The 576,716-nt window shown below is 36.8% G+C and overlaps 1 protein-coding gene across 2 annotated transcripts; it reads right to left on the minus strand.

Moving 5' to 3' along the window:
• Positions 1-193,803: 193,803 nt before the first annotated feature.
• Positions 193,804-456,541, minus strand: klf12b (Kruppel-like factor 12b). 2 transcript variants are annotated; one of them, XM_039745339.1, is made up of 6 exons: positions 456,433-456,541; positions 340,911-341,000; positions 287,420-287,957; positions 253,423-253,558; positions 215,029-215,186; positions 193,804-198,013 (listed from the first exon to the last, which is right to left on the minus strand). In XM_039745339.1, the coding sequence occupies exons 2-6, from the start codon at positions 340,974-340,976 to the stop codon at positions 197,832-197,834; spliced, it is 1,080 nt and encodes a 359-aa protein (XP_039601273.1). In that variant the 5' UTR covers positions 340,977-341,000; positions 456,433-456,541; the 3' UTR covers positions 193,804-197,831. The 2 variants fall into 2 exon arrangements, with proteins under 2 accessions (XP_039601273.1, XP_039601274.1); XM_039745340.1 differs by lacking the exon at positions 456,433-456,541 and having other exon boundaries at positions 340,864-340,996.
• Positions 456,542-576,716: the final 120,175 nt, after the last annotated feature.

Consider the following 576,716-nt stretch of genomic DNA (forward strand, 5'->3'; position numbering starts at 1 on the left):
GCTTGATCCCAACAGCCATCATTTACAAGGCATTAAGAAATTACAGAACCTGCTTATGCACACACAAAGCCAATTTAGAACTGTGAAATAATCTAACCTGCATGTATTTACGGATAAGGGAGAAAAATCCATACAGACAAGGGGAAACATGGAAAGTCTACACAGACAAAGACCAGATGAACCCCAAGGATGCTGGCTCTGTGTAGTAGCTGTGCCAGCCATCTCTGTTGTGATTAAGATTTTTTTCATTACATTTCTAACTATGAATGGATGGATCAAATTATTCACAAGAAAAGCTGTCCTGAGATTTAAATTATGAGGACCATGTCACAGGACAGAGTATGGTGTATTTGTAAGGTATTTGAGGTTATTAAAGGACACGTGTCTGTAAAATTCACAGATTTAAATGTTGTGGGTCAGGCACAGAAACCTGAAACAACCAGATTAACCATTTCAGGAATTCACTGGCATTTTCATGTTCACACATGTCTGGATGACCTACTGAAATTTCTCGTCAATAGCTGTAACAGGTACAACTGCAAGTACATGGTTCTGGATCTCAAAATGTGAGCAAAAGTCACAGATAACATATTTTTTTATCTTAAAGAAAACTGGTTAAACTGCAGTGATCAAGTTTTGCATTTATCCTATGTGTTTATTTAATTGTTTATCTGTTTTCTCTGTTTACTTACCATAATGTGCTAAAACAACAGGTGCATTGGAGAAAACTCAAAGAGAGAGCCATATACAAAGCAGAAAGGATGTGTGACGTATGCTATGGCTGCATTCTTACTGTTTACTGCTGCTTTGGTCATTGAAAACCTCATCTGTGACAACTCAGCACATTGGATGGAGCTGGCATTACTGGATTCAGCAATTTTTTCCTAGGTTTGGATGAATAAAAGATCAGTTATGTCTGAATCTATCCAATTTTGAAACATTTTTAAATAGCTAATCTTTCAAAACAAATAAACCCTTGAGAAGCAATAATCATTATTACCTTTTATATGCCACTGACTCAGTCTTTTATTATTAGGTGACTCACATCAACGTCACTGCATCTTACACGTAGCCATTGTGATGTTTTGCCCTGTTAATCTGGCAATTTCCTGGCTTTTATTGAAAGAGCCACAAAATCCAACATATTTCTGAGAAGGTATACAAGATCTTGACATTGGGTTGAATCTCCTAAGATACTAAGTTTTATTCGACATGAGAATTAATTGGTAAATTCCTCAGATAGGATACACGTGTGAGTGAGGATAAAATGACCCATAGACAAGAAGGTTGAACTTCTCATTTTAAAATGTACACATTTTATGTCAATGCCTTTCCAACCACCTATCAAGATTTAAAGGGTTGAAGAAATAATGCAAGGTAACTGATTACTCACCCCTACACTTTTGTTTTACGGCAATATATTCCTTGTGTCTTTCTAATTTAGAAATTGCATTATTATGGTGGCACAGTGATAGCGCTGCTGCCTCGCAGTTAGGAGACCTGGGTTCGCGTCCTGGGTTCTCCCTGCATGGAGTTTACATGTTCTCCCCGTGTCTGTGTGGGTTTCCTGTGGTGGGCTGGCGCCCTGCCCAGGGTTTGTTGGCTGGGATTGGCTCCAGCAGAACCCCGTGAACCTATAGTTAGGATATAGCGGGATGGATTATTATGTAGAGTCATCATAACCATGTTATAAAATAAAAAAAAATTATAATTTATGCAAAAATTAGTAACAAACACGTGTTTAAACAAATTCATTAAAATTCAATAATGTAAAGCTTCTTCGGTGCCAAATGAGAACAATTAGGTTTCTAATTATATTTAGCACTGAACAAGCCATCCAAACATGACATCGTGGGAGTGAAAAGGCCAATTACTGCACATTTTTATAGCCATTATCCAGATTTTCAGCTTCCTTTCCTCACAATCCTTTAATGGGAAGCTCATTCTGATGTCAGACTCTTCTTCCTCACTCATTCACTCATTTACTGCATCACATTTAACTGTGCTTTAGTGTGTGAGCTTTAACTGCTGAACATTTGCATGAAATGACTTTCCATTTAAAAAAAAAATAAAGGTTTAATCCAGGTCAGGTTGGGGAGCATGCACTAGCACAGTGGGTTCCCGTACCCACCACACCACGAAACAGCTTGGGATCCTGGTTGGCAACCCCCAAAGCAGACACATGGGCCAGTCCCACCCTCCGGAAATAACCCTCTATCTGTCACAGCCAGGTGTTATGGGGGTGTCCCCATGAATTGGTCCAGCTGCTAGATTCCACAACAGTGTGAACCCTGCGAGCTGGATCACCCTCGGGTAACCAGGAACCACATGGACATAATGCCGTAACTGACGCTCCCTCACAATGCAGGTAATGTGCCTCATTTGGACTCCCAGAGCAACTGCTCACTTGACACAAAGTGAAAACAACGGTACCCAAGTATTCTCCGAAGAGACACGGTACCGAAGGAGTCCAGTCTTTGTCTCAGGTCACTGGATTTACTTAATTTCACTAGTTTAATTAATTGAACTTAATTTATTATGCACTTTTCTAACCCACTCAAAGCACTTTACATAGACAGTGAGGAACCACTTCAGCCACCACCTATTTGTAGCATCCACCTGGGTGATTTGAAGGCAACCATTGTACTAGTATGCTCACCATGCATTAGCTATCAGGTGGTGAAGGTGTGAGAGAGATTATTAGCCAGTTACTGACTGGGGCTGATAAGGGGGGCAGAACGACCAGACCGTGGTGGGAAATTCATCCAGAACATCAGGAAACACCTTGCTGTTTTTGAAAGAAGCCCAAGGATCTGTACGACCAGAAAGAGTCAGGACTTCAGCTTTACATCTCATTTGAAGAATAACGCCACATTTTACAGCACAACGTCCCTGTCACTGCAAACAGATCCACATACAGATCACAGGGTAAGAGCCCCCTGATGGCCTAACCAACGTCTTTTCCATCAGCAAACTAAGCTTTTCCTAAACAGTCTCTCATTCAAGTACTGGCTGGGGCCAAACATGCTTAGCTTCAGGTGGATGACCTGCCCTCAAGTACAGGTGGTATGGCAGCTGCTGGCCCACCAATACAGAAATTCATGCTTAAACATTAATAAAAAAAGTGAAACTGGCAATTAAAAGGTTAAGGGAAAAGGCAACAGTTTTGTACCAATGTACAGTAATTAACCGACTATGAAAATGAAAGGCAGTTTCTAAGGCCTTGCTGGTCTCTTGCTCTTTTTTTGAATTACTTCATGATCCATGTATAAAACCTGCTCAATGCAGCATATTTTACTGTTTGTTCACGCTTTCAAAATATAATTACAGTTTTGATTGCCAAAGCCAATTGTGTTGCGTACCATGCTGTAATTAAATTATTGTTTCCCTGAAAAAAAAACCTGCCTTATTTTGAGATTTAATAGCACATATTCAATCTGTGAAAGTACACATTAAAAAGGAAGGGCTGTTCTTGTTTGAAAAGAATGGTGGATTAAAATCTTGGCAGAATTCACCTTTCCTCACGCCCTTCACTCAGGCTTAAAAAAAGGCTACAACTTACATTACGGCATTCTACCCTTTAGCACTTGCTGGCTGATACACATCTGGTGTTGTTGCATGCAAGCCTATACTACATTCTCTGTGATTGCCTCAAGATAAAAAAGATAATGACATAAAAAGAAACTTGCAAGACCTGAAATTCAAGATCCTTCGAAAAGGAGAATCATTGCATTCAGATTTCTGAAAAATACACAAACGGTAAGAAATCCAGATATTTCACACCCCCTTACCTTACCTTACCTTAACTGAAGTACGGTTTGGGGAAGTAATTGCATCATAAAGCATTTTACTGTCCCATGTGCAACACCTCCTCAAGAGTTAGCCGCAAATCACGGTTTACATTGAGCTACAAAAAAGAAGGTGTTAAGGGTCTCAATCAGACTTTTCTTTAGCATGTGCTACATTTGCTAAAATTGTATTCTTACGAAAGATGATGCATGGTTGCTTCTTGCTTCAGACCAGTTGAAATAAAAATGACTTTTTTCACTTTTCACATGGATGTCTTCCAGCTGGCGGTTAAAGTTTCTCATGGTTGGGCAGATTTTCAAACAACATAATTGCTTCGTTTCAGATTTACCCTTCAGGTGTTGAGATATTTCAAACTGTGCTGTTTTTTATTGCCTTTTTATCATCACCAAAAAAGCTGGAAACAGACCAGTTAATACTGTAATTCAACTTTGGCAAAAGCCACTTGGCAAACAGTGCTTTTTTTTTTTAAATCAACAAACATTACACTTTGATCTTATTTAATTTAAACATGAGACGCACATTCTAGTATGTTGTTCCTTCTTTCTGTTTAGGTTCACATTAAATTTATTACTTTTTGCGGCTTCTCAGTATGGTTCATGTCCAACTCCTGACACAGATGATCTGGTGCTCATGGGTATCCTGAGATGTTTCCTTGTAACAAGTACACTTATTATTTGTCATCAGTGTTCTTGTGCCAGCCATATCAAATCTACCTGAGTGGGGCTTATTCTGGGCAAGCCTTTGTAGGTTAAATTGTCTCTTTCACAAGCAGCCATACCACCTGCGTGTTAGAATAGGTAATCCACCTGAAGCTAAGCATGTTTGGACCTGACCAGTGCTTGGATGGAAGACCAACAAGGAAAACTTTGGTTGCTGTTGAAAGTGATATTGGTGTGGCTATCAGGGGGCTCTTACCATGTGATCCATGTGTGGATCCTAGTGCTCCACTGCAGTGATGGCAACACTGTGCTGAAAAATTTGCACCGTCCTTTGGATGAGATATAAAACCGAGGTCCTGACTTTCCTTGGTCATTAAAGATCCCTGGGCATCAAACAAAAGAGTAAGGTGTTTCCTGAAGTCCTGGCTAAATTGTCCACAGCACCATGGACATTCTGGACCCCTAATCATCCCCTGTACCTTATTGCCTATCTCTTTCTCTCACTTCTTGTCCACCTAATAGCTAATGTCTGGGGAGTGTACTGGTGCAAGAATGGCTGCCATCACACATTTCCAAGTTGATAATATACTTTGGTGGTGGTTGAAATTGTTCTCTAATTCACGAAAGATGATTTAAGTAGGTTAAGGAAAAATACTTTACAAATGTAATTAATTAAAGTTTCACGTGTCTTTAGCATATATTTCATTTTTACATGAGTGGCCATCAGCCTGTCACGATGGATTTCCATTTTATCCATCCTGTGTACACTTATAACATCAAAAATTGTAGACTAACTTTGTGGAACTGACAGAATATGCAGCTAATGTGGCTAATGTGTTTTGAAAGATCACTTATAATGCAAGAGGTATTTCCATCATCAAAAACTGGAAGAGTATTCTATTGGTATACTATAGAGCAGGGGTGTCGAACTCCGGGCCTGGAGGGCCGCAGTGGCTGCAGGTTTTCATTCTAACCCTTTTCCTAATCAGTGACCAGTTTTCAGTGCTAATTAACTCATTTTCTCTTCATTTTAATAGCCTTGTTTTTAAGGATTCAATCCTCAGAATGTATTCCTTTCTCCATTAAATGACAGCCAAACAGAAATGAGATGTGAAACGAGCCAACAGATGACCAGCTAAACTGGGATTTCAAACTCCAACCAATCTCTTAATGAGAAGCCGATTCTTGCTGTTAATTAAACCCGTTATTTAATTCCATGGCTTGTTGCTGCTCTCATTTTGCCACAGCAGACTATTTAAAACCGTTTATTTTTTTGTTTTTTTCTAAGAACACCATCAAAATCTTTTGGTGACCTGAAAGGTCAACCTTACCCAGACCTTCACCTCTCTTTATTTTTAGATACCGTGGCATGGGCACAGGTGAGCTGGTCATGTGGCAGCTTGTTTTGTGTCTTGTTATTGTTTGGCTGCTAATTAAGGAAAAAGAAACAACTAAGGGGCCTGAGTCAAGTTAATTAAAGCTAAGGCAAAAGAAGTTAATCAGCAGCAAAAACTGGTCACTAATGAAGAAGACGGCTAGAACGAAAACCTGCAGCCACTGCAGCCCTCCAGGCCCAGAGTTTGACACCCGTGCTATAGAGGTTTCCCCTGTAGATGGTAGAACAAACCCTCAGGTGATGTGGAGATAATGTTCTGTTTACCCAAAATTTCAACCTAATTTCATTCTCATGGTTGTAGGTCTATATTTCAGCAGCACTGGCCATAAATTGTTCTTCTCTCTTGTTAAATGAACTCTATCCTGAAGTAGTCTATTAACTTTTTACATTCAAGATTTCTCACTTAAAGATTTACCAATGTTGTTTTTTGTCTTAGTGAGTATATAAACACAGGGAACTCCAGTTTCTGTATTACATCTTGCCTGATGAAGGGGCCCGAGTTGCCTCGAAAGCTTGCATTTTGTAATCTTTTTAGTTTGCCAATAAAAGGTGTCATTTTGCTTGACTTTCCACTAGCAGCATTGGATGCAGCAAGAATCAGCTTTGGCCATGTAGATTGCCAGGCCTACCCATGAATACACCTATGTACTCATTAACACAAGGCCAATTTACTGTTAATAGTTAGCTAGTATGCATTTCTTCAGAATGTGGCACAAAACTGAAGTAAATGGAGAAGTCCAATGCCAGCAAAGAAAAACATACAAACTCCACCGATGTCACCAAAGTACATTCAGAAGGTATAAACCATAAATACACCATAAATTAATCAATTTAACAAATGTGGTAAGCCTGAATTAAATGTTGACATTTAAAATGATCAATATTATGCTAGAGACACAAAGCCAAATTTCCTTTGAAATAGTAGGAGCTTCACAATACAGAGACAACAAGGCCTCACATGTCATAATTGCCTATTAGGCATTAGAAGAGCACACTCAGCATACTCAGCCACATCTATTTGCTCCTTTTCCAGGCTATAATTGGCTGTAAACTACACAAACACTTTTTTGAATATTGCATAATAATACAATTTCATTTACTCAGCTTGCATTTAAGGTTTTGATTGCAGGCAAAAGACTGAATTCAACTGAAGTAAATGATCAGAGACTGTAGGGATGGTTTAAAGCAGGGACCTCAAACTCTGGTCCTGGAGGGCTGCAGTGGCTGCAGGTTTTCAATCTAACCCTTTTCTTAATTAGTGATCTGTTTTTGCTGCTAATTAACTTTTTTTGAATTAATTTTAATTGACTTGTTTTTTTAAGATTTGCTCCCCCAGAATTTCTTCATTGTTCCTCTGAATTGCTTCATTTCTTTCCTTAAAAAGAAATGAAATGTGAAGTGAGAAGACCAATTAGGCACCGAGTCTGGTTGTTAATTAAATCCGTTCTTTAATTCCATGGCTTGTTGCTGCTGTCATTGTGCAATGGCAGACATTTCTGAAATTGTTGATTTTTTCTTTACTTTTCTAAGATCACTGTTAAAACGTTTTGTGGACCTGAGCAAATCAACATTCCTGAGACCACCACCCTTTTTATTTTCAGATAGTGTATGATGGACACCAGTTGTTTTGGTTCATTTTGTATCTCATTATTGTTTGGCTGCTAATTAAGGAAAAAGAAGCAATTATTGGCTCTGAGTCTTCAGGAGCAAGTCAAGTAAAATGAATTCAAAAGAAGTTAATTAGCAGCAGAATCAGGTCACTAATTAAGAAAAGAGTTAGAATGAAAACCTGCAGGCACGGCGGCCCTACAGGACTGGAGTTTGAGCTCCCGGGTTTAAAGTATGGTTTAGCTGAGACACTGATTACTGTAATACAATTGGGTTTTAAAAGGTATCATATTTTAAAAGCAGATCATCCAAAATCACCTTGCTTTTTTCAGCAAACATTAGAAAAACAGAAACAATGTCAATTTTAATCCAGGTTCACACAAAATATTTAACCGACCCAGAAGACTGGCATGAAACCAAAATACAAGAAAAGCGATCAAAACATCTGACAGCATGTCTATTTTTATTGGCCACTCTACAAATTCAAAAGTAACCTATGCTTTGCACATTTTATTTGTTTTTGCAAAGTCAATCAACTATAGAGGATCAGAGTGCCTTTTGAGCAGATACAGTGTATCTCCAACTCACTCCCTCCCTTGTTTTTAATTCTGGGTAAAGCATTTTTAGTTTTATTACACACTGGGTGTGCAGGCACAATAAAACTCAGCATTGTTTTGCTGCTGCAGGTATATTTAACCTTTATTATCTGACTTACAAACGATTAACAAGTTTTTTTCCAACACATTTGCTGAATTTCTGGCTTAAATTCAAGTAAAAATGAACAATGGACTGCAGTGCTTAGAATTTCCTTACCTTTTGTTTTCCTCTGTAGCATCTAATGTCATTTTTTTTCTTAAATTCTTCTTTAGTGTTTTAGGTCAAACGAATATTACAAAAGTGTAGGCAAATCTTCTTCTGACTCAGATATTTAACCTCTTATCATTTTTTTAGAAGAAATGGGAAATCTTATCAGGTATGAAAGTTATATAAATATGTGAGCTTCTATGCTAGATGTGAAAGCATTGTGCATAATCAGATGGACTGGAAATAATAGACTAGTCAAATGATGGGGCACCTTTCATGCCGTCAGGTCTGTTAGGTTAGCCTATTTAAGTTCTCCCAATGTCTCATCCATCCATTGTAATTTTTTCCTCTTCAGGTACCTGATTTAATAGTTTGTTCTGAATTTGTTATTGTTATGAACCTTTGTGTGGAGAAGAGTTTCCTGGATCCATTCTTGAATACACTGCTCATTCATTTCCTCTGGTGTCCTCACATGTATGATTCACTTTTTAATTGAAGGAATTTTCCAAAACTAAAACCTTAGTGAATTCTGAAGACCAGGAATAAGTCCCCATCTAGCTTTACCTTGTTATGAATTGCTTTTTTAAGTTTTGTGTGGTTTGTTTTCCCTGTTTTTTTTTTTTTTTGTGAAGATTTGAAACATGACTATTTTGTAATTTTGGAAATGTTTTAAGGTACTTATGAATTTTACATGTCTTAGAAGATTATTGTTTTCTTTTTGTTAGAGGTGACACCATTTTGGGGAAAGGGCTGAGCGCTATAGCTTGTTCCATTGCTATCATGTGACAACTGGAAATCTTGGTCCAAGATGTCACCTTTGTGATCATATAAAGTTTGGCGTCTCACCCTTACTGGCTGTTTAGTTTACTAGATAACACAAAAAAACTTTTGCAACAATTATTCAATGTTTAATAATAATGTAAAAACTTTTCTTACATGCTTCATTAACTTAAAACTTCTTTTGTTTTTCTGGCAAGTTTTAATTTTGATAATGACCCCTGCTAACCCCTGTCTTTTATTTTTGCATTCTTCTGGTCTTCTTTTCTTTGCCATTGGCAGAACATGGTGCTTTCTCTGCTCTCTCAAGGGCTGGTTCTTGTCTTGTGCTTGTTGCTGCCTAACAGGACTCCACCTCCCTTCAACCTCAATGCATTTTAAATCTTACAAATGGTAAAAGCAAAAATGATAAATCAGTTTAACACCTAAAACATGTTTTTTAAGGAAAACCATACAGTGCAGTGAAAACATATTTGCCCCTAATTGATTTCCTCTGTTATAAGTAATTATTGACACAGAATGCTTTCAGATCTTCATGCAAAATCTAATATTAGATAAAGGATACCTGGGTGTACAAATACCCCATTTTTTCTTATGTCATTATTGATTGAATAAGGTTATTTAATAAATTATCTATCTATCTATGATATATTGCTTTTTATCTATCTATCTACCTATCTATCTATTTAACACCGACTGGTCTATGTTTTCATGGCACTGTATTTGTAAAGGTTGTACTGTATATACTGTAACTATGAAAATGTGATGCCATTCTGAGATTGGTTCCGCCATTTTGTCCTTTTTAAATACTTGTCTGAATTATTAAAGAGGTGGCAGAAATACAATGGGTAAGAAATACATTTAAAGTGGGGGAGGACATTTTCAAAAGTGATTAAAATTTGAGGAAACTGGTGCTTGATTACATTTTGGCACTGAGGCTTATTACTCCTACCATCTGTCCTTGCGGTGCTGTGAACCTTCCAGAAAAGTGGCAGCTCAGTGTGGATGCCCTTGTGATGTTCACCTTGTGGGCCACAATAAACCTTGGTGAAATCCATTAGTGTTAGTGATAAACTCTGTATGAGTTTAAAATGAAATAATAGCTAGTGATATGACATAGAGAGACAAAGAGGTGCTGCCTGGGGCCTCCATTCAAAAGAAAGATTCCAGGCAAGTAGACAATCTGAAGTTTATTCTAAAATGACTTGTTTAATTTCCACTTCTGAAAAATTCTAAGAAATTCACATTTTACAATGCACACTATGTACAGTTAACAACTGATTTCACAGTCATAACTGCCATGGCTTGAACAATGCCACCATTTTTCATAGGTCCCAAATGAAGAACAACTTTCATTGGGGGTACCGGTTACTTATAGTACATATGCAAACAATTGAAATACTCATTTATAAGGACAGAGTAGAATGTGCATTCCAAGGAATTGTATGCAGTAAATAATCACATTTCTGAGTGAGGTATGAGGTGTTTTGTGCAAGTTCAATCAAGAGACAAACGTTTGCTATTGGTTCTTTTGGATGCACACTGTGGACCACCATGGGGCGCACCTGCCATGTCAACCCAAGACAGACAGACGTTAGACACGAGTGTAAGCACACACCATTTTTATTTTCCCTTTTCTTCCCGTGGGAAACACTTTCACAGATTTGCCACTGATAGTGCACCGTCGCAAGCACTAAATACAGTTCAGCAGACAACCTTTTCTTCTTTCCTTTCTCTCCACTCCATTCCTCCTGACAAGCTTTGTCTTCTTCCACCCGACTCTGGCTCCTTTTATAAGGCACCCGGAAGTGCTACAGTTCCTCATTGACCTATTTCTGGCAGTGGCGGCACTGCTGTATTAAAGGGCTCAACAGTTCTCCAGGTGCACCCTAATGGTGGTCACGGATCCCAACAGGGTTGAGCTTCCATGCTCCAAACCCATGGTACCACTGCACTCCAGGGGGGCTGCCCCTGCCAGAAACACTTCTTGCTCCCGTCCTTCCATGGTTGCGGCATCCCACAACACCTAACGTCCTGAATTGCACCTTCCAATTACTCAAAGATGTCTTTGTTCTCTCATTCATTCATTCGACCATTCATTTTCACAACCCACTTTTCCAGTGTAGCTCTACTGGAAGCTGAATTACTCACACAGACATATAACTATACTCCCACAAAACAAAAAAAGAAGTATAAAATGCATAATATACACAATAAAATTGAACCAGCAGCCTAGTGGTGGGTGAGACTTTTCCACAGTCTATTTGCAAATGCAAAGCAGATTTATTGATCAAAAGTTTGTTACAGAGAGAGTAAGGAAAGTTAAGTTGACAACCAGAAGACAAATATACTAATAAACTGACTAACACCAGTTGAGGAGCAAGAGCCTAAAACAACAGGTTATTCATCATCAGTGTCTATCTATACCCTGTGATAAACTCTTTATGAGTTTAAAATTAAATAATAGCTAGTGATATGACATAGAGAGACAAAGAGGTGCTGCCTGGGGACCATAGGTCCATAACCAAAGTAACATTTCCCTGGTGACATCCCCAGCACGTGATACTTTGCTGAAACTGCTCCCAACATGGTGGCTTTCTTCAGTTAAAAGAAATAAACACAAAGCCTGCCTTACTAATTGGCTAATTAAAAGGCTGGTATTACATTCTACACAGTCAAATTGTCTGGAATGTTAATTAATACCGTAGTAAACAGTTTTTGTGGTCACAACTATCACACATTTCTTCAAATTATTACAGACAGTAGGTGAAATCCCTTAAGTTCTTTGATATTTATGCACCACAATTGAAACGAACATCACAAAATGGTGACTAATCCTCATATTGACTTGTCATTAACAGGTGATGTAGCTGTTCACTCACTGTAGGCCGATATCTCTCCCCCATATTCATCATTCCACAAATTTCTTTTCAAGACATAGGTTGTTCCTTACCAATCCTTCATTTACAGTTCTTTTTTAGGCCTGCTGCCAATTTTTGTGGTGACGACTGCAGGTCATGAGAAATTGGAAACAGCTGGGTGCATCTGCAATGCTCTGCAATGGCATTGGGTTAGTTTAATTTAAAATGTACTGTTATACAAGGGTACTACAATGAAGTCATTAATCACATTAGTGTTTGATACAGTCTGCCTCCCTCCAATTATTCTTTCCCCCTAGAGTTCTGGTCCTACAATTTTGACTTGTTCTCCTGTGTCTTGTGCTATAACTTGCTAGTCTTTCCTAAGAAGCTTTCCACAGATTAGTGTTGGTCCTCGTTTTCTTCTCCTGCTTTAAATACCTGATCTTCCTTTCATTTTTCTTCATTCATTCCATCGGTTTAAGTCCAGCTCTGCAACTTCCTCAATGCCATCTCATTATGTTATGGATGAATTAACTTCATTTTAAACTAAGTCCTCTCCTAGTCGAATATGTTGTACTTGTCTATAAGCATTGTTCTAGATGCACTCACTGTATACTGTGAAGTACCTTGGATGGTCTCCTCTCTTTCCATCAAGAAATGTATTCATTAACCCAGTATTATCATTTTTCATTTCAGTAATATTCTTAGATTCATCCTTTCCTCACTACTTATGCCACTGAACTCTTTCCCAGCTGGACTACTACAGTTTTCTCCTTGTGGTTATGACTCCCAACAGCTGTTATTCAGCCTCTCTAACTCATCGAGAATGCAGCTGATCGACTGATGTACTGTGTTTTTCTGTTCACCCACACCATTTGTTGCTTCATGGATCCAATTCAAAACTGCAGTCTTGACCTGCTTGGCTTTTCACGACTCTGCTGCTCAGTCCCTCATGGCTCTGGGATTTCTGAGCATCTTTACACAAAGTCTTCTTGTCTCTTCTCTCTCCAGATGTAATCAAACTAGACGATCCTCCTCAGTCCCAACCCATCCCACTCATCTTTGAAATGTGCTTTCCCTGACCACTGGATGCCTTTTGGAGACACACCTCTTTCCTGACATCTTGTTTGCAGCTTAGGCTTTCTACTCCTCTGCTCTCCTCATGGATATCTGTGGCTGCACTGATCCAATCAACTATCAAGCAAATTTAAATTTGTGTGAGTGCTGTCATTAATAAGATGACTACAGTGTCAAACTTCTTGTACTGTACTTTAAAGTTTGTTTATGTTGTTCATTAAAGTTAATCAGATTTTTTATATAGAATGATATGTTTTTGTAAGCCACTTAGAATAAAGGTGTTTTCTAAATATAGAATAATGATACCAGTTCTACCTTACCTACATAGAAAGATGAATAATTAAACTATCCATCTATTCATTATCTAACCTACTATATCCCAACTACAGGGTCACAGGGGTCTGCTGGAGCCAATCCCAGCCAACACAGGGCGCAAGGCAGGAAACAAACCCCGGGAAGGGCGCCAGTCTACCGCAGATAATTAAACGAAATATTTATAATGATTACAATCTTCCTAGTAACTATTATAATAACAGACTTCTGTGGAAGTCTAACAGAATGTTGAATGTGATGCAAGGAGGAGTAACAAGAGGTGGTTTTCAAATGTGTGATGGCTTTAAGGGCAAAATTGTAAAGGTGTGACTGTGCTGTCTTTTAAACTCCTGTACCACATAACAGAGGGCAGGAGACATAAAAGTTTTTGTTCATGGTGGTCCATGATTACATTGCCCACCTATCTGAGGCTGTGTACTGGAACCATATTCTGACTTGTTTTGTTTCAGCAATGGCTCATACTGTCTTTACCACACAAATGTTTGCCTTGCAAAGAATCAAGCCATTGCTGTACTAGGCTGTAATATACTCAGCAACCATTGGTAGAACTAGTAAGTCTCTCGTGAAGGCATATTTTCTGTGTGATTATGTAAAGCTGTTGGTATGACCTTATAATGCTAACCAAGATAAACAAATGTGAAAGTATCTACAGCTTGATGCTCCTGACCACCAAGGTACAGTAAATGGAAGAACATCCCCCTTATTTAGGTGTGTTTGCATGTAATGTGAAAAGCACCTGTTGTTGTCGCCACTTAATTTCTGTTGGACTAAAAACAACCTCACTGCTGAATTATTATAATAATTCAAAATTTATCTGACACTTGAATTTTTTAGAACAGCACCACAATGGCACGTATCAATCAAGGTTAGATAATAATAATAATAATCATAGTAATAATAATAATAATAATAATAATAATAATAAAATTAATAATAATACATTTTATTTATTTCCATGCTCAAGGCACTTATAGGATATAAGAAAGAACGGCAGGGTATACAGTATATAGCATTGTACAAACCAGATAAATAAATAAAGAAGATTATGACAGTGAATTCAGAGAAAAAAAGAAGAACAAAAAGCCTAACAGACAATATAATTGATGGTCTCGCACACACATACAGGTTACATTAGCATCTTGACAGAGAGGTAAACTGAGAGAAGGGGAATAAAGTCAAGTAGAGCTAAAAGCCTTCCTGAACAGATGAGTTTTGAGTTGTTTTTTAAAAGAATTCATGGAATCAGCTGATCTAATTCATTTCGGTAGGTCATTCCAGAGTCTGGGCACTATAGAGCTGAAGGCCCTGTCACCCATGGAGTGTAGATTAGTGTGGGGCACAACAAGATTGCCAGAATCAGAGGACCTTAGTGGGCGGGCAGGCACATAGTGATGGAGGAGGTCACTGATGTAGTTTGGCGCGAGGTTATTTAAGGCTTTGTAGGTTATTAGTAGGATTTTATATTCGATTCTGTAAGACACAGGGAGCCAGTGAAGACGGAGCAGGATGGGTGTGATGTGCTCGCTGCTGCTGGTGCGAGTAAAGACTCTTGCAGCCAAGTTTTGAATAAGATGGAGCTATGATATAGGATTAGAAGGGGCACCTGGCAGTAGGGAATATAAATAATCCATGTGGGATGTGATAAAAGTATGGACAAGTTTCTCAGTATTAGAAAAGGAGGTGAAAGTAAGAAAGTTTCTTAATGTGATTTATGTGGGCAGAATAAGAGACGGAGGAATCAAAAATGACACCAAGATTCTTTGCAGTAGAGGCAGGTCTGATGAGATCACCGCCAAGATGGACTGGGAAGGAGCTCATTTTATTAAGTTGCATTTTAGTCCCAATTTGCAGGAGTTCAGTTTTGTTGTAATTTAATTTTAAAGAGTTCTGCTCCATCCAGGTTTTAATTTCACTAAGGCAGGTTGTGAGCTGAGAAAGCTCTGATGAAGTTCCATTTTTAACATTGAAGTAGAGTTGAGTATCATCTGCATAAAAATGATAGCCCAGTCCATAGCTAAAGATAATATGGCCAAGGGGAAGCATATAAATATAGAAGAGAAGAGGGCCAAGGACAGAGCCCTGAGGAACTCCTTGTGTGACTGGCGCTGAGCTGGATCTGCTGTTGCCACGACTAACAAACTCTTGCCTATCAGTTAGATAGCACTTGAACCACTGGAGGGCAGTGCCAGAAATACCCAGCATGTTCTCCATTCTGAACAGTAGAATGTCATGTCTGACAGTGTCAAATGCTGCACTGAGGTCTAACAGAATTAATATGCTGGTTTGTCCAGAGTCTGCTGCCATAAGCAAATCATTGGTTACCTGTAGTAGAGCAGTTTCACAGCTGTGCTGCTCCCTGAAACCAGACTGAAAGGGTTCCATCAAGTTATTAGAGGTTAAGCAATTGGTGAGTTGGGAAGCTACAACACGATCTTTGAAAAATTTTCTATTTGAACTACAATTAGCAACAGATCCTCCACGATTACAACTAACAATAGAGAATCACTTGAGTTGGAATCTGCTGTCTATGAAGGCTATTTCAGCTCCCACGAGACAAGTTATGGGCTCCATTTTCAAATACACAAAATTGTAGGGTGCTGTTAAAAACATGAATGTTATGTACTCTGATAATACATGTCATTACATTCTGTTATCTCTCTTATTTTTAAACAATTAAACAAATATTAAAAAAAACAAAAATATTAACAAAATCCATAGAAAATATAACAATACTCCAACTTTCAAAATGGTTAATTAAGCCTCCAAACACATCTGAATGTTAGGCTGTGTATACATATTCATCATTTTTATTACCTGAAGTCCACAACCAGGTTCTTAGTATTGCTAATAGAAAGTGTTGGGGGGGCTTTTGTCATGTCAATGGACAGCCAGGTTCTTACACTGTTCCTGAGTAGCAGTATCAGCATGGTTAAGGGTGGAATTGGAGCTGTGTATAGATGTATATTTAGTAAGCACATGGAGTAAAGTAGGGCACTGAGCACATACATCCCAAATTTCTACCTTCTGGGTTTTACCCGTCAAATCAATTTGTAGATGTGTTATGGCAATATACAAAGTGGGATGGGGCAAATATATCTGACATACTTGTATGAATGTGGGCCATTTCTAATTTCTTACAGAACTTCTTTATGATTGAAGTAATGACTGACCTTATTAGCACTGAGATAAAAGAGGCTTTATTAAAGAAAGGAAGAACAGCAGACTTAAACAGTAAAAGCCTGAAAATGTCCATACAGCTGGAAACTCTGTCTGGACCAGCAGCTTTGTAAATGTTTACCTAATAAATAAGCTGCCCACACATTATTCACAGTGGCTCAAAACGCATAATCATCAGGAGCTGGTGAAGCACACATAGGCAGTTATTGCTCCTAGTTGGTTAATTTAAATGTCTTGCTCTAGGCTCTGAATATCGTGTGAACAGTTTGGTTTTTGTATGGGAAATTAGAAAATGATATTTTTTTTCCATGTATGTACACAATTGTCCACAAATATCTTGTGTTGGCGGTTTTGTGCTTACTCAAGCTGGTGGATTTTCGCTTTAAGACTAATAACAATATTACATGAAACTCTGTTTTCTCCATGTACTGTTTATTCTGATAGCTGCCTCTGTACTCTTCTGTATGTAAATAGAGAGAAGCAAGAACAAAGTTTGATTGACTAAAATGTGAATGTGGAACAGAGCAAAAAAGTGAAATGTAGCAATGGTCGAGAATCAAACAAATTAGATTAAACAATTCAGTTTTACTCAATAGGATGGTCTAATGTGGTAACTCATTCATAAAGGACAAGATAACTCTTTAGTACAATTCGCCAAGTCAAACTGAGCTGCTTTACAGCCCATCCAACAGTGTTTATCAGAAAAACTCAATAAGAAGTGAAATTCAGTATTAGTTTTAAGCAAAAAGTTTTAAATTCAGAAACAGGTATTGGAAATAGTAATATACATATGGAAGGAAATACTGATGAAAAATTCAGAAAGCAACATTACATTAAATGAAAGTCCCATGAAATACTCTCCATGCAAAAAAAAAAATAACCAAAGAAATTATGAATAACCAAAATTCTGCTTAGTAAAATGACCTCTGTACTTTATCCACCTTCTCATTGTCTCAGCCAATGTTGAGTCCCGATGAGTCAGATCCTTCTCCATTAAAAGTGAATGCATGGCAAAGTACATTTCAGTACACACCCAGACTTGATTATCCAGGGCCTATTCAAAGTTACCAGTCAGCCGAAACAAAAAAACGCATGTCTTTGGGATTAGAGAGGAAACCTCAGTACCGACAAGACTACAATGAAAATATCCAAACTCTCCAGTGACCAGGCTGGAATCAGAACACAGTACTCTGGGGTTACAAGGCAGACACACTAGCCACAGGGTCACCCTGCTCTCTTTATGTTTTAGCGAAACTCAGCAGAAAAGATGGCTATGTTTTGCTTATGCTTTGAAAGGAATGCAGTCTATACCGAGTGATACTCAGGCCTTCTGGTAACACAGCAGGTATAAACGGTTGCCTTATCTCTTTTAGTCAGATATAGCCTCAGATTAGCTGTGAGTCTTTAGTCAACTACAGCCTCTGGCCATATTTCTGTTAGGACATTAGAACATTAGAACACTCAAGAAGACAACAGGCCATTCAACCCAAGAAAGCTTGCCAGTCCAATCCACTTAATTTCTCTAAAAATGCTTCAATTCTAGTTTTCAAAGTCCCAAAAGTCTTAATGTCTACCACGCTACTTGGCAGCTTATTTCAAGAGTCTATGGTTCTCTGTGTAAAAAAAAACTTACCATTAACAAGTTTCCAATTTATTTTAAAGTAGCAGTCTCGATCCATTGTACTAATTCCCTTCCTAATTTTGAACACTTCAATCATATCACCTCTTAGTCTTCTTTTGCTTAAACTGTAAAGGCTCAGCTCTTTTAATCTTTCCTCATATATCATCCCCTGTAGCCCTGGAATCAGCCTAGTCTCTCTTCTCTGGACCTTTTCTAGTGCTGCTTTGTCCTTTTTGTAGCCTGGAGACCAAAACTGCACACAGTACTCCAGATGAGGCCTCACTAGTGTGTTATAAAGCTTGAGCAGAACCTCCTTGGACTTGTACTCCACACATCGTGTTATATAACCGAACATGTTAAAGTGTATCTGTTGCTCTTCTTGTAGTATTATTTGTCTATTTGTGAGTATGCTGACAGCTACACTGTTATTTTATAGGTGTCCAGTAATTTCAAACTGTTTAGTGGATATCGTCTGCTATACGCCTGTCTTGATTATTCGCATGATGACAAGAAACTCATCTTTCTTGTTTCAGAAATATGATGGATTGAATTGTTGAGGTAAATGTATTCCAGTTTTAAAATCTTTCATCTGTACACAATTGTTTTTTCTGTCTCAAAGGCATGCCGACTTTCTTCTCTGTGTGTGGCAGGGGTGGCATAGTCAGATATGATGAGAAATTTACACTGCCAGGGTTCCTAGAATGTAATATGGCTGGAATCAATATTTGTGAAGCTTAAACACCAGTAAAAGCAGATAAGTAGTGAGAAATCACAGCGAGGCCTGGTCAAGGTCAAATCTAGTTTGTTTTGTCCTTTTTAGGGGGTCACAGTAGCTGCAGGGAAGCAAGACAACCAACTCAACAAGTTAATATGAAACAACATTGGCTTCCAATTGAAAAGACATGTAATGTGTTCTTTTTCATTTCACTTCAGCACTAGATGGAGGCTCTCAGAACTGAGGCTTACTGTTTTCTGTAAGCAATCATAGAAAGGTGATGAATTCTCTAGTCCATGTGTCAATAAAGCAATAACAGAGGGCACAAAGGAATATTACTGAGATAAAAAGTGGCATTGACAGTAAAAACAAAACATTTTGGGGATAACTGTTGACATACATTTCGAGCCATCTCTGCAGAGATTTTACAGACGGATGCTCTCAGGATTTTGCCATATAGTATGCAAGCAAAACATAGTGAGAGTGCCTGCTATGCTGAAAAGCTGTAGTAACCAATTCTACCCGAATACACTGTGAACAGAGTGTGGGAAAAGAACCCAGGGGCTGTAACATCCTGTGGGGCGTGACTTTGGTTTGGGAATACTAAAAGCAGGCAAGAAATCTGATGACAGGTCTATTGGCAAGTATGTCTGACGTTGTATAGGAAAGGTGCTGTCGTCGACCCAGGGAACACTGATATCCACCAAAGAAATTTTGGTGAGTCAACTGGCTTGCTTCTTTTAATAACTAAAAACCGGTGCTGGATGCTGCAAATAACAGAAAAACAAGACAATATGGCGTAGTAGGTGCAAGCTTTCAGATTAAGGTTTAAGTCATACACGTAAAGTTAGAGATCCTGGAATAGATAGATAGATAGATAGATAGATAGATAGATAGATAGATAGATAGATAGATAGATAGATAGATACTTTATTAATCCCAAGGGGAAATTCACATAATTCAGCAGCAGTATACTGATACAAAGAAACAATATTAATTTAAATAGTAATAAAAATGAAAAAATGAAAAAGCAGGCAATAACTTTGAATTAGAAGACCCATGTCAGGAGTCTCTCGGTTTTTATAGTTACTGGACTGGAAGGGTGTCCGTTGCCCTCACTGGGCAGATTCCCTGGGCTGTGGGTAGAAAAAGAGGGAATACTGTCAGCGACAGCGCCCTCTCGTGTTCTTTGCACAAAAGTAGTGCTTACTTTTGATGAGCCCAAAAGGTGACCCTCTGATGCGCATGCATGGCAGCGCTTTATAAATGTATAAATTATGTCAGCAACCTTCTGCACAGGACAGGATTAATGCCTGTGTAGGGTGCCCTTTAAAAATAAAATGTTTTATTTATCAAGCAGTACTCAAACTAGACAACTCTTGCACATTTCATAGTGGGGCCTTTTACCAGCTTCTTCTTTAGGGAAATGGCATCCACCTATCCATCCATCCACTTTTGTTAGTAAACTCCTTCCATTATTTTTATTCATATTACTAATATTACAATGGTGGATCAGAGACTGGGTCAGCTGCCCAATTTGGCCCATTTTCCCTGTGTTCATGTAGATACTTGGCATCTGTGCATTTTGAGCCATAGCATACCCTGCCATGTCCGCATAATGGATAGCAGGCTGGTCATTACTATCCATGTGTGTTTATCACCAGGAGACATTTATTATGGTGTGGCATTATTGGCTGCATCTCAAGTTCCTATAAACGATTGCACTGAACTGTCTTTGCCAAAATTTCATATTGCTGTGATTCCTACACAGAGGCCCCTTTAATTTAACTTCACTCAGATAGATAATCACATTTCTGGATTTCTTTATAAGGGTACTCAATCCTGTCTGACTATGAGCGTTGATCCGTTTTCTTTAAGCACAGCAAATGTCTCATAAAGCACACAGTTTTTTTTTTCTCATGTCAACTATTTAGCTGAAAGCACTATCTGCATTTTGTGGTGCCACATCATAAGCCATCTTCCCTGGGTATTATGTTGCAGGCTTAAAAACACTCCTGGCTTTTCGATTTTTTATTTTTTTTTTGGCATTGTTAAACCTGTGGGGCAGGTATTACAGGACTACTGATTTAAAGAAAGAAAAGAAGACAAAAAACCCTCACGCTCATCCAGCTTGTTTGTTTAAACATGGCAACCTAAACCGCACCCAGTTGTTTTCCTCTTACTGACCCTTTTTGCAGTACAGGTTTATTTTTTATAACATATAGCATTTGTCTTTAAAATGGCACTATTTTAATGATTTTTTCAGCATTATTTTTAGCTCTTCTAGAAAGTGAACTTCTCCTGCTGTGAGACAGATGTGCCAACTTGCATGCTCTGTCTGTGCCCAAAACTCATGCAAGTTAAGTTTACCAGGTGTGAGGCTTGGTGTAGCCTGCTTTGGAGTGGTGTGCCATCTAGTTTTGGCCCTTGCCTTTTGCCAGGCATTGCCGATGGATCCATCATCTGGATCAATCTCCTTGAGCTGAAATATGAGGTTTAAGGAAATTAATACATGAACAACGCTTTTCAGCGTTATAAATGGCCACCTCACAACTCCCTACTATAAAATGTGGAGACTCAAGTGATCTGAAGGCACAGCAAAGCCATAACTATGTGAATGCATGAGAGCTCCATGGGGAACACTGGCAATCTGTCCAAGGCGTAATTCTGGCTACAATATGGAATCAGAGGATTAAAAAGTCTTACCTTTAAATTGTCATTTAGTTCATCATTATTTTACTTTAGCACCCTTTAGCACATACACAATGACAAGGTAGCTTTAAGAAACAAACAGGAAACTTAGCATGTGGCACATTTAATCTCACAGTCAGTTAGTCAGGCCTTTGTATGCTCCACTTTCATAGTGAGTGATATCAAAATACAATTAACCTAAACTAACAAAACAACACCCTGATTAATCCAATTCAGAGTCATGGTGGGCCAAATTAGCAGCACTGGGTATTATGCAGAAATCAACTCAGGAAGGCAGTGTGGTGTAGTGGCTAAGGCACTGGACTTCAAACCATGAAGTTGACAGTTCAATTCCCTCCTTTACCTAACTTTGTGACCCTAAGGAACTTACTTACCCTGCCTATGGTACAAATATTAACAAAAGAAACAAACAAAAAAACTTAAACTTCTAAATTGTCTCTGATAAACATGTCAGCCAAATATGAATTAATTAAATACAATCTCTGGATAGGGTACTATTTCATTGTAGGGCAATCTCAATTAAAAAGATGAAACAATTTCATACTGTATGAGGTTTATAAAACACAAACAAACCCGGAAAATAGCACATGAACATTATAAGACAGGCAAAAAAAACATCTGGTGACAGATTAGGAAGTATTGGATGATATGACAGAGAAGATGGGTCTTGAATTTTATGGCAGAAGGCGCTTCACGCCACTTTCCACAGAGTAGTTATCATAAAGCTAAACCATAGGTTGAGTAGATGCTAACTTCGCCATTTTTGTCAAGAATGGCATCAATAATACATTTTACACACAAATGAGCCAATATTTCTTTATTGGAAGAGCTTCACATACATTGAACAAGCAGAGGACTTGAAAGGCACATAAATCTTTAAGATCTTTTGATCTTAACACTATTTTATAATTGAAGAGTAATGAGCGACTGAATTGCTTACTCTTCACACGACTTTTTTCTTTTGCTCTTCTGTTACTGCTGTCTTCAAAACTAAAAATTCCATTATCCTTGCAGTCCACCAACTTTAACATTATAATGTATTGGAACACTGTTTCTAGTGATTTATGTGAAAACCGACACTGATAAGAATGAATTTCACATGTTAACCTTTACCCAGCTGAATTCTTAACTGTCATTTTTCAGATGTATCTGCTTGTATATTACCATGTTTAAAACATCATGCAGTGCACTTCAAGTAAAGTGATGTCCGACACTGCCACAATTTGTCACCATTTTTTGGTAAGCCATTCAAACCAAATGTATATCCAAATTATAAAAGAAAACTACATTCACTTTTATGAGAAATGCTTAAAAAAAGAATCTGCACAGCATATAACACTGGATAGATGGATTAAAAGACCAGGAGATGAAAGGGCTACATGTGAAGCCAAAAAATAAGCAGACAGTAATATCAAAAGATCAATCACACAAAAATGCTAAAGCCACCCATTATTCTAAACAAAGGTGTAAAACCATGCAAAGTTGTAACTCCCCAATATGATTTAACTCTAACTACCAGTGCAAAAGGTTTTCTTTATCCATCCATCCATCCATCCGTTTTCTAACCCGCTGAATCCGAACACGGGGTCACGGGGGTCTGCAGGTTTTGTTTAGAAAATCCAAAATCTTGGATGCCAGAACTACAAGCTGACTAAAATACTGTCACAGTGATGACTGAATTTGTCACAACTTCTGTAAGTCATGAGCTGGAAATGGGAGGTTGTTACCAACAGCAAAAGGCATAAGACGCACAAATTAACAACATGTCTAAAATGGACAATATTAATAATAATAATAAAATGAATCCTTCTAGTTAAAAACCCTTCACTCACAAATAACAAGTGATTCATGAACCTGGTCACCAATCTACCTTCTGATACTGTAACAATTGACCATTTGTACTTTTTTACTGTTCATTTGTTTAGGTTTTGCTCTCTTTGCCTCTTTTAATAATTCGGAACAATTTTTTACTGACGTGCTTGAGCTACTGGACACCTAAATTTCCCTGAGGGGATGAATAAAGTATCTATCAATGGTAAGGGTGCCTGTTTTGATCATGCTGTGCATTTATGAACCACTACTCACTGGATATGACTTGCATTCCTCTTTCTTTGTATGAGCTGTTGCCTTTTTTTTTTAACATTCTAGCCCTGTTATGGCAGCCAGATGACATGATGCCCAGACATTTGGATGTACAATGCATGGTTTACTACTTTATCCCGGTTATTTGTCTTGGTTAATTGGACATTACTGTCCTGTTGTGGACACTGGATGACACTATACCTGGACAGACGTCCTATCACTTTATATACATAGGCATGTGCGGATCTGATAAACGCATCCCTGAGTTAAAATATATTCAAAATGGTTCCATAAGTGAATGGTGGACAGTGGCGAAGATTGATAACATTAATTGGAGCGATAAGAACATAGAAAGACCTACCCAAGGAAATTTTGAGTATAACTTAACTACTGTGACTAGTGAAGCCGTTATCGTTTGTTTTCTCTTTCTTCCAAATCGTAAGTATACATATATTTGCTGCTCATTAACAGAAAAGAAAGTTAGGTAAAGCAATGACACTCTCCTCTTTAGGTCTCGTAAAGTAGTCTTGATTTTTTAAAGCCTCACAAACATATCCTATTCAGTGTGTGTGTTAAAGAAATCTCCTCACAGTCCACAATTGAGCTCTGGCTTAGCTCAGTTGCATTTATGAAGCAAGCATGGCAATGGAGGATAGCCCCTTCATTGCTCATTCATTTTCTGAAACTGTTCATTCAGATACAGGCACTGGGGCCAACATGACATTAATGGGTGTTAAACAGGGAATTGGCACACATAATAATACACCTACACTCATCCACACAGGTTAACTAATTAGTATCTGAGATTTCGAAACAAGTCAGGTTTTCGTGAAGAAGATTTCATGGAGAGAATGTGCAAAATCCAGACATAGATTAATGGAGCCTGGAGCTGGAACGCAGTATTGCTAACCTCTATGCCAAGCACCTTCCCTTTATTTTATTACTCATCTATTTTTGGAAAACGTTTTATTCATTATTGAGGGAACTCTAATTTGCACAATGAGCATCGAACTCAAGGTACTAACGAAGTTCACAGAGGGACAGACTCATGTTCACACATACTATATCACACTCATTCATCTTGAGTCACTAGCTAGTCTAACAAGAAAATAGGTAAATGTACTTTAAAGACACACAGATAACATACAAAATGCAGACAAGGTAAGGAATCAAAGCCAGGATCCTGGAACTGTTAGACAGCAAACCCAAATACTGCGCTACTTTGCCATCTCACTATGCTGTACCTGCTTTATCAGTTACAATCTCGCCTCTCATTCAGTCATTTAAGTAAACAGCGATGAAAGTTACTCCTTTAGCCACTTTTAAAAATAAAATCTACCTAAATCTCTTCTAAAGGACTAAGACTTTGTGGGCTTCAGCTGAAATTCAGTAAATTATCCAACTTCATCTACATATTTACTTAGCTTTTGTTATCAATAGAGAGGTTGGTTACCTGAAGAACTTAAAGACAGGCGAGTGTGACAGAACCGGGGCTTCTAAATTCAATCCTCTTTCACAGGCTGTTAAGTCTAAAGTAGCATACTTGTAAAGCAAGTAATCATTCTGAAAAATAACCAAAAAAAAAAAAAAAACAACAACATTGTGTCATCTCGTGACAACCACAGCTACTCATGGCTGCTCTAATTTAATTGTTTAAGAATATCTGTTTAAGCTTCCAGGGATTTAGCAATCCTATTACTGAGTAAATGACTTGCGAAAACATCATTGGGATTAGCGTTTAATCTTGATCACAGACCCATTAACTTTTTTAATTGACTAATTTAAAGATTTACACTGAGCCTAGTTTTTTTTTTTTTTTTCAATACAAGGAGATCTTTGTTTAGAGCTCCGGATTCTTTGTTGCTGTTACTACTTATTGTACACCTGCCTTTGCAAAGAGCTTGTCTTCACTTGCATTGTTAGTAATACTACCTTAAAATGTTTCCCAGCTAATGTACACCTGAAAGCAGTGTAATGCAGCATCTGTAAAAGTAAGCAGAACTGGAAAGTAATATCACGTTAAATAAATATAAATAAAGTGAGAAGCACAAAGGCATGATGCCGGAGGCACCAACGCTGAGTTCACAGTAGGGGTCTTCTGTCATTCACAGGCATTGAGGTTTATGTGTCTGCTTTGCCGGCTCAAATATATAACAGATGAGCTGGGAGTGACAGTGACTAGCAACCTGAGGACTGAGACTATATACATATATAAATATATATATATATATATACATATATATATACAGTGGGTACGGAAAGTATTCAGACCCCCTTCAATTTTTCACTCTTTGTTATATTGCAGCCATTTGCTAAAATCATTTAAATTAATTTTAATGTACACACAGCACCCCATATTGACAGACAAAAAAAAATAATTTTTGAAATTGTTGCAGATTTATTAAAAAAGAAAAACTGAAATATCACATGGTCCTAAGTATTCAGACCCTTTGCTGTGACACTCATATATTAGAAACTACAGTAATTATTCAATACTTTCAAAAAAGCATTGTTTTCCAAAAAAAAAAAAAATAGTAATTTCAAGATCTGAAAATAAATTTTGATAACCCACAGACAAATAAACACAGATCCTTGTACAGACATCTTGCTAAAATCAACTGTCACCGGAATCAGAATTTGATAGGAAAATGTTGACTCAATCACCAAACTTCCATCTGCATAAAGTAAAAAGCAAGTAAGGGAGCACAAAAAATAGAAGGTTTATAAAAATTTGAAAAAAGTATATGAAAAACTCTTTGAGCATGGTGGTTTTTAAAACAATTATTGGAATGAGAAAGCAATAACTGTGACATAAAAAAGTATCAGAAAGGAGTGAGGCAAAATCATAATTCAGTTTCCTGGCATCTCAATGAGGAAATGAATCCTGCTGTAATGCCATACAGTGTATGTGTGCCACTCAATAGTGCAGCACCTTGACATGTAAACGATTGGGCGCACACTAAGAAAAAAACATCAAGAAATGATGAAAGCCATGCAAAGATACAAGGAAAATGTGTTTGGTAGCTGTTGATCCTGACAGGTATCACTGCAGTCAGAAGCTTCCTGAGGTGTGAACTGCATTGGTGAGATGCAGACTGCGCATTAAAGAAGATTTTACATCTACACGCCATGTAAGATTCTGGTAATGAAGCGGTGATGCTGCTCTCTCATCAGACACTGCTGGCAAAAACACAATAAATCAACACGTTATCTTTTCAGTAATAATAATATCTAATCAACTGTTCTCTCAAAATGATTTATTTTTCTATCATTTATGTAATAACAAAACATATACTTTCAAACTGAAAAATCCTGCTTTTTTTATTTGTAGGATAAGATTGTTATATATAATTTCCTAGGCACTGCCATATCTGCCAATGCTGACATTGTGTCAGTGGGATACAGAAGCCATATTGTTTTAAAACTAAAAATCTTCTGAGTATGCGCTTTTGTTTTGGGTCCAAAGATCACAAGATTAAAAACTATTGAAGTTCAATTTTAAGTATTTTGAGAAAAAAATATCAAATGAACCCTGTAGGGCAGAAAAATATTGTTGTTTTGTAAAAGTACCCTTGTGGACACATCAAAAAAGATTTCAAGCTGCAGCACTGTACGATAAATAGGTGTTTTTTTAATAATTGTTTGAAATGTAGGAATGTCAGATTTCATTCCAATTTGCTCACATGACATAGCAAAGTCCATTTTAGATGAACCACCAAGGTTCATCTGCTACAATGGAAAATGTAAAAAATATGGTTTATTTCTTGCTTGTGGAGCAGTGGATAACATTTTATTTAGTAGCAAAGCAGAAACAACCTAGACATTCGGCAAAATCATAATTCCCACTCCAAGCTAGCTAAGTCTAAATACTAGAAAGGCTAGTAACCTCCGAACAAAGGGTAAACTAGAGTCTAATTCATAATCAAACCCTGCTTTATGCCAAAACCAAACTGCTAAACCTTGGAAAGCTGTAAGCAAAATGGATCCAAGAGAGTTTTACTAATCCAATTGATTGGGGCTCTCTTAACAACCTTTCTTCATAATTTGCTACAAAGAATGATTTTTTAAACCTGACTTAAAGAATCATATTTTGCTAAATGTGTGCTTCTTCTTGTATGTGTTTGTTTCATATGTTGCTTATTTCTATTTCTGGGGATCTCCCATTATTATTAAGTTCCAAGTAGGTAGCAATGTACTGATGTCAAATGGTTGTTACGGCAATAAATGTTGTGTGCCACAGTAGCCATTTAACTATTTCAATTGGAGCATGAATGAGCATATTAGAGCCATGATAACATTTTATGACTGTTAACATATTGGTTTAATGGTCCTATTAATTCTGTATGAACCACAAGGTAGAAAATTGCTATTGTCTATATTTTATCCTGAGAATGATAGCCCTAAGGACATTTGAACTGATGAAGGAGACATCAAATATATGCTATGTGGTGGACGGCCAAGATGACCTGACCACGGAAGGACCAGGGGAGAGAGTATTTTCAAAACTGTTTCTCCCCTGGCCCAACAGAGGACAGCCCATTGGCTTCCAGCGAGGCCACAGGTTATGAGCATGGAAGTTCAACCCTGCTGGGGCCCGTGGCCAGCGCCAGGGGGTGCCTGGATGTTTGCAGGGCCCTGTTTGGCAGCACTTCCGCTACACCTGGAAGTGCTGCTAGAAGAAGCTAGACTCCTTCCGGATGCCCTAGAAATGGAGCCAGTCACCACCACTCAATGGCTGAGTCAGGAGGAAGTAGACCGAGCTCGTAAGGAGGAGTGGAGGTGGAAGGGACTATGTTGCATATTTGTGATGGACTGTGTAAATAAACCATGTGCTGCGTGGACTAGAATTAGTGTCCTGCCTGTCTATGTCAGGGTTAGGGTGGCTGTACGCACCCTTTGGCATCATAATTAGTAGACAGGGGACACTGCTTATGAGTATGCCCAAACCTTTTACACTCAGATTCTGAGTGGAAACACCCTTTGCCACATCTTATTTATGTCAAATACGCATGGCACACCTAGAAAGACTAAGAACCTGTAAAACCAAAACTCATGTGACAGCACAAGAGGATGTTCATGGAGAACAATGGAAGCTTAACTTAAACTAAATGGATGGTCCATGGGGTCTACTTCCTTTGTTTTTTTAAAGTAATAAAATGCCCCAATATGTACAGATGTAATAGATCAGGACTAATATTTATGCTAATATGGAGTATACTGAAATACAGGGTGAGTCAAAATTATGTTAACATTTGAATGGTGGAAACAATTTATTCACAAAACATACTTCATATGTGCATGTTGATTTATAGGAATTTCTCAACCTTTTCGCCATCATGTTCAGCACACAAAAACCAACGAGCAGCAGTACCATTTAAGACCTGGACACACATTTTGTGGGGAATAGATGATACCAAAAGTCCGTATTCTGTCCTTCAGGTCATTGATATCATGAACTTTCCTGCTATACCAGTGCTCCTTCACCATAACCCATAACCAGAAATCACAGGGTGTCAAATCAGGGGAGTGTGGAGGCCATGACAATCGTTCACTATGACCTATTCATCGAGCCGGAAAGGTGTGGTCAAGATAAAAATAATCCATTAGTGTTAACATAATTTTGACTCACCCTGTATATATTGATATTTTTCAATGTTGTAAAATAGTTATTCTGTAACAAAAACTGCAAATAACAGTGAGATGAACTGAGTATGTGCCTGTGACTGCAACAGTTGCTGTTGATACTACATAGGTATTAAATATTGTCTGTCTACATTTGTGCTATCACGTTGCTTTGCTTTTTTGATTCAAAAGCAAAAATAGTCTGATGGCAGACCAGTCCACTGTAGTGACAAAGGAAGAAGAAAAGAATTAGTTAAAATACAGACAACAGAGTAATGGGATCTTGGTTGGTTAGTTAGTTAAATGTAAAAGATTAACAACATTGTGACTTGTTGCCAACAGGAAGAATTTCAAGGTTCGTGTGCACTTAAATACCAATAATCAGGAATCAATAATCAGCATGAGACAAGATAAGTTAAAATGATCAAATTTAGGAAATTTGCAGAGGCCCTATCCCTCTTTACCCAGGTTCATGAGTTAGCCAGTATGATACTAGAATGATTGTATGGTCTTGAAACTTTAAAATGCTGTCTTTTGGTAATACCTTCCACATTATTTCAGAAAGAGTGCAACTGTGTCTGTGCCTTTTATGTTTTGATTGTTATTGTGCATGTTTATGATATTTATTGCAACTCTATTAATCTAACCAACCATATGTTATTATTGTAACTAGTACCAGAATACTACTTTTTGGGATGAAGGAGTTTGAGATGATCAATAATACGTAGACCAGAATTTTTAAAATTACATTTAGTCTTTTGTTTTGGAGCTTTTTAAATAGTATCCAGGTATTCGGTAGGAGTTATAAAGTGTAGCTGTCATGAACCATGATGCGTTGTTCTTACACATTAAACAATGAGATGAATGTCTGTGAGGGCAAAATTAGAAGAACAGGCTATAGAGAAACAAGTGTATGTTAATAACGCCTGCATGTTTTCTATATTTTTACTGTATTTACTGTATTTTTATTTTGTGTAACAATTTTGTATAATATTTGTCAAATTTCTTATGTTCGTATGTTTGAAGTTAACTATACTGGGAAAGGAGTCTCTAGACCATGGAGAACATCTCAAACGTACTAAGAAATGATAAACGAGAAACAGATGAACAATATTGCATTAGTTGTTTTTGGCCAGAGAGTATGCTATATACCACTAAATAATCTGTATTTTTACAGTTTAATTTTCCTGATTTTAGACCACCTTTCAAAAACGTCTTGAGGTGCCTTCTTGAAAGTCTTAAATGAACTCCTTGCAACGCTCCATATCTCTTCTGCTGTTTTAAACCTACAAGCGCTCAATAATGCGTTTACTTTTGAATAGAGATGAACATCTGTGCGGACCGGATCAGAAGAACAGCCCAAGGAGAAACATGTAAGTGTTAATATAGCCTGCATTCTTGAGCTGTTTTTGTTGGTTGAGGTTAACCATACTGTTGGAAAAGCTGTGATGCCAAATTTTAGGTTGCCAGTCTCAAATTAGTTTTGCGGAATTTCTTTTTGCTTATAAAAAATGTGTTTCCATGATTAGGAACTTAAGTGGAGAATAATTTTTATGTCCATGAATTTTAATTACTATGTCTTGCCAGTGCTGTATTTTATAATGCTATGTAACCTCCCATTAAAGCATATTGTCACTGCCATTAGCTTTGATCAATTCTTTATTTTTATACAGTCCATTATAGCAAGTGCTGTCACCGGTACATAATGAAAAAAAGGCAATTTAGCACAAAATTCATTGTAGTGATAAGTTTAGTGGAGTTACCATGAAAGAAATTTTGTAAGGGGCTGTGCAAATTAAACTTCACAGTAAATTACTTTGGATAGAATTTTTTTTTTTAAATAATAATTCAAGGAAAAATCTCTTATTGCATGATGCAGATTTTCTAAAAGTACAATTTGATGGAGTCTCACTTCTTACTAATGTGAATGCATGAATAAATGAAAAAGATAACAGATCTGTGGGCTGGATATAAAGCAGAGGAAGGACAATGTTAAACATGGATTTGCTCTTCTAAAATATATTATGCCTTTTTTTGCAACTCAATTTGTTTTGGCATTTTAAGTCGCTAATGGTGTATTCCTGCCTTTTTCCCAATACTGTCGTAAGGGGCTTCTGCAACACATAACCATTAACTGGAATAATTGGGCTAGAAAATGGATTTCTTCAAGAAATACCTTCATTTGGTTTATAGCAATGTCCATTTAAATAAAAAATTGTGCTGATTTATATCATGATGAAGTGGGAATCCATTAGCGACGAGCATTTTGTGATCAAGAGGCCTCTTTGGATTCTCAGCCTCCTTATCCTGTATTTGTGCATACTTCAGGTTTTCAATTATTTTGTGTTTTATATTTATAATGAATTTAGACCACTTTGCGCAGATCTGTTTGCACTTTGACATTAAAGCATCTTTATCTGTTGACCAATGTCAGAAAAGCCAAATTAAATTCACTGTGATTCAGAGTTGGATAACAATAAAATAACACTTCCAAGGACAGCTTGTAGGTGTCTGGTTGCCTTATGCTAATAAAAACGGTCTTCTGTTTTGGTTATTGTACATGACAGTCCTTTAGCTTGCATCTTGCAGTATTTTGGTTTTCCTTAGTTTAAACATAACACTTTAGTTTAAGCATGAATGTGTTTGCAAAACAGAAAAATCATGCTGCGAGCTGAGTCAGTTGGATGGAGAAGTCTGGATTATTAAGCAATGTTAAAAAGGTCATCTTGAAATATGAAAGAAAATCAATGACTGCAAACAAAAAAATATACTGGAACATTTTATACGGCAAGAAAGTAGAATGCAACTTAGATTAGTGTTGGCCTTGTACACAGGTCTTGCTTATTTATGGTCAGACAGTGAGTAAAATGTGCAAACTGAACCAGTGACTTTAGGTGTAAGTGCTACACAATACCTTCTCGGCCACTAGTATAACATAATTACAAATTATTACTTATTATTGCACAGTGTATTACTATGCACTTACTGTATAGCTGAAGGACCAGGAAACTATAGGTATAGTTAGGCACACACAATGGCAATGGGATATGTGAACTTAACAATATTACAAATTATATCTATTACAATTAAGGGGTCATGATCAGGATGATATTAATTGAGGGGCAGAAATCAGAAAAGATTAAAAGAATTTTTCAAAAATGGTGTCAAAAACAAGAGAATAGGTAGGCACGTTAAGAAGTATAGCGACATTCAAAGAGCTAGGCAGAAGTAGAAGTCTAACCTGCTCAGTCTTGAACAGGGTCACGGGGTCTGCTGGAGCCAAACCCAGCTAGCATAGGGTGCAAGGCAGGAACAGACCCTGCACAGGGAGCCAGTCCATCACAAAAATAGAAGTCAAAAACAAAATCCTTACTGTATTGTTCGTATTGAAAGACAGTTCTTTCACAGGATTGGTTTTTTTTTTAAATTTTTTTTCATGTCCAACATGTGCAATATAGCAAAGTGACACATCCTTAACACCAAAACTGAGGTGCCTTTGAAACCAAACTTACCAGAAGACAAAAACACACAAACAATCAGAAAAATTAGTAACAACAGCAAATTAATAACAAGTTTGTAATGAAGCGAAGTTGGACAGTGGTTATTGCTAGCACAGAGGTTCCAGTCTGTGTAGTCTAGCCTCGGATTTAATCAGAGTCAACTCATGATCATATCCATCCATCCATTATCCAACCCACTATATCCTAACTACAGGGTAACAGGGGTCTTCTGGAGCCAATCCCAGGGTGCAAGGCAGGAAACAAACCACAAGCAGGGTAACAGCCCACCACAGGGCGCACACACACACACACACTAGGGGCAATTTAGGACCGCCAATGCACCTAACCTGCATGTCTTTGGACTGTGGGAGGAAACCCACGCAGACACGGGGAGAACATGCAAACTTCATGCAGGGAGGACTTAGGAAGCGAACCCAGGTCTCCTAACTGCAAGGCAGGAGCGCTACCCACTGCGCCACCGTGCCACCCGATGATCATATCTACTTTTTTGAAAAATGCTTTAGGAGTTGTGTATGGTGCCCATTAATAAATTCACTTTCAAATAGCAACTGGTAAGTTTCACTGCAGGTTTTAGGTGTTTGCCTATCCATCAAAAGGAGATGATGATGTTTCCAACTGGGGTTCTGAGAGTACAACTAAACTGCATTTTTCAGCTCTTGGAAGAAGTCCAACCACTGTCACAATCCAGCTGTGTGGCTTATTCTCATACAGCTGTCTGAATGGCGTTCCAGGCATCACAGACATAATTCTGTTGCCCATGAGGGTCAGCTAGCAAGCACACATGAGGCAGGTGATGATTAGGTGGGCGGACCAGCTGCACAGACAAACAGGAGCAAGTCTCCTTTCGGTTTTTTGTCCCAAACAAACAATCCATTCATTGTTGAATCCACTTAATACAGTGCAGATTCATGGAATACACAATCGATCCCACCAGAATCAAGGTTAGGGTTAGGGTTAGGGTGAGCCAGCACTGGTCTTGGTGTGTCTGAAAACAACAAAAATAACATTTTCTTCTTTAAACAAAGCAACATCAAGACTACTGAATTGCCACCTGGTTTTATAAAAAAGCCCTAGTGTCATCACGTGGCGTGAGCTTATATGCACGTGTATGGAAACCATGACAGAAGTATTGCAATTCCAACCTGTGGCGCACATTGATACTTTAACATGCTCATACATTAAGGATGAGGGTACCAAAATACTCACACAAAAAGGAGAAGATTGGAATAAAAAGTAAGAAAATGACACACAGTCTGGCAAAGAGTGCACCGTGAAAAATTTGACACCGGAGAATGAGTTTCTTTGAAGCTGTATGGCATGTTTTAATCAGATGTGTTCCTGTAACTGATCGTATGGACAATGCACAGACTGATACAAAAAAGAAATGAGAAGGGAGACAAAACCTTCTCCATACTGTTAACTTCACATCAATGTTCTTAGTCTGAATTTACACATAATAAAACTATCACCTGTAGAAAACAGAGGTAAATATGGAATACAGGTTCATTGAGTACTGTTTACTATAAAGGTATATTTGAGTGGACATATGAAGTGTTGTTGCTTAAAACAGTTGAAAATTGCCAACCACATTTATTTGAATGAGCTTTCTGGGAAACATAGAGCACAAAATCCTTCTCTGTGGTAAACAATGAACAAGGGTAAACCAGAAATTGTTGGAAAAATTCAGATATTCTTTAAGTGAATATTGATATGCAATATTTTATAAAGGAAGTTTTATCGGTGATTGTGGATAAAAAATGAACAAGTTGCCATGCAGTGGTGTACCCATCAGCAGTGTGCCCAGGGCAGTTGCACCGGAGTCCATAGGTAATGACTGTACAGGGCACCAGCAGTTTTAAGGACGATGGAATTAGGAGACGTGACGCGATAGTAATAGCAAGTCAAGGTCAAAGTCAGAATGACCTGATACAAATAAACAATGGTCAGGGCATGAGACAAAATCATAAGTCAATAGTTGTAGTGAGAGAGTCAAAAATCAGATATACAATACATAAAGTCAAAGAGCAGAAAACAATTCATGACCACAGAGATCTTTAAAACAGTGATGCCAGAGTATTGAATTAGTCACAAACTCAGACAGTAAAAGAATGTATGAAACTGACCTTTACACTGTCACAGTAATTGTGTAACACATTACACATCTGGCTTAGCAACAGTATGGCATCCCTGCATCACAAACAACAAGCAACAGTGGCGTAACAAAATTATGCTTCAGGACAACATATTTAAAAATCAAAAAACAGAACAGAGCATTTATTTCATTAACCTCTAAAACCCTAAAAACAATACCCCCATCATTTTTAGAGGCCAAAGAAAAGGCTGTAAATAATGTCAGAGCAGGTGATGAGAGTCCGCTACTCTCCTTACCAGAATTCGGCATTGGTTCTTCTTGGCTTGTGGGCGACCTCGGTAGCATTGCAGACTGAGTCTTCGATGTGTGGAAAGGTACACAGAGATGGTCATCTCAGTTTGTGGACTATTTGCTAATTATATTGTATTTATTTTATAATACAACAGTGGAGATTCAGCACTAAGCCACCTACCAAATTTTTCCTCAACCGATGAACTTTATTACAACTTCCTGACATGAACTCCTGCTTATAATAATATTAAACAGCTAAAAATAAAAATAAAGTTCAAATCTTGACACCATGGGGCTGAGGAGTCCACAGTGTCTGCAAGCCTTTATTTGTTATGAATGTGCTTATTTAATAATGTAATGAAAATGTTAATGGTGTTCTCATTTCCACAACTCCATAAATGTTTAATTAGAATTATTGACTTGTATATGTTACAAATTTCATGCATCTCATTGATGGTGGTCTTTTTTAAACTGGTTGTGTTAATTACACATGAGGAGAGCCTCATTTATTTTTTGCACTAGGGGCCCATCATATTTGAGGTACCCCACTGTTCCTATATCTGGAATTTATTCAAAATCAATAGATCACTTGCGATCCAAATTTTTATAAAAGTGTCACAATTGATCGTAATTGGTTAATCATTAGAAGGCATAAATGCAACAAAAAACAGGCACGTTCACACAGTCATCGTGTCCGAATGGTCAAAGGAAAGATGTTAAACACGCAAATACACTGGAAACTTGAAGTAGAAAGTAGGAACACTCGCTCTAAATAAATGTTGAACTTGAATTATTTGACATAACTAAAGAAATAACTAAAATGAAAATAAACATTATTAAGGGACCAGCATTCCCGGAACTCCCCTAAATGAGGACACTGTAGTTCTGGTTGCTTTTTAATGTGTTTGGAAAATTATGAATCTCTTGTGACTGGATAGGCAATAACGTAATCGTAATTCTATATGGTAAGACATTGACTAACATTCTACTAAATTCTACTATTCTTCTAAAATAAATAAGCACATACATCCTGTATAATTTTTGTCAAAGATATGTAAGAAGCTACTAGAAAATGAAAAACAAATTTTAATACCAGTCCTTCTTTTGTAACACAACTGTATTTGTATCACATAGAATTATAAACGTTTTCAAAGGAATGGTTTAAGGATAAATAAGCTACAGGAAATGTCTTGTGCTTCTTTACTTAACCACTCCTTAATCCTAACATAAAAGAAAAACCTCTTGACTTCTGAATGTATGGGTTGCCATGGCAGAGGAATTAAAAATCATCTCCGCCATATATGATGTAAAATATCTGTTAAATTTGCACCCGGCGCATGCAATTCTTTTGCTGCTGTGTGTGGAAGTCCAGACAAGAAGCCCTAAACACAAAGGCCAAGGGTTACATAATAAATTCAGTCAGCATTTCAAGGCAGGTAGACCTGCCTTCTGAAGACAATAAAGTAAATGTTTTTTGTTTTTAAAGAGAAACAACAATCCACCACAGACGATGGGCTTGGATATGAAGTCATTCCTTCCCTAATCTTCTTTAGAGCCTCAGAGACCTGGATGCCTGTCTGTGAGCCGAGCGGCAATGTGTTTTAGCTCAAGGCGACAGGTGTCTGCTTTGGGAGAAAGAAAAAAAAAAAGAGTGAGAAAAAGTCTTCCTGAGCACTCGTTTGGGTGGTCCATTTTTTTTTTTTTTTTTAAATAAAGGGCAGAGCACCAAAGACTGGTTTGTACTTTGACTGCCTCCACTGGAAGCTGGAAATGTCGCAGGTCAAGAATTCCACATTTTATGAGTTATTATTATGATGAGCACATCTCACGGAAAGGCCAAACACAGACGTGTATTCTGATGCTCATGGTGCTTTGTTTGTTTTCTTTTTAATGTATTTTGTGGTCGGTAAAGAGTAAGTGTGGGTGGGAGCTCTCCTACTGACATTCAACAAAGAAATATACAGATGTTAATAATTGCCTTCAATAGAAATCATATTTCTGTTAATACTTTGAGTATGGCTGTATAGGCATTTTTAAGAAGGATACTTTAATAACCTGGGATAAATTTTAATGTTTTGTGGGTTTTTAAAGCATGGTTGACTTCCTGTAAGTGGGAGAACAGACCAGATTTACGAAGCTCTGGAAATCAGCTATTGTCCTGTGGTAAAAATGCTGTATGATGAATGCATCTCAGATGATAAGAGCCATTAAAAATAATTTAAGACAAACTTGCATTTCATTCTGTACTCATATACTTACCATTAGCAAAAAAGACCTGACACAAATTTAATTCTAAGTAGCCATTACCGAGATTGTTCACACTGGGTGGTGTGTAGAGGTAAGGCAATGAGGTGTTTGCCTCAGGCGGCAGTTTGGTCAGGGTGGCATTTTCATACAGTAGTATTTTTTTAAGATTATGAAATAAGAATAATACAAAAAAATGAAAGCTAAGGATGAACTGAGATGCCCCATTGCTCCAGGCTATGTCATCTTTCCATTTTCCAGTCCATGATGGACCAGGGTGAGTGAGCCAACAAGTGGAGATTTTAAAATAAGACATGAGACAGGTTATTTAAAAATGCAAAAGAGCAAGAGCAGTACATATTTAAAAGTTACATAAATCCATCCATGAAATCCATATTATTAAAATCAGTTTCCTGGGGTGTAAAGAAACAAACAAATAATTCTAATAAATAGTTAAAATCACAGCGGTGGAGTGCTAAAATCCTTTACATTCATCAGGGCCTAGAAGACTTCACTGTCACTCCTGCTGTATCCATGATCCACCACACAATCTCAAACTCCACCACTCATGGCTGCTGCTGGTCTGAGGATGCTTTGCCCTTCGATGGATACTACTGCATCTTACTTGACCCACAATGCATCTCTCCACATTCCTGACTCCCCAAGCACTGTTCACTGTTGCTGCAACTCCAAGGGCAACTGGCCCTTCAATGGATGCACCCACTCTCTCCCCAATCCATTGGTCCCTCTCTGTCTCGCCTGTTATACTGCTTAGCAGATGAGAATATGGCCATGCCATGGAACTGCTTCTCAGTGCTTGGCCTGGCTCTTTGTTTAAATTGTCAGTCTGTCCAAAGCTGCCCTTCCCATCTTCTTGCTCCTTAGCCTTTCCTACCCAGCAAGCTCTCTCTTTCAGAAATAACAGCCCTTTTTCTAGAGCCTCCTTTTATTTTGCTTACCGCCCAGCTGGTGAATACCAATTACCGCACCACAGTTTGACCAGCAATCATCCAATTAAACCAGAGCCCGCTTTCACATGTGTGGCCCGCGCTGGCACGAGCTAAAAAGGGTTCTGCTAAAATCATACTGTATAAAAACTGTTAAATAGACTGAGCAATTAAAATGGCCTCCCATACTTATCTTACCACATAAAACATAAGAATTACATACTGAGGATTCAGAAAGTATTCAGAATGTTTCAGTTTTTGATTTTTAAAAATTTGCAAACATTTCTGAAAACATGCTTTCTCTTTGTCATTATGGGCCTTTGAGTGTAGATTGATTGGCAAAAATGGGAAATTTACCAATTTAACTTTGAATCCACAACACAATAAAGTGTGCAGAATGTGAAGGCGTCAGAATACTTTCTCCACTATAGATTGCATAATGCCTCTAAAAACTTTTGAAAGTTTCAGACATAACTACAATTCACACTATGAGCATCTAAATATCAAAATGGCTTATCTAAAAGTGGCATTCATTTCCCTGATTTTTCACATATAGTATTACATTGTGTATATTGTACATCAATTGTTATTTTGTAACATACGTATTTAGTTACAAAGTGAAGGTGCCTTTTAGCTTGCTGGACAGACGTTTGAATCTGCCAAGGTATCTAGAGAAGTGTGCATGATGAATGAACAGCTGAGTTTCATTCTGCATTCACTTTTGCCATCACATAACTCAAAAAATATTTAGAATTGTTTCAAACAGAATTGGTAAAGAATTTATACATTGTATTTTATAATCCTTATTGTGTAGTATTGTACTGACTTTAAGGTAATCCTTGTCATTTTTTTTCTAATTTATTATTATTTATTTTTCAATTTTATTTTATTTTTATCTATTATTTTGGACTCTTTTCCAGGGATGTACTGTTTAATAGGAGTATTTTATGATAAACTTTGTATCTTAATATGTATTGTTTGAAGATCATGTGTATCAACTCATTGCTAATAAAGACATATAAGGGCTGGGGAGGGTGAGTGGCAAAAATGTGCCTTGCCTCAGGTGGCATTATTTAACAGGGCGACCCTGTGTTTTCACATTCCATCTGCATGGCTATCAGGTATGTAGACAACCCATTTACAACACGGTATATAATTTTCCTATATTATGCTGTATTTGCATTACATACTCAACAAAAAACTGCAATTATTGCAGTCATCTTGATGTATAATTAAAATAATCCCAAGGTAAATTTACAGATACCTTTTTAAGACAGGCAGTTGTACATTTGTTCATGTTATGGCTTAAGGCAGCTCCACTAACCTAACCTGGTGATTCTAAACAGGTCCTCCATGAATGTGGATATGTGCGTCAATGAGCTCTGTGATGGACTGTTGCCATGTCCAGGGATGTCGCAGCGCTACTAGAATAAGCTCCAGCCTCTGATGATCTTTGATTAAGCAGACTGAGAACATTATGTTTTATTATGGTAAGTTTGAGTATTGGGATGTCATGATGTTGCAATATTTACTGTTGCTGCTTCACAGGCTCAGGGAACTGGGTTCAATCTCTGTGAAGAGTTTGCTGACTTTCTCTGTCATTTTTAACTGGCTTTTCTGTGGTTTTTTCCTCCACATCCATGCTAAATCATTAAAAAGTTATAAACTGGCATGATATGGGTATGTATGTTGTGAGGGTGACGGACTAGCAGCTCATGTAGGGCTGCTTCTGGATTGGCAATAATTTCTGCCAGTATGGACTTTGGCTTTGCAATGGAAAATGCAAGTTCAGGAAATGGATAAACAGATCAACTGGTTTATGGTTCAGGCACTATTACTTTATTACATTTTAAGTAAAACAAAATATTGCATTTGGTTTATAATTTTGTAAACAAAAATATGTTTACTGAGGAGGCTACATGGTGCTCTTTGACTATTTTTTTAGTAACATCTCTGTGGTTCACTGTAATCACTGTCAGGGGCATGCTTATACATATATGTCCACTGGGAGTAAGCTAAAGGAATCACAGGAAACATTTGTAGAGGACACCTGGGAACTTATGTATTTCAAGTTGCCGATCTGGAATAAGACCACCCTGAGCCCCAGCTATCTTCATCTACCACCCTTCCCACTGCTACTCCCACACTGCAATCCTTAAAAAGGACCTCTTTTTGTCTTCAGAACTGATACTAATGTCCGATAGTGGAAGAAATCCTCAACTACCCTTCAATCATTCTGCATTAAATGGGATTTTTCCCATTTTACTCATTAGAATCCCAATAAGTTTAGACCACTTTTACAGTTGTTTGCTTGTGCCCCTTTCACCTATGAGCCATTACTTGGTCAGCTGAACGCAGATGACAAATTGGAAATGAGGAAGGAGTTGAACAACTGGGATGTTAAGGAAGTGGTTTTAAATTAGTGACATGAATATGAAGAAGACACTGTGCTATAGACAAATCAGTAAGTCAATACACCATTCACAGAATAATCTAACCCAGTTAGTCAAGCTCAGGTTCATGGGCAATGGCATCCATCCCCACTACGCTAAACACATGGCAGGAACAATCCCCAGGTATGGTGCCAGTTGATGACATGGCAGACTCAGTCAGTCGCAATCATTTACAACTTAGAGTTGCCAATTAAAGTAACATATTTAGGTGTTTTGGATTTTGTGTGGGGAAACTGCTGATATTTGAAACTAGGATTCTGAAGCTGTGAGGTAGCTGGAATAATTACAGTTACACTGGTCAACATACCACTCAAGCCAGGGGAGAACATAAGAAGTAAGATACATAATCAGGTGCAAGAAAAACCCAAAAAATATATTAATAAAAAAGGGTGAAATGAAGGTTGCACAGGAAAGGACAAGTTCAAAGGTTCAAAAACACTGTAACAGCAATGTCTGAGAACATCAAAGCAGTGAAAGAGATATAATAAAAAATGTCAGGGACTGCTTAAGTACAAGAATAATTATAGTTAATTGGCTACATGACAGAGCAGGGCAATTGTCATCGGCATGTGACTGAAAGTGGAGGGTGTCATGAAATTGGGCACAGCCAGTGGCTCAGACGTCATGCACTGTGTGTGCAGTTGGTTCAAACTGTGGTGGGAAAATGGCTCAAAGGGACAAAATCCAACTGCAAATGTGTCATTAGGCAGTGTGATGTGAGAAGAATATAAGAAAGCAGGTGCAGTAAATGAGAGGATCCAGCACTACTCTGTATTTGTTATTTAATTAGCTGACTGATAAAATATTGGGATTAGTCTCCCTGATGTTTAGTAAATTAGTGCAGTATTATTGAGACCCTAAAATTACCAAATGGCTCATTTTAATTCCATCACTTGTTAGCTCCATCCTCTGCCTTTACCCAGATTCCTCCAACTGACATAGAAGTTGGAATAGCCAGACAGAACATTGATTTTTAGACACCTAAAAAGTGTTAATCTACTATGATAACAAGAAGAAGAAGAAATTTTATTTATTCTGCACATTTTGCATATTCATAGTGATAAAATTATTAAGATACGATTGTTTTGTTATATTGTGAACGATGGGGGCGCTATCTGCTCCAAACCCCAGCCACGACTGACACTCACACAGTCACAGGTTCAAATAACATATTTTATTTTTCCAAATACCTCAAAAACAATACAGAATGTAAATTGACTTGAAATCTTCTTTTTTTCTCTTCTTCTTCTCCCAAATCTTCTTCCTCCCACAAGTGTTGTCCTCTGCCTCCCAACTCCGACTCTTCTTAAGTGAGGCAGAGCAGTCCTGTTTACACTGGACCGCAGGAGTACTTTCAGTGTCTGCCCACAATCCAATGGAAGTACTTCCGGGTCAGGCAGAAGTCACTAGTAGGCAGAGATGGTTCCTCCCTGCAGTTTACCCTGGCAATACTCATGGTATACCACAGGACTGTAACATGGGACTACACATCCCAGCATGCCTGTGGGTAGAAAAGCAGGGTCAGTGACAAAAGAATGCTGCCTTCCAGTGTATCGGGGGAGTATAGGTTCTGGGAAGGCCAGCTCCTCCGATCCCTTCATCTTTCTAGCCTCCCTTCCTAGTAAGGGATTGTTTGTCCTGGTTGGGATGCCAGATGTTCCCTTGACAACATTTACAGTATATATTTTTATGCTTTCAGCACAATCTGATTAAGTGACTGACTCAGAGTCAAGTAGTAAGTCAGAGGAATTCAGAGAATTCAACCTGCAACATTTAGCTACTATAGGTCTCCCTTTCTTCTGTTAGACTGGTGGCTGCAAGTTAGTGAGATAAATGGGTAGCTCCATATTGATCTCTAAACCTTCTTCAGGCTGTTTATTGTGAGCTCTTCTGCATGTCGCCGTTCCTTAGTATTTCTACATTCCAATGATTGTTCAGTGGAGAAATAATTGGAGAACTAATTACAAGGCAGTGGCTTCACCAATGACAATCTTAAATTAGGGGTTTAAATGTTGTGTGTCTTGCTGGTAAGACAGATGTAAAAGCAATTTTAGAAATCTCATACATTTAGTGATGTAAGAAACTCTGTATTGGTAAAAGCATTGTAAAGATGTGTGAGTGCATTTAGCTACTCTGCCACTACTGCTAACTATACTACACAAATGGCTGGAGCAAACAGCATAATTTTAGGAAGGTAATATTAATATTATTTGCTTTTCAAAAGTCTGAGACACTGTTGATGACAGGAAAAAATTATACTTGTGTTCATTTTGTTACTAAAGTTTGGAATATTTTATGTAAAAGCATTTCTCAGAGTAGGTGGCAAAAATGTTAGTTCTGGTAGTTCACAGATCCAGAGTCCAGAATTAAGATAGCACTCCAGTCACTGTTTATGTGGGCTTTACATGTTTTCCCCGGTCATTCTAATGATGCGCAGGGTAGTTGATTTCAAGATTCTGTGAGAATGAGGGTGGGTATGTATGTGAAAGTGTCCTGCGAAATACTGGTGTTCCATACCAAGCTGGTTTGTACCTCACTCTGAATGCTGATTGTATAGACTGTGGACTCTGCAACTCTAAAAAGGAATGAATTTTGGAATTAACTTCGGCTACTGTAAATAACACAAATAAGATTGACAATACCTGTCTAAAAATACAGCTCTTTAATTTATACACACAGAATAACATAAGCATTGCATAGCTGGATACTCAACATACAGTCTTCAAACAAAAAAAAAAAGATATTAGTCACTCACTAGGCCCAATGACTGGAATCAGGTTTGATGTTCTTGAGAAGGCTCTTACACTTAACCGTTCTAGCCAAAGTGCTTTCTCACTTGTGACCTTCATTCAAGTTCCTTTGTTTCACCGTTCAAATGAACCACAAATTAGGCAGTTCACCTCACTCAGGAAATTGTTTCAGTGAAGCACTATTTCATCATTGCCCACTTATATGATTAATACTTAACAATTTACCATAACACTAATTCCAATGGTATGACTACTTCCAATCCAAATGTTCTTATCGTGATACACTGTACACACCCTAGTAAGCATAACCACACAATCCCGACTGATTAACTATCTTTTGGCCTGTTTTACGTGTGATTCACCCTGCTGACATTTGGCTGTCAGACTAAAAGGAAGCTTTAATACTGAGCTGCATTTTTTTGTAAAACAGGTTAGATAGATAGATAGATAGATAGATAGATAGATAGATAGATAGATAGATAGATAGATAGATAGATAGATAGATAGATAGAATGCCTTTCCCATTCTCAAAGTGCTTCACAGAAATTTAGAAAGTACACCATGGCATATACGACATTGGATACAAATAACAATAAAACAATAAAAAAAGATAAATACAGGATATACAGAGCATTGAAATAGAATAAGAAACAATAAACTAGAATAAAATCCAAAAATATGAATAATTTAAGAAAACTCTGAACAAATAATGGTACAAATGCTAATTTTCCTGGGCATTTGGGCAAAGACGGTAAACTGAAAGAAGGTTCACAGTAAGTTAAATGCCTTCCTGAGCAAAGTTTAAGTTGTTTTTTGAATTGAGATGTGTTATCTCATTTATTTGTGCCAGTCATTCCAAAGTCTGTGTGCTATAGAGCTGAAGACTATGTCACCCATAGGGTGCAGATTAGTTTGGTGAACAACAAGATTGTAAGAATCAGTTGACTTTAGCGGGTGCACGGAAGCATAGCAATGGAAGAGGTTCCCGATGTAGTCAGGTGCAAGGCTGTTGTAATAGAATAAGATGCTTCTCGCACTCTTGTACCCTCAGACTATACGTCAGACACCAGGTAAAATCCAATGATGATATTTATTATAATAATAAAGTGCACAAAGCACGCTCCTCTCCACAATTCTTCAATAACAACAATAATAACAATCCTCCACTCCCAGACGCTTAGCCACCCTGCCTCCCAACTCAGCTCATCGTCTGGGAGCTCCCACAGTACTTTTGTGTTCCTGCCCAACAGTCCACAAGTCCTTATTCCTTCCGGGTCAGGGTAAATAGTCCTTTTCTTCAACCCGGGAGCACATCGTTTCTTCCTGTCACGTTATAGGGTTATAGGGCACATGAGCCTACGAGCCCCCCTACAGGGACGCCTGGTGGCCCCCAAGGTATCCAGCAGGGCTGTGTACAAACACTACATAGTCCATGATGCCCTGCTGGAACTCGGGGCATGATCATGCTGTCGGGAGAGCTCCTCCTGGCGGCCTGGGGTTGAGGGCCGGAGTGAAATGCCGGCAATCCACCACACTGTGTAAAGATTTGTAGGTTAATAACAGAATTTTCCATTCTATAAGACACTGGGATCCAGTGAAGGCAGGGCAGGATGGGTGTTACGTGCTCACTGTTTCAGGTCTGTGTAAGGTCTCTTGCAGCAGAGTTGTGAACCAACTAGAACTGCAATAACAGATTAGAAGGGGCACCTGCCAGAACAGAGTTTTGTGATCGATGCAGAATATAATAACAGCATGGACAAGTTTCTTAGCACTGGAAAAAAAGAGGAAAGAGCAAGTATGGGATATGTTATGGAGGTGGAAGTAAGAAAGTTTCTTAATGTGGGTGGAATAAAAAAGGAGGAATCAAAAATGACACCACTGGTGATAGAAACAGGCAAGGAGTTAAGGATTTCTGATTTGCAACAGCAAGTAAATGGGGAGAGTTAAACTTACAGAGAGTACTAGGGATTTTGTTTGCTACATGCAGTTTTTCTTCTTTTTCATCTAATGTGCAGGTCTTTGGGAGGCTGAAGCAAAACTAATTAAGAACCAAGGAAACCTCTGAACAGAAAGGGACTGAGCTGGGGACTAAATAAATGATTAGATGTCAGGAATTGTAATTTGCTTGGATTTTGTTTTGAGCTCTTTATCTGTGGTGATCTATTTTGTAACCTAGTCCTGTAACATTTGTTTATTCAATTATGTAGACCTCTATTGTAAGTTGCTTTGGATAAAAGTGTCTGCTAAGCAAATAAATGTAAATGTAAAATATATTTTAACGAGCATTTTAAACCACAAAGTGTAGAGGGGTGCTTAAGGCGAAAACATGTTCCAGCCCATCTCACTAAAAGTATCAAAATATTCTGTTTTGTCAGAGTATTAATTTCTATAAAATGAACTGCAAAGTGTCAGTGAGGATATTGTGAATGTGCATGGCATATAATTATATCTAATGTACCAATGTATAGGGTGGTCCAGATCTAATTATGCAATTTTCATTACGCTATAACTTATTAACTTTATTACATAGAGAATTCACAAAAATTATTTTTGTTGCTGATGGCAGCACCTGCCCTGCTTTCCAAAATGGCGGGGAGACGGTTGTCAGTCTAACAGCGGGTGCGATGTGTTCGCCTTTTCATAATTGCATAATTAGATCTGGACCACCCTATATAGTCCTGGCAATGGTCAACTCTAGGTTTAGTTTCTTTCTTAAAACCATTTTTACCAGTATAGGGTTGAGCACCCTGTGAACCTCAACTGGATTAAGTGGATTTTGAATTGTCCAAGTGTCTTAAAAAGGACATACAGTAGCTGAAGTACATTTTGTTTCAAATGTTGCTGTACAGTGAATATCACATCCCTCTTGAAATTTCAGCTGATACCGGGGCAAATCATGTCAGTCCTTTTTTTTGGACCATTAATCGGATATTATAACCAAGAATATTTAACTGAAAAACAAATGGATTTCTTAGGGAAAGTATCTAAAAAGCTTATAGTGCCTAGGTTGTGTTTTTGTGCACACCCTTTATAATGGGTTCATATTTAACCAGTCACATTCCAAACACTGGCTAATGGCCATTTCCCTCCCATTCTGCCGCTAAAGTAGAATTTCCATACAACTAAAATAGTTCACAAGCAGCTTATTCAGATCTGTGAGATCCTATTGAAAGGCAAGTTTTAGGAGAGACTTTCAAAGCCTTCACAGATACTGTATCATGGAAGATCACTATTACAATGTTGAGGAGATCAGCATCACCACTGCTTTGCAAAGATAAGGATGCCCCTATAAAAGGGACGACTTTGCAAATAAAAAGTTCATCAAGGAGGCTAATAATAGGGCAATGACACCCTTAAAGAAACTGAAGAAATGTATGCTAAGTATTGGGGCAATTCCTGCGTATTAAAACCATTTCTGATATCCTCCACTAGTCTTGAGTTGTGGATGAAAGATATTTCTCTGGTAAAGGATCATCTAGGACTAGATACATTTTAAAGCAACATCTTCTTAAGCAAAGTTAAAAATATATTTTGCTCTGGTGAGACCAAAATAGAACTTTTCGGCCTTCATTGCAAATCATACGTTTGGTTCAAATATAAACACAAGATGTTATTAGGGTTAATAAAGAACAATATAATTTGTTTTGATTCCAGCTTTCATATTAATGCAAGCTTACATTTCAAAAGGGTTGTGTACATCTTTAATATTTACTGTATATTTTGGGGAAGATTATTGGTGCACTTGAATCACTACTAAAACCGGAAGAATACCAAAGAAGCCAAAAATATTAACATAAGGTGATTTATCAGAAACATAACAATGGAAATGTCTTAAAAAATGGAAAACCAAACTGAACTAATAGACAACAACAAACACAGATGCCACTCTAGGATTTTCCAATACAGAGTCAGTGTTCCTTACTATCTCTTGGGTGTCTCATCCACTTGCCCTCTTGCGCTTTTCCTTTTGACTCCAGCCTCTCCTTTTCTCACTCAGGTCTCTCCTCCTGCTATCTGACTGCTTGGCTTTGCACTCCTCCCAACTCCACGATAACTGATGGTCTGCCCAAGCATGCGACTTTGCAGACTTGCCATTTAAATTTTGAATACATAAAGTAAATTTGGAAATGGTGCTTGAAACATATGGATTGAACTTTGAATATTTCATAATGCAAGACCAAACAGAGCATATATAAAGTCAGTTTTCTAATATGTAAAGTCCAAAGGCACTTCTATTGAAAACATAGCAGATTCCTTATTTGTCAAACTGAATTTACTACGTGATTGTAAATACCTGATATTATATACTAATGTGTTCATCTTGGGTGACGACTTGTCATCAGCATCGATGAGTTAAAAATGTTAGCCTACAACATAAATAAATAATACAGTAATCCCTCCTTGATCGCGGGGGTTGCATTCCAGAACCCCTGCTATAGATGAAAATCCGCAAAGTAGAAACCATATGTTTGTATGGTTATTTTTATATATTTTAAGCCCTTATAAACTATCCCACACTGTTAACATTATTAGAGCCCCCTAGACATAAAATAACACCCTTTAGTCAAAAGTTTAAACTGTGCTCCATGACAAGACAGAGATGACATTTCTTTCTCACAATTAAAAGAATGCAAACATATCTTCCTCTTCAAAGAAGTCAGGGGCAGAGAATGTCAGAGAGAGAGCGAGAGAGAAAAGCAAACAATCAAAAAATCAATACGTGCTTTTGTGCTTTTAAGTATGCCGAAACACCGCGATAAAACGACATTTTGTAGAGGAGCGTCCGTATCCTCTAGGAAAACAGCCTCTGTTCAAACAGCCCCTCTGCTCACACCCCCTCAGTCAGGCAGAGAGAGTGAGAGAGACAGAGAAAAGCAAACAATCAAGCACCGCGCGGGAAGCACATCGTATATCATTGAGGAGTTTTATTTAATATGTAATACATGCTCTGATTGGGTAGCTTCTAAGCCATCCACCAATAGTGTCCCTTGTATGAAATCAACTGGGCAAACAAACTGAGGAAGCGTGTACTTTAAATTAAAAGACCCACTGTCTGCAGAAATCTGCGAACCAGCGAAAAATCTGTGATATATATTTAGATGTGCTTACATTTAAAATCTGCGATGGAGTGAAGCTGCAAAAGTCGAAGTGCGATATAGCGAGGGATCACTGTAACTCAATTTGGCTGCATTTAGTTGCATAACACTGACAACGCTTATTGCTTGTCTTTGCTCAAATAATGGTCATTGGCATTGAACGTTTTGGCAATTAAAGACCCTAGCAGTAACACTTTTATTTAAATGAAGTATTAAAAACTCAGATGTGTTTCAGAAGCCTAATCTTTGATACAAGACAGAGTGGAGGTTTTGTTGGCTTACTACAAAACTTTATAGGCTACTTTGGATGGTCTTTTTCCCTTTATAAGGGACAGTTGTGCTATTTGGAGTAACAACATTGATGTAAATACTTTGCTAGTGCTTTATGTTTCATAAAACAGTGATAACAACAACTATAATGAAAATGACAATAATAATAACAATAATTATATTAATCCTCCAAGTTAAGCATAGTAGACACAGATACAGTAAAATAAAATGAATTGATCAACAAGATAACTGGACTAGGACGTTGAGATTTACTAAAGACTGGCTTACCTGTGTCAACAAACTGACTTTGGTATTCACTACATATATACATACAGTATATATATCATGTTAGACTTTCTAAATTAAAAATGTAATCCCTAAACATCAGATTTCACGTTGCATATCTGAAAATCTCTCCATATTTATCAAGTGAGACATATGTACTGTATCCTTCACATTATAGTCCAGGTAGGTTACGTGAGAGTGAGTAGGTCAGGATTAAAACAACAAATGTAGGCTCCAAAGCCTTATCCACACAGACACACTGATTGACTTATTTAAGTTTTGAAAGCATATTACAAAAATTCTTTTAGCTTTATCATTGTCATGAATGAGAGTATACTTTAAGACACGCTTTATTTTCCTATAGATTATGCAAACAAACAGCTTACCCTTTCATCAACTGTTTATCCACCAGTTTAGCAGAAGGTGAGACAGAACTCTTGATGAATTGTAGCACATATTTTTAATTAGCATTAATTGTTTCTAATCCTTACCCCCCAGGTACACATTGCACCCAAAGTGTAAATATCCTAACAGGTGTAAATATGCTTTAAACATACTAGTTTATCTTTAATAGAATCTCATATAAAACATTTTCCTTGTTTGTACTTGTGACAGGCATCATCTGAAATTAAGCGCCCTGAGTTTTTATACTTACAGCAGAAGGTATTATTTGTTTCATTAAACTACTCCTCTAAAATGTACAAGTCACCGCCAGTTGACAAGATGGAATGAAACAGCTGGCAAATTTTTACTCTCTCCTTGTCTCACTTTATTAAATCTTTGTGTTCATTCTCCCATCTGACTTTGAGAGCCAGTGGGAAAACGTCAACATTTTGCAAGACAAGACGATCTAATCAGAAACAGGACAGCGTATCACTCGGTGTAGGGATTACATCACCACGGGTAGTATCTCGACACACCTGGAACACATTTTTATCAGGTTGTTATCATAAATTTTCAAAAAATAGAATAAATAAATAAAACACATTGACATGTGTATTGCATTTAATGAACAAATGATAAAGAAATAAAATGCCGTGAACACTTTGTGATTACCCTAGTTAGCAGCAAAATATAATGAGAAATATCTCACTGACTATGCAATAGTGAAGTAGCTAATGTGTAAAACTGAGAAACATTATGGCGAAGCACACCATTGTGTATCAAAAGTGTGCAGTAACAATTGCCAAGTGTACAATTAGTTATAGAACTCTCTGATTTGGGCCTACATCTTAAAGACACACATTTCATATGAAACAGATATATGTGACTTTCAGTATCAAGGGTTAGTTTCTGTCTCTCACTGATTCTGTCGGTTTGCACTTCAGCTCCCTGACGACATGCAAGAGAAAACAGCGGGGTCAGAAAAAATGGAAGGATGAATGGTTGATGGTATCATGTTTACACAGTAAGTGCACACAGATAAACATACATTACAGTATTGTGCTGTTCATATTGAGTCCCACACTATGTAATGAGATAAAAATACAAAAATGTATTACACCTGTTTTTGTAAGCATTTATTGAGTATATTTCTGAAGATATTAAAAACCCTTGTAGATGGTGGGGTGGCACACCATGTTTGGTGAGTGCTGTCATTGCACAGTTCCATAGTACACATTTCATTCCCAAATGTTGCCACTCTACAGTCTGTATGTTCTTCTCACGTCTGTGTAGAGTTTCACTTTAATTATGCATAATTTAAATTTATTTGTGAACATAAATTGAGTCTGGCATGAATGAGTGAGTGAGGGTATGTTGTTAGTGATAAACTATGGCTTCCTTCAAGCATGAAGCTGAATCAAGCACTTTCATGAAGTCGATGTTAGGCATTGTGTGAATAATGAAATACAGGTTAGATAAAAGACCTGTGATAAGTAATAAAATGCATGAAGGAAAACCAATTAACTCCTTATTGAAGCTTAATAAGCAGAATGAAGAGAATTCAATAGATATTAATCTGCTTTAAGCCCAAATACAATTTGTCTCTTTTACATTTCCTCTGCTCCCATCAAGACACATAAGGATATCTTCTTAATAATAAGGCCCTTTTTGGGTTAGCATAACAAGAATAGTGTAGACTTTTCGCATTTCATACTGTAAGTGTTATAATTTGTTATCTCAAAAGCACACTGGAAGCAGTGAGCTAAATGTTATCTTTCAATTCGCTTTCTGTACTTGCATTTTGCTTTATGGGGTTACATGAAGTCAGAACATATCTGAACAGCATTAGGCACAAAGAAGCAGAAACTCATACTAAATGATGTATTTTTCTATAGGTAGGAACTAACTTTGGCAAGCCGATTAGATGGCACACTCTCTTTCTGGGACAATTTGTCACCAGTTTATCTAACCTACATATCATGTTGTACCAAAAGTGACGATGCTATGAACTGAACCCGTGTCCCCGGAGCTCTTTAGAAGCAGCTCATGTTTCTATGCCACTCTGCTCCCTTTCATCAGTTTATTTGAATCTGCTTTTTATATATAAAAAAGACAAGAAGTTGTGATGAAGAACAGCACATTCATTTTTGAAATTCCATTTCTTAGAAAAGGTTCCCAAGCCTGGTCACTTGTCATTGTAAAGTTTCGCTAACTTTCCACGTATCTGTCTTTTTCTCTTCCGTACTTTGTTGGTCCTTTCACATTCTAAACAAATGAATATTTAGTTAATGGACATCTCAGAGTGTTTATGATTCTGCCTGATGTTGCTGTACACACCCAGAACTGGAGTAAGAGGGATCGATGGAAGGCTGAACACATTTTTTTTACCACCAGGGAGATGAAAAGGGATTAATTGTATTATTACTAATTCCCTTTTCCAGAAAGCATTTGTGTTAATACTCCATTTTTAGGAACTAGAATGCCTTGAAAAAACAAGCTGCTTAAGGATTTTCACATAAATGATTGTCACAGCCCTGGATTTTGATCAAATTGACTGGGAAGTTTTATACATCAAACACTCATTTTCATAGTGGTGCCCAAAATAATAAGGAAAATTACAGGCTGTCAAAAAACTAAATTCCCAAAAACTGAACTGTTAACTATTTAGAAGTTTTCATCTCCCCATTCAGTGATTGGCTGAACCACCTCTCCCGGCTATTAGAGCAGAGTGTCTTTTTGGATATTGTACATCTGTATTAAATCGGCATAACATGATGGAGCACAACTTGCCCATTCTATCTTGTAAAATTGCTCAAGATGTACCAAATTAGTTGGGGAGCGGTGGTGGACAGCAATTTTCAGATCTCACCACAGGTGCTTGATAGGATAAGGTCAGAACTGAAACGAAATCAAGCTTCTTTATTTTAAACCACTCCATTGTTATCCCTTGTTAAAGCTTTCTGAACCAGTAGCAGGTTTCCCTCCAGGATCTGTCTGTACCTTTGAAGCATTCATCAGTCCCAACTGGATTGCCAGTCGCTACTACATCCTCACAGCATGATGCTGCTGGCACAATTTACAGTGGTTTGGTGTTACCTGGCTGATGTGCATTGATAGATTTACACCACACATACCACTAGTTGATCAATTCAGAAGGTTCCACTTTAGTCTCTTCAGGCCATCAGTCTCTTTTCATCATCTTCCAAGTGTTGTTTTGCAAATTATTCAGGGGCAAGGACATTGTTTTTTTCTCCATGGCTTCTTCCTTGATATTCTTCCAAATTGTACAATGTTATGAAGACTATTGAGTCATGAACATCCTCTCCAATTTCAATCATTGATCTCTGCAGCTCAATCTGATTGGCAATTGACATCACAATTACCTCTCTAACAAGCTCCATTCTTGTTTGGTGACATGAGTTTAGGGGAGTGACCTGGCCTAGCCATTCTGCATGTAGTTTCATATTTGTTTCACTGGTAAATCAGCTACAAAAAAATTAAAGCTTACTTTAATATATTGTAAGTTGAGAATTTGAATCAAATACATGTGATAACAGTTTTAGGACTGAATAATTTTTCGATGCATTAAAAAGCTATAACTGGCATGGTGGCGGAACAGAAAGTGCTTCTTCTTCAAAGGTCTATTTATCCACTATGATTTTGCAGGTTCTCCTAGCATTTTGCATGTTTTTTTACATACTTCAATTGGATCAGACATAGCAAAGACATCTTGCAGCCCTGTAACTGGATGAACAATCTTGAATAATGAATGCATAGGTGGACAGCTAGTGAAGAACTCCATTCACCCTGAAAAGAAAATCTAAAGTGGCCAAGAAATGATATCAGGAATGGACACCTGGGTTACATCTCAACTCCAAATGGATCCTTGCCAAAAGACATTTTCTGACATCATTTGTGATATGATGGCAGCACATTTCATGTTTTGGGAATAAATGATCTTAAAAAGTTATTTTTTTAATTTTATATTGTGAGTTGTGGGGTGAACCCCCAGTGACTGCTCTTACCAAAGAGTGCAAAGCACACTCTAGAGAAAGGCATTTATAAATATCAAGAGTTTTTCCTACCAGGCAAAACAGCTGTGGGATTTGTTAATGTCAATAATATCTTTAGCCGCTAGGCTTTTTCATAAGAGCTGAGTTGATTCTGACCGCAGTACATTTCTGAATTTGTCATTTTGGTTTTAAATCCATATAGTTATTTTTGCTGCAACATATCTTTTTTTACATTAGATTGTTCCACAAAGCATAGCATGGCACAGCAAGAATGGTTTGTGTTGTTTGAAAGTGATCATCATTAAATAATATGTCTTATGATTATTAATCTTCCAGGTGATATCATTTGCGGTTTGCCCTTGTCAAGTTTTTACCTTCATACTTTCTGCAACATTTATTTCTAAAAACACACCCAGACTTTTGTTAACTACACACTAATTAGAAGGGGGACCCTTTAAAACTCTTTCAGAGAATCCGAATGGGATTAATGGGCTTTCCTATTGTAAGTGTGACTGCTGGATTTAGATTCTTAGTCTTTAACTGAAGTGAACAATGGACTAGTTTCCATTCATATAGTTAATATTTTCATTTAAGATCTCGGATATGGCATAATCTTAAGTAAACATTACAATGTTTTACAGCTTCTTCACATTGTTTCCTGTTGCCGTCAGAGCCCTATTCTTTTGCTTGAACTTCTCATGTAATAAAATACTTACAGTATCCTTCTTCATAACTGTCTTCCTATAGCCTACAAAAGCTTGAGCATAATAAAAATGATTTTGAAATGTGATACACACCGCTTTCCTTTCATGCTATAGCAGGCTTGTACTGGATTTTCTCAGGTCGGCTGTGTGGTTTAATTATCTGGAGTAGGTTTTGTCTCTGGTGCATTGCAGCTTTCAGGAACTGCTTTATTTATTCAAGTTCTTGGGAATCCATTATCCTGTGTGTTCTTTAAATTAAATCCTCCTGATTTGTTTTTGTCTAATTGTAGCAGCGCTAAAAGGCATTATGTTTCCTCTCCAGGTTGCTTAATGTGACGAGCAATAAAATGTGAGAGACTACGGAGGCTGCTTACATTTATTCCCGGAAATGTTCTGTCCAACTCTTGAGGGCTACCAAATAACTGTTTGATCTTTCATATTCTTAGATAAGTGACACAGAATATTATCAGTGCCTGTACATTAAACAAAATAAAACAAGGGTGTGTTACGGGATACTTACTGATTTCATTTATCCTTGTGGATGAAGTAATTGACATCTTATGTAATGCTTTGTCTTCTGTTAGCTAGAAGTTGGGATCCTTAGGGGTAATTCTGACATCTGGTCATCGTCACTGAGGTGGAACTTCACCTAGTCACTTGACATGAACTGTGAAGAGAAACACATTGAAATTACATACAAATCAATATTTATTAAACTGCAAAAAAAAAAGTTTCTCTATCTAAAGTGGTAAATTCCTAGAGCTGTAAAAAACTTGACATTTGTTGTTTATCAATACACATATAGCACATTCGTCTAAAAAAATAGTGCAGTATTTGATCTCTGAAATATTGAACTCATTTCAATTCTGATGGTGTGTGTTCTTCTTTGCAATCGCAGAGTATGCTACACATTTACAAATACAGTAAATTTTAAAATAGAACATTAGAACCAACATAGGATATGTGCATGGAAATGAACAGTGTCATGAAGAAGCTTTTGCCACCTTCCTGTTTTCCTTCATGGTGCAAATCTTTCACAATAAATGTTTTCTGGTCTTTAATGAAAATGTAATATTAGATAACGGGTGCTATGATAAAGAAATAATACATTTTTGCAATCATGTCATTAATTGAGAGGTGACATTCCACGTCCCAAGAGCCAGTTTCTATAGCCGAGGATCAGACTGCCAAGGTCCCCGCCTTCGGCCACCACCCAACTCACATTGCACCTGACCTCCTTGGCCCCTCCCATAGGTGGTGATCCCATGAGAAGGAGGACCCACGTTACCTCTTTCGGCTGTGCCTGGCCGAGCCCCATGGGTGCAGACCCGGCCACCAGGCGCTCGCCATCGAGCCCCACCTCCAGGCCTGGCTCCAAAGCGGGGCCCCGGTGACCCGCAAGGGAAAAAAAAAAAAGATCGCGAATACAAGCGGTTGAAATGAGTTTCCTCCACAGAGTGTCTGGGCTTTCCCTTAAGGATAGGGTGAGAAGCTCAGTCAACCGGGAGGGGCTCAGAGTAGAGCCGCTGCTCCTCCGCATCGAGAGGAGTCAGATGAGGTGGCTCGGGCATCTGATCAGGATACTTCCTGGATGCCTACATGGTGAGGTGAGGTGGAAGACCCAGGAAACACTGGAGGGACTATGTCTTCCGGCTGGGCTGGGAACGCCTTGGGATTCTTCCGGAAGAGCTGGAAGAAGTGGCCAGGGAGAGGGAAGTCTGGGCCTCTCTGCTTAAGCTGCTGCCCCCGCGACCCAACCCCGGTTAAGCGGAAGAGGATGGATGGATGGATGGATGGATGGATGTCATTAATTGAACAAAGTAATTCAAAACTATGAAAACGTAGTTGCCCCTGTGGCAGAATGTATACCTAATGAGAAGAATCCAGAAGTCACAGTGGACTCACCACAGTGTACATCAAGACAAGTACAGAAGTGTTCAAGAAATACAGCAGAATGTTAGATTATGCATAACAACGTGTGAAGTACACATCATGGGAGGTTATGCTTAAGTTACGTAATGCAGTAGAGAGGCCTCACCTGAAGCACTATGTGCAGATCTGGTCTCCACATCACAAAAAAACACATTGCAGCACTAAAGAAAACCCAAAGAAGAGTGACTAACCTGATTAAGAGTCTGAGAAGTATGAGCTATGAGGAGAGATTGAAGGGGCTGAACCTATTGAGTTCAAGCAACTGATATTAAGAGTGGACATGATTGAAAGGAATGAGTCCAGCAGATCCTAGTTTTTACTTTAAAATAAATTCTGCAATGGCGACACAGTTGGAAACTTGTTAAGGGTTGATTTCACACAAATATTAGAAAGTGTTTATTTAAACAACCATAAACACATGGAATAAATTACCAAATCGTATGCTAGAGAGGGACCTTCAAATCTGGACTTGGTGTAATTTTGGACAGTCTAAATGAGTAGGCCTGTTCTTACATTTTCTAATGTTCTAATGGGGGGCACTCAGTAGCACACCTTGTACCAGAATAACACCAAGGCAGTCCATATAGGTTTTTGGAAGGCAATTTATTAAGTAGCTTAAAGTATACAAAGGAAGGCAAACAGAAGTAAACACAATACAAAAAGTACAATGAAATACTGTAACAAAGGCTATGCCATTCTGGGCCACCTATAATTTTTCAGTCTGTCTATTACACTATGGCTGTCTTCTCCCACATAAACAAGTGATGTGAACTTAAACATCTCCTACTTTTCAGTCTTACTTTACCGGTTCTATTGGCTGCCTCTTCCTCTTCACCAGGTCAACTCTTGCCCAACTTCAACTTTGTCTGATTGGAGAGGTGGAGGTTTTTATAAGGCTACTTCCAGAAATACTTCTGGTATCATTCCAGCCTTCCAGGAAGCACTTCCAGGTTCCCACTGACACTATATATTCCAGGAGCCTCTGCAGAGCTCTGCCACCCACTAGCATCCTGGAACACTACTGCTGTCATTGAGCTCAACCCCAGTTGAAGCTGTTATTGTGACATCCCAGTTGTGATGTGTACTGCCTCGTCATTCCCTCCATCCTCCTGCTTTCCTTTACCCCCCTACTGTAATTGGCTCAACAACACTGTACATGAATACTGTATACTGTATGCACGGAAGGATTGGCACACTCTCAGGACTGGTTCATATCGCTGCTGGGACTAGTTGTGGTTCCTCATGACTTTTAGTTGGAATGAGAAAATGACAGAATTAAAAGAAGACTTCTAAGATACTGTAATTACATATTCATGAAAGTGGTAAATCATGAGGGGCGGCATGGTGGTGCAGTGATAAGTGCTTCTGCCTCCATCTGGTAAGTTTGTCTTAGGAACTAATGTATGTCTTCTGTTGTTAATATGGCTTTTCTAAGGACACTCCAGCTTCTTTCTCACATCCCAAAGACATGTATGTTAGACATATTGTTAAGTTGAATTTCACCTGGCATGACTAAGGATGTGTGTACATAATTGTGCTAAGCGGTTGTCTTGCATTTTGGTCTAAAGTGGTTCTAGCTGTAGGGATGCCCACAACTGCTTGGGTTGATTCAGCACTCTTTGGGACTTCATTGAACTACACTAACTGAGTTAAAAAAAAACAGAGGTATAGAAAATTATGAATATATTAAGATTAAGTCAGATGTAGAAAAGGCAATACTCCAGTCCAGTTCCTGAGCTCCTAGTATACCAAATCTCCCAATACACCATGACAAATCAGTATCACTTTAGATTTGGTGTCCCTAATTATGCTATACTTACCATGTAATTACCTGTATAATTACAGAATAACTGGGTCTAATTATGTTTTACTTACTGTGTAATACAATGTAATGCTATAATTAAGTACTCAATTGAAATTGTTATTCCACGATTTTTAAAAGTCCCAACTGTATGTATATAGATTGTGGAATAACAATTACAATTGAGTGCTTAACAACAGCATTACATTGTGTTACATTGTAAATACAATGTAATTACACCTAATTACTCTGTAATTATATGGATAATTACATGGTAAGTACAGTATAATTAGGGACACCTAATCTAAAGTGATATTGACAAATCTAAAATCAATGGCATTAAATATGACAAAGATTCAAAATTAAGTTTTGGTAATGGTGATGGCACATCTGTTATAAGGTATTATTCCAAAATGGCAGAGGCACAAACCACCACTGCACAATGCAATGATGAGAAAGAATAGATAGATAGATAGATAGATAGATAGATAGATAGATAGATAGATAGATAGATAGATACTTTATTAATATTAATACGGTGCAGACATCCTAACAGCAAATAATAAAAATTGCTGCAATTATCAGTATCATCAACAACTCAACCAAGTGTATACTGTGCTAAAATATTGAGTTTTCAGCATTAATTTAAAAGCAAAGACTGATGGGACCTCTCTAATATTAGTGCATACTGTAGATCAATGTAGATTTTTAGAATCTTCCAGCCAAAAGCACTATATTGTTTAGTATGTGCAAGCTAGATTCTGTATGGTAATGGAGAACTAAATCATTTATGTAAAAATGAGAATTTTAAAATCAACCATAAATGTAAATGTAAGTCAATGTAGTCATTTATAAACAGGAATTTTATCACTGCAGTTTCTGAATGAAGGCTTAAATTACCTGTAGAGTACCAAGTTAATAGTAATATAATAGTAATATAATATATAATAATTGACTATTAAATATAAACTAAAACAATAGTCAGTCTGGCTTGAGACAAATGAACGATCCTGCATTTATAAATAACTATTATTTTGCAATATTTCAAAGCTGAAAAATATAGTTATGATTGCTAAAGGATAAATTCATCTCAAAGAGAAGACTGAAATTATGTAGGAACTGAGCCAATCTAAGGATCAAGGCCTTCAATGTGAGAAATGTTAGACATTTTGCCTTTCTTTTAATTTAGTGAAGCATGGTGGCAAACATCCATCCATCCATTATCCAAACTGCTATATCCTAACTACAGTGTCACGGGGGTGTGCCAGAGCCAATCCAACAGAGGGTGCAAGGCAGGAAACAAACACCGGGCAGGGTGCCAGCCCACCACAGGGCTTGCACACACACACACACAAAGCACAATTTAGAATCACCAATGAACCTAAACCTGCAAACATGCAAACTCCACACAAGGAGGACCAGGGAAGCAAACCCGGGTCTCCTAACTGTGAGGCAGCAGCGCTACCCACTGCACCACCATGCTGCCTGTGGTAAACATTGTTTGCTTTAAATATTCAGTTTTGAGCTGGAATGTTTTGCCCCTTCTCTCTCACTATTGGTTTTCCACCTGCGTTAAGGGTTTGCTCCAGGCACTCAGGTTTCTTCCAGTTCGTTAGTCACTCTAGATTTGTCCCTCATGTTCTGAAGTGGCCTGCCTCTCCATCGAGGGTTGGATCCCACTTTACATGTGATACTAGATGGGTTTCGGTTCTCATATTCTTGCCTTGAAATAGGTGGTTAAAAATTTCCACTCATGAAAAGTTTAATCTCAATAAACAGTTTATTAATTACTTAATTCATTGTTTATTAATGAAGTGCAACCAGATACCCCCACATTAGTAAATTGCTTCAAGTACGGGAACTCTAATGGCACTTCATATCTTTGCTCTTATAATGATGATGTATCTCTTTCTTTGGACACAGACGTATACATTCTTGCCTGCTATGTTGTATTCTCTCCAGTGTTCATGGATTCACATTCTGGCCAGATTGCTCACTCCTTGACAATATACAGTAAATATACTCACTTTGCTCTGTATAAAACATTGCTATGTTTGAAAAATTCAGTAAAGCTTAAAGAGCATGTTTTATGAACTTACAAAAGATATTGAAACTGTCAGCATTCAATGGGTTAAAACAAACCCAGAAAAAATAGGTCTTTGTTAGGTTTTCAGAATAATATGTTCCAAATGTTACTACTGCAGAAATATCTCACTGGAAATAATAATTTGAAATACCAAAAAACCTACACACATTTTCCCAGTACTAACTTTTCATTTTAACAGAAACTGTTTGTATTTAAAAAGCTGCAGATGTAACATAATTATATATATTGTATACATTTTTAACTTGGGAATTGTTTTGAGTATTTGGCATTTAAAGAAAATAATAAAAAAAAAATCACTTTTAAGGAATTTTGGATTTAGGCAATTTTCTGAATAAATCATTTATATTGAAGGAATCAGTTCAGGGGGTCTGTTTGCCTGAGGGACAAGGAAATGATGGGTTGTCAGTGGCGCTAGAATCATGAGTGTCCTTGGTTACTAAATGGCCACCTTGAGGAACTTCTAGAATCCCAATAGCTGATTTGCCAATTGACCATATTGACATCTGTTAGCAAACTAACTAAACAGAATTAGAGAGAAGCAACTACAATAGAGAAAACAGGACAAGAAAGCAGCATATGTAACATTTTCAGTCTTTTTATTGCGATTTTAAAGTAAATAAAATATTGTATTACATGTTTGAATATTTCTATAATTTAGTAATCATTCTCCACTTCTACTTGAATGCATGCTGGATTAGTGAGAGCTTATCTAATATGTATCACATTTCTAATTTATCTTTTATTTCCTAACCACACTCTTCCTATGCATGGCATACCAGAGGCTGTCCTGACAGTTTTGTGTGGAAGACTGAAACCAATCCTGGATGTGCACCAGTCCATCACTGGGCACAGTTACTCATATTGAGTCAATTTTGTTTTGGCACTCAACCTACTATGCCAAAAATGAGCAAAATCTGCACATTGTGATTCAGTTTATTTAATTTACAGGAATAGTGTTGTAAAACCACCCATTCAATCCACGTTTGTTTTTCATTGGGTTCCACTTTTGTACAGTGATTTTTAAAAAAATGTAATATCCAAATAGTGAAAATTTTCTTTCAATATAAAGTATTTGCACATGGCAAAACTTAAACAGGCTTTCAAGCAGAAATTGACCCAACCTTGCATTGGAAACTCTAAAATCTCTAAGGTTTGACTCCTGATAACTCTTGCCCCACTCTGTCCTAAATGCTACAGATATTGTAGTGTAATAGGACACATATCATGCCCAAGGACTAATGTAAGCAAAGTGATCAGGACATGGTCAAAATGAGTAGCGAAAAGCCAAAACCAGGATGAAAATCAGAATTGAGTGATCATTAAGAAGAGACAAAATAAAAGAAATCAAAGAACCAAAATAACAATCCTACCATTATGAAAAAGAAATTAACCACTAAAGATTATACAGATGTAGTATTCACAGAGGGATAAAGTTGTATGTGACTGTTGCCAAATTATAATGTCTTGTGATGTGAGAAGCATTACAAATGTGATTTTGTGACCAAACCAAACATTGGGTAAATGAAATAAGGTAATAAAACTCAACTTTTACATTATTGAACCAATCATGAGACTGACTTTGAAAATCAAAAGAACACATTACACTAAAACCCCCAAAAAACAAAAATATTCTGTACCTACACTAAATGCTAATGATGACAGGTAGGCCTTGATTATATTCATACTAATACAGTATATTTCTAAACTCCTTGTTGCACATATAAATAAAAATATAGCAAAATGATTTCTTAAAATGAGCATAACTCTTCCAAACTTATTCCCTCTTTGTGCCTGCTGTGGATAAGCCCTCAGTTTGACACAGCAATTTACATCTATTCAGGCTTGGCAGAAACACATAAAGATGTTCTTTTGTTTACCCAGGCCGGCATTTGAACTTTAATTTACTTAACTTTAAAGACATGAAATTTAAGTTTCCAAATCACTCCAGTTAACTTTCATTGATCTTTGATGACAGCTCATAGAACTCAACAAACAAGACTACTCTATTCTCCCCAACTTTTTGTAGCTTCTTCTGGGGAATTCCCTGACTCCCCAATTCAGATGAGTGATATAATCCCTCTAGCAAGTTGGGTCTAGTCATTCACATTGAGGAATTTCTTCTTATCTCCGTCAGCTAGCTTGTTTTCACATTCAGTCTACAGCCAGTATGTGAGCCTGGAAAGCCAGAGTAAGAAACTGCCATAAAGCCTAATCTTATCTTGGGAATGTTCCCCTTCTGCTGAAGATCTTCCATGTTATGACAGAAAAAGTATAGCCAAAATGTAGTTGAATGAGATGGGTCAGGAAATGCAGAAGCATTAAGTGGGAAAGACAAAAAATAGTTGAAAAACAAGCAGAGGTCAGTAAATAAAGAAAAAGCATTAGAAAAACCAACAGCCAAAACAACAAATGTTACCCATAAATCAAAATCAAAATACTCTACCCCATGGCCATGTCATTTCCTTGATTCCTAGTACACAAAAACTTGAGAACAAAAAAGTTTTATCTGATCCAATGCACAGATGAAAGTTAATCAAGGCAGTGCACTTGTCCAATGCTGGTGACTGGCAAAGGGAACATCATTGCTACCAACAACATACATATATAGCAGAGCAAAAAGACAAAAGATGTCAGTGTCTTAAAAAAAACAAATAAAAAAAAACAGATTAATGGCAGGAAAGAAATTCACATCAGTAACATCACACAATGATGAGATCCTCATTAACAGAAACTCAAGAGTTATATATTCCAATGTCTGGTTTTTAAACCTGGTTAATATAGTTTAGAGAATTTAGAGTCATCTGGTGGAAAGCAGGAATCGAATATGGATGAGATGCCAGTACATCAGAGAGTACGCTCACTTACACAGAAACACCTGCCAGTCCAGTTTAGAGACTCCAGTTAACCAAACAGGAACATCTTTGGTAAATACAAGAGGGGGAGAACCAGAGTATTCTGAGGAAAACCAATGCTGGGACAGGGTGGGTATGCAAACTGTGTGAGATTATTACTGGATTTAAACCCAGCACTCTGGAGCTGTGAGTCAATACTTCTAACTATGTCATTGTCACTATGCCAGGGTCCTTTCCTGGTGAATTTCTAAACAAGTCTGACTATTCATACCATTTATGCCTTTAAATGTAATTTTTTTGCTTTTTGCTGCAGTAGCAGTGCAGTCCACAAGTATTTGGATATTGACATAATTGTTATTAGTGTTATAGTTACAGGCTGGGAAAATGTAAAAAGGTTTAGGGAACTTGTATCCCATATACTTGAAAATATTGTAGCGACCCGTGGTGGAGTCTTTAAAGATTTTAGAGACGAACTCTGCCGTGCACCTCTCCCAAGCTGTCGGCTAGCGGATTGCCAGCGTTATGCACGCAGCTGCACCCAGCTCTTTATATAACGAGCACTCGTGTCCCATACACCGCACGACTCCGAGTGTCTCGCCAATAATTGCTTAGATAGAATCTTAGCAATGATACAGCTCTGTCCTGTTGTATCTTTTTATTAACAGATAGCCAGTAAAACAAAGCTTAAAAACTCATTGTATAGCCATTGTCAAGGTCATTTACAGAGCCATCTTTCTCATTGATGGTGACTATTTACAATAACAACAACCCCGGACGGCGATAACCCAACCCACCCCACTGATTGAGCACAAACACATACAACACTTACAACAAGAAAGACAATTAGGTTACTAAGTTAATTTCGACACAACAATAAGCTTTACATAAATTACCCATAAATTCCCCACAAACTATTCACATAAATTACCCATACGGCGTCACTCCGCCAGCGCTTACTGCCGGGTCGTTACAATATGCAAAAAAAAAGATGTTATTACAGAAAACGATGGAACTGAAAGAGATAGGCAAGATGGTAGATATATTATGTTGGAGACAGGAAGAGGTGGGAGCTGGTGGGACCGGAACCAAAAAAGATGTCATGAGGAGTTGGGTTCTGTTGAGGGTCTGCAGAGAGAAAAGGGGAGAGAGTATTACTGGACAGCACCACCACTTGGCTAGGCTGAGAAACATTTATTTTCGTGCCTGTAAACTGTCTTCTCATCGCACGTGCATGACAGTGTGCATAAAATAGGGGGGCTGCACATATGAAACACAGCAAATCATAAACCATTCACCCATTTTTTATGTAGATAATCTCAATTTAATGCTGAAAATCTACAGTATACTAATATGTCATATTAATGGTTTTGTTTCAGTACCAGCATGTTTGGGTAGAGAGCCACACCAATAACAATTGTGTTCTTATTCAGATACTCATGAACTGCACTGAAGCATGTTGTTTCAGTGTACTGGGGGTCAAATAACGCTTGATACATTATGTGGTAATAGGACTTACAATACTGAATCCATGTGATGTATTAATATAGGAATACAAGATTATTTAGATAGTGATGCAATTTTTAAGTAAATAGAATAGCTTAATCCTTTGACACATACCGGACAAATATGTCCCTCATATTAAAATGCATGCCTGTACTTTATTTACACACGCAATGACGCAAAATGTTTCATAATGGATCCAACAGATGTCAGACCACTGCAAAAGGTAACTTATATTGTCCACCTGCTTCAAGCCATCATTTTGTGACAAATAAACAGTGCTTGTTTTTCAGGCGTGCCATGCTAGATATTTGAGGTGAGTTTTTTTAAATATTAAATTTACTTCTGATCTTTTTTTGATCAGATTTATTAATTCATTTGTGTAGATGCTAAAAATCGATGTAAAGTTGCAAAATATGCGTAAATACATATAACATTACATGATATTCTTGAAGGGACACATTTGTCCCAATGTGCTGCATGTGTCGATTAGATATACCGATGTGAGTCACTCATTCTACTTCAGATTGCGGTATGACACAACACTTCCACATTGATGATGACGAAATTATCCAATATTTGAATGCTGATGACAGTAGGGATGAGACTAAATTGGTACTTGATACAGAAGTTCAAGAATTTTTGGACGGTGATGCTGACAAGATTGGAACAGATGTAATTATTGAACCACCAGTGAATGACACAAATTCGGGAAGTGACAATGCTTCCGCAGTTACCTTTTCCTATAGACCTTTCAGAGGTTCAGAGACGACAAGAAACCACGGGCTTATGGACAAGTTAACATGGACAAAATCTCAGATTCAGAAACTTTGGATGCAATGCCAATGCTCCTGCAAATATTTGAAGCAGCTGTGCAATTTGACAAGCTTGTCGACGAAATACTGGTTCCAGAAAGTATTAAGGTATATGCAACAGAAAGGAAACACTTGATCTATTAAACCTGCCGAGATGAAGGCATTTATTGGTATGAATTTGGTCATGAGTTACCATGTTTTGCCAACATTATGGTCCTACTGGTTGACACAACCCGGTGGTGCCATATATCGCCCAAGTAATGCCTTTGCAACGATTTGAGGCTGTTCGAGCAGCTCTGCATTTTATTGATAACAATGGTTGGCATGATCCTGATGATCGAGCATGGAAAGTGCGCCCACTTATCGTTCATTTCAATGCAGCCTTTCAGGACATACTCAGCATAAGTGAGGAAAAGTACATAGATGAACATACAGTATAATCAATTTTAAAGGCCACAATATTATTCTCCAAAGTGTAAAAGGCAAACCAATAAAACAGGGCTTTAAAATGTGGTGCACATGTGATGCTCATACTGGATATTTATATCAGTTTTAACCATATCTTGGCAAGAAAGCACGGCACGTGGAGCATAATTTGGGAGAGTCGGTAATCTTGCACCTTACTGAATCATTACCCAGAACAGGATGCCAAGTATTTTTTGATAATTTCTTCACCTCTCTGAATTTGCAGTACATCCTTGCAGAAAAGGACATATGAACTTGTGGAACGGTTTGTGTGAATCGGAGAAATATGCTGACCTGCCTGCCAGTGTGTGATGTTCATTTATGTTATACATCTGACAGAAATTGTTTTGTTGATTTTCATAACAAGTAATAACTGGAAGCATGACCTTGGCGCATATAGGGCCAAATATGTCTCATAGTTTTTTAATGACATTATGCATATGCCACTTCTAAAAATGGAATAAATGGATTATATTACCTTGTTTGCATATATTTTTCTGCAAATTAATATCACCCGATGTGTAGTTCTCTAATGTGCGTCAAAGGGTTAAAGGAAAAAAGCTAAAGAACGTAACATGGCAGGGATGAGTAAGTGTATTCCAGGAAGAAAGCAGTTTGAGGGCTGATGGAATGTATGCAAATAGACTGATGGGATATATGCAAACACCAGAAAGTATCCTCAAGTACCCACATAAGAATGTTCAAGTGTTAAACTTAAAAGTGCATATATTATTGCAGAAGATCTAAGATAAGGAATTGAGACCATTTTAGTTAGTGTATCACTGTATCCGATATTTTGTAGTATTTCATATACAGTGAATATTTGTGACCATTATCAGTTGCTCAGGTTTTAGCATGGTGCAAATATTGCTTTGTTTCTGTAAACTTGTATGTGACTAGCCACCAAGGCACTGTATAAAAGAAAGAGTGTGAACTCATTTGAGTCATTGTTTAGACTAGTTGGCTCTCCTGACATGAAGCCTGCTGTATAGTTCTTCTGAGGATTCTTCACGTTCTGTCTTCTTCTGAAACTTGCAACCTGCAATGGCTTATCTTCTCTTCCATCTCCTGCCGAACTGCAACACTCACTAGATGCTGCAACTGCTCAAGACCTGAAACCTAATTTGAATCATTTAGGTTACATGTTTAACAAAAGTTTAATTGCTAATGTTTGATTTGTATGATTTCTCTGCAAGTAAACTTATACAGGTCTAAATGAAACAGAGTTTATTATCTCACTGAAACTATCCTGTGTTAACAGACACTAGGAATCGCCAAAGGGGTTTGGGGATATTCCTATCTGACTCATGTGCTGGAGGGAAACAGGAAGACACTTTGGTTAGACCTCTCAGTGGTAGAAAACTGGAAGCCAACTGTGAGCTGTAGTCAGAAAAGCATGCAGCCTGAGGTTTCCAGTAGTGAGTATTGCAAGATGTAAAACAAGGTTGATAGGTTAAGGTGCAGTTTAGGAGCATTTCTTCCTGTTTGCCAATAAAAAAGAGCCTAGGAGTCTAACAAAGTGCTTTTCGTGGCAATGCAACAGTTTTCACGATAAAATCTTCAGCAATATCTTGATATAAATATATTATGATGATAATTATTATCATAAAAACATATATTAACTTCTTGTGATGAATGAAACAATTTGCTTCCAGAAACGTTCACGCCATCACCACAAAAGGAAAAGTGTTTACTCTTGTCTAGAAGCATGCATTAATCCAACATGTGTCTACCTGTCATTTAGTATGTAAATAAAGATTCTTAGTGAAAAGAAAAATCACTGGACTCATTTTGTGATGAGCTGCCAGATGTTTTCTGGTAGTACAATCTCCACTTTGTCAACTATAATGAAAATCTTGGCAATCACAATCTGAAAGATGCATCAGAGACTGAAAAAAAAACTTGAAGCTCCACCTCAGCCTCTTGTGCAGGAATTAAGAAATTTGAAGGGGCTTTTGCTGAGTAATGGAAAGGGGGGAGTTACTTCTCATGTAGTGAGATTTTCCTGTGGAGAAATAAACAGTAGTGTGCATGATGGTTCATTTAGGTATATGTTCATATGGAAAATGTGCAGCATGTCACATTTTTGAAAAACATGCTGTGAGGAATAAATAGAATTGATTTTACTGTTGTGCAACAGATTACTCGATTTACTTTAGTGCAAATAAAATAAAAAAACAGGTGAACTTGTTGGTGTCAGTTTCTCATAACTTTATGCAAATCGAAACTTGCCTGTTTCACTCATCACTATTAATTTCATCCATCCATCCATCCATCTTCTTCCGCTTATCTGAGGTCGGGTCGCGGGGGCAGCAGCTTGAGCAGAGAGGCCCAGACTTCCCAATGCCCGGCCACTTCTTTTAGCTCTTCCGGGAGAATCCCAAGGCATTCCCAGGCCAGCCAGGAGACATAGTCCCTCCAGTGTGTCCTGGGTCTTCCCTGGGGCCTTCTCCCGGTTGGATGTGCCCAGAACACCTCACCAGGGAGGCGTCCAGAGGGCATCTCGAGCCACCTCATCTGACTCCTCTCGATGCGGAGGAGCAGTGGCTCTACTCTGAGCCCCTCCTGGATGACTGAGCTTCTCACACTGTCTTTAAGGAAAAGCCCAGTCACCCTACGGAGGAAACTCATTTTAGCCGCTTGTATTCACGATCTCGTTCTTTCGGTCACTACTCATAGCTCATGACCATAGGTGAGGGTAGGAATGTAGATCGACTGGTAAATTGAGAGCTTTGCCTTATGGCTCAGCTTCTTTATCACCACGACAGACCGATGCAGAGCCCGCATCACTGCAGATGCCACACTGATCCGCCTGTCGATCTCATGCTCCATTCTTCCCTCACTCGTGAACAAGACCCCAAAATACTTGAACTCCTCCACTTTGGGCAGGAACTCTCCCCCAACCCTGAGAGGGCACTCCACCCTTTTCCGGCTGAGGACCATGGTCTCGGATTTGGAGGTGCTGATTCTCATCCCAGCCGCTTCACACTCAGCTGCGAACCGATCCAGAGAGAGCTGAAGATCACGGCCTGATGAAGCAAACAGGACAACATCATCTGCAAAAAGCAGTGACCCAACCTTGAGTCCACCAAACCGGACCCCTTCAACACCCTGGCTGCGTCTAGAAATTCTGTGCATAAAAGTTATGAACAGAATCGATGATAAAGGGCAGCCCTGGCGGAGTCCAACTCTCACTGGAAATGGGCTCGACTTACTGCCGGCAATGCGGACCAGGCTCTGACACCGGCTGTACAGGGACTGAACAGCCCTCATCAGGGGGTCCGGTACCCCATACTCCCGGAGCACCCCCCACAGGATTCCCCGAGGGACATGGTCGAACGCCTTTTCCAAGTCCCCAAAACACATGTAGACTGGTTGGGCAAACTCCCATGCACCCTCTAGGATTCTGCTAAGGGTGTAGAGCTGGTCCACTGTTCCGCGACCAGGACAAAAACCACACTGTTCCTCCTGAATCCGAGGTTCGGCTATCCAAATGCTGTATGTAATAAGTTAAAATAAACTGCAATTCAAATCACCAAAACTTCATAATAGTGCAAGAATACAGATCAAAGCGGTACATTCAAATCTGATTGAAACTACCATTTTTACAGGATGTACTACAGGATGAAATTGTGTTTATAACCAAAATTCCCATCATCCCTACTAATTACATGTTTCAATTCTAAACAATATGTTTACTGTAAAATTGTGTTTGACAATGACCATCAACAAAAGCCAAGGTCAACCATCGTGAAAAGAAAGAATTGAACTATGGCACAAACATCTTATTCATGAGCAATTGTATGTAGCATATTCAAGAATAAGGAGCACCAGTGAGCTAATAATATTAACCCCTACTAAAAACAAATAAAAAATATTGTATACAAAAACGATCTCAGTTAGTTACATACTACTTCTGATATATCCAAGTAACTGATGGCACTATAATCAACATACATAATCTATTTACTATATATAATATATAATATATAATAGTATATGTGTAAGCCTGTGCTGTAAAAAGCCCGGGGTCCTAGAAACTATTAAAATCGTCAGAAAACAAATTTAAATGTAGAGATGTCAGATAATTGAAAAGAACTACTCTGGGCATCTCTCTCCTTGGAGGATTCGTTTTGCCAATGTGCTCCTCTCACTTGTGTATTAACGGCTAAGTGACTATGTTTCTTCAGAGGTTTCATTTTACCGACGTGCTTGCCTCGCTTGTGTAAGAGTTTCTTTCTTCTCTCTGTGATTTTACTTTGGCAACAGAGTTGCTTTCTTCTTCCGACTTGTTAATTTGGGGCCACCTTGCCAGTTCTCTGAGCTTCATGCTGTAGTAGCCTCACACTTCCGTGCCGAACAGACAGTCACACACACTTCCATGTATAGAAGTTTAGTTTTCTACTTCCTCGGAGGTGGAGCCCTTACCCCGACTCCACCTCTCACTTCTGGGCCGGACAGACACACACACTTCCACGTGTAGACGTTTATATATAAGATATATATATATATATATACTGTATATTAAATATTACAGTATAGTAAATATTTAACAGTATATACAATTTACAAAATGCATTGAGGGGAAAGTTACGTAGTGAAGATGGCAGAGTATGACAAGATCCTGCTTTCTGATGATGTTGAGTCCTTAATCCTTAAAGTGGATCCAAGAACCCATCTGGGAAAGCAGAAATTGCAAATGGTTGCATGTTAGAGGTGGCTACATGAAGTCTGTTTCTATCATATTGTAGAGCAAGACCAGATAAGACTATGTCTCAAGTGACAAGAAAAGATTTATTTACAACGATGAGTTCTTGGATCTACTCCATAATGCCTGTAGCAAAGCATGAATTAAATGACTCACATCTTTAATTTAACAAAACTGAAAATCAAACGTTTTTATAGAACGTGACTACCAACACTTACTCTATGAATTTATTTTTCCTTTCACAATGACAAATACTTGGTAATTACCATGACATCAATCTAAAGTACAAGGTGTACTGGATTCAGTGGAAGCACATAAAAGAGATGAAAGAGGCCTAACCGCTTAATTGGTATTTTTATAAATTTTAAAACTGTATTGTTGTGTTCTTCTGTTGTTACTTAGTTTTGCTCACATTGTCACACACCATTAAATTTCTCTCTTGAATGTCCACATGGCTGCTGATTTTTATTGTAGCCAGTGCCTTACTTAAAGGTGAGCTTACAGTTTAATTACTCTTCTTGAATTCTTATTTTCAGGCTGATGATTCCAAGTGAGCTCACTGATTCAGTGTTTATTTTCTGAGTCTTTAGAAAACCTGCATGCTGTTTCAGAATTATAATTTATAGAAGTATATTCTGCCTCTCTGAGGTGCTTGATTCACCTGCTGCCCAAGTAATGGGGAAGGGCAGTTCTCATAAACCAATATGGGAGATGATACAGATGTGAGCAACACTAGAGGACCACAAGGAACAGTCCTGTCTCCTTATATCATCACTCTGTACACCTTCAGCTATAAACATAACACAAAGGACACGCCACATTCAAAAATCCTCAGATGCATCTCCACTTATGGGATGTGTTGATAAGGGGGGTGAGAGTATAGGACTTAGGTGGAGAACTCTGTTTCTTGGTGCAGAATGAATTGTTTGCATCTTAACATCAGCAAAACCAAAGAACTGTTTATTGAGTTTCACTGCACCAAACAGTCTCTATGTCTGGTCACTATTCAGAGAGTAGATGTAGAGGTGGCCCATTCCTACAAGTACTTGAGGGTCCACATCATTGATAAGTTGAACTGGTCTCAGAACACAGAGGAACTGTATAAGGAAAGGCAGAGCAAGCTCTTTTTCTTTAGGAGGCTGCGCTCCTTTAATGTGGAAAGTGATGTCCTTCACAGGTTCTACAATTCTGTGATGATCAGTGCGATGTTCTACACTGTGTTGTGCTGGGTTGGTAGCCCACTGAATTAGCAAGCTAATTGAAAGGGCAGGCTCCATTATGGAAAGCACTCTTGATCTCCTGGAGGTATTACAGAAGGAGAGGATTAAAACAAAGCTGAGAGCCATTATGAACAATGCAGCACATCTTCAATCTGACACACACACAATGAACACTTTTAGCCAAAGACTCATTGAGCAGAAGTGTGTCAAGATATGTCTGCACAATGCCTCGCTGAGACTTCCAAGTCAGAAGTTCTCTTTCCTTTTAAATGTTCTTCCTTTTTAGTCATTGTGGTGTGTGTTCAGACCAAAGTGAGTATGTATATATACTTGTCTGTTTATGTATGTCTTTATTTAAAGAGCTTCTGTAAAAAGTCAAACATCCCTGGTGAAAAATAATAGATCTATCTATCTATCTATGGTATAGTGCCTTTCTATCTATCTATCTATCTATCTATCTATCTATCTATCTATCTATCTATCTATCTATCTATCTATCTATCTATGGTATAGTGCCTTTCTATCTATCTATCTATCTATCTATCTATCTATCTATCTATCTATCTATCTATCTATGGTATAGTGCCTTTCTATCTATCTATCTATCTATCTATCTATCTATCTATCTATCTATCTATCTATCTATCTATCTGTGAAACTGCTTAGTGCATATTGCCTACAGTTTTGAAATAAAAATAGCAAAAATAAGAAAGAAACCACTGCAAAGTCAGTACACCCATTTGGACCAGCTAGCTGCAATGTATAGGCAGTTGTCAAAGTTTCAAACCTCTGGTTAACAAAAAAATTTAAAATAGAAGGGAAATGAGAATGTCAGATTAACAAAAATCTAAAACCATGAGCTTCACTTATAAAATGGCTATAATGACAAGCAGAGGCTGCCTATGTGTCTAGTAGAGATTGTGACAGGAGAGTCACAGTGGCATTGTTAAACCCCTACCTAACAAAAGTTGGGTCCGATCTTTCACTAATCTTTATTTTCTTGTTGATTACTGGTGTTTGCACCTGCTAGACTGACTAAAAATGAAGCAGCAATGTGTTGTACAATTTGTTCAACATGAAGTGTGTTTAAGAAGTGTTGATGACTTCACTTTGAATTACATTTTCATGTATGAAACCTGTCATTTACAGTTTTTCTCAGTCACTTTGTTCACAAAACAGTATGCACATTTTTCAAAACAATTCGTACAAACAGCACTACACAATGCACAAAGCCCATAACATGCTTGAAATCCTTAGTTTATCTCTCAAGCGTAAATATTTATGTCAGTGACATCAGAATGACAAGTCTTGGTGACATTGTTTACAAATAAGATATTCAAAATGCTTAGCCATGTTGTCCATATAACAGTGCACTCTGTATTTTCTGATGTGAACTATGGCTAAGGTTTTGATGACAATGATTGAAAATGCACAAGGTTACACTTTTTGGTATCTAGGGCATATATCAATATCAACAGTACAAAGTTACATGTGACTGTATGTAGGAAATTGATTGCAAGAGATTTGGACACGATTCACATTTACGCTTTTACTCTTTGTTCTGTGATTTGTTGACAGGCCATATCATTGTGATTCAGAAAAGAAAAAGACACAAAAGAAAAAAAATACAAAATTAGTAATGTAAACACAGGTAATACCCATTAGGCAGAACTGGACATGCACTGCTGTATGGAGAATTACAGTGCAGTCTGACGTTCCTGTCTATCAGGCCACAGATTCTCATCCACATCACAGCGGATATCCTCCTTTGCAATGTGGCGTGGAAATACTGGAATGTCTAATCCAGTCTCTACCACCATCTGCTATGATGTCCTCACATGATGCATCCGTGGCATCCAGAAGGGACATCTGAGGATGTGGCTGACGATCGTAAACCTTCCACCTCCAGGCTGAGTAGAACTCCTCAGGTGGGTTAGGGATTTGGTGAATAGGGTGGGAGTAATTCCATCAATATTTTGCAAATGTTAACGATGATTTGAAAAATGTTCCAAAGTAACTGAGAAAAACTGTAAACTTCTCCTCTGGGTTACTTTTGATCCGAGTCTGGTGGCACATGTGGAGTGAGGGACATACTACATAACCGTAAGGTACATGGAGGAATTACTACATTGATCCCTCTTGAGCTAACAGGGTTAGGCGTTGCTCTTATCTGTCACCAAAAAGACCCCAATGATGGGCTAACTTGAATTCTGTCCAATTGCCCGAGATTGCTCTCACCTGACAACAAGTGACAGTGTCCTTCCAGTGTACCGCTATTATCCCCTAAATGCAAACAATGCCTTGTGGAGTCGTTTTATAACAGTTGGTCCAGGATTCCTTTGCCTTCCTCCCACATTTTTCCTTCCTCTGGCATTGTATCACTTTTTAAAGTAACAATTATTTGTGAAAGAAGCACTATGAATGGAGAAGAAATGTTTTCAGGAATTGACTAAGTATGTGAAACACATGAGGTTCATGGGTGCCATGAATCTGGAATAGGACAGTTTTTGTTTTCCTTCAATAAATTTTTCGAATTGATGGTTTAATTTTTATGTAATCTTTATGTTATGTAGTTTATTATTTCCATTTTGTCCCACTGATGTTTATTTATTAAGTATGTAATATTTAATTGTTTGTAATTTACTGTTCTGCCACAATCCCTTCTTAGTTTTGAGATGCACACCAGAATTTTGAGTTTTGGTCAACGGGATGCTAGGGGCAGATACAGGATGCCAAGTCAGTAGAACATCAGCGACTGATGGTACTTAAACCAGCATATCTTCAAAATGAAATGTCCACATTTTTCAAAAGCAAAAGAGTTTAGCGAGTGTTGAATTGAATTTACAAGACAATTGAACACGCTTCTTTAGGTTGCATTTTGTCTTTGGTACACAAATCTTTGGCTACACTAGCTTTCTTTTCAGTTTTTATCCATTTCTCAGCACCAGGTGGTAGCACGATGTGGAGCCCAGAAGGCATCACTTTAATTACACAGTAAAGAAAAACAAACTGGAATTTCAGGGTTCTTGTTTTGCCATTTATTATGTAAGCCTCATCTTTCAGAAAAATAACTCACTACTACACATTTTGGCAGCGTCTGCTTCTCAGTCTAGTGACCATTCAGGTTGAGATGTACTGAAACAGACTGGAGTTGTGCCAAAAAGCTGGGTGACATTTTTAGGCAATACATCAAAAGGTGAACGGAAGAATGAGGAACTGGACACAGATTGACAAAGTGACACAGAGTCTGGAAGTGAGAGCTTAGAATGGGAAGCCTTTGGAAAACAAGGAAGCCACCACCTACCCGCTTTCAACATACTATTATACAGTGGGAGAAGGCTTTATGACCTCAAAAATCTCTCATGTTAAGTTTATTTACTCATATAAGGTCATTGTAGAGTCACCTATTATAGTAACTTGAATACCTTTAGGATATGGGAACAAGCCGGAGTACCTGTTCGTAGGATTTAAATGTCACAAATTAAGTAAACATTTTGACTCAATTTACTATATACCCCATATAACTTGGAAAAAATTGCACATAGTATCCAGACTCAAGTCTTTATTGGTGCACATTTTGCCAAAAAAGCAATATTAGCCTCTTAAGCAAATGCATTTTGGACACCCTCTGGGGTCCCACAATGCAAAAAAACTCTTTCAATAAATTTTATAGCATTCATGTGTAAACTTGCATTTTATGCCTTTGTAAAAACTGAAGCTTCTGCATAATGATGGCTTTAATTTCATCCTGATAGAAAGTTTTATTGTACTTGTATAACAATGCACTAGGCTCCTAAAAGACATATTTCACATTTAGTAATACGTTGGAGGTTTATAATTGGTGTAACAAAATAGTCTGCTTCTAAATTTGCTGTTAGCACTATAATCAGCACATTTGTAGTGCAGCATCTTAAAAGGTGAGGTTCTGTCTCTACACTAAAATTGAATTAAAGGAAAGGCTACTGGCAGAATTCATGCCAGTTAATGACAGAAGATGCATTATGGAAAAAACCACAGGCATTGTTGTTTACTCATTGTTAGAAGAATCTTTAATGGAATGTTTAGTTACAGCTTAAAGGCGCTGCACTGAGCAGTAGTCTGAGTCTCAGCGGAAGTCTGCCGAACTGTGCCCCCTAGTGGTAAATTAAAGCACACGATTCCAAAGTGGCTGCAGGAAAAATCTCATTGATTTTTTTCAACACGTACAATGGGTTTCATTTTATTAAAACTCTATATTACTGCTGTACAGTATTATTATTTTAAGATTGCCCTGTGAAATGCTTGATTTAAAATGTTTAAAAGTAAATTCATTCATTCATCTATAAAAGGAGTCATTTTGCTTGACTTCTCACTACATTCATAATGGCTAACACGGTACAACACCCTAAGTTCTATAAAAGGGCATTTATTGCATCTTGTTTGTGTAGGTTACTTATTAATTAATTATATATATATATATATATATATATATAATTAATAAGTAATTATAGTGTAATTATAGTGTAATGTACTGTATATGCATACATTTTGCTATTCATCCATTTTCTAAATGCACTTTTTCTGGGTTGGAAGCCATTAACTAACTCAGGGCAGGGCACCATTTCATCAGTTGGTGCTTCTCCAATTTAAAATAACCTAATAAACTATCTTGTATGCATTTAGGATGTGGGAGGACACCCAAGCACATTCTGCCAACATGAGGAAAGAATGAAAACTCCACATGGATAATAAGAGTTCTAAAATTTAAGTTACAGTTAAACTACATTAACGATTGTTACTATAACAATGGAAAAGAAGCTGCCAACCATCACATTATTCAAACTACGAATCATGAGAAATTGTTAAAAGAATTGTAGGTAATTCCTGCTGATGGTGTCGATCTTCTCTTTAACACCTGTGTTTTAACTTCCTCTCTTATGTCTGCTTACAGAGCTACTTTGGTTCAGGGGATCTTCCCAAATAAAAAACTAGCCAATGTGCCCCTGGGACATGTTTAACATTTGAAAGAGTTATGTGTACAGGATCAAAGAGATGACAAGAGTGAAGCGACTGTGAACTGTGCCTTGAAATAATCAGCACCAAAATATATATATATACAGTATAAATATATATAAACTGCTCAAAAAATTAAAGGAACACTTTGAAAACACATCAGATCTCAATGGGAAAAAGAAATCCTCCTGGATATCTATACTGATATAGACTGGGTAATGTGTTAGGAACGAAAGGATGCCACATCGTTTGATGGAAAAGAAAATGATCAACCTACAGAGCCCTGAATTCAAAGACGCCCCAAAAATCAGAGTGAAAAAATTATGTGGCAGGCTAGTTCATTTTGCCAAAATTTAATTGCAGCAACTCAAAATTGTACGCAGCACTTTGTATGGCCCCTGTGTTCTTGTATACATGCCTGACAACATCGGTGCATGCTTCTAATGAGATGACAGATGGTGTTGTGGGGGATCTCCTCCCAGATCTGGACCAGGGCATCACTGAGCTCCTGGACAGTCTGAGGTGCAACCTGGTGGCATTGGATGGACCAAAACATAATGTCCCAGAGGTGTTCTATTGGATTTAGGTCAGGAAAGTGTGGTGGCCAGTCAATGGTATCAATTCCTTCATCCTCCAGGAACTGCCTGCATACTCTCACCACATGAGGCCAGGAATTGTCGTGCACCAGGAGCCACTGTACCAGCATAGGGTCTGACAATGGGTCCAAGGATTTCATCCTGATACCTAATGGCAGCCAAGGTGCCTTTGTCAAGCCTGTAGCGGTCTGTGTGACCCTCCATGGATATGCCTCCCCAGACAATCATTAACCCACCACCAAACTGCTCATGCTGAATGATGTTACAGGCAGCATAATGTTCTCCATGGCTTCTCCAGACCCTTTCACTTCTGTCACGTGCTCAGGGTGAACCTGCTCTCATCTGTCAAAAGCAAAGGGCACCAGTGGTGCATCTGCCAATTCTGGTATTCTATGGCGAATGCCAATCGAGCTGCATGCTGCTGGGCAGTGAGCTCAGGGCCCATTAGAGGACATGGGGCCCTTGGGTCACCCTCATGAAGTCTTTCTGGTTGTTTGGTCAGAGACATTCACACCAGTGGCCTGCTGGAGGTCATTTTGTAGGGCTCTGGCAGTGCTCATCCTGTTCCTCCTTGCCCAAAGGAGCAGATACTGGTCCTGCTGATGGGTTATGGACCTTCTATGGCCCTCTCCAGCTCTCCTAGAGTAACTGCTTGTCTCCTAGAATCTCCTCCATGCCCTTGAGACTGTGCAGATAGACACAGCAAACCTTCTGGCAATGACACGTATTGATGTGCCATCCTGGAGAAGTTGGACTACCTGTGCAACCTCTGTAGGGTCCAGGTATCGCCTCATGCTACCAGTAGTGACACTGACTGTAGCCAAATGCAAAACTAGTGAAGAAACAGTCAGAAAAGATGAGGAGGGAAAAATGTCAGTGGCCTCCACCTGTTAAACCATTCCTGTTTTGGGGGTCATCTCATTGTTGCCCCTCTAGTGCATCTGTTATTAATTTCATTAACACCACAGCAGCTGAAACTGATTAACAACCCCCTCTGCTACTTAACTGACCAGATTAATATCCTATAAATTTCATTGACTTTATGCTATACTCTGATTAAAAAGTGTTCCTTTAATTCTTTTGAGCAGTATATATACTGTATATATGTATATATATAGATATACAGTATATATATATATATATATACACATATATGTCTATTTATATTGTCGCACACGTGCGAGTAGGAGGCAACTAAAGGGCTCAAATAATTGTAATACCATATCAGACCTGGGGGCGGCAGGGTGCACTGATTGTCTTTCTCAGTTCCTTGCAGCCCCTTCCTGGGAAATCCCACCGAGACTCGGCACCTTGGACGGCGCTACTTCCGGTTCTGGCGCCTTGGATGATGTGACTTCCGGTCCGGGCACACTAGATGACGGCACTTCTGGTTCTGGCCCCCACGACGACATCACTTCCTCTACAAATCTTTAAAACCACCATCTTGTCTTTATTGAACCAGTTCTGTTTTGGTCTCAGTCTTGTGAACTTCTCTATATTACTATTCAACAATTTTGCAACTAGGACATATTATACGTGTGGCTTCCCCAAGCCTTTATGATGTCTGGTGTTTTCATGTGTGTCAATATATATAATCTTGTTAAAGAAAAAAGACAGAAGAGAAGAGTATTAGGTCAGCTCAAAATCAGTTAGTCCTATTTGTCATTCAAGAGTTCTCTCACATAATGGCAAACAATGTACAGCGAATTCAGAAAGTATTCAGGCCACTTCACTTTCTACACACTTTATTGGGCATAGGTTTCATTGTAAAGGGATACATTTGCTAATTTTGCCCATCAATGTCAATAACCATTAATGACAAAGTGAAAACAATTTTTCAGAAAGGTTTGCAAACTTATTACAAATCAAAAATTGAAATCTCTCATTCATATAAGTGGACAGGTGCATCCCGTCCTTCAGATGTGTCTGAAACTGTATTTGAGTTCCCCTGTGACAAAGTAAATTGATGGGACAGTTTAGAAAGGCACATACCTGTGTATATAATGTGCCACAATTCAATCTTCAAGCCATTAAGTCCAAGTAAGACCTCTGCAATAAAATTATGGTGGGGAAAAGATCAGGGCAAAAGTATAGAACCATTTCTAAAGCTTTGAGTGTTTCCAGGAGCACATTAGCCTCAATAATTGTGGAATGGAAGAAGTTTGGAATCACCAGAACTCTTCCAAGATTTGTTCGTTTGGCCAAAATGAGTAACCAAGCAAGAAGGGCTTTGGTCAGGGAGATAACCAAGAACCCAATGGTTTAATTACTAGAACTTCAGAAGTCCTCTGCTGAGATGGAGAAACCTTTTGGAAGGATAGCCATTTCAGGAGCCCTCAATCAGGCATATATGACAGGCATTTGCAATTTGCCAAATGGTATTTACAGAACTCTGAGAGCATGAGGAAGCCAATTTTCTGTCTACTGGCAGGACTCCTAGTACTATGCCAAGGCACCTCTACCTAGTACCATCCCTATGGTGCAGAATGGTGGTGGCAGCATCCTAAGTGGCAGTAACAGAGAGACTCATCAGGATTGAGGGAAGGATGAAAATGTCCAAATGCAGAGAGGACCTTGAATAAAACCTGTGGAGTACATGCAAGCTCAGACTGGGTCAACAGTTCACCTCTCAGCAAGACAATGACCAGAAGCATACAAACAAGGTAATGCTGGGGTGGCTTTGAGACAATCTTCTGACTGTCTTTGAGTGGCCCAGCCAAAAAGAGAGAGAGGAGGAGGTTAGGACCATGCACCGATACAGCACATTGCAATACCCACCACACAATGAATCAGCTTAGGATTCCAAATTAGGACCGGAGTGCAGCCGTGCAATGGGTGACACCTCAGCACCACACTAGTTCAAATGGAATGGAACAGTGGGAGGTTTTTTTTTCCTGCCATCAACACCAAAATTTTTCCTTGCAAATTGGAGGACCTGCTTGCAGGACTATATGTAGGCTAACATCATCCCCAGCACGGAGCAATTGCAGGTTAAGGGCCTTGCTCAAATAGAGTGGAATCAATTCTGGCATTTATGGCATTCATATTGGCAACCTTCTGATCGCCAGCACAAAATCACTAGCCTCAGAGCCACCACTCCACCACCCGAGCCTAGCTAAAGCCCAAACTTAAACCCCATAGAACATCTGTGGAGATGCCTGAAGATGTTTGTTTACAGTCACTTCCCATCCAATCTAAAGGAGTTCGAGAGGAACTGCAAGGAAGAACGGGATAAATTGTCCAAATTCAGGAGTGCAAAGCTTGTAGAGACTCAAGACTCAGACCTCAAGAAGATTTGAAGCTATAATTGCTTCCAAAGGAGCATCTACAAAGTACTGCATAAAGGGTCTGAATCTTCTTATATAATACGCTACTGTGGCTGTTCGTTTGTCTGTCCAGGATTTTAAATCACCTGTAGCTCGCAAACCGTTTCACCTATTGACTTGACATATACTAAGTGACGTCTACTATCCGCTTTCGGGGTGCTGATTTGTATTACTCTTTTTATTTTTATTTTATTTTATTGTTGAATCAACTCTTGGCACCGCACAGCAGGGTGGCCATGCGGCCCATGCTTATGGGTGCCATTCTCATTCCCCACGACCTTCGCTAATCATTCTTGAGGCAGATTGAAGACTTAAGTGTCAGCTTAAGTGAAAAATTAAAGAAAACGTACTAAGTAATTGCAGCACAAAAAATAACTTAATCAGTTTTAACACGAAAAGATGCTGACGAAAGAAGAGAGTAGCGGGCCGCTAGGGTGGAGAAAAGAAGAGCTGCTCAGGAAGCAGTAAGCACATCAACATCTGAGCAAACGAATGCTAAACAGAGACAGAGAAACAGGATGAAAACTAGGAATGCTCAAGTCGAGTGTATTCACTGCATGTACGCCGTTACTAGTAATTATATAACTGAAAGATTTTAGTTTTTGATTTTTTATAATACATTTGCAAACCTTTCTGAAAAAATGTTTTCACTTTGTCAGTATGGGTTATTGACTGTAGCAAAATTGACAACACATTAAAGTGAGCAGAAAATTAAGAGGTATGAATCCTTTTTGAATTCTCTGTATATTAGTAAATGCTTTTCATGTTGTGAAATTGCTGTAATATAGTTTAATATTTAAAAATAAAGATGGACAGAGGCTTAATACACACACCAAACAAGACTATGACACAATTTTATTCAGATTCTTTATATATTTTTGTGATCAACTAAACTGTTAATGCTAGCCATTAGTGCACACTTCTCAAATACTGCAGTAATAGGTTTAGTAGTGAGTGGCACACTGCTGCCTCAGACCTTAGTATTAGGGGTTTAAATCTGAGCCACAGAGGACCTGAGGGGGCACCAGCCCTAAAACAACTGCATACAAAACAGTGGACTCATGCTTAAGAATCTCGAATGCTACATCTGCTCATATGCATTAATCGGTGGGATCACAACAATAAAAATTTTATCAAAAAAAGCCTTTACAAAAAAATAATTAATAAAAAAAAACCTGTTGACTTCGACGTAGGTGCTGGCTTGCTAGGCACTACCTTTCTCTACAACCTGTGGTGGCACCAGTTATGAAAATAAAATGGACAGACATCACTTTAAGTGAAAAAGAAAATGAAAAAGAGTCTAGAAATGCAGAAACATTACAAAATTAGATTGAAAATGGTAGATTTTTTTCTTTGAAAAGATGAAGCCTCACAACCATGAAGAGTTAGCATTAGCTGGAAAGAAGCTAATATTAGCTTGGCTGTGTCAGCTAACATCAGGTCTGAGGGTGAGGCTAACCTACATTATGATCATTTGAGTGTGGGAGATCCTGACACTGAGAAGAAGGAGTCTAACATTTATGGAGCTCCAGCCCAGCCTGATGATCAGCAACTGAAAGCTGACTATATTTTTGTACACCTTACATTATGGAGACCAGTAATGGAGCAAGTAAGAGAAGGGCATACTCATACTATTTTACTATTTCTTGTTCTGCACTCTGTTTATGTTTATATAACATTCTGCTTTTGCATAGATCAGAAAACAAGATAAAGACTTCATCTACCTTTTGGCAATCCCTGTTTAATTGCATAGCAAGCCGGGCCAAAAATAAATCAAAATAAAGAAGCAAAACAAGAGTTGACTTTTGCAATCAGTGCTTCCGCACACAATCTCTGTCACTCACAGATACGGGTCCAAAACTGAAGCATTGTGGGAACTTATGGATTGTGGTGGAAGGGGCGTGGCTTACAGAAATAAGGCAGAAGAGACATTAGTCTTTAGGTGTGATGTCCTCATGTTGTGATACCCCATGCCCTTGACCAAAGCACAATCAAACTCCGGGCATTCTGGAGTTCATGAGCTGAGCCCCCAATGAGAGAATAAGCAACACTGGTACACCAACTACAGTTTTTGTAGTGCAAAACAAAAACAATAAACAATTACTGTACTTTATTAAATCCAGCGCCTTCTTTAATAATAATACACAGTCTACTCCAATGATGGCTCACAAAGAATAAAGGAAAAACAAAAATACTTTTAAAAATCCCACCAGATGTAAATCCTTTAAAGTTAAAAAGAAATGATAAAAATAATTCCTCTCACAACCTCTGAGCTAAAGGTTCAGGGACTGAAATAACTCTGTGGTTCTCCTGCAACTGGTTCCACATTTCCCTTATTTCTGTACTTCATTGGCCCGGTCGCACTGTCACACTGTCCATTATCTTTATCAATTTCCAAACGTTTATCGGTTCCCCGGATTGAATGCCAACTGTCTGTTCCACACATTGCTGTAATTCAGACACTGATTTGTGAAACTCCAGTCTTCTCTGTTCTGCTTTCAATATGTTCAAAAGTTCTTAGCATGCTCTGTGGGTCACAAGAACACAAACAAACTATGGCGCTGCCGCTCACCAACGTCCCCTTCTCCTGTGTCTTATTTGGCTTTACATATCCTTTGGAGGAACCAGAATCACTCTTTGCTGACCCTGGATTGTCTTCTCAAAATTGTGCTACCACACTCTAGCAATACAGCATACTCCCCACGATGTAGCTCTGCTAATCAGCCCCGCCGTCTCACCCACGCATGCATGTGCAGTGCCGAGAAGCCAATGTGCACCACTTGTGGCACAACACCCCAGCACCCCTCTCTCCAGGTATGTGCAAGTACATTTAACTATTCATAATTCTAGTCTAGTCTGTAAATAATTAAAATAACCCAAGCCAAACCAACCTCGAACAGTATTGTTATTTAGTATAAAGTGAGCAAAATATGGTAAAGATGTTACCTACAGCGCCACCTCACTTATCGGAGTAATATTTCATTCCGATTCAGGGCCCTGATGCTCCTATGCTCACGTGTCTGACAAGAGCTAAAAGCTGCTTTGCCTCATTCTGTTAGTTTGCTTTATTTTGGACTGTACAAATTGAAAACTGCAGTCATTATAGTTCATTTTCTATTTAATGTCTCTACTTTTTGTTGTGCAACTTGTTCAAGTTTTATTACCCTACTTTAGTACATTTAATTAATTGCAAAAGTTGAGCTTAGGTCTTTTATTGTTTGTTTATTTCTGTTTTTGACTAAAAAAGAACTGGATAATGCTACTTAGAGGAAATGTTTAAAAAGCCAAAGACAATAATGTGAAAGAAAATAAACCAGTGCTGTGGCTTTCCAATTTTCTCAATTCTGTGTGTGTGTTGGAAAATGCACAAATAATTAACAATTATGATTGATTACACAGATTCTAACAGCAATTATGGACTCCCTATGGACTTTCATTTGGAATTTAGAAACATTTTTACAGGTCCCAGGTGTCTGACTTTTAGAAGTTAGTATAAATTAATACCTGTTTTTTAACACAATAGAGTCTTAATCTGGTTGTGGCAAAGTAAATCACCTTTTTTGGGATTCATCTAGCTCTTAAATGTTATCAGAAATTAGGTGAGACTTTAAACACTGTAACATAAACGATAAGGTGATGCTACTCTTTGTGCCAATGGTAACTGGCATGGGAGAGAACTGGCCATTGTGTTCAAATATCACGTTTTCACCCCCACTGGACAGTACTGAGTTTAATGTACAATAGTGGCTTTAAGGACTTGCTCTAGTGTGTTTATTGAAAGATAAAACAAGCCATGATTAGGTCTTGTTACCTAGCAGTAAGTGAATAACCGCTGCTCTGTAGGTTGCCCCTATTCTAAAGTGTTGTTGGTGCTAAAGTCTTATCGTGAACAAACAATGGCATTTATTTAGGCCTTATAGCAAAGACATAACTGACTTATAGATGCAGCAACAGTAGACAGTCCTTATTCTAAAGGGCTGCTTTAATTTTCAGTGATTCATTTCTGTATTTGACCCTAAAACTTTCTTGCATGCACACATTGGAGCGTCTATAAGACATCTAGAAGTTTACGTACCTCACTGGACACATGCAGTCAGTTTTTGTGCCTGGTAATCTAAGACTCTACTGGCAATGACTTGTCATGTCCCTCTGCTCCAGTCCAACTTCTCTCAGTACCAGCTGGCCACATTATCTACATAGACTTTTGTGTAATGGTGACACTTTACATCATAATCAGGTTTGGGTGGATATTCATTACAGATGAGCTCACCATCTTCCATGATAAAGTGAGCACTTCAATGAATACAAACTCCATTTGATGGAACTTTGTCTTTTGCCATCACCAGCACAATTCACTCCTTCTTGTTAAATATTAGATCTGATTAGATGATGCATTGTTATTGTATTGCTCAACGTTTAGCCTCTATGAAGAGCTCCTAAACATGTTATTTTTGTATTTTCATTGGTATTTCTGTTTTCTTTCCACAATCTAAACACAGGCAAAGCTAAACTGGTTTAGTCACTGAGTGTGTGATTTTCTCTGTCTGTATGTGAGTTTGTTTGTCTTGTGTCAGACTAACTTAACATACCACCAGAACAATAACATTAGTCTCGGCAATTTTAAGAAACCAAACAAAATCTATAAACTGTATAGGATTGACTGGCAGTAAAGGTTGGCACAGGATTAGGGGCAGGGCTAAAGATTAGTTACAAAGGAGGAGGAAGCAGGCATTGGCAGTATGCCATATAAAAATAAGGGCACAAATGGGGCAGTAGCTGTCCTGTGTGACTATACAGTGACTGTTTTATGACACTGCAAAATGGGAAATGCAGAGGGTTACTCAGTTTTACCATTTTAAAATCCTGTGAATTCTAGGATTTTTTCTTTTGCAGGTTTGGGTGTGATCCAAAATTGCAAAAGTATAGAACAGGTTTTGGCACAAAAAATGACACCATGTAATATTAGAAATTTGTTATTATTTTCGAGAGTGCATTATTTATCATTCTTTAAAATAACACTGGAAGATATTTTGGTATTTTGAAAATTATGTTGGGTATTTGGCTTTGGGACAGAGAGTTATAGGCACGTTCCTTGCCCAATCACTCATTGCGGTCTCTGCTCTAACAAAAAGGCTGATATTATGAACGAAAAATTAGCTACTTGGCAATATCAGATAATTCAGGATCCTTCTTGAGTTTCACAATATCTTCCTGTTCCCTTTACTGTATGATTCATATCAGAGAGTGCAATGTGATCAACCTTATTAATAGCATGTCATATAATGGAAGAAAATCCAGGAATATATCAGTTAGAACCCCTCACCAAGAACAATTTCTAATTTTTGTAGTTCATGAAAAAAAAAGAAAACAGATACCAGATAGAAAGTTAAAGACATATTTGCAAACAAAGGCTGGTAGTTGGATGCTGGGAGGAGAGAAGAGAGTATGCAAAAAGGAAAAAATATACAAGGAAGAGTGTTTGTGGAGGAATATATATATGAGGTAGACACTTTCTTTCTTTCTTGCCAGTGATGATTTTTTTTTACTGCAAAACACCCTGACTTTTTGACCTCTTGCAAGGAGCAGTCTTATACAATGTATGAGAGGCCATCAATGTGAGGTCAGGGAAAGGCCCCTGATTACATGACTTGTACACCCTGCTCCAGGCACTCATCTGATTTCAGGCGGCTGACTTGCTCGCACTTCATCACAGCATGGGGAAAGAATGCCAGGTTCTTCATTATCTACTCTCTTGCTCCGGTGCTTCTACAGAATTCCCTTTGCAAGCAACTTCTGCTAATGCAGAGCTTATTGAAACATGGAAACCCTTGGATGAGCAAGACACTCTCTGCAGGGACTTTTAAGAACCATTCAGCAAGTTCACAGAGAACAAGCTGAATTAGAAAAGAATTTTCACAGTTGGCATACTTAGCCTCTGATTACCCCTCATCCGAGGAGCAGAATATGCAATCCTTCTCTTATCCCCATTAAATGTACATTTGCTTAACTTACAGTGGCTGATAGTTTTCCATTGACCTTGTGTAAAATGAAGGGAAATGTTCAGGAAAGATTTTTTTTTTTGGGAAGCTACAGGTAAGCTGAAGTCAAACTAACAAACAAATTAAAAAATGCATCATCTATTAAAGTAGTTAAGTTCAACAGGCAAGCTCCCTACTTGCTCACTGGGTTTTTCAAGGTTTTCTTGGGTAGGTTCCGTATGTACGCAGATGAAAAAGCAAAGCAAAGGATTCAACTCCAAGTTGAAAAATGAATAACATACTGTACGTAATTATCTGGAATTTGTGTGGAATGTTTATTACATTTTGTATCTGCTAATTTTATGGTAACTTTTAATTATTCATTTTGAAACACCATTTTGGTAATGTATAAACAGGATTAGTGATGTATATGTATTCTTGACTCATTATGGGTCCTATTTTTGCATATTTTCCATTATGTTTACTAGTACTGTATGTGCTGTGTTTTTAAATAGACATCAGTTCCTTGTTTTTTGTAGGCAGAAGCCCTAGTGGTGGGGCCATCTGACATCACAACTCCTTAGTCCTCCTTCTGTCTGTTTAATTAGGTTGAGAAGGCTCAGGAGTTGGAGATAATTTTTTTATCATAGGGATCTGTGAGTATTTGCGATTTTTGTTTGGACTGTAAATTTCTTGCCTATTTTTTTTTTTTTTATTCTGACTATGGATTGTGCTTTGGGACTTAATTGCTGTGGAATGGCTTTTAGGCAGGGTCTGTTTGCCATTTTTCTACTCTGTTGAGCATTTTTGTCTGAGTTTCTATTTTTTCCTAGAACATCTTTAATTTCCAAAGATCCTTTGTTGCCAGGAATTGCCAGTTATATTCCCTCGTGTAGAGCTTTTTGATAGAATTGTGGAACATTTCATGTTATTTTGCCAGTTCCCCATTTTTTAGGGCTTGCTCTGATTGAAGCCAGCGGGTAGTATGTGGAGCCTGGTTATGTTTAGATGATTCTTTTCTGAGCAGGTTAGTCAGGTTCCTGGTCTGCTTCTTAGCTTTTGTTTGGAGGCCTCACACTCCTTTTGCCTTTCTGAAGACCCCATTTCATGACAGGTTTTGCAATGGGCATTGCCATTTTGGGTTTTTTTCTGTTGCTGATGCCATGTTGTTTACAGTTGCTATAACTGGGTGCTGACCTTATATCATATTGCGTCTGATATCATGACATAGTCAGTATAAAATATAGTGATGCATCAGTATCACGGTTCACGTTTTTGAATTAAAATTAAAACAAGTAGTGATTTGTGTAAAACTAATAGTTGGAGAATGTAATGCTTAAGACCTATAATTATTTCAAATCAGATTTTTTTGCTGTATTCTGTTCTATTGAATCACTTGTAGTATTTAATCTATCGATCTCTTGGTTTATTTAACTTTTGTATTTTTTTGGACACTCCAAATTCCTTGTTGGCCATTATAAAGAATTGCAGTTTCCAGCAATATCAAAGCTGATCTTCGTTGTATTTTTTATTTAGCACCCCCCCACTTCCATTTTGCTATAAAGTTCTGAGGGAAACCACCCAGCACTAAAGATGACATGTCACCTTGTTAATGAATAACAAGTTGTTGGTTTGAACCTTCATGAATGTGCCCAACAAGCCTTTCTTAGGATAAAAATGGTGGTCCACAATTGAGAACCTCTGGGGTAAAACATTTTAAAACATGGGATTGTATGCTTGTGCTCTATGCCCATGGGTAAGGGATTTTATTCTTTACCTACCCGTAGGAGTTTATCATAGAAGAATCTCTACAGCAGTTATTACACCTCTTGTTCGTTTGAGTAACATAATGGTAGAATTATACGTTTATGATTTTCTAGTCATGTCTACAATGGGACAAAAAATGTGTAGGTTTTCTTACTGGAAGATGCAAAAAAAAAAAAAAACATATATACATGTAGTTATATACAGTATATAAATAACAGAAAGGTGACACCAAGTCACCCTGTCCATATTTAATCCATATGTGGATCCACCTGACCCAGAGCCTTGGAGATGATATGCTTTACATGTTTGCAGACACAATTGTACTTTACAAAGATTCTAGCTGTTTAACGTTACTCTGCGGACCATCAATCACTCCTAATGTTGTCAACAGTTCTGAATGCTTCTGTGGAAATTCAGAACACCTGTTTTTTCCTGTGTGCCAATTTTTATTCTTCTGGCTGTCTCATGAATCTGGCCTTCTCTTATAATGTTGCACTTATGAGACTTTGCAATCTGCTTAGCCTGTATTCATCAACAGCTTTATAAATGTCATAGGTCACGGTGACATTACCCTGAATGCAAGCGAGGACCACCAACAAATAGTATTCCTTGGATGAATAATGTGAACTTCATGGGAAACATTGTTGGAATAAAAAAGTATTTTCTCTTTTACCTTCAGCTCAGTATATTTGCATGTATGTCAGCATTTAATGGTTATTACAATGATATATTAAAAAAAATTGTGGCTTTCTTTTTAATTAAATGCACTGAATTACATGAACCTGCCCTTCAGATTAAAAATGGGTATGATAACTGTATTCAGATTCAGCGGGTTAGAAAATGGATGGATGGATGGATGATAACTGTAAGCACCGCTGCAGACTGCCATATAGTTATACTTGCCCACAAAATCAGTCATAAATTTGAGACACTTAATAAAAGAAATATAGTGCAATGTCATGGACATCAGTCTTGATTCAATTGCACCTGATTTGGACCCAAAATAGTGTAACTACTTCTAGTATTCAACAGAAAGAATAAAATCAAGGCAGGGCTTCTGGGCTAATGACAATGAATGAGAATGACATTCTCTTGAGTTTTTGATTTAAGAGGAACATTTTTCAAGTGTAAGTATTTAAGAAAATACCTGATACTGGTTTGCACATATGTTTAATCACCATTCCTTCAAGGGTTGTTTATTATTCACAGTACATTGAAGGATACTAGACTCAGTATTTACATCAAGAGCTTTTGCTGTGATGTGCACATTTTGAAGTGCTGTTCACTACTGCATAACTATGCGTGGATGTCCTTTTATAGATGATTGTGACTGTTTTTGATAGAATCTCATGCAACACTTATTTTTTCTAAGTTTACCTCATAATATATACAGTAAGAAGAAGAAAATAGTTCTTTCCTGTTTCTTATACTTGTGATTGTACTGATCATTTATTATATTAGCTACTCTCTTGTTGTCTGTCCTCATGTTAACATGAAATCTGTGTTAAGCTGTATTTACCATTGCTAATTTGTACTTTACATTGTGTTACCCGTATCTTTACTGATCATGAGTCAACCAGTCCCAAAGTCACATTATGTGACTTCTAGATGTAGGATATGTCACAGGTGTCCACTTCGGTTACTGATTATGTTGCCGGACCATGTTGGTTTAAGCAACTGAAAATCTGACTGCATGAACATTCTCTACCATAGTTTTGTGTGTTCCTCTCTTTTCCTGACAATCAGTAGTGTACTGCCTGATGGAGATGGTGCTGTATGAAGGGTAAACAGGTAGAGTGAGTTCAGTCACAACCTCAGCCCTTTATTTCTTCTTTCAATTCCATTGTATAATGTAAAACACGAGACATCAGACAGACAGGCTACTCTTGTGTTTGTAAGGTTGAAAACACCAGCGTTCCTTATTCCTCACCACTGCATTCTGTGCATTGTACTTTTGGATGAACATTCATTGGTTGACTCTCTTGTGCACACAGAGCCTGACTGCACAACTAACAACAAAATCCAACCTGTCTGGTTTTGTCAGAGTCAGTCATTGACTTGTTGGAGTGAGTCACTGGGCATACAAGAATACACAACTAATGTTGAACACGGTGACTTCCGACTCACTGTGATTTAAAACATGGGATCGTATAAATGAAGTCTACGACTAAAACTCAATGGAAAAGAAACACAATAAGATAAGATAAGATAAACTGTATTGATCCCATGGGGAAATTCAGAATGTGAAACTGTATTTAGGTGTATTAGTCAAAATCACAATGCTCTTGTTTAAATGCTCACTCACTCTCTCATAAAGCACAAGAACGCTGTCATTAGTCTTTCACTTGCTGATAATGCATATACTGTGTTATACATGTGTGACTGGGAGAAGGTTGATAGGCTCAAATAATGTTGTTTCTTAGCTGGAAAGAGGTTGGCGCTGTCACCTAACCATCTCTCCTTTTGTCCCTCTGCAGACCAGCAGAAGTACCAACCAAACAGTGACGTCCCCACAAACCCACCCTCTGATGACATCACTTCCAACCTTTCCTGATGACAACTTCTTTTTCAGAACACACCTACCAAAGTCATCACTTTCTTTTCCAGCCACCCTGGACCATTCCCTTCCTGTTTCTGTCATATAAATGCCTCTGTTTTATCTTCTGTATTCAGTTCTGTTTTGAACTCGGTTGTAACCACATGTTTTATTTTTTTGCTGCATTTTTTAGTATAAGGTTTGGCTATCCCCAAACCTTTGTGAGTCTCCTGCACTCCTTATTTACGACTGAAATGAAAATGCTTTTAATGGATGCCTACTAGCTCATTTGTATAGGATTCATAAGACCTAATATGCAAATAATTGTAGTCATTTTCCTTCTTATTTTCTCTGGTCCGTGACAGTGGCTAATTTACATAACTGGTTTTTGGACATGTGACCAAATTCTAGTCTCGCTATTATTTATTTTCAATTTACATATTGTCCCTATGTACTTCCCCAGGTGCTCTGGTGTCTTTCCCTATCCCAGAGACTTGAACACTTGTTGGGCAAACCAATGAGAACTGGTCTTGTGAATGTATGTGTCTGCCAAAGAACCTCCTAGCTAAGACAGTTTCCTCACTTGTGCCCATTACTTTAAAGTTAGACTGTGGCACCCGGCAATCCTTTAAGGGGATTCTCTTATAGAACCTTTCAAAAACTTTATAAGATTTTGCCCTCCTTAAAAGTAAACCCTGTCAAGCTAGTTTTAAATAACTTTGTTAAAAAGGTGAATTAATTAGAGCTAAAGGCAGACTTTATCATGTAAACAAGAATAAGTCATGATGGGCCAAGGTAAGAATCACATGGTGCTGGAAAATTCTGACCCAAATGTTGTATTTGGTTATCACTGTAGATCACTACATCAATGGTAAAATGGACATTTCAACATGCATTACTGTATGCCATTGCCGTTTTTCACAATTGTGTACTCTACTTCAGCCTACATTGACAGAACTTACTACATGACATGAAGAGACAACCAAAAGGTAGGTCCTGTCTAGTATCCGAATATAGAGTTAAATCTTCAAATTCTGATCCTTGATTTCACATAAGGATGTCTGTTCTTGTATCAATCGTATGAAATCCACCAAACATTTCTTCCATTTTAGAACATAGTTTACTATAAAAAAAATACTTGATTTATGAAATATAGTGAATCCAATTCAAAATGGAATACATGTCTGTCTGGAGCACAAACATGCAACAAAGCAGAAATACACAATGCTCAAGACAATAACACTCAAGCAAATTAAACAAATACAGTGACTTACAGAAGTATTACAACTTCACCAATTCGCTACATTTTTTTCTATCATAAATCAATTTTGTTTTTCAGTACTTTGAAATAATTATATCACAGAGAGCAAACTTTTTGTCTAGGATTTGTTGTGAAATTAGACTTTTTCAGTGAAATTGGAGCAGGGGATCCCAACCTGGGCTACCTGCACCAGCAAAGTGTGTGAGATGGCATTTCGGGGGGTGCAATAAAGAGGAAGGCTGTGTTGTGATTGGCTAAAATTGAGTGAGGTGCCTTTGTCTGACTTTATTGTGGTGCAATGGGTGTCTGGCAGTGTGCTGTTATTTGTAGGTTATTTATTAGTGATCTTGTTCTTTGATATGAAAAGAACCAAGCACTTTTGTGCACAATTGTCACCAGTGATTGAGCCACAGAAATGTGCGTTCTCATGGTTTCCTTGCTACGGACAGAACAGTTATACATTTTTTTTAAGAGAATGAAATTTGCACCTTGCATTGATCCACAGAGAAAGTACTGGTCTAGTATTGATTTCTGTAAAAGCCCTGATTGTGAAACGTCACTGATTCCGAAGTTTGATTGACATTTTTGCTAGGGGAGAGAAGGGGGACTGAATTGGATGCAACACTTGCAGGTTACACTAAACCTATCTGTTGTGCTGACAGTCTTGGCATAGCAATGTTAACTGTGTGGCGCATCTTCGTTTTGCTGATGTGCTCTCCTCGCTTGTGTATTAGCAGTGGGAGGAAAAATAAAAGGGATATTGTTTTGCCGATATTAGCAGCTAAGCAACTTTGTCTTTCTTCTGAGGTTTCATTGTGTTATTAGTGGCTAAGCAAGTTTTCTGTTTCCTCTGAGGTGGAGCCCTTACCCCGACTCCACCTCTCATTTCCGGACCGGACAGACACACACACTTCCACGTATAGACATTTATATATAAGATAAATTGCCTTATGTCCCTAAAAATACAAAAAAAATACAAACTAAATTAACCCATGGCCTGCTGGCAATACAGAAAAGACAACAAACCTGATATTATGTCATTAATACAAAAAGACCTATGGTGTTGTGCCTGTTTTGATTATGAGTCTGTCAGAATTACTGGAGTATTGAAAGAGATGCCAAAGAAAGATATAAAAACCAAATTGTTGTTCAAAGTTATTGCAAATTTAAGCCCACATTTCAAAACTTCTGTCCACCGTTTTTTCCTTTTCAAAATGTGTATTCAAAAATTATGATTGTAAATTCCTATTGAAAAGTAAAATTTCAAAATATAAGAAAATCAAATTTTGTTATCAATATGGTAACAGCATAGGGTGAAATGCTGACCCCCTCAAGTGTCCCTGGGGGAAGGACATTACAGACCATGTAGAGAAATACGGTGGAACCTCAGTTTGCGAGCATAATTCGTTCCGGAAATGTGGTCACAATCCAAAGTACTCGCACATCAAAACGAATTTCCCCATAAGAAATAATGGAAATTCAGATAATTCGTTCCACAACCCAAAAATATTCATATAAAAATGATTAATACAAAATATAAAGTAAAAATACATAAAACAAATTAACCTGCACTTTACCTTTGAAAAGAATCATGGCTGGTGTGAGTGAGTTTCTAAACTCTTTTGGGATTTCACCCAGTGGGACGACAGGTGGAAGAGCACCCCAAAGCAACCGCAGGCTCCAAGCGCTGTAGCAGTTCGCCGTAAAAGCAAATCTGAAAAGATCTCGGACATGCTATAAGCGCCTGCCATTGATGGGTAATACAGGAACATTATAAATGCGCAGGGCACAGTATTATTTGACCCTGACCCTGCCTGACTGCTGTGCCTGTGTATAGTTAGTGGCAGATCCCGCTACAATAAATAACCGTGCTGTTCCTGTTTCAAGCTGAGTAAAGATGGCGTTGTTAAAGTACTGAGACTCAGCTTCGTGTTTTGGGGTACAAGACAGGGACTCAGACGTTACAACACACACACGTGGTCACCATGCTATATTAAACAGTATACGCTATTACAGATGTTGACTATAAGAGTTAGGCACGCCGACTCAGATGGAGAATGGGAGACGATTACCCACAATCCTGCAATGAGAGAGAGAAGAACCATCAGCTCAGTTGTGATCACGTGACGCTTGGCAGACAAGGCATATACATACTACTCATATTGCAAGACATCACTCGTTTATCAAGTCAAAATTTATTAAAATTATTTTAGCTCGTCTTGCAAAACACTTGCAAAGCAAATTACTCGCAATCCAAGGTTTAACTGTATTTCCAACAAAACTGAAACACTGTCATATGGTGATGTGTAATTTTTACCTGGCAATGCCATGGCTTAGCTGGGAAAAGTCTTTACAAGACAAGACTTTAGTACTACAACAATATGAGCCTGTGGCTTCACATATTACTCATAGTGCATTCATTCTTAAGTGAGCAAGTCTGATGAATGGCAGTGGATAAGACGCTTTGTCAGTTCCTGGATTTGTCTTTACTGCAGGATAGTTTGTGTTTCTGCTTACTTTTACCAGGCTCACATTGAAGTGCCCTGCCCATGTTTTAATGTGGCTTTAACAAGTTTGTGGGTTTGTGGAAGAATAATAGTCTCATTTTAAGCAGATTACACTTAGTATAATCAGAACAAATAGATAAAGGCTTGACTTATTTTCTTACTTTTATTGACATGTATGCTATTTTTAAAAGTAAAGTTGTAAAACCTAATCAGGTAGAATTAAATGAAACATGGGGAAAACATTTTGGTCATGAAATGAGGTATTATTCAAAAGAGAGAACCAAACATTGAATTTTCTGATGTGCAGAGATGTATTATATATAAAAGCCACCAAAAAAATATTTTTAAATATAAATATTTTGGCAGGAGGTGTTTATTTGCTTATTGCACAATATACAATATTGGAATAAACACAAATAAACCTTAATATAGTATAAAGAAACAAGACTTTTTCCTGTTTTGCAAAAATATATTCTAGCTGGCAAGAACAAGACAAGTGTGCTGTCTAAACCTCTCCTAGAGCCCCTTCATCATTGAACATACTTGTTAAATTCCAAAAGCAGCTGACCTGATTCAAATTAATAAAATGGTCATGAATATGAATCTGAGATTATTCCATATATTTTCATGTTGCTTTCTTTTTTTTGGGGGGGGGGGAGTTTGGGATACATGGAATGTATTACTTTAATTGATTTTGTAATTTAAAATACTTTGCATCTTGGCACACTGCCATTTTGTTTTCCTAATTGGGCCATATTGTTTGTTGTTGCTATGTCTGTTGCTACCATGTGACAACTGGAGGTCATCCCATGTAATGTTACTGTTGCGACAAAGGTCAGCATCACACATCTCCCATTCTCAAAGTTTCTGGACAGCAACAAATATTTTTTTGCACTGTTTAATGATGATTGGGACTCTTGGCTTAATTACTGTCTCAGTTTTCAGATTATGTTTTGGGTTTTGTTAATTGAATATTTATCATTTGACTTTGACCATAGTTAGTCCATCTCCTGGTCCCTTTAATATCTTTTCTAGTCTGCTTTTTCCATACAAGCAGTACACCAGTGTGCAGTTTAAAAAAAAATGAATACCGCAGTGCCTAGAGGAGCAGTTTGGGAACGGCTAAACTCTGACAGATATAAAATCACAGTTTTGGTATCAACAACACTAGCAACTACTAGTAGTAGTCAAGTTGTTAAAAAGAAATTTGAAGGAAACTGGGAATATTGTAGACTTTAAATACAGAGGAAGACCCAGAAAGCTGCCCCCATGTGATGAAGAATAATTTAAAGTCACTTCCTTAAAGGTCTGCCAGAAACCCAGTGAAGCAGCACCAAAGTCTGTGTTTTACAATCAACTGGAGGCTCCTTTTTTGAATTTTGCCTTGTTTTATTTTTTCCATTTATTAATTTATTTTTTAACTTTACGTTTTTGTGTTTCATATTATTAATTGCTTTGGATTAGTGTTTGCTCATTATTCGTGTTCAGTCATTGTGCTTTGTTTCTTAATTTTAAGTAATTTGGGTGAATTCACATTAGGGATAGGGCCTCTAGTTTTCTAATTCAGATTTGGTGGTCGCTAGAGCTGCAGTGACCAGAAGGGTTATTTAAGACACATGCTGGGGCATTAGTTGCTCTTACAAAAGTGTTCTTCAGATTCGATTTACCCCTCACCTTTCAAATATAGTAAGTTTTTGAACTTTTGGCTTTTTTGTCTTTTCACTCATGATTTTTTGGGTCTTGTACTTGTTTTTTAGATTCTGAAATTTTGCATAGTGCTTATTAGCTTAGAAGGTTAAATTCCATTCTTAGATGTTGTCGTAAATATTATTGCTTACAAAGAACAGTTTTGGTACATTATTTTAGAGTTTCAACTAATTTTTCACTTAGTTATTTTTTTTTTAACCAGTTGATCTCGTCACATCATCATTTTAAAGTCTGCATCTTTTTGGTGTAGCAGCACTCATTGCCAGATGTTTGGTTCTTGGTCATGCTACATGCAATGCAGTCTCACTGGCATCACAGTTCTTCGATTTAAAAGACAATCTTTTGTATTAGCTATACAGGGAAAGCATATTAAAGCAGACAGAATTTTTGTGTACATATCTTTCAACATTTTGCCCAATTAAAGACTACTCCAAGGTTTGCCATTTTTGTTCCTTCAATTCTGCTCCATCATTATGACATTTGTCATTAAGGACCTCATTCTCTTACTTTCCCATGACTACAGATTTATTTAATTCTTTCTTGTTAGATTTTAAACTTTGATTCTTTAGATCATTAAATTTATTTTTAGTTAGTTTAGTCTATCAGTTTAGTTTTCTTATTCACGATACCTTAATTTTTAGTTTCAGTATTTGTTTGTTTCTTTCTTTAATTACTGTTTGTTGAATTAATTATCATCTGTTTTAAGTTTGACTTTGGTATAAAAATCTAGCTTTGAATCCTTTATTTAATTAAATTATTTAGTTTTCTGTGGAAAACGTGTCTTGGTTTTGGCTTTAAATCGTAACAACATGTTTTTGTCCATGAGGAGAAATCTGAAAGAAATTGATTTTGTAACGTATTCTGCAGCTAAGATATGATTCCTATGGAAAAGCAACAAGCAGAACAGATTGTACCAAGTTAAAGATCTTAAAATATGAAGCATCAACACGTGGCAGAAAGCCTTACAGACCTATCAGTCCAAATATGGTTCACAAAGACTCCACTATGTTAGAAAAGGACTGGTAAGAAGTACACTGACGCCTGACTGCAGCCTTCTGTGGTCTGGGTGTGGGGGATAACAGGTCAAAATCATTGGAAAGATAACTGCTGAGAAATATAAACAGATTTTGCTTCATCAAATTGTACATTTGGGAAAATTACTTATTGGCAAAACTTCATCTGTCAGCACAATAATGGTCCCAAAAACACAGCAAAAACAATTAAAAGCTACTTGGAACTGAAGTTTGCAGATAGAATGCTAACAGTATCTTGCATTGTTTCTGTTCCAAAGAAGGCAGGCACCCCTTTGCCTAATTACTACAGCCTATGAAGTCATTTGAGAGATGGTCCTGGACTATATGAGTGCTCTTATGGACGACCACCTGGACCCACTGCAGTTTACATATCTGACAACAACTGGAGCAGAGGATGCCATTATCTATCTGCTTTACAAGGCTTTTTCTCACCTGAACAAAGCTGGTAACATTGTGAGGATTATGTTTCTTTATTTCTCCAGTGCCTTCAATACTATGCATCCATCCCGGTTAAGGGGTAAGCTTAGAGATATGCAGGTAGATGAGCCTAGGGTGTTCTGGATAATGGAGTATCTGTCGGGCAGACTACAGTATGTGAGACTCAATTATTGTATGCCTGATGTTGATGTCAGATGGGAGCAACACTGGAGCGCCACGTGGAACAGTCCTGTCTCCATTTCTCTGCACTTTGTACACCATTGACTATAAATAAAACACCAGGGGCCTCATGTATAAACGGTTGTGTTTATGTTGTGCATACCCGTTTCCATGCTGAAATTGTGATGTATAAAACATAAATTTGGCTTAAAGCCACTCACATTTTCACACTAGCTCAAACCCTGGCAATATGCAAGTTCTCTGCTCAATTTTGCAAACTGGCAGTGCCCAGCATCAAAGCACTGTTTTTGTTCCAGTGTGGTTTCCCTTTCTTTTTTAGATCCACATCCCTGACGCGGATTTATTATATACACTGAAATTAACCTCATATTATTTATTAGTTGAAGGCATCTGATTGTAATTAACCTGTAACAATATAATGGTCCACGGAATGGCCAAATTATTCCAAATACCATAGCTGCTTTATTGTTGTTACTCTCACTGAACCTTCTTCTTCTTTCAGCTGCTCCTGTTAGGGTTTACTACAACGGATCATCTTTTTCCATATTACTCTCACTGCACCACTCCGGGTGTTTATACCACTGTATCTGAGTGTGGAATCACAGCTGTACAGCAGCTGATCGGAAAGAGAATTATCAGTATACAGCATCTAGCTGGTTTGTCATCAAACCAGCTGACAAAGGAAGTGTAGTTGCAATGGACAAAAGTGGCTATATAAAAGAGGTAAATAGACAGTTACAAAATAAAGAATATTATAGAAACATCAAAGAACCCATAGACCCCAAAACCCAGAAAGAAATCCATGAGATTGTACAGGAGATGACAACAAACAAATTCATCACCAACAGTACCTAACACAACCTCCTTTCCCTAGCCCTTGGAGATTTTACATTCTCCCCAAATTTCATAAATTAAAAAAGAAAGCTTAAAGCTGATTGAATGAATCGAGTTTAAACAGACCCTAACGTGGAAGTAGAGTCACAATGACTGGTGGAGCACTTAGGAGCGGTTCGGTAGTTACTATAATCAAAAGGAAGTTTCCAAACACTGATGTTACAGGAAGGTGTAGTTTAAAATCTCAGATTGGTACTCAAAAATTCAACAAATTTTTATTTGAAAGGGGAATCGTAGGGCACAGCTGTACAAAGGGTGGAGAGAGTGTACACTCATCAAGCATGAGTGGGAGAAAGGGAATGATAAAGTGCTTTTTTCCCCACAGACATACACCTTTAAATTGCCTGGGCCTCCTTTGAGCAATAACGCCTTGAAAGAAATCCCCAAGTTATTTATAACTTGACATTAAGAGAAACCCCATTTTCCAAACGCAGCAGACAATTTCTTTTCCCTTTCAGTGTTGTTATTTTGTTTTGTTTTTAGTTTGCAGTGAAGAAGCCGAGAATAGGCGACAACGTCCTATATGTTCAGGGTCACATTATAAGTCATAGGCCTAGGTTAAAAAGGCAGCCCTATGGTTTGCAGTCCAGTGCTTAAGTGTCTTTCATGTTCGATCTGCTATGTTTTTTGCTTAATTTCTGCATAAATCAGATCTACATGTACAGTGATATATGAACGCAAAACACTCATGTGTATAGATAATGATTAGTATCTTTAAATGGCATCACTTTCTCAAATCCATTTACTCCAATTCACAGTGATGGCGAAGCCTATACCAGCCCTGGACAGAGCTCTGATCCATCGAAGGCTGCATTCACACAGATCGACAGCTAGTGGTATAAGGGCTGTTATAGAACCAGAAATAAACAACCCACACTGTGATGCTAGTCAGTCATCTGTAATAAAAATTCACATAAAATATGAAAAGCTGTTGAGTTTTCAAGTTACTGATACTTAAAGGGCAATGAGTGAGAGCCACTGTAAGATGCTGGGGGTGCTTGTTCTGCACTGTTGATTGCATGCTATGTGTATGTACTGAAGTTGTGCATTCTTTAATGAAGTTGTATTCCTTCATGTATTTATTGAATCTGCTTTATCAAATTGTAGGGTCGCTATATCATAGTAAACATTCGGCATTCTCTGGTTTGAGATTTCTATTATTTGTCTATGAGGCAAATACTGCACAATCTAAACTAAATATTTCACAACTCAAGCATAGTTAAAAAACTGGCAAAATGAAAGACATTTGCCGCTCTTCTATGGTATCGATTGTTTAATTCTATTGTTTCACTCCTAAAACATTTGTTATGTTTCCAGCAATGGTGTCCTTTTGACCTTTACCCTTATTGACTGCAGAGCAGAGAGTCTCAGAGCACCGCTTAATCCTACTGTATATCTCCTGGGCTGCTCTTGAGAGTATATGGGGGAGGAAAGAAAGGGAAGTGGAAAATCAAATAAGTCTAAATTTCTATAAAACAACAAAAGCTGTTGTTCAATTGCCCACTGGGGCACTGTCCAAACACAATAGTTAATGTTTTGATCTTACTGCAAGACGTCTAATTGCACAGAAAGAAAAGTGCATTTTTTCCTTGTTGCCAAATCTGCCCCCTTTGGAATAAATTATTATTATTTTTTTTCCATTGGTCTTTTTTGGCAGAAACACTTGACAATTTATTTTTCCTCCCTTTTGAGTTTTTGGAAAACAGTTTCATAAAAGCAGGTGGGTGGCTACTCCATAATATGGAAAGGGCATAATTTATTTCCAGCATGTTTAACAAATAGGCAGCATGAGCAGACCCTTTGTTTTTTTAAACACTTCACATAAATATTTTATACTGTCATCTAACAATCTGTGTTTATTTTTACATTCATGGTGTTTTTTCCCTCTGTCTCTTGTTCTCTTATTTTCGGATGAAGATCAGTTTTAATCTCTGCTATGCAGTAATGATTTGTGTATATGGATCTTTCCATTAAGTGTCTCTCATCTTGCATTCTACTTTCTCAGTAATTACCAGCACTATTGTTACTGTGTACATGAGTATGTAACTTAAGTACCAGAGTACTTAAATAATACGTAAAGACGCATTCAGATATGGTATAGGAATGAGTAAAGTGCATACAATGGTACTCAAGTCACAAAGTGATCACGCGGTAATGATGCCTGTATCAATAGACGCTTAAGATTTTTAAAGTTTTGGAGGATCCTTTACAAAATTCACTCAAACTATGGAAAGATCATACAGTAAGTGACATTACATTATAAATGTTAACATATACATGGAGAAGAAGTCAATGCAGGGGAGGCACATCAAAGAAATTTTTGAGATTTTTTTTTGGTTTACTTTTGGATTACCATGAAATGTATACTTAAATGTGCTAAAGTCCCAAAGTTGTGTACTTTAATGTTAGTGTATTATAATTGTAACCACTCAGATTCTAAACACAATAAACAGTCTTGACAAGAAAATAATAAAGTAAACTGAATGCCACAATTACCTTAACTGCCAAACTACATAAAATTAACAAAATATGTACTGTATATGGAATTTTTATTACAGCCATGTCAATGGCTGCCATATTTCAGTGCTTGTTATTCAAGAGATATCGCTGCCTGAGGGTAGCCCAAGCAGCTATTAGTATGCAGGGAGCGCACATGTCCACTGATAGAAAGGTGTAAGGTTAAGAGTCGGAGGGCCTCCAGCAACTTCAAGGGTAATTCCTGAAGACGAGCACCAGAAATGATTTAGCCGCTAGGAAGACCGGTGAAACAAGTTTGTATGGACAGAAGGTGAGAGCTCTGAAGGAGGTGATCATTCAACTTTTTGTTAGTTAAATTTTCTTTTGCCCAATATCGAGAGAATTTTATGGTCCTACAGTATATAGGCACTGATGTACTGTATGTCAAAGCAGACAAGGACAAAGAAGAAAACAAATAAAGTGTCAGGGTTTTTAGACAACTACAACATAAAATAAAGCCAAGTTTGAATTTTTAGAATTGCAGACACAAGCAGACTTCGAAGGAGTGGGCAGTTCAGAGGTCAGAAGGAGCCGTGAGCAACAGCAGAGACATGAATCACTGGAGTAGTCACACAATCCCAGATGTTGCATAGATGAGATTAAGATATTTATAAAAATATTCACATTTGAGAAATTTCCATGCTTCTGTTGGATTAAGCTTTCTGAAGTACATCAGAGTGTAAGCCAGCAGATTAGTATGACCACCTTGCCATTTAAAAAAAAGATATATTAATAAAAATAATGTTACTCATTTTCAATGCCTTCTTGATATAAACTTCTTAAGTGCAGTGATGAACCTGTACAGTGAATGCCTTGTAAGTTTTGTTTGGCCTGATACTCGTTTTCTTATTTCCTTTTGGTAAATGAATTCTTTAAGATTATTTAATTAAGATGACATAGGAAAATTTCAAGTGGAGTTAAATCCAGTCATGGCCATCATGAAGTTTAATGTATAAGCTGTCTTAAATTATAAAAGCATTACCCATTTTCTTTCAAGCGGTACACGTTTTAATTCTGTTGTGCACTGCTTTAGAATGACAACGGTCAGTGTTGTGCAAGTTCACACCTCACAAGAACTAGTTCAAAGTTCAATTCACACAGATTAAAATCAATAAATTCACAATTATAGTTCACCATTTCAATTTTGGACTAGTTGATGTTCAGTTCATTTTGTATTTTTTAAGGAGTGAGAATACATGACCCATGAGTTTAATTTTTTCAATTTTACATGCCTTATATTAGGATATTACAGAGCTCTTGAGTAAAATACAATAATTATGAAGACTTTTTTTTATTTAAATACAGTTTATTGCATTATACCCGGCAACAAACACGTATAACTATATATGCTAATCTCCTCCCAGTGAAAAAAAAAATTAAATAGATGCAAGTATCCTTATATAAAAGCGGTCGGGATTGTCCTTCCATCCCGTGAGTGCTACGCATGCGCAGAGTTTTACACACGCCCCGTCCATTTTGCAGTGCATGATGGGATGTGTAGTTTCGTTTTTCCAGGTAAAAGATGATTTTCTACTCCAGACTGTGCGATATCTTCTTCTTCTTTCTTACTATATAAAAGCGGTCGGGATTGTCCTTCCGTCCCGTGAGTGGAAAGCGTAGCGGTATTCCACTTATCACAGACTTACTACTTGCAGCTTGCGGTAAGCAACATGATGTGAGCAGAGTTCTGGTGCTCCCATCATTTCCTTGCTTTTGTGCGCGATGCACTGGAAAAATAGACAAAATTATGTCTCTGGAAATAATTACTGTTGATAGAGTACAAATGCCTCACCGCGTAGTAAATATCAGGGGTTCAAAGGCGACCTCAATATAGAAAAAAGTTTAAATTTCATCACAAAAATAACAGAAACTACGAATATTAAAGTAATACCGCTCAAATGCAATATAACCAAATTAATGAGTTTGTATAAAATATCAAATTGATCTACATATTGAATTGCCTTAAGAAGTGGTCAACTTTAGAGTCGGTTGCCTTAAAAAGCGGGTCAGCCTAGTACATATAAATTACTGCTCTGTTGCCAACCGTGTGACGCACTACGCTGCCGGTCAAAATTTGCGCCACATATTGCATGTCCAATGGGGAAAAATATAAAGTGGCATCGCAAAGTACAACGCTCTCCTCATGTCAATGTGGGTGCAGCTTAAGCACAAGCAGGCAGACACAGACAGACAGATTTTTTCCGAACACAAATAAATGGCAAAAATTTGTACAAAATAAATATTCGTAAAAATTCACTATTTGTGGTTATCTGAATACCATATTCGGGTTCAGCTCCACCCCTACATTACAGGGTAAGGCAAAACATTTGATCTGGACCTAAACCAGATCCAGAATGTCACATTAAACTGAACTAGCTCACGTTCAAGTTCTTCACTTGCAGATACGTTACGTTAAGTTCACCGTTAAGTGCACACTTTTGAACTAGTAATGCACAACATTGACAACGGTAGACATAACGCATCACTGCTAATGCATGTCAACGTGTTTTGGCTGTTGCCACCCTAAAGTGCTCCTAACAGATAGAGGTTTAATCTTAAAAGTCTTGAAAAGCTACTGCTAGGTATCCATTGAAGTTATGTTTTATATTACATATGGCTAATCTATTTGACAATGGATCATTTGTGGCTGTTTTGACTTAAATAAGTAAGCTGTTTTGGGCCTGAATCATTTTTTTTGTTCAGTGGTGTGATATATTGCATGAGGCAACTATTATTTTGAATTTCTTTTTGTAAATTTGTTCCGTATACAGATATGTGTATGCTGTGTCAAATTTATTGATTTTTTTCCATGATTATCAATGCTAGTTTACATTTACAGAATCACAGTGAGTCATTAACAGTCACAGTCTCCTGCTACTCAGCCTTACTGCTGTGCAACTCACTGTGACAAAATTAAATTAGTTTGATTTTATCATAGTGAGTCACAACTTGTGTTGGCATCCAATGAGTACTAATTTGGTAGTGAAATGCATTTAATGCTTGCTATCAGTCAAGAACAAGAATGTTTGCAAGAAATGAAGGAAAGCTAGTATTTGGAGATGCTCTGTCAACTTATCAGTCAGTATAAATGTCTGATTGTTCGAGAAAGAAAGGAAAAAAAGGGGAGAATTTAACTGAACTCAGCATACTTAGCAGACCCTTATTCAGTCACTAGAGTGACTATGACAGTTCTTTGACAGTTGATTAGCTGCAAAAATGAAACTTGGAATTGTGATGAAAGGTCATGAAGAACATTGGTCTCCACATGCAACTTCAACTTGTACAGTTTGGAACACTCAGAGGTAATGAGAGTCAGGAATTGTGGTCATTACATTTAATTTTGTAACATGGTGGTGACTTTAGTAGTCACTACTATGTAGTAATCCAATGCATTTCCGTTTGATACCCAGGACATAACAATTGACATTTGTGCTTGTCTAAATCCCGAAACAACAGCAAAAACAATTGCTTCCGACTGATTTTTCAGAAGTCAGCGCTATAGTGTATCATTTTTAAGTGTCATAACAGCTTCATTTTTGAACTTTGTTTTCTATTGTCCCAGTGAATTAACAGAAAAACTATCATTGCCCTGTCTTCAAGTTCAGATATAATTGGTATGCCAATTTTTATGACAAAGGGATCCCACTGGCAAGCACTGTTAGCAGGCAACTATATGTACTGCTCATAGCATTCATAAAACTTCGATTTTGAGGAATATTCTGAGAGCCACATGTTGACACTGATGTCATTGATCTCTGCCCTTCTTAAGTAAAATTCTAGAGAAGGCAGTCATTTTGCAATTAAATGACCACCTCAATAAACATGCTATTCTTGATAAATTTCAGTCAGGTTTCAGAACAAATCACAGCACAGAAACTGCACTCGTTAAAGTAGTAAATGACTTGCGGGTAAATGCAGACAGAGGCCATTTATCTGTTCTCATCCTCTTAGATCTGAGTGCTGCATTTGACACCATTGATCACAACATTCTTAGAAATCGCCTTAGTCAATGGGTGGGCCTCTCTGGCAGTGTCTTAAATTGGTTTGAATCCTACCTGGCAGGGAGAAAATTCTTTGTGAGTTGTGGTAATCACATCTCAAAGACACATGATATCCGATATGGTGTTCCACAAGGCTCTATCCTGGGTCCGCTGCTGTTCTCAATTTACATGCTTCCGTTAGGTCAGATTATCTCAGGTTACAACGTGAGTTACCACAGCTATGCTGATGACACACAGCTGTACTTATCAATACCACCTGATGACTCTGACTCTCTCGATACACTAACACAATGTCTTACCGGTATTTCTGAATGGATGAATAGTAATTTTCTCAAACTAAATAAAGAAAACTGAAATTTTAGTAATTGGCAATAATGGATTCAATGAGGTTATCAGAAATAAACTTGATGCATTAGGATTAAAAGTTAAGACGGAAGTAAAAAACTTAGGGGTAACTGTTGACTAATTTGAATTTTAAATCGCATATTCATCAGATCACTAGGACAGCATTTTTTCACTTAAGAAACATAGCAAAAGTTAGACCTCTTATATCATTGAGAGATGCTGAGAAATTAATTCACGCTTTTGGTTTCAGTCGGCTAGATTACTGTAACGCACTCCTCTCAGGACTACCCAAAAAAGACATAAATCACTTGCAACGAGTGCAGAATGCAGCTGCTAGAATCCTAACTAGGAAAGAAAATCCGAACACATTTCGCCAGTTTTGATGTCGCTACACTGGTTGCCTGTGTCATTCAGGATTGACTTTAAAATACTGCTTATGGTTTATAAAGCCTTAAATAATCTCGCTCCATCTTATATATCGGAATGTCTGACACGTTATATTCCAAATCGTAACCTTAGATCTTCAAATGAGTGTCTCCTTATAATTCCAAAAGCTAAACTTAAAAGAAGTGGTGAGGCGGCCTTCTGCTGTTATGCACCTAAAATCTGGAATAGCCTGCCAATAGGAATTCGCCAGGCAAATACAGTAGAGCACTTTAAAAAACTGCTGAAAACACATTACTTTAACTTGCCCTTTTTATAACTTCACTTTAACTTAATACTGATACTCTGTATGTTCAATTCATCATAATAACTATTCATAGTGGCTCCAAAATCCATACTGACCCCAACTCTCTCTTCTGTTTCTTTTCCCGGTTTCTTTGTGGTGGCGGCCTGCGCCACCACCACCTACTCAAAGCATCATGATGCTCCAACATTGATGGACTGAAAGCCAGAAGTCTACGTGACCATCATCATCAAGTCCTTCCATGAGAACCCTAGATACAAAGAGGACTGTTTGATTAATGTTAGGTAGATTGCCCAGAGGGGACTGGGTGGTCTCTTGGTCTGGAACCCCTACAGATTTTATTTTTTTTCTCCAGCTTTTGGAGTTTTTTTTTGTTTTTCTGTCCACCCTGGCCATCGGACCTTACTCTTATTCTATGTTAATTAATGTTGACTTATGTTTATTTTTTATTGTGTCTTCTATTTTTCTATTCATTTTGTAAAGCACTTTGAGCTACATTTATTTGTATGAATATGTGCTATATAAATAAATGTTGATTGATTGATTGATTGACACAATGATTAGTGCTACTGCCCCAGCCATGGTTTGTGTGAACTTTGTACATTTCCTACATCTTTCCTTGTGCTCTTATATAGATCCTCAGGCTTTTCTTCAATATCTTAAAGAAGTAAATGTTAATTGGTGACACTAAACTGGCATTTGTGGCCTGAGATGGACTGGTGCTTGGTACGGGATTAGTCCCTGACATGAATTTATAAATATTTTGCCACTTTTAGTAATTAAGGAAACAAATATATTACTCTTTGTTATATATTGCTGTGTTGTCATTGATATTCTTCATTATTGTTTCTGAGCCTGTTTTGCTGTTCATTATATGTAATTATTGTTTTTTTTGAGTTGCAGTATTCATTTCTGACATTTGTTTCCTGTCTAAAATGTTGTTTTCAAGTAGTAAATACACATTTTATTTTAATGTCGTCTTAGTTTTAATGCATGACACTTCTAGAGGTGTGGCCTTAGTGGTTGTGACTCCTGACATCATTGACTTGACCGGTCAAAATGGCGCCTGTAATAAAAAGTTTTGTTGCTTTTGAGCTCTTAATTAGTGTTAATGGATGCCTTTTTTTTCTTTGACTTTGGTTTTTAGATTACGATTAAGCGAAGAAGACAGTTTCTCAGTTACAATCTTCTTACAGATTCTCAGAGTGGTGGTTTTGACGCTAGGGATCTGCACTGGCAATTGGAAAGGTTGCCGGTTCGAATCCTGTAAAATGCCAAAAGGGTCTCTGCTCTGTTGGGCCCTTGAGCAAGGCCCTTAACCTGCAATTGCTCCGTCCTGGGTATGACATTAATCTGCATCAAGCCCTCCAACCTGCAGGGAAAAACTTGGGGGTTGGTGGCAGAATTGGCACTCCAGCCACCATAAAAAAACCTCACACTTTTCCACTCCATCTGAACTAGTGTGGTGCTGAGGTATCACCCGTTGCATGTCTGCACTCGGGTCCTAATCTGGTTGGTTTGTTGTGTGGTGGGTGCAGCAATGCACTCTATCAGTGTGTGCTCCTCTCCTCTTCTTCTGGTCACCTCCATTATACAAAGTTTGCCTCCTTTTTACAGCAAACATAACATACTGTTCATATTCTTACATCTAACAATCCTCAGAGTTAATATTCATCAAAGCTTAAACTTCCTTAATATCTACTGCCACTTAATGCATGAATCATCGAAGTATTCCATGCAAAGATAATTGAGCATAATATGTACAGAAAGACTATTTTCACATTCAAGATTTCACATGCTAGCTCACAGCAATTACATTTCTTTATTTTTCTTGCATGTAAGTAGCCAAAAAATAGACAAGCATTATTTTGACAAATAGTAATGGCCATTTACAGACATTGTAGGCACAGTAAATATAATGCTAAAGTGCATACAGCTTTTCTTGGAGTGATACTTTGTTACTAACTAGAAGTTCCAAAGCTCGTAATTCCCAGATAGCTCCAAAACTGTCCACTAGACAAGGCTATTACCATCAAAATGCTGGCTAGTAATAGGGCAAACACAAAATCTTTACAAATAAAATGATTTATTATGCACAATACTGCTCTGTAACAGAAGAAGCTCCATGGAGCTCAAAAGGCAGGGCAATTAAAGGTGAGAAAGTCTAAATCACAATTCCAAAGTAAAGTCTGAAAACAGAGCACAGGTTTGAAAATCCAGGAAATCACAATAGCACAAGATAATTGCAAAAAGCACAATAATTCACCACTCCCTAGCGCATTCGAAATTAACAGCCAAGATCTGTGGGAAACCCTCACCTTTTGAGGGATAAGAGCAGTTGCTGGTGGTTTTGGGCAGGTGGTCCCACCTCAGTGGGGGACCACCCATAACATGCAAGGCACTGATATAAAAATAAAATCAAAATGAATACAATCAAAGGAATAAAAAATGAACAAAAAAGATTTAAACTTGAGCCAGGGGAGGGACCCTGGCTGAAACATCAGTTGCTTACAGAAGACTGTAATTTGAAAATGTTAGTGTGCAGTGAACAATCAGCAGTTACTGTATATACTCGTGTATAAGTTTGGTCTTGAAACCCAAAAAATCAATCATAAAATCACACCCCGACTTGTACACCCATTCAAAAATTCAACACTTCATTTTTTTTTTTTACATCTTCTTGCCTCCAATTGCACATCAGTTTTTCAGACGCATCGAATTTTGTTGCAGCAGCGCAGTTATCAGTTTCTTTCGCTACTTCAACAACATTTCATTTAAAATCAGCTTCATATTTTCTTCTGATCGAATGCTTCATCGCAGTTATGGAATGCTCTTACGATAAAGGTGTATGAGGGTGTGAAATACAAAAAACACAAATTAGTGCAAACGTTGCTTCGGAATAGTTTGGTTGTTACTGTGTGGTCACGTAGGCACAGTAGAGAGAGAGAGAGGTTTGGAGCAGGCGCTGATACAGCGCATTTCCGTACACACATAGAAGAAAAGACAGTGTGCTCCGTGGTTACTCTCTCAGGTGGGCGTTAGCATATAATAATCTCTTGGACCAATAGCATGAGTTTTCCACATTCAACTGATACAACTGACATTGTAAAATACCAGAAATTATAATGTAAAATCAAGTCTCAACTTATTCGCAGGAGAACTTATCCGCGAGAATATACGGTAGTTGCCAGTGGCTCACATGAAGCCCACCTCTGTGTGTTTACTCACTAAATGTCTGCTAATGTGCACAATGCACTTTACATTTTACTAACATACAAAATAAAAGGTAGCTCAATAAGTCATTGGAGAATACTTATAGTAAATGTTCAATATTTGTACTTGATCAGCACTATTATACAAGCTGTGCTTATTATTTTAAAAATTCCTCCAGGACTCATTAAATTGGAAAGAATTTCAGATATATTTTTTAAATGAATGACAGTACAGTATCTTGAATATAAAAGCGTATATGTCGTGCAAAGGTCTCAGACCAGCCAAGAAAATGACTTAAAGCTAGTCATAAGTGTTTATTAGCTTAAAAAAAACTATTTGACATTAGAATAAACAAAAGTTAACACTAATACAATAAAATGTAACAAGAATGTCTGTCATTTTTAAAACAAATCAGTAATGTTCTGGTTTTCCCCTTACAATGAAAAACTGAAACAACCTGTTTGCTGCACTGCGATTTCATTTTTTTTTTCAGGTAGTCCTCTAATAAATTTATGAAAGATTCTTGTAGAATTTGGCTTAACTACATTTTCTTCTTTTCTCTTCCTAAGTGATCCCACACAAATGGATTTCCTTCTGTCCCTTAAACGAATGACGTTTAAATTCCATCCATTAGATGCAGCGAGTTTTTGCTCCCAGTTTCTACAAAAAGCTTCAAGGCCACATGGTGAAAATCCCATTTAGTGCACCATTGCTTATTGATGGTAACCTTTGTCACAAACTCCACAAAGAGCTATAGCGAGGTTTGGGGCAGCCACCCATATATTTGGTTTTCTGGCTGCAAATTGCAGGTAAATGATAGCACTGATGTGCACAAAACTGAGTCCAAAACAGAACTGAGGGAAAAGGGAAAAGGTGGAGGCTTTTAAAGGGGAAGACAGGAAGTGAGGTCAAAGGGGTCAGGCTCGTGAGGGTCTTCAACCATAGGCTCGAGCCCAGACGTGACATCACAGGGGCCGGAGTCGGCAAGGTCCTCTTCCATAGGTTCAGACCCGGAAGTGACGTCAAGAGGGCCAGGTGGAATCTCCTGTGAATGTTCTGCAGGAAAGGGAAAAAAGAGTACTCTGCCACATCCTGGTCTGATTCGGAATTGCCCTTACTCAAGCTCTTTAGCTGCCTCCCATGTGCACGTGTGTGACACTTTGTTGATTTTTTTTGTGATCAATATGTTCTTGGAAAATAATTTAATATGGAGATAAATGTTGCAATAAGAATAACAAGCCAGAAGAAAAGAAAGCCTCCTCCAGCTCTGATATGAAAATAATTAGAAATTTTAAGAATGTTACAAAGCCCTGTTCAGTTTATTCTTGTCTGTCAAAATATGTTAACTTAGCCATTTCCAAACTCTTTGTGGCTCCTTAGTATTTGAGGTTTTGTCTGAAATAATTTCCAAATTGATATGTCATTGTTTTTCTTCTAATTATTGTAACTATTTTACTTAACTCTTACACAAAACTTTTGTATTATTTAAATGCTTTTTGCAGCGCATTCATAACAATTCTAAAGCATAGCTGGCATGTTTTAACTACCAATCCACTCAAGTGTCACAATGCTGGTTTAAAAATAAAACATGAAAAATTTATGTGTATATCCAAACCTGTACAGACCTTCAGCTGTAGGTATCTTCTCATGACTGCTGTTAAAAATGCATTTTACCTAGAAAAGGAAAACAGAATGTAGTACTTACTGACCCTCCACACATGAAGGTGTGATACAGCCCCCTGTCACAGCCAAGTCAGTCAGAGAGACAGCGGGAGACAGCTCCGGACTTCTAGCTCAGCATTAACCCTTGGAAAATAGAATGGATGAGGTGTAAAGTGAACATTTCTGGATTATGTGGAGCAGTAAAAAGAGTGAAGACTTATTTAATACATGATGACAGTGTCTTACTGTTAAACAAAGACGATTTAGTTCACATCTGTGTTACTGTTTGGTTAAGTTCTCTTTTTAAAAAACTTTCTTAGCTTTGAGGTAGTCCTAATTAAATCATTGCATATTCATCTACTTTGACTGGTGTGGGGATATAACGTATAAGATGAATTTTACTTAACTGTGCTGACTTGGTCTGGTATCTAGAAGTAACTGTGCGTCAGCAAATGCTTCTTTAGTATTATCTGTTTCTGATTGAGGGATAATTCCATTATTGTTTTAGTGTCGATGTTTTATTCTTCTCATTCTCGACTAGAATTTAATCTTGGTTGATTGCTAAATTGGTGAGTTCTCTTGACGTTATTTTTGTTGAAACCTATCTACAATTTGTATTCTTCTTCATGTAAATATTTTAAGAGATTAGTCCCATACCTGCAGTACAGTGTAGCAATTAACTTGATCTCTCCTTATTGCTTCTCCTGGTTACCAGTGAATTGCACTCCTGGTCCATCTTGAAAAAAACAGAAAGGGGCATTTGGTTTTGATCTCTGAGAAATGAAGAGGCTTGCTGCCACTCACACAGTGGGATACTGGTGAAAGCAACCTCATGCTGATAGTCCAACAGCTTAACCAGAAATTCATACTTTTATTTGAAAGTCAGCCTTCTGAATTTTGCATTTCTTGACATTTGGATTTTGTTTTTCAAATACTGATGTGAGAATGTTGTTTATTGAATTTAGCTCAGCATTCAATACCATCTGTCCCATGAAACTAGTCAAAGTGAAAGTGAACTTTATTGTCATCTCAACCATATACAAGTATACAAACTAGTAGCAAAGTTTGGGTCATGGACTGAGCACTATAAGTGGATCAAGGAACTCCTTACTGGTAGACCAATTGATGTTGTGGAGGCTGGCCCGGACACAGACAAGCAGACACGTTCATGTCACCCACAAACACGTTTATTTACAACTATATACAGTTCCAAGTACACCACAAAACCTCCAAAGTCCTGGCCACACAATGCCTTTTTCAGACCACCTCCTTCTCTCTTCTCTAGCTCAGTCCACTCCACTCCTGACTCTCGCCACTGAATGAAGGGAGGCGGCCCCTTTTATTATCACCCGGATGTGCTCCTGGTGGGTTCCGGCAATCTTCCACGGACACACCCCCGTGTGGCGGAAGTACCGGCTGCAACCCCGGAAGCACTCCGGGTGTCCCTGCTCCTCTTCCCCCCAGTACTTCCTGGTGTGGTGGAAGTGCTGAGGTCCAGGGCTCCAAAGGCATGGGGGCACCCCCTGGCGGCGACCACAGGACCCTACAGGGTGGAGCTTCAAAGCTCTGTACCCGTGGCCTCCAAAGGAACCAGGGCGGTCGCCCCCAAATGGTCTGGGGAAGGCGCAAGCCCTCCTCCGGGCCTCCTGGGCGTCCTGGCTGGGTCGCCACCCCAGCCACCTCTGACAATGTGAAAGGAATGCACATTAAACTACTTGCTTTGAAAACCAGACCATCTGGGGACTGTGTGCTCAGCCCATTGCTATATTCAATCTTTACCAATGCTTGTGTTACCAAGCATGCCACAAACTGTATTATGGATTTTACTGATGTCTGACCAGTAGAGTGTTTGATCGCCCACAGTAAAGAGATTAAACATCACACTGAATGGTGTGATAACAACAACGTTTCTCTCAGTCTCAGTAGACTTCAGGAGATTTAGAGGGACTTTTATGGAGTTGCAGTGAAAAGAGGGAGTAGCTATAAGTTCATTGTCCCTCAGCACCAAATTTCTTCCTGACTTTATAAAAAAGATGCAGAAAGTCAGCCTATGTTGCCAGATCCTCATTAGCTTTTACTGATGACCAGTGGAAAGCATACTGACTAGCTCCATCATGGTCTGTCATGGCAGAAGCACAGTGGTGGACTGCAAGGCTCTACAAGGGGTGGTTAATATAGCCTGATACATCATTTAGGTCACTGTACTCTCCGTGCAGGACATTTATGACACGAGACACCTGAGGATAGCCCTTTCCATCATGACACACACGTACTTCACATGCTCCACCGTCAAGGATTTGTCAAGGTGCCTTCTAGCAATCAGTATTGCTGCATCACCAGACTATCAAACAGTTTCTCCCTTTAGGCCATTAAACTACTGAATTGTTTTTTGACTGAGAACCCATCATGGAAACACTTGCGCTAGCAAACAATTTCCAAAGCTGGTTCAGATTTACTGCAGCTTTGCTACTTGTATATACCAATTTTTCCCTTTTTTTTTGTTCTACATGTTGGATACTTATGTCTGATATTTATGTATTTAGGTACTGTTTCATTTGTAAAGGGCAGATTTTTTTTAATTATGTAGTACTGTAGTACTGTATTGTTGCTGCATATTTCTTCACCAATATGTCTGCAACAAATGCTATTTTTAGAATATGACTTGATATTTAGAACACACCTTGTTTTTTTGCATTTAAAGGTTGTACACATTCTTTCAGTAAATCTATTCTGGCTGTTAAGAATAACTTTCGGTTTAAAGAAGCTACCTGGGATGCTTTTGTTAACATCACACCACTAGGTGGTGCTCACAACTTCTGTTCAGTCTTTTTATATAATAATGCAGGTGGTTAGTGCTGCTGGCAACAACCAAAGTTACCCTTCACACACTCTTGAGCATCACCCATCGCGTTTGTAATTATTGCTGAATTATTAAATACAATGCACTGAAATAAACTGCAGTTTGTATCCTACAGTCTGTTTCATGTGCTTAATTCCGTCATGGCTTTACAATTTGTTTTACTGAATAGATGAATAAGGGTTCAGAATGTCACCTTTTATTTCTAGGCATTTCGGCCCATATATATTCTTTTAATGTTTTAGAATAAGGCTACTTTTTGTCTTCCACTAATTCATGTATTTATCAAAACTGGGACAATTGGAGCATCTCACTGGTCTGGCGTTCCCTGTTGTATTGACTGAGCACACATGAAAGAATTATAAATGTGTAATGCTAGATTTAGCCTTTGTTCTTTTGCTGTTTGCCTTTAGAGTCAGTAGGCCAAAACCAACAAGAATGCTGAAGAGCTGCCCATTACAGAAAGGAATCAAGTTTCATTATTAACTTCTAACATATATGTTCAGACATACTTAGAGATAAAAGGTAGCAAGCCATACTTTGTCTCAGCTTTACCTTCTTATATCAGGTTTGAATGGTGTGCCTACAATAAAAAGAGTAAGCCCAACTTCACTGTTCTAATAATTATGTTGGAAATCATATAAAATGAATTTAACATTAAATCTCTTACTTCATGAGCTCTCTTAGAGTACATATAATTCATTTATTATAATCATTAGGACAGGTTGAGATGTCCTGTCTGACTGAATTTGGTTTGATGTCCGCAGAAGTGAGTAAATGTCTTTTTTTGGTGGAATTAGCAAAGAGTTGTTAAGAAACAAACAGGGAGCGTTTCGTGAAAAGTCATATAATGTTTCATCAAAACCAAAATTCATGGTTAGAAAAACAAGAATTACAGCCAAAACAAATCTCTAAATAGTTGTTTGATTTTTGTCCATGATGTGTAACAAAACAGTCTTAATATTCTGATCCTTTTGTCTGTGTTATAGCTTTCTCGGCATGTTTTTGTTACACTTTTGGAATTTTAAGATATATGTTTCTTGTCTAGTTATTTTAATGTTATGAGTGTAACGTCATTTCGGGTTTGGTTTTGCAGAAGTTGCCATCATTTTGTGTGTTGCTTTGTGGGCAGCGCCATGTTTTTTCTAGAAATGACTCTGTTGCTAGTTACATGGTTCCCAACATTGTGATGTCATTGGCACCACCCTGTTTAAAATGGTGGCAAACAGATCTGTTCTGTAAAATAAGCTTTGCAGTAGAGTTAGTTAGGGAAAACTCAAGATAGTATAAGGATTTCTAGTTTGGAATCATCTTTGTTTTTTGACTATGTTTTGTTGTGTGCTCTTGTTTTTGATTTTACAGTTTAGTTGTCTCTTCTGGCATTCAAACATCTTTCTTGACCTCAGACTATGAATGTAGCATTCTTTAAATAGAGTCTACCCACTCCTGGTTGATTACCATCATATTAAAACCTATCTCTGAACACCTCCTTCCTCCCAAGTGTTCCTAACAGCTTAACTATGTTCACCACCTTCTTTAAAAGTGCATTCAGGAGAGCTGCCCATGTGTCCGCCACGTTGCTCAGCAGTACGCCACATCTTTGGCTACAAAAAGGCACTGCACATTGTAAAACACAGACAAAATGAAAATGTTTGATAAAAGAAAATAAAATTAAATAAGTGCCTGAAACAGGACAGAAAAAACTACAAGATGTCAAAAGCATTTCGAGCATAGTTCAGTCCATCATATAAACTATACCACTGACAGATGTCATCTGTGTCTTCTCTGACTTTTGGTTTTGCATAATGAGTCAGTGTATATAAAATATGCAAAGCATTTATCTCATATTCTACTCAATTAAAAAAAAATCAAAGATTTCATATGTGTTTGTTTATGTCTGATGCAGTGCATATTGTGGTTGAGAGAAAAAGAATTGGTAAGCCAAAAAGCAGTTTGGTGTGCCAACACAGCCCTGCCCATTTAATACCAGTTCTTTTATAACAAAATAAACCCACAATGGCGTGAAAACAATAACAGAATTGCTGCTCCATAGTGAAGTGGCCTCGATCGTAAGGCTTCTCCCTGTGATGTAAACTCACAGTAGGGAGGTCCTCTCTTCAGATTGTCTCCCTGGTCAGAAGACATCTCCAATCAGGCTGTCGTCCCTTTTAAAGCCCCAGGACCAGAAGGGATGAGGTCAATTGCCCTCACCAGGTGTTTTCTCCAGACTATGAAGGAAGAACATGACAAGGCAGTTAGCGGCAGTGCCCCCTCTCAGCCCGAGGTGCTATTACATACCTGGGAAGAGCTTAAATGGTGATCCTCAGAAGCACATACATGATGATATCCTCTAACAAGGATACAGATTTTGTAATTCTCAAGTAATATTTATAACTCCTTTTTACTTTAGTAATATTAATAGTCCAGTTTTTGAATGGTCCTTGATTATGTGTCTTCTTCTTCTTCTTTTGGCTGCTCCCGTTAGGGGGCGCCACAGCAGATCATCTTCTTTCATATCTTTCTGTCCTCTGCATCTTGTTCTGTTACACCCATCACCTGCATGTCCTTAGGCCTTAATCTTTTACTCTTCCCTGGCAGCTCTATCCTTAGCATCCTTCTCCCAATATACCCAGCATCTCTCCTCTGCACATGTCCAAACCAACACAACCTCGCCTCTCTGACTTTGTCTCCCAACCGTCCAACTTGAGCTGACCCTCTAATTTACTCATTTCTAATCCTGTTCTTCCTCGTCACGCCCAATGCAAATCTTAGCATCTTTAACTCTGCCACTTCCAGCTCTGTCTCCTGCTTTCTGGTCAGTGCCACCATCTCCATCCCAAATAACATAGCTGGTCTCACTACCATCCTGTAGACCTTACATCTCACTCTTGCTAATACCCGTCTGGCACAAATTACTCCTGATACTCTTCTCCACCCTGTCTGCACTCTCTTTTTCACCTCTCTTCCACAATCCCCATTACTCTGTACTGTTGATCCCAAGTATTTAAACTCATCCACCTTCGCCAACTCTACTCCTTGTATCCTCACCATTCCACTGACCTCCCTCTCATTTACACACATGTATTCTGTCTTGTTCCTACTGACCTTCATTCCTCTCCCCTCTAGAGCATATCTCCACCTCTCCAGGGTCTCCTCAACCTGCTTCCCTACTATCGCTACAGATCACAATGTCATCAGCAAACATCATAGTCCACGGGATCTCCTGTCTAATCTCGTCTGTCAACCTTTCCATCAACATTGCAAATAAGAAAGGGCTCAGAGCCGATCCCTGATGTAATCCCACCTCCAACTTGAATGCACCCGTCACTCTTACCACAGACCTCACCACTGTCACACTTCCCTCATACATATCCTGTACAGCTGTTACGTACTTCTCTGCCACTCCCGACTTCCACATACAATACCACAGCTCCTCTCGAGGCACCCTGTCATATGCTTTCTCCAGGTCCACAAAGACGCAATGCAACTTCTTCTGGCCTTCTCTAAACTTCTCCATCAACATCCTTAGAGCAAGCATTGCATCTGTGGTCGTCTTTCTTGGCATGAAACCATACTGCTGCTCACTAATGATCACCTCACTTCTTAACCTAGCTTCCACTACTCTTTCCCATAACTTCATGCTGTGGCTCATCAATTTTTTTCCACTGTAGTTACTGCAGTCCCTTATTCTTAAATATCGGCACCAGTACACTTCTTCCTTCTTAGGCATCCTCTCACTTTCCAAGATTCCATTAAACAATCTGGTTAAAAACGCCACTGCCATCTCTCCTAAACACCCCCAAGCTTTCATAGGTATATCATCTGGACCAATGACCTTTCTATTTTTCACCCTCTTCATAACTGTCCTTACTTCTGTCTTGCTAATCCGTTGCACTTCCTGATTCACTATCTCCACATCATCAAACCTCTTCTCTCTCTCATTCTCTTCATTCATCACCCTCTCAAAGTACTCTTTCCATCTGCTCAACACACTCTCCTCGCTTGTGAGTACATTTCCATCTTTATCCTTTATCACCCTAACCTGCTGCACATCTTTCCCAGCTCGGCCCCTCTGTCTTGCCAATCGGTACAGGTCCTTTTCTCCCTCCTCAGTGTCCAACCTGTTATACAACTCATCATACTCCTTTTCTTTAGCCTTCACCACCTCTCTCTTTACCTTGCACTTAATCTCCATGTACTCTTGTCTACTTTCTGCATCTCTATGACTATCCTACTTCTTCTTTGCCATCCTCTTCCTCTGTATACTCTCCTGTATTTCCTCATTCCACCACCAGGTTTCCTTTTCCTCTTTCCTCTTTCCAGATGTCACGCCAAGCACCCTTTTTGCTGTCACCCTTACTATATCTGCTGTAGTTTCCCAGCTGTCTGGTAACTCTCACTGCCACCCAGTGTCTGTCTCACCTCATCCCTAAACTCAACCTTGCAGTCTTCCTTTTTCAACTTCCACCATTTGATCCTTGGCTCTGCCCTCACTCTCTTCCTCTTCTTGATCTCCAACGTCATCCTACAGACCACTAATCCTATGCTGCTTAACTACACCTTCCCTTGCCACCATTTTGCAGTCTTCAATCTCCTTCAGATAAAATTTTCTGCATAGGATGTAATCTACCTGTGAGCATCTTCCTGCACTCTTGTACGTAAACCTATGTTCCTCCCTCTTCTTAAAATATGTATTCACCACAGCTATGTCCATCCTTTTGTCAAAATCCACTATCTTCTGACCTTCTTCATTCGTCTCCTTGACACCATACCTACCTATCACCTCCTCGTCTCCACGGTTCCCTTCACCAACATGCCCATTGAAATCCGCTCCAATCACCACTTTCTGTCCCTTGGGTACCCTGTTCATCACTTTATCCAACTCACTCCAAAAATCTTTTCTCACCCATTGCACACCCAACCTGTGGTGCATATCCACTAACAACATTCATCATCACACTTTCAACTGGTGGCAGTTGTTGTTAACCTGGGGCTCGACCAATCCTGTGTGGAAATTTGTATTGTTGTCCGCATATTGATTTGGCAAAATTTTACACCAGATGCCCTTCCTGACATAACCCTCCCCATTTATCTGGGCTTGGGACCGGCACCAAGAAACACACTAGTTTGTGCATCCCCTGTGGCTGGGTTCCCTTGATTATGTGTGATTTCTCTTTAAACTTTTATAATAATGTTAACTCAAGATTTGCTCAATCTAAAGCAGACACTTTAGCGTGTAGCTGGGTTTTTAATTTCTGTGGGTGGCCACACTTTATTAACCCTCACCCATGACATGGGGGCTCCAAAGAACTGAGTCCTGCTATACTCCCTCTAAACAAATGACTGCATGGCTACACATGACTTCCAGATCATTGCCATGATTGCTGATGACACAGTTGTGGTGGGCCTAATCTAACAACAATGAACAGGCTTACCTAAATGAAGTGGACAGAGTGTCACACTGGTGTCAGGACAACAGTCTTCTCTATCAGCAAGACAAAGGAATTGATTAAATACTTTTGGAAGAAAACAGCAGAGGCACCGCCACTCCCTCTGAATTAGCAGCACTCAGGTGGATAGTGTGGACTGCTTCAGATACCTCGGTGTCCAAATCTCAAAGGACTTGACCTGTTCCAAGCACATCGACACTTTTGTTAAATAGGCACTACAAAATTTCTTTTCCTATTCACATGTCTCGGGGATTTCAGGCCACCCTCCCACTTGCTAAAGAACTTCTACATATCCACTATCAAAAATATTATGACAGAAAGTATTACCTGCATGGTTTGGAAACGGCTCACAACAGCCCTGCAAGGCTCTGCAGAGAGTGGTTGAACTGCCAGCTGAATGCATCACTGGGTGTGCACTCTTCAACTTCCAAGCGATGTCAGACCAGGGCAAAGAAAATTATCAGAGATACCAGCTATCGAAACAATGGACTTTTCTCTGTACTTTGATCAAAGAAGCATTACCACTGTCTGAAAACCAGTTCAGAGAGACTGTGGAGGACCATCTGTCCAAAGCCCATCCACATACTAAACGAGGATGGTGCAAACAACAAAAACATTTATTTTTGCAGCACATTTTCATACAGTTGTTGTAGCTTAAAGTGCTTTACAACATATCAAAGAAGTAGTTGCATGCAAAGAATAACAAATTTAGATAAGGATAATAATAAATAAATAGTATTCTAAATATTCTTCCTTCTTTCTATTGTAGACCTCAAATATGTCTGTAATTAATAATTTTCCAGTTTGATTTTGTTGAATTTGATTAAAGATATGATTTTAATATATTTAATTAATTAATAATGCTTTTCTAGTAACTTTCAGTATTTTTATCCTTAATTCGTTCTAGATCATACTGTGCACATTTTATTTTTCTAAAAGATCTTTTTGTATCACTGGAATTGTTTATAATAGTAGTTTTATTTGATTTTATTGATATATTTTATCACCTTCCCATCATAAACAGAGATCAATCCATAAAGAAGACGTATATAGTGTGGCCTGCAGGGGGCACTCAGCTCGCCAAACTCGACACAACAGATGCAGGACACATGTTCAGTCACACATGTTTTTTGTTTTTCTTCTGGGAAACGCTTTTCTACTGTTTCCCACCTGCCCAAAGCACAATTAAACACCAGGCACTCTCCCTTTGCTTTCTCTCTCTTTCTCCACCTTCACTCCTCCTCTGGAAGCGTCATCTTTGGCTCATAGAGCAGCGGCTACAGGTTCCTTTTATGCTGCACCAAGGAGCAGTTCCGGTGGCCCATTAGCATGATTCATAAATACTTCTGGGTGAGGCAGAAGCCTAATGTAGTAGGGCTCTGCAACTCCTGCAGCAACCCCTGGCAGCACCAACAGGGCTGTGTCAAACTCCAACTTCCATGGAGCCCTGTGACAATCCAAGGCTCTGCTGCAGCCCAGGGGTGCTACCATCTATCGCTACGGGGGAACTAATGCCTTGAGTTCCTACCATTATGGAGGTATCCTGGCTGGGTAAAGGTCCCAGCCATCTGCCACCCAAATAGTTTCCTCTGTTGTGGCAGATGGCTGGGACCTTTACTATTTCAATGCTGAATAATTTTATGGAATACTAGGGGGTTTCCCCCTGCTTGTTTCACTCCCCAAACCCCTTGGCCTGCACTACACGCCAGCCACATTGCGTCTCTGCCGCTCACGTTGTGAAGAGGGGGCTGAATGCACCCCAAGGAGATGTGGTCACTCCTCCAAAACCCCCTCTTAAACAGTGATACAATGGGAAACAAATACAGTTTTTTTTTTACCTCCTCTTTGCCCGATCAGCTGCTGGCTTGCTGCTGCTGCCGTGCCACGTGATCTGCATCTTGCATGGAGCTTTGAACATTTAAAAGCCTGTACAGCAGCTGTCCTACTGTTTGTCTTTTTTTCCAACCCCAGGGCGTGGTTAAATCTCTTATCTCAAAGTCTCGTCTCGCAGGACGGGAGTTCTTGATATTTTTTAGTTTATAATTTAAAAACGGAATAAGAATCTGAAAATCTAATAACATCACATTAAAGTTCAATAAATTCTGAAAAGAATGATACCAAACATATAGATGTAGGTTTTAAAATAAGCCCAATTTAAATTGTGACAAAAAGCGTGACATAAAATCGTTGCAGAAAATGGTTGCACCTTTAGGCTTAGGATTTTATATATATTTTATATACAGTATATATACATATTTATTGAGTAGATGAAGAGGCAAGGTTTGAACAAGTAATAAAATCAATTATCAATCTTTTAATCAGGAAGACAAAGGTAAACCTAATGTCAAAAAACAGTCAAAAGTTTATTCTGGGCATTTGTTCTTTTATTTTTGCTCAGGAAAACTCAATTCAATGTGTGCTAATCTCAAAACCAGTTCAGACAGTTGAAATGTGTTAACTGGCTAAGGTCAGATGGCTTTTGTTATGGCTTCTGTGCCATTACTGTAATGACAAAATAAGACATGTATTCCTGATGATGTCATCAGTATGTGATGTTTGAAATGCCATCCATCCATCCGTTATCCAACCCACTATATCCTAACTACAGGGTCATGGGGGTCTGCTGGAGCCAATATGTTTGAAATGTTCAAAGTAATTTATTTTTATAAAATATCTTGTAAAAAATGAACATGAAAAGATGGCTAATTATTGTAAGATTCTGATGCAACTTGTAAATGTGCTGTGGGGTACAGCCCGGACACAGACAGGCAGACATGTTGGTTCACCACACACGTGTTTATTTAAAAAGTCTCTATTTACAGAAAGTGCACAAACCCAGTGCTGCAGCACCAATTACCCCTTACAGTCCTGGCCGCTCTACAATGCCTTGCACAGTCCTCAGACCGCCTCCACTCCTCTCCTCCGAGCTCCGTCCACTTCCACCCAACTCTTGCCGTCGACTGGAGGGAGGCGGCCCCTTTTATGTACGCCCAGATGGGCTCCAGGTGCTTTGAGGAGCCTCCGTCGACACACCCCCGTGTGGCGGAAGCACCAACTGTGTAGCCGGGAGTCCTCCGGGTGTTCCAGGTCCTCTTCCCCCCAGCACTTCCTGGTGTGGCGGAAGTGCTGGGCTCCAGGTTTCTTCAGGCACTGGGGCACCGCCTGGCGGTGGCCGCAGGCCCTTACAGGGCTGGGCTTCCAAGCCCTCTACCCGTGGCCCCCAATACAACCAGGGCGGTTGCCCCCTCACGGTCTGGAGGAGGCACAAGCCCTCCTCCGATCCTCCTGGGCGTCCCGGCTGGGCTCCAACCCCAGCCGCCTGTGACAGTGCCTTAAGTAATAAAAATAACCAAGGAATTGCTTTGGGAGTTTGGGAGGCCAGGAATCACAATGGGTTCATTTATTGTTTATTTAGACACATTCTCCTAATATGTAAAAGTAAATACATGTAGTGGTGACACCTTTTTGTTTGTGATATGTGTGCACCATTTTGGGCATTGCTTGGTCTGGCATGCCAAGCAGTTGATGAACAAGGTTATCTGGACATTCCATGTATATTCCCTGATTTGTCCAAATTTGTAGATACAAAAAAGAAGAGATCAAGCCGATATCATATTCTGCAACTTAAGTTTGTGGATACAAAAATGAAAAGACTAAGCAACTTTTTATTAGGGGCTATGTTGGATTTGCTGATCGCAGTCGCTGCACCATGTCGTATTACTTGACTGAGCCCATGTCAGTGTTGATGTTCCTGTGCAGTTGTGATCGCCCTTTTTCTGACAGCCAATAGTGTGTTGCCTGACAGTTAGCACCGTACAAAGGATTAACAGCTGCAACGAGTTCAGCAGCATTCACTGTCCTTGTTTATTTTTCCATTCTGTTATGGTATATAAAATACTACACATCAGACAGATGAGCTTCTCTTCTCTTTCACAGGTTCGCAGCCCCTGTGCCACCTAACGGAGCTAATAGCTGTGGTGCTTTCAACTGCAGTCTCAGCCCTTTGTTTTCTTTTTTCCATCCTGTTTACCACATAAAACACAACATAAGAGAGACGAGCTTCTCTTCTATTTGTGAGGTTCAAAACATGCGTGTTCCTAATTCCTCGTCGTTACATTCTATGCATTATACTTCTGGATGAGCATTCTTTGGTTATCAGCTCTCCTGCCTATACAGCTCACTCCTTCGACTACCAAGACAATCAAACAGACCTGATTTTGATATATCCAGTCACAGACTAGTCAGTCTGAGTCATTTGGTATGTCATATTAGGTGATCAGCTTCACAAGAGCATGCTGATGACTGCCTCTGACTGGCTAGGATTACATAAATGAAGGCTATAAGTGAAAATCGCTGGAATTGTCATCTAATGTAACATGGGCTTAAGTGTTACTATTTGATTTTTGGCAACAACTCTTTTGATAATTGACTATGACTTTTGTCTTATATTTTGATTCTGGGTATGTGAAATTATTTTGGTATTTAACTCATCCAGTATAGTATTTGATTTGTGGATTATGTGGATTTCAGGTCCTGGGCTTTTTTATAAGAGTATTGCCTTCCCAGAATCGACCTTTGCCTGTTAATGAAACCACGATCTGGCTCCTGATACCATTTTTATATATTGTAAGTAGTACCATTGTCACCCAGCAGAGATAGAACAACGATTGGGTAGCTCTGTTAACCCTTATCCATGAATGCCATTTTTATAACGTTTCCATGAATGGGGGGACTTGCAGACCCCCCATCTTGTAAACCATTTTAAACTGGTTACATCTGCCTAAAAAACAATACAATAACTTCAGAAAATGTTATTACCTCTGAAATGAAGTAAATGTGATGTAAGTTTTCAAGGGTTTACATGTTACCTTTGTAATAGTAATGCATGTTTAGTGTTCACCAAATCCTATAAAATACAGTCATAGTAGCACTAAAGCAAGATGTCGGTTACACGTTTGATTCGCATATAGAACAGTCACTCAAAATCTGCCTCAACTTCAACTGGGGAACGCTCTGAATGTTCCTGTCAAACCGGAAGTATCTTTCTCTCCTTTGCCCTTGGGCACATGTGACAGCATCGCTGCTTAGCTACATTTGCTGCATCTCCACAGGGCTGTTTCATCATCAATTTTTGTTTCCTCATCACTTGACACAGTGTCACTTCCATCATCACTGTCCTCTTCATTTGAGTTGTCTGATGTATCGAAATCATTATTTCATCCAGGGCTTCACGTGCGTTGAGTTTCTTTGTTGGTCGTTGACTCATTGGTCATAAACACATCAGCTGGACTTGCTCCTCAACAAACTATACACCAGCAAAGTCTCAGGCAGGACTAAGAAAATCTAAAGCAATGAAAATACAAATTTAAATAGAAGATTCAAATATAAAATATAAAACAAAGCAAAAACGCTCGTACAAAAATGGTAATGTTTCCATGAATTGGGGCGTCTCGGAGACCCCCAACTACTTTGTGCACTTATTTGCATTAAGCTATTGAGAAGCGGATTTCGGCACATTGTTCAAGACAACACAAAATGGTAAGTCAGAAAATTTCATGGCCGTCGTATTACCTTGAAAAGGAAAGAATTTGAAAATCTGCGACTGGGGGTCTTGGAGACCCCCTCCTTCATGGATTAGGGTTAAGGGCTACTTCAATTTGTATTGCCCTTTTAAAGGAAAGAAAATGTTATTTTTTGTTTCCTTACTTCCTTGTTCATCTTCCATTGAGTTTTAATCTCGCCTGATTTTTCTTTCTTTTAATGCCTGGCTTCTAGATTGTTTTTTCCTCTGTTAGTCCAGTCAGAACGCTGCTAAAATATACATTGAACCGAAGCCACTGGCACACTAGATGCTCTTGACCAGATCACTTGCCAACCTGCCCTCCAACTGTAAAAAGATGGAACCAAATTTCATTTGAATAAAAGCAATGTATGCAAATGTTACTTCACAGGTTTGACTGTGAGAATTTTCCCCTTTTTCAGTGTCTTAGCCACTAGTGTTTACAACATTCTGAGAGCACCACATTTTTCAAATTTATGTTAGCAGCTTCTTCTTGTTTTATTTGGCTTTTATTGAGCCCAGTGTTCCTTTTTTCTGTGTACAGTATGTGCAAATGTGTGAGAATTCCACCTGGTTTTCAACAGAGGAGGAGGCCGCTCTCCTGACCCCTGCTATTCAGAATGAGTGTGCGGACCTCACAATGACTTCTGGTGGGGGTTGGCGGATTTTCAGCAAGGAAAAAAACATCATTCTTTACTCAAAGAACATGTAAGCCCAATATGATAAAATGGGAGGAATTATGGGGGCAGTTTTGTAATTTAGCATATGCTGTTTTTGCTACTTTTAAAAAGTAAAGGGAGTGAATTGTAATGTTTATGTTAGATAGAGCGTTAGAATTGACAAACTGCTATTTCTTGATAAGTTGGCTTGCTGAAATATCTTCAAGACTGTTTTCTATTCTCTAATTGGGATGCTTCATTCAGGAGCCATTCAACCACCAACTAAACCCGTCCATGTTCTAAACCTGCTGAGCCATGAATATTATTACAAAGGCAACAAGTCCATCACCAGGCACATTTGCTTGTATACCTGCAGTCATTTCATTTCATATTTATTTATATGACACATTTAAAATACAAGTGTCAACCAAAGTGCTGCACAATAAAATCAGTTAAAACAAACCAAACATTAAAAAAAAATAAAAGAGCAGTGTAAAACAGATGCGTTTTAAAAGAAATAAAATGGCTGACAGATAAAGAAAGCAGTAGAAAGAGAGAACCATGTTCAACTGATAACAATACAAAACACACCAGACAGTTGAACATCCAGCCATTATCCAACCTGCTATATCCTAACTACTGGGTCACAGGGGTCAGCTGGAGCCAATCCCAGCCAACACAGGGTGCAAGGCAGGAAATAAACCCGGGCAGGGTGCCAGCCTACCACAGGGCACAACTTTGGATCGCCAATGCACCTAAGCTGCATGTCTTTGGACTGTAGGCGGAAACCCACGCAGACACGGGGAGAACATGCAAACTCCAAGCAGGGAGGACCCGGGAAGCGAACCTGGGTCTCTTAACTGTGAGGCAGTAGCGCTACCACTGCGCCACCATGCCGCCCACAGTTGAACACTTTAAAATAACTGAAAAGCCTGAGAAAATAAATAGGTTTTAAATCTAAAAATATTTCATGAGGGAAATGACTTAATAAAAGATGGAAGACTATTCCAGAGTCTTGGGGCAGAGAACGCCTGGTTACCTTGAAACCTCAATCGAGAGCATGGAACAGTTAAAAACATCTGATCAGAGGGCTTGAGAGGCAGAATGGAGGCTGACAAGTTCAGAGTTATAGCTTGGAGCTATGCCATGGAGAGCTTTAAAAATGAATAATAAAACATTCAATTCGACTCTTTGTTTAACAGGCAGCCAATGCAAGGATGCAAGCACAGGAGTGATGCTCTCTTTTCTTGGTATCAGTTAGAAGCCTTGCAGTTGCATTCGGGATCAACTGCAGGCGTAACAAACCTGACTGACAGATACCCAGCTAGAGAGAGTTACAGTAGTCGAGATGTGAGGAAATAAATGCATGAATGACTACTTCCAGATCCTTAAAAGACAGAATATGTATGAGTTGAAAGTAGCTACCACAAACAACTAAGTTTACTTAATTGACGATTTTGAGAGAAGATTCAAAAATAATACCAAGGTTTTTTACATGGCTGTGTACATTAGCTGACAACGAGCCAAAGTCATTTGCTGTAACTCTCACAGAGTCTGGCTTCTCAAATATGATAAAACTTGTTAAGAAGGCAGGCTCTATTGTAGGAGTAAAGCTGGACAGTGTAACATCTGTGGCAGAGCGATGGGCACTAAGCAAACTCCTGTCAATCATGGAGAATCCACTGCATCCACTTAACAGTATCATCTCCAGACAGAGGAGCAGCTTCAGTGACAGACTGCTGTCACCGTCCTGCTCCACTGACAGACTGAGGAGATCGTTCCTCTCTCACACTATTCGACTCTTCAATTCCACCCATGGGGGAGTAAATGCTAACATTATTCAGTGTTACTGTCTGTTTTTACATGCATTTTTATTACTCTTTAATTTAATATTGTTTTTTGTATCTGTTCACTGCTGCTGGATTATGTGAATTTCCACTTGGGATTAATAAAGTATCTATCTATCTATCTATCTATCTATCTATCTATCTATCTATCTATCTATCTATCTATCTATCTATCTATCTATCTATCTATAAGCTGTTTTGTTTTGGTTTAATTTAAGAAAACTCCGTGACCTCCAACACTTAATGTCCCTTAGACAATTCAAAATGAGCTGCAGTGCATCATCTTGATGTGGCTTAAGTGGGAGATATAACTGTATGTCATCTGCATAGCAGTGATGTAATATGTTGTATTTCTGAAAAATGGACCTAAGGGTGAGCATGTACAAGGAGAACAAGATGGCCCTACCCTAAGATGGAGTCTTTAGGTATTCCACTTGCAATTTTTGCAGAGGATGAGTGACAATTACCCATCATAACCAAAAATGTTTTGTTTTCCAAATAAGAGGCAAACCACTTTAGTGCAGTAGCCTGGATGCCAACAATATTTTTCAGTCGATACAACAAAAACGTGTCAAACGCTGAACTCGTGTCTCAAAGAATTAAGACGGCACAGTTTCCAGAGTCAGCAGCTAGAAGCAGAACATTAGAAACTGATAAAAGGGCAGACTGGAATTGGTCCAGAATGTTGTGTGTGCTTAAGAACAAGGACAATTGGTAAACAACCACTTTCTCCAAGACCTTAGATAGAAACAGGAGCTTAGAGGTTTAAAATTATTAAGAACTGATTGATCCAAGCCAGTCATTCTTACTGGGCCAATTTAGATTTACCAGTTAACTTAATAATAATCACATCCTTGGGTTCAAACCCAGTCTTTTGAATCTGTGAGACAGCAGTAATACCCCTTGAACCTCCCTGGCTGAAGATGCCCCAGCTTAATCTTAAGACTTAAGAAATTATTAGGTATATTTACAGTATCAGATCCAGATCCATGTGTACTAGCTTTATCCACATAGTGGGTGAGAAGGAATATCATAGAAACAGTGGATACAAAGCATAACCTAGGTAGTTTGGGAGTCCAACATAAACCAGATGTTTGCACTCTGTCTGTCTGTCGTGTGGTAATAAATAGTTCTCAGCATGACTGCATGTTCCAGAATGGTAAAAAGATGACATTCCACACGAACATGAAAAGGACATTAAACCTGTCACAGATGTATGGTAATAAACATAGTTGTTCTGCCACTTACATGGCATTTAATGGTAAATTCCATTATTAGAAATGAAAGATGGAAAAAAAGAAGTTACAACTCAGTGGCAACGAAATCTAAAAGTGATAGTGTCTGTCTAATTTATGAAAATAAATACAGGTGTGATCGTAAGGTAAAAAACAAATGAGAGTCTTATTTGTTAAACTTCGCTTACTGTTCAGCCACTGAGACTCTCAAATCCTTCATTTCAGATTACTGGGGTCTTATGTTTGGAGAGAAAGGTGTGAACAACTGTTGAGGTAGCCCCAGAAAGGTGTCAGGGGTTTGTTTGCATCTTCTCCTATGTACTTTTTGTTATCTCTCCATTATACCTCACTTATGTATTTTAATTGAGAATAAATGCACTGTATTTAAAATGTTTGGTCTTCTTGGTACTTTGCTGGATGAGAAGGGTCAGTACAAGAGCAACCCTAAATTTGAAAAGAAACAGTGCTTATTATCTGATATTCCCTGTTACAGAGAACACAAAACAAAAAGTATGTTTAACCATAATAGTAGGGAGATCCAAAATAAATAAATATTCACGCAGGAGATGATACAAACAGGACAAAGAAGCTGTGTAAGCAAGCAACTAAGTATCAAAGTATGCAGGCCGATGTCCTTTTGTGAATAAAGGGAGCTCTCTGGCAGCAGAATGAAGGTCTGGTAGGGACGGAAAGGCTGCAGGGTGGCGCATTGAACCAAAAGGAGCTGAACCCTCAGTGACATGGACTCATTAGTAGAAATCTCATAAGCGGGAAATTTGTAACACTCCTTGCTGGCAGAAGTGACAAAGAGAAAAATGTGGCAAATAGTGCAACAGTATTGTGATTTGTGTTTTTGCAATTTCTAACACTCATTTTTTTTTACCTTTTGTGTATTTTTGGTTCGTATTTGCACATTTTGAATTTTTATATTGTTATTCAATTTGAGTGGTCGCTGACATTATTTAAGGTGACTATGCCTATTGTTGGTCACATGACATAATGTTGTTATCATGACCTACGTATAAAAGGACTGCTTCAGACATCAGTGTATTTAAACTGATTTGAAAACAATTTCTGTTAGCACTAGTTGGGGTAACAGCAGCAATAATTAGTGTAAGAACTTCTTGCAGCGTTGTCTTTGGCTTCATCTTTAGTGAACTGAAATTGGAGAAAAGTTTATCTCTTCTATTATTTTTGTTTTGTTTTGTTATTTGAGTCTTGCCTGATTTAAACACACTGCTAGCACCCTTCTGTTTCTTCTAGTCCTTCAAACAGACTGTGGTTGAGAGCGTCTCATTTAATATTACTTTTTCTGGTCACCTATCTAACTCTTGCACTGATTGTAGTCATTAAGTAAGTCATTTTCCCTCTTTTGCTTTATTTTTGGTTTATTATTTTTTCATTTTTTTTTCTGATGTCGTTCCATTCCAATTTCACATATTTATTTTTCATGGGTGCCCCCACTTGGCATTAGGTGCCGCCATTTTGTGTGTCTTGTTTCTGTGATATGTGTAGATGCTAAGAATGTGATGCACAGTCCACACAATCAGTTACATCATGGTTTCCATACTATATGAGATAGCAGCTTTCATTTCCATGCATTTAACCTTTGTTGTAAAATAAACGAAAGACTAAACAAACTTCATACCAAAACACTTCATTTTTAAACAATCTTCTTATTAAACTATTCCATTTTTCATTCTGCTTTTAAAGACTTGGAATTTACCTGTTTAGTTTTACTACAGTACACGATCTGTTAACTTTAACTGTTATCGACTTTAGCTCTGTGTGAAGTCCCTATCATAGCATCCCTGAGATCTCCACTATGCAATAAATAATTTTGGTTCAACTGGAGTTTTATTTTGGCTCCTGATATTCACAACAATGGAGTGGGAGTGGAAAATGATAGTGTGTGGTCTGAAACAAAGGGGCTGGAAGCAAAACAATCAGGGAAACATTTTCCGAAGGACTGGAGGTGATTAAAAAATGTGGTATACTAGAAAGTACCTTCCTGAATGCTGGATGACACCACATGAAGATCAGCATGTTGGGGAATGGCTTTGTTTGGGTATAGGAGAGAAGGAGATATTTAGCAGCAGTTTCTATTTGAAATGGAATTAATGACTGTTTTTCACTCCTGGAAATCTTTGTAGTCAGTACTTTCATGGAAGACATTACCTTGTTTATTTATAAGACCAAGTCTGAGTTATCTTTTCCAAGAAAACGTTTGAATTGTTTCATGCAAAATTAATGCTTCTTAGTCAACCTCATCACATTTCAGCCAGCTTGTTGTCACCACCTAGCAATCTGTAAATCTTCTGAGCCTTTAATAATAACTGACATTAAAGGTGGATTTGGAAAAGTGCTATTTCTTCAATAGCAATAGCTGGAGCCATGTTCAAGAAGATGGACAAACCCATTAAGGAAAAACAGAATCTGGACAGAGACAAAAAGTCCAAAAACACCAAGAATTTAAAAAGAAATAATGTCAAAACTCAATGGCCAGATGATTATAAATGCATAAAAAACAGAGACAGGACCAAAGTCATAAGTTCGATGGTAGGCTTCTTCAGGAGCAGGCTTCAAGTGAAGGAAGGTGCAAGACATGGAGCTAAAGGTTAATCTTAACATTATGCTCAGTGTAAGAGATGGCCAGCAGCTGAACCCGGCCAGGACTCCCCTAAGTCCCCTAACAGTGGCCAGCAAAACATCCAACAGAGCACATGCAAGAAGACGGTAATTAGAAATGAATGAATAAGAAATGTTGTTGAATGCTAGCAAGAATTTAAGGGTAGTGGTCAGGTTTTACTCTACCAAAAACGTTTGCGGTATAATTTTTTACCATCTGCATAATAAACTTTGTTCCTCAACTATGTGAATTTTATTTTGTATTCTAAATATTGTTATCATACCATTACAATCAATACAATTTATATAAAGGATTAGCAATTTTGGTTGCAGAAGATAATGTAAGATAGAGGTTGTTCCATCTGCAGAATAAAGTTCGTTCGTGAATTATATAAATTTATTTTCAACATTTTAAATCACGTTGCCATTCAAATATAATTAGAAAATCTCTTTGAACCTAACTATTTCCTAACTGATAAAGGATGTCGCCAAGTTGTATATCGCCAAGTTGTTTTCTCGCTGAATTGTTTTTCGCTAGTTGTCTTTTCACCTGGTTGTCTTTCGCCCAGTTGCCACCGAACCCTGTGAGTGCCACCAGGGGATGGGAGTCTAAGTGCTCACCTTACCCGGAAGTACTAGCAGATCACTTCCGGAGTACTTCCGGGCTGACGAGAAAACTCGAGTTCTCCATCTAACCCAGAAGTGCTGGCAAGTCATGAGGACAGAAGGAAGGAAGCACTTCCGGGTCAAGGACTATTTAAAGCAGTTTGGAGACACCCAGCAAGAGGGCCTGAGTTGGGAGGAGGTGGACAAAGCTTGCTGGGAGGTGTGGAGGAGAAGATTATTGTGATTTATTGCGATTGTGATTATTGTGTTTGTGTATTTATTGTGTTTATTGTGGTGCTTTGGAGGCACGGTTAAAGAAGAAGAAGAAGAAAATTAAAACACTTCTTGGTGCTTTTAGCTTGTATCCAGAGCGCCTGTCTGTTGGGTTTAAATGGGGCAATAGTACCCCCAAGCGTCCATTCACTTACAGCTGTCTCATGGCCCTTCAGTTTTTAAAAGATTTTATCAATGACTACTTTTTACGTTTTGAGAAATTAGTATACACTAAAGATGCACACGATGGCTTAGTGTTTAGTGCTTTGTCCTCACGGATGCAGAGTTTTCAGTTGAGTCCCTCATCCAGTCGTTGTTTGAGTTTGCAAGCTCTCCCTGCATTTGGAATTTTTTTTTTTTGGTGTTTCTTGTTTTTTTCTCTTGCATTCCAAAAAGACGTGCAGTGTAGGTGAACTGATGCTTCCAAAATGAGATTTGTGTGCATGGGGATGTGTGAGTTAGCCTGCAACAGACCATTCAAGGCTCTTTGTTGTTTTGCACCCAGTGGTGCTGGGATGGGCCGTGGGTCCACATGAACCTGAATTGGAATAAGCAAATTTTAGAATATAAGTTTTTGTGATATAGATGATAAAACCGATCTATTTAAAGTCTGAACTTGACCAAATTTTATACAAGTGGACTTAAGAATGTTTTTTATGTTTTTCTGCACATGGAGTACTCTTTTTTACAAGGTGGTGAACATTTGAAGTTAGTGGGAGGTGTGATTTGTAGATATTTATTGGCCCGTTATGAAGACTGTAATTTCCTTAGCAGCACCTATTCCAGTTTTGATAAATAATCCATCTAATCATATTTTCTAGTCCTCAGATGTTCAAGGTTCCCTCAACTGCTGACTGTATCAATGCCTTCAATGTCCAGATGTCCTCTGCTTTTCAAGTGGTCCTCTTTCCCTTTGGATTTCTGCTCCTCACTCTACTGTGTCCTCCATCGGCTTCAGATGACTGATGGTGTTCACTTGTCAGTTTTATCAGATTACTGCAGCTTACAATGTAATGTCTTGGTGTAAATCAGTATTCAAGTTCTAAAATGAACTGTGTCCAGTTACTTCGTCCTGGTTTAGTATTATTATAGCATGTTTTCCCTTAAGTGTTTCTGGTCTCTTTGAGTGATGTGCACATTCTCTCATTTTTTAAAACCAGAATACAAGGCCATACACAGCCAGAGACTTTATTGCCAGCACTAGACAGGAACAAGCACGGGAGGAGAAGTCCCAAGCACGGAGCATTTACTTACACCACTACACTACGTACTGCTTCCTCATTTTCTGTATGTCAATTCTGGGCCATTCAATCGAGATAATATTTCTACATGTGCTAATGCTTTATGTTTGAATTTGCAAAATGATTTTTGAGTGGATTTAATGTTGTGGTGGATCACAGTGACTGTGCTTTGTTTAAAAAATAAACATAAGTAAGAAGAACATTCAGAGTCCCTGGCCTTATTAAGCGACTGCTAAAAAGCTGTTTACTAGAAGACTAGTGGTTCTCAACCTGTGGGGGCGCGAAGATGTGAAAAAAAGAAAACAAGAATGAAAAATATGAAAAAAACATCTGTTGAAACCAAAACAAAGGAACTTAAACTACATTCTGATACTAGAACAATAAATATAAAGTTTGATAAATGTCGATAAAAGTTAAGTAGGTATAATAAAATATGCATCTACATTTCCAAAAAATGTTAGGGGGGGGCGCGATTAAAACTTATAAAAACTCGGGTTGCAAATACTTAAAGGTTGAGAAAAGCTGTAGTAGACCCACAAATTGTAACATAATACTGAATAGTATTACATTGTACTTCACATTAATTTAAATTTCTTTGTCATGTACATATAATTATAATAATAATATTACATAAACCAGTTCATTTATTATAATATATATAATAATATATAATAATTTTGCCAGTTTGCTTCTGAAGTTAAGCCTTTACTTGCTTTAATCTTTCATTGAGCCACAACCCAATCCATTACCCTGACATAAATAGCCAAGCCATATTCTCCTCTCAGGTTTAAGGCGAAAAGTCTAATCCTTTCATTATATTAATCAAAACTGTCTTCGTGACCTCCCATTCCATTGTCTCAAAATGAATGTTTAAAATTTTAAAAACACAGTAATTAATTATAATGCAGATACAGGTCTGGCTTGTTCTAGCTTTTAAATGAAAATGAAAATTATATTAAAAAAATGATGTTAAATCCTTGTCATGTCCACATCCACCCATTGAATTCCCTCAGGACACTGCATCTTTTTCACACTTTTGATCCCTAAGGTTTACTTTAGGGAAGGGAACACAATGTATGGCTTAAGGAAGAAGAACTCCTGAAAGAGAACAATTTTGATTTTGATTCCATAATGGTAACAACAGAATAAAATAATGATTGAAAAATAAAATTTAAAGTTTTATTTTGTCCTGACATGTACAATAGTCCAGAGAGCTACTTAAAAATAAAAGTTCAGAATTGTCTTGTTTTGCAAATAAGACAGTGGCATGCCTATAAATACTTGATGTACAGATAAAAAGTTCTGTTTTGAGGCCACCCGAGACATTTAGTTCCCAATGCATCGACTATCCTGTGCTGCCTTTGGTCATCTTATTGGCTGTTAATTAAGCCAAGATGCTGGAGTAACGAGAATCTGTAATACATTACAGGTTTAGCAACTGGGTGGTTAAAGAATTACCATTTAATGTTATTAATAATAATAATAATTCTTTACATTTGTATAGCACTTTTCTCACTACTCAAAGTGCTCTCCACACAGGGAGGACCCGGAAGCGAACCCACAATCTCCTTACTGCAAAGCAAAAATGAACGTCCTGATCTGTTTCTCTTCTCTGTGTCCTCTTGCTTGTCACAGCTACTGTAGAAACATTATCATCCTGATCTTATGGAGCAATCCACAATGGACGCCACCTCTGTACAGATGTAGCATCAAACCACTACAGTATGTGATTTCACTCCAGTTATGTGAACTGTTGGGCACCAAAGAATATCCAGGGAGGAGTGTGGCTTACAGTTCTTCTCAATCTACTGGACTTTTATTTAGATTATTTCAAACATTTAATTTCAAACATTTTAAGTTTTCGCTGAATTGTTGGTCAACTGTATCTTTTATTCCCTATGAACTATGAAATGTCATTTCTAATAGTTTGATTAACTAATTATTTAATAATGAATTATTATTTTATTAATGTTTTTTATCTGTCGCCCTTCTGTCAAACGTCATTTTGACCGACCTTATCAGTAAATGTCCACAAGGTATGCACGCACGAAGATAACACGTTTTCGAGAGTATCACTTTTTCCGCAAGTAGAAAGTACAGAAAATGACCATTAGAACCTGACCTTTCTTAAAATATAACTTTGCTGTTTAAAATTTTGACCTTTCTCTACATTCTACATGTCTTCAAAAGATGTCTGTCTGCTCTACTGACTGCAGAAAAATCCCCTCTTTGTATAAGGAAAGTACACTTGCAGTTTTAAATTTTATAAAATATTGTATACAATCCTTCTTAACATGTTAAAGCACAAGAAATATAACATAATAAAATCAACATCCTTTACATCAGGAGTACTCAACTCAAGTCCTGGAGGGTCCACAGATTTTTGCTTTAATCAAATTTTTAATTAGAACTCGTTTTTATTTAATACTAAAGAAATATGTTTATCAGGGCTTAGTTGTAGTTAACTCGCTTGTTACAATTCAGAACCCTTAATTTAAGCAGCTGCTTTAAGGTTTTAATTGTTGCCTGTTTTCTTTACCAGCCATCAGTTAATAATGAGGTGGAAATGACAAAGGAACCACCAGCATCCAACTCAAACTTACTTAAAGTGAAGTATCTGTTAATACAATGTTTTGAAATAAATGAAAAAGAAGGGAAGGAGTAAAGGAAAAATGAAAAACCTATAATGTGATAAAGATTTGTTTTGAAAAAAAAAATGACAGCACTAACAAGCCATATAATTTAATACCAAGCTTCATTATCTAATTATGAATCTAGTTTGAATGACAACCTGCACTCTCTTTGGACCTCCAGCACCACTGCTCTACGTCATATTCATTGACATGGCACCCATTGTGCTGTTCTCCTTCACTTGCTTATTAACTCTGAGACAAACATTTAAGCCAATTCCTGAGTCAGTAAGACACCAAAGTTGTTCCAGTTAAAGAGTCTTGGCACAGAATCCGTATTTAGGGACTGGATAAACCTTATGTGCCAGTCAAATCTGAAACAAAAGCTACAGAATCTCACAGCATATAATAAAATGTGGTCCTTTGTCTTTATCGATGGCTTGAATCTATTTTATGCTTTGCTTCATCAGTTGGAATGGTGTGAAAAATCAAGTGAGGCTTGATATCTTGGGGACATAACAAGGAATTGCATATTTGATTGTTGACTCTAAATTGGTTTCGAGTAATTGATTGTGGATGTACCCTGTTATAGGATGATAATTGTCTTGAACCCAGCGCTGCAGGGGTAGTTTCTGGCTCTCCAACCCTTTAAAAAAATATGTTGGGTTTTAAAAAACAGTGTATAGATGGTTGAAAAAATTTTTGTCAATGAGTGTAATTAATAAATAAATATCAATGGTGAATTCAGAAAAGTTATAACATATTCATAGCATTGACAGTTTTTATCTTTACTTTTTGGGTAAACTATGTATTTTTAAATTATTATTATTTTCTTTATTATTTAGAATGTTACAAAACACATCACAATGAATAAATGCTTTTCTGATATCTGTCCACATACTTTGTGAACCCATCTCTTATTGCAGAGAGATAATGCCAATGTGGGTGACGGAGGAACCAACCCAGAATAGGACTTAAGTCCTTTGGAGAAAAGACTCACCCAAACACACACACACCAACACTAACATTCACCCAAACCGGACCAATTTAGAGCTTCCAGTTCATCCATCCATCCATTTTCCAACCCGCTGAATCCGAACACAGGGTCACGGGGGTCTGGTGGAGCCAACACAGGGCACAAGGCAGGAACCAATCCCGGGCAGGGTGCCAACCCACCACAGGACACACATACAAACACACCAAGCACACACTTGGAACAATTTAGAATCGCCAATCCACCTAACCTGCATGTCTTTGGACTGTGGGAGGAAACCGGAGCGCCCAGAGAAAACCCACGCATACACGGGGAGAATATGCAAACTCCACGCAGGAAGGACCTGGGAAGGAAACCAGGGTCTTCTAACTGCGAGGCAGCAGCGCTACCACTGCGCCACCGTGCCGCCCCAACTTCCAGTTTAACCTTGGGAATTTTGGAGGAATGTGTTCATCGGATTGCTGACTCTCTATTGTGCTGGTATGACTGGATTGTGGATGTGTGTAATTCTGCCTGTGATGTACTGGCTTCCCAGGACTGAAGCAAGCACAAGCCTATCCTAGTGGTATTTGTGGAAAAATTATTCAAGGTAAAGAATTTGGATATCCTACCATAGTTGTGGTCACCACTATAACATTAGGGTCTGGAAGCAGTCTCTAGAAACAAGAGAGGTCTCTCTCCTACTCTGTAATCACCCAGGGATGTTCTGAGCATACTCACAAACTCCTGCTTGGTTGCTGAACATCTGGAGCTTTGATCACATCAGTGCAACTTTGACTCACTGAATGGAATACTTTGACTATGACTAGTGTACTTACTGAATGTTAAAGAACTTATCAACGATGATTTATTGGTCAGAAGGGTTCTGCCTACTCACTTTGTAGGCTTAGAAGTTCTACTAGCAAATAATGAACGGATCTGGAGGGGAGTATGGGGGATAACGTGAAAAGATCAAAGAAGAAAGTAGAGGGCAACCACTGTCAGACAGAAGCTAGGATCAGGGAGTTATCCACTTATTAATGTGTCAAAGTATGCAGAGAGTCAATTAGCCAGTGGCATCCTTCTGTACCAGGCTGAACCTGGGTTGCAGATGCCTGTCAGAAGTTAGTGTGGCAAAGGAGATGGATCTTACTTCCACAAGCCAATAAATGCAAAGATTGACCATGGGTTCATATAGCAACCATATAAAGGTGTTGCAGAGGAGTGGAATATGCAAGGATTGTATGCCATAAAGTCTTTTAGATGGAACCTAGCTTAGAAACAAAGGCTGATGGGTTTGCTGTCTCTACGATAGGGAGCAGAGTAACAGAGATTCTCTATCCATAGCCAAATTAGATCAAAATAATAAGAAGTGGACACAGCAGAAGGGTCTGGTGTGAGTGCAGATATTCTTTCTTCATTTGTGCAACTGTCAACGGACTGAAAAATTCCTTTCCCCATGTGCATTGTCAATTATTTTTAGGAAGTGGCGACTTGTAGATTCTAAACCAGACAGAGAATCAGCCAGTAGGCCTCTGTCAATTGAGAGTGATTTGGGAGAGCGGCTATAACTTTGAATTTGGCTAAAGTATGTGTGTGATGGGGGTTACTTGTGGGTCAGCATTTCTCACCAATTACAACTGATGTTGACAGTGGCTACCAACAGTCAGGAGGACTGTGGCCTGAAACCTTTAGTGTCTTCAGTTAATCTTATCCCGGTCTCAGCTAGAAAATGTTAAGAAGCCATGGGTCACCGCTAATTACCAGTGGAATGTCACCTTTCCGTCATACCCATCAGTTATGGTAATTGTGCTGATGAAGCATAATTTGAAGAAACAATTCTGATTCTTTTCACTTTGGTCAGCTAACAAATTTCAAACCAGAATAGTAGGCTGTGATAATAACTCATAAAGAAATAAGCTTACATTAAAATATTTTTGGAGGAGCCAAACTTGTGCACAGTTATGTAAGTAAAGTATTATCAGATTATTATTAATAGAAATATTAGCAGAAATTAGTAGACATATTTAGAATAAAATGTAGATTTTTGCTAATATATTGTTGTCATCTGCTTCTAAAGCACATTACTTACCGAGAACAATGCAGAATCTTCAGCCTAAAATTTATAACTGGCAAAAAATAATCTAAACAGCAAATCATCGCCATATTGATTGTAAATCCAGATTATGTGTTTACAAAATGTGAATCAATCTTAAGTTGGGATTTTTGTAAAGAGGACAGAAGCAACAAGGTCAGGTCAGCCCTGAGGTTTGCCTCACAGCACTCGTGCCTCTGTTTGATTCCAGGCTGAGATGACGTTAGCGCCTGTCTTCAAGAGTTCACTTCTTTGCATAAGTTTGTTCTGATGATTTAGAATTGTTCATGAAGTCCAAAGGTATACCTTCTCACTGCAGCACCCTAAATATACCTTGAAATGGATGAAGATATTTCTTTTTTTTCTTTTCTCACATCTACTGATTTAGTTGGGATGCCACTTGAGTTTAGTCATGGAGAGAAAATGGATGGATACATGTAATCTACATTACAAAACTTACCTCATTAATCCCTATTGACCTAATCTTTCTGGATATTAATAAACAGACTTGACTTTGCCAAATTTCTATGTTACTGAGATCTGATCTTGGATATTCATCTAATATACTGTATATACTCACGCATAAGTCGTTTCTTGAAACCTGAAAAATCAATCATAAAATCATACCCCGACTTATATGCCAGTTCAAAAATACGACACTTAATTTTTTTTTACATCTTCTTGCTTCCTCCAATCCAAACACATTGAATTTTGTTGCAGCAGCACAGTTACCAATTTCTTTCACCACTTCAACGACTTTTAATTTAAAACCAGCTTCATCATAAATAAAAGATGCTCTTACGATAAAGGTATATGAGGGTGTGAGATACAAAAAACACAAAACAGTGCAAACATCGCTTCAGAATAGTTTGGGTATTACCATGTGGTCATGTAGGCACAATACATAGAAACAAAGGGCAGTGTGCTCCGTGGTTACTCAGGTGGGCGTTAGCATATCAGAATCTCTTGGACCAATAGCGTAAGTTTTCCGCATTTGACTTATACGACCGACATTATAAAATACCGGAAATAATACGAGAAAATCAAGCCCTGACAGCTACATTCTAAATATATTCATCCATACATTAATCCTTTTATTTTTAATAATCTAATTATTTCTTAATACACCTAATACAATCAGTCATGGAGCATCAAAGCCTGTCAAGACAGCAAGGCAGGAGAGAAACTAAACAGGACACTTGTCTATCACCGAGCACACTTACATACACACTCTAACAGATTCATATGATAAGAATTCAACTTGATATTTAATGAGATTAACCTTCCAGTCTTTTGGAAGTGGATGAAAATCAGAGAAAACCCCACAAAGACAAAGAAGAAAGTAAAGACTTTAGTGGATGTGAGGCTATAAAGCAGCAGCTGTTCCAAGTAAATTTTGCCAAACTAAAATTCAGGCCAGTTTAGTTTCTTAATAATAAAATGCCTCTTTTTTAACTTTAAGGACTTATAATTACCATTTACCTGCATTTTAATTACTATAAATAGTAAATGTGTAATGAAATAAGACAAGCCATTTAGAATTTATTGTTGAGCCGTGCTACCCATCTAGCTAAACTAGCCATGCTACTCAGGTTAAAATCTAAGTAATCAAAGTAGACTTCAGCACTAATGTTTGCGGTACATCTATTGGAATGTATTTTGTAACGCATGTACTAATAAAATATGTTGAATTTGTCATTCCAACAGATGGTGCATCACAAACATGCTTTTACGAATTCCTTACAAAGTGGCATATAACATAGAAGCAGCAACTGGACAGACACACTGACTACACTGACGCTTGTCCTTTAAGTGGATAGATATGAAGTAAGAATTAATTTTATCTTCCAATGGGGCTCCTGCCAGCAGAATAAAAAAAAATTGTACTGAAATGTAACACATATGTTAAAAATTATTATTTAAAAAATAAAAATTAAAATTTATAAGAAATTAAGTGGTTTTAATATATTTTTCATGATCGTAGCACACAATGTCGTCACACATTGGCTATTTAAGATGGCAGTGCAGTATGTAGAGTGTCCTAGCTTTTGGATTTCAATAATATGTTTGATTCTTTGCTAATCTGTTTCGTAATTTTTGAATTTATATCACTTGGATTTGTGTGCAGTTCTCCTAGATAAATTATTACTGACCTCTTGCCTGAATTTTAACTTTGAGTCTGCATTCATCCCTTCGATCAGAAAACACCCATTTCTTTCCTGAGCCAAACCTTCTCACAACTATTTCTGTTCAGGTTGCCTTTCGTTTTGTTCGTTACACTACCTATGAACAATTTATGTCAAAATCACTATACCTATTTCTAGTTCAAATGTGATAATCTGAATTAACTAAGCTGCCAAAACTTTAATAAATATCCAACATGAAATGGCTGTGTGATTTGGAGGGGGCATCTCACATTCTAAACCTAAAACATAACTACGCCAACTATATCTTGACTTAAAAACACTTTTTATTTACACCATTAGGTTTCCAAAGCGCAGACCTTTCTTCTGTACCTTTTCTTGACACTAACTGACTTGATGAAGTGATGAAGAGGAGGAGAGGTTTCTTTAAAAGGTGACGTAGAAGTACTTCCATAATGTCACAAGCATATCTCACAAACACTTTTGGTTAAAATGGATGAAGGCAGGATAGCTCCCTAACACAGCTGCTTGCTCTAATTACATTTCCCATGCAGCCTTGCAGGAGTCCAACCTGATATAATGCTGGATTTATACTGTCGACCAGCACGCTTGGGGAGCATATTGCTTTGGCAGGCTGTTCTCCTCTTCCCATCCATTATATGGGCTTTCCAACCTGGGAAGACAGCACCAAATACCAGAGCAGAGTTATCAGGTCATCCACACCCTCATATACAACTGATGTGAGTCCGTATGGAAGTGTCATGATAGGCTGTCAATGGTAAGACCAAAATATCATAACCTATCTGCATCTGGTGGCTCTACTTTTTGGGTCTAAATGGAATCCTTTGTGTACTATAAACACAATATACAAAGAATCAGTGAAGAAAAATCGTACCGTGCTAAATAAATTGTTGCCTAACTTCCCACTCAAGTCAAATTTTAAAAGAAACACTTAGTCTAGGGACATTTTAGATGTTCACCTGGAAATTCCATTAAAGGAAAGCCAACATGTCGAAATAACTTCTAAACTCAATACTTCATTATGTCACTTGCTCAAAAACACAAAATACTTTAAACATAATCTGCTCAAGCAAACTCAACCATCCTGACCACACCAGTGGCTTATTCTGCTTATAATCACTACCTTAAAAATCTGCAATGGCTTACTACACGAGACATACAAAATGTAGACAGAGGACACCTTAAGCTTTGTATGTCTATTTCATTCGGCCTAGTAACAATAACTAATAATAATAAGTCCAACTAGCATTATAAAACTCCTCACAAATTACTCCCAAGTCAAAACCCTCCAGAATATGAATGACAAGGCTGACCTGGAGAGGCAGGTGAGGGTCATCATGAAAAGTAAAAAAATTAATAATAATAACATAAAATAAATGTGTCCACTGGTCTGTGTTATACATTTGTTTTCTGTATGATTCCAATAATTTTGATCATTTTTATAGTCAAAATCACTGAATTGGCGCATTTCCTGTTCAAACACAGGGGAGAAACACAAGATGCGGCACCGACGACCTTCACCTCACCTCGGAGTGTGCTCTCCCTCACACACTGGGTCGATGCATGCAATTGGCACATGCCTGTTGCTGTCTCTCTGTACATCGCCAATATAATGTTTGCAAACACGGTTATCACTGTAGTTATGAGGCCTTGAGATCAACACTTTGTGTGGTTATGATCTACACGACTAAACTTTATGTCAGTGGACACTCATATGATCAATTTAAAAACACTTCAAAAACCATTACAATCTTCAAAGAAAAAACCTTTGTAAGCAGTTAATAATCAGATAATCAGAATAAACCCTAAGATAATTTAGAAATCAACCATGCTGCCATCAGAGGATTCAGTTTCAAAAATTCAAAAATACCCTCATTGTTTGGAGCACTACTACATCAAACAGCTCTGTAAGTTGTCTGCTATTTTAACACCAGCCATCAATATCAGTATTAGTATCTGTGTTTGCTCCAAACTCACCTCCTTGTCAGGTTTTGATTATTTTTGATTCTTTCTACCCGGTGGTCCCAAGAAAATTTGAATCAATGGCAATACCTGCACAAATCGAAATGCAATTCATTGATGATACTAAGAGAAAACCCAAGCAAAATTACACCTTTTATTGGCAAACTAAAAAGATTACAATTTGCAAACTTTCGATGATTCTTTAATTTACATCTTGCCTGAAGAAGGGGCCTGAGTTGCCTCGAAAGCTTGCATATTGTAATATTTTTAGTTAGCCAATAAAAGGTGTAATTTTGCTTGGCTTTTCTCTACATTCATAATGGCTAACATGGTACAACACCCTAGTACTACTTCATGATACTAAAAAACACTAACCATTATCAAGTGATTTTTATTCTGGTCTATCTGCAGTTACGTAAGTGGTGGCCTGGAAGATGAAAGACTTTCACAGGGCCACAATAAAAACAAGCTGCAGGCTTTCATAACTGAACCTGGCGGAAAAAAATCAGAAAAACAAAGCACAGCTTCAAAAAAATCACAGTAACAATGACCACTGGAGGAACTCACAACCAACACAAATACATTCAGAATGAACCGCAAAGGACTGTGGATTATCCTTAGCCTTTATAGAGCAGAGGGCAGTCCTTTCACGGTCATGGGCAGATGGTTTCTTGGGGAACCACCCACAAGACACTTGGTAAATCGATAAAAGATGCCTAGACATGAAGAGACTAAATAATCAACAATGTTAACAAAAACAATAAAATCAAAAATGATCAAAAAAAGACATTAATGTGGTATTTGAACTCCAGGGTGAATTACAACAGGGGCATTGGCAAGACACAGCCTTGATCCACCGAGTTGTTCATTTCTGGACCCTGCTTACTTGGCCTACAGTATTACCCATGAATGGACTAATACCTCCTAGTAGCTCCTTTTCCCTGAGTATGGACTTTTGTTTTACTGGTGGGAATTATAGGACAATTTTCAGGCAGTCTAAAACCTTTTCTAACCTGATTCGTCACTTCAAGGACTGAACAGGGAGTTGAGAACATGCAGAGCACATATGACCAATAATGCTCTGTTAACACCATAAGATTAGCCCTACTATGATTGGTCCTACTACTATGTTTCTTATGCTGTGTAAAAATAAAACACTAAATAAATTTAACAGAGATGTTACAACCTGTTTACTTAAATGTTAGCACAGTACAATAGGTCATGAATCTGTTAAACCTGAGGCAAATTAATATCTGAAATAAATAACATTTCAATTTTTAAGTTATTGAAAAATGTATTCTGGGAGTGTTTATTAATTTAAAAAGTATGATGATTATGTTTTCACAAGTAGCAATAGCCTCCAGCAATTCAGTGTGCAACATCAGCTTTTGAATGAGTGTCACATACTATTCTTTTACCCGAGTGCACTAAACACCCAGCCTTTCAAGGAATGTTAAATGAGATCCCACTGTATAAAATCATTGTATTGTATGTGCGTATTATTTGATTACTGGCCTGAGCTTACATCATACAGTGAATTCATTACTGTAATTAATGAAGATGTTGATTTGTACCACACTTTCAACTGCATTTAACCTAATAATTCTTGTTCCAGATTTGCTCAGGTTACTGCTTCTCAGCCCCACTCTGAGCCCCTGGTACTGATTGATCAAATGATGTGACAGAAAGGTTTGTGCAGTAACATTTTGAAAAGAGAATATACATTACTGGGATGACTTTGCAAAGAAAACCTAACACCACATTCATAAAGAATTGTTTTGTTTGTTTTCAAAAGATTATCTTGACTTTGTATTGTGAAACATTCTTTAAGAGGAAGCATGGGGCTGCTACATATGTCAAGGAACAATAAGTGCATATGTTTACAAGCTGATAGTTGTCACTTAACTCTAACACCGTCTAAAATGAACAAGTACCTTTTAACTATTTCTAACAACTAAACCAGAACTTGAGTTGTTTCCAGGGCAGGGAGGAAGTCAAAGGTCATAACACTAAAATCTTCTTGGTAGCACCTTTTCAGAGACTCTAACATTAGAAGAAAAGTAACAGTGAATATTTTTTTGCTGAATGTTCCTCTATAAAATATGCTAATATGTGTAACTGGGTTGCCATCTTAAATAGGAATGGTGTAAGGATAGACATTACTCAGTGTCAAGATCAAATGCCTGGCAGTGGTACATACATCATTGTCATCCCTGATATGGTGTGGGCAAGAAATGGGACATAATGATAGCATTTCCATCACTATAAAAAACTAAGTGGTAATGTTTTAATGAGATGCATTTTAAGACTGGTAAACAAAAGTCACAACGTCTTACACCAATCCAAGTAAATTATTTATAAAGCTAGTTCTCTGGCCAGTAAGTGTGTATTTGCTCAAGAAAATGTTATAACAGATTAGACTATTTATAAATAAGCATTAATACAGCAAGAAGTGCAAGAATTTGTTCTCTTTTCCAAAAATGTATTGACATGCTATCTCATGAGACCATTACCACAATGCAAATTTTGTTTCTGATGTTCTCCTCAATGTACACGTTTGTGAAATTCCACCAATAGCACACCTGATTCAGATTAATGAGGTACTGATTAGCCCAATCAGGTGTTCTAGTGGTGGAATTTAAGAAATAAGTGGGAGTGTCGGATGATCCTGGGTGCCTCAAGAACAGACCTGGAAATGGTTAAGCTGACTTTGATGGATATTAAAATGATAGTTTAGTGTCAGCGAGCAATAGCACGCCAAACCGAATGTTCATGATGTGCAATTCAAATAGTAATCACCATGGAAGACACAAAAAGTTATATGTATCTGATTTCTTTTGGTCATTTCTTAAAGGGGCAGACGCATCCACTGAAAGGTCTTGCAAATAAGAAACCATTCATGTAGAAAAGCAACACAAAGAGTAAACTGTAGATGGCAAAAGAAAATGCAATATGGAGCAACTACAAGTGGTAGAAAATCTGACAAAAATTAGAAACTTTTTCTTCACAAGTAGTGTTGGCAAGAAATACATTTGATTCCTGTCTGTAACATTCTATAAAGGATCTGTGGCAGCTCTGTTTTAGTCTGGGATGTACTTCATCTAATGTTGTAGAAGATCTTGCAAAAGTTGGTGGAAAGATCACTACTGTGAAATATATAGAGATTTTAAATCATTGTGCCGCATCTTAATAAAAATTAGTTATTTTAGTTATTTGAGGAATTCTCTGACTTCATTTCAATTTTAATTACTAACTATGACACAATCCTAATAGTTGGCAACTTTAATTTTCATATAGATAATCAGTGTGATCTAAAAGTAAAAGAATTTATGAACCTCCTGGATTCTTTTGATTTGAGACAACTCATAAATCAGCCTACACATAAAGCAGGTCATACATTAGACTTAGTGATTACTAAAGGACTGAAAGTTGATATAAAACAGATCATTGATATTGGTCTATCAGACCATTTTCTTCTACTTTTTAATATAGAAATAATGATAAAAACACACATGAGAAGCATATTGTTAAAAACGCTTCTTTGACTCAGCAGCAGCTTTAAAACTTACAAACATTCTAAGCAATCAGTCCGTTTATAGTGCCAACTATAATAGTGAGGATAATGTAAATAGTAAGGTGGAAAGATTTAATACTAAAGTGAGAGCTGCTGTTGACATAGTTGCACCTGAAAAGACAGTTAAAAAATCTTCTAGCATTGTTATACCATGGAAGACCCAAAGAGTGTCTGATTTAAAGAGAACATGCCAGAGAGCTGAGCGTCAATGGAGGAAGACTAAACTTACTATCCACCATGAAATATTAAAAGTCAAAATAACAGAATACAATAACACTGTCCGTCTTGAGAGACGCTGTTATTTCTCCAAGATTATAAATAACAATGCTAGTAATCCCAGAGTCTTATTTTCTACAATTGATCGCCTACTAAACCCAGGTAACTCAAAGGAATGCCTCCTAAGTTCTTCCAGTAAAACCTGTGAGGCTATCGCTGTATTTTCAATCAAAAATTAATGATATTAGAAATAACATAGTATATCTCCCCAACACTAAGGATCCCCATAAACCCCAGCATCCTGTTATAAACAAATTAAACTCTTTCACTAGGATAGATTTACCTGATTTACAAAAAATAATCTCTCAATTAAAATCCTCCACCTGCGTCCTTGATCCAATACCAACAAGGTTTTTCAAAGAAGTATCAGGCATGCTAATTGATAATGTTCTTGACATAGTAAATTCGTCATTAGATATGGGGGTCTTCCCAGACTGCTGTAGTTAAACCCCTACTTAACAAACATAATCTCGACCCTCGGCTCTTGAAAATTTTAGACCCATCTCTAACCTGCCTTTCTTAAGTAAAGTTCTGGAGAAGGCAGTCATTATGCAGTTAAATGACCACCTCAATAAACATGCTATTCTTGATAAATTTCAGTCGGGTTTTAGAACAAATCACAGCACAGAAACTGCACTCGTTAAAGTAGTAAATGATTTGCGGGTGAATGCAGACAGAGGCCATTTATCTGTTCTCATCCTCTTAGATCTGAGTGCTGCATTTGACACCATTGATCACAACATTCTTAGAAATCGCCTTAGTCAATGGGTGGGCCTCTCTGGCAGGGTCTTAAATTGGTTTGAATCCTACCTGACAGGGAGAAAATTTTTGTTAGTTGTGGTAATTACAACTCAGACACATGATATCCAATATGGTGTTCCACAAGGCTCTATCCTGGGTCCGCTGCTCTTCTCAATCTACATGCTTCCGTTAGGTCAGATTATCTCAGGGCACAACGTGAGCTACCACAGCTATGCTGATGACACACAGCTGTACTTATCAATAGCACCTGATGACCCGATTCTTTGATTCACTAACACAATGTCTGACTTGTATCTCAGAATGGATGAATAGTAACTTTCTCAAGTTAAATAAAGAAAACTGAAATCTTAGTGATTGCAATAATGGATACAATGAGGCTATTAGAAATAAACTGGATACATTAGGATTAAAAGTCAAGACGGAGGTAAAAAGCTTAGGGGTAATTGTTGACTGTAATCTGAATTTTAAATCGCATATTAATCAGATCACTAGGACAGCATTTTTCACTTAAGAAACATAGTAAAGTTAGACCTCTTATATCACTGAAAGATGCTGAGAAATTAGTTCACGTGTTTGTTTTCAGTAGACTAGATTACTGTAACGCACTTCTCTCAGGACTACCCAAAAAAGACATAAATCACTTGCAACTAGTGCAGAATGCAGCTGCTAGAATCCTAACTAGGAAAAGAAAATCCGAACACATTTCTCCAGTTTTGATGTCACTACACTGGTTACCTGTGTCATTCAGGATTGACTTTAAAATTCTGCTTATGGTTTATAAAGCCTTAAATAATCTCGCCCCATCTTATATATCGGAATGTCTGACACCTTATATTCCAAATCGTAACCTCAGATCCTCAAATGAGTGTCTCCTTAGAATTCCAAGAACAAAACTTAAAAGAAGTGGTGAGGCGGCCTTCTGCTGCTATGCACCTAAAATCTGGAATAGCCTGCCAATAGGAATTCGCCAGGCTGATACAGTAGAGCACTTTAAAACACTGCTGAAAACATATTACTTTAACATGGCCTTTCTATAACTTCAATTTAATTTAATTTAACTTAATCCTGATACTCTGTATGTTCAATTCATCATAATAACTATTCATGGTGGCTCTAAAATCCATACTGACCCCTACTCTCTTTTCTGTTTCTTTTTCCGGTTTCTTTGTGGTGGTGGCCTGCGCCACCTCCACCTACTCAAAGCTTCATGATGCTCCAACAATGATGGATGGATTAAAAGGCAGAACTCTATGTGATCATCATCATCAAGCCCTTCCGTGAGAACCCTAAATCCAAAGAGGACTGTTTCATTTATGTTAGGTAGAATGCCCAGAGGGGACTGGGCGGTCTCATGGTCTGGAATCCCTACAGATTTTATTTTTTCTCCAGCCGTCTGGAGTTTTTTTTTTCTGTCCCCCCTGGCCATTGAACCTTACTCTTATTTGATGTTAATTAATGTTGATTTATTTTGTTTTCTTATTGTGTCTTTTATTTTTCTATTCTTTATTATGTAAAGCACTTTGAGCTACTGTTTGTATGAAAATGTGCTATATAAATAAATGTTGTTGTTATTGTTGTAAAAACTTGGTCTTTTAAAACAATTACAGCCCCTCACAAACTGCAAACAAAATAAAGATCTACTCAAAGACCTCAAAGCCTCAGTCTCCACAAATTTGAAGTTCTCGGGGATCATGTGGACAGTCAAACAAACAAAAGTTGGTAGTACTAATTTCTTGGGTTATTCATGTTAATATCAATATATAACAATAAAATAATAATTAGAGAATTGTAAAACAAGCATAATATACACACAGTAGTGTTTAATATGCAGTTCAAGTAATGTCTAGATAATTAAGTGTATGCAGAGCAGTTCCGCGATTAGGTAGACACCCAGCCTCAATTATTCAATTATTGTTGGTCCTAATCTGCTGTGGTTAAATATTGTGACAGATCATAAAGGGCAGATAAGCAGTCCTTCTAAAACCACTTGTAATGGCAAAGAACTGTCTTTGCAAAATAACAGAAAAAAACAGGAAGTAAAATACAGTATATGTACGTATCCAAAATCTGCATCAACCTAATATCGAAATAAGAATGAAAAATAAGATAAAGAACAAACTTGACAAAACAGAAACAAAGCACAAATAAAACTACAAACAGGAATCTGAAGAAAATAAAGAAACAACGGTAAAGAGAGCCTTTGTGAAGATAAGTCCAGTGCATCGAAGATTGCGCTTCTAGTGAACCGAGAAGAGAGAAATACTGGAACAGTGGGAATGGGAAATCAAACAACACGTCGTCAGAATTCACAAAAGGGGTTAAAATTGTAAGACAAAGAGATTGTTAAAATATGGTTCCAAAAGCAAAGGAACAACAATAAATCATTTAGGGAAACACCAAGAAAGACATTACAACAGTTTAATGATGAAGCTCAATCGTGGATACTGCCTTAGACATCACACTGGTAAAAATAACGTTGTGTATGTTAGCATCAAAAATTGTGTCCTGCGAGCCTCGTCTGCTGGCAACTAGAAACAGCATTCTAGCAACAACGTTCATGAAATAGCAGCGCCAACAGAATGAACAAAACAGAAGCATTAGACGGTAAAATATCTAAAAAGAACTTTTAAACAGAACTCACAATAAAGAATAAATGATGCTAGAAACAAAAGTTAACATTAGTGTGGGGGACTGTTTGAGAACGACTGTTATAGGACAAGGATACAAAACTGATCACCACAAGTGAAGATCTCAAAACAAAATACAAGAGAATTACAGTTCCTAGGTTATTAAACCTAACAGCCTATATCAGCTAGACAGAAATTCATTCAGCAAGAGGGTCTTAAACACATTTGGAGAGGTGGGCAGCCACCAACTAGGAACTACACATGATCAGACTGAGATTTGATGCCATGCAGAAGTGGCATCACCAGAAGGCATTCATCAGCAGACTTGAATGGTTGAGGAGCATAGGCCCTCACAAGCGTCTACTTATATTATTGAAATATTTTCACAATTAAGAATAACATATTATTCTAAGAACACAGATTATATATGTCTCTAGATTTAGTGAATAAATTATTAATTTGTCACTGTATATACAAACAGACATACCTAAAATGTCTCAAAACGTGATACAGTAGATCAGATAGTGGAGCAACACCGGCTGCAGCAGAGCGCAAGGCCATATGTCTGGGATCATAAAAAAGTGAAGGATCTGCCATAGGAAAGGAGGGGACTCATCGCATTAAAGAAGATTACATGTCATCCATAAAAGACTTATCAATGTGTGGGCCTTTGATGGGTATTACAATAAGAAAAAAAATATATACACATGAAGAAAATTACGACCCTGTGTTTCACTGAGGGAAGCTGTAAATGATTAATGTAGACAAACAGAACCACTGAGGATTAGTATTGTTTTTAGGTCGTGAATTTCCAAAGGGGTGCATACTGTTACAGGCGCCATGGAATTTAGAAAATTCTGACTTGTTAATCATTCTGGGTTATTCGTTTTGATTCCTTACTGTGGGGATGGGAGTTCATTGATAGTGCTACACTTGTTAACACACGGTATCCTTTTTCTAGGAAACAAATATCAGCTTTTTGTCTTCATGCATCATTCAGAAAAGCACTCATGGGAGAGAAATTATATTTGAAGGAGTAAATTTGGTAAACCCAGCAGCCTCGACATACAGAAACAAAATGAAAAACAACAGGTGATAAAGCTCAGTCATCATAGATACACAAATAATACTATAAAGGATGCCATTTTGATGGAATGTGGTAAATATAATTTAGTGTAGAAAGCTTGCTTTGTCAAACAGGTTTAACTGTTAGTCATCCAAACAGCTGGACAAGTTGGACCGGTTGCCTCAACAAATTGCACATTCAGCTCAGACACGTGGAGACTGTTGAAAACAAAAGGTGCTTTGATGTTGCTGGAGCCAGAAAGACACGTTTAATAATAGCGGTGTAGTTAGCAATACTCGAAATAATTTGTCTGATCTGACATCTGAGCCACATTTTGAGCAACAAGACTGAATGCCTACTGCAGGTGGACTGAGCTCTGGATCAGGCCTGGCAGCTACACAGATTAAATAACGAACTGCGGTGTGTAAGGCAACATTAGCCATGTTTGAATGTTAATTAGTTGCTGAATATTCATCACATATTGTTAAAATTTAACTGAGAGTATTTACAGTGTTATTAAAATGATTATGATTTCATTTCACACAGTTCCACTCTCATAGTAATTTAAAATAGAAAATAGAAGACCAGAAGAGGACAGTTGTCATTGCATTACACATGGCAAAGTACAAACGCTTACAAAGACATATGGACACACAGCTCTGATAAAAGTCATTATTACAATACTGTAATGTGTTTAAACCACATTTGAAACAGGCCGAACGTTCTGTACATGAGGCTGAGTGATATAACCTGATCAGTGCCCATCTGTCTGTTGAATTGATCTTCCAGTATTACAAGACATGAAATAAGGACTTAAAAAAGACAACATTATATTTCAAATGACTTAACGAACGGGGCACATATTTGAAAGGAATTATTGAACTTCAGGTAAGAAGTTCTAGGGTCTTCAGGTCACAGGAAAGCTTGGCTTTATTAATTATGGGTCCAGTGTTTTGATTAAGAATCACTCATCTTTACATAATTCTTTTTATTTGGGGTAGCCCTCCAGTATAAACTTCCCTATGACCAACAGAAGCAAGTCAGGAGCCACACAACTACAGAACACAGCTCATGAATGGTCGAAACCAGAAGTTGAAACCAGTGATAAAAAACTCAAAGTGAAAAGTGACCCAGAACACTAGTCTTAACACAGGCACATCGTAACATTTTCCAGTGGGAAATCCATTATATTATTGGGTTGTTTTGCTCCAAAGTCTATTCAAGCAGCACTGGGCACAAAACAAGTATCAATGCTAAACTGGGCGCCTGTCCATTAGAGGCCACTCACAACCACTCAGGTCAGTCTACCACTACCTGTCATCATTTTCTGCATAACCTTTGGATGAAATCATTGCGCTTGGAGAAAATCCACATGTCCATGAGGAGCTGGATTTGATTCTGGAACCGTTAAGCACTAGCCTTAACCAATGTGTCCCCAAAATATCTAAAACTGCTGGAAAATCAGAACATCAAAAATATTCCATATACGGTGCCCATTTTAGGACATCATTTTTTACTCCTGCTGTCATCAAGCTTCAGTATTAATTGGTGTTGTGCACCCTTTGTCACTACTCACGATTCACTTATCACTTGTTGTTCATCGGTTTTCACTCTACAAACATCTCTCAACATTCATCAGTTCTTTCTCTGTATTTTTAACAACCCAATCATATTCAAGAAGCACACGTGACAGTGGGATTGGGGGTGGGATTTAGGTACATGAGCTATATAGGCAACATCATTGGTTTATTCAGTTATCAAACAAATACTTATTTTGTAGTGAATAAGGCAGTTTCTCTGAGCATCATCTAATGTGTTTAATGCTGACACTTATTTCTGTTGTTTATGAAAAGAATAATATTACTTTACTAAAGAATTGTACTATTTCTAGGTATACAGAACCTGGATGCCATCTTTGACAGTTCTAGGCCTTGCGTTTTCTAGTCCTAGACTCCAAGTTCTCTCTCCCCTCCTCTTCTTTTATCTCCGACTACAATTGGCCCTAAAGTCATGCAGTGTCCCATTGTTCTCCCTGTCTCCCCTTCATCCACTGTATGAGCCATTTCATTCTCAATCTTTGGTGAAAAAGAAAAAACAATATCCACACTTTATACAGTGCTAGCTGGTGCTTCCTGTTGCTCCTTTCCAATTTCCTTTATTTGGTCTTGTGACCTCCTTTCTGCTCAACCTCCATCTGCAGTATACTTTAGAATATCTTCTTGGCTTCTAAGAATCCTAATCCTTACATCTTGGGAGATGCTTTACAATCCTTTGTGTCACCTGTGCTCTCTTAAAGTTCATGGCAGATTTGCTCATATGTTCTGGAACTGTCCCTCAATTTTCTCATACTGGGCTTTTTGTCTGTAATTCTTTTTCCCAGATCCTGTCCTTTCATATAACGCTCCTTCCACATGTGTTTCTCTACTCTCCCTCTCGCCTTTCTAACAAAGGCTTTTCTCAATGGATACCAAGCTTACAGTGATTTCCAGATGGAAGGACCTCAACATTGTATTTCCTAATCACTGGACATCTACTTTTTATAATCACTCTCTGCATCCTGGATTAATGGATCATCCCACACCGCCTTTGATAAATGAATAGCTGCTACTTACTTGGTGCACTCTTAAAAATAATAGTTATTTAATGGCTTTTTATGATTCTTTACTGGCTCTCTGGTTCCAATTTCTTGAGAAAGCATCATTCTGGGAAGGGTTCTTTGTGCTTTGAAAAATGTCCTAATATGTAGACAAAACCCTGAAATCTTTAATGTATGGTAGGGTACCTAGCAGAACCCTAACCCTAACCTGGACTTGGCCTGTTATTATTATAGTGTTATTGTATACAACAAGGGTCCTTTCAAAATCATGACGTATTGGTATTTCACAAATCCGTTACCATCTATTTATGGTTATTAACTGTATGATGCCTGGCATGGACCCAAAGAAGTAAAATTTCTTTCTGGAACCTTCATGAGGATGGGTCTTTTGAGAACCAACAATGGTTCCCTTATGGCATCTCTCTGAAGAACCACTTTGGCTACTTCATTTTTAAGAGTGTGTGAGGCATGGTAGGAGACCACAGTATTGGCACATGGTCAGCCACAACTGGGAGAAAATAACAAATTCTTATTATAATCTAGAATATTTAGACTTTAAACATAATGGAAGCATTTTAATATTTCAAATATGTAATGCAACCTTTCTTGTCTATTATTCACTTCTCCCTCATTTCTTTCATTCCTTATTAACATCCTAAATAAGGGCAGCTTACACTAAGTCAGACTTCTTACTTTTATTTGTCCTGACACCACCCGACCCATTTACAGGAGTGTGTCACTCACTTATTGAGAGTATAACTCCATAAAGGCTTCAGACAGACAGTTGTGAATATGAGGCCGTCTTCTGTCCAGCCATCACTTACTGATCCTTAACGTCCTGTAGAATAGCCTCTCTATGGCAAATTGTCACTCATCTTCTCAACCACCAAGTTGGGGTAGTTACTAAAGAAAGGAATCTCTTACAAATTAATTACTTCTTTCAAATTTTAACAAGATTACTTTACTCATTACTTCCTGGAAAAAGTAAATGCATTACTGTTTACTTTTATGGTACTCTCTAAAATCATGCAAATACACTATGCACCGATCAGAAAGTATTAGCATGCCACCCACAAGTCCTTTCAGTATTTTAATAACCAGTAAAAGTGTATTCAGCAGTGAAACAAGTAAATTGCATGACTTACACTAGCACATGAACCAGCAAGCAGAGACTTTTCATTTACATTCTTAATAAAGAAAATTATTTTTTATAATTAAAACTCAAAATGACACAAGCAACCCACACTCAACAATCAGTAAATGGTAAAATTACTTGGTAGTGTAGCAGGCAGGAGACATGAGCACTGATCGATCGGGAATGGCCAGCCCTCAGCAGTGTTTATTGTGTTCCACAGGAAACCATTAATGTCATTCAAACCCTCATTGAATGCAAAATCAAGTGTCATACTGTGTGGATGTCAGATGTTAATATTTCTAATACCTGACACATATTGTGTAGACGGAGCACCAGTGTCTTGCACACGAGCAGCTCTGTTGTATGCAAAATGCATAAACATATCTGAGAAGAAAGTTACAAAATGTTACAGCAGCCTGACTTGAATATCCTTTGACAGAGTTATGACATTACGATGTTGCTTAAGGCTCCTCCAGGAATGAAACATTAAACAGAAGAGGTGGCTGGAATTCACACAAAATGCTCGATTCCCATGATCACAAAGCTGCCTCAACATTCCTCTTGTTCACATGAACCCTTTAAACTTCACTTGAAAAAAATAATGAATAGCGCTCAAGAGAATACTTGTCGGACAAGTCACAATATAAACTTTACACACCCTTCGCTAGTCACGTTACCTCCATTGAGGATTCCCAGCTGTCATAATGATAGGTAGGCATGCATAACATCCTACCACAGTTAGGGTTTGAAGTTTGAATTTTCCCATTACCAGAACATACATACATATATATATATATATATTGTGATTATTCTTTAGACATTTTGTAATTGAATTTGTACATTAAAGATTGTTGCCTTGCTGCATGTTCCAGTTGTACTGTTCCACCTGAGAACAAAATGACTTGAAATTGTGTCACATGATTTGCGGTTACATAAATGATGGAAATTTACCCAGGTTGTGAGGTAGCAACGTATCTGCAAACCATAGCACTTCTAACACTGTTCTTTAAAGCAGCAGTAGAGAAAAAATATACAATTTTAACTACAGTGTTCGATGAACATTTTTTGAGTTTTGAGGCCATACAGGTTGTCTTAGGTAAACGTAATAGGAGTTTTGCTCTTCATAGTGAGTCACAGTTTCTCCGTTGCTATTATTACTGACATGCCGTTTATGCATTTGTTTTGAAAGATGAAAACCTTCTTTAGAAAAGGAAACAGAAACGTGAAGACCCTAACATGACTGTATAAGTGAGTTTTTGGGTGATTTTGAGGACAGTTGTCCTACATGATTTCCATTAAAGGGTTATGCTACTCTCTCCTCAGAAATGTCTCCTGCCATCTCATTTATGAACAGTTGCTCTTTGGTCCCAACCCATCTCTCTACTGTTCTTTATCTTAAGGGGCAGACATTTTTTAGGATTTATTGAAGAAGTCTCCATGCCTGTCTTCAGCTCTCTAGCATTGCCTTGATTCCGTTTCCTGGCTTTCTTAATGCTCCATGTCCACTGGTGTGCTGCCAAAAAACTATTTATATCACAACATTACATCTTGTTTTCCTTATTGTAAGAATTATTGACTTACCAAAAAAATATATTTACAATTATTTAGCTTACTTTAAGAAATCTTGTCAAGAAAATTTTGCTTACCACATTGGTTTTTTTTTTGCCATTTAAAGTTTCTTCTGTCTGGTTTTTGCATATGCATTTTTGCTGTGTGATTTGACACTTTGTGTTTAAACCTCTTGTTCTTCTTACTTCCTCGGACTTTAAATTACAAGTTCTTTTTTTTTAATCTTTCCCCAGCCACAACATGGTTGAGTGCCATCCAGCGCCAAGTCTCCAACTCGTCAATGTGAATCCACATATTAAACTCTTCAGGATTTGTCCAACACAAGCTTCAAATACAAAGAAAAAAAAACCAATGTGGACAGGGCATCTCGAGTACCTGAGCTCCTCACAGCTCCAGACGCCAATGACTGCTGCCTAAGCGTCTTTATGAGTATGTTTTAACTTTGCCACTAGGATCTTTGCAGTGAGAATTTTACTTTTATGAATAAAGTCAAAGTGCAAAGTTAATACGACACCAGTGCCTGCTACATGTATGCCCTTTGATGTGTTTTAATAGCTTTACATAAGCGGATTGATTAACCTATTTAGAGTTTACTGTTGGATCACTTAGCACACCAAGCAAATGTAAAGTAAAGAACCCGCAACTTTAATGTCTGCCCTCACATCTCTTTTTTATCTCTAGTGCTCACAAGAAGACCTGAACAGAATATGAAACTGTTTAGAAAATCCAAAAGGAGTCCATTGAAATGTTTGGTTTTCTATGGAGATGAAATGCATTTCTTATGTACAACATTAGTAAAGGCTCGCTCTCTGGTCCGTCATTCTTTCTTGACGTAGGTCTGGAGTGTTGTCTGCAAACTGAAGGAAAGCTAACATAATGACATTTTATAAAAAAAATGTGTTCCAAGGATAAGCAACCTGCTAATTGATATAACATATAGTGATATAGAAGAAACTGTAAGTTAATCAGAATTTTAAAGCAGCATGATAAAGAGTGTTTATTGTTGGCAAGAATTTAACTGCCAAATACCAGTGGTGTTTTTGGCACGAAGGTTGTGGTAGAACCGCACAGATCTGGTAGAAGGACGCCATTAAATGAGACAGAGCCATCCTGAGAAGTCATTCTGGGAGTGTGTGTGAGAAACTGAAATAGATAGATAGATAGATAGATAGATAGATAGATAGATAGATAGATAGATAGATAGATAGATAGATAGATAGATATTTTTTATTTTTAAAATGACCTTTATTATGAACATTAACAATAAACACAGTCATAAGACAAACAATCCCAATATTCAAGATAAACAAAAGGTATATATCAGACAACTACCACTACTCCCCTTTTACACTCCTCCTACTCCGCACATTAATAAGAAAATCAAAAAAATTGACAGTTCATTATAATACAAAAACCACCACTACTACCCCTTTACACTCCACCTACTCCACACATAAATAAAAAAGTTAACAGTTCATTGTAATACAAATACCACCATTACTCCCCCTTTACACTCCTCCCACTCTGCACATTAATAGATTATTTTAAAATTAAAAATTTAACTTTATTTTGCGCAATGACAAAAAACATGATCACAGCAGTAGTATGCAGTTAATAAATATGTTGCATTACTCCAATACTATTGCCCCGTGCATGCTTCCTACTTCACACATAAAGTACAGAATTTCCATAATAAATAATTCATAATTTGTTCATTAAACCACTATTCCCTTATACATGCCTCCAGATCCACAAATATAAATAATTGTCCATAATAACACACAATTCATAATCAGTTTACTCCACCATCACTCCCCCTGTACTCGTCTCCTACTACGTACATCGCTCTCCATTATACACACAGCATTGTATTCCCCAGGAGTCTCCTATTCTGAGCTTTCAATCATCCAGTATATAAATATTTTGAAGGACATTTAAAGAAGTCACCACCCAGTCACCAGCTTGCCTCTCTCAACAGAACACAAAGCCCCCCCAAGCCCCCATAAATCACAGAAGGTCTGTACGTCTCCAATGAGTTGATGGTAAGTGAACTCCAACTTCAACCGGCACTTTACCAGCACTTTAAACATCAGGAGCACATCGGTGGTCTTTGAATTTTTCTCTTTGTTTCTCCTGGTTTTGAGGATTGACAGTTTAGCTTGGCCCAGAAGATAATTTCCCAGCACACACTTGTTTCTCTGTCTTATACCAAAAATAAAGCCAACAGTTGACAATGACAGTCCTATTCTATCCAAAAGTGTCTTGAGATTAAATGAGACAGAGCCATCCTGAGAAGTCATTCTGGGAGTGTGTGTGAGAAACTGAAATAGATAGATAGATAGATAGATAGATAGATAGATAGATAGATAGATAGATAGATAGATAGATAGATAGATAGATAGATAGATAGATAGATAGATAGATAGATAGATAGATAGATAGATAGATAGATAGATAGCACTTTGGGATGCTCTTCGGCAGGCAGGGCTGCCATGCCAATATATATTGAATATAAAACAGAAAGAGAAAATAACGACACAGCTGACGCCAATGTTGCCGAAAAACATTGTGGTTCTTGTTAATTAGTACGCTGCATTTACTAATGTCGCTATAGTCAGAGCAGTAAGCTATATATATATATATATATATATATATATATATATATATATATATATATTATAACATTCTGCTGTAATGAGAATATCATGGGCCGCCACTTGGTTTTCAAGTTACGGACACGCGCATATAGAAGCGTGTCATGAGCACGAGGCAGCTATGCAGTGTCCGCAACAAGCGTGGCCATCCACCGTGCATAAGATACCATATTGAGATTGGAGTGCAAAGGGGCAACCGATTCTTTCTCTGTCCAGGGCCGCCATGAGACTAGAGCCGCACCTGCGCAGGCTACACTACTGGCTCGCCTGCAGGCCTGGCACACCAACTTCGTTGTATTTTGCCTTCAGAATAGAATCTTTACATAAGAGTTACCTGGCTCTTCACATGCACAGATGCTTATTTGACATCTGTTATGTTTCAGCCAAGGCTCCTCCCCGGCTGGGGTTGAAAGGAATTTTTTATGTGTTTCTTTGTTCATTTTTAATATTATGTCTGTTAAATATTTGCATCACTACTTTATTTTGTGTTTACTTTTATTATGATGTATCCATGTTTGTGTTACGTTCTATATTTTGTGGGTTTTTTTCCTAAGACCTATGGACTTCCCTCAGCCCTATATAACCTGAAGGAGTCCAGAGTCCCTTGCGGTTCATTACATGCACTCGTGATGTTGGTGAATTCATTACTTTGCTTGATTTATTGTTCTGGATTTTGAACTTTTTCTTTGCTTTTTTTTTACAATTCTCTTGGATCTGTGTATTGGGAAATAGTTTGATACACAATTGCATATTTTAGGCTTCTTGTTCTTTGCTCTTTGTGCCTCCTTTGTTTAACTGAGCTAGAAAAATGAAATCTTTTCACTTGTGACTAGCCAGAGTTTGCCCTATTGGACATATTGGAATGATTTTGGCAACTCTGTTTGATTTCTTTAAAAATTTCTTATGCCATTTTGGTGCTTCTGTAGTAAAACACCCTCTTGGTATAGCAGTGGCTTTGATGTGTCACTAGGCTGCACTGCTACCTATTCCAGATCCTCTCATTCATTTATACACAGCGTGATATTTCCAAACTTAATTAATGGACAGATATTGATGGGCTCCATTTATATTAGACAGATACAGTTTCAAATAGTTGGTTTTCCTGTTTGTTTAAACAAATCTGTGTCTTTACCTGTACTCATTGTGTAATTAGTAATTTGTAAATACATTTACCTTTAGATTTGTTACAGCACCCTGAGATACCCAATCAAAAATGCTATACAAAATAAACTGAATTAAAGTGAATTAATAGCAATTGTCATTTGGTGTGAGGTTCAGGCTGAATTTGCTTTAAGTAAAAAGTACTTTGTTTAAATTTATAATAATCTAACAACAGGCAAATACATTTAAACTAAGTACAGAGACAATCGAAAAATGTGTGTTGATAAAAAATAAAAGTATAAAGATATAAAAAATGGTTCTCACTGTTTTGTTTTGTTTTGTTTTGTTTTTAATTAGGAAAGATGACTGCAGTCTTGCTGAGGTGTGTATTGTAACTCTGAAAACATGTATTGTTTAACAGCTTGCTTTCTTCAAAGGCCAGCAGACAGCGTGAGTCGTCAACTCCAGGAATATAAACTTCTCTATTTTCAGCGATGACAGCCCTCTAGGAGGCAAAGTCACTGCCGTTAGCGGAAAATTAGAGAGGCACTTTTAAAAATGACTGAAATGTTGAAGAGAAAATTGAAATGTTATCTTTTGTCCATGAGCCTAATTCTACTTATGGAGAGTTGAGCTCCCTGCTGCTTTTCATCTTAACTGCATAAATAATAATGCTTCAGAGATTAAGTGACCTCGGTAAGAGACTCCTGGTGGGGATATCATTGCTTTCTTCTTCAGTGATGGAAGTCAAGTACCGGCAATGGCAGGGCTCAATATGACACCACGTCAGAGTATCACAGCTTGAGTCCCACAAGTGGCTCTCCTATAACAACCTGCTTCTCTTTCTTACATGCTCTGCCCTCCTGAAAACATAGCCTGGACTGCGAGCTTACTAATCGGCCAGAAGAAAAGAGGGTGATGTCACACTCAGGGTTGAAGTAGCTTTTGTTCACGTTATTTTGAGTCGCATTTTATTAAATGTGATGCCAGAGCATTACTTCTACTGTATATTCCATTTCTGTATATTTATCATGTATTTTAAAGGTACGCGTACAAGTATTTGCAATACCTTGGACCGCAATAGAATGACCTGTTCTTAAAATCGCTGTATCAAAAGAGTTTAGTTAATTCAGATTCTACATTAAGCTCATTTCTTTCTGTCACCATAATTGCAGCTATTACTATTACTAATTTAATGTATAGATATATGAGAGTGTGGGTGTGTGTGTATGGTGGGCTGATGCTTTCTCTGTCCTTGCTCATCTATTGCTTATTTTTCGACAGAAGTTGGCAGGATAAGCCCTGACCCCTGCATTGGATCAATAAGTTATGCTTTATCTCTGCTGCTACAGCTTTCCTGATACCTAACACTTTTGGTCTTTCGTCTGATTCCAAGCTGGGAAGCTATTAAGTTTGGAGTGTGCATGAAAGAATCCTTTAAAGGACTGTAGTGTCATCCTTCCACAAACTCATATTGGGCTGTTGGGCATTTACAGTTAATGAGACCACGCATTAGCTAGGGGTGTATGATTGTGTTTTAAAGGGCCACAGCCCACCAGGAATAAAGGATTTGTCTGGGTTTTTGAGGTGTACTGTAATTGTAGAAACTGTAGTGGAAGATGAGAACAATTACCTTGAAACTAAATAAGTTAAAAGAAGCAATCAAATTTGGGGAAGCCTAAGGAAGAGGTAAAGTTAAGAACACCATAGATACAGTGAATATAAAAAGCATTCATATCCTTTGATGTTTTCACATTTTATTATTATGCAACATTGAATCACAGTGGATTTAATGTGACTTTTTTGATATTGATCAACAGAAAAATATTCTTTGTCAACTAGGGGGCTTGACCCCTTGCTGGCTTTGCTCACCAACCGCAAAGTGCTACGCGCAAGCCATTTAACGTCTCTGGCACTCACGTTGTGAAGAGGTGGCTGAACACACCCAAGGAGATGCAGTCGATCCTCCGAAACCCCCTCTTAAACAGTGATACAATGGGAAACGAATACAGTTTTTTGTTTTTTTTTTACCTCCTCTTTGCTCGATCAGCTGCTGGCTTGCTGCTTCTACTGTGCCTCGTGATCTGCACCTTGCATGGCGCTTCAAACATTTAAAAGCCTGCACAGCAGCTGTCCTTTTGTCCGACTGCCTTTGTCCGACTGCCTTCCCCAGACATCCTCTGCTCCTGTGGGGGGTCCTGCTCCTGAGGCATGCCCCTATGAAGAGAAAGATTTTCTGTTCTTTTAAATGAGAGACGGAACTGTCCCCTCTGACTACACACAGAGCTCGATTCACTCCTGAAATGTTTGTTTAAAGTGTCTGAATAACGTTTCTGTCTCTAAAATCTCCTGTGTATCTGTGCAACTCTGTGACCCAAGCGTGACGGCGAATGTGAATTTCACTTTCACGAAACAACATATCTTTTAATTCTCACTGATACGCCTCTTCATTGGGAAGAAACACTACTTTTCCCTGATGGCAACACGAATTAGACGATCTACAAGTCTCCAACTTAAAGTTTAAATCCGACAAATATACTCGACCTCTTTTTGCTGTTCCATTATTTCACTGAGTAATAATTTCTGTTTGTTTGCACTAATGCAATCTTTACTATCATTTTTTTGAGACTTTCAAATTTTAGTACTTCTATTATCTCTAACCTGCTCTACATGTGTATCACGCCAACGTTTTTGAATTCTTTAAAACATTCTACTTTGTCATCTACTCTTTGTCTTTTAGTTCCGGCCAAGGGCATGGTTAAATCTCTTGGCACAAAGTCTCGTCTCGCAGGGTGTGAAAGTGTCTCTCTGAGAAAATCATGTCTTGTCCCAGGATTTTTTAATTATAATAAAGAGACATGAAAACAGATCTCTGCAAAGTGGTGTGAAAGAATTACAAATAAAGCACACAAAATAACTGATTGCTCAAGTATTCACCCTTTTGAAGCAGCCCCAAGTCTGCATAGATATAGTAGGTCAGCTCTGTACATCTGCACACTGCAGTTTCTCCCTGCTCTTCTTTGCTCAGGCTCTGTCAGGTTGCATGGAGATTGAGAAAGAATAGCATGTTTTCAAATCCAGCCTCAAATTCTCAATTGCATTGAAATCTGGACTCATTCGGGCTCTTCATTGCTGTTTTTATGCCTTTCCTATGTAGCTTTGACTTTATGCTTGGTGTCTTTTCGGAAAACAGATCTTCTCCCAAGGTACAGATTTCTTACAGGCTGCATCTGGTTTTCCTCCAGGATTTCTCCATATTTTGTTTCTTTCATTGTTCCCCTCTACCCTCACAAGGCTAATAAGGCCAGCTACATAGAAGCATTCCCACAGAAATGAGATATGGTGGCCCGTAAGACCCAGCACTGGGACCTTTACTGTTTTCACTTTACATGATTCCACTGGTATCTATCATTAGAAAACATAATGTTAATTTTCACTAGTATGTAGATGACACTCATTTATACTTTTCTTTAAGATCAAATGACATTTCTCCAATGTTGCCCTTCATTAGACGGGTTAGTGAATTAAAAAAGTAGATAGATAGGAATTACTTGTCTATGAAACACTGATAAAATAGAGATGTTAATTATTTGAGGGAGTGACGCTGATCGCAACAATATTTTGTCATCATTTAATTCAGTTGGAATCACCATTAATTTTACTGAATCATCCTGCTATCTAGGAGTTATCTTTGATTCTAGCATGCCATTTAAAGTCACATTACAAAATTGTCCAAAACATGTTTATTGCATCTTAAAAATGTTGGGAAAATAAAGCAGTTTCTAAATACGCCGGATACTGAGAAATTAATTCATGAATGTATTTCTAGTAGGATTGACTACTGCGATTCAGTGTCCACTGGATGTTCAAACTGTTCTCTATACAGCCTCCAGTAATCCAAAATGCTGCTGCAAGAATTATTACAAGAACAAGAAAATACAAACACATAACTCCTGTTCTTAAATCCTTACACTGGCTCCCGGTTACGTTTAGGGCAGATTTCAAAATCCTCCTTTTAACATATAAAACCTTAAATGGTCAAAGTCCAGCTAACTTGTCTGAACTTATCATTTCTTAAAAACCAAGATGCACATATAAGATCTCAAGATGCCAGTCTACTTATGACTCCAAAAATTAATAAAATAACAGTGGGAGGTCGAGCTTTTAGTTACAGGGCCCCTAAACTGTGGAATGGTCTGCCTGCTTCCATAAGAGATGCCCCTTCTTTCTCAGCTTTCAAATCCCGGCTGAAGACTCACTACTTTAGTTTAGCATATCCTGACTAGAGCTGCTGATTAACTGTACAGACTGCATTTCTGTTGTTAGTATTAGCACTAAAACATAACTAACATGATAGTTAGAATTTGTTACTAACCTATTTTGTTTCTCTTCTCGCCACTGCGCACCTACCAAGTTGTTTGCCTGCCAATGGAAAAGTCATCGCTGATGGAGGATCACAGGAATCATCAGGTAGAAGGGTCATTTCATCTGATTGGCTAGCCCACTACTGACACAGCTATGGAATGACCAGTAGGGTTGAATTAGCTTGTTGGTCGAGGTCTCCAGGACTCTGAACAAATCTGAATCCTCATATGTGATATCATCTACTCTTGCATTTTGCTTTGTATTTGTATTATTACTATTGTATTATATTTCTGAGGTGGCAGTGATAGACCGTGTTTTGTATTACAGTATATTTATCCCATTTTGTGACATTCATTACACGGCCAACATATCTGGAAAGGGGTCTCTCTCTGAATTGACCTAAGATTTCTTCTATTTTTCCCTACAAGGGTTTTTTGGGAGTTTTTTCTTGTCTTTTTAGGGAGTCAACTCTGTCAAAAAAACAGAGCCTGTTAAAGTCCATTGTTGCACTCCTTGTGTGATTTTGAGTTATAGAAAAAGTAAATTCTTGTTGTTCTTCTTCTTCCTGGTTGCTCAGCCGTTGTCGATGGCCTGCTCTAGGCAAATTTACAGTTGTGCGATACTCTTTCCATTTCTTAGTGATTGATTTAACTGGACTCTTGGGGATATTCAGTCAGGTGGATATTTCTTATCTTCATCCCCAGATTTGTGCTTTCCAATCCACACTTGAAACGGTTTGGGACAGTCACCTGTGTATTATTCCTGGATGCAATGTGTTGATTTTTTTTACAAGAGATGTTTCTCTTTTGGAGTCCAGAATTGAACTGCTTAAGGTTTGCAAAGATGACGGCAATAAGGGATCAAACCAGAAGTGATGTAGGGGGAACGGAAGTGACATTTTTCTGATGTCAGTATGTGCTTTAGAACCGGAAGTGATATTCTTCTGGGCGCTGGAACCAGAAGTGACGTCATCCTGGGGGCAGGAACTGGAAGCGACTTCATCCTGGGCCAAGAGCACCTGGCTGCAGCCACTGTGGAGCTCCACAGTAAGCGGAAACACGTGACCTCCACAGTCGGCGGAGACCGCCTTCAAGCATTCACGCATGCGTTAAACAGATTGGGCAGCACCGTAAAGTGTGTGATGGCGTAGCCTTTCAATGCATGCAGCGCCGCATGGTCGGGCCGGCAGCGAGAGGGGTCTGGCTGCAGAAACTGTGGAGTATGGAGGAATATTTGGACAAAATGAAATAAATAAATAAATGCGTAAATAAATAAAAGTACTGTGAAATGTGAGCATAAATAAATAAATGTGTCATAAAATGAGAGCATAAATAAATGTGTCACGAAATATGTTTTTCGTTGCTTATTTATTTATTTCATTTTTTTCCGTAACATTCCTGCAAACCGTCATGAAATACGGCGAAATAAAACTGTCACTTTCACTTTCGTCAAAGTTGAGAGGGTGGGCTCTAACACGCCCTCTAGTTACTGATTGGTGAATCGATAGCACAAGAATGAATTAGAAAAATGCTTACTACTGCCGATGGAAATGGATTCTGCGAAGATATTATGTATTTCAGAGAGAGATTGAAGATTTATGGAAGAAATTACAATGTTAGCGCCCCTTTTAGACTCCGATATAGATGAAACTATTTTGAAATTATCAAAGAACAGGTGGAACGGACTCTACTACACTCCAGTTCAGGTGGCGCGGTTCCCTGCTCTGGGCGTCCATCCTTTGACATTCCAGCTGAGTCAATAGAACACCTTCTGTTATGCGGTTTAAAAATCGACAGATTGCAGATCTATATGGTGTATCGGAGAAGGCGATCACAAACTGGCGAATGAGCCAGTTTATACATAGTAGCTGCAGGCTGTATTTAAACTGCATAACAGAAGGTGTTCTATTGACTCAGCTGGAATGTCAAAGGATGGACGTCCAGAGCAGGGGCGTCCAACTGCATCACCTGAACTGGAGTGTAGTAGAGTCCGTTCCACCTGTTCTTTGATAATTTCAAAAATAGTTTCATCTATATCGGAGTCTAAAAGGGCCGCCAACATTGTAATTTCTTCCGATAAATCTTTAATTCTCTCTCTGAAATACGTAATATCTTTGGCAGAATCCATTTCATCGGCAGTAGTAAGCATTTTTCTAATTCATTCTTGTGCTATCGATTCACCAATCAGAAACTAGATGGCGTGTTAGAGCCCACCCTCTCAACTTTGACGAGTGAAAGTGACAGTTTTATTTCAAGCCGTTTTTCATGACGGTTTGCAGGAATGTTACGGACAAAATGAAATAAATAAATAAGCAACGAAAAACATATTTCGTGACACATTTATTAATTTATGCTATCATTTCATGATACATTTATTTATTAAGGCTTCATTTCATGATACATTTATTTGTTTATGCTCACATTTCACAGTGCTTTTATTTATTTATTTAATTTTGTCCGAAATATTCCTCCATATCTCAGGGTGTTTTACAAAGATGCCTTGAAAAAACATTAAAAACATCACTAAGAACAAATGTATTATAAATATGAACTATAGCAGCAAGCAACTTACTGTAAAAAAAAAATTGATCAAATAGATTGGTTTAAGTGATAATAGCTCATTTCATTAATTTAAGTCTGTGGATATAAAGTTAAACTTCTTTGTAAGATTAATAGCCATTGGAATAAATGAGTATTTGAACCAGTGGCTTTATGCTCTTCATTTCTTCAGCATCTGACCTGATTGCACAACTGAGAACGAATTAAAGAATTTTAACAAGTGGACAGTAACAGCACTAAGAACAGGGACAGTCAGCGACACAGTGTTCTTTTCTTTTTTTGAAAAAGGATAATACATTTCTATAAAAACTGGTTGGATACGTTAGGTTTTATAAACCTGATGCCTTAAGACAAATGGCAGTTTTATTAATAATAACTGATGTCTAAAGATATTTTTAAACAAACACAATTTGCTGATAAGAGGGAAGTTGCAACAATAGATCAAAACGGAAAGGAAACTTTATATGATTTACGTGAGTGGGAAAATAAAAACACTACATACTTTTATAATTTATATATATATATATATATATATATATATATATATATATATATATATATATATATATATATATAGTACAGTACCTGCCAAATAATACAAAGAGTACACCGCATGTGTTTTGCCCTAATTGGGGCTTATCAGGTGTGCACACCTAAGCTTCCTCTTACGGCGGTTGGACATTGGACATCAACGTTACGCCACAAAGGCTGCTTCGTTTATTTTGCAGGATTAATATTTTCAGTTTTGGTCAACTAATGTGGAACTAAAATGAATAATATACTGTAATGTCAAATTGTACTGCATGCACAGTTCCGATCGGGCCGTGCCGTAAAGTGGATATTTTTGTTTTTAATGGTTTTTTCATTAAGCACATGCGGTGTGTGTCACTACGTGATTCCCGTTGCCGTCCCGATCTGCGTGCACGTGCGTATTGAAAGGCTACGTCATCACACACTTAACGGTGCTGCCCAATCTGTTTAACGCATGCGTGAATGCTTGAAGGCGGTTTCCGCCGACTGTGGAGGTCACGTGTTTCCGCTTACTGTGGAGCTCCACAGTGGCTGCAGCCAGACCCCTCTCTCCTGGGCACCAGAACCGGAAGTGATGTCATCAACGTTGAGTCAGACAGGTTTTCCTGCTGCTGGTCTGCAGATCTAACAGGAGAAGGTTTTGTGCACCACGGTACCCCCTGGCCTGGCATGAACTTACCTTCACTTGCTCCATACAACGTCCTCCCTCTTGCACCTGCGTGACATTTTGTAAATAATTTAGATGACTTTGCAGAGATCTCTTTTCACTTTGACACTGAAAAGTCTTTTTCTGCTGATCAGCGTCAAAAAAGCCAAATTAAATCCATAGTGATTCAGTGCTGTATCGCAGTAAAACTTGAAAACTTCAAAGGGGCCAATACTTTTTCTAGGCCCTTTAAAAACTCAAAAGGCTCCATCAATCAGCTCAGGAAAAATCTTAGAAACTCAGCACTGAGGCATCTCAATCTCTGAGGCGCAGATGGAGCTCTGTTGAAAATTTGAATACGCCATTCCATGCACTTGTTAATTGTAGTTGGCAGATAAGAGAGAATGACCAAGGACAAATTTCAAAGCTTGACCAAAGACACGGGAGTGACATGACAACAAAGACATAAAGATCGCAACATTTCCCAGGTGTCATTGTATGTGGCTGACTTCTACTGTACTCCTGCTCAGAGTCCTTGTAACCTCGACCAGTTCATGAAAACTAAAGAATAAATAAAAGAAAAAAAATAATTTGTTATTTCACTTTAAGAAATAATGGCCCACGTGCTAGCTTTCACTAAACACAGATATCACTGTTTTCATGCCAGTCATCTAAAACGTTACGATGATCGTTGCATGGAAATGTTAAACGTAAAATGCCATGAACATGAAAGGCACTTAAAGTTGATATAGCCAAGACCAACCCTCCAAGCACAATCTCTATGACAGACTGCCGTTGAGGTTACACGGGAATCTCTCATAGAAAGCCTGGCTGCTTCACAGCTGTCTGAACTTTGGACTGTTTGTCTAATCAACTCATGCGGAATGAGCTGTACAGAAAAAAAAAAAAAACCTGACAGTCCCCACTCCAGCATTATTCCATCATTTGAGGCAAGATCGCGGCTACTTCAGGGAGTGCTTGTCCTTTGGTTTTTGGCTTTAACCTTACTCTGCATATTTGTGTTTTTGCAAAACAACAGCTGGAATAAGTTCTTATACAGAACAGAACTATGACTTAAAATGATCAAGGGAAAACTATTATATTGGACGGATTTGTTTATTTAATAATAACATGAGTCTTATTTCAGTTGTGTCACTTAAAGACCGTAACGATACTTACAGAGTTCCTTTCCTTCAGAATCATCAGAATTTGACACATGGAGGCAGATATTTGGCCGTCTCTTATTCCACCCATCTGCTCACTTCCTTAGACCCATGCAGGAGTCCCAAAGCCACATGTAGGAAGGCCTTTGAGGCAGACGGGTTCCATATGCTCACTCTGGGTTTGAAAACTGTCTAATGGGAAGGAAGGCTCTGCTGTAGGTATGACAGATTCTGACTTACAAGTCTTCCTCCTGCTCTAAAAGTAGTTGGAGTTCAAGGAGCAGTGTGTCGCTATGTGCAAAACTGTTATTACACGTAGAATTGTTAGATTTGAATACGCAATGGGATGTCTGAAACTTGACCGTACCTCTTATGAGAAGGACCTAAAAATCACTTGTTACTATCAACACTATCAACATCCAGACAGCGTACAGAAGCCATTAAGAAGTTAGGCTATATAGTCCCTGTTGAGAGAGGCATATTTTTGATTTTTTTTCTTTTCCTATGCTAGTTTTATGAGGTGGCTGAATCCTTTTTTGCCAGTGGTTTTCCTGGATTCAGCTGCTGAATTATTTTTGCATCTTCCTGCCACTCCATTTTTGACTTTCATGGGCATCGACATTTCCTATGGGTTTGTGTACTGGTCTCTTTGCAGTTGTCACGAAGTGATGTCCAAGGCTGTGCGCCATGTGTAGTTATGAGTCAGTATGTATAAATGAGTCACGTGAGTTTGTCCATTAACTTTAAAAAGCTTCAGACCTTTTAACTCATGATTTAAATCTGTTGTCTCCTTTTGGTTGTGACCCTGGCTCTGTTTTCAGACTTTGTCCTTTGGTTCTGTTTGGGTTTGGCGACAGATTTTTTGATTCCCCAGTAATGACCTTAGGCTCTGTTTAATTTCCATTGTTCTCCTGATCTGTTTTTCCTTACCCTTGTCCCGTACGTTTTTTATTCTTCGGCATAACAGTCTGATGTATGAAGTACAAGTCAACAGAGGTTATGCTCAAGCTATACAGCACACAAGTGAGGCCTCATATGATGATGTGTGTATACTTTTTGTTTCACTTTACAAAAATGATACAGCCAGGCTAGAGAAAGTCCAGAGGAGAGAGCGACTAGACTGATATGAGGAGTTGAATGTTTTCAGTTTAAGCTAATGGAGAACAAGAGGCGACATGTTCAAAGTATTTACAATTATATAACGAAAAATTTCAGTGGATCCAAGGTTCAACAAGAACACTAACATAGACTTGTTAAGGATAATTTCTTTACTAATGTTAAAAAGTTTTTCCGCATGCGGACAATCACAGGCACATGAAATAAATGGCTGAGGAGTGTGAGGGAGAGTAGGATTCTAGGGACTTTCCAAATTTGGCTCATTGTCATTTTGGAGAACTTAAATGAACAGGATTGGTGGCCTTTGTTGAGCTGAACAGTCCATTATGACCAACATGAATATAAAGTTGTAATAATCTGATCAAGTGCCAAGTACCAAGACAAACATCATTGGCTTGGTGCAGCATTTCAGGTAAGTAGTTTGAAAGACATGAACTTCAAATGATGATTGGTTGTCCTGCGGTGGGCTGGCGCCCTGCCCGGAGTTTGTTTCCTGCCCTGCGCCCTGTGTTGGCTGGAATTGGCTCCAGCAGACCCCGTGACCCTGTAGTTAGGATATAGCAGGTTGGATAATGGATGGATGGATGATGATTGGTGAAAGACATTTGGCAGATGGGAGATCAGTGCAGTGCCTTCTGTATTCTACAGAATGTTAAATAATGCACCAAAATATACTAATGATAATTGTGTTTCTTTTTCATGCAGTATATGCAGAATGTACCCATTAAGTTTGGTGTTTTTCACAGTCATGGTGTACATTAGTTTGTCATGGAAAACTCAGTTCTAAAATAAAGAATTTTTTTTCTTCACAATTTTAAATGCACTACAAAATCCAAATGCCATACAAAAGCCTTAACATTAACCAAATAGATACACTCTGAGATATTAAATGTTTCGATTTCAGAGAACTTACCTTCTGTGTTTCTGAAGAAGCCTTTAATACCTCAGTTACATTTGTCATTTTTGATCAAATTTTCATTGATGTTTTAATAGCAATAATGATCCAAAAAATAACAATCTCATAAAAGTTGTAGGCGCCAAGGTGAATGGACTGGTATCCCGGTGGTTCCTTGCCCAAACGAGAGGCTTTAATGGGAGGATGAGGACGGACACGCATCCCGGCCCAGTTGTTGCTGGCACCTTTTCTGGCCAGGAGGCCATGGCTGATAATTCTTAAAAATTCTATCCTTGGTGTGCTAAATGGCAGCACCTCTTAGATGAAATTCCCAGGTGAACACCTGCAGGGTTACATGGGAATTTTACTGTAGTTCCAGTGGGCAGCCCTGCTGGGTGACCTGGGAGCTGCCAGGGTGTCCTGCAGAAAAGAGGAGTTGTTATTTTAAGGAGATTCTGCCTGACTCACAAGTGCTACCTGAATGCACTCTCTGGTCAGGCATGAAAGAACATGTGCAACCTCATCCAGGTGAGTCGGGAGGAAGAGGGCAACACAAACCTGGAAGTATGAAAGTAGGGTAAAGAGTGTGGAAGTGGATCAGTCCCACCCTCCTCTTAAAAACTTACAACCTCGCTCACTGTCCACACACTTCTCATTTGTGTGAATGCTATTGTCAGGTACAGTTCCTACGCTCTCAGCTCCAAGTGGGTTCGGAAATAAAAGACAAAGAGAAGACGACAAAGTAGAACGTCGTAAAGAGGTTCAAAAATGTTGGCGCGATACACATGCTGAGCAGGTTAGAGATTATAAAAGTAGTAAAATTCAAAAGTCTCAAAAAACTGATAGTAAAGATTGCATTAGCGCTAACAAATGGAAATTATTACTCAGTGAAATAATGGAACAGCGAAAAGAGATTGAATACATGGACACAGGTGATATGACAGAAGTATGTAGATATTGTTCATGTTTAAACTTTAAGTTGGAGACTTGTAGATTGTCTAATTTGTGTTGCCATCAGGGAAAAGTACTGTTTCTTCCCAATGAAGAGGCATATCTGTGAGAATTAAAAAACGTGTTGCTTGGTGAAAGTGAAATCCACATACGCAAGCAGCTAGACGTGAGGGAAGTGAGCAGGAGGCAGAGCCCCCCAGTGTTTAATAAACAAAATCCTTTATATAAACCTGGGATTATGTTGGGTGTATTGATGTCTGGAGGTTGGGGCTCAGTGGTCCTTCCTCATTACACCAGAAATATAAAAAAAAAAATCCCCAATCAAAACCCAGGAGTGGAATGCAACTCAGATTTCAGTCCCCATTAAGTCAAAATGTAGGTAGAAAGAAGAAGAAAGTGATGGCGATCATTGGCCCATCAGGCCCCACAGAAGCTGTAGCAGACTGAAACATCCTGTAATATACAAACAAGATGACTCATTGATCAATGAAGCTTGTGAAGATGTATAAGAGATGGAGACATCAGATTTCAGCAAGAGGCTACAGGTGCCATTGTAGCTATTGTGCCTAGATAAAACACCCAAGGCTGGACTGAAGTTAGGGAGAGTGTCAAGAGGTAGAGGAAAAGAAATACATGTCAAAGGAAATTAATTTTAGGGTGAAAGACTGCTAAGATAATAAGCAACAGACAATTAGAAAGCCAAGACTGGTGGGTACCTTTTATAGCATATGTAAAGAAATACCTGACATGCTCGCCTGGCAGAAGGAACAACAGAAATACAGTAAATAGGCTTACATTCATTATTTAACGCCACCCAACGGACAGGTGTACAGTTCTGCAGAGATTCACAAAAATAAAACAGCACTAATACTTAAAGGCATTAATATATTGTTATATTCAATATAACCATTGATCTATTTTCTGTATATACTGTACTTATACTCACTGGGCACTTTATTAGACACACCTTTTCAACTCCTTGTTAACGCAATTATCTAATCAGCCAATCACATGGCAGTAACTTAATGCATTCAGACATGTAAACATTGTCAGGGTGACTTGCTGAAGTTCAAACTGAGTATCAAAATGGGGAATGCTTGTTGGTGTCAGAGTATTTCAGAAATTGCTGATCTACAGGGATTTTCATGCACAACCATCTCTAGGGTTTACAGACAGTGGTCCAAAAAGGTGGCCATTGAAGTTGTATGGGCAAAAATGCAATGTTGTTGGTGTTGTTGTTAATGCCAGAGGTAAAAGGAGAATGGCCAGACTGGTTCGAGCTGATAGAAAGGCAGCATAACCACTCATTACAACAGAGGTATGCAGAAAAGTTTCTCTGAAAGCACAACACGTTAAACCTGGAAGCAGATAGGCTACAGCAGCAGGAGACCACACCAGGTGCCACTCCTGTCCGCTAAGAACAGACAAATGAGGCTACAATTCACATGGGCTCACCAAACTTGGAAAATATAAGATTGAAAAAATGTTGCCTGGTGTGATGAGTCTCGATTTGTGCTGCAACATTTGGATATTAGGGTTAGAATTGGGCATCAACAACTTGAAACCATGGATCCATCCTGCCCTGTATCAACGGTTCAGACTTGTGGTGGTGTAATGGTCTGAGGGATATTTTCTTGGCACACTTTAGGCCCCAACTGAGCATTGTTTAAATGCCACAGCCTGCCTGAGTATGGTTGCTGACCAGGTCCATTCCTTTATGACAGCAGTGTACTCATCTTCCAATGGCTACTTCCAGCAGGATAACACACCATGTCAGAAAGTTCAAATCATCTCAAAGTGGTTTCTTGAAGATGACATTGAGTTCACGGTACTCAAATGGCCTCCACAGTCACCATATCTCAATCCAATAGAGCACCTTTGGTATGTGGTGGAACTGGAGATTCACATCATGGATGTGCAGATTACAAAACTGTGTAATGATATCAAGTCAATATGGACCAAAATCCATAAGGAATGTTTCCCACACCTTGCTGAATCTATGCTATGAAGAACTACAGTAGTTCTGAAGGCAAAAGGGGGTCCAACCCAGTACTAGCAAGGTGTACCTAATAAAGTGGCTGCTGAGTGTACTTCATCTTAGAGTCACAGAACGGCCTACCTTACCATTCAAAAGGCACAAGGAGGGCATTCACCTTGGATGGTCTGTTCTCAATCTCTCAATCCTGGCAGACCAATTTAGAGTTGATCCTTAGCCTTCATGTTGTATGCACATCTTAAAGGTGTGAGAGCAGGCAAATAATTTTGAAAAAATCCACACAGAAAGTGAATACGTGTGTGAAATCCTCACATTGTCCAGGCCGGGATTTGAACTAAGGGCTCTTTCAGCTGTGTTCCATATTAAGAGGTAAATATTCTGCAATGTTTTTAATTGCAGTAAATAAGCAAAAGATAGACAATCCAAACTACAAAAAAAACAAAAAAACAACAAATGCTTTGTCGCATGCTTTGCAGGATTGCTGTTTGGAGTAAATGATAATAAAAGTATAACTTTGCTGCCGCATGGTAGCACAATGTCAGCCAAAGAAGCTAAAGCAAGAGAGTTGAAAACGGAAGAAAATATTTAGTTTCAGAATGGCTATTAAATAGTAAGAAAGGGAAAAGTTGATACCTAGAAACACAAGTGTAATGAAATTCATTTACACATGAAAACAACAAAGATTTATGTTCATTCTTCTGAGGAGGTCTAATGCTTGCTACACAAAATGTTACCTTTCCCTCCTTCTAATATCACTTTGTTTGAATAAGTCAAGCCCTTCTGTAGTAGTTGTTTGTGTTTGCAGAGAGTGCCCTCTGCTGGTCAATTCTCCTTATTGCAAACCAACAGAAATTGTTCTGTGCTGAACATTTCTTTGTGGTTCATATTGATTTATTCTTGATTTAACTCTTAAAAGAAGAGGCGAAGTGAATCTGAATTACAGTAAAAACTAAAAATAAATGTATTTAAAGAAATGTAAAAGGGAATTTGCAGACAAAAATTGAGGTTATCCAAGCAAAAATGTATAAGGAAATAAATGTTCATGAGCTGAATAGGTGTCAGTCATGTGGAGAGTTCATACAAATGCAGTCAATCATATACTTGCAATCAGAAAGCTGTCAATTTTTCTAAATTGGAAGAAGACAGAAAATTGGACAAAAACAAAATATCCCAGGAGTTGGATTTATGGTACTTCGGAAAAAGGATTGGCAACAAAAATAACTAAAATAAAAATAAAAAAAGAAAAGAAAATAGTATCCTAACAGATAAGTTTAAGGCCAGCAGTGAAAACTCCTAGGATTCATCTGGCTGTGGCTCATCACCTGCTGTGGAAAATGCTCAGTAGATAATGAAGAGTATTGAGCCATTAAATGAACTCCAAACATGGACATCCTTTATTTACACTAACAGGTGGAGCCCCCAAGTGCTTTGTTTCATGCAACATGGCAGAACAAAGACATTAATAGAGCACTGTCTTTTTATTTAGGTGCATTTACATAACACATTAAATAAAGTTTAATTTTCTCCAATCAGCATACAGATAAATGGTATACTCCAGAAACATCTTTAATTATCATTAAGCACTATGTAAAGTCTCAAACTAACTAAGAATATCAGAAATCCTATATAAATATTTGGGTATAAGAAATAAAACTTCTTATATGTAAACTTATTAGAGAACAAAATATAAAGTTAATTTTTTTTATGATCCATCCATCCATCCTCTTCTGCTTATCCGAGATCGGGTCGTGGGGGTAGCAGCTTAAGCAGAGAAGCCCAGACTTCCCTCTCCCCGGCCACTTCTTCAAGCTCTTTCGGGAGAATCCCAAGGCATTCCCAGGCCAGCCAGGAGACATAGTCCCTCCAGCCTATCCTGGGTCTTCCCTGGGGCCTCCTCTCGGTTGGGCGTACCTGGAACACCTCACCATGGAGGCGCCCATGAGGCATCCTGATCAGATGCCCGAGCCACCTCATCTGACTCCTCTGGATGCGGAGGAGCAGCGGCTCTACTCTGAGCCCCTCCCGGATGACTGTGCTTCTCACCCTTTCTTTAAGGGAAAGACCAGACACCCTGCGGAGGAAACTCATTTCAGCCGCTTGTATTCGCAATCTCGTTCTTTCGGTCACTACCCATAGCTCATGACCATAGGTGAGGGTAGGAGCGTAGATCGACTGGTAAATTGAGAGCTTTGCCTTATGGCTCAGCTCCTTTTTCATCACGACAGACCGATGCAGAGCCCGTTTTTTATGATCTCATTTTCTAAGTTAACTGTGCTGGTACCAATGAAGTCAGGATGTTTTAGTTTAATAGGCAGTTACAAGCACTTTGTTTCTTTCTCTTGCACACTCTAAATGGTAAAGATGCACAGGTAGGAAATGAATAAACAGTCCAAAAGTGTTGTATCACCAGCCAGGACAATTCTGGAGGACCCAATTAGGATACTTCTGTGGTAAAGGATTTTTAAGGATACCAAGGCATTACAGGCCATACAGTTCAGAGATGAAGGAAATTAAATGGCTTAAAAAGATTATGTTACATTTCATATTGGACAGAAGCAGTCAATTGATTAGGAATATCAAAAAACATTACTTGGAATTCAAAACATCCACGCATCAAAATTAGGGTACTTCTGTGGTAAAGGATTTTAAGGATACGACCCTACAGAGATGAAGGAAATTAAATGGCTTAAAAAGATTATGTTACATTTCATATTGGACAGAAGCAGTCAATTGATTAGGAATATCAAAAAACATTATTTGGAAGAAGGTGGCATGGCTCTACCTAACTTCCAGTTTTATTACTGGGCAGCAAATTTACAGGCGATAAGAACCTGGACACAAATAGAAGAACATACACAGGCTTGGACCGCAATAGAAGTAAAATCCTGCAGTACTTCTTTGTATTCCTTGTTCTGTGCTCCAATAAACACACGTTATCGGCAATATACAAATAACCCAATTGTGCTCCACTCACTTAGAATCTGGAACCAATGTAGAAAGCATTTTAAGACGGAGAAGCTTCTATCTGTGGCACCTCTGCAAGAGAACCATCTCTTTCAACCTTCACAAACATATGCAGTTTTTAATATCTGGAAAAATGTTGGAATTAACTTGCTTAGAGATCTTTATATAGACAACGTCTTTGCTTCCTATGAACAATTACATTCCAAATTTAACATTCCAGCTACACATTTCTTTCACTATCTTCAAATCAAAAACTTTGTTAAACAGAACCTTCCAGATTTTCCTCATCTTGCACCCTCATCCATGCTGGAAAAAATATTGCTCAATCTCAAGGACTTAGACTCCATCTCTGCAATATATAAAATCATTTTACAATCCCTCCCTTTCAAAGATCCAAGAGGACACTGGGAAAATGATCTCTCAATTAATATATCAGAAAAGGAGTGGAAAGTAGCAATGCAGAGAATTCACTCGAGCTCCATATGCGCAAAGCATACAATTATACAACTCAAAATTATATATCGAGCACATCTGTCTCGACTAAAACTCTCCAAAATGTTTCCAGGGCATGATCCAACCTGCGAACGCTGCAAACTAGTTCCAGCCTCACTGGGTCACATGTTCTGGGCCTGCACCAAATTAACATTATTCTGGACAAAAATTTTTAATTACCTTTCAGACAGCCTTGGACTCACAATCCCTCCTAACCCATTAACAGCTGTGTTTGGGGTTCTTCCAGAGGGGCTTAAAGTGGAGAAGGACAAACAAATTGTGATTGCATTCACTACACTTTTGGCACGCAGACTTATTCTGATAAACTGGAAGAACCCAAACTCTCCTCTTTTAAGTCAGTGGGAAACTGATGTGTTATATTATTTGAAATTGGAAAAAATCAAATACTCAGTTAGAGGATCTGTACAGACGTTTTTCAAAACATGGCAGGATCTAATCAGTAATATTTTAAAATAAGTTCATGAAGCATAGAGAATTTATTAATTTAGGTATGTTTAAAAGCTGTAAAATTTTTATACCGTTTGGCTTGCTCTCCCTCTCTCAAGGGTGGTGATCGATCTGTTCTTAACTCTATTTTTCTTTTTGTAAAAACTTGATTGCTTTGTATGGAGTGCAATAAAATTAATAAAAAAAAAAAAGGAATATCAAAAAACAGGATGGTCTCCAATAGCCCAGTGTGGCTGGGCCTTAAATAGAATATAGCTGAGATGTATTTATAGTCAAATTTAGGAGATGATGTGTCAAAAGTCCTTTGGTGAAAATGCCTTGGCAGCTTTTGGTAATGTAGTGAAGGAGAAGATAACGTTATATGTAAATTTCCCCTTGGGATTAATAAAGTATCTATCTATCTATCTCCTTGAATGTGCTTAGAGTTGACGGAGCATCTAGAAAAAAAATAGAAGAGGGGTGACATGAATAAAGCCTGTGGGACAAAAGTGGCTAGGAAAAATACAGACAAGTATTACTTATACTATACTGTATATGCCTCTCATTAACTGTGAGTTTTACCACTTAAAGTATGTTTGACAAAAATAATATAAATGAAATGAAGTGCATATGCAAAAACAAAACATATAACATGTAAATAAAAAAGTATTTGTGTACTATGCAATTTATATTATCACTTTATGTGCAATCTCTTGCAAAAAATCTAAAAGCGGTAACCAAGAATGTGTTGGTATTACTTGTTGTAGGCGTCAATTAAGATGGATGTATCTAGATTTGGACACCTCTAGCTCTAGGAAGATCTTATGTAGAAGCTTTTCAAAGGCAGCAGCTGTGTCACCATAGAGTAAATCAAAGGCTTATAAAAATGTATGTTTTGAATCTAGAACTTGGATGTCAGAAGCTCAGAGTTTCAATCTTAAATAGGAATGATGACCTAATGAAACACTTAATATGTCACACCAGCATAAGAAACATGGCCAAGACCATACAGAAGCAGTCACAAACTGGTTGCAAACAGAATAACAAAGAAAAAAATTCAAAACAAAGTATGTACTAAAATAGGCTTCTCAGGATCCATAACTGAAATTATAACACTTTTCAGGGTTCAGTTTTTGAAAAGCCTGGATCAGTACAGCATCAATGGCAGGAGAAAAGAAGATTCCAGAGACAGACACTAGCATACCTTAATCTGAGCTCTTACTTACAGCGTTTGAGATTTCAATATTGCGGATGAGAACCCTGAGTCCTTGAGATCCACTGTTAAATCTTACAGGCTGTTGACACTGCAAAGCAATGGCTAAGCTGTTGTGACGTGTGAGTCCCTGGCTTACACCCGAAAACACAAGGCTGAGTCTCAGTACTTTAGTAATAAAGGAGCCATATTAGATCCCATAAACTACCTGGAGGCTTTTATGCAGCAACCACAATGCTAAGAACTGAAACTTAAAGCAGTCTACATAAAAAGTGGTTTAATTGCTCAAGATTCTTTAATTCATCTGTTGTCTCCTGTATACTAGGATGGAACTAACTGTGCTGAATGTTGAAGCACACATATGCACACACTATCACACATTTACAAATACAGTGTAGATAAAAAATATTACCCCCTTGGAAATGTTCACATTTATTTGTTACTAGCAAAATACCCGCGCTCCGCAGCGGAGAAGTAGTGTGTTAAAGACGTAATGAAAAAGAAAAGGAAACATTTTGAAAATAACGTAACATGATTGTCAATGTAATTGTTTTGTCACTGTTATGAGTGTTGCTGTCATATATATATATATATATACAGTACATATACATACACACATATATATATATATATATATATATATATACACATATATATATATATACACACATACATACATACACACACATATATATATATATATACACACACACATACATACATATATATATATATATATATATATATACACACTAATAAAAGGCAAAGCCCTCACTGACTCACTCACTCACTGACTCATCATTAATTCTGCAACTTCCCGTGTAGGTAGAAGGCTGAAATTTCCCTTACAGCTTACTTACAAAAGTTGGGCAGGTTTCATTTTGAAATTCTACGCGTAACAGTCATAACTGGAACATACTTTTTCGTCCATATACTGTAATAGCCTGCAGTGCCTGCCCATATAAGGCCGTCCGTCAGCGGCAATCCAATAGAAACACTCTGCCGCTAAATATTCACGGGTCAAGGACTGTGCTTATGCAGACGAAGATGAGATGGTCAGGGTGGTGTTTGGCACAAACTCAGCGAAACTGCGAGTGCCGGGTCTTAGCTAACATTAAATACAGCCGTGGACATCGCACGAGATGGTACAAGCACAGCTGAGAACCTTCAATGCATGTACACCGAGCTGCTCACGTAAACTGACTGTGAACGCAATGCACAGACAAAAAGCAACAGCTCCAAAGAGCGCTGAACAAAAACTGCATTACACAATTGAGAAGGCAGCAAAAAAATATGAAGCGTCTGATACATACAAGCATATTCGTAAGTGCACCTACTGCGGAAACAAAGCACACGGTGGAAAAAGTCAATGTCCCGCTAAAGGAGGACAGTGTAAAAAAAAAAAACGTGCATGCAGTGTATCACGTCTCAGATAAAGAGGAAGACGAGCTGTTTATTGATGCAGTAAGAAACGAATCGATGAATGAAACCTGTTATCTTTACAACGGTTGACAAACACGGAATGTAACTTGAACGGCACACATCCTCCAAATACGAACCTGATTGAAAGAAATAATGATAACCAAATCCTTGATGACAGCAACAGTCATCCCAGCCACAAAACAATTATATTGACAATCATGTTACGTTATTTTTAAAATGTTCCCTTTTCTTTTTCATAACTTCTTTAACACACTACCTCACCGCTGCGATATATATATATATACCCCAATCTACATACCGTCAAATAAACTGACCACATGGTGTGGCGTGGCGACACGTGAAAGGCTTCGCTTCTAGTGCGGACGTCCAAGGTTCGATTCCCAAGAGGGGGTGCAGTGAGTGTGTACACCTGATGAGCCCAAAATGAGGGCGAAACACGCGTTGTGTACTCTTTGCATTATTTGACAGTAAAACTAGATATATATATAGATATAGATATATATATAGATATATATATATATATATATATATATATATATATATATATATATACACACATACACATATATATCAGCGCTTCCCGATTCATTTTACCCTCGCACCCCCTGTGACGGACGAGGCTGACTTCGCAACCACTTGGTTTGAGAAATATGAAAAAATATGAGGTTAACGGAGAAAGACAGATCACCAATTGAAGCTTTATGAATAATGGATACTTTATTTGCCATCAATAATCGTTTTGGTAAAGCCATACTCAGTGTAATCCTCCTTCCATTTTCTAATTTTTTCACGACTAGCCATGGTTAAATGAACGGTGAAAAAGTAAGAGTGAAGTGCCGGTGACTTATTGTGGCAGGCAGGCAAGAGCACAATAGCTCACAGGCTCGATGTGCTGTGCGTCAAGTCGATCTAAAATGCATGCTCAGATTCGAAAAAATATATCTTTTCAAGTCCTGTTTGTATATAAATAGGTTCTATTTAGTCGACAGAAATATCTTTGGTAGGAATGTAAGTCAAATTTAGTCTTTATGCAATGATGACTAAGTTTAACTTACATTCCTAACAAAGATATTTCTTTGAAATTACTTATATTTAAAATTTAAATAGAACTTCGACACATACGATAGTTCATAATACCCATGCAGCACTAAGTGCATGTAAGAGCGGGAGTCATCCGTTTTAACAAGCAGCGTATTGCATTGATGAAATTAAGATTTTGTACAAATAATGTTTTTCATTTTTCTTCCTCGATGGATTCTGGCACCTCCAGCAACAGTTGCTCGCATGAGGTAATGCAGAAAGATGCGTGATGATGTGACACGCAACTCCGCCTCCCACGGCCATCGACCTGCAGTCTATTACAGTATATGAACAAAAATAGGTTCCAGTTATGACCATTACGCATAGAATTTCGAAATGAAACCTGCCCAGCTGTGCTTGTACCATCTTGTGCAATGTCCACGGCTTTATTTAATGTTAGCTTAGACCCGGCACTTAAAAGTTTCTCTCGCAGTTTCACTGAGTTTGTGCCAAACACCACCCTGACCATCTCATCTTCGTCTGCATAAGCACAGCCCTTCACCCGTGAATAGCAAAATACCTGCACTTCGCAGCGGAGAGGTAGTGTGTTAAAGAAGTTATTATTATCAAGTTACATTCCGTGTTTGTCAACCGTTGTAAAGATGACAGGTTTCATTCATCGATTCGTTTCTCACTGCATCAATAAACATCTTGTCTTCCTCTTTATCTGAGACGTGACACACTGCATGCACAGGTTTTTTTACACTGTCCTCCTTTAGCTGGACATTGACTTTTTCCACCGTGTGCTTTGTTTCCGCAGTAGCTGGATTTATGAATATGCTTGTATGTATCAGACGCTTCATATTTTTTTGCTGCCTTCTCAATTGTGTAATGCAGTTTTTGTTCAGCGCTCTTTGGAGCTGTTGCTTTTTGTCTGTGTACTGCGTTCACAGTCAGTTTACATGAGCCGCTCGGTGTACATGCATGCGATGTCCACGGCTTTATTTAATGTTAGCTAAGACCCGGCACTTAAAAGTTTCTCTCTCAGTTTCGCTGAGTTTTTGGCATACACCACCCTGACCAACTCATCTTCGTCTGCATAAGCACAGCCCTTCACCCGTGAATATTTAGTGACAGAGTGTTTCTATTGGATTGCCGCTGACGGACAGCCTTATATGGTCAGGCACTCAATTATGTGGGAGGTGTGATGACGCAACTCCGCCTCACACGGCGAGCAAGCTGCAGGCTATTACAGTATATAGACGAAAACATAGGTTCCAGTTATGACCGTTACACGTAGAATTTCAAAATGAAACCTGCCCAACTTTTGTAAGTAAGCTGTAAGGAATGAGCCTGCCAAATTTCAGCCTTCTACCTACACGGGAAGTTGGAGAATTAGTGACACTGGAAAAGTGAGTGAGTGAATTTGGTTAGTGCAGGGAAGCCACCTACCAAATTTTGTGAAGATGGGGTCAGCCTTCTACCTACACGTGAAGTTGGAAAATTAGTGATGAGTCAGTGAGTCAGTGAGTGAGTGAGTGAGGGCTTTGCCTTTTATTAGTATAGATACAGCATTAAATCACAGTTTTTAATTTGACTTTTCTGACATTGATCAAAAGTGAAAACAGATCTCTCCAAAGTTGTCTAAATTAATTACAAATATAAAACAAAAAATAATCGATTATAAAAGGTATTCATCTCCTTTATATGACACACCTAAGTCATCATTGGATTCAGAAGTCACCTAGTTAGTTCAATGGAGACCAGAGGTTTGTATAGGCGCTGTTCATTTCTTGCAGTTCTTTCCAAATAACCACAAATTACTAAAATATTACTTTATCATCTGACAAAAACACATCTGAAAAAAGAAATCTATCACCTGGTTTATCAAACCTTCGAAAAATCAATCATTTTAACTGGTTATCTCTGTGGCATTTGAACTAAACTCTACAGCATCATTTAATTGATGTGGCAAAAAAAAAAAAAGTTTTGGTGTAAAAATAAAAATCAAATTTACATATTTTTCATTCGGGGTACAACTAACCACAAATCTGAAAGTATCTATAAGTAATTACCAGATTCATCAGGGTAAAGAAAAAGTCATGGTGACATGGTGGAGCTGTCAGAATGCTGATGAGGGACTGCAGCAGAACCTGAGCCTGCTGAAACTGTACTGGCAGAAGTACTGCCAGCTTTGACAGTCATTGTTGGGAAGATGATGGTCACAGTTTTCTGAAAAAAAAAAAAACCGTCAGGGAAAGGAAGCTTCTTTACAAAGCTTGGTGTACACTGAGAGAACCGATCTTCATAACCAATAATGAGTTAATGTCTACAATGTAATGTAGTAGTAGCTGTAATATCACAAGTATAGTGAAACTTGCATCTCCAAAGAACAGGCAACACATTAGCACTCTCCAATGCTTTTATAATCTTTACTAGGGGGTACCCCCCGCTCGCTGCACTTGACAACACCCTCATCCTGCTCTATGTGCCAGCCACTTCGCGTCTCTGCTGCTCGCGTTGTGAAGAGGGGGGGCTGACTGCACCCCAAGTAGACGTGGTCGCTCCTCTGAAACTCCCTCTCAAACGGTGATACAATGGGAAACAAATACAGTTTTTTTTTTACCTCCTCTTTGCTCGATCAGCTGGCTTGCTGCTGTTGCCATGCCACGTGATCTGCATCTTGTGCGGTGCTACGAACATTTAAAAGCCTGTACGGCAGTTGTCCTATTCTTAGTCTTTTATTTCTGGCCCCGGGCATGATTAAATCTCTTGGCACAATTTCTCGTTTTGTGGGACGCAAGTTCTTGATATTTTATAGTTTATAATTAAAAAACGTAATAAGATTCTGAAAATCTAACAGTATAACATTAAAGTTCAATAAATTCTGAAAAGAATGATATCAAACATATATATGTAGGTTTTAAAATAAGGCCGATTTAAAGCATGACAAAAAAGTCACAGTGCCCCTGTTTCCCTATCATTTGTCCAGTTATATGCTCCCAGTTCAAGAAAATCTCCAGTATAGCTATAATGGTACATACATACTGTAATATGAAAAAGTCTTAGGCAACCCAAGATGATTCATCATCCGAAAGCAAATCCCTTCAGTTTTGTATTCTAAGGGAGACCACATCAAATATTGACTTATTTAAGAAGACTAGAAATCCTTTTTTGCTTTTATTGCATTAATATTTATTTGTATATTTTTATGTTACATAGTGCTTTCATGAGCAAACTGTCAATAGGCTACAGTGGTCCAGTGCCGCTCAGATTCAAACTTTCAAAGGGATGGTTATTTTTTTGATGGAGATTCCAGGAATGCACCCAGCATTGGCCCGACCCTCACTCACTCACAGACAGAGGCACGAAATCCAATAAATCAAATAAATAAATGAATAATAATATATTCAATGGAAATTAAATATAAACTACAAATAATCAGATAACCCTCCACTTTTCTTATGGTGATAACAAATACAATACACGACATAAACACCTACACCAATGTCCATGAATCAGTCTTATATAACAAAAGAAGCTTGGTGGTGGGGGGCAGATCCTGTGACCTGTAGAGATGAATATAAAGCTTGTCCTACCATTTCTGAAGTGTTTCAGGATGAGATGCATGGGAACGCTCCCTCTGGAGAAGAAGATACAGATGGGCACAAGACAAACTTGAATCCAATACGATAGTAATGCAGGACAGCCATGTAATATCCACACAGGCAAAACTGTGACAGTGCTGACAAACAAACAACGGTGCTCCTTTCTCTGTTTAGCTGGTTCCATTTTAAAGTTCCCACTGGACATTCTTGTACCCAGCAGCCCCTGTGTCAGTTGCAGATATCCAATCAGGGCAATACCTTCGGGGCAACTGGGAAATGGAGTCCATTAAGTTGTTACACTGCTACAAGGCTATATGCACACGGTAGTGCTGACATACCTCCGGTGAAATCTCTGCCAGCTCAGTCACTTCTGTTGTCCGTATTGCAGTTGTGATTTTTGTTTAGTTGCGAGAATGTCTGAGAAAAAGAAGTTTAAGTTGCAGCATACAGTTCGCTATACAGTCGAACATTGTTGTGTACCTTTATGTTGAGCTTCTAGGAAGTCCAAACTTAGTTTTCATACATTTCCTTCCAATGTGGAAACCCAATCTAAATGGATCATTGCTCTCCAGAGAGAGAGCTTTATGGTTAGTCCCCATACCTGAGTTTGTAGCCAGCATTCTAGAAAAGAGGATTTTCACAAGCCAGGGTCTTAATCAGGGTGGTGACTGTTGAAGAAGGAAGCAATTCCTGCGTTGTTTGAGTGGAGCAATTTCTCTGTTCCACTTTCAAGACTGGGGGTTTGGGAGAGGAGAAAATGCCTAAAAGAGGATGACACACCGGGAAAGGACGACGATGATCAAATCCTCAAGGACCACAACTACATTTTGGTTGGTGATCCAGCAGTTGTAGACATAGCACGTGATGAAAACATATCTCTCATCGGTTTGGTAACATTGTCCTGGCTCAGACAGAGTTAAGATGTCCTGTAGACTCATGTTATTATGTATTAAGCTTACATATATATTCACCTGTCCCTGAATAAAATTTAATGATTAATTATGAAACTGTATTTTTTTAAAGAAGCCTAATATAATCACATATTTGTCCTATGTAAATTCATAGTAGACACAACATTTTTAATATGTCTGGATCTTACCTTTGTAACTGTGGATGTAGCTTGAATCATATAGTTTGAAGCCCTTCTCCTTTTTATCTTCTGATGTTTGGTACAAAGATTGAATAATGCGACTTATGTCATTTACTGTAAGTCTGAGCACATCTTGAAGCAACTGGGAGAGAAACCATAGCCAAAGATAGTCCATTTTGATATCGGCGCTGGAAGTGAAGCAGCCAGCTGACGTGAAATGCAGAAGAGAATGTGCATTTAGCCTATTAGTGACCAGATACAGTAACTACCTTTATAATAATAATAATCCGGGGAGGTTTAAGACTTTTGCTCAGTACTATGGAGTTAACATGAATAAATTAAAAGAAAGGAAAACCGCAAAAGCAAATCATTTTAAAAGGAAATGTCATACAGAAAAATAATGGTGCTGAATGGCATTTTTCATAATGAAACCCAATGCATCATACATACCGCTGCACCCTGGCATTTCTGTAGTTAGAAAGGACACTTTTGCACAGTATGATAGACTTACAGGTATAGAATTCTCAGTCTTTAGCCCGATGACAGGTGCATACTAGACAGGGTATCTTTCATCCTTTACTGAGCTAGCCATTTTAAAGGCATGTTAGAATTAATAAAAACGTTAATGAGGGTTAGGTGTGCCCTCCCAATCATCTTCTTAAGCACTGACAGCTTCCTCTCCACCATTTCTTGCTGTAAGGCCGTGAGGCAGATAAGCCAGTCCAAGCAAGGATTTCTTGAAGGTATGTTTTTTAAAAAAAAAAAAAGTTGCTGTGCTGATTCAGTTTATGTTAAGGCTGTAGCAAAATCTGATGAAACACAAGTAATAGTTTAAGTTTTTCAGAATATATAAACAATATTTAATCTTTGGGTAATGTGCCATAGCATGGAGTCCAACTATAAACATTAGTGTTCAGTGCAATGTCCAATCAAATATTGTGTATCTGCTCTTCCAACAGGCTGCAGAGCTTGTAAAGCAGCCTTGCTGGTATTCCTACATATCTGGAATACTGTGAGATGAAATGTGGCACTGCATCAACAATCTGGACTTCAATTCCAATATTTGTGATGTTTAGTAAACATTGCACTTGGTACATTTTAATCACTCCGGTTAATGAAATTTTGTGGGGTGCTCACTCTGTGATGCTGCCTGGTGCATGTGTCCTGGAGGCCAGCACTTAATAGACTTGCATTATTGAATATTGCCAGTTGAAGTGGCTGTAAATTACGGAAGCGTATTAGGGCCACGGTGAAACAAAAAATAAGAACACAGCGAAAAAAAAAAAAGACTAAATGTCGAGATTAAAGTCGACATGCTGACTTTATTCTCGACATTTACATCGAGATTATAGTCGACATGTTGACTTTATTCTCGACCCATTTATAAATGGCGAGAATAAAGTCGACATTTACACTTTATTCTATTGTTTATTTTGTCAGTAGAATGTCGCAAACTAAACTTCATCTTTAAATGAATGTTCAATTTACTAGATTTTCTCAAACCCCTTCATTAATTAATGTAGCACATTAAATGCTTTATATTAAGTGTTTCCCGACCCAGTTTTTAATCTCTATGCGCTTCTTCAACTGACTTCCTCTTGCACTGAGAGGCGCAGACAGCGATCGCTGCACATTGACTTCATGATGTTCCTGCTCTAAGAACATTCAGAATACTAAGAGAAATACTTGATATCTTCTTCACGATGAAATGCATTAAAGCATGTATTAAACATGGGTGGCGGGGGGCACGGAGGCGTGGCTATAGAGCTGCTCCCTTGCATTAAGGGGTCCCCAGTTGTATGTTCAGTGTAGTACAAAGTCCCAAAAACTGGATATATGAATGGGTATCGCACAGGTTTAACTTAAATATTGTGTAAATATTGGGCTTGGTGGGTCGGAGACACGAACACAGGATTAAATGGATGTTCTTCTGAGCGGGCTTTCTTTATTGCATGCGTGCTGTCTCTATCTGACGTACTAAACCTCCAGTTTCTATCCTTGCTTTTTCTTTCTGCACATAACCAATCACCACAAGATAAACGTCTTTGTGAAATTAAAACAAGTTATAAACTTAGACCTCGGAGTTTTCAGAACTTTAAATTATTAAAGCATGTGGGGGCACGGTGCTTGCTGGGATGGAGTTTTCAGAAATTAAAAAAATCTTCATTATACATGCTTAATTATGCCATCCATTCAGGGTTGCGCCCATCCCAGCAAGCATCCTGTGCGAGGCAGGAGTAAATCCTGAATGAGACGCCAACACATCGCAGGGTGAATACGTGCAACATATAAAGTAGCAGGGTCAATAATACATAACAAAACCCCACATCCTACATGTCTTTGAAAGGAAACTGAAACACGCCGAGTAGACCCACCAGAAAAACATGCAAACTCAAGGCAGGGAACACCCGGGACCCCCTTGCTGCTGCGAAGCAGCAGTGCAACCACCACGCCACCGTGCCCCCATATGCTTTAATACATTTTAAGTTCTGTACATTTTAAGTTTTGAAAACTCTGGGGTCTAGGTTTATAACTTGTTTTAATTTCACAAAGACGTTTATCGTGTGGTGATTGGTTATGTGCAGAAAGAAAAAACAAGGATTGGAACGGGAAGTTTAGTACGCTAGATAGAGACAGCGCGCATGTAATAAAGAAAGCCCGCTCAGAAGAACATCCATTGAATTCTGCGTTCGTGTCTCCGACCACCACATCACGAACCCAACATTTACACAATATTCCAGTTAAACCTGTGCGATACCCATTTATATATCCAGTTTTTGGAGCCTCGTCACACTTGCCATAAAGTTCACTACACAGAACATACAACTGGGAACCCCTTAATGCAAGGGAGCAGCTCTATAGCCACGCCACCGTGCCCCCCGCCACCCATGTTTAATACATGCTTTATTGCATTTCATCGTGAAGAAGATATCAAGTATTTCTCTTAGTATTCTGAATGTTCTTAGAGCAGGAACATCATGAAGTCAATGTGCGGCGATCGCTGTCTGCGCCTCTCAGTGCAAGAGGAAGTCAGTTGAAGAAGCGCATAGAGATTAAAAACTGGGTCGGGGAACACTTAATATAAAGCATTTAATGTGCTACATTAATTAATGAAGGGGTTTGAGAAAATCTAGTAAATTGAACATTCATTTAAAGATGAAGTTTAGTTTGCGACATTCTACTGACAAAATAAACAATAGAATAAAGTGTAAATGTCGACTTTAATCTCGACATAAATGGCGAGAATAAAGTGGAAATGTCGAGAATAAAGTCAGCATGTCGACTTTAATCTCGACATTTAGACTTTTTTTTTCTTCGCTGTGTCCGTATTTTATTTTTTTTTTCACCGTGGCCCTAATACGCTTCCGTAGTAAATTATACACACCACTGCTGGAAAAAAAAAAGGTAAAAGTGTTTCTAATATGTTTTGTTAGAGACATGCTAGAAAAATGTAAGCTAGAGAAAGATACTGACATGTAACAATATTTCTGGTAGATTGCATCCAAAAAGCTGCAAGAGGCAAACCTGTCATGAAAGGCTCAACAGTGACTTAAAGGATTTCTGTAAAATGTTCTTGCACAGTTAAACTTCCCATAATAAGTGGCAGGGCAATGGGCATGCCATATCCATGACACCCATGTCTCTGGGAGTGTGCTAAGGTCCATGTGAATCCAATGGCTTTAATCTGCAAGTAGAAGTGGAGCTCTTCAATTAAAGACCAGCAGATTCAGCAGCACACTGCAAACCCAAGCGCTGACCAGAGGTATATTCCTCACATTGGTTTTCATATTGTTTTTTTGTTGTTTTCTCACAGATTAGATTAGACCAGCATTTCCCAACCTGTGGGCCATGCAATCTCAGACAAAATGTGACCCCCATAACCCTCCCCCCAATTCACCACTCCCATAATCGTACTACATGTAGAGCTTCAACATCACAGGTGATTCATGGCTGATCTTAGACAAATTCCCCAAAGGTTGGCTATACTGAAGCTGGTACCTCTGGCACACCTACAAGTGTGAAAATGTATGCAGCAAAGCAATGCGTCTGGTGTTCTTATTCATGAAAGCCACAAAACACAGTCATCAGAATGTAGTACAGTAAGTCACTATGACCTGTCTCGAATGCAAGTGTCCTCTTTCACATAATGAGAATGTGTGCTATGCAGAGAGTATCTACTAGAAATAGCCATTTTGAAAACAGCATTGTGGCAAGTGAAGAAAGGTGGAGGAGGCCTGGTGATTGTCCAAGGATGAAAAGCATTGATGATTGCACTTGATTCATCTAATGCTGTGACGTACTGCTGATTGCACTAAAATGGAAAACACCAGTGCTGCTTTGACAATTGTGCTTAATTCACCCAGGAGGACCACCCCACTCCATTCAGATGAACTCACTAAATTCACAGAAGGGACTCACCCCTGTTGGTTACAGAACACACTGGCATGTGAAAAACAGGGCTGTGACGCCACAAAGATTGAGAAATACTGAATTAGACAACAAAGATCTCACAAAGAGGAAAAAAAGGTGAAAAAGTCACTAGTATGAAATATTTCTATTTTTTTTTAACACTGTAGAGATTTTGTACTGCAAACTGGCTGACCATCAAAACTCTGGAAGCGCCATGTTTGTTACATACAAAATGCAACTTTATTTACCTTCATGCCTCCATTCAGATAATTATACAAATGCATACATTGATAGGTTTAAACTCTATTTCAATTCACAGCTCAATTCATATGAAAGTTGAGTACAGAAAAAAAAGCAATGCACTGACAGAGAATGTTTAGACACCATTGGAAAAAAAAGGTAACACTTGTTCATTTTAATCTCTTAGAAGAGATCAGGAATTATCATCCTCTGACAGAATTTCATTACCAAGGACTCCCTTTACATCATTGTAGGGTAATATCACCATTTTACAGTAAGATGAAAAGCTCTGAGTATATTTACAATACATACACTATACATAAATACAAGAACACCACTTACATAATATCAGTAAACTTGTAACATAAGAATTATCTAAACTACATAGTGTACAATGCAAAGAAAATCTTCATTAGAATTGGTATGAAACAGAAGGATACATTTTTGTTTAATAAACACATTATTAAAACCATGAATCATCCATAGAAATCTAAGTAGGTTGAGGATTCTAGTCTTTGGACAACATTTAAGGCTGCCTGTTGTCTGTTGTTTTATTCCCTGTTGATATGTTTAGTTGCACAGTTTTAAAGTAATATAATTGTGCACATTTTGAGGCTTTTTTGAAATAAAGATTGAATGATATGGAAATGTGTTGAATGTTATCTTTTTTATTTTCTTTTGTAATCTCTTGCATACATTTAAATTTATGTTAAGATCGCAGTGGTTACCAGTACAGCTGCTTAAGAAAAAGGCATCGCGCGCTCATGCAGGTTTAATTTTTTTTGTTTTCATTTTCCAAAGGCTAAAGAAATCGCACCTGCTTTACCGTGTGCACTTTAAATACTGTTTTAGGAAAGACTCGGCTTTTAGCCTGTAGTGAACTGGTCTGAAAGCACTGTGCACCAGTTCATCTTAATTTTGCCAAAAAAAAAAAAATCTCTCTCCATTATTTTGCTTTCTTTATGATAATATCTTCACAGGTATCTACGGTTTGCAAGTGCCTGTGTCACAGTCAAACTAATGCTTTATACACAAAACAGGTTTGTTAAAAATGTTTTTAAAGCATGTCTGCTTTTAAATGAGCTGTTGAGGTGGCTTAAGTTTCAGTTAGGGTTAGGGATCTGGAGAAATGAAAGTGCATATCTATTTTAATTTAAACCTGCTGCCTTCTTTGAAGTGGGTACACTCAAAGTGCGTGAAGGAAAAACCGCTGGTAAAGAAAAAAAAAAAATATATATATATATATATATATATATATATATATATATATATATATATATATATATATCCCCTAATAAAAAAACAAAATAAAAATCACTCTAATAAAAAAGCAAATGCTTTAGGCTCTTTGGATCATTCATGATTTTTATTAATCAAATATTACTTTGATCATCACTCCTTTAAAAGTACACATATAATCTCATATAAAACTTTTTTTTATAACACTGTTTTACTGTGGGAGTTGTTAAGGCTGATAATTATTAAAGATTTCTATTAATGACTGAAAGGTTCTGTATTAAAATCATTAATCATTTAAATTGAATACAAGGTAGTTTATTTCCTGTGTTTAAAATTAGAAATGTTTCCAATTTACTTTCAAACTATTTACAGCCTATGTAAAACTATGAGTTTCAAAATACTTCTCACTATCACATATATTACATTATATTTAAAGAGCTGATGTACAGTAAAATATTCACTTATAAAGAAGAAGTGCCCCTTACTAAATTTTCATCAGAAAAAAAAGACAACACAAGAAATTAAACATTGATGACGCCCAGCATTTTAACCTTTATGGTTGGACAGGTTGTGAGGATTTCTGGAATTCACTATGCCGCAAAAGTCAAAACTCGTCAAGTCGGTGTATTTACACCTACCAGAATTTGACTTGCTTACACTGACATGAAATTGCCGTCGGCAAGATTGCTGTGCTTATGCAAATTTTCCTTTTTGTTACTAGAAAGAAAGCAACACAATTAAAATACTGACTTCCATGTGCTTCTGCAAATCTCTGCCTCTTAACTAATACTGAAGTAAAAAAATATATACCATAGAGAAGTGCCCTTGTTTGTTTCTAATGCAAGTACACTAGGTGCACAAGTTTAACTCTCAATTGAAACTATTTTTTTCAAAAGGCTGAGCAGCTATTAGATGTGCACAGCCTTTGTGCTTTCTTCATTTCTCACCTACGCTAAGCGATTCTGGTCAGGCAGATGCTGATAATTCACATTTTGCACTCAATTTCTTAAGTGAATAATAGAATAAAGCAAACATAAACATGACCTGGGACATAATCATCAGCACAGGGCATTTTTGTTAAGGTTTGTTGCACTTTTCCTATGGCGTAGTTTGCTCAATGGTGACCTTGCACAGAAAGTTACAAAGATAGACATGCACAGGTTTATCTAACAGCTGCAGCCTTAACTAAGAGGCATGCAACTCAAAACATTTGATATAAAGAAGCTATAAATTCAAATTGTTTGGCTTCCTTTGGGGACAACTGCAGCTAACTGATGCACTTTAAACCCAAAACAGTTACATGAAAGCAAGCATTTGTTGTATTGTGACAATAGGTATTTGCTTATTGTTCTGACAGGACAAGGGGAAGGATATTTCCCACTTTGGCTCCATTCTGCCCTCTCTTTTTCGCTATGACCATGTGTTCCTCACAAAAGAGTTAAATAAACTTCCTAAAGGTGGATTTTGAGTCGTTGTCCTTTATGAAGAAAACATTATTCTGGATCTATGCGGGCAGTGAGAAGAACAGAATGAGATGTCATAGCCTGTGCATCACTTAACAGGTGGTCAAATAGTGCATGTAGAGAACGTTTAATGCTAGTTCTGTGACTCAACATATTACTAATGCAGAAAAACACTGATTACTGAAAAAAAGCAAACTTTCCAGGGGTATGATTAAGCTGTCACTTACGTAGCAGAGTCTGTCTTCACTTTCTCCTGCATATTTATGTAGATTAAGGAAGATGACTTCCCTCAATCTGTATTGCTAAAAAACACAATTCATTCTAACAAAGTGCTCATCACCTCAAGTTTTCACCAACTTTTTTTTAAAGCAGAAACCACTCTTTGTAACTGCCACATTTGTCTACAGCATACAGCAATAGCTTAGCATTAATGACATGCACAGGTAGAGGGTGCGATCCCTTTCTGTTTCACAACAATGAAATCCAAAACCCAAACCAAATTTTGTCAAAGAGACTATAAAAAAACATAAGCCATCCTGGTATGGCCAGTGCAGAGCTGTATATTTTATGTAATTTTGTTTATAATTACTCAGGTACTGGGTTTCAGATTTTTGATAATTATGTCCCTTCAGGTGATTTACACAATAAGGAATTCATATTTCTTTCTGCCCAGCATAAACTGAACTATGGGATGTTTACAACAAACTTAGCTTTAAAATAATAATAATGTCCAGCTCCCCAGTATGTACTGGCTTCATTTGTAACACATATGAAAATTTAGGCACTGGAACAGCAACCGTAACGAGCTCACAGTGTGGCACTACTCGCATGGAAGTGTCCATGAGGCTGCGTCTATACCCTGTAGTCAAAGATGATGGAATGCTAATACGTGCTGAGGAGGGACATTAATCTAGATATCCTTCCCCTTCTACCTGCAAGTCATTCTAAAGGTTTTTTAGTTAATTATATTAAATATTGTTCTCTTAGATTAGGCTTAAAACATGGAGATAAAACTACGTAAAGATAAAAATCAGCTACCCCCAATGGGTGTGTAGGACTCTTTTTACTTTCATGCTGTATACAAATCAAAGTCATCAGAAATGGCTGGGAATCCTCATAAAGCTTCAAGCATTTTGTTGTATCTCGGTCTGCATACATTAGGAACTGCTCTGGATGGGATGCAGAACACAATCATGAACATACTCAGACCAGGCCAGCCTAGAGTCAGCTGTGCACCAAGTACACACATTTCTGTGACATGACAATTTAGGGAAAATGTGTTAAATCTCCAGGTATGGGGATCTCGCACAGAGAGACGTGACACAGCATAACCCTGTTAAATATCACTCTAAATCGTCACAATATTTGTGTCTGCTCTTATCTCTGCTTTATGTAAGTGTCCACTATTTCCTGTTGAAATTTGTTCCTTTAGAATACAAATGATCACATTTTGACTTTCTTTAATGATCTTAAATTTTATACAAATTAAAAAAATGTAACACATACAACTTTTTAATCAGTGTGCAAAATTAAAAGGAGATGAAAGTGAATTAAATGCATCAAATTAGGCTGCAGAAAAAAAAAGTAATTTACAGAAATAAATTCCACAAGGAGGTTTGTTCTGTCCATAGCTGGCATGTTATTCCTCTTACCAAATCCGCTAACCATTTTACAAAGTATTGCTTTCCTATTGTGATACTGAAATAGAAAATTACAATCCCCTTGATTACAAAGTTCAAACTAATAGTTTTCTTTAAACTTCCAAGAGTTTAAGAGAACTATCCCATAACTAGATTTAAATGTCGCATTCTTACAAATTGTGCTATAAAAATGACAAGTGTTATTTTTTAAATGAATATTTTTATTGCTATCTTTAAAATAGGGTGTTGGCGGCTTTCTGTTTAAAAATTCTTTATATGCAGAAATAAAAAAAACCCTAAAATGATAAAGCCCTATATGCAGTTAAAAGGTTCTTTGATCTTATTAAAATGAGATTGCATTTTACTGATTGCTTATCACAGCCAAGAATGCATCTAGTGCACTTTTTATAAGTCAGAAACATTAAAGAAAGAAAAAAAAAAAGAAAGAGTCACGCATACAAAATGTTGCTTTGTGAGTTGAACGTAAACACTGCTACTGTGCAAGTGTCTCCCACTCCCTCCTCCATGTTAACACACACAGAGATTTGTTGGGGTTGTCCATTTAAAAAGGTTTATGTGCTTTTCAGACCCATTGAAGCAAAACAGCTATTGTATCTCTGTGGAAGGTTGAAAAAGCTCTGCCAATACATAAAATAGCCCTAAATACTCTCCAGGTTCAGCCTTAGCACTTAACCCCGCCCTCTGTGAACAGAAAGGATTCCCACACAACAAATACTGCACTTCAGTAAACACACCATTTACTTTATAAAGGAACCAAAAGGCATAAGCAGACAGGATGTTAATTCCTTTGCCTTTCCAGCTCTGGTCCTCAGCTCTACAAAATCCTGGGTGAGCAATTCATTTGTCTTTGTCACAATGCCACTTCCATTATTGCAAAATTCCAAAAACAAACACCACAAGGGAGTTTCTTTGAAGAGCAAACCAGAAATTGTGGTACTGAAAGCATTTAAAATACTGTTTGATAAATTAATTTGCCGTCTCCAAACATATAAATCAGGGCCCAGGGCACTGGTAGTCTCTATAGTTCATGGCCTGCCCCTTCTGTAGATGTCTTGGTTCTTTCACATTGCTGTTGCACCAATGCAACCTTAGAAATCATTTAAAAAAAAAAAATCAGAAATTATGATTATAATTTTTGTCTATTACAAGACAGAATGTGCAGAAATAAAAATGAAATTAGATTATGCTTAATAGCAAAAGGACAATGAGGCCCTGGGCCAGAAAGCATTGTTTCATTACATTTTCTTTTTTTCTTTTTGCTTTCTTCTCTCTTCATTTGATGTGTCCTTCCTGCTTGTAGACATGTAGTTGTGCATGTAATATTTGTCATCTTTAACATTCTGGGGTGGGATGAAATGGGGTTGTTTCAGCCCAGCTGAACTCTGATTATAAGAGATCCTGCTCTTACAGTGTTTATAGAAGCCACAAATTGCTCACACTAACATATGTCGGCGGCGATGAAGGGCCAGGTGGTCTGAACGGGAAAAGCTCCGATCACAGTCTGCACATTTGAAGGGTTTCACTCCTGTGTGCTTGCGGTAATGTCTTGTCAACTCATCTGAACGTGCAAATTTCCACGTGCAGCCCTCCCAGGTGCACTTGTATGGCTTTTCACCTAAATAAATAAAAGAAAAATGTGATTTTTAACTGAAATAATGATTAGTCCCCATTTTAAATATACCTGTTTGTAATTAATGAAAGGAATTTGAGATGGAACTCTTAAATTGCACTAAAAATTGATGAAAGGTTCATAGAAAAAAATAGAAATCTATTTTACATGAAGTACCTTTATATTAGCAAAAACTGCCTTACTCAACAATCAACAATAAATTAATGCATAAAATAATGTACAGAAGGCTACTACTCTGATTTTTATGACAGTTTTAAGATTTTACCATTTTTTAACTTCCAATGATATAAAACTTTATCGCTTTTAACTTTCATGTTTGGTCGGCTTGCGTTGGCTTATCTTTTATTGTATTTATTCAGACATAGGCACAAAGCATAACAAACCATGTTAGTAGTGTTATTCATCTCCCCCTTCCCAATGATAAGAGAAGGAGTGACCATTACACAAGTAAACTGACGCACAGTCAAAGTATTTACATGTGCTTTAAGAACCCAGTTATTCACAGATACCTGGTTTCTAAAAGTTCTTGTAAACCCTTACTCTGGTTAGAGAAACCTGGCTAAGAGAGGTACATTTCTTAGTGAGTAACACAGTCTTTAACCAGGTTACAGTTAAGGATTTGAAAATCTTTGCCTGTCTGTTACATTCTGTTCACCTGCGCATGTGTTAAATTCAGACATGCGGTCAACAGCCACAAGCAGAACTGTCCACAAGATAAATTTATTGAAGAAAATGCTTCTATTAGCTGACGAGAATTGTACTGAATTTATATCCAAACAAATCAAATTCTTTCTAGAGACAAATACATCCCCCCTGAGATCTCTGCAGGAATACTCTGGGAAACTCTTAAGGCCTTCTTAAGAGGCCAGATTATCTCATATCTTTCCCACAGAAATAAATTTGAAGCCAATAAAGTAGAGATAAAAAGCGAATCTCATCAACAAAAATGTAGATATTTCTGAAATACTCGGATTATTTCAACCAGGAGAAGAAACAATGTAATCCACCAAGCATTTTTTTTTTCATTTTATCGATCCCCACCCCTGAGAGAGAGAGAGAGAGAGCAAGCCAAACGGCGTGAAATTTAAGGCTTGTAAACATACCTAAATTAATAAATTCTCTGTGCTTTATGAGCTTATTTTAAAATATTACTGATTAGATCCTGCCATGTTTTGAAAAAAGTCTGTACGGATCCTCTAACTGAGTATTTGATTTTTTCCAATTTTAAATAGTATAATACATCTGTTTCCCACTGACAAAAGAGGAGAGTTCTTCAGTTTTTAAATATGTCCTTTGTCTGCTGTAAAGTAAATAACATCCATTCCCTTTTTTGCATCCTGAACCTAAGCTACTGATAATTCTTGGTATGAACACTGGCTGCTGTGTCACCATATCACACTGTTTCAACATATCTGCAGCAAATAATTTAAAACTAAACTGACAGTTTAGTAATAGGTTTCTCTTACTGGATTGCATGCAGCATACTATTTTTTATTTGGTTGTGCAACTGAGCTGTACAAAGGACCCTCAATTGTGTACTTCTTGTCTTATATCCAGCGCTGCTGAGATAACAATAATGCAGGTATTTTTACTTCAATAAAATATGTATTGCATTATGTTGCTCATTAATTTAAAAAGTAATTGGACTGGACTGTGTAACGCATGTTACTTTTAACATGTTACCCCCAGGACTACTACTTAGATTGTGCTGCTAAACTTAGCATGAGTTTCACACTACTTCTCAGATTTGTGGCAGCTGCTGATGATGATGTTTAAGTCTTTTTCTGCAGTTTAATGACATTGCAGCATTTTGCCAAAGGACAGCACCAGAAGCGTAGTTGTATATGTAAACAGAAGTTTTTAAGAAACCAGATTTCAGACTTATCCAGGTTACTCTCCTGGTTTTGTGCATTCATGTAAACACACTCATTGAAGAATCTGATAATTGATACCATATTTTTAATCTGAAGCATTAAAATGTTTTTGTATTACAGTAATCCCTCCTCGATCGCGGGGGTTGCGTTCCAGAACCCCCCGCGATAGACGAAAATCCGCGAAGTAGAAACCATATGTTTGTGTAGTTATTTTTATATATTTTAAGCCCTTATAAACTCTCACACACTGTTAACATTATTAGAGCCCTCTAGACATGAAATAACACCCTTTAGTCAAAAGTTTAAACTGTCCTCTATGACAAGACAGAGATGACAGTTCTTTCTCACAATTAAAAGAATGCAAATAGATCTTCTTCTCTTCAGGAGCAGAGAATTTCAGAGGGGGAGAGAGAGAGAGCTCGCAAAGAAAAGCAAACAATCAAAAATCAATACTTGTGCTTTTAAGTTTGCGCGCATTTTTAGAGGAGCGTTAGTATCTTCTAAGCAAACAGCCTCTGTGCAACAGCCCTCTGCTCACATCTCCTCCGTCAGGCGAGAGAACATCAGAGAGAGAGAGCGAGATTAAAGCAACAATCAAAAAATCAATACGTGTGCTTTTGTGCTTTTAAATATGCCGAGCACCGCAATAAAGCAGCATTTTTTTAAAGGAGCGTCAGTATCTTTTAAGCAAACAGCCTCTGCTCACAGCCCTCCGTCAGGCGAGAGAATGTCAGAGGGGGTGAGAGAGAGGCAGAGACAAGCAAACAATCAAGCTCCACGCATTGGGATGCATATCTTATAGCATTGAGGAGTTTTAGTTAATATGTAAGACATGCTCTGATTGGGTAGCTTCTAAGCCATCCGCCAATAAGCCAAGATAGGCACCTATCTTGTATGAAATCAGCAGGGCAAACTGTAGTTGGGATGTAGAATGGATGGATGGATATTTTCATAATCATTTTCTATGTAAATTGTTTACGAAGAATAGTGGGGTCTGTCAAGAATATTGTAACAGGTATTCACCACTCCTGTATTGGTCTACTACATTGTAGATATTGTACAGACACTGAAATCAACATGATAGCATAGTATATCAAAGAATAAAGCATTCTAGAGATACTAAAGACTTAATGGCTCAAGCAGCAGGGTTTAATTATAAAACAGAATAGAAAGAAAATGTCAGGCACACATACACACACAAATAAAAACAAGTTTGTGGCTTGTGAGACCCTTTATGCCAATGGTGCCTTACGGAAATCTTACACATCTGAGGTAACACTGAATAGATTTACCCTCTTCTTTATCTGAGGTTTCTTTTCTGTGTTGCCTGCTACTCTCAGGCACTGTTATTTCAATGTTAAAGAACTTTATACCTTCCTTATTAGCTATAGTGACTGTGTACAAGAAAATTTGACCATTTGCAGCAATTACAGGCATCTACATTATTAGAGCTAAAAAAAATAATAGATACAATAACCAAGTTCCATTTAAGGAATATCACAAGGTTCTTTAGACCCCCCAAGATACTGAAAACACAACGAAATCTGGATTTGGGAACAACAAATAAGGCACTATAGTAAAAATATGTGGTAGTCTGGGCATATTTGCTTCATTATACTACACTAAAATATCAGAAAATTAGGGCCAAGGTGGTTTGCATATTGACTCAAATACATTTCCTCATTGCAGGATGTGTTCCTTCTTGATCAGATTTTTCTGTTTGTATTGCTGCTAGAAGCATTTTATTTTTGGGCTCCAGCTTTCTTGATTTGCATATTTCCTATATAGACTCCTGCCCCACCTAAAACAAGAAAGTGCTTGGGGCTAGTTAGCTTAGCAGTTTTCATTGGCACACTGCATGCTTGGTTATCATTCTCTTTATGTTTTGCTGTCCTGGCTTCAACTAATTCTAACCACCTTCTAAAGAACACACATGCAGTCATTCAGTTTTATTAAGCATATAAGGCACAGGTTATTGAAAGATGTTCTTTTTAAGGTTATACAGTGGTACCTTGGTATACGTCTGCTTTGGAATAAGTCCAAATTGGCATACGTCCGGTTTGGATGCAAAAAATTTTGCTTGGTATGCGACCTTTGTTTGGAATACGACTCTTGTGCTAGAACACCGCGCGCTACTCTTGTTTACCTCTCTCGAGATAAAGCCACGACTGCCTACGAGCGTCAGTACACCAGTTGCTAGCATTCAGTGAACAACCCGCACGTTGCCCTTGTTTACCTCTCTCGAGACAAAGTCACGACTCCCCATGAGCGTCAGTACGTGCTATAACTCTCTGTGAATTTTCATGTGATTTTGTGTTTTTCACGTAAATTTCAATTGATTGTTGAAAGTATGAAGGTGGCATGCATATCCGTGACTTGGCTCCTGAATACCATATGCCGAGAACGACAGTATCTATGACTGTGAAAAACAAAGAAGTTATTAAAAAGTAAACTGAGGTAAAATTTTCATTTATTTCATCTAATTGTTTTTGTATTTATGTATTTTAGTATTAAGCAGTGTTTAAATTATTTTATATAACATCAATGTATAATATGCCAATAGCAATAGGATTTTTTTTTCATGGGAATGGATTAATCATTTTCCCTTTATTTCTTATGGGAAAAATTTGTTTGATATACGTCCTTTTTGGTATAAGTCAAAGGATCTGGAACGGATTAAGGACGTATACCGAGGTACCACTGTATTCTGTTAAGAGTTTAGTAAAGGTGAAATGACACTACAGGTAATAAAACGGAAGAGGCACATTCATAATGTAATTGATAACAATCAAGAGGCATATTAAAAAATATATATATTTAAACATGCCAGATACATCAATTATAGGCTACATAAAAGACATTTAAAAAAAAAATTAGTGAATCACAAAAAGAAACAATTAGTGAATTGCAAACTATCACTTTTCAAGTATTACAAGTATACAAATATCAATTTGTTAGCAAATCAGGCACATACAAAAATGTGTGTGGGAGGCATGAATGAGCAGAATTTCATTATTGAACTCATGACTGTATGTGAAAATCAAACCAATGTATTATTATTAGAGAGGTGATCATTCCTGTTTGACAGATGGTGTGCTAATGAACAACTTTTAAACCATGTAAGCTGCAAGTTTTCTTACCACTCTTACCACTGAATCAATGTGTAGTCTTCAGCAATCTCCTAAACTACCTCCAACCATAAGAAATACAGCAGATATAAACCTTCTACTATGTATGTGCATGGTGACTTGGGATGGTGGTTACCATATATAGAAGCTATACAAAAGTTAGGCTGTTTTTTTTATTTTTAATCTGTTCCTAAATTGTGTCAGGATGCACCTGTAAGATACTCTGATTTCTGTAACAAAAGCAAATCTTTGAGTGATATCTAATGAGAAAATGCCAGCCTTTATGGTTGCGGGATTATGCTCAAGTACTTGATTTTGAATACACTAACTAATTAGATATAACTTAGTGAATCTGCCAAATGTGCAGTGACGACAAATGAGCAGACTTCAATGAAGTACATACTGCAGTCACTCCATTTAAAAAGTTAAACACCTACTATACTTCTTAAATGTAGAAATGTCAAATTTATTCAATCCATGCAAATAGAAAATCTGAAATGGTTGGTTCAGGTATTTTTTTTCTAATATATAATAAATGTGGGTTAGCTTCACCTACTGGTAGTTAATTTGTTAATCAGTTTTTTCAATGTACAGTACAATGTAAAATATTAAGAAATGTGAACTTCTCATACACATACAATTTTAGAAAACATTTACTAGCACATATGACAATTGCCTGAATTTGTTGAACTCACAACTTTCATTTACATGTTGAAATCTGATTTAACAGACTCCACCCCATTACTTTTATTTAATTGTTTTTCTAAACACTAGCCACATTGGCACTTTTGCTTAATTGGACTAATCAGAATTGAAACTTGAAGAAGTTGTATAAATCAATTGCCACGCACATGTGATTAGGAGGCAGCTAAAAGGACTAACTGAAGGTAATTCCATGCCAGGCCAGGGGGTGGCAGGGCACGCTAATCCTTTCTCTGTTATCTCTGCAGCTCAAAAATGGGAAATTCTGCCTGATTCCACTTCTGGCCCTAAAGACGCAACTTCCAGTTCTGGCTCGGAAGACATCACTTCCTGGCAGACACCTTAAAACCCACACCACTTCCTGTTTCCAGTCAGTCATATGTTGGACTCAAACCTGCACTTATCTCTGCAAACTTAATTAACATTTTGCAGCCAGGGCTCAAGTATATGGGTGGCTGCATCGAACCTTTTTTTGCGTGTCAAGGTTATTTATTTCACAAAATTCACATTCAAAGTGTTTTAATTGTTCAAGATCCTTTAATTCATCAGACGTTTCCTGTATTATAAACTGTAAAGCAGGATGGAATTAACTGCAACACACAAACACCAATAAAGTGCCTATAAAAAGCATTCACCCCTTGGTTTCACTTTATATTGTTATAAAAGATTGAATCATGGTGGATTTAATTTGCTCTTCTCATAGGTCTCTTAATGGCCTCCCTCACTTGTCTCCTTCTTGCGCAATCACTCAGCAAGTTTGACTGTACATGCCCTTTCCAGTTCTTAATGGCTGATTTAACTCGACTCCAAGGGATATTCAATGACTTGAACATATTCTTTTGCCCCTTTCCTAACTTGTGCTTGTCAGTCACCTTTTCATGAAGTTTCTTTGAGTGTTTATGTTATCTTCATCGTGTACATTAGGCCATGACACTGACTCAGAAATTGGACCTTCTAGATAAGGTACATTTATACTACAATCAAATGAAATACTGGGACAGACAGGTGATTTGCATTCAACTAATTATTTCACTTCTAAAGCCAACTGGCTGCACCAGTGATGATACAGGTGTGTCATATTAATGGAGGTGAATACTTATTCAATCAATTATTCTGTGTTTTATATTTTTTATCAATTTCGACCACTTTGAAGAGACCTGCTTTAACTTTGACATTAAAGAGTCTTTTTCTATTGATTAGCATCAAAATAGCAAAACCACTATGATGAAATGTTGTATAACAATAAAATGTGAAAACTTCCAAAAGGGTTAAATACATTTTATGAGACAATCAGTCTCTTCCGAAAGCTGTAGATTTCCTCTGTGCCCTACAACTTTCCACTCACATTCCCAAAGAAATACAGGTTAGGTAAGGTTAACTGACTGTCCCAAACCAGGCCAGCGTGAGTGCAAATGTGGGTGTATGCCTGAGTTGGAACTATAATGAAGTAGTGTTCTGTCCAGAGCTGCTGGAATACACCGTGACCCTGAACTGGATTAAGTGAATTTAAAATTATTAATAATTTGAATTTAAATATTTAGTCAACATTGCCATCTGGTGGACACAGCAATTATTGGTGACTGAGCTACTAAAGCTAAAACTGCCATTTCCCATTCATCCAGGGTATCCTTGTATGTGAAGACTGGATGCTCCCCATACAGTCTATTATATATTAGTCAATGATTTAAGGTATTAGTAAACCTTAAACATAGACTTAGATGGGAGAGATCTCATGTCAAAAACATACAAGAATTTTAAAAGCAAAAAAAGCAGCTACTACTTTTTATTTTCAATACACTGTAGAAGTCTTATGCTAATAAAGGAATTATTTTAAATCAGGTTTACTTGCTTTTGAAAATACAATATAACACTGGAATAAACATAATTATTGATACAATAAAACCATATCAAGAATGCCTTCAATTATTATTTGGTATGGTCTGCATTAGAATGCAAAATTGAAACAATTCACTTTGGCTCACTACTATATAACTTCTTTCCACTTATTCCATGGTTTATTCTTCTAGTCTTCTTGCAAAATTTGCTATAGTTCTCACTTTGACTTTGGCTGTAATTTATTCATGTTTTTGTCCATGAGATTCAACACGGCTTCAATTATATTGAGACTGGGGGTCTTTTTCCAGTCTACTGTTTGTGTCTGTTGTGCCACTCTTTGTGTTCCATCTAAAAACATCTGCTCCAAGTAGTGTTTACGGTGTATCTCAGTAAATTATCATGTTAAGACATAAAGTTTCTGATAAGATGAATCAAAATATCCATATTTGCAACAGTCATCATTCCATCGAAGATCTCCAAACTGTTGCCTAAAATTGTGCTTCATAGAACGCTGCAAAAAGGCATCAATGTACCCTTCTCAAACTATCCTTCCAACATATATGGCAAACAAAAAATGTGAAATTTGGACCCATCTCTTCATTAGCCTTTCTGCTACTAGTTGTCGCTTGACAACTAGTACTATGTTGCATTTTGCATACTGTAATCTCTTTTGGATGTTGTCTTACTACAAGAATATTTTTCTTAGTTGCAACACAATCTGAAAGGCCATTTTCTTTTAATATATGTCTTCCCAATGTTGAAATGTGTATTTTAATATCAAATGGCTCTTTCAGATGCTCAGTGAGTACTTCACTGGATTTCCTTCTGTTTCTAACCATCTAAAAGTGATACCACTAATTATAACCATTAATGTTTCACTATACATAACAAAGAAAATAGACTAATTTGAAAAAACTGTCAGCACTCCAGCTATTTCGGTTAGGTGAAAAATTAATATACACTTGAAATTACAACACAATATTTTTCATACAACTTGCAAAACTAAATGCACAGCCAGCATTAATATGACATGGAGAAAGAATAACACACAAGATAGCATATTATGGATGGTGCAGGCTGGGAGTAAAGAATACAGCATTGGAAGACAGCTCAACAACAAGGGAAGGCACCTCACTCACATTTTTCCAGATGTGACAAATCTAATAATGTATGCAAATGCAAGAATACAGTTATCTTTCTTTGCTTGTGTTGCATGAAGATGCTGACATACATCTGAAATTGTACTGTGACTGAAGCTGGAAGGACCAATGAATGTGAGACTAGGCTGTGAAAAAATAAAATTGAGTTGAGTACAGCTATATTGAAATACTGGTGTATATACTGTATCACATATACACACACAATGGTTTGATGGTAGATATAATTCATAGAATTTTTTTTCCTAAACAAAGCATCACAACATACTGACAATTTTGCCATTGTATCAGAAAATTGCCTTACATATGATGTGTTACAAGCCAGGGCAGAACATAACTGTTGATAAACAGTTATTCGTAATTAATTGTTGATGCACTTCTACTCAGTACAAGTCTGGCATGAAATTTTGGATAGCTGCCAATATAAATAACAAATATATACTAAATGTTAATCCCTATTTGGAAAAATACCACATTCAATCATTTAAGAAACAGCAATTTGTGATTGTGGTGATGTGACGTTTTTTGTCTTTCACAGGCAATAGGCTAATGTCACTGCTTTATGGCAAATAAGCTACTTACAAAAAACATAAACCTGCTCCCTTCTGTACTATAAACAAAATGTACTGTAATGGGAATGAACAATTCCCAAGTGAAAGGCAACAATCTGGCTCCCACTGATAAAGTTCAAAGGCAATTGCCAGGAGACAGAATTCTAATGCAACAAAGTGAAAGAAGCACCACCATTTTGTGTACGGGAGCTGCTTACATTTTTCTTCCAGAAATCTGTGCAGACTGCTTATGTGAACAGTTTTATAATCAGTTGATAATACCACTTGTCATTTACATTCATTTTCTGTGAAAAGTATCAGTTCCTACTTTATTTGTTATTTCATGTTGGCAGCTGATTAAAACGTGTTGTTTTTAATGATTAAACACTAAACTTTTAAGTTGAGTAAATTTAAAACTTTGGAAAGTTTTTTTATTTTTTATTGCAAATGTATGCTAACATTTGAAGTGAAAATATGGGGTGGGCAAAAGTATGTTTATAGTTGTGGGCATGTGAGGCCAGCAACTTCAGCACTTACAAGATTGAACCTAACTACTCTGTGCCATTCTTTTGTATTAATAAAGTTAATAATGCTGTTGAGTTAATAATCATAACCTGCATGTCTTTTTCATACAAATGTCTGTAAACCTAATTTTGCCCACTTCTGCATACATAAGGAAGACACTGTGTTCCGGGAAATTATTTTATGTTCAGTCAAATTTTAATAGGCTATTTATGGTTTTTGGAGGAGCGCAGTTAGGATACTCTTTTAGCATGCCAAGTTGATGGGCGAATAGCGACAGCACAATAATTCAGATACTAATTTTTGTACCCTTGGTAGTTATAATACATACAAAATACACTGTTGTTCTATTGTTAAGTACTATCCTTTTTAGGTCTTCCATCGAGTTTTTATCCTTTATCTTGCATAGTCTTCTTAAATTTCTTTAAGACAGCTTGAACAGCACATCATGAAAATCTGGTTTAGTTTGTTATTTATTGCCATACAACCTGATACAAACCCTATCATTTTATATCTGTCTATGTGTGCTTGTTAAACAAATTCTGAGCTGAGCCTCAAGGCACCCCAGTATTTGTTATTACCACCCACTACACTCATTTATTTCTTAAACTGCCAACTTCAGTTAGTCACTACCATATTAATCTGGAATTCCTTTTGGAGAGATTCTGGGAAGAAAATAGTTAGACACTTTTGGAAAACAAAAGAAATTCTACTAAGAAAGTCTACTGCAGCAAAGTTAAGTTTATTTGTTCTAGCATTATGTAGTGTTTCATAAGCAAATAAAACATCTTCAAAAATAATTTTTTTGAGTAGTTTGAGGACTTGTAGTAATATATTACTACTATTACTATTGGGGTTAAATTTTCAAAAAGCACAGAACATTTGCCACATGAGGCACTTGTAATGAAAATACAAGAAGTGGGAGTTTTAGACACAGTATGAAGATGGGTGCAGAAATACCTTAAACACAGAAAAAAATAGATATGGTACAAAGAACGTTTTCTGAAATAAGATATGATAAAAATGGGGTGTTTCAAAGATGAATTCTACGACTAATGCTCTTTTAAATTTTATGTAAATGATGTAGATAAAATGTTACTAACAAGTTGGTTATATTCATAGATTACAAATGTAGTTGGAATGTCAATTTAAGCCAGATCATTACAGTGGATCATGACTTGGGCTGATGTATGTGGCAGATGACTTGAAAATACGCTTTAAGGACTTCAGAGTTGTAGTCAAATAGTCAAGGTCCAAAATCAGACAGTGCATAAGCAGTTTAGATGCTGGTTTCCAAATCATGAAAGATTATCCATAAACATTAGAAGCCTCATTTCAAATATTGTATCCAAGTTCGGTCTTTATAGTAGAAAGATGGTTTTATAGTTCTAAAGAAAGTACAGAGAAAAATAACTATACTGACTTGAGGGCCAAATGGCCATACTCTAAAACTGACATCTTCAACATGAGTACAGGGCATAACAACAACATTTATTTATATAGCACATTTTCATACAAAAAGTAGCTCAAGGTGCTTTAAATAATGAAGAAAAGAAAAATAAAAGACAAAATAAGAAATTAAAATAAGACAACATTAGTTAACATAGAAAAGGAGTAAGGTCCGATGGATAGAAGTTACTTGCAAGAACATTTTGAACCAAGTTTAGAAAGCAATTCTTCATGTACAGACCAACTAAATTACCAAGTAGTACAGATGATATAGACAAACAGGGAATCATGAGCTATACTGGGCTGAACTGTTTATTCTAAATACTCCCAAAGGCTTGTGTATTAGTTTTCATTTGTGACTTTAAATTGCCCCTAGTGTGGATGTGTTTGTAAATAGTTCATGTGATTGACTTAAATCCTGTCATGGGGTGGTTCCTGACCTAAACCAAATAGTACAGAATCCCAATGAACTTCAAAGGTGCTTAATTTTTTTTTTCTCTCAAATGAATGGATGGAAATTACCAGTAAACAAAACCATACTGAATTTTTTTTCATGTTCAAAATAGTATTCATTGCCACAAACACTTCTTGTTATCCGCACATCTGCCATACCCTGTATTTTCTAATATTTCTATTATGGTTTATAGTTATTCAGTAGCCGTATTTGCTGAGCTTTAAATAATAAAATACAAATAAACATATGCCTTGTATCCAAAAGTAATTATCAATTCATGCCTAAATAGGGTATTCATTATTCATTATATAATGAGATAATAATTCTCTGAAGAAAGGAATTAAGGTTAGTTTAAGAAGAATGATATTTTGGAAATCTCATTCACTGAACAATGGGATGCAAATTACTGTTAATTTTAATTGGTTAAAGACAGATTTACAACAAAGACGTGTTTAATATTGCATTTGGTCAACTCATGCATCCACTAATCCAGCAATCAAAGAAAATGACAACAATCCCTTCTAGCAATGCAGAAGTTATGCATCTACAAGCTTTTACAGCTAGCGTACAATCACTCTGGGCTATAAAAGATTAGCATATCACACATGGACAGCATTCAGCATTACAGTACAAGCTGCTTCAAATGGAATGCTCTCATAGATCTGCCACTCAAAGCCTACATGTTTATAAATTTAAAAGTAAGCTACAGGGAATGTTTACTGAAAGTTGTCAACAAAAGTCATAATGTGGCATACCAAAAAAGGGAAAAAAATTACACTGTCACATTAGCTGGACCAGGAAGGAATGAGTTACTAGTAGGAAAATATTTGTGTACACCATAACATCCCCATATCCGTTTTCTGAGCAAAACAGTAAATACTGCATTATACTGTGAACCCTTTGGAAGGTAATGAGGGCTACAATCTTTATGGAAGTCTGTAAAACTGTACGTTCATATAATGTTAATTAGCACACAGGTAGCATAAAGGACACACTTAATAAATATAAATATTTCAATAAATATATAATAAAATAATACATCACGTGCTATGCTGATTAAAAACATGTAATGTCACATGATGAGCTCAAAATGGTAAGTTCATGATCCAATGTTAAAAAAAACATTTTCAAGAAATATCATAAAAAGAACCTCTGGTATTATCTTAAGTGAAACAATTTAAAATAAGACAAAAATCCTAGCAGGATCAATGCCTGATACTTCTTTTTGTCATAATAATTTAGTTTTATCAATGGAATAACCTTAGGCAGCATGTTTATGTACCAGACAGTGTGGTAGCTTCACAGCTCCAGGAACGTGGGTTTATATTCACTTCTAATTACTGTGTGTGAGGAGATTCTGAGTCTATGTTAATTCTTTATTAGTAATTCTGGGTGTGCACTATATGTTCCTTGACATGGATTTGTTTTCCATTTCTGACTGGTTGACATTTCAAACTATTGATTTAAAGTTACAGTGTTATGAATGTATTTTTATGCATTTAGGGTCAGAGGCTTTTTTTGAGATGTGGATCAGTTGTTCAGTTATTAGAAGTAATAATATCACATTTTTGTTTCAATTAAATTTAAATCTCTTAATATTTTTGCAGTTTTAAAAATGATCTATAAATCTGCAGTCTGTAAAAACCTACTGAATAGGAATATATTGTTATGGGTATAAAATTAGAAGTCGAACTTGGGCCTTCCTATCACACATCTTTGAAATGTAACATTAAGACTGGAGCATGGTGAATTATATGAACCCTACTAATACATCAGAAACACCAGCAAACTCCACACACTTCATACCATCCTAGAACATATGGATAATGAAATCTGCTATGCCAAAGCACTATTACTAGACAAAAGGCTAGGTATTTAACACTGCTATACAAAGCTGATCAACAAGATCCTAGACTTCTATCTTTGTGCTATGTTCTGTAACCAGACTTTGGATTTCTTAATTGGAAGAGGTCAACCTGTGCAGAGCAGATGTATCACTTCTTCATACTGGTCCTCAACACACCTTGTGTCTAAACATAGCTCCAGCTCTCTCAATAAATTTGCAGATAACTCCACTATTCTAAGCCTGATTGCAAACCAATAATGAAATGGGTCACAGAGAATAGTTTTGCATTCTGACAAACCAGTGCCAAATGAATCTCTCCCTTAATGTCTCCAAAACCAAGCAGCCAGTCATAGTCTTCAGCAAACTTCAGAAGTAGACTTCAGTATACCTCAGGGAAGATCCTGTGGATAGGGTCAACAGCTTTAAGTTTCTAGGTTTTGCCATCAATGACAACCTGATGTGGGCATATCACATCTTAGCTATTGTCAAGAAAGTTTATCAAAACATTTACTTCTTTATATGTCTGAACAAAGCCCAGATGTCTTTCTGTGCTAACCAGTTAATACAGAGGCAGGGGTTAACTCATATTCAACGACTGTATAACTATGTCACTTGTTCTTCTCAGTGCCACACAAAAGAAGAAGGTAAAAATGGCTCAGTATAATGTAGGTCTGTCCTGTTCAGGTCCTGTATTATACATTTTTAGAAAGGCAAACAGTATTACAAGAGACCTCAGCCACACTTTTCACTTTGACAGATGGTGTAAAAGAGTATTAGTATTCACATCAGTATATTCATATGCATTTTAAAACTATTGGTCTAGAATTTAAATCTAAATACATAGACATCATCTAATTGAAATTAACTGAACAGAGTGTAACTGAAGTCCACAGTACCTACAATGTCACAGATGTCACTCAAGGGTGTCATTTTCAACATTCCAAGGTGCCAGCCATGTGTACTAATAAAACTAACACTTTTCATTTCAAAACATGGTACATACAACTTACACTACCTAATAAAGTACACTTTAAAAAATAAATCATCCCATCAGAGACAATTGACTGTCACACAGAGAGAAGTAACTGACCGAAACTCAAGAATCTGAAAGTCCATTAAAGCTGAATTTTTTATTTATTTACAAGGTTTATTCCTGCTTTCATTATATGACATTATGAGAGCACAGTGCCAGAATGTTTACTGGACTCTGTAGCTGAAATTATATGGCATTTTATACAGGATTCTCATTGGAAGTGCTAAAGTTTGAGATGGAACATCTGTTTGAATGAAAAATGCATTTTATTATTACATGCATTACAAAATACATTTCAGAGTTGACACATTGCAAACGTCAACACTGAATATGATCATCAGAGTGCAAGTGCCAAATGGGTAGAAATTGGATATTTTATATGCACAAAACACCCTGCATAATGAAACAAGGATTTCAAATTTGTATTTATTGGTCCATAAGACTTTCTTCCAGTCTGCAGTAGTACACAGAGCCTGTATTTCAAGGCCTTATTTTGTCCTTTAAGGAATGGCTTTTTTTATTGCCACTCACCCTGTCAAACCTGCAGCACAAAGTTTTCTCTTCACAGTAGAAACTAAGACTCTGCTTTTTTCCTCTAGTGTTAAGCTGTGTTTGAAGCTCTTAAGCTGTGATGCACCTATAACACCTGCTGGTGACCCTCAAAAACTTCTTTCAATTTCCAATTGTCTTTGGAAAGTGTAGGAAACTGCTGTACTCACTGACACTTTGCTTTTCTTTGCAATTTCTCTAAATGAAGGACCTATACTTCTAAAGTTAATCATGCATTTGTTAATTGCCATTTTCTTGCAAATGTCACTGGAATTTACAACTTTCTACAATGTAATATTGACCAAGTAGTACTTCAGAGGATGTAATTGCACAGACTGTTTCAATTCTGCTTTAAGACAGACAGTAAGTTTTTAAGTAATCAACAGAAGTAGGGACACCTGTCCTGTACAAATTGTTTGCTTCAACTTGCAAGGCTTATTTTACTTTAATTGCTGCAGAACATTTGTAGGTTCTAATCCATTAGTTGTTACCTGAATTAGGCCCATTTGTAATATTCTTAAATTTTCTTTTGTTTCAGTTTTTGCTAATCTATGCATGTGTGTGTGCATATATATATGTTACATTTTAGAGTATAATGTTGTACTTATTGTATTCATTGTCTGTTTTGTCTGTTGTTGGTATTATATCACTAGTTTATAAAAGACACGCAAGTAAGAATTTCATTGTATTTGGAATACATGACAATCAACTTGTCACTAGACAGTGACAAAGTCAGCATTTGATCTAAAGTAGTACACTTGCAACTGTAACCATTGCATTACCATACTGCTGCTATTAAAAATCCTACTGAATGCTACTGAATGGAAGACATATAGAAAACAAGTCTTATGCCATACATTTAATCAATTAAATAATTTATTAAAAGCTCTGTTTGTATTAGGCAAATTAATGCTGAGACATCTCAACAAAACAACACAGAATTAGTTCTCGTATCTAGTGGAAAAATGGTTAATTGAAATAACGAACAGAAATTGAAGGTATTCTATTTATGCTATTTGATATAATGTAGCAACAATTGTTATTCTCCCAGTCTTACTGAACAAATAAATAATCATGACTAAACACATGGAAAATAAGATAAAGTAAAATAATAATAGACACATATATATTATAATACTACAATACGCACCCATACACATACATGAATATTAGTAGACACTCAATAAATAATGAAATCTGTCATTGAATTTATCAGAAGGTTTCATCTCAGAAAGTAAAGAGAAATTTTCACAAAAATGATATGGTCCTAAAGTTGCAATGATATGCTTTTGGGACTTTAGTTACATCTGAAAAATAAATTATATTTCCATTTTCTGTCATGATTACAAAGTTAACCTCATTTAACCTATCTGACTTTACTGTGCAGGTGAGAGAAACAGAGATGTTTCATTCTTTTCTATTGCGAGTTACGTGCCAAGATATAAGTAGAGCAATGTAGTATCAGTACTGGTCTGGTTTAAGGTCATTTCCTATTTTACTCTTAGTGTTACTGTATATGTGTTGCAAGCAGATGAAACCAGATATCAAAGTAAATGGAGTAAAGATACTTTGATCACATAAACTCCACAAGCCCCCTTCTCACCTGGCTCCCATGCTCCTTGCTCGATTTACACTGACATTTATATGTAATTTTGTATATATTACTTTTACTACAGGTCTTCCTTACGTTATACTGTATATTGTTTTACTACTTACCTTTTGCCATGTGTGAGGTACTGTGCAAGTAAGCACTTTATTCTATTGTCACATATAAGTTATTAAATTGCTGTGAAATAAATTAGGAGAAAATTTGAAAAAGCAAAACAGAAATAAAACAAAAAAGATGAAACACTGTTTATTGTGCTTGGCATAGCAGGCTTAAACTTCAGGCTATTGTACCTGTGTGCGTTCTGCGATGTGCTTTCAGATGGGAGCTCTTTGTGTACACCTTATTGCATCCTTCAAAGTCACATCGGTGTATGCGCCGCTTCTTAGAGTCAGGTGACTCGGACCTTCGCTGCCGTCTTGTGCTCTCAATACTGAATGGAGAAATGGAACTGAAAATAAAAAGAGCATTGTAAGGATTACATCATTTTTGCATATATTTGAGGCATAAACATTCACCTGCATTTCATCTCCAAGAACAGCATTTTCAAATGATCCATGCATGTTATTTCTAAATCCACTTTTGATATTTTCTTTTCTTAACATTTACTTCTGGAGAACACTCTTGAACCCACTGTGCACTGACCAGAATTCTACAAATGTGTTTACACTTCAAAGCAAACTCATGTAATGGTGATAAATTCAAATGTAAATGAGAATGTCTGCAGTACATCTAAAGCGGGGATTTTCAATGTGGGTTCTGCAGGTGTCACTCATGGTATCTAAAAAAAGCAATGAATGAATCGCTCAAGTACATTATTTCCTTATGTACTTGAAGGATTTTAAAATTCTCATAAACAAACATTTCTAATAATTGTTCACTTAAAACCATCACTTACCAACCAGTGGCACAGCATGAGCATTTTGTTGTTAAATCATAACAATTACTGGTTATTTAATTGACAGTATTTGTGTTTCTTTCTGTGTACATTGCTTTAAAAGAATTCAATGAGTACTGAGAAAGAAAACAGGGACAGTACACAGAGGCTTTATTTAGGAGTATTTATTATTTCATTAAAAACACCCATTTGAACATTCTGCTGTTCATGCCTTGGATAACAGGCCTAAATCACCTGCCACAATACACTTTGTTCTACATTTTTGCAAAACATAAAACCTTTGCTTCTCTTCTATCCATCATTGCTGCCACAGTTCTTCAGACTTGCAGTATCATCCATGTCTAAACCCATCCCTCCCTATACAGGAGTCTCTTTCATACTCACCTTCACATCATCCTGGTGTCCCACCTCTGGCAAGTGCAATCCCTTAATTCTATGCTACCAATTGCGAACATGCTGTCAGCATATTTGACATTACACTACCTTGTAAGCTGAGCATTTATTATGGATCAGATGCTGAGATTTGGTGCTATGAAACAAATATCCAGCTTCTTTGGATGTGAATATGAACACATGATACAACAAATTTATGCAACATAGGAAATAAACGAAGTAGAACATAGTAATTATAAGACTTCTTCGTTGTCTTTTCAAAAATGATTTATTTTTCTGTTAAGGCTATATTGTTAGCATTCATTGTGTTTGCTACATTCTGAAGTGAAGAAGCTTGTCTATGCAATAAGCGTGCAATTTGTATTATGCTAATTAAATAATAACTATTGTTTAACTTTGCATTTTTTAAAATTGGAATACCATACTGTTAAAAGACGCCTCTACTTTTAGACTGAATGTTGTTGAGGAATTGTAGTTCAGAATGAAAAAAGAAAAAAAAAATACAAAACTGGGGTAAAACCACAATAATTTCATGAATAGCAAATAAGTTGTAAAACTGGCAAATGTGTTGAGCTGTTTTGGCTGCAAGCTATTAATGTATGCTTTTATATGTACTGGTATAGCAATTGGATTTTTAGTGCTTAACATTTGAATCCTCACTCATGTAGCTCAGCAGCTGAACAAAAAAATGCCCACCTTTAAGCAATAAGCCAACATCAAATATTGCCATCTTCTTGTTATATCAGCAAGTCAAGCATTGCAGATCTTACTGCAGGTGCATAGTGTACAAGCACTGTTGCAATTATAGTTCTGCATTCAAATAAATTATTTTATAAGCAGACACTACAAAAAAATTACAAGGAGCAAAATTAATATACAGTATGCTCTTCAAATGACAGATATTCTTGTGCTACTTCAAATGTTCTGTTCATTGCAGATTACCACCATTAAGGCAGGTAACAGAAAATGCGTAAATATTAAAACATGGGCTATCTGGGTTCATGTCCCAGGTCCTCTCAGCATGGAGTTTGCAAAGCACTTTGAGTAGTGCGAAAAGCGCTATATAAATAATTATTATTATTTATTATTATCTGCTCTATTATTATTCATTATTATTTGCTCTCAGCTTTTTTGACTAAACTAAACAAAAACCGATGTCACATTATATTAAATACTCTCTGCACAACCCCGGGCACTCTGGCAGTGCACTTGTGTTGTCAATCTTCAAAAGACATTAAAAAAAAGCTGTAACAAAAGAAGCCCTACACACTTCAAAAGAAAATGAAGAAATGGGACAAAAAAAAAAAACCTCAGGAGCATCAAACAAATTAGTATGAGGAGCACACACTCAGACACAAACATGAAACTGTAGAGTATCAAGAGGCCCTATGTTCATGCCACCAGAGAAAAAAGGGATACAAAAACTCAATTATACACAAGTGTACAGGAAATAAAGAAATAAGATATCAGTCTTACAACAGAATTCCACAAACAAATGCTATCTACAGCAGGAAAGGAAACCAAACACAAAGAGCACTAGTAAACATTAAAATAAAGAAAACTGTGACATGGACAGAAACCTTAAACAAACTGATAAATCATTTATGATGTTCAGGTAAAAATTAAGATCCGCCTGATTCTGAAGACACAGAATCTCGGTAATAATAAGTAGTGGAATCAACAAGTAATTAAACCGATAAATAAACAATCTACGTAATTGCCTACTAGTACTTTAAATTTGAACATGCCTTACATATATGAAAGTGTATTTATGCTTTAAGTACAAAATAATGGTTTCATAGAATTTAAAAATAAAATTAAATCTGCAAAAAAATTGCTCAACCAAAGCAAAAAGCACTAAACTATTATGTAAAGCAAATAAAATTGTATAATACTTTTAAACTTAGTGCTGCAAACAGTTGTGTAATGGATATTTTATGCATGTTTAACAGATCTTTCAAAAACATTTTGGTAACACTTTAGTTTAGCTAGTACAAAAATGCATCTTTTCTCACTTTACTCAAATTTTCTAGGTGCTATTAAGGCCAAAAGAATCCTTTATTATGGCATTAACATAACATATGAGTAACAGACACATTTTGACAGTACCTAAAATATAACCATTTTTTGTATGATTTACAATGCTTATATAAAGTATTCACCCCCTTGGAGGTTTCACATTTTATTATGCAACACTGAATCACAGTAATGATCACATAGCAGTGGACTTTAAAATTCAAGAATGCTATTCCGTCCTCACCACTGACTCACTCTGTGTCTCCAGTCGCTTACTGCACTGTGCTTGTGGTTCAATTGAAAGAAAAATAGACACACATGAACAATTGTACTATATTTCTGAAATTATAAAGCAATTTCAGGTAGGATTTAATTAATGAAAAGTGTTATACTGTATAACAAAGGTATTTTTATTCATTCTAAATCTCTTTAACAACATGTCGTAATGTAAAAGAATGTAATTCACATATGTTTGCCAAAAAAAATACCTTGGTGTAGTACAATATTTTTCCACCAGGGGTCAGTAGATACCACAAAAATAATCTTAAAAATAGGCATGTATAACTACTGAACACAAAATAAATAAACACCCAAATGAAATAACATAATGACTATTCAATCCAAATAAAAACTTAAAGGAAAGGCAAATTAACGAATAAGACCTACAGTAAACCAGTGGTGATGCCCTTCTATCAAGGACGGTGCCCTTAATTGTAGGTTTATTATTTCTGTCTACCCTATAAGATACTAAGATCATAATTTATGGATTTAACTTGCCATATTATTTATTTTTTAAATGAAGGGGCAAATAAAGAATAGAGAGAAGCAGCAGCTGCAATCTTTCAATATATTGTAAATTCAAAAGAAAACTAACTGACTTTTGATACTCTGCTCATCTTCTACAACACATCTAAAAATACACTTGATAAAAGCCACGTGTTACTGATTCTTGAGCTGTGTAAGCAAAATACGGAAATAAAATTAACCAGAGTTGGAGGCAATAAGCCAGGAGTGAGAACTGTCTAGACACTTGAGGTGAGAGATGCTATATGCACGTATGTGTGGTTTGTAAAAATTCTGCTCTCTTGAATGACTTTCAAGAGTTCAAACCTATATCAGTGTTTCTATCAAATGGAAAAGGATGCAAATGCATTTTTATCAAATTGTGCCAGCTAAAGTGTGAATAGACCAAACTGAAATTTTCTGTCATACAATGGTTGTTGTTAGAGTGCAGGTACTGCTTGCAAAAACTATGCTCTGCTTTATTTTCGAATCTTGGTTATTGCTATAAACTCCAGGTTGAGGCTGTAAAGAGTTTGAGCCCAGGAATACAAATCAATATACAAACTTTGTTGAGAATCAATTTTACTCCTGTGCACAATGAAACATCACTGGCACTTTACAGCTTCCCATATATTTAACTATCTGTCTTATACCTGAGGGTGGAAGCAAGAAGGAATACTGAAAGAACATGCAAAGGCCACGCAGAAGACAGCCCAGTCTGAAACATAACAATAGCTGGGGTTTCAACACTAGCTGCACCACCTTATTATTCATACAGACTCTTAACTTGAAGCCCATCTTTTTATGGCAACAATAATAAGATGTTTTGCATAGAAAACAAGAATACAATAAAAAGTAGGTATAAAACATGATTGAAATACAGGATTAACCACAGAGTAACAACAGGACATTAGGCGGAGCCTGTTAAAGCTATTACATTAAATAATAATAATAATAAAAAAAAAAAAATACAATCTATTTATTAAGAATTTACTGATATTAAGAACTCCTGACATTTCAAGAGACAAGTCTTCTAAAAATCAGGAATAACACATAGAAACTGATGATTGGACAACATTTAATACAATACTCTGTAAGCTTGCAAATATACTTGGTTTTGTATCTTTTTCCTTTTAGTAAGGATCTCTGTAATATTCTTACTGACAGGTTTTACATATTTTTCCTACAGGCAGACTGATTTATGTGCCCACATCTTGATAAAAGAACTGGGATCTTCACTGTTACAAATCACAAATAAGTTTTCAGAATTTTTACACTGACCTCAGCCTCTGTAGGGATAGTACTTCCCCCTCTCGCCCCCAGCCCCCCTCTGATGCAGCCTTTTGGCCGCCCACATTATCTTCTATATGTAATGTCCCTCTGAGGCAACACCACTAAGGCTGTTGCAAAATGTTGCCAGCTTATCTTGCATAACACCCTGTTGGCTAAGCAAACACCATGCCCTGCTGCTTATTTTAACTTCATTTAGGAGCCTGCTCAAGTGTAGACTCTATTGAAGGATTTAAAGCTCTGCAAGAGCCAACATTTTTGAAGCTATACTATACATATTTATTTTATGTCTACATTCTTTTTCTGCACTGAAGTGTTTGTGGTTTTGACCACTGAAATTTAAGTTTTCCAATGAAAAACTACAAAATGAATGATATGCTGAGCATCGTCATTGTTTCTGGAAGGTGGGGGTTGAAAGAGAAAGAGAAAGAGAGGGAGACAGATAGCTTCCTTATTTCTCTGAGCTAATAGACTTCTTCCTCAAAGCAGCTATGTTTAAGGTCACCAGCTTTGATTAGAAAAAGGAAAAACCCTTCAGTCTCCATTTCTTTACTTGTTAATATACGGAAAGGATCCAATGATTATAAGGTGAATTAAAAAAATAAATTTTCCAGTGCCACCAAAAACACTTCTGGATGCTTAAAAATCTGGCTTCCAAGATTTAAGATAAGCTATGGAACAGCCTGTATACTCTACTAAAATGAAAGTATAGTAACCAGGCTGCTTATTAAATTTTAAGGTCACACACTTCATTCCCAAGGTCAGATGACAAACTAAAATAATACAACAAGACATGGCTTTGAATCTAAATAAAAAAACAGTACGTCTAATATACAGTATATTATATATATATATATATATATATATCACACTAGAGTCTCGCTTATCCAACCTTCGCTTATCCAACATTCTGTATTATCTGACGTCCCACCGCAAAAAAACAAAACAAAAAAAACGCATTAATCAGCAACAAGAACTGTAAGTTGCGAGCATGAGTGTAGTCTATTTTTAGTTGCCAAGTTCATTTTTTCAGTTAAATTTTTCTGTTGTTTTGTTGTAAAACATGATTACAGTTGATTATGTGTCCAGCTCTCTCTGGCATGTGTGTGCGCGTGTGTCTTTCTCTCGTGCGCATGTGTGTGTATCTATCTCTCGTGCGCATGTGTGTGTATCTATCTCACACGTGTGTGTGTGTGCGTGTGTCTCTCTCTCTCCTGCGTGTGTGTGTGTGTGCGTGCGTGTGTCTCTTTCTCGCGTGCGCCTGTGTCTGCCTGTGTCTTTTTCTCGCGCTCTCTCTCTCTTGCTGCACAGGTAGAGACTGAACACGCGCAGAAATCATCGGCGCGCACAAACCGAAGGGAAACTGGCTCGTTTGTATACCTAGTGTGTGGTAGTGAACAGATGCAAAAGTTTGGCGAACTTTTTGGTCATAACCCGATTTGTATGTGTCCAGAGACGTTTATGAACTGAGGTTCGTAATGTGTAAAATTATAACATAGTTTGATGTTTAATAGGCTTTTTCTTAACACCTCCCATTATCCGACATTTTCACTTATCTGACGTTCTGCCGGCCTGTTTATGTCAGATAAGCGAGACTCTACTGTATGTATGTATGTGTGTATATATATATATATATATATATATATATATATATATATATATATATATGTGTGTGTGTGTGTGTGTGTGTGTGTGTGTGTGTGTGTGTGTGTGTCTTGCGGTACACAGTGACCTATTTCAGCATGGTGTAGTTCGGCAGAGCAGCCCTGCTGGTTTCCTTTCCTACTATGCACTGACATCCAGGGCTGCTGCCATCTGGCGTACAGGGCTGTCTGTCCATCCCTACATATATGTATACAAACACACACTATAAGGATGAAAGTATTGGAACCCAACTCTTAATTATAGAATTTAGGTATTTCAATCAGACCTGTTGCCACAGGTTTATAAAATCAAGCACCTAGCCATGGAGTCTCTTTTTACAAATATTTGTGAAACAAAATGGTTGTTCAGGAAAGCTCAGTGACTTCAAGCGTGGTACTATGATAGGATGCCACATCTACAATAAGACGGTTTATGAAACTTCATCCGTGCTAGATATTCAACAGTCAACTGTAAGAGGTACTATTGGAAAGTGGAAATATTTAGAACAACAGCAACTAAAAAATGAAGTGGAAGACCACATAAGACCAAGTCACAGAGTGGGGTCAATGACTGCTAAGGTGCATGGTGCATAAAATTTGCAATGCTCTGCTTATTCTATAGCTGAAGAGTTCCACATTTCCACTGCCATTAACTGTGTGGCTGGAGCTACATGGAATGGGGTTCCATGGCCAAGCAGCTGCATGCCAGCCTCACAAAGTCCAAAGCCAAGTGTTGGATGGAGTGACGAATCAAATTTCCCTGTTTGGTAGTCAGATGGGAGAATATGGGTTCAGTGGATGCTGAGAGAATATTACCTGCCTGACTGTATGAATGAACCAATGCATTAATTTCCTGAAAATCTCCACTGAAAGAGGTAATGACGCCGCCTTAATTATGAGTGTTTATCGCAAGGAACATTATGTGGGCAAAATATACTTTTCTGGGAATCACCCCTCATTGCATAAATGGAGTTGTGTTAAGACTCATTTCAGAAGGATTCACATCCACTATAACACAATAAATACTAAAAGGAATGAAAGACATTATCTTTTCCACCTGTTCAAATCAAATGGCTACCCCAAGACATTTATCAAACAATGTTTACATAGGAGGTGCCGTAGACCTTAACAAACAATCAACTGTAACGTGATATCATGTCCTACTTGGTACACCCTTCCATATCACAGTGGTGTATCAGAACATACTGTGTGCATCCTTTCCAAATCATGCATCAAAATAGCCCATAAACCTGCAAACACTATGTGGACTGTTCTTTTTAATGCCAAAAACAAGAAGTCTGCAACAGAGACATGGAACGCTATATACAATACACCATGCAATGCGTGCCCAGCTGTACAGGTAAAACAAACATCTAAAAGACTCACAACACACATACAAGAACATCAGAACGCTGTCAGAAGGAAGGAACCACGATCTCTGATATACTTATTTACAAGTTCAACCGGAAACTTGTTTAACTGGAACAGGGTGGAAGTAAAATTCAGGGCTAATACTAAAAGTGCCAGAGAGTTGAATCATGGCTCTCAAATAAAAATGCCATTAGCAGATATTTGGACATGTACCCAGCATAAACAGGCTTAAAAAGGTCAACTAGTAAAAAACACTTTATGACCAACACCCTTCGGTCCCCACTTTATTGATCCACTCCCCTTACACCTCCACCCCCTCATTGGCTATATACTGCCTTTGATTCCTGTATTTCTAATCATTTTCCTCTGATGATGACACCTGGTAGGATGTTGAAAGTTTAGGAATAAAAAAGTATTTTAAGATACTGTATGTAATTCATTTTCTCCCTTTGTGAATTACTACCTCTAACTATATATACAGTGCATACATACAATAACTATTCACATATATATATTTTTTCTCTATCAACTCAACTTAAGGACAACACATCCACTGTCACAGCAAACTCGTCATTATAGTGCCTGGCACTTAAACCCAGTCAGAAAGCAGAAAATAATCGTCCAATGCTTTACCCTGCTGTTCAGTGCTTGAAAATATATGTTTAGACTATAATTAAAATAAAAAGTAATGTAACTCCCATAGTTTTATTTTGACAACCAACTGAGTGGTAAATGACTCATTAGAAACTGTTTAAACACCAAGCTATGATGAAAACTATGGATGTCACAAAAGCAGAAAGTTGATAACAAAGTAACAGTACTAGCTTTTTTTTTTTTTACAGTATCAGTTGTACCAAGTGAATGTCAGTATATTGAGCTCAAGCATAACTGCAAGTAGACAAATTACATTGGAAGGCACAATAATACACCAGAAACACTTGAGTAAAAACAACATATGAAAATAGCTCACAGAGACAACCAGCACCTGCATCAACACATGTTGAAAAGGAAGACAGAAGAGCTCATATCTGGAAATGCTTTGTGTTTAAGGCAGGTGATATTCAGCAAACTGGGAATTGTGTTCATTACACAAAAACACAGACTTTTGTTTTTGCCACTTTTATCCAATTACAGAGTAGTTCTGAAATAGATTTTATATGAACGATCATATGTGACTTATAATTGTTCAGCTGTAGTGTCACAAAGACGCAAGTAGAGACAAAATGATGGCAAGATGAATCACTTTTGAATATAGTATTCTACAGATTCCCTCAAAAGGAACAGAGGCTTCACATTCATTTTCTGATGCATTAAGCACATCTACAGATGTCAATTTCAGCATCCATCCATTTTCTGACTGGTATAAACAGATTAGGGTTGTGGGGGAAACCTTACACAAATTAACTGTTATACATACAGGGCTGTGTACACTAGCAATGCTAACAACAGATTTAACAGTAAAATTGAGTTCAGTTTCTGATGAAGTGGATATTTGGCTTAGTGAGGAAATGAGCTGGATCTACTTGTTAATAAGAAGAAAAAAATGTTTCATTTAAAATATCCTGAATTGTCTTAGAATTCACTGCTTCAACGGTATCAATATAATAAAGTATGCATTTTTTAGTATTGATTTTAATCAGTAATTTTCAGTTACTAGAGTGAAAGTGTAAGAGAAAAAATATGGAATGTGCACATGGTAAGATTGGCCAGGTAGTCCATGATGAGATGATATAATTCTTTAAAAACCCTATGATGTAATCCCTTTTCCACCAAGATTTTGAAGTTGTCCCTACCTGTATTACAAAGGGGGAATCCCCATGTCTATCATATATTACAATTCCAGCCCTGAATTGTATTTTAATATTTATGAATACCAATATTAGTTTATTTAAATGATAGGTAACTACTTAATGGATATATCATGATTTTAAAGCTGATGTTGCAATTAATGTTTAGATATGTTTAGATATCTGTTACAAAAAAAGACACAATATTGTTCATTTCAATAATGGAGGTACTTATAATAAGGCTCTTGAATGTGATTTCTGTTTATTGCCACGGTATCGAATACGTATCAGGTACTGTGAAATTTCATTGGTATTGGTATCAAATACAAACATTCTGGTATTCTAATATTCCTAATGTAAAAAATTTGGAAAAGTAGTCCATATTCTTATAATTGACTTTCACAAAATAATGAGTCACTCTATGATTAAATGCATAGTGATGAATGGATTTATAAACAGTGACCCCCTTCCTAGTAGAGAAAGAATTTCTGTAAATGTTGAGGTAAATCCCACAATGCAAAGAAAGCTCCATCAATGACTTTAGTAAACAAAAATGGTGCATCCTCAAATGGCTTGAATTTACTAGTTTCTATTTGTATTGAGTTAACTTGTAGAAGTTCAACTGATATTCTTTAGTTTTCACAGAAATTTGTCAAGTGGTTATGTGTTTTATACAATGGGGAAAATTACTAATCCTGATCTTGCCTGTGAAAATTGTTTTGTTATTTAGTTTGAAATAACTGTAAATCATTAAGTTGTTTGATTATGAGAACGCATGTGAAAATAAAAAAGTTAAGTGACATTGCTTTTTCAGCTCATACTGCCATTTGACTCATTGTGTCACAGTAAGCAAATCATTTTCAGAACTATTTAATTAAATTAAGAATCACAAAATCCTAACAGCATAAGTCACAATGCTAAAGAAAACTCTGGAGAAAGTGCCAGTCTAGGGCACACTCATGCACATACTTGCACTCAGAGTTGACAACTACCTTCACATGTTGCAAATATTTGGAATGTATCCAAAGAAAAGGCACCATGTGGAAACCACTAATGTTGGCTAATTTTTACAATCACCATTTATGTTAGATATGCTTATGGCTGGTTCCGAATCTGTCTCCAGGTATGCTGGGATAGACTCTGACCACCTGCAATCCAGAGTTAAAATAAGTAGGCATCTAGAAAGCTTTTGCAACACTCTAGATTGTTCTTTTATTTGGGTTTTCAATATCTCTTTTTTGATAATAATTTTAATATGAAATACTTTGTATTGTTTTTTTTTTTTTATAAACTATATTCCTGAAGGACTGCAATATGTTCTATTAAATAAAATTACACTTTAATTAGGTTACATATCCCGGCTGTCTTTCTGTAATCAAAGACATTCTTAATGGTGTGGATTTTCACTATGAAATCTAGGAGGAAACCTATTGTTTTTATGCACAGAGCTAAGGTTAGTCTTTACTCTTTTTCTTCATTCAAGTGTACCTTATGTGTAACATTCTTTTAAAATTCTGTTCTGATATTTTTTTTGCTTTATCTTGCAGCAAAATTAAAAAAGAGACACAAATAGCAAGGCAAGCAACACATTTTCAAAGGCTAGGTAGTCATATTCATTGGTCATGGTATGCACTTGCCCCCATGTAGTTCTGTGTGTGTTTGTGTACTGTACATAAATGGTCCAGAAATAGGCTATCTTCCCATTCAGGACTGTTTCCTGCCTTGGGCCCAATGCTGCTTCTGTAGGCAAAGACCCATGAATTTGATTAAGGGGGTTGGGAAAGGTATAAAAAATATAAAAACAAAAGGGTGAGAAATGGTAATTAGTAATTGACAAATCATTTGTGTATTTTCTGAAGAAACTGAGTAAAAACACACTATGCAGAGTGTTTAACCAACATCCTTGCTGGGTGGGTATTACAAAGGTAAAAATGGTTGGATTAATGTATGGTTAGCACTGAAGACTATGTTTGTGCTTAATATTCTCTTAATTTTCAGAATTTACTTCCCAGCTTCATTAATTTCTTCTGAGCACTTTTATTTAAAAATGGCAAACAGCTAGCATGTGTCCAAGGGAGGTTCTGACAGTTTATTTCACTTTCATCTGTTCATTATCAAACAGGTGATTTGATAAAGACATTATGAAAGAAACAACACTGAAAATATAAACAAGTAACAGCAGAAAATGAAAGCTGCTTTTTCTGTTACAAAGTATTATCTGTGATAGTTGTAGAATAAGAAATAATAAAAAAAACCCGAAGTGAAAAAAACATTTATTTACAAAATTTAAAACAACAAAAGGATCTAGAGTTTATGGGGAAAGTCAATACAAAAGTAATGAGAAGTGCAAAGTTTAAGCTATCTGGGTAGCTGCATTTTACAAAATACTCAAAGGATAACATGCCATTGATAGAATATTATGTTCTATAAATTGTTCAATCTTCCACCTGCTAAAGACAAATTGGAACTTAAAGGTATGTTGGTGAAAAAAATGGCAAATTTGGGTGTATTTAGATTTCTTTGTAAAGCACATTATGATGGTGCTAGATCAGAAAAGCACTAGATTATACAAGATTGTTTCATTTGAGTAGCAATCATAAACTAATCTATTAAACCTTAGTATATTCTAGTATGCGATTGCAGAACCTTCTGGGAACACATGCTGAGCAATTCTAACATACACATCTCTTTGCATGTGTATTATAACGTTAACAATACATGTGAGGTGACAATATAGATGCATAATTTTTACCCAAAAGCTAAGATAACCTCTTGCTCTTAAGATAGCCTGATGTTTTAAAATATGACAAATAATTTTGCTCCACTTCTTTATTTTTACAAGTGTATCAAAACAAGTTGGAGAAAGTGATGGATGAGCCAGTGATGGATGAATAGTTTCCACTTAATTTTCTTAAATAACAACTAGGGATGTGACCTGTCAAAGACAGATATAATAGAAAAAATACAATGCTTTTATGCTCCCCGTCTTTAAATGTGACTCTCAGTATGCCTCCCAAGCCTTAACTCCTTCCCATGTGGTCGATAATTGCACTTCCTTTTTAGAATGCTTCACCAAAGCTGAACTGACCAATCAGCTTGCTCAGAGAGAATGGACACACATAGAACTTAATGTTTTATTATATAAAAGATACTAAACTTCTATGCTAATCAGGAATGTTTTTGTTCATCAAATAATAATAGTGCAATAATTGAGTAACACTGTGTTACAAAATCAAACCGTTACAGTGTAAATTATGTTTCCCATTAAAACTTTAAATTTGTTAATTATTAAAAATTATCTTAAATACTACACCCCACACAAGTCCCAAGTCTGTTGCAGGACTCATATTAACACACATGAACAAGCTGGCAATTAAATGATTCCAATCAGCTTAGCAAAATGAATCAATTTTTGCACACACTTGCTAATGAATCATTGACACATTGCCTACAATTACCAATGCATAATTTCCAAATAAGTTAAATCTAATAGCACATAAAAATGCAAGCTCTTTAAATACCATCATAGACTCCACAGTTATTCGAGTCATGATTACTGAAGGAAAAAAGTCCAGACAGAAAGAATAATGAAGAATTTTGCTTAAGCCCACTAGTAAATACCTAGTGAAAATGTGAGAAAATGGAGAAAAAAAAAGAAAGAAGAGGAAATAATAAATGATGAAACCAGGATAAACTAAAATGGGTTTAGCTTTGCCTGTACATCTTGATATAATTTCTACCAGCAAAGCATAGATGTGAAAAATAAATAAACTTACTTAAGGAACCACTGAAAGAATGTGATGAGTGGAGGTTTGGTTAATATTATGTACAATGTTTAGCATCAGCTGTGTTTAAATAAACACACAAAGCAATTAAACAGTCTTTATGTTACATAACATCCTTCTATAGTGAAAATCACCTCAAAGCAATTTGCAAGTGTTAAGGTTTATGACATTTATTTAAATATATTTCTTCTAAATTAGAAAGTTAAGTGGCTTACTCAGAGCCATGCAGTGAAAAGGTGTTATCATTTGAAATGTAGCACTTCACCATCCGATGTCAGAGCTACTTGGCCACACTGCATTCATTACTTTCTCTGAATTTTGTTTCTGGAGCTTTAAATTCTGCTTAAACCATTATGAGAGTTACATAAACGAGAGATTATACTTAAACTAAATAATAAATGATTAACATTCCCAGTTCAGGAATTATTTATTTTTAAGAACTGCATAACAACAGGTAGTTGTTTATGATATCATCTATATTTCTTACAGATGCTTCTGAATGTTGAAGAAAAGTACATATTTTTGCTTATAGATGGATCAATTTTAAAAAGATTACAAAACTAAATAATATGGAAAAATGAATATTTTAAAAGGCAATAAAACTGAGAATAATGATTGTATCTGTTTTAACCTTGTTCAACTCAAATAATTAAACGGAAGGCAAAATTAAAATAAAACAATTACAGAAATGCAAATGTGTAATTTTCATATGTTCAACATGAAGACACAGACTGTGTAACAAGTATAATGCATCAAATATGGAACTTTAATAGATGTCAGTCTACACACTGTATGTGAAGAGCTCCTGACGCCACTTAACTCTTGAGTAAAATCAAGGAAACTAAGATGCTAATTCGTTCCCATGGTAATTTAATCCTAGATTTTGGAACGCTGCTTTAGAATACAATGATAACCAGTGTGTGGGCAAATCATCCTAAACAAAGCAGAGAGCTCCTTGTGAAAAGTTCCAGTGTTTTATTTTAAAACCTCTCAAGGCATGCCTCCTAAGAGCATTTATATTTTCTGAATAAATGGATAACTCATTTTATAAGTCTAAATGTACTCTTAGATACAAAGAACTAATTCTAATGAAGCCAAAGTTCAGTCTATAAAGCCACTGTATAAGGCTTTTGGGTAAGAATTCTTGCGCCAAACGTATAACTTCAAAGAACTCTCTCTGACATTTTAAGGTGGGAGGTAAAAGGGGATATTGAAAGTAACATGCTTCTTCCTATGCATTTAGGATATTGAAATTTACTCTATAATATAATATAATATAATATAATATAATATAATATAATATAACTTCACACTGCACTAGCTAGGAAAGGTACTCTAAAGATACAAGACAGACCTACTAGTAATACAAGAATATTTTTGCATTACACTTACTGCAAAAAAATTAATTCAATAAATGTAATATACATGTATGAAAAGTTACGCTGTGATAATCTTATAATCTGTTTCTCTTACCAGTTTTATCGATACAAAATGTGCAGGTCTTACATTATACACAGTAAGAAAACAGTTAATCAGCAGAATAGTATGAATGTGTGAGTTCATTTAAATGGATTGCCTAAGAGATGTGCAGAGACAAACTCATGTTGAAACTGAGAATCAGAATGGGCAGATCAGCTCTGAGTGTTGGGAGCAAACATACTGAAGGTGTCAAAGACAACAAAAGCCCTTACATTTACATACACCAGGATGGTTTACCACAGACATTATATTAAACTTTAATAGTTTAGTTTATATTAATAGCTAGATGATTACATCCTTAAAATAAAAATAAATACATTTTCACTTGCCAATGACCACAGTTAGGTGATAGGGAGGAAATTGTTTTTTATTATGTGTTTTATGCCTGCTTAGTTCAGAAAGTAATACAACACCAATAAAAGACACATACATACACAATAAGTATGTATAGTATGCAACATGTTTTATGTATGTATACAGTATATATACATATCTTATATATAAACATCTACGGGTGGATGTGTGTGTGTCTGTCTGTCCAGCCCGGAAGTGAGAGGTGGAGACGGTGTAAGGGCTCCACCTCAGAGGAAACTGAAAGTCACTTAGCCGCTGTTATACAAGCGAGGCTAGCACGTTGGTAACACGAAATCTCTGAAGAATAACACACTCGCTTAGCCGTTAATACACAAGGGAGGTGAGCACATCGGCAAAATTGCATCCCTTTTACTTTTCCTTCCGCCACTAATACACAAGCGAGGTGAGCACGTCTGTAAAACTAAACCTCTTAGGAGACAGATGTCCAGAGTAGTTCTTTTCAATTACCTGACATCTCTACATTTAAATTTTTTCTGCCGATTTCAATAGTTTCTAGGTATTTGTAGCTAGAAATCCACAAAGGAAGAAAATGAGTCACATATCTTAAAATAGTTTTTTTTTTCCAAGTTTCAACAACCTACCATGTGTCATCATAAGAGGAAAATGATTAAACATACAGGAATCTGAAAAGCAATACATAGAAAATGAAGGGTGGGTTTGTAAAGGGGGAGGGGATTAATAAACTGGGGTTTGGAAGGTATTGGTTTTTATTACTTGGATGTTTTTCTCCATTTATGGATCTCTAGCTACAAATATCCAAACTGTATCACACACTTTTGTTTCCATATACTTTGCCTCCATAACTATCTGCTTCCTGTGTTTTAGCCAATTCTGCACCCATCTTCACACTTCACTCTGAACTCCTACTTCTTTTAGTCTGATGCCCAACCTCTCATATTCAACTCTCTGATAGTATCCTTTTGTTGCTTCCTCATATTCCAGCATGTTAGTATAGCACAACCTCCCTTGTTTCAACCCATGCTGACTGTTAGGTAAAACTCCTGTTCTTACCATTTGTTGCTCAAGTTTACCCTTAAAAATGCCTTTCATTAATTTACCTGTGATGCATCTAAAGCTTATTGCCCTAAGGTTACTTGGATCTGCCTGATCATCCTTTTCATATAATGGGATAATATTTGCCATTTTCCAGTCCTTTGGAATTTCCATAGATTGCAGTGACTTTCTAAAAATATGTGCTAAGGGTTTATATACAGTTAGTATTCACTAAACTCTTTAAAAAGTTGAGAATAAATATTATCTTGTCCTGGTGATTTGTTTGATTTCAGGTTTTTTAATCTAAGCAGTACTCCTCTACAATTTCCAAATCTCTCAGTACTTTCTCTGTAGTCCATGTTGCCATGGAGAGATTTTACAGCATTTAATTTCCCCTTTACTATTCCTGATACATTTCACCTCCTTGATAGTTGTTTTGGGTCATCTTTCATCTTATCTGCAATATTCCCTTCTGCCTTTTAGCTTCCCTAATATCTTTCTTAATGGTTAACCTCATGCTCTCATATGCTCAAAAGTTTGCATTGGAGTTATTTGTCTTAAAGGCTTTATACAGCTGTTTTTTTTTCATTTGAAGCTTCTTTTTCAATTCCTTATTAATCCACTGTGGAGTTTTCTTTCATTTCCAACTGACTCCAAATTTTCCATTTTGACTCTACAGCGTCTGTTTAAAATTTGACCTACCAAAGTTAAAGTTAGTCCTTGCATATGTGCTCTTCCAAAACGCTGAGAATTGTGTTATATTATGGTCACTTGACTTGAGTGCCTACACCCTGAATTCTATAATGGTTATTACAAAATAGTAAATGTAGACATCCCACACACTGGTGCTTTAACATATTATGTCACTGATTACATCTAAAGACTTTTGCTCTTTTATTCCACTATTTTTAAGGTTAGTCCAGCAGATATTTGGGTAATTAAAGTTCCCTGTGGCAATAATATCCCTCTGTAAACTTGCCTTTTTAATATTATTAAAAAGATGCACATTGAACTTATTGTCTAAATCTACAGCACATTCTTAAAGTAAGGCCTCTTTCCCTAATACCTTCCAGATGAATTCAGACATCCTAACTAAGATGTGACTCATCATCCAACTGAAAAAGACTCATTTACTTTCTATTTTACATAGACTGCAACCCCCTAACCCAGTTCTTTTCTTATCAGTCCTTTACATTTCCCTGTCTGTTTTCCTAACTTTGTGCACCTTTCATTACTTCTTTACTTTGAATCTCTGTACCAACACCATTTCTGATCCTACTTATTAATTAACACTTACACAGTTGCCCTCTGAATAGCTCTAACTTTCCTGAATGCTAAGAACTGTTCTATTCAAGTAAAATCTTTTACATACTGCTTCCTTCTTACTAAGAAAATTCACTAAATACTATCCACTTTTAGTTATTGACTTATTCACTTGTCTGTTTCTACAATTGTTTGCCCCAGACTGGTGCTCTCTCGTTAGATGCCCGTCTACATAATTTGCAGCTCTTTACCGACTTCAAGTCAGCCGTCTACCTGTACTTAAAATAAATGGTTAATTTCTTATTTATGCATACGCCAGTGCACCTGGGATGGGCAGATCGATACTAAGTATCAATGCATCCGATCCTGACCTTTTAATTTAAATTGATGTTCACATTAAAAGTATCAATATTACATATTTTCAATAATATGCAAGTTTATTAGAAGTTATTTTTAAAAAGCATTCAATGGTGAGAAGAATTAAATGTGTCAATTATGTAAAACAGCAGTTCCTTCTCCTTCTGCATTTTTCATTGCCCTGCATTCACACTGGCAGTGCTGGGAGTGTGTATGTGAGGCAATGGCAGAAAGAAAGCAAATCACTGTTTGGAGTTATTTTACTCCACTTAGTGAACAATAATGAAGCAAAATGTGATAAGTGTCAAAAGACTGAACGTTATTGCGGCAACATCATAAACGTAGTAAAATACATAAAAGTCAGTCACATTGCCAAGCACACGGAGTTACAATTAGAATAGTGCATAGATACTCATGCTGCAGTCTGTTCTTAAAGAAGCTTTCCATAAAGCTAGGCTGTATACTGGCAATGCCGGTATTGTAATCTGATGTAAGGTTGTTGTAATTGTTTGAATAGAAAATAATCAATGTCTCCTTTTAGGATCACATTTATAGCTTGATGAATGGACATACTTGGAACACATTTTCAAGCTTAATATATTTATTATGTCCATTTAAGAAAGAAAAAAAAAAAGATTACTTGATATTATCTTTAAATCCCATTCCTTAGCATTAGACCAGAGAGTCACTCGGGCTGTAAAAACAATGCTAAAAGCAGTAGTCCTGAGCATTATCTTCTCACCTGTAGGCATACATAGTAATAACGGCCTCTCGTAAAAAAATGTTTTTCAGCAGCCCAAGTGTTGTACGCTCTTGAAAGTGATAAGAGTAGTGACGTTGAAAAGCCTCTCATCAGCAGTGATAACAAAGTGAGTCTGTCTTCAGTCAGTGAAATTGAAACAGTAAAACTGAAAGTGAGTCTGATAAATCCAAAAGTGACGCTAGCTTGGTTTTTGCATCATTATACTGTTTACATTTCTGACTGCGTACTTTTAAAGTTTTGTACATTTTAAAGTAAAAAAATTAAATGTTATTTTTAAGCCAAAAATGCAACACTTTTTACATATTTTTTCAAGAAAAAATGTAAAGCTAACACTTGTTGTTTTCTACAGATCATTTGCAACAACTGAACATGTTTAATAATTTTTGTTAATAAACAAGCAAAGAAGTCTGACAGTCTACTAATGCAGTATCTTTCAAATGTGACTTTTTGATGTCCTCACATATTGTAAGTTTTTACAAAACAGTAAGTGTAATGTCCCTCGGGCGGCTCTGGTTGATTCATTTTCAGTGAGTGGCTGGGTGCGCAGCAAGAGCTTGTGTGTAGGACGGAGGCTTGATGGGGCGGTTCGCTGCACACATACCATGCCACCGCAGCTACTGCTCCTGACTTGACAGAGGTTGGATGGGGCAGATGGGGGCATTTCACTGCCCACCCACCACATAGCCTTACAGTGTCCCTCGAATGTCGGTGGGCAGCTGGTGATGTTGCAAGCGGTGACCTGGTTGTGGCTAAACGGAGGCCATTGAGGGTGAATGGGGTGATGGGGGGCAGCATTGTAGTCTGCCTCGGGTGGCTGCCTGTAGAATGGCTGCACCCTATTCAATCTCGGTGGGCTCACGCTGCAGGCAGCATACTGTGTGCAAGTGGAGATGACTGTGTGTGGTGCTGAACCGCCCCTCACCGCCCCCTTTAATACTCAATAGCAAGCCTGCTTGTACTGTTACGTACATAGCAGGAAGTTGCCTCTTATTCAATACACCAGACATGCTGATGAGGGGTGCTGTGATGTACAGTGCTGTGCAGAACAGCTCATCTTAACCGTTTGTTTTCACCCTTCAACAATGTCTCTGAAACACAAATCTGATGCAAGTGTTGGTGATACAGTAAAGAAGAGAAAAACCATCACCATGGAAAATAAAGTAGAAATAATAAAAAGCTCAGAGAGAGGTGAAACTCCATCATTCATTGGCAGAGCACTTGGTTACAGTCGGTCAACAACAGCATTTATTAAAATAATGTACCTGTTCCGACTTACATACAAATTCAACTTAAGAACAAACCTACAGTCCCTATCGCATACGTAAGCCGGGGACTGCCTGTACAGGCCTTAGTATCACCTGGTATCGGATTGAAAAGAAAATCAACATTATCACCCATCACTATGTGGCACTCTACTATATAGTATGAGTGCAATATAGTGGTCTATCCAAATATTCTTTATATACCTTAACTTCTTCCCAATAAGGAATCACTATTACTTTTAACTATTCGTTGCTACAGCACCGGGTTTTTTTCAATTATGGACTGGCCAGTTTCAGCAACTGTTTTCTGCACATACTGCCCTCATCAATGCTAGTTTTGAATACAACTAGCCTTTCCAAATGCTTTTCCAAATACTCAGCTACCTTTGCTACTGTACAGGTTAAAAAAAGAAAAAAACCCTTCTAAAGGGGAAAAAAAAACTTTAAAAATTCCTGCACATCTCTTTAGGAGCATCCAAGAAACAAAGTTTTTAGGATCAAAAATTTGTATTTTAACTCTCAAACAGCACTAACACAAAAACACTCAGCACATCTTCTTCTATTGCAACCCACAAGGAGTACATCAGCATGTCAGTACATTAGTCGCAGTCTCAGGCACTGGGTCTACTTGACAAAAGTGTGCACACAATTCAGTGATAGTCACCAAAACATTTACAGCTGTTCTTGCTTTCAAAAGCATCTTCTTAGATATAGATGGCAGTATGGTCTGCCTTCTGCTTCTTGAACTATGACCAGTTTCTTGTTTTTGTGGGTATTAAAGATGAGAATTTTGTCATGGTACCATTGAGTGAGCAAGTAAACCTATTTTCTGTAAGTTGTCTAATCATTGCTGTTGATCAAGCCTAAATTTGTGGCATTTATGTGATGCCAATATGATGCGATTCTGCCAATCTACACATGCTGAGGTCCGTTGATTGAGAAATCTAGATTTCAGTTGCAGAGGGTGGCAGTAAATCCTAAACTAAGGAGTTTAGTGATCAGCTTTAATGATACAATAATGATACATGCTGAGCTGTAGTCCACAAATATGACTTTGGAATGACAGTTTTTATTATCCAGATGTGCCAGGACAATATGAAGCATAAGGGAAGTTGCATCATCTGTGGACCGGTTGTGATGACATGCAAACTAGAGGTGACCATAACTTTATACAATGTTATGCTCAATGTCTCCCAGCTACAGTCTCAAAAAGCACTTTATCACAACTGTAGTGGGTGCCACAGGTCTGTAGTATTTCAAACAGAACACACTAGGGTAATCACTGTCTTTTTGAAGCAGGTGTGGACCACATATTCCTGTAGCAAACTATTAAAAATGCTGCTGAAGATGTCTGCTATTTGGTTAGTCTAGGTTTAAAAACACTCCCTGAACATCTGTCTGGAATGGCTGCCTTATGTATACTAACTCCTTATGTCAAGTAGAGAAACAAAAGTAAATCATGTAGTGCATCAGTTATTTGAATAGTGAACTGCTTGTTATGACTAACAAAACAGATATAGAAAGTGTTTAATTCATCGGTAAAGGAAAAATGCAGACAAGACTGAATTAGGCTTTACTTTGCAGTCTATAATCATCTCTGATCCCTGACACTGTTTGTGCGAGTTGTTGCAGCTGCTGTATTTTCTCTCTACTTTACTCATACACTAACATTTAGCATTTCGAAATGCATTGCCACATGTACCTTCAGTAAATTCCTAATCCAAGTTATGATCATGGTTTCTTATTAGAAAACGTGTTGATTGTTTTCTTAGGCACACAAATGTCAACACATTTTTTGATGAGTTCCATTGTGACATCTACATACTGAACCAGATCTGATCAGGAGTCTTTAAGCATATCTTAGTTTACACAGCTGAATTAGAATACATAGAATAACATATTCACAAGCATAAATCGTAAACAACACAGACAAATAATAGCAAATGGAGAAAATGTAATTTATATAAAATACTGCCTTATGGTCTAATAGCTTATTGCAATGAATTTATTTGTTTGATATTCAGAGGTGTTCACTATGTTCTGTGTTAAGTAAAACATTAGATACTATGAAAAATCATTTCTCATTAATTTATACCAGAATACCAAAGCATTTCTTGTTGAATGACCTTCGTTCTTCACATCACATTTGCATTTCTATGGAAAAAATTTGTGCATTACAACATGTTATTTATGTTGGACTGCATTAACCATGCTGTTTTGTCAATCTGAATAATAATGATATAAAATGCCAGTAGAATTAGTTAAAGAGGTCATTTTTTGACAATGGGAATAACTGTAATACATGCATAACAGCTTCTACAAAAATGGATGACATTTCAATGATTTTGCAATTTTCAAGATTTAAACACCAGCAGGATTTACATCCATAATTTCTAAATCGGAGTTAAATTACTATACTGACAACTGATTGACATAATTATAATTGCACATTTAAAGCCGATATGCTTAAAATCATTATATCAAAACATAAGCAATGTGATAACCATCACAAACAATGTCTGACTTCTCCATCTTTGTGTTACAACTGGGTACAAGAACTATGAATGCATGTCTATAACGCAATACTATAAATAGTTAAAATAAGAACATCTCTTGAGGAACATTTTTCAGTTGCTGGAACAAGTAAGATATGTTCTCATTCATATGGAACTTGGGTGTTTGACAAAAATATCACTCCATTTGTCTTATGTGACAAAGCATGACTTTCAGATTTATACCAATAACTGAAATAAATGTTCTATGCTGTTGCACTGTCATTTGATACCCTATGCTGCAACACTGCAAAAGAATTTCATGTTACAGTCTAGAGTGGTTTACATTTATTGTTTGAAATAAAAAATGTATTTTTACAAATCTATTAATCACTCACTATTAGGCTTGACTTAACCCTATTTTTTCCACCATCCATGTTTTTAATCTTTACTAAATATTTTTTGAGATATACATCTCCCAGAGCAAACTATCCAAAACCTAGCTGAGATTACATTCTACCTGTGAGCATTGCCTCCAGGAAGTAGAAGTATTATAGTTATTGTACAGAACAAAGTGAACTTCTCATGTGCCTATCTGACCAACATGCCTACTCTCTCTTTCAGCTTATGTACTGGTGCACTGCTCTACTAAGTGACTTTAAATTGGTGATTCCAGATTCTACCAGACCTGGCTATTGAGGGCCACAGTGAAGATAGACACTAAATTTAGCCAATTTCTTGGTGTGAACATCTGGAAAATATTTTGAAAACTAGACAGAATTAGGACCGTTCTATCTTTCAGTTTTTTTCTTGCTAGTTAGCTGCAGACTATCTTGTAATTTGTGTTGCATTATGAATTGCCAGCTGAACAGATTCTTGCTGAATAAAAGTCAAGGGTGCAAGCTGGTCCTGCTATTAATTTCTGAAACTTTTAGAAAAAGAGCTGGGGCAAGGGAATAAAAACTAGTTTGTACAATAGCCCTTGGCCACTATACCCATCTCATACCCAGGCTAGGTAACATATACATGCCTAGCAGAAACGCTTCAAAGTGTATATTATAGCTTCTTCTGGAAATATAAATTGAGAGATAATAACTTGATTTTGGGGGGATAATCTAAAAATACAACTATAAGTACAAAGAGCTGCAAACTCTTGATCAGCAAAAATAAACAGGTGTTTCATCCATCATATTTTGAAAACCTATCTCATCCAGAATTGTGAATAGTGTTAAAAACTCATTTACATTTAGCTCCTTGTAAAATGTATAGGTGGTGTTTCACAGCAGTCTTTCCACTCGCTTTGCTCAGCTTACAGTGCTTTGAAGGTCCAAAACATATAAAACAGTAATGTAACTCATACAAAATACACATAAACAAACGTATACTTAAACAATAAGAATCTGTTTACATGGGTACAGGCCATGTGAAGCAAATTGAAGTAAATCTTTATCATAACACTCTATAAAATAATCAGTACCTTTGACAAATAATTGTAATTTAACCAATGAAAAAAAGACCCTTATAAATATCCTAAATATCACCTGAAGTTCTAGGAATTTTCTGGCTGTATCAAAAGAAAGCCACAAGTGTCACTAATTCATGCTCAAAACACTATTATTGCAGCATAGCAAGACACAGGCAGATTAATATTAATGTATTCTTGGTTTTAACATTTTTTATCCAGTAAAAATATCTGAAACCACAAAAAAAAGTAGAAAGTACATTATGTCTAGTTAAGGTACATGGGGGAAGGGGACTGGGAAATCTAGGCCTGTACAGTAGTAATAGAAACAAAAACAGGCAAATTCCACTACTATTTTTAAGAAGAGACTAAGATCAAAATAATGGAACTATTGATTGGTTCCAGAAAATGAGTGATTACCTATTCTGATAGTCCAAACAAGATGATTTTAAAGTTTAGATCACACCATGAAAGAAGTATTATGGAGACAGGCTGGAGCTATGTGGTATCCTTCACTGAAAATGAAGTCTAGTCAGAAAAGCTGGCATAACAAAAATGTTTTAAAGAACAAAAGCAAAAAGAAGTCATTTCACAACAAATAAAGGGAGTTTCCCCATGGAAAACTACTGGCTAGCTGTGGCGCTGCCCAGACATTCTGATGTAGAAGAGACATTATGTAACAACTAAGTTGGTGAGACACTAGAACCATTAAGATAACGGCTATCCAAAACAGTCACATGGACATTATTCCCTGTCCCATAGAATTTCTTACAGTATATTTCAAATACTAATTAAAATATCTTATACTAGGTTTGTCTACTACGGAGCCACTCCCAGCCAGATTTGAGTGGTTCTGATTCCATTTGCCTAGAGACTGTTTAGCACTGAACTACATTTATTTTTCAGCATCATGTTGGCTAAGACCAACTGCATATGATATATTTGATCACAGCAATAGCAGGAACTCCAGCAACTACTGGAGTTTAAACTAATAAAAAAAATAACAGGCATAGTATTTGCTGATAATATGTAAGTAATACGTCACAGTGACCTAAAGCCTTAATAGTTATTAACCGCAACTAGAAACAAATCCTAGATAGGATGCCAGGCCATCTCGGGACGTATTCATATACACCACCATACTAAACTATATTAGACTAAGTTATAGTCAGCAATCAACGTAACATCCACATGTAGTAGTGTTAAGTAACATTTCAATGTAAAATCACATATAGTATTTAGAAATTTTCAAAGGTGCTCAAAAACTGTACTTCACTCAGTTCAGAGAGTATTGTGCTCATGTAGCTGTAGTTTTGTTGTGTTTGTTACTTTTATGAACACAAAACCAATATTTGTGAAACATTATTTTAAAAAGAATGGTAATTATACAGCTCAAAAATAAATGCCTAGATGATCCCTTATGGACTGAAACTCTGTTAAAATGGGAGGACACACACAACTGAAACAGACATACTTTTCAGCAAGACCAACTACATAGCTGCAAATGACAGCTTTGATGGGACTGTGTGATTTCACAACAACTTCTTTCTCTCTCTCTTCTTTTCCAAGCTCATTTTATTATTCTCACACTGAAAATGACTCAGTGGGAAAAGCTGCAAAAAGACAAAGATAAGCCAGGAAAGCTTTCTGGTGAAATGCGTCTTACACACACACACACACACACACACACACACACACACGCAGACATACACACACACACACAGCCCACTTCCTGATGTTTAGCAGCTACAGGGATCACCTGTTGCTTCTGGCAACCCTCCAAATTGAGGCCTAACGGAAATGACAGAATCGGGTAGAAATGAGGCTAAGCACTAAGTCCCTGGGCAATGAGAAACATCAAAACAGAATAAATACAAAACCAAACTGGGTCTTTTACTTGAAACACTGAACTTCAAAACAACTCTGTAAGTAAATGATGCTGAGCACAACTGGCTGAACTTTTGAAAGATGACAAGTTTTGCTGCTGCTCAAATATTGCACATAATACTGTAACAAAATTCAAAATACGTATAAACAGTGAAGTCAACATTGAAAATGTTATGATAGTGGATTAACTACTGCAGTAACTATATTTAGTTAATGAAACAACTGAATATGACAAACAATTTCCTAGTAGAGTTGAGCATAAAGTGGCAATAAAACATATTCACATCCTTAAAATGTCTTGTATTTTGCAGTGTTTCAGTATGAAGAAAGATCTTAGCAGTGGAGTTTCATCCACTAAGGGCATTACGACACTGACCCACCTGTTTTCAACAGCAAAAAATATGACTGAGGAACTTATGTGAATACTTATTTTTTATAAAATAAATGCATTCTGATTGTTGTAATTTATATACATCTATTGTTGTATTTATAATATTTATATTATATTTAATGATGCGTTCATCAGAGCTAGGTGTTTATTTATTTGCAGAAAACAAAAACCTCATTTATAAATTACTGACAGTCTGAACCTATACTACGTTATCTGTTGGTTTCATGAATCATCTTCTAAAAGCTCCCTGAGGAGATCATTTTTGCATTTCCTGACTTGAATTAATGCACTTTTCATTAGCCAATCAGTGGCACAGAAAAGAATTTGGTTTGGATGGTAAAGAAAACACTCTTGTCCAATCAAGTGGCTAAGTTTATTTGAGTATGTTCTGTCTGTGGCCCATTATTGCGATGAATCTACAGCAATGTTTACTGATAGGATTTCAATTCCCAGCAGCCAGTTAGTATGCTGACATTGATGGGAGGAAGCATTTGGAACCAATGACACATTACATGACTTTATGTCGTGGGGTATGTCAGGCTTTCAGACCGTCGCTAATCTTAAAGCCACACCATGTTAAAATTATACTGTTAAAAATTGCAGTCTATCTCACATTTACTGACTGAGCCTGTCTTCCAGCGTATTCTTGCTTGCTCCTTTTTGTGACAGCCAATAGCATGCTGCCAGATGGAGCCAGCACTGTTCGAAGGGTTAACTGCTGCGGAGAGTTTAGTAGCAATCTCGACCATTCATTTCTTGCTTTCATTCTGTTATGGTAAGGAAAAATATGAGATATTAGACAGATAAGGTTCTCTTCTGTTTGTAAGGTCCACATCCTCTATGGTGCCAGTTGTCCGCTAAAATTGGCACACTTATCAAATACAGAAAATGAGCTGCACCTCCTCTCACCTGCATGGATCAGATTGCTTTGTGAGTTTCATCTGATAACAAGAGGCAAAAATCAAAAATGAGCTGAAATGTCTGCAGCGACTCCTTCAGACAAAAAAGGCATCTAAAAGAGATAATTCATTTTAAGCTGAAACCTTTCCACTCTGATGGACAAAATAACACAACTCTAGGTATGTGATGAACTTGTAACTCGAAGGTCCAATCACCGGAGTCTATAATTTCTCTTAAAACTCCCATACTCACTCTCTCTGGAGCAGGCAGCTCACCTACTCTCTTAGGAAGAGGAAAAAACTTCTCTCCGTCCAGCCTTAAAGCTGGACAAACAGACCAAGTTTTACAATCTGCTCCACAAAGCTCAAACTCTGTGCTTCTGATGGAGCCTAATCTGGTAGAAGACATGAGAAATCAAAAGGGTATTTTAGTGCCTCATTTCTTGTGTTGCCCTGCGGTGGGCTGGCGCCTTGCCCAGGGATTTGTTCCTGCCTGGTGCCCTGTGTTGGCTGGGATTGGCTCCAGCAGACCCCCTGTGTTAGGATAGAGCAGGTTGGATAATGGATGGATGGATTTCTTGTGTCAGTAAAAAGTCACACTTTCCTGTAAGAAGTTGCAGCTCACCCAGCAAAGAACCGAAAAGCAAGCTGAGGAAGACAGCACCACCCCATTATGAACCAAGCACCATGTGGCAAGGACAAAGAGTGCATTCCACCTCAAGCTAAATTTTTCCCTCAAATTTAGAGCAATGACACGCAGCTCCACACAATACTGGATATCATCCTTAGCGGCTTGGTATTGTAATACTTTGCAAAAGGCTTTCAGCTGTTTTGCAGAAAGAATGTTGAGATGAGATGCAACATGTCTCTCTCTTTTTCCTGCACTTTTGAACCAAGAGCAAGCTGTCTGTAACACATCAAAATTCCAAAAGTAAACTGCTAAACAAAAGACCTTGTAAAAATCAAGAAAATGCAGAAAGGTATATACAGTGTTTGTGTGTGTGTGTGTATACAGTATATATACTATGCATTTGTCTAAGTGCCTCTCTGTGTCTTCATCTGTCCATCCATAATAAATAATTCAAATATACAGTAAGGTAAATAACAAGATTTTTGATTAACTGGAAATAAGTTATACATATTCCAACATGAAATCAGAAAATAAAACAAATAAATTAAATGACACATTTAAATTTACAGTAGCTGAACACAGCATCATTACAAGAGGGGGGTTCAGGGATTAAATAAAAGCATACAAATAAATTTCACAATGAAAAAGTTTCATTTGAATTGTTTAGAGTGTCTTGGAGATGGATGGAAGTTATTTTAAAAGCTTGACAACATTGACCTATTATTATTTTGGGTAATTCTGAAAAACCTTAGTCCTTTTCAATCACCAAAGAAGCTTCCTCCAGCTCTCTCTACACATATTAATTTTCTACAGCCTCTACTTAAATGGGTGGCACATAACCCAACAGTTCCTTTCTGAACAATAGCTGTGCCAATCCTATGGCTTCTGCAGTAGCTAATGAATATGCTAATACACAGCAAAATGCTTTGAGGAACACGACTGAGTTAAGGAATCTTTTGACTTATTTATAAGCCCATTGTTTACCTCCAGAGAATACTGGGAGACACTGCAAACTTCAGATGCTTAGACTCTTTGTTTATTTATTAATACAGTATATTGAAACCAAAGATTTGAGGATGCAGTTTCACTCCAGGTCAAACAAAATAATGCTGCAAGTTATAGGAAAAAAAGCCTCTTACCTTCCTCTAGACAAAGCAAAACACAAGACTAAGAGAAATGAAATGAAGAAATTCATTCATGATATTCTACTCCTTCCTTATTTATGCAAATTATATACATTTTTTGTAGCAGCCCTCTGTCATGCACTTTGAACGTGTCATCTTAATAAAAAATCTAGAGAAAAAATGGATGTATGACGACCCTATGTAGGGTTAATGCCTTCCCTTGTCCTTGATTTAGCCAGGCCAGGCTCCTTCCGTCAGTTACTGCTCAATTAGTTTTGAAAATGGTTGAGTATAAGGATGATTGAATGAATGGAATGACAAAAGCAAAACATGCCCAATCAAGTATTTGCAAGTATTCTGCACTAACACACATACATGAAACGGAAAAAAAAATATTAAAATAATCTGAAAAATAATGTGTCTTTAAGGAAGTCTGTCTGATGGAAATAGGAAATTAAATGATGTGGGGTGTTCTATCCACAAGGTGCTGCTATTGTGGCAGATACCAAGCTCTGATCGAGTTCTCCACATACTACATAAGTTTGACAGCAAGCACCACAGCTGTTAGCTGCTAGAACTAAGGTTCTGTAAATGAACAAAGAAAACAAAGTACTAAGTAGTGGGATTAATTCACCAAAATTGATAAACAGAAAGTTCAAAGACTTCCATGTGAAGCTGGGAAAGAGTCAATCATGCTATTACTTTACATTCAAAAGTCAAGTAGTAGATGTGCTGTTAATTACTACACTGGAATAGTTTGTGGAATTTAGAATAGCCATTAAAAAACATGATTACCAGAGAAACCAAAAAGTTAATTTTTCGGAAAGAGAATAGTAATTAGGATTACTACAGAAAAGTAGTTGAAAAATTTTGGAACATGCACATTTTATTAATAATCCTACAATAATGACCACTCTTTATGACCATTGACAATGCTTTTGACATGCACTTGGAAGTAAAAACTCAAGCATATTAAATGTTTTTCTTTAATGCCATGTTTTCACTTGTGTTTGGCAAACACACAGTGTTACTTTCAAAACCAATATTTATGGTGGTGGCAAGCTTGTCAAATTAATTTCAAGCTATTACTCTATATGAAGTGTAATTGGGAAGCGATAAGAGTCCCACATTTAAGCAAAGCAGCCGCAGCAGCATTTAGAGATATACGTTTATGGATTCGCCCAAGGACAACAGCATATAGTCACTTCAAAATACTTTGAAACAAATAATCAAATATCCGACATATGATTAATCTTGCAACATCAACACACACACAAAATGCATTAGCAAGTCTTAATTTTCAGGGTGTATGATAGCAAAAGCTCATTAGCAAGGAAATCCAGATAAAACTTTTGGAGGCAGAACAAGAGAAATTAATATGTACATTTTTATGACAGAAGCACAGACATGCTACCATCCCTGTTTGACAGGGGCAAGCATCATGGGTACAGAAGCTCCTGTAAAGGAGCTAGGATTTTTATTGTTACTTGTGTATTTACCTGTATTAATTACTGTGCTTATTCCTGCTCTAAATATATTTTAACACTGTATTCTGGTTATAACAACTTCTATACTAGCTGATTTGGGTATAAAAGTAGTGTTTCACTCCCAGTGTTATGCAAAGTATTACATTATGATGGATGGCTTGTTTTGCTACAGGACTGTAGGCACTAAAAGATGACAGGGCACAGCAGGCCCAGAAAGACTCTAGGAAAAAAGAGAAGCAAGCACTGGTAGGGACTATGTATTTTTCTGTGATTCTGGAGTAGAAAAGGCACTGCTATGGGATAATATGCCCTGTATGTACGCTGGACATGCCAACCCAAAAATATTAGGGGAGTCTAACTTTCTTTATGAAGAAATTAAATTTATTCTTGTTTAACACACTTTGGTGAATACAGGTACAAAGCACTTATTTACAGCTATAAATCTATAAGAGTACATGATTGAACAAGTTACTATTTATATCTATAACCACACAGGACTTAAGTTAAAGACACAATAAACTAATAGTAAGCCTTAAGGAGTGAAGTTATGAAGTGCTTTTGGAGTTTTAAAAGACTTTTAGACTGCAGCACACAGTCCCAGTTTGCCTATTTAAGAGGTAAGGCAGAAAGACCACTTCTTGTTGTAATTCTTGGCTTCTTTGGTGTTATTTTTGGGTAAGATGCCTGGTACAACCATGTCCTTGTCTGTAACAACATACAGTATTCATATTATTTTCAAACATTTCTGACTGTGTAGTAATCGATACACGGTCAGTTTTAGTGTTTCTTTACTCGTAAAATAATTGGTTTATCTAAATTGGCTAATATGTTAAAATTTAATTATTTATGTGACTAACACTACACAATGATTCCAACAGACAGAAATTGCAAAGAGTATTTGGAACAAAATAACAGAAGCCTCCCAGACTGATGGTGAGTGTGGTAATGTAACACAGAATATAATAGAAAGAAGAACAGAAAATACATTTGTTGTGTAAATATCATACTGTCATTAAAGCAGGAATTTAAAAATAGCTATATGATGGGTTAAACCTGTGGTTTTAATAAAAAGCCACAACTGTAACCCATTATGAATATTTTCTATGAATATGAATATAGCCTATTCAGCACTTAGCGGCATCTCTAGTAACATTGTTTTTTTAATTGTCTGTGGGAAGTTTGTACATTCTTCCTTAGCTACATATACATCAGCCACAACATTAAAATTACCTGCCTAAAATTGTGTAAGTTTCCTTTGTGCTGCCAAAATAGCTAGACCTTTCGAGACATACACAAGACTTCTGAAAGGTGTGCTCTGGTATCTGGTACCAGATCCTTTAAGCCCTGTAAGTTGCAAGGTGGGACCTACATGAAATGGACTTGTTATTTCAGCACATCCCACAGATGCTCAATTGGATTGAGATCTGGGGAATTTGGAGGCCTGATCAGCACCTTTAACTCTTTGCCATGTTTCACAAACCTTTCCTGAACAATGTTTGCAGTGTGGGTAGATGCATTAACCTCCAGAAAGAGGCTACTGACATCAGGGAACGCTGTTGCCATGTACAGGTGTATGTGGTCTGCAACAATCTTTAGGTAGGTAGTATGTGTCAAATAACATCCACATGAATGCCAAGACCAAGGTTTTCCCTGAAAAATTTTCCCAAGAAATCACACTACATCCATCGACTTCCCTACTTCCTATATTGAATCCTGTCGCAAACTTTTCCCCAGGCAAATGACACACATACCACCGGATGTCCAAATGATCTAAAAGAAAATGTGATTTATCCAACCAGGTCACCTTCTTCAGTTGCTCCATAGGCCAGTTCTGACACTCACATTCCCATTGTAGTCCCTTTCATTGGTAGACAGATATGTTCATGGGTACACTGACTAATCTGCAGCCAAGCAGCCTCATACACCGCAAGCTGAGATACACTGTGCGTACTGTCACCTTTCTCTCAAGGCCGGCAAGTTTTTCTGCATTTTTGTTACATTAGCTCTTTTGTGGTATCAGACTAGATGGGCTAGCCTTCACTCCCCACAAGCAATAATGAGCCTTGGGCACCCATGACCTTCTTGACCCATCCTAGGACCATTTTTAGTAGGTACTAACCACTGCATACAAGGAAGACACCTTACAAGACTTGCCATTGTGGTGGTGCTCTGAACCAGTAATCTAGCCATCACAATTTGGCCCATTTTAAAGTCGGTAAGATCCTTACGCTTGCCCACTTTTACTGCTTCCAACACATCTCCTTCAAGAACTGACTGTCCACTTGCTGCCTAATAAATCCCACCTCTTGACAGTTGCCATTGCAACAAGATAATCAATATTATTCACTTCACCTGTCAGTGGCTTAAATGTTGTGGATGATTCATGCATTCTCTCAAAGTAATGCACTTTTTGTTCAGATCTCAAAGATGTGTACTGCATGTTAGATTAATTGGTGTCTCTCTCTTGACCATGCATGGGTGAGGTGAAGTGTGTGCAGGGTTTCCTGCAATGGACTGTTGCTCTATCTAGTGTTGTTTCCTCACTTGTACTACATTTTGGTAGGAAAGCGGAGGCGTGACCACGGGGGGGGTGGGCACTGCCCCCAGAGACAAGCCGTGCCCACCCTGCAAAATGCTCTGTCCAATGAAAACTCTAGAGAAGAATAACATTTGATTTTCACAGTTCACTTCGCCGTACATTTTGCAGCACGTTTTGAACATGTGGACCGCATTCTTTAATTAAAACAGCATATACGTTCCATTCTTCTTTTATTTTCTGGTTGGTAACATCAAAGGCTAAACATGGGTGGCTTATTAAAAAGCAGACATCTTCAACCTCTGTCCCTCCGCGAGCTGTTGGCTCCACGGTTGAGCCCAGCACCACCGCTACCAACATGCAACACAGCGCACCCACGTCAGGAACTGAAACTCCAAAAGATGTAGATAAGCCTACACAATCCTCCAGCTCTGCGCCCGTGTCAGGTACTCCAAACCTCTGCCTTCAACAAAATATACAGTCCGGTCTTCCTGACTTAAATATGGAAAGCTCATCCCAGCCCATTTTAATTAATTATCCCAAGCGCGCATTCGGAAAGACACTCAGATGTTTTAGTGCAAGCTGGTATCAGTCTCGACCATGGCTTGAATATTCTGTTGTCTGTGATGCCAGCCTTCGCTTTGCCTGCTGCAAATCTAGTGTTTCCAATTCGGACCGCAAGGACATATTCACCAAACACGGCTACACTAATTGGAAAAAAGCTCTAGAAAAAGACGGTGGCGGCTTCCACAAACACGCGTCTAGTAACCCGCACGTCAGAGTCATGTCTGAATGGCAAGAGTTTCAGCGCCGGGCAGAGATGGGTGAAAACATAGTTCAACTACTGGGTCCAACCCAGATAGAGAGAATAGATATTATGTGAAAAAGCATTGGGGAGGCCATTCAGTTCCTTGCAGTCAATGACACAATCACAAAGGTGGGAAGGAGGGACTTTTCCTTAAGTTCTTTGATTACACAATCAAAAAATATGCCAAACTTGCAGAAATTGTAAAATACATCCCAGGCAACGCAAAATACACATCCAATGTAATTCAAAATGAAATAATTGAGACTTTTGTCAAAATAGTGGTAAAAGATATCAGGACCAAATATGAAAAAGCTGACTCTCCTGGATTTTGCATTAAAAGTGATGGTACCAGGGATCGCTGTAACATTGAGAATTTGTCTGTAGTGATTAGATTTGTCCAGAACTCCATCCCTGAAGAACACCTGATTGGCTTAATTGAACTGAATCAGCTTGATGCTGAATATATTTGTAACCAAATTCTGTCACATCTCTCTGAGTTAGGTTACAGCCCAGACAATTTAGTGTGCCAGTGTTTTGATGGTGCTTCTGTCATGTCTGGGGCAAGGGATGGTGTCCAGGCTTTGTTACAAAACAAAGTTGGTAAGTATATTCCATATGTACACTGCTACAACCACCACCTCCATTTAGCAGTGATACATGCAATGGAATCAGAACCTCTGGCTAAGAAGTTCTTTGACTGGTCAAATTCATTGACCATATTTTGTCACAGACATTATGTTTCACACACATACAATACACCCACACTGGCAAGACTTCTAGAAATACGATGGACCAGTCATTATGATGTCACAAAGTCCATTGCCAACAATGAGGAAGCTATAAGAGGACTTCTCTCAGAGGTAGCAGAGGCTAACACAATGCCCCTTTTGACATTTGCATAGAGGCATTTTGTCTTTTGACCCAATTAAAACAGCAGAATTTCTTCAATACAGGAAAATTCTTCCTTCATGTGCTTGGTGTGCTGAAACCAGCCAATGCAATTCTACAGGCACATGCAGTGGATTTGTGCACTGCTGGGGAGGTGGTGACAGCTTCACTGGCCACACTGAAGGAGATGAGCTGCGACTCATTCTGGGAGGAAAATTTCTCTCAGTGTGAAAGTAGGCCTACCAATTCGTTCAAAATGAAACGGAAAGTTAATTCACAGCTTGATGATAGTATTGTCGTGTCTACGCTTGGGCATGGTGACTCTGATGAACAAATTGCTCCTAATCAGACTTTTAAAAGGGCTATGTTCAGCATTCTTGATAGAGCTATTGTGGAAATGGAGATAAGATTCTCTCAGAGAAATGTTGAATTATTGAGGGCCACATCGCTTCTCCTGCCAAAATCAAAATTATTTCTTGATCATTCTCTCCTGAAACCACTTCAGGCACTTGCAGGCACAGAGCAAAACAGCATGAGCTTGCAAAATGAAATTGCTGTGGCAAAAGCGATGTTGATTATAAACTGCCAGCTGATGCTAATCTCTCTGAAGCATTCAAATGCATTCAGCAGTACAAAGAGGCCTTCCCTATGTTGCATTCGCTATATGTCACAGCACTCATCATTAGTGTGTCTTCAACTGCATGCGAAAGCTCTTTCTCTACTCTGAACTGCATTCTCACTCCACTCCGCCGAACAATGCTGCATTCAAGGAAGAGAAATTTAGTCATTCTGGCACATGAGAAAAACATCACAGAAAATCTAGACATGAGTGAATTTATTTCATAATTTGCCAAGAGTAACTGCAGACCGGTCCTATAGATAATATCCAGGTTAAACACTGGAAACTGATATCCTATAGCCTCCCTAATGACTACAATGAGCTAAATTTCTGTTCCTGCTCTCATATGTTGTATACATTTGACTTTATTGATATTTACCTTGTAGATGTAGTTGTATTATTATTTGTGAACAAATATAGAAGTTCCATTGCCTCTGTTAATTTTATTGAACAATAGGTTATGATTTATGCCACAAGTTTTGCTTTTATATGTTCTATAAAACTATGTTGTTATTATTATTTGACCCCCCTACAAAAATGGGGATGGATGGATATTTTTTGCCCCCCAGACAAGCCAAATGCCCACCCACACATGATGTTCTGGTCACACCTCTGTAGGAAAGTGTTTATTTGCTGTCCTGTATTTGAATAAGCAGCTATATAGAATAGATTGATACAGCTTTAGTGTTGTTCACAGTGTATCTGATGTGTTTAATTAAAAAAATATTGAAGTACTTCTCTACATTTCTTCATAAACAGCAGAATTATAATATTTAGATTTCAAATAATAACAGTTTTTTGAATGCATTAGTCACTTTATTAAGGAAACATAAAAAGGTGGATAATGAACTGCACATCATTGCATAATATACAGCAAAATTAGTCATGCACAAACTCACATAGGACTGTATTACATAAGCAAAAATTAAAAAAAAAATACTTAAACACACTCCCAAAGAATAACCATAAAATACAGATTATTACATATTTCTACAACTGGAGTGCTTCCATGTTAAGTGACTTATTCATGAATTAGTCATAGGTCTTGACTGAACTGTTAATCTAAATTCACAATTTAAGACTTATTTATCAGTCTAGTATAATAATTTCCCTTAAATGTGACACACTACAATATATGGAGTACTAAAACTTCCCCTTGCAGCATAATTGGCCATTGCAAAAAACTAAATATGATATTTTGCTCTAGGCCCTAGTTAAGTCAATGTATTTCACAAAGGTAATAATTAGGACTACAACAACTGCACATTTAATATGGATTACTAAGGTTTTAAAGAAATTGAGAAAAAACTTAAACCAATTAAATAACTTACAAAATAAACCTTATTTTAATATAGCTTAATTCTCTTTTTTAAAACAAATGGTACTGTAGGAGTGCTATTCAGAAGCAAACGTGTAAAATATGTCTTCTAATCTGCAACTATTAATATAAATACAAAAAATGCATATTTTGCATTTCCTGATGACTGAAAGCAAGTACTGTAGGAAATCAAACCTTGCTTGTAATATTTAGAACAAATCTGAATAGATCAACAATATAGGAAAAAAATCTCTTTCAGAATATTACAGATTTGACAAAAAGATAAAATTGACCTAACTTAAAAATAAAAATGGCAAAGAAACACCTTCCTGTTTTATAATATGGACAAAGAGTAGGCATTTATACTTTATTATATGATTTAGAGGTCAATAGTCATTCATTTGAAAACAGGATTTGTGGATAAACTGTGAGCAAAATGGAAATGGCAGGCAGTACATAATAACATAAAGCTGGCAAAAAAGAAAAACAGAAACCAAAAAAAAAAAGGAAAGTAACACAATGACAGCAGCAGTCAAATATATAAGGACAATTAGACTCATTAGAGAACAAGTTCGAAGATATCCTTAAAAGAACTAACATTCAGCACTCCAAGGCTGTTTATATTACAGAAATAATACAGTATTCATGAAAGACTTTTCATATCTGCCAGCCAATTTTTTGCCATGACAAGAAAAAGGTATGGTCACGGGTTAGGCACATCCAAAATATAATGACTGTGCAGTACTGAAAATGTATTAAATAAGAATACATTATTGAAACTAGTATCTGCATGATAATTTTAGAACAAAAAATAATATTTCATATAATGGCACATTAAAAATAAAGAAAATCTGGAAATTCCTAGGAATTCCTCCTAGGAATTTACATGCTTCCTTGAGCTGGTACTGACGAATTTATTTTAACAAGCCTATGCTTCCAATCAGTGCCTCAAAGATGCACTGTACTTGGCATAGCAGTGGGTGGCAATCGACCTCCTGAGGCCCTGTAGATTTTTTTTTCGAGAGGTTTTATACTTGTCTGCTGGGATCAGTTCATCTGCATGTTAATAGGCCAGCAAATATTAATGGGAATAGCAAATTTTAGTAGAAGCGAAAAATGTGCCTTTTAAAACATTTACTTTAATTATATGTATACAACTGTTAAAGTAAGTCACTTAAATTGAAATATAATAATGTAAATAAATTATAAAAATAATGGACATATGGGTACATAAAGGTAGTTTGATAATTTTGCATGTACAATATTGAGTTCAGACCATATTAGAAATGAAGCAATTTACAGATGCCGCCATTCTTTTCAGGAGTGTAATTATATACTATTTTGTTTTTGACATGAAGATACAGCATGAAGCATAGACTGGGTACTGCATAAGGACAGAGGTCAGTAGGTTACAGAAGACAGGAAGACTAATTAAAAATAAGCCTAAAAGGTAACACCAGTTCAGCAATCTGGATCTTAATCATTGGCTTAATCCATTTCATCTGTAATGCTTGGTGCATTTTCTTATACTGTATGTATCACCCTGAATCAGCCTCTCATGCAAATATGTATTTAACTTTGATATACAGTACAAATTATTTTACAGAGGTGGTTATTAAAAACATAGGCAAAATTCTAGGTTTCAATTGCACTTAAAAAAATAAAACAGAGAAAAAGGCAGACTTACTCTTGTACAGCTCTTGCTATAGAAAGTGCAGTAGATCCAGTTTCGTTAACACTGTCCAAGGTCACGTTTGGTAGGTCGTCATCATCGCTGTCACTTTTGATTTGTCTTGGCGACAAGTCATTAGATTCTATTTGTGCTGCAGCAAAAGAACAAAGTAACCACAGATAAGATGAGAAAATAAAACATATCCCTGAAACATAAGATTTTCATACCTTTTTATATTTAGGGGTAGTTCACAAGATATAAAATGTTATTTTTTTTATTTTTTAAGCATCTAATTACTCAGTTACTCATTTCTAAGTTAACACAAGCACTATGCTCTATGCCTTGGTTCAACTGATACAGGTTTCGGGGAGGATAAGCCAAAAATCCTTTATACTCTCTCAAACTAGTTTGGATAAACAGTAATTCTGACTTGAATTGAATTACTTGAATGGTTACATACTTTATTAGGAATTCAAATATTTTCAAAATATCAACCAGTTTGAACAACTTGTAGCTGTTTTAGAGGTTAAAACTAAGGTAATTAACTGTGAGTTTGGGATTTAGCTCTGCGATGTACTGCTGTCCCATTCAGGTTTTATTCCTAGCTTGCAACCTAGGAATGAAAAAGTGGACTATGAAAACTGAATAGGTAGACTATAATTATGAATCATTTAAATGACTATTTCTAAACCAGTATAATCCAGTTGTTGAGTTTGGGGGACCAGGAGCCTGTAAGGCAGGAACCAAACCTGAATAGGGAGCTAGTTCATCGCTGAGTACCAATCCACATCAGGGCATTATATGGCTACAAATAAACCTAGCAGACACCTTTGTGTGATATGGAAGGAAACTTGGGAAACCAAGGAAGATCCAAACAGATATGAAAAGAACACACAGAAACAAACTTTTACCCTTGAAGATGCAAGGCTGAAGCTGTAACCACTAATACAACATTTAAAGGACTTGTTCACTGAAAATGTCTTTTTCTTTCTTTTTGCATTCTTTGCATTTCAATCCAATTATTTGATTTTTATTTTCTAAATGAACCCTGAAGTATACCTGACACTGCCTGTGTTGTTTTTTAGGGAATGAATAGCCTGCATGGACAGTTTTCCATTCTACTAAGAAAATTCATCTTGAGACTCTATAAACGTTTTAAAGTACATGTGCACAGAAACATGGAGGAAAAATAGCTAAATTGACAAAGGACTGGAGTCTTATGGTATGGTTGCTTCTCAAGGTTAAAAAAAAGGAGTGAAATTTGGAATTTTGTGTTAAGTATATTTAAATATGTTACATGCGCCAGCTAAAATTCAAGGACTATGTGTGGCACTTGCTAAAATGAAAGGAGGACTGTGGTTTAATATGTAAATATCATAACATTATAGTGTCTGTCAAATTCACTTACAAGTGGCATCTGTTCCTTTAAACATAAATTATTATAAACATAGTCAATTCAAGTGCACTTGTCAATGTCAGAGCAGGTAACATTTAAAAAAAATTTTAAGCTAACTATGGCAAGATGTACAGAGCAAAATGTAGCATTTAAGTACACCCTGATGTCATGGCCAGTGTGCCAGCTAAAATTTAATTAAAAGTGTTCTGGCACAATTCCAAACAGTAAATGTAAACAAGGACTCCCTCAACAGTGATGCACTATCTGAAGGGGATTTAGAAGAAAATAATCATTTAAGACATTTCCAGCCTTTACAAGCATTTTTCTAAAGGCAAATAAATTTGTTGATGGCTTAAATCACACACATTTTACATTTTTATGGATTTCTGCTGCATTTTTTATTAAGAGTACACATTTTGATTGTGAGCAAAAAGTGAACAATTATGAATCTGGCTATAACACACACCATATACAGTAAATGGAATTTTTAAGTTACTTAATGTGGTTATGAAGCTGTTAAGTTATGTAAAAGGGTATTCTTGATGTACACACAGTAAAATGTGTTCATAAATATATATTTATATACACATACACACACACCCCACATCTTTATAAAATGATAAAATATTAACTAATTTGTGTATATCTGATTTGGAATAAACAGGTTTGAAGATTGGTAGATGATTTTCTAATAGTTATTTTCTACATTTCCACATGTTTGCTTGTTTAACTTGTTTAAAGAGTCACTTTTCCTGCTACATTCAAATATTTGTGTTATGCTAAATATTTAAGAATGCTATTGAAATACTGTAATCAGTTTGTAACTCAATTTTTCTTTTTGTAAAAGCTTGATTGCTTTGTATGGATTGCAATTAAATTAATAAAGAAAAAAAATACTGTAATCAGCAGATACTGTTTAGCAGTTAGTGTTCATTATCTGTTTATGTTTGGTTTTAAAAGCTTTGGAAATACATATAAATTCTTGAGTAAGATCAACATTTTTAAGTGCAAATATTTCTCCGAGAATACAATAATACCAGAATTTACTAAAAAAGTATAAACAGTTTCTCACATGTTAACTTAATTAATTTATACTATACTCTTCATTTCCAATTGATTAGTCCAAGCACATTGAGCTCTGTGATGTGATTTTACAGGCTCTTTGAATATTATCTTACATACTGTACTGTAAGGCAATAATTCATCTAACTCTAAGGCAAGTTGTCATAAAACTCAGAAACTTTATTAAAACAGGAAAATAAAGAAAGGCTGTGTTTCTTGCTACAACAGGGTCTTTTTAATTGATGGAGAAACTTCATAAACTGGGCAACACAGAAAATAAGGGTAAACTGGACACTGTTTGCAACAAAACAGAATAAAAAATGCATTTATAATATAACATGTAAATTTTTATTTTCTAATACAGTGCAAATTAAAAAAATGCAGAGATGTTTATAAAAGTTCAATAATTCTAAAGAAACAAAATATAATTATAATATATGTTCAGCCTATGGAACTTTTTGTTCAAGTTTATTTTCAAGAGTGCATAGTCCAATGGTCCTATACTGCATGGCAGAGGCAAAATGACAGCACAGAATGGCTGAGGTGCCAGGACAAAACCCTTACCCTTAATGTCAGCAACACCAAGGAGCTTGCCATTGATTTTAAAGTTAGAAGGTAGTCCGCATTAACATCTACACTCGAGGGGATACTGGAGAGAGGTTGAGCTGCTTTAATTTTCTTGGAGTGACTATCATCGACAAACAAAAAAAACCAGATGCTCAGTGGAGTCCATCCTCACTGGATGCATCACATCTTAGAACAGCAACTATTAATTAATTTCTTTTCTTTCATAGTCTTTTACTCAGTAAAAAACATCTCTGTTGACTATGTTCAATTTTTCTATTTATTACAGCCTCTGACAGAGTCACTTCAAACAATTTAAAATCATTTAGCTATTTTATTGCTTTCTGTTTCTAATATAAGTAACCATTCCTTCTCCTAAATAACTGTACAATGTTTCTTTGCCTGTTAAAACATGATGTTTATCTTGGTTTTATTGGATTATTTAGTCATTGAACATCACGTGTTGCACTTTAATAAAACACTGCTTGTTCTTCTAGTTTTAATAAAAGCACTGTTTTTGTCTCAACCACTTGCTAAATGTATGTGTCCTGATGTTCAAACAACACATGTACTGGGCTGGGATGTTGTGTATTTCTTTTTTATACCTTTTGGTAAAGATGCTATAAAGATAATAAAATAAATTTCTGCAACACAGCTCTTAACAGGACTGTAGAGTCTGATAACTGGTATGGCCAACACTTCCGACCTGTTGAATCAAATCAACAAATGTATGGAACGAGTGTTATGTCCACAATGATTAAATTATATTAAAAAAGTTAGTTATCTAAGCATAAGGACTGAATGCATCCTGTGAAAACTGTACTACTTTTCCAATGAAAACATATTTTTATGGACAACAATGTAACCATACATGTGATACAATGCAAAATAAATAGTCTGTGTATTAATTGAATCCCCAGCTATACTGTACAAAACACACCAATGCTGCAATCCTAAAATCTTCATTTATTAACTACTGACAAAGGGTGTTTAATTATGCTAATGACTAAAGTCTCACATAATAATAATTCCAAATAATTTATTATTTTACTAACAACATCTGCTGCTGTTAGAGCATTCAAAAAACATTGCTATATTGTGTCCTTATTTTCTCTGTTAAGTACTTTGTTGTGGTGCATGGTAACAACAGCACAAATTAAATATTCACCGTTTCTTAACTGCTTTAAATAAACTTAGGGAGCTGTCAAAGACAACAAATACTTAAGTACTAAACTATATCAACCAGGTGAAATATGAGTCACCAAATACTGTAACAAATATTATGAATTATAAATATAGTAATAATTAAAATCTTAATGGTGGACAATAGTAATTCATTTCTTTCAAATGGATTCAAGCATATTAACACATTGACTGCCAGCTACAAGTTGGGTGAATTTTCTCCGCTATATTCCATGTATGAATTAACTCAAATTTTTAGAGATAATATATTGTTATAGTGAGTTTGGCTCATTTACAAATTGCATTTTATTCATATACTGTATTAAAATAACACCCTATTTTTACAATATCTTCCAGAAAAAAATTAGTTATCATCATTGTGGCAGTCAGTGTGTTTTAAAGTAATAAAAAAAATATATAGAACATTAAAAAAATATGTCCTGAATGACCACTTTTATCAGATACGCTTGCTTAATAGTGAGCTGGTTGCAAATTAACTTGCAGAAGAGCCTGGACTTATCAAGGCATGGACTACGGCTGCTGCAGTGACTTAGACATTATTGCATGGTAAATTTTTGTGTGTTTAGTTTATTAGTATAATTATGACTCTTGCATCTAACATGAAATTGATTATTTTTCCTAGGTCTTCTGGGCATCACTTCAGCCTTTGATTAAGTGATATCTTCTAATTATAGGATATGGCTTAAACATAGATAAGAGATTCAGCCTTTTTTACAATCCGATTCCAAAGTAAGATCTGCCCTTTTACTACATATCTGACTCTTGTTTAAGCACTGTCAAAAGGGGCTCGATGATTATTTAATGATAATTATTTTACGATTATTATGTTAGCTGAACATTTTCATGAAAGGATAATGAGTTTTTTGGTTTCCTTCTAGGAATTGTTTTGGGACATTTATACTTTGCTAACTGAAGTATAAACTATTTCCAATTTTGTGTTTGACTGTTTTCTAATATCTGATGTTGTTATAAGTGGTCTGTGGCGTAGTACAGGTTGTAAATAAATAATCATGTCCTGAGAGTGTGCAGGCTTAGAACGGGTGCAGGTATGCACATGATGGTGCTGCTCCAGGGGTTGACTGCAGTGCTTGGCTGATTGCACACTAACGTGCAAATATGGGTTGATCAGTCAGATGTCACCTTCACAACTCGGAGTGGGAGGAGGGTCTGCACCTGATCAGGCCACGGCAGGGAGAAAGGTAGTCGGGGTGAGTAACAGGGAGAGGAGCCTGAGGCTGAACAAGGGCCACACCTACTAAGTGATGCTGGGGGGAGTAGGTACAGCCCTGTTATGTGGTGTCCCTCACAGACACCAAAGCTTTGCACAGTACCCCATGGATGCTGAAGGACTGGCACTGGGGACCAGAGCCAGGAATTTAGGGTTGACTACACCTGTTTTTTGTGCGTCTCCTCTGCTGCAAGTTCCAGTGAAGGGTAAGCAGAAGAGACGTCAGCTTTTGAATCGAAGAACTATCTCTGGATTTTAACCTCGTCTTACTGGCTTTATTCATTTGTATTTTTTTAACCTTCATGTTTATCTTGGTTTTATTGGATTATTTATTCATTGAACATCACGTGTTGCACTTTAATAAAACACTGCTTGTTCTTCTAGTTTTAATAAAAGCACTGTTTTTGTCTCAACCACTTGCTAAATGTATGTGTCCTCATTTGCTTGGCTCATCTCGGTTCATCTCAGTTTAGGATTGAAGAGGCTCAAGGACATGGCAAGGGACAGTGGGGCCAACCCAGACTGTCACAGATGCTTTCCCATGGATACGCCATATAGTGATCTGGCCTTTTTGAATGGGGCTTTAATATTTTTAAAAATTCTTTGTTATTTCTGACACTAGCACTGTAACATATATAAGAAGCATTTAGCAATTTTCTCTCTTTTACTTCAAGATCATATTTCTTGACATTTATTGATCAATCGATCGATTAACGTGATATAATAGTACAGTATATTGCTTGCCATATAGCTTAAGTTTCTGATGGACAACTATTGCTGTAGTTGACACAATAAAGGTATGAAGAGCAGAGTTTCCAAGACTTGTAAGCTAATTTAGTTTTGAGACTAGACTGCATACCTGAGTCTCTAATTATAAATGATAATCTTAAAAAAAACCAAAAAAAAAAAAACCCATGTAGCAAAAAAAAAAGTTGCACATGGAAGAGGTGATCTATATGTAGCTGGACTGGACCTCTTCAAATTGCACTTGTTCTAGGTTTGTCTGTAGCAAACACAGTTTGATGCTTGAAAAACAACAATAATAATAAGGAAACCTTATTATCTTTACACTATACTGACCAGGTAACTGAACTCAAAATGAAAAGATAATATAAAAACAATGGAAATGGATTAATGAAAATAAGAATAAATTGAAATTACTGGAAATATTTTATACATGAGGATCACAGGTGGTGCTGTTGTGGAAAAAATTCTCTATTGTTGTACTTCCCCAAGAAGGGAGAATCCTCTTCACTAGTGACTATAGACCAGTGGCCCTTATGCCCCATCTCAGTAAGACCATCAAGAGGTTGGTCTTGAACTATCTGAGTCCACTTCTCAAAAACTACTAGGATCCATTGCAGTTTACGTTTCAGGCAATGACTGGAGTTTATGATGCAATTATCTATTTGCCCCATGAAGTTTATTCCCATCTGCACAAGGCCGGAACCACTGTGACAACCACATTTTTTATTTCTTCACTGCCTTCAGTACCATTCAACCAAGGCTGTTAAGGGATTAACTCAGGGATAAGGGGAACAAGCCTGTGGTGTCTAGGAAAAAATCTGTAAGGCAGAGAGCAGTTTGTGAGGCTCAAGGACCTTGTCTCTGATGTGGATGTAAGCAGCATTGGAGCACCAAAAAAACTGACAAATCAGCTTCTCTGTTCAAGCTGTACAACTCAGGCTAAAAACGTAACACCAGGTCATGTCACTTACAAACATTTTTAGATGATTCTGTACTAATGGGCTGTTTTGACTAGGGCAGGGGTGCCCAATACGTCGATCGCGATCGACCGGTAGATCGGAAAGGTAGTGCAGGTAGTGAGTTTTGCATTCAAAAAAAATGTTTTTTTAAATGTATTAGTCTATCATATATCCTCCCTATGGCATTTGCCACTTGATTGACATACAGGGTGGCCAGTCTGAGATCTCTTTTCTTGTAACACACTAGTCATTCCGCACGCATGATCAAACGCGCGAGCTACTGCAAAACTCCGGCTATCTAAGTGATCTAGTTAGCCTTCCAATTTATATCAACTAAAAAATGGATTAAAAAAAAAAAAAAACATTGTTGGGTTGGGGGAGAGGGTATGGGTTGGATGTGCAACTGGAAGAGAATTTTTTTTTTCTCAGAATGTCACAATCAAAGTGTGTTTGTCTTATCTGTCAATCTATCATTGCTACTCCAAAGAAGGAATATGTGGAAAGGCACATTTGAATTGTTTATAAAAACTACAAAACTGACTTCCTTCCGAAAAGTGATCTGAGAAAGAGAAAGGAGAGGGAACTAAAATCGCAGTTAATCGGACAGCAGTCATTTTTCACTTAGCTGAATTCAAAAGCAAAGGCAGACACACTTAAGCATCGTTCTGGGTGAGTCACTCGATCATTAAGCATGTCCTTCCAAGATGGAGAGATGATAAAATAGGCCTTCGTTGAGGCAGATGGCTAGGGAGAAATTCCTGCTGAGATTTCAAGACCCCTGGCCGGAGAAAAAGGAGTTTCTCTTTGTCATTAAACATGCAGAATACAATTTTTTCCGATCTGACCAACATGTTGAATGAGCTGTCACACACGTGCGCATGGGAGGCAGCTAAAGGGCTTGAATGTCGGCGGTTCTTAGGCATGCAGGGATGTGGCAGAGTGCACTGACTCTTTTTCTACCTTTCCTGTAGGCCATTCCCAGGAGATTCCACCTGGCTCTCTTGACGTCACTTCTGGGACCGAGCCAATGGTAGTAGACCTTACCGGCTCCAGCCCCTGTGATGTCACATCCGGGCTCGAACCAATGATTGAAGAACATGGGCCCGATCCTTATGATCTCACTTCCTGTCTTCCCCTTTAAAAGCCTAATCTTTTCCCTCAGTCTTGTTCTGGACTAAGTTGTATGCACTTCAGTGCTGATTATTTGATAAAAACAACTTTTAAAGCTGGGATACCATGTTATACAGGTGGCTGCCCCACACCTTTATCTGTTTATGTCTCGTTTTTGAGACATTGGCGTAGTCGGCAGGATGGAGAAGTCCTGGAAGAGAAGGGGACAGGACCTGCAACACATCCAGGTGGGAGCGTACCGGGGCCGAGTTTCCTACATTCCTTTAATGTGGATAGTGACATACTTCACATGTTCCACAACATTGTGGCTGCTGGGCAAGTAACCAAGAGAGGCCCTGCAAATCAACAAACTAATTAATAAAGCAGGTTCTGCTGTGGGATACATGAAAACAAAGCTGATGGCCATTATGAACAATGCCGCACCTCCTTCTCTCTATAAAACACTGTCACTTTTAGCCAACAAATTATTCGCAAGTGTGCCAAGAATTGCTGATAGGCCCCTTCATACCTGTGGAAATACACCTTTATAATGCTTTAATGTGACTGTTCTCTTATCTAAATTTTGGTAGATTCCATGGAATTAATAAAGTATTATATACACAGCATTTTGCTCACTTTACCTCTATCTGATATAGCGGGTCTGCGGCATAGAGGAAAAGGCCAGCTTGTAAATAAATAACCGCCACACTCGTGGCTTAAAGAGGGGGCGTGGTTTGGGGCTTGGCATTGCCACACTGAAGTACAGAGGTGTGAGATGTCCACGATTGATGCCGGGAGCTGCTAATTGCCACACCTGTACCACGTTCCCATTATAAATGCGAGTGCAGAGGGGAGTGCCTTCCCTGTTTATATATCTAGTGACTTCTCTGCCTGTCTGTCTTTTTATTACGCAGTGCTCTGTCTGCCTGTATGTTATGGATCTTAAAAATAACAGTTATAAGGACACTTGTTCATGTTAATCGCAGTCTCAATTGTTAAAAAATATTTTAAAAGGATCATCCCACATAAAAATATAATGATCTCATTAACTGACAGTGCATACCAATTTATAAATTTTATGTCCGTTTGTGGTTAAAAAGAAAAAAAAAATTACACTTCCTCCCAAACGAGGAATCGAACTCAGGTCTCTGAGGCACGGCAAGTCGGTGGGGGGATGGAATATCTGGCTGTTTGCAGCTTGTCTTTATCAGCACATTTACAGGACAAAGGACGCTGGCGGAGAGGTGTGAAGGGATTTAAGGTGGGCCGGATCTACGAGTTTTTTCGTAGGCTCAGGTAATTCTAGTGTTAAAGAAACTGCTCAGTTTTATTAAGTTTAAGTAAGATATATTGTTCTATATAATATGGTTAACCATTGACATTTTGTTTCAATCAATTTGGAACCTTGGTTCTGCATGGCATTTACTAGACACCTGTGTCTTACAGTACAACTCTCTGAACACTTGAAGCTCTCAATAGGCTTGTCAAAGACCGATTAATAGGGTTTTCTTGTTTCTGTTTATACCAATTCAATACAGCAACTGGAGACTAAAGGCACGATGATTACTTATCTTTCTGTCTGTCTGGCTAGATAGTCTTGTTCAATTTTTAGGTATGTTTACATATAATGCCATAAGCACCTAGTGTCTGCCCACATGAAACAACTGGGATCCCAATGGATCCCACTTCAAGGAAATTTATGGAGAAAGTTCACTTTTCATTGAGACTTCTTGAATACAGCATGCTTTGCAACGTTTTAAATTTGAAAATCTGCAGCTGAAAAGTATTGGTGGATTTTCAAACTCAAAAATTCCAAAAAACGCATAGAGCAAAAATCACTGACATTTCCTCTGATATATTAATCTTTCCAAAGGTCATTATGTTCTGAACAAAGGCTGGCACCAGTGAAAATATGTAGGTGGGGCAACAAAAATCATAAGGGGGCAAAAATATCTCAGTTGAAATTTGCATTTGTATCTACCCAAGTAAAACCTTACTTTCACTTTCAGTACAGTAAACAGTGGAGTAACCTTTAATACTTATTGCTAAAAAAAATCTGACTGTATATTTAATCAATTAATATTTAATTACCCTATTAATAATCTCTGCTGAAACAAAACATGTTATGATTGTATCTTTGACTTCCTCCAACATGTACCATTGTTATTGGCTTAATTGATGTTCTAGAAAGTATTTATAAATCTTAATACAAGATAAAATTGCTATGCAAGCAATGTTCACAATTGTTGTAGCTAAGAAACTTAATACCTTTACTAAATAAAAACTACACATTTATAAAAAATAAAATAAATCACCAGTAATGCACATTATTCAAAAACTGACAAACATGGAGAAATTACTGCAAAAGACTGTTGGAAAACTACAAAAGATGCAGTTTTTATGCTTGCTCATAGTGTTTTAAATACAGAAATGAGCTGAAGGTGGTGAGAAGACAGACTGATGAGTACTTACACAATATTGGTGTGCTGCTTTTGGTTTGAATTAGGGGCTAATAGTGTAGTTATATGACCATTGACAAAGTACAGCTTTTTTAGGGGATAATTAAAGAAGTAAAATTATTTTAAGATAATTTTGTCTAAATTTGTGGGTTTTGGGGTGGTTGGGGTAGGGTTGGGGGTTGGATGTAATACTAATTAAATGGGCCGTGAACTCTTTGAAACTCCATTCTAACCATGATATTGGGATTGTTCTGAACCTAGGCAATAGTCAATTATTCATTCACTTTACAAACAATCAAATTATTACAATACACCACTGCAGTGTGCCGGAGGGTATCCATGCAGAATCAATCTAAAGGCAGAAACCAACCCAAGATATTAGTCCTTTGCCAGGCAATCTCACAAACACCTACACTCACTCACACAGGGCCATATTCACATAATTAGTCAACAGATGACCAAATAACAGAGATCTCAAAATCATTACCTGCAGGGCTACCACTTTCACTCCAACCAGATTCTACCTCCTTGATTTATTTTAATGATTTGTTAGTGCTCTTCTTCTGCTACCACCCATTTCCAATAACAGTTGCTCTTTTTTCCTAACAGCACTATCCAAATGTTTTGTGAACCACAGTAGATCAGCACTTCTCAGGACTATTTCTTTTCAAGTTCTTTACTGAACAAATTATGATGTACATACAGGTGCAAATATATCAACCAGCGTGTCATCTGCTGGGTGGCATGCATATCATTATTGTTTGGATGCTGGGTAAAGGAAAATATACAACTGAGGGGTCTGAGTCTTAAACGTCAGCAGTCATGCCACATGCACTTCAGAATAGGTCATCCACCTGAAGCTAAGCATGTTTGGACCTGGCCAGTACTTGGATGGTAGACCATCCAGGAAAAGCTTGGGTTGCTGCTGGAAGAGGTGTTGGTGAAGCCAGCAGGGGGTTCTTACCCTGTGGTCTGTGTGTAGACCTCAATGCCCAAGTAAAATGACAAGGACACTGTGCTGTAAATATGGTGCTGTCCTTTGGATGAGATGTAAAACTGAGGTTCTGACTCTGTGTAGTCATTAACGATCCCCTTTCATTAGAAATAATTTAGGTTTATCCTAATGTCCTGGCTAAACTGCCTATCACAGCCCCATTCATTCTGGCCCCTTAATCATCTGCTGTCTCAATTGGGTTCTCTTTCACTTCTTCACCACCTAATAGCTAATATGCAGTGAGAGTAATGGCCCAATAATGGCTGCAGTTGCATCATACAGGTGCAACACATTGGTTGTGGTTGAAGTGGTTCCCCTCTGTCTATATAATGTTCTTTGAGCAGACAGAACATCCATCCATCCATTTATTATCCAACCCGCCATATCCTAACCACAGGGTCACGGTGGTCTGGTGGAACCAATCCCAGCCAACACAGGACGCAAGGCAGGAAACAAACCCCGGGCAGGGTGCCAGCCCACCGCAGGGCATACACACACGCACACACCAAGCATACACTAGGGACAATTTAGAATCGCCAATGCACCTAACCTGCATGTCTTTGGACTGTGGGAGGAAACCGAAGCACCCGGAGGAAACTCACTCAGACATGGGGAGAACATGCAAACTCCACGCAGGGAGGACCCGGGAAAACAACCTGGGTCTCCTAACTGCGAGGCAGCAGCGCTACACACTGCGCCACTGTGCCGCCCGCAGACAGAAAAAAAATAAATAATAATAATTGTTATTACTAAAAACCAAGTCAACTAAAATCAATACAACAAGTAATCAAGTAAGCTCAGTTAGTAATTGGTTACTAATTGGTTGGCTAATATGAAAACCAGCATCGAATCTGAATTTGACACCCCTGCACTCAGACATGAACTTTTGACTTATTCTGTGCTCCGTTTCCTTCTAAGAACAGATTTATAAGTGACTATTATCCTCATTCCATTTGCGTAGAGTACTTTCTAACTATGAGGTTTTCTGCATTTCCTCACACTCCTATATGAAACTTTAAAAACTGTATGAACAGATGTCATTTGTCAGGTGGGCTCACTGTAGTAAACAGGCTGGTGAAGCAACAGATGTTTCTGGAAATACACACATTATGAGTAATAATTATGCATGTAGGAAAAAAACTGTTTCCTGAAAAGGGTAAAAACGACAGAATTATAGCTATAATAATATGACAGCTTACATTATATAAACTTTATACATTATTATCTAATGTGAAATAAAACTGCAATTACCTTTTAGTAAACTGGTTAAAATAATTCTGTACCAATTTATTGACAAAATGCTAAAAGACTTTATAGACAATTAATATAAAATTTTCAAATCTATTTAATACAACATGGCCCATGGGGGCCTTGCATTGGGCAGCAAAGAGCACAAGGCAAGAATGCACCCTGGATGTGATGACAGTATATGGAGACAATTTATAATGGAATACACAAAATCTTTGGAATTTGAGAGGAGAAAATGGAGTACTGTATCTGGAAAGAAAACTCCATGTAGACAGCGACCTGATGTGGGATTTCAACCTAAAACACTAGATCTGCTAATCAGTGCTTCCACTTGTTGCCAACAATTAAAACAGAAATTTAAATATTTTTATTAACTGATACACCACATACCATATGTCCATGACAAATATAAATATAGACAGAAACTTAATGCTTAAACTAAGAAATGCCACTGGAGTGTAAATTTCAAGTAAATAGTTTATTCAGCAATTTACACTCACTTTTGAGGTCCACTGACATTTTACCTCATAGGTCAATGCAAAAAAGTTCTGGTCCAAATACATTTCTAGCCTGATTATTCTTCAAGTTCATAACCAAATTTGTTTTTAGATTATGACATTTAGTATACTTAGATATTACAGTGACAATTTGTTAAGAATGAGAAGTTTGTTGTATCTTTGATGCAATTTCCATTCCAACCCTTGAGTAGAAAGCCATAAGGAGAAAAAGAAGAAGAATGTCATTCTGATTACTTCCACCTTTTTAGACAAAAAGACCTAAAATCCAGAAATATCAGGAACTAACTGTCAGTCAATGGACCCAGGCTCTATGAGACATACCTTAGCCTTTGAAACAGAGCAGTTTATCTTCATTTTTAATAGCAATTAAATGGGGTTCTCTCTTTAGGACCTAAACATTTCTTATGTTGTCTCTCCTCTTATTTTCACAGTGGTATAGTTAACCACTGTTAAAATAAGGGTTAACTGAAGTTGCATGTAGAAAACTAACAGATGATAATGTTTCCAAAGTAGAAGCTTGAAGTTACCCAGGCATTCATGGTTTAAAGATGCAAACATGGTTTTCCCTTTGGAAACCCAGTCCTCCTTCTGTGGTTTGCTTATTTTTACAATATACAGTGGATTCTCTTTCTGCACACATTATTATGTTGTAGATAATTTTAAATGCATACAGTACATTTGCCATTTAATCCATCAGTATATACTGTACTATAATAACCAATGATGACAAAGTGAAAGAATGCGGTCAGAAAGATCTGTAAATCTATAAAAATGGAAAACTGAAATCTTTCATTCATACAAGCATTTAGACAATTAATTCAGCACTTTGCAGAAGCTCCCTTGGCAACAAAACAGCATCAAGTCTTCTTGTGTAAGTTGCTACAAGCTTTGCACACCTGGATTACGTCAAGTTATGCCATTCTTACTGGCAGATCCTCTAAAGCTCCATTAAATTGGATAGGAAGCATCTGTAAACTGCTTTTTTCTGGTCTCCCCACACTTTTTCGATGGAGTTCAAGTCTGGGCTTTGGCAGGGCAACTCAAGGACAGTCAGAGACTTGTAAAAAAGCCACTGCAGTATCAACAGAGGAGTATCAATGCAGACTATCAATAGAGGATCTAATGAATGGCAAAAATAAGGAGTTGTTGATACAGCATATATGTTTGTGTGGTCCTCACATAAAAGATAATGGAAGCAACACTTACAGGTGATGTGATATGGACCTACAAAACAAATGAAATATTTTATTGAAAAAAGAAAAGAGCATGGAAAACCTAAAAGACAAAGCAATTCAAGAATGCAATGAAACATTAAACCAAAAGTATGAGGAACTGTGTGTTATAACAGCACTAGTCCTGTATAAAGGGGGTAGTTCATTATAGTTACTACATAGTGAGTTTGAATAAATGTACAGTATACCAACCAAAAAAGGAAAAGTTAATAGTTACTATAACTTTTACTCATTGAAATCTGCCGTATTCTGTTGGTCAGTTTCTGTCACATTTTTAAAAAAGAGCATCTACATGAGCAATTGAAGAAATTGTGTCTCACAATTGGCATAGGTTCATTGAGTAATGTGTGTGTGTGTGTGTGTGTGTTTTATTTTAATCATAAATTGCATCTGTATTTTGCTTGCATGAAAAAGTTAACGTTGGCAAATGTATGGCTATATGCAGGTAGGTGGACAACAGTGTTAGCTTTTTGAAAAGAAAAAAAACACAGACTATGCATTTTACTGTTATTGTGAAGTGTGGAGGACACAGTTAAATGAAGTGCATGTTTGAGCAAGTGTATGATGGTGGGGCGGATCTCACTGCGTAGATGATTTTATATATATCATCATAATAAGTAGTGATTGAAAACGCCACATAAGTCAGTTGTGGACTCATACATTTTTCTGAAAATGGTGTGAAGTTAAATGGTGAAAAAATGTCTTTTATAAATGCAGCTTGGCTAAATTCAACTGATTATGACAGAAAAGCAAGCACTGTAAGATTAATGTAATAATCCAGTGAGGGAATGAAATTGTTATCACAAAGTAGCTGAGGAAAGAAAAAATGCAGAAGCTACTACCTCTGATGAAATCGTGCTTTTGTCAGTGCTCGTACTGAAACTGTATAGGTGTTGATGAACTGTCCACCACAGAGCATGATGGGAATTGTAGTATTCATGTTGCAATTGCCAAAAGGTTGAAGAAAAGATGAATATATTGTGGCAGGAGAGGGGTTATAAAGATTAAGTACATGTGTTGCTGGATCACTTGCATATATCTGACTGGCTAAAAACCAGATAGTTTACGGATAGCTTTGGTAAAGGAAAATTGTGAATTTTCTCTCAGTGTTTTGTTCAACTGTTATGTTGAAATTGCCGACATGTCAGTATAGGCTAAAAATAGTCTGGGGCCTGGTTTGTGTGCTCCTCTGATTCCATGGTGTATGGCTGGGCATAAGAGTTGAATGTGTCCATATTTGAAGATAATGTATAGCTATACAGCTATGTATAGGTAAGTTATTGAAGCTGTGTATGTGTGTTTTTTCTTTTGTTTCATCCTGTTCTTACTTGAATGAGTATACACGGTGTCTTAGGTGTTGTCAATGGGGCCAAATTGGGGGTTGATTAACAATAGAGGTTTATATGGCTGTAAAAAATAAGGAGTTGATCCTGCATATGTTTTATAAACCATTTATGCTTGCAGTTCCTGTGGAATTTCATGCTTGTCTTTTGCTTTGATATGTTTGGTAGTGTCTAGCCATGTTAATGTTTGTCATTCATTGTCGGTGAATATATTCTTGCTTTTAGGCCGGTGTTAAAGAAAGGTCACAGATGCTGTTGTTTTTCTTGAACAAATGGTGTGTATAACTTTGTTTTCCAGCAAGATGTAAGGATGTGGACAAAAATGCCAGTGTTTGTCTCACTTGCATTTTGTGACCCTCAGTTGACATGTTGGAGTGGCTATGACTCCCATCTGTTTGTGCGCAGCGTGCATTTCCTGTCAGGTGAGGCACACTCCTGTGTCTTTGGTGGCCATAAGAAGGACTCTAAACCAATTTTCAGGACTACAATGAGCTGGATGTCCAAATTATGGGTCATAACATAAGCCATTGATTGAGACCAAGATCAAGTTGACCGAGACCAAGATCAAGCATCAAAGGCCAGGATTTTGGGTGTGACAGGGAGACAGCGCTAACAATTTAATGTATAGATTAAATTATTCCTATAATTTATTATTATTAATACTATAATAATATCATAAATTAGAGAACATTCATATTTTTTCATTATAAAGCCATTTATCTGCACTACCTAATTTAGCAAATTATTCAATACAACTAGAGGATTTATCTTTCCATAATTTAAGTGCAGCTGTCATAAGTCTTGTTAAAACCAGACTCTCACTCAAAGCTTACATTTCAGTGTATGTCAGACTATTAGCTATTCTTAAAATAAGTACTTTCAAACTATGGTAGTACCCGCATGTTTAAATGAATAAACTACCTTTGCATGTTATTTTCTTTAATTTATGCCTTTAAAAGTCAAGAGAAATTTATGAAGTGTAATGTGACCTTTAATCACAATTCTCTCTAAAAAGTATCATTTTTGAATCTACATCAATTAATTTTTCAAGAAACAAAAAAAAAGTTTCCTCATTTGTATGTAATATCCAAAGATACTTTAAGAACATTAATATTACTAAGAAGACTTGGATTAAGAAAATAAAATGTATATATAATAAAATATATCCAACTTCTGTTATCTAATTTTGTCCCCCATCCTAGAGAAATGTCTGTAATTTTATTTTAAAATATGTTTTAAATTACTAACGTGTAAATGGTTCAATAAAATACTCACTTGTGTATCTCACAAAGACAAAGACTATTGGAAGTTGTATAATATTAATAATGGACAACATACAAAAACAATACAACATACAGTAATACATAAAAAACAAATGAGATGATGAACAAGAAATACTCATGCAATTTTCAATATGTTAATCACCTTTATGATTTGTGGATGAAATCTTTCTCTGAAACTAGCAGCAAAAGTGCTAATATTGCTGCACCTTTAGCTAGTATAAAAGAGGTAGAAAATTGGCCTTACAGAATGGCTGATAATTATAATGCTTCTCTAAGGCAGTGTGCATTATAACAGAAGAGAGTTGTGTGCCTGTAATATTTATAGCTGATTTTACCATGCTGTGTACTGCTTTGTAGTTCTGAGCTAAACCGGTGACATACCAGAATGGTAAATTGATAATTATAATTTTAAGTTGTTTTTTATATTAGTATTTAGCATTTTTTAAGTTACATCAAATATGCTGTTATTATACATTATGTTTTGTTTTACCATAGCTTTATATTGCTTTCTAAATTGTCTTTCTAAATATTTCTGATCTTTTATTGGATTTAAAAATACAACTCCAAATATAAAACATGGAAAGAAACCTGAAAATCCAATGTTTCAGTATTCAACCTAAGATTACTGAAATAAGCTTTAATATTGAGCAAAATAGGGTTTTAACACTATCATATTTACTGAAGTCATTCTATGACATTCAGATACACACATACACACACACACTTTCATGCTTCTGTTGCTTTAAGCCTGTCCTGGTTCCCATGGAAACAAAAGTGGAACAAGGGAAGTCAAAAAGATATACCTTCCGGAAAGAAAGTGTCTGTCAGCAGTTTCTCTGACTACAATGACAAATTTGGGTACTGTGACAGCAGGTTAATCCAAGTCCAATTGGAAGAGTGATGGGAATTCTAATAATCTGAGTTTATCTTGTCTCTGTGCAGAAAGGCATTTCAAGAGTAGGTCAGAGTGAAAAGATAAATTAAAAATTCCTAAAATAAAAGTCAAGGTTCTGATGTTTTAATTTTGTTGTTTCAAAAAAAAATGGGAGAGACATTTATCCAAGTTAAGAACATTTTAATAATGTAGATATACATGCAGTATTAGTGCTGGAGGTAACACCATAAGGTAAACACCAACACTGTTATGTAAGAAAAAAGTTCCAGTAATCAATTTCTTTTAAACCTAAGGAAACTGCAATCATTGTAAATGATTAACAATTACTCCGCTGAAAACAATGAAAATATAGGCACTGCTTAAATCAATGGATGGATTAATGTCCTGCTATAATCTTTGATCCTTTACTAAATTGGTGAAAATTTGAACCATCAATTAATTTACTTAAGCTGCTTAATTCCAATTTTGGGATGGGGTGAGTTGGAGACTAAATCAGCATGCATCATGCATTAGAAAGGAAAATGTTCTAAATGGGAAGCCAATTTATCACCATTTACATTTATTTTGGATTGAATGTAATCCAAACTCTTGAATATTTCTTACACAGAACATGTAGAATAGATTGTATGTATTACAGATTTCCAAATCTGTTTAGAGCTTTTGGATTTAAATTTTATTATACATTTGACATTTTTGTTAGACTATTAGAAATAATTTGTGAGAAGTAGATTTCTTTGAGACTTTTGCCAAAGATACTGTAGACTTAAATATCATTTAAAAGATTGCTTAAGGGAAAATATATTATTTTTAGTAGCTCCTCCCTTTGTTAAGTAATATAGCAGAGACGTTCTAGTTTATAAAATTTTGCAAGGTTAATTGATTCATAAATGTGAACTACTTGAATGTTACATGACTTATGCTGGAAGCAGTCAAACAAATGAGTTCATTTTATAGAGGGAATAAAACAACTTTTTTATAGCTTTGTTACTTACCCCAGTACTGAATGTTCTATTTGTGAAATAAATAACTTTACGAAACTATTCATAGTTTGATAATTTCTTCTCTCCTACTATGAAATTAATGGGGAAGGAGCCCAACATTTGATTGCACAAATGTATTATATTATCATGAAATATTTTATTTTTGTGAACACTTTTTCATTTACAAGGACTAATTTGTCAAAAGTAAAATCACTCATTCTCATTAATGCTTTTAGTATATCTGATTGAGACTGGACTGAGTGCAAACAATACAGTAATGATGCAGAGAACATTTTTTACATGCATGACTTGCTTCTAAACCTTTAAAAATGTAATTTAACATCTAGTTGGGATAGAGCTATTGTGGTGTACAACATATAGCGTATAGCTATTAAGACCGTCAAAGCTGACATGTCAACTCATTAATTTCCAAGGGTACAATGCATTATTTTTTCTTAATTGAGCTAATCAAAACCCAATGGTTTTCAAACTCGGGACTACAGCCCAGGTGAGGCTGACATTATTAAAAAAAATTTACTCAAATTTTTAAATTTCAAATTTTTTTTTTAAAAATGTCTTTAAATTTTGTATTTTGTAAAAAAATATACACATAACTGAAAATGTTGGTTGCTTAATTGTATATCAATGCAGTTATACATGAGAGAAGCAGTCAGTATGCTAACAACTATGGTACATGAAGGAAACAAAAAAAGCGTCTGATTTTGAGTCTCCATTCACATCTGGGTTTAATTCCAAAGTGGTCAAAGAACTCCTGCTGCAAGACTCTATTACTCTCTTTTCCCAACTCCATTTAGCTCCTCTGTGTCATCACTCACATCATACCAACCAACACAATGGATTTCTGAGAAAGAGTGTCTTAATAGGTGACCCCCACTGGTATGAGCAGTCTGCACAGTGTCTCTCTCTTTCTGGTCCTCCAGTCTTAAAAGGTTCTTAGTTTTTGTACTACAGTTTTTAGAACAGTTTTAGAATTTCGCAGACTAAGGCAGAATAATAGAGGTATTTGCTGACTTACGACCTACACATCTTACAATCGTTCGACTCACGACCGCTACAGTGTCTCATAGACAAACTACAGTGTTTGCCATGGCAGCTTTATACGCTGTGGCCCATTCATCTTGATCTCAGTTTATTGCCTGCAGCAGTTTTGACTATGTTCAGTTATGTTTGTGGGCGGCATGGTGGTGCAGTGGTAGCGCTGCTGCCTCGCAGTTAGGAGACCTAGGTTCACTTCCCGGGTCCTTCCTGCGTGGAGTTTGCATGTTCTCCTCGTGTCTGTGTGGGTTTCCTCCGGGCGCTTCAGTTTCCTCCCACAGTCCAAAGACATGCAGGTTAGGTGGATTGGCGTATCTAAAATGGCCCTAGTGTGTGCTTGGTGTGTGGGTGGGTTTGTGTGTGTCCTGCGGTGGGTTGGCACCCTGCCTGTCTTGGTTCCTGTCTTGTGCCCTGTGTTGGTTTAGATTGGCTCCAGTAGACCCCCGTGACACTGTGTTCAGATTCAGCGGGTTGGAAAATGAATGGATGGAGTTATGTTTGTCTTACAATTAAAGGAAAAAGGCAATTGATCTCAACATAATAGTTGAACATGGTCAAGCAGTAAGAGGGAGGAAAAAAAGCAAATGCAACTGCATAGGACTTTAAGTTATCCCTTTGTAACTGGTGTTCACTGCACTATACTATGCACTCTGGTTTTTAATTCGGTTGCCCAAGGGGTAATGAAACCAAACTGAACTCCTTTACCTTTTAATGTTTATTATTAATATGTTGAAATATTAAAGCAGAAAACATATAAGTGGTCAAACTGTGTTGGTACAATTCCTCCTCTCACAATTAACACAATGAACAATGGGAAAGGCTCACACTGATGACATAACATAATACAGACAAAGAAAGAACTTGTGAAGCAGTTAAATGTTCAGCATCCAAGCAAGCAACAGCAATAACAAAACAAAATGATAAAATAAATAAATACAGTAAAAAAAAGAAAAACCTACACAATATGCTAAGAACTATGATAAAAGCAGATATAAACACACAATATTATTCAGATTTGAATAATAAACTGGTCCATCTTATTTCCAGATCTACTTAATGACTGGTCCATTGGAACTAAACATGGTAGTAAGTTGACGACTACCTGTTGTGGTCTATGGCCGGCTTGTCATCCCGGCCAATACCCCCAGGCCACCAGATGGAGCTCTCCCTGCAGCATGGAGGTGCCCTGAAGACCAGCAGGGAATCCTGGACAATGGAGTTTTCATCCACAGCCCTGCTGGATACCACAGGGGCCGCTAGATGGAGCTGCAGGGAGGAGCAAAGAATATTATTTGCCATATGCCCCGGAAGTATGTCCGAGTCACATGGACAAGAGGAATGACGTGCTTCCGGGGTGAAGAAAAAGAAGAGTTTTGATCTGACCAAGAAGTGCTAAGAAGTCACATGGATTGAGGGGTCAGAAGCACTTCCGGGTCACGGACTATAAAAGGACTGTGGCAGCTCCCAGACGGCGAGCTGAGCTGGGTGGAAGGGTGGCAACGCGCCTGGGAGTGGAGGATTGTTTATTGTAGTGATTATTGTATTGTTTAATGAGTATAGTGGAGAGGAGGGTGCTTTGTGCACTGTTGTTTATAAATAAAGTCAACATTTGGACTTTTTTCTGGTGTCTGGCGTATTGGACAAGGGTTCAAGGGAGCGATACTGCCCCCTATCTGTCACACTGTATAAGATATGACAATATATGAACAGCAAAGACAATTTTTAAACAATTATTAATAATAAAATAGACATAGCTAAGCGTGTATTTTAGTGTTATTAATATTAATGAAACAGAGGCAAAATGTTTCATAAACTTTATACTTCATTTAAAAACATATACAGGAAAAGGCTGAAGTTAGGAGCAGAATTGTGCTTAAAGTTATGAACCCTGGAACCTGATTTTGACAATAATGACCCTATTAATCATGAAGACACTTAACCTTCAAACTAAATTTCATAAGCATCATGAGAGGTAGATCCTGCATTAGTCCTTTGGCATATTCCACCAAAAAAACAGACACTATCCTGCAAATGCAGAATGCACTTGGAAGAGAGTGATGATTAGTTGTTTTAAGTCAGGTAGACTTGGCTACGTTTTCCCCAAAGACTGTGGTCCCTGTGCTCTGCTTTTTTGCCACCAAGTTTTCACGTTAAAATTCATTATTACTCATAAAGTATTCCTAGTCCTAACTGAAAATATTTAAAGAAGGAATGTGTCAACATGTCTCTACAAAAATGAAAAGTAAAGGTTTGTGAAAGATTAAATGGATGTTAGATTTAGGTTTAGATAAAACATCATTTTTTACAAGGGGTAATTCTGAAATTTTTATAGAAACTCTTTACATAGATAGATAAATAAATATACACACAAATACTTAGTCTTAACATACACTAGAATGACTAAAAAGGAAAAAAATTAAAAAGAAAAGGAAAAAAGATGATGTGCAGCACTGATCATAATGGCACTTAGGTTTTGTTTTAATTCTGTCTTTTGCTACTAATCCCAGGGTGTCCAAAGTATATTCTATAACAGAGATGGAGGGTCTCTCCTGAGTTGATGTTACAGGCCCTCTTACATTTACATATTTTATTTTATAAATATTTGCAAACCTTCATGAAAATGTCTTCACTCTGTCATTATGATTTAATGAATGTAGGTTGATGGGAAAAATGGCAAATTTACTCATTTAAAATTAAATTTACAATACATTAAAATGTACAGAAAGTGAAGGGTGAATGCTTTCTGAATCTACAGTATATGCCCTTATGTCTGAAGGTCAGCATTTGATATTTCAAGTAACTTCAACACCTTCATCAATGGAAGATATAGATCTATGTAGATGAAGAAGTGCAACCAAATCAAACCCTATTAGTTGTCAAGCATACTATAGCGTGATAAAAGCATACCTGGCACAAGATCAGTTTTTATTTCGCTCCAATGGACACAACACTTGGTAGATTATATTTTTGTTAGTAAACTCTTGCAACTGCAGTCTACACTTAATTGACAAAAAGTCAAGATTCATAAAAAAAAAAGTACAAACATAAAATTTAAAAAAATTATATCATTCATTGTGCAATGGAGAATAAGGTGGATATTGATGTGAAAATAAATACAGCATTAAAAGTATAATCAAATCTGGTTACTTTCTCAAATATGAAATCATTTAAAAAAATCATTTTCTAGGCAATTTTTAGGACATTTTCCATTTTAATGTACTCTTGAACATCAGCACACACACAGATTTTGTACAATATCATTCCCATTTTATTATATAAGCATAATGAAGAATTATCTTTTGAATAATGTAACTGATTAACTGAGAGTTTTGTAACTACTAAATCAATTATTATCAGTGTTTGAATACCTATGGCAAAATAAGTCAGAACAATTTTGCGTCTCTTCAAAAAAAATGTCAATTTCAAAACCTATTTTTTAAAAGACACCATTTTAACAAAACATAATTAAATATACTTAGAAAGTCTGATGTATTTTGAGTCCTTTAGTGAAGTATACTTCCAATTTACTTTTTTATTGGTTATACCTTCAATTGGAAAGTATGGCCATTCTTAGCTGGTGGAGCGATTTGTCTGTTTAATTTTGATAATGAAGGAGACTCCCTTCTTCTAAATAGTTACATGACCTCTTAGCAGCCCTTTTCTAAATGCACTGAAGGCTTGATCCCATTTCAAGAGTTTTGTTGATTTTTGGACACACAGGGAGTTGAAGCCAAAGAATATTGAAAAGCATTTTTTTTACAATTTGCATTTTTTGTAAATATTGTAACTTTATATGGACAGTTTTTTGGTTTCATGCCTTATTATAACTTTTGTTAAACAAATACAGTATGTCATATCCATGTTGTATTCACTTATTTGAGTAATTTAACGGTGCCTAGTTCTGCATGTGTTGCCACTTTTTACATTTACAGTGTATATACTGTATGTGTACAGAGTATTTTTATTTTGAGTTTTTCTGTTTTTGCATCATTGTAATATTTCATTTTTTCTATCTATTTCTTGAACTGTACTGATTGATTATTTACTTGATATGCATATTTTTTGTGATCTGTTCCTGAAATATATAATTTGATTTAGTAAATATTCTGCTTATATATGTCATTAGAAAGCAATTTACATTACAGTATAAGCAGGCCTTTTGACTACACTGCCAGTTTGCTCTTATATCGATTATCTGCAGTCTGCCATCATTTGGAATATATTTTGTAATTATAAGTACAGTGAAACCTCAGTTGACGAACGTCTCGGAACACGTACAAATCAGTTTACAACCAAAAAGTTTGCCAAACTTTTGCATCTCTTCACAACCACAGACTCGGTATACAAACAAGCCAGTTTCCCTTTCAGTTTGTGCGCACAGATGATTTCCGCACGTGTTCAGTCTCTCCCTGTGCATTCCATGTGCAGCGAGAGAGAGAGACACACACACACACACAGACATGTGCACGCAAGAAACACACACACACACACACACACACACACAGCTGTCTGAATAGGTTTCCTCCTGGTGCTCCGGTTTACTCCCACAGTCCAAAGACATGCAGGTTAGATGCATTGGCGATCCAAAATTGTCCCTAGTGTGTGCTTGGTGTGAGGGTGTGCATGCAATGCGGTGGGCTGACGCCATGCCTAGGGTTTGTTTCCTGCCTTGCGCCCTGTATTGGCTGGGATTGGCTCCAGCAGACCCCCATGACCCTGTAGTTAGGATACAGCGGGTTGGATGATGGATGGATGTTTTGTTGCTAATTTCTATTGCTTTGTTTAATATTTAAAAAAGGTAATGCGCAAACCCATTAGAAATGTTAAAATGTTCTGTGACAATTGCTCTTGAATCCTTACTATCTGAATATATTGTGTGAAGATTTTCCTCCTCCTTCTCTTTTTCGTCCTCACCCACTGGATGTTGCTTTTCTCTTTCTCACACATGCAACATAACCATAAAACGATAACTATGTGCTGACATGAGAACGTGCCTGTAGCACATCAACACAACTCTCATATAGATATTTAACTAAAGCACTACCTGACAACGATAGCATCAAGGTGGTCTGAGTATAAAATGGCCAAAGACATTATAGTTTATTCACATTACCATTTTATGCTACAAAATATTTTTTAAGGTTACATAAATTTAACCAAGTTTTGAAATATTTGCTGCAGTCTTAGTTGTTATATACATTTGGCATATATTAACTATCAAAAAGTTCTGGCAAGAACCAGCTCTATTATTTTAGAATTTGTACCCACTTCTCCAAATAACCAAAAGTTTGTTACTAAGTCTGCTATTGAAGTATCTTGAGTGCATAAAATTAATGGCCAATCATTATGTTAAGTTCAAAAAAGAAAATACGTCAATTTCAGAAATCATGGCTTCCATATTTCTAAATTATATATTTAGATAGATAGATAGATAGATACTTTATTAATTTGATAAAAGCTGAACTTATTGTGTACATAACAGTAAAGTATATCTGCTTATCATGAATAACTATTAATCATCTTACAAAGGATCATACTGTGGAAGCTGTAAAGAAAACAAAAAATATTTGCCTGATTATCCAGTAACGAATTTAGTCCCTCCTGATATATATTATATTGCCCCATAAATCCCTCAGGCTCTAGCAATACTCAATGACACAATTTATCACAATTTATAATTTTAACCTATTACTAGGCTAAATCTTACTGTTGAATAAGTGAAATATGTATATAGTTTTTGTTCTCGTAATACACCAAGAACAAAAACAATTATTTGTGAAAGGTTGAAAAAACTTTATCTAAGCAGTGTTACACCAAAATTATACAATAACAGAAAAAGCAGCAATTGAATAATACAATTGTACCACTTTATTGCCGGATGTGGCCTTATCTTTAAGTGGAGAAATTGTACTGTGTCAACAGAAATGATTATAAAAACAACTTGCTTCATTTTTAAGATGTACTGTAATAATTTTAAGGAGTTTTCCAGGACATTTAGCATTTTTCTCAAATTCAGGGGTTTTCCATAACTGAAAAATTATTTTTGTAAATTTCCAGAGCCTCCAGGTTTTCATTGACATGTGAAAAATCTGTGTATTTTAACAGTTTTGCTGTTTACAAGTGACTTTTATATATTACATATAACATTCTCAATAAACCTTTTCTTTTTGCCTCAGTAAAATAGATCACAAAAATCAAATGAAACTGTTAAACAACTGCTTTGCTGCAACTCAGTCCAGATTTAAAATTTAAATTTTGCTTGGAGAAGAATGCTGATCAATTAGGCCTTGGTGTGATGAGTCTGCAGAAGACTAAGAAAATTGCAGGCAAATATGTGGAGTGATTTCAGATGAAATTTCTTGCTTCTCTACATTCTTTTTAATTATACTAGTTTGTGAGCATGGAGAATTCTAAGGGACAATTTGGAATTGCCAAATGACATAACACATACTGTATGTGTTTTAAGATGAGGGATGATACCTACAGTATCTGCAGGAAAGCACATGCAGACATGGAAGAACATGCTAACACCACTGGGTATGTGATTTAAACTCATAACACCAAAAAACAAATATATTTATACTATGTGTACTAATTATATATCATAATGCAAAAAACATGTTATTTTCTATTTTTTTCCTCCCTCACATTCTCTTAAATACAGTATGTGTATAAAGAATAAAACAAAGCTACACTCTACACATTTGTCTAAAGTACTTTAGTTCCTTCTGAATAACAGACCATTCCACTTTAAAAGCACATTGCTCTTCACATAATTTTCTACAATATTTAGCCTCCTAATTTACATTCTATGGCAATTCTGGGCTCACTAACCATATCCTTAGTCCAACTATCCTTCAGTGAATCTTTACCAAAAAGGTTTCTTGACATTCCTGATTTGGTTGGTTAGTAACTAGTATCAGACTTTATCCTTCGGCTTGCAGCCTCACTCTGGACCCTGCTCCTAAATCTCAGGCATAGTTAAATGAGACAGGAATCAAGGAATCACACTACACTGACCATCCTTAAAAGTAATCAAAAGTTGCTCAGATTTAACATTCACATTATCCTCTAGGACCTATAATGCATAAAGATTCAAGAAATCAGCAGTAGAATTTGCTCACTTCTGCACTTGTGGAACCCATACTGTACCTAATGATATCCAGGTTGCCCTCACTGGCGTTTAGAGGTACAGCTCACTCACTAATGTAGGTTTTCCTTAAATACGACTATCACCTCATCTTCTGTTCACTCACTGCCATTTTGCGTTTTTTATCTACCCCAGCACTACCGGAAAAGTGTTTTTTACTCAGTCATTATCCAGTATGTACTCTGGCTGTAATGATGTTTATTCAATTTTTTACATTAATAAACCTAAAATCTAAAGTATTACCATAAAGATTCCATAAATAAACAATGGATAAATTAGAAATCAAGTGATCTAAATTGCATGGCAAGTGGAAGCTACGTTACTTTTATTTTCAGTGATCTTATCTAAGATGTCTTATATCTGCTTGTTTGTGAATTAACAGTGTCTTAGTAAATAACCACCAATATTGCTATTTTGGCTGTGTTTACTAATTTGCTGGATGCATTATGATATGATCAGCTGAAAACAAAATCATAATAGTATGAGAACAACTGAAAAATGGCTAAACAATTCAGATATACTACACTACTAGATTTACTTGTGATGGATATAAATTTAATAATCATCTCTTTTTTTAAAGTTTCATTTTTTGAATCAGGGTCAAAGGAAGATGATTTGAATTTTTTATGACTTAGGATTATTTTTTAACTTGATAATTATATCTCTTCACTTCAAATGTGCAAAACCCAAAGTTAATTCTAAAGTATATCTATGACATGTTTTTCTTAGCTTTGCTTGGGTGGAGTGCTGTTTTCTGTTTGTATCAGTGTAGTTGCTGTGCCACCCATTTTTAGGGTTGTTTCCACCCAAATAACAAACCATTCTGCCCCCCTCCCTTTCTCCATCCTGTGGCTGACAACCAGCATTAAACGTTTTTCTTACTGGATGTCAGTCGGGGCTTGCCAGACGAGGAGAGACAGATATCCAAGATAAAAAGCAACTATAAAACAGCCAGCTCCCTAGTGTGATGTGTTTGAAATTTCATAGCACGCCACGGAACGTTTACAGGGCCTGCAAGATGAAGCAGTAAAACCACACCCTATGGGAAATGGGTCCAAAACGGCAGTTCACTAGACAGGCTACATGAGCTGAAAGGGGAAAAAAAAAGAGAGAAAAAAAAATAGGAGAGAGTAATAAAAAACAGACAGGATGCATGTTTCTAATTAAAATAACAGCACGGTCCCAAATGGTCTGCATTACCTGCAAGGCAGTGAAAAGGCTTTTAATATACATCTCTCTGTAGCACTCTTAACTGCACTGGAAAGTTCACTCAAATTACAGATAATGATATTTCATAGCTGAAGCATTTTATAAGCCTGTCTATGCTTTATATCCCTCAACTTCAATTGTGTTTGTTTACACATTTGCTTGTTTACTGCTTAATCAGGTACTCAAGTATCCAAAGTGCACAGCTGAATACTTCTGGCTTGGGTATTACAGAGCTTTTGGATGTTTCCTTAGATCTGTTTTACTGAAAGCTAGACCTAATTAAGTCAAGATACCATCCTGAAGTGCACTGCATCATTAGAAATGCCTGACACATCTATAAGCTTCAGAGACCCAGACAGGAAATATTAACTCATTCATCACCATAGACAATCAATGTGAAATGTCTGCTGGGGTGTCATGGTTCTACACAGCCATCAAAATAAAAGTGGAGAACTTTGAGTTGCATTAACACATCTGATTCCGTATAGACCTCAAAGCAAACCTTAAGTTGCTTTACTTGTTGGGTAGACTGCTCTCTTAGCTGAAGGACAAGTCCCTAACTCCCATGATCTTTTAGAAGTCCAATGGTAGATGTAAAATGCAGGATTGGATATAGAAAGAAACTGAATAGCTTATTGAAGGAATTAGAAGTACAGAAATACTCAATTTCCATAGCAAACTTTCAAAAATAATTCAGCTATAAAACACTTAAGATGTTTATTATAATAAGGCAACTAGGAAATGAACCTGTTATTTTTTGCCAAGATTGTCCTTGAAGCAGTATGTCTCAACAATAGTTAAACTGTTTTTACCTGTGTACCAGGATATGTTATTTGATGGTGAGCTAATACTTGGGGTGGGGGCAACAGGGAAGACCCATGGCAAATGCAGACTTTATGCAAGACACAAAGACTGCACTAGCAATGGAACCCAAGTCTAAACTTAAAAAATAAGTTTGGGATGATAAGAGTGATTAAATATGAATTACACTGAAACTACAGTATGATTAGACATGTAACCTCACAGCTCCACGTGGCTCGGTTTTAAAACCAGCCTGCCTGGTCCCTCTGTCTTTTGGGGTGTATCTACAGGTGCTTTTTTTCTCTTTTCTTTGCAGCTGAAAAATACATATGAAACGTTACCTGGCAATTCTGAACTAGCTTGGTATGAGTTACTGCAGAGCTAATAATGAGTCATGCATGAGTGACCTGCAAAGGAATGGTCTGGATATTGATCCAGATGAAAGAAAACATCCGTTCACCAATTTTCTTCAGTCGCTTAACCTCAGCAGGACTGTGGGGAAGCTGGAGCATATCACAGCAAGCATCAGGTGCAAGGCAGGAACAGCTCATTATAGGGTGAAATCAAATTTTTAAAGCTGTGTTTTAGCATTTTAGTGACATTTATAGATATTAAACTATTACTAATATTATGCATCATTTTTGGGGCATTTTTTGTCCATGTGCTGTAAGGGATAAAATTGCTTAATATGAGGGCATTTTAGTCTCATGCTCCTAAATAAAGTATGACATTCAGCTTTAATAAATCATGCCTTAGCAACCATACAAAGAACCTCTATGAGCTCAACAATGATTCTATATATTCTAAGTTCAACACCTATTTTTAACAGCAAAGGATTTTGCTTTTTTAATTTATTTATTATCTCTTTCAAAACACAGAGCTCTGTAATTCAATTATATTTCTGCTCTCTGTTTCTCCAAGGTAGCACCAGCATGTGACTTATGGTTTTCTTTCTTTTCACTGATTATAGCTATAAGGCAAAGGGGATGTGTGTAGAGATGGGGGGTCAGGACTGAATAGTATATTCAATACCATGTTTTAAAAATCCCAAGTATCTGTGGAGAGGTCATGATGGACGGGACCAGGATTGTATGAAGAGTTTAAATTGTTGTTATATCTGGGAATGTGAAGAAGTATGCACAGGACACAGCTACATTGTCGGGGAAAGAACACTCTCCTGTATTCACTACAAATTATTGTATTATTATCACTAGAATTACCAGAGCCTACGAAAAAACTCGTAATTCCGTCCCACCTTAAACTGCTTCTTAAATCCCTTCACACCTCTCCGCCAGCGCCCTTTGTCTTCTAAATGTGCTGATAAAGAGAAGCTCGGAGCAGCCGGCTATTCCATCCCCCCACCAATTTAGAATGTGCACGAACTTCTCTCAGCTCATGCCTTGATTGAGTATCTGGGAGTGAAGTGGAGTTTTAGAGTGGAAATAATAGATTGTTGTTCGGAACACACACATTTCATGTCTGTTCCGTTTCTACAGTAATCTGTGTCAACACATTGTTAAAACAGAAACGTTTTTTTATATTCTAGTAGTAGATGACAAAATGTAGGCATAAACTATATAATGTATGAAGCCTGAAGTCCAAATAGCAAAGAAACATTTTCACAAGAATAACACAATTGCACTTTTATTCAAAAATATAACTGCAGAAACAAAAAGCCGCCTTAACATGTGACATTGACACCAGTTTATTGTAACTTCCTCCATGGTTCAATAGACTCAGCACCCGCTTGGGAATCAAGAGGTCACGAGTTCGATCCTGCGCCTCTCCGTTTTGAGAACTAAACTGCTCTTAGTCTTATTGTTTTAGAATAAAAGCATACATTTGATTTCAGTCTGTAACAGCCGATGCAATTTATGATCCTTGTAAAGGTTAGCTTTTTTTTTTTAATTCACTTTTCATTCTCTCAGTCACGTTCACAATCAATCCATACAACCCCATCTGACACGGCTGTTTTCACTAAAGATGCGCTATAGCTCTGCAGTGTACCACGATGCATACTAACGCCAAACACCCAAGCTGCCTTCTTCGTATCTCAACATCACTTGCTTTTCTTTTTATTCAGTTTTATTGAGTGTTCCTGCCAGTCCCCGCATGTTGCTGTATGCTGTTTCTTTTGTACTCCAGGACATGCAGAGGACAGAATGGTAAAGACCTGTAACTTCGGCGCTATATGCAATCATCAGACACTCCCCATCTGCCCGTGTCGTTCAAACACAGGAACATATATTGGTGTAAAAGTATAACAAAAGTGCACTTTTATTCAAGTGCACTTTTTCCATCGCCTTTTCCTGTAAGAAGCAATGTACACACTTCTCTCTATGCTGTGGTTTCTATTACACATATATACATACATATACACATATATACATATATACATACATACATATACATACATATATATTCTGTTTATCTTATACCATTCAGTTTGACTATCTGGAATAGTTTACAGATGATCAAAAAGTTTTTTCTAATACTGTATATTGACATGAACTACATCCGTCTCACCAATATAAGATAACATTTTGGCAGCTTTATTACACATGAGGTTAGACCAGAGTCAAAAACATTCTGCCTTGTAATAAGATTCAATTTGGCTACATTACAAGCTTCAAAACATGTCTGTTTATGTGCATCAATGGCTATTTTCTCACTTAAGGCACACAAGAGACACTGTACCACATACCCAGGAAAACACCAGCAGAACTTGGCTGCTCGCGCAGAAAGAACTGTGACAGGTAATGATATAATGATCTATTATCAAATAGTTCATCCTGAGACTTGCTACCGTTTATGAGATGCTGTACTAAATCATAAAAAAGAACACTGCTGTTCAAGAGAGGAAAAAAAGTCTTCTGTTCATATCTAATACCCAACCAAAGGTGCAGTTTTTGAATTAAACACAAATAAAGCATCCTATTTTGTGTAAACATCCAGTGTCAAATCACAAGGTGTTAGATTACACCTGTTTGACACTTCACACTATTGACACATTTTAACTTATTCTCCATGTAAAATCAACAATAATCAAAAGATATTGACCATATTTAAAGAAAAGCAGAGTTTCTGCATAAACATTGAGGAATGATGTTGCCATATCTATGCAGACTCACACAGATTTTTCTTCTCTCTTTGTATTGTGAGAATCATATGCTTTAATACCAGGTGCTCTCAGTTAAACTATTTTATGAATGCAGCCTAATGCTCTGTACTTTACATTCACCATATATGGGGGTCCTCGGGTTACAACGTCTCGACATACAACGTTTCAAGTTTACAACGCTCACTCTCATAAAAACTTTTTTTTTTACACTCATTTTTTCTGTTACTACAGTACAGTGTACAGTACAACATATTTATGTCCTTTTCCTGTGGCTTGGTTGTGTTTTTATGTTTTAGATTATGATTTTGCAAATGTGTTAAGATAGGTAAGTAACTTTGGCTAGGGTGTGTTTCGACTTACACTAAAATTCGGGTTACATCACTGTTGTAGGAATGGAACTGTGTCATAACCCGAGGACCCCTGTATATCCAACAACTTTAAATACAAGAAATAGTCCTTAAAGTGCAGTACATCACAAGTGAGTAAAATACATTCAACAATAAAGAAAAATGGGGCAGGGTGAACGTTATGATTTTTTGTGGTTTATTCTTAAGTAAGTCAAAGATTTTAGGCTTTGAATGATGAATAAATGTAAGTTATGGACCTTAAAAAATATAGGTCGGCTAAAAAAACATGTCAACAACAGTTCTGAGTTAAAACTCTGCAAAAATAAAGACTATGAAAGCCTATGGTAACCGAAAGTAAAAATATCAGATATGTCAAATCCATAGAAAGACAAACTGCTGATAGCATTCTGCTGCAAAAGGTTAGCTGTAGCAGTAACTTTTAAATCAGGGGTGGGCAAAGTCATTCCTGGAGGGCCGCAGTGGCCGCGGGTTTTTGTTCCAACCCAGTTGCTTAATTAGAAAACAATCCTTGCCAATAATTATATTTCATGGCTTGTTAGTGCTTTAACTCAGCTATGTCAAGTCATTCTCATATCCTAGATTTTTTTTCCATTCTAAGGATATCATCCAAATACTTTGAAGTGTAAAACAGATGGGTAATTCTCAATCCTTTACTTTTTTGTCTTCTCTTTCCTTCCAAGTATTTAATTAAACCAAATAGTGCACGGTAAATACACTCAGGTGTAAAGGATAACAAGCAAAATGGATAACTGCTGGTTTCTTTTGTCATTTGCATCTTATTGTTAATAAGGAGCAATTAAAAACCAAGAATGCGGCTGTTTAAGACTTAAATAAGCAATAAGGGTTCAAAATCTTAATGAGGGAGACAACTAAAATGAAGCAGAAGTGTTTCTAGAGCAATAAGTGCTTCTTAGTAAGCAATCTGGTTGGAACAAAAACCTGCAGCCACTGTGGCCCTCCAGGGATGACTTTGCCCACCCCTGTTTTAAATGTAAATTACGCATAGAGTACTTCCACATTTTAAGCTTGCTTTCATCCATGCTCTCATTTTTTGAAAACAGCTTCAATGAATAGCCTCTACCTTACCTTTAACCTGGTTTCTGCCTTCTTCCATTAGGGGCAGCATAATAGTGGAGTTTAGATTTCCCTGGGATCTCACAGCTGTGTACACAAGAGACTGGACTACCACTGGTATACGGTGTACATGACTTGGCATTTTATTAGTCTGGAGGTTTATTGGGCTGGAAGGTGGCACTGGATGGATAATGTGCAAAAATGGCTGGCCCCGAACTCCAGGAGGGGATGCCACAAGCGGTCCTGGTGTTAGCACTGTGGGCATGCCTGTTGATGAGGATGACGAAGACACAGAGGTGATGACTGTGGGAGGAGAGGTTGATGATGAAGATGGCGAGAAGGCTGATGTGGCCACAGAAGGAGGCGAGGACTGTGATGATGATGACACAGCTGTAGGAGAGATTCTGGCTTTGTTTATAGACAAGTCCACAGGCTCAGTCTGTGTTTGGAACTGGTCAGTTGAGAGCAAGTCCTCTGGAGGCTCTGCCTTCACTTTGCTTAGCAAAAGGGGCACTGCTTCCATGTCTGGGTACTTGTGAACTTTTGGAGACTGTGGAGAAAGAAGGGAAAAAAATCAATAATCATTTCAATACAAAAAAAGATTTACAAAATGTTTGGCTCAACTAATGATTATTCTACAAAAGTGTGACATTTAAAGCTATTTACCAAACAACTAGAGCACAATACATGATAACAAAATATTTGGTGTGTATTTTATGATCAGTATCATGTTAACATCTTTTTTTTTTTTAAACAAAATCTTCATTTTTGTGTCTCTTTTTAGCTAAACCACAACATGTGGTACACTTACAGAAGGACCTTGTAACATATAAACTTTTTTTATTCTGATCTTAAGCAGAAATAAAATCTTTGAGGTGAGCGCTGAATACCTGAAAAACAAGTAGTAGTTTACCACTTCAGATTTAAGAGATGATACATTCACAAAAAAAAAAAACTTCTAAAAAGCAGTGAATTATAACAAGTAAAACCAAAGCCACTAAAAACAAGACGTGTTGCATAACCTTTACACTGTAGAAAGTAAAATCAAAACATTTTGCTCCCACAGCCTCCTTCAAACCATAGACATTTTATTTTAAATGTTTTAAAAGTTGTTTTAAAACTGAAATCACTTATTCAATCTAACTATGTGAGCATTAGCTGGCAATTATGCATTTGACCTACTTCAAAGTTATTTAAATAATTGATGACTACATTAAAGACAGGAACGGAGTCACCTTCTTGTCCAAGGGCATAACAAAACAAAAGACACATAACTTAGAAGATTTACCCTTACATCAAAGGTATATGTACAACGAGACAAGCTGGAGATAATTGGCCTAGTAGATAACTTCTTCTTTGCCAAGTTAAATAAAACAACATGACAGTAGCATCAAACATTTAGAACACTAGGTTAATCAAAAATGGGTAGATCTTAAGGAAAGATGTGTCAGAACAGTTTGCTGTATGTTTTCATGAGTACTGCAAGAGAGGGTGGCAAACATGTGTGATGCCATTTTCTTTTATCATTACCTCTGTACTTAAGATGCACAATTTCTTACATACTGTAAATTAGGTCTTTCACTGACTGACTGTCAAGTCTCCAAATGTTCCTTGACATAAACAGTATAAGAAAACAAAGCATTCTCAGACCTACTCAATCCAGTTCTCCGTCATGGGACCTGAGTCAGTCTGCCAAAACATATCAAGGAAGAAAGTAACCCTGGACAAAGCACAGGTCTGTGGCTGGGTCCAGTCATATACACATCCCTTCGATCCAAATTAGAAATGGCAATTAAACTAATATTTTTTGGCAAGTGTTATTCTGGGGGGGAAAACATATGGTCGTGGGTAGGACAGCTAGGTGTGGTATTTAAACCCTGGAAGGTGGACAGGTACGACAGTTGTGTTAAAGACTGCACCACTACACTGCCTTCCTGACATACATGTTCAATGGTATTTAAATATCAGCTCAGATACACCAATGAAAAAGACCAAGGTTCATAACATCAATGGCTCTGAAAATGTAAATGCTCTCAGAGCTCAAAACTCTATTAATAATGCTTAATGAAGCCTTACAAACAAAAGATTATTCTAAATAAATGCATATTTACTGCAAGTAAACATTCAATAGTAAATTATTTATTTAATCTGCAATTTGCCCATCAGATGTGTGTTCACAGGGTTCATTTACTGTATTTAATTGCTTTTTTGGTGAATTCCCCATGGTGTTTAATAATTTTTTTCATAAGATAAGGGAAATTAAGGGTGAGCAGTTGGGTTCTGGGCTATTTAACAGCAACATAGTTGTTTATGAATCATAATTTAGGGCCCGCTTTTAAGTTCAAAAATGTTTCTGGACAGTACTAAAAATATCTTCTTTGTTTATATTCTGCACAGAGCGCAGCCAGTTATAGGTAGTATATTAAAAAACCTTTTTAAGTACTTTTCCAAAATACTTTTAGACCTTCTTTAGTTTTAATTTCTGTTATTTCGCAGATATCATTTGCCTTAGGCCTTTAGCTGGAAAACCAATGAAATATTGTTTCTCTCTCTTTCTCCGAGAATCTTACCTTTTTTAATATGTCCCCTTTGGAACAATCCATGGGAAGAATTAATGGAGCTTCTGGTTCCTACATTGACAAATGGTTGGAAATAACATGGCTCGTCTGTGCTTGAGTGTAGTTTGGTCTTCGCCATATCTCTAATTCTTAGTTTAATATTTTTATGGTATTTGTTTAGTCTGGGTTGCTGTAGTACTACTCCTCATTTGCTTTCCTTTAATCACCATTCAAAAACTCGGCTAAGCTTGGGGGCTGTTGGGAGACATGTGCCAGGCTTGGGTTATTATCTTATTAGACTAAGAGATTAGTCTTTAGGATGAGAGTTTTTGGTATCTTTTATTAGACATTTTAAATTGGTAATCATTTAAAAGTATAATTTGAAGCTTATTATAGCTTATATATTGCTGTTTAAAACAGATTCAAAGTACCAACTGAACAACATATTCAACATTTCTACAGTATAACTGAAGAGAGGAGAACACTAAACCATCTGTGAGAAATAAAGTATCAGTCCAGCACTACATAATTCAAAGCTCCACTAACTTCTCATGTGGAACAACCACACATTTATCATAGTCTGTTAATTTACTTAGGCTTTCCATCTGAAACAGTTTCGATTTCCCTCATTGTCTTTTTCATTATTTCATTTACTTTAAGATCTTGCCTATGTATTTTATATTCATTATAATTTGTAAACTGGGCTCCAGCAGTTTTTATTGGCATCAGATTTATTTTTTGCCTTTGGATTAAAATTTATTGCAGTGATTTTTTAGTTTTTCTCCTCCTTGACACTGCTGAATATATATGAAGGCTCATTATCTGCACCTACCCAGGACTATTTTAGCAAAACACCTATAAAGGCAAGATGTGTTTCAAATTTAGACTTTAAAATGTACATAGAAATAACAGAAATAAGGCAAGTTATTCCTTTGATCCTGAACACAAAAAGGTTATATGGAAATTTAAAAAAACTAGGTAACTTAATTCTTATTGGCACCTCATTCAGAGTTTGGTTCATTTCTTACTCCTGGTGCTGCAGGATTAGACACCACCAACATGCCATGCTGTATTGGATTAGAAAGTTAGAAGTTAAACGGATGGATAATAGATTTATTTTGTTTACATTAACACTTCCTACAGTGATCATTACTATAAACTGTTTAATGGGATTTTACTGCACTACAGTGATCACCCCGAACCTAATTATCACTTATTAAACATGAAACCACAGTTTTTTATTCTTCCTCAAAAACAAAAGTGCTCACAAGCAATAGTCATTTTTGAGTTTTATGTTTGGAAAGAGGGGCATAAAGCTGTATTTATCTTAGTAGACTAAGAGCATATAGTGTGACACGTAACAGACTACAGGGATGGACAAGTCACATGTCTGCTACATAACTGTTCACTGCTGATTGGCAGATGTCAGCCAGTGTCTTCTTGATTTTTCCCCAGGGCTGGCTTATATGTCAAATTAGTCAAGATTCCTGTCAGTCACATTCATCGGGCTGTAACCGAATCATTGATTTTGTCAAGCAATATTGCTAGCAGTTTTTTTTTCTTTCTTTATAAAGTAAGTGTGTACGCTTCTACTAAATTTAACTTAAAGTACCAGTACACATAAATTACCTTTCAAATGAACAGGAGCATTGGAAGAAAACACAATACATTTGCTAATAGATTTAGTTAAAAAATATGCCTCCACAGTACCAATCTATCACTCAGAAAAATAATTTCCTGAGAAAAAAACATTCATGCTTTAAACATTGGCTTGGTATTACCTGAGACAGACAGAATTAATCTTATTGCCAGTTACATACATATAATTTGGTGGCTTAGAATACACAGGATTACAGAATCTTAATAAATGAGGAAAAAAAACCACACATGATGTTCACATATACAGTATAAGGAGAAAGACCTGAAAATCACTATTAAAGAAAATATCTAAATATTTTTTTAACTGATCAAATGATACTCAAATAATAAGTCCACATTGCAACTAAATTACACATAATCCTCATGTATACATTCAGAAATATTTTATGATAAAAATCTTTGATTTCATTAAAGCATATAATATTTTTGCATGGGTACCTCTAGGTGTAAGAAAAAAAAATTCCACCCTTTAGGCCCAGTAGTGAACTGTCAAGACCTACAGTTTAACATTGTAACAACTCTGGACAGAGGCTTGTCCATTACAGGATAAACTCATCCACACACCTGCATAAACAGAAAAATGTGGAACATGAACAAAATTAAACCACAAATTAAGCTACCATCCTCTCACTGTGTAGAGGCAAAGCTACCAGCTGTGTCATTGTGTTGTGTTATATAATCTTATTATATTTTACTAACTTTCAGGAAAAATAATACATAAACAAAAAAGTTCAGGAACCAATTGGAATTAAATCCAAAAATAGTTCCTAAATTCCTTGGTAAAATATGACAAGTCATGACATATCAGGATCCACACTTCAAAGCAGAAACAAGGACAAAAGTTTATTTAAGATAGTGTTTTCCACAGCATAGACTAGAAAATCTTTCGTAAACCTGTTTTAAAAAAATAGCTGAAGCTCTCTAATAGTTACTCTACAATGAGTTTGATGAAAATCATGGAAATGTTTTGGGAAACTTCACCAAGCTCTACAAAATGCATTTAAGTCAATAGAAAAGGAAGAACTTAAGTAATTCTGAGTGGATTGTAATGGTGAAAGGGGCTCTTTGGCAACCCTGAAGTCTAGCAAAGTGTCTGCCAATTATGCTGGACAGATCATTGTGACCAAAAATGTGATCTGTGTAGTGATACAGCAGTGCTAACCACTGTGCCTCAAATAACAAAAGATGTAAATGGAGCGAATAACACACACAAAATACAACAATGGCCACATACTAGCAATAAGTAAATAAAATATAAACCATTGAAGCTCACAGAGTTCTGATCTTGGAACACGTTGGCAATGCCACAAAGTGGCTGTGTGGGACTGGCTTATTCCATTGATTAAAGTCACAGCTTTAGGTACTGGTTTATCATTGTTTTTATTTGCCATGTTCTGTATTTGTGCAGCTTCTTCACACTTTTTTCCATCAAGAAAAAAGAAATATCTTGTAAAGAGTCATAAATCTTTCAAAAATTATGCATGAAAAATTAGCCACGCAGCACTGTGCTGTCCATGCATAGGGTTCATTGGGCACAGCAGGCATGCATGAAAGTTCTGCGCAATGGTTGCTACACCGCTTTTATGTCATGCTGGCCTTGTAAAGAACCATGGGGTGTTGGGAAAAATATGTTCATCTAAGCTAGCCACAAGGAGATTTTCCAAGAAATTATTTTACAAAGTTACTGTATCCAGTATGCAGTAACCAGTATATCCACTGCAAAAAACACTTTGGTGCATTTTGCTAATCAACATTACTGCCTAACTATTACAATAGAATGCAATCAAGTACTGTATTATTGAGAAACTGCATAGTACCTTTCAAAGTTTACAGTGACTTAGTGGGCGCTTTATTAAAAACACTTTTGGACTCCATAACTTCACACAGTTTCTGCAGATTTCTTCATCATACATACATGCTGCAAACTCGCTTTTTCACCTTCTCCTAAGTGATCCACCAGATTTAGATCTGTGCAAGTTCTTTTAGTAAACTGAAGACACTGTCATGCTCAAGGAATCTGTTTGAGATGATGTATACATTATCCTGCTGGAAGCATCCAACTAAAAACACATACACTGTGCCAATAAAGGGATGCACATGGTCAGCAACATTATTTAGGTATCCTGTATTGAGAGACCTACTGTATGCCAAGACATTCTCCACATCATTACATTATAAACTCTAGCCCATAGAATTGAAACAAGAAAGCATACATCTGGCTACTGGATACTCTGGCTTACTTCCATGTCCGAAAAAAGATTTTTAGATTGTCTGGCAACAAGCCCAGTATTGCTGGGTGTGTAAATCTGTGTCTCTTGTTTACATGTGGGGTTCTAATATGTGCCCTATGTTGTTAGAATTATCTCTGATGCCCTATGTCCTTATAACAGATTTTTTTTTGTTTGTTGTTTATTTTGCCTTATACAATTTATCATATTAGGAATTTGTTAGTTTTCGTATACCTCTTGGGGTCAGAGTGCAGGGTCAGCCATTGTACAGCGTCCCTGGAGCAATGGGGCCCTTGCTCAAGGGCCCAGCAGAGTAGGATCTCTTTTTTTGGCAGTGACGGGGATTCGAACCAGCAATTTTCGGGATACCAGTGCAGATCCTTAGCCTCAGAGCCACCACTCCACCCATTGATTTAAATTCTTTTAATCTAAAATGAAACCCACAGGTGAATTCTTGAGTTTTTAACTTAGTAGCATTCCCTGATACACACTGATGTTTATGTTTTTGGGATGAGGAATCAACCATAGATGTACCTTGAAACACTATTACTAAGAATGCAAACAATATGAATAAATGAAACACATAAAGGAAGGCAAGCTATAAACATCTATACAATTTTTTTCCAAAATGCATACACATTAGTATTTAATAAAGACATTTTTTATTCCGTAAAGATTTAACTTTGGAGGTGAAGACTGCGCAAAATGCCACCAGTTAACTTAACCAAAACCTGTGCTTTGTAAAGTGCCTTGTGATGGTGCAGGCTATCTTTGATATTTTAACAATAATCTGTCTTGATTTAACTAATTTACACAGAAATCAAGCATTTTAAAAAAACAGAAACAAGGAAAAGCACTGGAGTACAGTTTCCCCCCCCAAGTGTTTCGTTCTCCTGTATTGTACTGTCCACTTTGTATGCAGTTACAGTATTTTTCGAAAGCATTATTAGGTAATAGCTGTAAATTTAAACATGTCTAATAAAACTTGACTTTGATCACATGACTGAAAAATGTATTCTAAACAACACCGGTTTAAACTTGAATTTATTTTTGGAAACAAATTGCAGATTGCAATTTTATTCTTTGGCCTGATCTACTCTAAAGGTGTTACTATTCGGTATGTTTTGTAATAATGTTGATTACTTTGTAAGGGGATTTGAGAGAATACCATAAAATGTGCTTTAAAAATGTTTTTGTCTTTAAATTTGCCCATGTAGCTAATGATTTATGAACTAATTGTTCTAATGATGGTGGTGGGTTCATTGTTACTGTAGATAATATCCTACCAGTATCTCTGCTCCACCTTCTCCACACAGTGGGATGTACCAAGCGCATACCACTTGGGGCCTACATCCAAGAGATACGTTAACTACATTCTAAAACTACCTTATCAAGATCCTTTTGATATCATGGAAAAATATATGCAATTAGAAATGTCCTCTGATGTCATTTGGTCATCCTTGCAGCCTTGTAAAGGTATGTTATTTTTTTTCTTGAATCCACAATCTCACTACCAAGGTCACTACCATAAATGATGAATATAAATTGAGACAGAAACACTGATTCATTGGTCAACTGAAAATGTGGCTGAATTTAGCTTTTTATTGCCCATCCACGGATAGTACAGAGTCGACAGCACGGCAACCACTGTCCAGTTCTTATGATACCATTAAACCTTCATTTATAAGGTCTAACAATACTCTCCCCTAATTATGACACATTTTGGAAAGAGCATTATATTATTTTAAGTAAGAACCACAATCTTCTCTGGTGCAAAGAAGAAATGAGCAACATGGATTTCTTACGTTTTAATTTCTACAGTGGAATTCAGATTAACTTTAGTATTCAATACAGACAGAGTATTTCTTCTTAGTAAGAACACTAAGAATCAGCATAGCCCAACTTTCACATGAAACTATTAAATCTATTCGCCAAACATGGCTGTTTTTAAGTTCAAAAATTAACAATGGAACGGTGACAAATATACTTTTACGACTTTTCAAAAATGTCTGCAATTACACAGCAACTAATGCCAAGGAACAATGTAACAATGAGTGAATGCACAAACAAACAGGTAATCAATTTAACACAAAAATGTATGTGTTCACCCCAAAAGTAGTTTTCTTCCATGTGTATTGCTGTCTTACAGATTATTATCTAGTACTCTTATGCACATGGTGTTTCAAAATATTAGACAAATCTCCTTTTAAATTAAAACCACCCTATAAGGTTTACCTGCTGCGGTTTACCAAACAGTGCAAGGCAGAGGAAAATATTCATTGCCATCCCCATTAGCTGGACTGGTGAGTGTTTAATCCAAAGCAAAACAAACCTAATTTATTCAGTTATTTCAATAGCTCTTCATCTTCACAATTGCCCCTTCAGGATTCCTCTAGCTTCTACATACTTCACATGTAGTCTCTCAAAAGCATATTAGGCAAAATGTTTCTCCCAAAACAGCTTATCACATTTCTGAGAATACTATGTATACATTAGTTGGACCACATCGTGCTTTACACATTTTTGGGCAGATAGATTTCTACTTTTATATTGTATATTCCATTAGTTCTACTTATTCTAATATATAAAACCTTTCAACCCTTATGTACAACAATACACATATATAAAATAAAAGGAATCTAAATAGTAACTTAAAAAAGTAAAATAAAATTTCATATAAAGGTTTAGTTTTATAAACACAGCTGTAAGCAGAAATGACTGGTGGCTAAGCCCTTTAGGCAAAGACTCTTTCACATCCGTTGTAGAAATTGTACTCAATGTACAATTAAAACAGTGCTTAGGCAAACATAAAAATGTATTCCTGATTAAAAAAGAAAATATATTTCTTAGCTGCTACAGCTTCAAATATCACATAGTGTTTCATTAAGTTGTTACTGACTAAGAGCCTAGTTCCAATAATGCTTTTTTTTCTCTAAAATTACATGTCCATCAAAATAGAAAAGCTAGATATTCATTAAGCTACTGTATTATCAGCATTTTCAGATTTTACAATTCTGTCCAAATATTTGTTGCTATGTAATACCACTCGATCAAAGTGTTGTCTTGCCATGTTCACAGAAAATCATGCTTGGAACATCATGGGGGGTGGAACATTATTTTTATTTTCCTTCTGCTTTCACTCACAAATTGTAGATACGTCATAAGATATTCAGACTCCTGTGGATGAGCTTGTAGTTGTAGCACTCCTGGTTGCCAGTCACCTTTTGTAAGATGATGTTATTTCTTATAAGAAAGATATTCTGTGTTTAAAATAATGCTGCATTTAATAATGCGATGGCTTGCTTATTTTAAACTTAAATTGATGGCTAGTTTCAAAATCTGCTATCTCCAATATATGCCCTGTATATTATCAACCACTAGCAATGACCCAGCAATGACTGAAAGTTTAATTACACTAGACATCTCATAAATTTGATTAATTTAAAATGAATACATGTCTAGATCACTTATGCCACCTTAGGTACTGTAAGTATAATTAATGACTAAACAAAACATGTTATGACTGATTTCTAAACTGAAACCTAGTAACAGTAGTTTCTTAAACCCTGTTCTAAGATGACTATTGAAAAAGTCATTAGTAGTTTCACATACCTTACAAATCTTAAACTGTATCTAATACTTCTTTACTGAACACTGCTATGCCAGGCTTCTTCAGAGTAGCTGCATGCCAAAAGTTCTTTGAGAAAACAGTAATATCACTGTAACTGTAACAGAACCTTAACTTGGGAAAAAAACACATTTTATGGACTGCCTTCTGCTTACAGTACAAAAAAGCATTTCACTACAAACAGTAGAGAATTCAGATGCACGGTTTTAAAATGTTCATATTTTCTTTCAAAATTATATCAGGACAGTACTCTCTCATTTTCTTTTAAGAAACATACAGTATTTATTATTGCCCAGTGCAGAGGCTAATTGTGTCACTCTTTATATTGTGTCATTAATACAAGTAATTTGTAAGCATAAAATATAGTTTTCACTTATATGCTTGTCGGTATTTATCATTAAAACATAACACTATTCCATGACATAAACGTATCTGAGCAGTACAGTGATTGCAACCTGTTAATTCAGTTTCCTCCCATACAGTACTAAAGATGTGCAGGTTAGATTACAGAATGACTCTAAACTGACAGAATGACTATATCTTGTAATGAACTGGTGCTTCATTGTAATTTTTTCCTGCCTTGCACCCGGGTCTCTTTCAGGATGGCTATGGATCACTGGGACGTGAACTGAAATAAGGAGATGTAATATTAGATTGATACATAAATTACTAAAGAAGCTGCATTTGGTTAATTGAAATCCTGGATCAGCAAAAGTTCAGAAAACGGAACATTTGTATAGCAGTAATTTTAGAAATAGGAAATTCTTGTGTTGTTTATATATGGTTAAATCCATTCGTAATCTAGGAGTCATGTTTCACAAAGCTTTAAACTATTATCTTCATATTTAGAAATTACTTAAGATCTGTTTTCTAAAGATAGCTTCTTAACATACTTAATATTCAAAACCTATTGACTTGCAGTTATATTTGAAGGCAACTTTGAAATTCTCCTTCTGACATACTGGACAATATCATAAATGGCTTAGGCACTTTTTTACAGAATTAGTTAATTAATACCTATACTCCAGATTACACATGAGAATCATAAAAAATAACTTGTTTTAAAATTGTTTAAGACTTATTTGGTAAAGGTCATTTCACATTAGTCACATTTTCCATTAATGTCATAGTTTCATTTACATAATCTTAGCAAGAAGGAAGCATTCAGTGGCTCACTCATGTGGCCTCTATTTACCTAGTATGACTACCTAGCAACTTACACCAACCAGTCCACGACTCACCCCTATAAAATGAAACAGGTTTGATAATCTCTTTAGGTAGAGCAGTGGGTTCTAAGTGCATGAAAGGTGACAACCAAAGAATGCTTATCTGGAAATACAATGCATATAATTCAGCTACAAGGAATAAAGAACATGGGTGTTTTAAACCATACCAACAGAAGAGTAGCTTGTCTGCCTGATGTCTTGTGGTTTATGTATGATGGTTGAATTGAATAAAGGAAAAACAGGTAGAGATTGCAGCTGAACTTGCTGTTAATCCTTGTTATAAGATTTAGTAACACACTTTCATATACAGCACTCTTTCCATCACTGTTGTTTCATTTACCATTTGCCATTAAGTCTGGCAAAGAACATATGAAGAATGTTTCTACACTCATAAAATTAAAATTACCATTTGTACAGCCAGTATGTTTAGATAATGATCTTAGTCTGATATAAAATAAATATGAGGACTTTTCCCATACACATTCAAGCTTGCAACTTTAATAAAACCTTTTAATTTTTGATTGGTTTAGGTACTCTAGGGTACCTGAATCATTTCTTCCTGCCATATGCATATGCAAGGTTTAATGCTCAAAAAATAGAACAAAAATGTTCATAGAAATTACATGTCCATATGTACAAATCATGAGAAGTTCTCAAATAATTAAAAAAAATTAATCCTTGTTGACTGCAGTAACATTGAGACTGTAGGAAAATGAGTAAAACGTATATTTTATGAATAAAATATTATCTTGGGTGGCAAAGAGGTGTTTTTTTTTGCCTGTTAGGTTAAATGTTGAGCTAAACTGACCTGACATAATATGGGATAGTATTGTGCCCACTGGCCTGTTGCTACCTTGTGTTCAAATCTAGTGAATCTGACTTTTGCTAACTGTAACCCTAAAATCTAGATTTTAATACTGTTATAAAATTATCTGAATATAAATTAATATTAGTGGTTCTGTCACTTAATCTAATATATAGAATCATACATAATGATGACTTAGATGAGGTGGATTTCAGAAGGTTATGTATAATGTAAAATTATACAACTGCCCCAATAAATTAACTCTGCGCATTTATTTATGGATTACACACTTGCATGGCTGACATTGCTATCTCATTGTGCAAGTGACCTGGTTACCATTTCTTTTCATGTTAACTGATTGTGTCATGTTTCTGTACTCTCCTCATACTCACGTGAGTTTGGTGTAGGCATGACTGCTTCCTCTAAAATCTTAAACTATCAACTGCTTTCCTTCGTGTGCTCTGCAATGGAATGTAGTACCATCCAGATCTGCTTCTCAACTTATGCCCAATTCTCCTGGGAAGGGGTATGGATCCAGTGGAAGTAGGTATTTTGAAAAACGTAAAGTGGACATGGCGACAATGTACAATTTCCTCATGCTGTAACTGTGTCATAAATCAAATGTAAATTCCTCCATCTGTGAGGCAACAATGCTAACCAAACCAATATTTTGTAACACAATACACCTTTACAATGCACACCTTTTTGGCATTTTTAAATTCTAAGTCCATTAGATTACAATGTGTCAATCTTCTTTACTTTATTACCTTTATAATATGACTTTAAAAGTTCCCCTAAAGATGGACACCATAATCAAATGTTTCCAAAACTATATGAAAACATATAATGCTGAGGCTAAATTTAGTATTCTGCGGTGTTGAAAACACCTAGGCAGTCTGTAAATGCCAACTCCTACTGCTGTTTGTGGTAAGAGTACTGTTAAAATTTGGATTTAGGCTTAATGTGCTGTATGGCGGACAAAGTAGAGAAATGGTTGAGACATCAGTTGAGCTATACATCCATTTTTTGTTTCTCTTCTCAATAGTCTGATTAATACGCTGTTAAGCTTTTTAAAAACAGCATGTTTTTTGAGTTAGTTTAAAATATTACTAAATAGGTTTTATTTACAATGTCTTTTAAATATGGATATACTGTATTGCACCAGTCATTCATTGTTTATGATAACTTACTTTTTAACCTTGGAAAAACCAGAGATAAACATAAATATAGTGACAGAAAATGTTATTAGGATAATCTTTAATCATGAAGATGTGTGAGTGATAAACCCTCTGCAAGAATACTAAATAATATTAATATATATCTATGTAAATATACATAAAATGCAAAGTTGACTGACTCACTTGCTGATCAACAAAAGAACTCCCATTTAGTTAAAATGCTGATATTAGGTAGGATGCTACAGCTATGGTAGTAGGTATTCACTAAGAAATGACATTTCAATATACAGTATCAATATTTAGGGGTAGACCACCCCTATAATAGAAATAATAAAATCCTCAAAATCTCAAAAATGCTTTGTCTAATTTGATTGAAATGTGCTGCCATTGTAGAAGAAAACTGTCTGACCCATGTTTTTTTATTTGTTGATATTTAAAAAATAAATAGTTAACAATGCTCAACCCAGTGTGACCTTCTAATACTTTGCATCTCCTTTTTGCCACAGTGCTGACAGCAATTGCACAGAGAAATTTGGCATGACGGTTTATGTCCTCCATCTTACCTGCAACCTTATGGCAAATGCCAATTTGGGGGCTGCAATGCTCATCAGAAAATTACTTAGTTATGTAGTACTTCTGATACATTCAATTAACCAGCAGCACTAACGCTGAGGCCCAGGCCTCATGTCCAGGCCAAAACCAGGTAACACAGCTTTTTAATAATAAAATACATTTTGTTTAAAAGAAAATACTGTACTGTAAACCAAATGGGTTGGGCAGTTTAAGGGCCAAAGTGAGCTTACAAAAGTAATAAAGGCAAAGAATACTGTATAATAATTAAATTAATATAAATAAAGAAAAAATTACAAATCAATAGAATAAAAAAATCTTAAGTACAGTAATGAAAATCACAAAGCACTGTAAATTAAATAACAGCAACACTTTAAAATATGATAGTGTTGTGAACCTGCTTTATATAAAAAAAAAAAATAAAAAAAAAAAAGGTTTTCAGGGAACTAAATCCACTCTTGGATTAGCAACAAATCAAAAAACATTTTTGGAGGCGTCTGGACTGTTAGGTGAAGAAATGTCACGTTGTGAAGGACAAAACACAGGCAGAAAGGGTGGCAGAACTTCTGGCCCTAAAGATGTATATCAGGTAATATTTTATTCCTCCCAATTTCAGGAAAAAGTAATTATGTGATTCCATTGAAAATGTTATTTCATGCTGTTGATCTAGGTTTTGTTATCACTTATTTTGTCTTCCTTGCACCTTATCTTGCACATTAGGAGGATTTGTTGTTTTTTCCCCTCAAATCATATTGCAAAAACAACTCATTGTAAACATAGCAACTTGAATAAAGATGAGAGGGTTTTTATAACAGTTCAAAACATCTGTACACTATTAGTACTTAATTGACTACACAAAAATAGTTACAAAACGGTATGTGGTAAGAATAGCTTCACTTCAAAGAGTCACATATCATATACATTTTTCACAAATTATCTTTTCACTGGAACCAGTAATCGACAGGCTGCATCTTGGATGTGAGTTAAATGCAACATATTCTTTAACTTTACAGTTTTATTACACGGATGGTGTTTTCTTCCATTGCTAATATCAAACAATGGTAATTAAAATGGGTTACTTAAGGCCAACACATGATAGAATCTAATTACTGTGATCAGCTTAACACAAACTTTGAATTTATCTTTTTAGAACATTCTTTTTAGGTTTATTGTCGCTTATTGTGATTAATCAGATTTTTGAAAACATGCTTTGGTAACTGTGTTTCTTTTACAGATTCTTCAAAAATAAATATGAAAATATTGTAAATTAAAAAAATATTAAGAGAAACTTTTTTAAAGATTCCACTTCTAAATTAAAATTGCAAGCTTTTTAAAACAGTAATAAGAAACAAATGATAATAAGAGGAGTAGCATGTTTGTTAAAGATTCAGGATGTGGGGAAGGGTGTGGAAATGGGTGGACTAAGCCCTTTTAAGTTTCCCTCTTCAGTGAGCTCAATATTGTTTACTTCATTATGTACTTGGATCTAATAATGAAATTAAGATAATATGTATACTTTTCAACGAAGGCATATTTATTGAGTATATAATGAAAAATGATCAGCCAAACATTTTTTAGGACTTACTATACATTTCCAAACTTGAATTCTTAGGCAAAACTATCCTAAATGCAATTCAATGAAGATATTGTACTTTTTCCTTATATACATAGGGTCCTACAAATTTCACTGAAGCATTTTGAGTGCTAATTTAAAATACAGATTATTTTATAATCTTTAATTTGTTTATGCTAAACTTTGCTCTTCATTTATATAATACCTTTTCTGAAATGTGAACTGTATCAATATGGTTCAAAACCTCAATCTATTTATAAATGTATTCTTTGTATGACAAGCGTCAAATTGTTTGAAATTGTTAGAAAATATCTGGAGCATACAGATGCCACTCCTGTGAAGAATATAATCATAATTTTTAGATTCCTATTTATGGTAGCTACAGTGTACTGCAACATTTGACACATCAGGTATGTGCACCTTCACACCACCACCATACTGTGAATATGCACAGACAGAAAAGATGGGTTGTAATGTCTACAATTGATACAAATATTTTAATTTCATGGCTATACTGAGGTTTTATCAATGGTTGTGAAAATTGCTACAGTTTGTTAAGGGATGTTATATCCTTGTTATATTTAGAACAGATGCCATTGTTTGTGTAAATTATTATTATTTGTCTTTTTTCTTAGGTGAAGATGAGTTTAAAAGTAAAAAAATATTCAGAAAGGCATACGTGCATTTAAAACAATGTCTTCTGAAAGGCAAAACTGCAGATAACTTTACCATTCTCGTGCAGTTTACAAGATTAAGCAAAAACTGGTTTAAATTAAAACCTATACAAGTCATTTGCAATCAAGGCCATATTGTTTATTATTATTTCAGCATGTCTCAACTAGCAGCTATAGTTGACGCTTCAAGCCAGGAAGAAGACACAATGCACAACATTTCTTTCATTTTTAACAAATAGCACATGCGCATGACAGAGATGCATGCAATTAAAGCACATGCACATATCTATCTATCTTCCATTTGAACAATTATGTTCCCAATATATAACTTTGGAGGAAAAAAGCCTATTTTGGTAGCAAAGGTGAAGCGACCAGCCCTGACTGATACTCCCATATAAACAGTTACTTGCTCACTCATTCTCAAACAATTATGGAAGCCATGCACTGATCATGTTTAAGTCTTTATCTTTTCTGTTATTATTATTAATGAATTGATCCCATTTAAGCTGGTTTATCTTTTTTTTGATGTTGATGAGATAGGAACAAGCTTTTTGCCATTGCTGGTAGAACAGACGCTGGCTTATCTGATATACTGTGTAGATGGATTGAACAGGCTTGAAATGAATAGCGGATTTTAATAAGGAATACCATGTTTTTTTCACAGTCAAAGCCAAAATTCTATACAATAATGATTCCTATGTAATTATGGTATGGATTGCTTTTACTAATGATATACTCATACTGTACCTTAGGAGGTTTATAGATAAACACCCAAACAGCTTGAAACCATGCGAGTTGCACTTTCAATTGTAAATACACATATTTTGTATACATGCTAATAAAGGTAAGCAATATGTATAATAATATCATACCTTCTTGTGTTCTATTTCAATGCATGGGGTTTCCTTTTAAATCTTCCCTTTTTCTGGCATATAATACTATATATCAGTTGAACTCTGGAAATAATCCTGTGGCAAACTGAGCCTTTAACATTTTTTGTGGCAAACTTTACCTGGCATAAAGGTAAAGTGCAAGAAAGGCAGAAATGATGGTATACATCGTCATTGTGACAGAAAGATTCTAAGTGGGCTCAGAAAACATCTTACAATAACAAGAAATACTGTACAACCTTACAGTCTGAGAACTTTATCAATCCAGGCATCAACTGTGCTTTTCCTAGCAGTTCTCATCCAAGCAGTTTGCACTGCTAGCAGTACAGCGCAAAACTGAGGACAAAATATATACTGAAACATGGGACTTGAGGCAGTGAGTTGCAGACCCATGCAGGGAAGTGCAAGTCAGGATAAGTGTACTGAACTGTATACTGAAATTAATGGAAAGCCACTAAAGTGAGGTAGAAATTGGAGTAATGTGTCTAAATGTGAACAGAATACATAAAGTGGTTAATTTCAAGTGTAATAAGTTAACCTAACAACATCAACATGTAGATTTCTCCACTCTATGCTACTGAATAGCTCCCCCTGGCCTTTCAGATAATTCCACTCAAAACTAACATGCTTATTCCTAGGGAATGAGGATACCTGGATCTTTGAATCTACTCCACAGTGCAATATCCTAGAAAATTCAGCTGACAGCGCAGTCCACAATCCAACTCAACAGATTCATCATAGTGAAGGCTTTGCATTGCTGAACATACTTTGAACAGCTGCTTCTCTTGGCCGTTTATATCTAGAAAGCAATGCAAGGTCTTCTGTGCCAATTTCTTAGGAGTGTTCACAGATGTAACATTGTGTCAAAGGTGTGCTATTCTTTTACTTACCTACTGCATACATATATGTTGCACAATAAATCATATGAAGTGACATGGCAAACAGGACATGAGTTAAAGCGAGCAGCATGTTAAATTAAGGATCTGGTGGAGAGTTTTATAATACCTGATAAATACATAAAATATCCCTAAAATATTTTAGAAGTGCATCAATCTTTCTTGTAAAATGTTCTGGAATACAAATTATTGTGAAAAGCACTGTGCCCAAAAACTTTGCTTGGTCAGTTTTGAATGTGATTTAAACACGACTCTGTATGTTTTTTTGAAATGAATATAAGGATTTTGTACAATGAAAAACAAAAATACAAAACATATAAACTGTTAAAAATTATTAAAATGAAAATAAGCAGGAAAAAATATTTAAAATGTTGATAATTGAAGACTTAAAAGGTTTCCAATGAATCAGCACACTCACTCAATTGATCAGTACTCTGATTAATGTATGCAAGTTTGAAATAACTTCTCAACAGTCCCTTATTGCATGAAATTAGTTTTTCTAATTTTAAGTAAAATAAGTCATTTTTCATTTTATTGTGATATGTGGGCCAGGAAAACAATTATAATACATGCTAGCAGTACAATGCAAATTATTAATACAAATAAATTGCACATTAAGTAGTAGTAATCCACTGGGTATAACCCTGAACATTTATGTTAGAGGATTACATATTATTGTGCACCTATCTCTAAATCAAAGGTTAAATGGCAATAAGATTCAATCAGACGACTTTACCAAAATATCTGAGCTATTAAGCCAGATGCCTCATGACATCACTTCAAATTAGGGTAATGACCAAAGCATGAAATAGTCTGGTAATACTACTCAAGTAATATGCTGTAGAATAAATTACGATTGTAAAATTCTACTAGTTAGGATATGCATATGTGTAGGTCCATCCATCCATTATCCAACCTGCTATATCTTAACTACAGGGTCACTGGGGTCTGCTGGAGAAAGTCCCAGCCAACATAGGACGCAAGGCAGGGAATAAATCCTGGGCAGGGCGCCAGCCCACCACAGGGCACACACACACACACCAAGCACACTCTAGGGACAATTTAGGATCGCCAATGCACCGAACCTGCATGTCTTTGGACTGTGGGAGAAAAATCCACGCAGACAAGGGGAGAACATGCAAACTCCACGCATTTAGGACCCGGGAAGCAATCCTGGGTCTCCTAACTGTGAGGCAGCAGCGCTACCCACTGCGTGACCATGCCGTCCAAATGTGTAGGTAATGTACTTAATTCAACTAACCCGTTTGGAAGCGGGCTAATGAGGTGTGCCTCACAATTGGCTGGTTAGCACTGACTACTCCCATTGGCTAAGAAGAACAAACTCCCACCCTTGCCTCGCTGCTTTTTGCTGTCAAATGATTCTGGCAGAGATGCCACGCAAGAACACCGCCAAAAATCACATGACTGCAAAACACCTGCCAAGTGCATCATTCACACTCAAAATGTAACTTGTGCTTGTAAAATGTGCTTGAAATGTACCTTGCACTTGAAATGTAACTCACCCTTGTAAAGTGTGCTCAAAATGTAACTCATGCTTGTAAAACGTGCTCAAAATGTAACATGCACTTACAAAATGAGTGGTATTCGGACAGATACTTTTGGCATTAATCTAACTCCATAAAACAATCACTATGCCTTCCTGCTATCCACTATTATAATTTTTCAACTTTACTTAGGACAAGTACTAATAGCTATGTGGGGATTTTCCATAAAGTGATTTCTCCAAAAGTCCATCTACAGTAAGTCTGTCTGTTTCTCAAAGCCTCTTGAGACTTGTCAAAGGATGCACATTCTTTCTCTACTGCTGCCACACAAGGCTTTATCCCCACCCAGCCAGCTACCTTCACACCCAGGTGTAAGAGTTGTCTGTTGCATGCCAGGCCATGGCCACTTAATGATTTATAATACCATACCATATTTTAATAATTTATTTTTGGGAACCACCACAATTGTGATTTTCTGGTTTTCAGGGTTTAAAAGGGTTAATCAAAGATTCCAAGGATAATTCATACAGGTCAAATTCCATTACAAGGAAGTGCCAGGGACCTAAAAAATATTTTGTTGTAATGAAAATTTTATAGTAATGAGATTCTGTATTTGTCGCTAGACTGCATTCTTTAACTTCCACAGCAGCGCTATGAGCCTGCTGTAGCCCGGCAACAGATAAACAGTCTTCCACAGATGTGGTGATCACACTTCGGGATGCTCTTTGGCTTGTCATCCCATTGGGGGAGGTCCTAAAGGAGTTTAGAAACCTCACAACAGTGACTTTGCTTTTTCTTGAATGAGAGACGCACCAATAGAAATGTTTCTTGAACGAGCATCACTGAACCAAATAAAAACTTCCTTTTCAATGTCTTCAAATACAGCAGTTTGCATACGTTTTCGTATTTCATCTTTTTTTGCTTGCTATTTCAAGAAAGTTGACAGTGCCGATGGCAAAATTCTGAATTCACTGGCAATGTCTTTTATCTTTTTGCCAGAATCGACAGCTGCAAAAATATCAAGTTTTTTTTATAATTTGAACTGTTGTCATTTTTTCATGTCTGCCATTTCTATAGGAGGGTGACAATGAGTTAAATTCCAATGGATGTTTTTCAAATGTTGACGAGCAATAAGCAAAAGGTTTTACTGAAAACCACTGCAAAACAAAAACAGCAAAAAAACAGTATGAGGAAAGTTCGGAGAAAGAAACAATTTACAATGTTTCTGTTTGGGGATCATTGTACACAACTGGGCTGCGACCACAGAACTGCTCTGTGGATGATTCATTCGGGCATTTCAAGGCCTTTTGGGCGCTTCATTGTAATGAAAAATATCTGCTGAATGTATTTCATAGTAACAAGATTTCTATAGACTCTGTCATATAGGGAAACTGTCAGGACTATAAAAATACTTCATTGTAATGAAAATTTTGTCATAAAGATTTTCATTGTAACGGAATTTGACCTGTATTTTGCACCTTCCATACATTTTGTATAGGTAGAGTAAGAGAGAACAGGGTGCAATGTAAAAGACCATGGTTTGCAAAGAAAGAGGAAGAGTGCTTTTTTTTTTTTTTTTTGCAATCATTCCATACAAATCAATCAATTTTTACAAAAAGTAGGATTGAGAACAAGTCGATCCTACACCCTTGAGACAGAGAGCATGGCCAACAGGGTAAAACCTAAGGCTTGTAAACATACCTAAATTGATAAGTTTGATAAGCCAATAGAGATGAATGGAGAAGAAAAAAGAAATGCAGAAATAATTGCTTCCTCTGTGCTTTAAGAGCTTATTCTAAAATATTACTGATTAGAGCCTGCCATGTTTTGAAAAAAATCTGCACAGATCCTCTGAGTATTTGATTTTTTCCAATTTCAAATACTATAAAACATCGGTTTCCCACTGACCTAAAAAGAGGAGAGTTAGGATTCTTCCAGTTTAGCAAAATAAGTCTGCGTGCCAAAAGTGTAGTGAATGCAATCACAGTTTGTCCTTCTCCACTTTAAACCCATCTGGAAGAACACCAAACACAGCTGTTAATGGGTTAGGAGGGATTGTGACACCAAGGCTGTCAGAAAGGCACTTAAAAATTCTGGTCCGAAATGATGTTAATTTGGTGCAGGCCCAAAACATGTGACCCAGTGAGGCTGGGACTTGATTGCAGTGTTCGCAGGTTGGATCTTGCCCTGGAAATATTTTGGAGAGTTTTAGGCGAGGCAGATGTGCTTGATATATAATTCTGAGTTGAATAATTGTATGCTTTGCGCATATGGAGCTCAAGTGAATTCTCTGCATTGCTACTTTCCACTCCTTTTCCGATATATTGATTCAGAGATCTTTTTCCCAGTGTCCTCTTGGATCTTTGAAAGGGTGCATTTTACATAGTGCCGTCTTCCAATAATTTTTCAAAAATTTAAAACTCATTGGGTCGGGGTGTACTGTTTAAAGAATACTAGTAGAGTAAGGATTCCCTTTATCTTGGTGGCGACTACAAAGTGTAATTTCTGCTGTAGATATTGATGAAAGAATAAGGAATTTGGTAACATTTCTTTCATGGAAGTCTGTAAACTGCAAATGTTAACCTATTTTTAATTAAAATGTATATTTGATATACATTTCTTCAAAGGATACACATATATACTGTACAAGTAGGATATATATGATTGTCTTGTAACTGTACAATGGACAGTAAAATCTGAGCCAGCAAATGTCTTCTACATTAACACCATATTCTAAATGAAGGTTAAAGAATCAGATTCCTGTAAGTAATTTTTGATTAATGGTGTTCAGATTAAAACACATAATGAGGATTTCATGCAGGATTTCTTCTCCATAGCTAACCTGATAGGAAGAAGTTTGTTTCTATCCAGTGCCTTCCATAGTTTCATTGTTTGTATATTTGCAACTCACCATTAGAATTTAAAGTTTGGTATTGTTGTGCCTTCAATAATAGTTATTATTTTCTTTTTCACTTTCTTTTTAAATCTGTGGCCACTTTATATTCTAAAATTAATAATGATAACATAAAATAAATGTGGCCACTGGTCTGTGCTATAAATTTGTTTTCTGTATGATTACAATAATTTTGATAATTTTTATAGTAAAAAAAAATCGCTGAACTGCTGCATTTCCTGTTCAAATACAGGGGACAAACGCAAGATGCGGCACCAAAAAGCCTCACCTCACCTCAGCTTGGACTGCACTCTCCCTAACACACTGGGTTGATGCATGCAATTGGCACGTGCCTGTTACTCTCTCTCTGTATGTCGCCAATATAATGTTTGCAGACACGTTTATTATACACCCTGACTTTCTACAGTCTGGGTAATATCTTTAATGAATGTGTGTGACATATCTAGTCTTGCTTGATCAGCCATAAAACCACAGTGAAAAGGCAGAAGGTGAGGCAGACAGTGGAGTGCTACACTGTAAGGGGTGGATGTGAACCCAACAAGCGCTTGCTGCTGCTGTTCTTCTATGCAGAGTCTCTAGGCTCCAATAATTTAGCGATATCAGAACGTCAAGTGTACTGCAGCAGTCCGTTTATTTTAATTTTTTGTTCCGACTGACTGCCAAAATAGACAATTAAAACTTTTAAAACTAAAGGAAAACAAGGAGGACTTTTACAAGAAAGTGAAGGAAATTTTCATGGAGGAGGATAGGCTCATGGACTCCATTTACAAATAAAGGTAAGACCATAAACGGTTTTCAATTTTATAAAAAGTGGGATCAGACTAAGAAAAAAATCCAATATTTAATAACTAAATTTTGACTTTAAAATATTCTTTTGTTTTTTCTTGTTATCCTTTTGATGAACAGTTGTTTTAAAAACAACTAAATATATCAATTAAGGTCAAACTTGAAATCCATGTTTTTGTTCACCACTCTGTGCTTTCATTTGTATTGAATGCGTATTAATTGAGGAATTGAAACGACAAATTTAGGACACATGGAGGGTGCAGAACAAATGCGCTCTCTCTCGCCGCTATAAATATAACGTTCTTTCTTAGCCAAATATTTACCTTACCTATCTATGTGTAAAGAATGCTGATGAGATTTCAAACATAAACAGTAGTCAATGTCCATGCTACCAGCTGAATGGTGAATAAGCTACTCTTTTGGGTTCATATATTTGTAAATCTGACTCCGAAGGAGTCAATGCCTCACCAGCTTCAGTACTGACAGCAGAAATCATCAACAAACAGTCTGCTGGTGCCAGTGGCTGAGGACGTTGTCTGTGTACCTGCATTACAGGCATTAGTCAAGCGAGTATTTTCACTGTGCGACTATCTGTGGAACGGACGTCTTTGTAACATTAACAAATCTCCCGAAATGACTTCTTGTTTAAAGCTTAACAGTAACGTGCCTGGACAGACCGGTTTCTTGGGTTTAAACATTTGATTTTGTTGACTATACTCATTAGGCCACTTAATCTGTTTGCTCATTGATAGTCAAGTTGTGTTTAATGGCATTATGAACTGTGAGTGTATTTTGTTGAATGAAACATAACTTAGGCCAGCATTTGTGGTCTTGCAACAGAAAAAAAATAAAAATTGTACTAATATTATGTAAAAAGACCAGAATTAAATAAAATAAAAACAAAAATTTTAAACACAGAACTAAATAAAAATAAAAATTGTTGACTCCACTGAAAACTAGAATGAACAAAAATAAAAAATAATTTTATAAAATAAATTAAAAACTAAAACTACAATTAATGTCAGAACTCAAATATCACCGATTACTCTCAGGTCACTCCTTTACATCCATTCAGGAAGTCCCAAATTGTTTTGGCCTGTCTGTTAAAAGCTCTTATTCTGGATGACATTTCTCAGCTCAGCTTCCACAACTATCAAAAACGCTCCAAAAAAACTGCTGCTTAGGTTGCATTTTTTCATCTGTTTACAAAATATCTTGAGTCTGTGTATACTTTCTACCTTTCTTTTTCTCATCCAGGATAAACTAATCAATTTTTTGGGGAAATTTGGTTTGTCAGCAGGTTTTACACAGAGTCGACGATGTAACATTAAATGCACACCAACAAAGAACATAGACAACAAACATAATAGAAGTAATAAAGTACCAGTTGTCAATCTTATGTTGTAGTGTTTCATCATACATATTAGGTACTGTATAAAAATGAAAACAACATTTAGATTTGATCAATGATTGATACAAATGGTAATGGTTCATAACATGATTTAAATCTATGGATATAAAATTACTTATTTAGAACAATAATAGCAATTAGTATGAAGAAGTATTTCAACCAGTTACTTTCTGTCCTTGGAACATTGAAACTATATAGTGATGGCAACAACTGTAATTGAGAATGTAGTGGGAGAGCCCTGTCTGAGAGAATAGACTCTGCTTTCTGTAATACCTGCTTATTAAACAGGTCTAGGAGATTGGAATGTTAAGACGTTTGTTATTTTAATGTTATATTTTACAATTTGATTTATTCTGCTTTTGTTGCTGACATTAAGATTTCCAAACCAGGCAAGCAGAACACAAGTAAAGACAGATTCAATAAAAGATTTGTAAAATATTGACATAATGGTAAGATTTGCACTAAAAATGCTCAGCTGTTCCTATTTGCAAATGGCTTCTGTATTTTCAACAAAAGTAAGTTTTGAGTCTAAGATTGTCCCCATATATTTAGAACTGTAAACAATGTCCACTGACTGTTTTTTGATTATTGCTTCCTGTGAGTGTTTCCTCTAAAACTGATTAGTTGTTCCTTAGTTTTTGTAACATTTTGATGTAGTCACATCACACCAGTTAACAAAGTCTGCCACTGAGCCATAACTGGATTTAACAACAACAACGTTTATTTATATAGCACATTTTCATACAAATACTGTAGCTCAAAGTGCTTTACAAGATCAAGAAGGAAAAGTTTATATGAAACAAAAAGTAAGATTAGGCAATTCTAAGTACAAAGAATAAAGTAAGGTCCAATGGCTGGGAGGACAGAAAAAAATAACTCCAGATGGACCAGAGGAAAAAAAAATAAATCTGCAGGGGTTCCAAGGCCAAGATGATGCCCAGCCCCCATTGAGCAGTCTACCTAACATAAATGATCTAAATCAGTCCTTATGGCTTTCAGGCTTCACGTGAAAGAATTTAACGATGATGGTCAAGTGGACATCTGGGGTACTGCCTTCAATCCATCAATGTAGGGACTGACTGCAGGGTGCATTGATCAGGTGGCGGTGGCTCAGAATGCCACCACAGAAAACCGGAAAATGAACAGCAGAGAATAGTAGGGATTAGTACAGATTGCGGAGCCTTGATGAAAATGATAATTCAATGCACATATAGCTTAACAGAGACACACTAAAATGTAGTTATGAGGAAGCCATGTTAGGAATAATGGTTTTTTAGCAGTTTTTTTTAAATGCTCTTCTGTATTAACCTGCTGAATTTATACCAGTAAACTATTCTAGATTGTAGATACATAACAGCAGAAGGCTGTCTCACCACTTCTTTTAAGTTCAGCTCTTAGAATTATAAAAAGACACTCATTCGAAGTTCTATGGTTACGACTTGGAGTGTAAGGTGACAGGCATTCCAAAATATAGGACAGATCAAGATTATTTAAAGCTTTTTAAACCATTATCAGTATTTTAAAGTCAATCCTGAATGGCACCGTTAACAACAACATTTATTTAAATAGCACATTTTCATAGAAATAATGTAGCTCAAAGGACTTTATATGATGAAGAAGGAGAAAAAAGAAAAGGTAAGAATTTAAATCAGAGAGCACTAATTAACATACAATAAAAGTAAGGTTCGATGGCCAGGGAAGACAGAAAAACCAAAAAACACTCCAGACGGATGGAGAAAAAATAAAATCTGCAGGGATTCCAGGCCATGAGACCGCCCAGCCCCCTCTAGGCATTCTACCTAACATAAATGATCAGTCATCATTGTATTCAGGGTTCTCATGGAAGGACTTGATGATGACGGTCATGTGGGCTTCTGGCCTTTAATCTATCAATATAGTGACATCAAAACTGGAGAGATGTGCTCCGATTTTCTTTTCCTTGTTAAAATTCTGGCAGCTGCATTCTGCACTGGTTGCAACCAATTGATGTCTTTCTTGGGTAGTCTTAAAATGAGTGTGTTACAGTAATCTGGTTGACTAAAAACAAAAGCATGAACTAATTCTCATTCAGTAGACTTACAATCACTCAGTCATCAGGAAATTTTTAAGCAAACCGGTTTACAATTTTCTTAACAACTATTAGTGTAGAGAATGTACAAAAAGAACACATTCTTGAGGAGACCACTTGGATGAGGGTAGCATGTCAGAGAGACAGTTGTTAACTTTCACTCTTTGAGTTCTGACTGTTAGAAAGCCAATAAAATAGTCTAAATTAAAAGCTTTAATAAGTCTCTGTAAGAAAGTGGTGTTGCACAGTATTAAAAGCTGATGGGAATTCTACAAACAAGAGCCTTGTGTGAGTCTGACACACTCCAGGTGTTCATACAACAGATGTAGCAAAGTGATAATGTTGTCCTCTGTCCTCTTATTAGACTGGTAGGCAAAATGAAATGGATCTAATAAACCATGAGTTTTCTCTGTCAGCATCCTCTTTATACATGTTTCAAATAATTTCATTACCAGTGATGCCAGAACCACTGGAATGAATTCATTTAAGGTTTTAGGTTTTTTGTTTTTATCTTTTAGAAATACTGTAGCTGGTTTCCACAGCTTTAAAACCTTCTGCTGGTCTAATGACAACCTAAAATAAAGTAAAAGTGGAGTTGAGCTACTCTGCTAAGATCTCCTGGTCCAAGACTTTTACATACAGTGGTGTGAAAAACTATTTGCCCCCTTCCTGATTTCTTATTCTTTTGCATGTTTGTCACACAAAATGTTTCTGATCATCAAACACATTTAACCATTAGTCAAATATAACACAAATAAACACAAAATGCAGTTTTTAAATGATGGTTTTTATTATTTAGGGAGAAAAAAAATCCAAACCTACATGGCCCTGTGTGAAAAAGTAATTGCCCCCTGAACCTAATAACTGGTTGGGCCACCCTTAGCAGCAATAACTGCAATCAAGCGTTTGCGATAACTTGCAATGAGTCTTTTACAGCGCTCTGGAGGAATGTTGGCCCACTCACCTTTGCAGAATTGTTGTAATTCAGCTTTATTTGAGGGTTTTCCAGCATGAACCGCCTTTTTAAGGTCATGCCATAGCATCTCAATTGGATTCAGGTCAGGGACTTTGACTAGGCCACTCCAAAGTCTTCATTTTGTTTTTCTTCAGCCATGCAGAGGTGGATTTGCTGGTGTGTTTTGGGTCATTGTCCTGTTGCAGCACCCAAGATCGCTTCAGCTTAAGTTGGCGAACAGATGGCCGGACATTCTCCTTCAGGATTTTTTGGTAGACAGTAGAATTCATGGTTCCATCTATCACAGCAAGCCTTCCAGGTCCTGAAGCAGCAAAACACCCCCAGACCATCACACTACCACCACCATATTTTACTGTTGGTATGATGTTCTTTTCTGAAATGCTGTGTTCCTTTTATGCCAGATGTAACGGGACATTTGCCTTGCAAAAAGTTCAACTTTTGTCTCATCAGTCCACAAGGTATTTTCCCAAAAGTCTTGGCAATCATTGAGATGTTTCTTAGCAAAATTGAGAAGCCCTAATGTTCTTTTTGCTTAACAGTGGTTTGCGTCTTGGAAATCTGCCATGCAGGCCGTTTTTGCCCAGTCTCTTTCTTATGGTGGTGTCGTGAACACTGACCTTAATTGAGGCAAGTGAGGCCTGCAGTTCTTTAGACGTTGTCCTGGGGTCTTTTGTGACCTCTCGGATGAGTCGTCTCTGCACTCTTGGGGTAATTTTGGTCGGCCGGCCACTCCTGGGAAGGTTCACCACTGTTTCATGTTTTTGTCATTTGTGGATAATGGCTCTCACTGTGGTTCGCTGGAGTCCCAAAACTTTAGAAATGGCTTTATAACCTTTACCAGACTGATAGATCTCAATTACTTCTGTTCTCATTTGTTCCTGAATTTCTTTGGATCTTGGCATGATGTCTAGCTTTTGAGGTGCTTTTGGTCTACTTCTCTGTGTCAGGCAGCTCCTTTTTAAGTGATTTCTTGATTGAAACAGGTGTGGCAGTAATCAGGCCTGGGGGTGGCTACGGAAATTGAACTCAGGTGTGATACACCACAGTTAGGTTATGTTTTAACAAGGGGGCAATTACTTTTTCACACAGGGCCATGTAGGTTTGGATTTTTTTTCTCCCTAAATAATAAAACCATCATTTAAAAACTGCATTTTGTGTTTACTTGTGTTATATTTGACTAATGGTTAAATGTGTTTGATGATCAGAAACATTTTGTGTGACAAACATGCAAAAGAATAAGAAATCAGGAAGGGGGCAAATAGTTTTTCACACCACTGTATTTTTCATTTTCTAAAAATGTTCTCTACACCCCTTTGGATAATAAATATCTCTCTCTTTTATCTGAAACCATCTGCTTCAAGCTTTGAACCTGCTCAGTAAAATCAAATCTCATGCAGCATTCATTAAACCTATTAGCCAAATTAAGAGCTTGAGACAAAACCAAAAACATGTATACAGTTATTGTTTTTGAATGATGCTGGATAGCTATGGTTTTAATGCCTGACTCAAAATTTGTGTGTACAATTTCTATTCAGTGTTACTCAAATAATTAAGTTTTGGCTTTTTAATACCAAGTTTCTTATCTCTCTGTGTAGCACAATTCATTAGTATTGCCTTGATTTAAAGCACTCCAAACCTGCCTTGTTTAGATGTCCTGCGCTTTGTTACTTTGATAAAAGTCATCCTGTCTCTTAAAAGTAGAAATGTCTAGAAGGAGCAATGTTGGTACTGTGCCTGCTCTGGGCAGTCTCCATTGCAATAGGAAATTGCAATAGGATATTCTGGCTGTGTCAAAGTCACATAGATTGAATATAAGATGCATCCAGATGAGAGCAACTGTAGTGAAAAAGAATGTCCCAAATAATAAAAAGTAGTGACACCATGATGGATTTAGTGGTATATACCTTCCTTAATTCCTGATCACAAATTGAACTGTATATAAAAATTAATCATAACAAATAAAAGTGCTTCAAAACTTGAACAACTTGTATGACATGATAAGATTGGTTGTTAAGCCTATGAGACTGAATCTGCTGCCTCTTTGCCTATTTTTTTGTTATCTTTCTTTCCCAGACTTAATAAAAAGGCAAACAAATTTGTGTTTTACAAAATTTGGTTCTCTCTTCTCAGGGGTCCTAGTGCCACACCGATGTAACAGTATATTATAAAATAATAACAGGACATAATTCCCCCAGAGAAGACTGAATTTACTGTGACAAGGCTCCAATGTCCAAAGCTACACATTGTCAAAAAGCAGGTGTGTTTGCAAAGTTTACATAACGCAAGTTTACATAATGAAAGAATGGTGTCTTGGGAGATGACAATCAAAGTACAAGAAAGAATAATTAGCAGTGATATACAGGAAATGTAGAAATGGAATAAATATAGAAATACAAGCAATGGTTTATACAGTACACTACGTAGAGTATGTCAACAATGGCCACACATAAACACTTATGAGGCCACACTTGACATACTATTTACACTAGTAGCAAAAGTCAAGAGAAGTGCTACTAGATTTGCTCCAAAACCGGAAGTTACGCACAACAGGAACATATTAGAGGAGTTGGCTTTCTTAGGCTCACTGAGATATTAGAGCTAACATGTTAATTTTAAAAAGTTAGCTTGTTTGTTCCTTGTAACTCTCCCTCCAAATGCCTAAGTCTTCTGAAAAAGTCTTAACTAAATGCCATTATGTCTGTTTAGCTGCATTTATGTACAAGCTAGAATTAAGAATGATCTCTGCACCAAGTATTAAAGCTTTGCTTCCCATGCACCTGAACAGACAGGGGTTTATTGGAGGTATTTTATACTGTTAATCTTTGTGAATAAAAACAGATTTTCACATAATGTGAGCATTCAGATAATACAAGAACAATCATACAATCTTTAGTTTTGTTGCATTTTAATAATAAATTGTTACAGGAAACAAACAAACCAGATGATCTGTATAATTCATCTCATGCATCTATTCTAAAATTAATACCTTTTGCAATTAATGAAGATACATACATCAAGAAAGACCACCAAACATTCTAAAGTGAAATGCAATGTCCTACAAATACTTGTAATACTTTATTATTTCACTTTCCTACACACTAGATTACTTTATATTGAATTCATGCATTTCTTTTCAGTGAATACCTCTGTTGCTTTTTTATTCTTAATAAAAAAATAGAACATGAACAATAAAAAATACTGCAGAAAAGGTGATTTCTATTGTAGCATCCTAAAAAATGTGCACTGAATAATTAATGTATTACTAGCTAGAAGGAAACAGTTTATCATGCATCATCCTGTAGGACACTGAATATATATCATGTAAATGAATCAAGTCACTTCACTGCTCAGTTATAAGTTTATTTAAGTGATCCAAACTCAGTTAATTTGCAGAATTGTTCTAGTTCACGCAATTTCTTAGTTGAACTGTTCTGTTTACACAGTTCTCTAAATGGACCTCAATTCCCTAGTGAAACATTTTTGTTAGACATCAGCTTATTTAAAGATCATTAGTGTCCCTCACACTTTTACATTTTTTGAAATGAAAAACTTTAATGATGTTATAACCTAATTAGCTTTTATAGTACCGTAACCATTGAAAAACCTAACTGCATATACCATATTGTCTCCTGGAGTTTTAGGGTAACAATGTTGTAAAAAAAAACTGTCAAACTTTCACATTTTACTGTTGAACAAATTAAGTCATATTCACCTAAACTTTAGTTAAATTCTAATTGTAAATAAAAATAACTTCATTTAACAAATAAAGTGAATATTGTTATGCACATTTTAATTTAATAACATGTGGTACTCTTATACAGTGCATCTGGAAAGTATTCACAGCGCATCACTTTTTCCACATTTTGTTATGTTACAGCCTTATTCCAAAATGGATTAAATTCATTTTTTTCCTGAGTATTACACACAAGAACCCCATAATGACAATGTGAAAAAAGTTTACTTGAGATTTTTGCAAATTTATTAAAAATAAAAAAATTGAGAAAGCACATGTACATAAGTATACTTTGCCATGAAGCTCAAAATTGAGCTCAGGTGCATCCTGTTTCCCCTGATCATCCTTGAGATGTTTCTACAGCTTAATTGGAGTCCAAATGTGGTAGATTCAGTTGATTGGACATAATTTGAAAAGGCACACACCTGTCTATAGAAGGTCCCACAGTTGACAGTTCATGTCAGAGCACAAACCAAGCTTGAAGTCAAAAGAATTGTCTTTAGACCTGCAAGACAGAATTGTCTCGAGGCACGAATCTGATGAAGGTTATAGAAAAATTTCTGCAGCTTTGAAGGTCCCAATGAGCACAGTGGCCTCCATCATTCGTAAGTGGAAGAAGTTCGAAACCACCAGGACTCTTCCTAGAGCTGGCCGACCATCTAAACTGAGCAATCGGGGTAGAAGGGCCTTAGTCGGGGAGGTGACCAAGAACCCGATGATCACTCTGTCAGAGCTCTGGAAGTCCTTTGTGGAAAGAGGAGAACCTTCCAGAAGGACAACCATCTCTGCAGCAATCCACCAATCAGGCCTGTATGCTAGAGTGGCCAGACGGAAGCCATTCCTTACTAAAAGGCACACAGCAGCCCACCTGGAGTTTGCCAAAAGGCACCTGAAGGACTCTCAGACCATGAGAAACAAAATTCTCTGGTCTGATGATACAAAGATTGAACTTTTTGGTGTGAATGCCAGACGTCACATTTGGAGGAAACTAAGCACCGCTCATCACCACGCCAATACCATCTCTACAGTAAAGCATGGTGGCGGCAGAATCATGCTGTAGAGATGTTTTTCAGCGGCAGGAACTGGGAGACTAGTCAGGATAAAGGGAAAGATCACTGCAGCAATGTACAGAGACATCCTGGATGAAAACCTGCTCCAGAGCGTTCTTGACCTCAGACTGGGGTGACGGTTCATCTTTTAGCAGGACAAGGATCCTAAGCACACAGCCAAGATATAAAAGAAGTGGCTTCAGGACAACTCTGTGAATGTCCTTCAGTGGCCCAGCCAGAGCCCAGACTTCAATCCGATTGAACATCTCTGGAGAGATCTTAAAATGGCTGTGTACCGACGCTTCCCATCCAATATGATGGAGCTTGAGAGGTGCTGTAAAAAGGAATGGTCGAAACTGGCCAAGGATAGGTGTGCCAAGCTTGTGGCATCATATTCAAAAAGACTTGAGGCTGTAATTGCTGCCAAAGGTGCATCGACAAAGTATTGAGCAAAGGCTGTGAATACTTATGTACTTGTGATTTCTCAGTTTTTTTATTTTTAATAAATTTGCAAAAACCTCAAGTAAACTTTTTTCATGTTGTCATTATGGGGTGTAGTGTGTAGAATTCTGAGGAAAAAAATGCCAATACTCCATTTTCGAAGGATTTTGGATGCCAGTCAAGATATTCAGGTCCTAAAGGAGTAATCTTGGCCAAATCCATGCTCCATAAATGGCATGAGATTATTTTGATCAAAGGTAAAACATGGTTTAAGTCAAATGCAATGGTTTCCATTATAATCAAACAAATCAAACTTAACACATCCTGTTGTCTCAGTATATGCTCTGACCATAGTGAATGATGTCTCAGTGAAAGAGACTTCAATTTGTGATTGATGGGTGCCTGCAAGGTGACACTCATCTGGTCATGGGTGGCTTTAATGTGACCACTGGCATTGATAGGTCTGGCTATAATTATTGCGTTGGTCCCCATGGGTCAGGTGACTGCCGCAATTGTTGGTACTCCAATACTGGTGGTGCAGTAAAGGAGACTGATCACATCCTTGAGGACAGACGCAGAAGGCTCCTTCAGAACTACAGGGCTACAGAAGTGCCCAGTTTGCGAATTCTGACCACAGACTTATTGTTGCTACTCTGAAGATCTAGCTTAGGTTCAAAAGGCTACCACCTATTAGGAGAATGATGCTGGACCTGGCCATAAGGGTGTTTCTAATGAGTTTGCACGCAGTTTGTGTGAGGAACTTGTAGACTTAGGTGCAACTGCTGACCATAATGTGATGTGGGGGACTTTCCATGACAAGACCCTAAAGGCTGCTAATGGTTGTGTTGGTGTTGCTGATGTTCCCAGGAGGGATATCATCGAGAGGAGTCGCGGCATACGGCTTGATGGCAACTCCAGTCTGTACTGGGAACTGAGAAGGACACCAGCGAAGTCTATGAGGGCACATAACCAGGAGTTTGTTGGAGGAACCTGTCGGCAAGTGACACACCATCTATGGTCTAGGAACCCACAATCCTGCTTACAGAGGAATCAAAGCATTGCGCACGTCTGAATCTGTTCCTCGTAGAGTTGCAAACAGGACGGGTGATGGAACGGTCCTTATGGATGGCGCTGCAATTGTGACCTGTATGCTGTGCTGGCTACTTTGGGCAGCTGTTTAACACTAGAATCCCTGAAACCTAAAAAAAAAAAAAAACACGTAATTCTGGGCAACCTTAAATTCCTTCACACCTCTCCATTAGTGTCTTTTGTTTTCTAAATGTGTTGATCAGCACAAGCAGCAAGCAACCTGCTGTGCCATCTCCCTACCACAGTAGTCAACTCGGGCAAAAAGTTCTCCCAGCTGAAGTCTTGTTTATCTGGGTGTGAGGTACCTGGAGTTGTATAGGGTAAATAATATATCATTATTTGGAACACATGCATTTCATGTGTGTTCCGTATCTACAATGATATATGAAAATGTAGGTGACAAGAAATGCGAGAAGGCGGCTTACTCACAATGTTTTCACAGATATGAAAATGCATGCAAATACAAGCAAAAACAAACAGTCAGCTTTCAAAAATAATGACACACATCAGATACTTTACTGTGCTGAATCTGGAAAGACTGTCAGAATATGTGACTTGGCCATAAATGGGACACCATTCAGAGAAAGAAAAAAAACTATATGATTTGAAATACATGTACTTCTGCCATCAAACCATTATGTATGTATGTGATTCAACACATGCTTCCAAAAAAATAGTGAAGGGTGCTAATCTACTATTTTTTGCATTTACAGTATGTGGGGAAAAATATAAACCACTGCAAATTTTAATGTTATTGACTAACACAAGGGCAAAGATGACTGATTAAATGACATTTAATAAATGCCTGTAAGAAATTGGGTGTAATGAAACACTACAGCTGCATCATGCTCCCAGAATCCCACAGCATTTAAAGATAAAAATATTATTGAAAAGTTAAAATATTTAGTCTATGTATATTATGTAAATTAAACATTGCTAGCATATACAACAAGAGCAAATAAAGTTAAAAGCTAGAAATTTGTAAGCATTTCACAATGATTAGGAATATATAACAAAAAAGAGAAATTGTAAATATTTCACTTTGCCCATGCATAGGAGTAAGTATTGTAATAGGTCTCAAATTATGACTTTGCGTTTATAACAGTTTTAAACATATCAGGCATCCCTGAAAATATGTTGACTATGCATGCCTTGTGAGGTGAACCATCCATCCATCCTCTTACGCTTATCCGAGGTCAGGTCGCAGGGGCAGCAGCTTGAGCAGAGATGCCCAGACTTCCCTCTCCCCAGCCACTTCTTCAAGCTCGTCCGGGGGAATCCCAAGGCATTCCCAGGCCAGCTGGGAGACATAGTCCAGCGTGTCCTTGGTCTTCCCCGGGGCCTCCTCCCGGCTGGACGTGCCCGGAACACCTTGCTATGGAGGCGTCCAGGAGGCATCCTGATCAGATAACCGAGTCACCTCATCTGACTCCCCTCGATGCAGAGGAGCAGCGGCTCTACTCTGAGCCCCTCCCGGATGACTGAGCTTCTCACCCTATCTTTAAGGGAAAGCCCAGACACCCTGCGGAGGAAACTCATTTCAGCCGCTTGTATTCACGATCTCGTTCTTTCGGCCACTACCCATAGCTCGTGACCATAAGTGAGGGTAGGAATGTAGATCACCGGTAAATTGAGAGCTTACCTTATGGCTCAGCTCCTTTTTCATCGCGACAGATCGATGCAGAGCCCGCATCACTGCAGATGCCGCACCGATCCACCTGTTGACCTCACACTCCATTCTTCCCTCACTCGTGAACAAGACCCCGAGATACATGAACTCCTACACTTGGGGCAGGATCTCGCTCCCAACCCTAAGAGAGCACTCCACTCTTTTCCGGCTGAGGACCATGGTCTCGGATTTGGAGGTGCGGATTCCCATCCCTGCCGCTTCACACTCAGCTGCGAACCGATTCAGAGAGAGCTAAAGATCACAGCCTGATGAAGCAAACAGGACATCATCATCTGCAAAAAGCAGTGACCCAATCCTGAGTCCACCAAACTGGACCTCCTCAACACCCTGGCTGCGCCTAGAAATTCTGTCCATAAAGAATAGGTGACAAAGAGCAGCCCTGGCGGAGTCCAACTCTCACTGGAAACGGGTTCGACTTACTGCCGGCAATGCGGACCAAGCTCTGACACTGGTTGTACAGGGACCGAACAGCCCTTATCAGGGGGTCTGGTACCCTGTACTTCCAGAGCACCCCCCACAAGTTTCCCCGAGGGACACGGTTGAATGCCTTTTCCAAGTCCACAAAACACATGTAGACTGGTTGGGCAAACTCCCATGCACCCTCCAGGACCCTGCTAAGGGTGTAGAGCTGGTCCACTGTTCCGTGACCAGAACGAAAACCACACTGTTCCTCCTGAATCCGAGGTGAACTATAAGGTGAACTGATCAACCAATTGCAACTGAGCTGCCATCGTACTATGGTCCTAGCACCAAGTCAATGCTATTGATTGACAAAAATTACTTTGGGAAAGCTACATTTAATTGAATAAGACTTCTGTTTTTAAGGTAACACAAAACCAATTCCAAAACTTTACAAGAATACCTGTAAAAACATTATTTTTTTTCAGAGCACATTTTATGCCATGCATTACTTCTTTTAAGCTAACAATGACATTAGGTTTTTTGTTCTAAAATTTGAGCAATGGAAAATGTATGCTTTGCAAACAAGCTACATGACTCCTATACCCAACTTTTCATGCAATTTCCAGTAATAATTGATGTTCATCTATATAGACCAAAACCTGCTGCTCATTTTACAGGGGTACATATACTTATTGAACCAAGAACACTGTGCCATTTTTGTAATCTTTTTTAATAAAAAAGGGTGCAGTTGCATCATCCACATGGATGCTGCACATTGGTGGTAGCTGAAGTGGCTCTCTATTTTCAGCACTTTGAGTGTCTTGAAAAGCGCTACATAAATGCAATGTGTTGTTGTTCTTCTTCTTCTTAGCCAGTTAATGTTTCATTCCTGTGTATAAAAAAATAAGTTTCAAGGGCAGTGTTCAGAAGTGCCTGAAATAGTTGAAACACTGTAGCTAGACTACAAAACAAAGAAAAGTACAATGTCAATAGGATGTCAACCTCATGCATGACATAGGTTCCCTAATAAAAACAAAAAAATGATTCTGTAAATGTTCACTCCCTTTACTAGCAAACATCCAGAGATGTGCAAACAGACTAAATAGACAACAGTGTATTCATTTTTATTTATTAAACTGAACTTTTATTTAGTAAATTGAAATAGAATAAAGTGTAAAATTAGAAAAGGGACAAAGGGAATGAATATTTATTATTGTCATTTGCACTTTCATAATATGTGTACTAAGATTTCATCATTTCAAAGCCAGTGCCATTGAAACACTATAAACAATTTGTTCCTAACATCCAAAGTGTTTCAAATCTATAGTGATACTGTAAATGTTGATCTCATCAGCTCACTAGTCAAAAATAATGGCATCCGAGTCCCTGGTAGGTAATACAAGATATACTCGTCTTGGGTATCAGGCAGAGACAGGGACATCTCCTCTTGCAGCACTACTTAAGGAAAAAGGGACCAATCTTTTGCAGCACTGACTTAAGCACCATGATGATCAGATCAGATAGCAAGATAAGCCTCACATAAATATATAAAGTCTCACATTATCAGTACCTGCACATTCTAAAGGGCACTATGGATTTCATGTCTCTACTAAGCTTGCAGGTTAACTTTAGCAGAATTGATGTTAGAAAATAGTATATAACAAAATACAAAGAAAAACTAAAAAAAATGTTTTTTTGATTAAATAATATTTTCTACAAATAATAAAGAAATACTTCCATTAAATATATATTCTATTAGAACAGGTAATTTCCTTTTTTCAAATAAATAACTAAAACTAAAATACAAACTGCAAAATCTCTGTTAAAAGCTGTTAGTTGTTTCAATATCTGAGGCTTACAGAAAATTTTGATTACAAGTTCTCCTAAAATAAAAATGCTGTTAAGACCTTAGACATTAGAAAGCAACACAAACGAAAAATTTGTGGGGGAATCATTGTTTCTCAAACTTTATCATCTCAAAAAGCATTCTTTTAACTTTAATTTTAACAGAAATGTAAATGTAAATATCACACAATGATGTCAATCGCTTAGTAATCCCCTTGCACATCTCCTTGCGAAACACTGCTCAAGACATTTGTAGAGCAAGAAGAAAGGAAACACAAAGGAGGAATCAACTCCAAACTCTTATTTCATAATAGCTGATGAATTGTTGTACACATGGGAATAAAGGCTATTTAGTAAAGCCAACACAACACAGAAAAGGGCATACATTGTATTGCTACCAAAATGGCGCAGATTATCTATTTTTTTCAATTTTAACCTGGTGGCACTTTAAATAATCTTCAGTTCAGGGGTTATCATAACCACCATAAATAAATGTTGCCTCATGACATGCACTGAATTCAGTGTTAAAAAGAAAGTTCTCATAATAAATGGTAAAAAGACTATCTGTACTATATCCTAGTTAAAAATAACTCCCTCTGTTATCAATTAAGATAAATAAGAAAATTCCTATGAAACTTATAGACCTTCAAAAAAAAATTAAAAAGCTGTAAATGTATTTATTGTTTGGTGGGGACAACCCAGTGGAGGTACAAAGTTTTAATTGCTTTTGGTTTGCTTGCTCTTGCGTAATCCATATAATAAACTGTAAACACATCTTTAATTTATGAGGGCTCCAGATATCATCATCACAGCCATTTTCCAGATTTACCCATGACAGCCAGTTACTCCCCATATCTTTTCCTTTATCCCCTTTTGTTTCTGGGCATTCTTTGATCTAACAATACCATGTTATCTCTAGGCCTCCCTCTAGATCTTATCTCCTCGGTCTCCATTTTGGTCTACCTCTTCACCCAGTGATCCACTGTCATCTTCTGACACAGCACATCAATATTAAATAAAAATAATCATTTGGATATTTTCTGTAAAAAGTACTTTTTATCTTTGTATTTTTCTCTTTTATCAGTCAAAATTACAACTGGGGAATATGTAGGAAATGCATTACTTTCATTTGTAATTTTGAGAACTGTTTGTAAGATTCTCTATCTACTTAAGGGTTACTGGGGGGCTGAAGCATATTCCGGCAGAAACAGCAGCAAAGCATAAAGCAATAGGGGACATTAGTCAATCATAGAGTCTTGCCATGCTCTCACCTATAGTTATAAGAAACCAGTTTAGAACTGCCAAAACTAAATGTCACATGAATTCCGGGATGTGTGATGAAAACTTGAAAACTTGAGCACACATAGGAAGAACATGCAAACTGCACACAAACAAAATCTGAGAATTAACCATTGTGCCATCATACAGCCTACCTTTATAGTTTCTTCCAGAAAAAAGGCTATAGTGCACATCTCCAAAAAAATTAGCATTAATAGAAAAGCAAGAGTTAATAATTTTAATATTTAAAAAAGACACACACACGAGCACCATGTTTCTTTAAATTCAAAACTCAGTTACCTCCTGCAGTTTTTAAATGCCTATTATAAGCATAATTGCTGTACAGCCATTTAGTAATCTTAATCCTACATGAAACTACTGTATTCCATGCTTCTTTTTTCTTTAAGAATCACAACAGTCACAGTTTCCTTATTTGTGTAAATATATCCAGCACTTGCAATGTACTTTCTAAATGATTTTACCTTTCAAAGATGTTATTCATAGTTTTAAATACTAATACAAGTATTTCAACTGAATTTGTTTTTTTCCCCTCCAATTTTAATTTTGGATTTATATCTAAATTTCTAAAAGCATATTTTTCCTGCTAAGTAACCAATATATTATTATATGTTATTTTTGCAAATATGATATCTTAGTGCACTTACTTGGTTACAAATATATTGTTTAAAAAAAGAGAAATAAATCACCATATATCACAACATAATTATAATCTATGAAGCATTATGTGCAAGGAAGAAGCCAGTGATAAATGGGACACCATTCCATTACATGGCATGCTGAATCACTAATTGTGATACAGGATTAAACAGCAGAATTACAAAGTAGTAGAAAACTGTCATGGATGCAGGGAGAATAGGTTCACATTTAAATTGCTCAAATGGGTCATTCAAAACACTCGGCATTCAGTTTGAGCGTTGTATTATTTTAAACAAGAATATTTTTCAGAAATTACCAGAGAACTTGCTACATAAATTAATAAACATCAAATTAGGCAAAGACTTGGTTAATTACCCTCACACCAAAAGAAAACACTGAAGAATATTCAGTGGCAAATCTGTAATTGCCCATGGTGAGCATTTTGCATATTTCTAAAAGTTGTACACTTGGTATACATGAGCATAGTTACACAGGCTTTATGTTTTCTTTAGCAAACTGAGTTTGATTAAGAGGATTTAGGAGCATCGTGAGGATATTTTCAAGCAACAGCTAATAATTTTACAGAAGTTCATTCTCACAATACCAACTTTTGCACTTCCAATATCACATCACAACAGCATTAATTTACTACATTAGAACTTCTGAACACAGATAATTTGGTAGGATAGCATGATGATACACAAACCTCAACTGCCAAATCAAACATGGAGCTTTTGAAATATCCAATCAACACACAAAAGTTTCTCACTTATATTAAAGTTTTAAGACATACAAATACCTCCTTTCACTAATTATAAATCAAATAATGCAATGATAAAATAATTTTTTAACCACAATTTCCATTTTAAGACAGATTTGGTTTTGTAAAACTTTATCAACATAACTTTATAACTGGTGACTCTAAACTTGCCCAGTATGAGTATGTGTATGAGTAACACTGAGATGGACTGGAACCCCATTTCCTGCCTTGTACTAACTCCCTACAATCCTGAAGTGGATTACATGGGTTTAAGGATGGGATGCATAAAAAAAAAAAATGGAACTAAAAAACAATAAAACTTTATCAAGACTGTCACACTTTAGTAATTAGTTCATAAACAGTTTTATTCTCCTGTCACTTCAAAGCAATTTCATTCATAATCATAAATTATAGGGTGATCTCTTTACAATAATTAGAAATGACAGACTAAGCAATGATTACCAATATAAAAAATACCAATAAAATAATACATTTGGTCAATTTCAATCCTGCTATGTACTGTGAGCACTAAACTACTTTATTTAATGTAATTTAGTGTGTGTGCGTCTTGCAACTGAAGCAAATGACAAAATACTATTATGAAATTAATTGTGGTTTATAATCAACAAACATATATTTCTAAATAATTATCATATTCTGCAACACATTATAGAATGATGCCCAGAGCAAATCATCCTTGATATAACCATCATGGAACTGGATATACACTGTGTGCACAATTATTAGGCAAGTTGTATTTTTGAGGATTCATTTTAATATGGAACAAACACAGTGCTATCAGTCAATCCAAAATGTTAATAAACCTGAAACCTGAATGTTTCACAATGGAAATGTGAGTGTGAACATCATCAGGGGAATACATATGTGCGCACAATTATTAGGCAACTATTAGTGTGCAGATTTATTATGCAACTAAAGGAAAAATGAAAATTTTCCCATCTCACTTGTTTATTTTCATCTGTTATAGTGAGAATAATAAACAAACACCTCAAAATTTACAAATAAACATCTCTGACATTTCAAAAAAAATAAATTAATCAATCAATGACCAATATAGCCACCCTTCTTTCCAATAACAGTCATAAGCCTTTCCATTCATGGAGTCTGTCAGTTTCTTGATCTGTTGACGATCAGCTTTTTGTGGAGCAGTGACTACAGCCTCCCAGACACTCTTCAGAGAGGTGTATTGTTTTTCTCCCCCGTAAATCTAGCATTTAAGAAGTGCCCACAAGTTCTCGATAGGGTTTAGGTCAGATGAGGAAGGGGGGCCATGTCATTATTCCTTCATCTTTAAGGCCTTTACTGGCTGGCCACGCAGTGGAGAACTTCGATGCAAGTGATGGAGCATTGGCCTGCATAAAAATCATGGTCTTTTTCCTGTATCACTGTTTGAAGAAAGTGTCTTCGAAAAACTGGCAGTAGGTTTGGGAGTTGATTTTGAGTTCATCTTCAATGCAAAAGGTCCAACTAGCTCATCTTTAAAAATACCAGCTCATACCAGTACCCCACCTCCACATTGGAGTGGAGCTCTGTGCCCATTACTGATCCACATGTCCATCCATCTGGTCCATCAAGAGTCACTCTCATCTCATCGGTCCATAAAACCTTTGAAAAAAATCTGTCTTCAGATATTTCTTGGCCCAGTTTTGACGTTTCAACTTATGTTTCTTGTTCAGTGGTGGTTGGGTTTCAGCCCTCCTTACCTTGGCCATGTCTTTGAGCACTGAACACCTTGTACTTCTGGGCACTCCAGGTAGGTTGCAGCTCTGGAATATGAAAGTACTGGAGGATAATGGGTTCCTGGTAGCTTCACGTTTGATTCTTCTCAAATCTTTGGCAGCTAATTTGAGTCTTTTGTTCTCAACACGTTTCTTGAGACCCTGTTGACTATTTGCAACAAAATGTTTGATGGTTCTGTGATCACACACCAATATCTTAGCAATTCCAAAAGTGCTGCATCCCTCTGAAAGACTTTTTACAATTTTTGACTTTTCAGAGTCAGTTAAATCTCTTTTTTGGCCCATTTTGCCTGAGGAAAACTAGCTGCCTAATAATTCTGCACACCTTGATATAGGGTGTTGATCTCCTTAGGCCACACCCTCCCTCATTACACAAATACACATCACCTGACGTGCTTAAATCCAATAAGCATTCAAGTTAATACAGCTTGGAGTTGGAATATACGCATTAAAAATGATGATATGGTCAAAATACTCACTTGCCTAATAATTGTGCACACAGTGTATATCTTGTTTGTTCTCTTTTAACGTAGAATACAAAATAATTATTATAAATATGCCAAAAATATGTGAACAAAGCCATACTACATTTATTACAACAAAATAACATACATACTCTGTCTACTATTTTCACAGCTTACATGCTTCAACTTGAAACATTTGCAAACAGTTAAAATACCAAATCATTTTATTCAGGATTTTCATAACATGTACAGTATCTTTCTAAACGGTTTTGAAATGGCCTAGGCTTAATATTACCTGCACAAACTATATGTAGAATACTACACTGTTTTAAACAACTTCAACAGAACTTTACAGCCAGAAGTATGAGATATTCTGGTCAAAGTAGTTTCCTGAAATGCTTAAGCCCAAACTGACCATCTCATTCAATACTATCAAATATCAAAATGCATTTGCTTTCTAAAGGTAAGTCACCTGTGAAAGATTTTGACAACTGCAGTCATAATCTTGAATAGGCCGATTTGAATTTTAAGCTGGTTTCTCCATAAGTATAAGAAAACTGTAACAAAACAGGGTCATCATCAAAGTAAAAAAAAAAATCATGAAATCACGATCATTGCTGTGCTGAGCAGCGCTTATTGTGATACAGCTCAAAATGAAAGTACACCATACTGCTGTATTGATACAGACCCTATCCATAAAGTGCCTTCCACAGCCAGTCAAATCCAATAAACTTTCACTTTAGTCACCATCCCACAATTCAATTTCTACTGGAATTCTCTGAGTATATCAGCACATGAAGGAGTAGTTTATGCAACTGTTTATGCAACTGTGCGATTGAGCACTGAAAAGTTGTAGCACTTTGCATTATATAGTAAATGTGATGAAATCTAACTTTAGAATCACACAAAATAAATAAAAGTCACATGCAAACTTCGCAGCATAGGTTTACAAGTTGAGGGAGTAACAGAGCCCTAGTTCTAAAGAGTGTTGCCCTAGGTTGAACATCATTACATAGTTGAACATAGATAAAGATAACCTGTCAGTAAAAATAACTGTAGAAACCTGTCTTACTGTGCTTAATTTTTAAATTATTATTTTTTAGAAAATGTTTTAAAGTGTAGAAAAATAATAAACATTACTTCCCTACATCAAACTCAGTTGTTTACAGGTTCATACTGATTAAAGTTTCTATAATTTAGAAATAAGATGCTATAAGAAACACACCTGCAAGTCTAGCCATGCCCACTTGGTAGCCTATGGGGCTCAACTGTCAAAAGCCATAACAAACTGGAAGTGCACTCATAATGAAGGCTGTGGAATGAATGCCATGACAAATGAGCATTGAAACAATTTTTAAAATTCTACAATAAATATTTGATACTTTGGAGAGCCCTACAAAGGGCAGTGGTAAATTAAACAGAAAAAGTTCAGGACACAGAAAAATGAAATTATACTAGCAGAAACTGAGTATTTCCAGCTGTCCCAAAGTGCAAACTGAAGAGACACCACAGCTGGATCAAAAGACTGGCAACCTAGATAAAAACACAAAACGTTCCTGGTTGGTGTCAGCAATGCCTAATTCTCATCCGTGAGCAATTGCATATTCAGAAGGATTGGCAAGATATGTTCACTGCGTGACATTGAGAGGTTCTACTTGTAATGGAAGGGTACAATATACCCTTCAGTGGAGAAACAGCTGCCATGTATGTCTGGCAGGAGACCAGTAAATTTCCAAGCTGTCTGACATACAAGAACCTTTAAAACTACTGAAACGGTGAAAGGGTGAAGGAACACCAGAAACTAAAACAGGAAATGCTAAAATTGTGTTTAGGAGAGTTTGGTGGTGAATTAGTAGATGGTTACTCATCAGTTAATCTGATAGAGAGCGGATCAAGACTTGTATAAGTAAGGCAAGAATCACTGCAAAGTTTCACTTCTCTTCCATCTTCAAACTGTTTTCCTCACTATATTTTTTGATTGACAAAACATTACTGAAACTTGTTTTTACTTATAGAGATGCACCACAAGAGCACCCTCTTCTGTGGTACAGAGAGGTCATTTTGTCAAAATTATAGTAATCAACCATGGACAGGGTGCCAAGACCATCATAGGGCTCCTTGATATGTTAACATTCACTGACACAGACAAATTTAGAGGCTCCAGTTAATCTACCATGCAAGTCTTTGGGATGACACAAAAAATCATAGCCATTCAGCATCTCCACATAGTATAACGGTCCTTCATAAGTCAAAAAATATTGTTTGAGGATACTGCATTGGGCACTTTTATGTGACTAAGTGCATATTGCTGCCGTTCCCAACAAAATTAATTTAAGGCTTAATTGTTGCTCTGGTTGCATTCATTCTTAAAATTCTTTGAATTGTACCCAACTATGTGTAATAATTATAGACCTGTTTCAAATGCACCTTTCATTAAAGGTTTATGCCAAGTACATTTCAGTGTCTTTTTAGTCATTAAAACTGACTAGTTTCAGTTTGTTTTCACACAAGTAAACATGAAGGAAATTTCACCGTTATTATGGTGCTAGATTTACATACTGATCCCTTTAGTCTGCTACACAGGAATGAAAATTATGTTGAGCTCTCTGGCACTTTCCTTGTGTGGTTTAGCTCATAACTACAATATATTGACTTCAATATGTACAGAAATTGTTCTCCTGTTGCTAAAGAATCCATGACACTGTCGCTGCCATACTCAGCTGCAGTATTGAAGGTTTAAAAAATGGGCAATGTAGGTGTTAGTGTGTCTCCAGACAAAACCAAAAAATGTTCACTAATGTCTTCTCTGGCCAGAATTCTTTTGTCAGAAATTCAGGTTCTTAATAGGGGAAGAATCCTCCTTATGACTGAATCATGTATTTGCCAAAGGTGTTCTAATGAAGGAGTTATAGTCATTAACTTTAGTTCAGAGCAGACAGGTCTATACATTCCTACATGCTATTGAAGGATTCTGCTCCATAACTGAATCAAGTCTGTTCATTTTCATTCAAATAGATTTCCTACAAAATCTACATTATGTCAAATATTGGAGCATAAATAGTACACTTGTATATTCAACATGGAACTCCTCACTATACAAAGTACAGAGCATACTTAACAGGTAAAATGAGCTGTAGCTCCTGGTAAAACAACAAACTATAGGCAAAATACACCATTTAAAAAATAAAAATTCATACATCATGAAATATTACGGAAGTTATGCTAGCCACTCAAAACAAAAAAAAAAAGATTGTGTTATTTCAGAAAGGTATTGCATTGTTGAAAAAAATAATTGTTGCATTATTTCACAAAGATATTTCCTGCTGCCATGATTATCATTGTGTACACTAGTGCTTCAGTTGTCTAGTGACAGCTAGTGATGGAGAGATTAAACATGTACATAGTGTGCAATCAGGTGGTATGAACTGAACAGACGTTATAGGAATACACGTTTATCCTAACATATGCTTAGGTGCAAATTTAGTGTCACAGGATGATTATCCCAGGAGCACTGCGTGTATATGGTGGATTGGTGGCTCTGAGGCTAGGGATTTGTACTGGTAATCGAAAGGTTGCCGGTTCGAATCCCATAAATGCCAAAAGTGACTCTACATCATTGGGCCCTTGAGCAAGGCCCTTAACCTGCAATTGCTCCATCCTGAGTATGACGTTAATCTGCATCCAGCCCTGCATGTAAGCCCTCCAAACTGCGGGGAAAAACCTGGGGGATTGGTGGCAGAATTGACACTCTAGCCACCATAAAAAACCTCACACTGCTCCATTCCATCTGAAGAAGTGTGGTGCTGAGGTTTTACTCATTGTATAGCTACACTGGGATCCTGAGTTGGTTCGTCGTGTGGTGGGTGCGGCAATGCGCTGTATTAGCGTGTGTTCCTAACCTAACTAGTTGTAAGACAAGAAGCAACCATGGTGAATGGTATACAGTAAAGTGTTTTCTGTGGCCAATTATTTTTCTTGTAGATTTGCATAGAAGTAAGAGAGATTTTCCTCTGTCCTTTCACCCATAAAAATCTATAAACAAAGTTTCCTGGTAACATTCTGGACACAGATTTGAGGTTAAACTTTGTAATATTGGGAACTCTGACAATCTTCTCAAAGTAACTGAAGGAAAAATGAAAGATAAGCTCTCATTAAATATAGAAAATCATGAATCTGCTTAGAAATTTCAGTGGGGTTGGGGGGGCAGGCCCTATGCCAGCAGCACTGTGCTCAAAGAAGGAAGAAAACTTGGATAGGTCTCCAGTCTTATGGAGATCACAATCATGCCCACTAACTTAACCTGTTTATCCCAGGCATAGGAATGGAAACCCATATGCAGTTCACACAAACACTGGCATGGCCTAAATTTGAACCCAGTCTTCTAGCACTGTAAAGCAGCAGCACTAACTATTGTGCTACTGTGCATAATATATTATTAATAAAAATCTCTTATTTTTGACGTCAGTTTCTAATTGTAAATGGCATCAACAAACTATTAGTACTGAACTAAAAATGAGAACATAAACTCATTGATACTGTATTAACTAACAAAAATGAAACAAAACATTTACTATTCAGCAGATTTTGTAACTCATTTTTGTGGATTTCCACTACACATGATTAAGTTAAAAGCTACATCGTTATTATATGCCTCTGAAATCTAAATCTCTCTGCTTTAAATTGGTATAAGATTAACGAGTCAAAATCCCCAATGGGATAACTGAGATAATTAGAAAAGCAGTGGGACGAAATGCTTTCACTCTCTGAATACCTATCAACTACCTTTTCGAAGAAGTTTAAAATGACAAACTTTATACTTAACGAATCCATGCTTTTTTCAAGCACATTATCTACATGGACAGACAAATTTACAAAGTCATTATTTATTATAGTTTGATAAAAGTTTAAATACATAAAATATATATATTTTCAACATGTTTTTGGAGTAGTCAAATAAATAGCAGGTATTTCTGTTAGAAATGGTGCATAAACATCTATGCATCAACACACACATACACATACATACTGTAGAAGGCACACAACCTACTAATCTAAATGAAAATAAAGTGTGTGCTGATTACTTCATGTAGACATATTATAGTTAAGGAGGTATTTTAACCAAAAGATGAAGAAATGGGACTGGGGCTGCAACAATAGTAAACTGGTGGCAAAAACAGTTGGCATCTCATCTGATGCAAATTGTACCCTTAAAAGTACTAAACTATCATCAGCATTGTAATCAATATTTTTACATTGTAAAACTGTATGTACTTGGGAAAAAAGAAAAAGAATGCATGTGCACATTTGTGATGTGGTGATGCCTCAATGTTTTTAAAATTGAGTTTTAAAATTCATTAAAATTAATTAATGCAGGCATTGTGGTTCATATGCATGGCAGGATGTAAATGTAAATGCATGATAGTAACTACTGGTTGGAGTATAGATTTCCCCCCCTTGTACATTCCATTTAGGCTTTATGCCCAATTAATGTGCCTTTTAGTCAGAGAAAACTGGAACGCAGCCAAGATCAAGTGGAACTTTTGAAAAAACAGGAGAAAGTGGGTGGAAACAGGATGGAACTTTGATGGGAGCAGCTGCAATTGAGTTCGAAAAATGTTGAAAGTACCTTGCAGACCTCTGTTGTGAAGTACCAGCATAATTGCATCCTCCATTATAGGTTATAAACTACATGACTATAAATAAGACTTTTTTATACATTTTTGTAAAATGTGTATATTGGAAACTGAAGCTATTTTACTGGAATTCCTGTACAGCTTTACTGAAATGTACTCTGAGTTTTGCTTTTGCAAACTACAATACTTCCACTGTAGTTAAGGGAATTTTTTGACCAATGTTACTTTAAAGGAAAATCTGTGCAACGACACCAACATGCCATAGTTTTTGACTAAAGTACTTACAGTGAAATGATGGTGTTCAAAGGTTTAACTGAAATAACTTCACATTCTGCTGCCTTAACAATTTCAATATTTTATTTTCTCACACAAGATCTGCAGAAAAATGTGTAGGTGGTCATAAGTGTTTCAAAATGGAGCCTGTTTACAGGAGTCGCCTATGCCTAAATCCTCACACAGCTGACCAATTAGATGAGGAATCGCTTAACACTAGAATTACCACAGCCTACGAAAAAACTCGTAGATCCGTCCCACCTTAAAACGCTTCGCACCTCTCCGTCAGCGCCTTTTGTCCTTTAAATGTGTTGATAAGTAGCAAACAGCAAGCAGCCTGCTATCACATCCACACACAGTTTTCTCAGCTCATGTCTGTTAATCTGCGTGTCAGTTGCTTAGAGTTGTATAGAGTGATTTATTTGCTGCCTACTTACTGAAATTTAAGATTTGGAAATTGAAAATCACTTTGCAGATGACAACATCCTTTAGGTTTTATCTGAATGTGATCTCCTGTATTTACTAGAAGAGCTCACACAATTACATAAAACTAATTAGCATTTATAATTTTGAATTCAATGCCTTGGTTATATTCAGAAATTAACAGTAACTGTCCCTCTACATGTCAAAAGGAATAATCTTTCTTAAGGGGAGAATATCAACCTTACAACCTTGGTCATGAGTGACGGTAGAGGTTATCATTGAAATAATGTAGGTAGCTAACTTTCAACATTCTTTTAAATTTATAACCCCTTCTAATCTATGTCCAGGTGGCTCTGGTAGTGAATGGAAAAAAATAAGACATGGCTTCTTCATGGGCTTACAGGACTCACAAAATAATGGCAATCTGGGCACCTCTGTACTGAGCTGCTGCTACTTTGGATTAAGGGGGACCTGTTGTGATGGTCTGAACAACTATTGAGGAAACCTATTGGTACCTTTTTTAGCAACTATACTAGGGGCAACACTACAGTGGAGAGACTCTAGATATGTAGGATGTATTCAAATCGGTCAACTTATCAGAGTGTAATAACATCAGTTGGAGCAAGAACCTCTTGCTGGGGATAGAGGGTCTGCACTCTTTTGTTAAGCCTAATACCAATCAGCATGCAATACAGAAAAAAAAATTCAATGGAATTTATAAAACAGACTGACAGAGACGGACCTTGGCTGAAGTATAAAGAATAAACTTTTACTTGACTGATTATTTCTTACTTTCCAAAATCAGTTAGCAAATAGACTTCAAGTAGCAAAGATATAAATGTCTCTTCTACACTATTTTGTGTTTATTACCACCGAAGGAACTGTAGAGCTTTTTTCTGTAAATCAATCATCAGTTCTGATGTTTTAACTGTGTTGACATCAAGACAGTTTTCAGAACACCTTGGCACCAAATGATCAGCCTTATGCAGAATGGATTTTTTTTTTGATTTTGAGATTAGATCTTACTGAAATAAAATTCTCTTAAACAAATTCAAAATATGATACATGTTTCTAAAATAGTACTTTGTACAAACGTTTTATGCATTTTTATATATATCCAAAATATATTAAGGTCAAAATCTTATTTGTGAAAGATGCTGTCAGGCACTTGTACTCCTGAATCACATATCACATCATGGCATAACATAAAAACCTGTGTAATCCAATTCATGGAAATAGAAGTCCTATCCAACATTTTACAGTAACACCCAAGACAGTGACTTATACTGCAAGAATATTTTCTTGTCTTGCTTAACTGGAAGAATCCTAACCGACTTACAAAAATGTAATAAGAAAAGGATGTTGCATTTTACTAAAAATAAGTTAACTTAAAATTCTAAAACAAATGTTTGAATTGCATAGGCATTTATAACACTGTCCTTAATTAATTTAACAAGTGGAACCATTACCAACACATTTGGCTATTTCAATATTTCTAAATGTTTACTTCATATTAAATCTTGTTATTTGCCTGCCTTCTATATGGGCATGGGAAGAGGTGTCCAATCTGAACAAAATGAATTGCTGTATGCTATAATTGTCTTTAATGTATGTATTGTAATGAAACCTTGAAGTCAAAATAATTAAAAAGAAAGAATTCTGCTGGATCAACTTTATCAATGCTATTGAGGATTTTGAAGACCCATGTTATCCCCTCTATATATATTAACACTGTAAGAGTAGAAAAGGTTTAACTCTCTTAGCCGTCACAGCAGGACACACACGGTGCAGTCCAGGAATGCACTAGACTGCTCTTTACTACACAGCTTCTGGACCTGCAACATGTTTTTTACGGCACTTGTCATAATTGTGAATTTACTAATGTATTACATTATTTGACTATAATGTCCTTTGGTTTATATTCAAAAATTTCCATAAAATTACAAATTCAAAGTTTTATTTGCCTTTTAGTCTCTTCCCTGCATTCCTCTCATTCCTGGAGGATGAGATTTTTACATTAACATAAACCTCTAAATTCATTTTATAGTCCGTTTCCTGCAGGTCAGAGTTGCCCATCTTATTATTAATGTTCATTTTGTCTATAAGTCACAGTTTGCACAAGACGGTATTACAGTTCACTTTATACATGGTTGCACATTCCTAAAAGGTGTCCAAGTCTTTCTTGTTTCTGCTGCCTCATTAGTTATTATTTTCCCCAAGGTTTTCAATATTATCTTAAAATTTCACAGGTATATCAAAAATCAAAAGGCCTAACTTTAGGTACTGTCCCAATAAAATCACAAAATAGCCGATTGTTGTGCATTAAGTATGATCAACAAAAGCAAATACTATTTATACTCATTCATATCCTGTTTTGAACTTTTTTTTAGGTTTTTTTCTTGGTATGGTTTTACAGTATGCACAACAGAAGCTCCTTCTATTTTGTTTGATATGCTGTTTGCTATTTCAGAGGGAAAGGCACATATTTGTTGGAGCAAATTGCAATAAATTCCTACAGTTCACGGACAGTCCAGTCTGTCTATGATTCCATTTTACACACTAAAACTAACTACTGCACAAAAACAAGACTAATTCAAAAACAAAGCATTTACATTTGAAAATGGACCAGCAAGAGTCCTGATTAAACAATCAAAAAAATACAAAAAAAAAAAACAATCATCAACCATGATGTCAGTGTTACCTCACTGTAATGAGGTAATGATTATTCAAATGATTATTCAATCATACAGTACTTCTTTGAAATCTGGAATGAGACTTTGATGCTTTGCAACTGTCTGAAGAAAATTGCTGCTTTAACTAGGTTATACCCTTAACTACTAGTTGATCTACATGACTGCTGACTATTTAAAAAAGAACCTAATTGAGTTCTTTAAATTGTGTACAGGTTAGTATATACATATTCTGTTCAGGAAATTTTAGAATGGATGCACAGGATTCACAAATGCAGCTATATTTATACATATAATTGTATAAAAGCTTGGGAAATAATCTGGATGAATGTAATGGACTGAATGGTCAATAATCAGAGTTCTTATTTTCTTATGTTCTTAAGGATTTCAGTTACCAGAAATTTGAATATAATTAAACTTTTGTTTCATTAACCTACCTTTATGATTTTAAATAATGTGTAATGTATTAGTTTCTTCAAATGGCAAAAGCTGAGTTTCCATCATCATTAAATACAGTTTTGAAACATACCATATCGCAAACCATATTTTATACTCATCTTAAACATACTTATACTACATTTACAGTTCACATTGAATCATATTAAGTCAAGGATAGCCTAATAAATCTTTACACTACAGATCTACTTATAAATGCAATCTATTAAACAGTAATTGTTATTTAATTGTAATGTTTCAACATACTGATTACTAATTATAGCAAATGCAATTAAATAAAGTAAAAATCAGTATGCATTGCTGACACAAGGGAAAAGTTACAGCAAATGTCCTAGATTATAAACACTTCAAGACACTTTGTGATTATATACGCTTTAAGATAGTTATTACATGGTCACACGAAAAAGATTTAATAAATTAATTTACTGAATTATTTCTGTCAAACATAAATTTAAGTATTTTAATTAATTCTTAAAATTACTATTGCAACAAGTAAATTAGTAAGAAAACCAATCTGAGGTACAAATCTATATCCTAAATCTTTTTTATTTATGACACAATATTCCATAAACAGCCAACATTCTCATATTCATAAAATTGTATTATACCTTTGTTTTTCACTGGATATAAGTCAAACAGAGCCAGTACAAAAGTTTACTTCAAGCTAAACATAAAAAACAAACTATTTTTTTTTCTTTATGAACTACTGAATTTTCAGTTGGGGTATGTTCAGTTTTTTGTGATGTGTAAATAGTAAATAGTACAATGAAATTCGTACTTGCCTTTCCCCTCAGAATAATGACATGATATATCCAATAGCTTACAGCTTATATGACTGTTTTGACTTGAGTTTACGATAAAATTGTTCATTCATTTCCTGTTAAATGTTCTGTGGGACACATGCAAGATTGAACAAATACTGTATATTTTACATTGCTTGATCAGGATGATATGAAATGGTAAAATTAAATATTTTAAGTCGAAAGACACTAATCTTAGTACAAAAGCACACAACACCAAAAATAATTTACTGGAACTTTTCAGGTATTTAAATATTAACTGCATAATTGGAAAATGTGTAGGAAGATCCCACACATATGATTTTAAATTTATACTCAGATATTGCTCTCAGTTTTACTTGAAAATATCAGAGAAGCCACATCCACATTTATGTTAATTAGATTTGCAAATCACAGAAACCAAACAGTAGGGCTTTTGGCTCAGGTTTTTCGGACATGGGATCCTCTAAAACATCTGGAAATAATTACCGTTATCACGAAGAGGAAAGGGGAATTGTCTGGAAACTGCAGCTTACCCCTTGCTCAGACTCCAACAGCTCTGTTTTGACTCTGACTGCCGGCATCCCGTCAAGCATTAACATTCTGTACTCAGTAGTGTGTGCTCTCTAAAAAGGAAAAAAAGAATGTGTCAAAGAAAAATTTGTAGCACAAAAATGGCAGGAAAGAAAATATTTGCTTCATGTAGTTTTGTTTAGAAGAATAAAAACCATCAACATTGCATTTTTGTAATTAAGTGTTAGTACTGTTTTTAAACATGTTAAAAAAAGAGACACATCATATTCACTTGCATTTTTTAACATTGAGAAGCAAGTTTTAAAAGAAGCCCAGTCACTGGCCAGCTTCCCTCGCAGACATAGAGAGTGGCTCTAAGTGTCTTGCACCCAAGTTCTATGAAGCAAACAAGAAGCCAATACTTAAAGCAAAATGCTCTTCTTACTCAAAAGATTAAAAAGACCCTTTTTGCAGAGGACCACAAAAGTTCACCAAAATATGAATAAGTTGTTTATGAAATAGATATTTGAATAAGGTTATCATAAAAGGTAATTAATATTAGAAAAATGGTTTTGGAGCACTAAGCAAACATTCAAGTGGTCAATGATAAATTCTTATACTTGGGAGTCATTTTTACTGGTTTTGGCAATAAGTCCAGTGGACTGCAAAATAATGTGGATTATATAAGCCAAACCAAAAACTAAAGTTTGTGCCTTCTGACAAGAATTAATTTTGCACAAGAATTATCTTTGTATTCTATCACTGGCTAATATTTAATTACAAGCATTTAGGGTTGACCGACTAATAGCAATTACTTTGAAATGGTTTTCTAAACATATAAAAGAAAGCTAGCAAGCATTTGCTGCCTTCAGAGAGAGAAATAAAAAAACTTGTTCTTCTTAATTGTGTACATTCATTGACTCTGTTCATTACTGGCTACATATTGTGAATCTTAGAAAACAAAATTCACACACCAAGAAAACAAGACCAGTGAATTAACTTAGACATCCAGAGCTGTGAAGCACCAATGTGTCACATGACTAGGTTTGATTTTGTCTTTAGTTGTAGAGACAGGCTCATCCATAAAATGTTGAGAAATAAGAAACATGGGTCTGTCTGATGTCATGTGTTTTATGTACAATGACAGAATAGAAAAAGAAAAGAATAGAAGAGACTGTAGCTGAACTTACCACATAACTGTTTACCCTTCATATAGCATATGCAATGTCAGTCAGCACACAATAGGCTGTCAGGAAAAGGGGCGAGCATACGTGTACTGGAAGGTCAGTATAAAGTCACAAATTTAGACATGCTCAGAGATTTTCAGTCATGTGAATCGATGTGGTATCGTGACAAGATTAGCAACTACAGTCAGCAAGTCTGACATGTCCTCTGAATAGAAGTCATGTTATTCGACATTATCTTTTTAACTTACTAAAGCCAGATAGTTTAAGATGACATCTTTATAGTATGCAGAATAACAAAGATAGGGTTTAATTTACAGAATTCTGCAGTACTGACAATAGTGGAGACATTTTCTTAAGTTTTTTGGAAATGTATTTTCCATCTGTGTATTATGAAAAGCAGCATCAAATTATAAAATCTAGGTAAGATTATCTTATTTATTGTTCCAAAATATTGAAAAAAATCACAAACATCTTGTAAAAACTGTCAGAACAAAGGTCAATAATAACTACCTTTGTGCAATTTGTATAACAATGAGAATAACAGAAATTTTGATATTTTAATATGTGCTTGGAAAAAGAAAAATACATCCACATTTGAAAAGAAGTTAGAAAACAATTGTACAGTATAACATTTAGCTGTTCTGACAGACAGCCGGGTCCCATGCCCGGCCGGGACGCCTATGCTGTATACGTCCCGGGGGAGCCATCATGGACATGGCAGTACCTCCCCCGGGGCGCTTGGGGGCAGTCTCCCTGGCCGTGGATCTCTCCTCAATCTCCCCCGTGGCTCCATGGGACATGGAGTCCACCACAGCAGCCCGGTTGGGAGATGGGGTGGCCGCTAGGGGGTGCTGCAGAGAACCAGCCACCACACTGGACGGTTTATCAGCCACACCCAGAGGTGCAATTAAGACCAGCTGGTCAGGCACCTGGAACACTTCCGGGTGGGGTATAAAAGGGCCTGCCTCCCAGCAATCAAGGCCAGAATCGGGAGGAAGAGGACGAGGTTGCCTGGGAGGAGTGGTGGAGCAGGAAAATTTGCATTGTGTTTGGGTTTTTGTGATTGGACTGTGTTGGGCCTGTGGGACACGGGGAAGACGTGTGCCCACGGCTGAAGAAAATAAAAATAAAATTCTTGACTGTGAACACGTGCCTCTGCATGGTCTGTGCCGGGTCGGGCACTATAAAGCGCCTTTTTCACACTGTGTTCTAGGAAAGCTGAAGCATTAAAAAATGCTATAGTTATTTCATCAAAGAGCCACTTTGAACATTTTTGTTTATTAAATATTTTTGTATTAATGAGTCATCATCAAAAATGACAGTGGTAATTAATGCTGAGTGATATGAGCTTCAGTTGAAACTGCAATTATTTTGTCCCATCCGGTATTTCTCAATTATGTTCTCAAAACACCTTAAACTTTGAAGATCAACACCATATAGACTTGTTTATATACATTTTTTATACAAAGATCAAAATATGGCATATTTTTGTGACTTATAAAATGACATTACTTAGCAAATTGTTCAATGTTAATGGTTGTTGACCAGACAACATAATAATAATAATAGCAATCCTGATTTAATCATAAGGCCCTTCCCTTAGACTTATATAAAAACGTTCACTTGATTATGCCAATATTAAGTGTATGCAAACATATTAAAAAGAATAATTGCTCTGATGTAAATAACAGTAATCTAGTTAGCATACAGTATGTACCCATTCGGAATTCCATAAGCAATCTACTCTCTGGGTAATTAATATGGCTTTACTGAATGTGCAAGCTTTTACAAGTAACACATTCTTCTTGAATGACCTTATTATTAACAAGAAAATTGATTCTTCTTTTTTTACTCTTTGTGAGATCTGGCTTGATGCTGATTTAACCCTGGTTTTAGTTCAAATAGACCCACCCAACATTAAATTCTTACAGATTGTCTGTGTATGGAAATAGGGTGCTGGTTTAACTAACATTTTACCATATCACTTAAATTATAAAGAAATTATTTTTGGTAATATTACTTCTTTGGACACCTGGCTGCAATTGCTAAAGCATCATTAGTAGTAGTTTATTGTTTACCAAAATATAAAGCTCCATTTTTTGAATAATTCTGTGATCTGTTATTTACAACAATGATTGAATTTGATGAGCTTTTAATAGATGGTGATTTTAACTTTCATTTGGATAAAACAGGCAACCAAAAAACAAGAGAACATTTGGAACTTCTGCATGTTTTTAATCTTAATCAATGTCTATCAGCAAACACACAAAGCTGCCTGCATTAGGTAATTATTATTAATATACAATAAGTTGAAATTGCTTTCTCTAATCACTACTGTTTTTTCTTTAACATATGTCTTTCTTCTCCTAATATAAATGAAGGGTGCACTTATAAAGGACAGTACTTTGAAAATGATGTTCTTTATTATTTTTAAAATGTCAGTCAGAACCTACCACTCTCTTTCAAACTGATGTCAATGTAAATAGCATGGTCAATGATTTCACTGATAAACTGCAGGCATTATAGCTCCTGTAAAAATCATCAAAAAGTCAAATAAAGTTAAAGTGTCCTTTACGGTTGGGAAAAAAATAAATAGACAACTGATTATGAAATTCTGAAGTCAAATATATAGTAACCAAGTAAAATGCAGCAGTGTGATCTGAGAGATGCTCTTACCTATCATAAATGATATTGTAGGGAATCAAAGATTACTTTTTCTGTTTTAAACTGTCAATCCGGTAGTAAATCCATAAACAACTATGACGTCATTTCAAGCGTCAATACGAAAGTATGAGATGTTTGCTGAATATTTTAAGAAAAAAATAGGTAACATAACATTAGGCATAGTGCAAACAACAATAACGGAGCAAAGTGACCCATCCAGCAATAGCTCTTGTAATTTAACCTGTTTTACTAACATAAACTTGGCTCAACTAAAATAAAATAATAATTAGTCTAAAACTATCCACCTCTGTTCTTGATTCTATTCCATTATATGTCTTCAAAGAAAATACTAACACATTAGTTAATGAGGTATTAGATATTACAAACTGTTCATCAGCCATGGGTAATTCCCTGGATTTATTTAGAACCTCTATTTAAAAAAAACATAACCTTGACTCCTGTGTCATTCTAGACCCATTGCTAATTTCCCTTTCTTCAGTAAAATCTTTAAAAAGCAGTCTTTCTGCAGTTAAACAACTACTTAAATATACACTCTATATTAGATAAATTCCAGTCAAGTTTTAGATCTAACTATAGCAGAGGAACCATCTTAAATAGCTAACAATTTATAGGTAAATACCGATATAAATAATGGATCTGAGCTCAGTACTAAATTAGATTCGATCACAAGTCCCTTAAACCTTGTGTTATGTCACCAAAACTGCATTCTTTGATTTAAGAAATATAGCGCGTGTTTGATCCTCTATGTCCTTAGAGGATGCAAAAGCTGATATTTGCCTTAGTTTTCATCTGCTTAGATTACTGTAATGTAAGAACCCTAACAAGAAGAATATTGACCACGCTGTACTGGTATTAGTATCTTTGTGCTGGTTACCTGTGTCTTTCATAATCAATTTTAATATACTACTACTATACTACTAATTATTTATAATTCTTTGAATAACCGTGCACCTTTATATACATTTATCATGAAATATTTATCTCCTTATATTCCCAAACTTAATCTGACATCCTCAAATGCTGCTTTACTTGCCCCAAAAATATGGAACAATTTACCTGTAGAGAGAGAGTTACCATGCTGGCATGGTAGGGTTGTTTTAATCACATTTTAAAACATACTTTTAAAATTAAATATTTGACTAATTAAATTATTTGTCTGTTACACCAACACCTGCCACCAATATCATTTATCTAAATAGGCTTGTAGTGGTTCAACAGCATTTTTTAGGCAACACATTCCAATTCAGGTGGTGTAAAAATTGCATGGACTGCTATCCATGCAGTTAGTTTCAGTTGGTCTATGACTAAACATAGTTCAAATTTCTTCAATATAACACACACAAAAAGTGCCAGATGAAGAGCCAACAAAGTAATATAGTAGAGTGGCTTGAATCGTGTTGGAGAACAGGTAAGGAGCCTGGCCAATAAATTACTATGTCAGAGAAACACTGAAGCATTATAATCTACAGATAATACAGCCCTCAAGATGTTTTTAGTTTATGCATATTTCTTTTATAAGTATTTTAATTTTTTTTCTTCTACAACTGAGCACTGTGTTTTAACCATACAATTATATAAAAGAAAATCGATAATAATGGAAATAAAAGAAACAAACCAATATTTCAAAAATATTTCAAAGAATTAAAAGCATCAAAAGTAATCTAAGAATAATTCTAGTGGAAAAATGGAAACAAACGGCAAAAGAGACATTCATTTGTAAGACAAAGACAATACTTGGGATAAGTTATAGAACAATTTCAAATATTAAAGGAGCTATAAATAAATGCACGATATGGAAAATCACTTTTTATTAGCAATTTTATAGCAATGGTGTAAGGGAAATGCTTATTAAGATGTCAAAAAAAGAAATGTAAAAAGAATTGTGTTATTTATTACACTAATAAAATTAAACACCAAGCTGTCAATCTTATTGTGTTTGGTCCTTTACAGATTTGCAAATTCTTAAAGATTCTATGTTTTGTTGGCTTGTTAAATGGATACATTAAGTTTCAGTAAAATGTATGGCAGGGGGAGAAGTGATAATTCTTCTCTTTCTTCTCTTTTTCCTATGTGCTAACTTTATCTGCCTTTCAGGTACACGTTCCACCTAGGCTTGAAAAAGCATCAGTCTGAAAATACACACAATGTTTTCTACATATATTCTATATTTATTGAAAGTACATAATTTCATTTCTAGTTGTTGTTTTTTTTTTATTTTAAATTCAGGGACTTGCTAGCTTCTCTGTCAAGGAATTTCAATAAATCACTATATATTACAGCACACTATATGGATATGGAGTCCAAAAATTTTATTTATACTTTAAAAGTAAACAAAAACATTTTTCTGTATGAAAGAATCCCAAGACTACATTATAAAATCTCTACCACTCTGCTTTAGAAAAGTGAGGGTGGAGTGTGAACGCATGTTGATTTCAAGTTCAAAAACTTCTAAACCTAAAAATTAAAGAAAAAAGAAAAACTAACTAACGGAGTAGACAGGCTCACCACAGATGTTGATTGGATGAACTTTTAGAATCTTCTTATGGCTTAATACAGTTTTTTCAGTACAGAGTCCGTTCTTCCTGAAACTGGCCAAATTTTGTCTGACTGATTTTTGACTGATGGCCGATTGTCTATAAAAGGTGTTTCTGTAATCAGGCCCTTTACTAAAATTCCAATAAGATGATAAGCAATCATTTAATTAAAGCACAGTTATTGTGCTGAAGGCTGCAGTGCACAGAAAGGGTCTAATGAAGCACAGATACTGACCACATAATAGATTTTTTTTTTTTAATGAGGTGTCTCGGGAAGCCTCGGAGAGACCACCCTGTGAGGCAGTCAGAAAGGTCTATCTTCACACCCATTCAGAACAGGAGAGGCATCAGGAAGCAGATTCAGCTCTTCTTGCAAGAAGTTAAATGTTATTGTGAGCAGAGCATAAGTGGAATTATTGAAAGGCCTTAACAAATATGTCATACAGATCACCAGGAAAGACCTATCTATGTACCTATTTTGTTTATTATCCTTACAAAACTGCAAAGGAAGAAGGAAAACATTGTAAAAATTGGCCTGGCTCTAAATCAGGCTGAATGCTACTGAAAGATTATTATAAAAAGAACAGTTACATCTATAAGGTGTAGTGAAGTTATTCACCCATGAATTAAACATTAAATCAGATTTACAGCATGAATTTCTAATATGCATTTCACCTGAAATTGTGGTTGAAGATTTAAAATTCAGTAACTCCTTGTATTAATGATTATACATGTATATCTTACAACCCTAACTGCAATGCACTACAGAAGGGGTGCCAAAATGTTATATCGTGTCTAAAGGGGGGACAGGTTAAAGTAAGGCCTAAATAACAACCATTATTGAACAGTAATGTTATAGTTTACAATTGGGTTTCTCAGCCTCATTAATTGATTAATTAATTGCTTTATTGTTTACTGCAGGTCACTGCACAATTGGAGTCTGCTGATGGTTGCACATTTATACAGAAGTATTACACATGGTCACTGATTCATATCTGAAAAAGCTAAGCCATCACATATGGCACATGCGGAGAACTTCTGGCAAGCAAGAGAAAACATGAGATGCTGAAGACATAGTCTCTGTTGCTAGTTATAAGAGGGTTTAGAGTTACAAAAACTGCAACTGCATTTTAATTATTAGGCTCGTATTCACGAGACATATGGTATCTTCACACATTATATAAAGCAAACTAGACTACTTTTGTTTTAATGGTGTTTGCATATTACAATTTCACAAAAAAATGAAAAAACAAATCTTTTTAATATTATGTTTACTTTTGTTTTTTTTTTTGCCTCTTCAGCAAACAATCAAAATCCAATAAAAGATGACCATGCCAAAGATTTTAAATTTAGTTATAATTTTATACAGTAAGAGAAGGTCTCCAGTAGATACACTTGATTGATTTATTTCATCAAGGGCCACTAAGAAGTATCAACTATCAATGTGATGCCCATGGCAAGAAAAGTCACAGTATTGTGTAAAACAGTGTGATCCTTGTGGTCTGTACCCTTAAAAGAATGGAGGATTGACGGAAGGGTTTAAATTTAATAAAGTTTTAGCCAGCATAAGTAAGGCAAGGTGTGCAAGTATCTCAAAATGTTTTTTCTTAGAGTTCTGTAACTCCCGTGTACAGGAGGATTTTTAGAGCAGACTGCTCTTTGGGATTCGGGAAATTTCTCTAGGAATTTTAGTGAAGTGAATCACACAAGGAAAGACAGTACTAATGGATGTGAGGCTTTTAGATATATTTTATTAAAAATGTTGGATGTTTTCAGTTGTTTTTATATATTAGATTTTCTGATATTTTCTATCCGTTTAGCATTTCACTGCAGCAGATACACTTCTCTAAAAGGGTTTTTTATTTATTTGTTCAAAATCAGTATCAAATTTCTCTTGATTTTAGCATTCGAACTCTGAAATATTTAAAGATAGAATCTTCCAAAGTACAAGGCACACTGTAACAAAAGGAGAAGGCATGCTGGAAACCTCACAACATTTATGCATAAGCCAGCTACATAAGCAATAACACAGAATAGTAAACTCTTTCCATGCAAAAACACACTGGACGTTAAACATGCAAACTGATTTAATTAGAATTTAGTTCATAATTCTCTGTAAACATTTACATGTTTTTGATCTCTTATACGAACCATTAACCAAAATTATTGGATTTAACAACCCTTTTTTACATACCCACCAGCTCAACAGCTGTATGTCATTTTTATTTTCATATACTTAATGAGATCTTCAATGTTACTTCTCATAAGTATTTTCATTTAAAAAGGGTGAATGTAAAGGTAACTGATTTCACAAAACTTCTCAAATATGAAATCCTGCCTTACTATATCGTGATAATGCAGAAAGTTGTTGCTTGCCATTTTAACAATGTTTTATGCTGCAGAGTGTCTCTGAGATTTGGTAGACTAGAATATCAACTCATGTGAAAACAACACATTATTAATAGTACATTTAGTACAGTATTTGTTGCTGTATACTCACCCTCTCACTTTCGCTTTTGCTTGACCTGTCCCACATTCTATGCTCAAAACAGCAGCAGTGTACATGCAAGGGGCTAGAAGCTCCTCAATTCAATCTGTGTATTTATATCTCTTTTTAATTACACTTTGCGTCTCATTGTAGCTTATGAAAGAAAATTAAAACAAATTAAGTTTGAATGAGACACTACAACGCTGAATATACTGTATATACACATATATTACACACACACATACATATATTATATATATATATATATATATATATATATATATATATATATATATATATATATATATATATATATATATATATATACACATACATACATACATACATACATACATACATACACACACACACACATATATCATCCTGCTGTCAAGAGGGTGAATGAACTATGTATGTTAAGGTGGGAGAAAGAAGTTTGTTTTGAAAATTAGCAGTGTGAAAGCAAAAATGACAGATAGATGCAAAACCACAAATGCAGCAAGTTTTAAATCAGTTAAGGCAACTGGGAGCAAAAGTCTTGTGATCTGTTGAAGAAGGCAGTTTACTTTCAGCTTAGTGTTTGAAAATAAAACAGCAAACCTTCCACCACAGCTGGAGGTGTATGGATCAAAGGGAGCATCTCTGCCATGTATTAGACAAAGCATTTTCAAGTTATGAAAGATGGTATGGGCCTAATAGAATGAACTTAAATAGGAACACTTATATCAATAGCACATTTTCAGATTTAAAAGTGTAGCTCAAAGTGCCTTTCAAGACATAAAAGTTTGCATTTACAAATAAAAGTAATAAATACAATTTGTCACAGTAAAAATAAAAAATAACAAAAACAGAAGAATCCTTAAGCATAGCTTAACTTAATATTAACTAAACTTAAGTTGTTAAGTCTTTAAAGGTTATAATGGCAAACAAGTCCGATACTATGGTTAGATGACCAGAGTTGAAATGAAGACAAAAACTCTAGTCGGTGAGATGCTGGACAAAATAAACCTCAAGGGGTTGTCAGGGCACTATGGTTGAATACCCAGTACAATAGAAGGGCTACAATCCTGAAGAGAGATCTTGAGTATGTGCTAGGGATGTTTATGCTCCATGCCTTTTGGCTCAGTTTCATTCTCAGTTTCCCCTTAAGCTCAACAGCCACATCCAGACTATGTGCCCTACGGAGATGGCTATATTGTAATTGATTTCTTTGTTTAGTTTTTTATCACATCCTTAAAATGTTTTGACCAATTCATACATCTTTTATGAGAATTTTTTTCCTCAATGAATTTATTTTCATCTTTGATTTTGTGATCTGTGTCTTCTTTTTTTTACCCTTATGTCACAATACCAATCTGATTTTCTTGTGAATGTCGCCTTAATCTGAAAATGTCATTGGTGTTTGCCATTGCAATAAGTCCCAGAATTCTCCAGGGTTGCACTAAAAGCAATGTAATTGACAAAACCATATAAATATTGGCAAGTCATTTACACTGTACCCGAGGCTGGATAAACTTTGTTAAAATATTTGCAATCACTTCTTTAGTGTTTTTCTGGCTGTACTTTTATCTGAACTCTCGATTTCTTGCTTTACCCCTGTTCTGATGAAACAACGATTTGATATCTGGTTTTCAACCCTTGCACATCCCTGGTTATGACTTTCTCAACAAACTCTCCTGATTTCTTTTTAGGTAGAAAAAGAGGCTTAATTTTTTAATCAAGATGACAAAATACAAAATACTTCAAAAAACAAGGCATTTCAAAGGATTACCAAAACACCAAGTCCAGAATCCAAACAATACCTTTAATGAAAGCACTAAGTCTGAAAATCAGGAAATCCAAATACAAACAAAATCAAAGAGAATGGAACTGAACAAACATAACCAAATGTTAATCCCTCAGCATCCAAACTCAGGAATAACAAGTTTTATAAAGGGTGATTGTGGACCCCACAAATGCAGTATTAAGAGGTACAACAAAAACAATTACATTATTTAATATTCCAAAAAATTACAAAAACAGTAAAATAAACAAATTAACACAAAGGAAACTAAAACCAGGAAGGGAACCCTTGCCAAATCAGGTATAAAATATAATTCACTTTGCTCTAACTAAAACAGTGCAAAATCAGTTTCTGTCTCAAAAAGTTGTTAAACCATTTTAATATTTAAAAAAAAAAAAAAAGAGGTGCTATGTATCTGTTTGTTTCTAGTAAGTGAAACTATGAGGGGTGATCAAATTATGAGAAACATCAGTCGCATTTTTCCAAACAAGTTTTATTTCTCAGCATAAGCCCCATAAACACCACCCTTTCCAGGATTAGGTTTTTAACTTTTGATCATTCCATACGCTTACAATGTGTCTTAGGTATGTCCCAAAGTCTTTCTTCCATTGGGCCATTTTAGATGCACCTCCCAATGAAGTTGCTCAGCAGGTATATTACACCCATAACTGGGACAACAGTTGCCTCTTTTCTAAAGTAACTCCAGAATAGGCTTCTCATTCTATTTCAGACAACATATGCAACAAGACTGCAGAGAAAGTTCAGGTGTTTATAAGTCAGATTGCATTATATAGGTGAGGTTAAATATACACAGGGTATGCCATATTACCATAATATTACCAGTCCAAGAACTGGATAGTGATGTTAAAGCTGGCATGTGGAACACTGTAACTGTGCTTAATTCATGAGGTCTGAATATCATCCCAAGTAAGTCAAACCTATTTGTCTCTACTCTTCTATCTGTTAAACAAGCTCATCATCATGTATTACAAAGATCCAAAGACCTCTAATTAAGATGCTCTGCCAAGCAGCATAACAACCTGGAAGCTACCTATGAGTCAAGAAATATGCTAATCATGTTACTAAAGGCAAAAGTCACAAACACCTTAATCATTTTAATTAACAGATCCATGTTTTCCAAACTTAAAAGAATGTCAAAGTTTGAGCTTGCACATACTATTCATAGAGCAGTGTTTCCCTCCCATTTTCCCCATTCTCAAAGAGAAACAAAAAATTAAACTTAATCAGTGCGAGACTGTTTCAAATACTAAATTATGCAAATGTAAACCTATATAATACACAGAAAACAATAGAATCAAACACTACATTCTTCTGGAAAGTACAGGCACACGTAGGAGTTGTATCATTTATTTAAGTAGGAGTTAAATTAACTTAAAGAATATATATGTAAGTTTCCAAGCTCAGCCATTGAAAGGGTGTCATAAAGAAAATATATCACAATGCACCAATTATATATATATATATATATATATATATATATATATATATATATATATATATATATATATATATATATATATATATATATATATATATATATATATATATATATAATTTTTGTTTTTTCCTCCTTATGCTGTCAATTAAAACTTGTCTACCAAATAAAGATTTTAAATTACTGCACATGCCCTGTCCACTTTCAAAGAATTTATTAACAGTTTGCAAAATTAGTACACATCAAGCTTTTATTTTTAAATGTGTCATTAAGAATTATCACTCAATCCACAAATAAACTATCACACTCCATTTGAACACAGTGCCTTAACAAAACCTACAGCCTACAGTACTTAACCTTATGTTCCCAGGTCACAAAGATTAATGTGCCAAATTATAATTGCTCCTTGGAGGTTGCATATGTTTAATAAAGCTACAGACAGCTACTCACATGGTAGACTCATCTGTTGTTTTATTGGACTTCATATTCATTGCCAGCTTGGCAGCACCTTTCCCACTGAAATTAAAAATACCCTGAATATTGCTGAATTGGGTAAAAAGAAAAGATTAACAAATAGCCTTTTAGCTAGAGAGGAATGTCAGTTTTACAGACTACTTCTTGGAAGAAAAGAAAATGCATAGAAGAGAAACCGAGAAAGATTCGACTTCATAAATAACAGAAAACTAATGAAAGGTTTGAAAGAAACACTTAATGAAGCAAGCAGCAGCAACAACAATATTTATATTGCACATTTTAACACAACATATGTAGCTTAAAGTGCCTTAGTAACAAGAAATATTATAAAGAAAAAAATATAATATAAATGTAATAGAAAAATAAAAGAATTGTCAAATAAATTCTTAAATAATACAGAAAAACAAAAAAGTAAATGAAATGGTACAGAGTTTAGGCATGGAATAATTGCAATTAACTAAACAGATTTATATGGTCAGATAGTCAGGGAGGAGAGGACAATAAAAACTCCAGCCAGCAAGATGCTGGAGAAAATATAACTCTAAGGTTCCAAGGCCAAAAGTCCACCTACCCCCCATTGGGCAAAGAGCAGATAACAGTAAGACTTACATTAATTAGGTCTCAGATTTATGTTTCAAATATAGCTTCCGACAGCAGCATACATTAGATGAATCTTAAGAACTAATAAAAATAAAGAGTGTAACTGGCACCAATTAATAGATTCGCTATACGGTCTCCAGTTGTGTTAAGCAGGACCCACTAAAATAAATTTCCTTTATGTTCAGGTAACTGTAAATATTTGCTGCTACAAAAAAATACAACAAAATGTAAATATTTATTTCAGAAAAAAACACAGTGGTTTGATGGAGTTTTGATTAGCCCCAATACATTATAGTGCGGATTTGCATTATGTCTTCTAGAAGGATTGCTTAGGTGGAGTCAGGAGAGCAACCAGCATAATCTTTATATCCAAATAATTTGGTATGTGTCTTCTGAATTTAGTACGTGCAGAAACATGAATGCTGGCAAAAAATAACATAAAGACCTCTTAAAAAGCAGACAGGTATTTCAGCATTTCTGAGGAAATGCTTGTTTATCATACTACTAACTACTGTAGAGATATATATATATATATATATATATATATATATATATATATATATATATATATATATAAACTGCTCAAAAAAATTAAAGGAACACTTTGAAAACAAACCAGATCTCAAATCTCAATGGGAAAAAGAAATCCTCCTGGATATCTATACTGATATAGACTGGGTAATGTGTTAGGAACGAAAGGATGCCACATCGTTTGATGGAAATGAAAATGATCAACCTACAGAGCCCTGAATTCAAAGACGCCCCAAAATCAGAGTGAAAAATTATGTGGCAGGCTAGTCCATTTTGCCAAAATTTAATTGCAGCAACTCAAAATTGTACGCAGCACTTTGTATGGCCCCTGTGTTCTTGTATACATGCCTGACAACATCGGTGCATGCTTCTAATGAGATGACAGATGGTGTTGTGGGGATCTCCTCCCAGATCTGGACCAGGGCATCACTGAGCTCCTGGACAGTCTGAGGTGCAACCTGGTGGCATTGGATGGACCAAAACATAATGTCCCAGAGGTGTTCTATTGGATTTAGGTCAGGAAAGTGTGGTGGCCAGTCAATGGAATCAATTCCTTCATCCTCCAGGAACTGCCTGCATACTCTCACCACATGAGGCCAGGAATTGTCGTGCACCAGGAGCCACTGTACCAGCATAGGGTCTGACAATGGGTCCAAGGATTTCATCCTGATACCTAATGGCAGCCAAGGTGCCTTTGTCAAGCCTGTAGCGGTCTGTGTGACCCTCCATGGATATGCCTCCCCAGACAATCATTAACCCACCACCAAACTGCTCATGCTGAATGATGTTACAGGCAGCATAATGTTCTCCATGGCTTCTCCAGACCCTTTCACTTCTGTCACGTGCTCAGGGTGAACCTGCTCTCATCTGTAAAATGCACAGGACACCAGTGGTGCATCTGCCAATTCTGGTATTCTATGGCGAATGCCAATCGAGCTGCATGCTGCTGGGCAGTGAGCTCAGGGCCCATTAGAGGACATGGGGCCCTTGGGTCACCCTCATGAAGTCTTTCTGGTTGTTTGGTCAGAGACATTCACACCAGTGGCCTGCTGGAGGTCATTTTGTAGGGCTCTGGCAGTGTGCTCATCCTGTTCCCCCTTGCCCAAAGGAGCAGATACTGGTCCTGCTGATGGGTTATGGACCTTCTATGGCCCTCTCCAGCTCTCCTAGAGTAACTGCTTGTCTCCTAGAATCTCCTCCATGCCCTTGAGACTGTGCAGGGAGACACAGCAAACCTTCTGGCAATGACACATATTGATGTGCCATCCTGGAGAAGTTGGACTACCTGTGCAACCTCTGTAGGGTCCAGGTATCGCCTCATGCTACCAGTAGTGACACTGACTGTAGCCAAATGCAAAACTAGTGAAGAAACAGTCAGAAAAGATGAGGAGGGAAAAATGTCAGTGGCCTCCACCTGTTAACCATTCCTGTTTTGGGGGTCATCTCATTGTTGCCCCTCTAGTGCATCTGTTGTTAATTTCATTAACACCACAGCAGCTGAAACTGATTAACAACCCCCTCTGCTACTTAACTGACCAGATTAATATCCCATAAGTTTCATTGACTTTATGCTATACTCGATTAAAAGTGTTCCTTTAATTCTTTTGAGCAGTATATATATATATATATATATATATATATATATATATATATATATATACACACACACACACATTGTATATATTAATATTAAAATTAAATAGTTTAATTTAACGTTTCCACGAAGGCTAATGGGGCACAACGTTGGAGTATAGAACGCTTTCTGATAGATGTGACATGTTGCATATTGGTTGAGGCATGCGCACAAGATTTTCACTGGTATTCTGTAACAGTGACAATACACTTCTTCAGCCCTGTTTCTTAGGTACCCCTGTAGCTGTTCCTTTTGTCTTTAATATGTTTATGAACCATAAGGTCATTTTAACATTTACTTAAAGCTCTTATTTAATTAAAAGGTTTGGCTCTGCTCTCAGTCTGTAAAATTAGGAATGCACTTTAAGAAATGTAGACAGGCATGTGTAAAAGTCCTTAATCGAAAAAAAACTAATGGAATCCCTTCAGAGTTGTTCTTATTAATTATTTATTAGTGTCTATTTCAATTTATTACTATCAATTCATTAAATATTTATCCAGAGGAACACGGTTTCATACCACTGTATGCTGTATATGGATGGTAGGACAATAAAGCCACTTGACTTCTTCTGCTTCATCTTAATTTATGTCACTGTTTCAGTTTGAAACATTTTTTTTTTTAAGTACAGAAACAAAAGAAAAATAATGAGACACAGGTGTAAAAACACCAACAACACAAGTAACAATTATTTTCATACCAAATGAATGTAGTCAGTATATGCATTTTGATTTTGTGAGTCCTTTTACAAATAGGGCAATTTCTATGAAGTAACAGTGTAAAAAATCTTACTTTCATCTTAATTTCAGGAGGATACTCCTTAAATAGGTAAAAGACATTCAAAACAGTGATGTACACATAAACTATGCCTGCACTAATATGCATTTCTGACTACAGACCAAAAGCAAAAGCAAACTACTTAATTAAGAATGAAGATGAATTTAATACAGCAATGGCCTTGATTAAAAACTTGGTTAAAACAAAAGCCAGAAGCCAAAAAAAGAACTTGAAGACCATATTTTTAAAAACTCAGCCATAACTTATTTCATATATTCATTGACATGTGTCACTGGGTAAATTCTGTTCAGATGTCTAGAAAGAACACACTGCCTCAGGTCCATTTCCACACCTAGTGAACCTAGGTGAACACATACGTGAAGGAGGCAGTGCAGCTTTTTGCCTGCGGCAAATAAATTCTGAAATTATTACACTGCCTGCAGCAATGCTTTGACAAAGATGCCACCCTTGGAGCAGGATTTCATGTGTCATATAATTTCTAACACCAATTTTTCAATCTTAGCGTCAATTTACTGTGCTAAGAATTTTCAAGTAATAAATGTATGCTTTCCTCTTGGTACATTGAACATGGTAAAATTTACCTAAAAATGCAACTTGATGTTATTTTGGAGAAATTGGAGTGTATTCTGATTAATGGTTTTTTCTGCCAAAAATTTTCTACTATGACCAAAAGAACAGAGTGTTCAGAAATAAACTCAGAAAACAATCTATTAATCTATGATGTAACAAACCTTCAGGAAAAATAAGATCAAATGAAAGTTACCGGGTCCTGAACTGTAATGCAGTTTTTTTTCTTCTTGAATTATTGCGAAAAAATGCCCTGTGAGGCTCAACAACAAAATTACTTTAGCGACACTAAACACACAAAAAAAGGCAAAAAAAATCTCCTAAACATATTTCACATAAATTCCACAATAGCCCAGGATGTAAACAATTACTGTAAACGTGATTAATAAGATTTTGTCATGGCAAGCTGCAGACTGCTATGACTGAGTTGCTGGGAATAGCCCACTTCACAACTGGGGGCCATGCACATCACAACTTACAAATGTCAACGATTATGTAAATGAAGACTTCAGCTAAAAATTACTGTAAAACCATGTAGCGTGATGCAGGCTTAAAGACGAGAGGGAGGCAGAAATGGAGACACTGGAAGAGAAACATTGACATGTTATGTAGTAGTGTAGCGCAAGTGGATACTGGTAGTGTACATGTAAGAAATATGCAGTGATACCCACTAAGTACTGATACCTATGCTGTATGAAAAGGGACTTCCTGCTCCCATCTACTGCATGTAGACATAACATAATTCCTGTTACTTACAAGTTTCCAGCTATCATCAAGAATGGTGTTCTAGAGATTTTCTTCCTTTTTATAAAAATAAAATCCATCCATCCATCCATTTTCTAACCCGCTGAATCCAAATAGGGTCACGGGGGTCTGCTGGAGCCAATCCCAGCCAACACAGGGCACAAGTCAGGAACCAATCCTGGGCAGGGTGCCAACCCACCACAGGACACACACAAACTCACCCACACACCAATCACACACTAGGGCCAATTCAGAATCGCCAATCCACCTAACCTGCATGTCTTTGTATTGTGGGAGGAAACCGGAGCGCCCGGAGGAAACCCACGCAGACACGGGGAGAACATGCAAACTCCACGCAGGGAGGACCCGGAAGCTGTACTGTCATCAAGTGGCTATCTACTTGTTAGAATCAAGTGGCTAGCTACTTGTTAGAATGCTCCCTAGAAGATGCTGTTAAATCTATGCTGGACCCTCATCTCCTGCTCCACTCTTTTTACCTTTTCTGTTTCATCCCTTCCCCCTATTCCCATCTTTATGGTTTTCAATTTAGGTTGTTGTCAGGAAACAGAAGGGCCTTTAATTGTATTCAACTGTGGGAACTACAGTAAAAGAATTCTTGATATCTCAGCTACTTAAGGTATTACCCTTTAAATGTAAGACTTGCCTTTCAGGTGCTGAACTGTAAATTGCTGGGTTTTAACCTTGGCTTTGATTTATTACTATTGTTTTTGTGTAGTTCATTTCATATTGTTGTTCATGGTGTTAAAGAATTACATTTTTTTGAATATATTAAGAATAATGCTGGTTTTTTGGCTTTGTTTAAAATAACTTTTTGGTTAGTTTATATTCCCAGTTAGTGCTTATGATTTAGTCATTTAGGTAAATCTTATCAGAATTATTATAGTGCTTTTCTCCTGTTTTTATAAGAAATAGTCTCTAATGAACCACCATTACTCTTTATTTATTTATTTATTCATTCTTTTCTTACTTTATATTGCTGTTTATTTAATTACTGTTAAAATTTCATTCATACCTTGTTTTTCAAAAGACAGATTTTATGGTTTTGGCTCTCCATTTATGTTTAAATTAAAACAGATATACAGTATATTGTACTGGTTTTGACCCTGTGTTCGGATTCAGCGGGTTGGAAAATGGATAGATGAATGGGTTTCACAATGAAAACTTTCAAATAATATGCTAAATCAAATATATATAAATTTGGGTTTTAACAACAACTCTAAGCATTAATGGTCATAGTTCAGAGTCATCCCAAGTCTTTTTGAGGTTATATTTTATGTAAAATTATTTTTTTATTTTTATTGGATTTGTTTTTTCCACAAGAGTACTGCCATTTTGTTGACTAATTTTGAGGGGCAGCACACCACAGATATAAAAGATGGACGCACACTCAACAAGATACTATATGTGAACCTTACTATTTAAACAGGAGACTTCTAAAAACAAAAATAAATATTTAGGAAAAACTAAGTATTTGGGAACCTTATTCATAACAGAGTTTAGTTTCTGGCTTTGTTTAACTTTATACATTTTCCGAATTCTGGCCTAACCATTGATAAACTATTATCTTCCAGTTTCTTTAAGTAAGATTTAATCTCTGCTATGGCTCAAAAAATTTACTCCAGCTAGATTTCACCGTCTGTCTAATCCAGTCTCCCCCGTCAATTTTTCTTTTTTCTTTTTTATTTTTCTTTTAAATTTTTTTTGAATTTAGAATGCACTTTAAATCTTTTCTGTTACATTTAATAAAGCTATTCTTTGTAAATTGGTCCATATTTCTTTCTTTTTTTATTCTCTTATACGTTAATAAGGATACAGTGTTATGCAGAGGTGTACTTATAACAATTTTATAGACAAATGATACTATTTATAGTCGCGCGGGGGGGCGCAAGATGTTTTCTTCTTCCTAGGAGGGGCATGACAGAAAATAATTGAGAAGCACTGGTCTAATCAAACATGGCAGGAGACACAAGACTTTGCGACGCAGTTCCAAAAATCAAGCCCAAGCACTTTGTCATTTACATTGTCTCTGTATAAGAGCGTGCAACTGGACCTCCAAGGGGGCTCCCTGCTTTCAATTTAGTAAAGTGTTCTGCTGTATTTAACATTTGCTCTGCTCAATAAGTAGATGAACTTGTCTATAAAATTTGTTCTCAATATGCTTCATTTAGATTGAGGCTTTGAGCAAACACCTGTTTAACAAAACAGAAATCAGCAATTGTCTATGATTAACTGCACTTTCTTAATGAATCACCCCATCCCAAAACTTCACTACTTGAATTTTACTAACAACAGGTCCAGCTAAATAAGCAAAGAACCTCAGCATGTGGTAAGTTTCCTTTTTGTATCTAAGTGCACTTCTAAATGTAAATAAAATGTGCTACCTTGTTGTCTTATATACCAGGTGAGAAACTGGAAAATTCACAGTATACACAGCTATATCCAGAGAGAGTACACGACACATGCAAACAGCAGCCATAAAAGCTTTCACTTTCAAGACAGGGTGTCAGAGAAAACACATTTTCTTACAAAGAGAAAGTTTGTCAGAAAGTTGTTTAATCAGCTGCATGTCAACTACCTTAAAAGTCCATTAAAAGTGTCTCTCCAGGGTAATGTCTTGGTTTTTTCCCTGGCTAAGAGCTCCTGTTCTTTCTGCTCAGTCTTAAATGTGGTTTCCCTGACCCTCTTTAGCAGGTCAAGTCTGAGAAGATGCTTTTGAATTTTATTAAGTCTGAGAAGATTGTAACAGAGCCGAGTGTTATTGAAGATTAGTTTTCTTTTGTTGCTGAAATTCTTTAAACCTGTTTCTGCTTGTTTAAGAAAAAGAACAAATAACCTTTTTTTATTTTATTTGTGTAACTCATAACCAAAAATGCAACAACATCTAGAAAGCTAAAAAGCAAGCATATTCCAGAAGACTTCTGATTAATACAAATCCAGTGAACTCAATGTTACCTGTTAGCCAGCATTTTTTTTTACTTTAAGCTGTTCAATGGAGTCTAAATTATTCCTTAACTCTGAACGCATCCAAGCAACATTTTTTTAGAATGTTCACTTGCATTTTCAGATTAAAGTATTACATATGCAGTATAAAGAAGGCTATTTCATAAAATGTAATTAATCTACTTGTGATCCTGCACTGCAGTTTCAGCCTTGGCCCTTAAAGTTTTAATAAAGTCATTAAATGCTTAAATTCCTAGCAGTAAACAACATGTGGAATAATATGAACTTTTTCTTTTAGCTAAGCCCTGGATTAAAAAGAAGGTTACAAACAAAAGGCCAAAAGAAAGTTGTAGTATTTGGCTGCACTATGCAGCTCTGCTTCCACAGAGAATTATCTTTAAGATAAATTTGGTTAATTTAAAATCAGGAACAGAAATCTAAACTCAAATTGTGTTCTGAGTCTTGGATTTGCAGAATATGCTTTCCTCTAAAGCACTTGGGTATCCCAGATGGCTATCAATGCTGACTGAAGCAATTGCTGGTGCAAAAGGGATAATGTCAACCCAAACTAAAACAAATGACTGGCAGATCAATGCAAGGAGACAAGCCTCAGTAGAAAACCTGACCTTCAGAAAACTCATCTCCAACGTTACCACTCCGATAACTTACAGACTTTTCAATAGCTCACTGGGGATACTGTGAACTGATTACTGAACTCTCCTCATTGTCACAGAATTACTTTTACTTCACAGCTATTACCGGCGGGTTCTTGGGAGGTAACATGCACAAAATATTATCACACTTTTCATTTTCAAAACTTCAGGAAGAATATTTTATCCATTGAAACTGGCTAACACATTAATGTTTCCCAAACAAACACAATTTTTCAGATTACTAAGAATAATTTATTATTTAATGATTTTCTTCTGTAGTTTCAATATACTCTACCTTAAAAATAAGCTTCCCATCTACCATGAAGGATGCAAAGAAATTTACACGTTTGGTCACTGTGACCCTTTACGTTTGGACAGGACAGTGTAAGTTTGTCCCTGTCCACTCCATACTTAACTCAAATTGACATGGGAATTAAATTGACATGGGTGAAATAGAACTAGAAAATATAATAACATTCCGTAAATTCCTAAGATTACACTAGATTGTAAATATTTTCTTATGATGTAAAGTCATTAATAATCACATTTCCCTATATTTTAGTAGAGGTTACTCAAGCCATTGCCCTTTGTGTAATGTTGCATTTCTTGTTGACATCAGTATCACTGTATTATTGTTCTCTTTTCAGTTTTCCTCTTCTTCACTGTCATGTATTTGGCAAATAGACTACATAGCATCTGTAACTTTCACTATATAAAATATCTGTACTTCTGCATTTTTTCTCTACATATAAAAAGTATGTGCATTAATTTTAATTAAGTCTTATTAATTTATGGTTATTTAATATTGTGAACAGCACAAAATAAAATATTAGCAATATTAAGTAAGCAGTATTATTTCAAGTATTAACTTTATGATTAATTGTGCAGACATAGCTATACCTCAGAAACAGTAGCTTCAATTTCCATATCCTTGCTTTTACAGATCTTGAAAATATGACCTCAAATCTAACTGTCCCAATCAAAAGCCATTTTTTAAATCTGCATATGAAAAAAACGTCAAAGTGTGAACCAGCCACCAGTGAAGTTGCACTTTAGTTCAGAAAGAGTGTTCTGCCATTGTTTCTCAAGTTGTTCATTGGATCACGTCTCAGTTCTCACCCTTTGAAAGTGTAGTAGTGCGGCCCTTTTGTGGGAGATTTGGGGCAAGGCTTGATTCATGGAAAGATAATGGAAAGACAGCAAATAATTATATACTAGGCTGACCCGCCTTTTAAGGCAACCGACTTTTAAGTTGACAACTTCTTAAGGCAATTCAATATGTAGATCAACTTGATATTTTATACAAACTCATTAATTTGGTTATATTGCATTTGAGCGGTATTACTTTAATACTCGTAGTTTCTGTTATTTTTGTGATGAAATTTAAACTTTTTTTCTATATTGAGGTCGCCCTTTTGAACCCCCTTGATATTTACTACGCGGTGAGGCATTTGTACTCCATCAACATTAATTATTTCCAGAGACATAATTTTGTCTATTTTTCCAGCGCATCGCGCACAAAAGCAAGGGAACGATGAGAGCACCAGAACTCTGCTCACATCATGTCGCTTCATACCGCAAGCTGCAAGTATTAAGTCTGTAATAAGCGGAATACCGCTACGCTTTCCACTCATGGGACAGAAGGACAATCCCGACCGCTTTTATATAGTAAGAAAGAAGAAGAAGATATCGCACAGTCTGGAGTAGAAAATCATCTTTTACCTGGAAAAACAAAACTACAAATCCAATCGTGCATTGCAAAATGCACGGGGCGTATGTGAAACATCGTGCCTGCGTAGCACTCACGGGACAGAAGGACACCCGACCGCTTTTATATAGAAGGATTTTTTTCTTTTTCTGTCACTGACGTATTCTGCAATTTATTAATTATTTTACTGGTTGCAATGAAGATGTGAAATTGGTGGTAAAACCAAAATTCAAAACAAATATTTCTTGTTTTTATCTAAAATCAAATAAATATCCCCTACAAGACATGAACAGTATAATTTTGATAATACTTTTTAAGCTGGAGAATTAATGGTCTTAATCACAACCTCAAGAGAAAGAAACTGCTCTCATGTCTTATAATCTTAAAGGCCAAGACAGTATTTTTAAAGGAGAGCCACTTAAGAATTGCAAAATCAAAACAGATTTTTAATGACATATTTAGTATCCAATCTTTAGTGGTTGTATAAAGCAATATGTCCATTTACAGAATCTTTACCTCCACAGGTCTTAATATCTTTGCATGCAGGAAAAGTATTTGATAGAGCTGAATGGGAATATCTGTTACCCATATTCTGGAAACTTGGTTTGGCTTCAATATACTGAATCTGCATGGATTAAATGAGTTTATATTAGTCCTGAAACCTCAGTCTAAATTAATAACATGAAACTGAATTATCTCAAAACAGAATTTGGAACCAGGCAAGGGTGTCCATTACTATTAATGCATTTTGTTTTGCCATTAAACCGGGATCTATTTGTGTTTGGAATCTGACAAAGATGAAATGAATCATAAGGAAATGGCTTAAACACAAGATATTTCTTTATTTAATGAGATGGTGCTTTACACATCAGACCCAAATTCTCCTGCTAGGTAAATTTCCCAAGATCTCCAGATTAAAAATTAAATGTGCTTTTTCCAGTGAATTTTCTAATATACTAGACCAGGCTCGACAACTTTCAATGATTTCTACTAGAACAGTGATGCAGCAGACCAGGCTCGACAACTTTCACTGATTGTACTAGAACAGTTTAAATACCTGAGACTAATTATTACAAAGAACTATAAAGAGCTCTCTAAATATTTTTTAGTATGATGGAAAACATCAAATAAGATAATAAATGGTCTTCCTATTATTTTGTCAAAATGAATCTCTATATATACATCAACAAATTCTACAGGAAGTTACTCAATTGTAATAACATTTATATGGGACCCAAAATGGCCACAAATTAAAAAGATGATTCTTCGCATATCTAAAATGCAAGATGACATGGTACTACTTAAATTTAATTTCAATTACCAGCCTACAAATACAGTTTTTGTAGAACAAAATGTTAGAAATTATAACACATTAAACCAAAAATCTGCACCTGGTTTCATAGTAATTTAAAGTAAATCCTATTCTGAATTTTTGTACATTCTGCTCTATGTTACAATCAACAATAGGTTTCATCACCTTACCAGAAGCATAGTGGTTCACAATGTACTAAAGATATGGAACTAATGTAAGACGTATTGTTAAGCAGATAAGCTGCTATCTGTTGCACTTATTCATGATAATCACCTTTTTCAACCTTCTTTAATATATGCAGTATTCAATCTATTTAAGGCGCTAGGGACTGTGACATTTAGAGATCTCCATATTGATAATATATTTGCATCTTTTGAACTATTCATTTAAAATTTTATCTTTCAGCGAAATACTTTTTCCTTCTATATTCAAAATAGAAATGTTATTAAAAGTAACATGCCCATATTCCCCCATCGTTCACCTATATTTTCTCTTAGGTGAAACTGGCTAATGTGGATGAAGATTCAGAAAAAAATCTCCAGAGTATATAAAACATTTTCAAAAAACTTACCCCACAATGATATTGAGGAATGATGAGAAAGGAATATCCAAATTAAAATCTCAGAAAAGGAATAGAATCCTTTCACAAAATGAATTCCAAGTTCAATATGCACCTAGCACACCCTAATGCAAATAAAAACTGCTCATTGGTCACATATCATATGAAATTTTCTAAAATGTATCCAGGGCAAAATCTAACCCATCAGCAAATCATTAAGCACCTGCATCACAATGTCACATGTTTTGGGAATGTCCTACACTTAAATAATATTTGTATATCTCTCACACAGCCGTGGAATTAAAATCATTCCTAACACCTTAACAGGATTTATCTGGAGTTATACTAGATGGGAAAAAGTGTACTATGGTAAAATCAGTTGCAATATCCTACAATAAACTATTTACACGAAGACATCCTGATCAATACACTTTATATAGTATTAGTACAAAAGAAGAAAAAATTAAATACTCTTAAAAGAATCTGTTCAGAACTTCTGCAGAATTTGCCTAAACTCCTTAACATATATCTAAAATACACATGTCTGGCCTATGCACAACCTTTTTTATTATTTATTGGTGTATCCTATACAAAGGACCATTTTAGACACTCTCTAATTGTAAGGCTTTCTTGAAAGGTGAAGTTGAATGAAAGAGTTTTCTTTTTGGAGCATACAATTGCATTTGCTTTGTTATTTTTTCATTAGATTTTTTGAAGATGTGTTCTATTAGAATGTTTAAAAAAGCTGTGGTTTTGCTTTTTGGCAAAAATTTTTGCCTTATTATTAAAAAAAGTTTACAAAAGCAAATAAAGAAGCATGTGAAGGAGAGAGATGAGCAAAAGACACATAGAAAAGTCGAGAAATGTGACTAAATGATGAAAGTAATAAAACATACTTAGGTGAACACAAAAAAGGTATCAGCTCATTTATGCCATGTTATTTACTATGCATAAGACTTTTTGTATGGCACCCAGCCACAGGAGATGCACAAACACAGTGAGTTTCTTTGTGCTGGTCCCAAACCCAGATAAATAGGGAGGGTTATGTCAGAAAGGGCATCCACTGTAAAATTTTGCCAGATCAATATATGGACCACAAGATTTCCATACACCTCCTCGAACCGCCACCTTATCGTGGTGGAGGGGTTTGTGTGTCCCAATGATCCTAGGAGCTCTGTTGTCCGGGGCTTTATGCCCCTGGTAGGGTCACCCAAGGCAAACTGGTCCTAGGTGTGGGATGAGACAAAGAGCGGTTCAAGCAAACCTCCTATGAAGAACAAAAACCTTGGAGTATGTTTTCCTTCGCCCGGACCCGGGTCACCAGGGCCCCCCTCTGGAGCCAGGCCTGGAGGTGGGGCTCAATGGCGAGCACCTGGTGGTCGTGCCTGCATCCATGGGGCACGGCCGGGCACAGCCCGAAGAGGCAACGTGGGTCCCCCTTTCCATGGGCTCACCACCTGTAGGAGGGGCCAAGGAGGTCAGGTGCAGTGTGAGTTGGGTGGTGGCCGAAGGTGGGGACCTTGGCGTTCCGAACCTCAGCTATAGAAGCTGGCTCTTGGGACGTGGAATGTCACCTCTCTGATGGGGAAGGAGCCTGAGCTAGTGTGCGAAGTCGAGAGGTTCCAACTAGATATAGTCAAGCTCACCTCGACGCACAAGCTGGACTCTAGACCCAATCTCCTTGAGAGGGGCTGGACTCTCTACCACTCTGGAGTTGCCCCCGGTGAGAGGCGCTGTATATGGTGGGGATGGTGACCTCAACTCGGGATGTGGTGGGTCGGTGGGGGGAGTACTTCGAAGACCTCCTCAATCCCACTAACATGCCTTCCAATGAGGAAGCAGAGCCTGGGGACTTAGAGGTGGGCTTCCCCATCTCTGGGACTGAGGTCACTGAGGTGGTCAAAAAACTCCTTGGTGGCAGGGCCCCGGGGGTGGATGAGATATGCCTGGAGTTCCTCAAGGCTCTGAATGTTGTAGGACTGTCTTGGTTGACACGTCTCTGCAACATCGCATGGACATTGGGGACAGTGCCTCTGGATTGGAAGACCGGGGTGATGGTCACCCTTGTTTAAGAAGGGGGACCGGAGGGTGTGTTCCAACTACAGAGGGATCACACTCCTCAGCCTCCCTGGAAAAGTCTATTCGTGGGTTCTGAAGAGGAGGGTCTGTCTGATAGTCGAACCTCGGATTCAGGAGGAACAGTGTGGTTTTCGTCCTGGTCGCGGAACAGTGGACCAGCTCTACAGCCTTAGCAGGGTCCTGGAGGGTACACAGGAGTTTGCCCAAACAGTCTACATGTGTTTTGTGGACTTGGAAAAGGCGTTTGACCGTGTCCATCGGGGAATCCTGTGTGGGGTGCTCCGGGAGTATGGGGTACAGGACCCCCTGATAAGGGCTGTTTGGTCCCTGTGCAACCGATGTCAGAGCTTGGTCCGCATTGCCAGCAGTAAGTCGAGCCCGTTTCCAGTGAGAGTTGGACTCCGCCAGGGCTGCCCTTTGTCACCGATTCTGTTCATAACTTTTATGGACAGAATTTCTAGGCGCAGCCAGGGTGTTGAGGGTCCGGTTTGGTGGACTCAGGATTGGGTCACTGCTTTTTGCAGATAATGTTGTCCTGTTTGCTTCATCAGGACGTGATCTTCAGCTCTCTCTGAATCGGTTTGCAGCTGAGTGTGAAGCGGCAGGGATGGGAATCAGCAAAATATTGCCACAACAGAGGACATTGTATATTTTAAAGGATCTGAAGAATAAGTCGATAGAGAAAGGGAGTAATTTGGTTAAAAGTGTTGCATTTTAAAACAAGGCAAGTATAGTTTGAGAGATTTAAGAAAACTTAGAAGACTGCACAATTTGAATTTCCCAGGTGTTGCAGCTTCTGCTATTACTGAGGCTGCGGCAGACTTCCGTGAATTTCAGAAAACCATTGACAAAGGTGGTTATACTAGATAATAGCTTTTCAATGTTGATGAAACTTTGCTGCTTTGGAAGTGAATGTCATGTTTTATGTTAATTTCAGAAGAAAAATATTCCATGACATAATTCCAGGATAGAAAGTGTCCAAAGAAAGGCTAACACTGTGTTTGTGTGGAAACTGTGAAAGTAAAACCTTTTTTTGGGTTTCTCTCTCTGAAAACCCCTAGGTCTATAAGATAATGTTGAAATGTCCATTGTCTGTTACATAGTGTTCAAATCATAAAGCCTATGTTAGAAGCAAGGCTGTTTTAATAACTGACAATACCCTAGTACAGGGGTGGGCAAAGTCATTTCTGGAGGGCCTCAGTGGCTGCAGGTTTTTGTTCCAACCCAGTTACTTAATCAGAAGCACTTATTGCTCAAGTAACACTTCTCCATTTTAGTTGTCTCCGTCATTAAGATTTTGAACCCTTATTGCCTATTTTTGTCTTAAACAGCTGTATTCTTGGTTTTTAATTGCTCCTTATTAGCAATAAGATGCAAGTGACAAAAGAATCTAGCATTTCCCCATTTAACTTGTTTCCATTTACACCTGTGTGTTTTTAATGTGCACGCTTTGGTTTAATTAAATACTTAGAAGGAAAGTGAAGAGAGAAAAGTAAAGGGCTGAGAATTACTCTTCAGTTTTAGACTTCAAATAATTTGGACAATATCCTTAGAAAGGAAAAAAAAAATCTAGGATATGAGAATGACATGACATGGCAGAGTTAAAGCATTAAAAAGTCATGAAAGTAAATTATTGCCAAGGATTATTTTCTAATTAAACAACTGGGTTGGAACAAAAACCTGCAGCCACTGAGGCCCTCCAGGACTGAGTTTGCCCACCCCTGCCCTAGTATATACTTCTAGTCATAAGTGCTGAAAACATAAGACTGTCCACCAGTAACTCAGATTCCATAATTGACAGACCTCAGTCATATACTGTTTATATGCTTCCTTAATAGCTTACTCTTATTTGCTTCGTCCCCTCCCACCACACCCAACAGCAGCAGTGACTACCGAAAAAGATGTCAAAAAAGCTCATCGATGGTAATGGAGGTAGACAAATAAGATTAACAGGTCTCATTTATAAGGAAAGAAGTCTATAGAACCTGGAGAATTCAGAGTACACCCAGCCAGCATAGGTAAACTCAGGTATGTTAGGCTATAAAACACAGAGTGGTAAAGACTGTTGCTGTTGTAGGGTTTTAAAGTATCTTTGTTTTTCAGACATATCTCAATCATTGAATCATGGCTTAAACAAAGGAAATGTGACGAAAATGTGTTTGACCCTATACAAACAAAGAAAGGTGAGTTAATTTAAAATAAAAGCAGAATATATTCCATCTTTTGGGCTGTTGTAACCATGGATTTGGACTGCGAAATGACTAACTTTTCTGCTATTCTCTTGTTATTTTCAGCTTTTCATTTCTTAAAGATTTATTATATTTAAAGTATACAAATCCGAGTGTTCCGGTTTCCTCCCACAATCAAATGACATGCCGGTTAGGTGCATTGCCAATCCTAAATTGTCCCTAGTGTGTGTGTGTGTGTGTGTGTGTGCCCTGCAGTGGGCTGGCACCCTGCCCGGGGTGTGTTCCTGCCTTGTGCTGGCTGGAATTGGCGCCAGCAGACCCCCATGACCCTGTGTTGGGATAAAGCGGGTTGGAGAATGACTGACTGACTGAAGTATACTAATTACCAGATATGTCATTGAGACAGCATTAACACATTAAATTGTGCATAATGGTCACATTCAACACTACTTCATTTTTTAAGAAGGCAAATTATTTCAGTGTGTCACACAAAATAAATTACAAGCAAAAAAAAAACCCATCAGATTTAATTGATGAGAGATGTGCAAAATCACCTGTTACTGATCTTTATTTGCAAAATAGACTAACATCGGAAACACAATTAAGCTTATTGACACCACAATAAATTGTGCAAGTACTACTTAAGTTACAGAACTGTGAACATTTTGAGAAGCCTAATATGATTCTGGCAAAAATTACATAAAAATTAATAATGTAATATTAATAATTATTATTTACTTTTATATAGTTCTTTTCTGTCAACTCAAAGCGCTTTTCATAGTGAGTGGGGAGTCATTTCAAGCACCACTAATGTGCAGCATCCACCTGGATGGTGCAACAGCATCCATTTTTGCATCAGTACACTCACCACACATTAGCTGTTAGGTGGGGAAGTGTTGAGAGACAGAAATTAGCGACGGACTGATTAGAGAGTCAGAATGACTAGGCTGTTGTGGACAATTTAGCCAGGATATCAGGATACACTCTGCTTTTTACAAATGATGTCCAGGGATCTTTAATGACCAAAGAGAGTCAGGACCTCACTTTTATGTATCATCCAAAGAATGGAGCCATTTTCATCACTACACTAAGGCATTGGGGTTCAAATGCAGACCACAGAGTTAGCACTCCCTGCTGGTCTCACCAACACCTCTTCCAGCAGCAACCCAAGCTTTTCCTGGTTGGTTTCCCAACCAAATACTGGCCAGGCCCAAATAAGCTTAGCTTCAGGTGGATGACCTGTTCTGTGCACATATGTAGATGTATTAAAGTGACTACTCATAAAGAAAAAGTTAACATACTTAAGGGATACTGTAATATTTTATACTAGACATTAACACTAGAATTACCAGAGCCTACGAAAAAACTTGTAAATCCGTCCCACCTTAAATTGCTTCATAAATTCGTTCACAGCTCTCCTCCAGCGTCTTTTGTCATCTAAATGTACTGATAAAAATCAGGCTGCAAGCAGCCGGCTATTCCATCCCCAGATGACTTAGAACGTACACAAACGTCTCCCAGCTCAAGCCTTGATTGATTTTCTGGGAGTGAAGTGGAGTTTTAGAGTGGAAATAATAGATCGTTGTTTGGAACACACGCATTTCATGTCTGTTCCGTTTCTACAGTAATCTGTGTAAACACATTGTTAAAACAGAAACGTTTTTTATATTCTACTAGTAGATGACAAAATGTAGGCTTAAACTATATAATGTATGAAACCTGAAGTCTAAATATCAAAGAAATATTTTCACAGAAGGTACAAATCTAACACAACAATTGCGATTTTATTCAAAAATATAACTGCAGAAACAAAAAGCCGCCTTAACATGCGACATTGACAGCCATTTATTATGACTGTCTCCGTGGCACAATAGAATCAGCAGCCGACTGGGAATCAGAAGGTCCTGAGTTCGATCCTGCCCCACTCCTTTTCGAGAAGTAAACTGCTCTTAGTCCTACTATTTTAGAATAATAACATACATTTGATTTCAGTCTGTAACAGCCGGTGTAATTTATGATACTTGTAAAGGTCAGCTTTGGTTTTTTTTAGTCAGTTTTATTATCTCAGCCGCGTTCACGAGCCCAAACACACCCCACCCCTGCATCTGACACTGCATTTTCACATAGACATATGTCTGCATGCACTTTTTGTGGCATTACACATGTATTTTTTGAGCATGTCCGTGCCAAATAAATAACATCTAACGTTTTGAAGAAATCATTTTATGACATGATTTACCTTTATTTATTTACTTATTTCCTAAAGCCTAAAGTCACAAGTAGTGTGCAGAGGGCATGCTCAAAACTGTGTGTAATGCCACGAAAAGTGCCTGCTGACACTTTAGTATGCAAGCAATGGTATGTGCATTCTTGCTCTGTAGAAGGGAGCGTCTATGTGAAAACTGCAGTGTCAGATGCAGGGGTGGGGTGTGTTTGGGCACGTGAACGAGGCTGAGATAATAAAACTGACTAAAAAAAAAAAACAAAGCTAACCTTTATTTTATTTTATTTGATTTCAGTCTGTAACAGCCGATGTATGTTTTTATTCTACAATAGTAAGACTAAGAGCAGTTTACTTCTCAAAAAGGAGTGGGGCAGGATCGAACTCAGGACCTTCCGATTCCCAGTCAGCTGCTGATTCTATTGCGCCAAGGAGACAGTCATAATAAATGGCTTTCAATGTCGCATGTTAAGGCGGCTTTTTGTTTCTGCAGTTATATTTTTGAATAAAAGCGTAATTGTTGTGTTAGATTTGTACCTTCTGTGAAAATATTTCTTTGATATTTGGACTTCAGGCTTCATACATTATATAGTTTATGCCTACATTTTCTCATCTACTAGTAGAATATAAAAAACGTTTCTGTTTTAACAATGTGTTTACACAGATTACTGAAGAAACGGAACAGACATGAAATGCGTGTGTTCCAAACGACGATCTGTTATTTCCACTCTAAAACTCCACTTCACTCCCAGAAAATCAATCAAGGCATGAGCTGGAAGAAGTTTGTGCACGTTCTAAGTCGGTGGAGGGATGGAATAGCCGGCTACTTGCAGCTTTTCTTTTATCAGCACATTTAGATTAACAAAAGACGCTGGCGGAGAGGTGAGAACGGTTTTAAGAAGCGATTTAAGGTGGGACGGATTTACGAGTTTTTTCGTATACTCTGGTAATTCTAGTGTTAAGCCTGTTACAATAACGGGCGCTAGAACAGTAGTGCATAAACATTAGTAGGAACAGTCTATAATAGGATGAGGTCAAGGTCCCTTGCCATTTGTTTCTGGTCTTAATTTTTTTTTTTGTCAAAAATATTTTTGCAAGAAGCCTAAAGTAAAATAATAATAATAATAAATAACATAGAAACGTATATGACAATACAGTAAGTATAACTAATATTGCCTTAGTGTAAAACTTTGTAACAATCTGTAAGACACAATATCTGAAGAAGATATTTAGGTAAAATTTTCTATTTTTTTACCTCATGAAATTTTTCTATACAATTTCATTACAGACAACATTTCTTGTAAATATTCCGTCTGAGTTTGGCAACCGTTTGCCTTGTTCAGGGCCATCTACAACCTTGACAACAACATCTGAAAAACTTCTAACTCTTGATAATGCAACATATAATTGACTGTGGCTGAATACTGGTTCTGGCAAGTAAATGGCAACTTTTTCTAAGGTTTGCTCTTTTGAGTCTCTCTTTTAGTGTTTTTCTGACGGTCATTTTCTTTTTCTTCAATCGATCTATTTGCTCGTATTTTTCTTTGTCTTTCCGCCTCTCTTTTGTTGATGCTTACTTGTTGAGTTGATCGTTCTTCCAGGAGATGTTGCATTATATAGGATTTGCTTGTCTGGGTCTTTTGTCCTACTTGACATGTCCTTTTTTTTGGGTGGCATGTTGTTAGTAGATACGTCCGTAATATTTTCTCTTACAGTAATACTGGCTTGTATGTGGCTGTAATATGCGTCACTGTATTGTGTGTCTTTAATTTTCTCGCGCAGTAATACTGGTTTGTATCTCCGTAAAATGCCTGTAATTTTCTCTGACAGTAATACTGGCTTTGATGTCCACAATATGACTTTAATTTTCTGTCACAACAGTGGGCAATCAGCAGAGTGTCCTCAGCAACTGATAAAATGTGTGGCATGTAGCTGATAATCATGCCCGTGGCATCTCCCTAGCAAGTACTGTTTAGTTCCCCAGTAAGTATTTTAATCTGTGCTGACGTGCAGCTGATTATTGTATGTGTGGCATCTCCCCAGCAATGGATTTTATGTGCTCGGCCGCGACTACCCAATCAGCACTCTCCCCAGCAATGATGTCCTTTATTTCTTATCATGCACGGCCATGGCTAGGGCATTCACTGTGTGCCCAGCTTCCAGTGTGTGTACGTCCACGGTGCCGTGCGCATGGGCGGGGCATGGTGCAATGCCAGAAGACACACACACACACACGGACACCTGGACGCACACAGGGGTTTTATTAAAGAGGATACTGTATATCTGAATTCCCTGAAAGTTGAATCACTTAATTAACACAAAAACAGAAAGGCCAAAGCGCAATACATAATGCTTACAGGAGACTTATAATACTCTGTGGTTTTCAGAGATTCAAGAATCCTGCACATCTTTAGTGTAAGAAAGCTGAAGGCACAGACATAACTTTATAAAATACTACTTCATAAAGTAAATTTGAGGATGCTAGCCATGTTTTATGAAGGTAAAGAGGAAAGACTTTTACTTAAGTCATTATTAAAATAAAAAAAACCATTAGAATGTGCATTCCATTGAAAACCTGAACAATATTAGGATTTTGGTAATGGCAATAAAAACTGAATAAAGAAAGTATGTCCATCTACAGTATAACTTTTCAAGATTCAATACTACAAAACATTTGAATGTTCAATATAATATACAGTGGGATGCAAAAGTTTGGGCAACCTTGTTAATAGTCATTATTTTCCTGTATTAATCGTTGGTTGTTACGATAAAAAATGTCAGTTAAATATATCATATAGGAGACACACACAGTGATATTTGAGAAGTGAAATGAAGTTTATTGGATTTACAGAAAGTGTGCAATAATTGTTCAAACAAAATCAGGCAGGTGCATAAATTTGGGCACCGTTGTCATTTTATTGATTCCAAAACTTTTAGAACTAATTATTGGAACTCAAATTGGCACGGTAAGCTCAGTGACCCCTGACCTACATACACAGGTGAATCCTATAATGAGAAAGAGTATTTAAGGGGGTCAATTGTAAGTTTCCCTCCTCCTTTAATTTTCTCTGAAGAGTAGCAACATGGGGGTCACAAAACAACTCTCAAATGACCTGAAGACAAAGATTGTTCACCATCATGGTTTAGGGGAAGGATATAGAAAGCTGTCCCAGAGATTTAAGCTTTCTGTTTCCACAGTTAGGAACATATTGAGGAAATGGAAGACCACAGGCTCAGTTCAAGTTAAGGCTCGAAGTGGCAGACCAAGAAAGATTCCGGATAGACAGAAGCAACGAATGGTGAGAACAGTCAGAGTCAACCCACAGACCAGCACCAAAGATCTACAACATCATCTTGCAGCAGATGGAGTCACTGTGCATCGCTCAACCATTCGGCGCACTTTACACAAGGAGATGCTGTATGCGAGAGTGATGCAGAGGAAGCCTTTTCTCCGCCCACAGCACAAACAGAGCCGCTTGAGGTATGCTCAAGCACATTTGGACAAGCCAGCTTCATTTTGGAATAAGGTGCTGTGGACTGATGAAACTAAAATTGAGTTATTTGGGCATAACAAGGGCGTTATGCATGGAGGAAAAAGAACACAGCATTCCAAGAAAAACTCCTGCTACCTACAGTAAAATATGGTGGTGGTTCCATCATGCTGTGGGGCTGTGTGGCCAGTGCAGAGACTGGGAATCTTGTCAAAGTTGAGGGACGCATGGATTCCACTCAGTATCAGCAGATTCTGGAGACCAATGTCCAGGAATCAATGACAAAGCTGAAGCTGCGCCGGGGCTGGATCTTTCAACAAGACAACGACCCGAAACACTGCTCAAAATCCACTAAGGCATTCATGCAGAGGAACAAGTACAACGTTCTGGAATGGCCATCTCAGTCCCCAGACCTGAATATAATTGAAAATCTGTGGTGTGAGTTAAAGAGAGCTGTCCATGCTCGGAAGCCATCAAACCTGAATGAACTAGAGATGTTTTGTAAAGAGGAATGGTCCAAAATACCTTCAACCACAATCCAGACTCTCATTGGAACCCACAGGAAGCGTTTAGAGGCTGTAATTTCTGCAAAAGGCGGATCTACTAAATATTGATTTCATTTCTTTTTTGTGGTGCCCAAATTTATGCACCTGCCTGATTTTGTTTGAACAATTATTGCACACTTTCTGTAAATCCAATAAATTTCATTTCACTTCTTAAATATCACTGTGTGTGTCTCCTATATGATATATTTAACTGACATTTTTTATCGTAACAACCAACGATTTATACAGGAAAATAATGACTATTAACAAGGTTGCCCAAACTTTTGCATCCCACTGTACATTACTTCAGCCACTGAACTTTTCAAGGTCTTGCTATCTGTCATGATGTTTCAGCCAGGGTTCCACCCCTTGCTGGCATTAAAATTCATGTTTTAGGTCTCTTTTGTTCATTGTGGATTTTTTTATTTATGTTTATAAGCATCTTTCTTTATTTGTGCTTTTGTCTATCTGTATAAGCTGCCTTTGTTATGTTCCATGTATTTCGTGGATGGTTCCCCAAGAGGTGGGGCCACCTGCCAATCACCACCAGAAACTCCTCTCTGCCCTATAAATCTGAAGGGTCTTCCACAGTTCCTTGTGGCTTGTTGTGACTGTGCTTGGGAGTAGGCAAGTTTATTTGTGTTGATTGCTATTTCTGTAAATTATTGGATTTCTGTATTTTCAGCCTTCAGCTATGTTTTTGACTTTGCTTTTGGAATTTGTACCTGGAATTATTTGATTTGGATTGCCTTCATGTTACAGGAATTGCATTTTGTAGAGCTTCATTGTGATGGGAAGTCTTTTTTGGGAAGAATATATTTTTTATTTTCTAAAGATTAGGTGCTTGCCCTTATTACCTGCTGGGGTTTGACAGTGCTAACCCCAGTTGGCATTATTCGAATAGTTTAGGGCTACTTACTTTGGAAATCTTTAGTGCTTGGAACTTCTAGTCCAAGATACGATCTCTGAATGTAAAAAAACATCTCATCCTTTGACAGAGCTGAACAGACATGGCAATTTACTATAATATGTACACTTTGGTTTAGATCCAACTTTTGTGCATGTATTCAACTATCACAGTCCAGGCCACAAATACGTATGTGTGTAAATAATAATAACTCTTGAGTACTTTGCCTTACAAGTTAGAGCAATACTGGGCTGCCCTTTGTCACCAATGCTATGTGCCTAGTCTATTGAGTCTCTAGATATCCATATCCTTTAAGAGATATTCAGGGGATCATAAGGTGCCAGGCCTGGCTCCAGAGGGGGGCCCCGGTGACCCGCGTCCGGGCAAGGGAAAATGTCGTCCACAGTTTTTATTCTTCATTGGAGGTGTTGAACCATTCTTTGTCTCATCCCTCACCTAGGACCAGTTTGCCTTGGGTGGCCCTACCAGGGGCATAAAGCCCCGGACAACATAGCTCCTAGGATCACTGGGACACGCAAAGCCCTCCACCACGATAAGGTGACGGCTCAAGGAGGGGCTCTATAAAAATATGTATCAATAATACATATGGCATAAAAGACAATAAAATTCTTTTTATAATTAGAAGCTATCATACTGTTTTTTCTGTAATGTATCTATCTGAAACAATGCTAAATACAAAAGCAGTTTTCATCATTTCGCTAACAAAAAAAAAATATATATCTATACTAACTCACTCACTCACTGACTCATCACTAATTCTCCAACTTCCCGTGTAGGTAGAAGGCTGGAATTTGGAAGGCTTATTCCTTACAGCTTTCCTACAAAAGTTAAGCAGGTTTCATTTCGAAATTCTACACGTAACGGTCGATAACGGTCGACAACGTCCGCCATGTTGAACTTTTTTATATATGGCCCCATCTTCACGAAATTTGGTAGGCAGCTTCCCTGTGCTAACTGAAACCAATGTACGTACTCCACTGTCGGCTGCCATATTGAACTTTTCAACGGTCTTTGTTACTTATGGGCCCATCTTCAAGAAATTTGGTACGCAGGTTCCCAACGCTAACTGAATCCTACTTACGTACATATATACTGTATGTCCATAGCCTGCAGCTAGGTCACCGTGTGAGGCGGCGTTGGGTCCCCCCTGCCTATATAAAACTGTCCGTCGCTCCGGTCTCTACATTCCCTTCCTTGCTTCGCCACGGGATTCAAGTCTCCCTGCTGATAACTACAGCCTTTTCATTTAATCCATGGCTTCTTCACTGTTTTATTGTTCGTTTATTATGATTATAGTTATTGTGTAGGTATTTTAGACTTACTTTACATTGTTCAGGTACCCATTTCCTTTATTCTTCTAACCATACCCCCATTAACATGTCTAAGAAGGTGATCACAATCGATCAAAGAACTGTCACTTACCGAGTGGTTTCCATGCCCGGAGATGGCACCTGCCTTTTCCATTCTCTTTGTTACATATTGCACGGCCATATCAGGCTCACTCTTGATATCTGGAGGAACATTGTGTCTTGTGTATTGAATGACTGGGACAAGTTCAAGGTGTGGACTGATGACGGTACAAGAGATAATTATACTACACAGGAGCACTATAAGAGTGAAATGCTTAAGCCCTTCACCTATGATTCTGCATGTGAGTTGATGGCTGCCGCTATATTGTTCGGTTGTCGCTTTCAAGTGTACCGAAATGGCCAAATATTTTACACCTTTTGACAACCGCCAATGCCTCTTAAACATCTTGGATTCACAGGTGACAATTTCAGCAGTGGACACTTTGATGTTTATGAATGTTTAAACTCTCAAAAGCTGGATGTGAAGTTATCGATGAAACCGGTTGTATGCTTACAACGCTTGACAGATGCCAAATGTCACTTCAACACAAGTCCTGCAAATACTGTCCTAATTGAAACAAACCATGAAACTCACACCGATTATGACAGCAGCAATCCAAGCTGTGAGATTTGAGACAAGATTACTTTTCACATGGCCAACTGTGCGTTGCATGCTCAAGAGCAAGCTCAGTGCACAGCTTGGTCATATTACTACCGGAGGGCCGAACTGACAAAGTGGTATACAAAGAGATCCTTAACAAATAATTATTGGTATATTTTCCCTCAGTTTAAAAAGGTTTAATTTTCTTCTTAATAAAAATTGTAAGGCAGTACTTACACATTGTAAGCGGGTATTTTGCTAGTATTTATTAATTTTGTGCTTAAGTAAGAATACCTTTCATCTAATGATTTCTTATATGCTTTAATATCATTGAATGACAATAATATATTGAGTTATTCGATTTAAAAGACCTTTCAATAGATTGGGGATGGTACTGAAGTTGAATTTGTTAATAAAATATGGTATTACTTATATTATTCTTAATTGTTTAGAATCAGACCTAATGTAAATTTATAAAACTAATAAAGGTAAAAAGTCACTGATTTCTTAACAATACATGGCCCTATAACCATGAATTCTCATTTAATTTATTTTACTTTAAAATTTTAAAACTAATGCAAAAAATGGAAGCTGTTATTAAGCTGTAGATTCTCAAATATATACAGTAACACATTTTTTTTTAAACTGAAGCCAAAGCATGGTAGTGACCACTTCAAATTCACCACATCAGGGCACTCACAGGTTGCATTATTGATTTAAAATTACTAGATAAACAGAAGCTAAACATTAATTTTACCATTAAAAAGGATTAAAAAGTGCATTTAATTTCAGTGTCATTGCCATCACTGACAAACAATTGCTTCAAACTGCTGCAGACTAATAGCTTGAAAAATGGGAAGTATTTGCAGCAAAAACTGGAAAACTTTCAAGTATCAGCTAAATCAAATAAGAGGTCACTGCTGCAGTCAGAAATTCAAAGAGTAATATTCAGGTAGCTGAAACAATTAAAAAATTCAAATGTCAAATATGTATCCATTGTCTTATTTTCTCTTTTTAATTAGATATAAACAGCCTACTTGGCCCAGGCTTCAATATGGCATATGTTTTACATCTGAAAGGATGTGTCTGTTTTCAGTTCTCTTTTCAAGGTCTCTGTAAATATGCAGAAATGTCTAATAAGAAAAAAAAATACTGTTTGTATACACTGTGTGCGTGGTTGGCCTTCTGAAACACAATTTTAGAAATGCATATCCTGTTCGTGGAGAAAAGATTTCTGATGACAATGTTTAATTATTTATTGTATGATTCTAGTCGACAATGAATGGGGACTGTACATAGTCAGAAACATACAGCAGTAAAAAGTCAGTAGACCTAAACATAGTAGTATACAAGCACAGACATGAGGTATGCAATTGGAACAACGTGTTTCAAATGTAGAACAGATACAAAATTGTCTGGCAGGATCATAGTCAAAAACAAATCTGAATTCAAAAGCCAGAAACAAAAGCAAAACACAGTAGACACACAGAGCCTTGAACCAGTTAAAAAGTACATTTTAATATATATTGGAAACTAGTATAAATATTCAGTTCATACATCAAGATTATTCAATATTTATAGAAAATAGAAATGTAATGTACAATCAAGAACAAATTGCATGTGAGGGATAGAGGCTGTGGGAAAGACTTCAAATTCATGTTTTTAGAAATCTACATATTGATTCTCTCAGATGTAAATTAAGCATTTGTTCCAGCAATGAACTTCTAGCAACATTTTACAATGAAAATGAGTGTAGCAGAACATAAGAGGATAACATTGGTCTTTCATAACAACACAAGAAGCACCCTGAGCACGGGAAAGATGCTATATAAATTGTTTTTATTACAGAAACAGTGAGCAGAAAACAATTAATCTATGAAGACTTAATTTGCAAGCAACAGGCAAAGCGCACTAACTGCCTGGCAGTGAGATGAAAGGTAGCATCTTTATGTTGTTGTATCACATTTTACTAATGCAGTTCACCATATAAAAGATTTGCTATGAATTGTAGATAACAAAATTAAGTAGCAAGTAAATCAAGGGGCTACTGTTAACTGTTTACTGTAATATATAAATAATGCTTCACTAAACACCACAAGTTTTAAAAATTGCAAATTTCTTATTTAATTAGATGCATTTTTTAAATTAACACCATGCATCCCTTTCTTGTTCCAATCTGAATGCTGCCGATTCTTCACTTTGGCCGAAAGAAATTTTCTGGGCTTGCTGTGTATTAAACTGCAAAACTTGACTCTTAATTCTGATTTACATACAAAACTTCTCTGAATGCTTTGGGTAAGAATTACATAAACAATAAAAATGACTACCATGCTATATAAGTATTAGGAGGTAGAATGTTTTAAAGGCAAAAAAGAACAAACAATATTCTACAAGAACATAAAAGCTAAAACAAAACAGTCATGCCAGTTGGGTGAACATTGTGCTGTATTTTCAGAACCAATTGGGTAAACACTCTGACAACTAATAGTTAAGACAGAACTGATTTCCTCTCATTTATGGTAAAACAATGTGAAAAGTAAAAATATCTTAAATAATTTAAAAGGAAAAAATGACTTTGTAATTGAATTATAATATTTGCAGTGCTGTACTCTTCTGGTTGTAAAGACTATGTATTCCAGCAATAGCAATAATAAGTATAATGGCAGTTATCCACAATGATGGATCTAGTTCTGACAGGATTCTGTGGCACAGAAACATACCCTTATCAGAGCAGTAAAAGGGAAAATAAAAGACACAAACAAAAAATATTTTTCAAGACTGCTATTCCGCATGATTTAAAAATAAGATTTAAAATGTAATTGCAAGAAAAGGAGACTCAGAGTTTTCCTTGCACTGCCCTATCTTTGGTGAATGTTGGACATAGTTATTGTTTAATCACTGTTGGCTCATTGTGAATTACTTCAGACTTTCCATTTTATTAGGCAAATTTTCCTTTGGCATAAAAATGAGTAAAAGATTTTGGATACAAACAACACATTCCTTTCTCAGACTCTGGAGAGATAGACTGTTTTAGTTTGTAAGATGAGGCATAATGCTTTTCAGGGACATGCAATAAACTTCATTCTATTTCTGAATACAAACATATGAGGTCATAGCAAACTGAAAGATGCTTTCAAGAAAATATTTTGATTTTTTCTTGGCTTTCATAAATGCGTATTCAACAAATGTAATGCAAAAGCTCATTACTAAAAAAACAGCTGGAAGAGTCTGATTGGTTGGCAAAAAATATAAGTTTAATACATAAGTGTATGTACAAATGCGTCTTATAGCTACTAAAGTAATTTAAGTACATATCACAAATTTATTGGAACAATTAAATATGATTATCCTTTAAGAATGATAAAAATAAAAATAGTTGATGTTCGTTTTGCTACTAAAAGTAAAGAGAGATGCCTAAAGTGTCACATTTCCTGCTTTCCAGTACTTTCTTAATACACTAAATGTAACAAAAATATTAGCAACTTAGTCTTCTACACTGCAAATAAATTTAGAGGCTAGCAAAAAAAATGTTTCACATGTCCCTATACTGAACACTGAAATGAAACTGTCTGAAGAAAAAATAAAACAATTACATTCACAAAAATCAATTTAAAATGTAATACATCTCCTACAGCTTTAAGTCAAAGGACATATAGTACTGCGCAACATTTTCAAGATACAGAAAAAGACTGGTGGGAAAAATGTATATTCAGATATAGTTTGAAAATCAGTTTTAGTCTTAAAAATATGTTTTAAATACTATACAATGAAAAACAACCTCTCCTCCTTAGGGACAAGCTGACTGAGATGGGAGTAGATTCACACCTGGTGGCATGGATCGTGGACTATCTTACAGACAGACCTCAGTATGTGCGTCTTGGGAACTGCAGGTCTGACACTGTGGTCAGCAACACACTTTCTCCGGTCTTGTTCAGTATATATACATCAGACTTCCAATACGATTCGGAGTCCTGCCACGTGCAAAAGTTTGCTGATGACACTGCTATTGTGGGCTGCATCAGGAGTGGGGATGAGGAGGAGTACAGGAAGCTAATCAAAGACTTTGTTAAATGGTGTAACTCAAACCACTTACACCTGAACACCAGCAAGACCAAAAGGAATTGGTTGTGGATTTTAGGAGGCCCAGGCCCTTCATGGACTCCATGATCATCAGAGGAGACTGTGTGCAGAGGGTACAGACCTATAAATACCTGGGAGTGCAGCTGGATGACAAATTGGACTGGACTGCCAATACTGATGCTCTGTGTAAGAAAGGTCAGAGCCGACTATACTTTCTTAGAAGGTTGGCGTCCTTCAACATCTGCAATAAGATGCTGCAGATGTTCTACCAGACGGTTGTGGCGAGTGCCCTCTTCTACGCGGTGGTGTGCTGGGGAGGCAGCATAAAGAAGGACGTCTCACGCCTAGACAAACTTGTTAAGAAGGCAGGCTCTATTGTAGGAATAAAGCTGGACAGTTTAACATCTGTGGCAGAGAGACGGGCACTAAGCAAACTCCTGTCAATCATGAAGAATCCACTGCATCCACTTAACAGTGTCATCTCCAGACAGAGGAGTAGCTTCAGTGACAGATTTTTGTCACTGTCTTGCTCCACTGACAGACTGAGGAGATCGTTCCTCCCCCATGCTATGCGACTCTTCAATTCCACCCGGGGGAGTAAATGCTAACATTATTCAAAGTTAATGTCTGTTTTTACATGCATTTTTATTACTCTTTAATATTGTTTTTTTTTGTATCAATATACTGCTGCTGGATTATGTGAATTTCCCCTTGGGATTAATAAAGTATCTATCTATCTATCTGATGACTGAACCTCACATAGTCTGCCTAACCTTAAGCTCAGCAGAATCATGGAAACTTCACTGAACACTGAGAAGGAGACTGAAGTCAGTGGGGATGGAAGAATTAACTAGTTTTGAGTGCAATGGTCTTAACTGTCCCTGAGGGCTTTTGAAGGAATTGCCAACTGTGATGGACTCATTATTGCGGCCAAAAATATGATCTATACTGTGAGGATGCAGTGCTAACCACTGCGCCATCATGTCTCAAACAACAAAAGATGTAGATAAAATGAAGGCCACAAACAAAATATAACAAATGGCCACAAACTAGCAATAAGTAAAATATAAATAATTGCACACTGCAAGTTCCAATCTTATGGCAAACACCATCTGTGCCACAAAGTGGCAGAATGGGACCTGCTCATTCCACTGCAAGGTTATTATAGTTAACGGAAACTAAAATCAAAACTGAAACTATTATTAAAAAAACATTTTCATAAACTGAAATAAAATAATTAACAAAACCAAAATGAAAAACTAAAACTAAACGAAACTCTTAAAGTAGCTAGAAAGACTAACTTAAAATAATTTACTAAAATATTTTTAGTTTTCGTTTTTGAATGAATATTCTTGTTGTTGCTCTGTAACCCTTGTAAGTTTTAACTCTAAAACATAAAGTCTTTCACCACGAACCGCCCGCACATATTCATCCAGTAAACGATGGCTGGTGACGGAGGGCGGGCGTTCACACAGCATTTGCGGTGACAGAGCAAGCTGAATGTGGGTGCGTGAAGCATGTGAAATACAAAGCGGTTTACGTGCTGCCTTTCTTTGCGCTTGTTGTATATCAAGATGTAATTCAAACAGCTGAAATCGGAATGTGCTGGTCAACAAAATGTTTACCATATGAACAGAAAAATCACGAGTGAGTAACATTTCAGTTTATTTCTCAGGTGACTGCTTTTTGTTGACAGCAATTCACCTGCCACTTCATACAGGAGAAATAATTTTTACTTTCTCATATGTGAAGTATAGAAAAAGTATAGTAATCATGAAAAAATTCGACCTCTGTATTTTGATGAATCTTGAGATTATAGACCTCCCAGAGTTCAAAAATACCATTTTTTGGAAGTGTGTGTGTGTGTGTGTGTATAAACATGATAACTCAAAAACGCAACTAGATAGATGGATGAAATTCGGCATGTGGTTGTTACAGCACAATTGGTGATCTGTATTAACTTTTGGGCCAAATTCTTCACCCGGAAGTGGTACTTTACCTGAACAGATACTCAATTTATTTTTTTTTATTCATGCAGTTGCAGAGTTCGATTTATTCAACTTTACTTTTATAATAATTGTTCAATATATTATTAATTTGATTTGTTGTTGATGGTTCTTTAATGTACATAATATAAAAATATAATCATTGTCTTGCGGTTTAGTCCTCAAATATCCATCCCCATATCTGAGTATACAAGAAAGTCGAGGGGAGACCACACCCGGTTTTTCAAAATAAAACAGCACTGTTCGAGAGACTGACTAGGTCATCATACAAGATCAGCATATTTTTGCTGACCAATCACTTTTGCTTTAAAAACATCATTTAACAATGAAGCGATACAAACAAAGGTAGTTAGGCGAAGAGAGTCTGCCAAGTGATGAAAAACAAAATTATTAATGGCTTTTTGTATTTATTCTATATATTATTCTATGTTCATTAATTTATCTGTTTTAGTTCATATTCATAACTCAAAATATTATGAAAGTAATCCATTAGCAGAATTATATTTTAAAATATTTGTCTCCCTTTTTTCAATGTTTTTTTCTCTCTCTCTCAAAACAGATAGTTGAAATATCATATTCTTTTTATTCTTAACATCAGCCTTATCATTCATATCGCATACCAGGGATTTTTCCTGCCTTAAATACACCTGCTGCGGGTAGGCTCCAGGTTTCCTGTGATCCTGCTATGGATAAACAGGTTTAGATAATGTATATATTGTTCTTAATCTCAGATGCTGTCTCTGTCATTTTATGCCAGTCCGTAATCCTGGTACCTGCTCTTGCTCTGCTCATTATGGATTTACTGAAATATTACTCACGCGTGATTTTTCTGTCCATAGTGTAAAGGTTTTGTTGAAGAGTTCATTCCGACTTCAGGCGTTTGAATTACTTCTTGGTATACAAGAAGCGCCAAGAAATGCAGCAGCTCATTTTAACAGACATCAGACTCATGTAGCCTGGAATTAGGCTAAGAGTGTACTGGTGTATTGCTGCCGTGATTAATGAACAGATAAATTCTGTAAGGGATTATCTTATCTAATATTTCTCTCTTGAGCCCCAGCAGTCCAGTGAATTGCAGCTTTGAAAGTTGCCAAGCATATTCAGAGCAAAATAATCAGCTTAGTGTGCTTCATTAACACTTGAACTAGAATCTATCATGCTGTAACTATCAGCTCCTGAAGAACTATCATTATCATACAGTAAAATCACTTTCTTCTTCACATTCTTTACACGGCCGCATTCAGCTTGCTCTGTCAATGCAAATGCTGTGTCAGCTTCCGCACTCCATCACCAGTCACTAATCACTGGGTGAATATATGCGGGTTGTGAATGACTTTCTGTTTTAAGTTAAAGGTTACAAGGGTTAAAGTCTAACGGCAGGAGTATGTATTCAAAAACCAAAATATGAAATTCTTATTAATATATTATGATTAATTTCAGGACCCCTGCTGCCCAGGTTAGCCGTTGCGCAAGTCCAGTTGTTATGAAAAATAAAAATATTAAGTAAATAATAATAAGTAAATGATTCTATTTCAGTAAGTCTTTTCGGCTATTTTAACAGTTTCATTTTGTTTCAGTTTTTCATTTTGGTTTTGTTAATTATTTTATTTTTATGAAAATGTTTTTATTAATAGTTTCAGTTTTGATTTTAGTTTTCATTAAATGTAATAACTTTGATGTACTTACTACAAAATCATTAAAGTATAGCCTGATTAAGGGTTTACATGGCAAATAAACAGACTATTCACAAAGAAATCTAAATGTGTTAACTCAGTTTCTCAAAGGTCAATATCTATCTCTCTCTAACCAGAGAAAGGGTATACATGGCATTGTTAAAACTAGGTTTCTATGAATAACCAGGTTATTAAAATGAATTTAACATACTCAGAGTTATATATCAAACAACCGTACTCAGAATATCCTCATTATGGTCATCTAATGTACCCCAGAAATGAAAATAAAAAAAAAAGTTGTTTTTTTTTTTTAAATACATGTGGGGTTCAAATACTGACATATTGACAAAGTAAATTAGCAACAGTCTTACAGTACACATGCTTGAAGGTTCTGCACATGGCTGGTGCAGCTCTGTGATGTCTCACAAAGCAACATCGGACACAGGGAAAAAATATGTTTGTCTGAGTCGCCCGCACAGTGAATTTCCAGGAAAATATTCGGCAAACAAAGTCACCAGCAAACACAGCATATATTCACTGCGAAAAGCACTTTGGCAAATTTCACCAATCAATACTAGTTTTAAATATAAAGGTAATATTTTAAATCTAAATAATGTTTAAATTGTTGTCTTGTTGAAAATAAAACAAAGATGAAGGTATTGAAATTCCATAGCAAATTATTACAAGTCAATTATTATACCATATATCATTATACTACGAAGTACAGAAATAACCAAAGTAAGATAATCTGTGACATAACATTTATAAGTTAGAGATTAAGGCAAAGGTTGACAAAATTGTGCTCATTCAAGTCTCTTTAATATCTATAATGTAACAACAGGCATATTTAAAATATAGTATTAAACATCTAGTATAAGAAAACAAGCAGTTTACTACACATGCACTGAATCATTTAGAACAAATTAAAAATACAATATTTTGGCAAATGTGCTTCCACAGTCTGTTAAAGCATTCAATGTATATATATAGGAGTGATTGTAAAGTTGTTCTTTTTTTTAATTCCTCTCATTACCTGTGTCTGTTTTGCAATCCACGTTTTCTCATCTTGACAGACAATTCCCTGCTGATGTAATTATCCAAACTTTTCTGACCTTGTTTACTCTGTTTCATGATTGTGAATTCATTACATATAAACAAATATAACACTGCAGCCTCACAGTAAGGAGACCAGGGTTCACATCCTAAGCCCCCCCCCCAAACACCGCCCCCCTCCCCACCCCACCCCCCCATGTCTGAGTGGGTTTCCTCCAGGTGCTCAGGCTTCCTCCCACAGTCCAAAAATATGCAGGTAAGGTGGACTGGCAACATAAAATTGGCCCTAGTGTGTATTTGCCTTGCAATAGACTGGCACCCTTTGCAGGGTTTGTTCCAGGCCTTGCTCCCTATGTTAGCTGGTATAGACTCCAGCGCCAACTGCAATCCTGTTCAGGACAAAGGAGGTTAGAAAATGACTAACTCACTTTAAATAAAAAAAAATGTAAATAATAATTATACATTAAATAGTGAATCACATTACAATAGGGGTATGCTATTTTTAGACAATGAGAAACAAAAAATGAGATTATGTGTACAGAAACTTTCTCTTTGCTTCTTTCCACTACATCAGCACTGCTATCAGAGTTCTCAAAAGTAAGGGCGGAGAGTCAACTACTGAGATAGCTTTCATTTAGCTATCAAAGTAAATATTAAGTGGATTCCTGTGATGATTTAACATGCAGTGTTAAGAAATTAAAATCTCTTACCAACTGCATAAGAACTTCACTTAGCTGCAACTCTGAACTTACTCCAAAAGGGATTATATAAAAGTTACTGCTTAGTCACTGACACTCAGTGTATCATAATTGAATACACTGTGATATACTGTAGCACTACTGAGTAAAAAAAAAAAGTTTGAGCAAATTTTTTCTGACATGAACCACAGTAAAATACAAAAATAAAGAAATTAAAAAAACTATAAATGTGTACAAGTGTAAGGTGAACCTGAATGATGCATAATTAGAAGAAATGAGAAGGCAAATATCACTGAATGGAGGTGAGTAATGAATCTCTATCTTATAACTTGCCCTGCTCTGCAGGAGAGAAGTGAGCAGACTTTCCTAAGGATCAGAAAGTGAGCATTGCCAAGTAAAGACAGGGATCGTAACCAGGAAAGACAGAGCACTAGTGTTAGACCAACCGGGTACTCCGGTTTCCTCCCACAGTCCAATGACATGCAGGTTAGGTGGATTGGCGACTCTAAATTGGCCCTAGTGTGTGCTTGGTGTGTGGGTGTGTTTGTGTGTGTCCTGCGGTGGGTTGGCACCCTGCCCAGGATTAGTTCCTGCCTTGTGCCCTGTGTTGGCTGGGATTGGCTCCGGCAGACCCCCGTGACCCTGTGTTCGGATTCAGCGGGTTGGATAATGGATGGATGGATGGATGGAAGGCAAACCTCTAGCCAAAAACAAATCAGTCATAACAAGAAAGAAAAAAAGTCTTTTAAAGAAAATCACTGCAATCTTTAGTATCCATAAGCTTGCACAGTGAATGTTTCCATGAGACTGGCTTATGAATGGCCATGTCGATGCCATAATCAAATATGATGTCTGGAAACACGCCCCTGTCAACCAAACCGCACAATGGTAATGATCATAAAGAACAAAACGGTGTAGCAGTAAATAATAAAAATAAAGATGGCAAATTTCCTAACTTCAGAAAAGACTTTGGAAAAGCAAACTTTATTAGCATTAATCACATGCCAAAAGCTAAGTTAGATCAGCACATACAGATAGTAAGGTATATTAGTTTCTCACACTTCATTGATAGGTTTTTTCTCTGCTGAAAATTTGTTGTTTGTTATGTAAAAATTTTGGCTTCAAGCACGTGATGAAATTTATTTTGAAAGATAACCCCCACTTTTGTGTATTCTAAATAAATCAGTGCCCCATGCACTTAACAGACCACTGTATCTTCAGTATTAAAGTAAAGAGTAAAATCAAGTGAAGCATCTTTACTATATTCTACAAAAGCAATTAAAAAATAAATGAATGGAAAAAAAACAAACTGCTAAATTAATTCATACACTTCAAATCACATCTGACCTTCCTGGTGAGAGGACAGAACAGAACTAACTATTCACAGCAACTTATTTCATTTCCTCCTGAGGAAGTCCCGGACACTCCCAGGCTAATGAAGAGCTTGTTTAGCTTCATGTCTTTTCCCTGTGTTCTGTGCCTTGTGCATGCATGGGGCATCTTAAATATGTGGCAAAACCACTTTAGCGGTTTTCTTATGATCCAGGTAAAGGGCAGGTCTACTCCAATGTCCTTTCATATTATTGTACTCTTCATTCTCAAATGGAGAATGCAGCTAGCAGCCCAGTATAGAACATCATTTTAATGCTCACAGTCTCCTCCTTTGGTCGTTATCCTTAGCTTGTGACCACAGGTGAACACTGGGAAGTAGACTGACTAATCATTTAAATGCTTCATCTGACACTGTGCTCCTTACATTTCATTTCGCTAGTGATGAGCCCAAATGGCAGGTCATTTTAATAGTTTAATATAATTTGGCAGTAACGTAGTCCAGTGTAGTAGTAATTTTGAATAAATAAACAATAAATAACAATACATAAATCTAAATACATGTATTCATTTCTCTTTATAAATGCCCATGTTGCTTTCCAACTAGCCTCTTCTTATATAATAGCGAATAATATACAACGTAACCAGTAACTGTAAATTATTGCAGTATACAGTAAATGTTTGCATTAGATTGTCTGCAATGGAACAATGTCCTAACCATGGTTTGTAGTCTGTATAGCTGGAAAAGACACTTGTTCCTAGTGCTTATGCAATGAATGAAGCTGGTGTAAAAAATCAAGGGATAAATACAAATGAATAAAGGTGCTGCAGAATTCCATTGTCTTTTAATATATAGTGGATAATGGATAGATGGATACTTAAACTAAAAATGAACAAAAAGGTTAATTGCATTTTCAAATGAAAACATTTGTCAGTCACTTGAAAGTTTATTAGAGGTTTCACATAAATGACAGAACTCATCGATTCAAAAAAACCACTGACTCTTGTGAAATAAGTCAGTAATACATGCATACTGCATTGGCAAAGGAAATAATCAAGAATTTTCAAGAAATATCAGCCTGACAACTGTCTCCCAATTCCATTAAAATACTTAAAACATGTGATATCTCAGAACTGACCACTCTTACATCCTTCCCAAACGTAAAGTGTCATTTATGTAGACTGCACTGCTATATTTCTCAGGATATCGTGTCAGTCACAATTTGGGCAAATTTTACTCTAATTAAGCTTCATGAAGCTAAAGATGCTATTTTTTCAGTTGACCAACCAAAATAAGCCACACCCTTCTACTTAATCAGAACATTTAAAAGAAGAGGAAAAAATAAATAAATTATGCCAGAGCACTCCTTTTGATTAAACAATTTTAAAATCACTTTCGGATGTACATTATTTAACATATAAGTTGACATACTGTATGCTGTTTTTCTACTTAAATTAGAAAAAAGTGGGATTCATTTTTTATTCTTTACTTTTAAAAGAACAAAACTCTGTTGCAGTACAAAGACATATCAGAGCTAAAAAATATTTATAAGAGAAATGATGTTAATTAAAAAAAGTCACTGAGCAGTGGAAAAATAAGAAATATGTATGTATCCATGATGTAATGTTTGGGATATGAACCATATTATCCAAACTCCTAGGTTGACTTTCCTTTTAATATATACAAGATTTTATGAACAACTTCATTTAAGGCTCCAGGAATCTACAAACTGTGTTTAAAATGTCAAGTGGCTGGTTCTGCAGTGCCTCACATATTTGTCTTTTGTTTGAGAAAATAATGTGTGTAAGGAAAATCTTTTATCCAAAGCCATAAGGTTATAAACAGGCAAACGGAAACACACATGAATCACTTATTTAAAATAACTTTAGAAAAATCACAATCAGGGAGCTTATCAAAGCAAATCTCTTGTCATAATTTATGCATATTAAACACTGTCACTTACTCAACTTGTGCTTTGTGAATTCTGCTCAACATAACCACTAACCCGTTTGTTTTACACTGACTCAGTTGTATATTTCAGTGCTTTAGAGAAAAATAAAAACAGTAGATTGCATAGATTTAGAACAAACTTTTGCAGTCATTTCTCAGTGTTTCTGTATTAGTACTTACTGTTGATTTCCATTTTCAGTGTGTATTGTTTGTTTAGTAACTAAATTGAGCTTTGTTTCATAATTGTTACAGATATTCCACATACAGTGTGCTTATATTGGATTAACATTTAAAAAATATTGTTTTGCGAATCTGGCTTGTGAGGAAACATAAATTGTGTTGTGTGAGCTGGAGCAGCAAAAAATGACCTGTGCAAAACAGTTCAGTACGTTGGACTGGAAAACAGTGAAAGCTAAGTCAATAAAAATTCCACTGAGTAGATTTAGTACTTGTGCACAAGAAAGTTCAACGTGACACTTACTACAAAAGAAAAAAGGTGCCTAGGCACCCTTAACCCCCTTCAGGTGTCTGCTCTATCCTCGATGAATTCTTCTTAATTGAAAGCGCGGGCATAAAACGTATAGTTGCACCACCTCCAAGTTGTCTAATTCATCAATAGCAAGGATATATATGATCAGCCTGATTGACATCATCTATCACCTGACTGTGGATATTCTCTGCTACAACATGATAATGACTTGCAGTTGTTGCAGGTGACAGAGATACCTGTTTCACATATTTAATAAATGTACCCATCACTATCCTTTGATTTACCACTAGCAAACTCTGATCAGGCTGTTTTTGTACTGCTCCTGAGGAAAATAGGCTAAGCGAGAAAAAGAAAACCCTTCTTCTTTTAGATGCCATAGAAAGAACTAGGAGTTCTATTGGGTCACAGCACAAGCATGCCCACCTGCTTTTTTAAAAACCCATGTCCCCTTCTAGAAAAAAAAGCTATCAAAAGGATCAGGAAATGAATTAAAGTAAAACAAAAAAAAGCCGAAACCTGGGAGGATTAATAACCAGATACCAAAATGCAAAGCAAAAGTATAGTAGTAATAGCACGCAAGGATGTTTTATGCCATAATTCAATCTGGAGGACCTAAATTCTCAAACAATCTTGGATACAGAATGGTCTGTCTCGATGTTTTCTAATGAATCAATCAATGTGACTTCTGGAACCATGAATATTTAACAATAACAAAATATACTTAATTTCAGATACTATTAATAATGAAAACACACATCCAAAAATGTTCTCTGATATCAAAGAAGAAAGAATAAAGGCAATTTTCAGTAAAAAAAAAAAATATTAGATAACCAATATATTTTTAAAGGAATCTACTTTGTGACAGTAGTGGATGGAGTAAAATGAAATTGTCTTGGTCTGAAGATTGTGGTCTTTTACATTAGACTCTATTATTACAGCAAGTCTTTCATTGCAGGTGAAACAAGCCAGCTGAGCATTACAGAATTTCAATATTATGTACTGGCTAAACAGTAAAAAAGTTACACGACAATTATTTTAGGTATTTATTTATTAGGTACAATTATTTTTCATATATATTTAAAAAAATAATTAAAAATTCAGTGTAACATATACTTGATTCTTTATCTTGCAAAGATATACATTTGACAAGTCAGAGCTGACTTAGTGTGTGTGATGTTCATGAAGGGGCAACTGGATTGGAGTGATTTGGATTGAATAGGGGAGTGTGTCCAGTAAAGTGTGTGTGTGTTATGGGCTAGGGTGAGGGTGCCTGTCCTGGTGCAGCTCAAATAGTATTTGCTTGATGAGAATGGGCCTTAGTTCAAATATTTGATGACTCCTACTCCTTATTTACAGCAATGCAATTCAAGTAAACTCTCAACTTTTATTCTGTATTTAATGATCATTAATATGTTTATCCCTTCCTCAAACCGCCACCTTATCGTGGTGGAGGAGTTTGCATGTCCCAATGATTCTAGGAGCTCTGTTGTCCGGGGCTTTATGCCTCTGGTAGGGCCACCCGAGGCAATCTGGTCCTAGGTGAGGGATGAGACAAAGAGCGGTTCAATAAACCTTCTATGACGAATAAAAAATTTTGATGGTGTTTTCCCTCGCCCGGACGTGGGTCACCGGGGCCCCCCTCTGGAGCCAGGCCTGGAGGTGGGGCTCGAATGCGAGCGCCTGGTGGCCGGGCCTGCACCCATGGGGCTTGGCCGGGCACAGCCCGAACAGGAAATGTGGGTCCCCCTTCTCATGGGCTCCCCACCTATGGGAGGGGCCAAGGAGGTCGGGCTCACCTCAATGCACAGCTTGGACTCTGGAACCAATCTCCTTGAGAGGGGCTGGTCTCTCTACCACTCTGGAGTTGCCACTGGTGAGAGGCGCCGAGCGGGTGTGGACATACATATTGCCCCCCAACTTGGAGCCTGTACATTTGGGTTTACCCCGGTAGACGAGAGGGTAGCCTCCCTCCACCTTTGGGTGGGGGGACGAGTCCTGACTGTTGTTTGTGCGTATGTGCCGAACAGCAGTTTGGAGTACCCACCCTTTTTGGACTCCCTGGAGGGGGTGCTAGAGGGCATACCTTCTGGGGACTCCCTCGTACTGCTGGGAGACTTCAATACTCACGTGGACAATGACAGTGAGACCTGGAAGGGCGTGATTGGGAGGAATGACCCCCCCCAATCTGAACCCGAGTAGTGTTTTGTTATTGGACTTCTGTGCTCATCACAGATTGTCCGTAACGAACACCATGTTCAAGCATAGGGGTGTTCATATGTGCACTTGGCACCAGGACACCCTAGGCCACAGTTCGATGATCGACTTTGTGGTCGTGTCGTCGGACTTGCGGCCACATGTCTTGGACACTCGGGTGAAGAGAAGGGCGGAGCTGTCAACTGATCACCACCTGGTGGTGAGTTGGCCTCGATGGTGGGGGAGGATGCCGGTAAGGCCTGGTAGGCCCAAACGTGTTGTAAGGGTTTGCTGGGAACGTCTGGCAGAGTCCCCTGTCAGAAGTAGCTTCAACTCCCACCTCTGGCAGAACTTCGACCATGTCCCGAGGCAGGTGGGGGACATTGAGTCCAAATGGGCCATGTTCCGTGCCTCTATCGTTGAGGCGGCTGACCGGAGCTGTGGTCGTAAGGTGGTCGGTGCCTGTCGTGGTGGCAATCCCCGAACCCGTTGGTGGACACCGGCATTGAGGGATGCCGTCAAGCTGAAAAAGGAGTCCTACCGGACCCTTTTGTCCTGTGGGACTCTGGAGGCAGCTAATAGGTACCGACAGGCCAAGCGGAATGCGGCTTCGGTGGTTGCTGAGGCAAAAACTCGGGCATGGAAGGAGTTTGGGGAGGCCATGGAGAATGACTTTCGGACGGCTTCGAGGAGATTCTGGTCCATCGTCCGGCGTTTCAGGAGGGGGAAGCGGTGGAGTGTCAACACCGTATATAGTGGGGATGGTACGCTGCTGAACTTGACTGGGGATGTTGTAGGTCGGTGGGGCGATTACTTCAAAGACCTCCTCAATCCCACTAACATGCCTTCCAATGAGAAAGCAGAGTCTGGAGACTCAGAGGTGGACTCCCCCATCTCTGGGGCTGAGGTCACCGAGATGGTCAAAAAACTCCTTGGTGGCAGGGCCCCGGGGGTGGATGAGATATGCCTGTTCCTCAAGGCTCTGAATGTTGTAGGACTGTCTTGGTTGACACGTCTCTGCAACATCGCATGGACATTGGGGACAGTGCCTCTGGATTGGAAGACCAGGGTAGTGGTCCCCCTCTTTAAAAAGGGGGACCGGAGGGTGTGTTCCAACTACAGAGGGATCACACTCCTCAGCCTCCCTAGAAAAGTCTATTCAGGGGTTCTGGAGAGGAGGGTCCGTCGGATAGTCAAACCTCGGATTCAGAAGGAACAGTGTGGTTTTCGTCCTGGTCGCAGAACAGTGGACCAGCTCTACACCCTTAGCAGAATCCTGGAGGGTGCATGGGAGTTTGCCCAACCAGTCTACATGTGTTTTGTGGACTTGGAAAAAGCATTCAACCGTGTTTACAAAACAATCTAAGTGCACCATAGTGTCTACTGCTCATGAGAATCACTCATTTCATATGTCCTGGTACTTATGATTAAAATTTGAAATTTCACATAATGTCCCAACTGATGCTTTGAGTACATGAATTTCATACAGAGTAGGGGCATATCCAGCCACCCAGATGAGGTGGGTCATTTTTTTAAAAAACTGGACTTTTTAAAAATTAGCTCCCCATTCTGTTCTTTTTCAATATATGTTAATTATTTCCTAGTCTAAGAGTTTCTTGTGAAAATGTTAAAATAGACAGAGACAGAAGATAGACCTATTGAAATAATGACATTTAGTATTCAATGCATATTTTTGTCTTCAAATTTTAAAACAACATCAAATTATTCTTAATTTCAAAGCATACTGCAACCAATGTTTTTATTTATAGCTGAACTAAATAAACATTGTAAAATAACTGTAAAACAGAACACAATATTTCATTACACTAAATACTAATTCTACTAGTAATCATGAAATGCAACATTGGCGTTTTATTCAGTTTAACCAATGTATTTTAAATATATCAGGTTCTATTTAAAATTACCTTATTTTTAGAGGCTGTTTAAATTTCATAGTGGGATTTTTCCCAAACACCACATAGCGTATCGTTTATTTCAAATGGTCTCTTTTCAAGGTTTTGTTATCTATTAATCAATCAGTCCTTTGCATACATTTTTATTTATTTAATTTTGGCACAAATTGTGCTCCAGACATTCCTGCCAATCAAGATTACCAGCCTAATTTATTATCTCTGACTCTAATGGTCAAATGTTCTTTCAGAACAGCCAGAGGCATACAACCAAAGTTTAGTGGCCGGCTAAGTCACAACAGTAGTTCGCTCAGGTTAAAAAGCAAAATATTATCAGAGGTTAGATACTGGCTTCCTCAACTCTATATAAACCAATACAGCTGGCTAATTAGAAGACTATAAAATATAGCTAATAATGTATTACAGAACATTAAATGTCTAGTTGAAAGCATTACTTTGTGTTCTTGCTTTTTGGAATTGCTGACAACATCGGGGCATGCTCCTAATGAGATGATGGATGGTGTTCTGGGGGATCTCCTCCCAGATATGGACCAGGGCATCACTGAGCTCCTAGAGTGTCTAAGGTGCAACCTGTCGGCGTTGGATGGATCAAAACATAATGTCCCAGAGCTGTTCTATTGGATTTAGGTCAGGCGAGCATAGGGGCCAGTCAATGGTATCAATTTCTTCATCCTTCAGGAACTGCCTGCATACTCTCGCCACATGACGCCGGGCATTGTCATGCACCAGGAAGAACCCAGGACCCACTGCACCAGCATAGGGTCTGACAATGGGTCCAAGGATTTCATCCCAAAACCTAATGGTAGTCAAGGTGTCGTTATCTAGCCTGTAGAGGTCTGTGCTTCCCTCCATGGATATGCCTCCCCAGACCATCACTGACACACCACCAAGCCAGTCATGCTGAACGATGTTACAGGGCAGCATAAAATTCTCCACAGCTTTTCCAGACACTTTCAAGTCTGTCACATGTGCTCAGGGTGAACCTGCTCTCATCTGTTAAAGGCATAGTGCACCAGTGGTGGACCTGCCAATTATGGTATTCTATGGCAAATGTCAATCGAGCTTCACTGTGCCGGGCAGTGAGCACAGGGTCCAGTAGAGGATGTTGGGCCCTCAGGCCACCCTCATGAAGTCTGTTTCTGATTGTTTGGGCAGAGACATTCACAACAGTGGCCTGCAGGAGGTCAGTTAGTTGGGCTCTGGTAGTTCTCATCCTGTTCCTCCTTGCCCAAAGGAACAGATACCGGTTCTGCTGAGGGGTTAAGGACTATCTACAGCCCTGTCCAGCTCTCCTAGAGTAACTGCCTGTCTCCTGGAATCTCCTACTGTATATGCCCTTGATTGAGACTGTGCTGGGAGACACAGCAAACCATCTGTCAATGGCACGTATTGATGTGCCATCCTGGAGAAGTTGGACCTCCTGTGCAACCTCTGTAGGGTCCAGGTATCGCCTCATGCTACCAGTAGTGACACTGACCGTAGCCAAATGCAAAACTAGTGAAAAAACAGTCAGAAAAGACGAGGAGGGAAAAATGTCAGTGGCCTCCACCTGTTAAACCATTCCTGTTTGTTTTCCCCTCTAGTGCACTTGTTGTTAATTTCATTAACACCAAAGCAGATGAAACTGATTAACAACCCTCTCTACTACTTAACTGACCAGATCAATATCCCAGAAGTTTCAATGATGCTATACTCCGATTAAAAAGTGTTCCTTTAATTTTTTTGAGCAGTATATATATATATATATAATATTTTTTCAATATTTTTACATAAACATACACACACATACACTCTCTTACATAATCGATTGAATGATACAGGCAATTAAACACTGCTTAAATGTAAATATAGGTAAAATTCCATTACAATGAACTCCCAGGGACCTAAAAAATATTTTGTTGTAATGAAAATTTCGCTGTAATGAGATTCTGTATTTGTCACTATAGTGCTTTCTTTAACTTGCGCCCAGGTGTCTGTAATCATTTCAATAGCTTCTTTTGTGTTAATTTTAATTTCCTCCCGCCTACAAGTTATGCTGACAAGAATTTTTCTCAGGATTTCCTATTACACTTTCAGTGTGTGAATGATGCCAAAATCCAATGGCTGAAGCACTGCTATGCAATTGGGTGGGAGGAATTCAATGTGAACATTATCTAAATGTGGAAGCATGTTGTGGGCAGCACAGTTATCAATCAGGAGCCGAATCATCCTTTTCTTCTTCATATTGTGAGGTTTCTGAACAGTTTCAAGAACCCACCTAACGGGAACGACACGCTGAAGTGCGTCCCAAAGCGCGATTGCAGCATCTGTGAAAGATTGTTTGTCCGTTGCCGGGGCAGGGAAAAAACAGGCTCATAGCGCCGCAGTGAAGCGACACAGAAGCAAACCATAAAAGATTGTGGTCGTGCTATAAGTCCCTGTCTTGCACCCCAAAACACAAGGGAGGTCTCTTGGGGGAGATTCTTAAGAGAGTTTACAAACCTCACATTTTCTGGAATGAGTGCCGCATTAATAGGAATGTTACTTGAACGAGCATCACTGAACCACATAAAAACTGCTTTTTCGACATCTTCAAATGCAGCAGTTCACATAAGTTTGCAATCTGAGATTTTCTTCTTTTTTTGCTTGGTCTTTCAAGAAAGTTGACAGCTTTGATGGCGAAATTCTGAATTCACTGGCAACATCTTTTTTCTTTTTGCCGCAATCGAGAGTTGCAAAAAAGTAAAGTTTTTTTTCTAATATGAACTGTTAATGTTTTTTCGTGTCTGCTGTTTCTATAGGAGGGTGACAATGAGTTAAATTCCAATGAATGTTTTTCAAATGTTGACGAGCAATAAGTAAAAGGTATCACTGAAAACCACAGGAAACAAAAAACGCCAAAATAAAAAAAAAAAAAAACAATACACGGAAAGTTCAAAGAAAGAAAAAACAAATTACAATATTTCTGTTTGGGGATCATTGTGCACAACTGAGCTTCAGCCACAGAACTAGTTTCTCTGTGGATGATTCATTCAGGCATTTCAAGGTCTTTTGGGCACTTCGTTGTAATGAAAGTGTCTGCTGAATGTACTTCATAGTAATGAGATTTCTATAGACTTGCGTCATATGGGGAAACTGTCGGGACCATAAGAATACTTCGTTGTAATGAAAATTTCATTGTAAAGATATTCGTTGTAACAGCATTTTAACGGTACATGCACTTACAGGTTTGAATAATTTTTAATCCATCCATCCATCCATTTTCTAACCCGCTGAATCCGAATACAGGGTCACGGGGGTCTGCTGGAGCCAATCCCAACCAACACAGGGCACAAGGCAGGAACCAATCCTGGGCAGGGTGCCAACCCACCGCAGGACACACACAAACACACCCACACACCAAGCACACACTAGGGCCAATTTAGAATCGCCAATCCACCTAACCTGCATGTCTTTGGATTGTGGGAGGAAACCGAGTGCCGGAGGAAACCCACGCAGACACGGGGAGAACATGCAAACTCCACGCAGGGAGGACCCGGGAAGCGAACCCAGGTCTCCTAACTGCGAGGCAGCAGCGCTACCACTGCGCCACCGTGCCGCCCCCTAATTTTTAATCATTAATTGCAATACAGCTGTTTTGCTGTTGAAATGTACTTTTACTATATACTTTTTCTTCAGTATATCAGCTAGACATTAGTAATTCTTGAGGTGTTATTATAAATATGAATTATCGTTTTAATTATGTACTACTTGTTTTTGTGATTGACCAATTTACTGTTCACCAATCAAGTCTTTTTTTTGTGAAAATCAGCAAATTTACATCTGTGGCTGATCAATCGGAGCATCTCTACAGCAAATATTATAAAATCTTGTTCTTTTCTATGGCATTTTACCAGCATGCCTTTCATATATTACAACAGCCACACTCAGTAGCATCGATATCTGAGAGTTCTGCACTGTTCAATATTGTAATTTACTGTCCATATACATAGGCAAATATTAACTGAGCTGCTTGTCTGACAGAATTTTGCTTATTCTACATACAGTATTTTTTGCATTACCACAGAAGCTCTTGTTAAGTTTATTTGCAACTACTCTTTTCCACCAACAGCACTGCATGGGTATATACTATTACTTTCCATAAACTGAGTAATGAAAAATGTTATGATTTATGATTGAAACTTTTTGGCTTCAATACCATGGTGTATTACCAACAGCAACACTGCATGTTAAATTACTTTTTAATGTTTAGTTTTAAGGTTACATATTTGCTCTAGCATTATTAATTTTCGATCATTTGGTAAATTTTCTGGTTTAACCTTGCTTTGGGTCCATTGCATAACCTAAGGTGGACTGCTATGCTACGTTTTACTGTATGAGAAGGAAAATGTTCTGTTTAGACATAAGGAAAAGCTGGCTCATGTTCAATATATTAGATGTCAAACAGTTAGATACAAAATGAGGCATAGTGTTTGTGAGGTTTGGGGGGGGTTACAGATCTGCACATTGTGTTTGCTATGTTAGGCACCTATACTGTCAACATATATGTCTTCAAACCAACATAAAAATTAACATTAATAAATGTGACACTACATATGTAGAATAAGACAATATATTGTACAGCATTTGCATACTCATACTTATAATGACCAAACAAAGTATCAAGCATGTGTATTTAATATTTTAATGTTTGTGCCACTCTCAGGCAATTGAGTTAATTCCCACTGGCAATCTAGCCCTCCATGCACAAAAGGTGGCTATTAAGCTACTTAACAGACTATCATCAATTATCTATGACCCCAATTCCAAGAAAGTTGTGATGCTGTGTAAAACAAAAAGCCACCTTAACATGCAACATTGACACCCGTTTATTATGACTGCCTCCATGGTGTAATAGAATCAGCTGCTAACTGGGAATCAAAAGGTCGTGAGTTCAATCCTGCACTACAGTAAACTGCTTTTAGTCTTACTATTTTAGAATAAAAACATACATTTGATTTCAGTCTGTAACAGCCAGTGTAATTTATGATACTTGTAAAGGTTAGCTTTGGTTTTTTTTTAGTCAGTTTTATTATCTCAGCCACCACACCCCTGCATCTGACACTACTGTTTTCACATAGACGTGCTATAACAGAGGTAAACTCAGCTCCCTTCTACATCGCAGCAAGAATGCCCATACCATTGCTTGCATACTAAAGTGTCAGCAGGCACTTTTCGTGGCATTACACACATTTTTGAGCATGCCCTCTGCACACTACTTGTGACTTTAGAAAGTAAGTAAATAAATAAAGGTAAATCATGTCACAAAATGATTTCTTCAAAACGTCACATATATTTGTCTCTTTCATTTTTTAAAATGTGCGTTGATCACCGCCAGCATCTGGCCACCTGCATGTTCTTGCGCGCACTGAATAAGAGACAAATATACAGTCTGACTGAGAGTATCAGACTGAAAAAAAAGCAAACATTTAGAAATGCCATACTTTTACAACTGATCTGACACTGTTCGTTTTCAAATAATATTGCATTAGTGCAACGATGTTTTCTGATTGGTACTATTCAGGTCATAAAATTAATTCCTCAAAATGTCACATGTATGTGTCTCCTTTTTATTCCGCTGCTGACATTGTGCACCAGAAGCCGTGAGCTTATTCAGTGCGGTAGGAGCACACAGGTGGTCGGTTGCTTGTACTATCACAAGCTTTTTTTAAAATGTGCGTTGATCACTGCCAGCATGTTGTATGTAGCACATAGCAACTGGCCACTTGCATGTTCTTGCGCGCACTGAATAAGCTCCTGATCTGACTCTAAGTAACAGCTCCATCATAAATTCAAACCCGATCTAACACTATTTGTTTTCAAATAATATTGCATTAGTATGATGATGTTTTCACATATATTGTCTCTTTCTTTTAGGTGTACAATAGAAACCACAGCATAGAGAGAAGTGTGTACAGTGATCCCTCGCTATATCGCGCTTCGACTTTCGCGGCTTCGCTCCATTGCGGATATTAAATATAAGCATATCTAAATATATATCACGGATTTTTCGCTGGTTCGCGGATTTCTGCGGACAATGGGTCTTTTAATTTATGGTACATGCTTCCTCAGTTTGTTTGCCCAGTTGATTTCATACAAGGGACGCTATTGGTGGATGGCTTAGAAGCTACCCAATCAGAGCATGTATTACGTATTAAATAAAACTCCTTAATGATATACGATATGCTTCCCGCACGGTGCTTGATTGTTTGCTTTTCTCGGTCTCTCTCACTCTCTCTGCTCCTGACGGAGGGGGTGTGAGCAGAGGGGCTGGTTGCACAGAGGCTGTTTGCCTAGAGGATACGGACGCTCCTCTAAAAAATGTCACTTTATCGCGATGCTTCGGCATACTTAAAAGCCCAAAAGCACGTATTGATTTTTTGATTTGTTTGCTTTTCTCTCGCTCTCTGTCTCTCTCTGACATTCACTGCTCCTGACACGCATTCTTTGAAGAGGAAGATATGTTTGCATTCTTTTAATTGTGAGAAAGAACTGTCATGTCTGTCTTGTCATGGAGCACAGTTTAAACGTTTTGACTAAAGGGTGTTATTTCATGTCTAGAGGGCTCTAATAATGTTAACGGTGTGGGAGAGTTTATAAGGGCTTAAAATATATAAAAATAAACATACAAACATATGGTTTCTACTTCGCGGATTTTCACCTATCGTGGGGGGTTCTGGAACGCAAACCCCGCAATCGAGGAGGGATTACTGTACAACGCTTCTTACAGTATCATAAATTACATCGGCTGTTACAAACTGAAATCAAATATATGTTTTTATTCTAAAATAGTAAGAATAAGATCAGTTTACTTCTCAAAACGGAGTCGTGAGGGATCGAACTCATGACCTTTTGATTCCCAGTCAGCAGCTGATACCATTACGCCACCGCCAGTTGTAGTGAATATGCGTCAGTATGATAAGCTAAGGCGGCTTTTTTTCTGCAGTTACACTTTAGAATAAAAGAGCATTTGTTCTGTTATATTTGTACCTTTTGTGAAAGTGTTTCTTGGATATTTGGACTTCAGGCTTCATACATTATATAGTTTATGTCTACATTTTGTCATTTACTACTAGAATATGAAAAACGTTTCTGTTTTAAAAATGTGTTTACACAGATTACTGTAGAAACGGAACACACATGAAATGCATGTGTTCCAAATAAGGATCTATTATTTCCACTCTAAAACTCCACTTCACTCCCAGAAAATCAATCAAGGCATGAGCTGGGAGAAGTTTGTGCACGCTCTAAGTCGGTGGGGGGATGGAATAGCCGGCTGCTTGCAGTCTGATTTTATCAGCACATTTAAATGACAAAAGACGTGGAGAGCTGTGAACGATTTTAAGAAGCGATTTAAGGTGGGACAGATCTACGAGTTTTTTCGTAGGCTCTGGTAATTCTAGTGTTAAAGGCACAAAATTCAAACTGGTGGGTCATGATTGAAGCCACCAGCTTATTTTATTTTTTGAAGTTGCACTGAAGGCTCTCCAAACTGCCTGTGCTGATGCTTTGTTCTTTTCTTCTATCAAAATGATAGAAACATGTTGTAAATAGCATTATTTCATAGAGTCTCCTGAGGTGTGGGTGGGGCATCAGGATCCTTCAAGGTTTGTTTTCTATCTCAATGTGGATAATTATGCATTCATAGGGCACAGCCCTCCTTCTCTTGTACTGATGTGGAACTCTAAGATCGACCTACTTATTTAGCAACAAGCAGAGATACTTCGTTATTTATACTGTTTATGTCTCTTAAAAACAAAATTTTGATAAGCTGCATTATTTACTTATTTATTCTACCACTAACTAAGAGTCTGTAATGCAAATGACCAACATTACATACCGGGGGGGCGGTCCCATCCAGTGTTGGCAGTTACAGCTCTGGGGGATGAAGAGATGGCCTTGCAAAGCATTATGGGGCACTTGGGAAAAAAGCTCTCATAAACCAGGCAAATTATCAGTAAATAATTCAACGAACAAGGGCTATTTCAAAATAATGTTCCTCATCATTATATTTTGAAGACTTTGAATATCACATTATTTATAGTACATAAAGTCATCAAAAGATTAAAAGAATCTGGAGAAGCCTCTGTGTGCAGGGACACGGCTGAAAATCAATATTAAATGCCCACGATCTTCAGGAACTGCATTAAAAACAGGCAGGATTCTGTCATGGAAATCACTGTATGGGTTCAGGAACACTTCCAGAAATCATTGTCTGTGAACATAGTTTCCGGTGCCATCCACAAATGCAGGTTAAAGCTCTATCATGCAAAGAAAAAGTCATATGTGAACATGCTCAAGAAACACCACCATCTTCTCTGGGCCAAAGCTCATTTAAAATGGACGGATTAGAAAAGTAGAAAACTGTTCTGTGATCAGACAAATTAAAATTAGAAATTTTTTGGAAAACATGGATGCCGCATCCTCCAGACTAAAAAGGGGGGTTGGGACCATCCGGCTTGTTATCAGCACTCTGTTCAAAAGTCTAAATCTCTGAAGGTATGGTAGTGCATTAGTGTGTATGAAATTGGCATCTTGCACATCTGGAAAGGCACTATCAATGCTGAACGGTATATAAAGATTTTTAGAACAACATATGCTCCTATCCAGAAAACGTCTTTTTCAGTCCAGACCTCTCACCAATTGAAAATATTTGTTGCAAAGACAACCCAGGACTGTTGAGCAGCTAGAATCCTTTATCAATAAAGAATGGGACACTTCTCTCCCAAATGTCCAGCAAATGGTCTCATCAGTTCCAAAATATTTATGGACTGTTGTTAAAAGAAGACGGAATGCTACACAAAGGTAAATATGGCCCTGTCACAACTTATGAGAGGTGTTGCTACCAGCAAATTCAAAATGACCTTATTCTTTTCTTAAAATTGTACATTTTCTCAGTTTAAACATTTGATTTGTTTTCTGTGTTCTATTGTGAATAAAATATGGGTTTGTGAGATTTGCAAACCATTACATTCTTTTTTTATTTACATTTTACACAGCGTCCCAGCTTTGTTGGATTTGTGGTTGCAGTTAAGGTGATCAACACCAGGTACAGTAGATGATGTAATTTTTATTTTACTTGCTGATGCTGCTCATCAGCATCTTTCACTTCTCTGTTCATTGAAAAGGGTACTGTATGAAGTAAATATTTTCTAGTTAAATGTAATCACTTTTTCAGTCTGATAAATGAAACATAAATATTGTATTCATTTGAATTAAATATATTTTTCTTTTTTCACTCAAAACAAAAATGTTTTAAAACTACATTTAGAAAGGCTAACACTATGTCACAGTGTTCACTGATACTGCTTCAAACTTCCAATGTTCTAAACTTTTTTATTCTAGCCTAGGCATTGTCTGCACTAAGTCTATTAAGTTCTCGACTGTGTTTGCATTGAACTTCTTTAGTTTAGTTCTTTAGTTCTTTCTGGTATCTTTAAAAATGCACTTTCAGATGACAGGTTACGCGTCTAAATTGACCCTATAAAAATATAAGTGTGCCAAGGTGCTCTATTCATAATTGAGTCTGCTGGGATAGGCTCTGAGCTACTACGACCCTGGATTGGAATAAGTGGGTATGGACAAAGGAATGTATGAAGGCTTTTAAACACTGATAAAACTAAAACGTGCATTTTCAAGCGCATTTACTCCGGGTTCAAAAATGGATGAATGGATGGATTAAAAACAAAACAGATAAAAATGTATGTATTCATTTGTTTATCTTTAAGGAGAGAACTTTTATATTTATGTCGTGGCCTTAAGTTTATCCTTCATTTAAAACTATTCCAATAAATCAAATAAGGTGATATCTGAACAATATAAGGCTCTCATTTCCAAAAAGTTAACCTACTGTAGCTGTAAAATGAGGAACACGGACACAAAATGTATTTTATTGTTGTGATTGTTTAGAGTGGTACCTGTAGAAAATGATTTAGGTTCCCCTCTACCTCCTTACAAGTACACTCACAAATGGACTACTTGACAGGGTCTGCATATCAATATGTAATTCTTCTAAAAGAAGGTGGCAAACGGAAGTGCACTCAGTGCTGTGGCATGTGTCATGCTTCCAGATATTTCTGATCAAGGGATAGGGTGTCATTAATCTTGCTGGGATAAAATTTCCGGATACAGTGGAACTCCTGTGTATGTTGATATAGATATTGAGAAGAATCATCTGGGTCAGTTCAAGTTCATACAGTTGTAATTCTAATTAAAGGGCAGGAATCTGTCTTATCAGAGCTCTTTGCATGTATTACATGTTTACTGAAAAGCACTCCAGGAAAAATGCACTTCCTGTGTATATTAATCGGGCACCCCCTGACTAGCATTTTGTCGCAATCTATGTTTGAATGCATTATCATGTGTACATCTGAAATGACTGCTAAGCAAACTTTCAAAAATGATAAAAAGATTAACAAACAATACCAATGAATATTTATTTAGAACTTTAAAATACGACTTGTGCAAGCGGTTTTCTTGCAAGTTCTGTTTCTCAACTGGCCTTTTATTTCTACTTCTCACTTTAAAAGAAACATTTCACATGTCTTACCAAAACATTATAGGATTATTTTAAATTATCTTTGAAAATGCTTATTTCATTTATGACAGCTATATGTGCACATTTTCAAAAGTCCACTGAAACTGAAGGTAGCAATAAGAAATGAAAATATTTATTTTTCCATGGACATTCCTCTTTAAAAACATATCCAGACTAATAAAAAGCATTCAAGGTGACAGAGCTGGTGCCATTACTTTGTACCTATCAAAAAACAACACTGCATAAGAGAATGTGCAAACGAGACCCAGTCCAGGATGTAAACTCATATCTCTTGGAGCTTATATGCAGCAGCACCAAACACTGTACCATGTGCTGCTTTACCTGCCAATATCAACAAATCACACTTCCTTCACCTTTACATCCTATTTTTAATTTGATTTATTGTCCCACATACTGCAAGTATTTTCCTTCTTTTTAAGCTAAAAGCAATAAACTCTTAGCAATTAAAAACAATGCATTTACTATACCAATATCCACTATAAAACTGCATTGCTTTGTAAATTACACCTTAATCCTGTCTATATTTAAATAAAGGTAATTACTTCTTATTTGAAATTATAAATAAATGTTAGCCAGGAGATGAAGCTTAACCCTACTGCATCAAGCACAAGGTAAAAAAGCAATTCTTGATGAAGGCCAATTTATTGCCGAGTAAAGTCTTACACTCACCCATGTTCACTTATACAGGAATCACTAAATCTAACCTGGCTCTCTATGGGGTGTAGAATTAAAACAGTATTTGCAAAAAAACCAACTGGAAGAATGGGCAGACTGTACACAGACAAATCAGGATCAAAATTCGGTCTTCTGGACATTTGAAGCAGCCACACCAATCACTGGGCATTGTACTGTTATAAATTATTTAGAGTCATTCTCAAATTATGTGTGTCTACTGTACACACACAAGCAATGGAAACAAAGCAGAAGTCCACTGCTGATGTTTTGCCTTCCCCTCAAACACTCCAGAGCTCCTCCATTCAAATTCAAGCTTTTTCGTCTTGCCCAAATATCATTCCACAAGAAGCCTAATTGCAGCTTAATGTCCCCCAGCTACAGAATGTCTTTTTAAACACTTTGCAATAAATCCAAATATGAAAAATATGATTTACAATAAAGCAGAGTTTGAATTTTTTTTCAACATTTCTTTCAAACCCTGAGTTCTAAATATATTCCAAGTATAAAACTATCAAATTGAATACTTACATTAAATTAAACAAACATATAATTATTTGTGTTTGTTTCTCATGTAATGAACATGTATTCCATTGAGGATAAGTTTTGCACTTGCACTCATTGCAGACAAAGTTCTTTTGCATAAATATGTAGATGCAAAGTGAAATAAAATGTTGGAAGTCTGTTTAAATTATCATCTACTAGTAAAATATGATCCAAAAAGAAATATTCAAGAGTTAAATTTAAGTTTAGTTTAATATTTAAGAGTTAAAATTAAGAGTTTAAATTTACTAAATGAAACACTTTGAAAGTTAGCTACTATATTGGATAATAATAGATAATGCTTGATCTTATTAGTTTAAGAGCTGAACTAATCATGGGGTGATTTAAAGGTTTTGTGAAAGTTACATGCAACATTAAAACAATTTTGATGAAACCAGGGCATTCAGCCCAACAAAACTTTCCAAAAATAATATCAAGTCAGGTTGTAAAGGTACATAAAGTAATACAGTCTGCCACAATGCTTGGCAACATAACATGCAGCTATAATTTTCTTTGAAGAAATACTCTAGTATTTCTGTGAAATATATCCTGAAACATTTTGCCTTCATGTTCTTGTAGAATAACTCATTTTAAAGGAATACTCCAAAATCCAAAAAATGATCACTTTTGTATTCTATACTTACCCCACCTTATTTGTAGTGATCTCAGGAAAAAAGTTTAATCTTGTGATTTTCATGGAAAGCAGAAATAACAACATTCCTCAAAAATGGGCTTTAACAACGGCAAACAATATCAAAGCATGCATTTCTGGAAAATCATCTTGTGCACTCCAGTGAACTGGATTCAAATGACTTTAAGCTTTTGAATTAAAGACCTGTCTCCCCCACAACCACAATCTTTGGGTTCACGGCCCAGGTACCTTTCAAGTGCTTATGTCCAACTGTGACAACCACAGGTCCGGTCAAGTTGGGGAGCATGCACTGCTACAGAGTGTTGCCTCACCCACCATACAACAAAACATCTCAGGATCCTGACACACGATCCAGTCCCACCCTCCAGAAATGACCCTCTATCTGTTGCAGGCAGGTGTTATATGGGCATCTCCTTGGCCTGGTCCAAACACTCAGGTCCTCAACAATGGTGACTCGGGTTCATGAGCAACAGCTCATTTGACACAAAGTCAAACCAATGGTACCCAAGGATTCTCCGAAGATACACAGTACCAAAGGAGTCCAGTGTTTGTCTCATGTCACTGGATAGCGTCTATGTCTCACAACCATATAGAAAGATGGGAAGCACCAGGACTCTAAAGACTTGGACCCTCGTCCTTTTTGAATAGATATCGGGAGTTCCACACACCCCTTGTCAGTGACCTCATGACCCCCCCCCAACCCCCCCATGCTCTCCCAATCTGTCTACTGACTTCATAGGAAGAGTCACCAGAAAAATGAATGTCACTGCCAAGGTGTGAAACTCTTCCAGCAGACAGACATACTGCTGATGGCTGTGCCTAAGAGGTCAAGGCCTGGATCTCACAAGCCCAGACACTCAAACTTCTCGCTCTGTCTCAGTCTCCCAAATAGAAGCAAACATTGCTTGCAATGACTGGATGACAGCCTTACCACCAGCCTGGGGAAGTCCACACCAGATACCACAGATCCCTGCAGCCTTACCTACCCTCAGCTGGTTTACCACCTGTACAATCTTAGTGAGATTGGCTGGTTCAGAGCTAATTGGAGGATCAGCCTCAAGAACCGTGGACTCAGAAATATCCAGTGTCCTAGTCAGAGGATCAGCTTTAAACAGCTGCTCAAAATTGCCAGCCTAGCGGGTCACAACTGCAGTGTCATCCGTAAGAACCATTCCATCAGCTGAGCAGCTGATGGTGACAACCACAACAACATTTATTTCTGTAGCACATTTTCATACACAGGATGTAGCACAAAGTGCTTTATGTAAGTGCAAAGAAAAAGTTACAAGAAAACAAAAACAAATTAAATTATTTAAGAATAATAATTAATAAATAAAAAATAAATCAATAGGCTTACATAAAATACAGTCCTTATACATAATATCATATTCTAAGTTTCTAAAAAGAAGTATAATGATAAGGTGTGATGGCCAGGAAAAAAAACAAACAAACAAACAAACAAATGAAAAAAAAAAACTCCAGTTCAGCTGAAGTAAAAAACAACATCTACAAGGGTTCCAAGGCCAAAATACTGCCCTGCCCCCACCAGGCATTATAAATAACATAAAAGAACATACATCTCTGGTTTAAAGTCTCCTCTTTCACTACTCTGTGGGTGCACACTATCTCCTTAAAGGACACAACAGCAAGATTTGTCAATTCTCTACCTGAACAGAGGATAGAAATCTTCTCGTCAGCTTTAGCACCCTCGAGCTCAATGTGCTAGATTAGCTGACATCACTCACATACAGTATACAGGCCTCATAGAAGCAGGCCCTATTGAAGTAAGCCTCCAGAAAGTCCAATATTATATTGAACATTCATTGCACTTGCCTCAGTGCTTAAAATATGTTTTGTGACACTTACATGTACGTTAAATATACATTTTAAATATAAGTTAAAAGAAACTGCAGATGTTGTATAATACCTACTGGATTTCTTTAAACCATCGTATATGCCATTAAAATATTCTCACATGCCTTCTTCCTACTGCTACTCACACACATTCAGATGCATGTTGAATGTGCCTATCTGTAATGAACCTTCCTTTATTTATGTCTGTTGCCTTTAGTGACTGTCTCTTCACTTCTTTGCTCTATCCCAATGCAATAATCTATATAATGCCTTTTTAAAAGCAACCCTCACATAAATATGCTAGTTCTAATACTCACCAGCTTAAACGTAACATACATGACTAAACTAGCATTCTTACTCTATCCTTCAAATATGCCTTAATAGAGAAACCCCTTATTTACTACAAGTGGGTATAACCAGTTGTGTACATACTGTTCCTGTGACTTTTCCTCCTTGTACTTAAATGGTGCTGAATTGAAGAGAAAATCCTGATTCACACAGTACTTTTCATCTGAGCAAATGGAAAAAAAACCTTTCTAAAGGAAGAAAGCTATAAAAGGTACTGCACATCCCCTTATTGGCAACCAGAAAATAAAACGTTCAGGTGCAAATGCTGCATGAGCACCTTAAAAGCAACCAAATATCAATGTTTTTAGAAGCAAATGCTGAATTTTAATTACCTTTCATACAAAAGTAATGTTCACCACTCAGTACACAGTCCAGTCCACTAAGAAAGGATGTCATGGATTAAGATTAAATTAGGATAACCAAGCATAACTAAGCACTATATAAAGGTAGAGTATGCTAATATAATTAGATTTTTTATGTGCTTTATAACTCTGTCCATCATCTTTGAAGAGTTACCCTGTTAATTCAATATATTAATAACTATATCCAGTGAAGCGAGGATGGACACAGACTTCCTATAATGATAACCTAGAGAAGCAGATTATAAAATGCATGGATGGGTGGAAAGAGGTTTTAAACCTTGAAAAATGAGAAAGCATTGACAGGTGATTTCCCTAATTATGACAGCTTATTTATAATTATTGCCATAGAAGAGTTTTCAGACCAAACTGACTTTGTGTTACCAGAGTTAAGTGCTTTGCCTTTTCTTTTACACGTTCCTGTTTGTTCACTTTTAGATTTAGCAGCAAATTCCTCTATAAAAAATGCCTGCCTAAAGCAGTAGTTCATGGTAAAACTACATCCATGAATCCTGTCAATAAATAATTACAATCCTGAAATGTTTTTGTTCTGATTTTATTACAATGACATGATTAATTATATCACAGGTCTTGTTAAAAACAATCATCATTGAAAAGACTAGTTTTGCTTCAAATAAAGGCCTCCTTCTTATTTAGAAAAGCAAGTTTACTGAAGCTGAAGGATAGCACACAAAAACTGTATAGGTTCATTTCTGTTAAACATGCTGAAAAAGGATTTCTCATTATGTGGTTTCTCTTTGACTGAAGTTTGCTTTTTTCTTTTTTTTCCTTTTTTTGTATTTTCAGATAGTTCACTGCTTATGTATCTTTGTTTCCCACACTTAAAAACCTCTGCTTCTTGGAATGAGTAACATTGTACTCCCCTAAACCTGTCTGTATAGTGTAAAAAGCTCATTACTGTGAAACAGAGTATATATAAAGGTCCACTTCTAATTTTAGTTCTGGGGGCTGTTCAAAGCCTAGATCAGCAGCTTGCAATTCAAAGTGAAAGCACTGGTGTGGAATGTTTCTGGCTTGCAAGAGACTGAGGTTTACCTAGTTCTCATAAACAAGTCTAGCTTCCTGTGCCGGGGTCACATTGCTAAATCGGGCAGAATCATAGCAGCCCTCTATAGCATGACCTCTGACTGCACTCACATTTGTCCCCTGTACTGCTCCATTAAATACTTTGTGTTAAATGCTCCTGCCAAAGCACATAAAAAAGCGAGTTAATTTAGGGTATGCAGAGAGCTACTGGGGCTAATTTAGCTGGCAAAAATATTAATCATTTCCTTTGATAACAGAATAAACCTTTTATTTTTCCCCCCCAAGTGTTTTGTGGTGTGTGACTCATGAACTACAGATAAAATGAATATAAAAGTAAAAATGCAAAAATAAACCAGTTCATAAGAAACAAAAAGAATGACTTTGCAAAAGAGCTATTTCAAAAAGAAACACTGGCATCAAAAAGATGTATGAAAAATTGTTGCATACAAGTAGAAATCACAAGCACTTTCACTTACGCACAAAATTCATTTCTTTGCAGATACACATACAGAGGATCTCATGGGGGGCTTTCCTCTCAGCTGCTATAGTATACAGTGTCAGTGCATTAAAATAGACTTGACATGAAACCCTCAGATGCACCAAGGAGTTAGCCAGCAGTTAGAATTCGATATCAATATATTTCCATTAAAAAGAAGAGCCTTGGCAAGCCTTCTTCACCATATACTCACTGGGGACACTGGTCAAGGACTCTGTAAGCACTTTTATATCACAACATAAGCTACAGTTCTACAAATGTTCTCTGCTTATCCATTAACTGTACATTAATTGTGAGTAAAAAAGCAGTATTTCAATAAAACACTAAAGAATTTTTGATTCAATAATTAAAATATATCAAAAATAAAACAGACATCTGTAGCTTATTCTACTAATTTCTATGAGCTACATGTCCTCTGAAAAAAGCTTGTCACACAAGAACATGAACATTGATGGCACCAAGCTGTCCAAACATGTCTTGTAAGTCTTCAGCTTGTACTACTAAAGGCATCATTTAAAGTTTTACAGAGTTCACTGTATAGTGACCTTGAGCAAGTCACTTAGCCTACTTCGAAAAGAATGCACGTAAACAACTTTAACAAGCCCTGCTCTTGGACATTGTCTTGCATAAAGGCATCTGCCAAAAATGAAATAGCAATAACAATAATTATCACAAAGCACTTTTGCATTTGTAAAGATGGAAAATGCAATGGTTGCTTTGATTGTATTAAAAGCAATCATTGAATAACAGCAAAATACAAAATACTATTTCTTTAAATGATCAGTTTCAATGAGAGGGTTACTGCAAATGTGCAAAAAAAAACTACAAATGAACATATTAACAAAATGCCTTGCTTCAATATGCAAGTACGCTAGATGACAACTGATGAGTGAAAAATTTCACCAGCACACATTGCCACAACAGGCTTCAACATACCACCAAAATATATGATCTTTCATTTTTCTTTAAGGACTGGTGAACTTACTTTCTTCACAATTGATATCTACAAACTTTATTTCAAATGTTCTTTTATTCAAATGGGAAATGTAGGAATGAGCCATCACAAATTTCAGAAATATGACAACATCATCAGCATCACACTTTCACCAAAGAAACGTACATTTGTTATTTGGTTTCATATCTGCCATGATTTTATTTTTTAACATGAAGTGCATGAAATAATAATATTTCAATGTGAAAAAGTGACAGGATGCAATGTATTTTTAGTAAGATTTTTCATTTAATATTTGTCAAGAAGAAGATATAAATTTTGGCATGTTATTCTTTAAAACTGTGTGTAATTTGATCTGCATTGGCAATTTCTCTGTAGCTGAAGTACACAATCCTTTAATTACAAAAACTGGCAGCAAAAGTATGAATTTGTAGGAACTTTTAAATGATAGTTCATTAATTAAAAACAAAAAATATATATGCAATGTGTGTCACACAAGGACATGAACAATGATGGCACCATATATATTCACATATATTATAATACTGTTTTAGCAAATTAGATTGGGAAATTATACCAGTTTAACCATTTACATCCTTAAAACTAAGAAGCCGCATAAAATGAGAAGAAAACGTTTACCAAACAAAATTAAACTTAAATGTCCTCTAAAAACCTAACTAATAATGAAAATGAAAAAAAAAATGTAAGTTTCCATGGACAGTACAATTACCAAACATTTACAGTGTAGTGGAGCACTATACAATTATAAGGCTACATGGTTTCACAGTAGTTGGCACTTCTGCCACAGAGCTCTAGGATCCTGGTTTAGTAGAGATGCACCGATATGGGAATTTTGGCCCGATTCCGATATCCGATAATGTCTATGTACTTATCTACCGATGCCGATACCAATGCTGATATACATATTTATAAAGATACAGAGAAAAATGAGACTTGATCTGTCTGGACAAGAATTACAGACAAAGTGAACATTTATTTGTATAACAATTTTGCACACCACATTCAATCATTAAAAACAAATGATATCTGCCGTATTTGGCTGGCTACCTGTTGGTTATATGGGAAACATTTTTGCAGATTGTTGCTTTAAATAACACTTTTATCTTTCTTTTTGACGGAACAAATACAACAAATTCAACAATAATCGAAAAAATGAAAACTGAAAAAAATGGTAAGTAAAATGTACAATGACAATGAAATAAGCAATACCACTTAAGAATAACATCTTTTGCAGATTATTTACAATCATTAAAATGGCTTCTGCTCAACCACATTTGGCTGGCTATATGATCCTTTGTTTTACAGTCTGCAGTATTAAATATCACATAACTTTTTTTCTTTTTGATGGAATAAGTCTAACCCATCTATAATTTTAAAAAACAGAAAAGCGTACAACAGTAAAGAAATAAATAATTTTTTTTCTGGAGGCTTATTCTTTTCTATTTTTTAAGCATGATGGGGAGGCTTTTCTTAACAAACAAGAGCATCTCTGCCTTGTCGCAGGAAATTCTGTTTCTCTTTTCATTGATCACATTAGAAGCCAAACTGAATAATCTCTTGCTGTCCACGCTAGTACATGGGGCTGACAGGAACTTGCGTGCTACTTTGGCAATGGTAGGAAACCAACTCCAGTTGTTGTTCCAGTATTTCAGAGGATTTTCATTCCTTAGGATTGGTGCTTCAGAAAGAAATCCCTGCACCTGCTGAGTAGCATGCATACATATACAGTATTATATTCTGTGTCATCTTTCATATCTAAAAGATAGATCTGCATTTTGGCTTTTACCAGGGCTGTCAGATTAAGATTAGAATCCTTACAATAAAAAGTAGTATATGGGCATTTGAATTGAATGCATGTCTTTATTGTATTTGCTGTTTTTTGAAATATTTTATTATTAATATTTTGCTTTTCACTGTAGATCATGATCTGCTTACAAGTTGCTCATTATTGCTTAAGAGACTCAGGTGAAAACAGTGGCTTCCATGAATGTGATTGGCTCTCACACAAAAAGCAACATAAGACACACACCGCACTGACACTTTCTAAAGACAACGTTCAAAAGAAAAACAAACAAAATTGTCAGTGATTGCTTAAGCAAAGTAAATGCAGTCATTTTTTTTCTTTTTTTCCCCAGAGGACCTTATATCCCTGTGTCTATTTTTTTACAGTAAATAAGCTGAAGCATTGTGACCCTTTAATGAAACAAGTGTATTAAATGTGTTACTTTGTTGAGGTCTTTTAATTATTCTGTGTATTATAATCAATTATTAGAAGACAGCATTTTTCAAAGTAACAAAAAATGTAAAACGAGTTTGTGTTTATTTATGAAACTATTTAGTTAACACGCACCGAACAAAAATATGAAGCAAAGAAGCATAGGCTATAGTTGGCTCAGTCGCTTGATGAAAACTAGCGATCTTTAAAATGGGTGTGTTTAACACAGAAGATGCCGACCGTTTAACTAATGACTAATAACAATATGGGTTAACAATTTAGAAACATGTATAGGCTGATCCTAAAAAGTTACGTGCAAAAAAAAAATCTGTAAAATCCCAAAGTAGTGTCCAGCACGTCTTAAGTAACATGAAGCCAAAGTTAGTGCGAGGTAAAACAAACGTACCGCTCTTTTACATTTGATTGCCGTTTTTACATTTTTTATACATTCGAATTGTTAGAATAGTGATATTCGATCCGACAGCCCTAGTTATTTACTTAAAAGAATGTTGTAAAGAGGTCCACATTTATCTTGGCCCTTTTCTATTGTGGACCATCTATCTGTGATTCACTCGTTTGCATTTCGTTCGATGCAAGTTCCATCTGAGCTTGCAACATTTTGAGTGTCAGTGATTTTACATCTGCATCGAAATAGCGGTCTTTGTATCTCGGGTATACAACAGTGGCAACACAGTACATGGATTCTGTGTAAATATCAATGAAACGATTGTTTACAGCATCCAAGAGAGCGCTTTTACTGGTTTTGACTCCGAAGTCAGTACGAGCGCTTTTAATCCGCAGTTGTTTTAAAGCATTAACTGAGGGAATAAAGTTAGAAGCCAAGGCTTCAGAATGGCAAATTTCTTTTGTCAGTTGTTGAAATGGAGCAAGGAATGTGATTATGTTCTCAATCAAACCCCACTAATTAGGCGTTAGAGTTGCAGGTAACTCAAAATCTGAGGCATAAGCCCCAAAGGCTCTTTTCTGCTCCAGCAAGCTTTGCAGCATATAGAATGTGTTGTTCCACCTAGTCGAAACGTCTTGTTGAAGCATTTTTGGCTGCATACCAAGTTCAGTTTGTATAGTTTTGAGACGCGAGTTGGTTAATTGTGAATGCTTAAAGTGACTATTTTTCTGCCGATCGCTATTGTATCCGAGACCCTGCGCTGGGATAGTACGCCGTCGTTCACGACAAGCTGTAAAGTATGAGCCATACATGGCAAACTTGGGATCCCGCATTCCTCCATAGCCTTTGCAACGTTGCGTGCATTGTCTCGTGATACTACATGAACATTCTCTTTGGGTATTTTCCATGTTTCAAACATTCTTTTAAACGCCATGTGTGATCCAGAGCATTCTTGGGCGTGGAAGATTGCTTTCTGCAATTAAAACTTGCGGTCGATCCACTGAGTAGTTAAACTATGCATATTAATAGCACTCGTATCAGATGTCCATATATCAGTGGTAAAGCTTATGGCTGTGACATCTTTAGCAATGAGTTTGTGCACATGACTTTCCACAATCTTATGTAACTCTGGAAGCGCTATGTCAGAAAAATAACGGCGACTGGGTATCTGGTAACGGGGCTCAAGATGCTCAAGCAGCCTTCGAAATCCCGTATCTTCTACAACAGAAAATAGCTGATCGTCCAGAGCAATAAATTTCATTACCTCTGCAGTAATTGTTTGAGCTTTAGGGTTATCTTTATCACATTTCTTTGATTTCTCAAGTAACTAATCAACGCGTTGAGCTACTGTAGTTTTTGATTTTGTGCGCGGTGGCGCAGGATTTTCCTCTTTTGCTCTGAGGAATTCTGTATATTTGTCAGGATGGCGTGTCTTCAAGTGTGTAATTACGTTGGTGGTATTGGAATTTCGCACTTTGGTCCCTCCACACAAAACATTAGTCGAACAAGTGTTGCAAATGGCATATTTTATGTTGCTCTCACTCACTTTAAAAAACTTTCACACTGCAGACATTTTCGCACAGTAGCCCACAAACGTCTGGCACATCCAGAACACAGTAAATGTGTCATCAATATCGGTTCGAATTATCGGTCCAATTTAGTCATCGGTCCGATGCCGATAAAATTATTTTAACCCATTATCTGCTGATACTGATATAAATCCGATATTATCGTGCATCCCTAATATATAGCCATGGTTTCAGCCCATGTGGATTCTGCAAGTTCTCCTTCTGCATCTTAAAAACTTGTATATTTGTTTAATGGGCAATTCCAGTTTAGTTCTGGGACAGGTGGATATGTGTGAGTAGTGCCTTGGGTGGGTTAGTTCCTGTTTTCCACCACTTTTGCTGAAATAGATGTTAGGCCATTTATCTGTTCTCATCCTCTTAGATCTGATTGCCGCGTTTGACATCATTGATCATAATATTCTTAGAAATCGCCTTAGTCAATGGGTGGGCCTCTCTGGCAGTGTCTTAAATTGGTTTGAATCCTACCTGGCAGAGAAAAAATTCTTTGTTAGTTATGGGAATTACAACTCAAAGACACATGATATCCTATATGGTTTTCCACAAGGCTCTACCCTGGGTCCGCTGCTGTTCTCAATCTACATGCTTCCGTTAAGTCAGATTATCTCGGGGCATAACGTGAGTTACCACAGCTATGCTGATGACACACAGCTGTATTTAATCAATAGCACCTGATGACCCCGATTCTCTTGATTCACTAACACCATGTCTTACTTGTATTTCTGAATGGATGAATAGTAATTTTCTCAAGCTAAATAAAGAGAAAACTGAAATCTTAGTGATTGGCAATAACGGATACAATGAGTCTATTAGAAATAAACTGGATACATTAGGATTAAAAGTCAAGATGGAGGTAAAAAGATTAGGGGCAATTGTTGACTGTAATCTGAATTTTAAATTGCATATTAATCAGATCACTAGGACAGCATTTTTTCACTTAAGAAACATAGCAAAAGTTAGACCTCTTATATCACTTAAAAGATGCTGAGAAATTAGTTCACGCGTTTGTTTACAGACGACTAGATTACTGGGGTTACAATCCTCTCAGGAATACCCAAAAAAGACAAATCATTTGCAACTAGTGCAGAATGCAGCTGCTAGAATCCTAACCAGGAAAAGGAAATACGAGCACATTTCTCCAATTTTGATGTCACTACACTGGTTACCTGTGTCATTCAGGATTGACTTTAAAATTGTGCTTATGGTTTATTAAGCCTTAAATAATCTCGCCCCATCTTATATATCGGAATGTCTGACATCTTATATTCCAAATCGTTACCTCAGATCCTCAAATGAGTGTCTCCTTAGAATTCCAAGAGCAAAACTTAAAAGAAGTGGTGAAGCGGCCTTCTGCTGTTATGCACCTAAAATCTGGAATAGCCTGCCAATAGGAATTCGCCAGGCTGATACAGTAGAGCACTTTAAAAAACTGCTGAAAACACATTATTTCAACATGGCCTTCTCATAACCTCACTGTAATTTAATCTTGATACTCTGTATATCCAATTTATTATAATAACTATTCATGGTGGCTCTAAAATCTGTACTAACCCCTACTCTCTCTTCTGTTTCTTTTTCCGGTGTCTTTTTGGTGGCATCTACTCAAAGCACCATCATGGTCCAACAGTGGTGGATTAAGAGACAGAAGTCTGCATGACCATCATCATCAAGAGCGTCTGTGAGAACCCTAAATACAAAGAGGACTATTTCATTTATGTTAGGTAGAATGCCCAGAGGGAACTGGGCGGTCTCGTGGCCTGGAACCCCTGCAGATTTTATTTTTTTTCTCCAGCTGTCTGGAGTTTTTTTTTTTTGTTTGTTTTTTTTGTTTTCCCTGGCCATCAGACCTTACTCTTTTTCTACGTTAACTAATGTTGTCTTATTTTAATTTATTTTGTCTTTTATTTTTCTTCATTATGTAAAGCACTTTGAGCTACTTTTTTGTATGAAAATGTGCTATATAAATAAATGTTGTTGTTAGATCACCACAACTCTAAACTAGGTATGCAAATTTGAAAATAGATTGGTGAGCTATGCATGTACATAATAAAAATCAGCACCTACTGGAAAAATTATAACTCAAAGTGGCATAATTTGAAGTGGCAGCACTTAGTTGGAGTTTGCAGCTCTGACTTAGGTAGTCATCTGTTGGTTCATATCATATCTTATTTCTGTTTAGGTGCCATTTAAGGAAACAAATGAAGCAATTCAGAGGACCGAGACATTAAAATAAATAAATAAATAAACAATAAATAAATAAAATGAAGGAAAAAAGAGGTAACTAATACAGAAAAGAGCATGAAAACCTCCAGCCGCAGTAGTGCTCCAGGACAGGAGTTGGAGACCCCTTCTCTAAACTGGCTCTGTAGGAATATGTGTCAGTGTCTGCACATGTTTAAAGTTGGTTCCTGCCCTGTGCCAGATACTGTCAGGATAGGCTCTACCACACTATAAGCCTGAGCTATGTCCGACAAGTTTGAAAATGGACTGAGAGTTAATCTGAATTCCTAAAAGGCATTAATGACACATTATACACACTAAAAATCAAGTCAATCTGGGGCCACCACCACTCCTGACAGCACCCCTTTGTATATTACTGCTTCCCAAGTCTAAACAAAGGAATAACATATTAATTCTATACTGAAAGACATTCTATATTCTATGCTGACAGGCATTACGGCTAGGGATCAAATTAGCTATAGTTACAATAAGGTCCAGCTACCATGAGGTAGCAAAACTTTTTGCTGTATCAGCAAAACATCCTTTACTTAAAGGGTGAAAAAAATAACCAATGCCCTCTTAATACCTAATATGTTAATACCTAAATGTTCCATTTGAGTCAAAATGAATGCTACGATTATGTCACTGCTCTTCCTGTTTACCTTTAAGGTTTCTGGTTTTTAACAATATTGTAATACAATCTTAAAATCAAAAAGTGCTCACAAGATGCTGCTCTTTTCTGTAGTTTATCTCTTGAATCAAATTCATTTCAAGGGGGAAAAATACAAAAAGGATTGCCAGGCTTACGCCTCACTTAGCCCAGCTGGTTCTTTATCTGAATGCCAGAGTGAAATTTCCTTGCCAAGCTGAAACCAAACTGCAGCTGATCCTGCCCCAACATCTAACACTTCATTTTTATAAGTAAGCCATTTTCAAATAATTTCCACATTGGAAAGACTCTAGATTTGAATAGTACACTAGATTAGTAATATTTAAAAAAACAAGTTTTTGTCTCCTCCTGTGATTTAAAGTAGGAGCAAACAGCAGGTATGTTCAAAATTGCCAATACACAGCACAGCATGATTTCTAACTGTAGGTTTTTCATATATGTAAGTACTTTTATTTCTTCCTACTTTTTTTAGAAAAACATGAATGTCTTACCAAATAAATTAATAAGAAAGAATATATTTCTTAAATACATATAAACAAGTAATCTAAAATGCACATATTCATTAGTTGATTCTGAAAAGACAAAGTTGATGAGAGAAGGAAGAAACAATCATTTCTGAACAGGAATTTACACACTAAACTAAGAACAATAAGTAGTCAGCAGAAGGTCTTCCAAAGGTAAGATGGTTTAGGTGGTGTTTAAAAGAAGTAAAAATGACTGTGGCTATAAGCTGAATATGAAAAGTATTAAATACTAATATGTCTTCTGCATAGGCAAAACCTACCAAATTGTTTGAATTTGCTTTGTTACAGGTGTGTAAATTTAATGATGCACAAATGACTGGCAGCTTAAACTGCTGCATCTTTAACTTCAGTTTCATGAGTGGAGAAAGACAAAAAAAAATGAAAATAATCCATGAATTCAGTTTTAAAGTATCACAAGTATGATGTAGATTATATATATACTAGCAAAATACCCGCGCTTCGCAGCGGCAAAGTACTGCCTTAAAATTTTTATTAAGAAGAAAATTAAAACTTTTTAAACTGAGGGAAAACATACCAATAATTATCTGTTAAGGATCTCTTTGTATACCACATTGTGAGTTCGGCCCTCCGGTTGTAATATGACCAAGCTGTGCGCTGAGTTTACTCTTGAGCATGCAACATACAGTTGGCCATGTGAACAGTAATCTTGTTTCAAATCTCACAGCTTGGATTACTGCTGTCATAATCGGTTTGAGTTTCATGGTTTGTTTCAATTACGACAGTATTTGTAGGACTTGTGTTGAAGACACATTCAGCACCTGTCAAGCGTTGTAAGTATACAACCGATTTCATCGATAACTTCACATCCAGCTTTTGAGAGTTTAATCATTCATAAACATCAAAGTGTCCACTACTGAAATTGTCACTTGTCAATCTAAGATGTTTAAGAGGCATTGCCGGTTGTCGAAAGGTGTAAAATATTTGGCCATTTCGGTACACTTGAAATCGTCAACCTAACAATTCAGCGGCAGCAATCAACTCACATGCAGATGCATAGGTGAAGGGCTTAAGCATTTCACTCTTATAGTGCTCCTGTGTAGTATAATTATCTCCTGTACCGTCATCAGTTCACACGTTGAACCTGTCCCTGTCATTCAATACATAAGACACAATGTTCCACTGGATATCAAAAGTGAGCCTGATATGGCTGTGCAATATGTAACAAAGAGAATGGAAAAGGTAGGTGCCATCTCCGAGCATGGAACCAAAGACCGTTGAAAAGTTCAATATGGCGGCCGACAGTGGCATCATACCACCAAAATAAGTATGTACATTGGTTTCGGTTAGCGCAGGGAAGCCGCCTACCAAATTGCGTGAAGATGGGGCCATAAATAAGAAAGTTCAACATGGCGGACGTTGTCAACCGTTATGACCGTTACGCGTAGAATTTCGAAATGAAACCTGCTTAACTTTTGTAAGTAATCTGTAAGGAGCGAGCCTGCCAAATTTCAGCCTTCTACCTAAACGGGACTTTGGAGAATTAGTGACATTGGAAACTTCAATATGGCGGCCGACAGTGGCGTCATACCACCGAAATAAGTACGTACATCGGTTTTGGTTAGCGCAGGGAAGCCACCTACTAAATTTCGTGAAGATGGGGTCAGCCTTCTACCTACACAGGAAGTTGGAAAATTAGTGACGTTGGAAAGTTCAATATGGCAGCCGACAGTGGAGTCATACCATTGAAATAAGTACGTACATCGGTTTCGGTTAGCGCAGGGAAGCCGCCTACCAAATTTCGTGAAGATGGGGCCATAAATAGGAAAGTTCAACATGGCGGACGTTGTCGACCGTTACGTGTAGAATTTCGAAATGAAACCTGCTTAACTTTTGTAAGTAAGCTGTAAGGAATAAGCCTGCCAAATTTCAGCCTTCTAAATACACGGGAAGTTGGAGAATTAGTGATGAGTGAGTGAGTGAGTGAGTGAGGGCTTTGCCTTTTATTAGTATAGATTTTAAATGATAGCATTATCAAATATGGTGTTGTGTTGGATTAAATCAATAACAATAAATTAGAAGAAACTTTTATTTTTTATTTTATTAAAAAAAAACAATTACAAAGCACAACTCAACCAAATGAAAACAACATAGTAAGTACAACAGTATGTTAGAAAGACTGGTTTTACAATGACAGCATGACATAACATTTAAAACACATGACAAATACCACAGCCACCAAACATAAAACAGCACAAATAAATTTAATGTTGCAGTTACCATTTATGGTTAAACACTTCACATTGCACATATAAATTATGCTAATATTTAGGCTTGCCTAATGATTTATGCAAATATTCATTCTATGATTTAAGCTTGTAGAGATTTAAAGTTAAACTTGTTTAGAAGCTTAATAACAGTTTCGGATGAAAATGTTTTTAAACCATTTGCTTTTCGTGCTTGGAACAATCAACCCCACCCAACAAAGCCACACTGTTACAGATCTCCATCTAAAATGATTCTTTACATAGAATATAACTACAATTTTGATAAAAAAAAGTTTGAGCACAGGCCCAGAATGTTTACTTTAGAATTACATTAATGAGCTCTTGCCAAGTTCTGAAAATATTTTAAACAGATCCTCAATAAGAGAAGCTGATTGTTTGCAGTTTGAGATAAAACAGAACGTTGCTGTCCCATGAGTTAAACACCACAGGCTGGGATTTTTCCAGTTAAGCAAAATAAGTCTTCATGCAAGAAGTGTGGTATAGGATATTAAAACTGATTTTTCAAAGCATTTTTTGCCCCTTATGATTTTACTCAAAACGTGGTTATTAAAACATTAGGAATCATTTTAAATCCAATGCTGTTCAGGGTGCCTCATATAAAGGTCTAACATATTCCTGATCAGTTCTCGAAATCTTAGCAATCATTTCCAATGACCTTCTAGTCTGAATTTATTTATGCAAAACATTTGAGAAAATTTATCATCCTAAAACTTACGCTCAGTGTTTCCTAGAGTGTCCCTGCAGAAATCTTATGAGGACTTTATCCTTTGGTTAATTTCATTCCATATAGATACTATATAGTTGCTAGGTTACTGAAAAGCTCAGAGTTTAGCATTTGTTTGGGAAGTGCAAATACAATCTGCAACTCCCTATAATGTATATCATTTTTCGAAAGAAAAACATTCATTATTTTGTCAGTTTTGTTCTTGGGTGACATTGTGTTTAGTGCTACAACCTAATAACCTTAAAGGACAAGGACTCCTTTCAAAACCCAGTCAATGTCTATGTGCAGTATGCATGTTCTCTCTGGGTACCCTAGTCAAGCATGCTAGTCAACTGAAGATGCTAAATTCACATAATAAGGCAGTCTACATGTGTGCATAAGTGTGCCCTGCAATAGACTAGCTTTCACTGCAGAACTCACTTCAGCTCTGCAAACGAAAACAAAGACGTTTTGCTAATCAGATGTTTTAATACACAATAAGATGGTTAGCTTTGACATATTTATAATAACATATACCTGTACATAAAACAGTTATGGTACCAAAACCACGTCATATCATAAGAGGACTACTTACTAATGCACATGTAGTATTGCATGTACAGTAGAACTGCTATTTTATGATACACTTTTTCCATTCATTTATTATAAAACCAGCACGATTTAGTTCAGTACCACTAGGATAATAGCGTATTTAGTTCAGTACCACTAGGATAATAGCGTATTTTGGCAGTATTAGGCATAAGGCAAGAACGAATCTATAACTGGACATATTCTTAAGCACAACCACACAGTCAAACTAGATCAGCTTATTTAACCTAACACATACAGTGCATCTTTATAACTATAATATGTGTTTGTTTTAAACTTTAAATGTTGCTGAATCAACTTCTGACATTCATTTTTTTTGTATTAAACTTATTTTAAAAGGGTTAAAAATATATTGCATCTTTTCCGACACTATTTTGTTTTTGCATGGGTGTTTCCATTTTGTAGGTTCTTTGTATATTTTTTCTAGAGTGGTTGCCACCATGGTATGACTGGTGGTTGCAACCTGCAACTTTCTTCAGTCTACAATTTAAAGGTCATCCGAGATTGTGGATAAAAACGTAACTTGCTGGCATGTGCTTTGCTTCTCTTTTAACCTTAAACAGACGACCTCTGTGCTTTATTTCTGACTGCATTTTTGAGTTTTGGTGAAACACAGGACTGCTTTTGGGTTTAGACTTGGCGTAACAACTTTGACACGTCACTTGATAGCTTCAGAAAAACTCACTTGCCTTTTCTATTAGGTATAACACTTAGAATGACTGAATAAAATTGTAAAACCAGGTTAGAAATAAATCAATTTACATATAGGAAGAACATACAAGACATATAGTTTTAATTAATATTAGTTTCTAAGTGAATATAAAAATGAAAAACTAAAACACTTAGTTATCACCAAAATTATGAGATTGCTGCTTTTGGTTTATACTATGATGAGCTCAGTACGGTGTTATAAAGCAGAATCAGAAGAAAATATGAATAGATTTGAAAATTAAATGAAATATAACAAGTATTAAACATGCTACAGTTGTGGCAACAGAAAGCATACAGGATGCAGTTTTATAAAGGATTTTGTATTTAAATAATTCTCAATGAAACCATTTAAAAGTTCCTTAAGGATGTCAAATTTAACATTCATTTAAAATACTTAAACGTTTTATTATAAAGAAGTGAATGCAATCTACATTATTATATTTCATAGCTCCAGATTACATGCATAGTGTAAAATTATGACTGAAATAGCTAATTCGCCAACCCACTGTAATTTGGAAACTAAGGAATAGAGCCCCAACTCATGTCCTTTATGCACACTCTTGTAACGCAAGACGACCCAATTTGTACATCTGTCAACCTTTTTTGATAGTTGAGATAAAATATTATGAAGCATACTTCTTTTCAAATTCCAAGAGCATTCATGTTGCACATGTGTATGTGGTGCCAGTTCTTTATGAATGTTCAGCTCAATGTGCTTAGGAAGCACTTTTTCCCCCAAACACAGTAGCAGAAGGTAAATCAGTAGTATTAAAGTAATTTAACTCTTTGAAACTGAGTTCAAAAGTACAAATCAGTAATGAAATCACATGTGATTTTTCTCTTGCATACCAAGCTAAAGATTATAATAGAAATCTTGAGTGAGTTTGAACTACTGTACATTCTTTTATTGTAAATGATTTCTACCCATTTTATCCAAAATAATAAATAATTCAAGAGTTATCAACAAGCTTCATCTGCCTGTTCCATGCTATATTTGATTAATATTCCATTATTATATAGTTGTGAAGTACTTACTGCTCACAGACTCACAGAAGCAATGAAAGAACAAAAGAATAGAATATCTGTAGTTATTATTGGAATTCAGTGCTACATATTCAAATGTGAGTTCTAAGTTGTCTAATTACTACATTTATGTATTGTTTTCTAAATAAACAATTTTAAATGTACCTACATCAAAGATAAATAAAAATGAATTTTAAACCAATAATATATAAAAACATGTTATATAATATTTTATATATATATATATATATATATATATATATATATATAAGCACACATAAAGGTTCCCATGGGAAAGTGTGTATATTACACAAGAGAATATAGTGCCATTAAAACTTTTACTTGGTTATTATTTACACCAGGCTGTATAACAGAAGGCTAAGATTGTCACAAAAATAGAAGGACCTGGATTCAAAAGCTGGTCCAGTCACTGTCTATGTGAAATTTGTACAGCCTCACAATAGCTGTATGGGATTCCTCCCATTTCACAAAGGCATATACATTATGTGACTTTACACTGGCCTGTTATGACCATGGGCTGGGTTGTGTTTGTGTGACTTTGATCCATCCAGGGTTACTTTCTGCCTTGAGTGCACTGTTGCTTTGTTAGGCTTGTGCCTATATGAACATTATTATAAAGAAGGTTTACAATATGGATGGATTGAAGGAAGTACACCTGAAATAACAAAACACCAACCCATCTATTTAAAGAAATATACCATTACAGAGGTCTTGAGAGGTAGTACATATCAGAGCAGCACAGGATACAAGGCATAAATAAATATTTGATGGGATGTTGATCCATTGGATGGGGAATTTACACATACTCTAACTAATATAATGATAATTAATACCCAAATAAAAACCTAATGCTGAAGAAACAATGCGTTCATGCCATCAAGTAGCAGAAACCAAGTCCCTGGAAAGGTAACAGAAGTTCATCTAACAACTGTGCAATGTGTGTTACTCTTTTCACAAAATTTCAAATATATAATAATCAAACAACATGCATCTGCCAAAAATCAATAAAAGTAAATATATAGAAGTATGCATGTATATCACAAAAGCTTTGTGCACTCTGTATGTGACTTACTAATCTATGCTTACATTAGATATTTACACCATATATATGATGTTGCAGCAAGCCCACCACTACAGAAATGTACAAATTCAATTTTAATGTACTTAATAGAGAACCCTTGCCTAATAATATAGGTCAGAAAAACCTGGAACTGTTTCTTCCTGTAGTTAATGTAAAGAGACATATTCACAGATGCTGATTATCCAACACTATACGTGGCAAATCTCACTCTTCTGATTAAATAAATGCAGTATTTAAAATTTCCATGTTGACTAAAGTTGGGACACTATTAGCACTGCTTACCCTGTCACATAGTATGTGAATTGGGGCAATAAGAAAGGCTATAATCTAGGTTTGCTGATATATTCAAGACAAAAATAATATTTTATACATTACTAGTATCAGTTTAACAAGAGAAAAAATTAACTTTGCAGATTTACAAAACTTGATAAAAGTACAGAATTAAATTAACAATTTAATAAAAAAAAAACCTTCCTAACAAGGGAATGTTAAACTATTTCTTGCCGCATTTCTTTCTGCTTTCTGGTGGTCAAACAAAGCTTTAAATGACAAACATTATGGTGCAGTTGGCAAATAGAAGCCATAAAAATTCTCCCCTAAAAAGTCACTGAGGGACAGGCAGAAGGTACCACAAATAAATATCCACCAATAACATTCACACATTCTAACCATGTCATCTTACAAACTTCTGGAAAGAAAGCAACAACAAAGTACTAACAAAACCCTTTTAATAGGTTTCTTATTACTACACACATTTCAGAACAGAATGCAATAGGTTAAGTTTAAACCTCTGCACGCTTAAAAACTGGATTATTTTTCTTATAGTGTGTTCCACTGTATACAATTAAAATAGATTTTCATAAAAGCTAAGCTTCACATAATTTTGCTGGAATTTTACTAATAGAGTGTTAGCAAAATAATATTAAAAATATGTTCTACATGTGACACTAATTTAAGTTTCAGATTGACTGTCTAGTTGTTCCTTTTAAACGCGAGAAAAAAACCAGGTAACTAAAAGTTGATTTTACCCACAAAAAAAGTACATTCTTTGAGAAAAAATATTCTAGCATTAAACACCACAAATATAGCTGAATGGATGACACTGATACTAAAGAGAAAAGGACAAGGTGTACTGAAATTAATCTTCAGATAAAGAGATACAAATATTTCTGTCCAGTACAATTTTTACTAAACAGAACATTGACAATGAGATAAGTAAAGTAGTTCTTTTTAAAATGAAAATCTGCTAATTCATTAGTACACTATTATTCAAATCACAGTAATTCAGACTGAATGCCTTAAAACTCCAGTTTTTAAGTGTAAAACCTTAAACAAAAACACTTTTTATGATCTTTAGTACAACAGTTTATTACTGAATTGTGGAATATTGATCCTAAGCACTGCTTTTCATCAAATATACTTAGGACAAGAAAAAAGTTAACATAGTAAAAGAGGGGGAAAAAGAATAAATATTTAGTAAGCTGTGAAGGACTGAGATAACCGCACTGCTGCTTATTCACTTGCCCAATTAATAATTAATAAACTACTTCACAATTAATGAATAAGCTAACTGCATAAGTATAACTGTATTAAAAATAATAAACATCTGCATTTATTTTATAATATAGCTGAAGATTCTATATACAACCTATAGCAGGGACTATACTGTATAAAAGAGTAGACGAAGACATTTCAGTTCATTAGGAGAAACCTGATGGTATCTGAAAATTGAAAAGCTGACTGAACACATCATAAAAACAAGTGCATTCTGACTCCAATTTAAGAATGAGTAACTTTGACCTTAGTATGATTGCTAGTGTTACATGTGGTTCAATCATGTTAAAAATAACTGCCCTCCTGGAATTTTCATACACTATATTCTCTAGAGTTCCTGAGGAATAAAACAAAATTGTTAACAGAAAGAACACAAATATTGACATAAAGACTCTTTAGAAACAACAGTGTGCACAAAGGTGTCTCAGAAAGCAAGATGTGTTACAGTTTGAAGAAGATGTCCTTGTGACGATGCGGGTTTTGGCTCCATGCTCCCATTGATATTCAGGAGCACTTTGAACCCAACACCGTCGATAACGTAACCGAGTGAGCTAGTCAGTGGAGGCAATAAACATCTGAGCAAGGGGGTGGTTGAAAAAAAATGCATCAGTGCTTTTATTTAAAAGAAACAATCAAAAACAAAACAGTGTTCCATATAAAGTGCAGTTCTTTCTTCAATAAATAATCCAATAAAAGGTGGAGGTTAAAACCAATAGAAAAACACAATCCTTAAAAACCAGAGGTTAAAGTCTTCTTTAGGAAGCAGCCTTTAAAAAAACCAACAAGTCCGGTGCTCTATGTTAGCGTCTCACCTGCTTCTCCCTATTGGGCTTTGCAGCAGGCGAGACGCTCTCTGCAACCTCCATCCTCTTTTTTCCTCTCTCGATCTCCGATTCTTTGATCTCCCCTTTTCCCCCCACAACCGACTCGCGCTTGTTTTTTTATAACGCGAGGGGCCATCACAGCTGTAGCATTAGCCACGGGAGCAATCACGGATGTGGGCAGTTCCTCACCTGTGCACTCGGTGAGAAACGCCCACGTCGCCAACTGCCCCGCGGCTTGCTACAACAACGCCCCCCTCACGAAGCCACCTCGGGTGTGGTGATTATTTATTTAAAATGGCCTTTGCTCAACGAGCTGTGGACCCATAACACCACAGTCCTACAGAAGCAGAACAGCATGCTAACATCTACTCCTCTTTCTTACCAAGTTTTGAAAAACAAATCTCCAAGGTAGTAAAGTCCAGTTTTTACCAACTGAGGCAAATTTCTAAACTAAAATCCTTTCTACCACAGAACGACTTGGAAACAGTCATTCATTACATCTTGCCTAGATTATTGTAATTCTCTATATGTGTATCTGCCATAATCTGCTCTGTCGCACCTTCAGCAGGTTCAAAACACTACAGCTAGATTCTTAGTTTGGTCAAGAAAAAAAGGATCACATCTCCCCCCCATTTTAGTCTCTCTCCGCTGGTTACCGGTGAGGTGTCGCATTGATTTTAAAATCTTGTTTGTTTTAGAAGCCTTGCATGATCTCCCTCCAAAATATATCCGAGACCTCCTTCACCTCTATGTGGCGCCAACAGCACTGAGGTCATCTAGACAACTTCTCCTTTTAGTTCCAAGATCTCAGATGAAATCTAGGGGAGACAGAGCTTTCTCTGTTGTTGCTCCTAGGCTTTGGAATGACTTGCCTTTTCACATCAGGTCTTCATCCTCTAACAAGGTTTTTAAAAGTCTGCTTTTATGTGTATAATGGGATTGTGGGGGATATTATAATTGGTTGTCTTATTAATCTACTTCTTCATGATTCTTTGCATTGTGTTTACTTTAATGCTTCTTTGTACAGCACTTTGGTGCAACCTCTGTTGTATTAAATGTGCTTTTATAAATAATTTAATCTAATCTCTTTGTTAAAAACAGGAAGTGGAGTCTACAATGGATAGAGGATCACCAAAGTTCCACCAATGAGGACTGAAAAAATGTCACCTGGTCTAATAAATTTAAATTTCTGCTGTAACTTGAACACGTCAGACTGTGAAGTAAACAGCATAGCTCCATTGATTCAGGCTACCTCATATCATCAGTACAGGATGGCGATAGTACGGTTATGGTGTGGTGAAGTGTATTAAAATGCCACAGCATGCCTAAGCCTTGTTGTCAACCATAGGCATCCCTTTGTGACCAATGACCACTCTTTTTTCCAAATGAATAATTCCAGTAGATTAAGACTCCATACCATTAGGCATGTATCATCTCAAACAGGTTTCATGAACATGACAGCGACTTCAGTTTATTTCAATAACCAGCATAGCCTTCTTCCCATCTTCATCTAATACAGTTGGGATGAGGTGTAATGGGAGGTTTGCAGCATGAATGGGATAAAATCAATTTAGCACACACCAAAATCACCAATAATGTCTCTACCACTTTATTCGTCCCAAACTTTTATTAAAATACAGAGTTTCTAAATATACCACTTTGGCCCTGTTTGATATGCTCTATGGTTGAAGCAATGTCTTCTGAATCTGCACATACTATGCACCAGATACATACACAGACAAGTCCAAATAACTGCAGAATTATTATACAGGCAAGTGGTAGGATCCAGAAAAAGAATGTGTAGTCAACTTCAAAGTTCAAACCTTCTTTCTGTGTTTGAATTTCTATTTGCACATAGAAAGATAGCTCTGATGTTTTAAATTATGAAGTTCATTCACATGTTGGCCAGGATGTGTCTGGCCTAGGAATGGGTCTATTCCAGGGCAAAGTGATTTTAGCCTGTTAAATTAAATCAATTTAAAATATGGCAACTGATACTGATACAGTGTTAATATGCAGTTATAAACATCTTCTTATATAATACTCTACCGTGGCTGTCCGTTTGTCTGTGCAAGATTTTAAATCACCTGTAGCTTGCAAACTGTTTGACATATTGACCTGAAATTTGCTCCACATATACTACATGATCTGTACTATCCGCTTTCGGAGTGATGATTGACCTCCAAGATCAAAAATCAACCCAGGAAAGTCAAGGTCAAAAATAAAATAACCTGTAGCCTGAAATTTGGTACACATATACTATGCTGAAACTCTGCACTACAACTTTATATTAAAAGCAAAGAGTTTTGGAATTATTACACTTTTTATTTTTTTGTAGAAACGACTCTCGGAAGTGAGCTGCAGGGCGGCACATGCGTATGGGTGCCATTCTGATCCCTACCACCTTTGCCATTACTTCCCCTACCTCTTCATATCTTAAATCATTCTTGAGGCAGACTGAAGACTTAAGTGCAAGCTTAAGTAAAAAATTAAGGAAAATTTACTAAGTAATTGCAACACAAAAACTAACTTAATTAGTTTTAACACGGAAAGATGTTGATGAATGAAGAGAAGAAGTGAGCCGCTAGGGTGGAGAAAAGAAGAGCTGCTCAGGAAGCAGCAAGTGCATCAACCTCTGAGCAAACGAATGCTAAACGTACAGAGAAAGAATATGAAAACTATCAAGCGTGCACTCAGCATTTACGACAGGCTGACGCATAGCGAAAGGGAATTGCTTGAGCAACAGAGCAAAGAACAGACCATACAACAAGAGAATCACAAGAGCAAATGAGACAGAGAAAGAAGCTAATCGACATCGGAAAATCAGTGGTCAAACGTGCCAGAATTGTAAAGGCAAATGAGACAGAACAAAACACCATCCTGCGACGACAAAGAGATGCTGATCACGTAAGAATAGCTAGAATGTTCTCAGTCAAGTGTATTTACTGCACGTTATCATGCAGTCCGCCGTTACTGGTTTAACATATAGAGAAACAACTTCCTTCAAAACACAGTCTTACAGGAAATAGGAACATCCAACCTCATAGATGGTGGATTGCTTAATCTGCAGTATGATACTCACTATATACACTTCTGTTTAATACTAAGCCATTTTCGTATGGCCAGCACGTAAAGGCACAGAACAAAATTATGCAGAGACTTAAACTTTTTAGAAAAAATTAAACCTATGTTTTCTTAATTTATTTATTTTTTATTTTTATTTCTTTCCTCAAGATTGATTTTGAGGTTATTTGTTGTGTAATTGTGCAAATTGTATTGTGCAAATTTTATCTGCTTGATTGTACACATTATAATGCTTTCTCTCTTTTTAATTTCATTTCAAGAATCATGCACAGACATAAGAGTAGAGTATAAGTCAGCTGGGCAGATATAGGTTCTATACGTGAAGGAGACATCAAATTCCCAGTTTACTACCTTCAACATTTCCTTTACCTGAAATTATAAAAAACAGGTTAAAAACTGGAAGGGATGGAAGTACCAACAGGTCTCTTGAAGTTGGAAAAAAAGAACTAAATATAGTGTTAAAAAAAAGAAAAAAAATCAAAGTTGAGGACCATAACCTGTGCAGGAAAATCACCATTATTTAATCTATTCCATATATACTTCTCCTTTCACTACATTCTCTGTAAGTAAGAGCAGCAAGCATGTGTCTAAAAGCCATCTAGCAACGCACATATTTCCCTTCTATAAAGCTCAAACTATTCACCCATACCTGCATCACAATCTACCAATTAAAAAATTAGCAGATCAGATTTCCAAGTTATTTAATAAAGAACTGAAGATTATAGCTGAAAAAGATATAGGAAATATAGAAGGGGGAATCAGCTTTATTTTTTCTTGATACATTTCAGCAAGACAGAATTACTTAACTAACCTTTACAATGTTGCAGCATTTATTACATTTATACTCTATAAATAAAATACATAAATAAAATAGAAAGTATTATTTTTTAAATATATATATATATAATATACAACTGTACTTTATGCACTACCTTATTGTGGGCATTTATATCATTAATACTATAATGGGCTGAGGGATTGGGTGACACAAGTACTGCAGCTAAAACAACAAGTAATGATCTTGTGTAGGCTGTTCACTGCACGTGTCAGCATCACCAAGCACTACAAAGCAGAAAGTCAATAACTAAACTTACAACTGTAGGGATTCCCTTTAAGCATTACAGATATGGGGGGCAAAATGTATTGACTGATAAATCATAACAAAAGAAGAGAAAGCAGAGGGGAAGAAAAGAAGTCCATCCATTCATTATCCAACCCGCTATATCCAAATTACAAGGTCACGGGGGTCTACTGGAGTCAATCCCAGCCAACACAGGGCGCAAGGCAGGAAACAAACCCCGGGCAGGGTGCCAGCCCACCGCAGGGTGCACACACACACACACACACACACCAACACACTAGGTACAATTTAGAATTGCCAATGCATCTTAACTGCATGTCTTTGGACTGTGGGAGGAAACCAGAGTACCTGGAGGAAACCCACGCAGACACGGGGAGAACATGCAAACTCCACACAGGGAGTACCCACAAAGCGAACTCGGGTCTCCTAACTGCAAGGCAGCAGCGCTAACCACTGCATCACCCAAACATGATAATGTGCATCACAAAATGAAAATGAAACCAAAAATGGCAAAGAAAAACAGCATGCACAAAAAAAACCACTCACATACCAAATGAGTTCAGAATTTTCCAAATGTAATAATAGTAATAATCACCGAATATAGTCTCATTTAAGTTCTCCCGTGGATAAGTTGGGGCTTGATTTTACCGTATAATTTCCGATATTTTATAATGTCAGTCGTATAAGTTGAATGCATATAACCTAATTTTTGTATGTATGCAAAGCACCTCTTAATCTTGTTGCTTTTACTCCTTTATTTATTAAATACTGCTTAATCACATTCAGGAACTTTATAAAATGTGCAGAATCAGTTTATATCAAAGCTAACAAAAACAGACACGCAAACAGAAGGGCAACTTAGTGTTACTGTATTAAAGTATCTTTTTTTGGAATATGAAAGTAAGCCAGAGTCTTTTACAAAATAAACAGAACACACACAAATTAAAAGCACAAGGCAATGCCAAACAGTACTTAAAACTATACCCATGGCATTGTGTCACCCTACAGTTCAGAAGTGTTCATTTATGAAGGTACTGCAAATATTTATTTCACCATGTTTGAGAGGGTGGTCGTCAATTTATATACAAAATGGGTCAAGAAGCTATTGACAATAAAAAGATTTGTGGAGTGTAAACTCTTATTTATTGTAGTATTTTGGTTGCCCAAACAAATGCAATAAAAAGCACCACATACCGTAATAACTAATTGTGGCTCAAAATTACAGTACATAACTGAACACTTGACATGCAGGAGTATGTGTGCCTGTCTGAACCTCTTCATCTTTAACTAACATGCTAAGTACCGTACAGAGATACCCACATCATGAGAAGGCTGAGCTTTGCTGGATTCTTGTACATTAGACAAACAGCTTGTATACTGCTTCACCTTGTTTTTCTGTGCATATAATGGGTATATTAATTGTAAAAACAAAAGTAAAAAGTAAGATATTTTTAAAATTCAGCTGTCAAAATTACAACTTTAAATAACTATCACATTTCATGTTGACATGTTACAAATTCAAAATGTCCCTTGCACATTAGATTTGCAAGTCTTACAAAACTCCAAATCTGCTTTACTTTGCCCACGTAGGTTAGAGTTAAAGCACTGAGTACTGTTTCATTAACAAGTTGTAAGGTATGTGATCAAAGAACAACCAAGTTTGAACAGTAACCACAAAGACATTGGAACAAACACCATCATCTCCCCAAATCATACTTAAGCTATCACCTTTCTATTTGTTTAAGAAGTAATAATATTTATGAAAAATGAAATTCCATGTTAGCATTAAACAGTTTAATGAGACAGGAAAGCTTTTGTCTCTGTACTGTTAGAAGACTCAGGATGGGACTGGAATGCCAGCTTCACCAAGTCTGAATTACCTTTACTTAGGAAACTTAAATGAGTTTTTTTTTTCCAGCCCTCCACAATTACTAAGCCCTTTGAATGTATTATGTGCTTCTTATTGTTATTTTTCGCTCTAAAAATAATTTTAGTGGTTGACCATTTTGCATTTGCTGGTATGTATACAGAACCACTACAGAACCAGTTTTCCAATACAAAGTGTAATGTGAAAATATATTGATGGTATAAAATATTCATAATGTAATTATCACTGTATTACAAAAAAAGATTAAATAAAACACTAGAGAAGAGTGACTAGGAAGACAAAGTGTGAGAGGCAGAAGGAGCTGAACCTTTTCACTTAAAGTAAATGGAAAATAAGAGGTGACATATTTTAGTTTTTAAACCTATGAAAGGAATTAGTATAGCACAGGGGTGCCCACACTTTTTTGGCTTGCGAGCTACTTCTAAAATGACCCAGTCGAAATGATCTACCTACATTAAAAATGCTATTTTATTTATTTATATATCTATACTAATAAAAGGCAAAGCCCTCACTCACTCACTCACTCACTACTAATTCTCCAACGTCCCGTGTAGGTAGAAGACTGAAATTTGGCAGGCTTATTCCTTACAGCTTACTTATAAAAGTTATGCAGGTTTCATTTAGAAATTCTACACGTAACGGTCGATAACGGTCGACAACGTCCGCCATATTGAACTTTCTTATTTATGGCCCCATCTTCACGAAATTTGGTAGGTGGCTTCCTTGCGCTAACCAAAACCGATGTACGTATTTATTTCGTGGTATGACGCCACTGTCGGCCGCCATATTGAACTTTCCAATGTCACTAATACTTCAACTTCCCATGTAGGTAGAAGGCTGAAATTTGGCAGGCTCATTCCTTACAGCTTACTTACAAAAGTTAAGCAGGTTTCATTTTGAAATTCTACACGTAACGGTCATAATGGTCAACAATGTCCAAGTTGAACTTTCTTATTCATGGCCCCATCTTCACGAAATTTGGTAGGCGGCTTGCCTGCGCTAACCGAAACCAATGTACGTACTTATTTCGGTGGTATGACGCCACTGTCAGCCGCCGCATTGAACTTTCCAATGTCACTAATTCTCCAACTTCCCGTGTAGGTAGAAGGCTGAAATTTGGTACTTATCTTGGTGGTATGATGCCACTGTCGGCCGCCATATTGAACTTTTCAACGGTCTTTGTTACTTATGGGCCCATCTTCAAGAAATTTGGTACGCGGGTTCCCAACGCTAACTGAATCCTACTTACGTACATATATATGTCCATAGCCTGCAGCTCGGTCACCGTGTGAGGCGGGGTTGGGTCCCCCATCCCAACGCCTCCCACGTTGTTGGCTGCCTGCCTATATAAGGCCGTTCGTCGCTCCAGTCTCTACATTCTCTTCCTTGCTTCGCCACGGGATTCACGTCTCCCTGCTGATAACTACAGCCTTTTTATTTAATCCACGGCTTCTCCGCTGTTTCATTGTTCATTTATTACGATTATAGTTATTGTGTAGGTATTTTAGACTTACTTTACATTGTTCAGGTACCCATTTCCTTTATCATTCCAACCGTACCCCCATTAACATGTCTATCGAGGTGATCACAATCGATCAAAGAACTGTCACTTACCGAGTGGTTTCCATGCCCGGAGATGGCATCTACCTTTTCCATTCTCTTTGTTACATATTGCACGGCTATATCAGGCTCACTCTTGATATCCGAAGGAACATTGTGTCTTATGTATTGAATGACTGGGACAGGTTCAAGGTGTGGACTGATGACAGTACAGGAGATAATTATTCTACACAGAAGCACTAGAAGAGTGAAATGGTTAAGCCCTTCACCTATGCATCTGCATGCGAGTTGATGGCTGCCACTGAATTGTTTGGTTGTCGCTTTCAAGTGTACCGAAATGGCCAAATATTTTACACTTTTCGACAACCGCCAATGCCTCTTAAACATCTTAGATTGACAGGTGACGATTTTAGTAGTGGACACTTTGATGTTTATGAATGTTTAAACTCTCAAAAGCTGGATGTGAAGTTATTAATGAAACCGGTTGTATACTTACAACGCTTGATAGATGCCGAATGTCTCTTCAACACAAGTCCTACAAATACTGTCGTAATTGAAACAAACCATGAAACTCAAACCGATTATGACAGCAGCAATCCAAGCTGTGACATTTGAAACAAGATTACTGTTCACATGGCCAACTGTACGTTTCCGCCAGGGGTGCCCTCTCAGTTGCGAGAAGCAGATCATAGAATGTTACATAGTTAACTGTCAAATAATGCAAAGAGTACGTGACACATGTTTCGCCCTATTTTGGGCTCATCAGGCGTACACTCTCACCTGCTACCCTCATCGGAGATTGAAGCTCGGACGTCAGACAAACGCACTTCGATTGTGACATTGTGAAAACAAAAATACCTTCTTTAGTCGATATAAATTGGAAGGCTAACTAGATCACAGCCGGAGTTTTGCAGTAGCTGGCGCGTTTGATCGTGCGTGTGGGATGACCAGTGTGTTAGAAGAAAAGAGATCTCAGACTGGCCGTCCTGTATGTCAATCAAGTGGCAAATGTCATAAGGAGGATATATGATAGACTAACATTTAAAAAAACATTTTTTTGAATGCAACGCGATCTACCTGTACTACCTTTGCGATCTACAGGTCGATCGTGATCGACACATGGGGCACCCCTGGTAAAGTAAATCCACATCATTACTTTAAATGAATTTCTTCAACAAGAAACAAATAGCATAATAAAAACCCGTTAAAAGTAGACTTTACAACAAATTTTACCTTTTTTTTCTTCACACAGAGAACTATAAATGCATGAAATAAACTGCCAAATAGTGTGAAAGAGAGAAGTATTTTACGGACATTCAAAATTAATTTGATAACATTCTGGAAAGAATTACACAAATAGGATAGGTGAGCTCTACTGGACTGAAAGGCTTTTTCTCAGTGTGCTAATTTTCCAATGAAGTTACCACAGAAAAGAAAAGGTATTGCCTGGAGACATCCATCATCACAACAATATAGAATCAAATTTAATATTTACATTGTTATTTTATTAACGATTACACTTTAGCAATATGAGAATTAAACTACTTTTACACATATGGAATTTGGATTCTGAAATGTGCCACTAACACATTGCAGGTTCCCTGCCATTGTTTAACAAATGACTAGACAAAATGGAAGCAGAACTCAGCTATTACTTAACCAAATTAGCTTGACTGATTAAGTAGAATGGCCTCCTCTCATTTGTTTGATAGGCCATATTGCCCTTAGTGGTTAATGGGTTGGCAGTAAAGTTATCATTTCTTTCCACTCCCTAGCTTATGTTGTGGCCCTGAGCAAATAACTGCTCCACTTCTACAATATGTGCAAAGTTGTTTCGAGTGTGTGTTTTTGTATTTACTATACTTGCCACATAAAATGTTATTTTCTTATTGATTTTATAACATGAATAGAACTATGAAAAACTATAAACATTTTTCCTGGAAGCAAATGATTCATTAAATAAATTCTCTGTTATAAACTTTATCTTAAGCATCCGAAATTGTGTCTTATTTTGCCGGCCGGGCTAGTTACCTCATATAGTACCATTAGAAAAAAGTGGTACTTGATTATTTGCTTTTGATATTTGTATTGTTACTTAGATATTAATACAAACGAGTCTATCAACAGATGGGCCACAAATACGTAATTATATTGTAATTAAACAAAAAAAACATTGTTTAATTGTAGGGGATACTAATTGGAAGGTGATTACAAATTTTTAATAATTTGGATGATATAAAAAAATTAAGAATCCATTTACTTTTGTTTCTTAAAATCAATGAAGTATTCACATCTACTTTATTCAGTGCCAAAACTATATACCTCTGTCTCATAAAGCAGTAAACTTACAGTTACACATACTGTACAGTATATTAATAGTGCACTGCAAAATCTCGGCAGTAAGTACAGGTAAAGTCTGCTTTAAACAAACAGAAAAACTAATGATATACACCGCTGGTTTTGAATGCAAGCGTTCATATATTGTGCAATCATAGTAATCACAATCTGAAAAACTGCTAGTTCAGTGGTTCTCAAACTCAGTCCTGGGGACCCACTGTGTCTGCTGGTTTTTGTTCCAACTAAATTCTGTTATGAATTGGACTCCTAGCCTAATTAAGTGCACTGTAATTTCCCAGCTTCTGTGTTTTCTGGGCAATGTAGAAATTACAATTTTGGTAAATTCTTACTAAGCAGTTATATGGTGATAATTTAGTTGTTGTTTTTTTAATTTAACAATATTTTATATATTGATCTTAAATTTTCCAGCTGTTCTGCTTATTTAATCCATTATTTGCTAATTAGTGGATCTGAAGCCGAATTAGATGCAGTTTCATCATTCAGTGTTATTTGCCCAGGTATCTGCTCTGCTTGTTTTTATTGTCATTATAATAGTAAAATAACAAAAGAGGTTTAAGCATTTCAAGTTATTGTAAAAACAGAAATATTTCTAAATCTCTTATAAATGCAAAAGTCATACGGAATGAAGAATAACAGAAGCAAAAAGAAGACTAATTAAATGAGATCGATTTATATCAGCAATAAATGAGTTTCAGATAACAGGAAGGTTTCAATCATACTGACATCAAAATGACTACAGAAATACACAAACAAAATACACATTCAGTTTTATTTTTGAGTTACAATAAAATATGATTACTTACTGCAGTCTTGCCTTTTCTACTGCCACAACTGGCAAAGCATCAGCATTTTGTTCTGCCTACAATTATTTCTCTTCCTGAAATGCTCTAAGCAAGCTGCATAAGCAGCTGGAATTATTATGTAAGAATCCAAGGCATTCTTTTCACAGATGTAGTATTGCATTAACTATCAGGCTTTGAAAGTCCCAGATATACACGTCTGAGGTAAACCTATACTTGGTTGCAAGTAGTGGCCTGAAGAAAAATAGAATTTTTGGGATGCTGGGGAGAACAAATAACTTATTAAGGGATGATAATATATTTTTTAACCCATCATAAATTCAAGACCTGAAATAAAGTTTGTCAAATGATGAAGGGCTATCAAACATAAAAACGTTTACCTCCAGGTACTGCAATATAACTGGCTGTAATATTGTATTTTCCACCTATTAATACTATACTGCTTATTAACTTTTCAAATTTGCAACTGCTGGGACACTGTCATCCTTTACATTACTTTGGGTGTTATGGAGGTGAGGGAGATTTCACAAGACCTGCCTCATTTTGCACTTTCTTTGTCCACTGCTACATTTTATTTGCTACACAACTGTTTAGTAAAGAATATTTGGGTTTTCATTCTTAGCAGTTTTTTAAAGTACTATATTTCCTTGTCAGTATAGAAAAAGACTCAATTAAAGATTAGTCTAAGGTGACAGGAGATGGTATTACTGTCAGTGCATTAATCCACTAGAGTGAATCCCCAGGAGGTACCTATCTTGGACCTAAAATAAATAAATAAAAAATGGCTGACATAAGCCAACTCCATCCACATGCACTCTGAAAAGCAAGGAACACTGGATGCACAACAGCTTGGCACAGGCATACTCATACTACCTACACCCAGCTACCTCTGACATTTCTTTGGTTAGCATACACCACAGCAGAAATGTCTCTTCATTATAATGTCCAATTAAAGCACAATAAATTTCAATACATTAATGGAAAATATATCATATGTAAAAGTGATTGTAAAAATAAAAGTTGAAACATCTCATCTCAAATACACAGAGGAAAAGCCGTCCACTTACAGCTTAAGAAGAGAAAAGGTATTTTTAAACATTTACTGTTGAAAAGGAAAATATTTAAAAAGAGAAACAATATACCATAACTCTTATTTAAACACTAAAATGGCAATACAGGGAAACTGACCACAATTCATCCTAGTATGATATATACATGATGCATGATGTTCTTAGTTAAACAGAAAAATATGTAAATCTCACCTGCTAATTAGTAAATTTGTGGCAACATTTGTAGAACTGTGCCCCTAGTAGCCCCAATTCTCTTGTCACTCTACTAAACCAAAAATAAAAAACCTACAAATCCTACTCTGTAAATGAAAGCAAACAGCGAAAATTGTTTCCATATGCTATTTGGCTTGTTTTTTTTAAAGGCTGACCTAGAACAGGGGACAAAGTTCAGAATGCCCCTTAGAGAGCAATGAGGAAGGTCAGCTCTTTCTCTTACTCTTTGTAGGCGCCTGATGTTTACTTCTGAGGTAGGTTTAGAAAAACTCTGTTTTCTCCATGTAAAAAAGTTTAAAAAACTGATCTGCAGTCCCATCTGCCCTTTATATACTCTTTTAGGAAAGCATGTTTCAACCCATTCCTTCAAGAAAGCACAGTACTGTATTTCAGCACTTTTAATACTGGATTTTGTCCTGTGGCTTATACAATTTCTAATTTTATCTCACAACCAAAAACAAATACATAAATAAAAACTAAATGAGTCTTAGTTAAACTACATGCATTTTAGTACATCTGAAAAAGACAAAGAGAGGAACGAGGGACAGACACCACAGCATTTATCAAAATCTAACAGAAAGACAAGGAACAAGTAAGAAATTATCTTAGACTTAAGCATCCATCCATCCATCATCAAAATCGGATCCATTCAGTTCAGGGTTATAGGAGCAACATCAGATGCAGGGCAAGAACCAGCTCTAAATAAGGAACAAGTCCACTGTTGGGCACACTCATGGATATATGCAGATTCATTAATACTGTACAGGCAAATTTAACATTGCTAACTATATATTTTATCATTTTTTCTGACCAGACTGCCATGGAGCATTGTAAACATTCAGAGCAAAATAATGTGAAATGCTCTCAAAAACAGATTTTCTACAAAAAAAAGACAATCATAAATAAGACTTATATAGTGAACAGACAAATGCATTGAACACCCACTGATGGTTTCTATGGAATTGTTTTGTCTATTAACTCTTTTTAGAGTGAAAAAACACTATCACACAATGTGTTAAAGACAGTTACTACCATTTAACATATTTAAACAACAGGGTAACATGATGGTGCAGGAAGTGTTGGTCTTAATGAGGTTTGACCCTTATTAGATGTAGTATGCTTCTTTTTAGGAACTCCTGTATTGTTATGGAAACATTCTTGTGCCTGGGGATAATCTACCTTTTTTTGCCTGTTGCTGACAGAAAAGTCCAGGCTTCAAATGGCACAGATAAGAATGACTCTAGTTTGAAAATGAATGACTAGTGCAATAAAACAATGTAAAGATGCTAAGTCTGCAAATGAGAAATTGATGCATAATTACTATAATTAAATACAGTTGGATATCTATACCCTTGGTACAAACATTCCTTTTCAGACTCTATTTTCATCCCTCTCATATCAGTACTTAGGTTTAATAGATGGAGATTTTTCTTTATAAAAGGCATTTTTGCATGAATGTGAAAAGATATAATCACTGATGTTAATTCATTTACTAAACAATAAATAAAAACTGGACAGAGTTTTATTTCTCTTAATAGTTTCTAAAAATAATGTCCAGCAAAATTAAGGTCAAAATTCCAATAATGTTAAAAACACTAACTATGCAGTAATACCTGAATAAAACGGCCCATTCATAACAAAATACACTTTACATGTATTTAAACAAAGGTTAAGATTTTTTCCTATTTGATAAACATTTTATTAACATATAAAAATAAATGCAATGTGGTAAGTGAAGATGTACCCTAGCTCAGCTCTATCTACAGTATATTAAATTTGTTGTTTTTTTTTCCCATACTGAGGTGGAACAAAACTTTGAAATCAAAGGAAAACTAAAATGTAGACCAATTCAGAGTCAAAAATTAATCTAATATTACTAAAGAACATTCACAAGTGATGACACAGACAGTAATCCAGCTAAGAACTGAACCAGAGTCCGTGGAGTTATGAAGCAGTGATGCTAAACACTGTACCATTCAGGTTGCCTTGGGCCTACCTGGTGTCAGTAAATCCCTAAATGCATTCTTTATTATCTTAAGTTTAATAGTTACAAATTTTTGTATCAGATGCATTTTCAAACCTGAAGCAGTTCACTGAATCTTCAGTGTACAATTAACATAGAATCAGATTATTCTTAAACATCAGATAAGCGATTTATACCACTGACTGGAGATCACACAATAAGCCAAAGGCATGATTTGAACCTGTAACATTATGGCTTCAAGTCCAAACCTCTTAGCCAGTCTGACAGGTTTCCAGAGAAGAAAGGTTTATATTGAACAGGAACATAGCCAAGCAGGAACTTCAGAGTTACAGAGCACCACACACAGGTAGTGGCAACACACAATATGAATCTAGTATGGAATGAGAGAACACCATCAGCGGTCATGTACTGGATATCCCAGGAAGCACTAGAAAAGGAAAGAATGAAGCACAACTTCAGGATGCTAGAGGGCAGGCAAATCACTCGGTGCCAGGCATTCCTAACCCTCCTAAGAGGTAGGAGGCTGACATGAAGGCACACTTGTTTCTAGCTAATATGGTGTAGACCACTTAGGAGTCGAATTGTGTTCTTAGTTTAAAGGTGAAATCTGTAGAAACTGGCAGAAAAATAAGTCATTAATGTGAAAACTGTCGGGTGTTTTTGCATTCCCCAAGTTGAAGGTGTAGGGATCATGTGATCCCTTTTAATGAGCTAGCCTGGAAATGCCTAGTAGATCTTGAAGGCCAGAGAGGTTCATAGGCAAAACTATGGCTTTCTAACCCCAAAACCTTATAGATTCCCTCCAAACCCTACCAAGAAAGAAAGGAAGTGGAAAGAATTACGTTTTTGTTCTGAGGCAGTGGGGAAATGGATCAAACATCCATCTTGGTAACACAGGGTTGAAGATCTGTATTTGAAGGGCCAGAGAAGCAGCAGGACTTTGTTTGGCTTGTGTTTTCTTCCTTTTATAAATGGTATTTCCTTTATAATATGTGAACTGTGATTTATTAAAAAAAAATGTGAATTTTTAAGAACATTTGAATTAACAAGACAAATAGAGATATAAAAAAGAATGAAAATGACTTAATGCACAAGTCATTAACAGGATTGGTTTATTGGCATTCATATAATTTTCACTGCTTATTCATTTTAAGTCTTTTTTTATTTAGAGAGCTACAGTAATATCAATTTTCTCTTATAAAATCTACTATGAACTAAAAAGAACCCCCAAAAAACTTATCACTAAACTTTTCAGTGTGAAATTTTCCATTAGAATAAAGCCTTGTATTTGTGATGTGCCACATATCAATTTTGCATACTACAATTAAAAGCACTACACTTGCATGCTGCAAATTATATAACTGCAGTTGACTGTGCCTGCAACTTTCTATATTGTAAAACTAAGTCTGCATCCAGGGAATCAGCCTGCAAATTACTCACATTAAAAGCAGGTTTAGTATATGATTAGCTAAATAAAGAAAGCTGCATAGTCATTCTCTGCAGCATGAACACTAACTTGTAATATATGCAAAATAAATTGGGTTAATGGAAGGATAATAAACTTACCAAATAAAATACAGTAGTATACCGAATATGCAAGTTTAAAAAATGGAAACAATAAAAGAATAAAAATCTGATGTAATATATCTATCAGAAGACATCAGACTCATGATATTTAATCAAGTGTTTAATGGGCAAGAATCTCTGGCAATGCAATCTAATTCATTTTAATAATAAACTGGCAGACCAATATACAATACAGTGCACTACATATGCCCCTACTCAGTATTACCAATCATGTGTGCACAGTGTATAATTATGTTTGCTAAATGTATAAAGAAAATTGAATGTACAACTAAACACTATTATGTTTGCCACTAGAAGATAATATATCTGTAACAGACAATGTTTAAGATAATTAAAAATTAGTTTCTACTTCGGATTGTTGTTTTGCAGTAACAGTTTTATATATATATATATATATATATATATACTGTATACTGTATATATAAAAAGTCAATGTGTGTATGTATGTTCTAGCATTCAGTCCGAATGGCTGGAGCGATTTTCATGAAACTTGGTACACATGTTCCTCATTGGTCGACTAAAAATACTGTAGGGTGAAACCAGCCGTACACCACCCCCTTCTGGGTTGTGTGTGGGGTGATCTTGCAGTCTTGTATGCATGTTATCATCCAGTTGACACTCAAAATGACCACTAGAGGGCGAACTGGAGGGGACTGCCAGCATTCTTTATGTTTGAGTGCCACCGCGCCCCTGTTGCTTTCAAAATTTAATAGAGTTCTACGTGTGGAAGTGTGTGTGTCTGTCCGGCCCAGAAGTGAGACGTAGAGTCTGGGTGAGGGCTTCAGCTCCGAGGATATGCAAGCTGGGCCAGTACACCGGCAATAGGAAACCTCCTAAGAAAGACAGTTGCTTAGCTGCTAATACACAAATGACGCAAGCACTTCGGCAACATGAATCCTTCTAGCAGAGAGATACCTAGAGTACTTCTGCCGATTTAAATACTTTCTAGGCTTACACAGTTAGTATATACCAGGCGACTGCCAGCATTCTTTATTTTTGAGCAGCACCGTACCCCTGTTGCTTTTCAAATTAAATAGAGTTGGTCAGTTCCGAGCATCAATTAGATGATAACATACATACAACATGACAAGCAAGACAAGCACATTAGTAAGTCTTGATCCATCCATTCATTATTCAACCCGTTATATCCAAACTACAGGGTCATGGGGAGTCTGCTGGAGCCAATCTCAGCCAACACAGGGCGCAAGGCAGGAAACAAACCCCGGACAGGGCGCCAGCCCACCGCAGAAAACCCACGCAGACATGGGGAGAGCATCCAAACTACACGCAGGGAGGACCCGGGAACCAAGGTTTATTGTTTGTTAATTTATTTTTATTTTTAAAGTTGTGTTTTTTTTTTTTTAATTATGTTTTTATCAACCAATTAAAAACAACTTTATTTTCCTCCTGGGCAACATTGGGTATTTCAGCTAGTATATATATAGTCAGCAAAAAAAGAGACGTCCCTTTTTCAGGGCTGTGTATTTCAACAATAATGTTTTAAAAATCCAAATAACTTTACAGATCTTCATTGTAAAGGGTTTAAACAATGTTTTCCATGCATGTTCAATTAACCATAATCAATTAATTAACATGCACCTGTGGAATGGTCGTTAAGACCTTAACAGCTTACAGAAAGTAGGCATTTAAGGTCACAGTTCTAAAAACGCAGGACACTAAAGAGACTTGTCTACCGACTGTGAAAAACACCCAAAGAAAGATGCCCAGGGTCTCTGCTCATCTGTGTGAACGTGCATTAGGCATGCTGCAGGGAGGCATGAGGACTGCTGATGTGGCTAGGGCAATAAATTGCCATGTCCGCAAGGTGAGACGCCTAAGACAGCGCTACAGGGAGACAGGAAGGATAGCTGATCATCCTCGCAGTGGAAGACCACGTGTAACAACACCTGCACAGGATCGGTACATCCGAATATCACACCTGCGTGACAGGTACAGGATGGCCACAACAACTGCCCGAGTCACACCAGGAACACACAATCCCTCCATCAGTGCTCAGACTGTCCGCAATAGGCTGAGAGAGGCTGGACTGAGGGCTTGTAGGCCTGTTGTAAGGCAGGTCCTTACCAGACATCACCAGCAACAACGCCGCCTATGGGCACAAACCCACCTTCGCTGGACCAGACAGGAGTGGCAAAAAGTGCTCTTCACTGATGAGTCACAGTTTTGTCTCACCAGGGGTGATGGACGGATTCGTGTTTATCGTCGAAGGAATGAGCGTTACACCAAGGCCTGTACCCTGGAGCGGGATCGATTTGGATTGATGGCTAGGGCCATTCCCCCGAGAAATGTCCAGAAACTTGCAGGTGCCTTGGTGGAAGAGTGGGGTAACATCTCACAGCAAGAATTGACAAATCTGGTCCAGTCCATGAGGAGGTGATGCACTGCAGTACTTCAAGCAGCTGGTGGCCACACCAGATACTGACTGGTACTTTTGATTTTGAGCCTCCCTTCATTCAAGGACACATTGTGAAACATTTTTAGTTTATGTCTTATGGTGTTGACTCTTTTAGTGTTCATACAAATATTTACACATTAAGTTTACTGAAAGCAAAAACAGTTGAAAGTCAGAGGACGTTTCTTTTTTTGCCGAGTATATATATATATTTATTTATTTTCTTAGGTCTGAATCATAATCTGATCATTTGGGTGGTTACCTACTAGGTTAACGCTTGTGGTTGGTTGGCCAGTCAGCAAACATTCACCACATCCTCTCAACTCTGAGAAGCAGATCATACATATGTTGTACCACAAGCATTACCTTGTAGGTATGTATACCTGTATCATACCACCCCAATTCCAAAAAAGTTGGGACACTGTGTTAAATGTAAATAAAAACAGAATGCAATGATTTGCAAATCTCATAAATCCATATTTTATGCACAATAGAACATAGAAAACATATGAAATGTTTAATGTGAGAAAATGCACCATTTAAAGAATAAGGTTGTTTTGAATTTGATGGCGGCAACGCCCATGTTTTCCACTGTGTAGCATCACCTCTTCTTTTAACAAAAGTCCATAAATGTCTCCTAAATTCCCAGACAAGTTGCTGGACTTTGATGAGAGGAATGTTTTCCCATTCTCGTCCAACATAGGATCTAACTGCTCAATAGTCCTGAGTCGTCTTTGTCATATTTTGCGTTTCATGATGTGCCAAATGTTTTGGTGAAAGGTCTGGACTGCAGGAAGGCCAATTCAGCACCTGGACTATTCTACAATGCTGTTTTAACAGATACAGTATGCAGGTTAGCATGGTCTTGCTGAAATATGCAAGGCCTTCCCTGAAAAAGACGTCATCTGAATGTGCAGTGATTTCCATTACAGAATCACGCCCATTTTTAATGTAGTGCTTCCTGAGGGCCAAAGATCAATGGCATATAATATTGATTTTTGGCCCTGTCCTTTACACTTTCCAGATTCTCAGAATCTTTTGATGATATTATGGACTATAGATGATGAAATATTTAAAGTCTTCACATTTTTATGTTGAGGAACATTATTCTGAAATTGTCCCACAATTTCTAGATGCAGTTCCTTGCAGATTGTTGAACCTCTGCCCATCTTTACTTCTGAGACACTACTCTACCACTCTAAGATACTCTTTTTATACTCAATCATGTTACTAACCTGTTGCCAGTTAACCTAAATAGATGTAAAATGTTTTCCAGCTGTTTCACTTTAATACCACTTAATTTACCATCATTTTTGATTGTCCGTCCCTACTTTTTTCAGATGTGTTGCTGCCATTAAATTCAAAATGATGTAATATTTTTTCATGAAACAGCAAAATATCTCACTGTTAACATTGTATATGTTTTCAAAAAATACAACAATACCATACTGTAAGATTATTATTAAAAGACAAAAACAATAAGGAAGACAGAAGACTGGGTGGTCCATCATCTTCCTTTTTTTAATGAATGGCACAAAACATATTTCTTCTGCAGGATGCAGAGTTTCCTCCTAATTTAACAATCTGCTTAGAGGACTGATTGACAAATTTCATAATGATAAAGGTTGGCTCTTCCTTCCTAATTCTGGGTCTCCTTTCATGCATCACTGCCTGATCCCCTCCCACCGCCAGACGTTACAGCCTCTGTCTCTCTAATGAAGTAGACAGCAATCAGGAGTCTGAAGACCCTTAAGGTTTTCCCCAGTCTTGCCTGGCAAGACATTTGCTACCTCAACAGGAATCCAGTCACTAAAGCTTAAGAATGAACCCAGTGGAGGGTACCCTACAGTGAGCATCATGTGATCCAACTAAAAGAAACACCCCATCACCTGCCACCAGCAAGAGTCAGAAACAGATTTCAACATGCACATGGTAGCATATGATAATGCTATTTTTATGCATTATTCAAATTAAACTTATAAATATAATCCCTTCTAAACTTTAAAGGTCACTGAAAAATTCAAGAGGTAAATTGGCCACAAGGTGCAAAAATTATAGTGACTTAGCATAAATACATATATACTATTTTAAATAAGTATCAGTATGAATAACACTGTGTTTTTACTCAAGGATAAAAACAAAACTAAAATGCAAAGATCCCTGCTGCGGTTTAGAAATTGGAACACTTTATCATAAGTTAAAAATAATGTATCAGGGTTATCTGAAGTCCACAAAAGAGACTACATGGCCGAATTGTACTTGCTATTTGCCTCATAAATAACAGGACCAATACTAATTAAAAGGTATGAATGTAATTAAGTCTACATCAATAAAATATTAGCACTGAGGAATTTGCAGGTGCCTGAACAAGAGATCAAAAAACACAATGATAAAGATTTTCAAAAGTTGGCATGCTAAAGGTTACTGTTAACTTCAGACCCTCCCTATTGTCTTCTGTTTTCCCAAAGTGTGTAAATGTTTGCAGTCCCCCACCACCCCCCTTCAAAATTCACCACAGCTGTAGTAAACAAGTATTTGCTTAGGGGGATGAGGTCAAGGGCCGAACAGCAAAGTTATTTCCAGAAAGGAAGTTTAAATAAAATCTAGTACTCAAATGCTTCAAGAAATTCAACTTGAAATTCTATATTTTACTTACCCTCACTGAATTCCAATGTCATGTTAAAAAGACAAAAATGACAAAACAAATGAGGCATGGCTAACAGTGCTGTAGTAGATATTTTTCTCCAAAAAAAAAACACTAGCTCTACACTGTGGCCTTCAGTTTAACACCACTGTTATTCTAACTGGCTCTTTAGCTGGTATATACACAAAACGTGCACTGCTTTACCCATGGCAACTTCTAACTGAAAACACAGGTTTTTTTGACCACTAAAACAGATAACAAATTCATGACAACAATCAAATGATCTAAATTCTAAAACCATGCAAAGCTGTTCCAGTTTCAAATAACCCTTTTTCATGTTTTTACAGCACCCATCACCAAACCATTTTAGAAACAATACAACTAAATACCAAAACGTCTTTTGATAACAAAAGCCTCAACAACTACTTTTTCTCGCTTAATTTTATAAAAGCTGGTGTTACCCACAATTTTCTCTATCAATCTTTTATTGTTATTTTTTGAGCTGGTATTGTAGATCACCTATTATTCTAAACCTGTGTACTATGTGCTAAAAACATTACCCATTACATTCTTAAGGTATTTTGTTATTGCATTCATTAGGAAAAGGCATTATATATGGAAAACACTGACTGACAGCACTGTCATTTCATAGTACTTGAACTCCAGGTGCAATTACAGGATCAGTTTGTTTATGTCATGTTTGCAGGTTCTCCTCATTTGCACACTGATTTTATCTGGGCAACCAGTTCCTATTTCACAGTCCAAAGGCAAGCAGCTTGGTATTAATTTTCCCTTTGTTTAAATTACTCTAGTGTGAGGATTTGAGAATATGTGCACCACGTAGAGAGCTGGACGCTAGTCTAGAGTGGTTTTCTGCTTTAGAGCCTTTGCAACTGGGATTGATTCCAGTTTGCAGTTGCCTTTACCAGTAAAAATGGCATTGAAAGCAAGTGTGCAGTATATCAAGATAAGTTACTTTTATATCTGTATTTCAAAAACATCAAGTAACCTACTTAAGCTCTCAAGAAGAGGCAGAATGTGATTTAACAGTGCAGGCTTCTCATATTTAAGCTCAAATCCTTTGTCACCAAACAACACTTCATTAAGTACTTTCAGAGTAAATCAAAATTGATGTTGTCATTTAAAATCCAGTATTTTACAGCATTGTTATTGCCAGAAGTTGGTATACAGTATGTGCTATATAGTGTACGTTTTGCACAATATTTAATTTTAGACCCAATTATGTGAAAGGCATATGCTCACCATAGCTGTCTGCAGATTTAGTCTCAATATGGCAAGAAGAACATACTGTAACCATGTTCGACAAAGTCCAGAGAACAGCTACTAGTGTTACAATAAAAGGCAGAATTATCTAAATATTTTTAGGCTAAGCAAACAGGAACTAAGAAGAAAACATAACTAAAATATTAAGAATAGAATAAGTTAATAACAGCACTAAGATTAACGTGCAAGTGGGTTAGGAACAAAATCTGTTACATGATTAAGATAAATAGTAACAAAAATGTTTTATTAAATGCGTTTTCATATAGTAATGCAAATAAGCAAACAGCAGATTAGAAGTTGAGTGTATCAAACCCATTCATTTTTATACAATCCAATCAGTATTATTCATGAGTGTAAGACAAATAATTGAGCAAGGTGCTCTGTACTCAGAATTTTTTTTAACATTCTCCTTGTTTTTCGTTGATACTGACTAAATCAAAAGGACATCAACAGATCTTAAGTGAACAATTACTGAAATTAAGCAGGGTAAGGGACAATGAGATGGCACAAGTTTACATTTTTTCACCACTTTATCTAGCAAAACCTTTTGTTGTTTTATTACATTTGGTATTCCTTTTGTTCGCATATTGGCACACTGTACGCTTTGAATTAAACCAGCCAAAGTAGCTTATTTATTACTGATAATAAAGAAAACACATTCAGTTTAATATTATCTCTAATATGAATATTCTGTACCAATTAAACGAATACCGATTATACTGTCGTCATCCCATAAAATCTTTCTTTTCCCATATATTATCTGTTAATTTTGATATAAAGTGTATATATATATATATGATTTTTAAATTACTTTCTGTGAATATTAAAAGGTATTGAATGATGTTATATTGTATCTTCCAACTTCTATGCACTTTGTGATGGTGTGCTCTTTCAATAATTACTGACTTTTAACACTGAAATGTTAAATAAAACTTTATAGATATTTGTCAGAAGGATACTGGGAAAATAGGCCCAAAGTATGAAAATGCTGTTCACCATTTATCCTGCATCATCTTGTTTCAATAAATTCTTCAATCCTGCTTGAAAAGCCTGCCTGTTGATTGTCACAAATTATGTTAACACAATACTGGGTTTTCAATGAGAAAAGACTGCTGATGCTCTTGAAACATACGACACATTTTTGGCAGTGCATAACTGAAATAACAGGACACATCTGATTTAACTGGCAAAAACAACTAGAATTTATTAGTGTAATCGAGCTCTAAGAAATATCTGGCTACTGGAACAATGCACTCTATAAGGAGGAAAAAGTGCAGTGATAATAATTACAAATAAACACATACTGGTGGAACTCTGGGGCAGTGGCTAGCGCTGCCGCCTCATGGATCTCACATGAATTCCACTCTTTGCCATTAACTCTCTGGTGTCTACAGATTTTTCTTCAGCCACTCTGGTATTCCTCCCACAGCCCCACGCACGTAAGTTAGATGAAACTGCAATTCTAAATTGGTCCAATGTGAATGCAGATGTGTGCAAGTGTCAAAAAAAAGAGTCATTACTGTATCAGTTTAATGGTTTATACAAACTCACTTCATATTTCAGACAAATGCTAAACTATTAACTGTGTAGATAATGAAAGCTTGGCAGTTATTCTTACATTTTCTATATTGAAAGCATTTGGGAGATGGTGAAGCCAACACTACAAGAGATGTCAGTTTCTCACAGGGTAAACTCACATTGGGTCAGTTTTATGTTGCCAGTTAACCAAACATGAGAAAAGCCTGAAGTAAATTGAAGAAAAATCAAATGCATACTAAATATACGATTAAGTTTTTCTAAATTAGATTTTTGCAGTAGTTGAAAGAAAATTGATAACTCTGGTTCTAGATAATTCTAAATTGGCATCCAGTTTCACACAACTTAAAACAGAAAGCTGAAAAATGCATCCAGTTCACAAAGTTTCTTAAACAAACAACGATGTTGGAATACCTGCAAGTGACCACTACGCTGGGAGTACCCACTTCTAAGAGTGTTTAGTTCAAGCTACAATAAATCCAGTCCTAACACTCCCTTAAATTTGAAAAGTTGTCAGATGTACCTGATACTACATGCAGTCGTATTAGCTTTTGGTACAAACTCCAGCCCAGTCTCAAAATACATCCAGTTCCGGATCTATTAAACTCACTGTCATCCAAGGAATGTCTGGCATCATTTGTGTCCAGTCCTGGGAGTACATCACTTGGGTTAAATCCAGTTTTGACAGTGATGAAAAGCAAATATTGCACCAAGAGACAATGATCTTGAATCCAGTCCTGGTAATGTGGTCTGAGACTACATCCAACACTGGGAGTGGCAGAACAGGTATTCAATAGCAATAACCTGAATCAAAAATATCCTAGGCAACCTCAGATGGCATCTGCAGTCAAAGACAATGACTGAAATTGTATGAAGTCTTGGGAAAAACAGCTGAGGCTGAGACATAGTCACAAAGGGAAGCAATTGGACTTACCTCAGCTATTATTCCTTATGCATATGCTTAAGAACATGAGTGGCTAGGATGATTAGACAGAGCACCAGTCAGACGTGCAAACAGAAACTGCTCTCCCATAGCTATCGTCAAGGGCATTCTATAAAGCACTCTCTCATGTCATAATACTGCAGAATTTGCTTTGCTATAATGCAATGACTTCATAATATCACCCTGGAAAATAGGAATCATTTATAGCTCTGCAATATTATTAATGTTTTTAATGCTTGTTTACATAGGAGTGAATGCATTGTTGTAAGTTCACTTTAAAAAACAGAACTATTGTAATACAGTATGTATTAAAAAATGTACTGTACATCATTACATGCGCAAACCAAAAGCACTCAAATAAATATGTGCTTCATTTCTTAACTTTAAATGCTCTATTAGACCAAGAACAGAACAACGGGTGTGGGTTACCATGACAGCAATAACTTTTACTGAAAATCATCATCTCATTCAATTTTTCCTTAGCCCTTGGAGTGTTTCAGAGCGAGAGAACTCGGAGTACACCATCAACCAGAGGCACTAATGAATAAATATATAAATGATGCTGAAGCTGGGCGAGTACATGGTGCATTTCTTGAAATCAAACTTGACCATATCTCACAGAAAGGTGCTGACCATTTATGGAATCTGTCAACAAATAAAAAAGCAGACAACACAAGTCTCCTTTGCAGCTTTCCAAGGCACCCTGGCAGAAATCCAGTGTCTCTGGCAGTATCTGAGGAAGCTGACCAAGCAGGGACCGGTTGTTCCCATAGTAGAATTGTGTCTGTCATGCTAGGACAGAGTTAACACCAGGAGCAGAGTTAACTACGCTCTCCACACAAGCTCTGCATTAACACAGTCTAATGTCACCGAGGTCACAACTCAGTTTTCACATTACACCAAGCTCTGGGGGCCAGGCAGCAGATCCAGGGCTGCCTCTGAATTATCTCTCCTGCTGCTGCCGCCTTCAACTGTCAGCGCTGCCCAGGTCCACTTTAATTGAAAATAACAGCCAAGGGCCAGCCTTCAGCTACTTCCATGAATGGTGCACTGTTGCCTGTGACAGGGACCCATCAATATCAATGACTGTAATAGTAGAACAAAAGCATCAAGGATGACAAGTAAGAGCCCCTTGTCCCCCGTCTAAAATATTTAACTCATTACAGACAACCTGCTTCTTGGTGCTACTGTATTGTTTTGGAAGCAATTCGGTTAAAGAACGAGCACAAAAACAAATGCTGCCACAGTGAGGAAAGTTTTCCATAATAAATTTATGAGGGAGGCGGGTGGGCGTGTGAGAAAGTAGTGGGTGGACACCCGCCACCTAAGAGCTACTCATTGCCAATTGCACAGAGCCACTTAGGATTTTGCGGAGACTCAACTGCACCGAACTCGCCCCCTCCAGATGCACAATAGCTCCCCCGCGGTTGCACCACCAGCCGGCCACTTTTTTCAATGCAGAATGCCCTCACCTCCGTGCGCCAGCCAAGCAGCATGCGTTTTTATTATTATGAGTGGCTATTATTCGAAAAGGTATTTTCCTGTGTGTTGGCACACGCGCGCAGTAACGTCACTGAAAAAAAGAAAAACAAAACCAAAAGACCACTCAAGTGACGAAATGGCTTTTGTCCCCGAATTCACTTATGGCCGGGTTTCAAAGAGAGACAGACGAATAGACAGACGGAACATAAATCCATAAAGGGTACAGACCTTGTCAAGGCTGCAGAGCTGAAGAAAACTGTTTTCCTTCCTTTAGAGTCTCCTCTCTCTCTCTCCCCACACACACACTCTCTCTCTCTCTCACACACACACACGCGCGCGCGACTACGCGCGCCCCCCTCGCTCGCTCGCTCGCTCGCTCTCTCTCTCTCTCTCTCTCGTGAATGCGATTTCCCTCCACCCCTCCTTCTCTGTGTCACCCTCTCTCTCTCTCTCTCTCTCTCTCTCTCACTCACTCACTCACTCACTCACTCACTCAGCTGCTCAGCGCAGCTCTTAGGAAATGAATGAGGGCCTTACAGAGAACTGTTGTACTTGCAAATGACTTGCCAAAGTCACATGATCCTCTAAATGTAGGGTGGGCCGGTAGGCGGGGGTCCATAAACAAGAGCGGACAATGTAGTGAAGCTTTAGCAGCGTGCATCGAATTGCAGGGGGGCGTGGTCATCTAGCTCGTAGGGTGGAGGGGCGGCCCTGGGCTGGGTTACTCCGACGGCTGGGTTGGGTTACTCCGACGGGACTCCGCTTTGAGCGACGCATTGCTTTAAGATCTGGAAGCTACTGTAGCGCCTAAGCAAGAGAAGACACCAAGTCAAGCTGTCATTGTCGCAGCCGAGTACCTCTGGAAGAGTGAACTATTATAACAATTTCTTACGTGTGCGAAATTTGGACAATAAATAGACATACGAAAATGTGTCGTGTTCCACTTTGTCGCTAAGTCCCTAGGTGACGGCTTAGGAGCTGAAACGCCCTCAAGGGGCGACGCAAGAGGCGGCAGCACAGACGGCGTGATGTCAGATGTCGGTGACTGGCGACAACGGCTTGCGCTATTTTGTTCAAAGTTTGATTTTATTTTCCTTTGGATGTAATGAGTATTTACTGAAACCACTTTTACATATTAATATGTGCAATAACCCCATTGATTGTAATCCTGCTACTTTATGTTCTCTTTCTGTTTACATGATTGCCTATTTATATACATATAATTTTCTTTATTTATTTGTATACCTATAATTGTATTTATTTGCAGTATAGATGTTTATGTATATATTGTATATGTATTATTGGTAAATAAATACCATATCCAGTATATTGAGCTAATTTTGTGTTATTAGGGGGTGTCCTAATTAACTATTCAAGCACTGATTGGACTACTATTTTGTAGGCTGGTTATGGAGGGTACATAACAACTGGACAAAAATAAAAGAACTGTAACAATTGTATCTCAGATGTCGTACGTCACCTTGGATAAAGGCATCACCCCAAAAAAGTAAATATACTGTAAAGGTAAATGTGCAGACACTGTGACCATGGGCAAGTCACTTGACCTGCCTGTGCTCCAACTGGAAAACCAAAAGAAATGTAACCAGTTGTATCATAAATGTTGTAAGCTGCCTTGGATAAAGGCATCAGCTAAATAAGTAAAGTTAAGATAAAGTAAGGTAAATTGATTGGGCTCCAATTGCATTGAAAAAGGTGTTAATTTTCTTTTCTTTTTTTATGAATATTCCTAGAATAAACCATGAAATTTCCTAGCACTGATTTAACTACGCAGGATATGGAGGGTGTGCAAATTTGGAGCCTCCAACTGCAATTAAATGTTTTGTTTTACTTGTTTATTTAGAAGGTTACTAGGACCTATTAGGACATTTCCAACTTTGTGCTTGGAATTTGTGCTAATATCTTAATTAGGCTGTTGTGACATTGTGATTCTCTTACTTGTTTTAGCCTATGTACTTATGCAGATGGCAAAATTTTACTCAAAACATTATTTCCTTCTGTCTAAACACATGCTTTGTTTGTTTCAGTTTTAATATTTTCAGCAAAGCGGAGTGTCAAGTGTTAGCCTTGTTCTGGCTTAGTGGCTACCTAGCAGTAGTGCTTGTTTGACCTCAAGATTAATGACCATGATGGATGTGAGTTCTGAGCAGCAGAGATTTAAAGAACAAACTAAAAAAAGGTATTCAGACTGAAGCAAAGGTCAAAACACCAAAGATTAGAAATTGTCAGACTTCTCCAAAGTGAAAAAGAAAACTCAAAGTCATTATCAATACCTTAGTCAAAACCTGAAATAATTTTCTGAGGATTTTATGTTTTCAAAAATGGTTCCTTAAGCAGAGTCTTTTGTTTTAAACAAAGTTAAGATACTCCTTAACATGCATTTCTGTCTAAATTTGATTTCCACCATTACATCACACATAACCCACTATATGGCTCAATGTCTATCAGAGTATATACAATAGATATAGTAATCACCACAAAAATGTCAATAATCATGAAATCATTGGTAATAACTGTCAAAGAAATTAAAATAACACAAAAGGACAACATCTTGAATCTTGATACTAGCTTACTAGATTATAATAAAAATAAATAAAAAAGATCGCACTTAAGCAACCCTGAGTTTTTTCTGCAATGCTGTATCGCACTGCACTTACACTTTTATTGGATGGTCTGTACAGTATGTCTTTCCATGCATCTCTCTAATTATATTCTGTTCAAATAAAAAATAGAAGAGAGAAATGGATGAACACTGACAAAGCTGAGAGTCATCAATGAGTATACATTATCTTTTTTAATGTTATTTTCAGAAGTGCCCATCCTGTTAACAGGGAAATAGCATATTATTGTGGTAATCAGCTAAGTGAATTAAGTAAACTGAAGATAATCAATAAAATGATGAGAAAAAAAAAAATCAGACATGTCCAGGGAGTAATTGTTCTAAAATAACTGGCATAAGGATGTCACTCTAATACAGTTCTAAGCCAATTCAGGGAGAGATAAGTGGTACTGCGACTTGAAAGTGAGATGGTCTAGTGATGGGTTCCACACTCACAGTAAATTTCAGTCAATCCCGGATGTATACTTTGAATTGTCTACTTTAAATAGTTGTATAGTTTATTTTAAAATTAAATGTATAAGATCCTATCTCCCAATGGTCTCAATACAGTAACCAACCTTAGGAAAGACCTGTACATTAAAATGTGTATACAGGCCACCGTGGACATTTGATGTCAGCAATCAAATTAGTACAATGTATTTAGACTGAAAGAGACTCAGCTTGTGGAGGAACAAGATGAGCACCCTTGGAGAACTCAGACTCTTCACAGAAAAGACACTTCAGTTTAAAATTGAACTGTGGTGTAGGCTTTATTAGGTTGGCTACGCTTGTTGATATTCTGTTCTGTCGTTCCCCTGTTGTTGTAATGCAGATGATAAAAATTCAATTGCTTTTCTGTTTTATAAAAAAGAAAGTTTCATTTGTATACAAGTATTGATACAGAATTACAAAAAAGATTGTTTGCAAAACTCTATTATTTTAAAAGCAGAAGGCCAAATTTTTCTAATTACTATAAAGAAATTGCAAATAATTGCTTGGTTTCATTATGTTTATTCTTTTAGGTGGAGAAACTTTGTGTATGAGAGTTTTAGTAACAGGCATCATTTAAGTAAAGTGGAAGCAATGTTTAATAATTATCTTACGCTTCTATGTTTTGTACTTGGACTCACTATTCTGGCTTTCTGTAACTGAATGCTTGTTTTACTAGTATAGTAGTAAAAATCAGACATCTGTTTTAAATGTGATTTTTGGGTTTTTTTTTAATTTTGATATACTTTTTCAGGAGGAATGCTTTGTCAGTGAACATTGTTAGCATGGTACAATACAAATTTCAAACATAATCATTTTATATTAAGAGTATATTTGTTTCTCAGTAACACACTCATGCAGTGAGGGGAAATAGATGTTTACCTGTTAATAATTCGATTGGCTCCAAGAGACCCAGAGTGTCTGCAGGCTCCAATGCAATAAATCTCATAAACAGTAGCTAATTCCTGTCTTTAATCAAACCCCTTGTTTTATTGGAGTTCTTGTTTTCCTGTTTCAGGACTGAATGTTAAGATTCAAAGAAAACATGCAGAGTCAAATATAGTAAAGTGATGCATCTAGAAGTGCCACCTTTCAGTATCTGGACCACAGTTTGATACCAGGCTAAGGGTGCCATCTGCACAGAGTTTGCATCTATTCCTCATTTCCATATTTTAATTCCTATGGGAACTCCAGTTTCCTCTGTCAATCCAAAGACATTCCGTAGGTTGACTGGTGTCTCTAATTAGCTGTGCTGTACTGTGTGTGTGTGTATGTGCGTGTGTGTGTGCACTCTGCAATACACTAGTGTCACATCTAGGGCTTACTGTCTGGTATCTGTCAGTTCACATCTCTGAAGTGACTATGGATCTCATATAACCTGCTGTAACTTGTTAATTCTTATCAAAAAATGAAACACACAAGAAATGTTACTGAACATGCAGGTGAATGGCAGAAAGTAATTGAAAGGAAATATTCAGATTAACATTTAGAAGTGTCTCACCTGTAAATTCCTTTCTACATAGTAAATTTCACTAAGAATATTACTAGAGTGCAAAACAACAAGTAAAAATGTTATGTTAATGTGTTGTTTGCTCAGAGAGGCAACAATCACAATGTGTTCATTTATTGTGGGAAGTGACATCCTTCACATTTTCTACAACTCTATGATGGCCAGTGCAATTTTCTATCCTGTGGTGTGCTGGGCTGATACCATTACTTCAAGAGAGGCCTACTACATTAGCAAGCTAATTAAAATATCATACTCAGTTATGGGATGCACTCTGGACCATCTGAAGGTTGAAGCAAATGAGACAATTAAAACAAAACTGAGTGCCATTATGAACAATACTTCATATCCTCTCTCTGACACACTAATGCTGAGCACTTTCAGCCAACAAATTATTCAGTAGAAGTGTTTCTTATAGCCCCTTGTCTGAGGGCAACATCTTCCCAAGGTTATTTATCCAATCACAACAACTTTAAGTGGCTCCCTGCTCAATGAGTGAATTACATTATGGGCCTGAATTAGCATTTTTGTGGTCTACAACCTAATGGCATGGTCTCTAGGCCACACCATCTAAGTAAACTATAGTTCATATATTTAAAACATTAAAACAAAAGTGCAAGGATATGGATGTTGTGAGAGGACATGCAGGTGGTGGGTGTAACAGAGCAAGATGCAGAAGACAGGACGATATGGAAGAAGATGATCCGCTGTGGCAACCCCTAACAAAAGCAACCAAAAGAAGAAGAAGCTCTGAAATTATGCTTGTTTCTTTTTCTTTTCCTTTTCATTTAAAAACTACTAATTATGAACGTGGGGAGGTTTCATATACAATTAAGTTTCCGTTCACTTATAATACAAAATGTTATTAGTATCTGCCCATCAAAGGGGGCTCATGTTTAAGACCTGTTTAGAAACAAAAAAGGAAAAATATAGGCTTCTACATCTGAGAAACTAAATGCCAATATTTTCCATAGACCGTGCTTATTCTAATTATTTAATTTTAAGTTCACACTTAAAGCACAGTAACACATCAGCAAAAACAACATTTAGCCAAGCAGTTACAGTACTTGAAACATTTTAACGTTTAAGCACTAATGAAAATAATATACAGAAGATGGAAGAGAAACATGAACTGAAGCTATGGTGCACCCCATGCTTTTTAAAATAAAGCTAGGTAAAATATTGTAACACTGAACCTGTAGCATCTTTTCGTTTTCCTTCACTAATCATCCTGATAACTCATTCAGGTCAATTAGTTACTAGGAATGAGCAAAGTTCAGTAGGCTCAATGGCGAAACCCTTAATCACCCATGTTTCTGGTCACATCTTTCATTTTTCAACAGCAATATTTCATTGTCCAGAATTCAAAAGCTCCATGTTATGTCTGTAAACCAACATTGCCAATACCTTTTCTGTTAGCACAAATTCATCGAGCCCTGGAAGGTTTGATCCTTTATTAATCTTGGAAGAAAGAAGGAAGATGCATGTCAGTCACTTAGATGGTAGGCTTGAGAGGTTTATGACAAAATCAGTCAAAATGTCTTTCAAAATGAAACACAGGATAGTGTGGAAAAGAGGCAATCATTTTTTGTTTTTTCATTTTTAGAATTTTTACAAGGTCACACTATGTGTGGTAATGTGTGATCAGCATTATGCTTTTTTCATGAATGCAGGTAAATGTAAAGTATATAAAGAATAGATATAAATATGTTTAAAATATGCAATGCTGTGAATTTAGGTACTTTAGTTTACTTATGTCGTGTGTGTTTTTAGCAATATAATGAGCTGTTACATTGAAACACAAGGAAAGAAAGTTTAGGGATGCAACCTTTAGTTTTCTAGTTCTGTTTAATTTTGATAGTATCCTAAGCCATTCATCCAGTTAGCTATTTTCCAATCTCAGCTCATCCATTACAGGGTTGTAGAGTGCTGGGGCTTATTATGGCTGGAACAAACCCAGTATGGCACACCAATCCAATTTAGGGCACACTCATACACACACTGACACTAACTCAAATTGATCATATCTAGTGTCAACAACTAAACTTGGATGTGGGAGTGTTTCCAAATCTGGAAGTCCTTTAGAACCAGAAACAGATTTCATAGCCATTAACCTCTGTTTGCCAGCTCTTACCTTACTCATTTTAAAAGAATTGTATCTTTATCTGAAAGGAAATAATGTACGATATATTAAGTGTCTTAATAAAGGTAATTTGTATCATTAGAATTTAGCAATTGTTTTTCAATAAAACTTTAAAGTAAGAAACATTTAAAAAATTGTATGTACCTTTAATAAAATATAGATATTACATGTACAAATTGTTCAGCCTGGCAAATTAGGTGCTTTATTAGTCCATCTATTTGTTTGCTTAATCCAGATAATACAATTTTAGAGTCATAGTACTACAGGGTGCAGTGCCTGTCCTTCACATGGCACACTCCTCTTTTTTGGATTTTATTGATTTTATTAAAATTAAATACCATTCCATACAAATAAGTCAGGTTTTACAAGACTTGGTTTGAAACAAATCAAGCCTCACCCTTGAGAAAGAGAGCTAGGCCAGCAGAATAAAACTTTAAGCTAGTAAAAATAAGTAAAAAGATAAATTAATAAATTAATAAAAATAATAGAGTAAAAAAAGAGGGGGGAGAATTTGCTTCCTCAATTAAAATGCTTATTCTAAAAAGTTATTGATTAGATCCTGGCAGGTTTTGAAAAGGTTTTGTACAGATCCTCTAAGTGAAAATTAGATTTTTTCCAGTTTCAAATAGTATATAACATCAGTTACTTACTGACTTAATATAGTAGAGTTAGGATTCTTCCAGTTGAGCAAGATAAGTCTACGTGCCAATAGTGCAGTAAAGGCAATTATAGTTTGTTTGGCCTTCTCCACTTTAAGCCCATCTGGAAGTACACCAAAAACAGCTGTTAATGGGTTAGGAGAGATAGTGAAACCAAAGCTGTATGAAAGTAGTTTCGACGATTTGGTGCAGGCCCAAAACATGTGGCCCAATGAGGCTGGACTTTGATTGCAACGTTCACAGGTTGGATCTTGCCCTGGAAACATTTTGGACAATTTTAAATGAGATAGATGTGCTCGATATATAATTTTAAGTTGAATAATTGTATGCTTTGCACATTTAGAGTGCGAGTAAATTCTGTGCATTGCTGCCTACCACTCCTTTTCTGAGATGTTGAGTGAGAGATCCTTTTCCCACTGTACTTTTGGATCTTTAAAGGGGAGGGACTGTAAAATGGTTTTATATATTACGGAGATGCTGTCTGAGACTGATCAATATTTTTTGTGGCATAGAGGTAGGTGGGAGATTAGGAAAATTGGGCAGGTTTTGTTTAACAAAGTTTATAAAACATGCAAAAACAGTGTGTGGATATGAACTAAGGTTCCCGTCCCACAAGGTGCCCTATTATAAAATGCTTTAATACACAGGAGTTGGAGGGCTACAGTGGCTGGTCATCTGTTCTCCTGGATCAAGCGTTTCCCAGTTGTCAAAATAGCACATACTAGTGAAGAGGTATGCAAGTCTAGTACCATTGGTCTCCTTAATGGTATTAATTTGAAAAAAAGAAAGAAGATCAATACCAGAAATTCATTGTTTACAAGAAATTAATTTTCATCCAAATCTGAAAAGGACTGCAGCAAATTTTGAAAAGGAACCAAGAAAAGCTTCAAGTGCTCCTTCCACTTTCTAAGAAATAATCCAAAAGTATGATGCCCCAGTTTCAAAGAAGCTAAGGATCTGGCTGAAGGAACAACCAGTACATATACCTGTACAGAAAAATAATTTATTCAGTTGTTTTCTGGCCTTGCATTGACCAGCAAACACATTATAGTTAACAGTAATTAACATTGCTGCTGGACAGGCAGTGAGAGGTTCAAGTCATGCAGTGTGTGTATTCTGTAAGCTCTATCCATGTTATTGTGGCTTATCTTTTTTCACCTCAAACCAGTTCACTTCTAATCCTGAGGTGTTGCCATTTCAGTTTAGACATGTCATGACCAATAGGGTTTCCTGAGGAGTGGGTGGTTGCGATGCTCTCATTTTACTCATTGTTTAAATCTATATTGTTGTATTTTGTCAGATGATGATAATGTCACTATGATCTGATGCCAGTTGAGACAGACCAAGACCAGCATCCCATTGTTTGATTGATTTTTTTGTGACGTGAAAGGTACATGAACATTATGGACAGCCATTATTAGTTATGTAAGTTAATGTGCTGTAAATGTTAAAGTATGCACAGATATAGGAAAATTCTAATGTGGCTCCACCAGAATTTTCATGCCAAAAACAATATTGCAAAGAAGTGATGTTGCTGTCTGATAAAGGGCATGGTTAAAGGTAAGAACCGTCACATAGTATTACAAGAAGTTTTTCCTAAAGATAGGTGGTGTTGTGGATGAGGCGCAAGACTTTGTAAAATTACAAATACATGTCCTTTGTGATATTATGAAAAACTATTATACCACTCATCAAAAATGGATGGAACACTGCCAAAACTGGGAGAAATTCTGGGACATATTGGGTCACTTTGTTTGACTAAGATCACTTCAATACCTGAAACATATAGTGAGAAGACTGGAAGATGCACTAAGCCAAGGAAAAGTGTACCACCTCATTGGCCTGACCAAAATATTTTGAAAATATTGTAATAGTCATCAAATAGGCTTAGTCTGTAGATTTAGAAAAGCCTACTATATGATAGTGTGTTCTGAAATGTTTTTAGACAGATGTTGCCAAAGTACTTGCTGCTGTCATCACTGTTACTTGTAAAAGCCATACCATACATCTATGTGGTTTTGCAGAGTGAGACCTGTGTCCACTTTCTAGTTGTTGATCTGATTTTGCTCAATATGAGCACTGCAAAGGAGTGGTCTACTTTATTTTTATTATGTTATTGAACATGTTATGAAGACGCTGTAAGATAGTATTTGATGTTGAATCCAGCTCTGTTCCATCTTCATGATTCTGTCTATTTTCTGTAAGGTCTGCATGCTTCTATTGTCCAATATGAATCCACCTCAACACCAATGACATCCAGCTCTGCGGAAAATTGCCTCTAAAGGCAGACCCCTTATATTAAAACTGCCTACCTGCATAACATACCTACTGTAAATGTCTTGACTATATGGATGGTCCTCCAGCATTGTACAATTGTACAAACATAGCTGATCTACTAATAAGTATGTGGGATTATGCAACAAGATGATAAAAGTTGACTTCTTGTCATTGAGTATCATTTTTTGTAAAGTGATATCAGTGTCCTCTGTCACCAGCCTTTGAGTCACATTTGACAGTAGCCTGACCCTTGAATCCTGCATCTCTACGACAGTAAAACACCTAACTTAATAATTCAGTATCTGGTTCTTCCTCTCTATACAATCCTGAAGAAACATAGCCCAGCTTTCAACACTTATTGTTAGGGCTATTATAATTCTTGATTTAGTGATCTATTTCTGAATATCTACTGACTGGTTACAGCTGGTTTAGAATGCTGAAATAGTCTTAGCTCAAAAAAATGTGTTTAGCTGTATTACAGGGATGTAAGAAATTTGCTGTACCACTTTTACCACACTACTACTACAACTCCAAAGACCTGTCTTTATTGACTTCCCATCTAATATTAAATCATTTTCACATCTCTGCTACTGACTTCTGAAGTTGTTTGATCTACTGTAGAATGCCCAACAACACTGCTTACACTATATATACCCCATAGATAGCGAACAGTTAATAATCTTTTCCTGTTGAGTTCATATAATTGGAAAAGGTATGTAAATCACATATAATTGTTCACAAGTATTTTGTTTTCAATTACCTCCTATATTGCATGAATGTTCCCGATTGCTAGTACCTTACATCATGCACTACACAATATTATTTGTCACATGTATGTCTTTATGCTCTTTTCTCACTGTTTGGCCCTTTTTAAATATTTATTTTCCTTCATCTATGTATATCTGTAGTCACTGTAGCACACTTTGCTGCTAAAGTCGAAGCTCTGAATTTATCAGTTAATTTATGTTTACATCACCCTCTGGTTGTAAACTGTGGGTAGTGAAGATAAGGCTGCAATCATCAGCCAAAGTTGTCAAAATTAGGATTCTCCAGAGAATTGGTAGGGTTATTCTCTGAGACAGAGTGGGAAGCTCAGCAATCAAGCGAGACATTGACGGATAGCCTTTGCTTCTCAGAGTGAAAAGAACAAACTGATGTTGCCTGGACATTTGAAATAGTTTCCCTCCTGGGTGCATCTTGCATCAGGCGAATAAGGCTGTAAAGAAGTCTCAAAACAGACTTGTGAAATGCTGTAAGCATTGCAGGTGACTTGGGATAACTGGGAATACCATAGTAAAAGATGGAATTTGTTGCTGGGAATGTGTGAATCAAGCTCTGCTTGTTGTTAGTATAACCATCATCAAGAATTGTTGTCTAATGGATAGATAAATGAGTTGTTTCATAAGTAACTTTGGCTAAAGATGTAAAAAGTTATGAAATTGACTACTGATTCAATTTCATTTAGAGAGTGGAATAATGCATTATAATTATGATTACCACAAACTATTTCACATTGCATTTAATCATGCTGCATAATTAGGACTACCCAGGTATGCCTGCCCCAACAACTAGCCCATGAAACATGCAGCCAAATTTTTTTTCCGCAGAAACAAAAATTGTTAAACTGTGTAGCTAGATATTGTAAAGATAAATATTAGAGGAGACTATTTGGTTTTAGGTATGGTATTATGTTTATGCTGATCACCTCAAACAATATATGTATATAATGGGATATCCTTGCCTTTTAGCAATAAGTTCTTGTAAATGTTTAGAATATCAGACTTGACCCAAGATGTGCTCACATCAAGGTATAATAGGTCAATCCTGCCATGATAATACATTTTTGTAATCATTTTGTATTCTCTCTTATACATATCTATTGTTATAAAATGGGCAGTGTGGCACAGTGGTTAAGGCTTTGGACTTCAATCCCTGATTTTGCGGCTTCAAATCACACTATTGACACTGTGTGACCATCCAAAAGTCACGTCATCTGTCTGTGCTCCAATTGGAACAACAAAAAAAAAAAGAAATGTAAACAATTGTATCTAAAGTCTCCTTGGGTTAAGGCAGGGGTAGGTAACGTTGGTCCTGGAAGGCCACAGTGGTTTCAGGTTTTTGTTCCAACCCATTTTCTTAATGAGAAGTCAGTTATTGCTAATGAAGCACTTATTACTCAAGTGACATTTTTCTGTTTCATTTTATTGGTCTCACTTGTTAAGGATCCCATCCCTTAATTGCTTATTTCAGTCTTAAACAGCTATATTCTGTGTTTTTAATAAAAATAATAAAGTAGCCAGCAGTTCTTTATCTAACTTGTTTCCATTTACACCTGTGTGGATTCATCATGCATTATTTAATTTTATTAAGTACTTAAGAGAAATATGTGACAGACTGAAAATTATATATTTTAGACTTCAAATCATTTGGATAATATTCTTGGCAAGCAAAAAAATCCAAGATATAAGAACCTAACATTGCAGATTAACAAGACATAAAATTAGATAAGATCTGAGATTGATGAGGATTGGTTTCTAATTAAGCAATTAGGTTGAAACAAAAACCTGCAGCCACTACATCCCTTCAGGAGCAACACTGTCTAGCCCAAATTAAGGAGTCAGCCAAATATGTAAATAATTTAGGACTCATAATGTTTTGAATGTCAAAAGAAATCTTGCAGCCTGGAGTTATGGCTACTATTTACCTAACAAATGCATTATTTTGTAGGTCTTTTTCAACTATGGGTTAGCACCCACGTGTAGTAAACAACCAAGTGGTAAATCGCAAGACAGTGGTCCATGGTGATGCATAGTTTTTAATAAATGAAAACGGAGTACTTGGGCTCCAGACGGTTGTGAGTGGCTCTGTGGTGTTGATGGGGAACTGGCTGGCCAAACACTGACATGCAGACATGTGTGGTTGAGTCAGTTCCCTCATTAGTGCTATGGGGTCTGTGATAGTAGCACCTGTACCACATTAGTATGGAAAGCCTGAGCGGAAAGAGCGGAGACAAACTAAAATGATGAAAACAGAGAAGATTGTAGATAAAGGGAAAGTGATTGAAAAAAAAGAATTGGCAGAAGTGTGTTGGAGCCAACACTGTTGTGGAGAGGAAGTAGGCAGTTGGAAATGTGAGAGGAGAGAGAGAGGAGCACACAGCCGTTGTTCAGGAGGCAGGGGTCACTCCTGAGTGCACCAGGAGAAGGAGTGACCTACCACTCTGGGGGGACTCCAGCAGAATGCTAATTGATGACAGGGACCCAAGCCAGTTTTAAAGGTTGACAATACCTTTTGCTTGATGTCTCCTCTGGCTGCAGAGACCCCAAAAGGAAGGAGATGTCAGATTTTAGCAGGAAGCACTGTGGCTCATAGAATTTTAATGGGTGGATTCTTCCAGTGTTTTTAACCTTTTTTTTACAATTGGATTACTTAATGTTTATTTATTTATTGTCTTTTTTAACCTCCATATGAACACCTGTTTTTATTGTGATTATTTATTTGTTTATTTATTATTTACTATTTGCAGTTTGGCTTTGTTGAATAAAAACACTGCACTTTGCACTACACTTGTTGGTTCTGTGTCCTCATTGCCCAGCTCATCTTGGTCATGACTATTGACAGCCCTGAGTTCAAAAAGAACATGGAAGCTGCAGCCAACACAGGCCATCACAAACCAGCTTGTATTTAAAACATTTCGACTTTGCAAAAGGGGAAGGTGGATTCCATTGGGTTGGCACAGAAGATTCAGTTGTATCAGTGTATCAGGAGGGTATAGTGATAACTGAATAAAGTTTACCATTACTCAACAATAATTAAAGTAATAGGGGAGTTTGAAATAAAGTCAGGTTTTCTACTTTATACTTGTTATTAGTTGGTGAAGAACTTTGAATTTTCACTGTTAAAGGGTCAAAGTTTCAAGCACATAGAAATAAAACAAAAAGACCAGGCAAAGTGTAAAATATTAATGTAGGATTACATGGTAAATAAACATGAGAAAAGACATTGAGTTTCTATGCAATAAGCTCCTTCAGGACCTTATGTCTCCAGATCTGCTCCACCCATCATTGATATCGAATAGAGGAAAACGTCCAGCACATGTCTTTGGAAGGCAATCTAAAGATCACATATCTTGCAAGCTGGAAACTGTGCACTTCTTTCTTTTTTTTAAAATAACAGTACATTAAACCTTAACACATTAACTGTTAATGGTACATCATGTTAAAAAAAGTTTACTGTGTAATATAAAAATAAATTATAGGAGGTGCCTAATAAGCACATTATGATTTGATGAAATTTATAAGTAGGACTGCAAGCGCCTACAAGATGAGGCAAAGTAGGATCAAGTCATGCAGAAAACCAGCAGGTCAGAGAGACAGAAAGAGAGAGAGAGACCATAAGAAGTGTTGACATACATGCCAGTGTGTTGTCACTGGGATAGACACATGCAATTTTCCCCAGGACACTAGGGGACATTTGATCGAACTAATGGTTGGGGCTCTGACAAAAGTAGACCAGAAAGGAGATGTAAGAGATTGTAATACCTCTTGGCTGATAGAAGGCACATGGTCTCAGAATGGAAAATATGATACTGTGTTGTCCCTCTAACAGAAGAGGCGGTTGGAAAAATGACTTAAAAGTCCTGGCAGAAGAAGAGCAGATGAAGACTCATTGGTGTAAGGACATCAAGTAATGCTAGATGTAGTTCTAGTCTGATGTTTCTACGAAAATTATATTGCATCCCCAGAAATGATTCAGGGGACTGGCTAGAAGTGATCTAAGGATGAGGCTTAAATATACTTCACAGGCAGGGGCAATTTGAGTTTAGAGTTGGGATGGGAGTTAAAGAACACACAACTGGCAGGCAGAACTAAGAAAAAAGAGAAAAAAACAGAGAGAAAAAGAGAGAGGTGGGATTTGACACTTGACTACATTGACACTGTGGTGATGTTGGGGCCAAGTTATCCCACTAGACAAGGGGAGAGACTAGGCCTATAGAGTCAGCAAGGTTTTGGTCATGTTCTGTTTCTTTGTGCAATGTGTTCTCCGATTTGTACTTCCCTTCCATTAAACGTTTTGTTGATAAAGACACCATCCTTTTTATTTCTGAATGAGAAGAATGGATACAAGGATTCCCTCTTATATGAGGGGTAATATTTCAGATGCCTCAGTGATTGTGCTTTTCTCATTGTAAGGATGTATCAGAAGTGCAAATAGCAGTACATATACAAGAAGGAAGACTTCAAATATAGAAAGTCCAGCATAACCAAAAAAGACCCTAGAGTGTAAATTAGGACCACCACAGGAGTTTGATACACCTTTTCAAAAGGACATTGACTAATATGAGGTTGTGATCGTACTCAGACAAACAAGAAAGAGATCATTAGCATTAGCAACAAATGCTTACAATAGAAAATAAATCCTTCCAAATATGCTGGGCCAGGTTACTAAGTTTCAGATACCATCTCTTATGTAGAGTCCACTTATACATAATTCTATTAAGTATGTTCATTCTTTCTCCCAGAGCTAAACTTCATTCCAGGTGTATTTCTATTGCAATTGCACAAAACTCTTGTCGGGTGAGGAATGCCCTCTGAAACTCTGGGAACTACTTCTTCTGCACTTCTTCCAGTTGCCCTGCATTCCTGAGCTATATGCATATTCACCCTTGCTTACTTTCCCTGACAAAATGTAACTTAGGAAAACAAGTCTTAGGTCAATGTGGGGAAACTTCAGTAAATCTGTAAGAAAATCTACAAGGACAATTGAGGTAATAGAAGTTCTATGTAATAAGTAAAATGTGCATTTCAGCTTGAAATATTTCAAATTACACTGCAATCCAGAGTAGAGACTTTCTATAAGTTAAGCATTCTTTTTGTTTTTGTTTTATATATTAGTCAGTCTTTTCAACACACACCCAAATTGCTGCCTCTGCACTCACTGAATACTCTCAAGTCTTGTATTTTGCTTTTTAATGTTCACCCTCTTTTCAACTTTTCTATTGATTGCATGTTGGGACCACTAGGTAGTACAATGTGTATAGTATCTTTTAAATAATGCTTGATTTTAGCTCAAGTAATAAAGTAAAGGGTTTATACATACTGGTAGCTTATCCACCCATTCAAACATTTAGCCTGACAGAGTCACAGTGAACCAAAACCTATCTTGACAGATTTGGAGACAAGGCAGGAAATGGCATTGGCTGGAATGGTAAATTAACACTGGGCACACCTATGCATACACTTAAAGACTCAAATAGTTACACAAGGGCATTTTAAAATGGCACTTTTGGCAAGTGAAAGGAAACTGCAATATACTGAGAAAACTACAGGGATCAGAATCTTAAAGGTATATGCCACTATAAAATGATTTATTTTATATATGTTATTTACCCAATGTAGTTTGTAGTGAGAAACATTTTTAGCCTCATGTCTGCATGCACAATGGATAGAAAAAGTTTTATGACATAATACAAGCCAAAAGTAATCAATTCTGTATAACAGCAAATAATGTCAAAAACATTGAAGACAGAACTCTTACCTTTGGACTTATTTGATTGCTGTGAGAAACTTACATTCAATCAAAGAGTGGGGAGGCCCCCCTATGAACTGCATTAAACTTTCATTCGAATGAAGATCAGGAGTGGGGTGTTACCATGTGATGCCCAATATCCACCACATAACTCTCAGTGGTCTACCATTGGACATCTAGTAGTCGTACCAATAATAAACCAGGATGACTGAATGAGACACAGACAAGTTGGTACAAACAGATCCTATTAAGGATGACCCTAGCAATGACCTTACCTGGCACTGAGAGCAGTATCCACCTGTAGTTGCCATAATCCAGGTGATCACCCTTTCCTTTCTAGATAGGGAAGTCCCATTTTCCAGTCAGTTGGGATAAGGCCCATCTTCCAAATGGAAGCAAAGATTGCTTGCAATGACAAGAGGACAACCTTACCACTGGCCTGGAGAACTTCACCCTGAATACCACAGATCCCTGCAGACTTCTCTACCTTCAGCGTTCCCTACCACCACCTGTGCGATCTCAGTGAGATTGGGTGGTTCACAGCTAATTGGAGAATCAGACTCAAGAACCATAGACCTGAAGATGTCCAATTTCAGCCAGAGAATAATATTTAAAAAGCTGCTCAAAGTAGCCAGCCCAGCAGGTCACAACTGCAGCATCATCTGTAAGGACTGTTTCATCACTTGCTGTGACTATGACTTTCCAAGGAACAGATTCAGATGTGTGTTATGTTTTGATTCCTCTGTAAGCGGGACCTGGGTCACTAGACAACAGATGGTGTGTCACTTGCTCACAGATTTCTCTGACAAGTGCCTCCTTATCTACCCTCAGTGCCCTCACAGCCATCCTTCTAAGTTCCCGGTACAGACCAAAGTTGCCATCAAGTTGTGCTCTGTGACTCCTCTCAATAATATCCAAGGTGGCCTGCGAGATGAAATACCTCCTTCCGGGAACACTGACAACACCAACACAACCCTCAGCAACCTTATGGTTGTTATCACAGAAGGTCTCCTACATCACATTAGAATCAGCAGTTGCACCCAAGTCTGCAAGTTCCTCACACAACTGCAGGCAAATGCATTAGAAACAGCCTGATCTTGGTGTCTGGCCAGGTCCAACCTCTTTCACCTAGTAGGTCATAGCCTACTGGACCTAAGCTGGATCTTCAGAGTAGCAACAACAAGTCTGTGGTGAGAATTCAAAAACCGGCCACATCTATAGACACTTTAGCTTTTAAGGAGCCTCCAGGACACTGGATCCAGGATCCAGCCATCTGCAGCCCCTGACCTTTTTAAAGATGAAGTGACTTTCACTAGTTGCCACTGGTTGCATTGAAGTCACCCATGAACAGAGGTGTATCACCCTTTGGGCACCCATCAACCACAGAGTGAAGTTGCAAATAAAATGTATCCTTCAACAAGACATCACTTACTGTGGTCGGAGCATACACTGAGACCAGACACCCAGAGAGTGCCTTAATCTGAGTCTCATAATACGGTCATTAAAAGGAGCAAGATCGGAGATTATAGGGAGGAGCCAATCCAACACAGCAGCAGCTACTCCCTGAGTATGACAGATATCAGAGCAACCAGACCAATAAAAGGTATACCCACCTACAGAGACCTAGCCGGTACCCAGCCTGCATTCCTCAGAGAGTGCTGCCACTGAAATCCAGTGTTTACAAAGCATCTTCAACTGCAGAGGAAGATGGTCATCATGTAGGAGAAACAATATGCTCCTACCCAGATGGGCCGCCTCAAATTGTGACCTGAGGCTACACCTCAGCACCACACCAGTTCCAATCCCCAACAACCCTCACCCCATTGGCTCTCTGGTGGTTTCAACTTTTCCGGGAATGAAGCTCCAGAGGGCTTTTCCCCATCCCCTTCATAGTGTGAGCAGCCTTCCTGTGAGTGGCTGCAACAGAGCTACTCCAGTGGAGAACATAAAGGAGTCCTATCTGCCATATTAGAGCTGTGTGAAGTTTTTTACAGATGCTGGTCTGCCAATCCTGCCCCCAAACCCCAAGTTTTTATCCCTGCAAGTTGGAGAACTGCTTAACTAAGAGCAAAAACCAAAGTGAAAAAGCTAAAAGACCAATAAAACTCACTCACAACTAAAAGCACAAATAAGGGGAGCCTGATAACACAAATTTGCAAAATATCTTCAGCACTAAACTAGGTTCAGTAAGGGGTTTAAGGTCACATGTTAATACATGTTCAAATATTGTATATTTCATTAATTTGAAAAGAACTTTGTGATAGAGCGTACTATAGTAAAGGTTTATAAAAAATAAATGGTTCCTACAGCCTTCTTCATTAGCATCTTTCCCTTATCATGCCTCAGTAACCAGTATGTGGCTCAAAGATCAAACTGGGTACTACAGAAACAAGACTGACAAACACTGAGGCACAGAAGGCAATTGCTTAGGATGGCAAATTCTTAGGATCAGCACAAACGTTAAGTTTGTATTTTAAAGTATATAGTCAACTCATTTACAGAAGCATGTGGACCATTACTATTCACGTTTTACCTAGTTGTGACATACAACTTTCAAGATGAAAAAATTGAATGTCTTCATTTTCAAGGACTTTTTACATTTGGGTAGCATCATAACTTTGTTTCTTCTTACTTTTCAAATTCATCTTCATTCCCTGTGGCTGAGATGTATTTTTATGTTTATAAAAAAAAAGAACATGTACATTTAAATGCAAACATTCTTGTTTTTATAGTTAAGGTTAACTGATTTGTTTCAGAGAACACTAAGTATGGCAAATTCACTGCCTAGCTGTCAGGATTGGCTGGGCCAGGACTTTTTCACTATTATAAATAGAAACAACGACATTACTGGTGATGGATTGACCTCATTTTTGATCAAATATTTCTTTTGTTCATAACATGAGTTTGCTGTAAGTGTCAAAATCTTTGTCTACTACATTTGTGAAGGAAGTGATTCTTTCACCTTCATCTTCATTCATGAATCTGTAATCTGTACAAGTATAGTGTTATAAAATCTAAACTACTATCTCCGAGGTAATGTTGGCAATCAATAGCATTCTTTTAGACATCTGTTAGTTTTGTGTTTTCATGAAAGTTTCTCCTTGAATGTGTTAAATCTTGTGCTCTACTAAATCTCAGTTTTCTGACAGTTTCTGCTTTGCACAGATATACATTACAATCATTTACTGATATTTTCTTTGCCAGGTTTTAGGAGGCACCCGTAGGAGCAGCCTCTTCTATGAACATGTTTCTCTTTTTCACAAAGTCGTAGCTAGACTTGGCCAGAACACTATTATAAAATTCTAGTAACGCAGTAACTTAAAATTCACCAGCCTCTTCCCTTATTACAAGCTGTCTTTTTTTATCATGAGATGTTGAAACCATGTATGCTATTTTTGCATTTTCTTCTGTTTCTGTTTATTTTTGCAAGTGTTTTTGTTTTTTGTAAGTACTTGTTTCTATATTTCTCAAAGAATTTCTAATTTAAATTTAACTAGACTTATCGGTACTCAAAAATATTACATTATGTACAACCTCAAGGTGTTACCTAACAATTGGCTTCCATTTACCCTCAGAACAACTTAATTTTTTTTTTTGTAAAACAGAGACACCACAACATATGACCAGTGCAGCACAAGGATACTGGACTAAGGTAACTCCAGCGTATTTCCAGTTAGCTAGTAGTATACTCTCTCCTATGAATAATTTGTTTAATCTCATTCTACAGTAGGTCAACGGAATTTAAAAATGGACAACTGGGGAGGCTAATGAATTAAGCAGTGGTTGAAGTGGGCTGGAACTTACCGATACTCTGTACGGGCATTTATACATTTAAATGTTCGGAGAACCAGACAATTTTCAATTCGTACCAGTAGTTTTTGACAGTGTTTATGCAGAATCAGCACTTCTGCTTTTTACTCTTCAGATTACCAGCAATTCTCACAACTTTTCTGTACTATAAATCCACACATGTTAACAACACCTGAAATCTTTCTGTTTCCAAGGGATATCTGACCTCCTATAAAAACATTTCTCCTGCGTCTAATATCTATATGTATGAGGGAGACCTGACTAGGTTAAAGAATTTGAAATATTATGAGTACAGGCTCTTATTTTTTTATACTTCAACAAACTGAATTACACTAAGACTTGTAATATTAAAAGAACCATTTCAGGAGTGTCATTTCTCTGTGGTATGGGGCATTATCCTACTGATAATGCAGCCCTAATAATAACAATCTAATCTGCAGTGACAGATATGTTGTGCTGTACACATATCGACATCCAATCTGTACACAAAGACACATCGAACACCATCGCACCCCAACCTCCAAACTGCACGGCTGATGCTGGTATCATATTCCTGATGTTATGGGGCTTTTTAGCACTTCCTAGTCCTACAAATAGAATATATCAGCAGGCAGCAGGATTCATTTGACTGGATGTTTTTTCAATTGTGAAGTATAAATTAATAAGTTTTCTTTGTAGTCATACATAAAACCCATATAAGTGACATTAAAAAAAAATAAAACTAAGCAATTGAGTTTTTTCCTCACACTTTAAAATCTTATTTTCCTAATTGTAAGATTTATTAACTTATCAAGAGATTTGTACTTAATTATTTAGCTTACATAATAATATTGGCGAGTACATTTTACTTAATTCATTGGCAGATATTTTTGCTAAATAAAAGCAAACAACTTCTGTTTCATTTTTTTTCTCTAGTTTTTGTAACAGCATTTTTGGTAGTGCATCATTTACCATACCATAATTTTGCTAATGTACAAATAATGGTGCATCATGACATTCCTGTATTGACGTCACTTCTGTACTCAACTGAAGTTACTTATAACTACTGTATAATCTGTTACTAATTATATTTTGTTACTCAGTATACAGGTTGTGTCATCCTACCTTGTCTCCTTTCAAAGACTGCCTATTACAGACATAAAATTTCCATTGGTTGAATGTTTTTTGAACGGCACATCTACTTCTATAATGTGTTCCACATAGATTTTTAGCCTTGCTTTTTCTCCACTGAATTTCACACCCACACCATCTGTTTTTGTACCTGCTGATATTTGATGATGCCATTCAGTGTATACGATTAACTATCATTCCAGTCATACCTGATTTCCATAAAATGACATCTTTTGTATATACAGATACCACAGACAAATATTTCAGATAAACTGACTAGGAATATTAACAAATACAAATTTGCAAACATGGCTTCAGTTATCAATGATCATTTTCAGTCATGTACTTATTGTTTCAGAATGGAAGCATGAATGAACAGAATGAAAAAATATGCCAGTAGTTCTTTTGAATATCTTCAGTTAGCTATCGGTCCACAATGTAATTCAGAATCACCTGGTTTATTCCAGTAGGGAGACAGAAACCCACTACTCAATCATATAGCAGCCTTCTGCAGCAGGGGCCAAATCACTGACTAACAACCTGCATATCTCTGGAATGTTAAAGGAAATAGTGGCACAGGTGAATATGAAACGTTCACAGAGAGACTGTGCCAGACTTTGTACCTAATCTTCTACAACACTATAGCACCCTTCATCCTCACTTTATTCTACAAAAATGCTTGTAACAGCCATTTTGCTAGTTATATTAAAAGTTTGCCTATATATTAGAGCATAGTCTGTGGGATGTTGGTATAACCCCCACAAGCTGGGCTGAATTGGTATATTCTAAGTATTACTTGTCCCTCTGACCATAGGTTAGCCTTAATGAGCTCAGTTGTATGTGCAGAGCCATACGTTTAAAACATATTTAATGTGAGGTATAGTGATATAATTCATCCTTAGATATACTGTAGAAACAATTGAAGTTTAACAAGAAGAAACATTTTTCCTTTTTTGGCCTTTTATTCTATGTGTGTAACAACTCTTTTCTATTCTTGTGTGGACTGTTTGTTTGAATTTTCAGTAAACCTTTTGGCACGCTTCTGACCCATGCTTGATCCTGCCTTACTTACCAGCAGTTACAGTGCTATTAAAGTAAACAACTCACTTTTTAATGTTATATTACTTCAGCTAACCTAATAAAAATAAAATAAATAAAAATTATTTTAACTTTTCATGTGTAGCAATCTGCTTACATCTTTAATTGCATTTCTTCCATCCATCCATTTTCTAACCCGCTGAATCCGAACACAGGGTCACGGGGGTCTGCTGGAGCCAATCCCAGCCAACACAGAACACAAGGCAGGAACCAAACCTGGCAGGGTGCCAACCCACCACAGGACACACACAAACACACCCCAAGCACACACTAGGGCCAATTTAGAATCACCAATCCACATAACCTGCATGTCTTTGGATTGTGGGAGGAAACCGGAGCGCCTGGAGGAAACCCACGCAGACACGGGGAGAACATGCAAACTCCACGCAGGGAGGACCCGGGAAGCGAACCCGGGTCTCCTAACTGCGAGGCAGCAGCGCTACCACTGCACCACCGTGCCGCCCATTGCATTTCTTATATTTGTATATGGTAGTGCCTTTGCATGTATAGTCTATCCCAGCTTACATAACCTTAGTATTAAGTGTTTTTTATTCAGAACTGAAAGCTTTATTATATTATTATTGCTTTTATTTGCTGGGTAAAATATTATAAAAGGAATATAATTGTTCTACTACTAAATAGGGGTGGCAGACACTTTTACCTTAGCTTAAATGAATGTGTCATTAAAAATTGAAAAATTGTTATGGATTATGAAAAAACAAGTAACAAAAAGCATGCTTGGGCCATGTAGCCCTAAATTATTGCATCATGAATGCATGTCATTTTGTTTCTTTCACTTTGAAAATTAAGATTTTGGATTAAATCAACATCGGGATATCAATAACGTGGAAGCATGGTGAAAACATTAAACATAAGGCAATGATACATTTGAGCCAAGATGAACATTTCACAGGGGACGTCAACTGTAAATTTTAGTCGGCTTAAGGTGCTATGTGCAGTTCTTTCCTGACTTGCACGTGAATCTTTTAGGACAGGCTTCTTGCACTGGAATTGGCAAGCTTACAAAATAAATTTATGAATTCCAGTGAGTAGGAAAAATATAAGTTGATCTCCTGGCTCAATGCACTGACAATCAAAAATATAACTGAGAGCACAATGTAGGAAATTAAAAAGACGTGGTATGTGGTAAACATCATAGGGCACAGTAGTCGAAAGCAAAACATAACATTGACAAAATAAATTTGTTAGATCCAAAGCAAAGTGCTTAGATGGCTCCTCAGCTTTATAGAATTTTGCTTTACAAAAAAAAAAGAACTTCTTGGAGTCAAATCTCGGTGCTGTCGTTTGGCTGCATCCTGTGGATTAGAGAGGTTGGGAAAAGAAGAAAAGATAAAGTTATTTCAATTTAAGCACAACAAAATAGATACTAGTGAAAAAAAGATAAACTGTTGAACCAGCAGTTCCAACAGGGGCAGACTAAAGAGAAAAATGGAGTTTAATGGTTGAGACAAATGATAGCTGAATGATCACTCCAAAGTTTCGGCCCCTGGATCCTCAACTCTTTACAATTTCTTTTTTTATCCTAGCAGATACCTGACAGCTAGAAATGTGTGACAGGAGAATATTGTATGTTTGCAGTAGTCCATTACTGCAGTAGACAGGGTAGTAGTCCATTATGAGGCACACTTCCTAACACAACCACACTCATACACACAGAGGGGCCATTGGAGATGTGTGAGTAAAAACAGAATATTCAGGAAACCCCACATAGACCCAAGGCGAGCATGCCAACTTCACATGGGTGGGTGGGTGCATAATTCGAACACTGTGAGGTTTATGCATATAAAATATATAAAATGGTTCATCACATTAAAGAGAAGCTACACCTTTCAGAACTCGACTGGCCAAAATAAAGCTGTAGGAGAAGCCTTGATGCTAAATTTTGAATACTTTTACCTATTCATTTTTAAGGACGGTACAACTTTGAAGCCTTGAGTTTGAATTCCAGCGCAGTCACTGTGTGTGTGTGAAGTTTCTAAATTCTCCTTTCAGTGCAAGGATTATTTTCCTAATTTTTCTTCTTACAAATGGAAAGCAAGTATGTTAGGTTAATTGTACTCCACAATGGATTATTATGTCCCAACCAAGACTCTCTTTTGCTGTGTGTTTAATGCTAACAAAATAAGTCTTGTCTCCCTATGGACCTGAAGGTTGATTTAAGCATGTTAGAAAATAGGTGATTGTGGAAATGTGTGTTAAAACACTAGGATAATAAGCATTATCACAAACTAATATAGTCCATTTTTCTCAATTATAGGCAGTATAAAAAATTGCACCAGTTTTGTAGTTTGTCTGTATTAGAAAACACAAATCCTTTGTTAGTGCTTGTATCTACACACACAATAGTATTCTGTTTGCAGTATATCAGACAAATGGACCATGGAGAAGTCAGACTTTCCTAGAATGTTAGCAGAATTTGATGAACTGCAGAGTTCATACAAGTTTAATTTCACGTATTTCATCAATTTGATAGGCATATGCATTGTCAACTCTCATTGGGCCAAGACACCTTCCGTTTACTGGCACAGCTTGAGAAAAGATTAATGTGTCATCAAAATAGTTCTGCCTTCACTCCATATTAGCAACACAACTCACTCTCCCACCTGAGTTTGCTCTGAATTTTCTTACACCTATTTCAAGATATGCTAAAGGAAACAGATAGATCATGAAAGACACCATGTTCCATACAGGTACAGTTCTGTTCCAGAGGTTGTGTTTCTGGGCTAATTTAATTCTTACGGTAAGAACAAACTATGGTGTACAAAGTGAAGAAAGTGTAATGACATCATAGCGACGGCCAACATATCATTGGAACTGGTAAAATAAACACTTTGTACTGGTACATTGCAAGCTAGATATATGCAGAAAACTTATTTTCCACTGATCTTTTTTGTAAACAGATTTTTTCAAGTTCATATTCACAGGGAAGTGGCAGAATCAACAACAACAATGACATTTATTTATATAGGAACTTTTCAAACAAACATACAGTAGCTCTAAGTGCTTTACAAGATTTCAAAGAAAATGTTACAAGAAAAGAAAAAACAAATAAGATTAGGTAAGAATATCGATTAATAAGTAACAAAAGAAACAAATAAATGCATCTATATGACCTTATAAAACATAGATATATAATTAGTAGAAGGTTAGCACCCTTACATACAATGTCATTTCTATTGATTAATTTGGTGTAAAGTTAGATGGTCAGCAGAACAAAAAAAAATCTGCAGGGATTCCAAGGCCAAAAGACCCCCCAGCTCTTCCTGGGTAATCCATGCCAGCAGTGAATCTTGCAAGAACCAACACCAAGTGGAAGGCCAATTGGTGTTGGTTCTTGCCTGAAAAACAATTTTGAACCTACCCTTAAATACTCCAATTCCAAATGCTCATTTTAAATACATAAAATTAGAATCATCAACCAACAGATGAACATAGTCAGTGAGTAAATTAAAACTACAGGATTTAAAAAGTGACATATTAGAATAATTGGATTCTGTGTGGATATAGAAAAAGTACACTTAGAATGATTAAGAGTTTAAAAGTTAACAGTAGTCTTCTGCTATTTTACAACTCAGAAAAAATGTAATGTTCATTCACTGACTCTTTGGCTTTGTTAATTAGGAGGTCAGACCTTCTTAAAATGATATGAAATGAGGCTGAAAGTTTTATGGTATGTTCATTTTGAGAAATTTGCCACTGAGGAAAGACTAGTGTTGGTCGTTGAAAGGATTTTAAAGATGGGATGATGCAAAAAAAAACAGCATCCAGTCATAACTGCCATGTTCTTTGTTTGTCCTCACCACCATCTGTTATCCCAGCTTTTGACATTTATACACATGCAATTTCTCTATAACTACAGTAGCTATTTATTGTCGTCTTCTAATTGTAATTAATTGCTTGGGCTCAGTTTTATTATTTAAATTGGATGCTGACTCTTCAAGTCTGTCAAGTCCTTCTTCTCTATAACTTTGTTTTGCTTTGAACCTTGACATTTTTCCTTCCACATTGTTAATGGATTTATCCTTCTCTTATTTTTGACCCCTCACCCCCCATTTAAAACATTTTTATACTTTTTTTATTTACTTACTCTTACTTACTCTTCTCCCAGTTTCTTGACTGGTTTGTTTAATTGCTTATATTCTTGTTTGCTTCTCAATATTTATTCATGTTCTTCAGTTACCTAAGATGTAACATTACATCCTCCACTCAAAAACATCAGCTCTTATCTCATCTCACCACCTAAAATCATGTGTCCCCCTCATACTACAAAGAAGCCAATCTAGTTTGAATGAATGGCAGTGAAGGAGCAGTACAAGTTCATGACAGAAGCTTAAACTGATGAGACAGTAATTAGAACAGCAACAGGAAGCAAATGAAAATGGGGTTGAATATGCAAACAAAACTTTCAAATAAGAAAAGCAAAAATATTGCTGAAGATGCAATGTTAAAGTTATTTGTCTAATTAAGCATACATGATCTCTGGTAAAACCTAATTATTACCATCATTAGGCAATAGTGTGCAATAAGCATTAGAGGGGCAAAGGTGAAGGTGAAGCAAAGATAAGTAAACAATAGAAGATTCATCGTTGGCTTTTATATGTAAAATAAATGATATGCAAGTAAACAAATGCATGTTTTTGGCATGAAAAAGCTAGTAGGGCTACTCAAACTAGCAGAGAGATGCTGTCAAAAGGGACGGAGCCACCCTGAGAAGCTGTGTAACGTGCGCGTATGTGGAGAGTGAGTTAGACAGAGTTAATGAAGTATTTAGTAATTAGCACTGAGAAACACTTTCTTTTAAATCCATCAGCCTGGGTATGTGGCTGCCAGTGATCTTGGGTAAAAAAAAAGATCATCTGGGCCACACAGAATGAGCTGTGAAAGACTGAGGCAGATTTGAAGAAAGATTGAAGGGTGGCCAAAAAAAGGATACAGCCATTAGTAGACTTTGTGTAGGGGAGTGAGACAATATATTAGGCTGCCAGAATCAATAATGTTACAATGTCAGGCAAACAATGCAATAAAAATCATACAAACCAAAGATCAACTTATGTTATTTTGTCACACCATACAATCGCCAAAGTACATATTAAACAATATATCTATATTAAATACAAAACACTGACTCACAAATGCAAATCAATATTCTTAATTTCCAATTTTTCTTCAATACGCCAAGTACTAAGTCATAGTATACAAAGTAATGAACGTAATTCTTCTTAATGATTACAAACATTTCAAAATAGCTATTTGTACAAGTTTATGCACCCTTTATATATCACAAAAAATTAAACAATAGGCTTCAAAGGACTGCAAATCAAGCTCCATGGCAGATCATAAACATTCAGGCTGCTCATGCGCACACAGATCAAGGGTAGTCGAGAACATTGTGGTGTTAAAACAGCCTGGTGTAGAAACCCAGAAACGTCAACCAGTAGCAGGCAAAAAAAAAAAAAGATATTATTCAATACATTCAATATCTTTGTAGATAAGAAACATACAGCATACCATGGAAAATGGGGAAACTTTGACTGTGACATCTAAACTGAGTTTGCTATAAACGTGTTAATTAGTGAGGTGAATTTAATATTTATTTCATTTCTGCAGAACAGCACTCTCTCCTGGGAAATGTTTGGGGCAGTGCCCTATTTGCTCTTTATATGTAAAAGTAAATGAGCAAATGTATAAGCTACACTAACAGCCGCATTGGATACCATATTCAGAAGCTTACTGAATGAATATATACTGGCCCCAAAACAAGTACCTGCATGATTCCATAGTAGGTCTGTAGTTTTATGAGCCTACTTATTCCATTACAGGGTAACATACAGAAGGAAATATTCTTGCAGCATTGGCACTGTACTAAATTAGGGCAGGGAGCAGTCCTAATGTGGCACAATTGAATTTCATATAAAAATTTCAGTGCATACAGTAATTGAATCATTCAATAGTACACATGAGCAGAATTTGTTTTATAGTAGCACAATTCCAAATTTAGAATATTGCTCATATAATCCATCCATCCATTTTCCTGACCCACATACAGTATCTAGGAGAAATGCCTTGACAGGTTGACAGTCTATCGCAGGGCAAACACACACACACATATACACACACACTAGGGCCAATTTAACAATGCCAATTCACCTAATCTGCATGTCGTTGGACCGAGGGAGGACACTGAAGCTCCTGGAAGACATGGTCACTGGACCAAAAACTAGATCTTCTTTTTTGATTATGTTAAAAAAATCAGCATTTACTATATAACTAATTTTACTGAAAGGGGGAATAAGAAGCATGATCTGGGACTTGTGTATGTACTGTATATATGTGGCTCCTAAACTAATTGGAGTGGTTGCTGAATTTGAAATTTGATGCAGATTTTTTGTTATTCGAAAATCATTACTGCTAATTCTATGAGGTATTTTATCCAATGAGCTTAAATTTTGTTGTTACTTTGCAATTGTTCCTATTTCCTGTCTTTATTTACTGCATGTGTAGTAAAATGGAATTTAATGATCATTTACAATTTATACCACTTAAAGTTATTAAGTTGCTATGAATTAATGAAAATTTTTTCATAAGCACTTTTACTCTCAGCATTCTGTGACACCATTAAATTATAGTGCAGATTAACTCTAAGGTATCTTATAAATGAAGTTACTGTATCTAAATCTGTAGATTAAAAAAAATCATGAATATATAAATAGACTTAATGTACTGCTTGTGTACTCGCTTTTTATAATAAGAGATTTGGTGTGAGATTGCGTGTTATTATGCTGCATTTTTGGCATTGTATTGTAATGGTAAATAAAAATTGCTGGTATGAAGAAATGTTCAAGTCATCATGTGTACCATAAGTACAGAAAATCAGCAAAAATCAAGATGTATCTCTTTTGTATTTATTAAATAAGTCGATTTTTATTCACTCCATGCCCATTCTTACTTTATCTTCTCTACTCAATTGATCATTTATTACTTAACATCACTTAACTGACTGGCATCTTCCTGAAATACTGTAAGCTTTGGATTGGATGATTTATCGTCTTTATACAGTACATGTCTGGATCCACATTCTGGAACATGATCTTTTCATACATCTTGTAATGGGGATATGGCTAATGTATAAGATGAGACCGACAAAGATAAAAAGTTGGGACACCACCTTGGTGACTCTGTATAAGTGAATAAATGAAAACATCGAAAGATACGCAACAATTGCAGAGACATCTTCTCAGACAAGGGTTCATTATTGAACTGGGAGAAAGATGTCTGGTTTCTGGGTAAACTGGTTGTCATGTGGCAGGTCCAGTTGGTCAAACAACGGAAATGACTTTAGCATTAGAGTGGCTGTCATCTTCCGTTCTGCAGAGGTGGGGAGAAGAGAAGGCATTAGAAAATAGGCTTTGGAGGGGAAGCAATTATTTTCAATTTTGTTTTTTGTACAATATGCTTTCCTCTGAGTGGCACTAATGAGCTTTGAGATTTGCCTCCTTATAATGTCGACTTTATATTAAATTATCATATTTGACCCTTGACTTGAAATGCTATTGTTCTGAGATATTCACCCTGGAATCATGGTTTGCACTGTTTTATCAATGAAAGACAACTGGTGATATCCCATTCCAGTATTATTGCACTGTTTGTTATCACCTTGAGTTTACAACCACTTACCGTTACTCAGTTAGTCTTTTTTCACAAGCACTGCATTATTCTGTTCTCTTTATAGGTTTTGAAATTCAAAAGGTGCACATAATTCACGTCATATAATGACCTACTGTGTTTTTGATGCTCTACCCCGTTGGCTTCATTAGAGGAACTCATAACCTTTCAATGCTCACATAATAATCTTGAATCTTGATCTTCATGCATTGTAGCTGCCATCCTCTGATAGCAACATGCAAAATATTTTGTGCTTCTCAACTCTTAGGATGTTACAGTATTCACAAGAATTTGCATTCTGACTTCTAAAATTATTTCCTGTCACAGCTCGCAAGCAATTCTTCAAAACATTTAACTATGCTGAAAATGGCATAAATATCTCACCAGAGGTCCCTTATTTAGTCTCCTGCCCACCTATTCTATCAATACTGTATTTAGAACAGACATACCAATCCAGGTTTCTCCAACTTGCTGATCTTAAATGGAAATAAGTAAGGCTCTGATGGAGAAAATTACAACCACTAAATTCTCACCCAAGTTGTGACATTAAATTGGAAACAAAGTGTTAGCTTGGCAAACTGGCAATGTTATTTCATGTGATACCGCTTGCCATCTAGCTCCTAAGTGATCAAGTCACTGAAAATATAACTAAACACTAACTACAGTAGCGTAAGCAAGTACTTCACCATCAAAGATTGTCATTTTAGATAATGTTTAGACAATCTGTGCAAAGGTCATTCCACCTTTGCTTAAAAGGCACCATTTAAGAAAAAAACAGTTACTCCCTCAAGACCTATTACCATATAACCATCCTCAAAACCATACCTAAAGAAAATATCAATGTCTCAGATTTTAAAGAACATATTTAATGTGAAAAAGCTAATTATTGCAAGCAGCAGCAGGTCTTATGAGCAGCATCAATTTTATTGTTCTAGGTGTACTTAAATTGTTACATTTTTTATAACTGAAAGAACTCAGGTCTAAGCAACAACTAATAACAACATGAAGTAATTCATTGCAGTGTTCATTCAGAAAGGGCTGTTTAGCTAGTGAAAAATGACAAATTATTAAAATTACTCTCTTTGTACATGAAAATGAACCTTAGAACTAGAATTAAAAAAGTCTTAATTATATATCCAACTGTTGACTTTGCAAACTGGTTTATGAACATTCCATTAAAGTTTGGTTCTAAAATTCATGTCTTATAACAGTTAGACAGGGTTGGGGCAACTAACTCCTTATACTTCTCCCAGAGCAAGGTACTGTGATATCTTCAAATATCAAAACGTAAGATGTACACTGGTGTGCCTTCAGACGGTTTTTTATTATATTTTAACACATTCCAAAAGCCCAAAACAAGCACCACTTTCCACTGTGTACACTAAAATGAACTAAAGAGTACTGCACAACAAGAGTAATTCCAGGAGGGAGTCTGTACTGCTCTCAGATTCTACTGCATTTGTGTTCCAGGCATGACATACAAAGCATTTATTTTGATGTAAGTGGTAGTTGTTGGTGTCCAAACTACTGGTACAACTTCCAGCATAACTAAGCTTTTAATAAATTAGTGATTCCGTTGCATATTATGAAATTAAAAGTAGTCATGCAGTTCCTATTAATATCTTAGAGACCTTTGATGTCTCTCAAAAACTTTCTGAAATTTTGTAGGGCTGAGAAATAAACATTGTAATGATCAATGGCTAAATAATAATGCATTCAATGAATATGCATAAAAATGCAAGTGCATTTATATAAGAAGTATGGATAAAAGTAAATGGGATTATATATATATATATATATATATATATATATATATATATATATATATATATATATATACTGTATATATATATACCTATTCTGAAAATAATGTAATATATACTAACAGTTTTCTGCACATAAATATTCAGTGTGAAATGTCATAAAACATGAAGGGATTACACTCCAAAAGTTTAAAATTCAGTAAAACCCTTTGTTTAAAGAAAAGAAAAATTATATAAAGGAGTTAAAAGACAATTTGTAATGTTTAGTAGACAACTGGACACATTTTCAACCCAATTAAGAAACTGAATTAACCCACCAATTGTTCTAAAGAATGCACACACATGTTTTCTTAGCTAATTAAATGTGATCCAGCAGTTATGAACATTACAAAGCAGTGACTGTCATACAGTGTATTTTACCTTATTACTGTACTAACTTATTATTCATTCATGATCATAAAATGCACTCTAAGTTGCCAAGACCACGTTTACCCTAGAATTTACCACTCCTTTTCATTAAAGACATCATATGCTTTTAAGTGGAAGAGGTTCAGAAAGGTATAAATGGTTGATTGCTTATATTCACTGCTCATGGAGTCAAAGAGTGGAGATGTGTGGTTTGTTGATTAGGCATGCACATTACAATTTCACTGTACTCTGTACACATGGCAGTAAAGTTAAAGTAAACTAAAATAAATTAAAAATCAAAATTTACTTATACTAGTGAAGAAAACAGGCACATAAATGATTTCTCGGAATAATACACTAATTTTGGGTATATTTTTTTTTCTAGAGGATATTACTTGTGCTCTTGTTACAGTTCCACATTACTGTCATAAAGACATCTGCACTTGTGTTAACAAGACATAAAGCCACAGCTCTTTTACTAAAATAAAACTTACTTTTGATCAAACAAAAAGTTCACATTGAACATGATCAATTAGATTGACAGATATACATCAATTATTCATTCAAAAATATATCTCTTTCATTGAAAAGTATATGTGTCTTTCTCTATATGTGCTTGTGTGCACACATAAATAATATGGTTTGTGAATGTGTTATGTGTGCCTTACATTTTTTAAATTTTGTTGTAAGTTTTGCTGTTTTTGTGCTTATTCTTAGAGGATTATTGTTTTCACAGAATAAAAAAGAGCTTCTCCACAAATTTCTTTCATACAAAAGATAAAACAAAAAGGCCTTTCGTGAGTGTGAAATTAATGGCAGAGCATGGATGAGCTATAGTGGCAGGGAATATTATTAAATGATAAAGTAAATAAGGAATAAGTTAAATTTATATCTGGAGCTTTTAAATGTAACAAATTATTTTGGTGGAAGATTTTAGTTCAATTGATTTTCAGGTTATAGCCTCAATTATTAAGGTACACAGTGAGAAGGATTATTGTGAGGTGTAAATGGAACCGGGATTACACAATTAATAGCAAAGTCGAGAGAGGCAAAATGTCAGATCTAATTACACTAAAGATTTTTAAGGAACAGCTTTTATCCACTGAGGAACAGCGTATTCTGAAGCTACCATCATATTTATTTGGTCACATCCTTGACATCATTTAAATGATGAACACAATCACTTGATATATGAAGCATTGCATAAACAATGAAAAACAAGATGGGATATGATAAAGTGATTTTTAAACCATATCAAAGCTAAAATTAATCTTCAGAGACATAATAATCATGATAATGAAAAAAACCCCAAACAGAAAACAATACACATTCAAATCGTATTATAATATCACATCTATAAAATGGGTTCAGTTTCTAGCATAACATTCTTAAATCTCTTCATCTCATTTCTTGTATAGGGTAGAAACTATTGAAGTAGTGTTTGGTGCAAGATAAGAAGCAGCCCTTGACAGAGCTCAAGTCAGTCACAGGGCCCATGTAATCACCAATTCACCTCACACATACATCTTTAAGGATGTTGGGAAAAACCCAGGCAAACACAGGAAGAATGTCCAAACTTCATGGGATTCAAATCCCAGCTGATAGATCCATGAGGCACCAGTGCTAACTGCCATGCTACTGAGCCTGTAGCTTATTTTCTAACTCATTTTTTGTCACTAGAAATAAGAATCTTCAAAATGTTCCTTCAATTGGATAATGGATATAACTCCAACAAAATATTTACAAGGATAATACCTAACCTGCACTTTACATTCTAAACAGTTAAGTGAGCAATTTTATTCTTAAAGATTTGGAAATAAAAAGTTTGGCTAGAAGGATATTTGGCCTAAGTAAAGCATGAGAACAAATATTGGAGAGAACTAATCATCTGTACAATCTTCAAAACAAACTATTTGTATTTGCTTTTGTACATAATAAAATGAAGTTTCTCTTTAATATCCTTAAAGGGTGATAGCAGATCTCATTTGTCTTGATATACTGTACAGTATGAGATAAAGACAGAGACGAAATTTTCATCACACTTGTTGAACTAATGTTGTTGTTAAAGTTTTACTTTATAGCTAGAAATGCTAACAAACTCAAAAAGAAATCATTAATGACAATCCTTTCTTTAGTGTCAACAGTTGAGTGTCTATTTTGGGTTTGAGTCTACCTTTGGGTATCATTTACATCTGACTGTAACCTTGACACTCTTGGGTCAATAGATAAGGAGGCTCCAATCTTCTTATAACATAAAAACCTCATATTTAACTTCTTCAGAGTACTTCTCTTAGCTTGCGCCACATAAACTTTTAAAACAATTCAAATTTGTTGCCACAAGCATTTTCAATGTCCAAAAGCCCTAGCATTACACTCTGGTTAAATGCTGGATTAGCTCTTGTATTAATTATGGACCTAGTCTTTTGAGCCTGTTCAAGAAACCTAATTTATCATAACTTCCAAATTAATTTTGCTTCCTTAATTTTGAACTGTTTACTTGATCTAATTATTTTTACACTGATGGCTGACCTTGCTGAGTTGTGTCAGTCATTACTACCAACTGAATCTTATTCACATTAATGTCTTACAAAATACATTTTTAATGTCTATTTAATACCACAGATTTTGTGGGGTAATAGTTTCCAGATTTATGTTGTCATCAAACTATTTTGTATTCTACCCTTTTACCTTGCAAAGTTTTTCAAAATACCTTGTACTCACTTTGAAAGTTTTGACTTTTTTGAAGAAGCACGGCTGAGTTAAAAACAGAAATGACTACAATTAAGTGAAATGCTATCATATTCTTTACAAAAATCATGTATCATACAGAGTGTTTACCTCATACACATCTGCCAGATCCATAAGCATTTGGACAGTGACACAATTTTCATAATTTTGTCTCTGTACACTACTACAATGGATCTGGAACAAAGCAGTGATTATGTCATTGAAGTGTAGGCCTCATATGAGCCATTTAGGAATGACAGCCATTTTTCTGCACAATTGTTTGTACCTGGTGTCTGTTTGTGTTGGGTTTGGGAAGCTGATGTGCCCCCTGCAGGCCACACTATATATAATAAAATGGATCCTATCCCTCTGAGCAATCTGATTCATCAGTTTGGCTTTAGTGACACAACAATAGAGGAAGCGCAAGAGTGAGATGCATGAGGAAGAATAAAGACACATGGTAAAAGATCCACCTTCAAAGCAAGGAAAGCATAAAAATCTCATAGGTGAGAAAGGCACCTCAACATTAATAACAGGCTTTATGGGGACCAACTTGAGAGAGGCAGCATGGATAAAAAGAGGTTCAGACATACACAAATACAGAAAAAAGCTATTGAAAGTTCACATAGTGCAAATAGATAGCAAATATTTTTAAATTATTCAATCATCTGTCTTTGACAGGTACTGTGGCTAGTAAATAATACATGTAACTTATTCTGTAATGAATGGAGAAGTTTTCATTTTGGTTTACAAGTATGAAATGTGGTTGTCTTTATTTCATCAGAAGGTAATGTAAGCTATTATTCCAAGCAAACAAGAAGTTTTATCAAACAAGGCACTGGACATTGAATGGTCTTCCTCATTAAATAAATGCAATACAAATTAAAGGTCTGTATTAATTGTTCACTTATGAATCCTTTTTCCTAATATCAGATTTTGATTGAAACAATATCTATTATGGAACGAATGCTATAATGCAGTATAATCAGGGGAGGCAAGTACTCATGCAAGGCACTGTCATCTCATGGTTCCTACTTTGGAGAATTCCCACCCCAATTCGGCCGTCAAGGATAAATCAATTATAGCAATTTTAATCTGAGGTGTTAACACTTTAATTCTGTGTACTTCAAGGAAGTATTACAAATAAACTTAGGGATTACTTTACCATGTCTGTTTTGGGTATTATGTTAGAGAGAGCAATGATGTATATGTATGAAAAAAAGTTTTGTCATATAATTTAACTTATATTTACTGTATGTGTGATCTGAAAATTAAGGAACACTGTCTTTATCTGGATCCAGAAAAAAGAATTTGTTCATCAACTGAGTAGATGTGTTTAGTGTGTATGAATATTCTATCAATGAATATTGATAGAAAACAATATTCTATTGTTTTGTCATGTGTACACAGTCCTCAGAACAGTTATAAAATAATAAAATAATAGCAACAAAAGAAACACACACATACAAACATACACATAGCATACAATATATGTACATATATATTTGATAGCATTTGTTTATACATGTACAATGTTTGTTATGTCACAATATTTATGTTTAGCAACCTTTCAACCTGTACAATGCTGCAGTATATGACCGATATCCAGAAAAAAAGAAAACTTTCAAATACTAAATAGCTAAGGGGTAACTGAAAATAAAATAATGAGTGAGAATAATCATCTTACAAACGTGCTTACAAAAGGCATATCACTAAGTTTTTAAAGTTTTTTTCTACCATAAAGAGCTATCAACTTTAATGTAGTCTCAAAGAAAATATTAAGAGAATTTGGATAATCTGGAATTTTGGGTATGCAACTGCATATCGTCCGTGTGTAAGACAGACTTAATAATAAAAGAAGAAGTTCCAGTTCTATGGCTCATTCCACTTTAGCTGTTAAGCTACTTGTAACCATAATTCTCATTTCAAATGACAATCCAGTAAAGTAGTAAGGCAGCAGATCTATATGACTACAGCCTTAATCGTAAAACATTTTAAATGTACTTTTTAGTTGCCTTTTGGAATGATAGTGACAACATTCTCATTTCTGCATTTGTTAAAAATAATGTAGTTTGTATTAAGTATTGCTTAATAGTAAAACAAATCTATTCATATTACTGCCTCACAGCTCCAGACAGTGGGATTCAACTGCTAGCCCAGTTGCTGTCTAACTATGTTTTCTTTCTTTTGGTTTCCATCCTTAATCAAAAGATATATTTTCCAGGTTATTTGGAGCCCTTGAGTCGGCCCTATGTGAGTATCAGTTTGTGCATAAGCTTGGCTTGAGATGATCTTTAATTCAATTTAGGGTTAGTTTCTGCCTTGACTTCAGTACTGCCAAGACTAGCGTTTGATCCCAGCAACCCTATAATCGACTACGTGGTTTTAGAGGGTTCTGTTGCATTAAACTGCCCAACAAAACAGATATTATACTTTATGCCTTAAAAGTTACAGTTTCAAAATGAAACTTGAAGAAAGTATGAATGTGTGTTACAGATAAGAATGATTTATAGAATTTGTGGGTAATCTACCACAAATTGCCAATAACCATAAATGAAAGCTGTTTTATCTTACAGTACAAATGATCAACAAAGTATTACAGCAGAATGAGGATTATGTACCTTAACTACAGTAAAATATTTGATGAATGCAGTTAGTGATTATACTAATGTATGTTATTGTTACTGTGGTATGGAAGTAAGAGAAATATCTTTCAAGCACCACATTATTACTATGCAATCATTCAATTTTAGATGAATACTATTATTTCAGGTTTTCTTTGTATCTCTTTGCCTCAGACACTATCAGTGTATTTCAACTCAATAATGCCATAATCTAGAGTTAAAACACCACTAATAAACAATTCTCTTGCTTTCTATTATTCAAATAAATAGATAGTGGCACAGTGGTAATGCTGCTGCTTTTCAATACGGAGACCGAGGTTCACGTTCCGGGTGTTTCTTGTGTGGACCTTGCATGTTCTAACCATGTCCACTTGGGGGTTTTCCAGTTTCCTCCCACAATTCAAAGACTTAGATGTACTGTCATTGTTACACTGGCCCTAGTAAGTGTGTGTGTCCACCCTACAATGGTGCTACCCAGGGGTTGTTCCTGCCTTGTGCTTAATGCTTGCTAGAATATGCTGAAGCTTCCCTAGGACCATACTCTGGATAAGTGGGTTTAGAATATGGAAGAATGGGATATTGATTATCATTCATTTGTCAAATGAATTATATAGTCAATTCTCATCAATTTACAAGATGCTTTCAAACAAAAGCAGTGGAAAAATCTATTAATAAGAAGGAAAGGAAGAGAAACATTCTTTCCCATCTAATTTTTTAACATAGCAAAGTCACTTTCAGGTTATTAGGCTCTGAACACCTAAATCTGTCATTTTCCTTACTGGTTAACATCCCTTCTTTAGTTTATTTATTTTTTTATTTAAGAAATGAAAGCATAATAACAAAGCACAACCCAATCAGATTAAAAGAACAGTGAAAGTAAACTTGTACAGTATGTTCTGAAAACAATCAAAGGATCTCAGCAATCTGACTAAGGGGGCTATATGACAAGAGATCCCTGTCTAAAATGCTTCCTTATGTAAGCTAAAGCAGCAAATAACACATAAAGGTTCAGTACAGGTTTAGTACAAAGCAAACCCGACATGCTTATTTGAGAATTACAATAACAAGCTGAGCACATTTAAAAATGATAGTCTGTTTTTTTGCAGTTTTATATAATATCAAACAATCACTCGCATACTGAGTTATCAAAGATGAATTGGGATTTGTCTACAAAATAAGTCTTTGTGCAAGTGGTTTGATAAAGGATATTACTGCTGATTTTTCAGACCACACTCCAGATACTGATGATAAGGCATCGGGTGTGATTTTTAATTCAATGCTATCCCATAAATACACTAAAACTATTCCCAAAATGGTTTAAGTCTAGGATATTCCTAGATCATGTGGTCTAACAATGCAGGGAAGCAGGCCCTTAAAAACATTGTCCACAGGTAGGACCTTATCCTGGACATATTTTAGACAATTCTAGATGTCTGAACAATTAACACATTTTAGATTAATTAAGACATCCTTGTCACCTTTTAAACTAAAATATATTTTATGAAGGGATGAATTCCTGTAATGTTAATTAAGAGATCTTTTGCAGTTTTTCTTTTAAGGGGAAAGTTTGTTTAAATTGTTGATAAACTCTGGCAATAGTGTCTGAGTCTTCATCCAAAGTAGCCAGTCTCAACTTACAATGAGATCTAGGAGAAAGAAGAGGTAAGCTGGGAAGGCTACTTTTAATGATTTTTCTGATTTGTATATAGAAGGAAAAGACTGGAGCATAATAGTTTCAAAAGAGAGAAATGGATTATTAATATACATATCTCTACATATCACAAGTTAACGAAGGCTTAAATACATGATTATCAGATATGATATAAGTTTCTCTGTCTTAAAATACATTTTATTTTGGTTGCAAATCTTTCAGAAATAGTAAATCACTGGATAGCTAGTAAATATACAAATACTAGTGTTGAAATGAACATATTAAAAAGATCTGGAACAAGATTTCCAGTCTATGGCTAACCAAGAATGTATAGGTTAATGGACTTCTGCTAATTATACAATAATTTATTATACAAATGTTTGCAGCCCAGTAATAGAATTGAAAGGTAAACAGTGACATTCCTCATTCAGCTTCCAATTAAATGATTTTACAGTTGAGTTTAATGTCTTAAAGAAACATTTGTGAAAATATATTGGGATGCTTTGTAAGAGATTTGGTAGCTTTGGAAGGATATTCCCACTGTATATTAAATATTGATTCTATCCATCCATTAACCAACCCACTATATCCTAACTACAGGGTCACGGGGGTCTGCTGATGCCAATCCCAGCCAACACAGGGTGCAAGGCAGGAAACAAACCCCAGGCAGGGCACACACACACACCCACACTAGGGACAATTTAGGATTGCCAGTGCACCTAACCTGCATGTCTTTGGACTGTGGGAGGAAACCGGAGTACCTGGAGGAAACCCACGCAGACACGGGGAGAAAATACCAACTCCAAACAGGGAGGACCCAGGAAGCGAACCCGGGTCTCCTAACTGCGAGTCGGCAGCGCTACCCACTGCAACACCATGCCGCCCCTAACTATTGATTCTCAAGGCCAAAATAAAATGTAGGATGGCCATCAATTAACATCCTCTTTATAGTTTTCCATCTTATTACCAAAATGGTATTTAAAGAGACCTTTGTAATAATAATTCAAAATGATACAATCAATGTAAAATGCTATAGATTGATCTGGTGTGCAAGAGAATTCCTGGAAAAAGCATGGCTTTATCCAAATTAATTTTGAACCTTGAACTCTTTTGAAATTATCCCTGAAAATTTAATACAAATGGCACTGATGAATGAGGGTCTGAGATTTATAAAGGACCCTATCATCATCATAACAGACATCTTAAATTCAAGGCCTTCTTTAATGATCCCTTTTATCTCTGCCTGCTTGGACAGCTAGTGGTTCAATAGTAATCACAAAATGCATCAATGATAATGGACACTCTTGTCTTGTTCAATGTCTGAACCTGAAATAATTCAAGTTTATATTATTAATAGTATGAACTAATGCTTCTGAACCAACATAAAGTAATTTAATCCGTGTAGACGTATTGGGACACAGCCCAGATTTGATATATTAAAATAAATGCTTTTTCTGCCTCCAAAAATATTAAGAACTAGAGGTTCAGGGTCTATAGATGAATGTACAGTATACCATTAAACGACCACTGAAAACTGGATACTACCTGTAAACATCTGTTTTTTAGATCCTGGCAAATGTTTTAGCTAAACAAATAGAGAAAGTACTTCTACCTTTAATAGCAGAAAATCAAGTCAGATTTATTAATGTCATTATTCAGAAGGGATACTGGTTTGTGTGATGTACATTATACCTACTCTTTGTTTTTCTTTTTATTGCCAGTAAATGATGGTTTATATAATGGTTTTGGTAGAAGGTTATTTTCTAAAGCTTGAATAAGTACTGAGAATGATAAGGGTACTAAATGAATTGAAGACATCATAAAATTACAGGGGATAGCCATCTGGACCAGCAGCTTTCCTGTTGTCATTCCTGCTGACTTTCTTGACTTTCTGTCATCTTGATTTTCGGGAGTCTCAGTGGTTGCTGAAGCTCCTCTCTGCAGAGAGTATCAGCGTGTGGTATTTGTGTTTTAGTTAAGAAAGTCTTTAACTTTGGCTTCGACTTCTTAAGAAATTATGATGTTCCCTAAATGTGTTAGATATTTCTTTGTATGTCCTGATTTATTTCTACTACATTGTTAATATCCACAATTCTGTTCTGAACCTTCTATTTATTCATTCAATGTTCTAAAATGTTATTGATCATTTCTCCACATTCATAATGATGATGTACTTAAATATAAGTTGACCTGTTTCTTTTGCAGTCAAAATAATTTCAAATTGTATTGCCAATCTTTTACTATATAGTGTCTGATTTGTTAATGTATTATATTCCTAATCATTTATTGAAACCTCAGTAATCAACTGTGAGACCTTTCTAGTTTTTTTTTTTATGTGAATCATAAAAGATAATTTCTCCACTTAAAACTTCTTGCTTCCCAGAGTGTTCCCACAGAAATCTCTGGGGAAGCATTGATCTCTAAAAAAAAAGCAATTTGTGTAGAGAGGAACTTTATAAAGTTCTAGTCAGCAGGCATTAATTGATTAAATCACCAATTGTAACCTGGGTTTATGGAACATAATGTGTTGAGTTCCAAAATAATTGATTAGTATTTTGCAAGATTTAATAGAAGGTGGTAAGTTATTAATAATAAAAAATAAATACATTACTTAGTTAATATGATGTACTGAATGAAAGAAAACATACTCTGTCATATTTGGATATATAAATCTTCATGGGTCAGAGAGATTATTGCCTTTAATAAACTGTGAAATTACTGGGCAGTTTTCAGTGTTACAGTTATTGTTGCTTAAGACCTGTCTAAGTCTTGACTTAATACACAATTAAAGTCTCCAGCCATTATAAGATTATGATTGCTGATAGTGGGAACCAATGCAAATACTTTAAGCATAAATTCTCTGTCATCTGGTGCATACACATTAGCCAGAAAAAATGTGTATACAAAAACAAGACAGTAATGGTGAGACGCTGTGCCAACTCTGACTCCTGGCATCCATCTTTCTTCTGTTCAAGCGCCATCCTCAGCAATGGCCCTGCCAGCGGCATTCATAACACAGCCGCGTCCCCCCTAGGTCCTGCATCTTGTGGTGGTTCTTGGCCCTCCACCATGCAGGAGCGTACGGGCTTACAGAATGTTTGTTCCCTGGGGTGCAGCAACAGTCTAGGTAGACTGTCTAGGAGATATGGGCACTGAGGAAAGTAGAGGAAGATAAACTTGAAAGAAGGGAAATGAGAATTCTGAGGTGGGTTTTGGGTTAGTGGAACTGAGAAGCTTAGGAGATGGGCAGGTATGGTAAAGATCAGTACGATAATAAATGGGAGGACTTTTGTCCACAGGGATGTTTCTCTAGAAGAAATGGGGGAAAATAGCATTGCCCTGGGATTTTTTTTTACATAATACAATTTGAAAATGATTGTTACATAATTCTAATATACTTATATTAAGCATTTCTGAGTAGGTAAAACTAGCTTATGGTACTGTACTTCCTGGTAGTCTGTAAAATTTAATAGTGTTGAAGCAGTGAAAGTCTCCTATAGAGCAATATAGAGTATCCATCAGGAACAGGACTGTTTTTTGCAATTGAAATCCCAAGAGGCAAATTTTCTTCATTATCCTCACTAGCTGGCATTTTAGTTCTCCTCTTCTCCCTGGCCACCTTTTCATAGTACATCTTATCAAATTGGACACAGATATTTACAAACTACCTAAATACAATTTTCACTTTCATTAGGGATATTTCCACTTTCCATTTCCTTTAATTTGTCTTTTACTATTACTGTGACTGCACATTGAATCAAAATTCCAGAAAAGATGATCTAAAACTGTACTTTATTCTGCAAACTTTACCACAGCCAGATAATCAATAAGAAAAGAAAAAGAAACTGCCTCATACACCCCATGACTCTTGCTTGACTGTTCTGGACAGTTTTTAGCAACACTGCTGAGGTGTGTATCATAGAGTTTAGACAAAATGCAGCCGGGTGTAAACTTGACTCTTTTTAAATTTCATTAAACTTTATAAATTGCCACTGCACTTTACTTGGTTGAGGAGAACATAGTAGTAAAAAAAAAAAAATGAAATACATTTTAGAATTTACTTTGTTCAGTATATTTATAATTTATGTTCTTTTTACCTAGATGTACAGTAGAATTATCTGTAATGATTTGGGCTCTTCAATAATTTGTTCAATTGTAATGACATTTCAAGGCATTTTATTTTGGTTCCCTCTTCTGTATTGTTCAACCTGTTAATTTCAAAAATCTTTTTACATTTCCTGTGTCACTAATGTAAATTTAGGACCACGACTGCATAAAAATGGTATAACTGTGAATGCACCTTTAGCAATGTTGCCCCATGTTAGAGGGTAATTAGAATCAGGTGCATCAAAATATGTGGAAATAATTAGGTGATCATCATGAAGTGATGTATATAAAATCAAAAACTTTTTTTGAAAGTGCCATTAAGTCACTTGGGATTTGGCTAACACATGAACAGCATCAAAAGGGATCAGTGATAAAAACTGTATCCGCTTATGCACCTTTGAATGCTTATAAAGATATTTCAAAGCATGCTGCAGTAAAGAAGATGATCTACCAAAAAGAAAAATCTAATCTGCTGAGACCACTAGGTGGTGCTTGGCATACTAAGACTCAAGACGATGGTGTAATTCTCCAAAACCAAGTATTTTTAGTGTCTTTAATTATACAAATAAAGGAAACAGAGTTTTTCTGAATTATTTAATTGTTAAGTTGTAATATTTTGTCTAGAGGGCAAATTAAATTCCCAATTGGGTGTCTAGAGCAATCTGTCAAGCAAAGCTGTAACACTTTCTGTGAAGAATGAGTGGCTAATTCCCATTTCTCTGGTTAGTGAGCATGTGATCAAAGGGGGCGGTTCTGAACTTTGTATGTGGACTAACTGACGAATTTAAACTGACGTTCAGATATGCTGTCTGGTTGTCTGCTGATATAATATATCTTTTACACTGTCATATCTTCTATATTTTCAGCTATTTGGCAATGCTAAGTTAGACAAGTGTAAGTTGTATGTGTATGTGAGTGTGTGTGCCTTGTGATGGATGAGTACAGTGTTTAGGATTGTTTCCTGCCTTGTCATAATGAGTACTGGTTACTTCCTGTTATATTAACTTTTTGTTATAAACATTTTAGTGATTTACTATTATACACATGTGCACACATAATAATTCAACTTGGACAGGTTCTGGCTTTCTGTGACTATGAATTAGAGCGTGCACATATTTAAAATTGAATGTAAGGAATTGGAAGAGAATAATTATGTTAGCACGTGTAGCAATCATACTGTAAAATAAATAAATAAATAAAAGACACTGTTCACCAGTTTGAAGGCAAAGTGCCCAAGACTCTTAACTTACTGTATATTTTAGTTTTGAAAAAATGTATAATTCATTCACCCATCTCTTTTTAGATTCTATTTTTCATCATCTGGTGCATGACATAAACCGTCATTTAGCCTAACTTACTCATTGCTGCAATGAAGCCAGAGTATAAACCAAAAATCCATACAAACACAGGGAGAACTTGCAAATAGCACATAGAAAGCAACTGAACCAGTTCCCTTGAATCACAAGGCAGCAGCACTTACCACTATGCCATCATGCAGACAGACCACTGCAGACTGTAGTGCAATATTTAAAAAGAATTTCCTTAGTTGCTTCTGGAAAATGAATTAAAAGTAAGTGAGCCAAAACAAGAATTATGTAAACTCAGACAAGTTATTTTCTCATTGAACAATTTTAATTTGATTAAAACTTAATTAGATAAACAATGAACAGCCCCACATTTGGTTTAATGCTCAAGTCCTGATTGGGAATTTAGGCTTTCGTTTAATAAAATAAATCCTGGCCATCTTCTAATCCTACCGTTTCCTGTTTCTTCCCATGTTTTTCTCTTTATCTGCTATATTCAGTTGCCAAACTTTTCTGTTTCTCCCACACACATTCCTCCTCCTCCTCCATGCCCCCTCCTACACTTCCCACTGGCGCCATGTTTCCTCTGCTTTACATAATCTCTGTGTACCATCTCTTGGATGCTACTTTCTGAACTCGCTCCTTTCTTGCTTACCTCCGCCCCCTCCTGCTGGCCCATCCAGTCCTGAAGATGTCACTATATTATTTCAGTTACTTTCTTTTGCTCTACTTGTAGCTGAATGATACTTGACTGGAAGTGAAGCATTATGATGCAGATGACTGAATGTTAAAAGAGCATGAAACACCTTGCAAAATAAAGACAGTTGTTTTGAAAATATACATGAATTTCTTACCACGCCTGAAATGATTTATTTTACTTTCAAAAGAAGATGTTTCTCATTGAGCGCCGAAAGAAAATGAGCAGAGTGACAATAGCAACTATACTTCAGTACAGAATCACATCTATTATCTTTTGTTTAGAATCATGCAGTGCGTCACTCTGTACAATTCATTAGATGGCCTTATTTTATTTGTTTAATATTGAATATATTTTAAAATTTGACCAAGATTAGATAAGTCGGAAAATGAACAAACTGACAAATCTTTTTTTCAGTACAATATTACTTGATCTGACCTCACACAAAAGTCTATGCTTTCTTAGCAAATAAATTGCTCTCAGCTCTCAAATCAGGACCTATAAACAGTTTCATTTGTACTGCCTTCTCTTCTTTTGAAAAGTAACCTTTGACCTTGTATTTTCCATTTTTCTGGAGACATTCTGCACCTCTGTACCAGAAATTCTCAACCTGTGATACGAGTAACACTGGCAGTATGTGGGGAATTAAACTGTAATTACGTGAAAGGACACAACAAAAAAAATTCGGCAGCAGCAAGTGTGAGTGAAGGTAGAGGAAGGGAAGCTATCACAGTTGCAGTTACACCTTAAAAAAAAAAGAGCTCATTTCCAAGACAAAAACATTCATTATTAACAATTTGATCCTGTAATGGAATTGGTTCAGAAATAAAAAAAAACACTTGATTCATGCTTGATTTAAGTGTAATGATGTGACCAATCAGCTGTCACTTGTAGTCATTTCAACATGAAGTATTGAGCATTTAAATATGGGAATTCAAATGATTGCCATATTTATCGCCTTTAATTAGCTTAATTTAAATTAATTTAATTAGCTCCATGCATATCTCTAGTAAATGAATGGAGGCTTCTCATTCATCCTCTGATTGTAGTGTACGTGGTTACAATTCTGTGTCCTCCCACACACCTATTTGGTAACAAATTTTTCCAGATCAAATCGACACATAATGTGTTAATAGAAGCGTATTGTGCAGTTAAAACAGAAAACTTCATAGCTGAAATCGAATCAGAAAACACTACATTTACATTGTTTCTGAAATGAAACTAATGCTCAAAAAATGCAAATGTGCCAAATGTGGTGAAAGTACGAATGACACATATTTGGATGGTACAGGAATGAATAGGATGGCACCTGCAGTTATGAGTAATTATTGCTGGATTAGTACTCAGGTATAAGTTCATGGCAAGGTCTGATTAATTATGCTTAAAAACAACTAAACAAAGGCTGTCTTTCAAGAGTCTTGAAACAATAATTCAGTGCTCAAATTTGACAAATCTACAAAAGGTGAGAAAGATTTGGATTTGATCCAAACTCACAAACTTGTCCTTTAAAAAATACTCTTCTATAAGTGTTATTAACCAGCTGTCCCCTCCATATACTCATGTAATCTTTCAGCATCAGATGTCACCAGGCAAAGAGTTTTTTTGACAAGTGAGTTGAAAAGTGTGCTGCTATAAAAACAACTTTGGGGTGTTTGTGTAAATGAAAATATCCTGAATTACTGTGGTGTTCACTAATTCACATGGCTATGAAACAATGTTTGATTTTTTAAATAAAATAAAGTATGAAATTCCTTATCAAACCACACTATTAGTCTAACATTAAAATATTAAAAAAACAGTTGTACGTAACAACTTTAGAAGACAGACACAAAGAAAAACTATCTGTACTGCCTTGTTAATCTTCTCCATATAATATTTGTCAGGTATAGAAAATTTATCTTAAGTTTTCACCTATTAAGAGCACAAAATATTGTAACACCAAAAACATTTTAATTCTTGGGGAAAACAGATTGAAAACCCCTGCTGTATACTGTTAATACACTTGGGATTTCTTAAAGCTGACAAGCAATGCTAGCAGTAGTTAAGGTTGAAATGAGGCAGGTTTCAGTAAGTGAGTTGTTAGCTGTTTCTGATCTTTTTGTGGAACTGCTTGAAGTCACCTTGGTGATGTTCTTTGCTGTGTATTTCTAAGGGTAGTTTTGTTCTTCTTTGTGTCGCCTGCTCATCTTTTGCTTCCAGTTAGCACTGTTGTTGTTTTAAGTGCATCCTTCTTATTTTTTCAGATTACTAAATTTATGTATTTTTATCTTTATTCATTCTTTACATTTATTATGTGGGTTCATTGTTTATGGATAATCCAAAATGCTGCTGCAAGAATTATTGCATGAACTAGAAAATACAAACACATAACTCCAGTTCTTAAATCCTTATACTGGCTCCCGGCAGATTTCAAAATCCTCCTTTTAACATATAAAGCATTAAATGGCCAAAGTCCGGCCTACATGTCTGAACTTATCATGACTTACAAACCAGAGTGCACATTAAGATCTCAAGATGCCGGTCTGCTTATGATTACAAGGATTAATAAAATAACAGTGGAAGGTCGAGCTTTTAGTTACAGGGCCCCTAAACTGTGGAATGGTCTGTCTGCTACCATAAGAGATGCCCTCTCGGTCTCAGCTTTTAAATTCCGTCTGAAGACTCACTACTTCAGTTTACGTTATGCTGACTAGAACTGTTGATTAATTGTGCATACTACATCTCTATTGTTAGTCATTAGCTCTAAAACATAAGTAATATGATAATTATAATTTGTTACTGACCCTCACCTATTCTGTTGTTCTCCTCAATACTCAAATGTGGCACTTAGTGCCACTGCCCTACTGCCAAGTTGTTTAGCCTGCCTAAGGTAAAGTCATCTCTGATGCAGGATCGCAGGAATTGTTGGGTAGAGGGGTTCTTTTATCGTATTGGCTGGCCCAGTGGTGACACAGCTGTGGAATGGCCAATGGGGGGAGGTAACTTGATGACTGAGGTCTCCAGGACTCTGAACAAATCCAAATCATATTTTATGATATCATCTGCTGTGGAATTCTGCTCTGTACTTGTAATATTTCTATTGCACAGTTATATTGTTTTGAGCATTACTTGTGTTCTTGTATTGTATTTACCCCTTTTTTTGATAATCACTGCACACCCAACCTACCTGGAAAAGGGCTTCTCGTTGAACTGCCTTTCCCAAGGTTTCTTCCATTTTTTTCTCTATAAGGGTTTTTTTTGGGAGTTTTTCCTTGTCTTCTTAGAGAGTCCAGGCTGGGGGGCAGTCAAAAGTCAGGGCCTGTTAAAGTCCATTGCAGCATTCCTTGTGTGATTTTCGGCTATACAAAAATAATTAAAAAAATAAATAAATCTATGAGAATGTAAGAGATCCACCAAATAACAAATGCTAAAAACATACAAGAAACAAATGTCTTGATAGCACAACATGATTTCCAAAGATAAGTAAGAAGTAATTGTTCTGTAAAATGCATCAAGTGGAGAAAGTGTGAAGGCTGAGTGAAGATGTTAAGGATGTGCCATGAAAGAATTGTAACGACCAAATGGCAAGGAAGACTGCTGAAGAGACACCAGTAATTGTTGAATTCTTTATTTATTCTATGCCCTGCTGCATTCTGAATTGCCATCTCAAACTCCTGTTGTATGGCCATGGGAGATGCTGTTGCCAGTATTCAAAAGCCTTCAGGTGTCAGGCGCAGTCCGATAGTGCAGTACCAGTCGCATAGTCTCTCCTTCACAGATGTTCTTCGAGGGTCGACCCCAGGTAGCTGCCGTGGTCCCCTTTTATGTTACTCATTGGTCGCAGCTTCATCCCCTTCCTCAGCTGCTCTACAGAGCTCACCTGTGCAATTTCCTCAGAGGTCCGGTGTTAGAGAACTTTTATTCTTCCTGTGTGCTTGCACAGAATTTTGTACTTTTTTTTTTACTTTTTTGTATTTGTAGCACTATCAAAAATATACCTGGAATGCAGCTAGTTATATTTTTTCTTTGGAATAGAAGTAAAGTTGTTCTTTTTTCCTGCTAAAGGGGTATCATGCAATTTTAAATTAGAATAAGCAGGTTAAGAAAATAATTGAAAAAACTGTTTTTTCATTAGATAATTTCTAAGCTTACTCTGTCCACTTAAAATGGTCTAGTAAGATGGTATTCACTAAATAGCTAAATGCATGTTGGTTCTCAAGCTTTCCATCCATAAAATTACATTGATTCTGACGCTTTTTGCCAGGACAGAATATTAAGTCTTACTAAAGTATTAACACTTGAGAACCATCATAATGAAAATATTGCTGTTGTTATATAATCTTTTTTTCTGATTCTGGTGGGGCTTCAAAACTTATTTGACTCTTGCTTTCAGTAATGATGTTTACATTTCTTGCAGCTTCTATTTCACCACCTTTCATGATTATTAACCCTTCATCTTATTTTCACTCTTTTCCCAATGCATTTTCTAAGTCTTGTGCTTCCTAATCAGCCATTTTTCTCCTTTTCTCCATGAGTATAGATGAATCCAGTATTTAATCAGATTTTATTCAACATAAATCCAACTGATTTGTGTATCTTGAAGTCAGAGATATGAGCAGCAATCTTCTCCATCACCACAATTACACAGCATTCATTTTCTTTCCCTCTGCTATAGGAAAAAAATACCCAGTAGCAGTGTACAATAAGTTATCCTCAGTAATAAAAACAGTATCCATTAAATCTGTGGCACAATGTATTTAAGAGAGACCTTTAAACATAACATCTAGCTTGTCCTTATTCCTCTAATACCTTTTTTCAGACTTTGAATAGAGTTTGATTTCTTCAGAGATGTCTTTAGTAAACATGTTCTTCAGTACCAATTATTTTTAACAGTTGTAATTTGAGCCATTAAGGAAGTAACTTTAATGTTCAGTCTTTAGTGGTCTTTCACCTTCAGAACTTTGCTCCCTGCTGGTTCATTGATGATCCTCAGCTATGCAACTTCTTATTTTTCATCCACTCAGTAATAACACCAATGTGTGCCACTTAAACTTCAGACTTCACCCCTTTACATTCATTTTGGAATTCTCTTAAAATGAATCTTTGCTTGAATGACTTGCTTACCCGTGTAGTGCAGAGTTTATCAACACTTGATTTATTCAGAGACTTCAATTGAGAGTTATTCCTATTGGTGAACCTCACAGGTGTTTGAATTAATTGTCTTCTTCTCATTTGTCATTGATTAAGGCAAGCAATACAGTTGAACATTTGACAAAGATTCTCCATTTATTACCCTTTTTGGTGCATCTTCTTTAAAGACAGTGCACTAATGTAAGCAAACAGATGCTTTTGTGATTAAAATACCACTATTGTCTTTAGATTTGAAAATAGATTTGAGGTAACTGAATAAGCATAATCTGCTAATAAACTAAGGCCGGTGATCATATTGTTGCATTAGATGGCAGTACTCTTTATACAATGTGTGGGTGTTCTACTTTTCAAAAACATGTTTAATGGCTTTAAATTAGCCCAACCTAAGTGTGTATGATTATATACAGTACTAGGGGTTTCCCCCTTGCTTGCTTCATTCGCCAAGGGGCTTGTGCTATGTGCCAGCCATTTTGCGTCTCTGCCGCGTACGTTGTAAAGAGGGGGGGCTGAATGCACCCAAAGGAGACAAGGTCACTCCTCCAAAACCCCCTCTTAAACGGTGATACAATGGGAAACAAATACAGTTTTTTTTTAACCTCCTCTTTGCCTGATCATCTGCTGGCTTGCTGCTCCTGCCGTGCCGTGTCATCTGCATCTTGCACGGCGCTTCGAACATTTAAAAGCCTGTACAGCAGCTGTCCTATTCTTTGTCTTGTATGTCCAGCCCCAGGTGTGGTTAAATCTTTTGGTACAAAGTCTCGTCTTGCGGGACGTGAGTTCTTGATATTCTCTAGTTTATAATTTAAAAACGAATAAGAATCTGAAAATCTAATAACATCACATTAAAGTTTAATAAATTCTGAAAAGAGTGATATTAAACATATATATGTAGCTTTTAAAATAGGCCCAATTTAATGTGTGACAAAAAACGTGACATTGAAACGTCACAAATCGTTGCACTGTTAGGCTTAGGATATTATATAAAGAGAGTAGATATGTGGTGGTGTTTAGTCAAGGACTGGTTTCTGCTTTGTGTCCCCCCTTAAGAAAATAGATACATGGATACAGACATCTATGCCTCCATTAATACAAGTTTATCTGGATTGATCAGAGCTGAAACTATAAAATGTACAGTCACAAAAAGTTTGAGCCTGTCCCAGAGTACATGGGTGCAAATGTAAGTATTTTTTAATTATTTTGATTAGAATGGAAGCATCATGGCTGAAACTACATTTGGAATTCGCAAATTTAAAATTAAGAGCTTGATTAACTTTACCAGTCTCTCTGTTATTTTTGAATAATTATTTTTCATGTAACTTGATAATATGTTTATTTATTATTTAGTATCTATGTATTGTTCATTTAAGTTGTTGGAATATGCGCCTTGTGTTCTGTGGGTGGGTCCACCCTATTGTCACTTCTGAGTAAACACCCCACGCCATCATATTCAGGTGGAGGAGGAAGCTCCAAAAGAGCGTGATTGGTGTTTGTGAAGTTTAGATTTTTGTCTAGTAAGTGCTGTTCAGATTTTCTGACTTTTTCATATTTTTGCTTATACTGCTAGGCACACTAACAAGGAGTATTTTTTAAGATGACCCTGAAAAAAGAAATAGTCAGACGGCAAAATGGAAGTCTAAATTAGAAAAACAATCAACACTACAACCAAAACCAAAATGAGAGACAAAAATCATAGTCAAAAACTAGACATAAGTCTAAGCCAGGGACAACTAATAAAATTTGAAATTGTCAAAAGGATTTTCGTAAAAAAGGGTTTTGTTTTCTGCAAATTCTGATACTGTTGTCTAAATACAGCATTTTAACCCATTCACAACTTCTGAGGACATGCCCCCTAACAATGCAGTTCACTATACTAATGACAGGGTACAGAAAATGGTAGCACCCACAGATAACCAAAATAACCAAAGTGGTGGAAAAACCATTTAAGAAAAATTTGTGCTTAGCACTGCTACCCCAACAACTCATATGTCATTTCTGCCACAATAATCAATCCAGCATAGTTGGCAGACACTTCCCTAGCCCTAAGGCCCACTTAAAATTTCATTACTCCTTTAGAATCCACTCAAAACTAGTTCACTTCCTCTTTCCCCATTGACTCTAGTGCATTTTGCGGAGTTTGTCAAAGCTCCCGAATATTTTTGTGATTTTACTGAACTCAAAGCAAAGCAAACTCCATGGGATTCGTTAATCGGTAGTGACAACCATTTGAAGAACAAATCACAAAACGACACCCAAAGAATAACAGTAAAATCAGAAATAGAAACAACAAACAGAAATTAAACAAAATCCACAAAGTGGGCTAGCTTGAGTCAAAAAAGACAGATCATGACACTCATTAAGCTACTGGGAGTGTGCTGTTACTAGGGTAGTGCATGCCTAATGCTTTTGGGATTACATTTTTTGGGATACATTTTTTAAATTTATTTTTATATATTATATTATATTATATTATATTATATTATATTATATTATATTTATTTATTTTTTTTTTGTGATAAATCCTGGGAATGGATTGCAGATGGATAACAGAAAGATCGTTGCAGCCTACTATACTCAGCAAAAAAAGAAACGTCCTCTGACTTTCAACTGTTTTTACTTTCAGTAAACTTAATGTGTAAATATTTGTATGAACACTAAAAGAGTCAACACCATAAGACATAAACTAAAATGTTTCACAATGTGTCCCTGAATGAAGGGAGGCTCAAAATCAAAAGTACCAGTCAGTATCTGGTGTGGCCACCAGCTGCTTGAAGTACTGCAGTGCATCTCCTCCTCATGGACTGGACCAGATTTGTCAGTTCTTGCTGTGACATGTTACCCCACTCTTCCACCAAGGCACCTGCAAGTTCCTGGACATTTCTGGGGGGAATGGCCCTAGGCCTCACCCTGCGATCCAACAGGTCCCAGACGTGCTCAATTCCTTCGACGATAAACACGAATCCGTCTATCACCCCTGGTGAGACAAAACCGTGACTCATCAGTGAAGAGCACTTTTTGCCACTCCTGTCTGGTCCAGCGAAGGTGGGTTTGTGCCCATAGGCGGCGTTGTTGCTGGTGATGTCTGGTAAGGACCTGCCTTACAACAGGCCTACAAGCCCTCAGTCCAGCCTCTCTCAGCCTATTGCGGACAGTCTGAGCACTGGTGGAGGGATTGTGTGTTCCTAGTGTGACTCGGGCAGTTGTTGTGGCCATCCTGTACCTGTCACGCAGGTGTGATATTCGGATGTACCAATCCTGTGCAGGTGTTGTTACACGTGGTCTTCCACTGCGAGGATGATCAGCTGTCCTTCCTGTCTCCCTGTAGCGCTGTCTTAGGCGTCTCACAGTGCGGACATGGCAATTTTTGCCCTAGCCACATCAGCAGTCCTCATGCCTCCCTGCAGCATGCCTAATGCACGTTCACGCAGATGAGCAGGGACCCTGGGCATCTTTCTTTGGGTGTTTTTCACAGTCGGTAGACACGTCTCTTTAGTGTCCTGCGTTTTTAGAACTGTGACCTTAAATGCCTACTTTCTGTAAGCTGTTAAGGTCTTAACGACCATTCCACAGGTGCATGTTAATTAATTGATTATGGTTAATTGAACATGCATGGAAAACATTGTTTAAACCCTTTACAATGAAGATCTGTAAAGTTATTTGGATTTTTAAAACATTATTGTTGAAATACACAGTCCTGAAAAAGGGAAGTTTCTTTTTTTGCTGAGTATATATGTTAAAGACAACTTTAAATGTGCATTTAGCAGAAAGAGCCCTTGTAACCACAAATTACATTCTTCTGATTGCCTTAAGCCACACAGCACCCTATGGACCTTTTACTGCCTGAAAGGCTAGACGCTGTGTATTGCATTTAACTTTAAGCACTGTTGTGCTGCCTGGAGGTCCACCATATATAATCAGAACCTGGATTTTCATGCAACCAAAAAAAAGAGTGGTAGTTAGGAGCAAGAAATAAAAAAGTGAATGGTTCTCCATCTTTGATTTGTAAAACCCATGACAGTATAGTTCTGTTTAGCTTTAAGCACTCAGTGTGTATATTATAGTTTACATAAACCATACCCCACTGAATTCAAATTTGAAAATTTGCAATAGAAATAAAAAGCACAATTATATACCTGACACTAGATTTGCAATTAAAAGTGCTATTTTTAAAAAATTCTCTTGAAAGCTTTGCTTCTAAGCAGATGTAGGTCTTTGTGAAGCTTTTATGCTATTGTCGATTGATGATCGTTTTTGACTTGATTCAGTACACTAAAGGAGTGCTCTCCTGATGCTACAAAAGTAGGAAAACACATAAATATTTGCATTGAAATTGTTTGTTTTGAAAACATCTGGACTAAACCCAACTGTAGAATTTACTTCAAAATTTTGTGCTGACTACTGCTACTTTTTTTTAATGTATGCCAAAGATTCAATTAACAAGCAGCACTCTGTCAGTGAACTTCTGAGATATACAGTATGAACTGTTCTGGCTGCAGTGAGATCCCCTCCTGCCCTGTAGGGCCTGCTTGAGGATTTTCCACATACAGATGGCACCCAGCAGATTTGGTAAACTGCATTCCAGGTTTAACAGATTTCTCTTGCAGCAGTAAACTGAGTAAGTTGTTCATCTTCTGTCTAAGTGCTTCATGCACTGAATGATATGCTGTTGATTGTTTCTTCATTTACCACAGCATGGTCTTAAGGCTCTACCAATAATATATACATTTATTGGAGCTTCAGCTGTTTAAATTGCTACCAGCAGTGAAGTGGTAAACAACTGCTCTCTGTGGCCCTGAATGCTATTGGACTAAAGCAGATAAGAAATGGTTCATGCAGGCTAGGTTTATACACATTCACACATAAGTAAGCTCTGAGGAAAATCAGAAATTGTAGTAAAAAAAAAAGGAAAAATTCTGGTACTTTTGCAGAGAGCGAAGACAGGAATCACTTAGAAATTAATTATACCACACTCTTTCAAGACTAAGCCATGTGAATAGGATAAGCACATCCTTAAATACTGTCTGCAGTTATTAATTAGTTGACATGTGCAAGGCACGGTTGCTAGGCAATGGGACACATTGGAAAATCAAGACATGATAGCGCTAACTGTAGGCAGAGCCTTCGGACACGACAACCAGACCCCCTGGGAAAACTACAATTCCGTTTGGTTCAATTTTTTCTTAAAAAGCACTCTTCTCAAAAGGCAGGCTAAGTGCACTTTCACACATGTACAAATATAAGATGGCAAAAACAAAATGAGATATATTTCCCTGTTTGTCTTCATATCTAAGCATATTACAGTAAAAGATTAGCACAGCTTAGAGCTCCTTACTCTGGTAAAACAGGTAACAGAAAGCAAAGTGGGTTAAGTAAAGGCTATTTGGCAAAGAATGGAAGAAAAATTAAACAATAGAAAGCAACAGATAACGGAAAAAAAAGCATTTCAGAGATCCCCACAAAACTTGAAGGTGAAGTTTAGCCATCCTTGGTAAACTAATCACCATGCATTTCCTTAAACGTTCTATGCTGCATAATATAAGATTGTTGTGGTATTTCTGGATTCATGTCATCCATTCAGATGTTACTATGCCAGTGCTAGGAGAAATGTACTGTACTTAACACAATTGCAAATATCATATACAAAGCGGACAACCTCGAGGAACAAGACTAATTGAAAAGAGGTGTTCTGTCTAAATTGATTGAGGGAAAGGGATAGAGGAGACAGAGGGTATAGGATGGAAGTGAAGATGTAGATGTTGAATGTGAAGGGTGGAGAAAGTGGAAGTAGACATAAATAAGACTTGAAATATTTTATAGTTATGCATTTGATTGCATGCAGTACAACAAGAGGTATCTAACAGATAGCAATAATAACTGCTACACTTTCCATCAAGACAAATAATTCAAAAAATGTTGCATATATACTATAAACATACAGAACTACGCAACAGTAAAACAGTAAGAATATTATAATAGGTTTTTAACCTTGATATAAATGCTCTAGCCAATAAGACATTCCTTATATTGCCATGGTAGGTCTTCTTTGTACTAACTGACTGACTGAGAGGAACTAGAATCAAGAGATGTTGCTTAATCAAAACAGTCAAGCCAAATGTCAGAACCAATAAAGACTATTAGTTAAGCAAACAGTGCTCAAGATGTGTTTCAAGAATCATATTCAGGAAATATTGAGAGAAAGTGTGGTAAAAAAATAGTGGTAAAGGAGAATTTATTAAAACAAAGAGCCTGATCATGACATTCCTGAGATTTGAAATCCTTTACAGTTAAAGGAGGGGAATCTGTTGCAGTGTTGGTTTTGGGACCTCTTTTTTCTTAAATTTGATCTTTTAGTAATGTTTCACATTTTTATTGGTATTCTGATGCCATTTTGTGTTCTGTCTTTTCTGAGTGGTCATTGCCATTTTGTGTCTCTGCATGGGCACAGCCATATTGTTTATTACTGCTACAACCATTGTCCGTTATGTCATCTGTAAAAGATGGCAGTAGTCAGCTCTTGGCATTTGTGTATTGTATCTCTTTACCAGATCTCTGAACTTTTTCTTATTTTTTTAGTCAAAGCTAAAAGAAAAATCCAAGATGACTTTAGCTTTAGAACCTTTGTTTTTTTTAATTATGATGTGATGTATTGTTGAGACCGTTTGTTAATCTTTTCTAGCCATGATTCTTGTTTTGTTTTTTAGACTTTGACAGATGGTTCCCTGGCCACTTTTGCCTGTGTTTGACAATTCTTCTGTCTACTCTGTTGGGTTTTTAATTTGCTGGTCGTTCCCTTTAGTTCATTGTATTGAAATGTTAACAGCACTAATGCTAGTAATTAAGAGTGAGAAACATTCTCCAACTCTCTTAAAACATTAGAATATTAGAGAAAAAGTGACAGATTCGAATTCTAGAGCTAGGAAAGGGAAGAAAACAACTTTATTACAAACCTGTTTTTTACAGCATTTTTAAAACATCATTTATGTTACAATGAAATTTATTTAATAAAGCTAAACCTATGCATATAAATAATTATGCATCAAAACAGACACTAAGCATTATTTATTTTCCTGTGAAGAATTTGTTTTTTTATTTGTTTATGTTTGTAGTCAAATTGTGACCAGCACAGTTCTGCAGTGGATAACACCGTCACCTCACTGACCCAGTGCACTAGATTCAGATCTTGAGCATAGTCACTTTTAATGTTCTCCTTGTGTCTAGATGGGTTTTTCTACATGTATTTTGTTTTTCTTTTGTTTCGTGATACTAAAGTTGTGCAGGTTTGTACCTACTCCTGTTGATTCTTTCCTACTTTTTTTAGCATATAAAGCATTAAATTGCTCCCTTTAAGATTTCAAGATGCTGGCTGGCTTAAGATTCCAAGAATTAACCAAATAACGGTGGGAGGTTGAGCATTTAGCTGCAGGGCCCTGAAGCTGTGGATCAATCTGCCTGTTTATATAAGAGGTGCCCCTTCAGTTTCAGCTTTAAAATTCTGGCTGAAGACTCGCTACTTTAGTATAGCATACCCTGCCTAGAGCTGCCAATTAGATGTTTGTTAGTCATTTGTACAAAATTATACAGTTATTATGAAGCTTCACCTATTCTTGTTACCCTGCTGCAGGACGTGGTGCCACTGTTCTATGTCCAAGCTATTTTCCTGCCTATGGAAGACGTATAAGAAATCAATGGATGATAAGATTCTGTTGTCATATTAAATGGCCCAGCACAGACTTTACTATGGAATACCTAGAAGAGGCTGGACGGCCAGTTGGCCAAGGTCTTCAAGACAGGTGTGACATGTAAGATACAGTATGTCTTTGGCTTATTCTCTGATAATTGGCCATTGACTTCCTAGTGGTTTATTTTCTCGAGATGCTTAGTGGAGTTTTTGTTTTCCTCTCCTCAGATGCCATTTGGTAAACACAGTTAAACAATTAATTAATGGACAGCTTATGTTAGGTTTTTTGACTGTATGTTAATCAGTTTCAACTACTTTGTTTTCCTGTTTGTTTAAACCAAAGTCTTCATATATACTCATTATGTCATTCCTAATTTCCATTACCTGTGAACTTGTTAAACCAATTTTAGCCTGCACCCAGTGAAGAAAGCTTTACAAAAATAAACTGAATTGAGTTGAACTGAAATTAATGATTCTAAATTGACCCATATGGATGGGAAGACATCCTTTATGGATATGTTTCCTCCTCTTAAAACCTCTTGTAATTGCAATTTGTAATCCTAAAGTAAAAGTTTGAAAATGTTATGTTTTCAAATTATCCTGGATTCATTTCCAATTAATCCAGTTCCCCGTTTAACTGGAATGCAACAATGCAAGAAAAACATACAGTAACTGCAAAAACATCATTTTAGATGCGATTTCCAAAGTGAACTGTTTTCACAATGGCCAAACTTCCGGTCACAAGTCTTTCATGCAAGAAGAAGGAGACTAAAGCAGACAGAAATGGCGTAAGAGATGTTACAGCTCTCAGTCATCCAGTCTGCAGAGGGAGGAATAAAAAAGGCATTAGAACTCAGCACCAGCCCCTGGAGCAGTGGGTGATTACAATGACCAGTGCCCTTAAGCTGTCCTCAGTGTATACACACGTGACAAAGTATATTTAAATTCAATGCACAAAATGATTAACTTAACAATAATGAAAGCAAATTTAAATTACTGGTGTACTGTATAGTTAGATATTTCTTTAATGGTCATTTTTACATTTTCTGTAGCACTTCTTATGATAAATATCTCAATCCGGTTCTTTTGATACTAGGTATTACGGATTAAGCGCCATTAAAAAATGCTGCTATCCACAAATTACAGTTTTCAAGTTAAAGATCATATAAAGACCTACTTCCAAGCAAAATCTGTCTTTTGTTTAAACCATTACTACACCGTGTACAGAACAAATCAAACAAGGCTGCTTCAATTGCTATCCTTCTTACTCTTCTATTCCAAACAAATCCACTCCCACACTCATAAGCGCTCACATTATGTGAGCTGTTTTATTATGTTGATGCTTACCACCCTTTCTTTTTACTTAATTTTAGTGTGTTTTGCATACATGTATTTAAATTACATTCATTTTCAAATAGTGGTCAAAAAATCTTTTGTTTTATATATCTTCTTTTTACCAAACACATTGAAGTACAACATTTTTTGTTATTAACTTAAAGCCAAGTATTCAAAATTAAAAACCTTAAACATAACCCTTTTGATCTTTGACCCCTTCCTTGTTGATCCTCAGTTAATATAATCTGTTTTTCTTGTTCTTTCCTTCTTCTTCTCTACTAGGCACACAGTATTATTTTAATTTGTGTCAACCTGCCTTTAAATTATTAATTACATTTTCTGTTGGGATTGAAGACATCTTTCCCTAGGGACCCTTGGGAACAGAGTTATACAAAGGGAGTCATGTTTGAACTTCCTGAGTTAAACAAACTCCAACCTATACAAACAAGACTATTGGAGCAACTTCTGCTTCAGAGTTATGGAGAGAGTGTCTATATGGCTTTAGTTGCATTTCTGTGCTGTGTGGAATTTCCAGATTGCTGTGGGATCGTTTTCAAATTTTATCACTTCAAAGCACTCTAACCTGATTTGATATCTCATACTTAACAGATATGTGATTTTTCATTTGTATAGTACTTTCCAATTCAGCTTCTCTTCTAAACAGTCATTGATTTTAAAATGAAAAGGATCAACATTTCCTTTATTGGAAATTTCCTTTCATCATTCAGTTTTAAAAAAGCTAAAAATGAAATTAGATATGACACTGTTGATATGAAATCCTGCTTGTACATTTAGGTTTCGCAGATTAATTCTTTCACCGTGTGAACATTTTATGCATTACAAATTTAAAATGTTCTCTATTTTCTAATATTTATAAAAACATAAGGTTCTGTTTTTGAACAAGGTTTTAGATTTCACAATGGGAAGTCTTTGGTGAAATTGCATGCTCTGAGAAAAACCTAATGGGTCTTTTCTACTCTGGTTTCCTTTCCCATCCCACAAACTAATGTGTTGGGTTAATCTGCAACTCTAAATTGGCTCAGCACAAATAAGTGTGGCATGCATGTCTTTTAATTGCTCAGTTCCTGCTCTCTGCTTGAACTGCTGAGATAAGCTCCAGTACCTCACATACCTGTACTGTGAATATAGCTGCTGAAAATGAGCGATTTTCAACACAAAGTTTTCACTGTTGAGCTGACCCATCTGGTGTAAGCTAAGCAACCAAGCAGTCACTGTTAATTCTGACAGGATAGGCTTTGGCACCCTATGTCCAATAATGAAAAAAGAATACTTGGAAGATGAGGAAATGGATGAATGTAAGTAGCATTGTCATCTTATACCACTTGGGTACTGGTTTGATTCATGTCTGAATTAACTGTCCTACAGATTAAAAAAAAAAATGAAAACAAATTCTGGGGCCATGGTTCAGTAATTCAGTCTCTGGTTTCTAATACATTTCTAAAAATTTCCAAAAACATGTTTTCACTTTGTCATTTTGAGTTATTGAGTGTAGATTGTTGGGCAAAAATGGCAAATGTCTTTATTTAAAATTAAATCTATAACACAATAACGTGCAGAACATGAAGGGGTCTGAATATTTTCTGATTTCACTGAATATATTAGTAGACCCTTTACCTTGGAAATATACATTTTCAGATCTCCAGAGCTATATTTATTCCAAACTGAAGACAATTAAAACAGTGTTGGTCACAAAATTTGTCAGGAAACTGGTCTGACTAAATGTAAAAAGTCTGCCAAAGACCTTTACCATGTCCAGTGATAAAATAATGGAGGCACATGTTGGTCAAGCTAGAATTTCTTCTGAAATGGCTAGTACAAATTCTCCTTTCTGGTAACTTCTTTTATAGTACCTTAAGATTAATGCATACAAATTTTTTCTATGGCTTCCTCTCCTTAAAATCTGGTGCTTATGCTCTATATTTTTATGTAAAGACATTAATATCTAGAGCTTAAACATGAAAACAACAAACAATGTGTACATTCAATGGGTATATGAATATACAAAATTCTTTACACTTCTTTTAGTACATAATGTATGTACTGTATATTTAATAGATAGGGCGGAGTGGTGGCACTGTGGCTAAGGATTGGCGCTGGTACCTGAAAGGTTGTCAATTCAAAACCCGTTTCTGCTCAAAGGGATCCTATTCTGTTGGGTCCTTGAGAAGGCCCTTAACCTAAAATTTGCTCCAGGGACACTGTACATTTGCCGACCTTGCACTCTGTCCTCTAAAGGTCATGTGAAAAGACAATTTCCCCTCAAGGATTAATAAAGTATATCAAACTCAAAAAATAAAGTTCTTAATGTATCTAAATAATAATTCAGGTTGAAAGTGTAAACGCATCAAACTAAGACCAACTGTCCACTTTGTCAGCCATTCATTCTTCAGTCACACCAATGATTCACCACAATGCAGAATAACATTCATGAGTCTTGCTAAACAGGGAATAGTACCGATGTTTTATTACCACTTAAACGTTCATTCTGAGGTTTCTCTCCAAAGCCTAGTGGGGTGGCAATGAAACAAAGTGCCACCATGTGACAACAAGAAAAGAGGGTGTTAACTAACAGCCAATAATTAATCAACTATCAAAAACCCAAAATAGATAGCTTCAGTAGCAGCTCTAACAATAGAACTCATTGCTAAAATCTGTCTCTGCCATTGATTTAAATGCTGAGACAAGTCTGACAGCCTTATAACTGAATGTTTTGCCTCCTTGTAAATTTTAGGCCATTCGGTGTGTTCTGACTATACTGTATGTTCTGTTATATAGATGTAGAGAGGACACGTCAGGTAATGGAGGCTAAGCAGTTTCTGACTTGTATGTCAAAAGCAGCATTTTTAAAACTGCATCTAAATAGGTGAGAAACCCATAGTGATATAAATACTGGGCATACAGGATAACAATTTAAAGTTTTTTTTATTATGATTCTTTCTGCTGTCTTTTGCATAAACTATAGAGTAGAAGTAATAAGATAATTTGAAAATAAAGCACTCACTTTAGGAATTCGCTCTGTGGTGTCACAGGTAAATGTCATGTACTGGGCTAAAGTTATGTATATTTTATCATTTATTGTTGTTTTGCTATTTTTGAACATTCATTTCTCATGTCTTTCTGTTATTTGTTGGTTGTATATGTCATGTTATAACTATATTCTTTCTGCCTCTTCAAATGTGCTCATGTTTCATGTTATTTGTGGATGGAACCCCAAGAGGCAGGACCACCCAGACATGACCACTGCTGGGCCCCCCTTCAGGCTACTTACATGGAGTGCAAATGCCTGGGAGTGGGAATAATTGTTATTTGTTGGTGTTATAGTAAGTATTGCATTATTCTGTCTTAGCTTTCTCAATTTTTCCGCCCTGTTTAATGTTTCTGATTACTAGATTTTTCTATTTTTGAAATCTTTTGTTAATGAATCTTCATCTTATTATTATTTTTTGCACTTGAAGTTTGGCTTTGAAATGCTTTCAACTATGTGGGCAAAATAGAATTCTTTAATGTCTAGTAGGCTATCTAGCAGGATTCAGACAGTTCTAGAAAGTATAAAAGTAGCCAGTTTTATTGTATGTAAAGTAGAGGACTTTTAAAATCAGCAACCTAAAGGTATTTCACAAATCTGTTATTATATTCATGATTATTTATGGAGCCCTGCCATGAATTAAAATAAGTAAGGGTTCGTTCTGGAACCTTCATGTTGATGGTCCTTTTGGAAACCAAAAATGGATTCCCTAATGGCATCACTCTGAAGACTCTGGCACCTTTATTTTCAAGAGTGCAGCTTCTTTTAAAGGCCTCACATATGTTTGCCTTGGGGGAAACTCCACATCATAACACTAAGCTCTGCCCACCAGGAATATCCCAGAATGTATGGGTTATAAAGAACTGTCCCACTTCCGTGAGCCCTAAAAGAGGGATTCCCCAAGCTCTGCAGATGGGACATCTTCTTAAATTGCAGAAGTGTGCTTCTGTACGTGCGACATCGTGCTGCCGTTTATTCTAGTCCTATGAGCGCATGAACTGTTAAAGAATTATAATGGTGAATTCTGTAATAATAATAAATGTATGAGATATGGGGGTTGAAAGCACTTAATGCAATGGCAACAATTACAGTAAGATTAAAATGTTTTTAATTTTCAGAGAAAACTCTACAAAAAGTATGAAGTTGGTAGAGAAAAAAATACTAAACAGGATCAAAAAATGAAAAATTCTGCAGAAGCAGCAAAGTTATGTAAGTGAAATGGTCTTCAGGTAAATATAAGAATTATACAATACAAAATATGAGACAAATTCTGGAAAATTATTCAGTTCATCTGTCTTAAACAAATAGATCCATGATATTTGTATCCAGTTTTTTAGCATTTAGCTTTTGTTCTTCTCTTTAAAATCAATGGCTTTTTCTCTTCTATTATGTGCCGTATATACAGTTTCAATCAACAATATAATAATTATTGATTACACAAAATGTAAAAAATAATGAATATATGATAGCCCTTCATATACTTTGTATTGTTTTGTGAATCAGTCTGTGCAGGATTAAAGCTGTATATTTTCAGAGTAGTATTTTAGGCTCTGAATATTTTTTTCTGCATTAGCAATTGCTTACATAATCAGAGTGAGTCAGTATTCATGGCATGCCATCTCTGATCGACATTAGAAAAGGCAGCAATTTTTCAGCTAAAAGGCAGTCTCCTACGAATGTTTGTACTCTGGTGCCTGCAGATGCAGTGACATCAGTTTTGTAACATCTCAGATGTTTAGTCAGAAGTAAACTAAAATAGGACTTGCACACAGTTCTAAATAACATTTTAACATACTGTATGTGATTAAAATTCTTATGCCAACTTAATCACTGTTTTAAGACTCTATCAGGATGAACCCCAAGGGTGCTGAATTCAAATTTTGGGGGTGCACTTATATCCTGATCCTACCACTTCAGAGTTCATTGTCATAACTTAAGACATTTGATTTCTTTGTTGCCTCATACAGTATCATTCTCAAATATGATTAATACTATTGAAGGTTGTGGGATATCAGAGTTTATCCTGGGAGGATCTGCCTAAAGCAGTCCTGGACTAGGCACACATCCAGCAGGGCCCACTCAATAATTAGGCTAACACACGTTTTAAAACATACAGGAGGAAGACCTTAGTACCTGGAGGACAACACAAATAGACACAGGTACAATGTGTAATCTACAAGAAGACAGTGACATGTGGATTTCAAACCAATGACACTGGATCTGTAAGGCAACAGGAATAACAAATAGGCTACCTCCTCTTCGAAATTCTTCTTAGAAAATGATATAAAGTATGAGTTTGCTTCATTTGTCTATGTAGCAGTGAAAGTTTATTTCATATTCCCACTTAGCCGTGTGCCTGGTTAAATCATCTGATTCCATTTCATCTCACTGATGTTTAAATCATTAGATAGCCAGTCTTATGAATTTTTGTCCTAAGACTAGCCAATGCAGTTTTCCAATAACCTTTTCAGACTGCTAAATTATTTTTCAAATCCTATACTTGATTCACCAGTGAGTACTTATGTATTTCTACAGTATTAATAGTTTTGGCTAACATTACCAAACATTTCCTACATTTTCAATATGAAACAATAGCACCCTTGTTCATTTTAGTCTTACTAGACCATGATATGGCACTTACATGTGTTCTTATATCATTTTTCTATGCATATTTGCAAATATTTCAAAACCTGGGCAAAACAATATTTGAAAAAGTAATACATTTTCTTTAAATATACATTCTTTGAGCAAATTATTAGGAACCCTATATTAATACTGGGTATAGCCTCCTTTTGTGCTTAAAACAGCCTCAATTCTTCATGGCATGGCTTCCACCAGATGTTTTCAAACACTCCTTTAAGATTCTGATCCAGCTGCACATTTCTGCTATAAATCTCCTGTTCTACCACATCCCAAAGGTGTTCTGTTGAAGTCAGACCTGGAGACTGGGAAGGTCACAGAAAAACATTGAACTCATTGTCATGTTCATGAAACCAGTTTGAGACATCTTTTGCTTTATGGCATAGTGCATTCTCATTCTGGAAGTAGCCTTTAAAAGATAGGTAAATTGTGGCCATGAAGGTATGCTAATGATCAGCAAAAATACTTAATTAGGCCATGTCATTCAAGCAATGATTGATTGGTATTAACAGGCCCAGAGTGTACCAAGAGAATATTCCCCACACCATTACACCACAACCAGCAGCATGCACTGTTCACGCTGTTGGTGTCAAATTTGGAACCTATCATCTGTTTGTCTAAGCAGAAATTCAAAATTTATCATGCCAGTCTATGTTTTTCCACTCTTCAAATGTTCAGTTGAAGCCTCAACCTTTTCTACTTGGTTGACAGGAGTAGAAAGTGATGTGGTCTTCTGTTGTTATAACACATCCACCTGAAGGTTTAATGTGTTGAATGTATGTTTTTCTGCTCACCACAGTTGTAGAGAGTAGTTATATGAGTTACTGTGTGCCTTTCTGTCAGCTTGAACCACTCTAGCCAATCTTCTGACCTCTTGCATCAACAAGGTATTAATATCTGCAGAATTGTCACTAATCAGATGTTTTTTGTTTTTCACACTAAACTCTAGAGACTTTTGCGTGTGAAAATCCCAAAAGATCATCAGTTACAGAAATGCTCAAAGCAGCATGTCTGCCATCAATAATCATACCATGGCTGGAATCACTGAGATCACATTTTTTCCCCATTCTGGTGTTTGATGTGGAGCTCCTGGCCTGTATCTGCATGATGTATCTGTGCTGCTGCCATGTGGTTGGCTGATTAGAGAGCTGCATGGATAAGCAGGTGTATAGGTGTTCCTAATAATTTGCTCAGTGAGTATATAATACTTATAGAAGTTGTGAAAAGTTGTCCTGGTCAGAAGGTAGGTAGGTGTGAAAGAAAAGTTTGAGAGAACCATGACAAAATATCCCATTCTCATTCCCATCATGTTCTCTTATGTTTTCATGCTCTTGAAAAAGACAAAAAAAGTAAGCTGATTGTTCATTAATAAATAAAGGTTGCCCACTCATGCACTGGTTAGCCATGGTTTTGCATCCTGATGAGTTTGCATGACATTTCTCTTATCTGTTAGAGGTTTTTTTTGTGTACGTATACACCCCAAAGACATGCTGTTCAGATTTATTAGCTGTGTCTCAACCGGCCCAATAACAGAAGGTATGGATATGTGTCGATTAATATAAAGGTGGATATGTACTAGTATTTCAGTAAGTTAATTAAAAAGAATTTGAAAAATGGTGTGGAAATAGTGTGATTGAGCATGTTATAGCACTGAGTAAAAGTCTTATACCATGCAAGAGAATTATTGTAAAAACTAATTTCATGAGAATAGAAATTTTATTTACTTGTGAAAGAAATGTGCATACAAATAAAGACTAATACAATAAAATATAAGAAGATTTTCCAAAAACTATTGCTCCCAACACTGTGAGGAAAGAAAGTGTCCAAGGAAAAAACATTGAACCATGAAGGACCAATGGAACAGCAGAGGGAGCTTAACTTTGGCCAGGCCCCAAGGCAACCTACTGGGTTCAACTGGAGCAGGCCCTAAAAGCTGGCAAAATAACTATAAAAATTTCAAAAGGTATAATTAATGTCCCACAGAGAAAAAGGTACCTACCAAACTTCAGCTTATATTAATATAATATAATCTTCATAAAAATAATGTACCAACAAAAATTTAAAAAATACAATGAACAACTCAAAAGAGACACAGATGAGTTGCTTGAAAGGCAATCCTAGGAAACAAATTCCCAAAACACAGTTCAGTAATCAGAATACTTTAAATGAAAGCTAGAGATCAACAATAAGCAGAAAACCCACCTCAAAATGGCAATACTTACAAAACTCATCAATAAATAACAATGGTTCCACTGTCAGGATTTTGTACATTAGTTTATATAGCCTGATAGAGTTTCCAAGAGTGGTCATGTCAGGGTGGTCCAGGATCTTGTGGTTCCACATAAAAAGAACATGGATCATCAGTGGTATTAAAGAGAGAACATAATTACAACATTACATATAAAACCAACAAAAATACCATAGGAAGACATGAAAAATAAATGTTTAAAATGAACCGAAACAACAATAAAAACACAAAATATATATAAATGCAGTCTTATATATGACAGTCCTAACCATAACTAGAAAGACTTAAAGTTGTGAGAGAAAATGAATGATTTCTTTGTATTATCCAAAAGGCAAATATCAGAAGCTGCATGCCACCATCTTAAATAGGGATGGCACCCGGTTTCCTCTGGGTACTCCAGTTACCTCCACAATCCAAAGACATGCAAGTTAGGTGGATTGGTGATACTAAATTGACCCTATTGTGTGATTAGGGGGTGTGTGTATATGTGTTTTCACATACACACATAGAAAATGGTTGAAGACAATGACATCCACAGGTGATTACCCTGTGATCAGCAATGGGCCTTGTTGTCATAAACAATTTGATTTTGGTAGATCAAGAAATGGTTTTGTAGGTGATGATAAAGCAAAGGATGTATTCTTAAAAGAGGGCAACAAAAAGAAGAGATTGCAGTAGGCAAAAGACAATAAAAAAGGGGGTGGGGGTTGATTTATTTCAAATCTATTTTTGTATAACTTGACTTTTTTGTATGGAATGTTATTTGATTTTAATAAAATCAAAAAATAAAAACATGGATCAACAAACCATGACAGGATGGCTTATGGAGCTGTTTGACAAAAGTTATACATTTTTATTCACAAAGATGTCAGCGTGTCAGAAGAGGAATGCGTGAGAAGTGCATTGACGCCTGATTGCAGCCTTCCATGGAAATTGGTGGTGGCGCTGTCAGGTTTAACTAGTTTAAAAATAATTTCAAAGAGGGGTGTTAAAACTTTTGTATAGTACTGTATATTTACTTTTTAATGATTGTGAACAAATTACTACAAAACTGTGAAATCAGTAAAGACTTTGATATAGGCAAGGGAGACCGTTTCTCTTCAGAGTTGACACCTTTTGGTAAACGAAACCTGAAATTCAATCATCATATTAAGGGCATCTCCATGGGAACAGCATGTAGTTGTTATATAGGCAGGCTTTACATTGAACAAATTAAACATTTAAAACAAACTTTCAACAGTTCTGTTTAAAATATTATGTTAAAATTTGTTAAAATATTATGTAACAACAAATGAAACAAAAATGAGCATGGGTAAACATTGTCATGACATAGCAGCATATTAAAAAGCAACTTCACTGTCATGCCTGACTTTTAATATGCATAACAAAACGTCTTTCTCATTTAATCTGTTTTGGTATATAATCTATACCATACAGTATTCAGACTCAAACTACAGTATATGCAAAACTGTTCCACTTTCCATTCATCTACATGCTCTTTTACTTTAAATATGTGAGAAAAATGGTTATATCTTGCTGACTAATTTCAAATTCAGTTCTCTCATACCATCAATTTTCCACAACCAAATAATACTTAGTCTGACCTTTACTCTTTTGAAACTGCCATCTTTCTCACCTGCTTTTCCCATTTTCTGTTTTCATTAACTTTGTGTCCTTTACTTTCCCCAATCATCATTCATTTTGGTATCTGCTTTTGTTCATCTGTCTGAAAATACTAGATGACTTCTCGGTAGATGAAATGCTACAGTGGTGGCTCTGTAGCTAGAGATCTGTCCAGGCAATCAAAAGGTTGCCAGTTTAATTCCTGTAAACACCAGAAGTGACTCTAATCCGTTGAGCCCTTGATGAAGGCCCTTAACATGCAATTGCTTCATCCTGGGTATGATGTTAATCTGGATCCATCACTGCAAGTAGCTCCTCCAAATTATAGGGGAAACTTGGGAGTTGCTGGCAGGATTGGCACTCAGCAACTGTAAAAAACTTCACACTGCTCCAGTGTGGTGCTGAGGTGTCACCTGCTCTATTTGAGTCTCAGTGCAGGGGATTTGTTGTGTGGTGGGTGCAGCATTGCACTATCAGAGCATGCTCCAAACCTCTCTCCCTCTCTCTTGTAAAAATAGTAGCAATTTGAAAATTCCTCACTTTTTGGAAGTCCTGTTAATTTTCTTTAAAAGGCTCTTTATGTGTTGAAAATAATAAGGAAAACAGGTAATTTAGGCCAATATAGCCTATCAATTCCTATTCATGAAGTTTGGCAAAACATCATCGAGTGGAGATTTGAATGGCCACAACAGTATCACACCACTGGACTGAATTTATTACATGCATCTTTGGTGTAGAAAAAAAAAAACTTTCCTCCAATTTGTGTGACATTTTTCCTTAATCAGCTTCAATCTGTGTCCATTGTGATTATTCAATAGCTAATTTTAAAGTAACAGATACCACTGTTAATTCTCTTTATAATTTTAAACACTTTATCATGCCTCCTTTTAATTTCTGTTTATTGTTGACTGAAGGAATACACAGGTTACGGAGGAAGTGTTGGGGCACCAACCAGGTCATCCCTTTAATATTGTGAACCCGGCCCGGACACAGACAGGCGGACATGTTGTTAAAACACCACCACACGTTTACTTACAATATATACAAATGATATGGTCACAAAGACCCCAGTTCATTGGTCACTCAGACCCCAGTCACGTGCACAAATATCCCAATCATGTCCTGGCCACAATGCCTTTCTCTTCGGGGCGCCTCCACAGCTCTCCTAAGCTTAGTCCTTCCGCCTCCCAACTCCAGCCTCGAATGATGGGAGACGGCCCCTTTTATAGAGTCCCTGGATGAGCCCCAGGTGTTCCCGGCATTCCTCCTCTAGCCACGCCCCAGCATGGCGGAAGTGCCGGCTGTCCTCCAGGCAGCTCTCCGGGCGCCGTCCTAGTTCTTCCCCCCAGCACTTCCTGGTGTGGCGGAAGTGCTGGGGTAACAGGTCCCCAAGGCATTGGGGTGCCTCCTGGCGGTGACCACGGCCCCTACAGGGTGGAGCTTCCAGGCCCCCAAAGCAACCAGGAAGGCGACAGCCACATGATCCAGGGTGGGCACAGACCCACATCCGTTCCCTCATGGCGTGCCGGCCGGGTCATGGCCCCTGGCATCCCTGACAATATTTACAAAGTCCTTGAACTGAAACAGGCACACAATGGCATACCCAATAAAGCAAAATGAAAAGCAGGTTACCTAAAGAAATAAACAAGAGGAATTCTTTAGTTTTCTCTCATGGGCATCAAGTTCAGGTAGGAGCTCCAGTCATTTGTCTGCTCCCTCCAGAATGAGAGAAACCATATTGGGAACTTCTCTCTTTTATAGTGGATGGTCTGCAGGGGGCGGAGTCAGCCTCCCTCCATGGGCGGTTTCTTAGGGCTGTGGGAGAAAATGGAGGTGTCACCATCTGAAATTGTGCACAGAGTAGTGCTTATCTCAGATGAGCCTGGAGGGCTAACCTCAGATGTGCATGCATGTATAAATGGAAAAGATTCAGCTCATTTAATCTTTCCTTATAACTTATACCTCCTAAAATTAGTCTCATCAAGATTTAATGAACTTTCTCTGCTACTGTTAACATGTTTTATTGTGTAATGTGGAGACCAAATCAGGATGTGGTCTTACCAGTTTATTTTATAGTTTAAAAATAATCTCAATTAATGTGTACTCCATGTACCTATGCTATGTATTTCAACATTGTTCTTGTTTCCTGTATTGCTTGGCAGTGGACAGTTATGAGTTCACAACTCCACGACTTTTTATGAGGCATTTCAAGTTTACATTTATGTCTTTAAATGTCTTCTGCAACATATGGCATCACTTGTGATCTTATTTTACCTGTACATTTTCTGACAATCTTTGTCAGTTTAGGTTTGTGAAAGTAGAATACGGCAAAGAAATGGAATTTTATAATGCAGTTCAGAAGAATGATAAAAGGTAACCAATTCAAAAGCAATGAGCTGGAGCTGGTGGAAGTGCTGTGCCAAGAAGACCAAGAGCACATTCACATTATAAGGTGTCACAGGAAATTGTTTTAGAGAAGTGCCTTTAGTGGATCACATAAATTCATGATAAGAATAAGTATTGAGTGAAGAGATTTTTACAGTATTTAGTGTAGTCAAATGCATTTTTAAAGACTGTGTCCCAAAGTGTTTATAAAGAGTAGCATAGAGAAGAGAGAAGAAAACAAATCTATAGGTCGAAACAGAGGCTAACAGAATATGAGAAAAATGAGAAACTCCTGTACTTTTAGAATTGGACTAAAAATATTTTCTTTACATTTCCATATGGTTGAAGTATGGTAAAGATTTCATTTTAGGGTGCAGTTAAGTGAGTGGTGAAGCTACTACCTTTTTAAAGGAACTTTGGATGCACAAGCATTGTGGTTTCAAACTGAGACATTGAACTTAGATGAACTGTGATCAAAAAATGTATTTTGGATATTTAAATGTAACAGTATAAAATGGTAATATCTGAATACTTTAACAGTTATATTTTCATCCATCCAATCCTCCCATTTTCCAATTAGTCATACATTTCACAGTTTTTGTCACTGTGAATTCAAAAGTAAAATGTGTTATTTTAAAACAATATAACCCACAAACATACCATAGCATGTACCATAATCCACTATTTTCTGTGTTTAACCAAAATTTTCATCAACATGCACACTGCTCTGTCCATACCTTTAGCTTACCAAAGATAAGAAATACTGCTTGAATACTGGTCTTTATAAAAATGAAGCATGTTAGTGAAACACAAACTCCTTTGTTAAACCCATGTGGTCTATTTGGTAATAATTATATTCTATGTTACTGCTTTGTCTTCACTGAATACATCCATTAATTTATTCAGATTGTCCTGATCATCTTTTATGTAATGGTGAAATACTGGCCCTTCTCTAGTTGTGAAGAATTTCCCCAATATTAACAACATTAAAAAATGTACACAAATTTTTTTATATTGAAATTGCCATGCAATCTTGGCAATTTATTTGACTTTATTCTTTTTCTGTAGTATTTCTTTCTCTGCTTTCATCCTAATTGTTTTAGACAAACGCCTATCATAGGAATTGTTTATCAAGTGTATGTTCATTTAAAGGGAGATTAACAATGCAAAACTGAAGATAAATTAATCTAACATAATAAACAATACCCCACTTTGAAAAATGCAAATAGAGTACTCCTTATTTCCTTTGTCATTTCTGAACCCTACAAATGTTAAATGGTAATATTACCATTTTATATATAAAATGTTGTCATGAATGTTTGTGCAGGAGACATTCAAGGGGCTTGTGTAGTGTAGATAATTCCAGGCTCTGTGATGTCACTTCCAGTTTTGCCTCTTAGTCCTGCCTCCTCCAGTCAAGAAGGTCCCCACCTGCCGTCAGTCGATACATGGTCTCACATCGGCGAAGGAGCATACTTGTTCTGTTTGCAATAACCTATTTCAATTCTTTTCTACATTAGATGGGGAGCACCAGCTGGTGCCCCCAATCTTTCCCTGACTTTTTCATTTCATTGCACTATATACTGTTTACAACAGTGAATTAGTCTGAAAAATTGAAAATATTTCAGAAGAATTAATTGAAGCTCTTTCAGACCTATTTTGATTTAATAATTAGATTTAGCTTCAGTATAATTAATGTAAAAGCAGACTAGTACTATTAAAAACACATTATTTTTCTTATTATTATTATTAACTGACAATAGAAAGTGAGATATGGCCTGAGTGGAATTATGGCATATTCTCATACTCCTCACAGAAAGTTAGTGATATCATTAGGAGTGAGACTGAGGTCAGCAAGGGCTGCTAAGAGGCATTTCCTATTAATAATCATGCAACCTTCTGGGAGATTATACACCTAAGAACTGAGTGAAGGCTCAGACATTCAGAGACACCAGGGGCAATTAGACAGATTGGTAGCTTTTAGTCTCTATAGCAAAATTACAGAATTCCCTGACTACAAAAAAATAATACAGAATTTAGTTAAAAGAGACATTAGCTGTGGACTTAAACCTACCTCATGACAAAGGAAACTTGGTTAAATGGTTATTTGAAATTTGTCCAATGAGACAGCCCAGAAAAGGACTGACACTTCATCCAGAGCTGGATTCCACTGCCTTATGCTGGATGCTGCCTGGATAGTCCAGGATAGACTTTGGACCTGCCAGCTTTAATTGGGTTGAGAAACTTTTGAAACTGTTATGTCGGATTCTGTTAATCTTCAACTGTTGTTGAACCTCTTTTATTGTTTTTTTCCCAGATGTTTTGTTGTGATGCTCATAGTCTGTTCTATTTTTATCAGATTACCATTGAGCACTCTTTTCACTTTTCTCTTTATCATCGTTGGTCTACATTTGCTAATTATATTTATACTTTATGGTGAAATAATTAATATCACAATCTGTCACACAATGTTTAGGTACAGTATTATGATCACCAATGTTACAACAGGTAGCATATGTATTCTTTAGTTTTTACAATTGACCAATCAACTAGATATGTTGATGGCACACATCCCCAAAAGCCACAGATAGCACAACAAACCCTGAGTGTATATAAAAGTAAATAATTTATTGGCACACAAAAATGTTTTGCATATATTTTTATATTAAGTTCACCACATGTCTATTATAAAAAAAAATCTTCAGACGAGACAAGACTTTTTTTCATGCAACAAGATGTGATCTTTTGAAGAGAGACAGAGAGACACTTTCATATCCCACGAGACGGTCAAGTCACGCCCTACTTGCAACCATTTTCAAACAAGACCACAGTCCTCTAACCTATCAGTTGTTGGAATGCTTTTGGCAGACACACTTCCTGTGCTCTCAGCTCTTAAAAATTTTATATGTTCTAGATGACACATCAACGGCTAAGTGAAGAAAAAAGAGACTAGACTTTGTGTCTAGAGATTAAATTACACTTGGGGCCAGAAAAAGACAAAGTAGAATGTTGTAAAGAATTCAAAAACGGCGCGATACACACACAGAGCAGGTTAGAGTTAATGGAAGTAGGAAAATTCGAAAGTCTCAAAAAAATTATAGTAAAGTTCGAATTAGCACAAACAAATGGAAAATATTATTCGGTGAAATAACGGAACAGCGAAGAAAGATTGAATAGTGTTTGAGGATGTCTGGGGGAGAAGAGAGACAAGGCAGTGAGACAAAAGGACAGCTGCTGTACAGTCTTTTAAACATTTGAAGCACCGCATGAAATACAGATCATGCAGCATGGCAGCAGCAAGCCAGAAGCTGATCAAGCAAAGAGGAGGTAAGAAAAAAAATGTATTTGTTTCCCATTGTATTGCCATTTAGGAGGGGTTTCGAAGGAGTGACCGTGTTTCCTTGGGGTGCATTCGGCCCCCCTCTTCACAATGGCGCATAGTGCAGGGGGGTAAGGGGTTGGCAAGTGAAGCAAGCAGGTGGCGCAGCCTCCTAGTTTTCAATAAAAAACATTTCAGAGTCATGCTACCTCTCAGCATAAAACTTCTTCAATATTTAATCATGACAAGTAAAATTATTTTTCTTCTGCTGACCAAATAAAATAATAAATGAAGTAGAAACTAATATTTTTATGAATAAACAGTTTAATATTTATAGCCATGCAACTGGGGAAGTAGCAGCTGGAAGCATGGTGCGTATTGGCCAGATGGCAAATAAGGGGTTCATTGCATTTTGTTTATAACATAATAAATCTTAACATTTTCATCAGTACCTTAGCCATATTCATTTTCCACTTTCATGTCGAAATTCATAATGCCAATCAAGACTCAGCATTACACATTTTCTATGACATATGATGTCCACTCAGTATAAAAAAATATGCTGAGTTGGTCCTGCTGAGGAAATGGCACAAAGACAACAGTGGATGATAAAGTAGTTCAGTGCTGTGGTTCATAGAAATTTGAAATCACTGCTGAACAGTTTTTGATTGTTTTTATAGTATCACTAAACACCTCTGAATGTGCTGTTCCCTGTAATACGGAGTCCTGAAGCAGTCTCTGTGTATTTACCATCAACCCCACTGTAGATGTTTTCGTTAGTCCAAAAAATAACTGGAGTGCTGATGGTTTCTCAGTTTTATCTGTGATCTTTATCACATGTCGTGAAACAATATGAGTGCTCTGTTTCAGCCAGGGTTTCTCCCTGGCTCTTGTTTAATGTTTGTTCATGTTTTTTCCTTTAAGTATTACAGCTTATATTGCTATTTATATTGATAATTTGTATAATGGTATACTTTTTTATACATTCTGCCTTATTCCTTGTGTTTTGTGGATTTTTCCTAAAGAGAAGGAGCCACCTATATACACCCGTTGAATTCTGTAAAGGCTGATGGGAAACGCACTCCCTCACAAAACATTGTATACAGTGCGCTTGGTGTGGATGTATTCTCCTCTTTATGTGTATGGTTATTCTTTACATTTTTTGATTTTTTTTTCTTTACATTTATTTGATTTTTTTTTTGGCTTTGTTTAAGGATTTTGACATTTGATTAACATATTGGATTACTGTTGATTCTTTTTGGGAAACCACTTGTGCCTTTTTTTTTTTTTTCATTGAATGAGTATTTTATTTATAAAGATTCTTTGTTTGGCCTGTCTATACAATACAAGGGTTTATCATCACCCCTCCCCTTGTGGGGATCTTGGAAGTTTGCTGAGACATTTATATTATTTTTACACCTCTCCCTATTTTGGGCCTGATAGGCCTAGCCTGCACAGAGTATTGAGGAGTGGTTGGATTGAGGTGGGTTTCTGCTGGGCAGCCCACTTAGATTCTGGCCTGCTCCCTAGCCTGTTGTGAGGCGCCCAAACTTATTTTGCTTCAGAAGAAACTCCCATTCACAACAGTGAATGATTGTAAGTGTAACATTAATAGGTTTTTATTGTCTAGCTGTCTGCAGAGCAGAGGCAGCAAGTCATACTTGGGCATTAACATTCAACAATGTCAAAAACAAGAACATAAAGGTAAAAAAGCATGTGCAAATGTGAGCAAGTATGAGCTGAAGGGGGGAAACACTGATGCGAACCTGGATACCGATGTTCAATAGAGTTGCTTGCAGCTGTAAGGAAAGTCATTAATGTTAAAAAAAAATAAGACAAATGTCATCAGTCTCTTTGTAATGGTAATTCTAAAGTTAAAACAACACGGCCATTTACAACGCAGCTATTTCAGAATAGTTAATGAATGACAGGACCATGACATGAACACTGATGAAATAATTAACAATTTAAAAACTCAATCCACACTGATGTGGTAACAACACTTTTCATGTTAATATTTTGGCTTGGGAGTAATAGTGGCACAAGTACTCATGGAAGGCATGAATGAGCATTTAGCAAAGAGTAGATAACATTCTATGAAAGTTAAAATTTGTTGTTCTTTTTTCTATTACTCTGTGATTTTTGCTTTGCATTTTCAGATTTTTCCAACAAAATTAATAAAATGGAGGTGCAGAGAGCATTATAGTATAGTCATTAGTCCTGCTGCCTTATACAGTAGAATGAGTATGAATCACTGTTTGTAAAGTGTTTGTTCATTCTACTCATGTCTGTTAGTTTTTCTCTCATACAACTATACGTAAGTTTAATTGAAAACTTAAACTGTCTTAGTGTGAGCTGGAGTGTGTGTGTGCATGTGTGCCCTGCAATAGACTGGAGCCATGTGGAAGGCCTGGTCTTTACCTTGTGCCCAGTGCTGCTCATAGTACCCATAAATAGGATTAAGTAGGTAACAAGATGGGCAGATAAATGTTTAGAGGCAATACCAACACAAATAATTCTGGGTGGCATAATATTTAGTTCTGCTACTTTAATGTTTAGTCCTGTATCTCCACCTTGAAACTGTGTCTAGACATTGTCCATATGGAGTCAGCTCATTCTTGGAATATTTGTACGGTATTTTCCTCTGAGTGCTCTACTTGTCCACCCTCAAACCAATAGTCATGGTGGCCAAGTTTATTGGCAGATCCAAATTGTCCCTGTGTAAGAGAGACACACTGTAGACATGTCTGTGAGTGGCCCCTGCAATAGGCTGGTGTTCTGTCCAGGGCTGTTTCAAGCCCCTTGGCCCAGGACTACTAGGACAGGCCCCTTCACCCTTCCACTCTGAAATGGATTAAATAGTTTTATATTAAGTCTGTAGACATGTATTGATTGGTGTATTTCTTTGAACATCATCCTTCTTACATTCATTATTAAGCCCACGTACAGGGTCACTGGAGATGCCAGCAGTTTTTGGTATCAAAGCAGGGACCAAACTTGTACAGAGTGGCAGTCAGCTACAGGATGCCTTTACATTTGCACAAACCAGATTTAGTCTTTCAGAAGTTACTAACAGAACATTTTTATATAACATTATCCATTTGCTACTTAGATCCACAGCATTACACTGCAAAAAAATAAATGAAGAAAGGAGGAGGAATAATTGCGGCATAATAAAAACATTCTGAACTGATATGCATTTACTTGCTGCTATTAACTTGGTGTATACAATTAACTAGCCATCTGTCTCTGAGAGTTTTAAGGTTCATGTGTTCTCTTTCTGAGTGTGTAGTATAATGCAAAGTGACTCAATAAAGAAGTTTTCCCAAAGTAATAAACAGGTTGCTTTTGGCTTCGCACACCTACTGCAATGTGAATAACTCCTAATATTGATTCTTAGAGGGAGAGAAAGATCATCAACCTTTTCCTGTAACGCCATGCTTTTCTCCAAAGTCATGTGCAGTCAAGTGGTTTCCACGGAAACAAAGAACAGCGTGAATCTCAATGATATGTTTATGTATTTATTTTTTTAAACGTATATATACAATAATTAAAGTCAGTGATTTTTTTCCTTTGTTTTGCAACGTTGGAATGTCAGTGATTTTAAGTACATGATACACCTTTTGCTTTCTTTAAATTCACTTTAGCCAGAATCAGTGTTTTTTATCCAAGATTCACATATTTCACTGGGATATGCTGGGTGCTGAAAATCATTAGACAAACTAACAGAATACAACAAAAATGGTTCAGTCTTTACTCATGATGAATTATCTTACAGGTGTCATGGTTGCACTGGAGACTTAGCCAATAAATAAGAACAACAGCAGATATAAATATGGTGACAACAAAAAAGGCACAAGATGTTACATTAAAAAAACTGTATTATGTAACACAACAACATTTTGGAACAGCTGCAACAAATGGAAAAATAAACTAATAAAAATTACACAAATACAATCTTTATTCATTATTTTTTCTTTCTAACTGCCTACATGAATAGTATCTTAGCCAGCTCGTTCCTACCAGAAACAAAAAACAAGACTAACTGACTAGCCAATCAGACATCCATTCATCAGTCCATTTTCGTGTTTAATCAATTTAGTGTCAAAGGAAGCTGCAGCCCTGAATAGACTGCCGGTTAATCTCAAAGAAGCCTGCACTGGGTGTTTATGCTATAAGCACTTTACTGATTGACTGATATATCTTCTACAACCAGTCTCGATGAAGTGCTCAGTGTCGTAGGAATAGGCATTGATCCTCTCAGCCAGTAACACTGAGAAGGAGTGAGAAAATTAAAAAAAAAAAATCTGTGTTCCTAAACTAAGTCTGAATTGTGAACAACATTCCTCCTCCATTCAGGTTTGTACTACCTGATTACAGAATTATCTTTAGCTCTGGTGAGTAATTAAAATGGACATTGATTGAAATATCAAACTGAATAACTGCAAAAGTAGAGGAGGCAGTTATCAGGTGTATTGATAAAGGAGGTGAGAGAGTATAAGAGTCAGGTGGAGAAGTTTATTTCTTGGAGAACTGTCTGAACCTTAACATAAGCAAAACCAAGAAACGGGTTATTGACTTTCACTACACCAAAGAGCCTCCATAGCTGGTCACTATTCATGGACTGGATGTAGATGTGGTCCACTTCTACAAGTACTAGGGGTTCCTCATTAATGACAGGTTGGACTTGTCTCAGAACACAGAGGAACAATAAAAGAAAGGGCAGAGCAGACTCTTTTTCCTTAGGAGACTGCATTCCTGTGGGAAGTGATATCCTTCACATCTTCTATAGTTCTGTGATGGCCAGTGTGCTGGACTGATAAGATCACTTCAAGAGAGGCCCACCAAATCAACAAGTTAATTAAAAGGGTAAGATCAGGTATAGGATGCACTCTAACCCCACTTGGAGGTTGTAGCAAAGAAGAGAGTTAAAACAAAACTGAATGCCATTATGAACAATGCTCTACATCCTCTCCCTGACACAATAACACTGAGGACTTTCAGCCAACAAATTATTCAGCAGAAGGGTGTCAGGAAATGTAACTGGGGCTCCTTTATACCAACAGCAATATGCCTGCATAATGCCTCACTGTGACAGAGCCAGCCAGGTCAGAACTTTCTCTTTCTTTGTAATGTTCTTGCTTTATAGTCATTCTGGTATGTGTTCAGAAGACAGCGTGCATTCATATTTATTTATTTTCCTAACTACAGACTTATGCATTTATTTATTTAATGAGCTTCTGTAAAAAGCCAAATTTCCTCCTTTGCACAATAGTATCTATCTATCTATCTATCTATCTATCTATCTATCTATCTATCTATCTATCTATCTATCTATCTATCTATCTATCTATCTATCTATCTATCTATCTATCACATCAGGCATTGAGAAATCTGAATAGAATGAGAAGCTGGAGCTCAAAATAGACGTAGGGCTGAGTCCAACTACTGCTCTAAACAGATTTTGTTACGCTAGTGTGGCACAGTACAGTTACAGAGTGCAGTTTTCAGAATTAACATTTTTCATCCATTCTGCAGCTTTCTGACTTTTTGATGTATACAGTATGTGCAATGCAGTTTGTTGGAAACACTATTTTAGATCAGAAACGGATCTTCTATCTGGCAGGCCAAAAAAGGCACACATCAGTTAAACATTCATCCTCTTGTTCATGATGTCTTTCTCCTGGTTATGATCATGATGCACTTCACTTCACTTTATCCCTTCTTCTGATAATGATTCCACCTACCCCTTTTTGTACCTATGTTTCCTGGTCACACCTCTTGGCCTCATTTAAAAAATAATGCAGCTTTCACAAATGCTTGCAAAATGCAGAAGCAAACATTAATTTACAAAAGTATCTAAGAACTAAGACCACCCAATATAATCAGTACAGACAACAATCCTTCCATTGTAGACGCTTATTTCTATAGTGAGGAAAAATGGCTGCAAAGCCTCGTTACCACAGCCAACATGTCACACAGCAGTAAACACACATTGATCATGTGACCAAACCTAATGGGATCTGACTATTCCTCTTGCCATCATGTAGACAAAACCAAGATAAAATCACTAGTCAAACTATACAAATGTATAAGTCATAAATAATAAAAAGCACAAACAGCACACACAATGTTCTCTATAGTTTGACTTAACTGCCATCTAGGGCATAATGTCTTGTTGACTTACAAAAAGAACCCTATCTTTACAGGCTGGTGTTAACATATATGCCAGCATTGACTGCCAAATAGCACACAATTTATGAAAAACACATAAAAAAGAATACTAAAAAAATCCATATTTTATCTGATAGCTAGATGATGGATAATTCAGTATAGCTTGGCCAGGGAGGAGGCTCTATTGCTGTGCTACCAAAAGTACCTGCTGACCTGGGAATGCAGAAACAACTCTTAAAGTTTTATTAACATGTTTTCACTCTTCCGTTTAAGAATAGAATAGTATTATTTGAGATTTGTTTGCATGTTTTCATGTTCAACATTTAGCTACAGCTTTTCCTATCCTACTATTCATTTTGGTCTTGTGTGTCTGGAAACATGCAGTAGATACCAGGTAAAGGCTTAATGAACATTCTTGGGCAAAGGAGCCTTAATTGGTATGACTATGTGAAAAAAAGGAAATTTAACTCATGTACACACATCAGCTGGTTGTAAACTGCAGCAATTTGACAACACTGAGTTTCTTGTGGTGAACAAACCACCTCTCTTAAGGAGTCACAGCCATGGCCAGCTGCATTGTTAAGTCTTGTCTCCTACCTAGTTGAATACTTCAGCACCTCTTCAATTATGCATGAAAATAACTCAGGAAGAGGAGAGCAATCTGGTACCTATGTGGCTGTGAGAGGCATATTGTGTAAGCAGATTTATGTTGGCATCTATGGGAAACAAAACACTGGGGCAAGGTCAGGAGTCAAAATTGAAGAGGAGGTAAAAGAAGAGAATCAAGTCTGTATTTGTGTTGAGAATGACATGAGAAACTGGATTAAAGGTTAACTGGTCACTACATATATATATACTGTATATGCCAGTTAACCTTTAAACTGGGTTCTCATGCCATTCTCAACACAAATACAGACTTGATTCTCTTCTCTTCCTTTCTTTTTTCCTCCACATCTGTCAGGCAAGTTTTGTTCTCTTTCAACTTGCCTGGATAAGGCAGAACGGCTCCTGGGAGCACTACTAAAGGAACTACTTAAGTACATTTATTTTAGGTAAACTACCCAATGCAGGCTGAGCAGTCTTTTGGACTTAGAACTCCTGAAGATTTTATTTTTTTTCTCCAGCTTCAAGCCCTTTGAGTTTTTTTTTATTATTATTTTTTCATTCCTCCCCGCCATCTGACCATAGCATCAGACTTATCTTTACACACTTAAAAAGCAAATCTATATAGAAGGACTGTACTTTTTCTATTTATTATCTTGTTATATAAGTGCGTATTGATTATTCTTGTGTATTATTTATTCACGCCCTGCGGTGGGCTGGCACCCTGCCCAGGGTTTGTTTCCTGCGTTGCGCCCTGTGTTGGCTGGGATTGGCTCCAGCAGACCCCCTGTAGTTAAGATATAGCAGGTTGGATGATGAATGGATGGGTTATTTATTCATTCTTATTTATATCTATTTCTAATTTGTTTTTTCTTTTATTGTAATTTTGAATCTGGCATATTTTAAAGCTCTTTAAACTATAGCCTGTGTATAAAAATGTGCTTTAGAAATAAATGCTGTTGTTATTGTCTTCACTTCTTTGACTCCGGGTCATGAATTCCTAGAAACTGAAAGAATTCAAAGGCAATCCTGCATTTAACTATCCATCTGAAAGTGTTTTCTGTCTACTTCAATCAGCTGTAAAGCAAAAGTGCTGCCCGATTGGTCACTAAAAATATATATATGTATATATACATATCTATCTATCTATCTATACTATATATATATATATATATATATATATATATATATATATATACTAATAAAAGGCAAAGCCCTCACTGACTGACTGACTGACTCACTCACTGATTCACTGACTCATCACTAATTCTCCAACTTTCCGTGTAGGTAGAAGGCTGAAATTTGGAAGGCTCATTCCTTGCCGCTTACTTACAAAAGTTAAGCAGGTTTCATTTCGAAATTCTATGCATAACGGTCATAACTGGAACCTACTTATGTACATATATACGTCCATAGACTGCAGCTCGGTCACCGTGTGAGAGGGAGTTGCATCCCTCATCGTCATGCCTCCCATGTAATTGAGTGCCTGCCCATATAAGGCCGTCCGTCAACAGCTATCCAATAGACACGCTGCCACAAAATATTCGCTGGTGAAGGACTGTGCTTATGCAAACGAAGATGAGATGGTCAGGGATAGACTAGTATTTGGCACAAACTCAGCGAAAGTGCAAGAGAAACTTTTAAGTGCCGGGTCTGAGCTAAGATTAAATAAAGCCGTGGACATCGCAAGATCGCACGAGACAGCACAAGCACAGCTGAGAACCTTGGATGCATGTACTCTAAGCGGCTCACGTGAACTGACTTTGCAGGACTGGGAAAGGTAAACCCATGCATGCAGTGAGTGATGTCTCAGATAAAGAGGAAGACAAGCTGTTTATTGATGCAATAGGAAATGAACAACCCTCTGACACTGAACAAGCCTTTGTACACATATCAATAGGAAAGCAAGGTGTAAAGCTTAAGTTTAAATTACGTTCATAGACATGCTGCCGCTAAATATTCGCAGGCAAATCCACAACTTAATACCGGGAATGCCTGTTAAACATCTTAGATTGATGAGTACCGATTTGGGTAGTGATCATTTCGATGAATGAAACCTGTTCAAAAAACACATTACACAAATGAGAAGGCAGCAAAAGAATATGAAGCGAGTGACGCATACAAGCATTTTCATAAGTGTAGCTACTGCGGAAACAAAGCACAGTGTAAACCTTAAGTTTAAATTAAGTTCATAGACAGGCTGCCGCTGGCGTTTGTCAGGCCTACAACGAAAACGATATTCGCGAGATACAAGTTTAATGAGAAGATGCAGGGTATAAACAAGACATTTGATCATTTTGTAACGGAGTTAAAATTTCTGTAATGGAGTTAAAATTGCTAGTGAAGGACTCTGCTTATGCAAACGAATAGGAAAGCAAGGTGTAAAGCTTAACTTTAAATTAGGTTCATAGACATGCTGCCGCTGGCATTTGTCATGCCTAAGACGAATACGATATTCGTGAGATACAAGTTTAATGAGAGGACGCAGGGTATAAACAAGACTTTTCATCACTTTGTAACAGAGTTAAAATTGCTGGTGAAGGACTGTACTTATGCAAATGAAGATGAGATGGTCAGGGATAGAATAGTGTTTGGCAAAAACTCAGCAAAATTGCGAGAGAAACTTTTAAGCACCGGGTCTGAGCTAACATTAAATAAAACCATGGACATCGAAACATCACACGAGATAGCACAAGCACAGCTTGGAAGCTTTGATGCATGTACTCCGAGCGGCTCACGTGAACTGACTTTGCAGGACTGGGAAAGGTAAACCCGTGCATGCAGTGTGTGATGTCTCAGATAAAGAGGAAAACGAGCTGTTTATTGATGCAGTAAGAAAGGAACAACCCTCTGACACTAAACAAGCCTTTGTAGACATATCAATAGGAAAGCAAGGTGTAAAGCTTAAGTTTAAATTAAGTTCATAGACACGCTGTCGCTAAATATTCGCAGGCAAATCCACAACTTAACACCGGGAATGCCTGTTAAACATCTTAGATTCACGAATACCGAATTGGGTTGTGAACACTGCGATGAATGAAACCTGTTATCTTTACCACGGTTGACAAGCACGGAATATAACTTGAACACAAAACATTCTCCAAATACGAACCTGATTGAAAGAAATAATAATAATCAAATCCATGATGACAGCAACACTCATAACAGTGACAAAAACAATTACATTGAAAATCGTGTTACGTTATTTTTAAAATGTTTCCTTTTCTTTTTCATAACTTCTTTAACACACTACTTCTCCGCTGCGAAGCACGGGTATTTTGCTAGTATATATACATATATAGTGTGACGGGCGGCCACTGCCATTATCTGACTGGGATGCCAATGGAATGGAAGGACTAGGAGAGAGAGGATCACTGAGGCAATACCCCCTGGGACACTAGAGAGCAGCCCTCCTGGGCGGCTGTGGCATGACGAATTCCCACAGGGCAAGCTGGGAGCTGGAGTTTGGTGCAGCCCTATTAGATTCTGTGGGGCCACCAGGGGAAGTTGCAGAGCCGTATCATGGACTTCCAGTACACCTGGGAGTGATTCCAGGTAATCCTGATGAACCACCTGAAGCACATCCCAAGTGCTGAATAAAAGGAGCCACACCACTCCATTCTGAGAGCCAGAGTCGAGAAGAAGGAAGACGAACCATGCTGGGAGCAGAATGGAAGCAGCTAAGAAACAGAGAAAGGAAGAAGAAGGAGAAAGAAGGGACTGAGCATTGTGTGCTGGTACTGTTGTACTGTGCTCAGTAGTGGGGAGCGAAGAAAAAGCACTGTCCCACTTAAATAATAACGTGTTGCTTTGGACTTCTCTCTCTCTCTCTCTCTCTCTCTCTATATATATATATAGTGGACCACCGAGGTGTTCAGCTTCCCTAATCCAAACATATATATTGTCGCAGTAGGGGGCAGTAGTGCTCCCTTGAACCCTCAGGTACCACGCCAAACACCTGGTAAAAGTGCTACAATAATTCTTTTTATTATAATAATTACGTGCACTAAGCACCCTCCACTCCACACTATTCATAAACCAATACACAATACCAAATCAATAATCACAATCCTCCACTCCCAGACGCGTTGCCCTCCTACCACCCAGCTCAGCTCACTGTCTGGGAGTTCCCTCAGTCCTTTTATATTCCCTGACCCGGAAGTATTCCCAGTCCCCAGTCCATGTGATCTTGTATCACTTCCGGGTCAGGTAAAAAGTACTTTTCTTCATCCCGGAAGTCCGTCGCTCTTCCTATGACGAACTTCCGGGTCATAGTGTCCAAATAAGTCTCTGGTCCTCCCTGCAGCTCCCTCTTGCGGCCCCTGTGGTATCCAGCAGGGCTGAGAATAAAAACTACATAGTCCATGCCTCCCTGCTGGTCTTAGGGGCACCTCCATACTGCAGGGAGGGCTCCATCTGGCGGCTTGGGGGACTTGGCCGGGATAAACTGCCCGGCACAGTCCACAATATATATATATATATATATATATATATATATATATATATATATATATATATATATATATATACAGTATATATATATATATATATACTGCATAGATTGAAGTCCATATACGGAGAAAATGATTCATGAGTGTTCAACACCTGTCAGGTATCATCATCAGAGGAAAATGATTAGACATACAGGAATCAAAGGCAACATATAACAAATTAAGTAGTGGGTGTAAGAGGTGTGGATTAATAAAATGGGGTTCAGAGGGCATTAGTCTTGAAGATTTTTTATTATTTGGATGTTCTTCTTTTATGCCTGGCATATGCTGGGTTCATGTCCAAATGACTGTTAATGGTGATTTCATTTGAATGCCGTGATTCAGCCTGTTCTCTGCACTCTTAGTATTTGCTTTGAGTATCACTTAAATCAGTTTGCCCATGAATTGGTATGCACATATATCAGAAACTGTGGGCCCTACCTCTGACAGCATTGCAATGTCCTTATATACATGATGCAAGTGTTTTAAGTGTTTGTCCCACATATACAGATGGGCATGCACTACATTGTATACCATATACTGCATTTTGCAGATTTCTTGCTCATGGCATTAAAAAGAACTGTCCGCAGAGTGTTCCTGGTTTATGAGCTACTTTAATGCCTGACTTGGACATAATGTGTCAGAGAGGGACAATCCACTGAGAACGCTGCCAAGACACTCGGACAGAGCACAGGGGCTCGCAGGCAGACAAGGGTGCGTGGCTGGGGTGACGTGAGGCACAAGGACGGCAATACTTACTTCCAGGGAGGAAGAGACAGCTCCACAAGGAGACGCCAGTTGTGGGTCCAGCGAGAGAGGGAAGCCACATGAAAGGACCAAGCAAAGCTGGCAGACGAGAAATAAGGTGTGTCTAGATCACAGCAACACAAGGAGCCCAGAGTGGAAAAACAGGAATGACGAAGAGATGCTGACAGGGATTCCATGATTTTGATAAAACTTCTGTTGGGAAACAGGTGTCCGGTGAACAGAGTGCATCCATGGACAGTTGGAAGATTAGTTGTTGGGGTAACAGTGCTCCAACTGGACTCTGCACCACTAAAGGTTGTATCCTCCAATCCTTGTTTTTAATGGACTTTTAGAGGGTGGACTGTGTGGTATCCTTTCTAAAAAAGGAATTTTGTTCCTGATATTGTTAGATTTTGTTGATATTCATTTATGTTTTTAATGTACTTATTATTGTCTTGTGTAATAGAAGTTACTGTTGCTTTTCCTGAAATTACTGTTGTGTCTGTCATTGTGTGTTTACTCACCGCACAATTTAAAGAACCCTGTGTGCTATTTTCTGTAAATCTCAGGAGTTCCCAGTCTCTTAATAAAACTGGGTGGCGTAGCCTGATATTTTAACGGTGTCTAAGTTAGATTACCTGTAAGTTAACTGTTTCTGACAGTTTGGTCAAAAACATGCACACTAATAGCCAGCTGGAGATCATTTTGTAGGGCTATGGAAGTGCTCCTTCTGTTCCTCCTTGCACAAAAGAGCAGGTAGTGGACCTGCTGCTGGGATGATGCACTTCTACAGCTCTGTGTGGCTTTCCTTGAGCATGGTAAAGGCTCTATATAATAATTAAATGTATTTTTATTATTTTTAATGGCCTGTCTCAAGGCATCTCCTCCATGCTCTTGAGACTGTGCTGGAAGAGACAGCAAATCTTCTTGCAACAGCACGTACATATGTATGTACCATCCTGGAGGAGCTGGACTACCTGTGCAACCTGAATCATCTACAGGTACCACCTCAAATTATCAGTAGTGACAAGGACACTAACAAAACACAAAACTAGAGAAGAATCAGTCAGTAAAGATAAGGAGAGAGCAATTGTCTGTGTGGCTAAATAAATCCCTTTTTGGGGGTTGTCTTGCTGTTGCCACTCCAGTGCATCTGTTGTCATTTTCATTTGCTCAAAAGCATGTGAATGACTTCCTAACACTTCCTAACTGGACACACTGATCTCCCTAAAGCTTATTTGAGTTGGTGTTAGACTGTAATGATTAAGTGTTCCTGTAATTTTTGGAGCTGTGTAGTTAGGGAATGCAGGGTGAAAAGGATTAAGGAAATGTTTGTTTTCTGCATTTAGAATAAGAAGTGTCCAAAAAAGTGGAAATTGAATTCAACAGCTGCTAGACAGCTGTGGGTCTGAGATGTTGGTGCACTGCCCAAGAATTACTGGCCACAACACAGATTGAAAGCTCATGGAGACTTACTCCAAGGTTTTTGGATGGCAGCAGATAGTACTGATGAGAGTTGGAGAGTTTGGATTGTTTATTTTATAAGGCACTATTTAATTATAAATGGATAAATTAGTGAAGGATTCCACTCGAAAGACAAAGTCCAAGACCTGTTTAGCTTAGCCCATTAAGACATCTATAGGGGGGTGGTCCAGATCTAATTATGAACTTTTCATTATGTTATAACTTATTAGGTTTGTTACATAGAATTCTTTTTTTTTTTTTTTTTTTTTTATCATATTTTGATCATATCTCTATTTTTTAATCCTAAAACGCTTCTGCCTGGGGGCTTGTTTTGCTTTGTATGTGCTCTGTCTCTGGGTATATCAGAGGACTGGGACTGCGTGAAGTGGGGTCCAGCCTCATGTGTGGAGGCAAAATGGGAGGGTGAGGGGTTAAGGGGGGAAGAGAAAGAGAGCAGGCTACTGTATATCTATATCTAATCTATTCTTTTAATCTTTATAATTATAACTGCCAATGTAACAATAGGCTGCATGGCAATAACTCTTGGGGAAATAGGAAATTAAGGTTAAAGCTGTCTCACTTGCAGTTAAGACTATAAAATTACATCAAAAATTCAGAAATAATGTCTCCATGATGGGACAGTTAACTTTGTGAGCTGGAATGTTCATGAATTAAAGAGAAAGAAAGTACTCTCTCACCTAACATGTTTAAATGCTAAAATAGTATTTTTACCGGAAACCCACTTACTAAGCAAGGATCAGTTCCGGCTGCAAAAGACTGGACTGGCCAAATGTTCCATTCTAGCTTTACAAAGAAAACTAGAGGTGTGGGAATTCTCATACATAGAACATTCCATTTGTAGCATCAGATGTAGTATTGGATCCTGAAGGGAGATATGTAATGGTCATGGGAGACTTATCTAACTGTAAAATGATTTTGATAAATGTTTATGCACCTAATGTTGATGATAAGGAATTTATACAAAATTTATTTGCATCCATTCCCAATCTGAACACTCATAAAATTATAATGGCTGGGGACTTTAATTGTGTTTTAAATCCACTCTTAGATAGGACTTTTATCACGGGGGGACGACATCTAACACTGCAAAGTTAATTACAAAGTTTATGACTGATCACAACTTATCAGACCCCTGGAGGTTTTTAAACCCAAATTTAAGAACATATTCTTTCTACTCACCAGTACATCATTGCTACTCAAGGATTGATTATTTCTTTATAGATAATAATTTCTTGCCTATGATTAAATCTTGCAAATATGATGCTATTGTTATTTCTGACCTCTGATCTGGAGCTAAAGTTACTGTGCCCCACACGCTCACCTCGCAGATGGCGTCTCAACCCGCTTCTATTAGCAGACGAGAATTGTACTGAATTTATATCCAAACAAATCAGTTTCTTCCTAGAGACAAATACATCCTCAGAGATTTCTGCAGGAATACTCTGGGAAACTCTTAAGGCCTTCTTAAGAGGACAGATTATCTCATATCTTTCCCACAGAAATAAATTAGAAACCAAGAAAGTAGCAGAGCTAAAAAGCGAAATTACTAGAATAGATGAAGAACATACCAGACTACCAAGTGAGGCTCTACATAGGAAAAGGCAGGCTCTACATTCAGAACTAAACCTCTTGACAACTAAAGAAACTGAACAACTAATTTATAAATCCAGACATCATTACTATGAACATGGAGAGAAAGCTAATAAGCTTTTAGCTCAATAAATTCACAAGCAAGAAGTCCGCAACACAATCCCAGTAATCACCAACACGAACGGAGATAAAATCATCAACACAAAAATATAATGCACACTTTAGAGACTATTATAAATCCTTATATTCTACTGAGTTTAAAGAAGACAACACACAATCTAATGCATTTCTGGATACATTACAGATACCACACTTTTAGTGTGGAGGAACTCGATAAACCTCTGGCTTTATCAGAATTACTAGATGCTATAAAGTCACTTCAAGGCAGGAAAGCAGCAGGCCCTGAGGGCTACTCTGCAGATGTTTATAAGAAATTCTCCGCTCAGCTAGCTCCCCTCCTATTAGCAACATTTACAGAAGCCAGAGACAATCAAACTCTTCCTCAAACTTTTAGCCAAGCATTAATCACTGTTTTCCAAAACAAAATAAGGACTTATTACAATGTGCATCATACAGACCAATTTCACTTTGAATAATGACGTTAAAATACTCTCTAAAATCATAGCTAGAAGGATGGAGAAAGTGCTCCCTCGTAATATCACAAGATCAAACTGGATTTATCAGGGGTCACACTTATCTTCAAATCTTCGCCTGTTTAATGTAATATACTCACCAACTAAATCAAACACCCCAGAAATATTATTATCATTGGATGCAGAAAAAGCATTTGACATGATTGAATGGAAATACCTTTTACTACATTGGAAATTTGGGTTTGGCCCGAACATTTGTGCATGGATCAAATTACTGTATACCAATCCAGAAGCTTCAGTTTGTATCAACAACATTTGTTCAGACTACTTTAAACTAGAACGTGGTACCAGACAAGGATACCCCTTGTCACCGCTGCTGTTTGCAATTGCCATTGAACCACTGGCAATACATTGTCGAAATACTGATCAGATAAAGGGGATTATCAGAGAAGGCTGGAACAGAAAATTTCTCTATATGCAGATGACATGGTACTGTATATATCAGACCCCCAAAATTCTGTGCCTGCAGTCTTAACAGCACTCACAGAATTTCAAAAGATCTCTGGTCTCAGAATTAATCTGAATAAAAGTGTACTCTTTCCAGTGAATTCTCAAGCATATAATATTAGATTAGACACCCTACCTTTTATCATTGCAGAACAGTTTAAATACCTAGGGTAAACATCACAAGTAAACATAAAGCTCTTTATCAACAAAATTTCACGTCTGCATGGAAAAATTAAACAAGACTTGCATAGATGGTCAACCCTTCATCTCACTCTAGCTGGAAGAATTAACACTGTTAAGATGAATATTCTTCCTAAGCTCCTTTTTTTATTTCAAAACATTCCAATATACATTAATAAATCATTTTTAAGCAATTAGATTCAACAATAACCTCATTTATTTGGAACTCAAAACATCCACATCAAAGAGCGACCCTACAAAGACAAAAGGCAGAAGGTGGCATGGCTCTACCTAACTTCCAGTTTTATTACTGGGCAGCAAATATACAGCGATAAAACCTGGACACAAATAGAAGAACATACACAGGCATGGTCCACAATAGAAGTAAAATCCTGTAGTACTTCTTTATATTTTCTGCTCTGTGCCCCTATTAATGCAAGTTATCGCAATATACTAATAACCCAATTGTGCTTCACTCACTTAGAATATGGAACCAATGTAGAAAGCATTTTAAGATGGGGAAGCTTTTATCTGTGGCACCTCTGCAAGAGAACCACCTCTTTCAACCTTCACAAACATATGCAGTTTTAATATCTGGAAAAATTTGGATTAACTTGCTTAGAGATCTTTATATAGACAACGTCTTTGCATCCTATGAACAATTACATTCCAAATTTAACATTCCAGCTACACATTTCTTTCACTATCTTCAAATCAGGAACTTTGTTAAACAGAACCTTCCAGATTTTCCTCATCTTGTTCATGCTGGAAAAAATATTGCTCAATTTCAAGGACTCAGACACCATCTCTGCAATATATAAAATTATTTTACAGTCCCTCGCTTTCAAAGATCCAAGAGGACACTGGGAAAAAGATCTCTCAATTAATATATCAGAAAAGGAGTGGAAAATAGAAATGCAGAGAATTCACTCGAGCTCCATATGCGCAAAGCATACAATTATACAACTCAAAATTATATATCAAGCACATCTGCCTCGACTAAAACTCTCAAAATGTTTCCAGGGCATGATCCAACCTGCGAACGCTGCAATCAAGTCCCAGCCTCACTGGGTCACATGTTCTGGGCCTGCACCAAATTAACATCATTCTGGACAAAATTTTAATTACCTTCAGACAGCCTTGGACTCACAATCCCTCCTAACCCATTAACAGCTGTGTTTGGGGTTCTTCCAGATGGGTTTAAAGTGGAGAAGGACAAACAAATTGTGATTGCATTCACTAGACTTTGGCACGCAGACTTATTTGATAAACTGGAAGAACCCAAACTCTCCTCTTTTAAGTCAGTGGGAAACCGATGTTTTATACTATTTGAAATTGGAAAAAATCAAATACTCAGTTAGCGGATCTGTACAGATTTATTTCAAAACATGGCAGGATCTAATCAGTAATGTTTTAGAATAAGCTCTTAAAGCACCGAGGAAGCAATTATTTCCGCATTTCTTTTTCTCCATTCATCTCTATTGCTTATCAAACTCATCAATTTAGGTATGTTTACAAGCCTTAAGTTTTACCCCATTGGCCATGCTCTCTCTCTTAGGGGTGGGGGTCGACTTGTTCTCAATCCTACTTTTTGTAAAAATTGATTGATTTGTATGGAATGATTGCAATAAAATTAATAAAATTTAAAAAAAAATGTATTACATAGAAAATCACCCAAATAATCCCAGATCGAGAAGTGTACAAACTGACGACATGAAGAGTCATCTTCGCACTGAATTGGAATCGTCCCCGCATAAATCAAAGTCATCCAGATGATCTGGATCTACATAATTAGATCTGGACCACCCTGTAGACATTTTTTATTTATTTATATGTGACATTGTGTTCTCCTACTATTTATATCTTGTTGGGAGTTTATTTTGTACAATAATTCTTATGTATTTATTTTTTGGTCAAGAACATGTTTTGGTAGTTTGTGTACTAGGGTATGGTAGTATAAATACTCCTTCACAATATAAAGCACATGCAGTACATTTTAAAAGTATGTATGCTACACACACAAAGAGAGAAGCACAGTAGCACAGTGGTTAGTTTTGCTGTTAGTTTTTTCTCCGGCCGGCTGGAGTTTTTTTTTCTGTCACCATGGCCATTGGACCTTACTCTTATTCTATGTTAATTAATGTTGACTTGTTTTATTTTCTTACTGTGCCTCTTATTTTTCTATTCTTCATTATGTAAAGAACTTTGAGCTACATTCTTTTGTATGAAAATGTGCTATATAAATAAATGTTGTTGTTGTTGTGTCACAAATCAGGAATGAGTTTCAAATTATGCTTCAAATCAGGTTGCACATTGTGTGAAGATTGCACTTTCTTCCCATGTCCATGTGGATTTTTGTCATGCAAATGAACGTAATTCATAATTCTTAATTTGTCCCTGTGTGACTGTGGCAGGGTGCATGAGTGGGCCCTGCAATGTAGTGGTGCCCTGTCTAGAGGTCATTATGTCTTGCACCGAGTGCTGTTATGATAAGCTGTTGTCCCTGGCAGCTGTGAATTGGATTAAGCAGGTTTAAGAATGGCATGTTATGTTAAACGTATATAAGCACAGTAAAATTTACAAATGAAACAGAAGCTTTTAGTTAATTTGTCTTGCTTGGTTAACCGATGGCTAAGACATTTCATCCAGGACTTTGTGAAAGCTTTTATTGCTAATTAACCATTGTTTTAATAAGTTATTTGTTATGCACCAATCATAGTACTTTTTTGCTGGCGTAGTATTGAAGATGGTTTTTGGTGATATTTGGTGATAGTCTGTAATTTCCTAGTATTTCCTCATTCTCATTAACATCTGCTTTCCCAAAGTTAGATGTCTTTATTTTGGTCAGCAATTGTGCATTTTAAAAGAAAACTTTAAACTTAACCACTTTGTCATCACTCAAAAGATTAATCTTATCCTTTTACTGTTACTCAGTTTTTATTAGAACAGATGAGGTCTATATAAACAACACTCCAGTGTGGATTTGAGATGAAACAGGTGAGTAAGTGACATCTTCCTAGTCAATGTGTGGAAATATACCTCAATCAGTAACGGCACACTGCTCCATAACGTGCAGTGAATACACTTGACTTGAGCATTCCTAGTTTTCATATTCTTTCTCTGTACGTTTAGCATTCGTTTGCTCAGAGGTTGATGCGCTTGCTGCTTCCTGAGCAGCTCTTCTTTTCTCCACCATAGCGGCCCGCTTCTTCTTTTCTTTCATCAGCGTTTTTTTGCTTAAAAACTGATTAAGTCAGTTTTTGTGTTGCAATTACTTAGCATGTTTTCCTTAAATTTTCACTTAAGCTGGCACTTACGTCTTCAATCTTCAAAAATGATTTAAGATATGAAGAGCTAGGGGAAGTGATGGCAAAGTGGTAAGGATGAAAATGGCACCCATACGCATGTGCTGTACAGCTGCCCGCTGCCAAGAGTTGATTCTACAATAAAATAAAATATAAATAAAAAGAGTAATAATTCCAAAACTCTTCGCTTTTAATATAAAGCTGTAGTGCAGAGTTTAAATGAAGTATTTACAGTGTGTACCAAATTTCAGGCTACAGGTTATTTGATTTTTGACCTTGACCTTCCTGGGTTGACCTTCGACTTTGGAGGTCAATCATCACCCCAAAAGCTGATAATAGACGTCATGTAGTATATTTGTACCAAATTTCAGGTCAATAGGTCAAAAGGTTTGTGAGCTACAGGTGATTTAAAATCCTGGACAGACAAACGGAGAGCCACAGTAGCCTACTGTGGTCCTCACCAGGATGGTGATGAACGATGATCTCAAGGTATCTCACTCTTATTGCATTGTTCCTATAATCCAGATGCAGTTTAATGTGACAGTCATAAAAGAATCATGGAAAAATGTGTTATAACCTGAACCTAATTGAATAGCACCTGACAAATTGTATACAAAGCTGAGACAAGGTGGGTTATTAGTTGGCACATTTGACTCATTGGTTTAAGCATTTCTAATAAACATTTTTGGCAACAAAAGATCAGGTGCCATTGGGAAATTAAATGTGCTTGTCTAGTTGTAGAGACAATAAGGTAGCAGTATTTTCACTATACAGTACCTGCAAGCTCAAACTCAGCACAAATTACAATCAATTTAGTTGGGATTCTGCCTTTAATGAGCAATTTCTTCAGAGGTAAGGTGCAATTCACTTAGACTAAATCTACGGAGCCATCTACTCCATTTTCACCTTACTCATTTCTTGAAAGGATTATGTTGGACAGCTAGGGATTTTATTGTGATTAGTCACCTTGTAAATTTTATCATGACCTCTTTAGGGCTGGAAGTGAAGATATATTTTGAATTATATTAGGCAGAAAGGAACAATGGGGATAGCAAAACAAAACATTTTCAAATAGAAATTTGCAGGCAGTTGTAAATCAGGACATGAGAAAATATAAATTCAAGGCCAGATCAAGAACATCTCTATGTTGTCCCATGACTTTAGGTATTCAGTTTTGAGTTTCACAGTCAAAATGATTTTGTGTTGCACTTTTTTCTCTGCACAAACATTCAACTACCACCACATCCCTGAAGGAATTTGTTTCTAAACAAACTGTAGCTTTCAGTAATAAATTTTCAGGATGTGAGTGTAATTTATGTTTGAACTAGTAGTACAAACACATGCAGTGTTTACCATATTTACACATAAATGTACTTTGGGTATACTGTATATAAACTGTAAATAATTGTACTGAGCTTCCACTAATAAAGCATATCAGTTAGAGTAGTTAGAGTGGGCCATGTGAGAGTAACCTTTAAGATGTAAGACAAGGTCATTTTAGTGTAAACAGTCAAACAGAACAGTCAGATTTAATCTTTTTCTACATCATAATTAAGAACTTGCTGGGATTTTAAGTTACAGAGAAATTCAAGGACACAAATGGGTATTCAGAGCAGCAGTATTGGTTTTTTGTTAATGTTTATATTGAGAACATTTGAAAACAATGATAACAAGCAGCTCACACATCCTTCTTCTTGATGGATGTCTGTCTGCCGCAAAAGATTAATATCAGAGAGCTGTTTTGTTACAATTACACCATCCAGCCCACCAAGTCACCTGGACACAACTAAAGAAGTGAGAACTCATCATTAGCCTAGAAACTTGCTCAAGCTGCCGTTTTTCTTGTTGGTTCACAGATTCCCATTCTGGTGATGTGCTGCCTTTCTATGCGTTGTTTCAAGAAATTGAATCACCACTAAATCCGTTTTATGGTACAGTATGTACAGTATGTTTGAATGATCATGCATATATCATAAGGTACTGTAGTTCATATTTAGAAGTCTGACAACATAAGGAGCTAGACCAGGAATCTGCAAAGTTGGTCCTGGAGGGCCATAGTGGCTGCAGGTTTTTGTTCAAACCCAGTTTCTTAAAGAGAAGTCAGTGAAATGCTGCCAAAGCATTTATTGCTCAAGCAACATTTTTATACTTGCTTTCTTTTGTTAACATTTCCCCACCCTAAATTGCTTATTTTATACTTGTGTGTTCATGATGAACTATCTGGTTTAATAAAATAACTGAAAGGAAATTGGATTATCATGGGATTTGTTAGACTTACCAAGTCCATTTACTAGATTGGTGTAGTCATGCACCTTAAGATTAACAAACACACAGACACAAGCACATACACATAGAAACCCTAGCCAGACAATAACTTGAGTGATGCCCAAGTGACAGTTACCTTGCAATATTCCACACAAGACCCCCTTCACATAAGAACATACTGTAAAAGAGTGATGCCACATGCCTGTCACTCTTAGTGTTCTGCACAGTGACTTACTATCACCAGCACATTTTACATGTGTCCTTGTTGACACAGAAAGTCTTAACACTTTTTTGATTATGTGCCACTTAATAACCAAACAATGTTATATTTCTATTGCAGTTCTTTTTATTGAGGTGTGACCTCTGAGCCTTAATGAGCAAATGGCAACTCCCCTTGTATTGGGTGCCTTGATATTTACTTTATTATATCAGTTGCTCTAGATAAACAGATGGTATATATTAAAGTATAAGAAATATCAAATAAAAAAATAATGTAAAGCAAAGTCTGTATGTATATAGTGTTCTGTCTAACATGTTGTTAGCTGTTACTGTTATATGTTGAACTGTGCTCTCCCTTCGTCTTGTCATTTATTAACACACCAGTCAGTCACATCCCACCCTCACAGTGGTGCCATAAAAGTCTATGAAACTCATGTAAACCATATAGGTCCCATAATAAACATTTAAATACAATGCACCCCATGTGTCTCATGTAGGCACCATTTTATCTCTTGTTTTGTCACGTTCGAAGTGTATCTTTAAGGTATATAAACCCTGGGGTCTGGTTATTTGTGGTACGCAGCAATTTGAACCTCTGTCTACGCGCTTCTCTTTATCTTGATCCAACCGTGGAAATCACTTGCCTAGTAAATGTCTTATAAAGCTTTATTGTTTAATATATACTGTCTGCTAGGTATTCCTTTGTAAATCATTTTTTATTGTCTTTGGTTGTACACCTGTATGGACCTTTATGTTTCTTTTTTTATATATTTCAGTTTACAACAAGGTAGGTCCAGTAAAAGCCATCAAGAAAGCTTACTCTTGTTGTTTTTATGTGTATGTGTCAAGTTGTTTAAGCTCTCTGTGGCTGAGCTGCACAGAGTGGAGTGAGGCAGAAAATATAGTGTTAGAAAAACACTAAAAATTAGCAGTGTCAGGAGTGGATGTTTCCTGGGGCAGCTTTTTCATTTGGTGATCGGTGTTATTCATAGGTTGCATTGTCTGATGTCTAGATGGACTGGTCACTCATGTCTAGATCTCTGATTTCACTTCCCTAGTTATTGCCTTTGTCACCTCCTCTGGTCCCTCAGATTAGTTATATTTATGTTAAAATTTCTCAAGGGGCTTCAGCACATGTGGCATTGCACACATATGATTGGCTGGCTGTCTTTATGATGAAAGACTTTTATCTTTTTATGCACCTGTGTACTGCTTTACTTTTTCAGGCATTAAACTAATGCAAGCAGCTTCTGGTTGTGTGGCTTATTTTCCTTTTCTTCTGCCATTAAGTTATAAATCAACTGAAACAGATGCATTAAACGTATAAGTTACTAGTACAATACAGCATAGTTATACGATACTTGGAATGTTAATTGTCCCTGTAGTTAAAGTCCTGTAAATTCAGTTTATCCTGATTCACTTGAGCAAAAAATTTAAACTTAATATAAGGGGTCTGCAGCTTCAAAAATTGAATTTTTATACTCCAGGACAGAAACGGACACAAAGAAAGTGAAGGACTGAGAATTACTCATTTGCTTCAGGCTATAAATCATTTAGATGATCTTCTTGGAAAGGAAAAAATATAAGAATTATCTGATATGGCCAAATGGAAACTCAAACTAGCCATAAAATTAATTAAGATCTAATACTGGAAAGGATTCACTTATAATTCAGCAATTGGAAAAAAAAAAAAACCTGAAACCACTATGGCCCCCGGGAAAGACTTTGGAGAACCCTTAACTAGTCTGACCTTTCCTTTGGTTGAAGTCTGCATTTGGTAGATTGCATGTCTTAGACACTGCGGTGGGCTGGCGCCCTGTGCGGGGTTTGTTTCCTGCCTTGCGCCCTGTGTTGGCTTGGATTGGCTCCAGCAGACCCCCATGACCCTGTAGTTAGGATATAGTGGGTTGGATAATGGATGGATGGATGGATGTCTTAGACAGCCCCTAGCACTGATCCACGTTCTTTTAGCATTTTTATTAAGCATAACGTAACAAGCAATATTTCGATGGCAGGCATGGCAGAAATGACAGAGTACTTTTACAATGTAAGATGCAAAGGCTTATGTTTGACTAATACTCTTTTAACAGTATTTGCACAGGACATATAGGATATCTTATCTGATTAATTTGCTTGATGTCACCCAAAAATTATGTTTTTAATTAAAGGTGACATAAAGAAAAAAAAGCAGTAAAGAGTCCCTGAACTTTGAGTGCATAACATCTTAAAACCGTGAAGAGGTATGACTTAACTAAGAAAGAGGAAATGGAAAGTAGTTTTTACTTGTTTTGACATGTTTAACATGACCTAATGAAGACAATATGGACATGAACAAATAATGTGTTATGCTCAAAAGTGGTAGGTGAAAGAGAAGGTGGGAAGAAACTGAAAAGGAGTCCTGGCACTATTCTTAATAAGGCATGTTTAAAAAGGTGCTAGCCCTACTTTAGCCAGACCATGCAAATGTATGTAAAAAAAAACAACTAATAAAACACAAATAACCTTTAAAATACAAGACTTGAATGAATAAAATGCATTTTTATTACAGCCTATGATTACATAATAGTCTTCTAATCAAAGCAAGCTTTTCACTAGATTTTTTAAATTGTTTTCCTGACTGTGTATTTATGGATTATATACAAAAGTCTGGAATATATACTAAATACTTAAATAGATTGGACAAATTCACTGATTTCTGCAGTGAACAAAAAGTACTTGATGACGAGAGAGAAAATTATTTTGTGCTTCCACAATGCTTAAAATGAATGTGTTGTTTGTTTCCAAATTGTGTGTTCCACATAAAACTGAAGAAAAAAAATTTCCATGGATCACATTGTCTTTATCTTCAAACAGGAACTAATTTTGGGGATGGACGCCTTTATGCATTTTTATAATAATTGCTGATGGCAGCATCCTGTATAGCAATTCTTAAAAGGAACAGACAGACAAGACCCTAGTAAATACTGCCACTTACATAAACATTTGATTAAAAATATATATATATATTTTCAAAAGTTTAAGGGAAAGTATTTAGTTAAGATTTTTTCAGAAAGTTATTTTTTTTATTATGAAACTTATGACTTTTTTTTTATAGGGGAACAATTAATAATTTGTTCCTATAATGCCAGCATGACTTTTGGCATCACTGAAACATGCTGCCTAATTTTGGTTCCTCATAACAAAGGCCTTACTCTCTCACTCTTGTGGTTACTCTTCAAACAAAAGAATCAAATCTCACCTTCCAGAGCAGTAGCTAGCATCCACTAACAATTCAAAGGTATTGATTTCAAATCCCAAAGCCTGCTTGAAAGGTATTAAAAGAGCAGCACTAGCAGAAAAAAAACGACAACTTTCTTCTTGTTCTATTTTTCTGCATTTTGACATACCGACACATCATTAGAAATCTGTAATAATAGTTTGTTTTAAATCTTAATATTTTCCAATAACATTCATTTATTTTCTAATCACATATTCAGTTCAATGTTGCAGGGAGACACGGAAAATCCTGGATGGGTCACCAGTCTATCATGGGCATATCCACACTTTCTGAAATTCACCAGTTAGCCTAACACCAACTTTTTAGAGGGTAAAGGAGAAAACTGTGGAGTGCCCTGAAGAAACCATACAAACTTACGAGAGCAGCGTCCACACCCGAGATTCAGGCTCAAGAATCTGGGTCCATGTGGAGGTAGCTTAACCATTACATTACCATGCTGTCAATTTTTAAAAATATCCTTAACAACTATTAATACATCAATTTTGCCATATTTATGAGATAATACATCATTAGTAAATTGAGTTGGTCAGGCAGTTGTTTTGTTTTTTAACTTATTACAGTACTTTTAGAAAAGAAGAGACACATCATTGCTTTCATTAAATGAAGCTATTCAGTACAAATGCAGCCTTATCAGATTTACCTAACAAATAAAGAAAACAGGACTAAGGGACATGCTGCACTTTGACAAACTCAGAGAATTAAACCTTTTTAATCTCGAGCAGAGGAGTCTGTGTGGGGACCTAACTCAGGTCTTCAGAGTCCGCAAAGGCATTGATAAAGTAGATTCAGAAGAATCCTTTCAACTGTATGGTGAGTCACATACTCGAGGACAGCAGCGGAAATGAAGAGGAAGAGCATTTAGGACTGAAAGCAGGAAGCGCTGTTTTACTCAAAGAGTTGTGGAGGAAACTGTCAAGATATGTGGTTGAAACAGAAACCTTGAACAAGAAACTGGATGAGACATTGAGACAGCTTAGCCATTAACTAAAGATACGAGCTTGATGAGCTGAATGGTCTCTTCTCATTTGTCAAACTTTTGATTTATATTCATATTCATTTCATACGGGCTCAAACTATTTTTAAGTTCAAATGTGAAAAGAGAAAACTATAAACTCAGAATTAATTCACAATGATTTATTCTAACAACTAAACCTAGTAGCCATCAACATTAATTAAATAAATAACATGATCCCAGAATTTAGATTAATTATTCTCAATTATTTTCAACAGAATCAAAATATTATTCTTAAATGTTATTTGTAATATAGCAAGCCTCATTTTACAGTACGAATGACAAACCTATGTTTTCCAAATTAACAGGGCTGGATTAAGGTGGGTGCTATTGATGCTGCAGCATTAGGCCCATTCCTGAAATAGGCCCAGATGAAAACAGACGAGAATTTTTCAGAAGCCGAACAGTTTTCCTTTGCTATATTAACCTCAAAATAATTCTTAGAATGAAATTTGGAGTCCGACTTTCAGATGCCTAGACACAGCGTTACTTATTAAACATTTACTATTGGGACGTAACTACTGTATAATGTTGTTGTGTTTATTGTTAACTGAAGATTTCAAGTTAATCCTATCAATTTTACGTTAAGCAGTTTACTTAATAATTTAGCTGCGTTTTTTGCAATATCTTGGGGATTCTTCCCACTTTATTATTGTTCGGTAAGTGCCACGTAGTAAATTTTTCACCTTGAAAGTTAGTTGTACAGTAAAAATCAATGGCTATTTAAATGGTTATTTGTAAAGGTAAAGCTAAAAGCCAGCCCACAGGCCCAGCATGGATGTTTAGAATTTTTTAAATCCTCGACAGGATTCTGGTCTATTATGAAATTTAAATCGTGGACAAATTTTTACCCTCAAGAGCCTGAACTGAGTCACTTTGACCCAATGTCTCTGCAAATTCATTTTTTCTTACTCTGTTTCATAAGAGAATTGTGGAATTTTGTGTATTTCATTGTTAGGTTTTCAATTTCTATTGAATGTTGATGTTACATAGTTTGATTTTAATCTCGAGTTGTTACGATACTACGTTGTTATTATTCATGTTCAATAAAGGCTGACTGGTTGCATTGCAATCAATTAAGGCTCCTTGGTCGGTCTGAGTGCGCATGTACGGTGAGTGTCGAATGCACATGCACCAATGGCGAGAAAAAATATGCCCTTTTTGCATTGCAGCATCAGGCCCAATTTCATCTTAAGCTGGCCCTGGAGATTAATATGTATAACAATTCAGAAATATTTTTGTTTTAAGGTAATGATTTCCATTTCTTTTGAAACTAATTTTCTGTGTAAAAATATTCTAAAATATTTAAACTAAACTGATTTGTGGAAGTGGAGATGTTTATTAAGATAAAAGGTACTGAATTTTAAATGTAGAATTACCCAGAACATTGCGATCATAATACTTTGCTTAAGTTGAATATTATTTTATGTACTGTATGTTACAGATACAAGGTGCAGTGAGAGATGCTGCTGCCTCATGGATTCAGCATCCTGGGCACAAATTCCACACAAAGACATTGTCTCAATGTGGAGTTTACACATTCTCGCTGTTGTGCCATGGGTTTTCGTGCAGGTACATTCTTAAAAAATGGATTTTAAAACTAACAGCCTGCCCTTAATTATGTCACTTGTTCCATCATGGACAACGAGTACATCATCCACCCATGGGCTTGCCAGCAACTTATCATCCCTTCCAGGGAGGTCTCCTTCATGTGCACCTGGAAGACAATACAATGTACGGCATTCCCTATTTCTTTAGAAAACCTTTGTCTCAATACTACAAGTGACTGAGTCATCCACCACCTTACCAGTTTCTTTTTGGGGACGGTTTTGAGGGTAATTTTTTGTAGATCACCATGCCTGAATCCAACCTCAAAGTTAGCAAAATCACTGTCCAGCTCAGCAGGGTCCTGAAAATGACTGGACCTTTCCAACTCGGGGGTTGAGGCCCCTGGACAGTGTGCACCCTTTACCTTGCACTTATGTCCAACTGTGACCCACCTACACCTACTGTACCTGGAACCTCTTCCACTGCCACTTTAGGGGTGCACCGTATCAACCTAAAGGACACTTGGGCAAGATCCACTAGTTCTCTACTACAACGCAGGTTGTTCACTTCCTTCTCAAGTTCAGTGTCCTTGAGGTCAAGGTGCTGGATCAGCTGTTATCTCCAACAGACGTGGTCTTCCTAGGGGCCCAGCTCATCTATAGAACCCTCTAACAAGTCCAACATCAAACAGCACCTTCATTGTGTTGGCCTTATCATTAAAATTGGTTTCATTGAAATGCTCAGTCCCCTTTTTATTTAAAATTAAATTATTTAAATTAAGAAATTAAAAATTAGTTTAGGGGAACTACTGCTTTTATTTAACACCTGCCAGCCTCTTAAGATCAGGCACTATTTTCACCCTTGACTGCAGTTTGTTTTATCATCAGAAAAAATATTGACACTAAAATATTTTGTTATGCATTTTATAGAGTTAGTTTGGTGAGTTAAACCGTTTCAGGATTGGAAATGTTCACCTAATGTGAAATACATGTAGCAAATTAGTTTTCCACTGTCTTTTAAGAAAGGGTAGTCATCACCATATGTTCTACAGTGACTGTCTAATGCATATGCAGCTTTACCATAAAATAACTAAACCTCTTTGAACATGAGTGGCAGTACATTAGTTAGTAGCATCCCAAGTTTACATCTAACACCTCACAAATGTTAGTTTGGAGTTTGCATGTCTTCTCACAGCCTGTAGGGTTTTTATTTTACTCTATAATAGTTTGGGTTTTCTACTATAAATGTTCATTTTAGGTGAATTACAAATACTAAATTGGCCCAATAAAAGTGTCAATGTTGGAGTGCATATGACTGGGCACTGCCACCCACTGCTAATTCCTAACTTAAACCCAATACTGCCAGGATAGGCCCCAGCTAAACAGAGACCCTAAATAAAATCAAGTAGCTTTGAGAGTGGTATTTAATGTTATGATGAGAACATAATTAAGGGAATAAATGATTATTTATATTACTTATTAAGAGCTACAAAAGAATAAAAAGACTACCAAAAATCGTGAAAGGGATGCATTCTGATAATGAATAGAGGACACAGAGAAGCTGAAATACTTTTCTGAAAAAAAAGTTTATACACAATTTCTTGTTACAATTAAATTAAAACCTGAGAAATCTAAATATTCCAAGTATGAAAACAAAGTTTGTAATTTACAGTAAATGTACACACAATACGGGGTTACTATGAAATATATTTTGATGTAGAATGTGTTTATAAAGTGACTGTTCAGCCATAGATGAAATCAGTGAATTTGAAAACAAAGCACACGTGAATATATTATAAATTTTATTACAGTTTATGTACAGGAATTACAATTTTTTTAGGCTTGAAGTTCTTGAGCTTCAGTTTCAAATATTGTATATGACACTGTTTGTATAATTATGTTATGTACTTTTATGTTATTTGTCGAATTCTCAGTTTCTTTCAAAAACACATGTTATAGATCATTTGAGCAAAATGTGTTACAGTTTTAAAACTCCATCTAATTAGCATATTCAAATGTAAATGTACTTTTTAATTAACCATAACTAGAAGTCTGATGTTATGAGAAAGCTAAAGAGGAAGATGTTGACTGCAGTGAAGAAGAAGGGGAAAGGGAGAGGAAAGCATGGCAGCACTGTCACATCTTGGTTTCCAGATTCTCCAGTGTTCCTCATACATTGCAAACATATTCAAGTGAAGATTATCAGCGACTCAGAGTTGATGTTGTGTTCCTACTAATGGTTTGATGTTAAATCCAGTGAAGGTTCCAATTTTATGCCCAGTGCCACCAATGTAGCCTTCAGAACTCACTATGTGTCATGAATTCATTAATGTCTTTCTTGAACTGGACTGGACAGATTTAAGTGGCTGGATGATAGAATATAAGTAAATCAAAAAGCTGTTGCTATACTGAATGAATTGTAAGTAAAAGATTTATTGAGCCTGGATAAGTGTTAGTAACTCTAATCATCACAGAAAATCAATTTTTATTATATTATGTACTTCACAGCGAGCCTTATAGTAATGATTTTGAAGTCAACTCACAAAATAGCAATCAAAAGAGTTGTGTTTTCAGGGTTCATAATGGTAGAAACTAACAATAAAACCAACAGAGAATGGCATTAGGAAGGAAAAGATAAGACAAAATGAGAAAATAATATGGGAGTAAAGTTAGAGAAACTTGAGAAACACTTAAGCAGACCCTGGGTTAATATGCAAACACTCCATAACATGAGATTGGGATTGGGTCAAGATTTGAGTTCAGTTTACAGGAGCCGGCAGGAGTTCTAATCCTAGGCCGCCATGCTATTGCATATGGATACTATTTAATTATTGAGTTTCTTCAGTACCACTGCTACTGTCTTATGTATATTAAATACATCAGAATATGATGCCTGCTTTGTAAACTGGATCATGGTCATATGCTGCCACCTCTCAGCCTGGGAGAACTCTCCTATACTCTTGTCGTATCATTATGGCCTCTTTATCACTTTGCTGTCTTTAGAGCAGCTACTTCTGGAACACCAGATAATCAGCAGGGCATAGCAGTCAATTATCCAGACAACCTTTAACCCTTCAGTTAGCAGTGATGGCTCCTATTTTGATACAGAATCCTCTGTCAGGTATAAACTTATTTCCAGTCAGGTACCCTGTTCTATATATTATGACAGATACTTTAAAAACTATTTAAAAAATAAAAAATTGTTGAGATAGATTCCAAAATGGCAACAGACAAATAGAAATCTATTTGAACCCAGGGACAAATGTGACTTTTTACAAAAGTTCTTTAAATAAATAAAAACATAAATAGGTAGGTAAATAAAGAAATAAATATACATGCATACTTTGGCCTGGAAAGGGTGGCACAGTGGCTTAGTGGTAGCGCTGCTGCCTTACAGTTAGGAGACCAGGGTTCACTTCCCTTACGTGGAGTTTGCATGTTCTCCCCATGTCTGTGTGGGGTTCTTCCCACAGTCCAAAGACATGCAGGTTAGGTGCATTGGCAATTTTAAATTGTCCCTTGTGTGTGTGTGGGTGTGTGCGTTCTGCCTAGGATTTGTTTCCTGCCTTGTGCCCTGTGTTGGCTGGGATTGGCTCCAGCGGACCCCCGCGACCCTGTAGTTAGGATATAGCGGGTTGGATAATGGATGGATGGTCTGGACACACACCAGAACGACTATAAGAAGTAAGAGAACTTCTGACTTAGCAGTTACAGTCTCAGTAAGGCATTATTGCCACTTGTATAAAGGAGCTCCAATGATGCATTTCTGCTAAATAATTCTTTGGCTGAAAGTCCTCAGTGTTATAGTGTCAGGGTGAGGATATGCAGCATTGTTCATAATGGAAATCAATTTTGTTTTAATTCTCCCCCTTGCTACTAATTGAGCCTGCTCGCTGATTTGGTGGGCCTCTCTTGAAGTGATGTTAACAGCCCAGTATACCACAGCATACAAAATCGCATTGGCCATCACAGAGATGTAGAGGATATGAATGATTTCACTTCTCAAATTAAAGAAACACAGTCACCTAAGAAAAAAGATCCCGCTCTGCCATTCCTTATATTGTTCCTCTGTGTTTTGAGACCAGTCTAACCTGTCATTGATGTGGACCCTCAGGTACCCATAAGAGTGGACTACCTCCACATCACTCCTTGAATAGTGACCGGACATGGTGAGGCAAAAGTCAATAACCAGTTCCTTGTAAGATGAGGATAATTCTCCAAGATGCACCAAGAAACAAACTTCTCCACCTGACCCCTATACTGTGTCTCATCTCTGTTATCAATACATCCCATAACTGCAGAATCATCTGAGAATTTCTGCAAGTGACACAATCTGGTGTTATGTTTGTAGTGTGAGGTGTAACAAGAAAAGGAGATAGGAATGTTCCTTGTGGTTGCTCCAGTGTTGCTCACATCCATATCAGAAGCACAGTCCTTGAGTCTCATAAACTGCAGTCTGTCTGACAGATAGTTCATTATCCAGGACACCGTAGGATCATCCACCTGCATAGCTCTGAGTTTACCCCTTAACAGGGATGGCTGGATGTTATTGAAGGTGCTGGAGAAATCAAAAAATATAATCCTCACAGTGCTACCAGCTTTGTCCAGGTGGGAATACGCCTTGTGGAGCAGAAAGGTACAACCCTTAAAAAAATAAAATAAATAAAAATTAGGCCTTGATTATCAAAATTACAAGGTTAGGCTTACTTAGGATATTTTGTGACCATGTTTTGAACTCATTTAATCACAGAGCAGTGGACCAATCAGATTTCTCATCTGCATTCTTGTTACCCAACACTGAAGTATCTTCCACAGCATGATAGGTTTAGAGGGTCATTGTTGTCAGTGAAATTCATACTTGCATGTGCCACTCCACATGCAACACGTTACCACACTCTGGCAACATGATTACTAAGTACTAGCTGAAGTACCCAGTGCTTCCTGGTTAAAAATACAAAGGGAAAACTGTCTTTTGGAAATTCAATATGACTAATCACAACTCACGATGAGACGAAGAGATGTACTCTTCGAGAAAAGCTTTGCTCCAGTGGGACAATGAAATTGTTATGCAAATGAGATCTTGATTTGGCCTTTAAAAAAGTTTTTATATAGTGATGACTGTGCATGATGGGCACTGTATCCATCCTGTCAGCACTGTTTTTTTGGTTGACCCCCTCCAATTACAACTCCTCTTCCCAGTACACCATTTGCCTGTATTGTAAGTTGACCAAAAGAAATGCACATGAAAAATTTTGTGAAAATTCAGCTCTTTTTACATGACTGGTGAACAAACAAACAGATTAGAGTTTTGTTTATTTAGATAACCGCCTGATCTCAAAACGTCTGTCGTCCTTATCAGCAAAATCTTAGAACACATTTGTCATAACCCAGCAGTATAACAAAAGGAGACATAACCTCAAACACTGAAAAGATGTCTTTCTATCAAGCATGTTGGCTGATTAAAAACATTCAGTAACTCACTAGATTAAAGACTTGCCTTTCATGTTCAAGGGTGGCATGGTGATGCATTTGTAGCATTGCTGCCTCACAGTAAACTGACCAGGGTTCATGTCCTGCATAGAGAGTGCATGTTCTCCCATGTCTGCATGGGTTTCCTCCAGGTGCACTGGTTTTCTATCCTGGAGACATGAAGGTTAGGTGGACTGACGTCACTACCTTGCCCTAGTGTGTGTGTGAGTGTGTGGGCAGGTGGGTCTGCTCACTCTGCGATGGGCTAGTGCCCTGTCCAGGGGCTGTTCCAGCCTTGCACCATATGCTTGCTGGATTAGTCTCCAATCCTCTCCCATGACCCTGCTCAGGAATATGCAGAGTAGACAATGGCATGACTTTCACGTTCAAAGCATGATAGGCTCAAACCTTATCAGAATGATATATTTGAAAGAAAAATGTCATGATATCATTAAATATAAGTTAAAACATGCAGTTCAAATATAGTGTATTTTTAAAATGATATCTGAAATATAATAAAACATACAATTTCCCTTAATATATTTCCAAATACATTGTTTATAAGACATGCAATATACAGTGTGCCCAAACCCATACTTCTGAAAGATCACCAATGGCTTATCTTTTGGCTTGAAATGAGTTAACTGAGAACTTTCAAATAAATCCAATTTATTTTATACTCACTATAAGTTGTTCAAGTAGGTAGATGTGTCAGCAGATGTGGGCTGCAATGTGTTCCATGCAGAAGGCTTACACATCTACTGCTTATTTTATAGATAATACCACACCCACACTGCCAGTCCTCCAAAAGAAACACATGTAATTAAATGTCATCTTTATAATTTAAATTATTTGATTAATATTTTGGTGCTTTTTACCATTGACATGAAATTACCATAATTGGAATAAGGGGTAAAATATCCTTCAAGCCATACTAAATGTGGTCCATAGACCTAATTTAGGTACATATTGTCTTATCTGTGAAGAGGATCCAACAGAATAAATTACCTTAAAAGCCCAAGATGTTCTACCGCTTTTCTTAAATAAATACACCCATGCTATTCTCTCTGTCAAAGTTATTTCATTTTAAAGCACTCAGATGTGGGAGGTAGATTATTATTAAAGTTAATGTGCAACACTTAGACTATTTCTTTATATAATAAAACAAGAATTATGGTAGACCACCAGTAACTGGGTTACTGCATTTCCTTCTCTATGCCATCTGATTTCACAACACCATCATGAAAACCCCTACCACTACAGTTCTGACACATTTCCTGCATTGGATGGTGAGAAAATATGAAAACTCTACAAGTGCCAGCTCTTAAGCAGCGGCCAACCAAGACCGCGTGAATGTTCCCTCTGCGGAGGCGGGATTTGCACTTTGAGGTCTTAAATGTGCAATGTTTGCTGACCCCACACAAGCTGAAAATTACAAGTATGAGGAAGCTGTGCTTTGCATGAACTTTGTTGTTACTGCCTGATAAGCAGCCTTACTTGGCTTATTTACTTTCATTCTGAACTCAAAGCTGTCTGCTTGGGCTGTAAAGAAATAACATGAAAAATGCTGAAGTGAGATTTGAATCATGTTCCTCTTCCTAACATGGAACTGTCCCTGCTTCAACCTTTCTTTACTTATAAAGTGCCTACTTTAACTCTAAGATGAGAAATGTTTCACTTTTATTCAACAAATCTTAATATGAATTTTTCACTTATTTCAGGGTATTTACTTGAAATAAGTTGCACAACATTCACATTTAATGTTTCAGTCAGTGCTAACTACATACCCTTTTGACAGCATACTTGGGGGGGGAAAATGCATAGCAACATGACATGATAGCACTTATGCAGAAAAAGTGTAAAATCGAGATAACTCACTAAACGTGTTGTCAAGGGGGTGATTGTTCACACGTGCCTAACACGGCAGAGCCAAGGGAATCACAGGAGGAGGCTGCAGAAGACACCAGGGGCTTGCTTATATGTCTGCTCTATTCATAGCTCTGAAATTGCTGACCTGGAAGAAGATCTGTGACCTCTGGCTTACTGAATGCACCTCTCTCTCTTCCCTCTGGCTTTTTAAAAGACATGGGCTGCACTAAGATAACACTAACTATGATTAAAAAGATTGTAGAAACTCAATCACCACGCCGTGCTTTAGACAGACACAAGTGTTGTCTTAGCATGCCAACATCATGGTATTGATTTTATGATCTCACGCCTAGAAAAGTTCCATCCTGATTCCATTTGTTTTCATCCACTTGTTCTCATTCTCATGAAAATTCCATTCTGCTCCCCTTTTCCTTTCTGAAAGACACATAAATTATGCACATAAGTGGATTTTTAAAACAGCAAAATTTACAAAGGGGAAAAACACGGTACTTCACCAGTAATTACTGCCATGCATCTGCCTTTAGAAGCTACTATACATAGGTACCACAGCGGATGGAACAATTTACTTCAAAACGAGATTTCACTGTGTTACAGATATGTGCTGCTTTTTCTTCTTTTTCAACTGTTTGCGCATTTACTATAAAACAGAATATTCATGACCCTATGTTTAGCTTTTTTTCACGAGGCAATACGCTCAGAATATTAAAGAAATTGACAAGAATAGGCCAATAGGCCCCAACAAAGCTTGAAAATCATATCCACCTTATTTCACCACAATAACACCAAATCGAGTTTTGAATGTCCCAAAAGTTCTACTCTCTACTGCACTATTAGGTAGCTTATTCCATGTGTTGATGGATGTCTATGTGAATTACAACTTTCTAATGCCTGTGTGAACCACCAGAACTGTCTCCTTTAAATTTCTTCCTTTTTTGTTAATAGCCTTTTTGAAAGATTATTGTATTTGTTCTTTGGGCCATAGGTTTTACAGTTCTTCTCTCACTTTGTGAGATTTATAGGACTTGCCTTTTGAGGTTGCAAGTCCAGAACTGCTTCAAGTTTTCCTTTCAGGCCTACTTTGTGTTTCAGGACATTCTTGGAGTTTTAGATTTATTTTTGAATTTGAAGCCTTTTTTGAGTTTCACGAATATCAGAACAACGATGTTCTCCAGATTTTTGTGATATCTGGTTGGGATGTTCATGAATCAAAGCATCCTGCGTATAGACCGAGGCTAATCTCTGGAGTATACTGATAAGATTCCAATAAATTTCCAAAACTTCATATCAATAAGAACACAACACATTTGTACTTTTTAAACACTAACAATTTATTAATCATTAGAGACAACTAGTGCATGGTATCTTCTTCTGTTGTGTTTTTGTGGTGGCAGCAGCAGAGCTAGCAGATTGAAACTAAAACTTGACAATTGGGAAAGCCATCAGCCTTTCTGAAATTCACGATGAGTTAGGATGTAAGATTTTCATTAAACAGGCCATATACTGAAGAACTTGATGAGTAATGAACACTTGCTCATCATTATATTTTATTTTTCACTTTGTACAGTCCTGTAGATACAACACTTCATTCATGCCCTCTATGAGAGATTAATTATGACAGACTTTAACATACAGAAATGTTTTCCATTGGCAGTGAACATCTTCAGAGACTTACATACCGAGTGGAGAGCCCTAAAAAATGATTGTTTGATAGTTACATGACTAATTTGTTCTAAAGTAAAACTCTAAAATGTGACAAACATGATGGCAATTCCAATAAGAAATTAAGTATCTTTACAGGTAAGCACTTTATTTCAGTATGAAAACAATGAAACATGTGTCTTGCTTTAGCTGCCATGCGTGTAAGAGACTGTGTAAAAACACTGGAATAGAATGCTGGAAAGAAGTTCAGATCTGCATTTATAATTTCTACAAAGGCTCATTGTCAGCTACTTATGCTGTAATTGCCAAAGCAGGTGATTAAGCCGTATAATGAAACACAGAGCAGATTTACAGGCATGAATTGGCCACTCATTCAAGAACATGCTGCAGATAGATCTCTGTTGACCACACTCATAAGTTCAATTTCCCAAATTTTTCTATATCACTCTGCATATTGAATGGCAGTGAATGTAAATTGACTCAATATTGTTAGTCAGAGAATGCAAATATTGTATCAGGGCCAGGACAGATACAGAAGTTGACAGAATATCTAGTACCAGTTCAGTCAGTGTAAAAAAAGATTTCAGTAATGATCAACACACTCTAAATCAAATTTTATTAAACTAAATCTTTCTGAAATAGAAAACAGACTAAATAAATGCATAAGGAGAGTTCAGCCTCACTCTTGCAGATAGTTTTGCAACTGTACAATCAATTCTGTGTTGTTATTAAGCAGCCATTTGCTTAATTATACTGTAGCTCTTTGTTTAGTCAATCCACTCAAAAGTATATTTTCAAGCTTTTAGTCTCATTGTCATCTCCTTCTGTCTCCACAGCAATTAGAAAGCACCCAGTGAGGACACCTTACTCAGACTCTTCTGGTTCTCCATCCATAAGAATCTCAGCTTCCTGGAAGGAGGCAACATGTTGGCAAAGAGCAACCCAGCAGAACGACTGACCCTAACCTACAAGTATAGCCAAGCTTTAAACTCTGTATTTTGTAGCCCTGAGACAAGGGCAACAATACCTAAGGAGCATTCTTTTTGTTTATTAAACAGGATGACCCAGTTGGTGCCCCACATTTTCTTTCCAAATTGGCCACTTGTCATTCCTATACCTGGTTACAATATACAAGCAAGAAGAGCACTCTTAAAACATTAAAGCATCTGTTATATAATGGACAACATCCTTTCAATATTATCACAATATTATCCATCCATCCATCCATTGTCTAACCCGCTGAATCCGAATACAGGGTCACGGGGGTCTGCTGGAGCCAATCCCAGCCAACACAGGGCACAAGGCAGGAACCAATCCTGGGCAGGGTGCCAACCCACCGCAGGACACACACAAACACACCCACACACCAAGCACACACTAGGGCCAATTTAGAATCGTCAAACCACCTAACCTGCATGTCTTTGGATTGTGGGAGGAAACCGGAGCGCCCGGAGGAAACCCACGCAGACACGGGGAGAACATGCAAACTCCACGCAGGGAGGACCCGGGAAGCGAACCCGGGTCTCCTAACTGCGTGGCAGCAGCGCTACCACTGCGCCACCGTGCCGCCTATCACAATATTAAAGTCTAATAATTCCTTTTAAGACATGTAGCCTTCAAACCTTAACAGGTCTCTTGTCTGTTCTTCAATGATCCTCCAGGTTTATAGGGACCTCTGACATGTTGACTTGATTCTCATCAGTTGGTCCAAGTGGATGTCCTAAGATTAATTCTACAAATTTGTGGTTCATCAGACTGAAGTCACATTCACAGTATCTTTAGAAAGTACCATAAATTTCAATATGTTGTTCCAACTCCTCGTTTTTCACCACCCAGTCTAACATCTCCAACAATATTCCTAGCATTTGTAGTTTTTGTTTTTGTTTTATGGTAAACTTGAAAGCAGCATATCATCAACAGATGTTTGCCTGACTGGTTCACAAGTGTTGGGATTTTCTCTATCAGCTTGGCGACATTATCCATTCTGTGATCAAAGTCAAGTGATTTGTCTGTTGTCCACAAAAGAGGTCCACATAATTAAGTAAACATCAGTTTGGGAACTGTTTTGCCTTACAGAACAAGGTTACAAAGCTGAAAATCACAAGTGAGGAGCTCTTAGTCAAACGCAACATAAGAGTAGTTATTCTGTGTTAGTTACAAAGAACCTCGCTTCAAAACCCTTATCAATTAGAATTGAAATTCATAGAGCAAGAGAGTCTTCATACACTTCTTACATACAGTGAGGAGGTCAGCAGTTGGATGGAGATGGGAAGCTCGTTCCACCAGCTAGGAACTACACATGAGTGCAATCTGCATTCAGAGAGCTGCAAGCATCTAGATGTTCACAAACTTTGTGGTCAAATGTTACTGGTCTCCGTTATATTTACCACACTCCAGCTTCTTTCCAACAACTCCTTCATTTAGTTACTCCAGTTAAAATGTTCATTAAGGTACTAACTCTGCAGTTTTTCAATGTAAACTAAGGCAATGTTTATAAATGAAATTAAGATTGCCTTAATACAAAGAAGTTCAAAGCTGATAAGCTGATCTTGTTTCTGCAAAATGACACCAAGCACAGTGATAATAACTGAGTAGTTGGAATCAGTCAGTTCCTTCAAACAGTATATGGCAAGCAGATTGTCCTGCTCAGTTTATTTCATGCAGTATTCTGTTAAGACACTGTTAATAGAACACAATGCCACTAGCAGTTTAGTGATGAGATAGCCATTGAACCACATTTAGAGGTATGAAAGACAAAGAATTAATCTCTTGTGGTCCATGGCAAGCTTTTCATCCCGGTCAATACCCCCAGGATGCCAAATGGAGCTCTCCCTGCAGCCTTGAGGTGCCCCGGATACCAGCAGGGAATCATGGACTATGGAGTTTTCCCCTACGAACCTGCTGGATACCCCAGGGGCCAACAGAGGATGCTGCAGGGAGGCTTAGAGAGTCATATGTGCCCTATAACCCGGAAGTGCGTCATAGGCAAAGTGACAGAGAAATTACATACTTCCAGGATGAAGAAAATGACTTTTTATCTGACTTGGAAGTGATAAGGATCACATGAACTGGGGATTGGACCACTTTCGGGTCAGGAAATATAAAAGGACTCTGGGAACTCCCAGACAACGAACTGAGTTGGGAGGCAGGGTGGCTAAGTGTCTGGGAGTGGAGGATTGTGATTTGGATTATTGTGATTGGTTTATTGAGAATTGTGGAGAGGAGCGTGCTTTGTGCACTTTATAATAAATAATAATTATTGGTGTCTGACGTGTGGTCTGAGGGTTCAAGGGAGCGAGAGAAGCCCTTATCTGTCACACTCTAAAATATTTACCAGTCCTTTCATAGATGACTATACTTTTCTAAGCAGTGTTTCTACTTCCTTTATCAGACACATCTCTTTATGCATTGTCAATGCTAGGATCCTCCCCATGGAAACGTGGTGTTGCTCCATGAGTTGCATTTTCTGTTGTTTCAGTACTGAAGTTACTCCATTACATTTTCCTACCACGGCAGAGACACTTGCGTCAATTTTCTTTGTAAATCCAAAAGGTGATCAGAGAAAAATTTAGTTATTGCATTAACATTATGCTGCACACTGCACCCTGGTAACTGAATGATACTAATAAACACAGTTTTGTATGTGGTTTAATTTTACCCCTAAGCTTGATACAAAGAATCAACAACTTATGGACTAGCATGTCGGTGCTTTTATTGACTGTTAGGGTGAGAATGTGACCATTTACCATATTCTTTACTTGTACAACTTCATTTATTAACTCCACAAATTCTAAAACTGTTTTTTACTTTGCCAGCTCTACAATAAGACAGGCAAGCATATCCTGCGGACGGTCATGAATTTCTTAAATACAAGACACTAAAGCAATCATTTCATGATAAAAAATATATCATCCATCAAACTCTTGATTTATTCCAGCATTGATTTATTCTTGATGGCAGGGTCAGCTTGTTGTTCTTTTGATTCACTTGTATACCAATGGAAGTTAACTGGATGAAATGTTCGCTATACCAATGTGACTTTTTTATGTTAAGTACCATTTTGATTAGTCAAGATTCCACTTATTTCAGGACTTCTCTGAATATCAAACTGGACTTTTTCTTCTTCTTAAGAGGTTATAAAGGTAAACATACAATAATTGTGAAAACGTCTTTCCAGATATGAGTTTAAAATGAACCGCTTCAAGATGGTGGATCTTCTGGTTTTGAGTCCTTCTAGTAAAAAGAGGCGGACAGACTTGTGATTTCCAAAGTGAACTGTTTTCAAAATCCAGTTATAATTCTTTCCTCTTCACAAGAAGAGGCAGGTCCAAGCAGACATACACCGGAAGTGACATTAGAGGTGTCATAGCTCTCAATCATCCAGTCCGCACTGGCAGGAAGAGAAAAGGCATTAGGTCACAATGCCAACCCCAGCAGCAATGGCAAAATACAAACACCAAAGCCTTTAAGCTGTCCCCTATTGAACATGTGCGACAAATGGAAACTGGCCTGTACATCTATACACACAAGCAACATAAAAGAAACATTTTTGTGTGCCAAACGTATCAGCTTTAGTATCTTAGGAGCAGAAAATCTGAGCGGTGTTTCGCGCATAATAATTTCAAAAATGGATCATCTCTCAGAATCATCCAGCCACTGATGGCCCTACGTTCACAAACAGACAACTGACATATGGGGCTAAATTCAGTATTTTTCCAAGTTTTTTCTTCACAATCAATATGAAATGGTGCTCTAAAATGAAGCATTTTTTATATATTTAAAAAAATATGCAGCCTGCTGTTGTGTTTCATAATGGGGGAGAAGTGTACTGGTGTCACGACATGAAAACAACAGTATAAATGCTTATCGAATATGTTCATTTTTTTAAGCCAAAAGCATTATCAAGTATTAATGCAGATGTCCTGAGATAGCTAGCATACATACAGTAAAACAACACATCCATGTGATTTTAGGAAGGAAAAAAAGCAAAAAGAAAACCATTGTTGTGCAGTTCAAATTGAGAGTACCTGTGCACTTCACTGCACTGTTTGTCTGTTTCCACAGCTTTTCAGCCCAAGGGGCACTGTTTCCTCCAGCATGTATATTTCACCTCAAAAACTTTCCAAGTGATGCTGTTGACATTAATCAATGTTGATATCCAGATACAAATTTCTCTCTTTGATCTGTAGACCTCTATATAATGATCACTGAAAAAAGTCACACTGGCGATTGCTTGCAGTCTTTCACCGTGGATGCTTATTTCATCATATTGCAAAGATATTGCCTACAGCATGCATGCTTGTGCTTCAGTGGTTAAATGAGAGGATGATTGAGCACACATGTAGTATGCAATTTAGTGACAAGAACTGGATCAACATTACAGGTATACATTTAGTTTTAACTACGTTGAAGTTTAGAAAGTTTAGTAGAGATGTTTTAGTATACGCAGGTGATAGCGCAGAGCTGTTATTGCTGCTTCACAGCTCTAGGGTCTGCACAGAACTTGCACATTCTCTCAATGTATTTATAGATTGATGGTTATCAGTGAGGGTCAGTGCGTTTACTCACTCAAAAGCATTTTCCTCAGTTTTTGCCATATCTTCAGCAAGAGTGAATCAGCATGCCCTAAAAAATGTGATAATTGGTCTGTCAAGCTTCCTTCTATTTCATCACGGTCTGGCTCTGTCATACCATGCCTTTTTCACTTTCTCAGTACTTGGATATCATGCTTGAACATGACATGCCATAGAAAGTACATAATGAAGAGTGTTGCTTCGCCCTGTAAGTTTAGTGCAGGTGGCTTGGCTCTTTCAAAAATCTAAGGTTTTTATAAAAAAAATGCAATACAGTGTAATTAGTTCAGTTCAGACTTACAGTTATGTGTATAAAATACAATGAAATTCTTATGTGCACTATTCACTAACATGCAACACAGAATGTAAAAGGCAAAAAGTAGGCGACATTTGGGACAAACAATGATATGATTTGAGCACACATCTGTGTTTTGTTATAAGCTATGGAAGAACACAGCTGTTGTTAGGTTGGAGTGGTGGCTTTGTGGCTACAGTAGGTATTTGTGCTGGTATCAGGAAGATTGTTGTTTCAACCTTCCTGTTACTGCCAGAAGGCTCCCTACTCTGTTGGGCCCTTGTGCAAGGCCCATAACCTGAAAATTGTTTCAGGAGCACTGTATGATGGCTGAACCTGCGCTCTGACCCCCAAAGGTCATGTGAAAAGATCATTTCTCCTGGGGGAGATTAATAAAGTATATTAAATAAAAAAAATTGCATAGATAAAGCTTTCGAAATTTGGAGAATTGGGAGTGGGTGTCTATATTCTACCCAAGACAAACAACAGGAAATGTATTGAGTCACTGTCTTGCACCCTGAAATGCTAGGCTGAGTCTCAGTACTTTAGCAAAAGCAGCTTTATAAAGCTTGAAACAGGAACAGACACACTCCTATACACAGATACAGCAAACAGGTAGGGTCGTGACCAGGTTAATGGCCAAGTAATACTGTTCACTGCATTTATAATGTTCCTTGCATCACCCTTCAATGACAGCTACTTATAGTTCGACGCGATCGATTTGGATCTGATCGATTCACAGCGATGTGAACCTGTGGTTGCCCCGGCAATGGACAAGCAGTCTTCCACAGACGTGGTGATTGCACTTCGGGATGCTCTACAGTGTGTCACCCTGTTGGGGGGGAGTCCCAAAAGAGTTTAGTAACCTCACAGTACCCTTACCTCAAGAAAAGAGTACCAATAATCTGCGGAAAAATGCATTACTTTTCAGTTTACTTTCAGAAATGTGGAAAGATGTTTCCTTAAATTGAACATTTTGCTACTTCAGTTTCTACAGTAAGTTTCTAGACTTTTGTTTCCAAGCTCATACCTTAGTACCCTTCACCTCCATGACAAAAGGCAAGAATAGGATAGGTATTTTTTAAAATTTATTAAAAAATGTTTCACTTTAGAATGCAAAATCACCTGGCAAATTAACATATATCATAATTGTGAAGAAATAACTTTGTCTAGAAAAATACTGAAGTTATCCTTTTAACAACTGAGTACAAGTTCAGTCCTAAAGAGGCATTCCAGAATGCACAATTAATTGATCCAACTGTGTATTCTTGTCAGCAGAAGTATGAAGGTGTGTGGTTGTTCTGAGCTGAGGTGCATAAACAATGACTGACTAGAGGAACAAAACATTGCCTGGTCAAATTAATTCAATTTCCTACTGATTTACACTAATACAAAGTAGGTCAAGTGTATGTGGAAAACCAAATGCATCCTTGTATCCACCCTGCCAGGTGCCAACACTGCAATCTGGTAATGGAAGTCTAATGGTGTGTGTATGTCTCTATCATTTTATGTAAGTGGAAAAAAGTCTTAATACCACAGGGCATCTCACTATAGTTGACGATGAGGTGCACTGTTATGTGACAGCAGTGTTTGCATCTGCAAATGGCCATCTCAGCAGTATAGTGCTCCTCGTTACAAAGCTGGAAAAGTCCTGGAATTGCTCCAGGAACATGACAGTAAATTCTGCTTTAGGCAGCAACCTATGGAAAGCTGTTTAAAAAATGAATACTTTTCTTTGATTATTCATTATTACAGCTGGAAAAGATCAAATTATACTTTGACAGAATATAATTAAAATACAAATTTTGTGTTTGAGCATGTACAAGGTATTTTGACTGAAAATTGCTAACCTCTCAAATTAGTTGTGTCTAATCTAATCTAGCCATTGACTTAAATGGAGTTTTCAATATATGAAACATCCATCCATTCATCCATTATCCAACCCGCTATATCCTAACTACAGGGTCACGGGGGTCTGCTGGAGCCAATCCCAGCCAACACAGGATGCAAGGCAGGAAACAAACAACGTGGAAGGCCCCAGCCAACCGAAGTATATGAAACAAATACTTGTTTTTATTTGTCATAATTTGAAATGCAGGCATCTTTATTTATATTTGGAATAACTAAAATTGGAATTTTAGACACCTTTAATTTATACGTATCAGACACATTTCTTCTCCTGCATTTCACAATTCAGAATGTAATTACAGATATCTACACTTCATTTTAGATGTCAATGCTTTTGACTGTGCAGTTATTGAGTTCTGCCATCCAGATTATGTCTATTGAGAATGTAATTTTTGACATATTTAATTTAAATTTAGCCTACTTGAAATTTAAAGTAGTTATAGATATCTAAAATAAGTATTGTCATTCAGAATTAACTGCTAAAACATCTTGCCATAGTTGCCATCAAGCTGACCATAGCTCAATATACAGGTTCATCTCAAAAAATTTGAATATTGTGAAAAAGGTCATTTGTTTCTATCATTTATTTCAGAAAGGTAAACCTTCTTATATACGATATTCATTACATGTAAAGTGAAATATTTCAAGTGTTTTTTTGTTTTAATGTTGATGATTAAGGCAGATAGCTTATGAAAATCAGAAATTCAGTATATCAAATTATTAGAATTAGTTGGTATTTCTGTACCACATATTTGACTCATTGTTGAATCAATGATGAAGAATTTAAGCTTTTCTAAGTGCAAATAGTGGACCAACTTACTATTAGATCATTTTTACCTAATAAAGAGGTATCTCAAAGTAAGAACACTCTAAAATCACTAAGACATTCAAAATGTCTAAATCCTCGATGTCTGGTTTTAAATGGTTTAAACATAACTTCTCCATGATAAAAACAGCTGTACATTTACACAAACACATCAAAATGAACTTGAATGCATTGCCCAATTTTAGTGGAGTTCTTAATTTCAATTCAGCCAAAGATGTTGGTAATACTAATCCTATTGATTATGATACCTTCTTAAAGCCATCATTTATTATGTAATTAAAATAAAGACACAGTA

The sequence above is a fragment of the Polypterus senegalus genome, chromosome 2, assembly GCF_016835505.1.
Source record: "Polypterus senegalus isolate Bchr_013 chromosome 2, ASM1683550v1, whole genome shotgun sequence".
In the NCBI taxonomy this organism is placed as follows: domain Eukaryota; kingdom Metazoa; phylum Chordata; class Cladistia; order Polypteriformes; family Polypteridae; genus Polypterus; species Polypterus senegalus.

Excerpts from the sequence above, each read along its gene's own strand:
- klf12b (XM_039745339.1), bottom strand. The coding sequence starts at position 340,976 with ATGTTAATGCTTGACGGGATGCCGGCAGTCAGAGTCAAAACAGAGCTG. Across the intron at positions 287,958-340,910 it reads TGTTGGAGTCTGAGCAAGGG|TCTCCAAAAGTTCACAAGTA; the intron begins GTAAGCTGCAGT and ends CTTTCTCCACAG. Across the intron at positions 215,187-253,422 it reads ATAGCAAGAGCTGTACAAGA|TTCCATTTCTCCATTCAGTA; the intron begins GTAAGTCTGCCT and ends TTTTATTTTCAG.